This window comes from Agelaius phoeniceus, chromosome 8 (assembly GCF_051311805.1).
Source record: "Agelaius phoeniceus isolate bAgePho1 chromosome 8, bAgePho1.hap1, whole genome shotgun sequence".
NCBI lineage: Eukaryota > Metazoa > Chordata > Aves > Passeriformes > Icteridae > Agelaius > Agelaius phoeniceus.
In genome coordinates this window covers 36,217,294-36,791,339 of record NC_135272.1, presented here as the reverse complement: position 1 = coordinate 36,791,339, position 574,046 = coordinate 36,217,294, and the positions used below count along the sequence as shown (strand labels likewise).

Sequence of the window (574,046 nt, the reverse complement as noted above, 5' to 3'; positions counted from 1 at the left end):
TGGCAGGGGGTCACTGAGGAGGTGGCACTGGAGGAGATCCAGCTGTGGGGAACGAGGATGAAATCCTAACAGGGGCTCCAAAGCTCCAGGAACAATGGGGCCTGTATTCAGGCTGGGTTCAGAGATGAGAGGGGAAGATAGAGACAAAAAAATGAAGTGAAAGCTTTCCACTGCTAATTGCGAAAAATGCCAGGAAATGAGTGAGCTGGAGCTGCCAGGAATAATGTGGGAGACTGAAATCGGGGATGAGGGTTTGACATCAGCTACAGCCTCTGGCAAAATACAGCCAAGATTTTGGGGGGCATTTTTATTCTCTTTTCTCTTTTCCAAACAACAGGGAGCAGGAAAAAGGAACTTTTTGGTTGGATTGCTGAGGAGCCCAGCATTCTAAGTTCCCTAATTAAAGACAGGTCCTTTCTGGGACACACCATTCCAGCTGCTGGGAAAACTCAGCCCCAAGAAAAACGGCTCCAGAGCTGCTTTAGACGTCATGGCAGTGATTAAACAGCACTCGCCAAGAACATCCAGGACACATCCAGGTTCAAACTGGAAGATTCTGGGAAGCAGGAGGAGATGTCTCACCAAGACAAGGCACAGGGAATGAAAAGGAGAAGGGAAAACCTCCTGGTTGCAGGGAATGCCACAAAAATGGTTGCAAGAAGGAAGAAGCCCAAGCTTCTGTCAGCACGGGGAATGAAAAGGAGCAGGGAGAACCTCCTGTCTGCAGGGAATGCCACAAAACCAAAGGGCTGCAGCATCCCAAGAAGGAAGAAGGCCCAGCTGGGAAGCAGAGGCTCCCAGCGAGGGGAGGCATTGCTGCAGTGTGGCTCGGCTGGGCCAGAGGGGCAGCAGAGCCGGCAGCCCCTCAGTGCCATAGTAGCAGTGATGTTTCTGAGTCAACAGCCCTGAGCCCTGAGCCCTGGGCCAGCTGCGGGTAACCCGAGCAGGACCCTGAGCCTGCAGAAATGTCACTGCCACTGCCTGGGGGCCCAGCTGGGCTATCTTTAGCCAGCCCCAGTTAATCACCTAAGCTCCCTGCACTGCAGTGGAAAGTGGCTGGGAGCTCCAAGGGGTGATCCTGGTCTATTCTCAGTACCCTGGGATGGGCTGAATCACCCTCCGGAGGTGCTGCCACTCTCTGCTCACTGCTCCCCTCTGCCCCAGGCACAGGAAGGGACCCCCAGAGGTCACCTCCCACCCACAGTGGGACCATCCCAGCTGAGCAGCAGCACCAGCAGCTGCAGGGCCCTGTTGGACACCCCACAGCCCCCCTGTCATCAGCCACCAGCAGCCTTCACCCCAGCCTGGCAGCCTGGTGTCCTGCCATCCCCAGCCCTGCCAGCAGCTGCCATGTGGGAATGCTGTGGGAAATGGTGCCCAAGGGCTCCCTGCACACCCACCCACGGCCCTCCTTGTCCCCAGGGCCAGGCCACCCTCCAGCCCTTGGAGGAGGAGGTGGGGCCTTTCCAACACAACTTGCTTTGGCAAGTCTGCATCCACCATTCCCAGTCTTCTTTCTCCTCTTTCATGTGTTTGGAAATAGACTCCAGAGGAAACCGTCAGTGACCTCTCACTGATGGGAAGAGTCTGAGCAGTTCACAGTTCCCCTAATCTGCTCCACCCTTCTCAAAGATGCACCTTTTTCCTGTTATCACCTTCCTAAGCACCACAGTTTTCATGGGCGACTCACGTTGACCTCACAGCTTTTCCAGCCTGATCCTTGTCCAATGATGTGGGCTGGACACCTCCACCTCCTCTGGGCTGTCCCCAACTGGCTGCTCCCTCCTTGTCCTCCATCCCTTATCTTCCCAGGCAGGCTGGGGGATGAAGACTGAGACAAAAAAATGCTGACTATTTTGGTCTTTCCTGTACCATTACCATTAGGCTGTTTCACCCATGGATCAACACTTTTTTCTGTATTTTTTTTCCCTGCTCCATACCCCCACTGGGGTCCCCTCACCACTCACAGCTCTATCAGCCTTTGGTCATGCCCCAAGTTTTCCATGCCTCCCTTGTTCCCAGTGTTTCTCACTCTTTGCCTGCTCCTTTCTTGCATTTTGACTCTCTGAGAAGCTCCTTGCTGCACCGAGTTGCCCTCCACTGGAATTCCTGATCTTCCTGCACAACAGGATGGTTTGCTCCCGAGCTTTTCTTCAAAAAGCAGCCATCACTTAAGACTGGTCTATAATTTTTAGGTGGCTGAAGTGGGATGAAATGAATCTTATGACAATGACAGTCTTGAGGGCAAGCAGGACTGGAAGGCCTGGGCAGCAAACAGAGGAGCTCGTGCAGAGCCCTGGTGCTGGCCAGTCCCAGTTTGATCCCAGTTGCTGTGTCCCACCCTGGGGTGAGCAGCAGGACCTCAGCCACGGGGTCCCCATGCTGTTTGGGAGCAGAAATGAAGCATTTCCAGGGAGCTGATCCCAGAGGTCAGCCTGGAGCGGGAGCCAAGCCAGAGGAAGCTGGTTAGGGCAGAACTGGACAAACCTGCAGAGTCCTGACTGTACCCACCAGCACTGGTTGGGGTGGTGGATCACCACCCAGGTCATGAGAATCGGGTCACCGAGGCCACCAGCACGGGCCACTGACTGTTAGAGGAGCCAGGACTGCAATTAGTGCACAGCCCATGACTGGGGTTCGTTATCTCCAGAGCTGGAGAAGCCCCTGGGTTTGGCCAGGCCTGGTGGGAATGGTGCTTCCCATTGGAGCCAGCCCTTCAGGGCCATCAGCCAGGGGCCCTGGGGTGGGCAGCAGGGCAGTGCCAACAGCATCACACCCTCCAGGAGAGGATGGGGATGCTGCTTCTGGCAGAGGAGGATGACATGGAAGAGAAAACAGGAGCTGGGAAAAGCACTGGGATAAGCCAGCAGCTGGATCCAAAACCAGAAGCTCTGAACTGATGGAGGAGACACTGTAGTTTTTCAGAGAGACCCTGGGATAGCCCCACAGATACCTTAAAAACAAACTGAAAAAGACAAAGATGTGGCCACTCAAGTATTGTCTTTCCAAGATCCCAAATGTTGCTGGGAGTGAAGGAGCTGAGCTTCGATGGGCATGACAGAAGATGTTTCACCAGGAATCATCATTCCCACACAACAAACAACACTAACATCTCCAACAGAGCATTGGGAACTCTTGGAAAGCAGCAGCTAATAAAAAGTCTTGCTCCTGAATTAAACCCAAAAAGCACTTTTATATCCATTTTATGTGTTTTAATGAGTCCGATTGTACGTCAGCCCTGCAAAGCTCAGCTTTGAAGATGCTGCAGGAAGAGATGAAAGCTCCAGATTCCCAAAGCCCAGCTCCACTGCACCTTTCTCATGACAATGAGCTGCAAAAACGAGGCGTGAACACCAAGAACACCTAAAGGTGGCTGATAGAAGTTGATGAAGCTTCCCAGAGAGGTAATTTCTGATGTGGAGATAAGCCTAAAGGTTTAATCTGAAATGCTAACGAGGAAGGAAAACTGGAGACATTCTGAGGAGGGATTTCAGGAGATAGCATCTCCTGTAGGGTGGGATGGTTTTACCACAGGGCAATCCCGTTTCCCAGTGTCCTTCCCCCCGCAGGGAACAATGCAGCCGAGGTGCCACAAATCAGAGGGGTAAGTGACAGTGCTTTTATGGTGCCAAATGGAAGTAACAAAATGCAGGAAGCATCCTGTCAGATGTCACTTAGCAGCGCTATCACTGGGGAATCTGGGAACGGGATTTGCCTGCATAGTAGGAATTCCTCGGTCCTCCGAGAGGGAGAAGCAGAAATGGCAAGAGAGGCGGAATCTAATCTTGGCCTGTTGAATGAATGAAAGATTCCTCAGTTCCAACTTTATCTCAGCGTTTGGCACATTATCCTTTCACTGACCACGTCGATTCCTCCTTGCCCCGGGGATTCTTGCCTTAATCACAAGACAGGAGGAGAAACAGGAAGCAAGAGAGGAATTCTCCAACTCAGGGTCTAACAGAGAGTGCAGGAGGTGGACGGTGCATCAAGGGAGGGAGCTGTAAGGAGAACACTGGGAATGATTTCACAGGGAATGTAACACACTTTGAACGCATTACTGAAGACAGAATTTCCAAGGTCACGATGGATTTTTACATTAAGTGAAGCTCTGTCACAGCTTTGCTCCCCACAGTCCCCAAAGAGCAGTGAGAAGAGCCCAGGGAGCTGCAGGCTGGGATGGAGATGCCCATTGGTTTGGATGGGAGAGAAGCCTCCACCCAGCCCCAGAGCTGAGCCTGAGGATTTCAAATCCAATCCCGATTTCCTGCAAATCACACTGTGATTCTGTTTCTCTAACTAAATGAGGCCAGGCTGGGTCACAGCAAGCACATCTTACTGTGTGAGCAGAAGTGTTTTCTTCAAGCACACGTGAGTGCAGGAGTGTGAGAAAGCCCTGGAAAACTCAGGATATGATGATGCAACGACCTCAGTACCCACCTAGGATTTACCTGGGCACTGCATTATCTCACTTGCTACATGTGGGAGAGCGCTGGGGAGCTCACACGTGCGGGGAAACCAACTTGGATCCTGGAAGCAACATCCTTGTGCTAACGAGGTGCTCCACCTAAACTAATTAGCCCTGCCTTTCAACAGCCTTAATTAGGTGGGGCACCATCCTGGGCTGTTGTGGCTGGACGGCTTCCGGTTCTGGAGCTGGCTCAGCCACAGCCGGGCCCAGGATTCCTACCAGGAGCTGGCTGTGCTGGAGAGGGGCCCTGCTTGGGCCAGCCCCCAGGCTCTCCCCGTCCCAAACTCCCTCCATGCTCGCATCTGTGCACAAACACCTCCTGCACCCCTGCAGGCGCCCCAAAACCTCCTCCTCTGAAACCTCGAGCTGACTTTCACAAGAGGCCCACGGCACGGAAGGAACTCCCCAGCCAGACCACACAGCAACGATCTCAGCTCAACCAGAGGAAAAAACAACCTCAGAGTCTGAGAGATGCACAGGATTAACTGTGCTCTGTGTCACCGTTTCACAAGAATTTGGCAAACCACGGGCAGAAAGGTCCTCGCTTGGATCTGCCCCCAAATCCAGGTGCTGCTTTCATCCCCAGACCCATCTGGAGCCATTAAATCAGGTTTTAACCTGGACATAATAAAACTTCTGGTCTAAAGAGTCTGTCAAGAGTGAAAGTCTTTTGTGGTGAAATAAATGCTGGAGTAGGAAAAGGAGGAGGAACCTCAGGGAAGAATCCTGGAAGTTCAAAGCACAACCCTGGATCTACCTGAAAAGCTCCACTTGGCCACTGGCATTGGATGCAAAGACAAAGTTTATTAATAATCTTTAGCTCTTCATGGGGAAAGTTATTCAGAAATGTTATAAACAAGGAGTAGAGCAAGGCTGCCCACGTCACCTGAGCCACGCAGAACAGGCCACTGGTTAAATGTTAGACCTGATTAAATCAGGTTCCTTGGCTCCTGGGAAGGTTCAAAGGTCACAATTTAAGACTAAATTTGCCTCTATTTCCTCTCAATTTAATTTCCTGATGTTTCTCAGTATGAAAGTTAAGAATGTGGTTTCAGGAAGCATCCCAGCCATAATCCATAGGAATTCTTTATGACACACAGCACCCTTTGTGTCCCCATGCCTTGCTCGAGCCATGGAAATACAGGTCACAAAGTCACCCCTTACATTCTGAATGAGCATTTCCATGATATTAATTATAAAATATAACGAAATGGTGTTTTTTTCATGGCTAAATGTAATTACTTGAAAGCATTATCCTTTAGGATGCCAGCTTAAAAACCTGCTTTAGTTTGGAATTTTAATCTGTTTTCCTCCAATAGGTATTTTATGTACCCAAGGGGAAACGTCAACCCCGTCGATTCACCTCAGCTGAACTTGGTGCCCTTGGTTTGCCTCTCCCCAAAGTGCCTGGGACTGTCATCCCCCAGCTGAAATCCAGGGATATCTGCAGGGAGCAGAGTCACCCAAGAATGCAGAATGTTGCAAAAAATGGCCCGTTTGGAGCAATTGGGATGCGAAGTGAAGCCGTGAGTCAGCGCTATCGGCGGATCTGCGATTGCAGCGTGGGACACGGCGCGAGCCCGGGGAGCAGAACCAGCACACAGAGCCTGGACAACCTCCATTTCCTAATCCACAATCCTCCAGCTTTTAAAAACTCAGGATATTTCACATGTCAGCTGGGTGCTGGCTCCCCAAAACACCCAGGTTTTTCCATCCCCACACCATAACTTTGATTCTGGGGTGAGCCTCAAGCCCCAGACTCAAACTCCTCAGTGGCTGAGAGCAGAGCTGAAACTTCCCCATGCTAATCCTGGGTATTCATCTCCCTCCTGCACAGCTCGTGACTCACTGGCCTCTCTGTTTCCCCAAGTGCACGTAGAACTTTTGGAATAATGTGCTGAAAATCACGGAGTGAGTCCCACGGGGAACGGGGTGGGGAGGAAGAGGGAGATGGCAGGAGCCTACAGAGCAGCATCATTTGTTTTGACAGCTTTTAATGTTCCATATTAAACCCTGCACGTGCTCATCTCCACCTGGGAGCTGAGGCCAGCACACCCTGGCTCTTTAAAAGGTGTGTTTGGGACATGGCACCACATTTCCCCTGAAATTACCAGGGAAACAACATCAGATTCACTCCCTGGTTATCCATAATCAGAATTTGATATTATAGAACACCAGATATTAATTTATTTGTGAGGTTTTTTTTTCTAGATCTGGATTATTTAATTCTGAGTCCTGTATGACAACATTCCTTAAACCTGGGGTCAGTCCTGACCCAAATCAGGTTTTTTACTCCACAGAGATGCCTGGAAGTGGCAGATGGGGACAAACGTGACCCAGTAATGACAGGCAGACTTGAAAGTGTAACCACTCCCCAAATGGCTGCAGCTGGCAGACCTGAGGACAGCCTTTCACTCTCAAAAACCATTTGATTAAAGCCCTCAAAATACAGTGATTTAAGCACCTCAATCTGAGTTCAAAGAAATCAAAATGTCAGCACTAAAAGCACCTCTTAGTAACAATTCCAGTTTAAATATCAGATTGAATGGACATGGAAATGGAAATGTTCCTCACTGAAGGTCAGCTATGGCTCAGCCTGCTGGGGATTATTCCAGGGCTTACTTTTCCTGCTCTAAGTTTTATACTCCAAGGCATTTTCCAGAATTTCTTACATTTAGCAGCATAAGAGGCACCTGGTGTCAGGCTTGGCCAAGGTCTCTGTGCTGTCACTCACACTGTCAGGAATTCTGTGCAGGAAATTCAGCACAATTCCCAGAGTTTTGCTGAATTTCAGGCTGATTTCCCCACGTGACTCCCCACTCGAGGCAATGTGCACCAGGAGCTGTTCTAGCAGCACTCAGAGCCACATTTGGAAGTGTCACAAAAGAGGGAGCAGCTGCTGCTGGAAAATGTGGTGTGAGCAGCATCTCTGCCTGGGTCCCTCCTTCCTGACCTAGAGAGGGTGAGGAGCAGCTTTTTGGCTTTTACCTGCACGGGATGATCCCACTGGAAGGGGAGGGAAATATTGAAAAGTTGTGTGCAGTAGAGCTGAAACCCAGGAAGCTGCAACAGGAAATTTGGGAAATACCCTCCCCAAGGAGCTGGAATTCAGGTGGGGGCCCAGCAGCATTTGAGGAGGAGCCAGGTGGGGATCCTGTCCTATGAAGCCTAAACCAGAAACACTCCAGTTCAACTGGAAACTTCTCCCTGGAGTTCTCTTCTTCAAGAGGATCTTTGGGAAGAAAAGGGAGGAAAGCATTTCACAGCTGTCAGATGCCAGCAAAGTCCATTTCCAACAAACCCTGCACTTGTGTGTGTTTATTCTTGGAATTCTCTTAGTAGGACTGGCCCCACGCTGTGCTCAGTGACAATCCCCACAGAACAGACGTTATCCCACATCCTCTTGGGCTGTCCCAGACCAGCACAAATGCTCCCAGCATGGATCCAAACGTCCTGTTCTCGAGTCAGCTACAGCAGGGACACGATTTTGGGTCACTTCTTGTAAAATCTGTACAAGGAATGAGGAGGGGAGGGAGGGAAGAGGCTCAGGAAAACAGGCTGGCTTTTCCACTTCCCAGAACTCTCCCCTGGTTTTTTCAGAGAACACAAAGATTGCTCTGATCAACTCCTGCTTTTGTCAGCCTAATATCTGGTATTTGAAGAAAAAGACATTGCTTGTAAAATGTGACATTTCAGAAGCATTTTGGTATGAAGTGCTAAGCCTGACAAACCTCCCTAAACACAGGCTTGAGGCACGAAAGGTCTGACTGGATTGGGCCCACTTGGAATGGAAACATTGGGGTGTCTGGAATATGCTCCAGGGCCCTGGCAAGCTGCAGCCAGAGCCTCTCTCCAAGTGCTTGGAACCTGGAGCCTTTGAGGTCCAGGGAAAAAGTCTGCTTCAGAAAGCTTTTGAAGAGTGTGAAGGTGTGGTGGAGGAGTTTAGCATGCACAGATGATTAATTTGCTCCTGGAAAGGGAGATTTCTGACAGCAGGATATTTATACTGGAAGAGCTACATTAAAATGCACAGTCCCTTTAAAATTCAATTTAACCATGGAGTTCCTTAGCACTGAATAATGATCTTGGATCCCAGCAAACCTTGGGTCAGATCCTGCTCCTGGCTCATGTTTGTCACCTCCAGAGGCACAGTCCTGATTACAAAATCAAAAGATATTAATTGTCAAATCAACACCCTGCAGGACTTTGGAGGGGTTTTTTTAATTCTGAATTCCTAAAATGATTCTGAGCTCCAACGCACGGCAAAGCCAATCAATGCTACCTTTGGATGTGAGAACATATCCCACAGGGAGAGGTGTATGTAAATAGTTTTTAAAGGCTACTGCTTAAAACATTTAAATGTTGGTAATCATACATATTTACAGTGAACTCAGTGAACTTTGAATAAACTGACAGGTTTGATTAATAACCATAAATAATTAGCAGCCATTTCCTTTCTGTCAAAAAAGGTATTGCAATTATAGCATCCTTAAGGCTGTCATTTACAGGCACTTCTTGGAGCAAATATTACAATGAAATGTTTCATTAACTCTTAGTGTAACATTCCTCCCCGCTTGCACAATGATGGTTACATTAATTAGCACACCTTCCTCGGCTACAGAAATCATTTTTAGTGCATCAGGAGATGAAACTGGTGATAAAAGCAGAACATTTCTGGGTGATTTGAACATCGAAACGATCAATATGTTCTTTATTCAGTGTCACTGTTTGGCAACTGCTGAGCGTGAATCAGAATGGATGCAATTCCATATGGAATAGAGGGAAAAGTTCCAGAGCAACCTTTTGCTTCCTCTTTTGATTTTTAAAGCTCTGAAAGTTTTAATCTTTGTAATTGTAGAGTTAAGTCTGGTGAGCAGACTGTCCCTGCAGAGGACAGGAAAGTTGAATTCTGTCCTTCAGGAACAGCCCTTTCCCCTCTCTATATTCCACTCCAACCTGTAATCAACCCCTGCTCCCACCAAGACTAATAAATATAAAAAAAATATTTGGGAATTCCTGCCCGACTACCGACCAAAGGATTTGGCTGCTGAGAATCAGAACACAGTGTTCGAAACACTCTTTAAAACACAAGAAGAAAGCAACTTGCACTGGGAATCAGGTCCTGCAGAAGGACCAAGGTTTGGCCTTAGGGGCTGGCTGTGGGATTTGAGCAGAGCATTCCCCTGGGAATGTCTCCACAGGGATTCTGGATGCAGCTTCTCCCACGGTGTGTCCAGGACAGAACGCTCTGCACTGAGAAGCTTCCCCAGAGCTGTGGGGCCGAGCTGCCGCCGGGGGCTTTGGGGAGGCCACTGCAGCTCCCAGTGCCTGGCAAGGCGGTGACATGGAAGCGGAAAGGACTCAACCACGGGACAATGTTCATCCCCGAGGCACGCACACTCTGTGCCCTGCGACCTAAAAAAATAACCCGGCCTGCCAGAGGTTTGGTTTGGGTGGTTTTGTTTGGTTTGGGCTGTTTTTCCCTCTGATCCAGGACACGGCTCTCATTCTCATCTGGAACTGATTCAGGGTGCCGAGGAGTGCGCTGTCAAAACCTCCCCCAGCAGCCCTGATGGTTGTGTGCAGCAAACAAAGGAGACACAGATTTTATCAGCGCTGATATCAGCGATGGCAGAGCCCAATTGTCTCCGCAGGGCCCTTGCGCAATGCAGCGGGACAGGAGCTGGGAACGGGACCTGACCTGGCCCCAAAGAGCAGAGCCGGACAGGGACACAGCGGGACCTGACCTGGCCCCAAAGAGCAGAGCTAGACAGGGACACAGCGGGACCTGACCTGGCCCCAAAGAACAGAGCCGGACAGGGACACAGCAGGACCTGACCTGGCCCTAAAGAGCAGAGCCGGACAGGGACACAGCGGGACCTGACCTGGCCCCAAAGAGCAGAGCTGGACAAAGGACACAGCGGGACCTGACCTGGCCCTAAAGAGCAGAGCTAGACAGGGACACAGCGGGACCTGACCTGGCCCCAAAGAGCAGAGCTGGACAAGGGACACAGCGGGACCTGACCTGGCCCCAAAGAGCAGAGCTGGACAGGGACACAGCAGGACCTGACCTGGCCCTAAAGAGCAGAGCCGGACAGGGACACAGCGGGACCGTGCCACCCCGAGGTGCCTTCCCTGCCACCGCGGGGCTGCAGCTGCCTGGGTCACTCGGAACGAAGGCACCCATCAGATAAAGCCCTTTGATAACCCGGCTGGATCGATGGTTTATCCTGCCTAGCTGAGTGTGGGCTAATCAGTGAAATGCCAACCTGACCAAAACCGCAGAGGTTTGGCTCTGTGACCCCTCCAGAACTCATTGCTGCTGCTGCTAGAGCAGCCCTGCTCCTCCTGGCAAGGCAGAGCTGCTGCTCCCTGGCTGCCTGAGGATGCCATCTACGTGTGTCCTCAGGGCTCAGCTCCCACTAATGCCTCAGGATTTGGCTTTCATGGGTTTTATATTTTTAGCTTTTTAAAACAAAATATTTTTCAGATCCGGTGCCGCTTTAGCACTCTAAAGCTCCACAGCCTATCAGCTGCTGTTCCCCCATTTTATTCAGCCAGAACCATTCCTCTCCAGGCCTGAAACTCGAGGGCACCTCACTGTCTCAGGGCCTGAGAGGTCCCCGTGAGATTCACTGTAAACAACAGTGAACTGTGGGGAGCAAACTGAGAGCAAATGACTTCATTAGCTGAAGCTGTAAGTGGAGGATTAACCCCGATATGTAAATGGACCAAACTTATAAAAGTGTGAAAAACTGGTGACCATCGCCCAGCCCATCTTGGGTGTAGCCCTGAGAGGCTTTTGACTGCCCAAGGTGTGCCCATTGAATGAAGGCCTCCAATAAATACCTGCTTTTATTCTCTTTAATTTCCTCTAGCTTCTGTTTCAGGTAGCCACTCCAAGGCACCATGAGCCCCTCGAGAGCCTGTCCAGAGCCACTCCCGATGGGAAAAAGGGAGCAGAGGTGCCTCCATCCCTGGGTATCTCTGCATGGCTGTCCCGGGCAGGCTCGGGAATGCAGCAGGCAGCGGGAATGCTCAGGGAGTCCCGCACACTCGGGGCTGCAGAGGCAGCTGGCCCCGGGGAGTGACAGGCTCCTGATGGCAGCAGCACGTGGAGCATCTTCATGTGACATCCACAGGTGGGGCGGAGGGGAAAACAGTTTTTATCCGTTGCTATGGAGTCATGATTAGCTTGTGTGTCTTCAGAGCCTGCCGAGGAGAAATGAAGGCTATTTTCTTATATAGATGTCATGAAATCAATCCTGGCAGAATTTCGGGAGTCAAAGGCTAAGCAGGTTTGCCTGAATGCCTCCTGTCACTTGATACACAAATAAATCTAGCCAGGGGACCTGAAACAAGTGTCCCTTGTCAGCTAGAGCCGAGCAAAAAAATGACTTTTTAGTCTCGTTTGGAGCTGTTTATGCACACAGCAACACAACAAACGTGCGTTCAATAAAACACAGCAATTATCCTCACCCAAAATGAGCCTTAGAAAATGAAGCAAAAAACCACCCTTATTGCAAAGGGTGACTTCAGAAGAAACTTTTCCCTTATTCTCTCCAAATGCTAAAAGCAAACCTGATGTTCTTCTTTTAAAATGTGTCTGCCTCTAGCTCTTTGGCACAGGTTTGCTGCTGGGAGGGCCGGCAATCTATTTAATGACTGCATTGACGTCAATAGCATAACTGAAATACTTACTAAGATGCATGAGTCCAACTTTCGGGGGGTGTGTTCGAGGCAGGCGGGCGCAACACGCGGAACGGACTCGCGGCAGGAACGAACTCCCCCCGGAGAGCCGGGAAGAGCCCCGGGATGGCCCCGGGATGGCCGGAGCCGCCTCAGCGCCGCTGGGAAATTCGCCTTGAAACGCTCTTTGAAGCTGACGAGCGGCAAGAATGGCCTCGGCGCTCAGCAGCCGCGTTCAGGCGCGTCATTAAGCTCATTATCTACCTGATTTCTCACACGGTTTTGGTTCGTTTCTGAATGAGCTGCATCGTGCCTGCGCCGCATCCTTTAAAAATGTTATCTGTAGGTGCTCACAAGCCTCCATTGTGCATGCAGGCAGTGACTGGGGCTCAGCTGCTCAGGAACTCGTGGTTCCTCTGCACTCCTGTAAAAGCCCAAAGCACCACAGACATTTGACTTTTACAGTCGCTCTCCAAATCAAAAGGTCAAATCTTCAGCCAAACTCCCGGCAAAGAAACAGAATTTCAAAGCGAATCCACTGCCCCGTGTGTGCCCAGAGCCATTCTGCCCGTGCCAAGCAGAGCAGGATGGCGCAAGAGCAGCAGCTCCGTGCTAATTATTCGGGATACAGAGATATTCGTAACCCAGAGCTCACTTGGATGCACAAGGCTCCCTGGCTCCTACGAAAACTTGGGGCTGTCAGCAGCACGAGCATTATCCAGTCTTTGTTTATGCTTTACACAAAGGTTCGTGCACGAGTCTGTGTACGTCCTACACCCACAGGAAAAATGAAAGAGTACGAGTTTGGAGGTCGTGTAAAGGCATGTGAGAGGAGCAGGCAAACGTGCCGAGGTACAGGAAAGCAGAGCTAAGGCAAAAGGAAGAAAAACACCGACCCTTCCCTCCCATCCCCGGAGAGGAATTTGAACAAAGCTTTAATCCCCTGAGCCCTGAAATGCTGCAGGTGACATATCCCAAAGGGCAGCACCCCACGAGCCTGGGGCTGCGGCAGATCAGCAATATTGTGCCATTAATTAATTGTGAGGAGAATGCCTATCATTAATTGAGAGAACTGCCTATCGTTAATTGTGAGGAGAACTGTCATTAGTGAGTGCTGACAGTATCCAAAGGGATTTTGAGAAGAGTCTCTGCAAATCCCTCACAGTCAGGGGAAAAAGTCGGTGCTGTTTGATCCACAGCTCTGTGCTTTGCTCCTGTCACCACTGGTGACATTAAATGTGGCAGTGGATCAACCAGGAATGGGAAAACACTGCCCATCCCAGCACTGATGGTGTGGGAGCAAAACAGTTTGGGAAAAGTTTGTACCAAATTTGTGGAAGAATGAGAGGCTTGGACTGTGAAAGGTAATTTAATTCAGAGGGAATAAGGGTCACTGAAGGGAATAAACATGGAAGAAAGAACAAAACCAAGCAGGAAAAGCCAGACCTGCTGCTGGTTAAAGGTGTTATTGGTTGAATCATTGGGTAGGAACTGCAGACCTTTCACTGGGGCCAGGGGAGGGGAGAGCTGGAGGGCGAAGGGAAGGCTCTGATCGATTCCTGAGCCCAAGGTGGCACAAAGGTCACCCAGAGTAACTGAGGCAGAGGCCACACTCACAGAAACAAAGGGGGACAGGAGAAAGAAACCTCAGGAGAAGGAGCCCTCAGGGACATTGTGACACCACCGCGTCTCTCATTGTTCCTGTAAGCCAGAGCTGGCTGAGCCCTGGCCCTGCACAGCTGCTGGGGATGCCACACACCACAGGAACCCCACAGCACTCCCATCATCCTGCCCAGCTCATTAAGGACCCATGGACTTTTGCTATGGCTTTGTATTTCCATGTTATGGTTTCTCAGTTAATTCATAAAAGTGATTTTGTGCGTTCCTGTGAGCTGCAGTTATAACAAAATAACAGGAAAAATCTGCCAGATTTACTTCAGCTGATACCAAGGACAAAACACAGGATGTTCAATCCATATTGCCCTTCCTTCTCTGGCTGTGCTTGCAAGGTTAAGAAAGCTCTGAAATACACAGTGACACCAGCAGTGCCTTTCAAAGCCCTTTGTCCCAGGAAAAACCCGGCCAAAAGCTTTTCTGCTTAAAGAAAATGAAAGCAAAAAAAGAATTTCCTCATTTCACCACAGCTCATTCATTCCACCACGGGCCTGGGTCCTCAGTGATGCAACACCAGCAACAGATTTGGCTGTTGTTGCTTGGAAAATCCTGGAATATTCCAGCTGGAGTAAACAGTGTATTCCTTGCAGTGCAAATGCTGGATGTAATTTGCCTCCCTCCGGGGTAATTTTATTAATGCAGCCTCGTTTGCTTTAAGCCCTGAGTTCTGTATTTCTCAGAACAGGATATAAATCACCCCATTAATGACAAATCAAAGGAGACATCCACAAGATGCTCACAGTGATGTCAGTGGCTTGTGGTAAAGCAGTGAATCAACGGGTGACACTGGAGGGTTAAAATCAAATTCCAAGCTTCAACAAATCTCGTGAATCTAAACCCAGTCCATTCCAAATACAGTCTTTTATCTAGAGAGATATGAAGCAGCCTGGTCCCAATCAAAACACGACTGCTTCCTTCTGCAAAACCTTCAGGAAAAACACTCTGCATCCTCTCAGCCGCTGGCACAGAACTGGAAGGGTTCTGATAGGAAAACCTCTCCTTCAGTTCATCATTTCCAAAGCAGAAGCCATCAACGGGGGAAAAAAAGGTGCAAACACTGAAAAAGTTCCTTACAAATCTCTGTTCTTGCTGAATTAAATGGAAACTTCCTTAGAAAGTCAAGGGTTGTGATTGTTTTCTGCTGCTTGGAAAGGAAGTCAGTGTGACAGTGGCTGTGAAGAGGCAGAGGAAGGCAATGACCTGAATTTAGCCAAGAACCCCAGGATTTTCTACCAATAATGCCAATGCTGTCTGGTTTATGTAGGAAATCACACAATTGCCTATCAATCTCAAAAATGCATCTCCTTCTTACCTACAAAGTGTCACAATTTATCACAGCTGCAATGATCCAACTCATTTTTAAAAAACTTACTTGAAGATTTCACCTAAAAGCAGCTAAGATTCATGGTTAAAAACCTATTTACTTGAGGGCCACAAATCCAACCTTTACAAGGTAACACAACACTTGCTCTACAGTTCTGTGTGTCTTCATTACTAAGAATTACTAATGAACACTTCATTACTAAAGGAATTTTCATATATTCCCAGCATTAGAAGCTTGGATCAGCTAAAAAGTACCAAGTGTCCTACAGCTCTCATTGGAAATAGTGTAGAAAAATATGCCCAAAGTGTTAAAAAGTTGAGAGCAATTTTTTCCACAGAAAGTGTTAAGAAAACAAACCTAAAAATTCCTGGAAGGGCATTCTCTTCTCATTATTGGATTGTCTAACTTACATAAACAGATCCATTGAAGGCCTAGGAAATTTTCCATGGGTTTTTTGGTTGTTTTTTTTTTTTTTTTTCACACAGGCACAAATTCAAAGCTTTGCTAGACCCAGCCTTAGATCAGGTGATGAGTTGCATTCCTGCTGGCTGTGACAGAAAGGGAAGGGGTTTAAGATTGTGGTGTCCAGTTTTGTTTCTGAATCAGAGGTTTCCATCTCCCATTAACAAGTTTGGAGGAACCTAACCTGGAAGTGTCCAGGACTCTGTGTGTCCCCTGAGAATAAATAACACACAGCAGGAGAGGAAATGATAGTTATCCAGGCTTCACATGCTGTGAAAATTAAGCTTTATTAGTCCCTCCAAGCATGTAATTATTGGAAGGGCTGAGATTAAACCTTACAAATGGGCACTGATCCAAATCTTATCTCCTTCTCTCCGGAGCAACCTTTGAATTAGTGCAAGTAGGGCCAGCTCTGATCCTGAGCAGGGTTCTACAGACCCTCAGCCTGGCTAAACCCAGGTGTCAAAGCAAATAAACCTGTCCTAAGTAATCAGCTTCTGCTGCTCACCCTCGTCCTTCCCCCTGCCTGAGCAGCCCTCACAGTGCTGCCCACCCCACCTTGCCCTGGCACCCCCTTCCAGCAGGAAGCCAAGGAAGTCTCACCCAGGAAAGGTTTGAGTACACAGATCACATGGAGACAAACTGAAATCAACAGAATAAAAAAAAGACCCAGCTGTGCCTGAGCCTGTTCAAGGCTCGTGGGCTGGGGCTTGTCCAGGCCTGCGCTCCCAGGGACTCACAAGAACAGCAGCCACTGTGGCCATGACTATCAAACCAAAATCATGTTCATCTCCTGTGCTAATACACCAGCAGAAACCCCAAACCAAACCATTAAAATAACAATATTTGGAGCCTGGTAGCTCTCTCCTGTGAGTTTTGCAGGAGGAGCTCAGACCTGCACCGGGGAGGGGGCAGGAGAGCAGCTGTGAGCAGAACTGGGCAATAAACGCTGTGTGCCCTTGGCCTGGCAGCCCATCCCCAAATCCCACACGTACCTTGCAGGTTCACTCTGGAGACAGGTGGCTGACTCGTGGCTGGAGATCTCCTAGGAGGGAAAAAGAATTCTCTGTCAGGAGGTGGGATTTTATCTTTCCAAACCCTGTCAGCTCCCTCAGTTAAAAATCCTTTTCCTTTCTCCCAAAAAGCCCCGAACGCTTCACAAAGATTTGTTGAGCAGCATTGACAGATCTGTTAGGAAAAGCCAGAGATGGCTGCTCCCTGCCTGCTCCACAGGCTGGAAATGAGGAGAAATGTGTCCCATCCCATGCTGCCTTTGCAACTTCGTGCTCAAAATATGCCTGAAGGCAGCAAGGGCCAGGCTCTGGGGTTCCCCCAGGGCCAAGGCCTTTTCCCATAAAGCTTTTCCCTATGGAGTCTGGAATGGACCCTGAAGTGATGTCAAACTGCTGCAAGGCAATGCCACAGGTGAGGTCAGCAATGTGCCTTTAAACCCACCAGTTAACACTGGAATTGCTCCTGAAGTGAGGAAGAGGATGCTGCTGTTTACAGTCACTACTGTTTAGCTTTGGGACAGCTGAAGGACACTTCCTGGACTCTGAGCAACAACCTCAGCAGCGGTTCCTAGATTTTGGAGGGGCCAAAAGCTATTTGAAAAAAAATTGGTTCAAGTCAAGCCAACAGGGTCTGACTGGAAAAAGGTGCAGATTCTCTCCAAATGTCCACACAGCTCCCTGTGAGACTTGCCAAACAAAACTGTTACTTTTTCAAGCTGAAACTGTCATCAGAGACTTGTTTTCTAAAGGAGTTAAAGGAGTTGACACCAAAATCAAGACACTTCAGTTTGGATTGACTAAAGTCCTTCAGGCTGACCAAAAATGAAACTTCGGGCTTCTGCTTCTCTAAAGAAGTTTCAGTTCCATTTTAACTGAAGTCAGATTTCCCCACACTCTCCCTTCGCCAACCTCCTTCCTAACCCCAAATTTCGGAGCCAGCCACTGAACTGCAACATCCATTATTCGCCAGCTCTCCTTTGAAGCTGGAATCAAAGCAGGCAGAGCGGCTCAATTGTGCTGCAATTGTAGCTCCGGGGGGTTCTTCAGAAGTGCTCCGGGAAGGCCTCGCTGCCCAGGTGAGGTCTGGAGCGCAATTCCAGCCCTGCTTCCAGCCCTCCCCAGCCCGCTCCGCCAGGAGCCTCCCTGGCATCCAAAGGCTGTTCTGGCAGGATGTGCAGCTCCCGGGCTCTCTGAAGGGTTCAGCACAGGGCACACGCGCTGGGCGCTCAATTCCCTGCAAATGTGCCCCGACCTGCCTCTGCTGAGCCTTTGAAAAGCCAAATCTCGAAATCTCTAAAAAACAGAAACTCCCCGACAGGGACAGCACGCCGCGGCTGCAGCGCTCCCGGAGCGGAGGGATCCGAGCCCAGGGATCTCCAAGCCCTGAGCTGCACAGACATGCCTTTGGGGGGTGGCGAGGGACCAGCCGCTGCTCCCTGCGCTATTCCCCGCTCCAGAGCCATCCTCAGACCCATGGGCCCATCCTGCTCTGCGGGCAGGCAGCGGTGGGAGATGGGAGCTCCGACAGCGCTGTCCTTGCTCGGGCAGCCCCGCGCTGCAGCGGCTGCCGCTGCCCGCTCCTTCCCTCCCGCCGCAGGGCATCGCACCGAGCCGGCTCCGGATGCTTCCCGACCGCGTCCTGGGCTGCAATTGCCAAACTCCGCCACTCCAAAGCCATTAATCATCCTCTCCTCTTTTCCAATCAGGAAACTGCCTCAAGAACCCTGACGTTAAAGTCCAAAAAATATGACTGCCAGTTGTTTTTTTTCCTGCAGGCCTTAACATTCATACTTTCCAGCAAATATGTGGGACAGCATCCTCTTTTTCCTTGCTCGGGCCAGGAGGGGTGGAGGAGGAGGAGGAAAAAACGGAGAAGAGGAGAAGAGGGGGTAAAGGAAAGCTGAGATTCTAATGATCCCCAGAGCAGAAGTTTAAGTAAAATGTCACATATCATGAGACAGATGATAAAATCATGAGCTGGCAGCATGGCTGCAACCCAGCAGAACTCTTTGGAAACTGTGCAGGAAGCTCCACGGCACCTGGAAGCACATTCTGCCATGGACTGGGATGTTTGGCATGGGAGGGTTTAAAAATTTAATGACTTTTACTTTGGCCAAGCAAACACTTTATACCTCAATCAAATCTGGGAATGTTCTCCAAAGGACACTGTAAGATGCCTGTGTGTCCTACAGGTTACACCCTCGCTTCCTTCCGGCCCTGTCCAATTTCAGATTCTTCATTAGGAACTGCCAAAATGTCCGAGCTTTCCAAAAAAGCAAAGCTTAAAAAAAAAAAGGAATATTTGAGCCATCTGGGTTTTTATTAACCTCCACCTTGGAATGCGGCGGTTCCTTCCCATCGAAATTTGCCAACAGGAATCAATAGGAGGGAAAACCTCACGCCTGGATAAAATGCTGGGCTTTATGTAAAATAAAGACCCTGAGCTCGTGGTGGGCACCAGGTGATGCCACTCACACCTGGAGCACAGCGAGCCCGTGGCGTCCCACTGGGGACATTCCTGCACCTCATCCTTCCCTTCTGGAGCCAGGGAAGGATCAGGGGGACGGGTGGGTGCACAGCAGACCTCGCCAGGAATGAGTGATGATGGCTTGAGGCTGAACAGCTCTCTGGGGCCCAGCAGGCCAGAGGCTGACGATGACTGGCTCAGTATAAATAGCCAAGGGGAAACGGTGGTTCCGGACAAAGGCCTAAAAAGGAGTTTGTTTGGTTACTCCTGTTCAGCAGGTAGGAAAAACAACATCCTCCTCCTGAGTGCATCACCTTCCTCCTTCAGAGCAATCAGTGTCAAAGGAAGTGATGTGGGATTCATTTCTCTGGGCAGCTCTCTCACAGCTGAGCTCCAGGATGCTGCTTCTGGGAAATCCTTGCTGTTCCCAGAGCCCCAGGTTTGGGGTGCTCCCCTTGACATCTGCCCTTTGGCCATGAACAGCTCATGTGAGATAAGCTTTGTTGGGTAGAGCCTGGTGCTGATAACACCAGCTTTGGGGGTTTGATCCCTCTGTGGGCCAATTAAGAGTTGGACTTAATTCTGCTGGATCCCTTCCAAATGAAACAATTCTGGCATTATTATTGCTCTGTGAAGCAGTGGTGGAAATGCAGGGCAGGACCATTATGGAATGCCTGGGATAGCCAAGGTGGCCACACAACAAAGAACATGGAATTGTTTAGGTTGATAAAGACCTCTGAGATCACCAAGTCCAACCCAGCACTGACCCGTGTCCCCAGGTGCCACACCCACAGGGATTTTGAATCCCTCCAGGGATGGGCACTTCACCCCTGCCCCAGGTAGCTGTGCCAGGGCTGGGGAACCCTTTCTGTGAAGAAACTCTTCCTGATATTCAAATAAACCTCCCCTGGCCCAGCCTGGGGCCATTCCCTCTGCTCCTGTCCCTGTTCCCTGGAGCAGAGCCCGAACCCCCGGCTGTGCCCTCCTGGCAGGAGCTGTGCAGAGCCACAAGGGCCCCTGAGCCTCCTTTGCTCCAGGCTGAGCCCCTGCCCAGCTCCCTCAGCCTCTCCTGGGGCTTCAGACCCTTCCCAGCTCCCTCAGCCTCTCCTGGGGCTCCAGATCCTTCCTCAGATCCGTTTCCTTATCCCTCTCCAACCCCTCAGTGTGTTTTTTTGTGGTGTGAGGCCCCAAACTGCCCCCATGATTCATAGTGGACATTGCACAAGATGAAACACAATGCCTGCTCCTCAGGGAGGGCCGGAGGGATGAGGGGATGAAGGGATGAGGGGATGAGGAGGGTGAGGAGATGAGGGAATGAAGGGATGAAAGGATGAGGGAATGAGGGGATGAGGCTCAGTTAGGGGATGAGGGCATGAAGGGATAAGGGGACGAAGAGATGAAGAGATGAGGGGATGAGGGGATGAGAGGACAAGGCGGTGAGGGAATGAGGGGTGAGGGAATGAAGCGATGAGAGCATGAGGGGATGAGGGGATGGACACCATGAGGGGATGAGGGGACAAGAGGATGAGGTGATGAGGGAATGAAGTGATGAGAGCATATGGAGATGGATGCCATGAGGGGATGAGGGGACAAGAGGATGAGGTGATGAGGGAATGAAGTGATGAGAGCATATGGAGATGGATGCCATGAGGGGATGAGAGGACGAGGCAGTGAGGGAATGAGGGGTGAGGGAATGGAGCGATGAGAGCATGAGGGGAGGGACGCCATGAGGGGATGAGGGGACAAGAGGACGAGGCGGTGAGGGAATGAAGGGTGAGGGAACGGAGCGATGAGAGCATGAGGGGATGAGGGGATGAGGGGATGAGGGGATGAGGGGAGGGCCGCCATGAGGGGAGGGCAGACGGCGCCCCCTGGCGTCGCGCGCAAACCGCGGGAGCCGTGAGGCCATGGCGGAGCCTGAGGCACCGCGGCCGCCGCTCCCCGGGCCCCGCCGCTCCCCGGGCCCCGCTGCTCCCCGGGCCCCGCCGCTCCCCGGGCCCCGCCGCCCCTGCTCGGGCCCCGCCGGCTCCTCCTGTGTACGGAAGGAGCTTAAAAAGCCAGGCTTACTTGTTGGAGGTGCCTTGTAAATTGGTGAGAAGCGTGAAGTTGTTCCTCACGCTTCTTAGGCTGGCCAGCACCTGAGGGAGACAAAACCGCAGGTGTCACCTTCTCCGCTTTAATACTTTGGAAAAACTATTTTAGAGGCCAATATGCCACCAACTCACCTGGGCAAAAGGTGTGACAATCAGGTCGTCGCCATGCCTAAGGAAAAACGGAGAAAAATGTATAAATTTCTGTACAAATTTACCTTCAAACAGAGTGAAATTCACCTCAGGGAAGGAGCGTTTTCCTGAGGGGGTTTTCCTCATGAGCGTACCCACGCAGCATTTAGTTAACACCACATAAAAGCTTGTTCCTAATGGAAAGGTCACCGTGTATATCCAAAACAACCGGCTGCAGCGAGCATTCGGACTGGGAACGCCAGGCAATAAAAGCCAGGAAATTCAAAAGTTAAGGCTCATGCTTGCACCGCGGTGGAAAAAAACCAACCGTAGTGGCGCGGGGAAAGGTCACCTTTGAATTTCCTGGCTTTTGTTGATCTCTGTCGCAGTCTCTAACCTTGTTCAGACGCCGGGTTTTGTCTGGCTGTTTTCATCACGGAAGATTTGAGCAGAAGTTGTGAGCAAAATATACCAGCAATAAGAGGGATTTTTTTTTTCTTTTTGCCCTTTTTTTCTTTTTTTTTTGGTATTAGTTATGGCACTTGAGCGTGTATGAAACATTCTGTATGATGGACCTAACTGAGAGATGGCAGGGTATAGAATCTTTGAAAGGTTTGGCTTGGGAGGGAGTTAAAGCCCATCCAGTCCCACCCCTGCCACAGGCAGGGACATCTTCCAGTACCCCAGGTGGATCCAAACTCCACCCAGCCTGGCCTTGGACATTTCCAGGAATCCAGAGGCAGCCACAGCTGCTCTGGGCACCCTCCCAGCCAGGAATTCCTTCCCAATATCCACCTAAATCTACCTGCTTTCAGCTTAAATCCATTCCCCCATGTCCTGTTCCTCCATCCCTTGTCCCAAGTACTGCTCCTGCTCTCTTGGAGCCCCTTTAGGCACTCTGAGAAGCAACATTTTGGTCAATTCTATTCTTAATCCCATAATTAATAACAGGATGTACTGAGCAAGGGCAGCAGAGCCAGATCCAGGCTGCCACAGGACCCTCTGGAGAGCTCTCCACCAGTGCTGGACCCCTCCAAAGAGGAATTCTCCCTGCTGTGCTGCCAGAGGTCATCCCCTCATCCTCACTCGGGTATCAGCGCTATTAAGTCTAATTAAAAATTAAAATTGTCTTCACACTCACAGAGACTCTGTCCCAAGTGCTAACAGAGCCTCGATGCCCACAGTGGGTGGACACTTCAGACACGAATTTGGGGGAAATGATGGGATTCCCCCACCCCTGCACACTGCTGGGAATTGTTACAACCCACCGTTTACACGAAACACTATTTGCATAATTTGGAGTGTTTCCTTCAATAAATATTTACTCAGTTTTAACTCAGCAGGAATATTTTCTCGCAGAATTCTCGTGGATCTGGCTAATATTCAGATTTCCATTTCGTGACAAAACTTTTGCAACAGCTCAACTTTGTTTAACGAGCACTTTTTTTATAGCTGAATGGCCACTTCAAAACTTCAAGATGTGCCTTTCAAAATAAGGGGCTGAGAATCTGGGACACTCTGTGGGTATTGATCCTCTCAAGCTCAGCCATCCATCTCATTTTCCACTTGGTTCTAGGGAACAGCCCCAAAACAGGATGGGGAACAGCAATACTGTAAATAAAAGTACAGCACAACCTCTCTGTTATTCCAGGATAGGGCTTTGAAAGCTCTTCTGCTAAATTCTGGAGAAAATGGGAATATTTGAGGGATGGGATGGGAGAGGATGTTGGATCAGCACCCGTTTTGTGCATTCCAGCTGTGAAATGTGCCAAAACCACCCATAAGCTCCTCTTAACAGAGCTCCGATGGTTAGAGCAGCACAGAGAGCTCTAGGAGAGTGTAGAGCACGAGCTGAATTGGTGCTTACTGTTCGCTCGGGAGGGAGGAGTTCCTGGACATGGTCTTTGGTGAGAGGTCATAGTCGCTGTCGGACCTGTAGAGGAACGACTCCCGGCGCTGGCTGTGGCCCGGGAACGTGGTGTGCAGGACGAGTCCCGACGAGGAGCTGGCCTGCGGGTCCAGCGGGCTGCGCCCCGGCGACGGGCCATTCTCCACATCGAAGCTGCGAACGGAACACACACCGCGTGTCACACGCTGCCACAAGAGGGCTCGCAGGGCACCTCAGCGCGGCCCACACCGTGTCACCTCAGCACGGCTCCCTGCCACCGTGTCACCTCAGCGCGGCCCACACCGTGTCACCTCAGCACGGCTCCCTGCCACCGTGTCACCTCAGTGCAGCTCCCACCGTGTCACCTCAGTGCAGCTCCCACCGTGTCACCTCAGCGTGGTTCCCACCGTGTCACCTCAGTGTGGCTCTCTGCCACCGTGTCACCTCAGTGCAGCTCCCACCGTGTCACCTCAGCGTGGTTCCCACCGTGTCACCTCAGCACAGCTCACTGCATCACCTCAGTGTGGCTCCCACCGTGTCACTGGCTGTGGCCATCAGAGCCACTCACCGGCCCATTTCCCTTGAGTGCCAGGAGGACCCTGTGTGGCCAGAACCATTGACCCTGGAGGCTCCTGTGCTGGCTGCCTCTGCTCGTGCTGCCTTCAGCACGGATGTCTCACAGCTCAGCACAGCTCTCAGCACGAGCACACAGCAGCTGAAGAGGGCAGGGATAGATCAGAGATGATGGAGAATCCATCCCTGGCAGGCCCTGGCACAGGGTGCCCAGAGCAGCTGGGGCTGCCCCTGGATCCCTGGCAGTGCCCCAGGCCAGGCTGGAGATGGCTTGTAGCACCTGGGACAGTGGGAGGTGTCTCTGCCATGGCAGGTGATGGAATGGGATGGGCTTTAAGTTCCCTTCCAGCCCAAACCCTTCCAGGATTCCATTATTCTAAACACCCCACTCCACCCTCAATGCCTTTTGCACAAGCCCTGGGGTTCAATTTGCCAAACCTCACTCCAAATCTTATGAGCACAACAGGAACTAAAGGCACCACAATGTAACAACACTCTCCAGCCCAGCCCTGTCGCCATCTGCTCTGGAGCCAAACTTTTGAAACCCTGGAAGATTTGCAAGCACTTGGCAGTTGTGGGAGCTGGATGCCCAAAGCATGTTTTTAGCCATTCAAGGTATCGGTTCAGTGGATTTTAAACAGCTGTGCTGTAAAATGAAGGGCTGTTTAGAAACTAAAAAAAAAAAAGCACAAAGCTTTTTGTCACCTTTTCCATTTTACACCCACTTTCTTGTGTTTTCATAGCTTGGCTGCTGTGTCCCGTGGCTGAAGTCACCCTGGCCACTCCAGCAATGACACCTCTCATAAATGCTGAAAATGAGCAGGTTGGCTCCTTTGGGCCTGATAGAAACACCAGATGTGTGACCATGGCCCAGAAAGCCAAGTGAGGTACGGCCATGCTCAGGAGGAATTTCCGCCTTTGGAAGTCAGGTTTTGTCTCTTTGCAGTAGCAGCTGAGTGCTTGCTCCAGCACCTCATCCCATGCTGGCTGCTGTCCCACCAGGACACCAGGCTGTGGTTCCTGCTGTGCCTTTCTCCATCCCTCCACTCCTTAATCCAGAAGATTCCCTGGGCACAGTGGCAGGGAAGACCCCAGCTCTCCCTCCTCTCTGCAGAGAGAGCTTTAACTGCGGCAGGAGGAGCACATGAAGTATTAACGCCTGAACTTGCCTGAATCCTGCAAGTTTTCCAGATTTCTACGTCACTGATGAACTGCTGCTGTGGTGAGAAGCCTCCACAGCCAATGCCCAGCTGGAACACCATGGCTGCTCCAGCTCCTGCTGCCTGTGTTCCCCGTTCCAGCACCTGGAATGCTGCCGTACGGATCACGTGGTTAATCCAACCGAAAAGTGCTTTTATTCCTTTCCTCAAGTTCAATGTGCAGCCACACCAGTGTTCCTCAGACTCCTTTTCCTTGGCCTTCATCCAGCACTCAGCCACCCATGTGCTCAGCCAGTAGTTAACAGAAAATTCCCCAAAAAGGAACTGATCCCAGAGTTTGGAATTACCTCTGCCAGGAGCGAACAGGCATTCCCAGAGGTACAGCCTGTGAGCAAGATCCTCAAACTCAGGAATAACTCTGCTGTCACTGCTTTTTAATAGGTACAAGAACTGGAATATGGGAAAATATTCCCCTTGGATGATCCAATGTTGGGAAAATGTGACCTGAGATGCACAGAGCAAGAGTTTAACCTTGTGTTTGTCACCAGTTGCTCCTGGTTTGCACAACACCCACCTGGAACTGTGTCCTGGCACCAAAAGTATCCCTCAAACAAACACTTGCTGGAATTAGTAAGAACTGCAATGGGATTGTAAAGTTGCCCTCTCAGAGCTGCATTTCCCACTATTTTTTTTCTATTGGAAGTTAACTGCTGAGCTCTGCTGGAAAAACTTCATCACTGTGTTCAGAACACTGCACACACTGTGAGATCCTCTCCAAAGTTTGCACACCCCATCAGCTTTGTCCAAGTGGAAAAAAAGCTGCATTTGCCTACTTAAAAATAAGGATGGCAGGGTACAAAGCACAAAAAAACCCCAAAATTTCCTTTCTAGTTTATCCCAAGTAACAGCACTCACAGCGAGACACCCCATTTGTGATATAAATTGTGTTATCTAATCATATGGGCCAGAAATTTGATATCTAAGGCCCCTATAAATCTTTCATAAATCTCTGTCTCCATAAGAGATCTCTCTAGGACATGTGGGAGCTGCCAGCATTCCCTGCCTGCCTCCAGCCTGTGTTATCAGATCTACTGACCAACATTTCCCAGTGCTGGACACTCCCCACCAAGGGATTCCAGGGAACTGAGCCCTGCCAGAGTCCAACAGGCTCCAGAGGAGGAAAGGTGACAGCAGCACCAGGAGAGCTGCCCAGGGCAGTGGTGGAGTCTCCATTCCTGGAGGGGTTTAAAGCCGTGCAAATGTGGCACCTGGGGACACAGAGGTGGGAATGGATGGATTTGATAATCTTGGAGATCCTTCCCCAGTGATTCCACCATCCCAGTGGTATGGGCCCCAGCCCAAGTGTCACAGGCATCTTTTATGAAAAATCCTTTCCTTATCCTGAGAAGCTGAGAGGCCTCAGGAACAAAATGTAACCAATGATTATCTGCTGCTGTGGGATGCAACAGGTGGGTCTGTGATTGGGCTCATGTGGTTGTTTCTGATTAATGGCCAATCACAGTCCAGCTGTCCAGAATGTCTTGGTCAGTCACAAGCCTTGTTATCATTCCTTTTCTATTCTTAGCTCGCCTTCTGATGAAATCCTTTCTTCTATTCTTTTAGTATAGTTTTAATACAATATATATCATAAAATAATAAATCAGCCTTCTGAATCATGGAGTCAGATCCTCATCTCTTCCCTCATCCTAAGACTCCTGCAAACACTATCACACCCAGGCAGTGCTGTGAGCAGTGTGGGGCAGGGAAGGAAGGTGGCCTTGCCCAGGATGTCTCCATGCTCCCCGTGCCGGCTCTCGGGGATGCAGGAGCAGGGAAGGAAGGTGGCCTTGCCCGGGATGTCTCTGTGCGCTCCCCGTGCCGGCTCTCGGGGATGCAGGAGCAGGGAAGGAAGGTGGCCTTGCCCGGGATGTCTCCATGCTCCCCGTGCCGGCTCTCCAAGGATTCAGGAGCAGGGAAGGAAGGTGGCCTTGCCCAGGATGTCTCCATGCTCCCCGTGCCGGCTCTCGGGGATGCAGGAGCAGGGAAGGAAGGTGGCCTTGCCCGGGATGTCCCTCCAGGCTCCCCGTGCCGGCTCTCGGGGATGCAGGAGCAGGGAAGGAAGGTGGCCTTGCCCAGGATGTCTCTGCAGGCTCCCCGTGCCGGCTCTCGGGGATGCAGGAGCAGGGAAGGAAGGTGGCCTTGCCCGGGATGTCTCCATGCTCCCCGTGCCGGCTCTCCGGGGATGCAGGAGCAGGGAAGGAAGGTGGCCTTGCCCGGGATGTCTCCATGCTCCCCGTGCCGGCTCTCCAAGGATTCAGGAGCAGGGAAGGAAGGTGGCCTTGCCCGGGATGTCTCCATGCTCCCCGTGCCGGCTCTCGGGGGATGCAGGAGCAGGGAGCGCAGAGCGGGGAGCAGCGGCCGCTCAGCGCCGCTCCCCACGGGCCGCGGGGCAGCTGCAGCTCCGCTCCCCGACCCCTCCGCATCCCAAAGAAGCCAGGATCGCGGGGAAGCGAGAGGAAGGAGACGGCAGGTGGCAGGAGTTAGCTGCGAGCGGGCACCGGCCCCGGACCTGTGCAAAGCTGCGCCTGAGCCGCGGTAATGAGCAGACAACGGCGAGCCAGGAGAAATCATTGTAAAACACAGCGAGGCTTCGTGAGTCACTGTGCAAACAAAGAGAATTCATAACAGCAACCCCCAGCTGCTCAAATGCTGCAGTGTTACTGTAACAGGATCAGAGAGCCTCCCGAGATGGAAGCGACTCGCAGGGACCATCGATCCAACTGCAGGCCCTGCACAGACCCCCAGCATTCCCACCCTGGGCACCCCTGGCACGGCTGTCCAAGCTCTCCTGGAGCTGCTCTGGCAGCCTCGGGGCCGGGACCATTCCCTGGGGGAAAAACCTTGCCCAAAATCCAAGCTAAACGTCCCCTGACCCAGCTCCAGCCATTCCCTGGGATCCTGTTGGTGGTAACAGAGAATAAATTGGTGCCTGTCCCTCCACTGCCCCTCGGGAGGAGCTGCAGACCCTGGCGAGGCTCCCCTCAGCCTCCTCCAGGAGGAACGAGCCCAGTGCCTTCGGCTGTTCCTCATATTTCCACTCCAGACCCTTCACCAGGTTCAGGAGCTGATGTCCCTGGACTGGCATTGCCCACCAGTAGTCTTGGAATGTGGCAAAATTTGGCACAAGGATTGAGAAACAGGAATGCACCACATTTTGGATGTAATTCAGAGTCATTCGAGTCGTCACTGCCAGTCAAGTGGTTTCCATGAGAGCTGCAGAGCCCCACAGTTTGCTCTGGAGTATGAAACACAAACACATTCCAGCCCAGCAGACCAGGCAAGCTCGAGGATTTTTGTTTATGTTGGGAATTAACACTTTTCCTGAGGATGATAGCACTGACTCTCAAGAAGGTTCACCATCTGCTTTGCCTTCCCAGAGTCATTCCTGAGGACATTACTCCCCATATCCTAACTACAGTACCACCTTCATGATATCAAATGTTTCCAAAATATTTCCAGAGGTTTGGGCAGGCTTTGTTAATTATAGAGCTCCTTTTTGGGATTGCTGAGTCTCACCAAGACATCCCTCAGGATTCTTAGAACCACGAGCAAGGAAAAATGCTGTTCCTTGCACTGCCTGGCCGCTCTCTAACGCTGTGCACCTGTTCCCCATTATCTGAACAGCTTGCTGCTTTTCCTAAATAATCTCCCATGTGGAAAGGGCTGTGCTTGAAACCATCAGTACTAAATGGCCCAGGATGGGACACACGGAACCAAGCACAGCCCTGGCAGGGGCACAGGGCCCCCTGGGGTGACAGCTCACAGCTCCACAGGCATCACTGACCTTCTTCCCCTCCCGACCTTCTCCCACTTAGGGAAAACACGGTTACTCTTAGGAACAAACCCCTTAAAAGTTCAAACCCCTCTGCTGGGCTTGTCCCTCATGTGGATCCTGACTTTTTTATCCAGGTGAGGCCCCACCTGCAGAGCTGCCTCCAGCCCTGGCTCCAAAATCAGGAGGACCTGAAGCTGCTGGAGAGAGACCAGAGATAGCCCCAGACCTGTTCCAGGCCTGGAGCCAGGCTGGGAGAGCTGGGGGTGCTCACCTGGAGAGGAGAAGGATCCAGGGAGAGCTCAGAGCCCCTGGCAGGGCCTGGAGGGGCTCCAGGAGAGCTGCAGAGGGACTGGGGACAAGGGATGGAGGGACAGGACACAGGGAATGGCTCCCAGTGCCAGAGGGCAGGGATGGATGGGACATTGGGAATTGGGAATTGTTCCTGGCAGGGTGGGCAGGCCCTGGCACAGGTGCCCAGAGCAGCTGTGGCTGCCCCTGGATCGCTGGCAGTGCCCAAGGGCAGGTTGGACACTGGGGCTTGGAGCAGCCTGGGACAGGGGAAGGTGTCCCTGCCATGGCAGGCCTGGAATGGGATGACTTTTAGGGTGCCATAGAAGCCAACCTGGTCTGTGGTTCCGTGGTGCCACAATCTCCAGAGCTCAGTGTCCCCACTCCAAGGCAGCAGCCCCTGCAGCCCCTCCCTGTGCTGTCACAGCTGCCTGGCACAGGAGCCCGGCAGCACTGACTGAAGTGTTTGTAACAGAAGCTGTCAGCTGCTGCTAAACACATCATTAAGCCTCTGCATGTATCCAAAAGCAAAAATATGTGTTTACTTGACTTTGTAATCTCTGAATAAAGAAGTTCAAGGCCAGGTCGGACAGGCCTTGGAGCAAACTGGGCTGGTGGGAGGTGTCCCTGCCCTGGCAGGGGGTGCCACTGGATGATCTTTAAGTTCCTTTCAATCCAAACCATTCTGTGACTTTAATTCACTCTCTGTTCCTGTTCTCTGCTCAGTGGGTACAACAGAGACAGAACAACCAGAGCCCCTGCCCTGCCCACAGCCAGAGCCCAAAACAGACCCGAGAGCTGCTGCTGCTCCCTCTGCAACCCAAACCCACCTTCAGCAGAGCCCTGAGGGAAAAATGAGTCCCCAGAGCCCTCCCAGCCCTCAGAACCCATCCAGCAGCACCCTGGGGAGGCTCCTGGTTTGCACAGCAAATGTCAGTGATTGTATCCAGCACCGTGCTGGATTGGAGCAGCCACCAGGAGATAGCTGGAAAAGTACAGCAGGAGGTAAAAATGAGTTTGGATTCTCTCTTAGCACAAAGGGTTCCAAAAAACCTAATCCTTTTAATGTTTACTACAGATAAGCAGCTCGACATTATCCTGTAACAAGTGAACATCATGGGGTTGTTTTAAGTCCCCCAGAGAAGGAATCCTGAGCGCTAAAATCCAGTTGTTATTTTTCCAAATGTACATCCTGGGCTATTTTATCCTCTTCCAATTGTTCTCTGCCACTAATCTCTGGAAAACGCAAGGCACAGTCAAACAAAGCAGACACCCCACCTGTATTTTTACTTCCAGAGCTTGGAAAGACATATGGATGTGAGTGTGATCATTCCCAACATGGGCAGCAATGCCATTTCCTAAGGGATTTTTCCCCCTGAAAACATTCCAGCTGACAACTGATGGAGCAGTTGCTTCCCTTCCATCCCAGCTGAGGCATACCAAGGTATGAGTGGCACAGAGTGCCCAGAGCAGCTGTGGCTGCCCCTGGATCCCTGGCAGTGCCCAAGGCCAGGCTGAAGCACCCTGACACAGTGGAAGATGTCCCTGCCCATGCCCAGGATGAGCCTGAAGGTCCCTGCCAGGGCAGACTCTCCCAGGGCTCTGTGGAGCCGCTCCCTGTGCAGCACTGACAGCTCTGCTCACCCTCCAGGCCTTTCTGCCCAGCACCTCCAGGCACCCACAGCTCACCAGCACCACATCTCCAGCACCAGCTGTGCTTCTGCTGCATGAAGAACCCAGCTGAGTCTCCCCATGGGGAACAATGCCCCTTTTCCCTGTGGGAAGGGCTGGATGCCTGTGGCTGGTGGGGCAGGTGGCACAGGGACAGCAGGGCGCTCCAGAGCCGGATTTTGGCAGCAGCTGCTCCGGGACACGCTGCTGTCCCACAGCACAGATGTTTCCATTCCAGCCACAGGGCAGCGTTTGCCCCAGCCTGGCCTGGCTGCTCTGCTCTGTTCAGTGTCACTTCAGCTTTCCCAGCTTTCCCAGCTCCAGCCAAGCCCTGTAGCATTTCTCAGACCGTCTCTCCCAATCCACAGCACACGGATGTTGGAGGCTGCCTGCGGTGGCCTGGCTCATGTGACAGGGACGTTGGTGTCTTCTGGTGGGGCTCCAGGACACCCTCCAACCCTTCTGCACAAGCCTTAATCCCTGCCCAGAACCAGCGTGGGGTGATAATTCCACCCAGCAAGTGGGAACACGGGGTCCAGCCCTGTCTTTCCCCCACTGGGCCATTACTGGCAGCAGAAGGGGAATTCCAGTCCTATATTCCATCTTTTATTGATGCACCTTCAAGGATCTCCTACCCCTCTAAAGTGCAATCTGCACTTAACTCCCTTCCCAGAGCCAAGCCTCCAGCAGGGCTCTCCAGGGTCCCTGCACAAATGCCCTGTGCTCCCAGCACACAGGAAGCATTCCCGGATCCGCACAGAGCCGGAGCAGCAGGAGGCTGCTGGCCAGAGCCAGGCTTTATTCCATCCTGCCCTTAAACAGAGATCCTGGCACGGCTCCAGAGGCACTTCTGCCTTTCCAAGCAGGGGGGAAGCTCTGAGCTGCTTCATTCCGGCCGGCCCCACTGCACAGAGCTCCTCTCATCTGCTGTCAACCGCACAGGAGACAGGAACAAAGTGACAACCGTGGTGACAACTTACAGACACCACAGAGTTTCCATTTCACCTGAGCTGAACAGGCAGCCTTTGAGGTGGAAGATTTACACATTTCCTGCACTAATCTTTTAAATTCCCCCAGCCCTTCCATGGTATCCAAAACTCCAGCAATGGGTGCATGGAAAGCTGCTGTGCTCGGAAATGCATCCAGCCTTTCCACTTGATTCATGGAATAATTATTTGACCTGGTTTTTGGATTTATCTCCATAATTGGGATCCGTGGAGCCTGTCAGTAAAAAGACAGTGAAATGTCCTAAGATGGTATTCAGATCTTTAAATCCTTTGGAGACTCGGCCTTTAACAATAATTAATCCAGCTGGGTACATTTCAGCAAAATTTTCCTTGCTTCACATCTCTCAAATGCCTGCACTCCCCATCCTCCCTATCCACAGGAAAGGACTCTGTGATAGCAAATGTCAGAGCCCAGGGATGTGATTCCAAGGGCAATCTTTTCAGAGCTCTCATTGATCATTTCAGGGCCAGCAGGAGCTCAGTGCAAAGGTTGCATCATCCAACTCACGAGCATCTGCCACCTGCTGCTGTTTGAGGGGAAAAGCTGAGGGATGGAAAGTCCTGGCCCTTTGGCACAAAGGGTTTGCTCTGTCTGAGGGGTTTGGCATTGGGGACCACAGCCATGGCTGGGAATGGCACCTGCTGTTCCCCACACAGGGGTGTCACAAGTGTCCGAGGCAAAGGCCACCAGAGGAAACCACCAAAGGACAACACTGGTGTAAAAACAAGAGGGGATAAAACGGACAGGAATAAACTGAGGTTGGAAATCAGAGGGAAATCTGTGCCTCGAGAGCAGCCAGAGCACTGAACAGCTTCCCTGTGGGAGTGATGGGGGTAAACACCAACTTGATGTTATTCCTGGTGGGATTAATAGTGTAACTTATGAAACATTGCTCCAGGGAGATCCCTAAAGGCCATTCCAGGGCCTAGAAGGCCTCCAGGAGAGCTGGAGAGGGACTTGGGATAAGGAATTGCTCCTGGCAGGGTGGGCAGGCCCTGGCACAGGTGCCCAGAGCAGCTGTGGCTGCCCCTGGATCCCTGCAGGGCCCAAGGCCAGGCTGGACACTGGGGCTGGAGCACCTGGGACAGGGGAGGTGTCCCTGCCATGGCAGGAACGAGGTGAGCTTTAAGATCCTTTCCAATGCAAACCATTCCATGATCCCACAATTCTGTGAAATGCCCAGCCCAGCTCGTGCAGGCAGAGCCAGGGAATACAAAGCCTGCCAGCCCAGACTGTATTTCCATAAATTTGCATTTTTCCCAAGGCCAGTGAAGCGGAAGGGACAGCTCTGCCTGCCCACACTGCCTCCCCTCCTCCTCGGGCAGCTGCAAAACAAAAGGGGGGAAAAGAGGGTCAAGTTAAACCCCAGATTTTAATTTTCTGCTGTTAAATCACATGGTCTGCAATGAGCTTTAATCACTCAGGACAGCAAACTGGATTTAGCAGAAGGAAAATCTTCTCCAGCGTGGAGGGAAGTCAGAGGTGGTGAGCAGCAAGAACAAAACCTTTTAAAGGAATGATTGTGAGGCCAAAAATCCAGGCAGGGCAAAACTCCTGCAGCACATTTCATGTGGTTTGTGCCAAATGGTGGGGTCAGGCAGCAAATCAAACCCTCTTGGGATGATTTCCCTGATGTGAAAACAGATAGAGTGCTGCTGGCACCCAAAATATCATTTAATAACACTGTTAATGTTCCCTAGACCTGCAAATCCTCTCCAGACCTGCTCCAGGGCTCATTTTGATCTTCCTTAATTAATGATCCCTTAGAAGCTCTGTTTCATGTTGAAAATCACTTGCTGGAATCACTGTTTTGGAGTCACTTCCTCCAAACCATAAAGCTTTTCAAAAGAAATAAGAGATGTGGGGGCACTGAGCAAAATCAGCCCAAAACTAAAATCTGAAACAAGTCATCAAGTCCAGGAGCATCAAACAACACAACAAAGCAGCCACAGCCACTTGGAAATTTGGGATAAATACAAGCAGAGCACTTGGTACGATTAATTAATGCTTAATTACACAGAAGGTGAAGTTTGCAGTGTGAGTAAGCACAAATGTGTGGGCCTGGCACAAAATCATTGTATCTGATTGCAGTTACAGCTTCATTCCCAAGCTAATGAGAACTGAGCCACCCTGGGTGTTTTGGGCTATTGATAAAGGGTACTGATAATGGGTATTGATAAAGGGGTTGACCTGATTAGGCAGAGACAATCGATGGCCAAAGTGGATCCATTTAAAAATATTGACTCACTGTGTGGAAACATTTGGGGTGCTGAGACCTGTGGAGAGCAGGCACTGAGGGGTTACTCCCATGGGGGGAAGAGATGTTGGAGTTCACTGATGGAACACAGGAGAGAAAATACCTGGAATTAGGGAGAAGCTGATCAAAACACCTGAAACTGGTAAGGAGCTGCTGGGAACACCTGAAATTAGTAAGGATTTAGTGAAAACACCTGGAATTAGTGAGGAGCTGATAAAAACCACCTGAAACTGCTGAGGAGCTGCTGGGAACACCTGAAACTGGTGAGGAGCTGATTAAAACACCTGAAATTAGTGAGGAGCTGATTAAAACACCTGAAATTAGTGAGGAGCTGATGAAAACACCTGAAATTATGAGCAGCTGATTAAAACACCTGAAATTATGAGGAGTGGATAAAAACACCTGAATTTATGAGGAGCTGATAAAACCACCTGAACTGATGGGGAGCTGCTGCAATAGGTGGTGCCAGACCTTTCAGTGGTGCCACAAGCACAATGGCCATACACTAAAACACAAATTGCACCTGAACATGGGGAAGAACTTCTTTGCACTCAGGGTGGCAGAGCACTGGAGCAGCTGCCCAGGGACGTCCCAGAGCTTCTCTCTGGGGATATTCCAAGCCCACCTGGATGTGTCCCTGTGTCACAGCTCTGGGTGACCCTGCCTCCAGCAGGAATCCGTCTCCTTTTGTCCTTCTCGGGCCAGCCCTGGGTTCCCAGGTCAGGAGGTGTTCGTGGCACTGTGTGGATGCTCCTGGGGCTGGCTGCTGGCCCTGACAGCCTCTGGGAACCATCAGCATGCAGAGCCAGGGTGAGAGGTAAACAGGGGGATTGTCCTGATAGCCCTCAGCCAGAGCCCAGCGTGACACTGTCTATTAATACCCCGTGTCACCCTGCAGAACAGCTGACCCAGGGGACAGCAAATGTCACACAGATAGCCAGGGCCTGCTGGTGATCATGTGAGGAGCAAACAAGATAAGGAGAGGACAACAAAAGCCTCGTGCCAAAGCTGAGCACTCAGCCAGAACAGTTGGGCTGTGCCTTGTGCCCAGGTGCTGCTGTGTTTGGGCAGGGGGGGCTGTGCAGGGCTCAGGGCAGCAGGGAGGGAGGGGAGCAGTGGGTGCCAGCCTGGGGAGCTGGGCAGGACTCACCCTGCTCAGGTCAGAGATTTACTGCTGCTCACAACACAGCCATGAGGGCTGGGTGTTCTCTGGGATTGAACCTAGACCCAGCAGTGCTTCTCTGAGTGCTGTTAACTCACCGCTCACAAACCCAAATTCTGGCTAAACTGGTACCTGCAGTGAGCAAGGGCACGATGAACCCCAACCCCTTTCCATGATGGGGAAGCACAAAGCCACAGAGAGAGCCTGAGAATGTAACCATGGCCACACTGGTGGCTCTGGTCCCCCGTGACCGTCCTGGGGTGGCAGAGAGGCAGCAGTGCCACCTCGGGCACACGTGCTGAGGGCAGCTCTGGTGGAGCAAAGCTCCCTCCAGCAGCAAGACCTGAAAGCTGCGTGACTCTAAACCATCCAGAGCTGGCCTAACTCCTAAAGCACAGCGAATCTGTGAGTAGAAAACACAGCCCAGCTCCTGCTTGAGTGGAATGGCTGAGTTAATAAACCCTGGTGCTTCATCCCAGCAGCCTCCTGCAGAGCTCCTTGCCACAATCATCTCAATGGATCCCTGCTCCTGAACCTCTTCCCAGCTCAATGGGGCCATTGAAGCCCAGAATAGCTGGACTGCCTGTGCTGCATCCTCACAAGAGGATGAGACTCTTGCTGCAGTCTAAGAAAGAAAAATCACTTAGCACAAATCAGCTCTTTTAAAACCACTGATTAAATAGATATTCACGAGGCAGAGCACAATGGTTTGGATGGAGCCATTGCAACCCATTACACAGCTCCTCATTCATGCCCAGGAGAGCTTTTCCTTTGCTTCTCTAATAACAGGAGAGAAAAAGAAGCCACGGGAAAGATATTAAATTGCATAAAAATAGGTGACAGGCAAATGTACAAACTTGGAGAAGCAGAGAGAGACAGGATTTGGGCTGGCAATCCTGCTGGGAGCCTGGGAAACTCCAGCTCTTCTGAAGGGGGGATGGACTCCAGAGTTTATTGAAGGGTGACACCAGGGGCTGGTCAATACTCAGAAACTCCATCTCTGACTCTGTAAAGATCCAAGGAGCTGCTGCAGGGCTGGAGCCAGGCTGAGAGAGCTGGGAATGCCCAGCCTGGAGAGGAGAAGGATCCAGGGAGAGCTCAGAGCCCCTGGCAGGGCCTGGAGGGGCTCCAGGAGAGCTGAGAGGGACTGGGGACAAGGCCTGGAGGGACAGGACCCAGGGAATGGCTCCCAGTGCCAGAGGGCAGGGATGGATGGGACATTGGGAACTGGGAATTGTTCCTGGCAGGGTGGGCAGGCCCTGGAATAGAATTCCCAGATCTGGAATGTTCCCCCTGCCTGTGGACCCCTGCAGCCCCAGCCCCTCCCAGCCTGGATGAAGAACTGACCTTTGTCAGCCTCACACAATTCCTCCTCCACAGCTGCTGTGCTGCCAGGTCAGATCTTATGCAAGGTGACAATTTCTTAGAGCTTTGACAATTTCTTGTGTCTCCTCAGGAAAACGTGGTATTTTTTTTTCCTTGCCAGAACCCACTTTTTAACACTCTTAATCTGAAATAAACCCATCAAATTCCATCTGTCATCAGCTGGGCTTTCATTCCTGGAGTTAAACTGGTCTGGGAGAGCTGCAGTGAGGGCAGAGTTTAATGGAATAATTCTTACACTGCACAATTTGGATGCAGCAAAGCAAAAGGGGGTCAGCTTGTTCTTCCAGCCTCCACTCCAAACAATTTAATGTCTTTATGGATGAAAAATGTCAGAGCTTTTTGTGATCTGAAGGAAACTGGGACATTCAATACAGCCCCACTTCAAGCCTTCACTCACACACCTCAATTCCTTCAGCCAATATTTATTCTCTGGATTTTCCAGAGTTCTTTCATGCACTTAAATGGTGAGATACAGACAGAGCCTCTCCTTCAGTGCCACTGTGCTCCAGTAAATCTCTGTCCTCGGGAGTGTCCCTGAGTGCCAAGAGCTGGGATCCAGCTGCTCCCTCTGGTTCCAGTGTCCCCCAGCCCTGCCGAGGTGCTCCCGGGGGCCTGGAGAATTTATCCAGCACCAGGACTGAGCTGGGATCACACAGAACCGTGCCTCGGGGCCACCACGAAAGGTTTGTTCAGGAGAACAAGAAGATTTTGGTGCCAGTGCAGTCTCAGACCAAAGTGAGTCCCTCACGGAGCCTCTGTGCGCGCTCAGCCTTTCCCGGCCCCGCTTTGCAAGGCTCGGCTCAGCTGCCACAGCCCGGGATTTTCCCTGGCGTCAGTGAAATCATTCCCGATGCCTGTGAAGTCACCCGCCCCAATGCCCCGGGGCTGTGGGCAGCCGGGAAGCGCTGACTGCGGGAATTCTCCTGCAGCTGACCAGGGATGAGCTGTAAGAAATTCCTGCCTGCGCTTCCTCGGCTGCCTTCGGGATCATCCCCGCGGCTTTCCCGGCAGAGTTTGCTCAGGCTCAGCCTGCCCCGTTCCCATCCCCTGATCCCGCCCAGCCCGAGGCTCAGCCGAGGCCAAGGAATGTTCCAGGGGCTCCTGGAGCTGGGCACAGGTGGGCAGGGGACACTGAGACACTGATCCCACGGCTGGCAGGAGGGACTCACAGAGGGAATGGCTCCCAGAAATCAGGAGTGGGGACCAGGGACTCTGAGACCACAGGGATGGGATGGCTCCCTCCTTACCCACCTGGGATATTGGGAACGTTTCTCCATGGAAAGGTTCTCCAGCCCTGGCACAACTGCCCAGGGCACGGTGGAGTCCCCATCCGTGAAGGGATTTAAAATCCCTGGGGATGTGGAACCTGGGGATGCAGGGCAAGGTTGGGCTCGATGGTCTGAGAGGGCTTCTCCACCCTAAACCACTCCATGATCCTACACGATCTTGGGGGTGAAAGAAAGTCTGATTTGAAAGAGCCAACAGGAGCTCGAGTGATGCACCTGAGACAGACCCATCCCATCACCACCTTCAGATCCTGAATTAATCTCTCCTTCCAAACTCATTGCCAAGCCATCTTCAAGTGTCTCTTCCTAAGGGAGTGATAAAAATTGACCAGCAAAATCAAAACAGAGCACAGAATAAAGATTAGAGCCAAATTATCCACGATCAGTGTAAGAATAATAGACTTCCCTAGGATAACTGGGCACTGAAATGTGATTTAGAGCTTTCCAAGAGCTCTGCCAGCTCACCCTCCATGTGACTTTTGGAACACGCAGGCTGTGATGAGTTTATAGCACAGCTCTGAGATTATAAATCCAAGGGTGTGGCTTTTAGCTCTTTTATTGGGGATTGAAACTAAGAAATATTTATCCTACCCTTCAGCAAAGCACGAGTGGAGCCTGTCAGGAGCCAGATCCCCAATTCCCTGCTTTCAGCTCTCCTGGATGCCACGGAGCAGGATCCTGGTTCCACTGAGCATGGGTGGCACCAGGAGCACCCCCAGCTCCCGTTCCTGAAGCCTCAGAGGGTTTCACACCCACTTTCCTCTCTGTTTCAGGACACGGGGTTTGCCACAATCTCCCGTCCCTTCTGGGATGGGCAGGCACGGGCAGTGTGGCTGTTCTTGGGAACCAGGAGAGCTGGGGCAGGGCAGCTCTGCCTCCCTGGATCTCCTCACCCCTCCCTGGGATCAGCCAGCGTTTGGGAGGCATGAGGACAACTCCAACAGCTCCAGATCCAGCCCTTTTCCCACCCAGCAAGCCGGGAACTCCCACATGGAATTCCCCCCCTGCCAGCTTCCAAGGCCAGATGATTTCATCCCAAACATTTGTTTATCAACTTGCAAAGCGGTAAACGAGGAGTGAAACAGTTTCACAAAAAAAAAAAAAAAAAAAAAAGGTGAAGTTTGTGCAAATCCATCCCTGCTAAAGCCAAACAACACAAACATAAACAAGGGAAGATCGAATCTCTCCCTTCTCCTCACATTAAATCATTCCTAGGATTTCATTTGAAAATCCAGGAGTGTGCTGCGAAGATTTTGTAATTACAAACCAATAAGAGAAACCATCCAGGAGGAATAATTACATAATTCCTAGCTGAACTGGCTGCTCAGAAGAATTCACAGCCTGGAAAGAGCTGTAATAAATAGCTCCTCATCTCCTGGCTGCTGCTGCAGCTGATGAGTCACGGCTGTTCCCGGGATGGATCCCAGAATATCCTGCTCCTGTGTGTGCTGCATGGACAATCAGCCAGCAGGGAACAGCTCTGGGGCAGCACTGATGTGGCCCTGCCACACAAACACAACTGGGCAATGTTTTACTGCCTGTGGGGAATGGGAATATTTCACTGGGATTCAGGGAATGGGGCACGCCTGGCCTGGAGGGCTCTGCTGCCATCCCAAGGATTGGCACGGCCTAAACTGACCCCAGGGGCTTTCAGGGAATGAGTCCCAATCCCACACTTCTGTCCTGGCAGCAGAGGAGATCCTCCTGCAGTAAAACCATCGAGAGAGAGAAAAACAGCCAAGGAATCAGGAAAACATAAGGGTCCAGGGATGGGATTAAAGGAAGAGACTGTCGAGGCTGGGAGAGCTGGGAATGCCCAGCCTGGAGAGGAGAAGGATCCAGGCAGAGCTCAGAGCCCCTGGCAGGGCCTGGAGGGGCTCCAGGAGAGCTGAGAGGGACTGGGGACAAGGGATGGAGGGACAGGACCCAGGGAATGGCTCCCAGTGCCAGGGGGCAGGGATGGATGGGACATTGGGAATTGGGAATTGTTCCCTGGGAGGGTGGGCAGGCCTGGGATGGAATTCCCAGATTTGCTGGGGCTGCCCCTGGATCCCTGGCAGTGCCCAAGGCCAGGCTGGATGGGTTTGGAGCAGCCTGGGACAGGGGAAGGGGTCCCTGCCAGGGGTGTCCCTCCATCAGGGGTGGAACTAAGGGATTTTTAAGGTCCTTTCCAACCCAAACCAGTCTGGGATTCTATGATAATGCACAAGGAGAGGGGATTTTATTCATCCCAAAATGAAACCTGGGATGTTCTCAGTGTTGTTTGCAGGGAGTGTGTTGGGAGGTGAAGGCAGCAGCTGCACTTTGAGATGTGCATAAACAGCAGGAGATGAAAGAGCAGAACCTGTTTGGAAATGAGGTTGTGACGTCAGGTGGGGAAAGGCCTTTCTCAGCCCTGTCATTCTGTCAGTCTCCCCCACCTGGGGATCTGTCCTACAATTCCCAAGGAATCCTGACATTCCCTGGGAGTGGCAAACACACCTTGGTGTGCCACAGAAGGCCAGAGAACACATGCAGGTACCTCATAGCTAATTACACAGGTATAGGGATTTTAATTCCATTATGGAATCCCAGAATGATTTGGGTTGGGAGGGACCTTAAAAATCATCCCATGCCAGCCCTGCCATGGCAGGGACACCTCCCACTGTCCCAGGTGCTCCCAGCCCTGCCCAGCCTGGCCTTGGGCACTGCCAGGGATCCAGGGGCAGCCACAGCAAATCTGGGAATTCTATCCCAGACCTGCCCACCCTGCCAGGAACAATTCCCAATTCCCAATATCCCATCCATCCCTGCCCTCTGGCACTGGGAGCCATTCCCTGTGTCCTGTCCCTCCATCCCCTGTCCCCAGTCCCTCTGCAGCTCTCCTGGAGCCCCTCCAGGCCCTGCCAGGGGCTCTGAGCTCTCCCTGGATCCTTCTCCTCTCCAGGTGAGCACCCCCAGGTGTCCCAGCCTGGCTCCAGAGGGGCTCCAGCCCTGCAGCAGCCCCATGGGTTCCTCTGGTCTCTCTCCAGCAGCTCCAGGTGCTGCTGATGCTGTCCTCAGGGCTGGGGCAGCTCTGCAGGTGGGGCCTCACCTGGGAGGGCTCCTGCAGGTGCCCCCAGCCCTGCCCCGTGCTGGACCTGCCTCGTTTGCTGCTCCCAGCCCCGAGCTCCTGAGCTGCTCTGCCTGCCCTGGGCACCGAGGCTGCAGCTCCACACGGCCCTGCCCAGATTTCCACTTTATTTCTCACCTTAGTCCCAGCACTTCTGGCTTCATCCTCACCTCACCTTTCCTGCTACCCACGTCCAGCCCTTCCCAGCTCCCTCTCCTTCTCCCGCAGCAAACCAAGGGTTTATTTCTCATTTCTCCAACATTCCCACCCCAGGAAGCCCCCTCATCCCCCTGCAGATCGCAATCCCTCCCAGCTGGGTGATCCCAGCTCCTGGAGCTCCTGTCCTGGTGGGAGCCCATGGATGCCTTTCCTGGTGGGATCCCATGGATGCCTTTCCTGGTGGGATCCCATGGATGCTGTCCTGGTGGGATCCCATGGATGCTGTCCTGGTGGGAGCCCATGGATGCTGTCCTGGTGGCATCCCATGGATGCTGTCCTGGTGGCATCCCATGGATGCTGTCCTGGTGGGAGCCCATGGATGCCTTTCCTGATGGGAGCCCATGGATGCTGTCCTGGTGGGAGCCCATGGATGCTGTCCTGGTGGGAGCCCATGGATGCTGTCCTGGTGGCATCCAATGGATGCCTTTCCTGGTGGGATCCCATGGATGCCTTTCCTGGTGGCATCCCATGGATGCTGTCCTGGTGGCATCCCATGGATGCTGTCCTGGTGGCATCCCATGGATGCCTTTCCTGGTGGGATCCCATGGATGCCTGTCCTGGTGGGATCCCATGGATGCCTTTCCTGGTGGGAGCCCATGGATGCCTTTCCTGGTGGGAGCCCATGGATGCCTTTCCTGGTGGGAGCCCATGGATGCCTGTCCTGGTGGGAGCCCATGGATGCTGTCCTGGTGGCATCCAATGGATGCTGTCCTGGTGGGATCCCATGGATGCTGTCCTGGTGGGATCCCATGGATGCTGTCCTGGTGGAAGCCCATGGATGCTGTCCTGGTGGGATCCCATGGATGCTGTCCTGGTGGGATCCCATGGATGCTCCTCATGGATTGCCCACTCCCATCCCCAGGTCCAGCCCCAGCTGCCCTGATGGGAGCCTCAATTTGAGAGCTCCAAGTTGTATTTTGTGCTCTCCCCAAAGCCATAAATATCCTGTCAGTCAAAGGCAGCTCCTGCCCCATTCCCTGCCTCCAGGAAGGATCCCACCCATCCCAGCTGCTGTGCTTGGCTCCTGCTGGGGCTTCCCAGCCTGGCCCAAAACCCTGGAATCCAGAAGCTCCAGATTCCCCTTGGAATCTGCTGCTTCCAAGGGGGCAAATCTGCTTTTCTGGCAGCTATCCATGGCAAAGGTTAATCCTGTGGGAACAAGAATCCCAGCACTACCTGGGCATCTTTTCCAGCCGTGTTTGCTTTTCCCAGTCCTATGTTTTTTCTGTATTCCTACCCAAAAAACCATCAAATAATGCAATAATGCCAGGAGTTTATATCATCAACCTATCATGTTTCATCCATGGCTCCTAACAATATTTTATAAAGGAATCCAACCCTTTGGATTAATTCACCTCACTCCCATTTCACCAGCAAACCTACACCTATGGCCTCCATCTCAGAAAACAGGGATAAACATCAGGCTGGAATACCCTGGAGCTTGCAGGGAGCACAGAGCTTCATTCCCTCACACTGAGTGGGAGCACAGCCCGGGATGTTTCCTAGAATCCCCCAATCCCTGTGATCCAGCAGCTCCCTGGGGAGCAAAGGGACCTGGAAGGGAATTGCCCTAATCCCAAATTCCACATTTGCCATTTGTATCACAACCCCAAATTTCCTGCTGATATCCAATCCAGGCAAACCTAAACAGCCAGAAAATGAAATGTGGGAATCTTCCATCAGAAAAGTGGGAATTTTCATGAAGTTTCTGTGGTAACCACCACAGAATTAGGTTTAGTCTTGCTGTTGCTCATTACTGGAATTGTTCAAGTTTATTTGGAATTAACATGGAAATACAAACACCTGAGGGAACACAGCAAAAACTCCCTAAAACTTCCCACTGCAATCCCAGGGATGATTCCAGAGCCGGGCCAAGCTCTCCCTGCTTGGGATGAAATCTGCCTGGAAAGGTCCTGGAGAAACAGAGTTAATTTCAGGATAAACCCAGGAACTGATTTGGGATAAACCTGGGAGCTGATTTGGGATAAACCCTGGAGCTGATTTGGGATAAACCCTGGAGCTGATTTTGGGATAAACTCAGGACCTGATTTTGGGATAAACCCTGGAGCTGATTTTGGGATAAACTCAGGAGCTGATTTTGGGATAAACTCAGGAGCTGATTTGGGATAAACCTGGGAGCTGATTTTGGGATAAACCCTGGAGCTGATTTTGGGATAAACCCTGGAGCTGATTTTGGGATAACCCCAGGATCTGATTTTGGGATAAACCTGGGAGCTGATTTTGGGATAAACCCTGGAGCTGATTTGGAATAAACCCTGGAGCTGATTTTGGGATAACCCCGGGATCTGATTTTGGGATAACCCCACGGTGAAGCCGCCGTGCCCCAGCCCCAGCTGCTCTTTCTGAGCCCAGCAGCTCCCAGGCTCTGCTTTGTTTTGTTTTCTCTCTGCAAAGGCTCCATTTCCCACCTGGCAGGAGAGCCCAGGGCTGGCCAGGAGCAGCCTCTTCCCAGGGAAGCACCCGTGGGTGCTCAGGGATGCTCCTTTGGAAGGGAACCCAAGCGTGGCTGGGAGCCCCTCCAGCATTGCAGAGCTCTCCTGATCCTCTCCCTGCTCTCCACCCTCTGTATCCCAGTTTTGCCCCTCATCACCAGGGTGAATAAACTTGGGGGTTTAATTTTCCATAGTGCTGCAGAGAGTGAAGATAATTTGATTTATCCCCACACGATTTTCCCCTTTCCTGCCGTGTCCTGAGACCTCATCCCGGCCACGTTTCCCCCACTAATTCCGATTTTCCCAGCATTTCCCACTCCCGTGCCCCGCGGGGGCTGAGGAGATGCTGTCCTGTGCTCAGAAAGGCTCGGATGAGCTGGGACAGTCCCTGAAAAGCCCCGGGATCTGTGGGATGAGGGCTCCCGGCAGGAATCCATCAGCTCGGTGTCACGGGCTGCTTCCCGCCGAGCTCCTCTGCAGCATTCCCACATTGAGACAATTAACACGTTTTTCCCAGGCTCTTCCTTCCAACAAAAAGCTAAAAAAAGCGAAACTGCTCTGAAAGGCTCGCAGGCATTTTCTGCCCTAGAATTTAGAGTTACATAAAAAAATGAGACTTACAAATCAGAGTTTACATTAAAAAAGCAACAAAAGCACTCAAGTAATTGGAGCCGGGGAGAAGCAGACCCTATAAAACGATGAACAGACCCTATAAAATGATTATTAAACCCCTTTTAAAGCCAAGCAATAATTTCGTCACTTGAAAATTTGCTTTTTTTCTCGCCGGAAAAAACCGACAACTCCAGCACGAAGGAGCAGCGTTAGCACTTGACCGCATCCCTGATGTGGCTGCTGTTAATTGTGCGGAGCGGGGCGATTCCCCGGGCGCCGGGGAGGTTTTCGGGAGCAGCCCGGGGCTGGAGCGGAGCCAGGGCAGGGCCGGGATGCGCGGATGCTCCCATTCCGCCGCTCCATTGACGTCAGCGGGAGCTTTCAGAGCAGCCCCGCACGTCTGAACCGGGCGAGCAGAGGCTGCAAAACCGGGCGGCTCCTCCAGCAGCCGCGCAACGAGGGCTCTCGGCTCCCTGCCCAACCTTTTGCCGCTTTGTTCGCCTCTCTTCACACCCTCCATCGAGTTTTTAAATCGATCAAAACGCGATTCAAATGAGCAGCGAGGGTCAGCCCAGCCGCCTCAGCCTCGGCTCCTGGGATGAGAGGATTTTCAAGGCTCTTTCCAGCCCACACCAGGCTGGGATTCTGTGATAAAGTGAACCAAGACAATGCAAGGGCTGTGAAGGACACTTTGAGTGCTTCCAAAGGGGATGGAATGGCTCTTTGCACTGGAGCTCACATGCTTTAGGGGATGATTTTGCAGCCCTCATTAAAAAGAACATTTCATAGTGCATGGAATGAAGGTGCTCTGAGATATAAGCTGGGCTCGACCCTCTGGGTCACTTCCAGCTCAGGATATTCTGTGATTCCAGGATTCTGTGATTCCCTGATTCCATTATTCCACCATTCCATGATTCCATCATTCCATGATTCCATCATTCCATCATTCCATGATTCTATTATTCCATTATTTCACCATTCTAAGCTCCAGAATCTTTCTTTCTGTAGTGGCTGCCCTCAGCACGAGCAGCAAAGGCATTCCCTGTCTGGTCCCAGAGCTCAATCCCTCTGCCAGAGCCCCAAATCCCCAGGGAACAGGGATGATGCTGATGATGATGATGGGTTTGGGGGTGCAGTTTGGAGGGAAAGGTTTTTAATCACACCTGGGCTCCTTTGAGAAGTCCTGAAGAGGCTCCTGTGGGTGTCAGGCCAGGGAAAAGCACCAGAAAATCCTTTGTTTAGTTCTGAAGATTAAACTTGGGCTGAGCTTTGGGCCTGGGGAGCAGAGGGAATTCCCAACATCCACCTGCCCTGCTCCCTGTTGGGAAGGGAACTCAGACTCAGGGGGCACCTGGATTTATCCTGTGCAGAAGAACCTGAGCACAGTGCCTGGGAGTGTGGCCCAGCCCTGGGAAAGCTCTTCCATTGTTCCCACCTTCCAAGGGGATAAATTGCAGGGGCCTGGCCCAGCTGCTCTCAGGATGGCAGAGCTGCAAACCACAAGCTGTGGGGCTGTGTTCAAACAGAACAATTCAATGAACTTTGGGATTCTTTGTGCATGACAAACTCCAGGTCAGCAGGAAGCCCAAATTTCCCTTATTAAATTTTGCTTCTTTCTGCTGGAAAGAAGAAAAGAAACTCCTTTTCCATCGTGGTGCTCACTGAGTGCCTGAGATTGGCTAATCTGTCAGGGAATTGGAGCTAAAAGAAATCCATATCCCAGTTATTAGCCCCTGGAGAAGAGGGTTAGGAAAGAAATCCTGATCAGGCTTTCAGAACAGGAATCTCATTCCTAAGCCTGCTAAGATGTGAGAGTGGAAAAAGCCCCAGAACTTCTTAGAAATGCTGAGAGCTGAGCTTGCATTCACAGGATCCTGGAATGATTCAGGCTGGAAAAGGCCTCAAGGATCATCCCAGTGCCACCCCTGCCATGGCAGGGACACCTCCCACTGTCCCAGAGCTGCCAGGGACCCAGGGGCAGCCACAGCAAAGCTGGGCACCTGTGCCAGGGCCTGCCCACCCTGCCAGGAACAATTCCCAATTCCCAATGTCCCATCCAGCCCTGCCCTCTGGCACTGGGAGCCATTCCCTGTGTCCTGTCCCTCCATCCCTTGTCCCCAGTCCCTCTCCAGCTCTCCTGGAGCCCCTCCAGGCCCTGCCAGGGGCTCTGAGCTCTCCCTGGATCCTTCTCCTCTCCAGGGGAGCACCCCCAGGTGTCCCAGCCTGGCTCCAGCCCTGCAGCAGCTCTGGAGCCTCCTCTGGAGTTGTTTCAGCAGCTCCAATCCCTCCTGGAGTCACAGGAACCCAGGGAAAGCTGTCCTGGCTTTTCCTGCCCCTCCCTGGCTGTCACCTCTCCCCAGGAAAGCTCACTGGGGACACCAGACCAGGCTGGGGAGCAGCTCCTCCACCCCAAGGGGTCTCTGCAGCCAGGGGGACTCAGACTGAGCCCCTTGGACAAGGCAAGGAGCAGGAGGAGGAGGAGGAGGAGGAGGAGGAATAGCCTGGAAAAGCAGCTGTGTGTGCATGGCAGGCACAGATGTCCAGGAACTGAAAAGTTTTCCCATGCCAGTGAAGCTCCCCAGATTCTTTCCCTGGAAATGAAGGTAATGAATGGAAATATGGAAATGTAAATACGTCAGGGGCAGCCTCCAACTCTTATCTCCTGCCTTGCAAAAGCAGCGGGAAAACACAGCCAGGAACAACTTGAAAAGACCCAGCCTGAGGAGACGGGAAAGGTCACTAAATAGCAATAATTAAACACCAGCCCCCTGCTCCCCAGAGCCCCTCCACACCCAGCTCCCCCAGCCAAAGGCTGCCAATTAAAGCCCATCGCTGGCTCCCCAGCTCCCTCCCAGGCAGGCATTGTCTCTGCTGCACACACAGCCAGAGCTCTTTGTGCTTCCTCCAGGCTCTTGTGAGAGCAGGAGAAATATTTGGCCTCTCCTTTTCTAAATTGTGCCTACAGATTTCAGAGTTCTGTCTCTCAAATCTACCTGCTGCATATAAATCATTGCTTTGTTGGAAATCCTGCCTATTTATAGGAGGCTGTGGAATTAATCCGTCAGGAGAACCAAAATGGCTTAAGATCCAGCTGAAATCCATGGAAATAAGGTGGCTGGAAGTTTAACCCACAGATCTGGAGAGTGTTAATTCCCAGAGCAAACCTTGAGCATTTTGAAAGTCAATACAAAAATAAAAGTGGAATTTGTCCATGAAATGAGGGGGAAATTGGGCTCTGCTCCCAGGGAACAGAGACAGAACAAGAGGACACAGCTTCAAGTTGTCCCAGAGGAGGTTTAGATTGGATATGTGGGAAAATTTCTTCCTTTCCAGCCCTGGCACAGCTGCCCAGAGCAGGGGTGGAGTCCCCACCCTGGAGGGATTTAAAAGCCCTGTGGATGTGGCACTTGGGGACACACTTGGGTGGCCTTGGCAGTGCTGGGGGACTCAGTGGTCTCAGGGGGCTTCTCCAACCTCAGTCATTCCATGGTTATGGTACCACATCATGGAAAGCCCCTCCAGCCTCACAGCCAAGTGCCACAGCTCAGCCTGAACCAGGGAGCAGAGGGAGCCAAGGTCAGGGTGACTCCTGGTCCCGTGGTTATCACTGCGCTGATAAATCTGTTTATATCCCAACACAAAGATACTCCTGCCACTCCAGCTGCTATCTGGGAGCTGTGGCCTCTCCAAGATTCCTGAGCTGTCAGAAATCCTGGGATTTGATCCCACCACTTCACCTCAGGACAGAGTTTCTGCTCCCCCCCTTGCCCAAGCTCAGCCTCTGCAGCTCCAGTGTCAGGCCTGAGTTTGGGCCATCCCTGTGAACGAGCGAGAATTCCCACATTGCTCCAGCAGGAACTGCTCTGCTGCTGCAATCCCAGCTTCCATTTCCCCAAAATGAGTTCCAAGCCCTGGGCACAGAGCAGAGCCCTCCCCTTGCAGCCCAAAGCAGCAGTGACCGAGGTCCCACACTGCCCACGAGGGGATGGAAGGCAGCAGCTCCTCTCCTGGACTGGGGGAGAGAACGTGGAAGATAAAGGTCATCCATGGAATCATGGAAAGGTTTGGGAAACTGAAAGTTCATCTCATCCCACCCCTGCCATGGGCAGGACTCCTTCCCCCAGGCCAGGGGGAAGATCCAGTTCAAAATTTCCTTTTGGATGATGGAAAAAAGCAGGGAGAAGCTCCAAAGAAGCCCAAAATTTATTCCAGAGGGAAGGAATCCCTGAAGACATTTCAATCAGGAATTAGTGAGTCTCACCCCCCATGTGGGCTCTGAACAGCAACCAGGAGCTTACACAGGTCTGGTTTAGCAAGGCTCAGCCTGGCTCAAGCTAGGCCAGGATGGGGTGAAGAAGAACTGGCTTTGTTTTCACCTGGGCACAGGTGAAGGGGATTTTCTTGGGATAACTTTATCCCTTCCTTCATAAATCCACACCCTGCCAAGGCTCCCTTTGAGCTGCAGAGTTTCCATCACCTGAAACCTCCCTGGCTGATCCCATGGCTCTGATCTGTCCCAATCCCACCCCTGACCATCTCCCCTGGTGGGACTCGGAGCTGCTCAGGGTTTGTTTCAGCTCCTACAGCTCAAATGATTTCTGTTCTCCTGCAGCCACAGAAATGGGGCTCTCCTTTCTCCAAAGGAAATGCATTTTTCCATCACTTCCTGAGCTCTTTGAGTGTTAATTTTATCCATAATTAATGCACAGGATCTCTCCCCTTCCCTTCATTTGTAAATCTGGCAAATCAACACTTCCCACCCAATATTTCTCTTTCTTGGCTTATTCGGGCTCCTCCTCAGGAGGAACTTTCCAAAACAAAGCAACAACTGCCCTGGCTAAACCTCAAGGGGAAGCCATGGGAAAAATCCCAAGATTGGTTGGGTTAGATTGGGTGTCAGGAAGAAATGCTGGGAAGGAATTCCTCCCCGTGAGGCCCTGGGATGGATTTCCCAGAGCAGCTGTGGGTCCCTGGAAGTGTCCAAGGCCAGCTTGGAGCAGCCTGGGATGGTGGAAGGTGTCCCTGGATGGAATGAGATGATCTCCAACCCAACCCATTCCAGGATTCCACAGTTTTAATACAGGCCCTGCATTCTTCCTCTTCTCCAGGCATTCCCCTTCCTGTTCTCTGATCCCTGAACTGCACATGAGAGGAGCAGGATGTGCTCTGGAGAAGCCAACACTCCCCAGCACCATTCCAAGGCTCAGAGCCTTGGATATTTCTATATATTTGTTTATATTTTATTTATAGATTTATGTACCAGGGGATATTTTAATTCCTATATACAAATATTGACCTGTAGGTTGATCCCAGAGCCACGGTTAAACGATTAAAAACCATAATGAGATTACAGAGAATAAATTCTGTGTAAACCCAGAATATTTGTGTGTAGGTGAGATCACAGAACACAGGATTTGAAGAAGCAGAATATAAAATTATCTCTAGATTCCCACAGATTCCATAGACTATCCACCCTGGAAGACCAATGGACCACAGCAGCCAAAGACTCCAGCCCTGAACTCCACCAGCAGATTTTACCCATAAAATGAGGTTTTGGTGCCATATCCCAGCCCCAAGCTGGGAAATGCCTCTGGGATTCCCCTGGGCTCTCCCTGTCCCCCTGCCCTGGCCCAGCAGAGGCAGCAGCAGCTGCTCCATCTGCTCATTAAAATGCAACAGGGAGAAGGTGCCGAGGTGGCACCGTGGAATCGCTCCAGAGAGGGACGTTTTAGGGACTCATTAATCTTTAAAGGAAATTGAGGTTCATCAACACCTGAGAAGGAAAATAAACCAGGACAACGGGAAATTTTCCATCCTTTCCCCACCCTGTCCCCACAGTCCTGCTTGGAGGTGTCGCAGGGGTGCCTCAGATCAAACTCTGAGCAGGGAAGATCAGAGAAGGAAATATTCAGCAAACCCACAGCTCCAAGGACCCCCTTATCCATGTTCCCATCCAGCAGCTGCTTCTCAGCCTGGAAAAATCCTGATTTCCAAGCTTTTGTGCCCACCAGAAGTGCTGTGATCCGGACAAACCCTTGGCATACTCACCAAATCCACGAATGGCGGCGATTGGGTAAAATATTAATATTTAACATCTTCCCAGCTGATCCTTCTCCTCTATCATCCAAAAAGAGTCAGGACATGTCCTGCCAATTCCCAACTTGGGTCCCTCTGGAGGTGGCTCAGTGGCACGGAGATGTTTCCAGGAGTTTTTATTCTTTGGGATTACATGGCAACTCCCCTTGCAGGTGGATGCCACTTTCCAGAGGAATGCAAATGCCTTGGCAAGCAAAAAGTGGGGGTGCCTGTGGAACAGCCTCTATGGACTCCCCAATTTCTTCATTTCTAGCAGGAGAAAGAAAAAATAAATCTATTTCTGGCACCCCCCCCTTTGACTGCAGCTTCCTGCTCTCATTTGTAAAATCCCTTCCAACGATCCTGAGACAGCGGGGGGGAAAAAGCCTTTTCCGAGCCGCAGCAACATCCCCTTTTTGCCGTTCCTCCTTTCCAGGTCACATCCCTCCTTCCTCCGGAGCCGAGGCAAAGTTTTGTGACGCTGCAGAAGCCCCGCCGGCGGGGCCCTCCCGCGGAGCATCCACCGGGATGAGGTCGGGGCTGCAGCAGGGACGCGGCTCCAGCCGCGGGGTTACGGGGCGGGATTGGGCGGCAAAAGGCCTGGAACGTCCATCCCGCCCGGCAGGAAGGGCAGGAGAGGCGCCGGCTCCCTGCCAGGGGTCACCGCCAGCAGAGAGGGGAGTGCCCCGCGCTGCTGTCCCTCCTCTGTCCCCGCTGTCACCCGGGCGCGGGGCTGCGCCGCCCAGCCCCGTCCATCCCCATCCAGGTGCTGCTCCTGCGGGAAAAGCGCGGAGCCGGGACCGCGCCAGCCGCAGCCTCGCCCCGCGCGGCGCCGCCGGGTTTCTGAGCGTGTGTGTGCCTCTCTGTCTCTGCATAAAATGGAATTTTACAAGATTTACAAGATCTAAATCCCGCCGCTCCACATCAAACCCGACGCGGCTCCCTGGTGCAGCGAGACGTCAGGGGTGGGTGGGAGATGGGGCCGCATCCGCCCGGGAGCGGCTCCCGAAATTCCGGCCCCCCCCGCGCCCCCGCCGGAGCCGGGAGGGGACCCGGGGACAAAGGGAGGGCTGGGAGAGCCGGGGATGGAGGGATGGAGGGATGCAGGGATGGAGGGATGCAGGGATGGATGGAGGGAGGGATGGAGGGATGGGAAGGAAGCCGCGCTGGATCGGGAATGCTGGCAGGGCTCTGCCCCACCCGCACCTTGCGGGGGTGACAAAGGGGACCCGATGGCGCCTCCCCCCCTCGGGAAGGACAAAGTTCGGCGGCACCGGACGCGCAGCAGGCACCGGAACATTCTCCCTTCCCCGGGTTCGTTTGTTTGTTTGTTTTGCCCCTGAAGTCTCCAAACGTTTCACCTTGACAACCACAGGAAGGGATTTTATCCATCAGCTGGAATCGAAGGTGTCGGGAAAGGGGGATAAAGGGGATTTTTATAGCTGATGGATTTGTACAGGTGATGGATAAATGGCATTTTATAGATGATGGATAAATGGGATTTTAGAGGTGATGGATAAATTTCATCAGCCATCAGTGATCCACGACATTCCCTATTCCCAAAGCAGCAGGAGGAGACAGCAGGGACAGAGCAGGGGTCACCCCACGGATCTCAGAGGATCCACAATTCAAGCCCCCCTCCCTGCAGTAAACTCCAAGTTGGGAAGGCAGAACGAGGAGCTGTTTCAGCAATTAAGATGCCAAATCCAATTTAAAAATCCAGGGAAGGGGGAGAGTGGCAGTGTCATTCCATCCCCACTCAGACTCCCCAGCTGCTCTGACACACTCAAAGCTCAGGAAAAGCTTTTCCAGACTGGGAAAACTGTGTGGTTCTCTCCTCTGACTGGGAGATGAGACATAAATCCTTATTTTTATTCTATTGACGTTACTGATAAAAGGATTTAACAAATCTATAAAAATAGGGGCAAATCAAAGGTATAAGGGAAAGATCAGGAGGGAGCATGGATGATCATTATTCCAAAACTTTGCACCTCTCCTTGGCTTTGCTCCATCTCCACTTTGGTTTGGCAGGAGACAGTTTTATTCACAGGGGCGAAGAATTTTGTGTAAACCATGGAATTCTAATTCTTATCCATGAAAAAGGTGCCCAGCATCCATGGGTGGAGGTAAACAGACAGATACACAGACAGGTCCAAATAATGGATCATGGAATGGTTTGGGATGGAAGGGACCTTAAACCCATGGAATCACAGAATGGTTTGGGATGGAAGGGACCTTAAATCCATGGAATCACAGAATGGTTTGGGATGGAAGGGACCTTAAATCCATGGAATCACAGAATGGTTTGGGATGGAAGGGACCTTAAATCCATGGAATCACAGAATGGTTTGGGATGGAAGGGACCTTAAACCCATGGAATCACAGAATGGTTTGGGATGGAAGGGACCTTAAACCCATGGAATCACAGAATGGTTTGGGATGGAAGGGACCTTAAATCCCACCCCATTCCATGGCAGGGACACCTCCCACTGTCCCAGGTGCTCCAAGCCCCAGTGTCCAGCCTGGCCTTGGGCACTGCCAGGGATCCAGGGGCAGCCACAGCTCCTCTGGGAATTCTATTCCAGGGCCTTCCAACTCTCCCATGGAGGAATTCCTTCCCAATTTCCTCTCTAATTCCACTCTCTGGCAGTGGGAAGCCATTCCCTGTGTCCTGTCCCTCCACCTTCCATGCCTAGAAACCCCCACCCTGTGGAATGAACATCTGCACATTCTCCTCATTGTTCTTGGGGAAAAAGCCAGAATGAATTCTCTGCTAATTCTGGAGCAGCCACTTCCATGAGCTGTTGGTTTTTCCAACCCCAACATGCTGAGTTTGTGCCTTTTCCCTCCCTATTCCCATTTTTCTGGCGTCTCCCTTCACAACCCAGCCTTTCCCAGCATCCCAAATTTGACAGGGGGAATTGCAGGGAGCGGGGCAGTAATCACAGGGTGCTGGCTGGGAAGGAGAATAATCATTCCCTGGCATTTTCCTCCTGGAGTTTCTTAGACAGTTCAGTAATTATCCCGAGTGAAAACCCAGGAATTGCAGGATCAACAGGACAGAAATGAATAAAATCCCAGGGCTGGGATCAGAACCCACTGGGCCTCCCTCCCTCCCACTCCCAAATCCCCAAATTGTTCATTTGGATCTCCAGACTCCATGTATTTATTAATTAGCCTTTGCAAGCCGTGCTAACGAGGAGCCTCCTCCCACTGGGCCATCCTGGCAGCCCCAACACTGATGCTCCTCCAGGGAAACTTCAAACATTTCCTGAAAAATCACAGAGAAACCGGAAAAGCAGCCCAGAATGGGGCTTTTTTTCCACATCTTTCAGCAAAGTTACATAAGGCAGCCCCTGCTCTCCTGCTGAAACTCTCCAGGCCCCCAGTGCTCGGGCACCTTCATTCCCTCAGTCAGCAGCAGGGAAGGCTCAGGAATGTTCCCTGTCCTCACAGCAGCCTGAAAAACACCAGCGGATATTTTGGGAATTTCGAGACAAACCAGAAGCACAGAATACAAAAATAAGTTTATTCCGTGCTCTGTCTTCCCAGATTAAAGACCTCCACTGATGTAATATTGGGGTTTTCACCCCAGATAAAGAAATGGGGTTTCACCCCAGATAAAGAAATCCTAAATATGTTTTCAGGGATATTTTTCTTCCCCCTCATTGCTAATTATGGAATAATCAGGATAACACACAACCACCCCAGCTGATCACTAAAAACCACCCCAAAAGGAGCTTCCCCCACGCTGCTCCTGGCATTTCATTGTCTGTTTTTCTCCACAGCACCGACCCTTTCTCAGATATTGAAATTCCTGGGGTTTCTGCCCCTCTGGGGAGCACAAAGCCATTTATGGGTTTGGGAAGGCTGCAACTGCTGGGACTCCTGAGCAGCTTTCCATTCATCCCTCCTTGCTGGCCACGCTGATTGAGGATGATGAAATCCTGATCTGCAATTCTAATTCCCTTCTTTTTCCTGAGCAGGCTGCCCAAGAGCTCCAGGAATTATTTTACCAACCCTCACAATAAACACCATTCTCCATGAAGTCCTGAACAATGCACCTATTTCAGATCCCAAAACACAGACCCACTCACAATAATTAGCTCACAAACCCCAATTTTCAGATCAGCTATTTTTCTTCAGAAATTGGGGAATTCTATCCAGCAAATAATGAGCTGTACCAACAGCAGGGGGGCTTGAAACCTGCAGCAGCATTGGTGTGCCAGGTGCTGCATTGTTAAATCATGGAATCCTGGAATGGTTTGGGTGGGAAGGGAACTTAAAGCCCATCCAGTGCCACCTTCCAGGGACACTTCCACTGTCCCAGGCTGCTCCCAGCCCCAGTGTCCAGCCTGGCCTGGGCACTGCCAGGGATCCAGGGACAGCCACAGCAAATCTGGGAACTCTATTCCAGGGCCTCACCTCCCTCCCAGCCAGGAATTCCTTCCCAATCTCCCATCTAAATTCCCCCTTTTCCAGCTTCCAGCCATTCCCTGGGTCCTGTCCCTCCATCCCCTGTCCCCAGTCCCTCTGCAGCTCTCCTGGAGCCCCTCCAGGCCCTGCCAGGGGCTCTGAGCTCTCCCTGGATCCTTCTCCTCTCCAGAGGAGCACCCCCAGGTGTCCCAGCCTGGCTCCAGAGGGGCTCCAGCCCTGCAGCAGCTCCGGGGCCTCCTCTGGACTCATTCCAGAAAATTCCTCTCAGTTTCCAGAGCTCTCAATAAAAACTCTCAGGAAATGGCACAAGCACTCGACGTTTTCCAAAAATGGGATCCCTAAAAGTCATTTTCCAGCAGGACTCTGCCATTTCTGAAGTCCTGCTCTGAACTCACCCCAACCTGTGCTCCACAAATCCAACCCCAAAGTGCCCCCAGGAGCTTCCACCTTCCCCAGGCAGACACCTCCAGCTCCATCCTTCCCACCAACACTGCCCTTCCCAGCTTCCCATGAACAGAATCCCATTTTCCAGCAGGTAATGCTCCGTCCCAGGAATCCAGAGTGGAAGAGGAGGAGTTCCCAAGCAAACCCTGCACCCAGAGGGGCCAAACTGGGAGCCAGAGCCACCAGACTGGGGTGGGGGGAGCGGGACAGAGGCAGGGAAAGTTGCACCAGGAGCAGAGGGAAGGAAAACACGGGGAAAAAAGAAGGAAAATCATCTCATCCCTGTGAAGTTCCTGAAGAGTTTCCAACAGAATGACTCAACAGCGGCAGCTGCTCCGTGCAGAGGGGTCTGGGGCTCGCTGAGCTGGCAATTAATGAATGTTTGGATCTATTTTCCATCAACACCAGCTCTGCTGACATCCTTCCAGCACAGGCTGATGGAGCACAGGGAACCCAGGGCTGGGAATGAGCAGCTCCCATCAGATTCCCAGGTCCCCATCTGGATCAAATCCTGACCTCCTGTTTTATTGCACCTTCAGGGAGCTGGAATTTTATGTTCCACTTTGGCTCCTTCCAGCCTCTGGAGCTTTCACAGCTTGAGGAGAAGCTGCTGCAGGGATGTGGGCTCCCAACATGGAAGGGATTCCAGGAGCAGAAACCACCACAAACTTCGGGCCTCAAATGACCTTCCTTTGGTGCTCCACACCTTTGGAATGCAGACATTCCCTCAGGGAGGGAAGCAGCAGTGCTGGCTGTTCCCTGGATGAAATGAGGTGAAAGAACAGGGGGAAGGAAAGTACTGGAATTCATGGAGTCACTGAGGTTGGAAGTGCCCTTCCAGGCCATCGAGTCCCAGCTCTGCCCAACCCCTGCCTTGTCCCCAGCCCAGAGCACTCAGTGTCACCTCCAGGAACTCCCTGGACACCTCTGGGATGGGGACTCCAGCCCTTTCCAAGGCCTGACCACCCTTTCCATGGAGAAATTCCTGCTGATGTCCACCCTGACCCTTCCTCCAGGCCATTCCCTCTGCTCCTGTCCCTGTTCCCTGGAGCAGAGCCCAACTCCCCCTGGCTGTGCCCTCCTGGCAGGAGCTGTGCAGAGCCACAAGGGCCCCTGAGCCTCCTTTGCTCCAGCTGCAAATTCCCTGTGGATCAGGACCCCTGTGGGCTCGCTGATGATCCGGGATGAGCCATCTCTCCTATCCAGCATCCTGAGGCTTCCTGAGCTCTCCAAGCTCTGACTGCAGGTCCCTCTCCACCAGGGAACCTCTCTGGAGAAGCCAAAGGAATGCCCAGTGTGGAATTCTCATCCCTCTTCCAGGCCAGGAGGGAAGCTGAGACCCTGGATGCTCCTGGATGAGTACGAAACGCCCACGTGGCATTTCCAGCCCACAGCATCCAGAGCTGGACTTGGATCCAGACCCTGGCACAAAGATCTGGATCTCCAGCCATGGAACAAGGAGCAGGATGGGGGAGGGAAGGCCCTGAGCATCCCAAACCTTCCTGGTTTCCCTGCGCCTCCTCCACTGCGCTGATTTATCCGGGAATAAAATCTCTGCCTCTGGAATAGGTCACAATATTATGACCTATAACCCCCACAGTTTTTTCTTCCCTGTCTCCAAGCCCTGAAGCTGCAGCTCTCCAGAGCTTTCCCATCTCCTGGAGAGGAGCAGGGCTGGAATTTTTACACATTTTGTGTTAAAACAAGCAGCTGACAATTCGGGAGCGCCACTTAAGGAGCGATTTCCTGCCAGGAGCCAGGGAAAGCAGCACTTTCCTCGGATTGCTCCTTTCTCCTCTCCCCTAATGCTCATTCCCAGCACCCCCCAAGTTCCTTGGAGCACAAATCCATCTGCATGGAAATGCTGTTCAATGTTTCTCAGAGTTTGTGGCAGGGAGGAAGCCCCTCCTGGGGCAGCCAGGGAAGTTTAATCCCTGTTTTCCACAGGTTTCCCCACCATGGCCATGGTGAATTCCCAGGTGAATCCCAGGAGGAGAAGATCCCAGATCTTTGCAGATGGCCATCAGCAGCTCCTGAAGGCTGCCTGCTGTCACCACTGTCCCATCTCCAGGCGTCCCATCCAAAGAAAACCCAGGAACACAAGGAGCCTTGGGGCAGGACAGATGGAAGGGACAGGACAGACCTAATCCTAAAGTCAATCCTAGGGTCAGTCCTAAGCAATCCTCAGGACAATGCTCTTCATCCTCCTTCAGCAAACTCTCCAGCCCCGGATTTTCACTCCAAAACAGCTCCGAAACCCTGAAAAGTTGGGAATCTTCAACTTCCCAAATCCCTAAAGGAGCAAAAATATTGGAAAACCAATGAACCTTGGGATTCAGTTTCCCAGATCCTTTGGGTGATGAGGTTGGATGAGGCTGGATGAGGTTGGAGGGGTTGGATGAGGTTGGATGAGGTTGGATGAGGTTGGATGAGGTTGGATGAGGCTGGATGAGGTTGGATGAGGTTGGATGAGGTTGGATGAGGTTGGAAGAGGTTGGATGAGGTTGGAAGAGGTTGGATGAGGTTGGATGAGGTTGGAGGGGTTGGATGAGGTTGGAGGGGTTGGATGAGGTTGGATGAGGTTGGATGAGGTTGGAGGGGTTGGATGAGGTTGGAGGGGCTGGATGAGGTTGGAGGGGTTGGATGAGATTGGAGGGGCTGGATGAGGTTGGATGAGGTTGGATGAGGCTGGATGAGGCTGGATGAGGCTGGATGAGGTTGGATGAGGTTGGATGAGGCTGGATCAGGCTGGATGAGGTTGGAGGGGTTGGATGAGGTTGGATGAGGTTGGAGGGGCTGGATGAGGTTGGATGAGGTTGGATGAGGCTGGATGAGGCTGGATGAGGTTGGATGAGGCTGGATGAGGTTGGATGAGGTTGGATGAGGTTGGATGAGGTTGGATGAGGTTGGATGAGGCTGGATGAGGTTGGATGAGGTTGGATGAGGTTGGATGAGGTTGGATGAGGCTGGATGAGGTTGGAGGGGTTGGATGAGGTTGGATGAGGTTGGATGAGGTTGGATGAGGCTGGATGAGGCTGGATGAGGTTGGAGGGGTTGGATGAGGTTGGATGAGGTTGGATGAGGTTGGATGAGGTTGGATGAGGTTGGATGAGGCTGGATGAGGCTGGATGAGGCTGGATGAGGTTGGAGCCTCCTGGGCTGGTGGGAGGTGTCCCTGCCCATGGAATGTCAACTGTGAGGTGCCTCCCATCCAAACCTGGCTGGAATCCTGAGATCATTGCCTTGACACACTGAAGCTCCCCTATCAATTCCAAATTAACTCCCCTTGACAGTGGGAGAATTTATTTGTGGGGAATTTTGGAAGGAATTTGAGATGGGATTTTTGAGTTCATTTTTGATTTTTTTTAAAATTATTTTTTAAAATGTTTATTTTTTTATTTTTATATAGGTAGGAAGGGTGAGTTTGGTTTCTATTGTTATAGTATGGTTTAAAAGGTTTTTAGACTTCTTGATATACTATTTTTAAGTATTTATTGACTAATAAAATACTTTTAATAAGGATATCAATGTTTTTGACTTAATTTTTAAATATTTTGTTTTATGGACTTATGTTATAGTGTAAGTTTTTTTTGGTTAATTATGCTATGATATATAAACTTATAGTATTGTATTTTAATTTTTTGTTTATTTTTGTAACTATTTTATTTTTTATATTTTAAACTTTAAAATTTTAAGTTTTTAAAATTTAGTTTAATGTAGTTTTGTATTAAGTGATAAATTTACATTTTTGTTTTTAATACTTAAGTTTAGAAGTTTTTTCTGAAGTTTCAGATTAAATCTTGTGTTTAATTTTAAGCTTTGGTTTACAGGCTAAAAGCTTTGAGAGTATTTTGCATTTTGGATTCTGACAGACAGCAGTGATTTTTCCATGGAAAACAACTCCCATTCCAACCCCCAGCAGCACATTAATATTCCTTTCTCCCTGCACTCAGCCAAGCCAGGAGATTTTGGCACGCTGCAAACTGTGAACATTGACAACAGCACTAATTTTTAAATAATTTGGGAAGAGTGGAAGTGCCAGAACGTTTCCCAGAGTTAACCGCATGCAGTTAAGCTGAGCTTTGTTATGCAGAGCCTGGTAGGGAAAAACAGAGCCTTGGAGCTGCTCCGTTGGGAATAAAAGTGGATATTCCTTCAAATTCCACCTGGGCCCACCTGCTCTCCAAGCAGGCTCAACAGGAAACCTCAAAAATACAAAATAATGGCTTTGGGGAGTCCCTTTGGATCTGGTGGGAAGTGCTGCTCCCAGAGCAGCGTTCAGGGGGATTTCATCCCAATTCCCAGAACATTCCACATCACACAGCCACACATGGTGAATGGCTGAGTTTAACTGGAATGGAATGGATTTAACTGAAATATTGAACTATAATTCCTCATCACTTACACTCCTGACCCTCTAAACATCCTTATCTCACAACAGGCAGAAGAGAGGCTCTTCCCAAAGTTTTCCCAAAACAAAACTCTCCCCTCACACAAAAATGTTTGGACTCTGCCATCTGGACCCTTTCCAAGTCGTTTGCCCATTCCTCTGATTTTCAGACAATCTTATTGCTCCCATTTCCCTAATTTTCAGGGGAATGGTGATGGAATTGGGAAGCCTCTCCCCTTGGTACTGCTCTGCCCTTTCCCTCATCACACCTGAAACACATAAAAACAACTATTCCCAAACTGTTCCCAACATCCTGGAATCCTGGAATGGTTTGGGTTTGGAGGGATCTTAAAGATGATCCCACTCCACCCCTGCCATGGCAGGGACACCTCCCACTGTCCCAGGCTGCTCCCAGCCCTGTCCAGGACAATCCCAGGGATCCAGGGGCAGCCACAGCTGCTCTGGGAATTCCATCCCAGGGCCTCCCCACTCTCACAGGGAGGAATTCCTTCCCTAAATCCCATCTCTCCAGAGTGCAAAATCACTCTGACTTCCTCATTTACTGTGATAATTTATTTGTGGCAAATTTTTTGAAGTAATTTGAGATGGAATTTTGGAATTATTTTTGATGATGTGGTTTATTTTTTTATTTCTTATATAGGTAAGAAGGGTGAGTTTGGCTTGTATTTTATAGTATAGTTTAGAAGGTTATAATATTTTTAGTTATAATATTTTTAAGGAGTCATCCACTAATTAAATACTGTTAATAAGGATATTTATGTTTTTGACTTAATCTTTAAATATTTTGTTTTATGGACTCATGCTACAATGTAAGCTTTCTTAGCCAATCATGTTATGACACACAAACCCACAGTGCTACATTCTAAACTCTTTGTTACCTTTGTATTTACTTTGATTTTCTGTATCTTAAACTCTAAAACTCTAAACTTTCTTTTATTTAGCTTAACATGTCTCTGCTTTAAACCAGAAATCCACATTCTCGCTTCTGGCACCTCAGTTTGGGAGCCTTTCCCAAGGTCTCAGATCAAACCCTGGGTTTAATTCCAAGCTTTGCTTTACAGGCCCAAAGCTCTGAGAGTTCCCTACATTTCAAATTCCAACAATTTCCTCTGGAATTTAATATTCCAGGAGAGAGCAGAGCTGGGATTCATCCCAGGGGTGTGACTCCAGCTGCAAACGTGGCTCCTGCAGCCCCACATCTTCCAAGGGCCCTGCAGCACAAAGTGATCCCATGGAGCTGGCAGGGATGGGGCCAGCAGCCCTTCCATGCAATTCCAACAGCAGCTGCATCCAAACACTGCCAGGGCCAGGGAAATGGGAATCCAGGTGCTGTCCAGAGGTGATGTCCCCATCCCAATGGTGGGCACAAATCCTGAGCTAAGCTCTTAATTCTCCACTGTAATTTGCCAAAACAAGGGGTGGTAAATTATGAACCCAAATACTGCTTCTGTCTTTACCTACAACCAAAAATTCCTGTCTTTTCCACAATGTCCCAGTAACTCCTGTGGGAATTACAGCATGATTCCCATTCATCAAGCACATGAACCTGGAAGCTGGGGGTAACAGCTCTGGATCACTGGGGAAGGGGCTGATGGTTCTACAAACGGGACCTTGTGGAAGAGGTTCCACTGGGACTTCTGAGAGCCAGAGGGAAGCTTGGGAGGAGCATCCATGTTCACCCCTGAAAGAATCTCCTAACAAGGTTGCTGACACAGAAACCAAGAGAGAGAAGGATAAATAAGAGAAACCTGCAACTATTCCGATGAGCACTTTGTTTGTCTCATGACCAATGAGTAAAGTGTAAACTTCTGAGCTTTGTAAGAATGTATAAAAGCGTACACGCCGTGATAAAAGCAGTTTGAGCCCTTCTGGAAATGGAGTGCATCTGTACTGTCTCCATCTCCGCTGGGGCAGGATCTGATGGATTCATGGAATCTCATCCATGCTGGGGCAGGATCTGATGGATTCATGGAATCTCATCCATGCTGGGGCAGGATCTGATGGATTCCCTGAGCCTTCTGCCCTTGGAGCAGCACTGCTGGCACTGCTGGCACAGCTCCCACCCTGGGCTGTCCCTCGCTCCCTGCCCTCTCCCAGGAATGGTGGGGGCATTTTCCTGCAGGAGCCCTGGATGCACGCGGAGCGCAGAGCGTTTGTTTCCTTGGAAACAAAACCCTTCCAGCCTCCAGCACACACAATCCTCGGGAAAAGAAAACTCTGTCATTAAACCCAAGGCCTGGATATTTTTAGCCCCCGAGATGTGAAATCCCAACTGTTTTATTAGGAATAGAACCCAAGGAAAACACACTTATCTCGATTATTGGAGGAGGAAATCTTTGTATCCACCCAAACAATAAACCCACGGGCTTGTGCTGAGCAAAAGAATTGCTTGGCCTTTGGAAATCAAAATAATTTGGAATATTTGGATTTTGGGATGCTCTGGGCCAGGGTCAAAAGAAAAACTTGAGGTGAGGAACAAGAAAACCCTCAGGTGACAAAGCTGAAAAATCAGGAGGGAAAATGGATTAATTCCCTGGAGGTTGAACTTGATCCCAGAGCTCTTTTCCAACCCTAATGATTCTGGGATAATGGAATTAGATCAAGGAATTGGAGAGTTTAATTGAAAAATATATTGGCCGACCCTTTGTGCTGATGATGCAGGTGGTTTTCCTGGAGAAAATCTCTGTAGCATTGCAATTAAAGAGATGCCAAAGGATTTCTATTTAAAAGTCACCTGAAAAGACCAATTTGGAAGAATTCACCCTGAAATGTAAAAGAAATCACCCTGAATGGTAAAAGAATTCACCCTGAAATGTAAAAGAAATCACCCTGAATTGTAAAAGAATTCACTCTGAATTTTGAAATAATTCACCATGAAGTTTAAAAGAATTCGCTCTGAAATTCTACTGTGAAGTTGCTGTTTTCTCCAAAGAAGAAATATCAACAATTATGGAATTATTTCTTCTCTAAATCTGTAATTTTGAGTCATTCTCCAGCCCCACTGTTGGGTTTGATCCTTGGATACTTTCCTAAATTCCAGGGTATTTTTGCTGTGCACTGAGCAGATCATCAAACATTTCTGCTACATTTGACTGTCGGGCTGCTCGGGGAAATAAAACATTAAAAACAAATTTATCAAATTAAAAACCAGATGAAAAACAGGAGTTACAAAATTGCAACTTCATGTTCCACGCAGCAAGAAAGAACCCGGGAGTGAAATTCTTCCACAGCCCCCAAGTTTTATTTGTTCTCTGGAGATTCTTCCCTTGGATTTGGATGGATTTTCCTTTTCCTTGTATAAATGTTTGGAAATGAGGAAGATTTATCCTCTGCCTGTCCCGTTTTTGGATTAAACATTGCATTTTAGGGTTGTTTTTCCACCATAAATAGAGGAATTTTCAATCAAAGGAAGCATCCTGACATTCTGAGTTGAAGCAGTTGAGGTGAAGCACAGGGCAGGGAATTTTCATCTTTTATGGATAAAGATTATTGTGCTTGATGTTGAAAATGAGCTTAAATTTCTTGTTTGAACAGAGTTTTAATCTCTTCATCACCAAAGAAGTGTCCTGGGAACCATCCCAGCTACTGAGAGGAATCAGACCTGGAATGACCATCTGAAGATATAAAACTCCACTGAAATTCTGATTTTTATTGTTATTTTTTTTGGAAGGATGGGGTGCTGAGCTGCTGGAATGCCAGGAATTCCCACAGGATCTGTTGTGCCACAGATGACTTCATCTGGAAGTCAGATAAAACCATGGATACGCAGGGAAGGGAAATGTGGATCCTGGAAGAACAAAACCAGGATCCCTTTGGCTCAGTTCAGCCACTGGAGTTGATTCCCTTTGAAATAGCAGGAAAAATCCCTCCCCCAGAGGAACTGGAACAGCTCCCCAGGGAATGGGCACATTCCCAAACCTCCTGAGATTGGAGAACACTCTCAGGGATGCCCAGGGTGGGATTTCGGGATTGTCCTGCAGGGCAGGACTTGGATCAATTATCCCTGTGTGTCCTTCAACACTCAGTATATTCCCTGATTTCATCATTTTTGCACATATTCCACTCAAAAATCCAAATTTTTCCAACAACTCTCCCAAAATCTCCAATGGGAAGCTCTGAAACCTCCAAGGCTTTGCCACTCCAAGGAGCAATTCCAGGGGGGAGCAGACTCAGCTGGAAAATTATTCCTGAATTTAGGAGAACAAACACTTGGCCTGAGCCTGACTTTTTTTCCCAAGTTTTCCACATGAAGAGCCCACCTAGAAAACCCCAATATTGGTGTGTTTAGCTAAAACTGGGAAAATCCAGTTTTTAGGCCAGGGAACGTTTAATTTTTTGGGATTTGGAGAGCAACTGGAAACCGTTTTGTCTGGAAATGGGACCAAAGTATTAAAATCAGAATCAAACAAGTCAGAATCAGATTCCAGTTAACAAAATCAGATCCCAATTAATAAAATCAGAAGGAAACAAATGGGATGGGATCCCTCCCCAAGGAAAGAGTCACCTCTGGATTAATGAGCTGCTAATTGGACACGACAGGAATTCCACCCAGGGGGCTTCCAGTGGCCCTAACGAGGCTGAGGGGGGTAATTAATTAATTAATCTCCCTGCAGCCCCTCCCTGCCATTGCAGCTGCCATGAATTATTCAGTTGGTCGGACAAATCCGCCTTCAGATGGATTTCAGTCCCAATTTTCACGAGGAATTTTGTCCTCCCTGTGTGGAAAACCGAAATGGGGAATTTGTTGTGTTTTCATTTTTAACTCTTTCTGTCTGAGGGAAGCTAATTAATCTAATTCCCTTTGAGTCCAATTAACTCCTGTTGGAACATCACAGAATCTTGGAATGGGTTGGCCTGGAAGGACCCTAAAGCTCCATTCCCACCCCAGGGACCTCCCACTGTCCCAAATTGCACCATCCTGGCCTTGGGCACTGCCAGGGATCCAGGGGCAGCCACAGCTGCTCTGGGAATTCCAGCCCAGCCAGGAATTCCATCCCAAAATCCCATTTAACCTTTCAGGTTAAAGCCTATCCCTGGAAATCTGCCCCAGAAAGGCTGAAAATTAGGGACTGATCCATCAGGAATGGTTGGAGATGGGGCCAAAGGCGACTGCTGGGATTCTGAGGAAAACTCCTGTTTTCCTAAAAAATAATCCCACAGAATGGATCCCTGTCTCCCAGTCAGCGCTGGAGCAATGGAACACTGGTTAATAAATTCCACTTTTCCAGATTTAATTCCAAATTTCCCCACCCACGTCCATGAAATCCATCTCTCCCGGCATCCTTTGAAGGGCTGGCTTTGCTAATTGCCCTGGCTGCTCGTTAGGGAGTTAATTAGGAATTTCACCCAGCTAGACGCTGTAATTTACAATTACAATGTCCATAACATCCATCCATAACACGCTGTTCTTAGTACAGAAAATGTGCCATGAATATTCAAAATATTCCCGGGAGCAGCTCCTAAAATGGATGGAATTCCAGGAAACTCAATCCCAGGAAAGGGATCCACATCCATCTGCAGCTTCCCTTTCCCAGGAATGTTGTTCATCTGTCTCAGGTTCTGTTTTTGCATTCACCCAAAACCTCTGGATTCCACCCCTATTTTGTGGGATCCTCTAATTCCCAGCCCAATTTTGTGGGATCCATGAATCTGGCTTCTCCAGGGGAATCTGTCAATTCCCAACGTTTGGGATGAGTTGCTGCACTTCGAGCAGGAATTTCCAGTTAAATCTAAATAAAATCTTCAAGAATAAACCATAACCTCTTCTATTTTTTGTTGGTGACAATTTCATGGCATGAAATGAATATTTTATATTAATTTAATTATTCCAAACAATGAAATTCCAGATAAAATGATGGAAACCGCACACAAGGAAAACATCTAAACAACTCCCAAACCCCAAATCCTGCTCTTTCATCACAAGTTTTTTTATCCAAAGGAATTTAGAACCAAGTAATTTGATGTGAACTGGGAAGTGGGAGGTAAAAACCAGGATTAAACAACACTTCCATACTAAAATTAAATAAATTTTATATTTTATGGGAAAGCACAAATACTCAATTCCAAAGCCAACATCTAAAATGAATTTAGAGCCTTTTCCAGAGGCAAATCCCATCCCAAAATCCACATACATCCTGATCCCCTGGCTGGTCACTCAGACAACACCACAAGACCAAAATTCCTCATTGTTTTTTGGGATTCTGGGCGTGTTTGCTCCCGTTCCACAGGAACCTGCTGCGTTTGGGAGGCACCAGCTCCGTGTGGGAGGCAGCAAATGGGATTGTGAAGCTTCCGTGCAAACAGAACACAAAGGAATGAAAATAACAGCAGGGATGAGGTGCAGGAGCTTTTTTTTTTTCCCAGTGTTTTTCCAAGAGGGGATCAGCTCCCAGAGGAATACAGGTCTCCTGGGTGGCACCTTGAATTTGGGAAGATCCTTGAAATAATGGCAGCTTCTTCCCGTGGCTGGAATGTTGTCCAGGCTGGCTGCCAGGATGGGTTATTTGTGAATTTGGGATCCCCGTCCCTGGAAGTGTCCAAAGCCAGACTGGAAAGGGTTTGAAGACCCCTGGGATGGTGGAAGGTGGCAGGATGGAATGGGATGGAATTGAATTCCCTTTCAACCCAAACCATTCTGGAATTCTTTGAAGGGACTCGATGGTCTTGGAGGGCTTTTCCAGCCTCGGAGATTCTGGGTGTCTGGAATTCACAGACAGAAAGCCTCCTGAAATTTTCCAAATATTCCTTCCAAACTAACACAAATATAACTCCTCAGCTTCCAGGGAAGCAGCAGCTGGGACAGCTGGAGATTAAATGGTTCGCTTGGAATTTAAAATACAAAATTCTAGATGGGCTTCCTGCAGCACAGGGCTGGGAAAGGGCTGGAATTGCAGCTGACTGATCCGATGGAGTGATGGGGAAGCGAGGCAGGGGTTTGCTGTGCACCTTGCAGGGATATTGAATCATTTCTTTCCCATAAAAGATGAAAGAGTTTCAGCTGGAGATTAAAGACATCACCAAAGGCCTCGATAATAACAAAAATAAAGTTTCTTTTCCACCTGACATCTCCGATCCCGGAATTTGCTGAGCCTGATAAGGGACACATTCCCCTTCCCAAGGGAAAATGGGTTGTTCCTCTGGATATTGCAATATTCACCTCAGAGTTCTCAGAACAAACAGGAAAGGTTTGACTTCATAAAAATGGGATTTGCTGGGTGCAGTGACAAAGCCACTGCTGCTGTCCCTGATTTGATTCAGGTAACACCAAAATGAGATTGGGAACACAGAGAGATCCCTGGAATGACAACCTAGCTCCAAACCTCCGCTTGTTCCCGTGGTGCCACAGATCCCGAGGAAGGAGCAGGTGGAAAAGAGCCCACTTTATCAGGAGCAATGGTCCCACGGGCACTGCTCCAGGAATTCCAGATTTATGGAGCTTCCCAGGGCCTGAAGGGGCTCCAGGAGAGCTGGAGAGGGACTGGGGACAAGGGATGGAGGGACAGGACACAGGGAATGGCTCCCAGTGCCAGAGGGCAGGGATGGATGGGACACTGGGAATTGGGAATTGTTCCCTGGCAGGGTGGGCAGGGGCTGGGATGGGATTCCCAGAGCAGCTGTGGCTGCCCCTGGATCCCTGGCAGTGCCCAGGCCAGGCTGGATCCCTGGGCTATGGAAGGTGTCCCTGCCCATGGATGGGATGAGCTTTAAGGTCCTTCCCAACCCAAACCAGTCCAGGATGGGAAAATCTCCAACTGCACCAAATGCCAAAGGGGAGTCTGAGAAAAAACTTCCCAAGCCACCAAGAATTACATAAAAATTGGGAAACATTGGGCAGAAAACTCTGCCTAAATTAGGGATAAATGAATGGTTTTGAACAGGCTCCTTCCCAGCCAGCTCCTGCTTCCACAGGGCAACATCCATGATCAAAGCACGAATTCCCAGCTGGAGATTTCCCAGTGCTCCTCCCATTTTTGGGGCAAAGGCTGAGCTTTTCCCAGTGCTCCTCCCATTTTTGGGGCAAAGGTTGAGCTTTTCCCTGCCCTGTTTTGGGAGCAGAATGAAACCAACTCACACCGTGGGTTCAGCATCAAGGAGTAGCAGGAACATCCCAAATTCCAAGGCTGATTCCCTCCCTGACCTCATCAGCCCAAACCCACCTCATCTCCCAGCACAGGAAACCCTTTGTGCCCTCCCCACAATCCATTTGTTTGTGTTTTTCCAGGAAAAAGGACAGGAAAGGGGAATGTTCTACCCATCAGAATTTTCCCTGGCCTTTCCAAGTCCTTCACTCCAGCTCTCCACCACAAACTCTGATTTTCCCTGCAGATCTCCAGGACAAACTCTGCTCCCGGCCACACGTCAGCAGCTGCCAACTCTGGACTAAACCGGGAATTTGGGAAGCAAATCCCAGTTCCAGTGTGAGGCTTCAGCTTTAAATACCTGCCTTGTCCTCCCCCCAGCCCTGCTGACATCCAGGCTGCTCTGTCTCCTGCTGATCCACATTTTCTGCCAGCCCACACACCCGTGGATCCTCCAGCTCCTGGTTTTCCTCTGCTCCGTCATCCTCAGCTTTTCCTGGATCCTCTCACTTCCCCCTTCCTCTTGCTCCAGCAGATCTGCTATGTAGTAATTCCCATTTTCCCCTCATTTCCAAAATTAAACACGGAGTATTCTCGGTTTTGTTTGAGGTTGGATGGGGCCTGGAGCAGTCTGGGATGGAGGGAAGGTGTCACTGCCCATGGGATCATCCTCAAGGTCCTTCCCAACCCACAGCATTCCAGGGTTCTGTGATTCCAGCCAGGGATTAACTCCATAAATCCAAGTACAAATAGAAACAATCTGAATCCAAGTTACAAAAACCAGAGATTCCTGATGCCACTAAAAAAACTGGGGGGGGAAATATCCTGGAATTAAGAAAAAAAAAGGTAGAAAAAAATCGTTGTTTTGTCTCCACAGCCTGATTGTTTCCTGCTGAAAAGGAGGAGTTTGCACATTCCTGTTTCTAGAATTCCCAAATCCCCAGCAAGGTCTCACCCTCAATTTGCATGGAAAAAAGCTTAAAAAGAGTAGAAAATAATTATATCTAGTCTGAAAAAGCTGCAATTGTTCTGTAGCTGCCAAAACAATCCCATTCCTTCTTAAATGCCATTTTTCCTGCCTTAATGGACTTATTCTCCTTCAGACTGACAAGCTTTGCCTTCAATTAGCAGGAATTTTAATTGATGGAATGTTTAATGTGGTACTGAGGTGCTTATTTATATCACACTAAATATTTATCAGCTCTCATCAGCTGATGAAGGGAACCAGAGCAGGAAGACAGCACAGAAAGCAAAGGTTTTTGGGATAGAGCAGGAAAAATACTGGATTTTCTGGGAATAATTGAGATCTAAACATAATGAATGGATGCAGTGCAGGATCTGGAAGTGAGGTCAGCTCTGAGCCTTTGATTTGAAAAAGGGAATTATGAAAAACTCCCTGGAGTCTGGTGCAGAAAAATGGACAGAAAGCCATAAAAGCAAAAACCAGCTTTTAAGAGTATTTAGCTAGAAATAGAAAAAATCCATTTCCATGGCAGAGGTGGGGCTGGATGGGCTCAAAGGCCCTTTCCAGCCAGATCATTCCATGATTCCAGGATTCCATGCTGGAAGGGACCTTCAAGCCCATCCTGTTCTTCCAAACCTGGGCTCCTCCATGGGGATTCGGATGTTCCGGGGGTTTTCCTCTGGGCCATTTATTCCACCAGAATTCTAAACCCATTGCAAGGCTCCTGTGAAGTCTCTACTGGTCCCAAACCATCCAGGGAAAAGCTTGGAATGATTTCCAGGATTGGGTTGGGTTCTTTGGGAATTTGGGGATTTTTCAACCTAAAAAGGTTGTGGACTCTCCTGGATCCCTGGAAGTGTCCCAGGCCAGTGGAAGGAGTCAGGGAGGAACAAAATGGGCTTGAAGGTCTCTCCAACCCAAACCAGTCTGGGATTCTGGGATCTGAGGTTTGAGCATCCAAACCACTCCTGAAAGAACAAAGGATCCACCCTCCCATCAAAGGATCCCTTCTCCCATCAAAGGATCCCTTCTCCCATCATTTCTCTGGAGGGATTTCTGAAGTGCCCAAAACATCCCCAGCAACTGAAGCCTTGGAGGTTCTCTGATAAGGAATAAAGGATTTGAAATCAGAAGAATTCAAGACCAACTTCAGCTCCTCCTGGACCAAATCCAACCTGAGGAACTCCCTGTGCCACCCGGAGCTGTCCCAGGTTGGTGATTCCTTTACCAAGCCATTAAAATCCTAGAAAACACTAAAATCCTATCCAAAAAACCCCAAAATTCCAGAAGGAAAAGGCCAATTTTCGACCCGTTTTTCATGGACAATTAATGATGTGGCTCAGCTACTTTTCAATGTGAAAAATGCTGTGCAAATGATGCAAATACTTTAATTTTTTTTTTTTTTTAGGAAACTGCTATTCCAGACCTTTCTTTGCAATATAGGAATGCTATTAAAACAGATTCTTGATTACACCAAGAATTTTAATTAAAACTACACAATTATTTTCAACTGGACCAGAAACTTGTTTAAAGGAAAGCCACAAGAATTCTTTTCTTAAGGAATAAAAAGCTCGAAATGTCCGTGTTTCCATGGAGACAACCTCTATCCTTTCATGCTTCCCAATCTATCCTGGGCAATCAATACTTTATGGTAATTGTTTCCATGGAAATTGCAACCAGAATAATCCTCTTTTTCCATAGAAAAGCAACAAGAAAACAACTTGGGGAAGGCAGAGTGGGTCTGCAGCAGCGACAGCACAATGAGCTCCGGGGTCTTGAGGAGAAGAATTCAAAATTTAGGGTTGATTAACCCAGTTCAATAGTTTTGGGAAGTTTCTTAGGGAATGTGAGGATGAGGATGGGAAGCTGGGTTTGTTCAGCACTGGGATCAGTCCTGTGCTTCCAAGTTCAGAAGAACCACACAGGGGTGGAGAGGGACAGGAACGAAGCGGCGCCAGAACAGAACAACAGGGACAAAGGAATGTCACCACCAGAAAACCATGGAATGTGCTGAGCTGGAAGGGACCCACGGGGATCATGGATCCAGCTCCTGGCCCTGCACAGACCCCCCAGCAATCCCACCCTGTGCCTGTTTTCCAAATGCTCCTGGAGCTCTGGCAGCCTTGGGAATGGGACCATTCCCTGGGCATCTGTTCAGTGCCCCTCCCCTCCCTTTTCCCAATATCCAACCTAAACTGTCCCTGGCACAGGAAATTCCCTGGATCCTGTCCCTGGTCATGGAGAGGAAAGATTGGCAGCTGCCCCTCCACTCCTCCTCCAACAGCCAGAGCTGGGGAAAGCAGGGTTTGCTCCCAGCCTGGCTCTGCATCCAACCTGCTCATCCCGAGGATGTGCAGGAATCTGGATATCCCCCATGGAGCACTGCAGGGAACAGCCCCCAGCCCATTATCTCAGTCATTAACTTCCAGAAATGACAATTACAGGCTCATTAGCATTCAACTAAAATCATAAAATCAAATGGGAATGCAAAGTTCACCCTTCACATTAAATTCCTGATTGTGGAAAACTTCCAACACAACCATGAAAATTTCCACGTCCAGGAAAATCCTTCCCTAGGTTTAAATTTATGCCAAGGGAACTCCCCAAAAAAGCTTTTCCACACTTTGGGAAAAAAAAAAAAGCCATCAAAATTAGCAATTAACAGCTGGATCAAAAGATAATTACTTGGAATACTTCAGTTAAATCCTGCACTGGAAGTGTTTGAGCAGTTTCGCATGGTTTTCCATGAGAAGCAGGAGAGGAGCAGGATGAGAATTCATTATGTTGATGATGGATGTGATTACAGGAGATTAAAAAGCATTCCAGGAGTGCTGATCCCAAGGCAGCTCCCAGCAAACCCTGCCAGGAAAAGTCAGCAGCTCAGGAACTCCAGGATCCATCCCCAGCGGCTGTGAATGCTCTCGTTTGTTTTCCAGGTAAGAAATCCAGAACAGATGGAATGTGGCACTCCCTGCTCCAGCTGTGCAGCACGGAATCTGGGAATGGGTTGGGTTGGAAGGGACCTTAAATCCCATCCCATTCCCATGGGCAGGGACACCTCCCACTGTCCCAGGCTGCTCCAATGTCCAGCCTGGCCTTGGGCACTGCCAGAGATCCAGGGGCAGCCATAGCTTCACTGGGAATTCTATTCCAGGGCCTCACCTCCCTCCTGATTGGGAATTCCTTCCCAATATCCCACCCAACCTTTGTCACTGGGAAGCCATTCCCCTTGTCCTGTCACTCCCTGTCCCTCTGCAGCTCTCCTGGAGCCCCTTTAGCCCTGGCAGGGGCTCTGAGCTCTCCCTGGAGCCTTCTCCTCTCCAGCCCAGAGCTTTGATCCCAGTGGGATCTCTGGTGGCAGAGATGGTGACAGCAGCTCTCAGCAACATTCCCATTCCCTCAGCACCACCAGCTGTGACAATTCCCAGCCTGGCTCTCTCTGGTGGGATCCCACTGGAATAGATCCAACCCTACACCTGGATGAGCCCCGGGAGCCCTGGTGCCACCTCCAGGTGTCAGAGGATGCCCCAAGGACACCTCTGACCCCACAGGGCTCCAGCTGCTCTGCCTCCTCTTCCATGGATGTTTGAAACCACCAACTAATCCATAAAAAGGAAAAAAAAAAAAAATAGGGGAACCTTGCAGGGGAAAACTGCAGCAGGGACACAAAAGGCTAATTCCTCTTTCCCAGCAGCTCACCTGCCTTCCAAGGAAGCTCCCTCAGAAGCCCTGAGGCCACGGAGCTGCCAAATGCAATCCATCAGAGCCTGACCCTCCTGAACCCTGCCTGGATGTGCAGAACACGGCATTCCAGAGAAAACACGGCCCAGGGAGAGCTGGGAGCCCTTTCTGGGATGGCATTCATGCAGATTTGATGAGCCCTTCTCTGGAGACGGCCTAAAAATGGCACAGGATTTGTTTTCCCAATTGTTCCCGTGATTGAGGGATGTTTTTCCCCAACAGCTGCATCCTGGCTGTGCATGTGTTTGTCATTCCAGGATTTTAGATCCATATTTATACATTTATATGTATTTTTTTTATATCTCTATATAAGAAAATAGCACCTAATTATTATCCTATATTTCTCCAGACTTCTTTGGGAAGAAGCTCAAGGAAACCATCAAATCCCATGGCTGGCAATTTGGAACCTTCCCATAACTGTAAGAAATTTGGGGAAAATGCTGAATATATCAAGTCAATAAAAACACGGATTTCACATTTAGTGTGGAAAGATAAAATCTGTATTTTGTGGAGTGGTTTGGGATGGAAAAGAGCTTAAACCCCATCCCATTCCAACTCCTGCCATGGACAGGGATACCTCCCACTATCCCAGGTTGCTCCAAGTCCCATCCAACCTTGAACGTTTCCCAAATATATTTATTACTTGAATAATTTATGCAAAGCTCTTTCCCAAAGTTGTTTAAATTCTCTAAGAGAACAAAACATCACATTTTAGGTCTTTTAGTGCCTATGGATCAGAATCTTTAAAAACAGAGGTTTGGAAGAGGATAAACAGATAAAGAGTGCCACTGGAATTCTGTGGCAGTTCTGGCAACACCACTGTGGTATTCTCTAAGTTTGGAATGGATACTCTTAAAATTCTTAAAATCTAAATTAAAAAAGACTCTGCTTTATTTGCATTTAATTGAAATTTTGGTTTAAAGGCTTTAAAGAAGCTCAGAAATTTATGAAGCCAGAAAAGGGAAGGAAAAACCTGGAAAATTTGAGATGGGAAGCAGAGGAATCGGGAGGTGGGAATGCAGCTTTGCTGGGTGTGACCTCCCATTCAAAGGGAATTTTTTCAGGAAAGGTGGAAGCCAGGGATAAAAATACAAGTGGCAAATCAATATTCCCAATGGATTTGTTCTGTTTCCAAACTCCCTACCAACAACTCCACCTCTCTCCAGTTGGATATGGAATAAAAGCTCAGTGTGAGTTTTGTAACCATGCTGGAAGTCCCCAGTTGTTCCATTTCCCCCAAATTTTCTACAATCCTGCTCCACTTAAAAATCCAGCTGAGAAATTCCTGGGTTTTTATCTTAAACTGTTGATTTAGGAGTAAAGAGCTGCAAAACTCCACTTCCCTGACAGAGAAGCTACCACGGGAAGCTATTTCAGTACTCCCTGTTTTCCATTCACATCGTCTTGCTCAGGTCCAATTAAGGAGCTGTTTCCTGTGCCTTTTTCCTGGGAATTATAATGCTTTCAGCCCCACTTGGAGAGCTCTGAACTATTAACAAGGAATCCATCAAATTCCCAAGTCCATATGTTTGTCTTCCCCAGTTTCTCCTTGTTAGAGCGCGTTTCTCGCCCTCCTCCTCAGGTAGCAGATGGAGTAGTACAAATCCCACTTCCACACATCCCAGGGAAGGGATTTGAGTCAACCCAGCTCCCTTTTAAAGCTGCAGACACCAGGAATATGGGATCAGGAGGATGTGGAGCTGCTGGAGAGAGCCCAGAGGAACCCATGGAGCTGCTGCAGGGCTGGAGCCCCTCTGGAGCCAGGCTGGGACACCTGGGGGTGCTCACCTGGAGAGGAGAAGGATCCAGGGAGAGCTCAGAGCCCCTGGCAGGGCCTGGAGGGGCTCCAGGAGAGCTGGAGAGGGACTGGGGACAGGGGATGGAGGGACAGGACCCAGGGAATGGCTGGAAGTGAAAGAAGGCAGATTGAGATATTGGGAAGGAATTTCTGGTTGGGAGGGTGGGGAGGGGCTGGATTAGAATTCCCAGATTTGCTGTGGCTGCCCCTGGATCCCTGGCAGTGCCCAAGGCCAGGCTGGGAGCAGCCTGGGAGGTGTCCCTGCCATGGCAGGGGTGGGATGGGATAGGATTTAAGGTCCTTCCACCCAACCCATTCCCAGATTCCACGTTTGAGCTGCACCCAGGATGTTCCTCGCTCCAAGGCCTCCTTCCAGGCTGGCCCAGGGCTGGCAGGAATCTCTCTGGACAATGACACCCAGCACAAATCCTGGGATTCATCCAGCAGGGAATCACTGCAGCAGCCACTTCCTTTGCTCCCAAGTTTCCGGGTGAGCTCATCCCACTCATCCTCTCTTCCTGCCTGGAATGATTTCCAGGCTGGCACTTAGGATGGGTTCTTTGTGAATTTGGGAATTTTTCAACCAAAGATGTTCTGGACTCCTCTGGATCCCTGGAAGTGTCCCAGGCCAGGGTGGCTGTGGTTGTGCTGTGGCTCACTCCAAACTCCACCTTCAGGTGATGCCTCAGGTTTGGCTTTTCTATTTTCCCATTCTGTGCTGCTTTAGTGCGTGGGGCTGGGCTCACATCAGGGGATGCTGAGCTCTGTGCACAGAGCAGGGAGACAAAACAATTCCTGCTCCAGCTGGGCACCAAGGACAAATGATCCAAATCTCAGCCCCAGAGCACAAACCCCGTGGGCTGGAGAGAGAAAAACAAGCAGGGTGGGACTGCAGGGGCTAAAGCTGGGATGGGACAATGAACTGCAAGGTGCAAATGGAGCAGAACTGATCCCAGGGACAGAGCCCGTGCCCGGCCGTGCATTTTGGGGCCATTTTGGTTCATCTTGGGTGCAGGCCTGGCTGGGCTCTGGTGCTGCCCAAGGTGGATCCATGGAGGAGATGCTTGGAATAAATCCCTGCTTTATTCTGGAGCTCTGCCCAGCCTCTGCTCTGGGGCAGCCTGCACAAGGCATCACAGGGGTTTGCAGACTGCCAGGGAATTCTGGAAAACACAACAATTCCCAGTTTGGATAAATAATGGAGAGAGGAAGTTTTGATCCCAGGTCACAGCCCCCAAAATCCCAGGATTCTGGCAGGGCTGGGAAGGGATTTACCTTCCTTCTCATGCTGGGATGTGTTTGGCCAAAGAAAACTTGGAATCCTTTGATGTCACCTCTTCCGTGTTGGATTTATTGACTCGAGCCTTTCTTGTGGGGGTTGCCAGGAGTGAAAAGTTTTCCAAGATTTCCTTGCTTTGAAGGATGGCTCAATATTCGGGATGACTCAGCTGAAGATGAGTCAGACCCATCACTCCACGAAGAGGGACTTTGATCTATTGGAGATGATCTGGATGCCCTCAATAAAAGGGAAAAACTTCCCAAATGCTCCTTCCAGCCCGGAGAATCCCAACAGCAGCACTCTCATGGAATCTGGTTATGGATGGCAACTACTTCAGGATTTATTGGAATTTTTCTACTGGGAAAAAATGCACTTTGGCTTAAAAGAGAGCAGGAAAGTCACCTGAGCACAGGAATATTCCTGACTGGGAAAGTGATGCCCAGTTTTTAGACTGGAAAAGCCCACAGGAATGAAAAGAAATCTTAATTTCTCTAAGATTTCTGCTGAATTTATTCTCTGAAGTAAATTTTCCCTGGACTTCTCTGAGCTGCACAAAAAAAATCTGGGAACTTATTCAAAACTTCATTTCCCTCTCACTACATCAGGAGATAAAATTGTTTAATATCAGTTTACTTCCTGACAATTTATTTTATGCACGAAAAAGCTCTGATAACAATATTTACCCACAAACATGGATAACTGTCTTTTTTAAAAGGTCACATATCCAAAATAATAATTAATCTTCCTGCTGATTTATTTTGTTAATTATCAGTAAATTTTCAGTTTTCATGGAAAAAGAACTGGAAATTATTGGTAAAATTTCAATTTTCAAGGGGGGAAAAACCTGTTCCTTGGAAGTGGGTTTCAAATTTCCAGGGAGACCCTGTCAGCTTGGAAGGAGACCTTGGAATTTCCTTGGAATGACTTCCTGCTGCTCTGACCTCCTGCCAAACAACTCCACTGCAGATGAGGAGGGATTTCCTTTTTGGGCATTTCCAATGGGATCATTCCTGTATAATCCCATTATTTTTCTTCATTCCACTCCATTGGAACAGAACTGGGAGGCCTTGGCATAAAGAAAAAAAGCCCCAAAAATTCAATTGTAAGTGTTTTTATGATAAATCCCAAGGCAGCAGCACACAGAGGCCCTCAGGTACAATCCCTGCACCTTGTTAGGCTCTTCCAGGTGGGAAATATCCCAGCCATGGCACGGAGGGGCCGGGCAGGAGAGGGAATGTGCCTCCAGCAGGGCAGCAGGGCCCAGGGGTGCTCCACATTCCCAGGAGCAGAGGATCCATGTGGATCCAGAGAGGATTGAGCCTGGTGCTCCTGCCCCCTTCCCAGCTTTTGGACACCAAACCAGGCAGCAGAATGGAATCTTGGTGGGATGGGGAAGAGGAGGGAGGCCAGGCTGTGGTGTCTGAGCTCTGCTGACCCCTGGCCCACTTTGCCTCCATCCATCCATCCATCATCCATCCATTCCTCCATCCATCCATCCATCCATCATCCATCCATCCATCATCCATCCATCATCCATCCATCATCCATCCATCATCCATCCATCCATCATCCATCCATCCATCCATCCATCATCCATCCATCCATCCATCCATCCATCCATCCATCCATCCATCCTTCATCCCTCCATCCATCCATCCATCATCCATCCATCCATCATCCATCCATTCCATCCATCATCCATCCATCCATCCAAATTCATCATCCATCCATCCATCATCCATCATCCATCATCCATCCATCCATCCATCATCCATCCATCCATCCATCATCCATCCATCCATCATCCATCCATCATCCATCCATCCATCCATCATCCATCCATCATCCATCCATCCATCCATCCATCCATCCATCCATCATCCATCCATCCATCCATCCATCCATCCATCCATCCATCATCCATCCATCATCCATCCATCCATCATCCATCCATCATCCATCCATCCATCCATCATCCATCCATCATCCATCCATCCATCCATCATCCATCCATCCATCCATCATCCATCCATCATCCATCCATCATCCATCCATCCATCATCCATCCTTCATCCCTCCATCCATTCCTCCATCCATCCATCCATCATCCATCCATTCCATCCATCATCCATCCATCCAAATTCATCATCCATCCATCCATCCATCCATCCATCCATCCATCCATCCATCATCCATCATCCATCCATCATCCATCCATCCATCCATCCATCCATCCATCCATCCATCCATCCATCATCCATCCATCCATCCATCCATCCATCATCCATCCATCCATCCATCCATCCATCATCCATCATCCATCCATCCATCCATCCATCCATCCATCCATCCATCCATTCATCCATCCATCCCTCCTCTCTCCTGCTCCAGCCTCCATCCCCTTGGTCCTTCCCCTCCATGCCATTCCCTCTCCACTGCCATTCCTTCATCCCCCTCTGTTTCCCCCTTTTCCCAGTGTTTTTATTGGCAGGGTCACTCGAGGTCCAGCAGAGCCATAGGAGCGACTCTAACAGCACTGCCAGGGCTCTGATGCTTTTCCATCCCAGCTCCCACCAGGATTATTCCAGAGGGCAGGACCAAAGCTGCTGCATCAGCAGAGCCAAAGCACCACTGGGATGACCCTGCCCCGTCCCAGCATCCCCCTGGGATCGCCTCCCTGAATCCTGCAATTATTCCCGCGGCTCAGTTAGCAGCTCCCATTTCAATTTCTGCCAGTTAATCTATATGCAAATGAGCGGCGTGCATATGGCAGCGCTCCGCCAGGACCCTCAGCTTTGTTCCACAAATGTTCCCGGCGCTATTTTCCCGGGATGACGTCCGTGGAGTCATGGTTACAACAATGCCGCAGGAAGCATCCCTCGCCTCTCCCGCTCGGCAACAGCGGAGCCGGGCACGGATCCCTGCTGCAGCCCACATCCAGCGGCACTGGAGGGGGCACTCCGTGCTTTAACACCCCGGGAAGCGTCCGAGGGAATTCTCCCTTCCCCATCCAGGGAGGGGTTTTGGAGAGGGAAGTCACTGTTGTCATATCCCAGGAAGAATCCAAGGGACATTTCCCTTCCTCATCCAGCGGGATTGGAGGGGGTACTCCGTGCTTTAACATCCCGGGAAGAATCCAAGGGAAATCTCCCTTCCCCATCCAGGGCGATTGGAGGGGGCACTCCGTGCTTTAACATCCTGGGAAGGATCTGAGGGAATTCTCCCTTCCCCACCCTGGATCCCCCATCCAGGGGGTGTTTGGAGGGGACAGTCACTGTTTTAATATTCTGGGAAGAATCCAAGGGAATTCTCCCTTCCCCATCCAGGGGGATTGGAGGGGGCGCTCTGTGCTTTAATATCCCGGGAAGAATCCAAGGGAATCTTCCCTTCCCCACCTTGGATCCCACATCCAGGGGGGGTTCTGGAGGAGGCACTGGTTGTTTTAATATCCCAGGAAGAATCCAAGGGAATTTTCCTTTCCCCACTCTGGATCCCAGATCCAGGGAGGATTTTGGAGGGGACAGTCACTGTTTTAATATTCTGGGAAGAATCCAAGGGACATTTCCCTTCCCCATCCAGGGGTTTTGGAGGGGGCACTCAGTGTTTCAAAACCCCAGGAAGAATCCAAGGGAAATCTTCCCCCACACAGCAGCAAACAAGGAGATGAGCCAAGAGGAGCCCTCCTCCCTCCCCACCTTCTCATTATATTTTAATGGCTTTGGTTATTAAGAACTTCCTCAGCACTTCCAAAGGCTCCTGAGCTGGCTCCAAGCTCTCCTGATTATTCTGTCCCTTGTCCCAGTCCCCATCCCAGCAATGTTCCTGACTGGAGGGACACCCAGCAACCCCTGGGAGCCCCAGGAGAGGTCTTGGAACATCTTTTCCTGCCAGGTGTAATTCCAGCCTGCTCTCCATCCTATCTTCCCTCCTTTCCATTTTGCCAAAACATTTCTGAGATTAAGGCCCGAAAAACAGTTCTGGAGTCCAGATATGATTCCCTTTTCCAGGTAGGAATTTCCACAGTTGGCCTTTGCAGTGGTTTTTCCCTCACTATATTATCTTGTACCTGCAGCTTTGTGTGCAATTTGAAATGTCCATCAGAATTCCCAAATATTTACTGGATTAATACCCCAAACCAGCTCTGGAGTGCAGATAAAAGCCCCTTCCAGGCAGGAATCTCCATCGCTGGATTCTGCAGTGGTTTTCCCTCACAATATCTGCCCGTATCTCAGGCTTTGTGTGCAATTTGAAATCTCCATCAGAATTCCCAAATATTTACTGGATTAACATCCCAACAGCAGCTCTGGAGTGCAGATAAGAGACCCTTTTCCAAGCAGGAATTTCCACATTTGGCCTTTTCCCTCACAAGATTTGCCTGTATCCTGGGCCTTGTTCGAATCCTTGTTTCCAGTTTGAAATCTTCACTGGAATTTCCAAACATTCCCCCTTTTCTGTTCCCTGTTGGTCCTTCCCAAGAAAAAATTTTACTGCTGTCAATCTTTTCCTTATTATGCAATTTTCTCATTTTTCTGATTGCTGAATTCACCTGTAATTTCCCCATTATCTGTTTTCAAAGAGGCTGCTTTGGGGTGTGTTGTTTTTTCGGGGTTATTTTGGAGTTAATGACTCCCACCTGTGCCTTTCATGGCAGAAGGCAATAATTAAAGTGCAGAATTTCAAGCATTTTCTTGACACAAGCGTTGCTTTCCCATTATTTCCCAGTTTTTTCCCCCTCCACCACTGTTTTTAAAGTGATGAGCAAGTGACAGACATTAAATGTCACAGGGAACTGGCGGTGACAGCCAAGGATTTGGGACTGAACCTACTCCAGGCCACTCCCTGCCACAGCATCCACGCAGTTCAAACCAATTAAAAGAAATTTGAAAAGGCCAAAGCCCAGATCTTTCTGCTTTCAGCCATTTTCTTGCCCTTTCCACCTTTTATTTGGGTTTTAATCATCAGCTGAATGCCTGGGATGTGTCTGCAGTCAAAGATGTTCAGTCTTTGGCACGATTAAATTAAAAATTTAAATTAAATTCAATTAAGACCTCCCGATTTCTGGTAAAATCTCCTTGAATTCCTAAGTCCTGACACTGACAGAACCATTCTCAGGAAATGAGGAGAGGCAAAGCTTCCACTGAAATAAAAGCAAGGAAAATTCCCTGCAAAAGCATCTCAACACTGCTACAACATCCACATTCCTCCATTTAAACCTTTAAAGTTCCTGCAAAAACAGGTTTTAGGATTCCAGGAAAACTGTTTTGATTGGAAGAAATCTCTGAGGGCAATTTCAACCAGGAGATCCTATGGAAAAGGCCTGCCAGAAATGAATATTGTCAGACTCAAAGTAAAATCTGTTCATTCTGATGATTCAAGAGGAGCAGCTCCTGCTTTTTCCAGGGCTGGAATAACATCCAGCATTTCACAAAGTCACCTCAAAGTCAAACTCAAACACATCCAACTGCAGGACAGGATGGAAATTTCCACCCATGGAAAAGCTTAAACAAAGGAATTATTTTAGTGGTAGGCATTTATTTCCTTTATTAGGATCTGCTGATTCCATTCCCCTCAAATAAGGATATTTTTTCTGCATTCAATGCCCTCTTTGGGATAATTCAACCCCAAATTTGTATTTATTTCTTATTTATTTACGACTGAACAGGACCTGGGTGCTGGCACCTCCTTTAACGAGTGTTATACCCAACACAGGAAAGAAAAAATCCTGTTGGATTTAAAAAGGCAAAAAAAAAAAAAGCCAGTGTGTATTTAAAGGTCAAAACTGCCAGTGCTCCCTGTTAAAAACAGCACAAAAATCCCATTTTGTGTGTCTGGTTTCAGGTGTCAGGAGCATTTTTCCCCATGAATTATTGCTGGATGGAGAGGGGGAGCCTCAGCAATTGCTCTCAATAAAGGATCCACTTCAAATCCTAATTCAATCTCCCAAAGTACCCTGAATTAGTTCCCATTACTGCTGACCCAGGGAATCATCCAATCATTCCCTCTTGCTCTGGATTTGCTGGCACTGAACTCTGCTCCACGTGCAGGGAGCAGGGTCCTGCCAGCCTGGACCGAGGGAATTGGTTTAGAAATAAGGATCTGCACCCACAGCAGCACACAGAATTCCAGCTGGAAGGAGTCCCAAATTCCCACAGGAAGGATTCCCAAATCCCAGCAGGAAAGATTCCCAAATTGCCACAGGAAGGATTCCCAAATCCTAGCAGGAAAGATTCCCAAATTCCCACAGGAAAGATTCCCAAATTCCTGCAGGAAGGATTCCCAAATTCCTGCAGGAAGGATTCCCAAATTCAGCAGGAAGGATTCCCAGTGCTGGGAATTGCACAGCACTGTGGAGCAAAGCAGAAATTCCCCACTCCATTCCTAAATTCATTTTGTCATCTCATCATGACCATGGAATTCCAGAATGGTTTGGACTGGGAGGGGCCCTAAAGCTCATCCAGCTCTACCCCAAGCCAACCCCTTCCATGATTCCATAATATCCTGCAATATAAATGATATTTAGGGGGATTTAAGAAGAGAAGCCGATAGCAAAAAGAAATCATCTTTGTCTGAATCCCTGAAAATGGGCAGTAATTTGCATAACAGAAGAAATAAAAATCAGATTTCTGTTTTTTTAGTGAGAATTCCAGGGCTTCACATCACTGAATGAACTCCTGGGTGAAGGGACAGAGTGTTCCAGGGAGCAAAGGAGCTTTTAACCTAAGAGTAAAGACAAAGTGATGTCCTAATAAATTAAAAATAAAACAATCAAGGAGTACAACTCCTGAGGTGATACCTGAGTGGGAACATTCATCCATTGCCACTAAAATGCTTTAGAAACAAAATAAAACCTTATAAAGGATGTGATGTTCAAATTCTGGGAAGGTCTATCCAATTGTGTCCAGAACAGAATGAGGGATTATCCATAAAATTCGAATTAACCTTGGATCCAGGTCCTGCCTAACATAAAGGGCTGCTTTTATTCTATTCAGAGACCAAAGAATTGGATTAACAACACAAAGATTTATACTTTAGTAAGGAAGGAATACAAAATTAAATCCTGCCCAGAAAAACCCTGCTGGGTTTTGGCATCACAGAGTTGGCTACACAGAATCTGGGGATACAGGCAGGAACTGGAACCATTTCCCAGCACTGAAACCAGGTGAAAATTCCTCTGGAAGAGCTGCACCATTTGCCAGTTCCTCAATTCAATCAAAAAAAAAAAAAAAAAAGGAATTTCGTAAGAATTTCCCGGATTTCACAGACCACTCATTTCAGTAACTGGAATAAAGCAAACCCAGTCTCACTCCAGTGCTGGACAAGACACAATTCTGGATTTAAACTGGATGGATTTAAAAAAAAAAATCCATTGCTGTTCCATAAAACCATGGATATGATTTAGGGGGACAAGACTTTTAGGGAAATTTCCTCTTTGGGGGGATGAAAAGGTGGCAGCACCACCTGGAGAGAGGGCTTTGGTCTCATAGGGAGGGATAATGGAATCCAGCTTTTCCAACAATCCAGACATCAATATTTGGAGAAGGGAGGCAGGGGACACAGAGCTGCTGCAGCAGGAAAAAACAGGGGAAAATCCTATCAATAAAATGAGTTCACTGAACAGACCTGGAGGATCTGAATCCTCATGGAAGTCAATGATCTGCGGGGAACAGTCCCAGGGAGGATGGGAATGCTGCAGGACCAAAGAATCCTGGAATGGTTTGGGTTGGGAGGGACCTGAAATCCCACCCCTGCCATGGCAGGGACACCTCCCACTGTCCCAGGTGCTCCAAGCCCCAATGTCCAGCCTGGCCTGGGCACTGCCAGGGATCCAGGGGCAGCCACAGCAAATCTGGGAATTCCATTCCAGCGCCTGCCCACCCTGCCAGGAACAATTCCCAGTTCCCAATGTCCCATCCATCCCTGCCCTCTGGCACTGGCAGCCATTCCCTGTGTCCTGTCCCTCCATCCCTTGTCCCCAGTCCCTCTGCAGCTCTCCTGGAGCCCCTCCAGGCCCTGCCAGGGGCTCTGAGCTCTCCCTGGATCCTTCTCCTCTCCAGGGGAGCACCCCCAGGTGTCCCAGCCTGGCTCCAGAGGGGCTCCAGCCCTGCAGCAGCTCCATGGGTTCCTCTGGGCTCTCTCCAGCAGCTCCAGGTGCTGCTGATGTTGGCCCCAGGGCTGGGGCAGCTCTGCAGGTGGGGCCTCACCTGGGAGGGGCAGAATCCTCCCTTTGCTGCTGTTTTTGGTGACATTCCTGCCATGTTTAACCTTCCACCCCGGCAGTGCAGAGGGAGCAAAGTGGATCTGTGACTTTGGGAACTGCAGCCAGCAATTTGGCAGCAATTACTTCCCTCCCTGACCCGCAGTTCAAACAACACACACTGAAATAAGGACACTTCTGCCTTCCCTGGGAGGTTCAAGCTTTAATTACAGTGACTAATCAGCCTGTGCAGGGTATCTCTGACACAACAAATTCACCAAAACCATGGATTTTTACAGAAAAAACCTCCAGGCAAAGCAGGGATGTGACTGCTCCAACCCTCCCTTCCCACTGCACTCGAACCCTCTCCAGCTCTTTTTTAGAGCAGATGCAGCTTTTATTCCTTTGGAGTTGTGTGGGCCAACAAAGCCCAAAGAGGCAGAGGTGGGAGGTGGAGTTCTGACAGAACACCCTGGCACTGCTGCCAGAGGCTCCTCTTCCCTGGATTTATGGAGTACAATGAGATTTGTACTCACCTGCATAAAAAAAAGGTCTTTAAATAGATAAATGAGTAATGGTTTTTAAGATAAATGGTCTTTTATGCTCAGAGCTGTTGTTTTACTATTTGTACTACATTGTTATGGGGCAGCTTTCCAGGGCCTTAATGGGCTCCAAAAGAGCTGGAGAGGGATTTGGGACCAGGGATGGAGGGACAGGACACAAGGGAATGGCTGGAAGCTGGAAAAGGGGGGTTCAGATGGGATATTGGGAAGGAATTGTTCCCTGGGAGGGTGGGGAGGGGCTGGCATGGAATTCCCAGATTTGCTGTGGCTGCCCCTGGATCCCTGGCAGTGCCCAGGCCAGGCTGGACACTGGGGCTGGAGCACCTGGGACAGTGGGAGGTGTCCCTGCCCATGGTGGAGGATCTGGACAATCCTGAGATCCCTCCCAACCCAACCTGCTCCAGGAATTCCTTCAGTTCCCCATGGAAGTTCCACTGTCCCTCTGCTGGGAGCAGAAAGCCACCCCTGTGAGGAGCATTTCCAGAATGTTCTGATCTCTTCCCACCCTCCAAAGCTGGTCCTAATTAATCCTAAACTTTGCAGCCTCGCTCAGCAAAGCACTGAGGCTCGAGACCTCGCAGGCTGCCCATGGAATGGAGCTCAGCTCCTCTCCATCCTCCCTCCAAAGCTTTTCCAAGTGCCCACATCCTGATTATGTCCCTTGCTGCAGTTCTGGAATTATTCCTGGCCCTGAATGGGAAGAATTTTCCTTCTCCTGCAATTTTCATGGAACTAAGAGAAAGTAACTGCCTGGAGAGTAAATAACACCAATTTTTAAATCTCCCCTGATGTTTTGCTATTTCTGCCTTTTTCTTTTTGGGTGAAAATCTTACTTTGCTTCTTCCTGTCTGCCACACTTTTTTCACAGCAAAATTCTGTAGCAACTCCTAAAATTAACCTGTGAAAATGCAAATTATTTGCTCTGAGGGTGTTTCCTTAGGCTGCTCTGATGCTACATTTTTCATTCTGGACACAGAGGTTACAAATGAAAATATTGCTCAGCTAGCCAAATCAAAAGATGTATTGCAAGAAAAAGCAAATTGTTGTTGTAACAGATTACAAAGCACAAAACAATTCTTTTTTAGTGCTGGAGGCAAAAATATCAATCCTCTCTGCTGGCCTAAAATCAAGATTTGAGTATTAAAGCAGCTCAGCTTTCAGCACAAGGCCGGTGGTGAAGTGCGATGCGCACACGGAGATCATCCCCATGAAATTGGCTCAAAACCCCCGAAAATTAATTGAACAATTCTAATTGGGAAGATGCAGGCAGATTAATGAATTCCAATTTGTGCTCTGGATGTTTGCTGCAGTAAACAAGCAGCGAGAGGAGCGGAGTGGTTGTGATTCCTTGCTGGAATGCCTCCGCGAACGCAGCCGTGAATCATCGAGCAGTCATGCTCCTCAAAGGGCAAAATCAGCCATGAACAGCCTGAAATAATGGGGAAAGGAATCTCTGCTGGCTGCCAGCTTCCAGAACCCCACAGCTGCCAGCTGGGGTCTGACACAGAGCAGCTCCACCTGGCAGGTGTCTGCACAGAGTGCCAAAAGCCAAAACGGAAAACAACAATGGGGTGGTCACTGCAACATCCCAGCAATGGGATGGTCACCCCAAAATCCCAGCAATGAGATGGTCACTGATAAATCCCAGCAATGGGATGGTCACTGCAAAATCCCAGCAATGGGATGGTCACTGCAAAATCCCTACAATGGGATGGTCACCCCAAAATCCCTACAATGGGATGGTCACTGCAACATCCCAGCAATGGATGGTCACCCCAAAATCCCAGCAATGGGATGGTCACTGCAACATCCCAGCAATGGGATAGTCACCCCAAAATCCCAACAATGGGATGGTCACTCCAAAATCCCAGCAATGGGATGGTCACTCCTAAATCCCAGCAATGGGGTGGTCACCCCAAAATCCCAGCAATGGGATGGTCACTGCAAAATCCCAGCAATGGGATGGTCACTCCAAAATCCCTACAATGGATGATCACTCCAAAATCCCAGCAATGGGATGGTTACCCCAAAATCCCTACAATGGGGTGGTCACTGCAAAATCCCAGCAATGGGATGGTCACTCCAAAATCCCAGCAATGGGATGGTCACTCCTCCAAGAACAGGAAATTGCCCACTCTGGGTGTGATCAGCAGCCAAGAGGAGGCAGAAATCTCCAAATTCCATATCCTTTCCCTCTTTTTTTTTCGTCATAATTTCCACCAGAGCCTGGAAATTTAGGGTAGGTCAAAGAAAGCTTCCACAAACCTTTTTTCCATGGTTTTGACAGGAAAACAACAAACCAGATACACTCAGTGCTCATAAACCCTGACCACACCAAACTCCCACAGATACAAAGAGTTTCTATCTGCAATATTATTGATTCCATTAGGGAAAAACTACTGAAATCCCAAAAGACTTAATGGGATGACTGTGAACATCCATAATAAAGGAAGTTAAGAATGAAACATTTCCTGGAAGCTGCAGGTTCCCCTCACACTGTGCTGAGTTCAGAACTCACCCATAGGCACAGAAAAGAACCCTTGACTAATTTGTGCTGCAAGCAAAAAGAAGAATTGGGATTTATGTTGGAAATTCCTGGGTTTCAGCCTCGTTTTTATCAGATCAACTGCCCTCAATCACTCAACAACTCAAAATTTGGAGTGGCTGAATTTCCACTTCTTATTTCAACAACAAAACTGGAAGAATTTTCACTTGTACTCTGTCAGGACACCCTATGGATATTTTCAGCCATTAAAATTTAATGCATTAAATGAAGGAAACTGGAAATTGTTTTCCCAAACTCATAAAATCCAGCTCTCCAAAATCCAAAACACTGCCAGGAATCACAGGTTCCATCCAAAGACATTCTGGGAATGAACAAATAAAGTGATCACACTGCACTTTTCTACAGAATTATCCACAGGGGGGCTTATTAAGGGACCAAAACCCAATTAAAACCAGCAGATGAACCTACACATTTTTGAGCGTAATTGCTGCATTCTGCCTGCTCCTGCTTCAAACACAGCGTGGTGCCCTGGAATATTGGTTTGCCAGAAAAAGAAAACCCAAAAAAACCCTACAAACACAACCTGCGATAAGTTAGGACCTCAAAGCCCATCCAGTGCCACCCATGCCATGGCAGGGACACCTCCCACCATCCCGGGGTGCTCCAGCCTGGCCTTGGACACTCCAGGGATCCAGCCATGGCTTGTATGGGAAATTCATTCCAGGGAAATTCATCCCAGGGCCTCCCCACCCTCCCAGAGGACATTTCTTCCAAATATCCCCAATCTAACCCTGCCCCCTGGCAGTTAAAATTGTTTCCCCTAAAGTTAAATCCTATTGAACGTGTGGCTCCTTCCCTCTGCCACCAGCCTCCCTTCCCTGCTCCGTCTCCTCTCCCGCTGTCCCTCTGGACACAAACCCCTCTGGAGCTGCTCTTCCCCCGTATCCAGAGTGCCCAGAGCTCATCCCAAACCCCCCACACCAAAGCCTGCACCTGAGGGATCTCTGGGGAAAGCCCAGGGAGCCAGGAGCCCCTGCAGGGCACAGCAGGGCCACCAGCTCACGGGGACAGCAGGGCTGCCTTGGCAGGGCTCACCCAGAAACAGAGGCCGAAGTGAAGGGAATAGAGAGAAAGCAGCTCTGGTTATTGAGGGGCCCTGGGGTGCCTTTAGGGCAGACAAAGCCCCCCAGGGGCTGCACCCAAAATGGTCACAGGTTTTCATATTTTTACAAGTTTGGCCCATTTGCATATTGGGGGTTGGTTAATCTGCCAATTACAGCTTCAGGTAATGAAGTCATTCACCCCAAGTTTGCTCCCCCCAACTCATTTTTGTTTCCATCTCTCAGGGCCTGAGGCAGTGAGGAGTCCCTGACTGCCAGGCCTGGAGGGGAATTGTTGAGTCTGCCCAAAATGGGACAGCAGCAGCTCACACTGAATATGGAGTTTAGAGCTGTGCACTAAAGAACTGCAGGATCACAAATAAGACAAAAATAGGAAAGCTGAAATCCTAAGGCCTCACTGGGACAGTGCTGCCCCTTCCCCTGGGCAGGCTCACCCCACTGGGACTCCAAAGGGACAAGGGGACAGGGACAGCAGCCACCACCTGGATGCTGGTGAAGCCCTGAAATCCAGAAACATCCACACAGAAAATTCCTCCTGCTCTGTCCTCAGGAGACTTCAGCTTGATGACCTGGAGATTAATCTGGTGCAGGGAACGTAAATCCAAGGAGGCCCACACGTGTCCCACCAATCCAAACCAGTTCAGCCAAGGATTAGAGCAGTGACAGGAGGGAAAATGCTTTAAAAGCTCAAGCCAGGGCCCTAAAAACATTGAAAAACATGAAGATGCACCTCATCATTCTAAAAACTAGACACTAGATTAGAAATATGACATTTTTCACCTCAGCTTGAGTGCAAATTCATCCATTCCCTATGAGGCCAGGCCTGGTAAAAGCAGGATCAAAAATAGATGTTCCAGCTGATTAAATCCTCAGCTAAACAAATTGTCTACAGGAAAATGCATTAGAGAGATGCAAGAGCAGCAGGACACTGGGATGAAATTGGATTCTTTGGATCATGTGTCTGAAGCATTCCAAATTCCCAAATTACACAAGAGGGACACTCCAAGCACGGAAATTCACTGCTCACACCTGAAATGTGCGTGAGAAACAAGATGGGTTTGAAAGGAAATAAAACACCAGCATAAACCCCCCCTGGGATTAGAATATAGGAGGATTAAGATAAGAAAACAACCCTCTTTTAGCTAAACTAGTTATGCTGATTGTCAACATTTGTTTGCAGGTATTAATACAAAAAAAAAAAAAGAAAAAAAATCATCTTAGAGTGGTAAAAGATGAAAGTATTACCAGGAATAATGGAATGAAATGCAGAATAGAAGTGTGGATTATTAAAAAAAAAACCATTCTAGATTGCTGTATTTACTAAATATGAATAGTCCTGATCATTTGGTGTATTATAAATATATTTAAACACAAGGTAGATAATAAAAACTACAATAAATTAATATTATGACGATAAATCCTTCAGTATTTAGCCAGGAATCCCAGATTTTGGGCTGAGGGGAAGGAAACCAAGAACAAGTGACTCTGAATTCCTTCAAAGATGATCAATTCTCTATTTGTATTATATCCATACATCCTATTTAACATAAATCCCAAGCTCTATGGAAATGTGATGGATCATTTCCAAAAATCACTTTGTGGTGCTGAAAGGATGACTAAAACCAGTGACAAATAAAGCAGCCTGAGAATGAAAACAGGATCTCGTTCCTATGAGACCTGGGACAATTCTTCCATCCCCAAATGATCTCCTGGAAAATACATTTGGGACAATTCCAGATCAGGATTGGCTGCACCAGGTACCTGTTATTCTTTCTTCTCATCAATCTCCAATTTTATAATTGCAGAATCTGGCCAAAAACCCTAAAGCCAAACAACATCCCCCCAAAAAAAAGGTATTTTTGAGCTCGATAATCCAACCTTTGTCACAAAAGCATGAATTAATCAAGATCCCACTTATTAAGCACTAAGAAGCTTTTAATCCTGGTTATTCCTTTCAGTTGAGTCATTACTGGAATATTTTCCTGCCTTCCTGAAATGATTAACGGTGGTGACCTTTTCAAATCGGGCAGGATCTTCCCTGCATGCAAAACAAACCCACAAAAGCTTAATTTACAGCCCCAACCCAATCTACCCAAAAAATCTCTGTCAACAATTAATTGAACATTCAGGAAGTGAAATAAAAACTGTGTGGTTGGTGGTGGCTTTGTTTTGAATTCATTTGTCCTCTTTAATATCGTGCTCAAGGCAGGAATTATTGGTGACAAAACCAGTGACAGATCTCACGTCAATTTAATTCAGAGCCTGGGGCTGCACTGATCAATTCTGCACCACAAAATCCTCCCAGCCCAGCTCCCAGATCCACAGGAAAGCCCCGTGGAACAGCAGCAGAGCCTCAGAAAAAAACCCCAACCCATCTAAATAAACAAATCAATACAATTACACCCCAAAGCCACTGCTGGAGCAGCAAATATCAAGGAAAAAGGGATTTGGAGGAGATGTGTGTCTCAAAAAGGGCCACTGAAGGGACAGCTCTGCAATTCTAAGTAATCACTGCTTTTCTTTTGTCTCAGGTAAAATTACTGGGATTTTTGGAGCAGTTCTCCCTTGGAGAAGGAGCATCCACTTAATTCTTACAAGCTGCAGGATTCCCAAATGGGAATATCAGATAACTCCCTACACTGGAATCAGACTGGAATGGGAAATAAAGGGTTATTTGTCAATGGGAACATCGTGAAATGGGAGCATCAGGACATTCCCTACACTGGGATGACACTGGAATGGGAACTAAAGGGTTATTTCCAAGTACAATGAACATTTTCTGGAGATTTCTGCATTCCTGTAAATCCCCAGTGCCTCAGAAGTGTCTGCCTGGAAAGGTGACACACGTTACACTCCTCTGTTCTCCAAGTCTCAGGAATTCTTCCCTTGCCTTTGAAATGCAGCATTTCAACTCCTGCCAACGCAGATCAAGAGATCCAGGATGAAAATGGGGCACTTGGAGCTGGGAAAAGCATCTGGATCGCGGCTGCTGCTCCCAGGATTGAACATTGATACCCCTGTGTTCATTCTTGTCCCTCTTGGAGATTTGCTTTTATCTCTCCTATCTCTTTTTAACCTTTCTCTGTGGTAATTGTATTTGTTAATCGTGTTAATTAAGGCTGCGAGCTCACCAGGGAAAATCCTCCCCTTTGTCTTCCAGCTCCAGATCAGGCCTGGCAGAGGGACAGCATCAAACATGCCTCAGATATTTGGATCAACAAAACCATTCCATGGAATTATGGGATGAAGCTGGAGCTCCCGAAATCCCCCCTGTGTGCTTGGATCCAAACTTTCCTCCCCATAAATCCTGGAGCTTTAGGAATACCATCTCGTGGAATTAGAATTACAGCTTCTGGGGAGAGGTTTTAATATTGACTACTACAAAAATCCATGCTAATTAAATGGTCCAACTCTCAGCCAAGAGCTGGTGCCCTTCAAAGGCCCACAGGCTTCAACCCCTGTATTTGCTGTTTAGTTAAATGCTGGGTGTTTGTTATCTTTGTTTACAGCCAAAACCGATGGATTTTAGTCTATATGACAGAGTTCCTAAATTAGTGACCCTGAATTATTCATCAGCTATTTAGCCAAATGCTCTCCCCAAGCCCCCAGTCGTTTTAAACTGAACAAAACCACATTAAATATTCTATTTTTCTCTCTAAACAGTGCATTTTTCTCCCGGATATTCCTTAAGGCATCCTGCCTTCTGCCTGGAGTGATCCCGGGCTAAAAGGCACATTTAATAATCTGTTTCAGTTTCTCCTCTTCCCTTTCCTTGAGCCATGAATGGAAGTGAAAGCAAAACTGGAGCTCGGCTTGTTATCTTTGCAAAACCAAATCCATCCGACAGGGGCTGATGCGCCTCGGGCAATGCCATTCCCGGTTTGTGTCACTGCTCCCCGGCCCGTTCCCTGCCCTGGCAGGTGACAATGGCTGCTGCCACTCGTCCCCAAACCGCTGCTTCCCCAAGGGATCCCTTCCCAACGGGGGACGTCTGGAACCAGCCCGGGGTTCTGCTTGCACAGCGAGTGTCTGCTTTGAAGCATTGAATAATTCGAGTTTCTTTCTCTTTGCCTTCGTTAAGAGGAATCAGAAATAAGCCAAGAGCTGGTTTAGGAGAGCAATTTATCCCGAACAACTCGAAAATTAGATTTTTAACGAGAAAACACTAAATAAATACAAAACCCAACCAAGAGACAACAAAATGCCTGAGATTTGAATCTCCAGCTTGACCTCTCCCCCAGTTCACACCAGTTTGGACGGTCCGGTCAAGTTTTGTAAATTTTAACTCATAAATTCCACCTGTTCGAGATTTGTGGTATTTCCCTCATATTGCCATGCACAAAACTCTAAATGAGTATTTAAAACATCAGCCCCAAATATTTCTGAGCTTGCTTCCATCCTCATTATTTACACCATTAATGAAGCAACTCTAATTACTGTGCTTGATTATCTCCTGCTCCTTAAAATCCCGGAACCAGAAATGTTGGAAAACACCCCTAAGATCAAGTCCCACCATGGATATTCCTCTCCCACCTCCCAGCACAGAAGCAAATCCTGGTTTTCCATTTAATTGTGCTTTTGGGACTTAAATAACGGGAGAAAATAAGTTAATTAACAGTCAAATTAATAAAAAGACTGGTCTGAAATGTGAGTGTGAGTGGTATTTGAGTGTGAATGATGTCCAGTGACAGAAGTGATGGGGATGAGTGATCCAGATCAGGATCAACAGGAATTCTTTGACAAATCCAATTGTCAGCCCAGCCCACGAGGACAATTCCTCATTTTTCCATCTGTTATTACACAATAGGCCCACGAGCTTAATTCACAATATTTTTCAAGTTTTGCTTTGTGTTAGCGTTGACTGAAGTCCTTTTAACGAATTTTAGCTGATCTGAGCCCACCTCAAGCCCAGCTGGAGGCGACTCCGAGCGCTCCCTGTCAAAGGCTGTTAGTGGGGAAAAGTGAATTCCCAACAATAGAAACAAACCCCACAAAACAACCTCTCAGGAGGGATTTCCATCCCACAGAGCCCTGATGTTTTTTCCTTAACCTTCCTTGGAGACCTGGTTCTTGTTGCCAAGGAATCCCAGTGGTGTGGGCTCCCCATGGAATTGTTCAAGGATAGGCTGGATGAGCGTGCTGGGATACTGGGGGTGTCCCTGCCCATGGAATGAGCTTTGAGTTCCCTCCCAACCCAACCATCCCAGGATTCTGTGATTCGCAGAATTCAAACCCACGAAATCCCAACGCAAAGGTTCAAGGCTACTCCCCAAAGCTCCCGGTGCATTCCAAGCACAGCTGAGGATTATTCCCATTCTGCTCACCCCGGGCTGACCAACTGAGGAATTTCCAAGTTGCCACAACAGCTTTTTCCCCTGTAAAACAACAACTGACAAGGCCAAGCCAAACAGGGATAATCGGCTCCGGCGGATCCCAATCGGGATGCAGACGGCACAGCCGGAGCTGCTTCCTGGGAAAGGCTGTAAAAATAGCAAAGGCTGACATTTCAGCATTTCAGGATTTCTCTCCTTCCTTCTGGAGGCAGCCTGGAAGTGCAGCAGAACAGATTTCCATCAACCTCTGCTAGAAAAACCAAAGGCTGAAGTCTGGGTGACTGGGGAAGGTGTTGTTGGAGGCAGGGTGGGAGAAGAGAACCTTGTGTTTATAGGGAAGGAAAAGCTTGGAAAAACGGCAGCAGCTGAGTCTGGATCCCAGACTGGAGCTTGCCAAGACCTTGGCCTCCAGGGAAACCCTTCCAGATCGGGTTTGTACAGAGTGGGGGCTGCTCATCACCCCAGCTCTCATTCCATGGGCATCTTCTCCATCCCGTCCCACCTTGTCCCTCCTGTTCCTCTTTTGCCGTATCCCAATGGGATCACCTGGATCTCAGGAAATCTCCTGAGCCAGCAGGATGGTTCCTCATGGATTCCTCTCAAAATCCATGGATGTTCGTCTGCCAAATATGACTTGCACAACAATGGAGTTGTCTGAGGGTTTTGTGGGTTTTTTTGTGGTGGGGACATGGGACATAATTCCTCCTTTGTTCCCAGAGAGGAAAACCAAATCCATAAATGCTGTCCCTGGCTCTGACTCAGAAATCCATTTGCTGCTTTTATCCACCTCCTGTGGAGCTGAAGGAGGCTCCAGATGGAATCGATATCCAACGGTACCAAACCCGAAGTCATCATTTATGAACAGGCTGTGACCTCTCCGTGAGTTTGTTTACAACGGATCTGGGGGTTCAATCCAGCAGGAAACTCCTGGAAAAGGGGAACCCTGAGCCCAGCAGCAGCTGGAAGCAGCTCAGTCCATGGGGGAGATGGCACCAGGGCCATTTGTGCTCCTGTCCCAGCCCTGACCTCCAGCAGCTCCCCAGAGCAGCCTGTTAAGGGAGCCAGTCTGACAATCCAGATTTAAAAGGACACATTCCCTAAGGACAAGAGAAAGCTTTGGAAAACAGCCGGATACTCAGCTCCTGCCATCATTAATTTATAGTGATCCCACTTCTATAATTACCAGTTGCTTTCAAAACTTTCCTCCCTCAGTCAGCCACTAAGGAAAAACTCAAATTTAAAATGCTGTCCAGCATTTATCCACCAGCAATTCCAGGATAAATTCCCAGGTTTTGGAGATAAGGAAGGATAAGGAACATGAGTTTCTCATGCCATGAATTTTCCTTATTTTCCCAAGATTTTAGGATGTATGAACAGCACCAGACCTGGATTTATTTGCCATTCTCCCGTTCTCTCTTTGCCTTGTCCCATGCTCCTTGTCAACCCCATCCCAAAATTCCATTTTTCATATGTGATGCTCTTCCATTCTTTCTCTACCTTCCTCAGAAAAAAAAACAAACCACAGAATAAAAATAATCCCTAGATAAGCAAGAGGACTGTTTATCCAAGCAGGATAAAATCCTGGGACACCACAGGAAGCCACAGGGATCATCCAGTCCAAGCCCTGGCCCTGCACAGACAGCCCAGAACTCCAGCCTGGAATCCCAGGGAGTGTTCCCAAGGTTTGTGCATTTAACAGCTCTAATTAATAACACATCATTTGACTCCTGTGGTGCTTTAAGGGACAGGAATCTGAAAATACCTTTGAAGCTACAAGGGCTGGATGCCTTTGAACATTCTGAGCTCCCTTAAACCTCATTTTTGTGGAATGGGCTCCAAAATACTCCAGGCTCAGCTCCTGCAGTTAGCTCAGGAATAACAGATCCAATAACACAGAAAAGCTAATTTTCTGTTATTGGTAGGGAAGGCAACTTCCACCTAATGAAGTCATCCATCATTCTGCAGTTTTTACCTGCAGGGTTCATTAAAGCTTCTGGAAACAGAGCTGCAGCACAAAACACTTTAAGAATATACAGAAAATCCTAGGAACAAAACCAATGTGAGAAAAGGAGGCTCAGTGGGATCTTCTGGCTCTGCACAGCTCCTGACAGGAGGGGACAGCTGGGGGCTCAGGGGACAGGGACAGGAGCAGAGTTGATGTTTAGGGGGGGTATCTGGGTAATTTTCCATGGGAAAAGGCTGCCCAGAGCAATGGGGGAGATGGCCTGGAGCCACCTGGGATGGTGGAAGGTGGCAGGGGTGGATGGGATGATGTTTAAGGTCCCTCTCATCCCAAACCCTCCTGGTTTCATGATTCCATGATCCCCTGATCCCTGTGGAACCCCTGAGGTGATGCCAGACAATCCAAGTGAAACACTGGGATTATTCAGAATGAAAAAAGCTAAAAAACAACAACAAAAAAAAAAACAAACCCAGAAAGGATCAAGGAATGTCGAGATCTGCAGTGAAGCCAACCCACAGTACCTAAATGATGATAAAGCAGGAATGAGTCTGCCACAGTCTGTCCTGGCAGCCAAGTGGAGCCCGGGAGGAGCCAAGTGTACATCCCAAAAACAGCCCGAATGTGGGAAGTGAACATCCCAAAAACACAGCCTGAACGTGGGGATGCTGCCACGAGGGAAATTCCACACATCAACACTTCCAACAAAGCCAAACCCAGCAGGAAAACCTCCTGGAGAAACACTTCTTCTACAGAAAATTTCACTTCAGCTGAGCCCACGTGTGAGTGCTGGAGGCCAGGGATTCTCCAGGCAGGCCTCAGCCACGAGAGATCCTCTGGGAATGTTTATTCCTCAGAGATTTGGACACTGCAAGCACTAAAAAACTTATTTAAAGGGATTTAAGCTTATTTAAAGGCATTCAAACTGACTTAAAGATATTAAAACTCCAGAAAGAATTTCTCTGAGAAGGAATCTGCTCCCTTCCTCTCTCCCCTTCCCAGGGCATGGCTGAATCCATCAAACTCCAATTATTAATCCAAAGATCTGTTGTGTTTTGCTGGAATTCTGAACAGCTGGGCACTATTTAACACCATCTTTTCCCCCATATGTGGCCGGGGGATGAAGGAAGTTGCTCCTTTCTGCTTCCCATGGATTCAGGCAGGGCTGGGAGCCAATTTCCCTGGAGAGAGCAGATGCAGGGATGGCACAGCTGGTTCTGTGGTTGTTGTGTGGGCCTGTTTGTGTCTCCTCCTCACCTCCGTGTCCTTCGCAATCCCTCCTCCAAGTGCTAAGGAATTCTCCTTGGAGATGGAGACAGATGGGAGAACACACTCAGCTGACAAAAAGTGAGGAACCTTCTGGTTTCCCCCCCCCCCATCCTTTTCCCTACTCCCTTCAGTTTGTTTCTCCTGGAACTTTCAGTGGAGAATTGAGCAACACATCGCATCCAATCCCAGCCCCAGCCTGGAAGAGGAACTGCTGGAAGCAGGAGAATCATCCTGCTTTTTTCCAAACTGGGAAAAGAAGCTCAAAATCACATCAACAGAGGGTGAGAAACACAAGCAGAGCAGCTCATCAAAGCACAGCCAAGGGTGTTTCCAACACTGGGATACGGGAACGCATCCTGCTAAATATGGAGCGCAGTGGAAACGGCTCCAACAGCACATCCCGAAAAACCCCGGAATCCCCGAGGGTGGGAAAGACCTCTGAGATCACCCAGCACGAGTGACAGACACTGGGTCTGCCTCAAAAGCAGGAATCAGCTCCTCCAGGCCAAATCCTGGCAGAAGCTGGCCAGGAGAGCTTGGGTTTGGGATGCTGGAATGCCAGCGCTGGGCAGGGCCCCGTCAGCAGAGCGGGACACACCGGGGGAGCCACAGGAGCCACCAGGAGCCCCGGAGCTCCTCCACCAGCACCAAACCCCTGGAGAAATTCATGGATCTTATCCAGGAATGGGAGCCACCAGGAGCACCGGAGCTCCTCCACCAGCACCAAACCCCCGGAGAAATTCATGGATCTTATCCATTCCACCAGCACCAAACCCCTGGAGAAATTCATGGATCTTATCCATGAATGGGAGCCACCAGGAGCCCCGGAGCTCCTCCACCAGCACCAAACCCCTGGAGAAATTCATGGATCTTATCCAGGAATGGGAGCCACCAGGAGCACCGGAGCTCCTCCACCAGCACCAATCCTCCAGAGAAATTCATGGATCTTATCCATGAATGGGAGCCACCAGGAGCATCTGAGCTCCTCCACCAGCACCAAACCCCTGGAGAAATTCATGGATCTTATCCATTCCACCAGCACCAAACCCCCGGAGAAATTCATGGATCTTATGAATTCCAGAGACCTTCCAGGAGCACCTGAGCTCCTTCACCACCACCAAACCACAGGGGAAATTAACAGATCTTATCAATTCCACCACCACCGAAACACCGGAGAAATTCATGGGTTTTATCAATTCCTGTTCTCCTCAGCAATCCCAAGTAAATACTCTCCAAAATTCCATCTTTCTGAAGCACCATTCCATGATCATGAACCAAAAGCCAACACAATAACTGGATCATTTCCATCCACCTCCATGGGATTTTGCAGCTTCCAGGAATTCAAGAGCTCCGTTGTTACTCACCAGGCTTGGAAAAATCTCAACTGGATTGTGCCATCTTATTTAACTCCCTGAAATTCCTCCATGGGAGATTGTTGTGCCATGAAAACAGAGCATGTTTTCCAAAAAAAAAAAAGGATGGATTTAAAATAAAATTATTTCTATTTGTTCTTATATTTTGGAAAAGAAATTTGCTGGCTGTGTTTTAGCTGCACTCAGGGGTAACCAAGAGAAAAAGCAGAGCAAAATTTCCTAAGATTTAATTTCTGTATTTTCTTCATTCATGAGGTAACAGGTAGTTATTAAATTAATGAAGCTAAATGTGAATTAATTTGGGAAAAATCCACAAAAATCTTAATTAAGAAAGGACAATCAACATCATATTGCAGAAATCCCTTCTTTAAAAGCTCAGCAGAGCCTGAATAAATAAAAATGGAATAAATTATTTCGGTTGGAGAAATATTCAGGGAATTCCAGGATGGTTTGGGTTCAAACGGATTTTAAATCTCATCCCATTCCCACAGGCAGGGACACCTCCCACTATCCCAAGCTGCTCCAAGCCTGTCCAACCTGGCCTTGAGGAACTATTTATAATTTTGAGGCTAAATCGACCAAAACAAAGGCATCAAAACAAAGTTATAAATTGCAGAGTGCACTTGGAAAACACTGAACTTTGGGATCTTCCAAGCCATTGCTGTCAAGGACCTTGCTCTGAGGGTAAAATGGATGATTTGAAGTTCTTGCTTGGCAAAAACAAGATGGAAGAGGTGTAAAAATCAAAGGTATTTTTTTAAAATTATTCCTTTGGATTCCTCAAAGTATGGATGGGGTGAGGGAGAGCAGACTGTGGGATGTGGAGTGGGAATGTGCTGGGACTTGGCTGGCAGCAGAAAGAGCTGAGGATCACCTGCAGGAGAGGCTGCTCCCTCTCCAGTCACTCCAAAGGAAACTCACCATGTCCAAAATTTCCATGGCTCCTGCCTGCCTTTTTCCCCATAAAATCCCCCAAAATGCACCAAGGGATCCGAGGGGAATTATCAAAGGAAGAAGGAGCATTTGGAATTCTGGGATCTCCGAGGCAGAGCTGCCAGATGCAAGACAGGAATGAGCCTGCTGGATCCTGGTGGAGGAAAACCCCAAAGCTACAGAGGTTTTGTGCAGCTCTTTTATGGGAGTGAGGCCTTTGGAGATGGGATCCAGGGTTGGGAGCAGGCAGGGATGAGGCTGGCACAGGTCTGGGGGTCATTGTGGTGACATGGGGATCGTGGCCAGTGCGAGCAGCCTCTCCCTGAGGAAAAGAATCCTTTGGATCATGGAAACGCTTGAATCATGGCCTTATTCTAAAAAAAAAAACAACCCCTCAGTATTTGCTTTCCTTTTTTTTTTTTTTCTGAGCAAGATGTGCCTGGATATGGGAGCAGCCTGTGGTGACACAGATTCCATCAGCACCAGCAGGAGGAGGGAATTGCCATGTACTGTTAGAAAAGCAGGAAAATTCCTGGAAAAGGCCATTATTTCAAAGGGAAAGAGGAATGAGGGAAGGCAGAAATCCGGAAACAAGGAAAAGCAGCAGAAGATTCCCCAAACAATGGCATTGATGTGGGAAAAATGCTGATTTATCCCCCCAGAGTGACCAAGTTCCCTGGTTAGGAGGCTGGAGAAGTTACAGATTCCACAAAATCCAACATGGATGAATTCCCTGGCTTGGCACTGCCCGTTTATTCCCGAGGCAATTCCTTCCCTTCCTTCCCAGCTCCCACAAAGGGCCCCTTCCATAAGTGGCATTTGGCTGGGCACAGGTGAGGCTGCTCCGTGCCCTGCATCCCAACCCCAGAATTGCCCAGCACATCCAGGGGCTCAGCTGGACCCCACAGCACTCAGGGAACACCCTCCAGACACTCCAAAGAAATGCTGGAGCACAGGGAAATATTGAAAATTAATTGAAATATTGAAATTAAATTTCAGCTGGGTTTGGTGCGTGGTTTATGTTGAGGATGTGCTCACACTCAAGCATTCTTGGAACCTTTTCAGAGTGATTTTCTTAATTTCTACATTTATTTCTTTCTTATCTAAGCTTAAAACTTAAAACAGTTCCAAATCACCTAAAAATTGAGTTGAAAACCTTCCCTTTTTTTCTATTTAGAGGCATCCCACCTGCTTTACGAGTTGATCCAAGTTCCATCTCCAAATGAAATATTTGAATTCTTTTTTCACTGAACACCACAGATGCTGAGTCTGGTCCCATCCTGCTCCCCTAATTCCCAGCTGGAGCATCTTTCCCTCATTTCCCTGGATTGGCTGCTGGGATCAGATGAGCTCCATGACAGATGTTCCAGGGAATTAATGTGAATAACCCCAAACACCAGTGACTCGGAGCAATTAAAATCCCCAAGAACACTCTGGAGCTGCTACAGCTCATAACCAGCTTGAGGTTGTTATTACTGCTTGGATTTAAATTAAAAAAAAAAAAACGAAAAAAAACCAAAACAATCAAACAAATGAAAAAAAAAGCAGGAAATTTGCAGGATTCCAGAATTCTGAAGGAATGGGAAAGTAATGGATATATGGCTGTGTGAGGAAGGATTAAAAAATTCACATTACTCGAAGTTTTCTGGTTCAATTCCCACACTCAACTGGTGCATATTTTGGGATTTAAAAGGTGGATCCTGCAAGAGGAAATTTAGGAAATGAATCAGTGAGACCCTCATGGATTTTCCTGGATTTTATTTCATCTTTTGATGGTTGTTTATGGTTTAAGCAGGATAAGTGACCCTCAGAGGCAGCCCCAATCAGCTGTAATGGCACCTAAATGGACTGTTTGGGGTTAGAGATTTGTGGGGAGGGAAAAGAAGCCTCTCAGCCAGGATTCCCATGGGAAAAAAGGTGGAAAAGAGAGAGATTTGTAGCCAGCAAAAACTGTCTCCAAGCCTTGCCCAGGATTTAGCTCCGAGAGTGCCCTGCTCCAATCACCCTGAGCTGAGAGAGTGAGGAAAAAAACGTGTCCTGAAGGCTCTGAGTTCCTGAGCTCTGAGCTGAATTCCTGGGCTCTGAAACGTGTTTGGAGATGAATTCACGGGTCCTGAGATGAATCCATGGGCTCAGAAATGAGCCCTGGAATCAATTCGTGGGGCCTGAAATGAATTGGTGGGCTCTGAGATGAATTCATGGGTCCTGAGATGAATTCACAGGTCCTGAAACGAATTGATGGGCTCTGACATGAATTCCTGGGTTCTGAAATGTGTTCCAAGATGAATTCATAAGCTCTGAGATTAATTCCTGGGTTCTGAAATCAATTCATGGGCTCTGAGATGAATTTCTGGGGCTCTGTCATGAATTCATGAGCTCTGAAATAATTCCATCGGTTCTGAAATGAACTAATGGGCTACGAAATACATTCACAGGTCATGAAATGAATTCCTGGGCTGGGCAGTGAAGCCCGGGCTCTCCCACACGAGCACAGGCGCCTGGCAAAGTTGCGGCTGCCGCTGCCTTTGTTCCCGGGAATAAAGGGCTGGATTCCTCCCGGAGAACGGCGGCTGAACACGGGCCGAGGCCCCGCACTCAACATCCCCCGGCTGCTTTTCTGCTCCATTCACGGCCGGCAGAACCCACCAACGACCCGCGCTCGTTCTCCCCACCTCAAACCACAGCTCCACTGGTTTTAAACCCAGTTTCAACCCGGCAGAGCTTACCATGTGTGTGCCACCGTGAAGCGACGGCGCTGGCGGATGCTTTTATTCACCAGCAACTTTCTGAAGAAGCAGGGAGAGTTCCTGGGCGAGCTGCGAGGAGAAATCTTTGGCGACGTGGGTCTGTTCCCGGGCAGCTTGGGCAGCTCCAGCTCCAGGTGCATCTGCTCCTTGAAAGTCCTGATGTAAACCTCGGCCTCGGGAGTGGCGAGCTCCCGGGAAGGCTCCCTGGCCGTCATCGCTGCGGCGCCGGGCGAGCTGCGAGCGCTCAGCGACGGCCACGGGCGCGCATCCCCCGAGCGGCGCCGGCTGCCAACGCGGAGCTGCCCCCGCTCACTCCCCGGGCAGCATCCGCGGCAGCGCTGCCACAGCCCCGGCCTCTCCTGGCAAGATGCTCCCGGTGTTGTTGTGGCCGCTCATGAAAAATTCATCAGCCTCTGCTCCAGCATCCCGCCCTCCCCGGGCGGGAATAGCGGCGGGATTTCAGGGATCAGTCAGGGAATCGCGCACTGCTCCAGCATCCCGCCCTCCCCAGGAGCGAACAGCGCTGGGATTTCAGGATCAGTCAGGGAATCGCGCACTGCTCCAGTATCCCGCCCTTCCCGAGCGGGAACAGCGGCGGGATTTCAGGGATCAGTCAGGGAATCGCGCACTGCTCCAGTATCCCGCCCTTCCCGAGCGAACAGCGGGGGGATTTCGGGATCAGCTCAGGGAATCGCGCACTGCTCCAGCATCCCGCCCTACCGAGCGATCAGGGCTGGGATTTCAGAATCAGCTCAGGGAATCGCGCACTGCTCCAGCATCCCGCCCTCCCCGGGAGCGAACAGCGCTGGGATTTCAGGGATCAGTCAGGGAATCGCGCACTGCCCCAGCATCCCGCCCTCCCCGGGAGCGAACAGCGCTGGGATTTCAAGGATCAGTCAGGGAATCGCGCACTGCTCCAGCATCCCGCCCTCCCCGGGCGGGAACAGCGCTGGGATTTCAGGGATCAGCTCAGGGAATCGCGCACTGCTCCAGCATCCTGCCCTCCCCGGGAGCGAACAGCGCTGGGATTTCAGGGATCAGTCAGGGATCAGCTCAGGGAATCGCGCACTGCTCCAGCATCCCGCCCTCCCCGGGCAGGAACAGCGCTGGGATTTCGGGATCAGTCAGGGAATCGCGCACTGCTCCAGCATCCCGCCCTCCCGATTTCGGGATCAGCTCCGGGCACGGCGCACCCTGCGCCCGCTCCGCCCGGCGCTCCCAGGCCGGGCTCTCATTGAGAATTATTTTGCCCGCACGGCGCCGGCTCCACCCCAGCCGCGCTCATTGGCTCGGGGTTATTTTTATTTTGACAGCCGGACTCTGTCCTGCCCTGTGGGGAGCGTGGGGCAGCCCCAGGACATTTTAAGGACCTGCCCAGCATCGCGATGCTGCTCCCCCGCTATGGGAGGGATGGGAGAGCGCTAAGAGTGGAGATAAAGGCTAAAAGGGAACAAAAACAAAGGAATTCTGTTCTGCAGGAACAAAGCACACGGGAATTCCTGCTCCGTGGAAAGGCTCCATCGTCCTGGCATGCAGAGCCAAAGGGTCCAACCTCTGCCAAATCAAAGGATGGGGGAGCTGGAAGCTCCCTGCCAATTCCAGTAAATTTTAAAGTTTATGTATTTAAAACAGAAAAAAACCCCAGGAATTTTATCTCCGTATAAACACCATGAAAGCAAGTTCTACTTTTCCAAGGATAAAAAGCAACATTCAGGTAAAGAAGTTAAAGACAAGGAGTGTAAGAGCACAATAAACCCCTGAGGGACTTTTCAAACTGGTCAAAATAAGGTGACCAAAAAGGCAAATACAAGAAATGTTTTTAAAGGAGGAAGACTCAGGGAGAGCACGTAAGGAAAGTACTCTGGTTGCACCATGCAGGCATCAGCTACAGCAAATCCCTGTCCAGTGGGTTTTCCATCAAATATCCCAAAACTCTTGCCAGGAACACCAGCGTGCCTTCCTCAGCTTCCAGCAAAGCCTCATCATGGAGAACTTCCCCAGAGAGGAGTTCCCAGACACCCCACCCAGCCTGCCCTGTGCCCCAGTCCCAGTTACTAAAAACCAAAATAAACCCAAATACCTGCCCAAGCCTCGCTAAGGGCACTGGAACTGCAGTGAGGTTTAATCCTGACAGCTTCAGGCAGCAGCACAACGGGACTGTTGGATGATTTAGGAATTCTGGGATCTGTTACTCCACTGGCAGGCAGGGAGAGACAAAGGAGAGCCTGGGAGCTGAAGGGGGAATCAAATCCACACAAATGCTTTGGAGCTGGAATTCCCAACAGAAATAAAATCTGGAATTCCAAACAGAAACAAACAAAAAAAAAAAAAATTGGAACTCCAATGGGATTCCTAACAGAAATAAAAAATGAAATTTCCAAGAGAGATAATCAATGGAATTGCAAACAGAAATAAAAATGAACTTTCTAACTCTCATGGGATGTTGGAGGGGGTTTGTGAGGATACAGCTGCTACTGGAGAAATTTCCATGCCCTTCCCTAAAGCTTTTCAAAAGGCAGGGACAACAGAGGAAATCCCATTTCCAAAGCAATAAAGCTGCTTTCCAAAGTGTCCATTAAGGAAGTGCTTCCCACCATTTGGCCATGCATAAATCAGTAATGAACTGCCAGCCCTGCTGGCCAAGGTGCTGCGCTGAGATGGGCAGAGAGATCCCAGAGAATGGAGCTGGTGAGGAGGGAGAGGAGCCTGGGGAGGAAGAGAGGCTCCATTCCCTCGGGGAAGCAGGGGGAGAGGGAACACAAAGTGCCATCCATGGGAATGCCAGAGCTTCTCCAAGCTCAGCTCGCCTTGGAAGGCTCATCCTGAGTACAGGAGATGCTTCCAGCACCTTCCAGCTCCTGGTGCCAATGGATCCACACTTCCCTGACAAAATTCCCTGGGAAAGGTCCCAGCAGAGCTCTCCTGGAGTTCCAGCTCCCACCCCTCCCGCTGCCAGCTCCTGGTGCTCCACACGCACAGGACCCTGCAGCCAACATCTCCCAGTTCTCAGGGATTTACAGCTTGGAATTCTGGCCAGACACCCTGCTTCACTCCAGGATGAGCCAAGAGGGGGTGAGAAGCAGACACTGGAGCTAACTGGCAGGAAAGCTGGGATCTCAAAGTCCTGGCAGGAGCTCCCTGTGTTTGCAGGGAATAGAGAGCACCCAGGGCATCAGAACTTCCAGGGGGTCAGGGAATCCTGGAATGGTTTGGGTGGGAAGGGAACTTAAAGCCCCATCCAGAGCCACCCCTGCCATGGCAGGGACACCTCCCACTGTCCCAGGCTGCTCCAAACATCAACATCCAACCTGGCCTGGGCACTGCCAGGGATCCAGGGGCAGCCACAGCAAATCTGGGAATTCCATCCCTGTGCCAGGAATTCCCAATTCCCAATATCCCATCTCAGTCTACCCTCTTTCACTTCCAGCCATTCCCTGGGTCCTGTCCCTCCATCCCCTGTCCCCAGTCCCTCTGCAGCTCTCCTGGAGCCCCTTCAGGCCCTGCCAGGGGCTCTGAGCTCTCCCTGGATCCTTCTCCTCTCCAGGTGAGCACCCCCAGGTGTCCCAGCCTGGCTCCAGAGGGGCTCCAGCCCTGCAGCAGCTCCATGGGTTCCTCTGGGCTCTCTCCAGCAGCTCCAGGTGCTGCTGATGTTGGCCCCAGGGCTGGGGCAGCTCTGCAGGTGGGGCCTCACCTGAGCAGGGCAGACCCAGCCCAGTCTCAGCCACCATCACTCCCAACCCTTCTCCCAGGGCTGTTTCCCATCTGTTCATCCCAAGATTGACCCTGGTTTACAAATGAAAATGATTCCCTGAAGAGCCCAGAACACCCTGCACTGATCTGTCCATCCCCACAGATTACTGTCTGCAGCCCAAGATAACAATTCCATCAGAAAAGGGAGCAGAAAGATGAAGGAATTGTTGAGGAGGCGGAAAAGATGATTGAAGGAAAGTGCCTGGCAGGAAAATGAGACCTCTTGGAAGAAAAAGGACAATTAAGGAAACTTTCAGAAGTTTAAGTGCATTTGGGTGAGATTCCATCTCCGCTCCCCAACTCGCTGAAGAGTCTGGAAGTGCTGGAAGTTTCAATATATTTGATTAAAATAACTGATAGGGTGGGAAACAACATTTCCAAGGCTGCAACTCCTCATCAAAGGCTGATCTTGAGTGTGCTGAGAGCAATTGCTAAGCAACAAGAACACATCTTTCTTCCTCAGCAGCACCATTATTTACCTGTTCCCAGTCCTGATAGCCGGGCTGCAGTAAAACACCAGGGCAATGGGAATTCTGGAGTGCCCTGCACGCTCCAGTAGCAAAGGAAAAGCTTTGAGTTGACGTTTCACAGCACTTTCAGCCAGGGCAGAGCAATTGGAAAATTCTTCCTCAGAGCACATTTAGATTAAAACAGTCAGGAATTCCCCTCTCTTACTCCAGCCCCTGTTCCATCCATCCCAAGGGCATCCCAAAAAGGTTCCACCAGCCCCACAGCAAATTAATTAGAGAAATTATTTCAAGGGACTGTGCTTTGCTGCTGCTGCTTGGGCTTCTTTTTCCAAGCAAGGAAACCCAGGGGAAAACATATTTTTAATCAAGTACAAAGTCTCCTTTCCAGAAATCCTGGCTGACAGAATTCCCCCTTTAACAGGAAAAATAAAATCTTTATTATAAACTTCCAAACAATCTGAAAATTAAGATTTTTCTTTATAAAATAAAAATCACAGATCCCTGCTGTGTGTTTTAATTGTTGCTCAGTAATTTATTTTTTTTTTAATCCATGGAATATCCTTGTGCTCCTGGAGCAAGAGGGGCTGTTCCTTCATTAGTTCTGGAATTACTTGCAAGGTCCCTCACACACAGCAGCATTTCCCTGGCTTAAATCAGGCCCAGGATTGGAAAGGTCAGGAGAGATGAACAATTCCAAACATTTATAAAAGCTGAGGATGCACAAGGGAGGATTCAACCCCTTAAAATCCCTTTTAGACTAAAATTAGACCACATTTGATGGGAAAAAAGCCCATTATTGGGCCAGGACACGATGGGGTTTCACAGCACCATCCCTACTTGAGGTGGATTTCTGCCAAATGGGTTGGGAAAGGATCCATGATGGAATTCCAGCAGAGAAATTCCAGGAGCCAAGCAGGTCCATTAGATCTGGGAGAGATGAACATGAGCCTGGAGAGGAGGCAGGGAAATCAGCCAAAGCTCATTCCCAGCAGGAAATAAAAGGAAAGGAAAGGAGGAATGTCTGGGTTTGGGAAAGGGTGGGAAAACGAGATTTTGAGGAAAAGCAAACCAAGCTAAGGCAGGAGAAAACCCTAAAAAACAACTTTTTCTTGGACTAAACCAACACAGAGACTGGAGAGAGAAAAAAAGAAGGAATGAGAGAGCAGAGAACACAGGGATTGTCATTTGTACTGGAAAATAACTGGGTTACAGAGCCAGCAGCAGAGCATGGCATAAATCTGTGGGGGAAATGTCACAGGAGTGACAGGGATGTGATCCTGAGCTCAGCCCCTGAGGCAGCAGCTGGAGCTGCCAGGATGAGGCAGCACCAGGAATAAATCACAGCAACCCCGGCAGTGGAGACAGGCAGAGCGAAGAAAAAGGATCAGAGAGAGAAATGTCTGGAGCAAGACAAGGAAAACATCAAGGAGCTGGGAGCTGGAGGAGGGAAGCAGCCAGGAGAAGAGAAGCCAGGGAATGAGGCCTGAATGTGGAACTGGAAGTGGATTGAAATGTCAGAATAAGGAATGACAGGCAAGGCTTGGAGTGAAAGCAGCGGCTGTGGGGAAGGAGAGGGCAAGGAGGCAGGGATGGGGAAAGGGGAGCTGGGAGCAGCTCTGTGGAAAGCTGGAAAACATCCCCAGGAAATCCAAGGGACTGCAGGGAAGGATGTGTGTGTGGCACAGAACCCACAAAGAACCCACAAAGAACCCTTGTGTACAAACCCCTTTATTTGTGGGACCTCTGCTGCAGGGATGGAGCAGCTCTGGAGACACAACAGGAGTGGAGAAAAAGGGAAAAGAGAGGAGAGGAGCAGGGAAGGGACGGACATGAGAGGAAATGATAAAAAATAGAATTCATTTCTTCCCTTATTTGCCTTATACTGCATCCAAGAGATGCCCTGTGCCCATCCCAGGTGACTGCCACTAATTCCAGAACAAGACCAGTCCTAGCTAATTCCACTCCATCCTAGTCCCAGTTTTACTTTAGCTCCCTCAGAGAAGCAGCAAATCTGCCCCTAGGCCTGACCTAAACACCCCATTGGCATTTCAACCATCCCACACAACCCTGGGGATTAAAAAGGTGATTTCACCTGAAAAACAGGAATTCACCAGTGGGATTTGAGCTGCAGTGGACCAGCCACATCTCCAAACACCCAAACCAAAGCCAGGGTTTAACAGGACAACAATGGAACAGCAAAATGGAACATTTTGGGGAGCATCACCCCTTGGTCTGTGAGGATGCTGATGTTTCCCAGAGATCAAGTGCCCAAGGCCAGGCTGGATTCCTGGAGCAGCTGGGACAGTGGAAGGAGATGAGAAGATCCTGAAAATCCCTTCCAGCCCAAACCAGTCTGGAATTCTACAGAATAAAAAATCTTCAACCCTCCCTCGATCATCTCCTTTTAACAGAAGGCTGAGCAAATCCCAGGAAAATCTTTCCAGCTCACAAGCAGAAGGTTTCATGGTGTTCAGCTGGTCAATTTTTAAGGAAAAAAACTCCCCCAAAACCACCTGCCTTGGCATCTGCTGCCTCACAGGCTGAGCTGCTGAAAGATGGCTCCACAACAGAGAACTGGAAATAAATTACATGTTTAAGGCTTTTCCTTCTCCTTCCCTGAAAGTTTCCTGCAGCAAGAGAAGCAGGAATCCATCCCTAATTACAGGTTTAAATGACAAATTCCCCATGTTTGAGAGGCAAAAAAAAAATTTTAATAACAATCCACTCTTATTTAGATTCCTGTTGGGAGATGAGGTTGTTTTATATCTATTAAAAAAAAGATCATTTGAAATTATCAAATAGTTAAAGATATCAAAGACAGTTTGAAATTATCCAGTCTGGATCTCCATTCCCACAGATTTGAGGGGCCTGGAATTTTGGGGAAGGGAATTTTTGGTTGGGAAAGCAATGAAAAACTGAACAAAACCATCCAAAAACTGAACTAAACCAACCAAAAGCTGAACTAAACCAACCAAAAGCTGAACTGAACCATAAGTTTTCCAGTATTAAAACATCCAGAATCTCAACAAGGCTCAGAAAACCAAGAATGATCTCCAGATGAGTCCCAAAAAATCAATTCCATCTTTAGGAAACATTCCCTGGGAGCTGGGAGTGCTTGGGTGCTCATCTGCTCACCCTGAATTAATGCCCCACGTCAGGCAGGCCCTGCTGCTGTTTGAGCTGAGCTTTACAAGGTGTTCCCTGGCACAGGAAATTATTTGCATTCAGCACACGCATGAAGGGGTTGGGAAGAACAGCAAACCCGGGGCCTTTCCCCTCCCATTTGCCCTAAACTGGATTTGGAACAGTTTTTTCCATATTAAATCCCCCACAAAACACAATTTATCTGCCAAAAAATACAACTTCATACCACGCTGTGATGCCCCTTTTTCTTACAGGTATTTCTGCTGTTCCCTCCTAGTAACTGGGAATAAATTGGTATTTATAAATTCATTATAAATTTATATCATTTAGATTTTATTATCAAATTATATAAGCCACCAGGGTGTGATGTAAGAAGGGAATTTGCTTAGCAACTTGGGATTGTGCCTGATTTATTCCCAGAGAACACTGAAATGCCTTCTATATATCCAGAGTGAGTAATCCCATATGTCAGAGCAATCTGTATTAATTGTGATTATTTCCTCATTTCACAGCTATAGATTACAGAAGGTATTTGTAATATATTACCACCAAAATTCAATGTATTCCTCACAGGCAGAGACCTCTAGGGTGACTCCAGAGAAAGGAGAAGCTGATGGAAAAAATCTGAAAATGTTGTGTATCTTGATGAGAAAGGCTTTGTGTTAAATCCAGAGATGGAGCAGGGAAAATTCCTTCCTGGAAAGGCTTTTCCAGCCCAGGGCAGGAGTGGAATTCCTGGCAGGATTTAAAAGCTGTGTGGATGTGGCACTTGGGGACATGGATGGATTTGATGACCTCAGAAACTTTTCCAACCCAAACAATTCCCTGATTTTTTAATAAAACGACAAATACAAAAAAACCCACCCAAAATATTGCTCTGTCACTCCTTGGTGCTCCCAAATAATCCCCTGGATCTAGCCCAGACACCCACTTTGCCTGGCCATTTTTGCATCCTGTCATGGATTCCCATGGAAAAGTGCCCAAAAAAAGGGACAAAAAAGGAATTTTGCAGCACCCTCCTCTTCCTTGCCACAAAAGGACTGAAATCATCTTCACCAGCCCACAAATTTCTCTGCTATTGGTCCCACAACGGCTGAGGAACAGAAAATTCCACCTTCCATCCAAAGTTTTGTATTTCCCTCCTGCTTTCCCAGACTTTCCGCTGATTTACAGAAATAATCCCAGTTTCATCCCAGTTCTTCTATTTCTTTGTGTCTCAGATCATCTCCCCCTCATCAGCTCTCTCAGATTAACCAGAATCAGGTTCATAAAGTGGATTTTTTTTTACAGCAATTTTTTCCCCTAATTCCAGGGGGAATTCCCAACATTCCCTGCTCAACAGCTTCCAGCTTTGGCAGTGCCTCCCGTTCTGGAGCTGGGAAGGAGCAGATTTGCTGTGCAGTCAGAATTCCCAATTATGGCTTCATTAAAGGAACCAATCCACAGCCAGAGCTGCTCGGTGCCACTGCCAGCAGAAACAGGGTCAGGGAGGGGGTGGCTGGGCCTGTCCCAGGAAAACAAAAATTCCATGATTTTTTCAGGGATAAAAGGTCTCCAGTGCTGGGTAAAAAGGCTCTGGAGCTGGGCTGAGGCAGCAGCACGGGACAATCCTTCATTCCCAATCCTCTGCTTCCTCCCAGGGACTCTCCCAGGGTTCTCCAGGCCCTCTGCTCCAAATATTCCAGCAGGGAATTGCCACAAAAGGGAAATCTGGAAATATTCCAGGTGGAGGTGCTGAAAACACATCAGGAAAGGTCCAAAGGCATTGCAGCCTCCCAGGGCCAGGTGGGCCAAGAGGAATTTGGGAAACTCAGGGAGCAACTTGGCCACAAGTGCTTAAAAATGGGATTTATTGGTGGATTTTGGGGAGTTTTGCTGGGAAATCACAAAATCATGGAATCACAGAATCACCAAGTTTGGGAAAGACCTTTAGGATCAGCAAGTCCAACCCTCAGCCAGCACCGCCCCCATGTCCACCACTGACCGTGTCCTCAGGTGTTACAAACCAAAAACTGAACTAAACCAACCAAAAATTGATGGAAAATAACCAAAACTGAACTAAACCAACCAAAAACTGACAGAAAATAACCAAAACGGACCTAAACCACCCAAAAACTGAACTAAACCAACCAAAAACTGAACTAAACCCAGCAAAAAAATGGAACAAAACCAACCAAAAACTGAACTAAACCAATCAAAAACTGAGTAAAACAACCAAAAACTGAACAAAAGTAATCAAAACCTAAACAAAATCAATGAAATTCTGAATAAAACCAACCAAAAACTGAACAGAACCCATCAAAAACTGCACAGAAGGAACCAAATCGTGAAGAACACGGATCTGATGATGGCACCATGGGAGGGTCTGGGTTGTCAGGGCCTGTAAAGCCCAGCTCAGCCAAAGCCTGGCCCAGGACCCTCAGGGATGATGTCCTGGAGCAGCTGAGCCCAGCAGGCCGTGCAGGTGAAAACAAAGGGGGTTTGCTCTTTCCCTGGAGATGAGTTATCATTAGTCAGAAAATCCTGTCAACCTCCTGTCTGATTCAGCTTTTCCATCAACTCTATTTCCATAATTTTCATTTATTTTCTCTGCTAGCGAGGGTGAAGTTTGAAGAAAATATTTCAGAAGCTTCGTTGTCTTCTGCTGATTAACAGTGACTCATTTCTTCCCCTTCCACACACACCCCAAGCTGTCTTTTTGCACTCAGGATTGAGGTGTATAATTAAAATTGAATCATTAAAAGCCTTTTTTTTGTGCTCTTCTGTTTTCAACCACTTTTATCTCCAGGCAAAACCCTGCAGCTCTGAACTTAGAGGCTCATCCTTGATAAAATTACTGGGATCACCTTGCAATTCACACAAAAAGGGGATGTTATGTGGAGTATTTGGAGTAAAATTCAATGGATTCAATAAATGGAAAGGAATTAAAAGATTAGGTGGCAACAACAAAATAAAAGTTGTGGACAACAAGTGATTTTGAAATAACCATAATTTTAATTCCTGACCTATGATTAATTCATCTTAAAATTCCTCTGGGTATCTAAACCTCATATTAATCATAGCTCTTTTATTTAGGCCTCCAAGAAAACATAAAAATACAGGTTTTTGAAGCTGCAAGAGCTTCAGAAACTGATGGCACCAGCCAAAATCTAAATATAGGCAGACAAAACACTTCTCTGGGTATTTTTAGCTGAGAAATTACAGCAGATTCAAGTCAGAGAGAGCAAAATCACCTTTTTTTCCCAGGTTTTTTTTGGGATAGGTTGGCATTTGGAATGACACAGCAGCAGCGACCTTGGGATATTTGGCCTGCCCACGTTTTTTTTTGGCAGGAAGGATTTTGGGGTTTGTGTTTTGATAGAAGGTCTGCAGGATTTGGGGTGGGGTGTCAGATGTGACCCCTCAGAGCCCTGAGTGCCACACGCGGCCATGGCTCGGGGCTGTGCCTCTGACTGAGCCTCAATCCCACATGGGAATAACAACCCCATCCCAACCACACCAGGAATGGGGGATATTCCCTGTGGGAGCACCTCAGAACATTGGGAATAACAACCCCATCCCAACCACACCAGGATTTGGGATATTCCCTGTGGGAACACCTCAGAACATTGGGAATAACCCCATCCCAACCACACCAGGAATGGGGGATATTCCCTATGGGAACACCTCAGAACATTGGGAATAACCCCATCCCAACCACACCAGGAATGGGGGATATTCCCTGTGGGAACACCTCAGAACATTGGGAATAACCCCATCCCAACCACACCAGAAATGGGGGATATTCCCTATGGGAACACCTCAGAACATTGGGAATAACCCCATCCCAACCACACCAGGAATGGGGGATATTCCCTATGGAAGCACCTCAGAACATTGGGAATAAGCCCATCCCAACCACACCAGGATTTGGGATATTCCCTGTGGGAACACCTCAGAACATTGGGAATAACCCCATCCCAACCAAGGATATATTCCCTAGAGGAACACTACAAAATATTGGGAATAACTCCATCCCAACCATGGATATTCCCTGTGGGAACACCTCAGAACACTGGGATTTTTTCCCTCAGGTTTTTTATTTTTCACCCCACATGGGAAGCCAGCTCATCTTTTTTTTTTTTCCCATTCCAAGTTTACAGCACATTCCCTCAGTTCCCATCTCCTGGAGTTTGAAATTATCTAAGATAATTAAATTAAATAAATTAAATAAAATTAATTAAATAATTAAATAAAACTCCAGTTTCTCAGGGTATTATCACAAAGTCAGAAACAGCATTGAAAAACCAAAGAAAATTTTAAAAAATCCAAAACCCCATTTCTTCAAAACATCATCTCCTTCTGAATTTCTGGGATTCATCCTATGGTTCCTGTTAAAGCTTCCCAGATATTTCATTTCATCCATGGGATATGGAAGGAGCATCAGCTTGGTTTCCCAGCCTGATTCCAGCTTTGTTATCCTTAATTTTCCGTGCAAATCCCATCCCCTTTATCATCCTAACTTTCCTTATCTACCCCTCAATTAATCCCCATTTATCTGCCCCTCAATTAATTCCCATGTTATCAATCCCCCAATTAACTCCCATTTTATCAATCTCTCAGTTAATTCCCATTTTATCAATCCCCCAATTTCAATCCCCCCAAGTAACTCTCATGTTATCAATCCATCAATTAATTCCCATTTTATCAATCCATCAATTAACTCTCATGTTATCAATCCATCAATTAATTCCCATTTTATCAATCCAACAATTAATTCCCATTTTATCAATCCAACAATTAATTCCCATTTTACCAATCCATCAATTAATCCCCACTTATCTATCCCCCAATTAATTCCCATTTAATCAATATCTCAATTCATTCCTATTTTATCAATCCCCCAGTTCATTCCCATTTTATCAATCTCCCGTTAATTCTCAGCAGCCTCCCAGGGAGGACGAGCTGGCTCTGGCTGGAGCCAGAATTCCAAGGAAGGTTTGGAGTAACTCAGCGCCCAAAATTTATCCCGAATTTCGGGCTGATTTAGCTCCTAGCGCTGTTTTGAATTTGCTGCCCACCACCACCATCTGGAGAACAACGGGAGTACTACAGGAGTAGAGACTGAGTAGATTTATCTCAATTCCAGGTGGATGTGGGGAATAGGATCAATCCCTTCATATTTTCCTTACAGATTCTCCTCTCTAGGCTCCACAATAAAATTATTCTTGAAGAAAAAGGACATAAATGAGGGATAATAAGGCAGCAAATCTATATTTTAATGAAGTATTTATTGCCATATCCCAAATATTTATCAGCCTCTCCAATCACTAAAAAAGTGCATTCCAACATTTAATACTAAACCAGATCAACTCCTCATGGAATTCTTAAAGCCTTGATTTCCTCACGCTTTGGGATTCACCATAAATCCCATTTTTGTTTCAACATCAAAATTTGCTGCAAACCCCTTCAGAATATCCAAATATCCCTCACACACCTGAGGGAAACGTGGAGAAATGGTGGGAATGAGCAACAAATCTTGCCCAGGAGATGCTAAGGAGCAAAAAAAATTAGGAAAAGAACTTTTCTGGATGCTCCAAGTGTAGCTACAAATTTATTCTTCACACCCTCACTCTTCCCTCCTGCCTGGATTTCCTAACACAAAGCTGGAGCAGGACTGGGGAAACATTTGAACAACTTGGATGAAAACAGAGGCAAAAATTGTGGAGAAGAAGCTTGGAAGACTTCTCCACTCAGACTGTCACCTGAAGATCTCTATCCCATGTGTCTCCTGCCTTGCAGGACCCAGAAAAGCTGTTTTATGGGAATATTTCCTTCCTTTTCCACAGAAAATGCTATTACACCACACCTGGTTTGGAATTACTGCTTTGGGATCAGTCTCCCTTATTTTTCTGGCTGCCTCCAGAAACATCTTCCATGTTTTATCCACTGTTTTTTCCTTCAAATCTTTGATTAATTTGGGTTTTGGATCACTAATAAGCATTGAGCTTGCAGCTCCGTTGGATTTCTATCCCAAATCCACAATATTCTCCAACCTTAACATTCCATGATCCCATGGCTGTGCTCCTGAGAAGGTGGCAGGCCCTGAGTCATTGGGAATTCTGTAGGAAGAACTGCCTGGAATGGGGCAGAGCTCAGGGCTAACCTGGCCCAGAACCCCTCAATGCCCAAAACTTCAATAAAAAATGGGAATGTTCAGCCCAGTTTTTACAGGATCAGCTAATGTAAGTGGACAGGGAGGTGAGGATTAGGACTGAAATAAAAAATGGGATTCTAAACCCAGTTTTTATAGGCTCAGCGAGGTGAGGAAGATGCAGGAAGAGGAGCTGGGACCCAGTGCTGCATCCCAGTCACACCAGCGACTCCCAGTTTCTGTGTAGAACCGGGAATTTGCAGCACTACAGTGTGGGAACTCAGTGTGGGAACTCAGCCCATCGTTCCTGATGTCCAGAGATGCCAGGAGAACCCTTGGGGGTCTCAGAAACCCTGGAATGTTGCCAAGAGTGTTTGGTGGCTTGATTTTGATCCATCCACAGAAGTGACAGCAGTTTGAGGACATGAGAATCACTTTAGAGTGAAGGGTGTAACAGGGACACATTTAGAGGGTGAGATATAGACTTTAAGGTTTTTGGTACAGGGGGGTTATGGAGACAAGATGGAGGGATCAGGGCGTGTCTCGTCCTTCTTCTTTCTTCCTCTTGTCCTCCATCTCCTGTGGTGATGTTGGCACTTGGGGATTGGTTCATGGTGAAGGTGCACTTGCTAACATGGGTGAAAAGCATTGGGAAATAAAGGTAAATATTGTGTACGTAGATTTTAGTATAAAAAGACACGACCGCCCCGTGGGTGGTCAGAGAGTGCCTGTGGCTGCCTTGCAGATCAGACCTCTGCTGGGCAGACAGAAAATTTTGTAGATAAGAAACAATAAACAATCTGAAGATGGAAAAGCTGAAGAGTCCAGACTCGTCCTTTGAAACGCGGGCACCCAAGAACCGCCCTGCCCGTGTCGGGGCAGAGACAGACAGACAGACAGCCGGAACCGACACTACAGAAACAGCAACAACCCGAGCCGCGCTGTCCGGGCTCCAGGGAAACCCATCCGCACGGATCCTGCTCAAGCGGGAGAGAGGAGCAGCGATGCCCTCTTGTGTTCCAAGCGATAAATCCATGACAAATCCCGGCAATTCCTCCCAAACCATGGACAGAGGCACATTCCAAGCTCAGAGCGAGTCCATCCCTCCGAGCCCACCCCATGTCAGGAATGCAAATCCCTGCCCCACAAAAGGAACATTCGCACAATGCCCACCACAAAGGTGAGCCAACCCTTTTATTGCCAAAATTCCCAACCCATCTGAAATTAGGGAACTCGTTTGGTTGCATTTATCCCAGCAATTAATCACAAAACCTGGACAAAAGCTCTTGCAATTCCTCTATCTCAGCTATTCCAGAGCAGTTTAGAAATCCTATTTTCAGCAGGAAAACTCTTTCCAAAGGACTTAAACAAATGGATTTGGGATGTCCTCTAGAGCTGTTCAAATGGAAAGTGCTGAGCTTGACAGAAACCCAGACTCCAACTTGGAATAATGACGGGAGCATGGACCAGCAAACAGAGCCAAGAGAGGAAAGTTTAGAATCTAAAACAAATCCTAAACCCAGGTGCGAGCACAGAATTTCAGGTGCAGTTGCTGTGACCCCAATATTCCCATGAAAAGCACAACACACATCTTATCTTGCCATAAAATCCAGTTCCAGCACAGAACACCCAAGGCTTTGCCTTGCTCCTCTCCCTCTGGATTAATTCCCTTCTTTTGGCACTTCACCCCAGTTCCAGCTCTGGATCTCACCTTGGAGCAGCCCCCTTGTGATCAGCTCTCTGATGCTTTCTTGGGACTTACCTCGAGCCTATGGGATCCTCTCCAGCTGTACAAATGCAGGGAGTACTGAGCTTAGCAGAAACCCAGACTCCAGCTTAGGAACATGAACCAGCAAATGGAGCTGAGAATAGAGCATTTATAAACTAGAACCTAAAGCTGACTCTAAACCCAAAGTTGAGAGCATAGAATTGAAGGTCACACTGATGTCACCTCAATGTTCCTATGACAAGCAGGACACACATCCTTATTTTGCCATAAAATCCAGTTCCAGCATAGGAAAACTCTCCTCTCTCTCTGGACTGATTCCCTTGTTTTGGCACTTCACCCCAGTTCCAATTTTGGATCTCACCTCAGAGCAACCCCCTTGTAATCAGCTCTCTGATGCTTTCTTGGGGATTTATCTCCAGCTTAACTTTAGATCCCAGTGGGGTTTTTCCAAGCCTTTTTCCTCACACAGGGATGGGAAACATCCAGAGAGTCAGAGCCTTTTCCTCAACCCTTTGTGGGAGAGTTTAGCACCATCCTGAACTCGTGTGGGTGCCAAGTTAGGAACACAAATCCTCTGGTTGAGACCAGACTCAGAAGTTTCAAGAGAGGGTTTTAACCAAATGGAATTTTAAAAAAACATAAAAATAATTTGTTCTATAAACTTATACCTGTGATACAACAACTCATAGAGACTGATCAATCAGATTAATAGATATAAGATAATTAGATGTGCATTTATAACAAAAAAGAAGGGAAAAAGCCAATTTGGAACCAGAAAACAAACAAACGAATCCATTAATTCCTGCAAGCAGAATGAGATGAGCCTTACCAGTCGTGGTAGGTGGTGATGGCGATGCTGGGAGGTGGCAGCAGGGGCAGGGTGGTGGGCCTGCACACCATGTCGGGGCTCCTGAGGTCCCTGTCGGGGGTCCTGGCCCGCTCCGTCTGCCGCTGGGCCAGCGGGGGCAGCTGCAGGTTCCCCGAGCAGCACCGGCGGCCCCGCCACAGGTCAATGCCCAGGGCATGGCTGGAAGTGCTGTAGGATTTGCTGAGCCCACACTCCAGGTAATCCAGGGAGCTCTGCAACAGAGAGGCCTCTGAAATCCCTCCATTCTGAGTTGCAGTGTGATTTCCTGTTTCACCTATCCCAACCCCTCAGGTGTGCCAACCTCTCCTTTCCCCTTTGCCCTCCTGCCAAGAGCTGCCCATCAATCTTAACATTCCAGCAGGGTCATGGTGTGGTTGGCAGAAGTTCCAAAGATGCCCCTCAGCTCCAGGCTCATTGGCCTGTCCCAGTGTCTTTATCCCTTGAGCCTTCCCCTCCTCACACCTGGTTGGTCCTCACCTGTCCCTTTGTCCCTTCCCCTGTCCCCAGGGCTTAAAAGGACACGGGACCATGAGGCTGGGGTTCTGTTGGGAGCTGTTACCACATTCAGAGTCTGTCAGCCTGGAATAAACTCTGGATTAAAACTCTACAGCAGAATCCTCTCCTTTCTCTTCACCGTCCCCTGAACCTTTTCCACCAGACGTAAACTGAGTTCCTGCTGTGCCTGGATTTGTTCCCAGTGCCCAGCTGCAGCACCCAGCCTGCCAAAGGTGTCTCTGAGGTGAAACACCACAGCTGCTGCCTTTGGCCCAGCAGTGAGGGCCAGACAGGGCCAGGCACGTCCCACCTGGAAATATTGGGATTAATATTCTATAATTCTGGAAACAGAGCATTTCCTCCATGAGGGTGAAACACATTTGATTCTCCAGCCAGAACTAGCCCACCACTCCAGAACTAAATTCTACAAACAAATTATTTTCTCCATGAGGATAAAGCACAGTCAATTCTCCAACCAGAACTACCCCATAACTCCAGAACTGAATTCTACAAAGGATTTCCTCCACGAGGGTAAAATGCATTCAATTCTCCAGCCACAACTATCCCAGGAGAAGAGAACTCCACAGGTCCAGAACTAAATTCTGCAAACAAATTATTTCCTCCACAAGGATAAAACTCAATTCCTCAGCCAGAATTATCCCAGGACATGAGAACTCCACAAGTCCAGAACTGAATTCTGTAAATTATTTCCTCCATGAGGGTAAACCACACTCAATTCTCCAACCAGAGCTACCCCATAACTCCAGAACTGAATTCTACAAAGGATTTCCTCCACAGGGATAAAACACAATTCTCCAGCCAGAATTATCCCAGGAGATGGGAACTCCACAACTCCAGAACTGAATTCTACAAAGGATTTCCTCCACAAGGATAAAACTCAATTCTTCAGCCAGAACTATCCCAGGACATGAGAACTCCACAGGTGCAGAACTGAATTCTGCAAATGATTTCCTCCACGAGGATAAACCACACTCAATTCTCCAGCCAGAACTATCCCACAACTCCACAACTAAATTCTACAAACAAAGAATTTATTCCACGAGATATTTACACATAAAAAGGTGGGATCCAGAGCAAATATTCCATAAATCCCAGCAGCATTCCCTGCTCCCTGCCCACCCCACACTGCCCAAAGACCAGCAGAGCAAAACCACCTGGATAAAACAACTCCAAACCTTTCCAGGGCTTGAGTCGTTCATTCTTAATGTGCAGCTTTTATTTCCTTCTTCCTATCTAAAAATCCTCCAAGATTACCCATCAGCAATCAAAGTCAAACCAGTTTACATTTACCAAAGAAGATAAAATCAACTTTTTTTAGCTCATTTTCACAATGAAAAAAAAAAAAAAAAAAAAAAGGAAAAGGAAAAGGAAAGAAAAATAAGGAAAAATAAACCTTCAGCAGGAGCTCACCTCATCTGCAGTCACTGTCATGACACTTCTGCTTTTCTTCATTATCAGGTTTCAAGTGCAGCCCAGGATAAAAAACTTCAGGCAAACAGAATTTCTTCAGAGGGGCAACCTGAAAGAAAAAAAATTGTTCTATTATTTTATTTATAAACACATGGAAATTATATATTTATATAATTAAATTTAAATATATGTATACAATTATATACATATAGTAATTATATATAATTATATATCGCTTATATATTTTAAAATTAATATCTATGAATATGTATGAGTTAATTAGAGGTAATCATATATAATATATCTAATTATGTACACAGATTTATATATTATACAATTATGTCTATAAATGCTATACAATTTTATATAAATGGTAATATATGTATTAATTATATATTATAGAATATATATTTATATCAATACACTATTATATATTAATTATTTAATTATATAATAAATTTCTATTAATTATATTAATTAACTATATGACAATCACTATATATATATATTTGTATATAAATTTTTACATATTTTTGAATACTAAACTGGGTTGGATAACAAATAAGCCACTAAATTCCCAGCTGGTTTATTCCTGACTGCCCATTTGGATAAAATTCTGGAATTTTTAAGGTTGGAGAAGATTTTTAGGCTCACCAAGTGCATTCCTGAAGCAGCCTCACTGTGTCCCCAGGTGCCACCCCCCTGTCAGCACTGCCTCCCTGCAGCTGTTCCCCACTCTTAGCCCAAATTTTGCCCAGCTCCAGGGGCCCTTTTCCTGAGCACAAGGCTGCATCTCCTCAATCCTTGCTGATTTTCATGGAAAACCATCTCCAATCTGCTGAAAACCCTGCTGGGCACATTAAAAAATGAACAATTCAAGCCCTGGAAAGGTTTGGAGTTGTTTTATCCAGGTTTTTTTTGCTCTGGCAGCCTTTGGGCAGTGTGGGGTGGGCAGGGAGCAGGGAATGCTGCTGGGATTTATGGAGTATTTGCTCTGGATCCCACCTTTTTTATGTGCAAATATCTCAAAGTGTTTCAGCAGCTCAGCACCTGCATTTTTTATTTCATCATTACCCTAAGCACCATCAGAATTCCCTAAGAATTCAACTCCAGTTCTCATTCTCTGGTGGGGTTCGGTTTAGGACTGGGATTAAGGTAGGATTTGCACAGCCCCCAGGGTGGGTTTAGGGTTAGGATTAGGGTTAGGTTTGGGGTTAGGGGTAAGGCAGGACCTGCACAGCCCCCAGGGTGCATTTAGGGTTAGGATTAGGGTTAGGATTAGGGTTAGGTTTGGGGTTAGGGTTAAGGCAGGACCTGCACAGCCCCCAGGGTGCATTTAGGGTTACAGTTCGAACAGGACTTGCACAGCCTCAGGATGGGTTTAGGATTTGGGTTAGGGTAAAGATTAAGGTTAGGGCATGACCTAACCTTGACTCCAGAGGGGGTTTAAGGTTAGGACTGGGGTAGGTTTGGTGTTAGTGTAAGGGCAGGACCTGCAGAACCCTCAGGGTGGGTTTAGGGTTAGGACTGGGGTTAGGGTAAAGATTAACTTTAGGGCATGGCCTGTACAGCACCCAGGTCGGGGTTATACCCCAGAGAACTGGAAGGATTGTTAAAAACCCAAAATGTGGAGAAATCCCATCTCCACAAAGCTCAGCTGGCTCCTCATGCACAGCATATCCAGGGGTGAGGGAACTCTGGAATTGTGGAATGCCAGCTTGGAAGGGGCCCCCAGGATCTGCTGCTCCTGCTCCAGCCCTCGCTGGCTGCAGCCCTGGCTGCACAGGAGACCCAGCTCCCTCTGCTCCTGAACCTCTCCATGCTGGGAACCCTCTGCTTCCCAGGGCAAATCATCCCAAATGTCCCTTTTATCCACTGGGAAAAATTCTCTCCTTTTTGCACTTTGAGCAGCACAAAAGTTGTGCTCAAGCAGCAGAACCCAATTTGAGATTAAGTGCAACGATTTTATCCATCTTCAACAATGAACAGAATTTTAAAGCCTGTTATTAAAAGGATTAAATGATAAATCCCCAGATATCAATGTTAAATATGGCCATGACATGCACAGATAGGGATAACATGGAATGACTGCTCACTGCCAGAAAAAATAAAAAATTCCCTTTGTATGAGGACAAAATTAATGGAAAAACCAAAAGGAAGCAGCAGAATGAAGCAGATTTGTGTTTACTCAACTCCAATTTGGGCTTAATAAAGTCCAGTTTGGGATGTTTGTCACTGCCCTGATCTGCAGGGACTGGGATCCAGAATAAACTGGAGCTGCTTCCTGAAAATGTGGAATTTCACAAGGAAATCAATACAGAAACATCCACATAACAAAATAAAGAAACATCCACATAAATAAATATCCAGAGCAACTCCTGAGAATCAAGGAATCCTCAAGGCCAGAAAGGACCTTTAAGATCATCAATTCCAACCAGCACCACCTCCATATTCTCCACTAAACTTCAATTCACACATTCTTTGGGAAAAAAATCCAAACCAACGAGAATTTAAGAATATTTCTCAAACTTTGCTGAACTCCAGGACCAGGCTGGACAGCAGGAAGTGGATGTGGAGGGATGGACCAGGCTGACTGGAAGATCATTTCTGTGAAAATCTGACCCCTCTCACACCACAGCTTTTTAAATATTTATGGATTTGTCAAAGTCAATTTAAGCAGAATATTTATAATAATAAAATCCAGCTTTTGCTCTGTGGGAATTGCAGTTCTGAGGCCTGAAGAAAACCCAACACTTCCTTTAGTCATGACTAAATTCCCATTAAAATCTGACTCATTCTTTCCTGTGCCTTCCCAGAAAAATCTGACACCTGGGATGAACATTTAAGGGGAGAATAAACCAGAGCAAAACACTCCAAAGAGGCTTCCTGGGAATTCTTTCCTCATGAACATTTTCTCATTGATGCAGACTTTTATTACAGTTCCAGTACCCAAATCCCCCAAAAAAACCTCTGTATCCTAGAACATCAGTTTGGTCTGGGATCTGGGAATGCTGAACAGCAGCAAAGCTTTGCATTTGTTAATAAATGGTGAAGAAGAATCAGTGCTGCAGTTGGGTCTGATCCATTTTCCTGGAATATATCCCATGTGGAATATGAATTTTCCTTTTACATCAAGCTTCCACCTGAAGATTTTTGTGTTCTATGTGTTTCAAAACTGGTGGGAAAACACTCCAGCAATTCCAGAGGGATCCAGCCAGGGGATGAATTAAAGGGTTCCCAAGAAGCAGCTGACAGTGAGGATAAAATCCCATGGATTTGCCTGATTTTCCTACACACTGGTTACAAAAGAGCTGCCCAGCTCATCCAGTGTGAAATCCACTATTTACAGCAATTCCTAAACACATCCTCACGTGCAGCTTTGGCAGGGTTTGGGATATGAGACCCACGTTCCATCCTGTGCTTCCCCACAGGTTTGGGCTTCTCCATGGGCAGGGTCAGAGCTCCAGGGGGATGTGAGGAGCAGAGGGACCCCTCAGCCCCAAAGATCCCCCAGTCCCACAAACACAGCCAAGGCTGGCTCCCATTTATCCCATTTTCCCACTCCCTGCATGAACAGCAGTTTTGGGAAGCAGAGCTGTTAATCCAGCTCCTCTCAGCTTCCAAATCCAGCTCCTCCCACTCTTCATGGAGGCAGGACACAAACACAGAGTGAAACCCAAAGCAAATCCCAGTGAAATCCCAATAACAGCACATCCCACTGTCCCACACCTGCTTCTTCCTCACTTCCACCACATCACCAGAGCAGGATTTTTCCTCCCAACAAAATGGGGATCCTGAAAATGCTCAGAGATAAATACCAGGCACCTGAACTGTGAACTACTGCAGAAGCTTTTCTAAGGAAAGGGATGAAGGAGATCATCTGATCCCACAGGGAATTACATCAGTTGGGAGCTGGGATTCAAACTGGATTCTCCTTCAAATCCATGAGCACTTCACAGGGAGAGGCACCAACTCAGACAGGGTGACAGCCACCAAAAAAAAGTGACAATCTCAGGTCTGGCTCTCCCAGGAGGAACAGATGGGCTCCTGCTTCACATAAAACCATGGAGTGCTGTGGGTTGGAAGGGAAATTTAAATTCATCCCATTCCACCCCATCACGGGCAGGGACGTCTCCCACTGTCCCAGGCTGCTCCAGCCTGGCCTGGGAAACTTCCAGGGATCCAGGGGCAGCCACAGCTTCTGTGGGCAATGAGAAAGGAGGGAAAGGCTGGAACACTTCCAGATGGAGTCACTCCAACACCTCCCTGGGCAACTTATTCCAATGCCTCTGCACCCTTCCAGGCAAAATTCCTTCTCCAATTCCAAGCTGAACCTCCTGTGGGGCCGTTCCCCCTCCTCCTGTCCCTGTCCCTGCTCCCTGGGAGCAGATCCCAAACCCCTCCTGGCAGGAGCTGTGCAGAGCCACAAGGGCCCCCTGGGCCTCCTTTGCTCCAGGCTCAGCCCCTGCCCAGCTCCCTCAGCCTCTCCTGGGGCTCCAGATCCTTCCCAGCTCCCTCAGTTGCTCCAGCCCTCCTTGGACACATCCCTAAGAATTTCCCCTTTTTATTATTTATTTGCTGAGGAAAATGTTGTTCTTTTCTGTGACCTTTTCCCGTTTCTTGTGAGCAGCAACAGCTCAAGTGCTCTGTGGAGCTTCTGGCAGCTCTGAGAAATTCCCTCCTCCTCAGCAAACCCAAGCTGTTCTCATTTCCAGCAAAAGCTGGGAAGATTTCACAGAGCTCTGCAAAACATAAGCAAGGGCATCTATTAGCACTAATGGCTAGAACTTGGGAAAAGTGATTCAGAAAAGAGGGATTTCATGGAATCATGGAATGGTTTGGGTTGGGAGGAACTTTAAACCTCATTCCAACTGCTGCCATGGGACACCTTCCTCTCTCCCAGGTGGCTCCAAGCCTGGCCTTGGACTCTGTCAGGGATCCAGGAGCAGCCCCAGCTGCTCTGGGAATTCCATGCCAGCCTCTCCCCACCCTCCCAGGGAGGAATTCCTTCCCAACATCCCACCTGCCCCTACCCCCTGGCAGCCACTCCCTGGGTCCTGTCCCTCCATCCCTGTCCAAAGTCCCTCTGCAGCTCTCCTGCAGCCCCTCCAGGCCACGCTGAGCTCACCCCAAAGCTTCTCCTCTCCAGGAGAACATTCCCAGCCTTTCCTCCCAGCAGAGCTGCTCCATCCCTGGGACCATCCTGGAGATGGAGGATACAATCCCATGGATCCATGGCATGGAGCCTTATTTCCCTACCCAGTGGTTAAAGAACGGCTGCCAGCTCATCCAGTGTGAAATCCACTATTTACAGAAATCCCTAAAACACATCCTCACGGGCAGGTTTGGGATTCCCAGCCTCTGGATTCCTTCCAACAGCTCCACATTCCTCCTCTGCTGGATTCCATGGGCTGGATTTTCCCTTAGAGCTGCCACAGCCTTCCTCATCTTCTGCCTTTGCCATCCTCATCTTCAACACCTTTGCTACCTGAGACCACCAGCACCACCCAGCTCTGGAGAAGGGATTCTCCCACTCTGGCCTCTCCCAAGGCTCTGGAGAAGTGATTCCTCCACTCTGGCCTCTCCCAAGGCTCTGGAGAAGGGATTCTCCCACTTTGGCCTCTCCCAAGGCTCTGGAGAAGGGATTCTCCCACTCTGGCCTCTCCCAAGGCTCTGGAGAAGGGATTCTCCCACTTTGGCCTCTCCCAAGGCTCTGGAGAAGTGATTCTCCCACTCTGGCCTCTCCCAAGGCTCTGGAGAAGGGATCCCTCCACTCTGGCCTCTCCCAAGGCTCTGGAGAAGGGATTCTCCCACTCTGGCCTCTCCCAAGGCTCTGGAGAAGGGATTTTCCCACTTTGGCCTCTCCCAAGGCTCTGGAGAAGGGATTCTCCCACTCTGGCCTCTCCCAAGGCTCTGGAGAAGGGATTTTCCCACTTTGGCCTCTCCCAAGGCTCTGGAGAAGGAATTTTCCCACTTTGGCCTCTCCCAAGGTTCTGGAGAAGGGATTCTCCCACTTTGGCCTCTCCCAAGGCTCTGGAGAAGGAATTTTCCCACTTTGGCCTCTCCCAAGGTTCTGGAGAAGGGATTCCTCCTCTTTGGCCTCTCCCAAGGCTCTGGAGAAGGAATTTTCCCACTTTGGCCTCTCCCAAGGTTCTGGAGAAAGGATTTTCCCACTCTGGCCTCTCCCAAGGCTGCCCTCAGCTTTGTCCTAATTGCCAGGCTGACTTTAAAACCTGAATTTGTTGGTTTAAGCCATCAGGCATCAGAATAAAGTCACAAATTTATCTCCAGGAATAAATCCAATCAATTTTCTTACTATAAAAATGTTAAAGGCAGGATGATCTTTGTAGGGGCTTGAGAAAATTCCAAGCAAGTTGGGCATGGCCAAAAAACCATCTTGAAATAATTTATTATTAAAACTGTGCCTCAGCTTTAATTAGGAGGCTTCTTCCCAGGATATCAGCAAGATTGCAAGGGCTCCTCTTCCTCTGGAGTCAGTCCAAGCATTAAAGCTGGGAATGCCCCTGTCAGTCTGTCCCAGAAATTCCAGGAATTCCTGGATTTCCTGCAGAGGGGACAACCAGGTTGTCATTTCTCTTCACTTCTTTCAGTTCCAATTTAAAAAAAATAAATCCAGATTTTGCTGTCCTTAGGCCTGACATGCTCTGTGGAATTCCCATGAAATGCAATTTTCAAATTTTACCCATTTTTTTCGGTGACATTTTCCCGAATTTTCACAGATTTGTTTTCCTTGAATTTTCACCAGCCCATTTTTTATAGGAAACTTCCAGACAAATATTCACAGCTTGAACAGAAAAAAAATTTCTACTTTCCTGATTATGTCAGGGATTTTTAATCTTATCTTTCTAAAAAGCTCATCTCCTATTGTGCAAAAATGAAATGAAATGAACAATCAGCTCTGACAGCTCCAAAGGATTCAGTTCAAGTGTTCCCCACATCAGGACTTCCAAGGTAATTAAGGGAAAATGAGGCAGACTATTAAAAGATGCAATTTCTCTCCTTCTTGTTCCTTGAGCAAATTATTTGCAGAGCCTCCCACTCCTCAGGGCAGCTCTCAGAGACCAGAACTATTGTTGTTAATATTATTATTATTATTATTATTATTATTATTATTATTATTATTATTATTATTATTATTATTATTATCCTTACCATTATCATAGTCACCATTATTATAATTTTTATCATTATCATGATTTCTTTTACTTTATAATTATTTTATCATTTATTTCTTTTATTATTATCACAATTATTATAATTTTGATCACTATTGCTATTTATTAATATATTTATTATTATTTAACACTATTATTGTTATTGTCTCAATTTTAAAACACACCAAACTCCAGAAAATTCAGCCAGGCAGATTTCCCCCCTGCAGATTTTTAGGCTGATTTTTTTCTAAATTACACTTAACATTCCCCCTGTGTTTTTATTGTCATCCCTAAGCTTTGCTGGGCCCCCCAGAAAATGGGAATGCTGTGGATCCACGGGGATTATTATGGGATAAACTCAGCAGAAATAAAGCAGCCCTTGCCTCCTTGTCCCTCATTTACTCCTTCCCTTCCTAAACTCTCCCACAGGTTGAGTTTTAGAACCTTTTCTCCAAAAGGAAAGATTTCACATCCTCAGATCTCCTTCCCCAGGAGTTTTTCTGGGAAAAGCCAAATTGCCTGAAAAGAAGGAAATTTTCCCCTTATTTCTTTTGAATTTTATTTCAGAGCCAAGCAGCAAAGCCACACAATACCCCAAGAACACCAAAACAGAACCAAGGCTACAAAGAGAGCACCTCATCCTCCAGAAGTCTTGGAAAATAGAGAATATTCCAAACCTTGTCCCTTTTTCCTGTTAGAAAAACCACTAAGAATAGTGGGGAAAGATGAAATCCAAAATTAGAGCAGCAACTTCATTTTTAGGCTTTTAAATCCACTTTTTCGGGGTTTTCCAAGCTCAAAGTCCCTTGGGAACTCCACAGAATTCCATGAAGGAATTCCTGCCTGAATCTCCAGACATCTCAACCCCAAAATTCCATGTCCACAAGGCCAAAAATTGCCCTAAAATTCACTTTTTTAGGCTTTTAAACTCCCTTTTTATGGGCTTCCCAGGCTCCCCTGTGGGAACACTGCGAGAACATCAGAATTCCATCACGGAATTCCAGGCTGAAACCTCAAAGTCCTTCAACCAAAACTCCATCTTTGCAGAGCCAAAAATTGCCCCAAACCCCCACTTTTTTAGGCTTTTAAATCCACTTTTTTTTTTTTTTAGGAGTGTCATGAACGGCGGGAGAAATGTGACACACCATATGCGTGAATAGCAAATCTCGAAGTTTATTGAAAACTCACACATATTTATATTGGTGTTAATGAAGCTTATACATATTGCAAAAGCTGAGCTCATCATTGGTTAAAGCACACTTGGATCAACCACACCTACTTCTATCTTCTAATAATTGTTTTGCTTCTATGTTTGCATTCTTCTAGCTTCTCTACCTAGGATATCTACATTTTCTGGTAGTGATTTTCTCCCCCGTCTTCCCATTTCAGAGAAGGTCACTGTGACCTTTGTCAGTGATTGGGCACTGGTTGCTCAGTTCCCAGCTTGTTTCCCCTATCCTTATCCATTGGTATCACATGGAAATGTCCTTTCTCAGCTCACCAATTATCCAAAAAGCTCTCTACATAGGAGAACCCTGGAGAACCAAGGGAAAGCTGAGAGCTGTAAGGAAGGGGCTTGGTCTAAGGTCTCTTCCAACCCAAACCATTCCAGGATCCCCACCCAGAAAATGGGAGGGGAGGATCTGGGCTCTCCAGGATGGAGCATCCTGGTTTTCTGTCCAAAAGGATCCAGCTTCCCTCACATCCCAGAGTGCCAAACACAGCCATGGAACAGCAGCTAAAGCCAGGGCCTGAGGAGAAACACCTTGCACGGCCAATAGAACAAACGCTTCCAATCAATTATCCAGCCTTCCTGACCACAGGTACATGAAAACCCAAATAAAAAGGGAAAATGGGGATTTGTGCCACAGGAAATCCCTGCTGCTGTACTCTGGGTCCTTCCCAGGAAGAGGATTCTGGAGCAGAGAAACTGCGTTTTCCTCAATATTCATCCAAAACTGCCAAGCCTGGCTCTGGGAATATTGAACAGGACATGACAGCACCGTGGTCAACTCCAAATCTGATTTATCCCAGGGTTTTTTCCATGTTAGCAATTTCCAGACTGAAATTTCTGTCTGCCCATCCAATAAAAAAAAAGGAAATTAAGGTTACAGAAAAAGCATTTGGCATTCTGGAAATGCTCCCATGTTTTCCACCAGCCACTTCCATATTTTATTTGAGATATTTGAAGTGGCATCTTGGACAGCACTAATTTATAACAGGAGATGAAAGGGGAAAACCTGATTTAGAAGGACATTTCAGCTTTCTTACTCCAGGATTTTTTCCTCAGAGCCAAAGCAGATGTTCCTGTTTTTCCTTAGACTGTGGTTGTTTTCTTTCCTTCTGGATCTGATATTTTGCTTCTTAGGCAAATATTTGCATTATTTTTGATGCCAGGCAGAATGATCAGCATTTTTTTTTTTTAATGAAAAAGTGATTTAGCTCATTCTGCAATTTTCTCCCAAATGAAGAGCTCTGAAGTGAGGTGAAAGTGGCAATTCCAGCATTTTCACCCAACTTCTCCTGGTAATTTCTTTTCCAGTTATCAAAAACTCCTCTAATTACAAGGAGTGATCCTCTTGCTGAACATTTTGGGAAGTTTTTATCCAATTCCATCACTTCAAAGGCTGCAATTAACCCTGTTCAGTAACCCCTGCTCCCAAAATCCCAGCACTTCCCCCAAGAAATTCTCATTTCCCAGGGATCAGCTCCATGCCAGGGTCCTTGTGTGACACCATAAAAAAACCAAAACAATTTGCCTCTCCTGGTTAAATAATTCCATGCTGAGGTTGCAGAGGGAACTGAAAAAGTGGAAATATTGGGATGTAGGAGGGTGCCAGGGTGTTTCCAAGAGGAATCCCAACCTGGATCCATCCAGCCTCACCAGGAAAATCCCAGTTCTGGAGAGTGACTGTGACTGAAAATGGAAAAAGCTGCCAGAGGATGGAATTCCCTGGAATATTGGGAAGGAATTCCTGGCTGGGAGGGTGGGGAGGGGCAGGGATGGAATTCCCAGAGCAGCTGTGGCTGCCCCTGGATCCCTGGCAGTGCCCAAAACCAGCTTGGAGCAGTTTGGGGTAGTGGAGATTTGAGGATTTGAAATTTCCCTTCCAACCCAAACCAGTCCTGAATTCTGGGATTTTGGAGGCTGAGGCCCTGAGGCATAAAAGAACCATTTCCAGCTGATCCAGGAGATTTTTCCACCCAAACTTGAGGCTACTTGGAAAGAACAGTGTCCCAACACCCAAATACTTTCTCTTTGGGCAACCAGTGCTGCAAATATAAAAATACAACACAAAAATTCTCCAAGTCACCGGAACAACCCAACTTCTCCACAGGGTTTCCCATTTTTTTCTTAGGATGTGTTTCCCTGGGACAGAAACAGGCAGATTAAGAGGATTCACAGCTCCCAAATCCTGAAATCCCCACCCAGCTCCCTGAATTCCCAAAGCAGCACCAGGAGAGGAGTTTTACAGCTCTCATTTGCAAGATTGCTGGAAAGCTAAAGGGCATTCTTGTATTCCTGGGGGAACAAACATTAGGGTTTAATTCCTACATGGATTACTTGGGAGAGTTTTCCCGAGGTTTCCAGGATCAGCAGACATGCACAGAGACAAAGGGATGGGCTGAGCTGGTTTTCCTGCTCAGGGTTTGGAAGATCCTTGTCCATGGCCATTCCAGAGTTCCCTGGGAAGGGTGAGCAGGGAAAGGGAAGCTCCAGCTCTCCCTCCGTGGGCTCCCACATCCCTTCCCCCAGAGCTGAGTCACTCGGATCATAAATTCCAACCTCACTTCCCAGTTACTATAACAACTTCATGGATTTCTTCTCCTTATTAATTACACTCAGCCCTAATCTGCTGCTCCAGGATCAGGCACTCCAGGAGAGCTTCCCCTCTCCCTTCTCCCTTCCAAAGGTTTTTCATTCCCAGCTTGCTCCCACATTCAGGTGCTCTCCTCATGAATCTGCTTCCACTGAGATAAGGAAATGCTGATATTCCTCCCTTTGAAAACTCAGAATAGAAGGAAATGGGTTTCTTCCTCAAAACAAACAAGATGCCCAAAATAAAACTGCAAAATCTGGGCCCTCAGCTGTTTTCCTGCAGCAAATGTGGAGCAGGGAACAGCTTGGAATATAATCCAGCCAGCACGGAGGGAATGAGCCCTCTGGAAGCAAAGCTGGGAGCCAGAGCACAGGAGCAGCTGCAATCTGATTATCTGGGGCTGAATTCACATCCTCAGGGCTGAACAGGAAACCTCTGCTGCTGGAAAAGGCAGGAGAAGGCAACGAACTCCAATCCCAAGGTCCTGAGGTGTTGGAGTGAGCACAATGAGCCCTTTGTATTCTCCTCTGGATCAGCTTTGGAGCTGAGGGGACATCTCCACCCAAGAGAACTGAGATTTCCATTTCCTTTCCCTTTCCCTTTCCCCTTTCCCTTTCCCTTTCCCTCCTTCATGGGATGGGATGGGGGAAATGGAAATGTTTCCTCAGCCTGGAGAGCTGGGAGGGGAGCTGGGAAGGGGAGCAGGGAAAGAGGGCATTTCCTACTCCATTCCCACAGAGATCCAACAGCGTTGACCCCACAGAATCACAGAATTCCAGGCTGGTTTGGCTTGGGAAGGACCCTAAATCCCATCCCATCCCAGCCCTGACATGGCAGGGACACTTTCCACTGTCCCAGGCTACTCCAAGCCCTGTCCAACCCAGCCTGGGACATTTCCAGGCTTCCAGAGGCAAAGATTCTCTGGAAAATCTCCTCTTTACCCTCAGTAAGGAATTTCTTCCCCCTCACCATATCCCTCCCACCTGAATTCCCTCGGCTTGGGAACAGCCTGTGCCTCCTCCCAAATGACTGCAGGTCTCTGATGGAAGTTTTGGCAGATCCCCTGAGAATTTGTAAATGAAAATTCCAATATCACTTGATCCGTTTATTTTTAGGAATGTGTCTCCTGCTGGCTGAAAGAAGAGAGTCCCACTTCAAATCCCAGCCCAAAGGCATGGAAACCCCTGGGTGCAGTGGAGAACAGCACTCCCTGCAGCTGGAGGGGCTCAGGGATGAAGCATGAGGGGCTCAGGGATGAAGCATGAGGGGCTCAGGGATGAAGCATGAGGGGCTCAGGAATGAAGCATGAGGGGCTCAGGGATGAAGCATGAGGGGTTCAGGAACAAAGCATGAGGGGCTCAGGAATGAAGCATGAGGGGCTCAGGAACAAAGCATGAGGGGCTCAGGGATGAAGCATGAGGGGCTCAGGGATGAAGCATGAGGGGTTCAGGAACAAAGCATGAGGGGCTCAGGAATGAAGTGTGAGGGGTTCAGGAATGAAGCATGAGGGGTTCAGGGATGAAGCATGAGGGGCTCAGGAATGAAGCATGAGGGGTTCAGGGATGAAGCGTGAGGGGCTCAGGAATGGAGCATTCCTGCTCTTTTCCCCACTGAATTCCCAGGTTCAGGCGTGGAATGCAGAACTGAACCCATCTGCAGAAGCATCAAAACACAGGAGCATTTCAAGCCCCCAGCCAGATGGAGAACACTCCTTTCCCTCCTCTGCAGGAAAAGGGAAGAGCACCCGAGCCCACAGAATTCCAACAGGGAAAGAAGCCCTCTCCAGATATTTTCTGCCTGAACAAATCCTGGAAATGATGGTTTGGTTCTATTTCCAGTGTGAAAACCCGCGCTGCTTTAGTCACCAAGTCACAGATAAACACAGGGGGAACATTTTTGTGCTGCCTTCAATTTTTTCCATCTCAAATGACAAATTTCCATTAATTCCATCCCTCTGATTAAAGGGCAGTTGTTACACACCTACAGATACCCTTTAAAAACCCACCAGTGCAACCACAATTCCCCAAAAAAATTAATGGAAGTGTGGGTCTGAAATCCAAACCAAAGCAGCTGCAGAGTTCCCAGCATCAATCCAGGCTTGCTCCCAAGGGCACAATATCAATAATAAAAACCAAAATAGCTTTGGTTTGCTGCAAAGTTAAAGAAAATCTGGTTTATCCAACTAAAATTGTAGGAATTGCTGTACTGGGAAGCAAATGGCCAGCACCAAACTGGTGTTGGATCCATGAGACCAAAAAAAAAGGAATAATTCAACAACTCTGATGAGTAAAATGGGAAAAGGAATAACCAGGAACAGCCAGGAATATTCCAACTTGATCACACAGTGAATTATGGGAAGGGAAAAGGGAATTTTGGGGGATTGGCTGCCATTCCATAAGGGGATTTGGGGAGATTTCTCCTGCTTGCTCCTGTTTATGAACTAACAACCCCAAAAATGCTGCCTCAATTTCTCCAGCAAAATCCACACCAGGAACACCTCAGGTCATGGAAAAAATCCAATATTTCATTCAGGAAAACTCACTGAAACTTCTTAAAAGTCAGGAAGAGTCTGCTCAGAGCTAAATCATTATTTTTTAATCACAAAGCTTCTCTGGTTTTCCACAAGTCTAAATAAATCCCTTATCCTGTGCTTAGGAAATTCTTCCTGAATTTTCCTACACAGTCCTGACTGGAGGAATTAATTGCAATTATTTCACATGACAGGAGTCTTGCACTAAATATTTTTATGCTGAGAGCAGGTGATTAAAAAACAAGGAAAGATGACAAAAATGTGGTTTTCTACTTCCTTTCAGTGTCTGTGACTGGATTATTTTTCCCTTTTTTAAAACTAGCTGGATTTCTGGGAATACAGCTCCAGAAGGAAATGAAGAATGAGGTGAAATAAATGTTTATTTTTATAGTTCTTCTGCCTGACTTCATTTGAACACTGCCTTGTTCTTGCTTTTCTGGGAAAAAGGCATGGAAAACTTTCCATTTTTAATGGAATTGATTCATCAGTGACCCACAAGCTGGGAAAAACCCCACAATGTTCCTGTGGCTCCCGCAGGAATGAGGAAAATGGGAAAACCATGGCCCCAGTTCTCCCCCAGAACTGGACCCACACAAATAACACCTCAAACAATGGAAGAGATTTCATGGATTCCTCAGGAAAGTGCAGGGAAAGGGGCTTGGAATTGGAATTTTGGGATGAATTCCAGAAAGGAAATACAGAATTAAGAACTGAATGTAGAGGAAAGAAAGAAGGCAAAGAAAAAGCCACAGAAAACCAAGAGAGGAATATTCACTTGTCCCAGCCTGGAAGGAACCAGTGGGAAGGGGCATCCCAACAATTCTTCTGGATGAGCAGTACCAGTTATGGCAGGGGGAGACACTTCTGCAATTCCAGCTGGGAAAGAAGCCCTCTCCAGATATTGTATGCTCTAAAATATCATGGAAATGACGGTTTGATTCTATTTCCAGTGTGAAAACCCACAGTGCTTTAGTCACCAAGTCACAGATAAACACAGGGAGCATCTTTTGCCGTGAGGAGCCTCTTTTGGAATTGTGTCCATGAATCCCATGGGATCCCTGGGATCAGCAGGATGCAGGAACCCCAGAGCTGCTGCTCCTGCCCTGGAGAGGCCTCTCTGCAAGGATCATCTGGGACAGGCTCCCTGCTTTCCTCTGAAGATCCCAAAAGTTCCACACTGAGCTCTCCAGGGGTCAGAGCAGCACCTCTGCAAGGAGCAGGGCTGTGACTCCAAGCTCTCCAAGTGACATTCCACATTCCAAGCTCTCCAAGTGACATCCCACATTCCAAGCTCTCCAAGTGACATCCCACACCCTGCTCTGCTCTCCCTGCCCTGCCCCTCATCCCTGAGGTCCTGGAGAAGGGGATGACAGCCTGGGACAGGCTCCCTGCTTTCCCCTCTGAGGATCCCAAAAGATCCACACAGAGCTTTTCCCAGCAGGAAGGAGGAGCAGTGCTAGGAATCCAAGTTCTCCAAGTGACACCCCACATTCCAAGCTCTCCACAGAACATTGCACACCCTGCTCTGCTCTCCCTGCCCTGTGCCTCATCACCGAGATCCTGGAGCAGCCTCTCTCCAAGGATAACCTGGGACAAACCTCCTGCTCTTCCTGGGATCCCAAGAGATCCAGCAGGAAGTTTTCCAGCAGGAAGAGCAGCACCCTGGAAGGAGCAGTGCTGGGAACCCAAGCTCTCCAAAGAACATGTCACATCTTGCTCTGTCCTGCCCGAGCTCACTTCTCCTGCAGCCCACAGGACAATGGGAACGCTGTGATGCTCCTTGGCTAACCAACAGGGAAAGCTGTGGGAAAATCCCAACAGGGAATGCCAGAAGCACATCAGGTTTTATAGGAAATCTGGTCTGAACTCCAGCTCATCTGCAATCCAAAGGGGTTTTGCCCACTTGGCCCCAGCCCCCAGAGTCCCCAGCAGCCATTCCCAGCTGTGACATGGAGAATGCTGTGCTGCTCCAGTGCCACTTTTCCAATGTTCAATGGGATGTTTTTCCTTCCAGGCAGGAGTGGGTTTAGCCCCAGCCCCACAGGCCCTGGGAGGTTCCTGATCCGCATTCCTGGGCACGCTGGGCATCCCAGGATCTGCTGCTCCTTGAGCAGAATCCCATCAAACAGAGCAGCCTGGCCCTGCAGGTTCCCCATGTCTCACACTGATTTTCTCCTCCAGAGCTCCTGTGCTGCTGGATCATTTTCTGCTCTCATTTGAGCTGCTGCTTTCAGAAACGGTGACTCCCGAGGGTTCCTCCTTTTGGACTCCTCTCCTCCCCAAGTTCCTGCTCCCACTATTTATAAGCACCCTTGCAAGTGTCCCTGCTGCAGGGAGCTCCTCTCCCGATTTATCCCCCACATTTCCCAGGAGCTCTGGCAATCCCAGATTTTCTGTGCTGTTTATTCCAGTGGGATCCTGGCTGTGCCTTCCTCGAGCGATTGCTGAATTACGAAAGCGTGAATGGGACAAAAATCAATGGCAAGAATTTATTTTTCCATCTGAGCACAGTCCTAATCCTTCCCCAAAGCTCAGGAGGGATTTATCCCTCGGTGCCCATCCTGCAGGCAGCAAATATTCAACCCAGATCCATGGGAGTGACTCAGAAGCTGAGCTTTGTTTAGCAGCAACAAGGTTAGAGAAGGTTCTCCTCCATCAGGGAAAATTTTTCCCTTTTTTTTCTTTACATTTCAGATTTTAGACACCAAAGCTGATTCCAGCACACCAGTGAGAAAACTCCAAGTCTCAGGTTCCTTCTAAGCTCCAGGCTGAGCCTTTCTTTGCCTTAGCTCCCAGAAGAAACACAATTCCTTGGATGTGCCAGAGGCACCTGAGCTCACAGAGGGGCCCGGGCAGAAACAAAACTGAAAACCTGGTGCTTATTTACTCAAGCAAAGGGGCAACTTCTGGTTTCCAGGTTCAGAACCACTGACATGAAAGCACAGCATCCAAAAGAATCCTGAGGAGCAAATCCTCTGGCAGCTCCACTCAGCTTCCCTGTGCCAAAAACACCCCGGGATTGTTGTCCCTACAGCAGGCAGAGATTCCCTGTGCATTTAGGAGAGCTCAGGGGAATTCTCTGGCTTACAAACCCCCTGGCATCAGTTTATTCACTGTCCCCTCTGTGCTGTGCTTCCCTGCCTCTCTGGAGTCCCCAAGGCTGGATTGCTCCCTTGGATTTATTTTAGTGACCTCTCTTTCCCCTCTTGTCTCTTCCCACACCTCCGCGTGCAGCACAGCGAGCTCTGCCCGTTGTTCCACAGGATCTGCCCTGAACAGTGAAAATGAAATCCTTTTATTGCCAACCCTCCTTGTCCCACCTCCTGCAGGCTGGGAGGGCTGGGATGAGGAAGGGGGCAGCACCTGGAGCAGAGTTTTGTGTGTTCACTGCATCCCCTGGTCCTGAGCTGCTCCCCAACACCTCCTGCACGGGAGGCAAAGCCTGTGCCAGCCTCAGCAGCTGCTCCCACCAAATCTGCTGCCAAAATCAGGGCAGACGTGGGGTATTATCCCCCAGCAAATTAATTAGAGAGCAAACGAGGCTGAGTTAACTCTCCAGCAGCTCAGTGGAACGTTCTCAGCAGCTGGCTGCAAAGGAATATTCCAAATATTCCTCAGAAATGGCACCTCAGTGTGCACCCACGGGAGCAGAGCCCAGCTCTCCCACAGCACACGGAGCCCCTGGGGAGGTTTCCAGCCTGAGACAGGGCAGAGAAACCTTACACCAGTTATAGAGGCCTTTTCCACAAATCAATCCCTTCCAGGACACTCTGAAAAACGAGGGGACATCAGTGCCCTCAACTGCTCTGCCATGGAGGATCCTGGGGGTTTTGCTGCTTTTCTGTCACTAGAAATTCACCTCATTTATCCACTGAAGTACTGGCATCTCCTCACTTCTCCTGCAGCCCACAGGACAATGGCAATGCTGTGATATCCCCTGGGTAACCAACAGGGAAAGCTGGGGGGAAAACCTCAGTGGGGAATGCCAGAAGCACAGCAGGTTTTAATGGGAAACTGGGTCTGAACTCCAGCTCATCTCCAATCCAAAGGGGTTTTGCCCACTTGGCTCCAGCCCCCACAGTTACAAGACCATAATTCAGCATTTTTCCAGTGTTCAGGCCTGAAGTTTTATAATTTTGCTCTATAAAATATCTCACTCTATGCAATATCTTTGCTCCACATTGTCCCAGTTCCCAGCCTGTATTTTCAGCACCACCAAGATTGTCCTTAATTTCTCCCAGGCCCTGGATCTGCCTTGGTTCCACTTCATTCCCATTGGTAAAAATATCCACAACCCTCTTTGCTTCCAGAGAGGAGAGAAAATCAGGAAAGAAAATGAATGGAGGAAAGGAAAGCATCCCACAATCCACACACAAAACCCCACATGGTCAGACAGAAAAGGGAAAAACAAAAACCAAAAAAAAGGGGATTTTCTGGATTTTCCTCCCCTGGGTTCTTTATAAACAAAGTGTATCCTTAAGTGGCCAAACACGAGGAAAAGCCGAACTCAGGGTGCACAAAATGACATTTTTTAAGCACCTGAATAAGCACGGATTTAACCCAGCCTCATCCTCTAATCTATTTTCTCATCACTGCCAGCAGTGCCAGATGCTGCAGCAGAAAGTGCAGGAATTCCACTGGAGGCAGGCAGGGAATAATCTGCTCTCCCAGGAAGTTCCCTCTTATCTCTCAGCTTGGTTTAAAACACAAAGGATAAACCGTTTTATCTTTTTCTTTATTGTTCTCAGAAATTGTCTTTTTCCATTTGCGAATTTTCTCAGCCTCCTGGAGACCTCTGTGATGGGCAGGAATTATTTTGCCATGTTTCCTGCTCCAAGAACACTCTGGCAAATGGACCCTTGGTCCAATTAGGCATCTAATGAAAAATTAAGTTAAAAATTAAATTCAAAGGCTTGGATTTTTCAATTTTCCTGCATAACCAAGAGCAAAGTTCTTCATTTACTCTCTCTGTACCATTCATCAATCTCTTTCTAAGATTTTAACCTGAATAATGGATATATCCTTGAATTATTTGGGATGTGAAGGGCTCACAGATGGATGGAACACTCAGAGATGTAACGGGAAGCACAGCCAGGCTTTCCCTGCAGGTTTTAGCACAACGGGATGGTATCAATTTGTTCACTTTTTGTAAAAACAAGCTTGAAGCTGAGAGCTGTTTTCAGAATTAGAGAAATTCAGCTGGAATTCACCTGCCCCAGCTCAAGTATCCCCCTGCACCGCCTGAAACCAAAACAGTGCAGCAGCAAGGAGCCCAAAGTGAAAATGACAAATTCTTTTCATTGTCTAAACTGAGGGAAAAGGGGAAAGAAAACCCCACAGCCTGAGTAATAACATCAGGCTAAAATCCTTCTCCTTCAAAGCAGCATTTCATATAAATACCCACTCACCTGTTTGCAACAGGCATCAAGTTTAAGGGAGTTTTTTCACCTCATTATTTGTCCTACACCTTCCCAGTGTTTTCTTTTTTGTTTTTTTTTTTTTTTTCCATCTGCCAAGGCTGTATTTATCCCACTGCTGTAATTATCCAATTTTATTTGCTGAGGGAACCACATAAAGACTGAAAATCTGAAAGACAGGCACTTAATTTAAAGGAATAAAGGTGTTCCCAAGCACTGTTTTGTCACTATTTTCCCCAAATGTTTAAAACTTCCCCCATTTCTCCAGGACAGCTCCACGTGGATCATTCCAAGGAAAGGATTTTTGGATAAAACAAACCATTCCAATTAAAAGCTGCCATTTTAGGCAGGATTTTCCAGCTCTACCCGTGGCTATCCATTTCAAATATGGAAATTCCAGGGATTTGGTTGGAATGACTCTTTAAAGGAGCCCTGTGTTCCCAGAGACGATTACTCAGCTAATCTGGGTTAAGCTTCCTGATGGATAAATCAGGATTTGAATGCTGAATAAGGAGAGGTTTCCATGTGACATGGGAAGAGCTGGAAAGTAAATACAGAAGTGGTGGAGAAAAAACCTGAATATGTTTTTGGAAAAAAACAGCCAAATAGGCTCAGTACCATCTTTTATTTCAGCTTCACATTAAGCCATTGCACTAAAACTTATTTCCTGGAATCTACAATGTCCAAAAGCAAGAATAAAGTAGGATACAGCTGTACCTAGAGCACCTGAGCAGGCACAAGGAAACACTAAAATAGATGAGATGACATGAGAAACAGAGAATTCCCATGAATAATCTGCTGGGAAAAGCACTTGTTGTGCTAACAAGCTTTTACTCCAGATGATTTATAGATCACAGATTTGTTCAGAACCTTTTTAACCATCAGCTCCCTCTCTGCATCTGATAATGAGGGACACTACAAATGAGCATCTCTCTCATAGTGGCCTAAAAAAGTTCCCTGTTCCACTGGATTTATGACCTGCAAATTCAATTATTCAACTTATTCACTGCTGCTTCTTATGGACACCAGGAGTCCAGAGGAAAAAAAAACAAAAGGCATTGCATGGATTCTGCTGGAAAGAGTCTCACACAAGAGAGATCTACCGGGAATTCTCTCTTCAGTGGAGGATCTCTTGGGATGTTTCCTGTAGCAACAAATACTGAGCATCACACAAAACAACTCCGTGCCCTCATGGCTCCATCCCAGCCCCAGAGATCACAGCAAACACCTTGCTCCTCAGCAGAATTGATTTATAACTCACCAACCTCCACCCGAGGAGGGCAAAAAGCTCCTCTTTGTGGAGCCCCACCGAGGGAACAACTCCCAGATCCTCTCTGAACTCACAACTCCCACCAGGCTCCGAACTGGGAAAAGGAGGCTCAGGAAAAACAAACTGACTCAAAGCACATGGCAGGGAAATGATGCAGAGGAAATGTCTCCGGCAGAGGAGCATCGGCAGGGCTCATCCCCCCCGGAGCGCCGAGGATCCAGGCTGCAGAGCGCTCTGGGATGGGGCCGGGCTGGGTGGGAAGGGGAGCCCGGCAGGGCAGCCCCAGCCCACGGCGCTTCCTGGGAAGGCGCAAATGCCGGGAATGCAGGGATTTGCTCTAGGGAACACCATGGCCAGCATCAAATGAGCGACTCCAACCGAAATTCGAGGCGGAAAGAACACAGGGAGAAATAGAAGGGAAATTAACATACAGAATGCCTAGAAGGTGCAGAGGGCGCAGAAATAAAGTAATTTTAAAAACCGATTAAAGTGTACATCCGCTCTCTGGCAAACCGCAACCCTCGTTTGTTTGGGGTTTTTTTTCCTCTTAATGCCATGTGATTCCCCACCACAAAACTTAACTGGGGCCACGCAAACACCCCACAAGCGGCTCGGTCCCTGGGCTCCATCGGGCACGGAGCGGGACCCGCCGGGACCCCCTCACGGCAGGGCCGGGCCGGGCCGGGCAGGGTCCCCTCACAGCCTGGGGCCGCCTCAGCCCCGGCCCCGGGCGGCGGCCGCGGCCCCACGGGCGGGCAGCGCTTACCTTCGGCGGCGGCTCCGGCGGCGGCTCCCCGCAGGTTCTCCTCCGGTTCTCCTCCGGTTCTCCTCACGCTCTCCTCAGGCTCCCCTCACGCTCCCCTCAGGTTTCCGCCCTCAGCGCTCCATGGCCCCGGCGCTGGCGGCGGAGCGGCGGCCGCGCTTCCCCAGCTCTAGCGCTGCGGAGCGAGCGGGGCCGGCCCCGCGGGGAGCGCCGGCGGCTCGGCTCGGCTCGGCTCGGCTCCTCGCCTGCCTTCCCTTCGCTCCCTGCTTCTCTCCTTCCCTTCCTTTCCCTCTCCTTCCCTTCCTTTCCCTCTCCTTCCCTTCCTTTGCCTTTCCGCCCCTTCCTTTCGCTCTCCCTCCCCGCCTGCTCCTCTCCGCTCTGCTCCTTCCTTCCCGTTCCCTCAGCGCTCGGCTCCGCTCTCCCCTCCCGGTTCCGTCCGTCCCGCCCCGCTCCGTCCGTCCCTCCCCCGCCGCAGCCCCGGCCCCGGGTCCTCCCCGGCCGGGTCTGGGCCAAGGCGAGCTCCGGGAGCGGCTCTGCAGCAAATCCAGCCAAATTCCAGCCTGAAAGGGGCTGGGAACAACCTGGGCTAGTGCGTGGCGGCATCGCTCGCCCATGGCGGGGTGGGATGAGGGGAGCGCTGCGGTCCCTCCCAACCCAAACCAGTCTGGGATTCCGAGGAATCAAACACAAATTTATCGATATCATTGCATCCACAGGGGCAGAGCAGGAGAGAGGAAGCAGCTTGGTGGTGGTTCGAGCAGTCTCCCTAGGGAATGCTGCCTGGAGCAGAGGATGCTCCACAGCCGGGGTAAGCAGCAGGTACAAACCCCGGGCACAGCCAGGCCGGGCTGGGCTGGGATTTTGGGCAGGAATTCTCCCCTGCCAGGGAGGTGAGGCCCTGGCAAACAAGAGCTGCTCACCTCGAAGGTTTAATGTCACATGTCACACCTGTGGGAGCTGCTGCCTGGTCACACCACCCCAGACACCCAGCAGATAAAGGGTAATTCTCTCTATATGGTTGTTCACTTCTGTTTCATCCTAAACATGAGATCTTGGGGTGTTTGATGTTCTCATCAAAGGCCAAGTTTCTGGAGTAATAACATGAAGACTTGGCTCACGTGGTAAAAGAGGAATTTTCTGGTCTTCAAGGCCGAGGAGCAGCATTTAAAAGGCTTACAGAACCCACCCCAATTCCCCAAAACCTCAGAGTCCAGCAGGGAAAAATAAAATCTATTCATTATAAAACCTTTTAAATGAAGAGCTAAACTGGTTATTTGTGGATAACACACAGCCCCTTGATTTTTTTCCAGGGATTCGTGACTGCAGCCTCTGAAAAGTGAACAGAAGGCTGCTGTGTTGGGATTCCTGCCCAAGTCCCATCCCATGGCCCAATATCCCACAGGCCCACAGGCCAGACCACAGCAGATCTTGATAAACCACTCTTTATGCAATAAAAGAACAATATTGAATGAAAGTTTTGTGCCACGTAATCCTACAGAGGAGAAAAGATTGTCTGTCCAGCTCAGTAAAATTTAGAGTTGATAATTAATGGAGAGATTTCTGTAACATACAGGAGTTGCTTTTAAAATACAAAAGTAATTACCAATCAAATTTCAACATGCCAATACCTTTTAAAAAAGTTGGGCTGCAGTGAGGAGAACCAAGGTGAATTTTTGTCCCTCTCTGCTGCCTTGGACACAGATCAAGGAATCTGGTCCTGAGTTTGGTGTGCAAAGGTGTTAAACTTGTTAAACTCTGTGAAACTCCACAGAGAAGTCACTTCTGCAATCCTCCCCTGGATTCTAGGTGTAAACCCTGGGGTTTAGGCTCAGGCAAATCTTTGGAATATTTAGGAGTTGTCTGTAAGGACTGAACAACACAAATTAGGGCAGAATTCCCAAATGGCTGAGGGAAACTGCTCCTCCAGACTACAAGGGAAATTCAAATCCTGCTCTTGGTCATTCCCAGCCTCCAGGCAGCACATCCAAGCTTTTCAGCTCCCTGGCAACAGGAGAGAGCAGCAATCCTGATCCAGGCAGCGATTCAGAGGCACAGTTGCAATTCCAGAGGCTGGGAACAGCAGCAGTGCTTCTCCGCGCTGGGAAGGACGGGGCAGCAGCAGCCCCCAGGGCTCCTCCTCTCCCCCCTGGCATCCTGCTGGAAGCCTGGCTGCTGGGAGGGAGTGCTGAGAGCAGGAGGATGGAATGAAGGCGCTCCTCGGAGCTCCTGCTGGGATCCCATCCTGGGCTCGTGTTCCTCACATCTGCCTCTGCTGAGCCTGCCAAGCCAGCTCCAAGAAGTCATTCCTGAGATATTCCAGCGGCCCTGAGCACTCCTGATCCACACCAAAGTGAGTCCTGAGAGCTGCAGCACTCCCTGCCCTGCTGCAGTCACCAAGTGCCACTCACAGACACCAATTTTTCACTACTGAGAAGCTCTGACCATCCCAAAGGACTCCATATCCATAAATCCAGCTGAGATCATGGCAGCCTTGGGAAAAGGTCACTTCCCAGAGACCAGCCCTGTGCATCACTGCCTCTGTCCTTCCCACAGCCTGAGCTCTCAGACACACAGCAGCTCTGAGATCAGGTTTGAGGCCATCTGTAAGATCACTTTCAACCCAAACCCTTCTGTCATTGTGTGAAGTCCTGGAGATTTTGGGTTATCCAGCTTCTCTTCCAGACCAAAGCTCCCGTTCCTGGCAGAGTCCTCAGGGAAGCTGCCCAAAGGCTCCTCCAGGAGCATCTCTGTGACAGCACCCAGGGCAGGAAGGAATTCTGCGGGCAGTCAGGAACTGGACAGCTCCCTCCGCAGGAGCAGCTGCGAGGGAGGCACCTCCTCTCTCTTCCCCATTTTAGCTGCGATCCCGCTGCCTTCCGGCAGGAACTCCCAGGACCGTGCACAACGAGGCTGAGGCTGCTCCCTGAAGGGAAACATCCCTTTCTTTCTCCGTGTTCCTCCCCTGGCAAGGTCCCAAAACCGGGCAGGGGATGAACGTTTGTGGGTGAACTCTCGTGTTCCAGAGTTCTGCAGTGCCAGGACACAGGGAATGGCTTCCAGAGGGCAGGGCTGGATGGGACACTGGGAATTGGGAATTGTTCCCTGGCAGGGTGGGCAGGCCCTGGCACAGGTGCCCAGAGCAGCTGGGGCTGCCCCTGGATCCCTGGCAGTGCCCAAGGCCAGGCTGGACACTGGGGCTGGGAGCACCTGGGACAGTGGAAAGTGTCCCTGCCATGGCAGAGTTTGGAATTAAATGGGTTTAATGTCCCTCCCAATCCAAACCATTCCATGGGGTTTTTTTTTAATGCCAACACCACAGAGATTATGCACAGGGATCACTTTGGGCAGTAGCTCAGGAGGGATTTTGGGACTCATTGTTGACACAGAGCTCTCACCAGTCCAGGTGATGCTTTTCCTCATTTCCCTGTGACCTGTGACCATTTCTGTCCCACTGTGGTGCAAGATTCTCACATTCCCAATCCTCCAGCCAAAAAGCTGCCTGGTGAGAGGAAGAGTATTCCTGATATTCCTGACCCCTTCCCTAGAGCTGGGCAGTGGAGGGATGGGCCAGCTTTGTTTCTGGAAACTAAAACTGTCTCAGGATCAAAGCTGAGGATGTGGATCCTGTGGGGATTTGTTTTCTCTACTAGAAAAAAAACCTAAAGCAATGTTTGTGGGAGAGAGGCTGGGGGAAAAGTCCAACTTCCTAAAATAGGAAAACTGTTGCACTCATTTCATTTTTCCTCCTGAGGAGACTGAGAGGGAAAAAAATAAGCTGGCAGATGTCTGTGGTTGTGTTGAATGCACTCAGATCCTTGGGTGATAAATGTGGCAGGAGAGCTGGAACAGAGCAGGAGAAATGGATTCGGTGAGGTCCTGTCAAAGGGAACATTTCCCATTAAAACAGGAAGGGAGCAGCAGGAAATGAGTTTGGAATGAGAGTGGCTGACATAAACAGAAGGGGGTCCTGGTTCCTGTGCCCTCCAGCACCCCCAAGGCAGCCTCAGAACCCCCACTGAGACATTTTGGGGTATTTTATACAATTTTCTGGGTTTGTTCTGGACTTGGTGCCCTCCCCCCTCCAAACTCCCTCTTTTCAGGGAGGATCAGGAGATTCTTGGCACTGCCCACACCAAGCAAAGCCAGCCAGGGACTCCCCACAGGATTTTTTCTCCTCTGTGCCCTCAGCTCATCAAACCCAAATGTCTTTGTCATCTTCCCTCCTCTTCCATAAAGACCTTGGTGCCAGGAAAAGGGATTCAGGTGAAATCTGAAGGAGACTGTGGATTGTTGGACAATGGACAGGATGGAAACAGGGAAAGGAAACAAACACCCCAGATACTGCAAGAGATCCATGAATTAATTAATTAGCTGGGCAGAATTAATGAATGTTTGTGCTTTCTTCTCTCCTTCCAGCTGAAGGAGCTCATGGATATCAAATAAATGGGAATTAAATGGGATATAACAGATGCTGGGATCAGGCAATGGAATTTCCCCTCCATTTCACACCAGGAGTAGGAGAATTGTTGATTTTGATACCAAGAGGGAGAGAGAAGCTGAGCAAGGAGGGAAGAGGTGCAGGGCAGTCATTCCATCCCTCCTTTGCTTCCTGCAGCTTTATTGGGGATTTATCTGGGAGAAGTGTGTGGAGCAGAAGCTGTGCAGTGAAGGATGTGTTTCCTACCCTCCAATAATCCCTTTGGGAGGTGTTGATGAGGTGTTTCACTCTCAGGAGTGGCTGAGGAGGCTGCTGTGGATTCCCAAATCCTGCATGGAAATGGATAAAGCAGCAATCCAGGCAGCTCCCTTCAGCAGGATGGCTTCCCTGAAAAAGACCAACCAGCTTTCCTAGGAAAAGGGCAGGAGCTTATGGAGCCACTGAAGCTTTTTATTACTTTGGAAATGCTGGGCAGTTTTTAAAGGCAGACACTTCCCTGGAGCAAGGCCAGGACTGGAACGGAACCACTGGAATTTCTCATCCATGAAGCAGCAGGCAGGTGAAGGAGATGGGAAGTGGGAAGGATTTGTCATAGTCCCAAAACAATGAGGGTAATTCCATGGATGGTTTCTCCTGAAACAAACCTGGAAACTCAAATATTTTGGTTAAAGACAGCAGCAAGGAACATTGCAGCACTTCCTGGGATGTGAGGCTGAGATCTCACATTCCCAATTTTCTCTGTAGCCTGGGCTTCAGGAGGGAGGATGGGCTTGAGTCCTTAGCCATGGGCATCATCCCTGACAGAGCTGGGAAGTGCTGGATGCTCTGGAAAAAACCATGGAACAGAGCAGAAAAAACACCAGCAGGAAGCTGGATTAGGATTATGTTATGCCTGCTTTGGAAAAGCTGGATGTTCCCCCTGCCTCAGCTCTCCTGGCAGCCCCAAAGGTGCCACCAAGGGCTCAGGTGTTGGTGTAGCAGGAAGCACAGGAAAAGGTGGATTTTCCAAGCAAGGAACTGAGAAATGGAGAAGATTCTGTCACTTTTCTCCTGTGCTGCAGCTTCCCTGGATCAGCACAAGCTCCTCACTCCTCTTCCTCCCCCTCAGCACCAGGCTGGCAGACAGGGAGCTGACTCATCCCACCGAGTTCTTTGGGAGCATCCCAATCCCTGAGAGGGGCCAGGAGGAGCTGTGGGTTAGGCTGAGAGGTGCTGGGGAATGTTCTCCTCTCTGCTGCCAGCCCTGAGCCCACAGCTTGTCCCCAGCCCAGTTTATCCAGCTGGAGGAGGATTTGTGTCTGGGTGTTGATGGATTCTGGGAAAAAATAGCCTCTGACAATATTATTCATCCTGCAAAACAGCCAAGGCTGGAAGGTCCTTGGGTTGGAGGAAGGAAGGAGCTAACATTTGGTCTAAATAACCACAAGTTTATATGAACAGATACAAGAAATCCTGACTTTGAATTTCTCATGGAATAGGATCCTGGAATGGTTTGGGTTGGGAGGGAGCTCAGGGATTATCCAGTCCCCCCTCCATGGGCAGGGACACTTCCACTATCCCAGGTTGCTCCAGCCTGGCCTGGGACACTGCCAGGGACAGGAAATCTGTGCCAGGGCCTGCCCACCCTCCCAGGGACAGTCTGGGAAGTGCCCAGGGAAGGGATTTTCCTCACTGCAAAGAGCTCAGCTAATTCACATCAGCTGCCTAAAACCACACCAAAGCAGTGGCCATAAAGATTTTAGCCCCTAATCCTAGGACTGTTTTTTTTTTTTTTGGAGTGGGAAAAAGGACCTCAAATTGGCAGGAAAGGTTCCACCTGGCACTGTCTCTTTGCCTACCAAAAAAAAAAACCAAAAAACCAAACAAACCCAAAAAAGCCCAAAAACACACACCAAAAAACCCCAAACCACAAAAAACCAAAAAAAGCAAACAAACAAACAAACAGAGCAGATTTTTAAACCAACAAGAAACCTTTCTGTGTTTTAGCCTGGCAACCCTGGCTTGTGTTTCTGGGTGCTGTCACCACTGAAAGGGTCTGGGCAGGTGACACAAAGCAGGACTTGCAGGGAAATATCTTCAGATCTCCTGGATTTCCATCTGTGCAGATTTAACCTCCCTATTTCAGCCAGAGAGGCCACAGAGCTCTGAGGGGCTCAGGGCAATCTGTCCCAGCTCCAGACAGGGAATTGGGGAATTGGATTGGAGTCCTCACAGGGCTCCTGCTTCAACATCTATTTCCACATCCAGCTGATGGGAAAAAGAGAAAAAGGCTCCCAGAGTCATAAAATCATAGAATCCTGGAACCATTAATCTTGGAAAAGTCCTCTGAGACCATCAAGTCCAATTGTTTCCCAGCACTGCCAAGGCCAGCACTGCTCCGTGTCCCCAAGTGCCACATCCACAGGGATTTTAAATCCCTCCAGGGATGGGACTCCACCTCTGCCCTGGGCAGCTGTGCCAGGGCTGGGGGACCTTTCTGTGAAGAAATTTTCCATCATCTCCAAGCTGGACCTTCCCTGGGGTAACTTGAAGCCCTTTCCTCCTCCTGTCCCTGTGCCCTGGAGCAGAGCCCGACCCCCCCGGCTGTGCCCTCCTGGCAGGAGCTGTGCAGAGCCACAAGGGCCCCCTGAGCCTCCTTTGCTCCAGGCTCAGCCCCTGCCCAGCTCCCTCAGCCTCTCCTGGGGCTCCAGATCCTTCCCCAGCTCCATCCTCTGCTCCAGATCCTTCCCAGCCCCAAGACAAGCAGCAACCTAAACAATCTTTTCAAAATGCTCTCACCTGAAAACAAAAAGGAACCCAACACCCTTCACTTCAGCTGGAACCATCCCTGCTCCAGCCAGAATTTGTCTGCAGGGAGTGTGGGATGGTTCAGGGGGCAGAAATGGGGAGCAGGGCTGAGTCCATCACTATCCCTGCTGCTCCCTGTGCTGAGGAGGGAGGTGGTCCTCTCCCAGCTGGAGTTCTCCTGATGATCCAGCTGAGTTTTCCTGATGATCCAGCTGAGTTCTCCTGATGATCCAGCTGGGGTTCTCCTGATGATCCAGCTGAGTTCTCCTGATGATCCAGCTGAGTTTTCCTCATGATCCAGCTGGAGTCTCCTGACCACCCAGCTGGAGTTCTCCTGATGATCCAACTGGAGTTCTCCTGATGATCCAACTGGAGTTCTCCTGACCACCCAGCTGAGTTCTCCTGATGATCCAGCTGGAGTTTTCCTGGCCACCCAGCTGAGTTTTCCTGATGATCCAGCTGGAGTTCTCCTGGCCACCCAGCTGAGTTTTCCTGATGATCCAGCTGGAGTTCTCCTGACCACCCAGCTGAGTTCTCCTGATGATCCAGCTGGAGTTTTCCTGGCCACCCAGCTGGAGCAGAGGGATTCCAAGCTGTTCCTGCAAACAGCAGCTGGTCTCTGACAAGCTTCTGACATTAGGCAGGCACAAGATTAAATATTTCTTTCCCTGCCAGATCTTTAATCATTGTTGGAAGCTTGAGATGAGGCTCTGAGTGCTCCTTTGCTGCCCGAGCTGGGTCTCCTGCCCACCTGTGTGTCCTGGATGGATTTGGGGGATCTGACAGAGCTGTTCCTTGCCTTTGCCATCCCATCCATTCACAGAATTATAAAATCCCCTTCACAGAATTCACAGAATTCTAGAATCCCACAGTGGTTTGGATTTGGATGGAGATTAAAGCCTGTTCATTCCACCCAAGGCTTGGGACACCTTCCAGCAGCCCAGGTTGCTCCTTCTCCTTTGCCAAGTGCCAGATCCATATGGAAATTGCTTCCTTTGCTGGGAAAGCAGCAGCGGGCAGGCTTGTGTTTGTCACCTGTCCCTAACTCTCCTCTCGGATCTGAAGGTAGAAATGGCTGCTTCTGAACGCATTTTCAGGGATAGGAAATGAGCTTCATTTGCATCCCAAAAGGGCCCACCCAGGACGATGGGAAAAGGGGGGCTGGGTGTAAAAAAGGTGATAAAAAAGGCCGGAGAGAGTCTTTAATTAGCTCTGAACTGCAGAGGTGGCGCTGCCGTGACCTTCATCTCTCATAGAGCCCAGAGCTCGCTGCCCACGGCTTTTCCCCAGCATCCAAGCCCCCGGAATGTCGCTCCCTCCATCCCCCTGCATCCCTCGGCTTTCCCTGCATCCCCTCCCAGCAGGACCCTGGGTTATTCCGGAGCCACCGGGGCTGTTCTGCAGCTCCCCGGCCCTGCTCTGCTGCTGACAGCTCTGGCACCAGCAGCTCCTGATGAGGAGTCATTCATTAACGAGAGGCCCCTCCGACAATTCCCGGTTTTTGTTTGGGATCATTAGCGAGCACAATGGCATCTGCCAAACCTCCCGCTTTTCCGGCCACAAGGATGCTGGGGCTTCCCGGTTTGGCTCTCCCTGAAAGGAATTTGGGGGGTTTTGGGTCCTTTTGGGGTGGCTGGGGCTGTGTGCCAGCACTGCAGTGTCCTTGCCAACAGCAGGATCTGGGCACTGGGGCAGGTGCTGAAATCCTGGTGTTTTATTGGGAAAAACCTGGATGCACACCCCTTGCAGAAATTCCCACCAGGAACCTGCATTTTAATTCCCTTTTCTCCAACAAGGAACACAAAATCTGGAACATCACCGACAAAATCATGGCCTGGGTAAGGATTTGAAGGACGTATTGATCCCTTCTGTGTTTTAAAATCAGGGAATCATGGAATGGCCTGGGTCGGAAAGAACCTTAAAGATCATGGAGCTCCAAATCCCTGGCACTGGAAGGTTTTGCTGCTTCAAACATCAATCCCAGATTAAAAAAAAAAAAAAAGAAAAAAAAAAGAAAGGGGAACTTAACTGTAGCTGCAAGTGACATGGAAAAGGGAAAATGACACATTTGATTCATTTTCTTACATAAAAGAGCTGCAGTCCTGAATGCTCTTCAAAATGAATCTGCAGGATCTTAATTTGTACTTCAGAAGCTGCACATGGCTCCTGTAATTGCTTGGTTCAAACTGAAAAAGCCTTTCCTGTTGAGTGTGAGGCCACGGCCAAAAAATCCCATTTCTCTGCAAAATGCCCAGATTCCCTGGGAATTGGCTGGGGTTGTTTGTGGCACAGGAACATTTCTGGAGAAGCAGCAACATTTTCCCTGGGAAGGAAACAGGAACTATACTGGGTCACTCCTGTGGCTGCTCTTGGGATGCTCTCAAATGCAACTCCAAAGGTTTTTCCTCCTGCCCCATGCCCAGGGGCAGGTGAATCCCTTTGGATCTGCCAGGCACTGAGCCAGGAGTGGAGGAGAGCCCTCAGAGCAGAGCTGGAGGTGAAGATCACCCCTTGAAACCCATTTTTTCTGCAGCACAGATCCCGGTGTGACCCTGTTCCCTACTTTCCCCCTGCTCCTGGTTCCTTTCCCAGCTCTCCTGCCAGGAACCAGAGCCTGGGAGGGGCAGGGAGCACAGATTCCCTGCTCCAGACATTTTCACATGGAACACAGCCCCTTCCAGCCCTCCCCAGGGTGACACCTGTGTCCCTTGCAGGGACGGCTCTGGAACGAGTGGCAGCTTCTTGTGGCTCCAACAAAAACTGCCTTAACCTTCCAAAATCCCAGGCACTGCACATTCCCATCTCCAGCTCAGCCAAGGAAATTTTTCTCCCGTGGCTGCAAACACAGCGATCCCCAGGGCCTGGGAAAGGCTCAGCTGTGAGAAACAACCTGACCTGAAGGTGAGGGGAAAAATAATGATGGAAAAGAACCCAGCTCCCAGTCTTGCCCAGCTCCCAGCTTTCCCTCCCCGAGGCAGCTGCTGCCCGAGGGAGCGGCCGGAGCTGTAACCCGAGCCAGAGGCGGCAGATGGAGCATTCAGGATATGCAGATTTTGGCTTTCTGTGGGAGCACGGAGAGGTGAGGAGCAGGATCGAATGTCCCTTCCATTAGGGTGGAAATGCCACTTGCAGGAATTATTTATGGAGCTGTGGGGCAGGACCTGGATCTGCAGCATCCTCAGGAGCACTGGGATTGCAGGAACAGGACAGGAACAGCCCAGGAGGGATCCAACCCCTTGGTTCTACTCTCAACACACCCCAAATCTCCTGGTTTTGCTGAAGCAGCTCAGATTTGCTGTATTTCCTGCAGGGTTTTTGCAGAGGAGATCCTTTGGTTTCCCTGAGGAGCACCAGCTGCTCTGACCATTAGGAAAATCATGGGGTGGCAGTGGGAGGATGGGCTGAGCTCCCAGAGGAGGGGAAACCTGGGACTCTGCCATTGAGGAGAGACCTCCTGCACATCTCCTGACTCCTGAATTTTCCATGTTCCCAGGAAAGCCTTCCCTGGTCCCTCAGCTGATCATTCCCATGGGAAAGCTCCCCCTGTTCATATGGAATTACTGGGAAAGGTCTGGGCAGGCTCAAATCAACACCAGCTTTTGATTTCTGGAGAAAGATGACCCTCAAACACAACCAAATAATTTTTCTGGACACTTCCATGAAAGGATCATTCCACTCTCCAGAGAAATGGGCTTTCCTGTCCCTTCCCACCAGCAGGAAGTGCATCCTAAATCCAGCATCCATCACAGCCTTAGCTGGAACGCTACAGGAGCCTGCAGGTTTATCTCCAACCACAGAGACAAGTCTTGGTTCCTAACACAAAACAGGTTTTAATTCCTCACCCCACACAAGAACATCAGATCTGTGTCACATCCAGCATCAGAGTCCCACAGGAGCCAGGTCAACAGCTCAGACTGGGTTTAAATTCACCCTTGCTCTGGTTTTTAACATCAGTTTTGCCCTTTGGTTTTGTCTCTCTGAAGTTTGACAGAAATATATTCTTTGGAATACACAATAAATTCATCCTCCTTCACTTCTAAAAATAGTTCTCTGAAAAGGCAGGTGTAGAAAAATATTTATGAACTATGCAATAAAACAAGAAAAAAAAATAGCTTTGGCTTGCAAATTGGTGTGGGTTTGTTTTCCTGCTTCTTCCAGAAAATGCAGACCTGATTTACTCCCACCCAAGGCTTCCTGGCAGGGCTGTAGAGGCAAAGTGACTTCTCCAAGGCCATGCAGACAGGCTGGATCTCCCAAAATCAAAAATGCAGGGTCCTTGGATCCAATTCTTGTCTTTTTTCCCATGGAATCTTAGGAAAGAGCTTGGGAAGAGATGTCAGTGTAAAACTCAGCATTTGGAATCTTGTGTTCCACAATAAAATGTGGATACTTTACTTTAAGTACATCATTTTATCCAATTAATGGAGACACAGGAATTTGGATTCTCTTCCTCTTCCTGCAGCACCCTGATCCTTTCACTCCTTGATCCATTCCTTGCAACCACATCCAGGCTGACTCAATGTTACAGATCATCCCCAGGGAAATGGAAAATTCCAGCTTTTCTCTCTCAAAAGTATCCCAGGCCCTGGATCAGCTCTCTCACCCTTGGGGGCTCCAGGTGAAGCCTAAAACCAGAACAAGCTGGACGAAGCAAGAGAGGGAACACAGAGGAATGCATCAACACCTGGAAAAACTTCAGGAATATGGAATTTTGGGGTGATTCTGTCACTTTTTCTCCGTGGCCTCCTGCCCCTTGGCTGCAGCCATCCGGAACTGCGGAACATAGGGAACAGTGCCTTTAGGCTTGAGGCTGCCCTGGATAAACTCCTTGACAGTGGCTGGGATGTGCTGGAGAAGCTCCTGCTCCGTGAGCAGGCCCGTGCTCTGGGGCTGCCACGTGTCCCTGGAGCTGTCTGCCAGGATGTCCCTGTGTGCTGTGTCCAGGCCTGGTATCCCAAGGTAGCACAGGCCGCGCTCGGGGAAAGCCTCGTCCAAAGGCTCCGAGGACAGCAGGGACAGGGCCCTGCTGGGCTGGCAGCCAGGCAGCACCAGCACTGCCCCGCTGCCAGCCTCCCAGGCAGCCCTGCAGAAGGCCCCCAGCACTATGGAATGCTGCCCTAGGAAGCAGCTCCCCGGGCAGGATTTTGGCCGGCAGGGCCCGCTGGAGGGACAGCTGCTGATGACTGTGGCGTATCTGAGGTCCCCCTGGGCCAGGCCTTCTCCATCCTGGCAGCTCCTGCAGAAGCTGCTGCTCTGGAAGTGGCTGCTGGAGCATGCAGAGTCACGTTCTGAGTCCTGGGGGCTTGGAAACGTGGGGTCAATTCCTAAAAAATCCCCTGGCTCTTCTTTCCCCAGGGTTTTGGTGAGGCTGATGTCCTCCAGCACCATCTCTGCCTCCAGGAGAAGTGGCTCACATGACATTGGCTCGGGGTGCTTGGCAAAGAGATGCTCCAGAGTCTCAGGCTGGAAGAAAAGAGGGATTTTAATGCTCATTTATTATGGAACAGCTTTATTTCACTCTCCAGGTTTCATGGATCACAGCATCCAACACCAAAGGTCATTCCCAGGAGCCTGGAATTTTGCCACATTGAGTTCACACATTGTTTTTTTTTAAAATTCATAGCTGAAAATCCCCTATGACAAAATTTCCTTGACAGATTTACCATTGATACATCAGCTGAAGGAACTTTCCCTGCTAGGATTGATCAAATTCAGCCTTTCCATAGGATTTTTGGAGCATTCCCACCTGAGTAGCAGCTGCATGCTTGAACTGAGTGAAACTCCTCTATTTGGGAGAAATGCAGGATTTACTACTCCTAATAAATGCAGATGTAAATTATCCACCAGGATGAACTGACAGCAGCAAGAGAGCTCCAAAGGAAAATTGCCTTGTATTTCCTAATGAATTCAGGACAAAACAGATAAATCCAGATTTTTTGTGGATTAACAAATCATGTTTTACAGCAGGGAAGCTGCCAAAATAATGAGGAAAATGTCAAAATATTCCGAGTAGTGGGAAATCAGAGCAAAGAGTGAAACTCCTGGGCTCTACTCAGTCCAGACTCACTGTTGGCAACACCTGGGCCTTGAACTTGGGATTTTCCCACACAAATCCATCACCTTCCCACAGCAAAATGAACAGGGAGCTTTTAAACAATGAAAATAACATTTTATTCCTCATGCATGTGGTTTATCCCTACAGGAGATGTTTGTGTCCCTTCCCCTCTCCATGGACACCACAGCAAACACAGATTAAAGCCCTCCCAGCCAAGGCCAGGGCTGTTTTGGCAAAGGCCACCATCTGTCACCTATTAAAAAATCAGTTTATTATTTAACAGTTTATCATTAGAAGCAGATATTTCTCATGTCCAATGCATAATCCAGAGGCCTGGGGAATGGGAACCTCTGGCTGGAGCCAGAGGGGTGAACAGGGCTGGATTTCCAGTGGAGACAGAGCTGGAGCAACAGCCCTGGGTGGAGGGAGCAGCAGCCCCAGGGAAATACAAACCTGCTGGAAATTAACTCCTTGTGCCCATGAGCAGTTCTTGGGGTTGGGAACATCCTCCCAGAGCAGCTTCTTCATCCTGAAATGTCAGGGAAATGCTGGAGTTGGTGCTGTTCCCACTGTGCTGGGAAGGAATCTCTGCCATTTCATTTATCCACAGCACTGTGGCCATGAAATAACCATTGGAGAAATGAGAAATGCCCCAAATTTAACCTAAACCATCAAGAGGGGACATTCCAGGTGGCAGTTTGGGAAAATATAAAGGGTGCAGTCTGTGCTGAATGACCACAAGCCACGGGGCCTACAGGGGTACAGAAGAGCTGGGGACAAGGGGGAGGGACAGGACTGGGGACCAGGGATGGAGGGACAGGACACAGGGAATGGCTGGAAGCTGGAAAAGGGGGATTTAGATGGATATTGGGAAGGAATTGCTCCCTGGGAGGGTGGGGAGGGGCTGGGATGGAATTCCCAGAGCAGCTGTGGCTGCCCCTGGATCCCTGGAAGTCTCCCAGGTTGGACACAGGGGCTTGGAGCAGCCTGGGACAGTGGGAGGTGTCCCTGGGGTGGCCCTGGATGGGATTTAAGGTCCCTCCCAGCCCAAACCAGTTTGGGATTCTGTGACACCAGTTCAGCAGAGTGGCACCAGTGCAGCTGCAGCAGCTGGATTTTGGATAATAACAGGAACAAGCAGCTGGATTTTGGATAACAGGAACAAGCAGCTGGATTTTGGATAACAGGAACAAGGTACCTCTGGTGTGAAACCAACAATGCTCCCAGCAGCAGAACTGAGGTGGAGAAAACAATGGGCAGAACCACGTGGAGGGTGCCAGCATTGCCAGTCTCAAATCCCCCTGGAAATAAAGGAGTTCAGCTATGAATGCAGCAAAGTGATTTGTCTGGGAGCAAATAGTTGGCAACAGGGAAATAACAAACAGTAGAAACAACAGCTCAGATGGGGAAATAACCTTGAGCAACAGTTTTATTGCCCATGGACAAACCTTTCCCTTGGGAATAAACAGACAAAAAGGAATTATTTAAAGAGGAGTTTAATCCCTCACTCAGCTCAGCCCACAGAGGGTTTTCAGATTAAAGCTGTTCACTGTTTGTAGGTACACAACAGTGACTTTATTACTAGTTTGGGGTTTTTTTTCAGATAAGATAGAGATTTTACACTTAAAGTTCACTTTTACTTCATAAAAAACAGGGGGAAAGCCCCTGATGGTCACCTTGGGCAAACTGATCCGTGGCTCTGGCTTTGCCAACTCCTCCAGCAAACACAGGGTAGAGGCTGAACTGGTACTTCTCAATCAGGATAAAGTGATCTGCAAAGAGAAATCAGCCTTTGGAACCCACTGTCATCCAGTTTTTAAACAATTCCCCCCACAGAGGCTCTGGGCACAGATCAGAGCTCAGATCAACCCAGAGAGGGCAATAATGGATCCATGTTTTACAGATCCCTACTTCAAAATCCCAAGATTCCAGCTATTAATCCAGCATTATTCTGCCATGGAATGAACACCTTATGGAGCTCCTGGGATAATTTCCAGGAGTAAAGTCAAAATGCAAAGGAAATGCAGATATTCATTTGAATAATTAACTGGTGTGTTCAGTATTCCAGAACTAATTTTATTGTATTGCCACAAAATGAACTCACTCCAGAGCTTAAGCTGATTATTAATGCAACAGGCAATCCTCTAATGAGCATCACAATTTGGTTTATTGCTCAATAAAAGTGATTAGAAACACAGAAGGGGAAAAAGGGCTCACAGCTCAGAAATTCCACATTTTTCTGTTCCACACCAATTAACAGCACAAATTGTATTTTCAAGCACACACTCACCATAAATGAAACATTTCCTGAGGTTTGGAGGAACTCGCAGCCATTTCACCGGCTCCTCTTTGTTCAGGTTCCTCCACTCAATCACAAAGGATTTTATCCCAGGGATTTGTGGGGAGAGACTCCAAACCACAACCACACAGGTGCTGTTCACCAGGTAAGCACTCAGGGACTGCACAGCATCCACTGGGGAAACAGGGAAAGCCATAAACTGCTCAAGTGTCACTACTTTATCACTTTAATTGTCTTTTGTATAATAGGGCCACATCAGCAGAGAGATTTTTTCTTCAAGCCACCAAAAATTTGTGTTACACTAAAGCAGTCCCAAGCACAAAGAGATCAAGTTTCTTACAGACACCAAATATCCCAATTCTCACCTGCAATTCCTTAATTATCCTTAACCAAAAATTTAAAAATTCCCAAATTCTTGGGAATAGATTAAGCAGAGTGCAGCCAAATCCAGGAATTTCTGTTCAGGAAGTGGAGCAGGAATTGCTGCTCAGGAAGTCTGAGGGCCCTGTACCCTGGCAGCCCAAAACATGACCACGTTTCATTTTGGAGACAACAAAACATTCCCTAGCAGGAACATTGGGTGTTCCCAAAACAAAGGAGATGAAAGATCAGTTCTCCAGCAGGATTTTCTTTTTCTTTGATTAATTGCTTTATATTTTATTAGTGAAGACAGCCCAGTGACAACTTTTTTCCCAACCCAAAAATCACAGGATTTTCATGAAGGAAATCTGAGTTTTCCAATAGCTCAGTTGGTGCTGAATGCATCCCCATAAAACATTCCTTATTCCAATAGAGGGAATTTTATCCCAAAGAAAGCTTTCCCCACGAGCATCACCAGGATTCCTGGCATTTCCCACATCCCCCTCACTGCTGCTCTTACCTGCGCTCATTTGCTGGGATAGAGTTAAATTAGAATTAATTGCAGAAATTCCAACTGAATTCATGGCTAAGATGGTGACGGTGTGGGTTGGCTCCCTCCAAGGGAAAGTCCAGCTGGTGCCATGATCCACAAACTCCTCCCAGGGCGGGTTCCCTGGGGTCTGGTGCTTTATGATGTACCTGCTCACGCTGCACAACGAGTCATTCTGCATCAGGGGCTGCAGCAATTAATTCATGGGCATTAATTCCTGAATTCCATCCTGATTCCCAGAGCAAAGGTTGTTTGGGCAGCTCCAGTTTTAAGGAAACAGGACCCAATAAAGATATTCTGGCTCCTGTCTTTTTATCCAAGGACTGGAGTCCTTTTAAAGGCTTCATTTCCCTCTCTGAGAGCTGACTCTCATTCCCTCTCTTCCCAGCAAAGGGAAGTGAAGGACAAGGAGAGCCAAACTTTCAGATTCCCACAGCAATTCCCTGTTTTACACATTTTTCAGGGTTCAAACCCCAGAGCAGCACATGAGCAAACAGGAATGGGCACTGAGAAACTTTTTCCTGTCCTGCATTAACATTTTAAGGCAAAGAAGGCAAAACCATCTCCCATTGTACCCCAGAATTCCCACCAGGATTCACCTCTTGCCCCTAGGATGAGCCAAGCAATTGTTAGAAGCCCAGAAAAAGGCAAATCCCAATTCCCACAAGCCTCATGTGCCAGTCAGACTCTCCTCCTGGCAATCCCATCTGGTTTTAGGATCACAGGGAAAGCTCCCACCTTCCACAGGAGTGTAACATTCCTCTGCTTCCCGGCTGGATCCTCAGAAACCACCCTCCAGAATTCCGGGCCTTGCAAGGGAGCTGCAAAACAACAATTTGGGAGGGATGGTCACAGCTGAGTGTGGCAAGTGCCAGCCCTGAGGATGTCCCTGGAGCACAGACCTCTGATGTCCTGGACGAGGCTTTGGGCTGCTCTGCTCCAGTCGCTCCAGTAGCCGGATCCCTGCAGCTCCCGGCAGCGCACCTGCACCACGTACTGCACACAGAGCTGCTCCACTGGCACCACTGCCCAGCTGCCTGCAGGCTCTGGGACCTCATACAGCTGGGACAGAGGGCAAAAGAGCCACAGTGAGGACAAAGGGAGGTTTAGGCAGCTCTGTGATAGTGTTCACTGGGGTCCCAGGATGAGGGAAGAGACGAGGATCTGACTCCATGTTTCAGAAGGTTTGATTTATTATTTTATGATATGTATTATATTAAAACTATACTAAATGAATAGAAGAAAGGATTTCATCAGAAGGCTGGCTAAGAATAGAAAAATAAAGAATGATAACAAAGGCTTGTGGCTCGGACAGAGTCCGAGCCAGCTGGACTGTGATTGGCCATTAAGTAGAAACAACCACATGAGCCCAATCCCAGACCCACCTGTTGCATTCCACAGCAGCAGATAATCATTGCTTACATTTTGTTCCTGAGGCCTCTCAGCTTCTCAGGAGGAAAAATCCTAAGGAAAGGATTTTCCATAAAAGATGCCTGTGACACAGCTCTAGGAGTCAAAATTCCTGAAAATGAATCCCGTGAGGAAGCGGGATTGTGAGGAAAATTCCTTTGTGGACACTGCAACTGCTTTTGCATTTTGTGATTTCCCCCATGGATAAAAAGCAGCTCCACACTCCAGCAGGGCAGCCCTGCTCCAGGCCCGATGGAACAGACGTACCTGCCATGGAATGTCCTCCCTGCTCTCTGGATTCCAGCGGATCTGGAATGCCAGATCCCTGCTGGCAAACACAGGCTGGGCCCAGCTCACGTTCAGCAGCCCCGTGTTCCTGGTCACTTCTGCTCCCACGTTGGAAGGGGGCAGAGGCTTCACTGGAAAATGGAAAAATGAAACAATTACTGCAAAGTCTGCACTGGCACTTCCCAATAAATCAAACCATGGATGGCTTCTCCTTGTCCTGAGGGTGGTGGGTAACACAAAGCCTCTGCTGTTCCAGGGAAAGCAGCACTGGAAACACCGAACCCACGGGAATGTTTCCAGGTATTCATTTTCACCTAAAGCACAACAGATTCTCTTGCCACCTGCCCTGGGATAAAGAGCAGAAGACAGAGCCTGGCAATGAAGGTTGAGGTTTGGGTTGGATATTTGGGAAAGTTTCTCCATGGGAAGGGTGGTCAGGCATGGGAGCAGCTGCCCAGGGCAGCGCTGGGTCCCCATCCCTGCAGGGATTTCAAAGCCCTGTGCATGTGGCACTTGGGGACAGGGGCAGAGGTGGCCTTGGCACCTGGGAATGCTTGGATTCCATGCTCTCCAGGGGCTTTCCAACAATTCCATTATTCCATTATTTCAATGGGGTCACCCCTGCAGAAAACAGCAGCTCCTGTACAGGCGGGGGATAGACATTGTGCAGTGACTGATGGAAACATTTTTATTTTATTAATTGGAAATTCCCCCAAATCCAGCTGCTCCAGAACAGGAATCTCCCAAACCCCTTGCTTGTTAATCAAGCCAAATTGAAATAAACTTACTTTGGATAATCAGATGTGAATGAGGAGAAAACAACAACAGAAAATAAATAATTTTTTCATTTTGGATGGTGCTGGAATGGGTTTGTTTTGCTTTACCACAATACAGAGCACCCTGCATCCAGGATGAAACATTCCATCCATTGTCACCACATAACAAATGTATTTTATAATTCTACAACTCGAATTTCTTTCATAGCTATAAAACTCGAATTAATTTCATAATTATATAAATGGAATTTATTTCATGTAGCACCTCTGGGGTCCAGCTGCCTTGTTTGCTCTCACCCACATTCAAATTTGGTTCCAAAAAATACCCAGTGAATTCTCTGTCACAGAGCAGATAAGAAAAGGTGATTTGCACATTTTGGAGTTTTTAAAACATCCAAACACTGCTCCTGCCTCTTGTTTTTATCCAAATTTCAGTGCTCTGTGTGTCACAAAATGTTGCAGCAGCATGGAAGAGCAGGGACAGTCCCCATGATTTGAAATGGATTTATAACTGTGTAAATAATACACTGCACAAATAATAATAATAAATAAATACATAAATAAAGATAATAATAATAATAAACAACTGTGCAAATAATACTGGAGTATAAACTAATTAATTGAAGACAAATCAATCTGAGAAATTAAATAACCAAGACCTTAAAAATGAGCTTCATTTTGCAATATAACACTTGCATTTTCTGTAGAGGGAATAACTGGCAGAAGTGCATGTTTCATTAAAATCCTGGATGGGAATAACATTTAAACCAATTTTTCTTTAAGGTAATATCAAAACTCTCATGTTTTTATTGAAAACCTATGGAAAAATCCTTGCCCTACACCATTTAAAAATCCAGGGGCACAAGGGAAGAGAGATTCAAGGATCCTGACCTACCCACATCTGCTGGGATGACACAAACTGGGGAGGATTGCAGGGTTCCCAGGGAGTGTTTAAACTCTATCCACAGGGTATATCCAGATAACAGGAAAATGGGCTGGAATGTGCACTCGTAGGAATGGTTCCTCTGCAAAAGGCATTCCTTCACCTCTGAGTCTGGAGATGGGCTTGGAGAGTCAGAGCAATAAATCTGGCTCCTTAAAAGAGGGAAAAAAAACACATTCAGTTGGTGCATTGCAAGTGTAAATCTGGAGGGAATTAAAAGGAATGGAGGCACTGCAAACTCCTGGGATTTTGAGGATTATTTGGATCTGGAACCTGAGTCTGCACTGAAGGGGATAAAAAACCATTTCAGTGTCACTTCTCAAAGCTTTGGCTCTGGAAAAAGCAGGACAAACAACAAAAGCAGCAGGTACAACAAGAGAGGGCAGCTCCAAATCCTCATCAATTGTGGGATTTGAGGGATTGGCAATGAACACAGCAAGGCAAATCTGCCAAGAACTGACTGCAGTCAGGAATGACTTCCAAAATCCCAACTGGCAACCAGGGGGAAGCTGCCACAAAGACCCAGTGAGGTCTCCAGGAGATGCAAATTCCACCAAAACATCAGCTCTGGATTAAAAACCCCATGTCCAGTTATCACACCTGGCAACAGAAGAGAGGAGCCTTGGCTTTTGGACAAAATGGAACTGGATAAATTCTTGGAGTGGGCATTTTTCAGCTTTCTCCTCAGACTTGTGAGGAGAGGGGCTGGAGGGGGTGTGAGTTACTCAGAGGAACCACCAGAGTTACCCTGGGTAGAAGTTCCCTCTTTGTGTCCTCAGGATTAAAGCAGTGCCTGGTGCTTTGGAGGTTGGCATTGGAGCATTCCCTGCTCCCACAGGATCATCCCTCTGGAGCTGTTTCTCCTGGCAGCACTGCCTGCAGAGGAAGATGTAGGAACAACCCAAGCCAAACAAAACCCCACAGGCAGAGCATCACACACAGCACAGCAGTGCTGCACTCCAGCTCCTAAAGGGAATAGCAGCAGGAATTTTATTGCATTTTCCTCTTTCAGGTCTCACTCTGAACAAATAACCACAAAAACTAGAACAAAAAGAAGGATCAGCAGCATCTGGGAAGGATTTGCAAGCAGTGGTAATGTCACTGTTTGATCTTGCAGGAACACGAACAAATCTCCACATTATCACCTCCTACTAGAAAATCACATTTTTAGCTAAACCTGAGCAGTGAGGAAGTGGGAATAAAAGGCACCATGAGCAGCATGGGGTTTATTCCCAGCTCCCTGCCCAGCAGTGCACTCATTAGATCCATATTTGTCAAGGCAGAGTAAACAAAAGCTACCTCAGCACTCAGGCAGGCATTAATCCTGCCCCAAAAGCCTCCACTTGAACTTTCCAGCATTCCAGTTATTCCTGCAGTCCACAAACCCCTGGGAAATATTCACCTGGGCACCAGGATCATTCAGAGCTCCACCAGAGAAGACAGGCTGCCTTTCCAAAGGATTAGGCAGGGCTGATGGAAGCTGTTTGCCAAAATTCCTGCATCTCCAGCCCAGCAGAGTGCTAAAATTATGGGGTTTTTGCCTCAGGAAGAGCTGTCTGTCTGTCTGTCTGAGTGGTTCTAGGAAACCCTCAAGCTCCACACATCAGGGATGGAATAGGATGAGCTTTGAGGTCCCTCCCAACCCAAACCAGTCTGGGATTCTGGGATTCTGGGAATTGCTGCAGTCCCTGCTGCTGCCTTCACAAAGCACCATTCCCTTCACCAGCTAAGGTTTGGTTCTCCAAGCAAGACCTTTTCCCACCTTGGAATGAGTTGGTTTCATCCTCTATTTTTAGCTGTGTGTACATAGAAAAAAAAAACATTAAAAAATTACAGAAGAATCAAAGACTGAGTGGAGACCTCAGGAGGTCTCAAGTCCCACCTCAGACTCAGAGCAGAGTTAAATCCAGATCAGATGGAGCTGTCAGGATCTGAGAGGCTCCAAGGACAGGGATTCTACAGCTCCACCAGGCCAGACATTCCCCCTGGGAATGGGCTCTTCCCTTATTTCCTTACAACTTGTAGGTAGAAGCAACTGGAATAATTCTTTAACTGATCCAAGAAATCTTCTTGAAGAGAACTGGCTCCCAAACAGGTTGAAAAATGCTGAAAAACCCTAGAAATAAAATCTGTTCCATACTCAGCTATCTCTGGTTCCCTTCCTGCACACAGATAAAGAATCTGTTAATTCTATAATTACATTCCTCCAGAATTCTTTGACACTACAATATTTTGAGCAATGTTTTCCAAACATAAAAAGAGAATTAAACTCCATCCATACCTGTGATATCTTAGCTGCAGACTCCCCAGGAGCAAGGTGGTTGGGTTTGCAGACCACCTGCAAGTCATTTTAGTCAGGTATCCATCAGTCTCACAGGAGATATTAAAATCCATGTCTAATTAAAAGACATAAAAGCTTAATTAATAAGACACAATGGTTGCTACAAAACAAAACTGTGAGGAATTTTTGATGTAATTTGAGATGGGACTTTTGAATTGGTTTTGATTATGTGGTTTATTTTTTTATCTTCCACATAACTAAGAAAAGTGAGTTCAGCTCACGTCTTTACAGCATAGCTTAAAAAGTCACAAAACTTTTAGTTACAAGACTTTTTAAGGAGTTATTGACTAATAAAACACTGCCAACAAAAATGTTTATGTTTTTGACTCAATCTTTAAATATTTTGTCTTATAGAGTCATGCTACAGTGTAAGCCTTCTTAGTCAATCATGTTATAATACACAAACTTACAGTACTGCACTCCACATTTCTTGTTTACCTTTATAACTACTTTTATTTTTTCTATCTCTTAAACTCTAAAACTGTAAACTTTCCTGTACTTAGCATGTCTTTAAACTATAAATCCACATCCTCTCTTCTAACACTTCTGTTTCCAAAGCCTTAAATCAAATCTTGTGTTTAATTCTAAGCTTTAACCTTTTAACCTTTGTAACTACTTTTATTTTTTCTACATCTTAAACTCTAAAACTCTAAACTTTCCTTTATTCAACATGTCTTTACTTCACACTATAAATCCACAATCTTGCTTCTAACACTTAAGTTTAGAAGCTTTTTCCAAAGCCTCAAATCAAATCTTGTGTTTAATTCTGAGCTTTAACCTATAAAGCTGAAGTTCTGAGAATTCCCTACATTTCAAATTCCAACACAAAACAAAACAAAAAACCCAAACCAAACCAAACAAAAAAAACCCCAAAAAACAAAAACAAACCCAACCAAAAAAACTCAACAAAAAACCCCAAAAACAAAACAAAGGAAAAAAAATAAATAAAACAAAACCAAAAAACAAACAGTCATTGTGATATTTTCTGAAAAATCCCTTGTACCAGGATTTCTTCTCCTGGGAAGCTGAGAAGCCTCAGCTTCTCCTGTGTTTGCTGCTCTGGGATGTGGTCTGGAGATTGTTTATCCAAATTGTTTTTACTTCATGACGTGAATTGTTTTTACTTCATGACCAATCACCATCAGCTGTGTCAGACTCTGAGGAGTCAGTCATGAGTTTTTATTATTCATTCTTGTTAAGCTTTCTGTCTGTATCCTTCTCTTTCTTTAGTATAGTTTTGGTATAGCAGAATGGGATGGGATGGGATGGGATGGGATGGGATGGGATGGGATGGGATGGGATGGGATGGGATGGGATGGGATGGGATGGGATGGAATGGAGTGGAATGGGATGGGATGGGATGGAGTGGAATGGAATGGAATGGAATGGAATGGAGTGGAGTGGAGTGGAGTGGAGTGGAATGGAATGGAGTGGAATGGAATGGAATGGAATGGAATGGAATGGAATGGAATGGAATGGAGTGGAATGGAATGGAATGGAATGGAGTGGAATGGAGTGGAATGGAGTGGAATGGAATGGAGTGGAATGGAATGGAGTGGAATGGAATGGAGTGGAATGGAATGGAGTGGAGTGGAATGGAATGGAGTGGAATGGAATGGAGTGGAGTGGAATGGAATGGAGTGGAATGGAATGGAGTGGAGTGGAATGGAATGGAGTGGAATGGAATGGAATGGAGTGGAATGGAATGGAGTGGAGTGGAATGGAATGGAGTGGAATGGAATGGAATGGAGTGGAATGGAGTGGAATGGAATGGAATGGAATGGAATGGAGTGGAATGGAATGGAGTGGAATGGAATGGAATGGAATGGAATGGAATGGAATGGAATGGAATGGAATGGAGTGGAATGGAATGGAGTGGAGTGGAATGGAGTGGAGTGGAATGGAATGGAATGGAATGGAGTGGAATGGAATGGAATGGAATGGAATGGAATGGAATGGAATGGAATGGAATGGAGTGGAATGGAATGGAGTGGAATGGAATGGAGTGGAATGGAATGGAATGGAATGGAATGGAATGGAATGGAATGGAATAGAAGAGAATAGAATAGAATAGAATAGAATAGAATAGAATAGAATAGAATAGAATAGAATAACTCAGCCTTCTGAGAACATGCAGTCAGATTCTCATCTCTCACCTCGTCCTGGGGACCTTCACAAACACCGCAACAAAGAAACAAAAAACCCACAAAAACAAAACCACAAACAAACAAAACCAAACAAACAAAACTCCCCCAAGGGCAAGAAAGGATTTTAAATGGAAATACTCCATCCTGACCACGACAAGGGCCCAAGAGCAGAACGGGCAGTGCCCCCGAGCCTCACCTACGACATAGAGCTCGGCGTAGGCGCGGTGGCACTGGCGGCTCTGGTGGCAGCAGTACAGGGCGCTGTAGAGGAAGCTGCCCCGGGGCTGCGTGGCTCTCAGGCTGGGCAGGGTCACGCGGCTGACGCGGCTGCTCAGCTCCGAGGTCTGGCTGGCCGGGACCGGCTCGGCCAGGTTCAGCCACCACACCAGCTCCCGGGCCGGCACGGGCTGAGAGCGGTTCCTGAACGTGCACAGAAAGGACAGGCTGGAGACAGCGCGGGTCAGGGTCCTGGCAGGGAAGTACAGCACTGGAGCTGCGTGGAAAGGGGGAAAAAGGGGAAAAGCCATTGAGGGTCGAAACTCAACCAGAACATGTAAAAGCATATAATAATAATAATAATAATAATAATAATAATAATAATAATAATAATAATAATAATAATAATAATAATAATAATAATAATAATAATAATAATAATTGTTAATAACCATAATAATATAGTGTATATATTACATACCATATAATAATATTATACCGTATTATATCATTATTATATTATCTATTGTATTATCTATTATGTATTTTTATTATTATTATTACTATTGACAATATGATATTATATATTATGTGAAATAGTATATAATAATATATAATAATCATATCTTATTAATATATATAATAATACATAATAAAATATGTTATATTATTGTATAATAATATATAATATTATGACACTATTAAACATTATAACATTAAAATTATATTATAATCATCATAAAAGTAATATTAATATTAATATTGATATAAATAATAATTTTTATATTGTTATGGTTGCTACAGATGCAGAAATGAGCCTTGGACTGCCTCCCTCCATAGCTAAAGTTTCTAAATTCTGATTAAAATAATCCTTAATATCCCCAGGTTACACAAAAGGAAAAAGGAGGGGGGGGGGAGGATCCATTGAAACTGAAAATGGAAAAAAATATTTCCAACAGAAAATATTATTATTATTATTACTATTACTATTATTCATAATAATAATAATGGTTTTATTATTTTCATCATCATCCGGCTGTATTTCTAACTTTCCTACTTCTTAATCACTATGAACAGGAACAGAAATGGGCCTTGGTTTGTCTCCCTCCACACCTGATGTTTCTAAACTCTGATTTAAATAATCTTTAATATCCCCAGGCACATCTGAATGAAAAGAGCAGAAAATCCCTGGAGGGTGCAGTGCAAGCAACACACAGTAGCACAAGGGGAACAAAATAAAATTAATCCATCTTTCCAGGAGCTGCTGTTCCTCTTCCTCCTGAAGTCAGCAGGAGATTGAAGTCCTCAAAACTGGTTTTACACTGCAATTAACAGCAAATTGTAGCAGTGGTCCAATGCAGGCTCAAATACACTGAATTTTCCAAGGATTGAGAGAAGTTTAAACTCAGTCTCCACCAGTCAGGGATTCAGGGAAGATACAGATGGAGCTGGAATGGAGCTGTTTGCAAAGAACACCCCAAAACCAGCATTAAATCCTTTAAAGATCAGGTTTGCTTCCCCCACTGAGGAACCAGGCAGGGATTTTTAGGATTTCCCCCAGATTTCCCTTTTGCAGGCAGTAAAGCAACTTTAGGATCTGTTATTTCAAGGTTTTATTAGGAAAAAAGCTCTTTTTCCAAGGTTTAGTTCTTTCTTTGGTGCAGGTGCCTGTATAAAGAGTTCAGAGAATTCCTGTGGCAGCACAGACCAAAATGTTCCCAGGGAATTCTGAGCAGAGCATGGAAAAATACAACAGAATAAGCAGAAAGTCATTTTTGCACAGGGCTCAGCATTACAAACCAGGCTGGACTGTACAACAAGCACATTTAATTGTGCTCTGGGCCTTCAGTTCAGCTACAAAACCAAAACCAGAAGTGAGAGAAAGCACCAGGAGAAAAATCCTGAACTGAGGGGAGGTTCAGGGCTGCCAGCTGGAACTGGAAATGGAAAAGCTCTGAGGAAAAGAGCTTAGTGTGGGTGTGGGCAGGTGCTGCTGAGGGAGTGCCAGCCCCACAGGTGCTGCTCTCCAGAATCCCTTGTGCCAGCCTGGCCCAGGGAGGGAGCTGAGCCTCAGGCAGGAAAGGCTCCCACAGGATTTCTCATCCCAACTCCACTTCCAACACAAAACCCACAAAACCAGCGGGAAAATCAGCTTTATCCCAAGCCTGCAGGTGTCCTACCTCCCAAAGAGAGGTTGTAGGGTGAGCTCCAGTCACTCCAGAAGCCTGGAGCATGGAGGTTCCTGCTCCTCACTTGCACTGAGGATGGAGAGTCCAGCAGGGCATTGTCCATGGCCATGGAGCTTTCCAGGACTACCTGAAGCATCTGTTGGATTGTCCAAATCCATTATTGTTGTAAAATGAAACAGGAAAACACAGAAGGAACATAAATAAATTGTATGGAGTCAGAATTCCCTGAATTCCCTTTCATGCCTTCTCTTTCAACTCAGTTTTTAAGAAGGATGGGAGCACTGAGCAAATCAATTTGCTCCTTAAAAGGCAGGAGATAACATCCTCATATTCTACACAAGGATTTTCTATGTTTTTAGGTAGAAAGCTGGGTTAAAAATCTTTCTTCTTTAAATTTACTGTCAATTTGAGACTGCTGGAAGTTGTATAACTGTTGTTATACAACGAAAACAAGTTGTCTTATTATGGGTTGCTAATTAACAGCTGCTTGTTATTCCAGAGCCACTTGCATGGTAGGAAGAGAAAAAAAACCTATTTATAATAAAATTTATAAATATTAAACACAGATGAGTTACAGAACATATAGAATGCTGAAAGAAAATGGGCTTAGAGTTCACAGAATCCAGGATTTCACCCAAGAAGAAAAATGGGAGTTTGCTTGTGAGAGCCAGCAGGAGATGGGGCTTCTCTCAGTGGGGAGAGATGTAAAATCCAGCTTCTCCAGGAACCAGCAGCCCAGCTTTTCCAGGGAACAGCAGCCAGCTAAGCCCAGCTTTTCCAGGGAACAGCAGCCCCCCAGCTTCTCCAGGAAAAGGCAGTGAGCTAAGCCCAGCTTTTCCAGGGAAAGGCAGTGAGCTAAGCCCAGCTTCTCCAGGGAACAGCAGGGAGCTAAGCCCAGCTGCACCAGAACAGCCCCACTCCCGATCCAAGGCCCAGGGAGCAGTGGGAATGCCGGGGTTTGGGAATGGCCAGCCCCGAAGAGGGCACAGTGCCTCACCTGGCTGTCCCCCTGGTGGCCCGGAGGAGCGGAGATCCTCACTTGGTGCTGCAGAGGGAAGGGCAGCGGGGCAGGGCTGGACCAGCAGAGCTTCACCTGGCCCCTCTCAGCCAGCTCCAGGTGCAGCTGCACGGGGGCCTCGGGCTTCACTGCACACAAATTCACCCACAAGTTAGCCCCAGCTTCAGCCAGGGCTGCTGGGCTTTACTGAGTCACAATTCGGGCCTTAAACTCAGTTCTCTTAAACTCAGTTTCCAAGAGCTGCCCTACTGCTTGGCACTGTTGTGTAATACCCCTGGAAAAGTCACCCTGGTGCTGTTGCAGTCATCAAGAAATGCTGCTTGACCTCCCATTTCCCTTAAACCTGCAGGAATTTCTTCCCTCTGGCCACAGCTTTTCCCAGTAGCCAAGCCCTGGCTGACCTGCCTTGCTGGGAAGAGGGAATGAGCAGGAGAGGGATGGGAATGCTGAGAAAATCAATTTGTTCCTTATAGTGCACACAGGGTTTTCCTAAACATTCCTATCCTTCCACAGGGATGATGGCTGTGAAAGGAGGAGTCCAGGAGAGTGAAAATGGAGAGTCTGGACATTCCCATGGGGATGAAGGGAGCTCTGGATGGGAAATCCCCAGGATTCCATTCCTTGGACACGGCCAAGGAGCCAAGGCCCTGCTTTTCCCTGGTACTGAGACCTTGGCTGGCCCTGTCCTCATTCCCAGCCAAGTTTTGCCCATGGAAGGGTAAAACCCTGCAGAAGCTGAAGGGAAAATATTCCCAAAAATCCTGAGCAGTGGGCAAATGTCCCCCTCAAATCCCATCTGCTCTGGGGTCCAGCTCTCCAAGGGTCCCATTTAACTGCATTACTGGGATGTCACTCAGGAATATCAAATATCTCCAATTATTTTCATTATAAATCCACCAACCAGGTCAGATTTTATTCAGTTATTTATAACAAAATTCTCTTATTATTTTCAGTATAGATCTACCACAGCAAGTCAGATTTTATTTAATTTCTACTTCTAGACCATCTCAAAGCAATTAACTTCAGGAAGGCCAGCAGGGAGTGATTGGGGAGAAAGCAAATAAAAGTCAGTGGCTATGCCATCACATTTCCCTCAATCAGATCCCACAGATAATGATGGTTGTGATGCCACCTGCTCCACTATCAGCAAATAAAATCCACGTGGCACAAGCACTCGAGAGTTTTACATTCAAAATAGTTTTAATTGAGCTAAATCTTGGCAGAACATGTATTAATATTATGCATTTTAAAAACATGCTTCACTAAGCAGAGCTAACTCATTGTGTCATTTTTAAATACTGGCAGACTCTGGCCTGAATTTTTAATTTTTTCCTGCAGCATCATTTCAAACCAGCAGGATGAAAAATGCCACCTCTCATCTTCCAAACCAGCCCACCCAGAGATTTTAACTGGTTCTGTCTGCAGAGCACATCAGTTAGGAGGGAGTTCATAAAGTTCCTAAGTTTTTAAGTTAATAAGATGTTCATAAAACTTTAATTTTTTCCCCTGCAGCTGACAGCTCCTGCCTTTATGAAATCTGCCCAAATCTGCAATAACTGGGCACGTTGGATAGCAACACATCTCAAATTCATCATGTCAGGAGAGTTTGAGCTTGATCAAACACACAGGAATGTTTTCCAGCTTGGGGTTGCATGGGTGAACAAAAAAACATCAGGATCAGAGAGCTGCTTGGGAAAATGGGTGGGATTTCTTGCTAAGCAACTTTGGGAACAGCTTTTTAAATTTAATTGAAGCCCTCAGCAACAAGCTCCACCACTGGGCCAGTGTTGTGCAGCGAGGTTCTGATTGGAAAGGAAAAAATGAGAAATAACCAATTTTTGAGTGCTTGGGCTGAGCTCAGTGTGGTTTGCACAGCAGCCCAGACAGGGATTAGGGAGCTTTTCCTGCCCTGTCTGTGCCCCTTTCCCAGCAGAGCCATCCTGCTGCTGTTGTGAAGCATGGACAGATGACTCTTCAACTAATTAAAGATGAAAAGAGGGTACATTTATTACAGTGCTGAAAAGAGGGTACATTTATTACAGCACTGGACACCTGGGGAGTAACCTCCCAAAGACATGTGTAAAAAGTCCCAAACTCCCACTCTATTTATCCAAAAAGGTTTTCCATATTCAGATGGTTTCCAGCATGGTTTCCAGGACGCCTGTTACATAAGCATTAACCTGCTCACTTTGTATTTTAATTAGCTGGATGTCCATTAGGGCTGTGCAATTGTCCTCCTTAATTGGCTTGGTGGGCTCTGAGATGGGTCAGAAGGGCCCACCATGGGCAGTGGGCTCTGAAATGGGTGAGAACCCAAAGAAATGGGTTCAGACCCAAAGAAATGGGTTCTGACCCAAAGAAATGGGTTCAGACCCATTTCAGAACAGTAAGTTCTGACTTCCTTCCTTTGAAGAGGAAGTAAAACCTCTTCCTCATGGCAAACTCTTCACCCATGTCAAGCTGGCAGGGCTCCTTGTCCTGCTGGTCCCAGTCCAAGCCTCCTCTCATTCTTAGTTGGATTTGTGGCTCCTGCACTCTTTCCATACCTCATACATCACCTGTCATTCCCAACCTTGTTTCAGTTATCCCACCTGGTATCAATTCATTTCCTTGTTAAGCTCCAATCCCAATTTGCTAACTACACTTGTAACCTAACCCTTGATTCATTTAAGCTCTCAGTTAGAATCCATCACTGTCCCTCTCCCAGCTGCATTCCCAGCCTGCCCCCTTGGCTCAGTGTTCCGTGGCCAGGGGTCTCAGCCATGCTCACCAATGTCCAAGGGCTGCAGGGCCATCAGGGGTGAGCCCAGGGCGGTGCCCCCTGCCACCATCTCCAGCCACAGCAGGTAGGTGTGGTTGAGGCTCGGGGTGGCCACCAGGCACTGGCAGCTGGCCTGGTCCCTGCAGTCACACGGAGCCACCCTCACTGTGCCCTGCAGAGAGCTCGTGGATGCAGCCCCCAGAGACAGCTCTGACCTGCAGGGGGGGAAACAAACCAGGAAACAAAACCATTTTCTGTATCTCAATAAGTGTGGCCATCTGGATATAGTTTATTGATCAACAACTTAAATTAATTAATGAAAAAAACTAACTTTGCTGCTTCTCCCTTTTTAAATGGTTTTCAAGTAATGAACACAGTTCCATTCAAGAATTCCTAGATTTTCTTTAGGCACACATGTTGTTTTACCTTGCCATGGCAGTTCCTTGCCATCCCAAAAGAGATGAATTTCTAATTCCCATTCTCGGGGCACTGAAATAATGTCAAAACAATTTCATGTTCCCTCCAGCTCCTGCTACAATTGAGCATTACAGGGAATATTATAATCATGGAATGGTTTGGGCTGGGAGGGACCTTAAATCCCATCCCAGCCCCTGCCATGGACAGGGACCTTTTCCAAGCTGCTCCAAGCCCCATCCTTGGACATTTCCAGGGATGCAGGGGCAGCCACAGCTTCTCTGGGCAATCCATTCCAGGGCCTCCCCACCCTCCCAGGGAACAATTCCTTCCCAATATCCCATCTGAATCTTCAGAACCAGCAGCTCCCAAAGCATTCTCCATTCTCATCTTTACTCTTCAGCCTCTTCCAGAAACCCACATGTATGGAATTCTGCAGGTATCCAGGGACTAAAGCCTCCCCAAGGTTGGGAATTTAATAGTGCAAATCATTTGTGGCCAAATTTCTCCCAGCAGCAAAGCCAAGACAAACCCTGACAGCTCAATCACCTTGGATTCTTTCCTGCTTTTCACGTTTCATCCTTACCCAAAAAAAAAAATAAAAAGCTCCTGTTTGGAATTGTTCTGAAGTGATTTTGGAATTATTTTTGTCCAGTAAGGGTTTTGTTTTACTAATTCAGAGAAAGAAATGGAAATTCATGGAATAAGAGCCTTTCAGTACATTTTTCCAATGGTTTTATAGCTGGCATGAGTCACTGGAACACTTGGATTCAGGCAGGGCAGAGATCTCTGCATTGGAGGACAGGGAAGGACGAGATCTGCTGCTTTATTTTTTGGGTTTAGTCCATTTGTTATCTGCTCCATTTATCTGAGAGCAGAGCACAGGGAACTGGCCATGATTCACCAATTCCATTTCCATATCCTGCCCTGCTTAGGGAGGAAAAGATCAAAAAACTGAGAAGAATTATGGAGGATGGGAAGAGCTCAGGCTGGGACTGCAGGGAGCCACTCCTGCATCATCCCAGCCCCACTCCCCCCATCCCTCACTGATCTTTCTGCATCCTGGGATCCTCTGAGGCTGGCAAACCATGGAATTTGGGCAGCCCTGCCCTCCCAGCTCCCATGCTCTGCAGGAAGAGCCCCAAGCAGGTCCATGTCAGGGTGTGCTTTACATTTATTAATGCTCCAGACAGTCCATCCTGACATTCCTGCAAGAATTCTCACCAGGACTCGCAGACTCCAGGACACAGGAATTACGCTGATGGTATCTGGCAGACACAGAGCTCTGAAATTACTTGGAATAATTTGGTTTTTCTAGATGTGGCTCCGCTGTTTTCTCCTGAATTTCCTTTCAAAAACTTTGCAGACTTTGCTTTGAAGCTTCTCTGCCTTCTCCTGTTGCTCACAGATTTTATTGGTCTCCAAAAGCCACAATCAATCCATGAAAACATTTTTTTTTCCTTCAAACCACGTCTTTGATCTGATCTATCTGGAAAGTGGTTATCACCACACCAGCCCTTCATCATTCCTAATAATTATTTCAATTTTTAACCTTCCAAATGGACTTGTTTGCACCCAAAAGAAAGCAGTGTAAAGGGAGAAAAATGCTAAAGACCTCCTCTCCTGACTTATTAACCCTCACAAGCTGAGGAGATTTGGGCTCCTCCACCCAAATCCTGTCACAGAGAGTTCTTTTTGCCAACACCTTGGAAAAGAAACATGCAGGAAGGTCTAAATGTTTTATATTTATATTCAACCCCCTTCAGAAGGTGATGCTTCTCCTGCTAAATTCACCTGTGGCCTCGTGGGGAACTTGGAGACTTTCAATGAGATGCTGCAAAATGTCCTGGCTGAATTTCAATCCAGTTCTTGCAATTGCAAAGAAAAAGTAAAACTCCTTTTAGGGCAAATTACCTGAATTTTCAGGAAAGGTCCATCCCAACCAGGTGGTTGTGAAATAGGGTCACCATTGTAAGTCTGCTCTCACAATATTCCCATATCCTTTTCCAAGCACTGTCTTGACTGGGAAAGGATGGAGCAAAGCTGTCTGGGGCTTCCAGGACTTTCTCCATAAATTTTTCCCAATGTTTTTGAACAATGGTAGCTCTAGAAAAATCCTTATTTGAAGAAGCTGCCCCATTAAACTGCAGCAGATCTGAGGGCTGCTGAGCTCATCAGTCTCTAATGAGAGGTTGATTTTCTCTGGCTGGAGAGGCTCAATGCACAACTGATTGAATGATTTATCCTTAAAAAACATGGGAATTTAGGCCCAGAGCTGGAGGAGAGCCTCCCAGGTACTTCAAATAAGTCCAAATATGAATGCAGCCTCATGAGCTCAAAGGGCAAATGATAATCAGTGCTCAAAATTAAACCAAGGGGATCCCTGAGGCTGAAGATTCCAGCTCATGGAATTAACCCTGGGCTTTACAGCATTCCTGGCATCAGACAGCTGGAAAGATGCTTGGTAGACAATTAACCCATTAGTCTAATGAAGCTTTGGAATAACCTTTTCTCTTCTTTTCTGTTCTTTTGGAATAACCTTTTCAATGCCCCATCCTCTCCCTCACTTGAGCCTCTCACAAGGACAACAGAACATTCCCATTCCTGCTATTTCCAAGCAGGAAAACTGTGGATGTGGTAAATAAGAGGAGACTTCTCTAATGCTGGGAAAAAAAGAAAAAAAAAAGAAAAAAAAAAGAAAAAAAAGAAAAAGCTGTGAGAGACCAAAGCTTTTCTGTTGTAGATTCTCCTGTATCATTATTTTTGTGCATTGCCCTGCATGTGAGAATCCTGGCTGGATCTCCAGACTCCCAGGGAGAAACACATGCCAGGAATGCATATTTTTAAAACTGGGAATGTTTTCAAGGTATTTTGGCTCAGGAATAAAATGCTAAGGTATCAGAGAGCCAACAGGGAAAGCTGTCACCTTCCCAAAGGTTGAAATGCTTGTGCTTGCTGCTCCCCCAGAACACAGGGACCCTAAAAGGAAAATATTCATATGGAATGTGGGGAGGGAAATGAGTTCTCCAAGGCTTTGCTTTGCTTCTCATCTTTGCAGCAAAGAGGAATCAAACAGAGATCCTGCTGAGTCCACAGGGCCTGCTCTCCTAAATTGCATGGAGCTCACTGAATTCCCTTCCTAACACAAGGAACCTCCTCAGCCCAGCTGGGGCTCCAGGCTGGTGGCATCCCAAAACAATTCAATGTGGAGATTTCTGCACTGGGATCATTGCAAGGCTTCTCCTGTGCAGCTGAGCCTGGATGGAGCAGAGCAAAGGCAGAGCTGCTTCCCCCACAAACACCCATGGAATGGAATTTCAGGAGTCACAGTCATGAGGAGCACTGGAAATGGGAACCCACCTCAGCAAAAGGGGATTAAAATATTGTGTCAGCTGAACAACCATATTTATTCCTAAATAATACATTTGGGTTCTGCTCTGACTACAGCGATGATTTGTGCCAAATGAGATCTGGCTCTTCAGGAAGTCCCCCTCTATAAATTCAGCTAATTCAACTATTTCAGTTTATCCCATTTCATCAGGAAATGAAGTCTCTGTGTGTCTCTTCAAAGCTATCAGTAATTCAGAAAAAACCAGGGTGGTTTCATGGTATCAAACAGATCTTTTTGCAACCAATGTGTACCAGACCTGCCCATCCCACAGGCAGGAGGATTCCATCTCTCAGCATTCCTGGGAATATTCACCACAGTGCCAATGAGATGACAGCAGCATTTGCCATTGGATCACATGTAAAGTACCACAGTTACCTCAGGAGAGATAATGATATGGTTAAAAAAAAAATGCAGAACCAAGACACTGAAATTAAGAAATTCTAACAACAAAGATATTTTAAGAAGTCAATGCTGATTTCATTAACAGATTTTAAGAAACATGGGAAGGAGAGGGAAAGGGGATTCTCCATTCCAACCGTTTTTCATTCAAATAATCACAAACTTTCCATCTTATCCAGGATTACTTTTAGACAGGACAAAGTAAAATCTGCTGAGCTAAAGCTCCCACCATGCTGGAAGCTGGAATGTTGATGTTTTAGGAGATGCCTTCAGTTTTCCAGAGGGATTTAACAGTAAATCCTGTACTTACCTAGAGTATAAAAGATTCACCTTCAGGTCAGCTCTCAGGTCCAGCTTCAAAAGCTGCAGGTTACAAACCAACAGGTCCAGCCTGCCTCTAATCCAGCATTCCATGTTCCAGCTCCAGTCTGGACAAAAGAAAGGGATCACACATTTCTGAACTGCATTAAAACAAAATAAAAGACTTGGATGGAAGTCACTCACAAAGAGAGGACAAGGAACGGATATTCCTGAAAGCGAGGCTGCCCCACAGATGGGAAAATATTAATGAATAATCTGAGTTGGGCACCTTAAACACTTCCAAGGCCCACAGTCCACGTGGTTCTGCAGTGTCATGATTAAAGAAGGAATATTTTTTACCTAGATTTAGGGACAAGGCTGCAGGGTGAAGGAAAATGAAGCTGATGGTGGTTGCTGTGTCCTGGGAAGTGGCACAGCCCCAGCTGGGGATCTGTGGAATGAAATTCTACCCAGTGAGGTCAAGGAGATTCCTGGCAGCAGGATGCCAGCTCCGTGTTCCTCAGAGACAGGAGGAGAAAAAAATCCTTGGGAAAAAAATCCTAATCCATGTACAGACATTTACTGCACATTTATTATTTAAAGCCTCATAATTCATGAAGAAATGATGCCATTTGCTCTCCATCTCCCCTGCCTGCTGATGGAGTTTAAAGCCCACATCCACCAAAAATATTTAAAATATTCCTCACAGTGTCTAAACTCCTTTGAAGATCTGGGTTTATGTCCTCTTATGCAGTGCTCCATATTTTATTCACAATTCCCCTGGAAAAACAGCCAACTTTTTTCTTCCCTTTTGAAACTGTGCTGTACAATTCCTCCATCTTCCACTACATCCTGAGGAAGGATTTTAGCCCCCTGAGAAAGAGTTTTATCCCCCTGAGGGAGGATTTCACCTCTCTGAGGAAGGATTTTACCACAGTGAGAAGGATTTTACCACCCTGAGTAAGGATTTTGCCACCCTGAGTAAGGATTTTATCACACTGTGTTGCCTGCCCAAGGTAAAAGTGAATCCCCATTAATCCAACCCACCCCTCTCCTCCCAAATAACAAAAAACCCTAAATATTTTTAGAATAATTAACTCCTTATGCCCTTGAGTGCTAAACCCACCTATTTTCTGAGGAGCAGAGAGATTTATTTCTGAAGGAATAAACTTCCTTGCCTGCATGCTTGCTCTGTACAAAGAACAATCAATGCTGCTGGCACTCCAAAGGCAACACAGAAAATTTTCTTCGTTCATTAAATGCTTGATTTTGGGTGCTCCAAGTTCTCTCCTCAAACCAGACCAGGTCCCAGCTGAGAAAGGGCTCAAAAAGGTCTCGTTCAGCAGCACACAGGGCAGGGTGAAATTCCTGGCAGGAACTGGATGGACCATGCAATAGGCAGCTGCCATCTGAAGGAAGTCTGCAAATATAAAGGGGAAAGCATTGGAAATAAAAGGAAAAGTTCATATTTTTGAACAAGTAAAAGGGAGTGGTGGATGTGAAACAGAAATAGGTAAAAATCAGGTTGTTTCTGGGGGTCGTTCCCTGAGGTAAAGACAAAATGAATAAAAATATCCCTTCTAGGTAAAGACAAAACCACTAAAATCATCCTCTCTGAATGGTGTCACAGGTGACAGATTCCAGATTTTACCCTGCCCTCACTGCACCTAAACTTCTGCTTTCTCAATCTCTTGAAAAAAGGCAAGGCCAAGATTGCAGGCAAAGCATCTCTTTGGGATAAATTGGCTTTTATTAACCAAAACTGCAGTGAATCCTGAACTGGGTGTGAGTCTCATCTCCCCATGCAGTGCTGGAACAGATCCCCTCCAGCTCTTTTACAACAGCTCCATTTCAATACAAATATAATCCTGTTGTAAATATGAAACATAGTCCCACTGGAACTGTGAAATAAAAAAGGACAATATTACTGTGGGTGCAACTGCACAACCCCAGGGCATTATCTGGGAAGTGAGAGGCAGGAAAATGATAATTTTTTTTTCCATAAGACTTAAAATAAAACCACTCAGAGCACATTTGTTGATGTCATAGCTTGAATTGTGCTCACAATGGCTGAGAGAAGGATGGGCAGGGAAAACACTGTAAAACACTCTGAATTTAAAGATTAAAGCTCTGCTTACAGCAGGGCATGGGTGCACTTTGCATTCTGGTCAGGAAGGGCAGAAATTTTAAGCAGTTCATTAAATAGAAATTAATTGATGCTCTATGCCTTGCCACAGCCAAGATAAGAAATGCCAGAATATCTCTGGCACTGTTTGATTAATAGAAGTTCATAATTCTCCAGCACAGAGCACGAGTTAAATAATACCAAAATATGAAATGAGAGCTGTAAAAAAGCTGTTAAAGGCAGAAGATGCAGAGTGTTATTCTGCAGAGGGTTTTGCTTTCCCTCCATACAGAGTTTGTGCTGCCAGGCTCCTGCAGGGCTCTGCTCCTCCCTGCTCCCCCACTGAACAGAGTTTGTGCCCCTGTAAATCCCAGCTTCATTAGCCTCCAGCAGGAGGAGTGCAGCAAACAAACTCTCAGGCCATAATCCATGATTCAAAAAGGACAAAAAAGTGACACAGAGCAGGACAGAGAAGCAGCACTGTCCCCAGCTCATCTCTTTTTCTAAGGAACTTCCCCCTCGTGTATCACAGATCATCTCTAGGGATTAATTAAATCTCATAAAGTCAAAAATGTGCTCAGCCCCTTTCTCCAGAACCAGAAAAAATGAGGTTAAAATGACCCAGAGGAAGGCCTGGCTTGCAGTGCTGTCCCCAGAGCAGCAGGGCCATCAGATGGTGACAAACTGCCCTGAAATTGCCAGGAAATCTCCCTGGAGCATCCAAGTTTTCCAGTTAAAGCTCCTCAGTATGTTCAGATCACAAAAAGTGCTTAAAGAATTTCAGCAATGCAATATTTGATACTGAGTGGATAATAGTACATAGAGAACAAGATAAAAAGGTGTTTATGTATATAAAAGGTACCTAAATCTAATGATTTATTCATCTTTTTGATTCATATTTTGCAAAGATGACACAAATTTTCCAAGTAACTCCACTGGATTACAGGGTCTGCTTTCTCCAGCAGAAACCCTTTAAATAGTCCTTATTTTAATACAAAAAATTAAAGAGGAAGGCAAATACCAGCTGTCCTTGCAGAGCAGATGCCAATATTGTCAGAGGCATTTCCCAGTTTATTAGTGCAGCATTTGGAGTGGGCTGAGCACCCTTTGGCAGCCCTGGGGTGCCCCTGGAGCAGGGATGGCAGCATCCCCCAGGGGCAGAGGAGCTCTCCTTGCACTTCTGGGCAACAAAACAAACTCCCCACAAGCTGTTATCTCATCAGCTCTGTCCAGGGCATTTATGTGGATGTGTCCTGACTCAACATGTATTTGTTAACAATGTTCCCTGATCTGAAAAGTTGCCCCCATCAGGGTTTTGGGATATTTTTAGTGACTCACCCATCAGCACAAACATGGTTGGGATGATTTGCCAACACATCTTGTTTTGTAGAGCTGACCTGAAAAACACACAGAAAATTAATGAAGGACTTATAATTATCAGTCTGTTATTTAACTTCAGTGCATTTCAGTTCATTTGGTGCTCACACCTTTGTAAGCAGAATCATGGAAAACCACAATGGTTTGGAAAGGAACTTAAAAATCATCTCAGTCCAACCCTCTGGGATGGGAGAGACACTTCTGTCTACACCAGGAAAGGAAGAACAGGCCAGAAAGGGAGAAAAAAATCAGAATTTTTCAAGTGGAGCAGACACAGAAGCACTCACTCATTCCAACAGTGAAGACTTCACTAAACCTCACAGCAACATTTCATTATTGTTCCTTCACTTCAGATACTTTGTTCTTTTGTATTTTCATCCAACAGTTACATAAATTCTGCTAAAATCAAAATTTATTTTTATAGTTAAAGCTCCACAGAGGAGAGTTTGGCTGCTCTCGTAGTCAGGAGCTGAGTGCTGAGTAAAACCCACAGCTCAAGTCAGGCAGCAAATGGCAGGGTGAGAAATTCGAGTCAGGGAATCCCTCCAAAAGGTTCCATTCCTGGAATATTTCTCAGGACAGTTTCCTTGAGAACATCCCTGGAGCCAAAAGAGGCAGTGCCAAGGTTATGTAATGCACTTTGGGGCTGCATGTCCTGGAAAATAGATTTATTCCTACATTCCACATCTACCTGAAGCACAGCCAGCTGCCCAGGGGTGCCACAATTCCCAGCCCCTGGCTCCTGCCCGCTCTCCCACAACTCCAGTGGAGCTGAATTTCTCCAGCACTGGGCTCTGCAGGATCAGCCACCCCCATGCACCTTCCTCCCCATCCACTGTGCTTTTTCAGCTCCATTTTCAGCTGTTAAAGAGGGAATCTCAGACTTTTCCAGTTTCAGGGCACAGTTTGGCTCTCAGCACAGCTGGTAGGTGCCCACCTCACCTGTTCCTTCTCCATCAGTTTATTTCTGCTAGAGAGCCATGAGGGCCAGAGGAATTATGGAGCTATCAGGCCATTTCACAAAGATACAGACAGGAATTATTTCCAAAGAACTGAAATTAGTTAGACTTTCCCTCATTTCAGAAGCAAAAAGTACCTTTTAAAAGAGTTTATTTGACATAAATATACATTATAAAAAGTACCTTTTAAAAGAGTTTATTTGACATAAATATACATTATAAAAAGTACCTTTTAAAAGAGTTTGACATAAATGTACATTATTCACACTATTAAATGATTTAATAAGAAACACGTTTCTTATTAATAATGATTAATAAGCCCGTGTTCCTCTTTCCCAGATGCAACAAAAATCCCTGTCCATCCTTCAACCACTTCCCAGCAGGAAACTGGCAGAGATCACTTCCAAGAAAACTGGACATCCATTTCCAAAATGTACAAAGTTATCCATAGGCCCTGGGTGTTAAGTTTCCCCCATGAAATACCCATTTACACTGAGAAGAAAATAAACACAGAGCCCCAGAACCCCATACGGAAGGAAAATTATAATTTCTATGTAGTTTAGTGAAGATAAAGGTTTTTTAATTTCCTGATGGAAGGGGGGAAAAATTAAGGGATAATTTCTTCGTGGAAAGGGTGGTCAGGATTGGAAGGGGCTGCCCAGGGAGGTTTGGAGTCCCCATCCCTGGAAGTGTCCAAGGAACTCCTGGAAGTGGCACTCGGGGCTGGGGACAAGGTTGGACTTGATGGTCTTGGAGGGCTTTTCCAGCCTTAATGATTTTGGGATTCTGACATAAACATGGCCAGACAGAGCAATCAGAGATTAAAAAATATTCTGATGTCATCACCTATAATTGAATACTTGGAGGAGAAGGCAAAAGCACTTTTCAGGCCAGCCTGGGATCTCCTGTCACATCCACCCAGGCTGGCTTTACAGAGGTGCTTTTCCAACAACATTCCTGACCAAAGCCAGGGCTGAACATGATCAAAAAGCCCTGAAAGCTTCATGGCCACAGCACCAGCCCCTTCTCTGTTCAAAGTTCAGCCTTCCTTGGGTAAACTTGGGGTAAAAAGAGATAAATCCCAGGGCAGGATAAATGCACTGCTGGAGCAGACAGGATTCCCCAAAATCGTTTCCAGTGAGAGCAGTGAACTTGCCAGAATTCCTTATCCCACTGTAAGAAAGAGTACAAGTTTTACAGGAACATTTACAGGGAACAGGAAGCTAAATAAAGAGAATTATTACAACTTGTAAGCTCTGTCCTGGAGAGAATAAATGAACACAGCCAGGACAAATTGGTTTATTTGAGGCTGGGGAAGTGTCCATACAAAAGGAAGGAATTTGGATCCTTTTGAACAAATATATCTTGAATTATTCCAGAACCACTGAGTTTGCTGCTGCTGGGTACAAGAAATTTTCTGATTTCTTATGTAAATGCTATATTCCTCTCCATATCAACCACAGAACAGCTCAGCACCAAGAGTTGGGATTAAAAACAAAACACAACAGATAGGACAGGCAAGGAAGAGAGCAATGAAATAAGATCATTTTTATTTACAGGACAGGAGAGAAATCCTAGAATTCCCTGGCTTATCAGCATGGGAAACAGGTTCAGCACAACCTGAAATGAGCAGGACCCACAAACACCTGCACTGGGCATGGAAAGCCATACAAACCATCCCTGATTTTTGCAAGCTGGTTTTAAATATTAAAAATCTCCAGAAAGCATAAAAATGTTTTAGCAATAATGTCTATGCACAGCATCTTCTCACCTGTTCTTTAAGGTGCCAAGGGCTTTCCAGTCCTGTCAGTCTGAGCATGGAATTCCATTTGCCATTGAGTACATTAAAAACCATTCTTAAAAAAGAGTTCTGAGAAAGTGGTGCACACAAAACAGAAATGAGTAGGACCCACACTGAATAATTTTGCTAATATTAAAGCTTTAATAAAGGCAGCCCAAGCTGGGCAGAAGCTACAAATCCAACTCTAAACCTGCTGGTGGAGCCTCTCCCCCAAGACTCGACAGCAAAAAGTCCCGAACTCCTCAGAGTTCCTCCAGACCGTGGAATTTCTCTTGTTTGTAGTGAAACCGCTCCTCATTCATGCTGTGGATCTGTCCTTCCTTACGAGCAGAGCTCCTGGGACTCCTTGGCACTTAAAGGTTATATTCCCTTATAGGCACGCTTGGAAGTGAAGGGCTCTCAGTGTGTTCATTATAAATTACATTTAGAAATGCTGTACCACTCATTAACTTTCCGAAGTTCTCTTCTATCACAGCTCCCGCAGCATCGGGGACTCACAGCTCACATTCACCCGGATTTATTTTTGTTTTGTTTCCGACACTGAATCTCGGGGAATAGAAGGAGGGAAAGGGCTGAAACCGCCTGGATCTGCGAGCAGGATGTGGAACCGGCAGCGGGCTGTGTTCAGGGGGATGGCTCAGGAAATTAGAGGGGGGAAAAAGGCGGATAAAGAAGAGGATAAAAAGTAAATTCACCAACCTGTTTCTCCTTGCTCTCGGGGTACCGACTGGCGGCTGAAGCGACGCTGGCACCGCGCTGCTCCGACGGCGAGCCCCGGACGGGCGCTTCCCTCAGCCCGGCTCCCCTCAGCCCGGCTCCCCTCAGCCTCCCTCGGCTCCCCTTAGCTCCGGCCCCTCAGTCCGGCTCCCCTCAGCCTCCCCCGGCTCCCTTCAGACCCAATCCCTCCGTCCCCAGCCCGGTTCTCCTCAGCTTCCCTCGGTTCTCCTCAGCTTCCCCCGGTTCCCCTCAGCCCCGACCCTTCCGCCGCCCCGCCCCGGCCCAGCGCCCCGCCCGCCCCGGCCCCTCACACGGGATAGCGAGGAAGGAGCTGGGAAGGGTTTGAAACACCGGCACCCTCACACGGGATAGCGGGGAAGGAGCTGGGAAGGGTTTGAAACACCGGGACCCTCACACGGGATAGCGGGGAAGGAGCTGGGAAGGGTTTGAAACACCGGGACCCTCACACGGGATAGCCGGGAAGGAGCTGGGAAGGCTTTGAAACACCGGGACCCTCACACGGGATAACCGGAAAGGGTTTGGAGCACCGGCACCCTCACACGGGACGGCCGGGAAGGAGCAGGGAAGGGTTTGGAGCACTGGACCCTCACACGGAATAGCGGAGAAGGAGCAGGGAAGGGTTGGAAACACCGGGACCCTCACACGGGATAACCGGGAAGGCGCAGGGAAGGGTCTGGAGCCCCAGAAGATGCTGAGGGAGCTGGGAAAGGGCTGGAGAATCCCTGAGGGAGCTGGGCAGGGGCTGCAGAATCCCTGAGGGAGCTGGGCAGGGGCTGCAGAATCCCTGAGGGGGCTGGGCAGGGGCTGAGCCTGGAGCAAAGGAGGCTCAGGGGCCCTTGTGGCTCTGCACAGCTCCTGCCAGGAGGGCACAGCCGGGGGGGTCAGCTGTGCTCCCATGTCAGATCAGAATCTCCTCCTTGGTGTAAAACCACCGATGCTGAGGAGGAGCAGGAAGGATAACAAGGCAGCAGGAAATAAAATTCCTACAGACACAGCAGGAGGGAGAACCTTGGAAGAGTTAAAGCCCATCTCGTTCCACCCTTGCCACTTTCCACTAGACCGGGTTGCCCCAGGCTCATCCAACCTGGTCTGGCACCTCTTAATGATGTTCATTAATTCAAATATCTCAAGACCTGGTTGTGCTATAATGCACATATCCATTATCTGCTGGCTCTAATTGGAGAGCAGTTGATATAAATTACCGTTAACTCCACAAGTAATGGACTAAATCACATTTTTGACCCTTTCACACTTCAGCGTTGGAGGAGTTGACAGATGTAAAGCAATACCACGTATTTAACAGGAGCTTGCAATTAAAAAAACAACACCCAAAAATTATTTCAAGCAAGGACTGAGCCCTGCTAGGAAAGATGGACCTTTAATTTTGCTTGTGCTCATCTTTTTGTAAAAGGCAGCAATAATTTAGAATCAGTGAACTAGAGACTGAAAACTCCCAGCCAGGCCCAGCTGAGGGTTTTACACAATGGTTTTTCTTCTCAGCAATATTATTTTAAAAGAAATGCAAACCCACTATCTCTGCTTCATGAGGTATAAAGAAAAATATTTTTGTTTCCCTTTTGCAAGCTCTTCTCAAGTAACCAGGCTGGAACTATCTTTTGGGTGGTGTAAACACTTCTCCCATGAGCAAACCCACTGATTGGCTTTAATTTATTTATTGACTTTCTGTAATTCACAACCCATTTCCTCAAAGCAGCATCAGCCAATTTCGCTCCTTATTAAAAGAAGCATCTCTAAATTGATAAATTCTATTTTTAAAATATTTCCTGATTCTAGTATGGCAGTTTGGGAAATCTGACTCAATACAACTCATGTCTGAGGTTAGGAAACCACTGAAGCTTTCATATCCCAGACTTTCACAGCATAAGCAAAAGCTGTCAAAAGCTGCCACTAGAAAATCCTTTTATTTAGAATATCTTGAGACAAACATTTGACAGAGTTTTCTTTCACTTCCCCATGTGCCACTGCTGTTCAACCAGCCAGGAAAAAAAATCCTCTACAAAGCCTCCACTAGTGCAAATTTATGTATTTTTGAAAGTTTTTTCCCCCCTGTAACACCTAAACTAAAACTTCCTTGAGCTTAATCCTCTTGAGGAAGACAGAAGAGAGGCAATTCCTCCTTTCAGAGGTCTTTGACATGTGTTTCACCCTGATCATCCTTTGTGTAAACTTCAATTCCAGTTTATTCTGTCTTTCTTTACAGACCAGCTTTCCTGGAGGCCCCTGAGGCTGAGCCCTGACAGGATCTGGGAACCCAGTGGGATCAGGGAACAGGGACAGGACAGGAGGCTCAGGCTGGACCAGCAGGAATTTCCTCGTGGGAAGGAGATTTGTTTAGATAAATATCCATTTCAGAGGTTATGACATTTTAGAGGAGAAAGTATTTGGTTATACTTTAAGAGTAGTTATGAGTTTTTTTGTTATAAGGTAATATATAATTTTTTAAAACTAATAGATAGTTGTTATAGAATTTATTTTGGCTTTTTAATTTATTATTTTTATTTACTTTTATTGTATAGTGATATTTTTATTTAATAAAATATTTTAATATTATTTTAATAAATATGTTCTTTTAATATTATTTTAATAAAATAAAATTATTATTATTCATATATAAATATATACTACATATAATACATATATTTGTATATGTTTTTATAATTTTAATGTTTATTATTAAATATTATTTATATATAAATATACATTTTATATATAAATACATATATTTGTACATATGTTTTTACAATTATTTATGTTTTTATAATTTAAAAATTTTTAGTTATTTTAAACAACTATATTATATTATAATTTTTATTATTTTATTTATATTGTTTTTATTTATTTAAGGTATATTTTTATTTATAACTATAGAAATATAAGTGTATGATTTTTTTGTTAAATGTTTGTGTATTGTATTTTTAGATAAGGTCAGGCCTTGGCAGGGGCTGCCCAGGAAGGTTTGGAGTCCCCATCCCTGGGGGTGTCCCAGGAATTCCTGGGGACAAGGTGGGGATCAGGTCCTGCTGGCCTTGGAGGGCTTTTCCAAATTAAATGATTCCAGAATTCTACTACTTTATTTTATTATTATTATAAATTAATATTTTATTGTTATTTGACATCTTGCTGCTCAAATGTTCTCATCCCTGTTGTTTCTCTTCATGTTTGAATTAGCTCAGCGAGTTTCCATTTTGCCAGTGCCATTTTGCCTCCAGGATTTTCAGTTTCTCTGTGCTTTATTCACCAGGACATGGAAATCCAGGATGTTCTCCAGCCTCAGCACAGCATCCCCTCTGCTCAGGGCCTCCTCTGTTTGTGGAACCAGAACAACTTTTGGAGAGGCTTTTATTATAAATATAAACAAGGAAATGTTGGTTTTTTCCTCTCAGCCTCCACGTTTCACCTCAGATTTTCTCACTCAAAGCATTATAAAAATACCAACGGGCCAGAAGCCTTTCAATGAGTTTCATGTTGAAAAACAACAAAACACCATAAAATACCAAGCCCTGAGTGGTTTTGCAAAGCACATGAGAAGATTTCAGTGACCTATGTGCATGTTTTGAATCTAAGTGTGAGCAAGACACACAGAACTGTTCTCCAACAGAACAAAACTTCAGCCTTGAGGGTTTATTTATTTTAAAAATGTGACATTAAAGCAATTCCTTCCACCAATTATGCTGGATACAGTCACAGAGCCTCTGTGTGGCAGATGATAATAATTCCCTGATCTCCTACAAATCAAAACCCCTAATCCCCTGCTCAGCTCTCCTGAGTCCATACCCTCCTGCCTGGTTTTCCATCCACATCGATTCTCTGAGGAGCAGCAGAGATGCCAGGCTGGGTTTGGGTTGGAAGGGACCTTAAATCCCATCCCATGGGCAGGGACACCTCCCAATGTCCCAGGGTGTCCAGCCTGGCCTGGGACACTGCCAGGGATTGCCAACCTCTCTGGAAACTCTGTTCCAGGGCCTGCCCCCCTCACAGCCAGGAATTCCTTTGCAATATCCAATCCAAACTTACTTTCCTTTTGTGAAAAATGCATGTATTTTATGATTGGCTTCTTGCAAATATTAAAATGAATGTTAAATGTGTTATGTTAGAAAGTAATGCTGTAATAATTTTTTTAAGTAGTGTGTTAAATATAGTTTTAGGTTATAACAAAATGTTCAAATAGAAACTATGCTATGTAGGATACTTTTTTAAAGAGAGGACTCGCAGTGAGACAGCAGCCACAGGACACCTGAATCCTTCAGAGAAAGAGAATTTATTGCCCCATTATCAGAAGAAATGAACTTCTTCCCGCCTTGAAGGCATTGTTAGGATTCAGAGGAAGCAGCTGACACTGCCCAGCCAGAATCCTGTGTTTGAATGGAATTTATGCATCATGGATGAGGTGTATGAATATGCAACAGGCTGTTGTTTTTAAGGGTTAATCCTCTGCTAACGTGGGGCCTTTTTCGGGCTCGTGCTGCCCAGAAAAGGTACCCGGACTGTCCGTAACTCTTTGTCTCTATTGTCTCATATTGTCCTAAATTGTCCAAATTATTATTACTCTAATTATATTACTATCTTTATAACCATTTTATTACTATTAAACTTTAAAAACAAGGGATTGGTGTTTTTCACACTTTCAAGGTGAAGCCATTCCCTCTTTTCCTGTCCCTCCATCCCTTGTCCAAACTATTCATCTTTTAGGCAAAGAGCACCAGGAGTTTGCACAACAGCAAGCACAGGGAAGTTTCCAAAATGAAAAATACGAGCACAGAACCTATATATTCACAAGACATGACTCTTCATTTATGCAAATCTGTAATTACTTTATAATCAAAGCATGGATTGAGAGGCAGAACTGACACTGGGCCAGGAGGGGCAGAGCCACAGCAGCTGCTCATGGAGAGGGAAGAAGGGAAAAAGGGAGGAAAACCAAGTGGCACCAAACACCCTTGGCTTCCCAAGGGAAGTTCAGCTGAACCTGTGGAACAGCTGATGAACAGATAATATTTCATAATATATTCTTTATTTTTCAATAGTTAAGCTCTGTTAGGAATAAGCTTTTGAGGGAGGCAGAAGGGAATGATCTACAGCAAATTTCCATCCCTTTTTAAGCCTTCACATGGCTGCACAAGAGGTCCCAGGTAATTAGTGCTGTCACCATTAGTGCAGCTTATTTCCCAAGAGCCATGGTGTCATTTGGCAAAAAGAGGATCCTGAGTGCATTCAAGGGGGAAATTGCAGCAAAATATACAAGTTTGGCCAAAAAAAGTGGTCCTTGAAGCAGCAGGCTGTGCAGTTTAACTTTCATTTTGACAGGCTGGATGTGTTTGACATGTCTATTTAATGGGCTTTTAAATAAAACCACTGTTACTATAGTAACATTTACATCAGAGGTTGTGCTCATGCTGCCTCTGAGGTACAGAAAACCAATCTGCTCTGCTCACCTTTGTGCTTCACGCCGATATTTTACATGGCAAAGCTGTTTGCTAATAAATAATTTCCTTTTCTCAGAGTATTTTCCTTCTCAGCTTGGAAATGAGGATACATTTGAGCTGGTTGGCTTTGCAGTGACTAAGCCCTGTGTGTGGGAACAGCACTGCTGGTGCCAGGGAGAACAAGGATTGCAGAAAAAGGGATCTGCAGCCTGGGGAAATCCATGCTGCATCCCTGGAAGGGTCCCAGGCCAGGCTGGACTCTTGGAACAACCTGGGCTAGTGGGAGGTGTCCCTGCCATTGGAATGAGATGGGCTTTAAGGTCCTTTCCAAGCCAAACCCTTCCAGGACTCTACAGTTCCATCAAATAGGACAAATTTTGCTTTTCTTCTCCTCCTTGAGGTTTCCCTGGTCCAACTCTGCTTTCACTCAACAGCACCAGAACATTTACACAGCAAAACATGACCCTCTTTAGGTGAGGAAATGAAAGCACCCAGGGTTCTCAATTCCCCTAAAAAGACTTTTCAGTCATGCATGTCCTAGACAGGAATTAGCAGCTGGAAAATAAAAAGGACAAGGGAAGAGTGAAGGACACCTCTCCAAGAGCTTGACTTGATTTTCCTTCTATTTTTCTTCCTGATGAGCATCATTTGCAATCAGCTTTTAGTGCAAACGTGCATGGATGGGACTGTGGAAGAACCCAAACAGTGCTGGCCATGTAAAGCCAGCTTGGCTGATGTCACAACCATGACAAAACCAGGACTGGCTTTGAGTCCAAAGCTTTGTTTGGTCTGTTATCCCCAGAGCCCCTGCCAGGGTGACACACTCAGCTCCATCTCAGGCAGGAGAAAGCAAACACCACGACTTTCTCCCTCAGGGGGTGGTGCTGGGGATCTATTTCCAGCAGCACTTGAGAAAAGCTGGCACCAATCTGGGCTCTCAAGTGGGAGCTCACACAGAGACCAGGAATTCACAGCACAGAGCTGGCACAGAGAGAAATGCTGCAGAAAAGGGGAAGGTATTTTAAATAAATGCCTTCATTAAAAAAAAAAAAATCTAGGCTTTTTATCAATTTAAGCATTTCTAATCTGTCAAAAATTCAGTTTGTGATAGTCACAGGCTCAGAAAAAATATCAAACGGGTGGTTTAATCCAAATTGAGGCCACTTTTGTGGTTTTGGCTATGGAGAGAGGATTTTACTTAAATGTTTATATCTCAGTGATGAGTTTCATCCAACATGAAATAGAAACCCCATCTACTCATGCCCACAATATAAATGAATCATGGAAGGGTTGGAAGGGGCTATAAAGTTTTTTTTAAATGCCACCACTTTTTCATTAGAGCAGGAGAAGTTTGAAAATGGGTACAAGGATCCTCCCCCACCTTGTCCCACCATCCCAAAAGAGAAAAAAATATTCCTAAATAAGAGACAACCTCACACTTATTTCATCCCCAAAGGGAAAGAAAACATTGCTAAATAAGAGACAACCTCACACATCCTTCATCCCAAAAGGGAAAAAACCATTCCTAAATAAGAGACAACCTCACACGGCTTTCATGGCTCTTTTTTGCTGCATTATTCTCAAAAATCAGATTATTTCACCTAAACATCAAGGGAAGTGCTGGCATAGTGTCCAATTTTAGCTCCTACTAAGCACAGGTTTGGGCACTAATTTTTGGATAAATCCTTTGAAGATTTGGGTTTCAGTGTCCAAAATCTGGCAGCATTTCATCCCTGTTTAGTGGGAGTGCAGAATGGCTGGATCCATCTGCTGAGATGTTGATTTTCTGCTTATTTTCTAGATAATAATAGGTGAGAAGGAATTGCATGAGGGGAAAAAAACACAGGGATATTGAGTGTGTGGTGGGAAAACAGGAAAAACTGGGCTAGGAAGGGAAGATATGGGAAGAGGCAAGAACGAGAAGCAGATGGATCCTTCTGGGGTGGGAATGATGTGTCCAGATAGTGCTGGCACAGAGCAAGTGTGAGTGAAGGGATGATCCTAGAATTGTGACAGCAGAGAAAGGGTCAGGGACACAGAGTCCCAGCAAAAAGGGGTGAAATCTCTGTGAGAGGCACTGGGAGGCTGTGCCCTCAGATTTATGGGATGGTGGGAACACTTGGATGCTGGATTCTGAGGTTGTTCCCTCTTTATTTGGGAGGAAAATGGGAGCAGCACTGCCTGGGACAGCCATTGGCAGTTTTTGGTGCCTCTGGAGCAGGCTGGGAGCAGCTGGCCCAGGGAGAGGGGTGCTCTGTGTGCCTTTCCCCCCAGGAATTCCACATGGGAATGTTCCCTCAGGCAGCAGCACTGATGCCCTGTGCAGGCTGCCCTGGAGCAGAGGCTGGGCAGAGCTCCAGAATAAAGCAGGGATTTATTCCAAGCATCTCCTCCATGGATCCACCTTGGGCAGCACCAGAGCCCAGCCAGGGCTGCACCCAAGATGAACCAAAATGGCCCCAAAATGCACGGCCGGGCACGGGCTCTGTCCCTGGGATCAGTTCTGCTCCATTTGCACCTTGCAGTTCATTGTCCCATCCCAGCTTTAGCCCCTGCAGTCCCACCCTGCTTGTTTTTCTCTCTCCAGCCCACGGGGTTTGTGCTCTGGGGCTGAGATTTGGATCATTTGTCCTTGGTGCCCAGCTGGAGCAGGAATTGTTTTGTCTCCCTGCTCTGTGCACAGAGCTCAGCATCCCCTGATGTGAGCCCAGCCCCACACACTAAAGCAGCACAGAATGTGAAAATAGAAAAGCCAAACCTGAGGCATGACCAGCAGCCTTTGCCAGGTGCTCCTGCAGGGGGAGGGAGAGGCCAAGGCACTGCTGGGGCTGGAGGAGTGGGGATGAGCAGGGCAGGGATCAGCTCCCCAAAAGGCAGAATTCCCAGGGAATCAGACAGGAATTCCACACCCACAGTGGTTCACACCACACCAGCCAAGAGCAGAACATTCAAATCCACAACCCACTGCAGCCTCCCCTCACTCCCCAGGCCCTGTGCATTTAAAATGTCATTTTTGGACTTTGAGACGCTCTACATCTCCAAACTTTCCCTTATTGATCAGGTATTTGTGGCAAAAGGCCTCCCTTGAAGGCTGCCAAACACAAATCTGATTTGATTATTCAGTGCAGACAGGTTTTCCCTTCAGAAAGGTCACATTTATTTAATTTATTTATTTAATTCCATCCTGGAGCTGGCTGCAGGATATCTGAGCACCCCTGAATCATCACAGTTCAACATCAGCTCTTTCCCTCCACATCACCACTGCTATTTCTTTGTACATGGGTTAATAAGAGATAAAAATGACTATTAAACTTGATTAATAACACTAATTTCAAAAGGTTTCATTTTGGGGCAGGAGTTTTGAGGTTTAAATGGGATCAAATCCTGCTGCCACACTCAGTCTCCAAATAAAAATACAGCCCTAAGGAATGACCTATTACTGCCATTTAAAAGTTAGCTACTATTCATTTAATGAGATTACTAAAAGTGCTACAGGAAATCAGGTGTTGACTGACCCTCAAAATGAGTTTATCTCATTACCTGCCCATTACAGAGCACAAAATATAATTACTGCAGGAACTTGGAGCACCTCACACAAAACTGAAGGGTCGTGGGCAATAAAAGCACTTCAGTGTCAGACAGGTGGCAGAAAATTGGTTTTGCCCTTTGATTTACTTAAAATTCTGCAAAGAATCCAAAAGTTTGGGATCTATTTGGAAATGATCTCCCCAAACTGATTTTATTTCTGTTTGAATTCTTCCCATCACTAAAGGAAAAGAGAGCAGTGCTGTCATTCACAGTGACTTCCATCACTTGTCAGAAGCATCACTGCCTCAACATGAAGATGAGACTAAAATTAAGTTAATTGGGCAATTTTTCACACCAAACCAAAGGCCACACTTTAAAAATACCTCACAGCCCACAAAGCTTGAGCAGCCATCTCAAACATCACACAGTAAAACAAACACATTTCTTTTCCAAGTTGGTAGCAGTGATGAAAGGTTTGTATTTCATAACAATTGTTCTGACATTAAAAACCTTCCAAATATGACAAATCAACCCCTGTGGAAAGGCAGAGATACCTGTGATCATCCTCAGGTGTCCAAAGGGAGGTGAATAATCCCAATCCTAATTGAGGAGATTGGCTGCATCCTAATTAACTTTCCACATTCTCACCTCTGAGACTTCCAGATATAGGCTGGGCATTTGCAAATTGTGTCTAAGGACTGGCTGGCTCTTAAGAGATCCATGAAAACTGATTTATGTTCCTCTGTAGATTTTAATTAAACAGCAAAATATTTGTTAGGAATGCAGTCTTTAAAGGAATGGAAAGGAAACCCAGCATACTCTGAACTGGTTAAATTAGTTTGTATAATCTGACTTCAAAGATAAACTTTATTTCTGTATGCAGGGGAAATATTCTACATTTCTTAATCTGTTAAAATTAAACAGAGCAGAGTTTGCTTTTGGGATTTTTATACAGGAAATGGTTTTATCATCCTGGAGCTGCTCAAGACATCATTTGTGTGGTGATAAAACCCTGCCACCCAGGGTGACACTCAGCTGTGTTCTAGGAACAAGGACAAGCTTGGGACAAATCCTCTCCCCGTGTTTGAGGCAGGGATTTGTGGATCCAGCTCCCCATTCCTGTGAGGCACAGGCAGAAATGCCAGCCCCTCAGCCAAGGGACAGTGACTGCCCTGACCCAGCTGGGTCAGGCTTTCATCCCCTGATCCCAAATTCCCAGCAACTTCCCCAGGGACAGCTTGAGCAGCAGCCAGAAAGGGACAACCACTGCAGCCTTTGTTTCTGGGTGCTGGAAAGGGCTTTTTTCCCCTTTCAAGATGGAGAACTGGGAACAAAGGCTCCTGTTATACTGGGAAATGGCAGAGCAGCAAAATCCCAACCCCAGATTAAACAGTCCCAACAGAGGGTAAGCAAAACACACAAATGTCACCCTCAATCCTCTTATTCCAAGTGCTGCTTTCAAAGGCACTTTAAACACCCTTCAACTCGTCCCCAAATGGCCAAAAAACCAAAAACACCCAGGCAGCATCTGCCATTTATTGCCATGGACTAAGAAAAGGAAAGCAGCACAGTCAGGGCATTGGAAAATGAAGCTCCAAGCAGGGATAAATCAAAATTCAAATGTATTGATAACCTGAAATGCCCCCCTGGACCTACCAGAGACACCAACATTGCTGCTTGTACCTCAGAATTATTCTCCTTTTAAGGGTTTCAAGTAATACAAAACTCCAGCCTGAACATGATTTCTGCTTTGGTTTTTTAACTCCACAACAGTGAGCAATTCATTTTCTCAGCATTCCCCAAGAAAATGTGCAACTGGAAATGTAACAATGTAACACAGGCAGCTTCCACCAGGGAATTTCCACCAGTTTGGCTGGGGGCAAGCAAAGAGCTAAAAAATATTGGGGGTTCAGATCCCAACACCTGGGCTGAGTTGAAATTCCTCTTCTAATCATTTCACAGAAGTCTTCCCTGAATGCAAAACTGCAGCAGGAAGGGTAATTATCATATATAATGTGTATTTATCATTAACATTATGTGCATTTATTATTAACATTATGTGCCATTTTGCACAGTTATGTTGACTACATCTAAATTGCTGTATTAAAGAAAGTCATGGGTTGAGTCTCACTTGGAAAACAAATCTTCCATCTGTTCCCCAGCAATTTCCTGAGGGAAAAGAGGGGTGTTTTATAAAATAATAAATTATTTTATAATTTTATATTTTAAAAAATATAAATTGTGTCCCCAGCAGAGGTGGGCAGGAGGAACTCCAAGTGTGGAATCTCCTGCACAGGCAGACCAGGGGTGGGAGAGGAAGCAGGGACCAAGCAGTCCATTGGAAAGATAAATATCCAGAATATTTGTTACAATCTAGAACTATTCTAAAATAAAAATAATAATCCCATTTAAAAAAATAAATACTGGTCATGGGGAATAAACACCTGTAACCCATTTTTAATATAACTGAGAAACAGCTGAACCAAACCTCAAAATAAAGGGCAAAAGCAAAGCAATAAAACAAGATAAATACAGGACAGCCTTTTGAGAAAATGTCTCCAGCTGATCTTTAACATTTGATCCCAATTCAGCAGCCAATGCTTCCTCACCCATTTTATCAGATTCTCCCTGGAAAGCCCTGCAGTAGGAACTGGTCCTGTGTTTGCAGGGGCCACCTAAACAAATCAATGGCTCATTAGTACCTGGTGAGCATCCAGCTTAATGAGAGTCTGTCCATCCTTTACCAGAGCCCAAAACAATCCCTGCAGAGCAAACAGGATCTGAAAAGTCCTGCTGTGTTAAGAATTGAGATCAGGGTTATAAAACTCATTTTCCAGCTTTCCACCATTTGCAGTTTGTCACCACAATTTGAAATGTGTTTTACCAGGACACTTTGTTTGGTATCACCCCGGTGTAACAAGTTTACACTCATGTTGTGGGATTAAAGGCTGTTCAAAGGTTTTAGGAAGTTACCCAAGGTGTTAACCACTGCTCAGGAAGGTTACCAGCTTCTGGGAGGATTGAAGAACCCACAAAACCAGTGCCAGACTGGGACCAGCACCCCCTGTTCTGTTTTATTTTAACCCCACCCAGTGGATGTGACAGGGAGCAACTGAAGGAAAACAGCAGAACGGGGTGGGAGGGATAGGAAATCCAGGTTACCCCATACAGACAACAGCCCAAATCCAGCAGCAGGTTCAAAAAGGGAGTCAGGACCAAGCCTGGGGCTGAAGGGACTCTGCCACAGGTGAGCAGCATTCCCAGCCCCTCCCTGGGCACAGATCTGACCCACACCCACCTGCTCCAGAGCCTGCCCTCAGGGCACTGCTGGGAGCAGAAAGCTCCAGCTCTCCCAAACAGACCCCACAAACTCCTCCCCATGGTGGGGATTCAGTAACTCCATTTTCCCAGGCTCTGGGGAGATCAGAATTCCCCACTATAAGATTTTCATCACTTTAATACCAGGAATTCCCTGGAAGAGAAGGAGAGCTCTGATGCCCCCTGCATCCCCGCCCTGCTGGCAGAGAATGGATTTCATCCAGACTCCCTGGAAAAAAGGGAAAAGCTCAAGCCCTACCTTACATCCCACCTTTTTTATGGAATGCTTTAAAAACCTCCCAAATTCACCACATACACAAGAAAGAAATGATGATCCTTTACCTTCCCAACACATCCTACATTAATTCCACTTCCATGGCTCCTGGAATTGCCCATCCTACACCAGGAAAGCAGCACTGGACATGTTTTACCTTCCCCCTCACACCTGGCTGTTGTCACCTCTTGAAAAGACACACAAATCTTTTAAGCATCAGATATGTTTATTAGACAATTCCAAAAGTCAGTTTTTAGTAGGCAACTTGGAAAGAAAAGTAGAATATATTTGAATGTCCGTGTTTTAATACTTGATGATGGTAGGAATATGGCAATCATAAAAAAGTGTTTACAAAAGGTACAAAAGCTGCATTCCCAGTGACAGAAACAGGATGAGCTGGAAAGGAAGCTTTGGGAAATGCAGCCACAGATTTGATCATGGAACACTGATCTTGCCATGGAGGTGCAGCCACAAAAATCAGGCTTGTGAGGAAATTAAGGCACTTTGGATACACAGTATTCACTTCCACACAGGAAAACCATTCCAGAGAAAGCACAATAAATTCCCATGGGAGGGATGGGACAGAATTCCCAGTACAGACCATCAGAGCTCAGTGGGAGTGAAGCTCTGGAGAAAAAGCCCCACTGAAATATTATTTTTTACCATGTTTGATAACAAAGTAAATTTACTTTACAGAGATCCATGATTTCAGCACAATTTTAAACATTTCATGTAAAGTCCACGTGAAAACTGCATGAAATTCACATTAGGGATTAGTGCACGTAGCTACTTCCAAATAATAATACAAATAATAAAAACAATAATAAAAAAAGCATTGACCTTCTCCACTCACCCCCCATGAGGTCCCCACCAACCACAGCCCAAAGGGGATACAGTACAATGGAAAAATTTGGCAAAAAGCAATTTAAACCAGCATTTTCTGGCCCTCCTGGTCCCTTTAGATTGTCCTTGTTCACTGCTCCTGTCACACACTACAGAATGATTTATTCTCAGGAAAAATTCAATCTCAGCTGCTTTTCTTCCCCAAAACTCCATCAGTAATTGAGTAGCTTTGTAGATTTCCATCTCAGCCTTTGGTACATAAATGGAGTAAAAGCTTTCCAGAACCCAGCCCCAGTCCAAGAGGAGTTCAATGGAATTGTTAGCAATGGCATTAGGAATTTGCCATCAGGCACTGACTGGGTTTTGTTTCACTGTTTCACTCCATTACTGAGTGAAAAATGCCACTGTACAGGGAAAAAAGGCATCTTCTTTAAAACCACAGCAGGATTTAAACATGCAAATGATGTTTCATCTGAAAAATTTTGGTTTCTCACTAAAAGAAGTCATTTTCCCAGTTCCAACAGATCTCATCAAAAGCAGGAAGAAGACACTCAGGTAATTTGTTATTCCCAGGATTTTGGTAAGTTCATCCTGCTATGTCTTGGATGGAGCATTAACATCCAGAAATAAACTGTCCTTTAATGTTAATTCCTCTTGCAGCAGTAATTAATTACTGACCATTCCCTCTACGCTTACACAACTGAAGCAATAAAATTAGATTTTCTTAAGTGTGATTATGTGAATGTTTACTAGGATAATGCTATTAAAAATATAGTGTTTTAATGCAATAAAAACCTTCTTCCAGACAAAAAACCAGGAGTTGAAGAAGGGTGTTTGAAAAGCAAGGAGGAAATAAGAAATCCTACCCAGCAGAACATTCCATTGCTTGCAATTCACCCCCATAAGGACAGAGTTGAACACTAAACTGTGATTTTAAGTGTCCTGAGGGCAGTTTCTCCTTTTGTGAACCTTCACAGAAGTCATGTCAGCTTTAAGATGCATTAAAATACGTTATTCCCCAAATTTTTAAACTAAATAGGGACAGAAAATATCTTTGTGGGGAGAAAATGATCTTTAAACAAACATAAGTGGAAGGGGTTTGATTGAACCAGGGTTATTTTCTTTTGCTTTCCTCAGGCAGTAAGAGTTGGCATCACTTATGTTTGGCTTTATTGTCATTAAGAAAAATTACAGTTTTTCTCAAATTGCAATTAATGAGATGTAAATTAAATAATAACTGATGCTAATTAAAGCAGAAAGATTGACCAAGTTGAACAACCCCAATTAGGATAATCTTCATATTATTCTTTGATTATATGGTTAAAAACCCAACAGGAGTAGTGACCAATGGCTCAATGACACTTCAATAAACCAAAAATCAAGGCAAATACAGTAAAAAAATTGGTAAAACTGCTTATTTTTTGTAAACTTCTTCAATGATAAATTCATAATAATTCCCCATTTCAGTGACTACTTCAAGCCAACTGTCAGCACTGTCCCTTTGGCTGAAGTGCATTTAAAAAAGCAAATTATTACATGATACTGTAAAGCCACACACATTAGAATATCTATACATACACACAGAACAGGGGAAAAAGCTGTGAAATATTGAAAATTACCAGCACCACAGCGAGCTCCTACCACTGCTCCCAGCTGAAGTCATCTCCTCTGCCAAAGACAAGGAAAAAGCCTAAAATGGTCAGGAAAATGACTGCATTGCCAGCCAGCACCAGGCCACAGGCTCCCCATTTGATCTGAAATGCAAGAAATGGAACAGTCAAAGCAGTTCTTGGAAAAGATGCTCAGGACAGTTATTTCTAGGCATTAGATCAGCTAAAACACTAAGAAAAAATCAGAATACTACAGAAAGGTGCTAAAAGCAGAACAGGCAAACAATAAAGAACTCAATTTGTGTGACTAATTATTCAATTAGCAGCCACTTGTGTCACTAATAAACACTTCAGCCAAGCTACTGCTAGGATTTAGAAGAAAATGATGACTTGCCTTCCAAATCATTAAAACACACCTAAATCAGAGAGAAAGCTGGTGAAATTAGTGCTCTCCTTTCATTGCCAAGCAACAAATTCAAAATATCTCCTTTTAAAGAAGTCACAGGCAGGGAAAATGTGGATTTAAAAGTAAACAGCTTTTTTTTTTTTTATTCATGAGCTGCAGAAGTAATTTCCTTAAATAAGGAACATTTACTCTCAAAACACACGACTCAGAGTTCCCTCTCGTGGTTGTGCTGCTGCTGCCAGGTTCCCCTTCCAAAATAAAAATATCAGAGGAACTGGGCATTGCAAATCAATTCAGAGCAAGTACACAACATCTATAAATGTATTTATAAATGTATTTATTGTGTAAATAAATAAATCCAGAGCAAGTACACATTTAAAGGAGTGAAAGGGAAACCAACAGGACTGGGAAAATCACTGGGACTGGGGGGATTCTTTGCCTTTCAGACAAATGTGACCAAAATCTCAGCACTGGAGGGCAGAAAGCAAAGAAAGAATTTAGGCAGAGTTTCCTCAGGTTTTGAGAGGCCAAACTTGGGAAATGCTCTGGGAGCCACAAGGGCAGCTCTGGAAGTTTGGCCTTTTGTCTGCCAACACTCCCCAGGTTTGCAGCATCCTAAATGGAGAAAGCAGAGATTCCAAGAGAGAAATAAGGAAGTTGGAGCTAGAAGTGATGCAAAGGGTCATGAGACAGAGAGGCAGGAGGAGATGTTATCTTGTGCTGGGCCAAAACAAGGCTGGAGGGGGAAAAAACACCAGCTAAAACCTTCTCAGTCACATGAGTTCTTTTTTCCAGATCAAAAAGGCAAATTTCAGTGGATTATTTTCACCTGGAGACAGCACAGTGATGAAATAAAAGCAGGACTGAAGATGATGCCCCCCCAACAAGTGGGGTCTGAGAAGAAAAATGAGCAAGGACTTACTGCTTCCACCCGTGCAAGGATGATGGGAAATCCAAAGGCAGAGACAACAATTCCCGTGGTGAAGAAATAGGCCAGCTCCCTGCAGGCACTGCTGGCTGCATCGCTGTCATCACCCACCCTCTTGGCAATGAAGTGGGGAATGGGGCAGATGAAGTAAAAGATCAACACAAACAGGGGCCAGTACACTCTGGGGAGGGGGAGAAAACAAATGAGAAAACAAATCAGTTAAAAGAGATCCTTCAGTCAGAAAGCTGCTGCAAAACTCCTGATGCTGCTTCTTGGCTTGAAAAGTGGATTGATCAGAAGATTGCACCCCAAATGGGGCAGTTCCACCTGGTTTTCCCTGCACTGATAGGGCAGCATGCAGCAAGGGTTAATTTATTTTACTTTTGCATTCAGTTTTGAAACATTTTGGTGATTCAGCTCTGGCCACAGAGGGAGCAGGAAATGCACTGGAGCAGGACAGGAGCAGCATTCCCAAATTACAGGGATGAAGCAGGCACACCCTCACATCTCCTCTCCGTGTCAGAGCTCTCAGGAGCCTCCTGCGAGGTTTTAAAGTGTTTTACAGACACAGAATCACAGATTTACAGAACAGTCTGGGCTGGAAGGGAACCCAAAGCTCACCCAGCTCCAGCCCCTGCCATGGGTGGGGACATCCCAAATGGAAACCTGTGGGAGGAGGATTGTTCAAAGAAACAGGAAAATTAAGGCAAACGTTCGTGTGAGATTACAAAGCAAGGTGGCACCGCATTCCCTGAGGCAGCACAGAGCTGTTTGCAGTGGTTTTATTTTAATGCAAATGCAAATACCGCCTTAGGAAGTGATGCTTAAACACAACAAAGCGCCACGTGCCAAGAGCCTGGGAGCGGGGGGCTGCAGGAGGAGCCAAAGAGCCCCATTAAATAATAAACGCTTTAATTAATGGATTTTAACCAGGAGAAGCTTTGCGAAGGGCGCGGGCCCGCTCACCCGTAGTACTCCAGGGCGCAGCCCAGCATGAGGAACGTCAGCCCGATGGCTCCGCTGAAGGACAGGGCCACGAGAGCTGCAACGGCACAGGGCGGCCGGTGAGGCACCGGGCCGTGGGGCACCGGGCCGTGGGGCACCGGGCACCCCTCCCGGGACACCCGCAACCGCCTCACCGCGGGCCGGGCATCCCTCGGCGGGGCCCGGCTACCACCTCCCCCGGTGCCGGGCATCCCTCCCCGCCTCTCCCGGCCGCCCGCCCCCGCGTGAGGCGCTGCCCGGGGCGCGCTCCCTCATGAGGGAGCCCCCGGTACCTTTCACGCCCGCCATGTCCGGGCTCCGTTGGCACCGCGCGACTTCCGCCTTCTGGCCACGCCCCTTTCCCGCGCGTCACGTGACCGAGCCTTTAAAAGGGCGGGCGGCAGGCGGGAGGGCCTTTTCCCGCCACGCCCGCGCTCGGGACAGGGGGCGGGGCGTCCTGAGGGGACGGCGGCGGGTGGGGTTTAACGCACGTAAACCTCGCAAAAAAGTGGGTTTGTTTTCGTGTATAACCCCTGTATGAGGGTAAGAAATGTGTATGTGCGTGCGTTAAATTCGTATCTGTGCGTAAGAAAAGAATATTTGTGCGCCAATGTATATTTGTGTGGATTTGAATCCGTAAACACCGCTTTAAAGAGCCCCCCGCCCCTCAGGCGCTGCCGTTTTTTGGGTACTCCTGCAATCCTCTGTTTTCACCCCAAAAAAACAGAGCCGGCCCGTTTGCCTCAAGCAGGGCCACCTCGGGACCTACATCATACACCCTTCTGCTAATCCACATGTAGAAAGGCACAGCTTTTTTTAAAGCCGTGGTTTTTAAGCCTTGGAATGTTTGAGATGACACGTTGGAGCTGCCATTTTTGACCCAAGAGAAGCCTTTTTTGCCCCAGTAATGGCCTTTTTACCCCAAAACAGCCTTATTGATTCAGCAATGGCCTTTTTGCCCCAAGAATGATATTTTTTGCCCCAAAACCAACCTTTTTGACCCATTAACAGGGTTTTTGTCCCAAGAAAAGCCTTTTAGAGGGAGATTTTGCACAACCTTTTCAATAACCCTCCCCAGGGAATTTTTTTTCAGACACCTCCCTCCTCAGCTCTTCTCTTTTTATGTACCTTGCTCCATATTTTCCCTCATTTTTCATTATTTTAGATTATTTTGAGCCAGAAGCCTTATTAAATCCACTAAATGCTTCCAAAACACTTGAAAAATTTGGCTTTGCTGGCTTGTTTGGCTGTGGGTCTCTGAAGGCAGGAGCCTGAGAACAGCAATGCCAAGTTGTTCCCAAATAATTTGGGAAAAGCACCTGGAATGCCCACCTGTGGATAATGACAGTGACAAAACCGACCCTGCCAGGGCTCACCACCCCTCACACAGGACATGTAGGACTGGAACCTCATGGTCACAAGCACAAAAGATAGCTGAATTTGTTAATTTGAGCTTTTTAATGTATATACAAATGTTTTAGACCAGTCACAATTTCATCGAGTATATACCGTATTTACAAAAATTACAGTAATTTAGTCAAACAGTAAACCTGAACATTGATAACCTCTGTCACTACCAGATATGACAAGAATGGATTTTTTTCAGTTAACTATTTGGATATACATACGTCCTAATACTTTCATGCATCCATAAAAACATTAGGGATGGAAGTAATCAAAGCTTAAGTGGGGTAGAGGGTTGGATTTTTTTTTTAATTTTTTGGTAAAGTTTAATGGTGGATTTGTATTTTTGTGAATGGATGACTATCCAGAGTTATGTGCCGTGACAAACTCGATACAAAGCTAATGAGGTTTTCATCATTAAAAAAAGTACGTTATAGTAATGAGATCCTTTTTATTATATAGGCATAGGTCACAATATCTACAAATGTGAATGAGAAACAATAAACCAACAAATCACAGGAACATGATTCACATTCCAGTTATCTCTTTAAATAAGACAAGCACATACTGGATCAAAACATTAATAAATAACATCCAGTTTGTTACTATTATCTTAAGGTCTTTTATATAAAAGGAGACCTATGTGTTGGTTTCACATTTTCAGTTAATGGCAGTAAATAATGGACCAGTACAACAAAAGGATGAGTTTTATACAGAAAGCCATGTACTTTGACACGCTGTCTTTGCAGTAATAGCTTTGCCACTTGAAAATGTAAGTGCAACAAGTAGTGGATTGTCTAGAAAAACCACCAGCCTTAAAGACTCACATCCGATGGCAACCTTTTCCTGAGGCAGTAAATACAGATTATTTCCTGCCCATCTACTGAGTATCCCTCAAACACAGATAGGTGTTGGTAAATAAACTGCTAGCTTTAGTTACTCTACAAAAGAACGCCAGAATTTGGGGTGAAGTTTGAATTTCAACTCGCTTTGGAACTAGGAAAGCTGCTTCAGCTTCAGCAACAGAGAGATTCCCTTGTGATGTCACTGCTTTGGTCCAATATAAACTTTTGAGCTAATCAATTTGCACTGGAGTGACCCCAGAGGTCAGACCCGGTCTGTGGATGTCTGTGCGACAGCTCGTACACCATGATCTGAAAAATGAAGTTGCAACAGGTTTCAGCCTGCCAAGAGCCTTGGCCAAGTGCTCTGGAGCTGATAAAGGCATAAAGGTGATACAAGTGGGCTGGGAAAAGTTCTGAATCCGCAGGAGGGGAAGTGCTACCTAGAAACCAGGAAGCTTCTAAACCTTTCCAGCAGGATTTTGAGTTGTTGGCATTTCTGTGATGGCTTCGAGCTGCTGATGGGAACCATGGGAAATGCAGCACGTGCTCATTCCTCACTTGGACCGGGTGGATTCACCCTCCCTTCCCCCCAAAACTGCTGCTTAACAAACCAGCAAGGGGCTGCTGAGCCAAGGACTCGTTGCTCGCTTTCCAAAGCATTTGGAGGAACTCTGCCTGCACATTTCACTGCAGGGCTGGGAGGTGAAGCACAGCATTCATTAATGCAAAAGCAGCTGCCACACTGACCCAGCCCAGGATTCAGCTTTGGCTCTCTTCAGCCACACTACACTAGATGAGCAATTAAGCAGCAAATGGTGACTGTTAGGAGTGTGCCTAAACCACAGCTGAGCACTTCAAGTGGATAATTCGATCCAAACCCAGGAAAAAAATAACATACATCCAAGCTTGGGCCTCACCAGCAGTTGTTGAACTCAACTGAAGTGTTGCCATATCACACCTCACAAAAACAAGGTAGGAAATTCACCAGCTACACTTTGTTGGAAACAAACAAGTTCCACCTTTTCCCAGTATGTGTTCTCTCTTGTCCCACTGGAACCCAAAACAAAATAGAAAAGTTACCAGAAACTGTAACCCTGTGGCTCTGGTGGGGTGAGCCAGGTGGCCAGAGTTCCTCTGAGCTCAGGATTCTGGAGACAAGTGTTAGGAAACCTTTCTCATGTTCTTCATGATAAGTATTAGGCTCTTAGTTTTCTGAAACTTGTGAATTTCCAGCCAGAGTTTGGTTGATCTGTGACATTTGTGACAAGAGACTAAACAAGAACTAGCACGGGTCTGGAGTGGAGGCTGAGAAAGTACCTAATACAAAGGTTTTTGTCCTTGGTTTTCAAATTCTGACCAGGCATCGTTCAGCTCCATAAATATCATCTTTGCATATTGTTCATATGGCTGCCCAGTAGCCTGGAATAAAAACAGAGACAAAAGAGGGGTATCAGAGCTCCCAAACAAGCTGGCACGTGAGCAGATTCCCAGGCAGTTCCAGGAGTTTTCACTTTTCCCTTGACAAAAATCAGCTACTCTGGAGGGCTGCATTCCTTAAGAATTTCTTGGCTTTGCTGCTCCTCAGAGCTGACAACCCCCAGAGCAATTCCCATGGGCATAGTAAATGTGACCTTCTAAATAATAAATATAACCTTGGCACTGGGAGAGGATTTTACCTGCATGGAAGGGAAAGGGCTCCACCTGACACGGTTCCTGGATGAAATCAGAATTCCTGCAGACCCACATCCTCCCAAGCCTTGGGACTCCCATTCCCTGCCAAGGGGAAGCTTCCTCCTCCCCACGGGGTGTCCCAGGTGGAATTGTTGCTCCCTGGTCAGCAAGTGGCAGCAGCCAGGGCACAAGCCACGAGCTGGGCAGCCAAACATCCTGGTGGCTCCATTGCAGGAGTTTGATTTGGAACTGCTGGCCAGCAGCAGAATGGCTGAGAGTCCAAGTGAGGGTGACAAAAGCTCTGAATTCTGCTGCTTGAAGCAGCAGGTTCCAGGCACAGCCTCGGGGCTGGCAGTGGTTTCACAAAACCCCTGACTGCTTTGGGCTGGGAGGGACCTTAAAGCCTAAATGGTTCCACAGGCAGGGACACCTTCTGCTATCCCAGCTTGCTCCAGCCTGGCCTTGAACCCTTCCAGGCATGAGTTTAGAGTTCTCAGATTCCAGAAACCAGCAGAAATCCTGGGCTCCCACTTTCCACGGAGCTGTTTGCAGCAATAAATCAGCGATCCCATCCAACCCTTAATGCTCAGTTTTGGTTTCCCCCCGAGGTGGAAGCAGCCCAGCCTTACCTTGTCGGGGTGAACGACGAGCACAGCCCGCCTGTACACCTTCTTCACCTGCTCTGGGGTCACCAGGTCTGCCATACTCACAGGCTTCCACTTGGTCTCCCCTGCCCACAGCACCGTGTGCATGGTGGACAGCAGAGCCCTGATGTTCCTCTCCTTGCCTTCGATCCACTCCAGGACCTGCAGGAAGGAGTGTAAGTCTCTATTTAGGCCTCACTTTAGATATTCCACCAGGACTAAGTTTCTTCATTTGAATAGCCGTGACCCTGAGGAGCATCTTAAATTTCTTTCCATGCTTTAGAAAACCTACAGAAAACCTTTCTCTAATTGTCATTAATTTTTATATCACTGTTTTTAAATTATCATTAATTTTATATCACTTGAAAGTTAAGACAGGCTTTGAGCAACATCCCTGCTAAAAACACTGACTTATTAATGCTTGATGGAATAGCCAAAATGAAGTGTTTAACTGTCTGGTTCTTCAGCAAGGTTAATTGCACACCTCAACTAAGCTCAGCCAAGCTAAAATGTAAATGTGAAAACCAAAGCATAAATAGATTTTACAGTTCCAGGCTGAGCTGCTCCAATGAAATAAAAAGGCATCAGAGCAAAGAGAATTATATTGGGATGGCCAAATCAGCTGGGAGCTTCAGTGACTCGACAGCTTTTGTGGGGATAAAAATGGGAGCTGGGAAAACTCCTGCCCACTCCATGGCCTGACCTCTGCCCAGCTGTTGTGGCTGATGGTGGTGTTCAGTGTGGTTGCTGTCACTTCCCAAAGGTTAAAACCTTTCCACAAGGCTAAAACCAGGACATTTTGAGAGGATCATTCTGTTTTTTAGAACTTTGCTTGGCTTTTGCTGCAGCTTTTCCTCTCCTTCTGTAATTCCAATTTGTGGTCTTATATTTCACATAGAGAGCAGGACAGACTGAATTCCCTTCCCTTCCATAAGAGATCTGCAGTTTGGCAATTTATTGAGGAGAGATGAGAGAATTCCAAAGCAGGCAGGATTAATGAGGCAGAGGATTAGTTCAATTAGCTGCGCCTGCTAATCAGGGCTGGAGCGCTGTGGAAGAGCAGCAGCCCAGACAGTGACACTGAGCGAGTGTGGTCTGGCTGAGGACAGAAATGTAACCTTGGAGTTTTAAATCTCTTGAGGACATTGAATGACTGGGAGGACATCACCAAGAATTTTGCTTACTTTTAGTTTTTCAGGGTCCATCTCCTTTGCCATTTCTTCTTTTCTCATCTCAGCTATTGTTTTGGGACCCTTCTTGTCCTTGTGAGCATTAAAGCCTTGACCAGATAATAAATCTTCAAAATCTGCAGACACTTTTGGCTTGGAATCTTGAAAATGGAGAAGATTTGAAGTTATTATCATAACATGGGTGCATTTAACCCTGGCTTTCTACAGAAGATACATCCTTTGGTTAATCACATTAACGATCTCCCAGTGCTAATGCACATGAAAGCTGTTATTTAATGTTACTTTTAAGTTGTTGCTATTATTATTATAGAATCCCAGAATGGTTTATTGTAGAGAGCTTTTTAGATAATTAGTTAGCTGAGAAAAGACATTTCGATGTGATACCGATAGATAAAGATAAGAGAAACAAGCTGGGAACTGAGCAACCAGTGTCCAATCACTGGCAAAGATCACAGTGACCTTCTCTGAAACAAGAAGACGAGAGAGAAAATCGCTTGCCAAAAAATGTAGATATCTTAAGTAGAGAAGTTAGAAGAATGCAAACATAAAAGCAAAATAATTGTTAAAAGATAGAAGTAAGTGTAGTTGATCTAAGTGTGCTTTAACCAATAATGAGCTCAGCTTTTGCAATATGTATAAGCTTCATTAACACCAATATAAATATGTGTGAGTTTTCAATAAACTTCAAGATTTGCTATTCACACATATGGTGTGTCGCATTTCTCCCGCCGTTCACGACAGTTTATGTTGGAAGGGACCTTGAAGTTTATCTAGTTCCAACCCCCTCCTATGGCAAGGACACCTTCCACTGTCCCAGGTTTGCTCCAACCCCCATCCAGCCTGGCTTTGGACACTTCCAGGACTATTTTGGAAGCTCATTTGGAATACAGGACTTCCCAAATAGCCCAGTTCAGCGTCCAGGACAGGATAAAGCACCAAATAATCCACGTGACTGACTTGCTTAGCCCTAACCTGCAAACCAAGGGACACCCAAAGGTGAATCCCAAGGCTCTTACCAACATTAGCAGCTCCCTTTCCGCGCTCGCCCTGCGCGCCCGTGGCCGAGAAGCTGACGTTGTAGTTGGGTTTGTTCTGCGGGGAGGCGTGGGGCACGCTGGGCTGGCCCTTGGGCTGTGTCCCCTGCCAGCTGTACCCCGTGCCCTGCTGCCACCCGCTGCCCGCCATGGGCTGCGGCGGCGGCTTCTGCGGGGACGGAGGGAAGGCCCCGGCCATGCCCGTCGGCGTGGTCGGCTTGCTGGCAAACGAGGGCCCACCTGCAGACAGCAGCACAGGGACAGGGTCACGCTGGCAATCAAACCACAGCTGCCTTCTCTGGAATCGAGGGTCTGCTGGGGTCATGCCATAAAACAAGGGGGGTTCATGCCATAAAACAAGGGGGAAAGGCTTTTCTAAGCAGTCAGGTTTTGTAGCCAGGTGCAAATGCCCCAGATCGATTCCACAGCTTTTTCTCACAAAGCAGGATTGATCCAAGCAAAGCCCCCCAGGCTTCCACTTTCAGCTGTGCCACAAACGTTTGCAGCATGGCTTTAGCCCCGAGATTGCTCTGTGAGCTGTTCCTAGGACAGCACCTGGCTTTGAGGGGTTGAGGAATGGGATGTGGCTTGGGGAGACAGGGAAAGCTGGAGGTAGCTGACAAGGAGCTGCAGCTCCGTGGGGATAGATGGTGGCAACACAGAGTGACAGAATGATTAAAGTTGGGAGGGACCTTAAAGCTCATCCAGTTCCATCCCACTTTGCATCAGGCCAGGTTGCTCAGAGCCCCATCCAGCCTGGCCTTGAGCACCTGCAGGGATGAGGGAGCTCTCTGGGCAGCCTGTGCCAGTGCCAGCACCAAGCTGGTGCTGTTGGAATGGTGTCTCCTCACGCTGTACTGATTAAAACCATCCACAGAGATGTGTCCCAGCACCTCATTGCTTTAGGGGATGCTCCTCTGGCCCTGGTTGTGTTTGTGGGAGGAACCCAGTGTCAATGTTTTATTATTTCACACTGACATCCACACTCAGCTCCCAGCTCAGAAATGTGTCATGGAAACTGGATGAAGTGCTTTCGATTTACTCACGACCAACAAAAATGTGCTCAAATATCCTGGGGATGCCAAGGCATTTGTTTTTAAACCCCACCACTCTCCTACAGAATGTGTGTTTTAAAAGGACCTCGGTGGCTCTGACATGGAGCTTGGCACGGTTTTTATTTTGCTCCTGCAGAGCAGCCTGAAATCCAGCAGAGGGAACTGGGAAACCGAATTCCAGAGCCGTGCTGGGACTGACGCAAAGGGGAAAACAAACATCACACCAAACCACAAGGGCTTCCAAAGAGCTGAGGGCAGCAACAAAGGCAAGGAAAATCTATTTACCACACTCAGACAATGCTGGGCTTTAAGGGAAGCTTCAATAATTTCTCAGAACTGCCTGTTAAACATTGGAATTGAGGGTTTGCTGATTTTCTTATTACATAAATCAAGGGGAAAAGGCTTTTCTGAGCAGTCAAGCTTTGTAGCCAGGTGCAAATACCCTATCTTTTTTATAATACTGCAAATTAGAGGCAGATCAATTCCACAGCTTTTCTCACAAAGCAGGAAAACAAGTCAAGTCTAGAAGGAAGCAATTCCTCAAGAAGCCCAGCAGCTTTGCAGAGCCAAATTCTCCTCCCAGGCCTGTAGGAGCACTTGAACACAGAGCATCCTCAGCCAGAGCATGTTTGGACTTATCAGAGGCTGTGCTTTGCAATCCATGGAGCCTGCTGAGCTCCCTGCACGTTGCCAGCACATTTTTTGACCAGGGGTCAGGAAAAGCAGGGATTTGTGAGAGTTTACAGAGAGTCAGGCAGAAGGAAAGCCTGGCAGCAGCACTGGCATGCAGGTGGGCTGAGAGGCCCCACACATACCAGGCTGCTCAGCTTATTTCTCTAAAAGAATGCTGGTAATTTATTATTTTCCTTTTTTTGATAGGGGATGCAAACCTGCTAAACTTGCTCCAAGACTTCCCAGATCAGCAAATGGATCCAGTGTTTGGGGTTTAGCCTGATGAGTGGGAGTGCTGTGGAGGGATCCTGTAGGACTGGTGGCAGCAGACTTACTTCCCATTCCTAAACCTCCTTAAAAAGAAAAGAAAAAAAAAACACATATAAGAGAAAAAAGAACATTTTTCCTTCTGTTTGACATTTTTCCTCCTGTTTGATATGAGTGCAGCTCTTCCCCAGTGCTCAGCCACATATTAGAAGTCTGCTATTAAATTGAGTGTACCATTGTTGGGTTCCTCAGCAGCCTCAGCCTTGTTGCACTCCCACTCCCAATTAGGAACAGCAGCAGGAATGTTCCCAGACTGTCTGCACTGCCAGAGGAATTGTGACATGTGCATATATTTTAAGATCTGGAAGCCTTCAGGAAGCAACTTTGGGAGACCATGCACACTCTCCCAAGATCAGAAAGAACCATGCAATCATTTAGTGGCATCCTGGGAATGCACAGCACTCCCCAGATTTTTCCCATGGCTCTTCATGGGATGAAACAACCTCTGGACACCATCACCTCACCAGTCCTGCTCTGAGCTCTTGAGGAAACAAACCCAGATTTTTTTTAATATGGAAATCTTTAGGGGGAACCTGTTCTTTGCAGTCACTGGCAGCATTTCCCCTCTGCCTCTCCCCTCTCAGAGCTCCCTAAAGGTATTTTTTTTGCTAACCACCATGAATTTTATGGCACATACCTGCTTTGTTGGGCCAGTCCCAACCACTGGAAACATCTGGCTGGATGGAAACCGTTGGAGTGCTTGAAGCTAAAGGGAATGACTGATATCAGTATCTCAAAGCAGTCCAGCAAAACCAGCACAGCCCAGTGCCCACCAGGAGCCACTGGGACCCCACAAAGTCCCAGAACCTCACGTGGGAGGTTCTCCCCATGGCAGGGAGCTGGAACTGGATGGTCTTTAAGATCCCTTCCAGCCTTCCAGGGAGATACTCCCAAGGAGCATTTTTTAGATGATCAGGCACAAACAAATCCATGAGTGAACGTGTTTCAGACAGGGTTACACCTTACATTTTGGGGTGAGAAGGAGAAAATTAGGGAACTTTTAAACAAATAGAAGAAAATTCCTTCTCTTCAGTCAAATTCAGCTGTGAATTTGGTCAGGGTTACTATTGGAGCTGAAGAAAGCTGGTAAAAGCCTTCAACTAAAATCACCAAAGGATGTGTGTTTTCTCTAAATATGGCTGTGTTCAGTGCAATTAATGGTAGTTTGCTTCAAAGTCGACCTCATAATCACAGGAATATGAGGGCAGACATTCTTCATGGCCTCTTTTTTATTTATATAAATAGCCTATTAATTAAGTCTAAGACCTGATCAAAACTCAGCTCATCCTACCACACTTCAGATGCTGAATATACTTTAAGTCCAGAGACAAAAAGCTCTTTCCTGTTTCTTGGGGTTTCTGTGGTTTGGAGTCATTTTATGGGAATCATCACTTTGTACTTAATGGTTCCATTTCTATTTCAAAGCAACATTTTACATTCCTTTAAACACCCTGGAAGAGGCTCCCCTTTCTTACCCATGTGAAAGGGATCACTGTGCACAGTTGGTGAAGGGCTTCTTGTGGCTTGAAGGAAAGGATCCCCAGGGACAGCTGATGAGCCAAGGAAGGAGCCCAGGAGGTCTGGACCAGTTTGCTTGGGGCTGCTTCCAAAAGGATCAAAGGCAGTGGCTGTGAAAACATATTTGAGGAAACAAAATCATGAACTTGCAGCAGGAATGTGCTTCAGGGTAAGGGAATGCTGTTGGGAGAGGAAATCTGATACCTGCAGGTAACAAAGAGGAGACAGACTGGGACTGTGGGGGAGAGCAACTGGAGAGCATCAATATCCCAAATTCTGGGCACCTAAAGAGCCCCACAGCTTGGCCATGGCAACAAACTGACCCCATCTCTCATTTCCTAAGAGAGGCTGAATTTAGAGCCAGCAAAGTGAGTGTTGAAGTACCCGGACACTTGAGGTGGAGTTTTAACTGCCAGGAGAGGGTGGCAGACACTCTGGAGCTTGGCATTACTGCCCTGGTGCAATTCCTGCCATTCCTGCTTCCTCTCATGATAATTCCAGGCTGGCAGAGGTTATCCATGTTGGGGGAAAAGGCACTTTTAGAAACAGCTTCAGAACATAATGGATATCTTTCCTACATCACTTATTACAAAACTCCAGTTCTTCCCAAACTCTGTTTTTGATCAGTTTGTTCAGTCATCTCTCTTCCTTGTAAAACCCCAACAAACTCAACCAAAAGAAAGTTGAGTTTGTTGGGGTTTTACATGGAAGACTTACCAAAAGACTCCTATGAAGTCGCTCAGATTCTTGTCAACAAATTTAAGGTTAAAAGCATCCTGAAAGGTACAATCCCTAGAAGCTCTGCACTGTAGTAATGATGCTACTCATTACTTATGTTACTCAGTCACTACTCTTCACTCATTTCCCAAGCTCTTATCCTTGTTTTCCTGACTTGGCACAATTGAGCTGTGTGATTCTGGCTCTGCAGAGCTCCTAAATCCCTAAATCTTTTCCTGATCTGTTGCTGCACCTCTTTTGTGATGTGTCTGCAAAACCTGCCCCGAGTGAGAGCTCTCAGACCGAGCCTACAGCAAGAGAAACCTTCTACAGGTACAGGTGACCAATTTCTTCCACTGAAGCTTGGATTCTTCTCTCTCTCTGCACTTGCTCTGCTTCATCCTTCAAAAGATCACTCTCCCTAATATCCATCCAACCACTCCTGCAGCCTGGTCTTGGAACAGACAGAAATTAATTCTCTATTTCCTAGTCCAGATCCCTCTCACAGCTCCAAACCCCCTAAGTAATAAGAGGAATTCAATTCCTGGTGCTGTAGGTCCACCCAAACCCCCAGAGGAATTTTTGTAAAACTCATGTGCACTACTGGACTCATAATGAGAGCAAAACTGAGGCTCTGCAGTGGTTGTTGTTGTGAGGAGCCTCCAAACCACTGGGTGTGCTCCAGAAGGGACTGGTTTGGTGGGGACCAGCCTGGAGCAGAGGAGCTGCTTGGGGCCTCTTGGGATCCCCTACATGGAAGGGAGGTAGCAAGATCCCCCAGAGGGATCCTCCAAGCCCAAGTCCCCCCCTCTGGGGGGATGTAGTTCATTATATCATCAATTTCACCAAAACTTCTGCTCTTCATTACAGTCAATGCTGCTTTGATCTTCCGAAGGTAACACCAACAAATAAGGATTGTTATTAATATCAAACTGTTGGAAGTGTTTGCTCTGTTTCCTTGATACATGAATGTTTCAAGATGTTATCTTAACTTCCTCAAACACTTATTGCTGATATATTGGTGGTATAATGTGAATTTACTGATTTTTATGATAAGCATTTTGAAAAGACAGGTATCTGCTAAAGAAAGCAGGAGCCTCCCCTAAAGTGGAAAATGCAAACACCCTCCCTTCGAATTGTTATAATTTTGATTTTCAAACCAAGACAGCATTATTTATGGAGGATTGCTATTATATTTTTCTAATAAAGCCACCATTACCTTCTCCTACCCTGGGGGATGGGGACGGGGATGCCGAAGCTGCCGAGCGCCGCGGGGTCGACTGCACAGATCCAGGTGCCCCCACGTGGAAAACCTCCTCAGCAGCAGCAGCAGCAGCAGCTCCAGCAGCTCCAGCAGCTCCAGCAGGGCTCGGGGAGCTGGGCCCTCCGACCCCAAACAAATCATTCAGCAGGTCAGAGTTAGAGGGGGCAGCGCTGGGCTGCGAGGGAAAGCTCTTGCTCATGGGGCTGCCATCCAGGCCCAGCAGGTCCACGTCTTCAGGGGGAGGTGCTGCTGGAGGCTCCTGCTGCTTTTTGCTGTGTTTGGGTGTCCCGTGGGGCTTGTCACCGCTGGCATTACTGTGCTGACTGGAAAGGGACAAGAGTTCGTCATCTGACTGTTCGCTTTCCTCATGCACCAACGCTGCTCGATCCTCTGAGGTGGGGTGAGAGCTACTTTTGTCAGATTTCTGATCTAAATGATGATTGAAAATAAAATTAGGCAGCTGTTAGTTTGGTCATCACAAAGGTCCCGTAAAAATCAGCTTACAAGCAGAACAGAAGGCTGAGAATAGCACAGCAGCATTTTGCTTTTTAAAATAAAAACTGGTGAATTTCTTCCCCTAAAGGGTTTTGCAGCCCTGGCACAGCTGGGGTCCCCATCCATGGGGGATGTGGCAGCTGGGGACGTGGTCAGTGGTGGCCTTGGCAGTGCTGAGGGATGGTTGGACTTGATGACCCTAAAGGTCTTTTCCAACATAAATGATCCCGTGATTCCTTTGCCAAAATGAACCTAAATTTTCTCATCAAGGCTTATTTATTTCAAGTTTTAGCATGAAGGAGGCCTTGGGTGAAGGTTCACCCTAGAAGTGTGTCAACAGTGGTCCCACAGAGCACAATTTGAAGAGGAAGGAAAGGAATTGAGTAGGAAAGGAATTCCCACTCCATGGCAACACCAGGGTGTGCCCGGCTCTGTGATCTAATGCTACAGTGGGGTCCCTCAGCCTCACTCCAGCTCCAGCCAGGGGAACAGGAGTTGTTTGTGTTCTTTGGAGCAGATCTGACTCTGAAGACCAAGCCTTGCCTACCTTGCCAGCTGAGAGAGGAGAAGAATGCACTCTGCCCAACGTTCCTGATGTTATCCTGGGGGGAATCCGTGGCACCTCTGCCTGCAGCACAGAGCACCAGAGAGGTGGAATGAAACAAAAGCCAGCTCAGCATGAAGAAATCAGTCATGGGAAGGCAATAAATCCATGCAGCCCTTACCTGCCAAAGCAAGAGTGTCCTGGTGCTCCTGGTGGGAGGAGAAGAGAATGGAGGGATTGATGTCTTTTGTTGTGAAGTTCTCCCATGGGGGAGTTAATTCAGTTTGTCTGTCTGCAGACTGTATTTCTATGTCCAGTATAACATGAAAGAGCTGAGGATATTTGTCTGGAGAGTCACAGGCATCCAGCTCAGGCCTAAAGGGGACAAGAGTGGTCCAGTTGAAAAGGGACGAATATTTCTGGAAAGCTATAAAAAGGCTTTCAGTACATTCAGGCTTTTCATATTTCATCTGTGACTGTTCTCCCTCAGCCTTCATCAGGCTTTTATGCATCAGGTTTGATTAATGTTCAGCTTCAAACACTCACTTGGTGAATTTGAGAGTGGTTGTTCCCAGGGCTATGAATCCAGTGTGAAATTGAATTTGGAATATTTGTGTGTTGGTCATCTGAAAAGAAAAAAAAACCAGAGAGAACCAGACTGAACAAGGGCTTAAATACAGGAGTTATTTAATTCTACCCTAATCTTAGCTGCTGCATAACTGAATTCATTCTGCTTGCTCTGCAGGCAATATTCCTTTCTCAATATTCCCAAATATTCCCAATATTTCCATCTGCCTTCAACCCTGCTGCTGCAGCCTCTGTACAGCAGAAAACCTTCAGGAACTGGCCTTCTTTCCCTGCTTCTCTTTATTTCTGGGGTCTACTTATCAGTTTTGCAGTGAAATTAAGCTGTTCCTACTGAATACATTGGAGCAACAGGTTTATGTTCCAAAAAATATAAAACCATTTCACTTGGAGTAGAGGCCTCAGGGAAATGTCATGTCTACACAGCAGAGGGCACAAGAATGACTGGAGAGGAGGAAAATATTCACTGCCCACTCTGCAACTTGAATATTTAAGTTTTAAATACATCCTCAAGGCAATAGTAAATGGGGAATAGATTCCCCAATGTTTAGGCAGCTCTTAGCTCCCCACACAAGAGAAGAGAAAGCAGCTCCTACTTTGGCTTGGAGGCGTCCCCCGATGGTGGATCTCATGTGGTAGACAGAGACAACAACATCTCCATGGACAGTGGCTCCCAGTGGGATCAGCACCTTCCCTTCCTGCACGCGGTATTCTCTTGGAGGGGAACAGCAAGAAAGCCAGGGTCAGGCTCCCTCCCACCACATCAAAGGTCTCACCTCCCTCAGGCCAAGCAAGGAGGAGCATTCAATGCTCTGCTTGGTTAGAACAGAAATATTCCACAGGGGGAACCAACAGAGCACTGGATGATCTCTAGGAAGGTATCCACTTCTTGCCAACCTCAGATCCTGATGTCTGAGCAGTTATCCCAATCCTGCAAACCTCAGATCCTGGTGTCTGGGGTTATCCCATTCCTGCAAACCTCAGATCCTGATGTCTGAGCAGTTATCCCAAACCTGCAAACCTCAGATCCTGATGTCTGTGGTTATCCCAATCCTGCAAACCTCAGATCCTGGTGTCTGGGGTTATCCCAGTCCTGCAAACCTCAGATCCTGATGTCTGTGGTTATCCCAATCCTGCAAACCTCAGATCCTGGTGTCTGGGGTTATCCCAGTCCTGCAAACCTCAGATCCTGATGTCTGAGCAGTTATCCCAATCCTGCAAACCTCAGATCCTGATGTCTGAGCAGTTATCCCATTCCTGCCAACCTCAGATCCTGATGTCTGGGGTTATCCCAATCCTGCAAACCTCAGATCCTGATGTCTGTGGTTATCCCACCCCTGCCAACCTCAGATCCTGATGCCTGTGGTTATCCCACTCCTGCCAGGCTCAGATCCTGATGTCTGTGGTTATCCCACCCCTGCCAACCTCAGATCCTGATGTCTGAGCAGTTGTCCCACCCCTGCCAGGCTCAGATCCCGATGTCTGAGCAGTTATCCCATTCATGCCAACCTCAGACTCCCTCTGGCCATTTATTTCAAGCCCAGGCACTAACTCCCAGTGAATATCTCCATTGATCAGCAGCCAGGCCATGAGTGCAGCTCAGCTATCCCCAGCAAAGTGGAAGTGGCTGCATGCAGCTGCTGAGGGAGGCAGGGGCCCAGGACTCACTTCATCCTCTCGTACTCCTGGGAGGTGGTGAGGATCCTGGTCTCTCCGCTCAGGATGTCGCAGAAGGGCCGGCAGCCGTTGCGCTGCTTGTTGAAGCAGGGGACGGGGCTGAGGGTGACTGACTTGATCGTGAGTGGTTTGCAGTGGGGGATGACAGGTTTGTCTGCTATTAGGTCACAAATGTACCCTATGTACCTGCAGGCAGAGAAAACCAGGGCTGAAACCTCCATTTCTTTCATTTCATGCTCAAAATCTGCCTTGAAATCCAGCAGCAGTGCCGTTCTTTTGGAGACCCAGGACTGGAGTTTCCATCCAGTGCTCCAACATCCCTGCAGCTGGCACAGAGCCTGCACTGGCAGTGCTGTTCCTGTGAGGGTGCAGCTGGCACAGAGCCTGCACTGGCAGTGCTGTTCCTGTGAGATGCAGCTGGCACAGGGCCTGCACTGGCAGTGCTGTTCCTGTGAGGGTGCAGCTGGCACAGAGCCTGCACTGGCAGTGCTGTTTCTCTAAGGATGCAGCTGGCACAGGGCCTGCACTGGCAGTGCTGTTTCTGCAGGGGTGCAGCTGGCACAGAGCCTGCACTGGCACTGCTGTTTCTGCAGGGATGCAGCTGGCACAGAGCCTGCACTGGCAGTGCTGTTCCTGTGAGGGTGCAGCTGGCACAGAGCCTGCACTGGCAGTGCTGTTCCTGTGAGGGTGCAGCTGGCACAGAGCCTGCACTGGCAGTGCTGTTCCTGTGAGGATGCAGCTGGCACAGAGCCTGCACTGGCAGTGCTGTTCCTGTGAGGATGCAGCTGGCACAGAGCCTGCACTGGCAGTGCTGTTTCTGTGAGGGTGCAGCTGGCACAGAGCCTGCACTGGCAGTGCTGTTCCTGTGAGATGCAGCTGGCACAGGGCCTGCACTGGCAGTGCTGTTTCTCTAAGGATGCAGCTGGCACAGAGCCTGCACTGGCAGTGCTGTTTCTCTAAGGATGCAGCTGGCACAGAGCCTGCACTGGCAGTGCTGTTTCTCTAAGGATGCAGCTGGCACAGAGCCTGCACTGGCAGTGCTGTTTCTGTGAGATGCAGCTGGCACAGAGCCTGCACTGGCAGTGCTGTTTCTGTGAGGATGCAGCTGGCACAGGGCCTGCACTGGCAGTGCTGTTCCTGTGAGGGTGCAGCTGGCACAGAGCCTGCACTGGCAGTGCTGTTTCTGTGAGGGTGCAGCTGGCACAGAGCCTGCACTGGCAGTGCTGTTCCTGTGAGATGCAGCTGGCACAGGGCCTGCACTGGCAGTGCTGTTCCTGTGAGGATGCAGCTGGCACAGAGCCTGCACTGGCAGTGCTGTTTCTCTAAGGATGCAGCTGGCACAGAGCCTGCACTGGCAGTGCTGTTTCTCTAAGGATGCAGCTGGCACAGAGCCTGCACTGGCAGTGCTGTTCCTGTGAGGATGCAGCTGGCACAGAGCCTGCACTGGCAGTGCTGTTTCTGTGAGATGCAGCTGGCACAGGGCCTGCACTGGCAGTGCTGTTTCTGCAGGGATGCAGCTGGCACAGAGCCTGCACTGGCAGTGCTGTTCCTGTGAGGGTGCAGCTGGCACAGAGCCTGCACTGGCAGTGCTGTTCCTGTGAGATGCAGCTGGCACAGAGCCTGCACTGGCAGTGCTGTTCCTGTGAGGATGCAGCTGGCACAGAGCCTGCACTGGCAGTGCTGTTTCTCTAAGGATGCAGCTGGCACAGGAGAGGGATTCCCTCAGGCCCTGTTAACCACAGGTTCAGCATGGGGTGGTTGGGTTGGAAGGACCTTTAGCAGTGATTTAATCCCACACTCTCTGTGAGCAGAGACACCTCAAATAAAGGAATAATTCGGGTTGGGAGATCTGAAGGTCACCTGCTCTCTGCTCAGAGCAGGAGCAGCTTCACAGCTCCATCTCAGAACTTGGTTTTGTGCTGGGGGTGAGACCCCACTGGGGATCTCCAAGGAAAGAAATCCCAAATCCCAGAGCTGCTCTGGGCAAGCTCTTCCAGCACCTGCTCCCTGCTCATCTCTGAGGAACACTGGGATCTGGGCACCTGGCTGAGCCTAGGGGCCAAAGCACACCTGCCAGGGCTCTGGGCAGCTTTGAGCAGCAGGGATGAAGCTCACAGTGCTGAGCCAGGGTACTGTACCTCCTGTGAGATGGCCACAGTACAATTCCAGGTCTCTTTGTGTTCAGCAGCTGCACAGCAGGGCCAGGATGAGAGAAGAGGTGACAGAAACAAAACATTGCACTGACCAGAACTGCTGAGGCTGCACGGCCGTCCTGGCGAGGAAAGGGGCAGAGAGGAAAAACTGTGAGTACCAGAAAGATCCTTTAAATTCCAGCTCTCCACTCCTCCTGAAACCACAACATATGATTTATCCAGAAAAACTAGGATTGAGACCACAAGATGATGAGCAATTTTGAGTTCTGTGTCATTTGTTCAACACCCAGGACTTCAGTGAACAAAGCTAAGATAAAATCCAGGCAGCAGCCAAAGCTGAGGGTGGTTTACACTTGTTTGGAAAGCCCACAAGAACATTCTGGCTGCAAATGTTGGTGTTTCATGGCTGCTCCCCAGATGTAATTCTGTAATTATTTCAAACATAGGCCTGGAAGTGACCACAGGGGTCAGAGTGCACTCATCCTACAGTTGCAGGCAGTCCTCCAATAGAAATTTATCCTGGAAAAGGATAAACAAACAAAAAATCCAGCCCCAGGCTCCCTCACCCCAACACCTCCACAGCTCTGATTGCTCCTGATGGGGTTTTTTAAGATGATTATGGGGGAAAGTTTGCTGAGTCACATTGATAGATCAAAAATGTAGGAAGAGCAGGAGAAAATTAATGCATTCTCAGTGCCCTGGGCTCCTGATATACACCTTGCACTATCCCTAATTGCTCCAAATCCCTTTGAACGCTTCCAGGGATGGGGAATCCACAACTCCTCAAGGCCTCACCACTCTCCCTCCTTGCAATTGGTTTTTTTCAGGCCCCCTTTAGGCATTCCAGCCATTTTCTGTAGGATTTTCTGTACTGGAGCTGATCCAGGCCCCAGGAACCTGCTGACATGAACAGGCTGTTTGCTTTTTTCCAAGTTTAGCCCCTGCCAGTTGTTTCTGGCAAGATCTCTCAGGTTCATATAAACCAAGTGGGTTTCTGCAGCCTTGTTAGAAAGTGTTGGAAAGGACTCCCTGTCCTTTATCACATTATCCTGATATCCATTGCTCAAAGGACAGGAAAGGAATTGGATTTTTGAGTTGGATTTCTAGGATTGGAGGCATCAAGTGCATCCTTCTCTGTCTGAAGGGAATTGACTTCTCTGGCTGTGCTGTGAGAGGCAGAAATGCCAGGCTCACATGGGAGCTCTGTGCAGTTTGGGATCAGTCATTTCCTCCACTCCTCCCAGTTTGTGCTGATCAGGGCTGACAGCCTCCTGGTTTAATTTAGGCTCCAGGAGCAAAGCAGAACTCTGCTTTGGGGCATTGCTGTCAAAGGGAAAGGTTGCATGGAGTAAATTAGGAATGATCCAGGATCACACCACCCTCACACAGTGCAGCATTGCCCAGTGCTGAGTAATCCCTCTGGGGGCTTCCTTCAGCCAGGCCTGACCTCTCCTGATGGCAGGAGACTGCAACAGTCTCCATTTCACAGCTCCAGAGAATTCCCAGCTCTGTGGTTTCTGCCCAGTTTCCAGCCCCCTTCAGTCCAAAGGCTGCATTTTCTCCTGTGACTAGATTAAAGTGCAAATGACAGAATCACAGAATGGTCTGTGTTGGGAGGAACCTTAAAGCCCATCCAGTGCCACCCCTGCTATGGACAGGGACACCTTCCACTGCTCCAGGCTGCTCCAAGACCTGTCCAGCCTGGCCTTGGGCACTTCCAGGTATCCAGGGGCAGCCACAGCTGCTCTGGGCACCCTGGCCAAGTCACAGCAAGCTGGCAGCTCTTGGGTGAAACTCAAGCCTTTCTCCTCCAGAATGATTTTGACCTCTCTTGCTTTGCATTCCTGCTTCTCATTCAGTGATTCTCTCCCAGCTGAGCTTTGGGTGATGATGTCCTTTACTCTGGGTCAATCCCATCCCATCCCATCCCATCCCATCCCATCCCATCCCATCCCCTCCATCCCCTCCTCTTCCAGGAGCTGTCCCCATGCTGTCCCCAGCCTGCAGGCACTCCAGGAGCAGTGGGACTGGCAGTGCCAGCTGTGGCTGGCTGCTGTGGGTGCACTCACCATGCAGTGGATGACACAGACGTTTTTGGGGTTCTGCTGCAGCCAGTTGTGCATGTTCTTGCAGACAGCGTAGAGGTTGTGCAGGCTGGGCGCCTGCCGCACGGGCCAGCTGCACTCAGACACCTGCAGGGATGGCAGCAGCACACAAACAGCTTTGGGGGAGCACTAAACCAGCCCTGCTCTGCTAATTCTCCCTGCCAAGACACCTACTTGTCCTTTACAACCCGGAGTTATGTGCTGGAATCCTACTCCACCTCTCCTGGTGCGTGACTCCGCCATGCCTCCCATGGGTTATGAGGAGGCAGACAAAAAAGCTTTCTCCATGCAATGACATTGGGCTGATGTGTTGTTCCTGACTGCACATTTTTCAAAATTTACATTTCACATCAGATTATCTGGAGGGGCTCTTTTAGAAGGCTCCAGTCTCGCCTCGATTTCTAAAGCCTTTGTACAACGTGTCCCTAAAAACTGCTCTGATTTGCACAGGGCACTGAGCATCTGTTGTTCTGAATCCTTCTCTGGCACAGGATCTCCAAGCCCTGTGTGACAGATATTAAAATGATGAAAGGGAAAGTTCTGTTCAAAAAAATAAATCCTATCTAAGTATGTTAATGTATGAGCCAGAAAAATGAATGGCTCCTTAGAGCTGAAACCCCACAAATCTTAAAGTGTGTCTGGTTCCTATTCCTCAGTGTGCTGCTTCTGGGTCAGTCCTTGCAGTCCCAAGCAGCACATCAACATCAAATAGCCCTCAACAGACATCTCCCTTTCATCTGGTTCTAATTGAAATATCTCTTTTTTAAAAGGCATTTCTGGCCAGAAGAAATTTAAAGGAGGAATGTCCTGAGGCTTGTCTTCAGCTGAAGAATTGGTTCTCTCTCTCTCTCTCTCAGCTGACATTTGGCTGCTGCTCAGTGGGAATGGGGAAGGAAGGAGATGGTTTGCCCAGATGTTCTTAAACAGCCACATGATCCCCAGAACTGTTTCATCTCTCAGAGGAAGGAAATGCTCCAGGTTTTATAAAACTTGCACTGCAGGTTCTGTCTGACACCTGCACAACATCTTGGAGCAGAAACAGGCACCCAGATTCCAGCCAGAGCCCTGCCAGGCTGTGCTGTGTCCAGCAAGGATCCCAAAGGCTCCCATGGGATGCAGGGCCAGGCCAAGCTGGCAAATTCCATTTTTGTCTCACAGCAAGTTGGATATTTATCTGATTGCTTTTTAGATCTCTGAAAGTTTTGGCCTCCAGAATACCCAGATGTGGCTTTGTGTTGTAGAAGCCACTGAACAGATCAAGCAGTGCTCAAAGTCTGGAGAGCAGGGAGTGACCATTCCCTATGTACCCTCTCCACCTTCTCCTGTCTCCAGAGTTTCTTTCGTTCCTTCTGTTGTACATCCTTGGTTTCCCCTGTTACAATTCCTGCAGTGACCCTTCCACAGACCTCCCTGCCACGCATCTGGAAAAGCCATTATCACTTCTCTAGTAAATAATATATATTTCCCACCAGTCCATAATTACATATTTCCATTGCCTCTAATTACACATCTGCCTGATGGTTCACAATTAGGAAATTAAATGTGTGCTTGGTGTTTCTGTCAAACACAACCTCACCAGCACTCAGCACAGACAACCCTGGGGAAAAGCCACTGGAATTCTCCAGCTCTGGGAATAAGCACTCAGCACTTGTTTGATTTTAGCAGCAGGGACCCACAAGGGCCTTTGAGGTTTGGGTTTGTTTGGTGCCAGATTTGAGTTCTGTGGTGTGAAACTGCTCTCCTCTCCTCCTGGGGACACAGAGGGGACAAGGGAGCACGGCCAGGTCTCTGCTCAGAGTCACACTCTGAGTGGGATGGAAGGGACCCTGAAGATCATCTTGTTCACACCCTGCTGCCTTCCACTGTCCCAGGGTGCTCCCAGCTCTATCCTTGGACACTCCCAGCTTTGGGCAAAGCCTTTCCCAGTGGCTCAGCACCCTCCCAGTGCCCTCTGCTCCTCGTCAGGCTGGGCACCTGGGGCTTGCTGACCCACTCAGCCACAGCAAGGCAGGGAAATGGCCCAGCAGGACACGAATTCACCTCCCTCCTGTGCCACCACGCAGCACAGTGACCCACTTGGATCCTAGGAGCAGAAAGTTTTAAAGAAAGCAGGGACTGAAAAGCTTTTCCTGTCAAAGAACCAGTGTGTATCTCAGTGCAGCTCAGCTGACATCCTCATACCAGCAGAAATCTCACTGGGGTTTCACCTCCTTGAGAGCCCTTTAGTATTTCTGCAAGATGTACAAAGCTCAGCCTGGTAATTATTTCATGTATTGTGTTGTTCACGCTTCTTTCTAACAAAAAATACTTGCAATCAGAACTTCCCAGCCCATAAACTGAAACCACAATATTTTAATAAAAGATCATTTTATTTTCTTCCTGTGTGAGTCAAGGCAATGGTTCCAAAGCACCGAGCTGTCCTTTGAGAGTGGCATTAAAAGTCACTTGTTAAAGTGTTGGGCAGGGTGGGAGAAAATTCCAGGGATTCAGGAATTATGGCCAGCTCACACAGCAATAGATCTTTAATGCTGGGCTTTCAGAAGTAGGTAAATTTTTCTCCACCCACAAACAGCATCAGTGGTGCACCAAAATCAATCAAGACTGAAGATTCTGAGCTCTTAATATCTCTTAATTAGTCTTCCCTGTTCATTTACTCATTTTTGAAGTCCGGTTACTGATGGCCACAGAGAAATTTGCTTTAAGTGACAGTGAGTGGTTTCTGGTGATCAGAATTACTGAAGATAAATTCAGCTACACCTCAAATTAAAACTAAATTAGCCTTAGGTTAGATTCATTTACCCCGACTGAGAGTCAAGCCTGACAAGTGCTGCTGCCTTTTGGGTTGAAGGCACCAAAAAGTTAGAAATTAAAAAAAACCCAGAACACAACACCAAAACACAGCACTCCCTTGTGGGAGAGGGAAAGAACAGGAAGTTTTCAGAAAGATTAAATCTAATCTTGCATTTCAGCAGCAGCATTTCATAGAGATTTCCTCTAAAAGCCATAAATGAAGCAGAGCCTCGCAGTGCTCCCTGATGCTGCTCTGGTTTTAGAGAGGGAAACTGGGCCAGGCAGTGCAGGTGGCTTTTTAAAGTCACAAGAGCCAAAATGCCCCTCAGATCCCCTTTCCATCCTGACCTTTGCCTGCTTGATTAAAGCCCAACTGCAAGAAAATCATCTCCCTCCTTCTATTGGTAATTTCTTCCAAAGGCTTTTCATTTTATTCTTTCCCTGCAGCAGCTCCAACACTCTGTAGGAGTGGTTTATTCTCTGATTTATTCTTTATTTCTCTGCAGCCACTCCATGCACTGCCTTTCACTCTCCCAGGCTCCTCACATGAACATTATCCCTGAACTTTCCAGCTCTTTCATCCCTGTGCTCCCAGCTAAAACTCCCGAACCCACCTCTAACTCCTAAATCCCCTTCATTTGTGGGTCCAAGAGGAGCTGCTGCCCCTTTCCCTGGGGAGTTTGCCCCCGTGGAAGGCACTCACCCTGTTGTGGAACTTGGCACTGCGATAATATTTGGGTGACAAGTTGAACACCGTGTAGTGGTCGGGGTGCCTGGAGTCCAGGAACGTCCTGACATCCTCAATGTGGTTCCTGAACCCCAGCTCCACGCCCTCAGCAGGAAAAGACATCACTGCCAAAGCAAGGAGAGGCCAGCATCAGTGGGGTGGGTGGAATTCTGGGCTTTGGGATTCCGCTACAGGTTGTGTTTCTCCACAGTGCTTACCTATGATCCTTGAGGTAATGTAGGAAATATCCAGCTCTCCCTTGGTGTAACTAAGAGAAAAAGCAGGGGATGGAATTTAGGCACTTCAGCAGCACGTTAGGAGTGTTTGCCCAGAAAAAATCTACTTATCACACAAGGAAAAATCATCTTAAAATTAATTCTTGAGATGCAGACAGTGACCCAGCCTCCCCCTCTCCACATGCAATTAACTGGATACAAAACCGGCAAGAAAGGTCCCTTTTCCCTTTTGTCATTAATTTTTAGTGCCAGTTTCCAAGAGAAATCTCCAGCAGTTTGCACTTTGCAGATCCCTCATACCCTCCAGGGTCTTGCATTAAATTTCCTTAATTTCTTGTAGCCCCCAATTCCATGGAGGGGAACAACACCAGGAGAGTCCTCAAAGCAAAGTCACCTCAGCCTCTCTTCCATGCCAAGGTGGATTTAGGGATGGGAACATCAGCAAGCACAGCAGAGAGAGGCATCAACACCAGTGACAAAATAAATATTCAAGTGGTGGTTCACTGGAAAGATCCCACAGGGAATCCTCCAGGAACCGGAGACCAGGTGCTCCACTTTCACTGGCATTTCCCAGATTTCAGGGTGCTGATGCTCACTATGAGCTCACAGGGTTTTACTTGGGTTTTCCCCACTTCCTTGAGGCCAAACCCCAATTATGAGACAGAACCAAAGAAATTATTTGGGATTTTCCCCTTTCCTCAATCCCTGCAAGCTGTGCTGTGCTCACTCAGTGGGACCAGCAGCTCCTGGTTTTTCCTGCTTCAGGTGCACTGTACCTGGCCACAGACTGCATGACCTTGGAGGAGGTGTCCTTCAGGGTGTCCTTCAGGTTGTCCTTCAGGTTGCTGAAGAGCCTCCCTGCTCCTCCCTTCACCATGTCCAGCAGGCCTCCCCCGTAGCTGGACTCCATGTCTGGTGACGAGGCACCTTCAACACAGCAAAACCAAAAATTACAACACAACAAAGCCAAAAGTTACAACATAACAAAGCCAAAAATTACAACAAAACCAAAGCCAAGGTCACTGGTTTGGAACAAACCCCAGCAACCCCTCTGCTCTGTCCACACCAAGCAGGTGCCCATGAGGTGCTGTGTGTCAGGCATGAGGAAAAGTGGTTTTCCTCCTCCAAGGGGTGAGGGATGGCTCCTTCCTGCCAGCTGGGCTCAGATCTCCCAGCACTGTGTGCAGGCTGAGTGTTCAGTCTCAGCACAGGGAGCACAACAGGGTAAAAGATCTAAACTGGGGCTTGAACTGCGTGATCTGAGCACCAGCCAGGGGTACCCAGGTGGCCAAGAGGCCATTGGCACCTGGGCTGTGGCAGAGTTGGGTGGCAGCAGGAGCAGGGAAGGGATTGTGCCCCTGTGCTGGGCTCTGGGGAGGGCACACCTCCAGGGCTGTGGCCAGTTTGGGGTCCCTCAGGACAAAACTGACCCTGAGGGGCTGGAGCGTGTCCAGGGAAGGGAAAAGGGCTGGGAGAGGGTCTGGAGCCCCAGGAGATGCTGAGGGAGCTGGGCAGGGGCTGGAGAATCCCTGAGGGAGATGGAGAATCCCTGAGGGAGCTGGGCAGGGGCTGCAGAATCCCTGAGGGAGCTGGGCAGGGGCTGCAGAATCCCTGAGGGAGCTGGGCAGGGGCTGCAGAATCCCTGAGGGAGCTGGGCAGGGGCTGCAGAATCCCTGAGGGAGCTGGGCAGGGGCTCAGCCTGGAGCAAAGGAGGCTCAGGGGCCCTTGTGGCTCTGCACAGCTCCTGCCAGGAGGGCACAGCCCCAGGTCAGGCTCTGCTCCAGGGAACAGGGACAGGAGCAGAGGGAACGGCCTCAGGCTGGGCCAGGGCAGCTCAGGGTGGGCACAGCAGGAATTCCCCCATGGAAAGGGGGCTCAGGCACTGGAACTGCCCAGGGAGGGTTGGAGTGCCCATCCCTGGAGGTGTCCAGGCCTTCCTGAGTGCCAGGGTGGGCATCAGGCACAGCTTGGACTCCGCTCTGGGAGGGCTTTTCCAACCTAATTCATTCTGGGATTCTGTGATCTTCAAATTTCCTTCCAACCAAAGCCATCCTATGGTTTGAAACTCCCTCACCTCCAACTCAACCCAACCCAGCTGATTTTCTTCTCACAAGCAAGAACCAGCTCCTCAGGAGTGAGAAAAGGACTCTTCCCATCCCCTGGGACATCCCTCACAGGGGTCCCTTCAGGGCCACCCTCCCAGCTGACTGAAGGCTGTCCAACCCAAAATGTTCTATAATTCCATGATAAAATGATAATTTAACTGCAAAAGCACTCCCCACTGTCAGGCAGCCTCACCCATGGTGAGCCACCCATAAATCCTGAAACTGGAGATTCCATTGGGAAAGTGATGCTGCTCTGATCCACAGCACCTGATCCAGGTCCTAGACTGGTAAAATTAGAGGCCACCTCTCCTCTACACCCTGTTTTAGAACACAAGATGGCTCCTTGAGGCACAGGAACATTTCTTTTGCCAAACTTTCTGTGAGCATGATTTAAAAAAAAAAAAAAAAAAAAAAAAAGGAAAAAAGGAAAAAATCAAAGAAGCTTGTTGGCTTCCAAGCATGGAATCTGTGTTTGATCTCCCCTCAAAAAGTTTGTTTTCATGTTATTCTGTGCTGGGAGAGCCGGGGCTGGAAGGAGATGTTCAAAAGGGGCTTTTAGTTCTGCAGGTCAGCTTTTAAAGGAAAGCAAGGCAGAAAAGTGGTAGCTTGGAACAAGGAAAAGGGGACAAAGGATCAGAGGTTCAACAGCACTGGGCAAATTCTTACAGCTGGAAATGCTGTAGGAGAGCAACAGAAGGCTCTGAGAATGTGGAAAACTTAAAATCTTTAGAAATCAATCTGAAGAGAGAGATTGAGAGAAGAGAGAGAGAAGAGGAGAAACAGAGAGAAGGAGACCTTCACTGTTTTTCTAAGAGAAGCAGCAGGAATCAATTCCAGGTTTCCTGTGTCCCCTAAAGCAGAGAATCAGAAAAGATGGCTGAGGAAGAAATGGCTCCCACTGCCACAGGGCAGGGATGGATGGGATACTGGGGAGGAATTGTTCCCTGGGAGGGTGGGGAGGCCCTGGAATAGAATTCCCAGAGCAGCTGTGGCTGCCCCTGGATCCCTGCAGTGTCCAAGGCCAGGCTGGACCATCCTGTGTTCAGAATAAACCTCCAGCAGTCACCAATGCCAGACTCCCAGAATCCCAAAATCCCAGAATCCCAGAATCCCAGAATCCCAAAATCCCAGAATCACTGGGTTGGAAGAGACCTTCAAGATCATTGAGTCCAACCCAGCCCAAACACCTCAACTAAACCCTGGCACCCAGTGCCACATCCAGGCTTTTTTTAAACACCATTCCAGAACTTTATCACCTTTCTAGAAAAAACTATTTCCATATATCCAACCTAAATTTCCCTTGGTGCAGGTTGAGGCTGTGTGCTCTGGTTGTGTCAGTGCTGCTGGAGAAAGAGCCCAGCCCCAGCTGAGCACAGGCACCTTTCAGGAGCTGTGAGAGTGATGGGGGCAGAGCAACAACCTCCTTCCAAAACTGAAATATGTCAGGTGGGAGCCTTCCTGCCATGGCCACCCTCAGCAGTGAGAGTTCAGCTGAGGGAGCCCCTGCTAACAGCACCAGCCTGGTGTTGGACAGGATGGGAGCTGGAGGGTGTGGATATCTTAATTAAAGCACTTAAGTGCTGATTTTACAGAGGATCAGGAGATGGATGTGCAGGAGAACTTCTCCTCCCAAGGCAGAGAGAGCTTTGGAAGAGAGCAGTGATCCAGGGGAGCTCAGAGGGATGTGCTCAGTACTGGAGTAGCTGAGGGTGGCAAAACCATCAATGTCTGGATTAGCCAGGCCAGGAAACTCATTCCTGCCCAGGGAAAGGGAAAGAAACCACAAATCCAGAAGGGAAATACCCCCTCCTGCTGTCCCCTGCAGTGCCACGAGCAGTGTTTGTGCTTATTCTCAGCAACCAAACACTTTCAGACCAACCCTGCTTTCAATGTGGGGGTTTGGAGGCAGAAATGGGAGAGTGGAACAGGTGTGGCCTGGAGTGATGGGGACATTTTGGCCCCTGCAGCCAGAGGTGCCCCAGAGTGACCAGCAGCAGAGGCTCACACCCTGCCACCAGCTGAGGGAGGTGCTCGCTGCTGGAATTCCAGATTTGGAATCTTTCCCTGCAAAATCTGCACTGCTGGAGATCCTGTCTGCCTGGGGAGGTCCCTGAGCAGCCCCCCCCCAAGCACAGGGCCTGGATTCCAGCTCTCCTGAGAGCCCAGGGGGAGCCAGCCGACATTTAGCAGGCATTTCAGACTCTGTCAGTCTGGGGATTTGTGCTGATGAAGCAACTCTGAGCCTCGGAGAGGGGAGGTGCAAGGAGGATGCCTGGAAATTGATGCTCAGCAGAGAAGTGCTGCCTTTCCCAGGTCACTTAGCAGGAGTGAACAGACCCTTTCTGCCTGGAAAGGGCAGACAAAAAGCAGACATGAAAACACAGGAAAGGAAGCAGGTTTCCTTCAGGCTGCCCAGATTTTGTGTAATAATATCTTCAGTGTCAAATGAGGGGGTTTATTTTTGCTCAGGGAGCTGCTGCCTGTGCTTTTGTTAGAGGTGGAGTGAGGAAGGATCTAAATATTCCCTGTTCCTCATAATGGAATCACAGAATGCTTTGGGATCTGAAAGACCATCTCATTCCACATAGAAATGCATTAAAGCTTCTCTTCCACCTTCCCCCAAAAAATAGGTTTGGGAGTTTTAAATCCCCTCTGACTTCTCTTCCAGTGGTACCACAAGAGCCTGGCACTACAATGGGGAAAAAATGTGTTTGTTCCTGTGTTTGTGTCCCAAATTCCCCAACTCTAGATGTTTTTTTCTGCTTGTTGCAGCCTTCTCCCTCCCCACAAGGTATTTTCTGGGGGAAAGAAAGGGGTTTTTGCTTGTTTTATCCCCTAAGATAAAGGTGGAGGCTGCCCTGTGCCTGGGCAGAAATGGCCCTTTTAAAGTTCCCTGCACTGAAAGGAGTCAAGCCACTGTTGTTGTGGCTTCAGCAACAAAGCCTGGATTGTTTTTAAGGAACACTCAGCAAAAAAAAAAGCTGCTTTTTGTGCCTCTCCCCCCCAGCAGGCAGCAGAGCTCACGTTCCTCCCCCAGGCAGCTCTCCCAGCAAAGGCTGCCTCGTGTGGGACGTGCTTTCCCACCAGCCTGCAGGGAGCAAAGCCAGGCTGCTACAACTCCAGCATCACTCTGACATGGTTCCCGCTCCTGGGAGGGTCTGCAGGGCAGGAGGAGCAGCCCTGGAGCAGAAATTCCTGCTACAGCTGGGTTGGAGCATCCTTTAAAGGGTTTCCCATGGCTGGAGGGGTGGTGGGTGCAGAGCAGAGACTCCACATCCCTGGGTACCCTCAGCATCCCCAGCTCCTGCTGTTGCCCACAGTCCATCTTGCAGAGGATTGCAAAGAGGAATTTCACCTTCCCTGCCCAGGGAAGGGTGGCAGGAGCTCCTAAAAGCAAATCCCTGGGCAGTGGCTCCTCTGCACCCAGTGATAATCAATATCTGAGATATTATCAAAATCAATATCAGAGACCTGAGGGCTTCACCTGCCAGCTGGCCTTGGAACAACCTGGGGTGGTGGAATGTGGGCTTGGATTGAGATGGGCTTCACAATCCCTCCCAACCCAAACCATCTGTGATTCTCTGGTTCTAACGGTGTTTTAAGGGCACAAAATCACATCTTGAAACCCAAACCTTCCCTCCAGCACATATCCTTCATCTGGACAGCTGAGCTTTACCACATTTAAGCCAAGACTAAACCATCAATGCTGTTATAGGCACTTGCATCCTGTCTTGGATCGGACACAGCCCAAGTGTCAGAATCACTGGCTGATGGTTTGGGAGAGAAATCACCACCAGCAGAGGCAACTAAAACAGTGATAAAGGGGCATTCACAGAGAAAACCTGCAGAAATTACTTGGGGAGTTCCTAAGACTCACACACACCCCAAACACTGATTATTTTTTACCTAATTTTTTGCTACCAGCCCCATCTGTCTCCTCCTCCTCCTCCACTGTCCCAGATTCCTGGTAGAGTTAGGTTCCCTATGAGGCTGAGCACACTTAAAGTGTTATTCCATAAAAATAAGCAGCAAAGCATGTGCAGAGCAGAAGAGGCTCTGCTCATTTGATAAAATGAGTGCTGAGACCCCCAAGCCCAGGTTTCACTCATCCTGACACTTCCACTGTCCCAGGCTGCTCCAAGCCCCATCCTGGGACACTGCCAGGGATCCAGGGGCAGCCACAGCTGCTCTGGGAACCCTGTGCCAGGGCCTGCCCACCCTCCCAGCCAGGAATTCCTTCCCAATATCCATCCAACCCTTCCCTCTGGGATTTTCCAGATATTCCCTCTTCTCCCGTCACTCCAAGCCCTCATCTAAAGGGTAAAACCATGATTCTCTCCTAAGAAGACAATCATGAGGCACAGAAGCATCCCCAGCACTAAGATATCTTCAATAATTTATTCAGCTGAGCAGGGAGTTGCTGCTTATGAGGTTGTTTTTGGGGTTTTTTTACTGCAGATTTCCAGCAGTTCACTGGTACTGCCCCATCCAGGCCTTTGCCTGGAGGAGATGGCAAATGCCTCAGAACAGGGGAGGTTTAGGTTGGACATTGGGAAAATTTCTTCCCCAAAAGTGTTGTCCAGCCCTGGCAGGGGACATCCCTGAAAAGAGTCAAAAGACCATTTAAAAGTTGGTCTGAGAGGGCTTTTCCAACCTGAGCAATTCCATAATTCTGTGTTTCTGTTGGACAACAAAGAGTCCCAACAAAGGACCTCCCGTGGGAAGCACTCGGAGCCTCTGGCAGCAAACTTTGGGGTAGGGAACTCAAGAACCTCTTTTTGTGCTTTGCTGGGATAAAACTCCAGAACTAACATTGCATGAGCCCAAGGTTTTTTATCCAAAGGTTTGTTTTGAGGCTGCTTAAGTGCAAACTTAATGGAAAGAATTAAGGTTCTTCATGGAAAGAATTAAGCTTTGCTCTTTCTGCTTTTGCTTGAGAAATGGAAACTGAGGAGTGCAGCTTGCACCAAAAACATGGAGGATTTCCACAAAGAGGGGGCTTTACTCTGTGTTTTTTAGCAGAATAGTAATATTGAGAGGGGAGGGGGGGATTACCACCTAGTGCTTGCCAGATTTGTTTAATTTGTTAAAAATTTCCCCTCATGAAACTCATCTTCAGCAAGGCCCGACAGCGAGCCACCAGGCCGGAGCGTAAAATCTGTCTTTGGAGTTGATGGACATTCTCTGTGCTTCTCCCCCCTGTCAAAACAACTGAGAAAAGACAAAACTCCTGCCAACACCCAATCGTTCAAGTGTCCAAAACACACCAAGCAAACAAAGGAGCCATTAAACAGAACCTCCCCGTTTGAAAAGTCAGCGAGGGGGGAACACAGGCCAACATTGTCAGGCCAGGCCTTTGTCCCCGTGCCAGTGACATGGAGATGTCTCTCTTCTGACTCAGAGACAAGGAATCACCAGAGCACAAGACATTATGTTTGCAAGTGTAAAACAGCTCAAGAAATCTCAAGTTCACCGCTTGCAGTTTCTTTCAGAGGCTTTTTCTTGGTGGTTACTCTGCCTGAGGAAGCACAGAGCACAAGCAAGTCCATGCCCCAACTCTTTAGAAGCTCTTTTCTATCTTATCTAGATCATAAACACCACAGAACAGCATATAAAGGGTTTTTTCCTTTCATAACAACTATCCTTGCTGTTACTTTTGCATCTTATTTCCTAGAACCTCTTTTTTCAATGCTCAGCCAGCTGCTAAGAAAGCAGAATTGAATGCCACAGCAAAAACCCAAATAAATTGGCTTCTTCAAAATTCTGCCTGGTTCTCATCTTGAGAGCACTTGCAGCAACTTAAAAAGGAAGAGACAGAAGCAGCTCTGGGTAGATGCCTTTCTTGGAATCTGGTTTTATAACTCGTGGTGTTTTGTGTCCTGTGAGGTTCAGCCCAGGTCTCTCTTTGAACCTCCCCTTATCCATTTCCAGACCTCTATCTCAAGTTGGGGCATTTTCAGGAGGAATAACAGGAGCACAGAGGCCCCACTGGAGTTGTGTGCTGTGATCCTGCAGCATTCCACAGAATTTCCCAGCACACAGATCTCCCATCCCTGTGCTTGGGATGGTCCAGAGGAGCCCCAGAGCTGCTGCAGGGCTGGAGCCCCTCTGGAGCCAGGCTGGGACACCTGGGGGTGCTCCCCTGGAGAGGAGAAGGATCCAGACAGAGCTCAGAGCCCCTGGCAGGGCCTGAAGGGGCTCCAGGGGAGCTGGAGAGGGACTGGGGACAGGGGATGGAGGGACAGGAGCCAGGGATTGGCTCCCAGTGCCAGAGGGCAGGGATGGATGGGAGATTGGGAATTAATTCCTTCCTGGGAGGGTGGGCAGACCCTGGCACAGGGTGCCCAGAGCAATTGGAAGTGTCCAAGGCCAGGATGGATGGGGTTTGGAGCAGCCTGGGACAGTGGGAGGTGTCCCTGCCCATGGCAGGGGTGACACTGAATGAGCTTTAAGGTCCTTTCCATCCCAAACCATTTCAGGATTCTGTTCAGGACTCAGCTGACCCCTCTGTGCCAGCTCCCTGCCATCCATGAGGAGCTCCTGCCTTCCAGCAGCAGCCCTGGCCTTCTGCTTCCTGGCTTTTGATTCTTTTCTCTTTTCACTCTGAGCAACACCAGTCCAAAAAAAAAATATTAAGCCAATAATCAGAAGCACTTGGGAGTTGGAGCAAAGCTGCAGCCACTGATTATTTTCCTTGCAGAAGGTGTTTATGAGGCTGCAAATCTGCATTAGGAGAGGATGCTTGAAGATCTAATACTTTGCATTAGTCTAAGGAAATTAATAGAAAAACCAAACAGGAGCCCAGTTCCTCAGCTCATGGGAGCTGGTGAGAGCAAACACTGCCCTGTTAGTGAAACCAGCAGCAATTTGCCCCAGAGCTGCCAGTGCTTTGCCTTTAGCACAAACCCTCAGCCATCCAACATGTGGAATTGCTCACTGGTGACCCACACACAAATATTCCACAGAGCAAAGGGCATTTCCCTGTGCCCAGGTGCAGAAGAAATCCAATATGAGGGGAAAGAAGAGAAAGCTTTGATTGTTCAGCTTTTTAACTTCACTGGAAATGGTCTTCAGCTGCAGCAGAGCAGGGGCAGCAGGAGCAGGGCAGTGCCTGTCCCAGTCCCCCTGTCCTGGGGGCACTTTTGGGCCCCTCAGGACAAGCACATGGAGGGGCTGGAGCATGTCCAGGGAAGGGAATGGAGCTGGGGAAGGGTCTGGAGAACCAGGAGAGGCTGAGGGAGCCGGGCAGGGGCTCAGCCTGGAGCAAAGGAGGCTCAGGGGCCCTTGTGGCTCTGCACAGCTCCTGCCAGGAGGGCACAGCCGGGGGGGTCGGGCTCTGCTCCAGGGAACAGGGACAGGAGCAGAGGGAACGGCCTCAGGCTGGGCCAGGGAGGTTTGGATTGGATATTTGGGGAAAATTTCTTCCCAGACTGGGTTTTTCCATCCCTGCAGGGATTTCAAAGCCCTGTGGATGTGGCACTTGGGGACATGGGCAGTGCTGGCCTCAGCATGGTTGGACTGGATGACCTGAGAGAAGTTTTCCAGACCTGATGATTCCATGGTTGTCTGTTCAGCTCCCCACAAGACAGACAGACAAACCAGTGTCCCAGTGTCCCCCACCACTGGTGGCACTGGGCTCTCCCCCCAGACTGCTCCCCTCCTCCACTGCAAACAGCAGCTGCTCTGCCCCACAGGAAACCATCACTGAAAATCAGGGAAAAAAAGAAAAAAGGACATAAAGAGCTTGGATGTGGCCAGGGCACCTCAAGGGTTTCACTTTCAGGGTCTAACATTGAATTCCACAGACCAGAGGTCCCCCTGTCCCACCAAAACCCAGCAGCACAGTCCTTTCCCTGAGATGGATTTTACCCCACCCTTCTCCTTCTGAGGAATTCAGATCTCTTTTCCCACCTGAACTATTCTCAACCACTGCCCACCTTGGGAGTTTCAACTTTGGCATCATTGGGAGGAGTCTGAAATATTTATAATACCAATATTTTCTCTACTAAAAAAAAAAAAATGCACAGAAGGTGGTGGTGTTTTTTCCTTGTTCCTTTAAGCCAAAATCCCAAGCACCTCATTTTCCTGTCTGTGTCTTACACTGCTCCCTAATCCTTGTCCCCAGTTATCCATCTGCAGCCTGTGTGAAAGATAAATCATGTCCCCCAGTTCAGGAGCAACTTCAATCACCAAATCACTCGGAATCACAAGCACACCTGAGGGGTGGATTTGGTTCTTTAAGCTGCTGTAATTTCATAGTTGGCAAAGAAAAATGGCTTTGCAGTGAGCTGGGAGAAATTAGGAATCTATCAGCCTGAAGTGCTCAGATGAACAAGAGAGATACAAGTGTGGAGTTTCGATTTGGAACAGAGCATCGCAAGCAACACAGAAAATTTTAAAATTTTGTTTTGGAACAACCACCAAGCAGCCCTTATTAAATAAAGAGGTTATTAAAAAAATAACCTATAAATAGAATTCAAGGGCCACATTAAGACCTGAGGTTTTTTGCTGCTCAAGTGCCAGGTGTGTTGTTCAGAGCACCTGTAAAATTGAGGCAGGGAGAGGGAACTGAAAGGAGAAAACTCTGGCTGAGACAGATCCCTTAAAAATCAGCTCCCAAATCCCAGAGCCAGCCCTTGATCCAGCCCATGTGTTTGGGAAGAACATCCTGGAAACTGGTAGAGGCCATTAATACAATTTAATGCTCTGGGCTAGAATCAGAGGAGCTGCAGAGTGGAAATGGCTGAATATTGCAGAAAACCTGTAAATAAAGGCATTGTCTGGCTGCCCATGAGCAGGGCTTTTTTTTGTTGGTTTTTTTTTGTTTGTTTTGTTTTGGTTTTTTTTTTTTTTTTTTTTGCTCAGCAAAACCAGAGAACCAAATTGAGCTGCACTCAAATGATAGCCCAGGATGAGGCTGGATAGGAGCCCCACACCTGCCTGGGAGCCACCACCACCTCCCACTGCCCCTCTGCTCCCTGGCCTGGCAGGAAATTCATCCAGGCAATGGCCTTGATGATAGACATTAACCTGCCTGCAGCATCTCCCCATCCCAGCAGCTGCCAGGGCCCAAATCACTGTAGCACAGCAGCCCACTGTGAGTAAGGAGCTGCTGGCACAGCCTGTGATTATGAGCAATTGCAGCAGAGATGTTGTAGCAGCAAATTCAGAGATGTTTCTGAAGTTTGGGAGCAAAGTAAGTTAGAGAAAAACAAACACCAGCCTTAAAGAAGACTCGGAAGCAAATTCAGATGGCAAAAGGGAAGAGGAAAACATGACTGAAAGTGTTCAAGGAGGAGAGACAGGGCTGGAGCAACCTGGGACAGTGGGAGGTGTCCCTGCCCATGGCAGGGGTGGCGTTTTAAGGTCCCTTTAACCCAAACCATTCTGGGATTCTATGACTCTTGTTACATCAGAAAAAATGGGGGCAAAAAAACCAAGGATAAGTCTCTCCCTGCCCAAGCCCAGCCATGGCTCATTAGGGTTTTTTTCCCTCAAAAAGAGGTTACCAGGTTAAAAAAAGAGGCTGTATCTGAAGTGCTTGAGGGGTGCCTCTGGCCCAGCCCTGTCCTTCCTGGAACATGCGAGTGTTTTCCTTGGGAATTACAGTGATGGGCCAAGGAGTAAAGGGTTCAAACTGAAATAGGGGAAATTTGGGTCAGATTTACAGACGGAATTGCTCCCTGGCAGGGTGGGCAGGCCCTGGCACAGGGTTCCCAGAGCAGCTGTGGCTGCCCCTGGATCCCTGGCAGTGCCCAAGGCTGGGTTGGAGCACCCATGGCAGGGTTGGAATGGGATGAGATTTCAGGTCCTTCCACCCAAACCATTCCATGACTCTGTGATTCTGTGCTGTAACACTACCCTGGCATGGGTGGCCATGAACATGGTCCCTCCCAAACACCCAGGGTGTTTCCCTGGCACCACTCTGAGCTCCACAAGTTCCTGCAAAGGCTGTGCCTGCTCCTGGAGGTGGGCACAGGTGAGGAACCAGAACCAGAGGGGTCCCTTCAAAGCATGGCCACTCTCCCCACTCCTGGTTAGCCAGGCAAATTTGAACCTTTCGAGGTGAAGAGCTCTCTATCCCATTACCGGCCATAAAGACCATCTGCTCCCTTACTCCCTGATTAAAAAAAAATGGTGCACGCTGCACATCATCCATCAGAATTAATCCAACTCACTTTGATGAGTGCCTTTTAGCGGGGTGGGGGAGACGGGAAAAAAAACAAAAAAACCTCAGGACAATTCTGAGCATCCAACCCGTGGTGGGGAGGGGGAAACATCCCAGAGCGCTCCATCCATTTTCCCTCCTGCTTCGCACGCTTCATCTCCGGGAGCGGGAGGCTCCGGAGCCAGCCCCGAGCAGCCCGCGGCGCTGCCCGCCTCCATCCCGGCGCGCCCGGACAAAGGGCCGCTATTGTCCCCGCGGCCCCGGAGCCCCGCCGGGAGCGGCCCCGCGCCCGCCCCGCCGTACCTGAGCTGTCCATGGTGCTGCCGCCGTCGGCGCGGGGCTGCGGCTGCTGCTGCTGCTGCTGCCGCCCGGGGCTCCGGCCGGGCCCCGCGCCGGCCCCGCCGCGCTCAGCGCCGCTGTCCACGAGCTGCAAGGATTCATAGCCGTCACTGCCGGGCTTTTTCCGGTAGCTCCCGAGCAGGCTCATGGGCGAGCCGGGCGGGCGAGCGGCTCCGGCGCCGCGGCCGGGAGGGAGGGAGGGAGGGAGGGAGGCAGGGAGGAGGGATGGAGGAGGGATGGAGGGACGGAGGGAGGGCACGGCGAGCGCTCCGGCCGCCCCGAGGGGAGGGGAAGGGCGGGCCCGCAGCGCGGCCGCCCCCCCGCAGCCGCCGGAAGCGGGCGGGGAGGACGCGGCAGCGGGAGCATCCCGGGGCTGCCGGCCCGGAGCGCTGCCTCCGCACCCATTCCTCTGCCGGCCCTGCCTTCCGGCACCGAGCCCTCTCCTCCCGCCGCCCCAGGGCTGCCTGCGCGGCCGGGAGAGGCTGAGCGACACCGAGATGTCGGTGGCACGGCACGGGAAGGCGCGGTCCTGCCAAGGTCACCGCCTCGGGGGCTGGCACTGCCCGCCCTGCAGCCTGCGGGAGGACGGCTGGCGCAGCACTCCTGCACCGAGCCCCCAAAACCCTGAGGAGCATCCCTGGGCCGCTGGAACGCCCCGCTGGGCGTGGGCGGGCACCCAGCAGCTGATCCCGGTGGGAGGATGGAGCAGCATCCCAAACCTGGCTTGTGCCACCGCTGCTCTGGCTCCCGGCAGTGCCACCGACTGCTAAAGCCGTTTTTGTTGTTGTCACCCGTCTATTTTTAGCTGTTCCCATGAAAACAGACTCGGGACCAAGCAGAGCGTGGCCCTGAGCGAGTGATGAGCTGTGCCTTGCTCAGATGCAGTTCTCAGCCAGGCCTTGAACATCCTAATTTCATTTTGCACGGAACAGAGGAACCCAGGGATGCTCCAAAGGAAATGAGCACTATTAAACCCTTCTAAGTGGATTTCTTTGTAATTTAAGGAAAACTAAAGGCAAAAGGAAGCCCTAACAAAGAGGCATGAGCATGCCTTTGATCTCTGGCTGAAAGGAAAGTTCTCTGCTCAAAAATTAGCCCAGCTTTGTTTCTAAAGCAAAGACGTCAATAAGCAAGGCCAGGCTGGACAGGGCTTGGAGCCACCTGGGGTGGAGGAAGGTGTCCCTGCCATGGCAAGGGGTGGGCCTGGATGAGCTCTAGCTTCCTTCCCAACCCAAATAATTCTGGGATTCTCTGATTCCAATCGTTTGTGTAGCAACACCCAAACCTTGAGGTATCACTGGCACCTGGCTGAAATTTCCCGGCTGAAATTTCCTCTGGGGCAGCAGACATCTGCTCCAGCCCTACCTTGTCATGTGCTGTTGTTTATATAACCCCTGAGATTTCACGGCACGGAGCAGACAAGGTACATCTGTGACCCAGAACTTCCCCAGAAAAACCCCGGCAGATTTACGAGCAGCAAACCAAAAATGAGCTGACCTGACATGAGCAGCTCCCTGCCAGCAGCAGGAACAGCTTGAACCCAAGGCTGGGGTTGTGGTTTCTACCCCCTCCATGCTTTGGTCTGTGTGGAGCAATTCGTGGATTGCAACACGGACCAGCAGGGATGGGCCCCTCCCTCTTGGCACCCACAAGCAGCAGGTTAATAAAATTAAAATTAAAAATTAAAAATAAATAAAAATATTTAAAAAATAAAAATAAATTCATAAAATTAAAAATATAAACAATAAAAATTAAAAATAAAATTAAAATAAACACATTTTCTGAGCCATTTTGTGTATTCTGAGCAACCTGGGCTAGTGGGAGGTGTCCCTGCCCATGGCAGAGAGTTGGAACAAGGTGGTTTTGAAGGTTCTTTCCAACCCAAGCCATTCTTGGATTCCATGATCTTTGCTAGGGATCACATCTGTCAGCCTCTCCTGGTCAGTCTAGGATAAAACAATTCCTGTGCTCTGGGATAAAAATGGGAAATTTGTGGGGGTGGAAGTGAATTTCCATTTGGTTTACTTGCCCAGGTAAAGCCCAAACACATCAAAACAGGTGGAGGAGAAACCCGTCAAGACACAAACCCTGCAGATCCTAAAACCCATCACTGTGGTGTCCACCTGCACCCATCAGCTCCAGAGGCTCAGCTTGGACAAAATTCCATATTCTCAATAATCCAGCAGCCACTCCCTCACTGCTGAGCAGCCAAGGTCTGTCTGCCTCAGCTTTTTGTTTTTTGGAAAAAAACCAAAAATTGCCCCTTCTTGTTGAATCTGTTGTTAATTCCTTCCCTTGTCACAGAGGAATTACCAGCACAGCCTGGAAAAAGGGGGGTTCTGCAAAGCACAAGGGGACAGAGCAGCCACTCCAGGGGACCTTGGGGCAAAGGGGGAGGAGGAAATGACCTCAAAGTCCCACCCTTGCTTGTGCAAACTCAAGGATTAGGGAATCCCGTGGGTTCAGGTGAAGCTGTACTCTTCCAGCAGGAAGTTTAGCTGGAAAGAACATATAAAATAATATTTCCCTCTCTCTCCCTTCTCCCTGTAAGTTGGGCTAAAGCAGGGCCACGTGGTTTCTCTGGTTTTTGGAGAACTACAGCATAAAAACGCTATAACAACCAAAAAACCCAACCAAAATCAAATAACTTTGAATTGCACGTGACTTTCAAAGCTGAAAAGGAAGGGAAGGAGCCCCTCAGAAATATTCATTTATTGAGCAGTGGCTGGTGACAGATCTGAGGGGCAAGGCTGGCAGGGGCCACGAGGGCTGGGGAGGTGCTAAGGAGGATTTCGTGTCGCTCAAGCCTCAAGGGATACAAACCCTCCCCGTTCCTGACCTTGGAAAAATTGATTTGCCAACCTCTGGCTGTTTTTCTCTGTCTGGGTTGCAGCCTCTCCCGGGTAAAGTCTCTCTTTGTAGCTGTAACCAAGCCCCCACTGTCCTGAGGTGCAATTCCATTTTCTGCCCCTCTCCTCCCATCAGCTGAGCAGCTCAGGTGAAATATTACACCCTGAATTCTCCAGGAGCACAATTCATCTGGGGAGTGCTGTTAGAATTGCAAATAGAGCTTGAAAATTAATTTAATACCTGGAGCAATACCTTTAAAACTCCCCGTACCAAACATTTGTTCTGGAGTTTCTCCCCTGGGAATGCTGAACTCCCCCTGCACAAAGGGGAGTTGTGGCCATGCCCAGGTGTGGAGCCACAAAATCACAGGATCGTGGAATGGTTTGGGCTGGGAAGGACCTCAGAGTTCACCTGCCAGGGCAGGGACACTCCCAGCAGGGAGCTGCAGAGCAGGGATCACCTTTCCTGCCCTCTCACCTGGGCTCATCCATGCCTTGGGCAGAGCCAGCAGCATCCATCCCTGTCTCAGGCTAGAACTGGGGCTGTGTGTGTCCTATCTGTCAGAGCTGGGGCAGTTATCTCTGTTCATGGGGCAGCTTTCTTTATCTCTCCCACAGCCAATCCTCCCTCCAGGAGATCTCTGCTCTTCATGGGCCATTCATTATTAATTCTCTTCTGTCCATGGCCACTGAGTGTCCCTGCATGGCTGATCCAATTCCATCATCCCATGGGGAGATGCTCCACCCAGGGGAGGAGCCAAGCATTCCTACCTGGATACAATCTGAGCTTTGGGACACCAAAAACAGCCTTTGCCCAGTGCATTCCCAGAGGAGCAGCTTCTGCTGCCCTGCATTGCTAGAGGAGCAGCTTTCCTCTCCCCTGCATTCCCAGAGGAGCAGCTTTCCTCTCCCCTGCATTCCCAGAGGGAGCAGCTTTCCTCTCCCCTGCATTCCCAGAGGGAGCCCAGGCCCATCCACACCACCCCTGGAGCTGCAGAGGAAAACTCCCCCCTTGTGCAGGATCCCTGCTCCAGCAGAAGCACAGCTGGCACTGCAGGAGGGCTGAGCCCCCATGGGATGGGGCTGTGCCACCCCCCTGACACACAGGGGACAGCTCCTGCTCTCACTCTGGCTGGGGTTTTTTTTCTTTCTTTGTACTATTGTATTTGTATTTTTAATTTTCCTGGTAAAGAACTGTTATTCCTATTCCCATATCTTTGCCTGAGAGCCCCTTAATTTCAAAATTGTAATAACTCAGAGGGAAGGGGTTTCCATTCTCCATTTCACAGGAGGCTCTTGCCCTCCTTAGCAGACACCTGTCTGCTCAAACCACGACATTCCCCCTGTGCTGCTCTGGGAATGTGGCAGCAGAACAGCCCCAGGATGTGGCTCTAGAGCCAGGAATTCCATCTCCAAGCATTTTCCAGACTTGTGCAGGGATAAACCAGTGGGGTTTGGCCTGGAGTTGGGGATGGCCACGTGGTTCCTCCCTGTGGATCAGGGAATGGTGTCCCTGCCTGCACAAGGAGCTGTCCCAGCCTGCCCTGCAGTGGTGGCTCCTCAGGCAGCAGAGCACATTCCCAGGCTGGGATGTGGTGCTCCAGGGAAAATCTGGGATGGTTTGTGGGGATCCAGGTGGAGAAAGGGGCATCAAAGGATCCAACCCCTTCTTAACCCCCTGGACGTTCAGGAATTCCAAAGTGGCTCTGCCTGTCTCATTCATCTCTAACAAAAAGCAAAGGAGGTTCTGAGATGGTCTGGGCTGGGTTTAAATGTTAGACTCGATTTAACCTTCAGCAGAGGAAGCCTTGAGCCTTTGCTGCAGTGAAAGCCAGCCCAGCTCTCAGGGTCTGGCTGCAGCTGGAGTGCTCCTTCTGAGGATGGATGCTCTGGATGACACAGGATGTGACAAATTTTCAACTCTCAGTATCTTTTTCCATCCTTTCCTCCCTGTGAGAGCACACCCATTAACTCCCCTGCTGTGTCAGCACATCTTTCATTCCTTGCCTTTCAGTCTCCTTAAAAAGCTGTCAGGGATGATCCACAATTTACTCATCCCAGCCCAGGACTTGGTTTTGGAGTGTTCAAGGCTTTGCCTGGCTCCTCAGGCACGCTGAGCTGCAGAGCTGCCTGCCAAGGGCTGCTGTAGCTGCTAAAAACATCCATGGTTCACAAAGGAAGAGGAGAAAGGGATGGGAAGTGGATCTATAAGAGGCCATTAAATAGGAAATGCTGGCTCAGAAAGTCTCCAGCCTGCAAAATGTTGGAAAATCAGAGGCTGCACAGCCATTCACCATCAGGTATTTTGGTAAAAATCAGATATTTTGTGGCCCAACTGCTGTTTGTTCATCATTTCCCATTCACTGTGAGGTAAGTGGTTAAATCCTGAGGAAAATCTGGGCACTGGTTGCTGTCTGCACTGGAAAATGGCTGGTGGGGAAAACAGGGAGGAAAATTATACAACCAAGTGTCGTGGTGGGGTTGCATCAGCTGCAGCTGCTGAGCTCAGGGTCAGGCCCCAGCAGCAGAGAACTCCATGGGAATGGTCAGGTTGTGGTCTCAGGTAGCTCTGAGCCCTCAGGGAAATCAGATTTTCCATGAAAACTGAGGGAAATGGCAGCTGGGGCTGTCATCCCTTCCCCAGGATGGACAGGGTGAGGGTTTCCTGGGGGGAATGAGGTGTTCTCACTCCAGGCCTCACTGGGATGGATTTTCCTGGGTGGATATTTAAGAGAGGCCCAGGGCAGGAAGATACAGAAGGGTCTGGTAGCACATGAAAGTTGGCCAGAAACAACACAGCCCCATTAATGTGGTTCTACCTTCTGCCAGAATTTCGGTTTTTACCTAAAACTAACAGGAAAAAAATTATATTATTAAAGATTTGCTACTCTGGCTGATATAAAATATTCTAAAATTGTATTCGCCTCAGCTTGTGGTGACTTACAGGTCCTGACTGAGGCAGTTTGGGTTCAGGTTTACAAATGAGAATCATTTCCAAAGGGTTCCTCCAGCAGACCCCACAGGGCTGCTCGTGCTCTCTCCCACATCCTGGTTTTAATCCCTGTGTGCTCTGAGCTTTGGGATGTTGTTCAGGGCACAGACGCCCAGTTTGGTGTGGGAATGGATTTCAGCTGGCACAGGGTGCCCAGAGCAGCTGTGGCTGCCCCTGGATCCCTGGCAGTGCCCAAGGCCAGGCTGGAGCAGCCTGGGACAGTGGGAGGTGTCCCTGCCGTGGCAGGGGTGGCACTGGGTGGGCTTTGAGCCCTTCCAGCCCAAACCATTCCAGAATTCCTTGGCTTGGGATGAAAATTCAGCCTAGGGACATCCTTGGGGACATCCCAGCCAGGGATCAGGCTGGGATTGTCCCTCTCCCTTCTCCTGGGGTCCATCTCCACCAGGACAGGTGACAAACCCCCCTTGAGCACTGGGTGGGTTCCTCAGGGTCACCCTGCTGGGAATGCTCTCCTGGGATGTCCCCAGGACCCAAATCCATGGAAACCCCATGGGCACAGAGCTGGAGAGAGCTGACTCAGCTCTGAGCCATGTGGCTCTGAATAATGCCCTGGGAGCGCCGTGGGGATCCAAAACCTTCCCAAAGCTGGCAGGGGGAAGGGATGCAGGGAGGGAATGGGAGGAGAGCCTGGTGCACCCCACCCCTCACAGACATCAGGGAATCCTCTGCTGGATGACAGCAACCTGCTCTTCCTGCAAAGTTTTCCATGAAAACTCTCACTTGGAAAAGGAATTCAAATGGTTTTTAGGTTCATTTATCTTTTCCTTCCAATCATGATCTGGGGAAGTGAACAAATTCAAATTTTCCTCCATGGCAAAAGTCCCATTTCAGAGGATTTGGAGCAAATCCTGCCCCTGGTCTCAGTCTCCCTGCCTGATTTTGCCCTGCACCCCCAATTCCTCCATCTCTCCCTTTCCCAGCCTTAATTCAGGGATCTAAATTCCCATCCTTATTATTTCTGGCTGCTGAGGACAAGGAGTTATTCAAGAGAAAGAAATCCATATGTTGTTTGTGCCCATCACACAGGGCCTCATCCACTTTTGGGACTGTAAGAGCTCATAAAATACTGTTTGTATCTTGGTATAATAATATTTAAAATTGTAATAAAATACTAAACCCCTTGTAAAAACATTAACATCATAGAATTATTAGTGGGAGCCATTAATTATTTATAATTTCATATAAATTATAAATTTATATTTTATATATAAATATATAACATACGTATAATTTTATTTCCCTATTTATGGCACTTTAATTGGAGAGTTTCCCACGGCTGCTTTATGCACCCCTGAAGAAGCATCTATAATCCTATTTTTATGGGATTTACAGCATCTCTGCCTGCCACATCCACAGAATTCTGGGATTTCCAGGCCATGTTCCCAAAAATCTGGGAGCTGTGGGCAGCTCCAGTGGTTTTTAGTGGTTTCCTGATCCCTGGAGCTCGGGCAGGGCTGGATCAATGGTTGGACTCGATGATCTCAGAGGGCTTTTCCCACCTGGATGATTTTGGGATTTTGGGAGAGGAGCAGCCATTCCTCTGAGTCAGGATGTTTGCCATGGATGAGTTGCATCCTTTGCCACCTCCCTGCAGTGGTGCCAATCCCAATTCCCTTCCCAAGGGGAATTCCAGCCCCTGAGCAGAGCCGGGCGTGTGCCCGGGGGGGGTTGATCCCCAAAATCCCAACTCCCACCCCAAACCCTGCCTGGCACCTCCCGGCTCTGCCTGCCCCAATCCATCACCTCCCTTCTCCCAGCAGCTTTTCCCAGCCACCTTTTCCCAGCGGAGCGGGAGGGATTGGAGCAAATCCTGCCCCAAACCTGCGGCCCCGGGCCGGGATTAGGCTGCGCCGGGGATTAGTTGGGTCAGCAATTCAGCGCTGCCGCCAAGAGCCGGGCTCAAGGACAAACCCGGTGCCTCCTTAAGGGCTGCAGCCTCTCCAAAATGCTGCATCCCTGGGCCGGGAGCGTTCCCGGGATGCAAACAAGGCGGCTGTGCCACGGCTGGCTAAATTTAGAGGCACCGGTGTTGCCGTCACGCCGCCTGTGCCGCCGGAATCGCTCCGTACGCTGCCTTTAGGGGATTTATTTTATTTTTTTCTCTCTTCTCAGGGAAGGCTATGACTAAGAGAAATCCACGTTTGGAGGGATAGCAGAAGATGGAGGCCCTGGTCCAGCTGCGGAGGGAGAATAAAGTCGGGAGTTTGCAGACCTGAGGGTTCGCCCAAAACATTCCTCACCCTCCTCCTCCTCCTCCTCCTCTTTCTCCCTCTCCTCCGTCCTCCTCCTCTCCCTGGCAGTATCCAAAACAAGACTACGATAATGACAGGCACAAGCACAGCAGCCAGACGGGAACGATGGGCTGTTTTCCAGCCGTGGGGGGATAAACACCTACCTGGAGCCGTGGGGAGCCCCGGCACCGCCGTCCCCTCCCGGAGCGCCCGCCCGGGGCTGCCTCAGCAGCGCCGAAGCCGAGGCAGCGATGTCCGCATTTACCTACGGATTTCGGCTATTTTTTTTGGCCCGAAATAGGGAATTTTTTTAAAGGCAATGCAGCCCTGTGTTTGCCTCGGCATAGCAGAGGGGGGGTTGAAGGTCAGCTTCCCGCTGGATTGGCAGGGAAAGGCCGGGATCAGCATTGGATGGCAGCGTTCGTGCGCTGCCATCGCCGCCGATGCCCCTCCTGCAGCAGGTCCGGCTCCGGCCGCAGAGAAGCCACACTTATTATTTTAAGCCGGAAAATCCCTTTCCCTCCATTCCGTACGCCCGCAGAGCTCCCAGGCCACCCTGAAAGCGCCAGCCCCGATTTTGGGGTGCCGGAGGAGGTGTCCGAGCTCCTGCGGGCACCGCGGGGCCGGAGCAGCCCGGGGGTGTCCCACACCCCATTCCCAGGTGCCCATCCCCAAATCGCAGCTCCTCGCCTTCCCTGCCCGGCCGGGCAGTTTCGGGCGCGATCCCTTCCCTGTGCCCTGTTACATAACCGGCCGCAAAGCGGGGAACCCTCCCCATCCCGGGCTGCCAGCTGCCTTCCCAATTACTCAGCACAAACGGGCCCTACACAGCACCCCCAATTCCCTGGCGCTCCCTCTCTCCGCTTTCCCCAGCCCCGGGAGCTTTTCCTTACCTGGCTGCTCGGGCCCGTGCATGCTGCGGGCTGCGGGAGCGGTGCCGAGCGTGTCCCGCACGCCGCTCCTGGCCCGGCTCCGGCGGCGGGGCCGCTCCCGGCCCGCCCGGGGCGCTGCTGCCGCCGCTGCTGCGAGCTGCGTGCCGCTCCCGGGTTATTTTTGGGATTACAGAGACTCAGGGAAGGATGGGGATGGAGGCAGACATATCACACCGTCTAAAATGTGGCCTGGAGTGGGATCTGGAGTCTGCGGCGCAAACCTCACCAGGGTTTTTTTTTGTTTGTTTTCACTGCGTGTTTTTTTATTTTTCTTTTTTTCCCGTTTTCCCTGCTCTTTTTTTTTTTCTCTTTTCCCGTTTCTTTTTTTTTCTTTTCCTCGTTTTTTTCTTTTTTTTTCCTTTTTTTTCTTTTCCTGTGTGTTTTTTGGTTTTTTTTTTTTTCTTTTCCTTGCTTTTTTCCCTTGATTTTTATTTTTTTTTTCTAGAGAATGTCAAATGCTGCTGGATGTGCTCAGCAGGGACGTCACTTGTCCAAGCTTTACAGCCCCGGGAACGGGGCTGATCCAGGCGCACCTGGGGCAATGCCCCGGGCACCAGGCAGACAAACACTTCAGTGATGCTGTAAACAAATGTTTGGAATCATGGAATCATTTGGGCAGGAAAAATCCTCTCAGATCATCGACCCCAGCCATGCCTAGCACTGCCAAGGCCACCACTGCCCCATGCCACATCCACAGGGATTTTAAATCCCTCCAGGGATTGGGACTCGTCCACCCGGGGCTGGACAACCCTTTCCGTGAAGGAATTTTCCCAAATGTCCAACCTGAGCCTCCCCTGGTGCAATCTGAGGCCGTTTCCTTTTGCTTTCCGATCCAGCCGGGGCTGAGGTCAGGCCGTGGGGTGGGGACGTGTCCCCTGTGCCCTCCCGGCTCCCCCGGTGGCACTCGGGGGAAGCCAAGCCTTTGATCCCAGCTGGATTCTGGCTCACATTCCTCTGCTTTTTGACCTCCCAGCTTTTGTTTTCAGACTGAGTTCATATTCCAGATCACGTTGATATTTTTCCTCCTCGGATTTCTCTGCCCGCACGTCCCCGCTCCGCCTGCAGATTGTCACGACCCTGAATCGCGACATCCCCCCCGCCGGCCGGGGCTCATTCCCGGTTTATCACCTCGTTTTCCCACTCTCCGATCATTCCCGAGGCTCTGCTCACTCCAAACTGGGAGTGCCCCGAGCTGTTACTCGGGAATGACAGCAACAGGAGAACTGGTGGCACTGGGAGGCGGCTCTGCAGCTCCGGGAGCTCAATTCCCCATTCCCAATTCCCAATTCCCCATTCCCAATTCCCAATTCCCCGTTCCCAGTTCCCAGTTCCCAGCTCCCGATTCCCAATTCCCAGCACTCGTGATGGATTAACCGGGACACAGGACACAGCCAGAGCCTCCCTGTCCTGATGCTCCCCGGGATTTTCATTGGGGAGAAGTTTAAAAGGGAATTAAAACCACTTTATGTGCAAGGGGGTGGATTGAGATGGGCTTTGAGGACCCTCCCAAGCCAAACCAGGCTGGGATTCCGGAATTCTAGGATTGTGGGATTCTGGGATAAGAATGGGAGGGCTGGAGCAAATGCCTGCATCCAAGCTGGATTTTTAACCAGTGTTTTGGATTGTATCAGATAAAGGACCCAAAGAGCTGTGTTGTGTCCAAACCCAAATCCTGAGGGAAATCAAATCCCACCTTCCTGCAGGGATGCTCTGATTCCTCTTCTTCCCCTCTCCTCCTCCTCCTCAGCTCCTACAGAGGAACTCCAGACCAACACTGCCCTGCTGCCTTGGCAAGGCAATGCCCACACAGACCGTGCCAGCACAGGGACCAGCAGGAGAAAATCTTTATTTACATCTCGAGAGAGAGCAGTAACACAGCTGCAGCGATTCACCGGGAAGAAACTCCGGGAAGAAAACTCGGCGTGACATTCCAGGGGGGAGAGAGGCTCCTCCCTCCACACAGTATCGCGGGTCGGTACAAAATTGCTGTGGCTTTACAAAAGGCTTGGGGTTCACAGTAAAATACCCGAGGGGAGCACGGCAGGGGCACAGCCAGGGACGAATTCCCTGCTGGAATTTGGTCTTGGAAAATGCAACAGGTCCGGTAGAAAATTCCAGCCCAAGGGCCGGATGCATGCACAGCCACGGGATTTCCACACCAGTTATAGGGGCTGAAAGCCTGGAAAAGGCATCTGCAGACCTGTCCTGTGCTGGGCTGCATGGAATTCTCTCTTCAGGAGGAATTTTGCAGGAGGGAAGGACAGGACACAAGGACAGGACAAGGCAAAGCAGGGATCAGCCCCTCTGCCTGGCACTCAGCTGCTTTTATAAAAAAAAAACCAAACTGAAACCTCCTCCCCTCCTGCCCAAAGCTGTTCCAAAGAAAGCAGCAGACAGGTTTTGGCTGTGTCGGGATTTGTGTCTAAAACCAGCCCAGACCTTCATCCCAGGCTTGTGGGAAAATCCCAAATCTTTCTGAAACAGGTTTTCACTGCCAGCTGGAAGATTTGCAGCCTCCCAGCACCAGGGCATGGAAAGGCCTCCTGGGACAGCAGCGAGACCTGACAATCCCTTTGTTCCCACCTGGAAAATTCCCACCTGGAGCAGGGTGGGAGCCCTTTGGCCTCTCCCCAGGCAGGGGTGAGCAGGGGGATGTGGGCAGGGATCCCACTTTGGCTCCACTGGGAGAGCACCAGGATGAAGCAGATTTTAGGGGATCCTTGGTCAGCACGAGGATGCTCAGATGGGATAAACAAACCCAGGCAGGAACTGGAGTTTCACACCTGGAAAAAATCCCTAAAAAATCTGGTCATTCCCCTTTCCCTGCTGTGGGCCACAGGGAAAGTAAAGGAAAAATAATCCCAGGGACACCAGAAAGGTGCTCTGATTAACCCCAGAGGTGCCAGGCTCCTGCCCTCCTGTGAGCCCCCCTGGCAGAAGCAGAATTCCCTGCAGATCCAGCAGCTCCATGCACAATTCCCAAAAGGTGATGCTAAAATTCAGCACTGTTTGTTTGTTTGTTTGTTTGTTTGTTTTAAACTTTTACAAATACACATCTTGCTTTGATTTTCCTTTTTTCTTAAATATATAGTTTATAAAATAAGGCAACTCGAGGAGACCAGAAGTGTCCCCACTGCTCGGGTACTGCCTCCCACAAAAAGAGGGTGACAGTACTTCCAGTTGAGAAAAGCCCAGCCCCACCACAACCCAAGGATGCTGGAAATCGTGGGAAAACACCTGGGCATGGCCCTGGCTGCATCCCAAGGAAGGAAAGATCTCTGGGGTTTCATGGGGAGGGAGTCACTTTGCTGGGGGACGCAGCAAGAGCAGCTGAAGGGACCCCCTGGCCAGGGGACCTCGGGGACAAAGGCAGCACAGAAGATGGAATGAGCTGATTCCTCCCCAGAACTGAAGCACACGTGGAGATAAATCTTTGGGAGAAACTCTTAGGACTTGGCTATCTTGGAGGATTGAAAGCTATAAACCAGGAAAGCACAAAGGAGTGCAACTCCTCCCCAGCCCAGGTCCTGCTGAGTGTCACAGCATTCCATAAAAACCTGCACAGCAGCTTTTCCAGCAGGGAATTCCACTCTCCCCGTGGAAAGGGTATAAGGGAGAGTTTCACCTCCAAGCTTTTCCTCTTTCCTGTGTATTCATGCTGGAAATGTGAGCCCCACATCTCTCAGCTTTGTGGTACACACGTTTGCCACGGTGCTCCCAAAATTCCCACTGGGCTGAGTGTTGCTTTCTAGAGCTTTATTTCTCTGAGAAATACATTTAATAGAAAATAATTTATAGAAAACTACCACCCCAGCCTAGAGAGTCCTCAGCAGTAAATGGTCCCGTGGAGCAGCAGGGTGGCACGTGTGGGCTCAGCCAGGGATTGGGGCTGGAAAGGGATGGCAAGGACACCATGGCAAAGCTGTGTAAACCTGGAATGACCAATGCCCCTGTCAGCACCACCAAGCCAGGATGGACCACGGGCAGGAAAGCTCCATAGCCCCAAAAGAGGGAAAAACCTCTTATTCCAGCAGACTTCACCTTCCAAACAAAGATCTGATCCTGGCTGTAACTGGTACCCACCAATGTCACCCAGCCATGAGCACCCAAGCCCAGCACAGCCCTGGCACTGCCCTGGGAACCAAATCCAGGATGGAATGAGATCCTGGTGCTTGGCACGGGCTGGTTAGTGCTCCTTCTCTGAGAGGATGGGCGGGATCCTGCTGGACAGCAGGCTGTACACGTAGGGCCAGATCTTGTTGGTCTCTGTGCCAGAGAAGGAGTGAAGGATGCCCCTGCTCCTGGAAAAAAGGTGGGAGAGGTCAGGAGAAGCCCATCCCAACCAAGGCAGCTTGGACAGGGCTTGGAGCACCCTGAGGTGTCCCTGCCCATGGCAGGGGATGGAATGGGATGGGCTTTAAGGTCCCTTCCAACCCAAACCATTTTGGGATTCTGCTTGGGATTCTGTAATTCTCCCCCTTCCCCTGCAAGGGAAACTTTGGCCCCCCATGTGCTTAAAAACACTCCTGGGCTTCTACTCCCTTTGAGCAGCAGATTTACCACCCTGCAGCAATCCATCATTCCCAAACTGGCCAGGGAACAGCAGCCCCACAGTTCCAGGGAACAGCAGCCCCCCAAGGGGAACAAGCCCTGGAACGCCCCTGTTGTCCCAGCAGATCCATCTGAGCCAGTGCTGGGGTCTCTCCCTTCTCCTGCCCTCCTGCCAACCTCCCTGTGCTTCACCCAAACCCCTCAGTGCCCTGGATGGATTTTTCATGGCATGTCCCACCTGGACCTAGGCCAAAATCCCCCTCCCATGTGATGAGCCCAGCAGGACCAACCGGAGCTGGGAATTTCTCTGGATCACCCTCCTTCCTCCAAGGGAGGCTCAGGGCTTGGCCCAGAAATCTGCCAGGGCTCCTTGGGATGTGGGCAGGGCACAAAGAGCCTGGTGGGGGTTCTGAGAGCCCTGCTGGGGGCTCTGCTCCTGCCCAACTCACTTGTAGAGCTCTATCACGGGCTTGGCAGCATCTTTGTACTTCCTGAGGCGAGCGGCCACGGCCTCGGGCCTGTCCTCATCGCGCTGCACCAGCGGCTCTCCCGTCAGGTCATCCACACCCTGAGGGACACAGAGCAACAGGGACATCACCCACCCACCGCTGAGGGGACACAGAGCACACAGGGACATCACCCACCCACCGCTGAGGGGACACAGAGCACACAGGGACATCACCCACCCACCGCTGAGGGGACTGAGGGGACACAGAGCACACAGGGACCTCAGCACCCATCACCCACCCTGCAGCTGCCCCAGGCCTCATCCTGGTCATGCCTCAGGTTTTGGCTTTTCTATTTTTCAGACTCTGTGCTGCTTTAGTGTGCAGTTCTGAGCTTCACATCAGGGGATGCTGAGCTCTGTGCACAGAGCAGGGAGACAAAACAATTCCTGCTCCAGCTGGGCACCAAGGACAAATGATCCAAATCTCAGCCCCAGAGCACAAACCCCGTGGGCTGGAGAGAGAAAAACAAGCAGGGTGGGACTGCAGGGGCTAAAGCTGGAATGGGACAATGAACTGCAAGATGCAAATGGAGCAGAACTGATCCCAGGGACAGAGCCCGTGCCCGGCCGTGCATTTTGGGGCCATTTTGGTTCATCTTGGGTGCAGGCCTGGCTGGGCTCTGGTGCTGCCCAAGGTGGATCCATGGAGGAGATCCTTTGAATGAATCCCTGCTTTATTCTGGAACTCTGTCCAGCCTCTGCTCTAGGGCAGCCTGCACTGTCTGCATAAATCCCGCTTTCCTCAGGAAAGTGGCAGAATTCCTCAGAACAATTCCTCAGGAAAGTTTAGCACAATCCCCCAGGAAAGTTTAGCACAATTTTTCAGAAGGTTTAGCACAATTCCTCAGGAAAGTTTAGCACAATCCCTCAGAACATTTAGCACAATCCCTCAGAACATTTAGCGCAATTCCCCACGGCTCTCAGCCCTTCTACCCAGGATCTCACCCCCAGAGCTCCTTCAGCACCCAGCTCCTGCAGAGGGAGGGCTCCTCTCGCAGGTTTCCCCGCTGTGGGTGGCTGCAGGTGGCTCTCCTGGGGCTCTCACCTGGCTCTGGGGAGGGTTGAAGTCCATGTTGTAGACGCGGCCGCTGGCGGGGTGCACCCAGCGGGCGCTCAGCCGATCCTTCAGCGTCTCGAAGGGGATGTTCAGGCTGATCACCAGGTCCAGCTGGCAGATCCCATCCAGAGCCTGGGCCTGCCCCAGCGTCCGAGGGAAACCTGGGCGGGCACAGGGGCGGGAATGAGCGGCTGGAAAGCAGCGGGATGGAGCCAAAGCCATCCCTGAGGCAGCTCCGGAGCCGCGGGCCCGCTGCGGCACAGGCGGGGGAAAGGCAGACACCACCAGATGGCTCCGAGAAAAAATAGCTCCTGCAGCAGCCACAGCTCCCGAAATGTGACACTCGGGGCTCTGCTGTCCCTGCACGGGGCTGGGGCAGGCAGCGGGACACAGGCAGTGGCAGAACAGGGATCGGTGCTGGAATGAGGAGGGAAAATGTGAAGGGACAGCACAGACTGGGGACAAACTGCTGGCTGATGTGGGGGACATCAAGGAGACTGCAGTGAAAGGCTCCTGTCCTCCTTGGGGCAGCCACTGAGCAGCTGGAGCAGAGAATTCCAGAATGCCAGATGGTTTGGATAGGAAGGGACTTTAAAGACCTGAAGGGAGCCCACAAGAAAGATGGAGAGAGATATTTTACAAAGGGCTGGAGGGACAGGACACAAGGAATGGTTCCCATTGCCAGAGGGCAGGGATGGATGGGATATTGGGAATTAGGAATTGTTCCCTGGGAGGGTGAGCAGGCCCTGGCACAGGTGCCCAGAGCAGCTGGGGCTGTCACATCTGTGGAGGTGTCCAAGGCCAGGTGGGAGCAGCCTGGGACAGTGGGAGGTGTTCCTGCCCATGGAAGGTGCCCCTGCCCATGGCAGGGATGAACCTGGATGAGCTTTAAGGTCTCACCCAATCCAAACCACTCTGGGATTCTTTGATTCTCCTTCCAGCCATGGCCAGAGACCCCAGGCTGTGCCTGTTTGCCCTCAGCACCTCCCATCCCTTCACCTCGGGTGGCTTTTGGGCTGGGATTGAGGAGCTGCTGCACACACACACACACACACACACGTGAAGGAGGGAAGAAGTTTTTCCTGGCCTGTCTCCAGCCCTGCCCTGCTCTGTGGAACACCCAGCTCCTCTCCCTGCCCTTCCCTTTCCCGGCCACGTGCCAAGGGCTCAGCTGGACACGCACGTGCCGAGGCCAGCGGGACACATCCCTGCCAGCAGCTCAGCTCCTGCCTCTCCTCCCACCTCCCCCTCCTGGTTTTCCTCTCTCCTGGGGCTGCCAAACCATGGGGAACAAAGGAATGTCCCAAAGGGGCCGGGATTCCCCTCTGGACTCACCATCGAGCAGCCAGTGCTGCTCCCGCCGCTTCTCCAGCTCGGCCATCATCACACGGGTGATGACATGGTCAGGCACCAGCAGCCCTCGCTCCAGGTACTGCTGGGCCAGGGCTCCAGCTTCTGCTCGAGACAAGAAAGGAAAAGAGATGAGAGAAAAAAAAAAAATCACGACATTTCCACTTCAAAAATATCACACCCCCTCAAATTCTGCCTGGGAGATTGTTGGCAGCGTCGCTGTGCTGGTGGTGGAAAGGCCACACGGTCCTTTCGGGGTGGAGGAGTGGGAATTCCTGAGGTACCTGGGAGCAGGAGTGGGCTCAGCCAAGCCAAGCTGGTGGAGAGAGAAGCCCTGGGTGTGCTCCTTTGGTTCGGGACACGGCTCCCATGTGGGCACAGGTAAGGACTGCCCCAAACACCTGAGCCGCTTCCCATCCCCAGGGCTGAAAGATTTCACAAGCTCGGGTAAGAAAATCATTGCCAAGATCACATCCTTGAGAACATAATTGTGGTAACTGCAGGGTAAGTGCAATGCTCCTGCCTGGCTCTCCCACAGCCTCAGCCTCAGCTGCTTCTGGAAGCTGGAGAGGGACTGGGGATGAGGGATGGAGGGACAGGACACAGGGAATGGCTCCCGCTGCCAGAGGGCAGGGATGGATGGGAGATTGGGAAAGAATTCCTGGATGGGAGGGTGGGCAGGCCCTGGGATAGAATTCCAAGAGCAGCTGTGGCTGCCCCTGGGTCTCTGGCAGTGCCCAAGGCCAGGCTGGAGCACCTGGGACAGTGGGAGGTGTCCCTGTCCATGGCAGGGATTTGAACTGGATGAACTTTAAGGTCCTTTCCAACTCAAACAATTCCATGATGGATGTTTGCCATTATTTTCTTTCATACCCTCAGAAACACAAAGAAAACATTTGGAAAATGGAAATATTCTTTGTCCCTGTTTGTGACAAGCCCTGCTCCTGCCCCAGGAGAGCTCCAGCCCCTTTCCCTTGGACCAGGACCCCACGGACATCTCTTCTGTCTTCCCACAGCAGCTGAAATAGCATTTGTCACCAGAAATGAACAATCCCCTGATCTATTTTTTTCACCCTTTCTGGTGAGGACAGCACATTTCAGCCCTCTCCAAGTGTGAGTCCTCTCTAAAAATAACCCCAGGATCCTGCACTGGAGGCAGCTCCGGCTCTCCAGGCTGTCCACGTGGGCAGCACCTGCCCCTGCCTGGGGGTGACCTCAGCTGCAGGAGGGGTTTCTGCAAGATAAACAATTCTTGGAGAGAATTCATCTATTCTAAGGGAAGAACCAGCCTGAGCAGGGGTCCAGTTTTGGGGCCATCAGTTTGGGAAGGACGTTGAGGCACTGGAGCTCATCCAGAGGGGACAATGAGGCTGGAGAGGGGCTGGGAACACAAACCCTGTGAGGAACCCCTGAGGGAGCTGGGGGTGCTCAGCCTGTGAGAAAAGGAGACTCAGGGCTGCCCCCATCACTGCACAGCTCCTGAAAGGTGCCTGTGCTCAGCTGGGGCTGGGCTCCTTCTCCAGCAGCACTGACACAACCAGAGCACACAGCCTCAAGCTGCACCAAGGGAAATACAGGCTGGATAGCAGGAAAAAGATTTTTCCAGCAAGGTGATAAAGTTCTGGAATGGCTGCCCAGGGAGGTGGTGGGGTCCCCATGCCTGGGTGTGTTTAACAAAGCCTGGATGTGGCACTGGGTGCCAGGGTTTAGGTGTTGGGGCTGGGCTGGACTCGATGATCTTGGAGGTCTCTTCCAACCCAGTCATTCTGTGAATTCTGTGAATCCTGTGAATTCTGTGACACACTCCCAGGTTTAACCCAGAATCCAAGGAATCTGCCTGGAAAACGCTCAGCTTTTTCCCTGCTGTGTGTGTCCTTCTCCCAGCACCAGAAGGAAGGTCCAGCCTCCTTCTCCTTGGAGCAGGGCCAGAAGTGCAGGGTGCTGGAATCCAGCATCCCACCTGCCCGGGAGCAGGGCAGCGCTGACTCACGGGCTGAGTCACCGGGACCATCCCACTGCCTCCATGCCGGCAGGAATTCCAGCTGGCCCCGGGCAGAAAACACCTTTTCCCAATGACAGCTTCTTTGTCACCTCCCAGACGTCACCACGTTCCCGCCTGGGAAAGCCAAGGACGCGGGGATGGAAAAAGCAGCCTGCGGATGGTGCGAACAGCACGGAGCCCTGAGGGCAGCAGCAGCACTACAAAAACAGGATTTGGGGATTTTTTTATATTTATTGGCGTGGTCTGTGCAGTGCCAGAGGCTCACAGGGAATGAGCTCGCTCCAGGAGGAGCCGGGAGCTGCTGGGCAGGGTGTGGCTGTCACCCGAGGGGGGATGGACAGCCAGGGGACCAGGGGGTGTCACACAAGGTCTAGCTGTCACCTGTCACACGCATCTTTTATGAAAAATCCTTTCCTTAGGATTTTTTTCTCCTGAGAAGCTGGGAGGCCTCAGGAACAAAATGCAAACAATGGTTATCTGCTGCTGTGGGATGCAACAGGTGGGTCTGGGATTGGGCTCATGTGGTTGTTTCTAATTAATGGCCAATCACAGCCCAGCTGGCTCGGACTCTCTGTCAGGTACAAACCTTTGTTATCATTCTTTCTTTTTTCTATTCTTAGCCAGCCTTCTGATGAAATCCTTTCTTCTATTCTTTGAGAATAGTTTTAGTATAATACATATCATAAAATAATAAATCAAACCTTCTGAAACATGGAGTCAACATTCTCATCTCTTCCCTCATCCTGGGACTCCTGCGAACACCCCCACAGTCACCCAAGGAGGGATGGACATCCAGGGGACCAGGAGCTGCCACCCCAGGTCTGGCTGTCACCTGAGGCCAGATGGCCACCCCAGGGAGCAGCTGTGGCTCAGCAGGGCTGCTGGAGCCAGGCCTGGAGCTGCAGGCCAGGAACAGCCCAGCAGGGCTGGGAAGGGAGTGTGGGAACACAGCAGAGCCCCACAGCCCCGGGGCTGCAGCTTTCCCACGGCCCAGGACAGATGGACAGCTCTCCACGGCTCCACCACGGACAACCCCTGCTGCTCCCCTGTCCCCTCCATGGCTGAAGCTCCAGGGGCTTCTCCCTCCTCCACAGCACTGCCCCATCTCCTCTCTCCAAGCAGGAACAGCCCTGGATTTGCAGAAGGACCTGCAGGGCTCTCCATACCCCCAGGACGTGCTGAGAGCATCACCCCGAGCTCCCAGCCCTTGGTGTTCCTTCCAGGCAGTTTAAACTCCAAACTGAACGTTTGCCACGCCCTTCCCAGCCCCCAGCCCATGGAAAAGCTCCATTCCAAAGGGGAGCAGGGTCTGGGGGTCCTTCCTGAGCAGGGAGGGAGCTCCTGGCCCCCCATGAGGAGCTGGGGCTCACCCTATAGCACCAAACCCCATTGCTGGGCTGGTCACAGGGGATGCAGGCTTTACTCTGCACTTACTCCAGGGAGCAAAGGGCTTTTTGGTGTGCTGTGCTCAAAGCCAGCCTTCCACCTCCTGCTTTAATCCCATTAATCTGATGACTGTGGGTTTAAGCTGCCCTGAAACTCACGGGACTCCCAGCTCTCTGTGGCTCCCCCCGTGTGACCTTGATGTGTCCCCAGGGGACGTGTCCCAGCCCCAAGGGACAATTGATGATAATCACAGGTTATTTCTTTGGGATCTTTGAAAGAGAGGGGAGTTTAGGTTGTAGTGGTTTCAAATTTTTTTTATTATTTTATTAATTATTTTTGGGATTTTGAAGTAATTTTTAAGAATTGGGGTTTTTTTAATGAATGATAAATATTGGAGAATTTTAGGGATTGTTTGTTGGTTTAATGCGGCTTTTTTGTAATTTTTAATTAACTTTATTAGGCTATTTAGGTTTTTTTTAGGGGTTATTGGTTTATTTAGATGGGATTGTTTGGTTTTTAAGTTAGCTTTAGAGTAGTGAGTGTATTTGTGGTTTTTATTAAAACTTTATTTTTAGTTTTATTTTTTATTGAGATAATAAGGGGGTTTTTTTTAATTGTAATGGGATTTTTTATAATAAAGGATGCATAATTCCTGGGGGTTTTTTTTAGTTTTTTTTAATTGTAATTATAGATTTATTTTGTAGGTATAGAGCGGTATTTTTTATATTTGTAAGTTGTAAGGTATTTGTAAGGGACCTAGTATTTGTAAGGGACATGTTCCAGCCCCAGGGGATGTGTCCCAGCCCCAAGGCCACCCAGCAGCCACCCAGGGCCAGGCAGGACAGGCTGGAGGAGAAGCTGTTCCCAAACACAGCCCTGGGCAGCCTCCAGAGCCTGCAGAACAACCCTGGACTTTCTCCCTGTCCAAAACCTTTCTCCCTGTCCAAAAAAAATTGGGATTTTTTTTCCCAATATTTAGGCTACAGCACCCCAGTCTGGAGCTAACAGAGAGGAGGAACCCTGGGGGTGAATGGGGCACCAATGCACCAGCACAGTCAAACCACAGCAGGTGTCACCCCAGTTTTGGGACCCTTTTCCTGACTCAGATGCTGCACCCACCCTGCCCTCAGCATCAGGAGGTGATTTTAGGGAGCAGGAGCTGTATCTGGCCCCAGATTCAGGCTCACAGGATGGACAGTGGGGTCTGAAAGGTGCCTGTGCTCAGCTGGGGCTGGGCTCCTTCTCCAGCAGCACTGACACAACCAGAGCACACAGCCTCGAGCTGCACCAAGGGAAATACAGGTTGGATATCAGGAAAAAGCTTTTTCCAGAAAGGTGATAAAGTTCTGGAATGGCTGCCCAGGGAGGTGGTGGGGTCCCCATCCCTGGGTGTGTTTAACAAAGCCTGGATGTGGCCCTGGGTGCCAGGGCTGAGTTGGGGTGCTGGGGCTGGGCTGGACTCGATGGTCTTGGAGGTCTCTCCCAACCCAGTGATTCTGTGAATTCTGTGTGAATTCTGTCTGGAGGGCAACAGGCAGGACTGGGAGAGATCCCTGTGGTCAGAGCACTGCTCCCACACACAGGGATTCAGCAGGGACTGGCTGGCTGCATCCCTGGGCTCAGCTTTGGCCACCAACCAGGCCAGTGTGGCCAGCAAAGGCCACAATCTGTGGGCAAGGTGTGCAGAAGGGCTGTGGGGCCATGCACAGCCCACATCCCCCAGGGAATTTTGTTTTGTTCATGCTTTGGTGGATGCTCACAGAGGAAATCTGTCACGAGGAGGGGACAGGAGCCACTTCTGGCTCCAAGAGAGCACCTGACAGGGAGCAGTGGGACAGACAGAAGACCCCACAAAGCCAGGACAAGCAATTCAGTTGTTTGGCAAATGAGCTGCAGAGTCCTGCTAAGACCTGGGGATGCTGCCAACACCAGAGACAACCACCAGGGTTCCGGGGCAAATGCTGGCCAGAAAAATGGCTCACCACCCTCCAGCACCCCTGCCTGGCACCAAAACACAGCCTGTGTTTTCCAAGGTGTTTCAAAGGCCTTTCCCTGGAGCAGAGCAGCCACTTGCTGACAGGCACTAATTAGGGGACACACGGCTGGGGGCGGATGTGCCTGGGGGCTGCTGGAGCACAGCTCAAAGCCCTCCAGCAGCAGCCGTGCACTCAGCTGCTTCACCTGCCCCAAAAGTGACTCTTTGTTCCCTGAGACCACCACCAGCAGCTCCAGCAGCAGCCTGGAATGCTCTCCATGTTGGGAACCCAGCCTTCCTCCCGCAGCAGGAGCCTCCTGTGCCCCCAAACCCTCAGCCGTGGCCACTTCATGCCTGGCAGTGGCCAGCAGGAAAATCCCTGGAGCACTGACACACCAGGCCAAGATCCCTGTCAAAACACAGCATTCACAGTTGCCTTTGGGATGATGAGCCTGTAATGGGTCTGTTGGTTCTGCAGAGCCCCAGCTCCCCACAAGCACAAAGCCGGTGACGCAGCTGATAAACTTGGGAAGAGGAGCTGCTTCCACCTCGTTTCCCCCGGAGCACAGTCATGTAACAGCTTGTCCAAAGCAAATAGCAGAAAAAAAACCAAAAACAAAAACTAAAAAAAACCCACCAAATAACTGGAGCTCAGTGAGAGCTGTTACAGAGGCTGAGTCAAAGGTGGGACCCAAATGTCACGCCAGATGAACCAAACCACGGCTGGTTTCCTTCTGAGTAATTTTCCCTGCATTTCTCCGTGTTGTTTCCTTCTGAATGCACCCAAGACACCTTCAGCTAACTCTTAGTGCTTCTCAGTGTCCCCAGAGGAGCTCTGTGGCAAGAGCATGGGCTGAAAAGTGAAGTTTGGGACAGTTGGTGGTTCAGAGCTTGGCTGTGGCAGCTCCTGGGTAGGCACCGGCTGCCCCTCTCCACTTGCTGCACCTCTCCTTGCTTTCCAGCCCAGATTTCTGTCCTTCAGCCAAAGCCCTCATCGAAAATTTCCAAATTTTGAGCCTCCCTCTAAAGAAAACATTATTGTCCTATTTATTTACAAAAGGAAATCTGGGTATTTTTACATGAGTGACCAGCGCAGAGCTGTGTGCAACGCCCTTGCCGGACCATGCACCTCTCCAAAACTTTATCCTGCCCATTTTCCTCTCTGTTTTTGCCATCCTTCTAAAATAGAAATCACTTCTAAATCCTCTCGGCTTGTTTTGCACCGAGGCCGTTTCACCGCTCCCCTGCCCGGTGAGTCAGCTTCCCCCCGGGCCGGTGTTTCACGCATTAGCAGAGGACAGAAGGAAGTGTTGGGAAAAGAACCGCGCCGGGGTTGCCCAATCCCGCCGAGCTGGGGCTCAGCACGGCCGCTCCCGAGCCGAGCCTGGACCGGGAGCCGCTCACCGCCCGAGGGACACGGGCACAGCACATCCCGGCTCCCAGGGGTTTGGGTTCGGGTGTCTGACACGGGATAGGCAGCACTGCCCAGGCGGAAAGCCGGGTGTGCGGGGGTGCCTGTGCGAGGTGGGTGCTGACACCATCTGCTGCCGCTCGCCGCTCCTGGGACCCGGCCAGGGCAGCCCGTGATATTCCCGGCAGGTTTTCCCTCCGGACAAACGCTCCTTCCCAATGCATCCGTGCCGCCGTGGGAATGCCGCAGCATCCCAGCCATCTGCCGCGCATCCCCGGGGCAGCATGGAGTTATTGATAACCACGGCACACGCCCCGAGCCCCGCACGGCGCCGGCCCATCGCCCTGGGTGCGCGGCCAGCTGGGGTCTCCACCGGCCTCTCCGGAGCCGCGACCACCCCGCACGGCGATGAGAGAACCACGGCACACCCACGGCAGCCGTGGCTTCCGATCCCGCTGCTCCCGAGCGGCTCCGTGAGCTCCGGCAGGAGGGAGCAGGCGATGAATGAGCTGTGCCAAACGCACGGGAAGAAAACAACCTGTGGTGCACCCGCCGCGGACGCGGATCCCATCCATCCCCGTCTCCATCCCGCCCCCATCTCCATCCGCATCCCCACCCCGTCCCAGCGCTGCCCCGCCGGAGATGCGCGGGCAGGGACCCCTCGCTCCCGGTGCCGGTGCCGGTGCCGGTGCCGACGGGGCGGCCCCGCGGGCACTCACCGCCGCCGCCGCCGAGGCTCTCCCGCAGGAACTGCCCGCTGGAGAGGTGCTGGAGCCCGAAGCTGCGGGCGATCCTCTCGCACACCGTGCCCTTGCCCGAGCCGGGGGGGCCGAGCACCACGGCCCGCAGCAGCTTGGAGGCCATGGCCGGTTGCGGGCGCCGGAGCGCTGCGGGGCAGGACACGCGTCAGCCGCCCCGGCCGCGCTCCCCCCGCGCCGCCCGGACACATCAGCAGGGCGGGGGGACCCCGCGGCCGCTCCCCCCGCCCGCCCCCTCGGGCCGCGGCACCCTGGGATTTGTAGTCCCGGAGCCGCCCGCGCATCCCCCGGCCCGACGGGGCCCCCGCGGTTCCGCACGGCCCGGCCCGGCGCGTCCCGGTTCGGTGCGTCCCGGCCCGGTGTGCCCCGCTCCGGCGCATCCCGGCTCGCCGCGTCCCGGCTCGCCCGAGCCGCGCCGCCCATGGAAGCGGCTCCCGGGGCACGTCCCGCACGCCCGGCACGGCCGAGCCCGCTGGGAGCCGGGGGGGAACCACGGGGGACCGCGACCACCGGGGCGGGCGCGGCGGCGGCGGGCGCAACCTGCGGACGGGCGGAACACGGGGCCGTGGGCGTGCGGGATGGGGATGCACGGCTGGAAAGCACAGCCGGGGAGCAGGTACAACCTGTGGATGTACAGCTGGAAAGCACAGCCCGGGGAGGAGGTACAACCTGTGGATGTACAGCTAAAAAACCACACCCCGGGGAGGTACAACCTGTGGATAGCACACACGCACACACACACACACACAGAGCCTGGAGGTGGTGCACAGCCTGCCAGCAGCCTGGCAGCGCACAGCCCGCCGTGCCCAGGGGCTGCTCGGCGCTGGTGACACCGCGGGGAGTGTCTGTGTCACCCCCTGTGCGTGCGTCTGTGTCACTGTGGGTGTTCGTGTCACTCGCTCTGTGTGTGTGTGTGTGTGTGTGTGTGTGTGTGTGTGTGTGTGTGCGTGACTCCCCCTGCGTGTGTGGCTCCGCGGGTGCCATTCCTTGTGTGCGCGTGTGTCACCCCGTCTGTGTGTGTGTCCCTTCCTCGGCGCAGAATGTCACTCCCTCTGTGTCTGTGTGTGTGTCACTGTGTGTGTGTCACTGTCTGTGTCACTTTGCGTGAGTGTGTCGTTGTCTGTGTCACTGTGTGTGTCTGCCACTATGCGTGTGTCACTCCGTGCGTGTCACTGTGTGTGTGTGTCACTGTCCGCGTTGTCCCGCGGGCGCAGCCCGGTGCCCACACCGTGTCCAGGCCGTGCCCACACCGTGTCCATGCCCGGTGCGCGCTCCCGCGGGTGCCGCCGTGCCCGCGCTCGGGGGCGCGCGCGCCGCTCCCCGGCTCCCCCCCCCCCCTCCCGCCCGCGCGCGCCCCCGCGCCGCCCCCGGAAGCGGGCGCGGGTCACGTGGGCGCGCGGCGCTGCCATAAACACGGCAAGATGGCGGCGCTCACGCCGCCCGCCCGCCCGTGCTGCGTCATGTCGCGCCCCGGCCCCGCCGCGCCCGCAGGTGGGTCCGGCCCGGCGCGGCCCCGGGCACCGCGGGGTGGGCGGCCGGCGGCGGGGGGCGCGGGGCCGGCGGCGCCGGGCGCGGCGCTGCCCCGTGGCGCACTCGCATTTTCGGGGGCTGCGCGGGCGGGGCCGCCGCCCCCCCCTGCCCCGGGCGGGTCCCGGCGCCGCTGAGGGGCGAGCGGGGCGGGGGGCGCTCGGCGGCATGGGGGCTCCCCGTCCTCTCCCGTCCCGTCCCATCCCGTCCCGTCCCGCGGCTGCTGCCCGGCTTTCCCCCTCCCCGCTCCAGGTAAGCTCGGGCAGCGCCCTGGCAGCGAAGTTGGGAGGGAGCGGCGGTGGCGGCCCGGGCCCCGCCGCCCCTCAGCGCCCCCGTGCCCGCCGCCGGCCGTGTCACCGCCCGCACGCCGCTGGATCCCCGTCACCAGATGTTTGTTTTCTTCCCTCCTCAGGCTCGCCGGGATTCGTGCTCAAAGCGCGCCGGGGAAGATGGAGATGAGGTTTGTTCCCCTCAGGCACCTCACGAGCCCGCGCAGGGTGAGAGCAGCTCGCAGCGCTCGGAGATCCTCGGCCCGTGCGTAGGGGTGGGGAGGGACCAGCCCCGGGGCTGTGGGCAGGGAATGTCCCCAGCCCCATCGCTGGGATGCCGAAGGAATTTTGGTTCCTATGAAACAACTGCAAAAATATCACCAGCCCCAAAGGGGCAGGAGGTGGAACTGGAGTTTAAAAACCAACCAGGCCGACTTAAACGGGTTTCAAAGGTGAGAACTGGCAGCAAACACTGGAAACTGGAGGGTTTTTTTAAAAAGTGTATGGAAATTTGCCTTAGCAATAATAAGAACAAAAATGTGTGCCGGACTCCAAAACTAATGTGGGGTTTGTTATAAAAAAGGTGATTTTTTCCAGATAAATGGAGAACCTGCTTGAGCTTTCTGCATCAGGTCTGTGTAGCTTTAGTCTGGCTGAAGCAAAGCAAAAATCTGTGTGTGTGTGTGAGATGCAAGACAGCAAAATGTATTTGAACTGGGGGAAGAGCTGGGTCCTCCAGAGAAAATGGCATCAGCCCTTGGAATATGGGTGTGACTCCAGGAGTTGCTGTTGCAGAGGGTGCTGGGGAGGAATTGTTCCCCCTCTCCCTTTAAAACCCCTGATAAGGAACTGCTGGAGCAGTAAAATCCTGATAGAGTGATCAAAGCATGCTTGAATTGCAAAGCAGCGATTCTTCTCTCATCACCTCAGCCTGTGAGATGTAGAATTCCCAATCCCACACTTAAGCCATGCTGAAATTAGTAGAATTCCTCGCCTGGAATACCAATGGTGGTGTGAGAACACCTGGGAGTGAGAGCCAAGGGCTCCTTGCTCATGCAGCTCCTTTCCTTTTCAAAACCCACCCTTGCACGGACAGAATCCATTAATATTTTTAGCAAGTTTTTGTTGTGCTTTCCTAGCAACAGCCAATTCCTTAATGATTAATCCCTAAACTGTGGCAAATCTGCAAATTTGGGGATGCATGCTGAAGTCATCTGTGCTGCCTGACGTCAGCATTGCATAATCTGTTGACTGTCCCCCTTTTATGTAATGTATGTTTGGAGTTTGTTTTAAAATGTGCAAATGTTTTTTTTTTTCCCCTGCGTGCTGCTGCTCCGATATTCCACGTTTGCCTCTCCGTTGCCCTCTGGAGTTGCAAACTTGTAAGGCAGCGTTTTCACGGCTGGATCCAGCCCAGTGTTTTGTGTTTCTCTCTTAAAAACAGCCTCTGGGACATCTCAGCACCCTCTCTTTGCCAGGTGAGTTATTTAGAGTGTTAAAAAAACAAACAAACAAACAATTTTTGGAGTTTCTGCTTCCTGCTGGTGGAAACATGGAAGCTTCTTGTGCTGCTCCATCAACATCATAAATGGACTTTTATTGGAAACTTAGTAACACATTAACTCTGGCAGCATGAAACCCTTGTGTTTTTTTAAACTCATTTCAGAACTTGATGTATCCAATTCCCTCAGGCAACGTGGGGGTGGTAGAAATAATTTTGTGATGTTTTCAGGAATGCCTGGTTTTAGGAAAGAAAAAAAAAGCCAAGAGGGGGTAAAGTTGTAGAAATACACAACAAAGTGGTGGGTGGAGGAATAGTTCCATGATCTTTTCAGCAGTGCCTGTTTTTAAGGAAGTGAAAAAAAACAATGGGGGGGAGTAAATATAGGTTGATGGAAGCTTGCAATTTAACTAATTAGTGGGATTGTGCATTCCAAATGTTTTTATGTGGATTTGATGACCTGAAAATGCCAGCTCGGGCACCTGGAGGCTGCTCCCTGCAGTCCCTGTGGGCACAGCCGGCCCTGGGAGCTGCTCCCCTGGGAGGGCACGGCAGGATCAGCCCTGCTGCCTGTGCACACACACACACACACACACACACACACACACACACACACGTGCCAGGCTCCAGAGGAGCCCAGTGGGGCTGTGGGCTGGGCACTCCAGGAATGGCTGGAAGAGCAGGCAGCAGGAGCCTGGCGGGCTCAGGGCACGGTGCCGGTGCCACCCTTGGGGCTGGTGCCGCCGTCGGGGCCGTGCCCGCCGTGGTGCCGCTGTCCCAGAGCGGCTCCAGCAGCTCTCCTGGCTGCCTGCCACTGTCCCCACTGCTCCCTGACACCCAGCACTCGGCAGCATGAGCCAAGTGCTGCTGGCTGCCTGGATTTAAGGGGGAGGAAGGGCTGTCCCCTGGAGCAGGGGGGGTTACTCTCTCTCCATTAAAGCCAGCGTGGGTGGATTTGCCCACAAGGAGCTGCTGCTTAAAACCACTCGGAAGCCGCCGTGGTCATTAAGATTTAACACTAATTATGTGGATGATTTCCTGGAGTGAACCTCAGCTGCAAAGCCACTTGTGTTAAGGCTCCTGAGGCTTTCACCTGTGGGTGACGTGGGGTTTTTGGGACACTGAGGGAGGAGGACACCGAGGACTCGGCAGTGCCACGGAGGGGCCAATGACTGCCAGGCTGCCCTGGCTCAGTTATCACAGTGCTGATGCTGTCTCTTGTAAAGGTACAGTACTGTGATAACTGAAGGATGGCAGCCATCTGAGCTTCACGGCACCCTGGGGCCACCAAAGCCCCCACGCACGGCGTCCTGCTCCACTGGAGTGTGCTCGTTTCACCTGGAGCCCTTGGCATAAAGGTCACGTTTGCTTCAATAAAATATTACACACTCTGCCTCGGTATTGGCTGTTTCCTCTGGGGAGGGCTTCCAGAAATGCTGTGCTTTGGAAGTGGTCAGGAGTGGTTCCCAAAGCAGGGTCCTGTGCAGCCTGGTGGATATTAAATAACAGAGAGGCCCCTCGGTGGGGTTACTTGGTAACAGAACAAATTATTCTGTAGCAATAGAGAAAATGAAGCCCTTTTAAGATACTTTTTAATATTTTTTTTTGTTAGGATACAGCAGTCTTGGCTGGTTACTGTAACTCAGAGGTCTCTAGGTGGAAATTGGTGGTGGGAATTGGGTTCTTCCCAGCAGTGAGTTACTGGTGGATCGGGGACAGCCCCCTGCAGGGTTTCCTCGGGGCTTCTCTGCTCTGTGAGTGGGAGACTGAATTTCCTGGGTCATTTTTCCAGCGATGTCATCAAAATCCCTGGAAATGAGGTGTTTTTCAGGGAGCCAGTGCTGATCTTTGTGCCATGTGAGTTAACTCTGCAGTGCTGGGACACGACAGCAGAGGGGCCCCGCGGGCCGGCTTGTGGTGGGACTGTGAAATCCCAAGATTTTAGCATAAAGTAACCGGAGAGCTGCAGAAATGTCCGTGCAGTGCCCGTTTCCCAGATTGCTGCCCTTCCCCGAGGAGCTGGTGGCATTCAGGATGCCGAGGCTGATGCAGCACTTTCCAGAGGTCACTGTTTGCTCTCCATCCTGACATTCGGCGTGGTCATTGACCCAGTGGTGTTTAGAAATTCTTCTTTCTGAGCTGGATCATTCTTGTCCAGCAGGGCTTTGCCCTGTGCTTCCCTGCTGCTCGGGGGAGAAGACAGGGATTAACCCCACGATGATACAAAGATGGTTTTTCATTTCCCTGCTGCTCACTGGAAGTTTTTGGGGCCAGCCTGGTGGGGTCAGGGCTGTGCAGCCACGATGGAACATTTTGCCAGCCTGCGTCACTTAAAGGGGGGAAATTCTTACTGGTGCTGGGACAGAGGCTCGAGGCTGCTTCTGGAGGAGGCCTCTGTCTCACCAGAAGCTGCAAACAATAAAAAAGACACCCTGCTACCAAGAGTTTAAATTCTGGACTAAAATCTGAGCAGAGTCAACCCCCAGCTTCCACTTTCCAAAGGTTTCAGGCACCTCTTGATCAGGCAGGAATGTGCTTATCCCAAAAAGGAGCAGTGCTCATCATCTCTGTACTGGCTGTCCCACAGCAGCGCTGCTGCGCTGCTCCCTCCTGTGCCACCATCATTCCAGGATGGACAGGACAGAGGAGCACCTGGGGGATCCTGGCCATGGGAGCATCTGAAAGCTGCCCAGGGCTCTGGTTTTCCCCATTTCAGGATCCAGCAGGTGCTCAGGGAATGTGCAATCCCTCTCCTGGCAGAAAGGCAGGTGCATCCAGCCAGGTGCTCGTGGTGCTGCCCCAGGGACAGCTCCAGGTGCTCCCTGATAGGAGCAGTCAGCCTGGTGACTCCCTGTAGAAACCATCAAGTTCTTTCCTGCCCACAGAAAGCAAGAGGAGTGCTCAGAGGCAGATCCAAGGTTTGTTTTGGGTCAGATCCAAGGAGTGCAGTTGCTCACCTGCCTAGCCATGGCTCAGGTTTGAGGTTAAAGACCAACCTGTGGTGTTTTTAGGGATGTGCAGCAGAGCTGTGCGTGGGACACTCCTGTGGGGCTGCTGAACAGGCACAGCCCGCCCCAGTGACTGGTGCCTCTCATTTCCTGTCACAACAAGCACAGCCTCAGCTCTGCCGTGGCACAGGAACTGAAGCACTGCCTGTGCCTCAGAGCAGCACCTCTCCAGCCACATTTACTGGAATCTATCTCCCTCTCTAGCACAGTGGGCAGAGAGTCCATCTCTTTTTCCTGTAGCTTCCTCCTGATATGGGAATGGCACAGGCTGGTGGGTTTGCTGCCCAGACATTGCTGCACATGAACAATGCAACTCTCAGAGTCTCTTTTGCCACTGGAGCACTTCCTCCTACCAACGTGTTGAAGCAAGACATAAACAACCTGCATCCAGTGGTGCAGAAACAAGGCCCATGCTCTCTCTGTGATTCCTGGGACTGATCCCAAGGCAGGGCAGTTCCTGGTGCTGTGCCTCAGCTGCCATTCCAGATGGGTCTGTTCTCACCCAGCAGTTCTCAGGCTCTTGCATCAGGAATGTCCCTTTTCCTGTCTGGACTCTGCTGCCTTCCCACCCACGCTCCACGTGGGGAGAGGAGCACTTCTGCTCCTGCGATGTCTCCTCGGGGCTGTGAGGCTGCAGACTGGAATGGCTGCTCTGCTCCTGGCTCCCAGCCTCAGCTCAGCCTTTTAAGGGTGGGAGCTGCTACTCGGAGCAGTCTGGCCCTTCTGACAGCAGCAGGATTAAAGGCATCCACTGTCTGCAGCCCTTGAAACCAGGTGAAGATGTTACCTTTCCCCAAAATGCCTTTTTTCCCCCCAAAATGTACCTTCTGTTGCTGTTGGACTGAAATAAGAAGAATCCTTCCCAACAGAGCTTTAAGCACTCAGCCATTTCAAAGTCCAGCAGTGCCCTGTATGAGTCAGACTGTTTCAATTGCTGCTTATTTAGATCTTCTCCAGCTTAGTGCAGACACTTGAACTTGAACTCTAACCCAGACCTTCATGATTAAACATCTTTACAAATTAAGCTGCCTACTTGCAATGTCCCCATGCAAATATTAGATGTACCAGAAAGCAACTTGAGTTTATGTCTGATTAAGGAAATCCTCAGTGTGAGCCTGGAGATGCTGGACAATGAGGAATGAACTCTGCTGAAGTCTCTCTGTACTGTCCTGTTTTCCCCTGGAACTGGGAAAAGCAGTGCCCAGGAGCAGTGTGTGAACAGAGGGTGATACAATCCCTTCTCCTTTCTCCAGAGGGTATTTCTGCCTGTATCTCACATTTTGGAAACCGCTGCTTGCTGAGTTGTTGGATTATATGTAAACCCTGCATTTTGTCATTAGCTTGATTCACCAGTGGAAACTGTGACTTTATGTGATGGCTGATCAGGGACAAAAGTACTCAGCAGGAGCTGAGTGTTCCAGTGTGGTGCAGAGTCAGTTACTGCTGTAATTGCTGCATTTGGGCAGATGAGCAAGCCAAGATTGCAGAGTTTGGTACATCATTTGCTCTTCATAACATTTCACAGGAGCAGGAGAGGTGCACAGACCCACATGTGGATTAATATACTCTTTTACAAGGTCTTTAATTGATGCTGAGCAAATGTTCTAATTTTTCTGGGAGTGGTGGAACCAGAGGAAAGACCCCTCTACTCTAAAGGGCTTTGGCTCCCAGCTGTGCTTCAGTTTATAGGTGAAATTAGAATTTAAATCCCAAGTTCCCCTTTGACTGCAAGAGGCTGAGAGCTGCACTTTGGGGTTTGTGATGGACAGGGATGTGCATCTGCCCCTGGAAAAAGCCTCTTTCAACCAGAGCAGAAAATGGAGAAAAATATGAGGCTGCTCAGGTTTTACCTTGGACCTCCTTAAGTCAGACACTGCAGCCTCACTCACAGCTCAGGACACAGCAGTCCCCAGCTCTGTGCCACACAGGGCCACCTTCAATTAAGGCAGATTTGCTCAGATTAGGTGCTGGACAGCAGTGCTAGGGGAGCCCAGAGCTGGGGCAGGAGGGCTGGAGAGGGCTGGGGGCAGGGAGTTGTTGGTGCTCCCTCTGGCACCCCCTCTCCACGGTGAATGTCAGAGCCCTGTTGACTGCCCTCCCTTTGAATGAACTCCAGCAGCAGGCAGAGCACACTGAATAATTCAGCAGAGACGTGTGTTTAAACATTTGCACAAGCCTCAGATTCCTCCTGCCTAAAAATAAGACTGGCAGAGAGCAAGTGATTCCTGCTGGAAGTGTTGGTGGATGGACAGTGGAGCTGTGACCCCATGCCAGCAGCCAGGACCCATCCATGGGTCTCATCCCTGCTGCCTGCACCAGCCTGGGGCTGAGGGTGGTGGGAAGTCCAAGGCCATGAGTCGAGGGCTGCACACACAAGGGCAGCACCAGCACAGGCAGGTTTGGTCTGGTGGTGGCAAAGAGCCCCAGAGAAAGGGCTGGTAGAGGAGCAGGGGGGGTCAGTGGGAATCAGTGGTTTAATTGGAACAGGGAGAGCTGTTTTACATGATGGGAGTCTCACCTCCTGCTTATTTTAAATACAGCATGGTTTTATGATAACACACAAAAAGGTGTCAGTGTTGGAGCAGAATCTTCCAGAGGGAAGTGGATGAGGAGGAGTCAATCCCTCTCCCACGGAAGCACAGGCTGTGCTGGATGAGATGGACACAAATCACAACTTGAGAAGCTCCACGAGGATGTGCCTGGTTTGGTGTGTTCTGTGTGCTCACATTCCCAGAGTGATAAAAACGTCACATGGTTGGGCAAAATCTCCTCCCTGTGCAGAACATCCACATCTCCTGCATCCTGGTTTGAAATGGATCCAGGGCACTCTGGAAATGAAAATTTCCACAGGTTTATTGCTAATGAAGCCTAATTAATTTTGGATGTAAATGTGCCAAGCTTCTGCAGTTGTGTGCAACCCCATTAAAGGAAAACTCAGGGCAGTTTTTATCTGAAAATTATCAGAGGAACAGGGTTTTTGTTGAATTCCTTCTTAGACTGTGGACTTCTCCCTTCTTCACCTCTTGAACTCAGCTAAGTTAATGTCACAGTCTTTTAAAACAGCTGCCTGAAATACAAGAGGAAATGAGGAAAACAGAGAGATGGGAGAAAATTCCTGCACTGCTCCTCACCTCCATAGCTTTCATGGACTGGAATGGTAACTTCAGCCATTTCCACCAGATTTTGTGTTGCAATCTGGATGTTCTCAGTAGGTTAGAAACCCATATTCAAGTTCACTGTGACAACTCTCTTAGTGTGGACTGTGCCATTTAAAGGCCACCCAGGGTGACAGAGACCAGCCAGAAGATCACATTTCTCTAAGATCCCTGACACTCTCTTTTTCCCCTTCCCACAGCAGCCACTTGGTCTTGCTGACTCCATTCAACGAGCACAGCTGGACTGGGGCACTCAGCTCATCCTTAATGGGAAAATACTCCACTTTCCTCCAGATCTGGAGTTTGTTTGCTGTCCTGCCTAGATTTCTGAACCCTCTGGGTCATTATGAACAACACCCTTCCTAGAAACACAACCTCAATTCCCAATCTCTTTATGACAGAGGAAGGGGGAATATGGTAAAGCCCACCTCAAAGTGCTGCTTTTTAGCCCAGAGTGAGGAATTGTCATTTCCAAAAGTGCACATGAGGAAAACAGCAGCAACAGAGTGAGCTTTGGAATTTGTCCAGGCACTAAAGATTTTAGAAATACTATGTGCTCTGTGTCACGTGTGTCCCCCTGAATGGGACAGGGAACCTGGACAGTGCTGGGCACGACCTGAGAAATGCCTCAACCAGGTACACAAATTCTGGGGTGTGTGGACAGAGAGGGACATGATCAATATTGGATCATTTTGGTGACAAACGTGACATTTCCCATCTGAAAATATTTAATTATTGCTCAGGTTGAGGTCACTGCTGTGCTTTGTGCCTCGCCACCAGCACATTCCACTTCCAAACTTGCCCTTATAAAACGCAGCTGTTGCACGCACAACTTTTTCTGGGATATATATATCTCTCCCAGAAAAAAAAATAAAATATCCATATATATATCCATGAATATCCCTGTGGATGTGGAGCCAGTCTGTGAGAGCAGCACTGTCTAGCTCCAGTGGTGTGGCTGGCAGGCAGCCAGGCAGCAAGTGGGTACCTGTGAGCTGTGCCAGCAGCAAGCTCATCCTTCTGGAAAGGGCTGTGCTGGGAAGTGGATGAGATCAAGAAAATGCATTTGAGCTTCTGGGCACTATTGATTTGTCTTGATGTATTTTATTCATCTGCTTGAAGCATAATAAAAACGTGCTGGTGGAATGAGTTCAGGGGAGGGGGAGCCAGAAGCAGGGTTTGGAGCTGGCCACCATCACCATCTTCCTCCTCTGCAGCTGCTCCAGAGCTCTACACAAACCCAGTTTCTGCTTCCCAGCAAGGCAGCAGAAGGGATATTTTTCAGCAGAGAAATCTGGGGGGGGGGGAAATGAAAATAAAACTGTTGGTTTGGTTTGGTATAAGAACAATGAAGAACCAGAGAGATGGCAACGGGGAAAACCAGACAGTGAAGGCAAGCAGCGACACGAACACGCCCGCTGCAGGGCTGGGACACGGCAGCAGCACCTTCACACTCCCCAGCTGGGAGCAAAGCGAGTGAACTCATCCCCCCGGGCAGGAAAGTCGGGAATTGAGCTCCTGTTGCACCTCCCGCCCACGGCTCTGGCACTGGCTGCAGCCTGCCCAGGAAATCCCCTGCAGCCCGGCCGGGGCACCGGGGAACCAGGGCACAACATCTCATCTCTGTTCTGCCGAGTGCCCCTGGACCACAGGCGTGAAGGAGCTCTCCTTCCCCAAAATGAGATTATAGCTGTAAAAAGAAGGGTGGGACGCCATGTTTAGGAGTAGTTAATTACTCGGAAGCAATTCACACCTTGCCCGCGTCTCAAAATAAATTCTCTGGCTTGCTTTTCCAAGCAGAGCTCTCTGAAAACCGTGTCAGCAGCGGGGTTTCACGCATGTTCCGTGAGCACAGGAAGCTGAAGATAAATTCAGCAACAGATCAGATGTAAAGAACTTGTGCCCTTGGCTGTCTATTTATACACCCCACGGGCAGGCAGGGCCCCACGGGCTCTGAGGTGTTCTGTGGGGAGGGGGTGCAGGGGTACCCACAAACCCAGCTGAAGGGGTGCTTTGGATTTTGGAGCATCCAGGGTTTGGTTGGGTGACCCCCTCCTCCTGCTCCTCCTGGCCCTGCATCCTGCCATGGGGAAAACCAAAAATATAATTCATAAAATGATTTTTAATTTCCACAGCGCTCTGCAGAAGCGTGTGAGGACACAGAGTTGTTCTCAGAATGCTTTCAAATCCTACTACAGGTTAGGGAATTTTACATCTCCTTTTACTCATCTCTGACTTCATTGCATCCTCCTGAATTTTGCTGATACGAGTGAGGAGAACCAGGCCCCAGAGTTACTGCCAGGAACAAATCAATGACAAGCTGGAACACTTAGAGATGTTAAATCACCTTTATATAAAAGTCCTGTCAATCCCAAGCTGATGCCATCAGTGATTTAAAGCACTTTACCGTATGCCCCATAGTGTAGTTTGAAATACATTTTTTAAAAAAAGCTTTTAAAACATTTAAACTCTTTAAGGTGAAGTGGAAATATCCCATTTCAGAGGGAAAGGTGAAGCTTGAAATCAAACTGCAGAGTGGACAAGGAGGGGATAATCCATGCATCCATCCCTATCCCTCTTTAAAGAAGGATACAAGAGGAAATTTGTTGGCATTTAGCTTGATTTTTAAATCACAAATACCAAGACAGTCAGATCTCATCTTCTGTATTTGCTTCTTATTTTTTTGGTGGAGAATATCAGTGCATCCTGGAATTTGCAAAATAAAGAAGGATGAAAGACACAAGAGAATTCTTCAGATGTGTCACTGCACCCCAGTACATAGAGGGGAAGAAAAGGTTTGTTTTTCTTTATTTACTTTTCTGCAGCTCTTTGCCAGCCTATTCTCTTTCTAAGCAAGAAACAAAGCCACAATTACAGATGATTAATTCCTTAGAGAAAACTGCTTTAAGAGTTTTAGTACAAAATTGCATCCTTCCTATAGGCTGGAATGTTGTGGTAAACACAGACAATTTTGGGTATAGGCTGGAAATTCCCCCCCATTATTAACATAGTTCTTGGAGGAATTTTTAAAAGTACATTGATTTCATCCCAGTTTCATGTCACAGAACAACCAGCAGTGTCCCAAAATCAAGGAAAAGAAGGAAAAGCTGACGTAGCAGACAGGACTGGGAGACTGAACACACAATTTCAGTGAAATCCAAGTGCCAGAGCAGCTCAGCCCCTGTTTTTTTTTTTAAAGTGAGGTGTCTGTGATTTTAGTTCTGGCTGAAGGACGTGGCCTTTGGCAGCCTGGGTCATTCCTGGACATGATCCCGGGCTGTGGGCACGGATTTAGGTGGAGCAGAGGTAAAGCTGCTCTCCTCCACGAGCAGCCCCAGGCTAAGCCCCTTATGCAATCCTGGGTCACAGCCTTGGCTGGGCTGGGCAGCTCAGGGTTTAAGGACCTTTGCAGCATCAGTTGCTGTGCTGAGAAACAAGTCCGGCCTGTAAGGCATAAATAATGCAGATCTGGGGTGGTTTTCAGCATGAAAACCCACCAGGAAAAATGATTTTATCCTCATCGAGGCAAAGCCATGGGAAGGGCTGGTGAGAAGGAAAGAGAATTGGTGGAAGCAGCTCCTGCAGGTAAAATGCAGGGAAAAGGGAACAAGAAGAGGTCAGGCCTGGGACCATGGTACATCCATACATATCTTAGATGTTAGGTGTTGGAGCCCTGGATACTGAGAATTTCAGACTTTCTGTGCTGCCAGGCACTGACCCCCAAAAGAACACTGAGGCAGTGGAGAAAGCTTCCAAAATTAAATGACAGAAGTGGGATTGTGGGGGTGGACTTTGAACAGAAGTGTGTAACATCACATGGTGGCAAACTTAGAGTTTAAAGTTTTAGAATATAGTAATATATATAAGGCAAGAGGGGAGTTTTAGGGTGGTGGCTGGTCCTTCTTCTTCACCTTCTCCTTCATGAGTGTAGGTGGTATTTTGTCATTAGATAGAAAAATCCACATTGAAGAACATGAGTGGTTAGTTATTAGGTTAAAAGTAAAAATAATTTAAGTGTCGTTTCTTTATTAGATAGTTTTTCCTTAAAAGACCTTATAAAGATAAATATGAGGCCATTTTGTAGCTTGACAGTGAATTGCTGTAGAATTCACAACTTATAAGACTACAATATAGAATTAATAAACATCTGAGCCCGAACATGAAACACCATCTCTATGCATTTAATCCCGACCCTGACCAAAGCAGAAAAAGAAGATAAAAGTGCAATAGTTAAGGGAAAATCCTTCCCTAGGAGGGAGGTGAGGCCCTGGCACTGGTGCCCAGAGCAGCTGTGGCTGCCCCTGGATACCTGGCAGTGCCCAAAGCCAGGTTGGATGGGGCTTGGAGCAGCCTGGGACAGTGGGAAGTGGCAGGGTGTGAAATCAGATGATTTTTAATGTCCCTTCCAATCCAGACCCTTCCATGATTCCATGATTTGCACTGTTTAACCTCTCTTCTTCCAGCCTCAGGCTCTTTTCTAACCTGGAGATTACCAAAGTGATGGAAACAGGGTGAGGCTCCAGTGCTTTCCCACAGTGCATGGTTAATCCAGACCCAGTGGCCATGTGGCTGAGGAAAAAGGTTTATGTGGTGTAAAATCATCCAAATTCCACCCTGCTGGTTCCCTGATGGCTGTGGAAACAGGGCTGGCTGGATTCCTCTCGGCAGAGGGGAAGAATGGAATCAGTGATTATTTGTCCAGTTTGTAAGTGACAACCACCTGGACACGTGCACTCCCAGGCCAGCAGCACCTGCCTCCTGGCTGCTCCCAGGGCCATTTGCTGGAGAAAAGGGACAAAACTCGGGATTGCTGAGGCACAAGGCGGATGAGCTGGGGCAGAGCAGCTGCAGAGGTGTGTAAACACCTCAGAACAGCCAGGGGCCTTTCACACCTGCTGCTGCCACACGCCAGAAAGCCTTGATAAAATGGTGTCAGTGTGCTCAGGCTGAGTTACACGGAGGGGAAATATTTATCAGAATGGGTTTTTTAATGACCTATTCATCTTTTAGGACAATTCCCCCAAAAGGCAGCAGCAGATTTACTCTTCTGTCAAGAAAATGCCAGATACGTGTGGTGTGTGGGAAGCAGGGGCGAGTGATTTCATTGAACTGAATCATTTTCTTACGCGTTTTACTTCCACTTGTGCCGTTTCCTGTGACTGACAAGAGTTTGAAACCGCAGTGAGAAAAACAGTTTCTTTTCTGTGCAGACGGGAGGATTGTGAGCATCTCCTCATTTCAGTGAGTTGTTTACACTGCCTCGCTCACATCGGCGTGAGAATGGAAACGAGGTTGTGGGTTTGTAAAAGATGATCCAGACACACCTGACAGGAGCTTGTATCCAGGTGAGGGTTGGGCTTTTCTGACACCAGCCATAGGACAAGAAGATGTGGTCTTAAACTGTGCCAGGGCTGGTTCAGGTTGGACACCAGGAGGAATTCCTCCATGGAAAGGGTGCTCAGGCCTCGGAAGGGGCTGTGCAAGGAGGTTCGGAGGTGTCCAGGGAAGGGCTGGAGGCGGCACTCAGCGCTCTGGGCTGGGTGACTGATTGGACTCGGTGACTTTGGAGGGCTTTTCCCAGCTCAATGATTCTGTGACTCCGTAATTCTCTAGCTCAAACAGCCCCTTGACAAACTCTGGGCATCTGCAGAGGTGACAGCCGCAGCCTCGGCGCTGGGGTGGGGAAGAACCCGCAGCTCCGGCACTGTCCGAGCGGTAACCACAGAACGCTGGCACGGCTCGGGCTGGAAGGGGCCGTTCCCACACGGGCCGTACCCACATAGGGACCGCTCCCTCACGAAGGCTCTTCCCACACAGGGGCGGCTCCCACACAGGGGCCGCTCCCACACACGGAGCGTTCCCGCCCCGGCCCGCTCCGCTCCGTCCCGCGGCGCCTCAGCCGGGCCCAGGCACCTCCCCGGGGCGGGCCCGGCCCGCGCATGCTCCGTGTGCCTCCGCCGTGCCGGGACCGCCGCCCTCCGCTCTCCGCCGCCGAGCGCCGCGGGCCGTCCCCGGGCTGAGCCGCTCCCGGCCCGGGCTGCCCGCACCGCACCGCCCGGCCCGGCTCGGCCCGGCCTGCACCGAGCGCCCTGGGCCGCCCCGCAGGGCGCCGCCCCGCCACGGCAGCGGTGAGTGGGGCCGGCCGGGGCTGCCGCGGCTCCGGGCCGGCCTGGGGGGGACCGGGGAGGGCGGAGCGGGCGGCGGGCGCCTTTCCCGGGGAGCGGAGCGGGGGTGGCGTGGGCTTCTCCCGGCGGCCGCGTCCCGGACTCAGCGCGGCGGGCGCGCCCGGGGTGCGGAGCGGCTGCGGGCCCTGAGCCCAGAGGGGCCGGTGCCCGTGAGGAACCGCCGCGTTCCCCCGGTCCCAGAGCGAGCGGAGCCTCCGCGTTCCCCCGGTCCCAGAGGGAGCCGATGGAGGTGCCCCCGGTGCCCCTCAGGCAGGGGTGCGGGGCTGTGCGGGCAGGGCTGTCAGAGCCACATTTCGGGCCCGGGGGAACAGCAGTGAAACGGCTCCGGTTGTGGCCGCCGGTGGGTTTGGGGGAGTTAGAAGCCCCCGGAGCCCCGGGTGAGCGCGGACCGTGAGCTCTCAGTGCCGGGGACATCCCTGCCTTCCACTGCCGGGCAGCTGATGGTGTCCGGCTGTCGGTCTGGCAGCTGTTCTGTACACAGGGACACTTGGGGACATCTTCCACCCCTCTGTGCCCCTTCCCTCACGGGAGGTAGGTGCCGGCCGTGGCTGGGTATCCATCACCCCAAAGGACACGCAGGAATGAGGAGCAGGGACCCTGGCGAGTTGTGCCGATTGTGCACCTTCTGCAGATGCCTAAACCATAATTCTGCTCTGTGCGTGTGTGACAAAGTAATTGCTGCGTGGGATAATGGCTGCGAGTCGGAACTAAATCGATCTTTAAGGTCTCTTTAACCCAAGCCAATCTATGGTTCTATAACCGTGTTGAATTGGGGTTTTAAAAACCCATGTATGGGGAGAACTAGGACAAATCTGAAGCACATCAAGGCTGCTGCTAATAATGCAGATTGAGGGTAGAAAGACAGCTCAGCAGTGGCTCCGTGAGGCAGGAGAGGATGGATCCAGCTCTGTTTAAACAGACACTGTGCTGAGGAGGATGCACTGTCTGTTCCAAGGGATTAGCAATGGGAAGTCATAATTTGAGGCATGTCTAAAATGCTAAATGCAAGAAAACTTCAGGATTTTTTTTTTTTTTGTGATTCATTTATTTGGGAAGGCAGATAGAAATAACTCCAAGTCGTGTCAGTGTTTAAACTGAACTCCCATGAACCCAACTTTGCTTGGGGAAGATTCCTGCACTTTTATTCCCGAGCACAGTGGATGTACTTGGGTGCTGCTTTATTCGGGTGCTGCAGCTCGCTATTAAGTTCAGTTTTGCCCTTATAAGGGGACTGGGAGGCATTTCCTCCTGGCACTTGTTTTTAAAACACACAGGAAATTGCACCTTGATCTGGGTCTGTGTTAGGTGATAGCAAGACAGGTGCTTGAAATGTGGGGCCAGCTCAGGCCGAGCTGCTCTGGCTGAGCCGACAAACCTGCCAGGCTTGAGATGTTCACGTTTGTCATCGCAGGCAGATGCTACAAATGTTTTTGTCAGTACATTGTTGGTGATTCAGTTGTTAAATATGTTACTGATCTAAGTGTCACAGTGTCTGCAAGCTGTCCCAAGGCCTGGTGGCACAGTGTGTCTCTGCCCTTTGGGAAAGGTGATGTGAAAAGCTTGGAAAAAGCCACGGGGAGTGGGTTTAAACTTAGAATATATTACAGAATATAAACACAAAACAGGAACGATTTTTAAGCTTGTGAATTCCTGGAGGGCAGTGCACTGCACAGTTAGTTCAGATTTAATTGCAAAGTGGCCTTTTTTTTGGGAGGTAGCTTCTGTAAATGTTGAGCTGTTTCTGTCTGTTCAATTATTTTAGTTTAAAAAAAATCAGGAATATTTAATGGAAAAACTTTGAAAAGCCAACATGTATCAGCTGCAAAGCAAAAAGCTGAAGTGCACCCGAGCAGTCATTCAGGAGGTAAAATCAATATTCCCTTTAAACTCATTTTTCCCTCAGTCAAACAGAGTCTGCAATTTCAAGTTAGTTTTATTCTTTAGCCTGACCTCTTCGGGGCTGGAAGTAAGGCAGTGTTCTTCTAAGTGGTATAAATTCAAGAAGTTTAGATGGACATTTCTGTCGTTGTTTAGTCTTGCAAATAAAGACAGAAATCAGAGAAATCAGCTTCCCTTTTTTTGTGTGGAGTGGAAAAAAAATCTATTTTCACAGGTAGCATCCTGCCAGCTTCACCCTTTTCCCCTGCTCCCTGGATTTGGAGGTGAAACACCTTTTTCTTCAACTGAACTTTCCTTGACACCTTCTGGTGCCCGATCTGGCTTGAGGAAGAGGCTCCAAATGAGGAAGGGAGCTCCAAAATCCAGCAGCCACATGGGTAATCCTTGTGTTGGGTGTCCATTGCAGCTGCTCTGATTCCTTACAGACGAAGGTGTTTGCATTGTTTGGAGAGGCCAAAGCTTTCACACATGAAAGCAAACCCTCAGGACTGCTTTTAGCGAGGTGTGAAAAGGGTTGTTGGGAGGATTTCTGACCCGGGAAGGAGCTTGAGAAGCCAGATGGTGGAGAGAACACCGAGTTGGGGCTCAGTTCCTGGTTTGTCTGGTGTCCAACAGCAATTAAAAATGATCAAGTGTTTTCTTCTGGGTGAAAAACTGGCAATATTCACGTTGTTCTCTTTCAGCCTGGCTAACAGTTTGCAATTCAGGCATTATTCCTGTAAGCACACTCAGAGTTGCTCCAGACCTTTGAAGCACTTAATATGCAATTAGATTTCAGGTATTGGTGATGGCAAACACTTGCTAAATTGATAGAAAATGGCTTTTACAGTTCAAGCACGTAATTCAGGCAGTTAATGCTGAAAGCCTGCCTATTTTTCATGGCCTGATGCAGCTCAGTTTTGCTGGCAGGGTGAGACAGACATGCTTCAGCCTCATCAAGAAGGAAAGTGGAGCTTTAAAAAATCAGAATTTTGGGCTTTTGGCAGCTCAGTTGCCACTTCCATCTCTTGCTGTAGCTTCTGTGCAGGACGTGAAGTGACAGATGAAGGGGGGTTTTCTCTCATTTGATTTCTTTAGCAGCACTTGGAGGCTCCCATCCAGGATTCATTTCACATAGATCCTTCCAAAAAACTAAACCAGTGCAGAAAACTGCTGGAAGAAGTTGCTGATGGTTTACTTGGGCAAAATGGCTGCAAGTTTCTCGTGACTGAAAGTGGAGAGGAGGAAGTATAATTTAGTGGTTTTAATGTCCTGGCCTGTTGCAGACAGGTGGATTTTTAAGGAACATGCCCTGACCATTTTCTTCATGCTGAAGGGCTTTATAAAACTGCCAACAGTTTTGCTGGCTGGAGTAATTATTGGTTGTTGGTTTTTTTTTTTTTTTCTTTGAGCTAGTTATATAAATGTAACGTAAGTTGCATAACTGACAGAAAAATTGAGCTGCAGGAAACTGGGAGAGCAGCCTCGACATGGAAAAGTAAAGTCTGGAGCAGTTACTCTGCAAATCAATAATGCCTTTTGCACAGTGGGGGAGATTTGAGAGCACTGATATTAACGTGGCTCTCTGCGTGTGATGTGATCATGATTATGCCTTGAAACTGCTGGCACATGAAATTATTCTGTTTAACTAAGTTTAGGTTTCCTTCTCCTCCCTCTGGGTTGTAAAAGGTAATTTAGGAAATAAAAGAAAATAAAATAAAAGAGCTGGAAGTTGAGGGAAAAGCAGAGGGTTTGTGCATTATCCTGAACTGTGGAGAAAGGTAGTGGTGAAAGCCTGGTGGAAGAAAAAAAAAAAGGAGGTTTTCTATGAGGAGGAATCAAGCTGCAGAGTAAGGTGGAAATAAGCAGAGTAGGGAAACTGTGAAATTAAAATGGTTTGGTGTTTTTGGTGTTGCTGTTGGTCCTGTTTGGATCTGGCTGCAGTTTTCTGGAAATAGCAAGAAGGAGCCTTTACAAGGGGATTGGCTTTGGGAAACTCAGCTGTCATAAATCCATTTATCTGGTGGCTTTGCTTTATGATAGATTTTACTGCTACTCCTTTGAAGCAGGTCTGCTGCATGAGGGAGGCTGTGCTAATAAAGGGAATTAATCCAGTGTTTAATGCAATATTCTCTGGATTTTGAAGCGTGTGGGATTTACTGTGAGTCAAGAGTTTGGCCCCAGTTCCCAAAAGCATAATTCTCATTGAACACAAAATCTGACAACTGCTCTTCCTCCTTCCGTGAGAAAACTTCTAAAGGGAATTTGCACCTTCCTCCCATGTTTATAGATTGGATCTGAGAGGGGCTTTGGCTTGTTGAAGCCCCAGAATATGAATATAGTTCAAACTTGTAGCAGTTTTGGACTCCAAGTACTGTTTAGGTTGTTCCTTGAGTGTTTCCTGTCTCTTCCAGCTATTCCAAGACTGAATGGAATTTGTCTTGCTCATCAGGGGGCCCAGCTGGAGTTTAGCAGGATATTGAAATATTAAATTGTATTAGTGATACTCTTAATAATAACCCTTGAATGTGGTGCATATTCTCTCAAAGTGAGTTTGTTGGTCTTTCACTTCAGATCTTGGAGACCACTTCATTTTCCTGGCTGGGAGCTGGCACTGAGCTAATATTGACTGATACCATTTGGAACAGGGAAAAATTGTTGTTCAGCTTAGGAAATCTGGGAAAAACCCTTGACACCTTGTTTGTCAGGAAAAGGACAGATCTAAACCTTCCACTTTTTTTTAGATAAGGAAAATGGAGCAGACAGTGCTCATTCCATGACTGGGACAGGAGGGAGGAGGGGACACACGATTTGTTTGTGTATGGACCCAGATTTTCAGGAAATCAATTTGGCAGAGGTGACTTTTATGTTCATTTTGAGCCATTTTGAGCACGGAGAGATACAATAAACAAAACAAGCCTTAAAACCCTTGGCACTTGGACAGTCTAAATGACTTCCTGGTGCTTGCCATCCATAAATACCTGGCTCTGCTCTCCTCTGGATTTCACTAAAGTGTGATAACAAATGCAAAGTGCGTTTTTATATTTGTGTGAGTTGTTCTGTTTGATTTTTATCTTTTCATGGAGATAAATTAGTTGTAAAGTATGGAGATAAATTAGTTGTAAAGCATCACATGTTTAAGGGAAAAAAAAAGTATTAAAGGTACCACCTTAAGTACTGCATTAGGCTCAGTCTTTTGTATTTAAATCTGTTTTGCATGGGTTGGTTTTTTTCTCCCCAGCATCTCAAACTCTCACCTCTTGCCTCAAGCTGGTGGCCTCCTGCACTGAAAAAAGGAGTGGCCACCCTCGGTGCTGAGGTTTTGAATTCAAAATCCAAGATCCAGCTGCAAGGTGGCATTTGCAGGTCACTTTGTGTGGTGTTTTCTTGTGCACTCAGTGTTTCATGTTTACTGAGGATGCACAAGAAATAACCTTTCACTTCCTGGACACTTCTGTATTTCACTTTTCCTCAAAGTACAGCAAAGCAGGCACCAATAATTTTGAAATTGCTGGGGCTGAGAGTTTAAAAGTTCATAAAGCACCAGAGGTCAGGGAGCCTGAGCTGTGTGTATCTCACCTTGGTGTCAGCCTGTGTTGTCACCTTCCACAGCTCTGTCACTCTGTGCTACAGGAATTACCCTCCCTCTGAAAAAAAAAAAAAAAAGGATTACAAATTCACTTTGCCTCTTTGCCCTTTCCTGCTCTTGATTTGTATTGCATTTATATTAAATTATATAGTTTTTCTTCTACCTTTCTTTCTCGTCCTTAATGCTGAAGGAAGAGAAAGGTGCATTTGACTTTAGTAATGAAGTAACAGCTGCAATTCCCAGACTCAGCCCTTGCTGCCTTCCAGTGTTCCTGGTGGCAAAGTCTCTTTGGGCTCTGCAGGTTGTAACGGGCACCAGGTGCTTCTGAAATGGAGTTTTAACCTTGGAACTTCTCTGTTAGAAACCTCAGGGCTTGGCTTAAATGTCTTTTATTTGACTTAGGTGTTGATTTGTAGGAGTCTCTTAATAACTGCAGGCCCTAAAGACAAGGAATAGTCCAGAGCTCATTTGGACTCTGGTCAGAGACAAGGAACCTGTGTGATCCCCGATTTTTGGTGGGATCATAGCAATTCCTCGCCAATTGTGCTCACTGTCCTGAGGGGAACTTTGGGGTTGTTTCTTGGTGATACAGAACAAACCCTGATGGATGCATCCCATGGAGATGCAAATTGCTGGCAGAGCTTTGTAGCTGGAATTCTCCCCCGGAGACCTTTGTTTTACCAAGTGGAAAAAATCAACTTGCCTTGTTCTACGCCAGCATGTGTTGTGGGAGGAATTCATGGCCTTGAACAACTCTCTTGTAGTTGTGGGGTTGGTTAACAGAGGAGGGCCTGGGTTTGATTTGGATGTCAAATGAAAGGACAAGTAGGGATGGCTGGCTTAGAGCTGCATTTTAACCAAAGAACAGCTATCTTCTGCCAAGTTAAAAAAAACCAACACCCCTGTGGGTTTTACAGCGCTTTCAGCTTCCTGCACATGTGACTGACAGCTCAGCCAGGCTCCAGATATATGAGCAAGATACATCAGCAAACGGGCTTGGCTTAAAAAGGCACCGTTTAAATCCTGTTCAGGCCGTGCCAGCACAGCCTTAAACACCTCAAAGCTGAGGTGCTGATCAGATTAACTGGGCTCTGTGATCAGCTCTTCACCCGTGCTGGGGATTGACTGCGTGTTTACCTTGCACTTCAAGGCTGTGCTGCTGATGCCTCAGGTTTGGCTTTTCTATTTTCACATTCTGTGCTGCTTTAGTGTGTGGGTCTGGGCTTCACATCAGGGGATGCTGAGCTCTGTGCACAGAGCAGGGAGACAAAACAATTCCTGCTCCAGCTGGGCACCAAGGACAAATGATCCAAATCTCAGCCCCAGAGCACAAACCCCGTGGGCTGGAGAGAGAAAAACAAGCAGGGTGGGACTGCAGGGGCTAAAGCTGGGATGGGACAATGAACTGCAAGGTGCAAATGGAGCAGAACTGATCCCAGGGACAGAGCCCGTGCCTGGCCGTGCATTTTGGGGCCATTTTGGTTCATCTTGGGTGCAGGCCTGGCTGGGCTCTGGTGCTGCCCAAGGTGGATCCATGGAGGAGATGCTTGGAATAAATCCCTGCTTTATTCTGGAGCTCTGCCCAGCCTGCACAAGGCATCAGCAGCACCTCCAGGTTTAATCACTTTTAGGAGTTTGCTCTTGAATTAAGTGAAAAAAAACCCCAACATTTTCCTTGGCTCATGGTGTGTGTGGAGGCAGCAGAGCTGCTCTGGAGCATCCTTGGAGTTTCAGGAGGTTTCTCCTCAGTTCTGTGGAACTTGGGAAAATCCTGTGTGAGGAACAGCAAGCTGAGCTGAGGTGGAGCAGTTTACTCCATCAGGCACTGAATTGTCCTCCCCACACCTGCACCACAGCCTGGGCCTGCTACTGTGTCTGTGCCTCATTTAGCTTTCCTATAGAACCACCAACTCTCTCTCTAGACATTAATTTTATGTGATTTTAAATTCTATATTTTAATTATATGTTTTGAATATAAAATTGTCGCTGTCGAGGCGGTCACGACATAAAGCAGAGACCACAAGCAGTCTCAGTTGGCAACACTTTATTATTGAACATGGCTGATTTTTATGCACTTTCTAATTGTTTATGCTTCTTCTATCTTTACTATTGGCCACAATAAATCAACATAACACTATTGGTGAGAAGTTATAGTGACTTAATTAACTTTCTAAAAATGCTTCATCCAGCTGCAAAGTTCTTCTATCTTTCTTCTCTCTGTCTCCTTGGTTACAGCCTTGGAGAGAGCTCCTTATCAGTTTCTTCTACTTCTCAGCTTCTTCTTGCTCTTTTAGCTAACAGGCCTGCTGTTAGCCCCTTCCACATAAAATATTTTATATATTTATATTTTTTTATATTTTAAATCTGAATTTTATATTCATTTTAGATAAATTCATCTAAAATCAATATCAATTCATCGAAATTAATATAAAATTCACATTAATTTCATATTTTATGTGATATTAATTTTATGTAAATATTAATTTTATGTGATCAAGACGGAACCTGCCAGCCTATAAATCTGTATCCTGCCTCACCTTTACTCTTGACATGACCCCTCCTTGATTTTATTTCATGCTTTGCTGAACAAACTCCTCAGGACTTGTTCAGGCCGCTGAATCCTTGTTACTCAGCAGCTTGATGAAGTTTAATTAGCAGTGAAATTGCTGTGCTTGTTTGTGTGCCCACTCTGCTGCTCCCCTTTGGCCCCTGGGCTCTGTAAAAGCTCAGCTTTGCACTCACAGTGCCTATCACTGCAATTACTGCATAAAAACTGGATTCCTCCAAGTTTTGTGACCAGTTCAGCCTTGGAAGTACAGCTGAGATGCAAACCACTCTTCCTGGTAGTTTTGCTGATATTGCAAAGGTTTTTGTTCAAAGCACAACTTTGTCCAGAGAGAAGATTTCCTGCCTGTTTCAGCTGAGCTTTTGGGAGCTCTTTAATGAGCAGCAGTTCTGCATTTAGGGCAGGCCAGCTGGCAGAAGTGCACAGCATCACTCTGAAGGTCCCATCCCTGCTCTGCTGCCTGGCACAATTCCTTTCTCACCAATAAACGCTGATAACCACCACTGATAAAGCACTGACACCTTCACCAGGCTCTTTGTGCATCTGCTCACAGCCACAGCAATTTTAGAAATGTTTTAGGGGATGTTCTAATCGCTAAGTTATCCTTTAATTTAAAAAAGATCTCTTCAGTATGGTTCAGAAGTTTTCTAAATTCGTGGAACTGAGCAGCTTTCCCAGGCTGTTTCAGGATATTTCTTTATTAAAACCTGCTGTTGCTCAGTTCCAGAGAGAGGGAAAGTTGGGAGTGGGTAATTAGCAGGGAAAACTGACATCATGATCCCAATCTTCTGAACAAATACACACTCATGGTCCTGTAAAACTTCTCTGTGTCTGTACTCACTGGGAGGGCCCAGCCTGAAACAGAAATGTTTCATTTGTTAAGCCCCAGCCCAAGGCTTAAGGAGCAGCTCTGTGTGTTATATCTCTGTGGTAGTAGAGGTTAATATTTTAGGATTTCGTTTAGACTCCGACTCTTTAAGGATGGGGTTTAGGCCAGGACTCTGCTCCATGAGCATCCCATTATAAAACGGGCCAAAATTGGGTAATTCCCTTTTCCCCCTGTCAGTCTCATCCTCATCCAGAGTCATGGTGAGCTAGAAAATGGGACACAGCAATTTTAGAAATGTTTTAGGGGATGTTCTAATCACGAAGTTATCCTTTAATTTAAAAAAGATCTCTTCAGTATGGTTTAGAAGTTTTCTAAATTCGTGGAATTGAGCAGCTTTCCCAGGCTGTTTCAGGATATTTCTTTATTAAAACCTGCTGCTGCTCAGTTCCAGAGACAGGGAAAGTTGGGAGTGGGTAATTAGTAGGGAAAACTGACATCATGATCCCAATCTTCTGAACAAATACACACTTATGGTCCTGTAAAACTTCTCTGTGTCTGTACTCACTGGGAGGGCCCAGCCTGAAACAGAAATGTTTCATTTGTTAAGCCCCAGCCCAAGGCTTAAGGAGCAGCTCTGTGTGTTATATCTCTGTGGTAGTGGAGGTTAATATTTTAGGATTTCGTTTAGACTCTGACTCTTCAGGATGGGGTTTAGGCCAGGACTCTGCTCCATGAGCATCCCATTAGAAAATGGGCCAAAATTGGGTAATTCCCTTTTCCCCCTGTCAGTCTCAGCCTCATCCAGAGTCATGGTGAGCTAGAAGATGGGGATAGGAGGGAAAAGTTCCTTTTTGGGTGGCTCAGAATTGTGCTGTGGAGTTGGCTCTGGTTGGAGTTTTCCTCCTCAGCCTCACAGCATTTTCTGCTTCCAGCTCAGGTTTCTTTTCCTGCTTTGATTTGCATTTGGTCCTGATTGTTTCCTGGAGCTGGGACCTAAAAATATAAACCAGGGTGGGTTTTTATCTGTGAACATGAGTAATGGGGGGGTCAGAACGATTAATTATGCAATAGTGGTGTTATTTCCTCTTTCATTTTGCAGCTTGGTCTTGTTCTCAGTCAAAGACTTGGTTTTAGGAAGAGAAAAATGGTGATGTGATCAGGATGTGCTTTTAATAAGAAAGAATGTCATCTTATGCTTAAGAAAAGAAATTCTTTGTACACCAGTCCTCTCTTTAAGAGGCTGGAACATCTTTCATGCAGCACTGTAGTAATAAAAAAATTTTAATACAATTGACACCTCAGACATCCATTTTAAACTTAAAATTTGATTTATTGCCAGATTAAATGTGTGTGTTTCAGTCCTATTGATAACCAGCAAGGAATGGCTGTTGCTGGAATATCTGTAATTCTTCCCTTGCCCCATCTGTTTGTTACAGTAAACAGCAAAGAATTTGCAAGATTTTAAAACTGTGGCTTTGGCTTCTGTAATTCTCAATTAAGCTGCCATTGCTCCCAGCTGAAATGGCAGGGTGCCTTTTCCAGAGCTTTTATCAAAGGCATTTTACATTTGGGGAAAGTGCCCCTGGAATGAGATGGGTCCTTCCCAACCCAAACCATTCCATGGTTCCAGGCCAAGCGTGTGATGAGGACTGGCAGAGAGCAGAGCTTAAAGCAGCCTGAACGAAGCCCTTTGCCCTGGTTTCACTGACTTCTGGTCACAACCCATTAGCTCTGGGCTTCTTGAGACAAAAATAAGAAGTGGGATGGGATTTCTGGAGGGTTTGGCACTTAATAAATCAAGGCTTTGAATATCATGAAAATGAAAATATACAGAGCGAGTGTTCTGAGTGGAATTAGTTTTCCTTGCTCTGATAGATGAGGAAATAGTGCCATGCAAATGTCTCTCTCTTGGGAATGGAATTCCCCTCATGCTATTTTGTAGAACAAGATTATGGGTTTTTTCTTATAATACAGGTGAATTTGCCCCTGAGAATGTTTTCTGCATGTCTTGTTCCACTGAAATGTCAGATATTAATTGTACAGTGAGTACTGAAGGGGGACGAAAATAGACTGTGCACTGATGGATTTATTGATTATTTTTCCTATAAGAATGAGGAAAATTACTCATTTTTTTTCTATTTACATGGAAAGATGTGTCTGGATCCATTAGCTCTGGACTTCTTGAGACACAAATAAGAAGTGGGATGGTATTTCTGGAGGTTTAGCACTTAATAAATCCAGGCTTTGAATATCATGAAAATAAAAATGTACAGAGCAAGTGTTCTGAGTGGAATTAGTTTTCCTTGCTCTGATAGATGAGGAAATAGTGCCATGCAAATTCCTCTCTCTTGGGAATGGAATTCCCCTCATGCTATTTTGTAGAACAAGATTATGGGTTTTTTCCTTATAATACAGGTGAATTTGCCCCGAGAATGTTTTCTGCATGTCTTGTTCCACTAAAATGTCAGATATTAATTGTACAGTGAGTACTGAAGGGGGACAAAAATAGACTGTGCACTGATGGATTTATTGAGTATTTTTCCTATAAGAATGAGGAAAATTACTCCTTTTTTTTCTATTTACATGGAAAGATGTGTCTGGATCCATTAGCTCTGGACTTCTTGAGACAAAAATAAGAAGTAGGATGGTATTTCTGGAGGGTTTGGCACTTAAAAATCAAGGCTTTGAATATAATGAAAATAAAAATATACAGAGCAAGTGTTCTGAGTGGAATTAGTTTTCCTTGCTCTGATTGATGAGGAAATAGTGCCATGCAAATGTCTCTCTCTTGGGAATGGAATTCCCCTCATGCTATTTTGTAGAACAAGATTATGGGTTTTTTCCTTATAATACAGGTGAATTTGCCCCTGAGAATGTTTTCTGCATGTCTTGTTCCACTAAAATGTCAGATATTAATTGTACAGTGAGCACTGAAGGGGGACAGAAATAGACTGTGCACTGATGGATTTATTGAGTATTTTTCCTATAAGAATGAGGAAAATTACTTCTTTTTTTCTATTTACATGGAAAGATGTGTCTGGAGTTGTGTGCAGAGATGCAGCAGGCAGTTTTTAATTGCAAATAATCTTTTATATAAAGATAAGTACTGTGTCTGCGCAAAAGTCACATACATAAAAATAAACATTGGCTTTTTATTGCTGGTTAAATTTAATTTCTGTGCATTCCCACTTGAGAAATGAACCAATTTGACTTTGTGACATAAATACCAAGGCAGAAATGGTTGCAGCCACATGGCCAGGTTGTGACACCCAGGGCAATATTTTGATTTGAAATTCAGGTATTTGCCCTCTGGGAGGTGCATATGGAAATTCTCAGATTGCTTAAGAAAAGTGCTGGGGGGTTGACACATCCAAGTTACTGCAGAAATTACAGATATTTTATTCTAAACTTAATTTCTGTGAGTTTTGTCTTAGTTTTTGTCTTGTTAAGTCTGTGATTAACTTTTCAACACAGAGATCTGCTTCATGTCCCTAATATTTATTTAATGTGTACTAAAATATTCTCTTAGGTCTTTGAATTCTGAAGCTATTCAAGCATTTTGATTTTTTATTTTTTTTTCATGTGCTGATGCATTTTGAGCCAGCTTTCATGGGATAACAACGCTCTGGGAATTACAGTGGTTTTTTTGAACCTCCCAAAAACCCAGAGGTTTCTGTCAATTATGGAAATGCCTGATGTGAGGTTGCTCATTTTTGTAAGGGATGAACCAACAGCAAGAAGAAATTGAAGGTTTTGTTGTTCAGATTCCTTACATTTCAATTTCTGAGTTGTTTTTAAGGCCAGAAAAAGGAAGTTCTTTATGGAGAAGAGAATTTAGAGCTGAAAGTTTGGTGCACGCACAGGGCACCTTCTGCTTTTATTTCTCCAGGATTTTTATTCTTATAAATACTTTTCTCTATATATTTTTATTTTATTTTCTCCAGGATTCCACGTGCTTTGCAGGGGAATTTGCTTCCCACAGTGGAATTTGGAGGAAGTGCTGCCCACTGCAGTTAAATATTCATTGCCAGAATAGCTGCACTGTACTTGCAGCTTTGGGGCCAAGCAGGAAATGTCCAGATGCTTCACAAAAGTTCTTTTTTCCATAGATTTTGGGTTGGAAATCCCAGCTTTGGGATTGTGACTGTAAACCAGCCAGTTTCACCACAGTGGATAAGAAAGGGGAGAGAAGTGGTTTGTGATTTAAAGTTCCTCAGACTTGTCTCTCTCCTCTTTTTTTTTTTTTTTTTAATTTCCCTTTTCCTCCATCTCTCCAAATTTCCTGGCTGTGGGATTCACAAATTTCCCTTGGAACTCTTCTTTTCCAGCTGTGTTCACTCTTCTCTTTTCTCATTTGTAGGAATATTAAAAAAACAAAAAATCTGGAGGGGGTGTGAAGCTACACTCACAGCTCAGTTAAAATTAACCCCAAGTTTTTGCAGCAAATAATGAATTCTAAATTTACCCTTCCCCCTCCAAAAAAAGAAAAAAAAAAAATTCAGAAAATTTCGTGTCTCATGGTGTGTGAGGCACAAAATGTTTTGTTAGTTCTGGTATCAAGTTCAAAAGGGGAAACACAAAACCCCAGTTCCTGTTTTTGTGACTTGACAGTTTGAGCTGGGACTTTGTTGCTGCTGGGTTTTGTTAGTTTGGACAAAGGCAAATGGCTTTTAATGGTTTATAAGTGAATTAGTCTGGGCTTAACATTTATCTATCCTCTCTTTTTTCTGAGTTAAGGTGACAGCTTCACCCAAATTAGTGATGTTCTGCTTTTTCTGGAAATAAAGAGCAGAAAATGCTATTTTTTAATGGCTGGTACAGCCTAATGGGGAGAAAAGATTAATAATTCATTCATAGGTACCTGATAGAGGAGTGCAAGTCTAATACTCAGCAGCTTCCAGAAGATGGGAAGATTTTTTCCTAAAGGTTTTAGGATTTTGCCTCTTGTATTTTTTTCCCTTGATGTCCAAAAAAGGCCACTCAACCTCAAAACAAATTTTGGCATGGAGGGGAAGATGCAATGAAATCTTGAGGTAAATTCTGAGGGGTTTATGTGAGGATTAATTCCATGATTACAGCATTACCTCTCTGCTTTGCTGCCCCTGCCCTCTCTTCTTCCCTTTGCCACTTCTTTATGATCTCTTTTAAGGCATGACTCATTTTATTTATTAAATTAAATTTAATTATTGGCTCAATATCACTGCAATTCTGGCAAAGACTTTGGTCCATACAGTTCTTAAGCACATAAATAATTCTGGAGACCAACTTGTGTACATAAAATACACAAGATCACATATTGCCACTTCTAGTGTCTGTATGTCACTGATAGCTGATTAGCTTAATTAATCTTGATTAAACTTTCTATTTGTCATGAAGATTTTAAAAGGCTTTTCTGTTCTCTGTTTTCATGGTAAATGTACAGTCAAAGTATAAAAATTACCAACTTGGCTGTGTGGAAATTCCCTGTATGTGACCATCAGTTCCTGTAAATAAGACAGAGAGGGGTTTTTCTGATTTTTGTGGGGTTCAAACAATAAAGGGCAGAGATCCTGCATTCAAAAAGTCTGTGATGACAGCTTTGGGATTTCTGGGCATGGTCTGGAGGGCAGCTCAGTGTTCTGGAGGGCAATTTAGTAATTTGGTGTTCTAGAGAGCAACTCAGGAATTCAGTGTTCTGGAGGGCAATTTAGTAATTCAGTGTTTTAGAGGCAACTCAGGAATTCAGTGTTTTAGAGGGCAATTTAGTAATTCAGTGTTTTGGGGGCAACTCAGGAATTCAGTGTTCTGGAGGGCAACTCAGGAATTCAGTGTTTTAGAGCAACTCAGGAATTCAGTGTTTTAGAGGGAACTCAGGAATTCAGAGTTTTAGGGCAACTCAGGAATTCAGTGTTTTAGGGCAACTCAGGAATTCAGTGTTTTAGGGGCAACTCAGTAATTCAGTGTTTTAGAGAGCAACTCAGGAATTCAGTGTTTTAGAGGGAACTCAGGAATTCAGTGTTTTAGGGTAACTCAGGAATTCAGTGTTTTAGAGGCAACTCAGGAATTCAGTGTTTTAGAGGGAACTCAGGTATTCAGTGTTTTAGGGCAACTCAGGAATTCAGTGTTTTAGGGTAACTCAGGAATTCAGTGTTTTAGAGGGAACTCAGGAATTCAGTGTCTTGGAGGGCAACTCAGGAATTCAGTGTTTTGGAGGGCAATTTAGTAATTCAGTGTTTTAGAGAGCAACTCAGGAATTCAGTGTTTTAGGGTAACTCAGGAATTCAGTGTTTTAGGGTAACTCAGGAATTCAGTGTTTTAGGGTAACTCAGGAATTCAGTGTTTTAGGGTAACTCAGGAATTCAGTGTTCTAGAGGGCAATTTAGTAATTCAGTGTTTTGGAGGGCAACTCAGTAGCTCATGGTGGCTGCAGTTAAGGGGGACAGGGTCAGAAATTATTTTCTGAAGCCAAATGTTTGGGAGTTACCTGTTAAACTTCTGGAGATCGATTTTAGCATGCCAACCCCTAATTCAAGTCCTTTTTAATACTGGATTTCAGAAGCAGAAGCCCATGAATGATCTTTTCCAAAGTGATCCCTGAAGGCTGAAGGAAGGAGCAGCAAATCCTGGTGAATTTTTTGTGGTGTTTCCATGGCCCCTTCTGTCCTGGAGCTCCTCAGAGTGGCCAGTGGAGTCCAGGGTGTGGAGCAGGAGCTGCTGGAGCCAGACTGGGACAGAGATAGGGCAGGAGGGATTTGGGGTCAGCCTTGGGATGAGTCACCCCTGTCTGAGTCGCTGCTAAAAGCCATTGAGCAAGAGTGGCACAGCTTAGCTATTTTTAATATTTGCTTACTCACATTTACTGTACTAAGCTCTTTACAGGAAAGATAGTTAAGAGTTGTAGTAAGCTCTTAAAGCCACTTTCCATGGCAGCAGCTCCTTTAATTAATTAGGAGTGATGTCTTCAGTCCTGGTTTTTCTGAGCTTTTAAGGTCTGGGCATAATTCTCATGCTCGATGTTTCCAGAAGTGCTGCAGTGTGGTGCTCACAGGGTTGCCTCTGGACCTACAGGGGTTAATTGGACTTTAACACCAGCAGGAGCAGCTTGGTGGTACCTAGAGGTGTTTATTGACCTCACCAGGTGGGATTTTGTCTCCAGAGGGCCATGGTTGAATATGTGAATAAAACATTGCAAGGTTTTAGCCATGATGGAATAAACAAGTCCCAGCTTTGCTGTTGCACAGCCCTGTTGGCAATGCCCACCATCCTTGGGGTGCTGCTGATGCCTTGTGCAGGCTGGGCAGAGCTCCAGAATAAAGCAGGGATTCATTCCAAGCATCTCCTCCATGGATCCACCTTGGGCAGCACCAGAGCCCAGCCAGGGCTGCACCCAAGATGAACCAAAATGGCCCCAAAATGCACGGCCGGGCACGGGCTCTGTCCCTGGGATCAGTTCTGCTCCATTTGCACCTTGCAGTTCATTGTCCCATCCCAGCTTTAGCCCCTGCAGTCCCACCCTGCTTGTTTTTCTCTCTCCAGCCCACGGGGTTTGTGCTCTGGGGCTGAGATTTGGATCATTTGTCCTTGGTGCCCAGCTGGAGCAGGAATTTTTTTGTCTCCCTGCTCTGTGCACAGAGCTCAGCATCCCCTGATGTGAGCCCAGCCCCACCCACTAAAGCAGCACAGAATGTGAAAATAGAAAAGCCAAAACCTGAGGCATCATCACCACGGCCAGGCTCTTGCACTGCCCAAGGTGTGAGGCCTTTTAATAAATCCCTATTTTATCCTTCAGCACTGCCCAGCCCCTGTTCCAGGCAGCCTCTCTGGGCATTGGTTGGATGGGGATGAACTGGGGCAGCTGGGATCACTCCTGTTATATCCCTATGCTTGTGTGGCTGAGATCCTGGGAGAGCAAAGCCCAGAGATCCCTCCAGCAGCAGGGAAATGCTCCTGCATCCAAAGCTGCTTGTGGGAGAGGGAGGCAGAGCTGCAGCTGGGCAATGTCTGCTGCTTTGGGCTTCTGCAGAGCTGGAATAAAATCATAGCTGGATTGAAAAATTAACTGGCCCTTAACTTTCCTATGGAACTGCTCTTTGCCAAAGCAAGAAATTGAGCTACCATCAGTTTTCATAATACTCAGGCAGTGCTGGGAATGCAGATAGAGTTCACATTCCTCTCACAATTTTTGACTTTGAATTCTGAAATATAGAATATACGTTCAAAGTTGGGGTTTTTTTCAGTTTTTCTGCATGGTTTAAGACTCACAGGACAACGAATCTGGAGTTAGACCACCTGGGGTTACCAGGCAGCCACTGCAGAAATGGCACAAGCAAATGTTTTCTCAAAAGAGAGAAATGAGTGAATTGTAAATAAAAATGGGATGATTTAGCCCTTCCAGAAGTGTATAGAAGAGTTTGTTTGGATTGTTAACCTGGAACAGGTGTGAGGCTTTCTAGGGCAGGAAAGTTGTTGGTGCCAGGCTGGAATTGCTGTTAGGGTGAGATCTTTGCCAGATCTGTGCCAGGTGTGAATTGTGGCAGAGTCTCTGATGGGTGTAAAGGCAAATTTGGGCACTCTGGGACCAAACCCTCAGTGACAGGAGGAGTGTGCAAGCTGCAGGACAAGGTTTCAAATCCATAACAGCAGAGGGAAGAGGAGAGAAAAGGAAAAAGGGAAGGAAAGGAAAGGAAAAAGGGAAAGGAAAGGAAAAAGGGAAAGGAAAAAGGGAAGGGAATGGAAAGGAAAAAGGGAAGGGAAAGGAAAGGAAAAAGGGAAGGGAACGGAAAGGAAAAAGGGAAGGGAAAGGAAAGGAAAAAGGGAAGGGAAAGGAAAGGAAAAAGGGAAGGGAAAGGAAAGGAAAAAGGAAAAAGGGAAAGGAAAAAGGGAAGGGAAAGGAAAGGAAAAAGGGAAAGGAAAAAGGGAAAGGAAAAAGGGAAAGGAAAAAGGGAAGGGAAAGGAAAAAGGGAAAGGAAAAAGGGAAGGGAAAGGAAAGGAAAAAGGGAAAGGAAAAAGGGAAGGAAAACGGGAAAGGAAAAAGGGAAGGGAAAGGAAAAAGGGAAGGGAAGGGAAAGGAAAAAGGGAAGGGAAAGGAAAAAGGGAAGGGAAAGGAAAGGAAAAAGGGAAGGGAAAGGAAAGGAAAGGAAAAAGGGAAAGGAAAAAGGGAAGGGAAAGGAAAGGAAAGGAAAAAGGGAAGGGAAAGGAAAGGAAAGGAAAAAGGGGTTCCACTGCTCATCATTGTACTCTGAAGCCACACATATCTCCCCACCTTTGAACCACTGTTGACACAATTCTCAGGTGCAAACATGTAAAGTTGACTCCTATTTAGGCAGTTAGTTCAAAACAGTGGGTGTGTTTGTGCAAGGGGTTGAATGAATGGAGGGTAAATATTTGGGTTGCTTGCCAGGGGGATGCTGGGCTGCAGCTCGTGGCTGGCAGGAGACTCACACCAGCCAACTCTGAATTGTGGCAGAGCCCTCTCAGCTCAATTGGCAGTGAAAGTTCATGGCTGAAAACCATTGGGAGGACTTTGGGTGGTTGCAAAGAGAGCCTGTGATGATGTGGGGGGTGTCTGGAAGCACTGAGGTTTGTTTGGGGTGGTGCTGGAGGATAGGACTGGATTTACAGGTTCCTTCCTGCTGCTGGTGGCAGAGCTGCTCTGCTCAAACACGGGATTGTCTTGGAGATAAAACTGATACCAGACAAACAACAGGGTGTTCCTCTGGCTGAGGCAGAAAGCAGCTGTTAGATAAGACTTCAACTGCAGCAGCTGGCAGCTGGCTGCTCATATTCTGCAGGAGAATCCTTAGAAAACCTTGGGAAAAGTGTCCTTAGTGTCCCAGACAAGCCAGAGTTCTGCTTTTGGCCGCTGAAGGGAGAACAAGCATCCTGGCTTTTGGCAGGGCTCAAGTTGTTTACTGAGACAACTTTCTAAAGGCTTTGTTTGGCTCTCACTGATTGGCTTCTTCTGTTTCAAGTGTTTTCTTCCAGTTTCCTTGTGTTTGATTTTTGGAGAAGAAAAGAGCCTTCAGCTGGGAGAAATTAAAAGTGGTTTTTTTTCCCAATCTTTGGTGCAGTTGGGATCAGAGAAAATCAGTTTAAGGGGAGATCTGAACCACATCATTTCTTTGTCATCTTTCCAGGTGGTATTTAGGGCTTAGCTCCTCTTTTTGAAGGTGGCAATATGAGAATTCAGAGTAGGCAACACGAGGATTCATTAAAGTGTGAAAATACAAAAGTAATTGCAGGCAAACCAAAGCATGGCCTGGGGGAGGGTTCACTCACCCACATTTGAACCTGCAGTTTAAAGGGATGAGCTGAGATGCAGATGTAGGATCCCTTCTCAGCCCCAGGACTTGCAAACCTCATTTGGGCCCAGACAAGTCCATTAACTGTCCCACTTCCTTCCCCTGACCAAGGGGGAAAAATGTCTTTACAGCCAGCCATGAGTACAGGTGTTCTCTGCTGATTAGTTTATCATAAAAAGAAATTGCTGTGTGTGTTTATGCCAACAGATGGGCAATAAATAACTGTATTTCCCACTTATATTAAAATCATGTCTCAGTGGCATTTGGTTTTTCCTTGGGTTGTCCATTTTTTAGCATGAAGTGCTTGAGCTGCTCACTCTGCACCCACTTTTCTAAACTGAAAACATTTTTTTCTATGTACACCAAGCCAGTGCAGCCCAATAACTCCACTTAGGAAGTTTTTGTGTTGGAAAAGTTGATATTGTCCACTTTCCATTGAGCCTGAGAAGATCTTGTGCACCTTTGTGACTAAATACAGATGGGGGCTACCAGCATTAGAGCAGGATTTTAACCTAATAAAAGAGGAGCACAGAGAGGGGTTTGGAAGAGGAAATTTCTCTTGATGTCAGTAGTAAATCCCAAGTTTATTATGGAATTTCATGGTTTTCAACTCTGTTATAGCAGGAATGTTTATTGGTTAGGGGATATTTTCGGTGGTTGGTGGTTTGCTCTTAACAGGTAAACAAAACTGGTGAAGTTCTGTTTGCTTTTGTTTGGGCCTCGTTTTAAATTGTGATCCCCTCAGAGTGAACTTTACAATATCTTCTCACCACATTTAAAAAAGAAAAAAAAAAAAACCAACCAAACAAAAAAATAAAAAGGCAAACCATCAAAAAAGTCTTACCAAGGTGCAAAGCCACCACAGGAAGCACATGACTGCCAGATCTGGGGGGTTCAGGGGCCCTGCCCTTCTCACAGGAGGTGTTGACCATGTTGTCAGAACCTCTTTAGGGCCTTTGGGAGGGACCTAAATGGCAGCAGGTGGGTGACATTTATTCTGAGATGCTGAGTGTAAAAGGTGCCACTGTTTCAGTTTGTTCTTCTGAGGGAAAGCTGGGGCCGGTCCTTGCCCTCAGGAATTCCTGCTCCATGGGAGGAGCTGCGGTGCCCTCACAGCTTTGGGCAGCTCAGCTCCAGTGCAGGATGTGCTGTCCTAGAGGAATTTTGTTCCTCCTCTGTCCTAGAGGAATTTTGTTCCTCCTCTGTCCTAAAGTAATTTTGTTCCTCCTCTGTCCTAAAGTAATTTTGTTCCTCCTCTGTCCTGAAGGAATTTTCTTCTCTGCTCCAAAGGAATTTTGCTGCCGAGAGCCCTCTCCTGTTGCTCGTTCCTTCCTTGAGGCCAGGTGACCTCATGAGTGGTGGCAGGGGTGGCAATGGGATGATCTGTAAGGTCCCTCCAACCCCAAATCAGTGTTTGTGTGGTGGGGCTGCTGTAGGGGGTGAGAGCTGAGCAGTTAGTGCTGCCAGTGAAGAAGGGCTGGAGAGAACCGGGCTGAGAGTCTCCATTTCATGCTAAGACATGAAAGTGGAAAAGGTCAGGAAGAGCATCTGGAGCTGCTCTCCAGGAAGTGACCCTGCATGGTTTGTGAGCTGGGGTGGCCACGAGCCAGCAGGAGGGACCTGTGCAAGCTCCGTGGCCACCCAGTCCAGCCCCTTGGCATGTTTCACACGCTCAGAAAGCAAAGCCTCAGAGAAGTTCACCTGCTCGGGCTGGGGGGTTTGGAGGAGCTGCTTCCACCTCTGTTAGGGTGGGATGGGGCAGAGCTGGGCATTGCCAGGGCTGGCACTGATTTCCTGGGTAGGTCAGCAGCTCCTCTCATTGCTCCTCATGTGCAGAAAGGACACCTTGAGAACGTTTCTCACCAGTCTTGGCTTTGCTGGACCTCAGCTGGTTGCTCGTTCTGGTTTGTTTCTTACAAGATCTGAGGCACCATTGGAAATCTGGGTGCTGTTGTAATAAATCTGTAATAAAATCTGTTGTAATAAATCTTGCTTTTTCCTTAAAAACCGGTGAAATGTGGGATTCCCTTGTTGAGGAGTACCTGTGGGTCATGGAGGTTGTTTTGCAGCAGTGGGGCACAAACAGTTCCTTTGGGGTTGTGGGAAATGGACTTGTAAAGAATTTCTAAAATTTAACAGAAAGTTGATACAGTTTTGGACATTTGTATATAAAAACTGAGAGTTTTACATCTCTTGTGTCTGACTATCCCTCAAGACTGATAATGGAATAAAATCTTGTAAAACTCCTCTCAGTTACCCCATCTCTGTAAAAACTAAGAAAACCAACATGGAATTGTCTAAGGAATTACCCAGTGGAGCCGGTGCCAGCATGGCACAGCTGGGACCTGGGGACCATCCCTTCTCCACCTGCACACCTGTGGAATAAATGAATTCTGTTCAATGAATAAGGTGAGGTGGGATGGACTCTGGCTTATTAAAACCTGGCTTTTAGGAGAACTTGGAGCTCTGAGAGCCTGGTGGTGCATAACGAGTCCCCAGAGGTTTCTTCATCCATCATTTCAGCTTGGTGGGATCTCTGTGATCTTAAGGCTCAGGAGAACAGGATAAAGTGACCCCTCTGGCTCCTGCCTGGTTAAAGAGGGGAGGAATTCTCCAGTTACAGACCTTCATGTGGAAGGTGTGAACAATGAAACTGCTTCACCTCCTTCCTGGTGGCTTTTGCTGCTTAGGAAAGCTGCTCCAGCCTGCCCTGGCCATGTCCTCACACAGTTAGTTCACAGAATTCACAGAATCACTGGGTTGGAAGAGACCTTCAAGATCATCGAGTCCAGCCCAGCCCCAGCACCCCAACTCAGCCCTGGCACCCAGTGCCACATCCAGGCTTTGTTAAACGCACCCAGGGATGGGGACTCCACCACCTCCCCGGGCAGCCATTCCAGAACTTTATCACCTTTCTGGAAAAAGCTTTTTCCTGATATCCAGCCTGTATTTCCCTTGGTGCAGCTTGAGGCTGTGTGCTCTGGCTGTGTCAGTGCTGCTGGAGAAAGAGCCCAGCCCCAGCTGAGCACAGGCACCTTTCAGGAGCTGTGCAGTGATGGGGGCAGCCCTGAGTCTCCTTTTCTCCAGGCTGAGCACCCCCAGCTCCCTCAGGGGTTCCTCACAGGGTTTGTGTTCCCAGCCCCTCTCCAGCCTCATTGTCCCCTCTGGATGAGCTCCAGTGCCTCAACATCCAGCTGTGTGATGATGTTGGCCTGCTCTGCTCTCCCAGTCAGCACAGACTTGGCTCCTGTTGGGGTGGGTTTTCTTCCATTCCCCATTCTTTTCCATTCTTCCCATTCCATGGATCTGTACCCTGACTGCAGCGTGTTCTCCTCTCTTGGAGAAGGCAGAGCCATTCCCTGGATGCAGCTCTTGCTGAGCGTGTGCTGCTCTGGAGCTACTGCAGTGTGTGAGCAGGGCTGGTGTGTGTGACCCTCCCTGGTGTGTGTCACCCTTCCTGCAGTGTGTGTGAGCAGGGCTGGTGTGTGTGAGCAGGGCTGGTGTGTGTGACCCTCCCTGGTGTGTGTGACCCTCCCTGGTGTGTGTGACCCTCCCTGGTGTGTGTGAGCAGGGCTGGTGTGTGTGACCCTCCCTGGTGTGTGTGACCCTCCCTGGTGTGTGTGACCCTCCCTGGTGTGTGTGAGCAGGGCTGGTGTGTGTGACCCTCCCTGGTGTGTGTGACCCTCCCTGGTGTGTGTGACCCTCCCTGCAGTGTGTGAGCAGGGCTGGTGTGCTGAGCCCTCCTCTCTGTGTGTGAGCAGAGCTGCTGTGCGTGACGCTCCTCGCTCTCAGTGCCTCATTCCCATTAAATTCATCCCAGGGAAGTTTTAACTTTATCCGGAGCGCTGCCACATCCTGCTCCAGTGACCTGCTGGGGTCAGCCCTCAGGAAGAAGCCCTGCAGAACCCTTTCCACTTTCTCCTGTGAGAAGCCCCGGGGTGTTTGCCAGGCTGGTTTCCCTGGAAGCTTTTGCACGGGTCTGACTGAGGTGCCCCTCAGGAAAGGGCTGGAATCAGCGGGAAGAGGCCGCGCTTCCCGGAGCTCTGCTCTGCTCTGCTGGGAAGGGACCGTGGCTCTTCTCCAGAGAATTCCCATCCCATCTTCAGCCCCAAGCTGCCTGGGCACGGGGATCAGAGAGGAGAACATCAAGGAAGGAAAAGGATCATTAATGCCGTGTCCTAGGCAGGAATAAAAACAAATTGTCCGAGTAAATCGCTTTAACACTGGAATGCCCCTTCAGCCCCGTCAGCATCAGCCTGAGCAATAAAGCTGGTTTTACATAGTTGTGAGGAAAAACATATTAAAATTAAGTTAATTCTGTAATGAAAACTTAATTACAGAAAAATCAGGTTGCTGTTGGAAGGTTTCTGTGAAGGTTTCTTGAGGCTTTCTTTGCCTTCAAGGAAATTGATTCTGTTTTAGCAGGGAAGTGCTTGGGGTTGACTATACAAGGATAGAATAATTGGTTGTAAACCCCAAGAATTGGATCATTGATAGTTATTATACCAGAAATTGGGGATGAAAGAGAATTAGGCACACATTTTTAAGCTGTAAAAACGTAGTTGAAGATGCCTCTGCTCATTGCAGACAGGTTGTGACCTTTAAAGATCACTTCCAACCCAACCAACCATGAAGAATTGGTGATTATAGCAGCCCAGTCTGTATCCAAAGGAAAACCAGGCTGGAAAGAGTGGGTAATACAGAAAAAAATAGGACTTGATGCTTGTGTGCTCCTGCATCTGTCCCAGGCATTGCAGGCAGAACAGTAAAGGTGGGAAATGAACACCCAGCTCTCTGAGAGGGCTGAGAAACCTCTTCCCACATGGGTGACATGTTGTGAAGTTCAGAGAAGTGGCTGAAAATGCCTTGGAAAGGCACAGGAAAGGAGCAGGGTGAGACCTCAGGGTGCAGCAGGGCATGGCTGGGTTTGGGCAGCACTCAGAACACACCAGGAGTTGCCCTCCTCTGCTTTTCAGAGCTGGAGAGCTGAAAATGGAAATATTTAATAGCTGTTAATCAGAGTGTGATGCTAATGAAGCTGGCTGGTTTTCAGTTCTTGAGGACTCTGCTGCACATGGACCACTCCTGGTGAAAATTTCCATTCTGTGCCCTCCTGGCCCTGTTTTAAAACACAATTTTACAGTGTGGGTCAGTCATAGCACAGCATGGATTGCGCAGAAAAACCCAAGGGGAATTGTTAATTCTGCTTTGGGGTAAACAGCCTGGGATGAGATCACTCTGAATCAAAGCATAGAATAAACACAGTAATAAATAATTCAAACAAATAAAATGTACATTTGGTGAGAGAATCCTGTGGAAAACAAATGGCATGTGCTCATATATCCAAATTTTCAGTCTCTAAGATGTTAGGAAATGTGAAACTAGATTGGCTGAGATGGCAAAAAAGAGGAAGAACTTGCAAATGATGCCTCAAAGTGAGTTTTGGTTTGGTCACATTTTAGCTGGGATTTTCCTGTATTTGTATTTTAGGGACTTTTGCCCCTGCAATGGACCTTCCATCTTTGCATTTGGCTTCCAGGATCCTGGGTTATGGTGAAGTGTGGGCTTGGTGGAGCAGCATCCTTCTGGCTCAAGGAAGATTTGCAGAGTTTCAATTTAATTTCTGCATCTGCCTTTTCTTAGTCTAAAGGTGTTGTTTAACAGATACTGTTGTACATCTGGTTTTTTTCCTCAAAAATGCTGGAGCTGCTGGGTTTCAAATGTAGCAAATCATAGCCAAAAACTCGAGTTTTTACCAAATATTATTCTCTCCCAAATGTCCTGATATTAATGGCCAAACTGATTAACAGCCCACCTTTAGACTTCCCTCCCCCTATTTCATCATTCTTTGTGATATCAGAGGTTTCTGAGGGCTCTGTCTGTGTGTGAGGAAAAGAATTCCTCACCTGGCTTCCCTTGGCCAGCCATGGGTGGGTCAGGATTTTAAATAAGCAGGAAAAGCCTTTGCTGGGGGAGTGGGAACTCAAGAAAAGCCATCCTGCATTCCCAAAAATATATTTTGGAGGGTACATCAGAAAGAGCTGCTTCCACTGGGAGAAAGAGAAATGAAGTGAAATTAAAATATGCCTGAAAAAAAAGCAAATGCAGCAGGGACTGAGCACATCCCTTGGGGTAGAAAAGAGACAAAAAATTACACAAATAACAATTTGTGAGGCTCTGAGACAGTGGCAAAGGATAGAAATCACTTTTCAGAGAGGAAGCATTTGACTGTGTAGGTGTGGAGAAGGATGCTCAGACAGAGCAGGAATTTGTCTGGCCCTAAGGAGCCTTTTTGGAAGGTGAAAATGCATTTTTGAAAGGTGAATCCCTGACAATGAGCAGGGAATGTCTGGGAAAGCCATTAGGAAATAATAAATCATGGGTTGGATGGTGGTTTGTTTGGTTCAAACCCAGAAGGTTTGGTAAATGAAGCAGCACTTTAAGGTTTTAGCATTCTGGGAATTGCTGTGACTAAAACCAAGAGTAGGAGCTTTTAACCAAAGCAAAGCTGCTCTGTTGAAAAACAAGAAGTTTGATTTATGAATCTGTAAAAGGCAGTGGTTTTAAATTCCCCCTCACATTTTAAAACATCTGGACAATCTTTTTAACATTAGGCCCACACAGACATTAAAATCTATTGAGCTTCAGTTCTATGTAATTTAAAAGGGAGTTTTAATGAGATTCAAGTTAATATATTTCACCTTTTTCATTTCAGTTTTATGGTGCTGTGTGGAAATAATATTAATGTAAAAAGTATTTTATAAATATTATTTATTTTATAAATAATATATTGATTCATATTAATATATTTCACGTTTTTATTTCAATTTTATGGTGCAGTGTAGAAATAATATTAATATTAAATTATTTATAAATATTCTTTATTATATAAAGACTTATTATAGTGTTAATTCCTATTAATAATATTATTATATTTCAACTTTTGCATTTCAATTTTATAGTGCTGTGTAGAAATAATATTAATATAAAATTATTTTTAGATCTTATTTATTATATAAAGAATATTAATATAATATTAATTCCCATTAATAATATTAATATATTTTAACTTTTGCATTTCTATTTTATGGTGCTGTGTAGAAATAATATTAATATAAAATTATTTTTAGAACTTATTTATATATAAAGGATATTAATATAATATTAATTCCTATTAATAATATTAATAGATTTCAACTTTTGCATTTCAATTTTATAGTGCTGTGCAGAAATAATTCCTGGCTTGTGTGCATATTACACTCTCAATTTCTTGTTCCCCATATTATTGCCAAAGGAATGTGTCTGGAACCTCAGATTCAGCATTCAAGTGGCAGAGATGGCAGAAAAATGCAATTTAATTGGGAATGTGAGCCAGGCTCTTCAATATTTTTTTTTTTTTTTATTCTGGGATGGGATCAGGTTTGCTGGGCTCTTCCCAAGCCCCAGGGAAGTTGTGTGGCTCTGTCTGACTTCTCCCAGACTGAGCCTCAGGCTTTTAAAGCAATATTTGCTAAAGTCTGCTAGGTCAGATTAACTCACCCTGCTGGAGCAAAAATAATCAACACACATTTATTTGGAACACATTTTGGCAGGGATGGGGTGGAGGGAGAAAGGGAGGGATGGAGGCTGGAAGAGGAGGAAGCTTCAGCCTCAGATGAGTGATGGGTGAGGGTTCCCAAAGCAGCAGCACTGTCAGGTTTACTTTGGACACATTTTAAATGATAATCTGGGAGGGCAGGGAAAAACAGAGAGCAGGAGAGAATTGGAATGAATATCTGGTGAAATTGGAATTAATATCTAATGAAAAATGTGAGGAATGAAGGCATGGAGGAGGTGAAGCACAGAGGAAAATGTCCCTGTGGTGTCACAGCTGAGGCTTGTGAGGAGAACAGTTCCAGACTGCAAACAGGGGGAAATCCAGGGAATAACCAAGGTTTTCCTGCTTATTTGGTTGCATCTCAGGCCGTGCCCCCAAAGTGTCAGAAGGGATCAGTGGATGTGCCCAGACTCCTGGGTGGTTCCTGGGGCTGGCTTGGCTGAGGCCAGATCCAGGTCTCAGTAGTTATTATTATTATTATTATTATTATTATTATTATTATTATTATTATTGTTATTATTATTATTATTATTATTATTATTATTATTATTATTATCTGTTCCCTAGGATTGCAGGTGGAATTTTATCATCCTGACCATTTCATTTGTGCCTCCAGCTGTACAAAGCCATTCCTGATAATGTTTATTTTTCCCTTTTTTTTTCAGTCAGAGAGAAGCTTCTCCTGGGGAGAGTGAAGACCCATTTCAGTTGTGTAGAGGATCCCACAGGCACATAAATGCAGGTGTGTTGGCTTTGGGGGTTCATTTTTAATTGGTTTTTTGGTGGGAGGATTAATTTCATAAACTATAAAGTTGGTGGTTTGGGCTTTCTAAAGCTTAGAAAAACATGGAACAAAGAACCCAAATAACTCAAATAACTTTCTGCTCTTTCTATTTAAGCACTGGGTGTAAAATGCAATTTTCTTTTGAGTCAGAGCTAACCTGTTGTGCATCCTTGGCAATCTAAAAGCTCTTGCATTAAATGTACTCAGTGCTACTCTTTCCTCCTGGAGAGACAGAGAAGTAGTAATAAAAAATAAATGCCAATAAATCTTATAAAATACACCATGACTCATAAACCATCAGCAGTTTCAAACACAAAGGGTGAGAGGGGAGAAAACAATGAGAAATCTTTTGCTGTTAAGGGGCTGCAAAAATAGAAGCTGACTTTTTAAAGAAGGAAACATCAAATGAGCTGTTTAAATCACTCAGGCTCAAGTGTTGTTTTCCAGCCAAGGAGGTGCTGAAGGATGTGAGAGTTATTTCTGCTTTGAGAAGAGAAACCTTGCAGGAAAGCTGTGGCACCACCAGAAGAGAAGGGAATGATAATGGAGCAGAGTTCCCAGAACCAGAATAATCACTGACATTTCTTTTTTCCCCTTTTCACCTGGCTGGTTTTGGATAAACCCCACCTGAGGGTTTGGAGGATGCTGGTGCCCAGCCAGCAGTGATGGGTTTGTGTCCTGATAATCTCAACTCCCCTCACGTTTCCCTTTGCTCTTCCCCCTGCACTCCCAGTATCTCAACGTAAAAGAAGATTGCAAAGCCATGGCTTTCTGTGCAAAAATGAGGAGCACCAAGAAAAATGAGCTCAACCTGGAAGCTCAGCACCAGGGGCTGGAAATCCTCTTCTACCTGCAGGACAAAGCCCCCCTCTGTTACTCCAGCGGCGAGTTCACCTCGGAGGAGCTGTGCATTGAGGCTGCCCAGAAGTGCTGTGAGTATTTGGGTTTATTTCAGCTCCCAGGGGCATGGCAGCAGCCAGAGTCAGGCATCCTCTGTGTGTCAGTCAGAGGAAGAGCCTCCCTATCCCAATAAATCCCCACAAAGCTGCTCTGACCTCGTGTGCATCCCTCACGTGTCAGGAGCTGTGCTGTGCTCTTCCCTCTGGGCTGGGGCTCAGAGAACACCTGCAATTCCACAGGAAAAGTGGATTTCATCTCTGCTTGATCTCACAGCCCACTGGGCTTTTGTATTTACAGTTCTGAGGTTCTTTCCCCATGGAGCACCAAAGCTCACCCAGCTGCTGTGAGGGGTGAACAGGGGAACTGGGCAGGAATTTTCCTGCAGCTCTCAAATGTTTTCTTTCATTCTTGTAATCCCCTTCAGCTCATTTGCCTAATTGCTCCTCTTCCATGGGGATGGGTGAAATTCTGGAAATCTGCAGGACAAACCTCACCAAATGAGTGCTGCTGTTGTTTTTTGAGAGGTTTGAGCACAGTGAGGAGTGTTTAACAGTCACCTGTTTATGTTGGTGTGCAGGAGCTGCTCTCTGGGGGCTGTGAACCCACAGATGGTGCAGCTGCTCCCAGAGCTGGGGCAAGGAATTCCAACAGATCTGGGATGGAGGAAACATCCATCCCAAAGAGATCTGGGATGGAGTAAACATCCATCCCAAAGAGATCTGGGATGGAGGAAACATCCATCCCAAAGAGATCTGGGATGGAGGAAGCATCCATCCCAAAGAGATCTGGGATGGAGGAAGTGCCAGAGTTAAAGCAGATCAGCCCATTGGTGTCACAGCCTGTTCTTAGCTGCAGCAGACCAAAGCTTTCTCTGGCTTCTTTCTCTGGAGCCACCAAAGCTTTCTGCTTGTTTGCCAAAACCTCCTTTCACCTCTGGGGGTTGAATTTATTAACAAAATAAAGCTGAGAACAAAGTTGGGGGTTTGGTAAAACTCCCTTTTCTGTGATCTGGACAAAATGAAGGTTTTAAGTGATTTCTTTGGAGCTCAGACCCTGGGCTTTGAGGGGGTTTGAGGATCACTTTAAGAGCAGAAATATCTGTTTAATCCACCCCAAACCACATAGGTTGAACCCAGGTGACAGCTCCACCTCAACCTTTCCTCCCCAATATTTGTTTCAGGCTGATCCCAGTATCAGTTTCTTTTCATGATCCAATATTTGCTTTATGCTTTTGTGTTTTGGGGCGTGGATGTGCCCTGGAGCTTTGTGATTCATCCATTTGTGTATTTTTTGTGCCAGCTGTGTCCCCTCTGTGCCACAACCTCTTTGCTCTGTATGATGAGAACAAAAAGCTCTGGTATGCACCAAACCAGGTCTTCAAGGTGGAGGAAAAATCATCCTTCAGGCTCCATTATCGCATGAGGTAAGGGGAACACCTGGAAAATGAGATTTATTCATTCCTGAGCTCCCTGAAGGAGCAGGGAGGCAACACCAAAAGCAGCAGCTGGGTTTGCACAGCTTAGAGGAGGGATGAGCAGCAGGAGCTTCAAGCATCTCCTGATTTCTTTGCATCTTTGGGGTTTAATCTTGAAAAAAAAAAGTTGGAAAAGCACGAGAAGTTGTTTTCACCAAACTGGGAGTGAGCAAGGTCAAAGTTAATTGGAAAATTGGCTCCAGACCACTGGGGTTTGTGTCAGTGCTTTTATGGATGGATTTCCATTTGAAGTGTTCCAGAGCACTGGATTAACTGTACATGATCATTCAGAAATGAATTTTTTTAAAAATTAATTTTAAAAATTAATTAATTAATTTTTGAATACAGCAGTGGATTAATGGTACATGATCATTCAGAAATGAATTTTTAAAAAATTAATTAAATTTATTTTTTTTTTAATACAGTGGTGGATTAACCGTACATGATCATTCAGAAATGAATTTTTAAAAAATTAATTATTTTTTTTTTTAAATACAGTGGTGGATTAACTGTACATGATCATTCAGAAATGAAATTTTTTAAAAAATTAATTAAAAAATTAATTACTTTTTTAAAATACAGTGGTGGATTAACTGTACATGATCATTCAGAAATGAATTTTTTTAATTTTAAAATTTTTAATTAAAAAAATTTAGTTTTCAAAAAAAATTCTAATAGAGCAGTGGGTTGACTCTACACGATAATTCAGAAATGAATTTGTAAAAAAATTAAATTTTACACTTTAAATTTTTTTTTAATTTATTTTTTTAATAGACCAGTGGATTAACTGTACCTGACAATTCAGAAATGGAATAATTTGTATTTTTGCTTCCATTGATAGGTTTTTGTCATGTCCTTTTTAATGATATCTCTAAAATGAACGGCGTGACTGGGCTCAGATGTTTGTGGGGCTTTGACTTTTCTCCCTCTGCTGAGAACTTTTTGTTTTCTGTGTGAATTTCTCCTCCTCTGCCCTAAATCAGTGCCAGATGCTGCTGCACTTTTGGTGATGTTTAAAAGGACTTTTCACAGAAACTCTCTGAGTTCCCTGTGGTTTTCTCACTTGCCTCAAGTTCTATTTATTGAATTTTTTTTTAAAATGAGAAACCCCAGGATTTTGTAATATCCTGGAGTCATTACTCAGAGAGGAGGAGAATTTAACTCTTCCACAGCTGGGTTTGGGTTTTGCTGTGGAAAAGGGATCCACTTCCTTTCTGGAGGGATTTTGGAAGCAGATTGTAGGATTTTGTGGGTTTGTGTAGGATTTTTGTGGATTTCTGTAGTATTTCTGTAGTGTTTGTGTAGTATTTGTGTAGTATTTTTGTGGATCTCTGTAGTATTTTTGTGGTATTTTGTGGATTTCCATAGTATTTTTCTAGTATCTGTGTAGTATTTCTGTAGGATTTTGTGGGCCTCTGTAGTATTTTTTTAGTAGTTTGTGGGTTCCTGTAGTATTTTTGTGGTATTTTGTGGATTTGTGTTTTCTTAGTAAAGAAGGTTTAAAATTTTTAATACGTAGAGTTTTAACATCTCCCCCTCTTGTTTGAATTATGAATACTGCATTGATAACATTTTAAATTATTTGTTGGATATATATTTATTGAATTTTATATTTTATTTACTTATTATTTTATAAAAAAAATTATAATACTACTGATTTTTATCTGTATAAAGGAACTTCAAGTTTATAATTTTTTATAAAATTATGTAAATTTTATATAACTATATGTAGATGGGTGAATTACAAGGGTTGCAATTTTTGTGTAATTTATTTTTGTGTGGGTGTTTTTCTTTGTTTGTGGAGTGGTTAGTGGCTTTTTGTACTTGACAGAATTTTATATTTTTTATTGAAATTTACTTAGATTTTGTATTTGTTAAAATACAAGTAAACTTCTGGTTTTTTGTAGGGATTGGAGGATTTTTTTTTAATTTCGGAAATGAAGAATGGATTTAGAGATTAAAATATTTTATGATATTATAATAAATAATGTAATATGTAATAAAATAATATGTAATATTATAATAAATATTGTAATATATAATAAAATATAATATTAACATAATTCATATAATATATAATATGATATTATATAATATGATATGATATAATGTAATATAATATAATATGATATTATATAATATGATATGATGTAATGTAATATAATATGATATAATATAATATGATATAATATAATATAATATAATATATAGAATATTATATACAATGATAAAATACTGATTAAATTTATTTTGTAAAATTGCACAGAGATATGTGAGATAATGGTGAATGATGATGGAAGATGCCCTGAGGGAGGGCTGGGTCCTGCTCCTGGAGCTCAGGGCCACAATTCCCTCCCCAGCTCATTGGGAATGGGGAAATTCGTGTTCCTGTTCCTGTTGTGGAAGTGAAATCCCCAAAATCTCTCCCAGGAAGCCCTGGAGCTTTCCAAGGAAAAGATTCTCCTTGATTTACCCATCCCTCAAACAATGGGCCCCAATTGTTTTTGTGGTGTTAATCAGAGCAGTTAATTAGGGAAAGGAGCAAAGTCTCCTCTCGGTCCCAAACAATGCACAAGGCCTTGCCCATGATTATTTTCAGGAAATAACAGAAGAATTGCAGTTATTAGTTCTGACTCCTCTTCTGCAGGAGAACAGGGAAGCAAAGTCATTTCCTCTGGGTTTCAGAAGGGTTTGCTTTGCTCTGCTCTCCAGGCCCCAGCCCAGGGAGTCCTGGAGGCTCCTCTGGTCCTTGTCAGGAGTTTCTGGCTCAGTTTTGGGTTGGAGTTCCTGCCTAAGAAGAGCTCAACTCAAAACATTCATTTTATTTTGCTGAAGACTCTGCACTGAGGCTGGGCCACTCCAGCCTTGACCACTGCAGATTTGGGGCTTTATAAATGTCAGTCCCCAAACTGGTTTGGACTGGGAGGGACCTTAAATCCCATCCCATCCCAGGGACACCTCCCACTGTCCCAGGCTGCTCCAGCCTGGCCTTGGGCACTGCCAGGGATCCAGGGGCAGCCCCAGCTGCTCTGGGAATTCCATCCCAGCCAGGAATTCCCAGTTCCCAATGTCCCATCCATGCCTGCCCTCTGGCACTGGGAGCCATTCCCTGTGTCCTGTCCCTCCATCCCCTGTCCCCAGTCCCTCTGCAGCTCTCCTGGAGCCCCTTCAGGCCCTGCCAGGGGCTCTGAGCTCTCCCTGGATCCTTCTCCTCTCCAGGTGAACATTCCTAAATCTGTCTTTCCTCACAGGAGAGGTGCTACATCTCTCTAAAAAAAAAAAAAAAGGAAAAACCCCTAATAATCCATAATAATTGTATATTTTCCTCCAGTTCCTCAGGCCAGGAACGTGCTGGAATGTTGGACTACTTAACCTTCAGGCAGAAGTTTGACCAGTTCTTACTTTGAACTGCTTTATTTTCCAAAACCCAGATTATCTTGTAGAAATGGAGGCTGTTCCCAATAGATTTTTCACGTTTCTGGCTTTTCTGGCAGATATTATTTCACCAACTGGCACGGGACGAGCGAGAGCGAGCCCTCGGTGTGGAGACACTCCCCCAGGAGGGCCAAGGCCTATGACAAGAAGCTGGCCCCAGAAGGGACCCCCATCCTGGATGCCAATTCCCTGGAATACATGTTTGCTCAGGTTGGAATTCTCTCTGATGCTGTATTCCCATAGATAAAATTTTGATGGGATTTTTGTCCCATAAAAATGATGGGGTTCTGCTTTAAAAGCCTCTTTTTCAGCTCCTAAAATACACATTATGTATCCTGTTAGCACTGGAAAGGGTTTGCTTTTTGCTGCTGCCTGGTGGAGAGGAGAGGATTTGCTGCAGGGAGGAGCAAATCCTCTCTCCCAGCCCAAAAGGGGTTTATTTTAATAAATATGTTCTTCTAAAGTGAGTTATTTGTGTTTCTAAATGCTCTCAGTCACCTTTAGTGGGACATTTGCCCAGAGCTGGGGCTGGAGAGGAGCAGCAGCAGAGGGAATCTGGCAGGGCTGGGTGCTTTTATTGAGGTTTTTTTACTGGGTGGTGTTAAGGATTGATAAACATTCACTGATAACCCCGTGGTGATAAAGATTGATAACCTCACTGCAGTTTTGCTCTCCTCTTGTGCCTTCCAAAGGATTTTTCAAACCAGGAGCTGTCAGATTTCACCAAAAAAACGGGAAAATTCAGGTTGATGAAAGAGCAAATTCAATGCATGGAGGAAATCTGATTTACTGTTGATTCTGAGTAGAATTCCTGCAGGATTTTCACACTGGCAACCACAAGGAAAGAGAATTCCAGGGAAACATTAAAGCAACAAGACACAGAAATGTGCTCTTTGATAACCAAACACTTTCCAGGCTGTCCCAGAGCAAGGCTTGGCTTGGAGATGGATCCAGGAGAGGCTTTGGATGGGAAGGGCAGGGATAAAGCAGACACACAAAGTTGGTTTTGTGGAGCAGAAAATAAATATTGAAGGTACTAAAAGGGGCCAGAGATGGTGATTTCTGTAATTAATTTTAAAAAAGTGAATTTTTGGTGGGCTGGTGTATAAAAGAAGGGGAGGAGGTTCCAGCTTCTCCTTGCCCAAGGATCCTGGGATGAATTCCTGGCTCAGGGACAAACTCTGGGAAAGACCAACTGGGTAATTTGGGGTTTTTTGTTCTGTTAAGGGCCAGTATGACCTAGTGAAGGGCCTGGCACCCATCCGAGACCCCAAAAACGACCAGGAGGTCCATGAGATAGAGAATGAGTGTCTGGGCATGGCTGTCCTGGCCATCTCCCACGATGCCATCAAGAAAAATGTGAAGCTGCCAGAGCTTCCCAAGGACATCAGGTGAGCTGGGATCCATCCTCTGTCCCTGCTGGCTCTGCTGCTCTCCCAGGAGGAATTTCATTCACTTTCATTTAATTTAATTTAATTTAATTTAATCCCCTGCTTCTCCTCCCAGTTACAAGCATTATATCCCTGAGACTCTGAACAGGACCATCAGGCAGAGGAATTTCTTGACCAGGATTCGGATCAATAACGTTTTCAAGCATTTCCTCAAGGAGTTCAACAACAAAACCATCTGCAACAACAGCGTCTCCCCTCGGGACCTGAAGGTGAAATATTTATCCACCATGGAGGTCCTGACCAAATATTATGGGGCAGAGATCTTTGAGACCTCGTTCCTGCTGATTTCTGCTGAGAATGAGGTGAATAAATTCAATTGTGGAGACAACGAGAAGTACGAGGTGATGGTGACAGGGAACAACGGCATCCAGTGGAGGCTCAAGCCAAGTGTGAGTAGCCTTGAGAAATGGGAATTCAAGGGGGTTTTGGGACAGAGCAGCTGCTGAAAGGTGGCTGTGGGCTTCAGACACAGCTTTGTGGTGGAGGGGCTTTTATAGGATTACAGGATTATCCAGGTTGGAAGGAGCTCAGGGAGTTCCAGCCAAATCCCCTTTTGAGGCTTGGTTTGAAGAGCAGACCAGGCTCAGGACTTTCATCCAAGACTGGACACTGGACAACCTCTGTGGGCAGCCCTTTTACCAGGAAAATGAAAGACCCTGTGAAAAACATCCCAGAATTAAATGGATTTATTCTATGTATTAGAATACATTGTATTCTATAGACTATATTATTAATATAGAGTCTACATTGATATTATAATTAATATTATAATTATAGTCTAATTAATAATTAATTTATATTATGCTATACATTCATTTTATAATTTATATAATACTTATATTCTATAATTCTAACTAATAAATAATGAATTGATATTACTATCTAGAATGAATTTTTGGTTTAGAGTCAATGTATTGCAATACATTCTATATTTTATATTCTATAATTGAGTTTAATTGTATAATTTTTATAATAATTCTATTCTATAATTCTACTTAATAAATAATTTATATCATTATTCTAGAATGAATTTTTGGTTTAGAGTAACTGTATTGCAATACATTATCTTATGTATTTTACATTATTATTCTATAATTTAGATTAATTTTATTAAGTATATATTAATTATTGTCTATAATTCTAACTGATAAATAATTAATTTACATTGCTATTCTAGCATGAATTTTTGGTTTAGAGCAAAACCACAGTGCTAAACATGTTTTAACCACAGCTTTTATCCCAAATACATTTGCAGCCTGTCCAGACAGAGAAAGAGAAGAAGAAAAAATCCGATGGCAAAACCAAAAAGGAGGAGGAGAAGCACAAACTCCGGGAGACGTGGAACAGCTTCTCCTACTTCCCTGAGATCACCCACATCGTCATCAAGGAGGCCACAGTCAGCATCAACAAGCAGGACAACAGGAGGATGGTGAGCATGGCCAGGAGGGGCTGAGAGGAGCATTTCAAACCCTCACTCAGGCTTTGTCCCTTCACCTCAGCTTGGGCTGCCTCAGCTTCCCTGGAGCCTGGGCTTGAGTCCCTGCTGGGCCACTTCATTCCCTGCTGGGCCATTGAATTCCCCAGTAGATCATTTAATTAATTCCCTGCTGGATCATTGAATTCCCCAATAGATCATTGAATTAATTCCCTGCTGGATCATTTAATTCCCCAATAGATCATTGAATTAATTCCCTGCTGGATCATTTAATTCCCTGCTGGGTCACTTCATTCCCTGCTGGATCATTTAATTCCCTGCTGGGTCATTTAATTAATTCCCTGGTGGATCACTTAATTCCCTGCTGGATCATTTAATTCCCCAGTAGATCATTTAATTAATTCCCTGCTGGATCATTGAATTAATTCCCTGCTGGATCATTGAATTCCCCAGTAGATCATTTAATTAATTCCCTGTTGGATCATTTAATTCCCTGCTGGATCATTTAATTCCCTGCTGGGTCATTTAATTCCCTGCTGGATCATTGAATTCCCCAGTAGATCATTTAATTAATTCCCTGCTGGATCATTTAATTAATTCCCTGCTGGATCATTTAATTCCCTGCTGGGTCACTTCATTCCCTGCTGGGTCATTTAATTCCCTGCTGGATCATTTCATTCCCTGCTGGGTCACTTCATTCCCTGCTGGATCATTTAATTCCCTGCTGGATCATTGAATTCCCCAGTAGATCATTTAATTAATTCCCTGCTGGATCATTTAATTCCCCGGTGGATCACTTAATTCCCTGCTGGATCCTTTCCCTTCCATGGGGAGCCAGGCTGGGGTTGGGCACAAGGTGACAATTAAGGGACACATTGAGTGTAAATAACACCAAATGTGCTGGCTTTGACACTGGGCACAGCAAAAAAAAAAACACAAAGTGCAGCTGTGTCCACACTGGCACAGAATTTTCCTCACAAATCCCATGAGGAATTCCAGAATTTGTGACAGGGAGGGCAGGGAATGGCCACTAAATCCCAACATCCTGTGGCCAGAAGTGGCTGAAGGATATTCCTCATGAATCCCAGCATTTCAGGGGTGTTCCAGCATTCCAACACCAATATATTATAATATAGTGCATTACTAATATACTGTATCAGTAATAGTGCCTTGTGCACTTCACTGTGTGCAGCCAGTGATAAATGAGACCATCCAAGAAGTTTTTACATTCCAAAAAAAGAGGGGGAGATGTGGAAAATGAATTTTAAAGGATTTCAAAACCTGCCAGAAGGCTCCCACAGTTTTGTACATCTGTGTGCAAACTCTGAGATAAAGTGAGCTGATTAGGAATGCCACAGAATAAAGATGACATTGTTGAGAGAGATTGAACTAGAAACAAATTTCAACAAGTTTCAAAAGATGGCCTTGCAAAAAGACCCAGATATTTTAGAGAATTAGAGCTGTGAAAGATGCATTGTAGCAGGACAATGTGGGGAAAAAATATAGGTCATTGGTATTAAATATAGGTAAAAATATAGGGGATTTCTGTTCAATATAGGTAAAAGATTGGTAAAAATATAGGTGATTGGTGTGAAATATAGATAAAAGTATAGGTAAAATGTTGGTAAAAATATAGATGATTGGTGTTAAATACAGGTAAAAATACAGGTGATTGGTGTGAAATATAGATAAAAGTATAGGTAAAATGTGGGTAAAAATATATGTGATTGGTGTTAAAAATAGGTTAAAATATAGGTTAAAATATAGGTGATTGGTGTTAAATATAGGTAAATATTGGTAAAAATATACGTGATTGGTGTTAAATGCAGGTAAAAATATAGGCAAAATATAGGTGATTGCTGTGAAATATAGGTAAAATATAGGTAAAAATATAGGTAAAAATATAGGTGATTGGTGTTAAATGTAGGTAAAAATATAGGTAAAAATATAGGTGATTGGTGTTAAATGTAGGTAAAAATATAGGTAAAATATAGGTAAAATGTAGGTGATTTGTGTGAAATATAGGTAGAAGTATAGGTAAAATATAGGTAATAATATTAGTGATTGGTGTTAGAAGTATTAGCAGCATTATGTGGCAAAAGTTAATTTAGAAGAACATTTATAAGGTGTTGTAAGCAGGAATGGATTCTGATAGAATGTTGTAGAGTTTTACATCTCTTATGTCTCACCCTTCAACGAGACTGATAATAAAATAAAATCTTTTAACATTTGTTTTTAAAAATCCTTTTTTTATTGGGTGACTGCATCTTTATGTTGCTCTTATTGCATCTCATGTGTGCTCTTCTCTTTGAGCCTTCCCGGCAGTGAAAATTCCAGGAATTTTAGGCTCTTTTCTGCTTTGCTGCCATTCCATTAGAGAACCTTCACTTCAGAGCAGGGGATGAGCTGGTCCTACACGTCCCCAAGGTTCAGGGAGAAATCTTTGAGATGTTTTTGAGCCTCACAAAGACATCTCAAAGCCTCCTGTGCTGTGCTGTGCCGGCAGGAGCTGCGGCTGGGCTCGCACGCCGAGGCGCTGTCCTTCACCTCGCTGGTCGACGGCTACTTCAGGCTCACGGCAGACGCCCACCACTACCTGTGCACGGACGTGGCTCCTCCCCTCATCCAGCACAACATCAGCAACGGCTGCCACGGCCCCATCTGGTCAGTCCCTGCTGCATTTTGGGGTTTGTGGATCCATCTGCTCAGTCCCTCCTGCATTTTGGGGTTATGGGCACATCTGCTCAGTCCCTGCTGCATTTTGGGCCCACCTGGTCAGTCCCTTGTACATTTTGGGGTTTATGGACCCATCTGCTCAGTCCCTCCTGCATTTTGGGGTTTTTGGGCCCATCTGGTCAGTCCTTTCTGCATTTTGAGGTTTATGGATCCATCTGGTCAGTCCCTTCTGCATTTTGGGGTTATGGGCCCACCTTCTCAGTCCCTTGTGCATTTTCAGGAGTTTAATTTTGATAATTCCTCTCACAGTGAATGTGGGGTTTGGGTGGGTGGTAGTTACCAAAACTTCATTTTGTTAAAGGAAAAAATCAGTGTTTTTCTCCTTATTCATTTATAAACTCAGTGTTTCTTCACTAAAGGAGTGTTCCAAGAGTTTTTTCCATGGACACATGGGAATATTTTAGGTAGAGAGTGGAAGTGTCTCTTCACTCACCCCAATCCTTGGATGGATGAACAAAGCCTTGGGTTTTTAAGCACCTAAAGGAATTCCCTTCCCTCCACCCACCTTTGTGGCTTTCCCCTTTATTGGGAAAATTTTGATTCTTATTAATTATTTTGTTTTTTATTTTTATTTTTTTATTATTCCCTTTATTATTATTTATTTATTATTCCCTTTATTTCTCTTTATTCCCTTTATTCCCTTTATACACTTTATTCCCTTTATTCCCTTTATTAAGCTGCAAACTGTAGAAATCCAGGAGTTCATCTGCACAGTGCTGGATGCACAATTCTCTTTATTAAATCCTTCCTCCCTTGCTCTGTGCAGCCCAATGTGAGCCATGCACCCTTAAATCCCACTTTCACAACAATATAAATATCTCTAAGTTGCTGTTACCCCCAAGCAGAGGTTTGCTCTCCTATCCCACCCCAAAAGCAGATTTTTGGCTGCTGCCTTGCTGCTTTTCCTCACTCTCCAATCCCTTCCAGCACGGAATATGCCATCAACAAGCTGAGGCAGGAGGGCAACGAGGTGGGCATGTACGTGCTGAGGTGGAGCTGCACCAACTTCAACCACATCCTGATGACTGTCACCTGTCTGGAAGGCTCAGAGGTACAGGCAGTGCCACCCCTGGGGATGGGCTTTGTCCTCAGGGCACTCACCCTCAGCTCTGGGAAGGGAATTGGCTTTTTCTCCCCCAGCCCTTTGTGCTGTCTCTCCAAATGGGATTAATTAAATCCACAACAGCTCCAATCCTCCCAATCACACTGGGCAGGGATGTGATAAAAATGAAGCATTTTAGGCTCGTGACACGGAGAATTTGTCACTTCACCTTGCCTTGAGATGGTTCAGCTTCCCTGGAGCCTTTCTGGGCATGGCTTTAATTCCCTTGATGGATTTCATTCCCACAGCAGCCTCAGCTGGATGCCTGAAGCTGGCTTGGTGGTTTGGGAGGGTATTTAAAGTGTTCACACAAGAATAATAATAAATAATGAATTAAATAATACATAATAAACAAAGTAGTAAATAATGGATAACAAATAATAAATAATAACAAAATAAATCCTTCTCTTAGGAAAAAAATGGTCATGGAGTCAGTGGTGAGTCAGGAAGGGATATTTGATAGTGGGTGTACCTCCTGTAGATATTTAAAAAAGAAAGATGATCAGCTCTCTCTTCTAACAGTAAAACAAGAAAGGAATTTTGTCTTGGAAAAGAGGGAAGGGGGAGGTGACCCAAAGCTGCAGAGGGGAGACCCTGAGAGCTCTTGGGATGGGGAAGTTCAGGAGTTCAGCCCTTGCCCAGTGGAACCTGGAGGATCTCAACACCAGCCTGGGATTGAGCAGTCTGGGGTGGGAGAGGGAGTTCTGCTATTTTTAAATTGGGATTTTGAAACCCTGCTCCAGATTCTGCAATTCTTGACCAAACAAAGAGAAAATTCCTCCAGAAGAGGCAGCACTTCTGCATAACCTCAGGCTCTGCAAACAAACAAAAAAAAAGCCTTAATTTGAGCTTTGATTGCATCTTTATGTTGTTGCTCTTTTCTTTGAGCCTTCCTGGGAGTGAAAATTGCAGGAATTTTGGGGTTTTTTTCTGCTCTGTTAAAGTTTGATTAGAGGACCTTGACATAGGAGCAGGGGATGAGCTGCAGTGATGCCAAGGTTTTGGGAAGCTTTGATGGCTTTACAAACAATTCCTTCACTCCAGTGATCCCATTTCCTTTCTTTTCCCTCCACCCCCAGGTGGTGAATAACTCAGGCCCCTACAAGAACTTCCAGATCGAGGTGAAGAAAGGGGGGTACTTCCTCCATGGCTCCAACAAATCCTTTGCATCCCTGAAGGACCTCATGGATCACCTGAAGGGACAAATCCTGCGGACAGACAACATCAGCTTCACCCTCAAGAGGTGCTGCCAGCCCAGACCCAGAGGTAGCCTGGCCTGGCAGGGTTTTCTTGTTGCAAGGGAACAAACTCCAGACTCTTTTAATGTATTTTTAGTGCTGTATCCTGGTGTAAAGCTCTTTAAAAAAAAATATAAGAGGTTTAAAGATTTTTCCTTCTCTGGGGAGCAGTTTAGTCAGATGCCATGGGCAAGTTTGAGGAGAGGAAAAGAGGGTTGGCATCTCCTGGTTTGCTCTCACTGTGAGCTGCTGTTTAATAACTCTTCTGCACCAGGCAGCAGGGAAGGGTTTTGGTCCCAAAACTGATGTCCTGAAGAGCCTGGTGGCAGGAAATCATCTGTGAGGTGCCATCTGAGGGACAATGGGCTCGTTGTTGGGTGCTGCCAGCTCTCTCTGGAGCTGTTTGCTATGAACTCTGAGGGCCTTGCAGCTGGGCTTGGTGTGAGAGGAAGCACAGTGGGGTGATTGTGCTGAGCTGATAATGGTTTCCTGTTCGAGCAGGGCAATAACTGAGCCACATCAATCACCTGCTGCTCTGAGCCTTTGGGAGAGTCCCTGAGCTGCTCTCGCTGCACCAAGAGCGTGGGGCATGCTCTGGAGCAGGGGCACCTTGCACTTCTGATATTTTGGTTTCATTTTGATGGCTGGATTTGGGATAAAATGAAATAAAAAGGGGCAGGGAGTTGATTGCCCACTTCAGCTTCTCCCTGGCTTTAGTTGCAGCAGGATTCAGTGCGTGCTCCCTGCTCTGTCCCTTCCCTGGTGGGTTTTTCCTTCTTTTGGAATATTTCATCAGATATTCACAGAGAAGTGCAGGGGATGCAGGACTGAAGCAGGATGTGGTGATTCCTGGTGACTCCAGAATTCCAGAAGATGATTTAGCCCCAGTGCCAGGTTCTGCTGCCAGCAGGAGGAAGCCCAGATGCCCCCACACATCCCAATCCCAGTAAATAATACCAGGAGGGCAGAATTCATGTGAAGAGCCTGGATCTGCCCTGCAGCAGTGGGAAGTGGATTTTTGAGTCTGCTCCTTCTGCTCATTCCCCATTCCCCAGCTGAATTCCAGTGCCCTGGGAGCACTGGTGGTGCTTCCCAGAGTAGAGGGAGTTTGGAAGGAGGTGAAGAGGAAATGAGGCTCCCCCTTGCACACTGGAGAGGGGATGGCCCTGCTGCAGGAGGGGATAGGGGATGTTTTGTTCCTGTTTATCCCATGTACAGCACAGCTATTTTCTCTTTCAGTCTTTGTGCAGAAAAGTCTGTTCAGTTGTTCAAAATCACCCTGATCTGGCTGATAATAACTCTGGATTTAAAATACAAACATGAAACTGTGCTTCAGTGATTTCTCTGTTGAATGAAGAGCAGAAATCAAGCCCAAGTTTATTTTTCCTTCCCTTTTTTGGGGGGATTTTAATGCATTTCCATCCATGCTGGTACTGGGAAGGGGTAATGCAGTTTCTCTGGAAAGCTTTAAGGATATTTTCTGCCCTTGCCTTGCAGAAATCTCCAACCTGCTGGTGGCCACCAAGAAGGCCCAGGAGTGGCAGCCAGTGTATCCCATGGGGCAGCTGAGCTTCCACCGCATCCGCAAGGAGGAGATCGTGCAGGTGGGAGCCTGGGGGGACATGAGGGAGCCCCCAGAGCCTGGGGCTCTCATCTAAAGCTTGGAATTCAACCCAGGGTTTGATCTGAGACCTTGGGAAAGGCTCCCAAACTGAGGTGCCAGGAGTGAGAATGTGGATTTATGAAATAAATGTGTATTTTTGAAGAAGGGACACGTTAAGCGAAGTGGAGGAAAGTTTAGAGTTTTAGAATTTAAGAGATAGAAAAAATAAAAGCAGTTACAAAGGTGAACAAGGAGTTTAGAATATAGGTTTGTGTGCCAGAACATGATTGGCTAAAAGAGCTCACACTGTAGCATGAGTCCATAAGACAAAATATGTAAAGATTGGGTCAAAAGCATAAATAAATATCCTTGTTGGCAGTGTTTTATTGGTTAATAACCCTTCAAAGGATTGTGAGTGGAGGCCTTGTGACCCTCTGAGCCGTGCAGTGAAGATGTGAGCCCAGCTCACCCTTCCTGCCTATGCAGAAGATAAAAAAATAAATCCCATCATCTGAAGGAGCTCAGAGGTGCCATCTCTAATTCATTCAAAATCCCCCAAGTGCTGAGGTGCCCTGGGAGCCAGGATGTGGCTGTCCCTGAGCCCTGCAGGGGACACCAAACCAGCCCTGCTGCCTGCTCTGCCACTCCCAGCTCCCCCCAGCAAACTGCAGCTGGAGCTTCATTTATTGGTATTGATTCATTTGGGTTTAAGCCTCTGCTGGCAGAATCCTGCTGCTTGTATGGCTTTGTGTGGACAAAGGAGAGCTCAGGGGTGGTGCCTTTCACTGGAAATGAAATTGATATTTAGGTTTTCTAATGGAAAACAAGGGTTTTAAGGTCATTTCTTGGGAGTCTTAAGAGCTGGTTTGTTGTGGGTGTATTTTTTAAAGCCTGACTTCCCAGAGAAACAGAGGTTTGAGACAATATTCTACAGTAAAAAAGGTGAAGTATTCAAAAGCTCTGAGCAGTCAGAATTCTGTGTCTAAGCCTCCCCAAATTTTCAAATTTCCCCTTGCTTGTAGTTATTTATTCAGGTCACCTGAATGAACCTCAACAAACACACAGGGCCTTGAATACACTTAAATCAGATTTAACATTGCCAAAAGAGCTCTTAATTCATGCCCTTGGACTCTTCTGTGGAATAAAAAGGTATTGGGTGTTTTTTATTTGCATCATTACAGACAGAGATTGGGTTTGGGCTGGTGTTTGCAGTCAGCATCCTGCAAAAATATCCCGAGGCAGGATGTTATTTTGGAGGAAATTGCTTCCCCAAACAAAGCCTTGCAGTGAAATATTACTTCCTCTGACTTTTGGAAACACATTAAAGATCACCTCAGCAGCACTTTGTGAATAAGAGCCCCAGCTGTTGTTTATTCTTTTGTTTAGTCTGGGAATGCTCAATCCCAGAGAACCTGTTGGGTGATGTGGAGGTGTAATATCCAAGGAATTCACAATGGGAGGATGCTCAGAGCTTGATGCCTCAGGTTTTGGCTTTTCTATTTTTCAGACTCTGTGCTGCTTTAGTGTGCAGTTCTGAGCTTCACATCAGGGGATGCTGAGCTCTGTGCACAGAGCAGGGAGACAAAACAATTCCTGCTCCAGCTGGGCACCAAGGACAAATGATCCAAATCTCAGCCCAGGAGCACAAACCCCGTGGGCTGGAGAGAGAAAAACAAGCAGGGTGGGACTGCAGGGGCTAAAGCTGGAATGGGACAATGAACTGCAAGGTGCAAATGGAGCAGAACTGATCCCAGGGACAGAGCCCGTGCCCGGCCGTGCATTTTGGGGCCATTTTGGTTCATCTTGGGTGCAGGCCTGGCTGGGCTCTGGTGCTGCCCAAGGTGCATCCATGGAGGAGATGCTTGGAATGAATCCCTGCTTTATTCTGGAGCTCTGCCCAGCCTCTGCTCCAGGGCAGCCTGCACAAGGCACTGAGCTCACTGAAGCAAGAGCAGCTCCCTGGCTTTGGGTTCTCCCAGGAACAATGTCAGTCTGTAACCAGATCAGACAGAAAGAAGTGCAGATTCCAGTAAATATTTGTGTAAATCTTGTTTGCTCCCTGCCTGACAAACCCCTGCTGCTGTGTCTCAGGGAGAGCACCTGGGGAGAGGCACCAGGACCCAGATTTACTCAGGGATGCTCAGCCTCAAGGATGATGAGAACGAGGGGTATCAGAACGAGAGAGAGATCAGAGTCCTGCTCAAAGTCCTGGACCCCAGCCACAGAGACATCTCCTTGGCAAGTTTTTTCTTTTATTTATCTTTTCTTTAATATAAGAAATAAAATATTGATTAATTTTGTTTTATAAAATTATATAGAGATATGTAAGATAATGACATAAATGTTATTACTAGCATAAATGTTGTAAATGTTATTACTAACATTTATAACATATTACTAACATATAAATGTTACTACTAACATTTTTAGTTACAAGTATAAAGAAATATCAGAGTAAAATAATATATGTTATTATATTAATAACATTATTAATAAGGAAGAATATAATAGTAATTAGGAATTAATTAGATAATACACATAATCGATAACACATGTGAAATTAGATAATTATCAAGTATTAAAGCATTGTATGTTATCTTAGAGTCTGCAATAGTTGATAAATTTTAAATTAGTAGAGAATTGGAAAATTATGTCTAAATAAGAATTCTCTAAGTTCTTTTTAAAAACAAATTCGGTTATTATATTAATACAGTTAAATTATTAAGCTAAAGTGACTTAAATATTATTTTGATATAGAAAACACCTAGGTTTGCTGTCAGACACCTTGTCTAGATAGAACTAAAGCTTAACTGCATGGATGACTTTTGGGAAAGTGCAGGGAATGGGGAAGGGCTGAAGGTGCAGCTCAGCCCTGGGCACATCCCTGCCCTGCTGCCCTTGGTGTGCCTGAGCCCAGGGTGTTTGTGCTGCTGTTCCTGAGCCCAGGGTGTTTGTGCTGCTGTTCCTGTTTGTGCTGCTGTTCCTGTGTGTGCCTGAGCCCAGGGCTGTTTGTGCTGCTGTTCCTGTGTGTGCCTGAGCCCAGGGTGTTTGTGCTGCTGTTCCTGTGTGTGCCTGAGCCCAGGGCTGTTTGTGCTGCTGTTCCTGTGTGTGCCTGAGCCCAGGGCTGTTTGTGCTGCTGTTCCTGTGTGTGCCTGAGCCCAGGGCTGTTTGTGCTGCTGTTCCTGTGTGTGCCTGAGCCCAGGGTGTTTGTGCTGCTGTTCCTGTGTGTGCCTGAGCCCAGGGCTGTTTGTGCTGCTGTTCCTGTGTGTGCCTGAGCCCAGGGCTGTTTGTGCTGCTGTTCCTGTGTGTGCCTGAGCCCAGGGCTGTTTGTGCTGCTGTTCCTGTGTGTGCCTGAGCCCAGGGTGTTTGTGCTGCTGTTCCTGTTTGTGCTGCTGTTCCTGTGTGTGCCTGAGCCCAGGGTGTTTGTGCTGCTGTTCCTGTGTGTGCCTGAGCCCAGGGTGTTTGTGCTGCTGTTCCTGAGCCCAGGGTGTTTGTGCTGCTGTTCCTGTGTGTGCCTGAGCCCAGGGCTGTTTGTGCTGCTGTTCCTGAGCCCAGGGTGTTTGTGCTGCTGTTCCTGTGTGTGCCTGACCCAGGGTGTTTGTGCTGCTGTTCCTGTGTGTGCCTGACCCCACAGGTGTTTGTGCTGCTGTTCCTGTGTGTGCCTGACCCCACAGGTGTTTGTGCTGCTGTCCCCTGGTGTTCAGGCTGGGTTGGGCTCCAGGAGGCTGCTCAGGAGCAGCAGCTGGAGCTGTTTCTGCCCTTTCCCCAGGCATTCTTTGAGACAGCCAGCATGATGAGACAGGTGTCCCACAAACACATCGTGCTCCTGCACGGCGTCTGCGTCCGCGACCTGGAGAGTGAGTGACAGACCTGCCAGGGACATGGGGACAGGGATGGCACCTGCCAGGGACAGGAATGGCACCTGCCAGGGACATGGGGACAGGGAATGGCACCTGCCAGGGACATGGGGACAGGGACAGGGGATGGCACCTGAGGGGGACATGGGAACAGGGGATGGCACCTGCCAGGGACATGGGAACAGGGGATGGCACCTCCCAGGGACACGGGGACAGGGATGGCACCTGCCAGGGACATGGGGACAGGGATGGCACCTCCCAGGGACATGGGGACAGGGATGGCACCTGCCAGGGACATGGGGACAGGGAATGGCACCTGGGAGGGACACAGGGACGGGGACATGGCTGGCAGCTGCTGCCTCTGGAGCTTCCCAGAGTGGAGCTGGGACAGCAAAGCAGCTGGAAAGGCCTTTCTTTCTCCCAGGAAATTTCCCTTTCCAGCTCTGTGTTTGAGCCTTCCCTAAGGCTGGAGTGCCAGAGGCAGGGGCAGTGTGGATACACAGCACCCCTTGAAATTTGCACAATTAAATTTATTACATTTATTACAAATATACATTCATTTGTATGAAATAAATGTATATTTGTAATATTGATACATATAAAGCATGTACACATTTATATGTATACATTTCTATGTATACATTTTTATGATTTTGCATGTAAAATATAAATATGCATATAAAAAACCTAAGTGCATACAATAAACCTTTATGTGACTTCTTAAGCCAAGACAGTCCTAATGTTGTGGGGTGGGCACCAGAAGGAGAGCAAAGCTTTAGAAAATTGAAAGACAAACAGGTTAATGCCCCAGCCTGAGCTCTTCCAGACTCAGGAAAGGAATTTGAGTTACATGTGGGTGTTAAACAGGGCCATGCTGAAGGAATTTCGGTACCAGAGCACGGGGCAGCCTGGTGTTGATTTTTCAGAGCTGTTCTGTGCATTAAAATTCCACCTTTGGAATGCCTGGTTCCAGGTTTAATGTTCATTTGCCACACAAAACCCCTCAGCCTTTTAATCTGGACTCTGAGCATTGAAATAAACCTTAGGCAAGGCGAAATAAAAACATTTTCCAACCATCTGGGCTGGGAGGTGGGAACACAAATTCAGTGACTCCAAACAATTCATTGCTGCACTGACTTTCTGCACCTGCCTCTGTAGATATCATGGTGGAAGAGTTTGTTGAATGTGGGCCCCTGGATCTGTTCATGCATAAGAAAAGTGAAGTTCTCACAACCCCATGGAAATTCAAAGTGGCCAAACAACTTGCAAGTGCCCTGAGCTACCTGGTAAGAGACACTGGGGCCTAGCTGGGAATACATTTCTCCATCAGGAAAAGTGCTGGAGTGGGAACACTCCATCTCCCTGCTCCTCCTTTCCTTCTCTTCCTCCAGTTTCTTCCCAGGTGTAATTTTGGATTTCAGCTTGGAGCACTTTAGAGATCCCCTATGGTGTGGATATCCTGGAGCACTCACATCTCTCTCACTGTTCTTTCCCTGCCTTTGTGTAGGAGGACAAGGATTTGGTGCATGGCAATGTGTGCACCAAGAACATCCTGCTGGCCAGAGAGGGCATTGATAGCGAGTATGGGCCCTTCATAAAGCTGAGTGACCCAGGAATCCCCATCACGGTGCTCTCCAGGCAAGGTATGGCCAGAAATGCATTTATAGCAGCCAGAGCTGGCTCTGCAGTGGTGATCAGCTGCAATGGGGGATCAGCTTTCATACAAACACACTGCATTTGTGTGTAGCAGGAATCATCTTCCATGGATCTGCACATACTCAGTGGCTGTTCAGAGCGTTCATTTTTCTTACAAAATGTTGTGTCCAGTGAGATGAGACAGAAGGAATCTGTTTGTGGATGGCTCCAGGCACAAGCCTGTGAAATCCTTCTGAAAACAGGAATTTGAGAATCAAGAAACAGGACAAATTCTGCAGCTCCAGTTTATTTCAGACAAGAATAATTCAGTTTTCCACCCTGTGATATTCACCCCTGATGTGTTTCACCCCAGAGCGCGTCGAGCGGATCCCCTGGATTGCACCTGAGTGTGTTGAAGATTCCAAGAACCTCAGCATTGCTGCAGACAAGTGGAGCTTTGGTACAACCCTGTGGGAAATCTGCTACAATGGAGAAACTCCACTGAAAGACAAGACCTTAGCAGAGGTAAAGCTGTTACACAAACTTGGGTCCATCCTCTTGGGCCCTTCAGTTTTCCCCCTTGTCCTGTCCCTCCAGGCCTTGTCCCCAGGCACTCTCAGCTCTTCTGGAGCCCTTTAAGCCCTGGAAAGGGTTCTGAGTTCTCCCTGGAGCCTTCTCCTCTCCTGACTGGACAATCCCAGTTCTCCCAGGCTTTTCTAACCCCTGGAATGCTCATCCCAGCCTTGTCTCACCTGGCCTGGAGCTGGGACCTCCCAGGGCTGAGGAGCACCCAGGGTGTCCTTGGCAAACATTTCCTGGTGCATAAATAACTGGGAAAACCTGGCAGGAAATGATTCTTGAAAGTGAATTCAGCACCTTTGGAACACTTCATGGGTGTTAAGTGGTAGCTCCAGACTCAGCACAAGAGGAATTCCCTAAAGATCCAAGTTCCAGCTGAACAGGGGGATTTCCTTGGCAGAGCTCACACTGAAATAAGGATTTCATGGTCACATCCTCTGATGTAGAATCACAGAACTGCTCAGGTTAGAAAAGACCTCAGAGATCCTCGAGCCCAGGCAGTGCCCAGCTCAGAACTGGGGGCTGTGGAAGTTGAAATTGCTGGAATTGTCTGTTTGCTCCCACAGAAGGAGAGGTTCTACGAGGGCCACTTTGTGCTGGCCACGCCGTCCTGCAAGGAGCTGGCAGACCTGATGAAGCAGTGCATGAACTATGACCCCCACCAGAGACCCTTCTTCAGGGCCATCATGAGGGACATCAACAAACTGGAGGAGCAGAGTAAGGCCTGGGACACTGAGGGAGGGATCATGGAATCCTGGGCTGGGAGGGACCTGGAGAGCATCTCCTTCCAACCTCCTGGGAGCTGAGCAGCTGCTCCAGGGCTGGAGATTCACCCAGAGAAATCTGGGTGTGGGTGTGGAAGCAGATCCAGACTGGCACAAAGGGATGGAGAACTCCCTGTCAGAAAGCAGCTGGGATCTAAGGAGGGAAAGGTGGGAGAGGGAATAGAGCAAGAATGCCTTGGAGTGTCAGACCAGGCAGGAGCCTGACCTGGGGTGTTTTCCCCCCTAGATCCTGATATTGTCTCAGAGAAGAAACCTGTGACCGAGGTGGATCCCACCCTCTTTGAGAAGAGGTTCCTGAAAAGGATCCGGGATTTGGGGGAGGTAAGAGCAACGTCACCCCCAGAACACAGCCAGTGCTCCTGGCTGTCCCCACAGCCCCATGAACCCAAATCAGTGCCTGGCTGTCCCCACAGGCCCTGCTGTGTCACAGACACCCAAATCAGTGCCTGGCTGTCCCCACAGCCCCTGCTGTGTCACAGACACCCAAATCAGTGCCTGGCTGTCCCCACAGCCACATGAACCCAAATCAGTGCCTGGCTGTCCCCACAGGCCCTGCTGTGTCACAGACACCCAAATCAGTGCCTGGCTGTCCCCACAGCCCCTGCTGTGTTACAGACACCCAAATCAGTGCCTGGCTGTCCCCACAGCCACATAACCCAAATCAGTGCTCCTGGCTGTCCCCACAGCCACATAACCCAAATCAATGCCTGGCTGTCCCCACAGCCCCATGAACCCAAATCAGTGCCTGGCTGTCTCCACAGGCCCTGCTGTGTCACAGACACTCAAATCAGTGCCTGGCTGTCCCCACAGCCCCATGAACCCAAATCAGTGCCTGGCTGTCCCCATAGGCCCTGCTGTGTCACAAACACCCAAATCAGTGCCTGGCTGTCACTGTCTGAGCATTGTCCTCAAGGGTGCTCCTTTCTCTCCCTCCCAGGGCCACTTTGGCAAGGTGGAGCTGTGCAGATATGACCCAGAAGGTGACAACACCGGGGAGCAGGTGGCAGTGAAATCCCTGAAGCCAGAGAGTGGAGGGAATCACATTGCTGACCTCAAGAAGGAAATTGAAATCCTGAGGAATCTTTATCACGACAACATTGTCAAATACAAGGGGATTTGCACAGAAGATGGTAAATCTTGCAGAAAATGAAAAAGTGTCTGGGTTTTCCTCTAGAATTTATAAATGTCCTGCCTGGAGCAGGTTTTCCTGTGCATTGGCTCAGGGATGGATGATGGGAATGAGCCATGGGATGTTTAAAATGCTGCTGGTGCTCTGGGCTTGTACCAAAGCTGTTGAGAAGGGTCTGCAAACCAAACATGCTCTGTTTTTTAGGAGGAAGTGGGATTAAACTCATCATGGAATTCCTTCCCTCTGGGAGCCTGAAGGAGTATCTCCCACGGAACAAGAACAAGATCAATCTCAAGCAGCTGCTCAGATATGCAGTTCAGATCTGCAAGGTGAGCTGGGCCCCGAGCCTGCAGCTCCATCAGCTGGGTGAGGGGGATGGAGGACATCACCAACAAACCATTCTCCTTCTCTGTCCCCATGGATCAGAATCCGTGCTTTGGGTGCCAGTGGCACAAGGATCAGCTGGGGAATAATGAGGAGGTTCCAAGTTCCAAAGTTTGCTCTGAAAAGTTGTTCCTGTGGGAGAATTTGGAGGATCAGGAGGGAGGGCAGCACTTGGAATGTGCTGGCAAGAGGAAAGGTGCGAGGTGAAGTCTAAAGGGATGGAGATGAGAGTGCAGAGCACAGTCAGGAAGCAGTCACTGGAGAAAAAGGGATTACAGTATTGGAGGAATAAAGGAAAAGGAAATGAAAGGTTTCTTTTCTCCTCCCTCAGGGCATGGACTACCTGGGCTCCTGTCAGTATGTGCACCGTGACCTGGCAGCGAGGAACGTCCTTGTGGAGAGTGAGAACAGGGTGAAGATCGGGGACTTTGGGCTCACCAAGGCCATCGAGACAGACAAGGAATATTACACCGTCAAGGACGACCGCGACAGCCCCGTCTTCTGGTACGGCCTGGGGACAGGGACCCCTCTGCTCCTGCACTCCCCTGGATTTTCCTGTTTCTATAAGAGGCTTAAGTAAAGATACACCATGAGAGCAAGGAGAAGGCACCTGGTGAACTGTTGTGCTCACCTCCTGTGCTGCACTTCCTGCACTTAATGATCCATTTCCCCACTATTTTGGGTTGGGTCTCCTTGGTTTCACTGTGCCTCACTGTGGAACACACCTTATTTATTGCTTTTTAATTTATGTGCAAGGGCTCCACGAACACAGCTGTGGCTCTTGAGCTGCTCAGGCTGTGTGTGGGCAGGGCTGGGTCCCCGGGTGTGACGCTGTCCCCTCGTGTCCCCAGGTACGCCCCGGAGTGTTTGCTGCAGAGCAAGTTCTACATCGCCTCCGACGTGTGGTCCTTCGGGGTGACGCTCTACGAGCTCCTCACCTACTGCGACTCCGAGTGCAGCCCCATGGCCGTGAGTGGCTGGGACAGAGTGGCTGCCAGAGCTGCTTCAGTCCCATCACTTCAAATAATTATTACTGGTTTGGGCAACAAGAGCCGCTTCAATCCCATAATTTAAAATAATTATTACTGGTTTGGGCAACAAGAGCAGCAATCAGAGAATCGCGGGCTCATTTGGGGCGGGAGGGACCTTAACGCTCATCTCGTTCCACCCCTTCCCTGGGGAGCACCTTCCTCCAGGATTATCCTGGGAAACACCTGGGGCTTGTCCTGGCACTGGGGTCAGGGACTCCCAGCTGACCCTGCTGTACCCACAGGAATTCCTGAAGATGATCGGCCCCACACAGGGACAGATGACGGTGGCACGGCTCGTGAAGGTCCTGCAGGACGACAAGAGACTGCCACGGCCAGCCAGCTGTCCTGAGGAGGTGAGGGAGGGATGGGGATGGATGGAGGGATGATGGATGGATGGATGGATGGATGGATGGATGGATGGATGGATGGATGGATGGATGGATGGATGATGGGTGGATGGATGGATGATGGATGGATGGATGGATGATGGATGGATGATGGATGGATGGATGGATGGATGGATGATGGATGGATGGATGGATGGATGGATGGATGGATGGATGGATGGATGGATGATGGGTGGATGGATGGATGGATGATGGATGGATGGATGGATGGATGGATGGATGGATGGATGGATGGATGATGGGTGGATGGATGGATGGATGGATGGATGGATGGATGTGGATGGATGGATGGATGGATGATGGATGGATGGATGGATGATGGATGGATGGATGATGGATGGATGATGGATGGATGATGGATGGATGGATGGATGGATGGATGGATGGATGATGGATGGATGGATGGATGGATGGATGGATGATGGATGGATGGATGATGGATGATGGATGGATGGATGGATGGATGGATGGATGGATGATGGATGGATGGATGGATGATGGATGGATGGATGATGGATGGATGGATGATGGATGATGGATGGATGATGGATGGATGGATGGATGGATGATGGATGGATGGATGGATGGATGATGGATGGATGGATGGATGGATGGATGGATGGATGGATGGATGATGGATGATGGATGGATGGATGATGGATGGATGATGGATGGATGGATGATGGATGGATGGATGGATGGATGGATGATGGATGGATGGATGATGGATGGATGGATGGATGGATGGATGATGGATGGATGGATGATGGATGGATGGATGGATGGATGGATGATGGATGGATGGATGATGGATGGATGGATGGATGGATGGATGATGGATGGATGGATGATGGATGGATGGATGGATGATGGATGGATGGGGGATGGATGATGGATGGATGATGGATGGATGGATGGATGGATGATGGATGGATGGATGGATGGATGGATGATGGATGGATGGATGGATGATGGATGGATGATGGATGGATGGATGGATGGATGGATGGATGGATGGATGGATGATGGATGGATGATGGATGATGGATGGATGGATGATGGATGGATGGATGGATGATGGATGGATGGATGGATGGATGGATGGATGGATGGATGGATGGATGGATGATGGGTGGATGGATGGATGGATGATGGATGGATGGATGGATGGATGGATGGATGGATGGATGGATGATGGGTGGATGGATGGATGATGGATGGATGGATGGATGATGGATGGATGATGGATGGATGGATGGATGGATGGATGATGGATGGATGGATGGATGGATGGATGGATGGATGGATGTGGATGGATGGATGGATGGATGATGGATGGATGGATGGATGATGGATGGATGGATGATGGATGGATGATGGATGGATGATGGATGGATGGATGGATGGATGGATGGATGGATGGATGGATGGATGATGGATGGATGGATGGATGGATGGATGATGGATGGATGGATGATGGATGATGGATGGATGGATGGATGGATGGATGGATGGATGATGGATGGATGGATGGATGATGGATGGATGGATGATGGATGGATGGATGATGGATGATGGATGGATGATGGATGGATGGATGGATGGATGATGGATGGATGGATGGATGGATGATGGATGGATGGATGGATGGATGGATGGATGGATGGATGGATGGATGATGGATGATGGATGGATGGATGATGGATGGATGATGGATGGATGGATGATGGAAGGAAGGAAGAAGGGAGGGATGGAGGAAGGAAGGTCTGTCCATCTGCCCCTGCTGGACACAGGTTCAGCCTCAGAGGGGTCACACTTCCCTGACCACTCAGGCAGGAAAACCTTCAGGAGTGCTGGGAAAAGGCACTGCCAAGGTTTTCAAGCATTGTTTTAAGATGTTTTCTGATATTAACATTCCCAAGTCCATGGTGTCCCTTCAGAGGGGGCAGGGACTTGCTCTAGTACCGGGATCCATGAAAATTCCTTGGGAATCCTTCTGGTTTTGGCAATTCCTGGGGTGCAGCTCTGCAGGTGGAACTGCTGTGTTGGTTTATACCTGGACTGCCCAGAGGCCCTGCTCAGGTCCCTGCTGCTGGCCCTGCCCAACAGCTGAGGTGTATCTGTTCATTCTGCTCCATTGTTTTTACTGGAAAACCCCAAGAAATGTTCCATGCCTTTAAAAGTGTCCCTGGTTCTGTTGCCAGGTGGATCAGCTGATGAGGAAGTGCTGGATCTTCAAACACGACGAACGTACCACCTTCCACAACCTGATCCAAGGGTTTGAAACAATTATTAGTAAAATGTAAATAATTTTTTTAATCCTGTCAGGACTTTAAATGCCCAGCAACCTATCTATGCCCAAGGCTCTTACTTTTTGTTTTTTTGTTTTTTTTTTTTACTCCTGTAATTTGTACTCTGGCTGGGCTGACGTGGTTATAAAGGATTCTTTTGCCAACGGATTGAAGAGTTGGATTAAAAGAATTTAAAAAGTTTGGGCAAAATGAGCTCCAGCTCCCTTTGCTGCTGTTGTTGCACGGCAGTTTTATCCTGCTCTGATTCTGGCTGTGCCACAATTGGAATTGCCCTGCTGGATGATGTGAGCTGGGAAAGCCCACTGCATTTCTCAGCTCAAACCTCAGCCAGTGGCTCTAAAAGGGCTCAATTAATAATTATAAAATCAGCTGACAAAATACCTTCACATGCACTTAAATCCTAATAACAAACAAAACATAAAAATTATATATTTTGGCATAAAAATATTTGGGGGAAGCAAAATTTTCAGCTCTTTATAAACCCACCAGGCCCCAGTCCTGAGCTCTTACAGGTATTTGTAAAAAAGTGTTCAAAAATACCACCCCAGCAGTGTGGAGGGCTGGGCAGGCACAGTTGTGCATTTCAGTGAGAAGCCAAATTTTGGGATAAATAATTTGCTTTTCCTAACTCCACTCCCACATTCTTCCCCTGGAGCTGCCAGCCCAGGTGCACCCCTGGAGGGGGTGAATGTGCATCCCTGGAGCTGAGGGATGTGCAGGGAAGGAATTCCTGGAGCTGGGAAGGAACCCAGCCCACGCCCAGAACCTGGAGGGGATTATCCAGAAGGAAAAAGGCCTGGGCACCCAGGATTATCCAGAAGGAAATAGGCCTGGGCACCCAGGATTAGCCAAAAGGAAAAAGGCCTGGGCACCCAGGATTATCCAAAAGAAAAAGACCTGGGCACCCAGGATTATCCAAAAGGAAAAAGGCCAGGGCACCCAGGACTATCCAAAGGAAAAAGGCCTGGGCACCCAGGATTATCCAAAAGGAAAAAGGCCTGGGCACCCAGGATTATCCAAAAGGAAAAAGGCCTGGGCACCCAGGATTATCCAAAAGGAAAAAGGCCTGGGCACCCAGGATTAGCCAAAAGGAAAAAGGCCTGGGCACCCAGGATTATCCAAAAGGAAAAGGCCTGGGCACCCAGGATTATCCAAAGGAAAAAGGCCTGGGCACCCAGGATTATCCAAAAGGAAAAGGCCTGGGCACCCAGGATTATCCAAAGGAAAAAGGCCTGGGCACCCTGGGCTGTCCCAGGGACTGGGAACCCCTCCAACCATTTTTTAAAGAACATTTTGACTCAGCCCTTGAGTGGTTTAACTGGAACCTTCTGCTGCCATCATGTTTCCTACCACACCTGGAGTTGGAAAATGCTCTGAAGAGATCCTCCAGTTTTGGCAATAACAGAAAGAGGTCTATATATATATAAATATATATAAATATATATAAAAAAATGGTAATTATGAGCTCCAAGGAGGTCAGATTTATTTTTACAGTGTTATTGTTTCTGTATTTCACTTAGGAAGCTGAATTTAATCTGTAAGCACTTTGTTACTCTTTATACAAACAAGTCTAATAAATTTTTTTTTTCTCCATGTGCCTCCCTTTTTAATCATAAGTTAAACAGAGGAAAGTTTTTAAAATTGAATTTCCATGGGAATGGTGTTCTTTTAAAACCTTTTCCTACCTTACCTGATTAAAGGAGTCCAGGGCTGTTTTCCTCCCACAAAAAACCCACTTCAAGTAAGTACCAACAATTTATTTTCATTGAAAAGTGTAACAAGTTGAGAAAGTTGCATATACAAACAGTTGAAACAAAATATTACAAGTGAATTTATCAATACATACAGGCAGAATCCCAGAAAAGCTCCTGGCTCCTGTTTGTGGAGCAGTTCCAGCAGCTGAGGGAAGAGGGAAATTTGCTTGGGATTTTTTTAAGCTTTGAAAACGTGGATCCTGGTCACATCCCAAAGCTTGAAAGGCAAAAGTTTAAGACTTTTAATTTAAAAAAATCAGTATTGAAAAATGGCTTCAGTGTTCTCTAGCAAAGAAAAGGGAGAAGGAGGTGGCTCCTGGCCTCAGTGAACTCAATCCAGATGGATTTGCAGCAGGATTCCAAGGGACACAGCCTTGGAAGGAGGGCTGGCTCCTCCTCTGCTGTCACTGAGGGCTAAAGGAAGGATTGCTGATCTCCAGCTCCAAGGGCAGAAGAGAACAGCTCGAGGCAGAGCTGGTAAGAAGCTAAAAATACAAAAAGTCTTTAACAAAAAAAAAAAAAAAAAAGGAAAATACACCCAAAAGTGGGAAACAATGTGGGGTGGCCCAGGAAGAGCTGTCCCGTGCCTGTGGAAGGAGGATGCTGCCTCACACTGGGAATTAATTTCTCCATGGGAAAGCTGTAAAAACCAAGTTATTCCACTGTCCAAGGAGCAGCTCTCCAAATCCCAGGGCATATTCCAAGGCAGCCCAGGACAGCATCTCCCTTTGGACAGGCATTTATTGGGAACGTCACTGAGGCTCTGGGAATCCATTTGGTATCGCTCCATTCCAGGATTAAGAAGAAATATTAAAAATTGAAAGGCTGTAAATGCAGAGCTCTTAATCCTGGAAAAAGGAAAGTTGGGAAAAAAAAAACCCCACATTCTGAGTTAAAAAAATACAAAATAATTACTATCAAGACTTCCTCTTTGAACTTCCTCAGGCTGAGGACTGGAGAAAGGATCAGCTTTCTTTCCTCTGGGTTTTTATTGCTTTCAGCTGGAGCTGCCCCAGCTCCCCAAGTCCCCGTGCTCTGTCCCACAGGTGACAAAGCCAACGCTGTCCCCTCCTCTCCAAGCGAGAGCAGCCACCACCTCTGTCACCTTTGTCCTCGCGTGCCGGGACAGAGCCGGCTCCTCTGGGGACACCGCCCCCGCCGAGCAGGAGCTCCTGGTGGGAAGTGAAGGCAGCAATAACTGCAGAGGGGTTCCCGGCTGCCTGCCCCGGCCGGGAGCCCTGGATCCCAGCCCTGTGTCAATACACGCGCTTCTTCTTCAGCGAGGACTCCGCCAACCGCGCGGGGCCCGGCAGCTCCGCGGGGCCGGGCTCGGGGCAGGACACGAGGTACGAGGAGCTGCGCTTCGGGGCCACCTGAGGGCGACACGGGCACAGCGGTCACGGCTCGCCTGGCTGCGGTCACGGGGCTCGATCCGATGGTTATTAGGGTCAGAGCCCAGGACATCCCTCGGGCTGCCCTGGAGGGCTCCAGACCCTGCCCAGGGGCTCAGAGACCTCAGCACAGAGCCCAGGGACCCTGTGCCTTTGATTGAGCTCTTGGAAAAAACAATTACCAACCTTGTATGAAGGATTACAAGTCAAGAAAGACTTGTTAAGAGTAGAATGATAAAGTTAAGTAGAATGATAGTGAATTTATCACAGGGTGAAAAATAGATTTTTTTTGGGTTTTTAGAATGAGGGTTCAGGGGGCAAGATGGAGGAATCTGGGCATGTCCAGCCTTTCTCCTTCTTCTTCCTGGCCTCCATCTCCTGCTGTGATGGTGGCACTTTTGGATTGGTTTAGAGCAGAAGCTCAGTGTCTAACACAGGTGATGGGTATTGGAAAGTTATGGTAAATATTGTACAGGTAGTTTTTAGTAGAAAAAGGTAACACCACCCCAGGGAAGGCAGAGTGTGTCTGTCTGTCCTGCTGGACAGACCTCGGCAGGGCAGGAGAAAGAAACAATTATTTTATAGATAAGAAACAATAAACAACCTTGAGACTGAGAACTGAAGAGCTTTGACTCCTTCTTCGACCCCTGGGCTGGGAAAAGAAACTTTCTAATGCATCTCAGGGTCCCTCTGAGCAGCAGAGATCCTGAGATAGCAGTTTTTAGTGATGTTCTAGTTTTACATTATAGTTTATGTTATAGTTTTTATGTTATAGTTGTGAGTTTTGTAGTACTTGATTTTAATAAACTAAAAATGGAGCTGTATTTTTTTCTTTATAAGATTTTTAAGGATTAACTAAGAAATGATACTTAAATTATTTTTAACCTAATAACTAACTACTTGTGGCTTGCAATGTGGACTTTTTTATCTAGTTACACAATACTATTTAAACTTATGAAGAAGGACTAGTTTTCATCCTAAAACTTTAGATTTATCCTGTGGTTTTTTTATTTGCTTTCCAGGAAATTTTGAGCTGCTCTCTCTACTTCAGAGATCCTATCCCAGTACAAACCATCTGCAAGTCAGGCAAACACCCATTTAAATCCAGTGCCAACCTTCTCCTCCTCTCTTCCTACTTTATTTGCCTCCAAAACCCCAGCCTGGCTCTGCCCGTGGCTTCTGGGGCCCTGAGAGGAGCTGATCCCCAGGGCCTGGAGGGCTCTGCAGGCTCTGGAGCTGGCCCAGCCTCCTCTCACATTCCCAGGAATTGTGTGGAGCGGGGATGCAGAGGGAAAGCTCCACCCGGGGGCAGCAGCAGCCAGGGAGAAGCGTCTGCAGGCGCTGCTGCTCCTCCTCCTCCTCCTCCTCCTCCTGCTCCTCTCACCTGCTTTAGGGGATTGGCTGGAGGAGGCTGCAAGCCCGGCTGCGATCCCGGGGCTCCACTCAAAAAGGGAGGCACCACCTGCAGGCAGGTGCTGTAGTTTGGGAAAGATCCACCTGCAGATTCCTGAATCCAGAAGGGGATCCGTGAAGCAGAAGGAAAAAAGGTTTAATAATTCTTTTTTTTTTCCTGCTATTGTGATGAGCTCTCAGCAGGTGAGGAAATACCTGAGTCACAAGAGGTGCAGTTCACAGCAGCTCGGGGGTGCAGCAATTCCTGGAGCAAAATGTGGGGTTTGGATGATGCTTTAATTTGTGTCATTCCTTTCAAAAGTGTCTTTCTCCTTGCTCACAAAAACCTCAGCTTGGGCAGAAACAGCCCTTCAATGCTGGGAGATTCAGCCCTGGGAAATGCCATTAATGGTGTGCTGTTCCTGGTGGGAGCATTGTAATCCACTGCAGAGCATTCCAGGTGCTTTTGGGTGGTGGGATTTTAGAGAGGGGGATTTTGGGTGTGACTCTGGGGGTGCTGCCCTGCAGCAGTGCCCATGCAGTGCCTTCTGCAGCCCCTCATTCCTGTGCCAACGCACAAAGCAGGAGTCCAAAAGCTGATGGGAGCAACAGCCAGTGGAGACAGCAAGAAAATTAAATTATTTCTCACCTCAGAGGCTTCATTTTCCAAGCCATCCACTCTGGCCTGGGTAGAGTGATGTGCCTGAGCATAATGCTGGTACCACTGCTGGACAGCCTCCTACAGAGGAGCAGAAATCCTCTCCCATGCCTGCCTACAATTCCTACAGCCCAGAGCTCTCCAAGAAGCACCAAAACACCTTCAGCGCCAGTGGTGAAGCTCAAATCAAACAGTTAAAATTATGGAAAGTGCTTAAAACACACAGGGGGCACCTCTGGCCTGGCAGAGAGGCAGGGACAACAATTCCTGTTATGGGAACACCTCCAGGGATGGGGCAGCCACAGCTTCTCTGTGCACCCCCACCCTGCCAGGAACAATTCCCAATTCCCAGTGTCCCATCCCTCCCTGCCCTCTGGCACTGGGAGCCATTCCCTGTGTGCTGTCCCTCCAGGCCTTGTCCCAGGTTCCCTGCAGCTCTCCTGGAGCCCCTTCTGCAGCAGATCTGATCCAAGGGCTGTGTGGCCCCTGGCAAAGCTCTGTGCACTGACCCTGTCCCCTCCCCTGTGGCCAGGCTGCCCTCTCTACTTCAGAGATCTCCCTTCCCAAGCCCATCCCCGAGTGCCGGGAGTTTGGGGCTCACAGCAGCCCAGGAGAGGCTCTGTGTCCCCCTGGGGAGGGAGAGGCAGCTCTCAGCTCTGTCCTGTGCACTTACAGTTCTACAGACACTCAGGGTGCTTAATGCAAATAAGGAGATGTTCCCTGCCAGCGTCCCATGGACCTGGCTCTGAGCACTGAACACCCTGCAGGGCCTGCAGCTCCTGGCCAGGCTCTGATCTCCACATGGGGAGCACATCCTGTGCATGAGAGCAGCTGGCAAACATCCCCAGGCTGTGCAGCAACTGCAGCTCTCTGCCCTGGGCTCCAGCCAAGGTTCAGGACTCAAAAACTTCTGGGCAAGGCAAAGAGAAAAACCCCCTGGTTTTGAAGGCAGACAAAAGTCAAGGCAGAGGTGCTGAGAAGTCATTTTTAGTGAGTGCCCACAGCTCAGGCCCTCAAGAAACAATTTTTTCAAGGGTTGTGATTTCAGCAGGGAATGTTCTTTGTGCTAAATCTGCTCTGAACACTGAGATGATCAGATAAAGTGTCAGTGCAGAGGCTCAGGAAGAACACCCAGAGAAAACAAGGAGCAGCTCTGGGAGAAGCCCAGGCTGTGGGATTATTCCTACCTGTGGGTACTCCCCAGGCTGCTGGGAATAACTGAAATAATTTTCCATTGCATGTTGTGATGCAGTTCCCTGAGACACAGCAGCATCCACCACACTGTTTGGAAGGCTGCTCTGCTGTGGAGGACTGGAGGCTTTGCTGGCAATTGCTGCTGGGAACACAAAGAACAGAGCTGGGATCAGCACCTGGCTTGTAAAAACCACACTCATCAGGTTCTATTCTAGGATTAAAATTGAGATTTGTGCCCCAAATTCATCAGTGCTGCTAATAATTGGAAGGCTTCTACAAGTCTGTGAGCCTCTGAAAAAGCAGCCCTTGATGTTTAAGCATCAGGGTAAATTACTCTGCACTTTTGAGACACACCACAAGATTCCCTTGAGGATAAATGCTGTGGGCACTGGATTTACCAGGCCAACAGGGCAAGTATCTGCCATGCTCTGGCTGTGGAAATCTGCAATGAAATCCATGGAATGTGGGCTTACCTGGCAGACAGATACCAGGCAAAACACTTGCCAAGTTCAAGTAGGGGTTGGTGCTGAGCCGGATTTCTTTTGGGGGCTCCCCAAGCAGAGAAGTCTGTTTTTTCAAGGGAGTCTGAAAAATGGACAGGGCAGTTTGCATTAAATTCATATAAAATTGGTCAGAAATAAGCTTCAGTGGCCTAGCAGGGTTCTGGGAAAAGCTTAGTCCTAAGAAATAAAAACAAAAACTTCTGAAATAAAATGAAACTTTTGAAGTCAATCCTTCACAAGTTCCATTTTGTTTCAGCAATCTGGACACATTGCCTACACTTTTGTCTTCCAAATGCTTTTTGTAGGAATGTTTCTCTTCAGACTGCAAGTTCCTAAAGGATATTACAAAACAAACAAACAAAAGAAAAACTTTTATATGCAAGTGAAGGAATAATAATCACTCGAGCAATTCCAGATGCAGGGAGTGAACATGAAGTACATGGCCAAGACAAAATCAACTCTTTTCATTTGGAGACACAAGGAAATAAAGGCCAAATGTTAGGAAAAATCATTAATTAAGCCCATGTTTCCCCAAAACGTTGAAGTATTGATGTATATTAAAATTATTATTTATTATTTTTATAATGTAATAATATGTATTAAATATAATTATTATTATTATAAATTATTTTATATTTATATGTAAAAAAGGTAAGTTTTCTTAAGGGCAGAAAAGGAATTCTGAAAGAATGAGACCACTTACATCCCATTCCATCATCCTCTCACACCTCACCTTCAAGGGAATAAATAATCTTTTTTAAAACTGTTAATTAAAAGTGGAAAATTTATACACACACACACAAGCACCTGGAAACCCACAGGCCCCCCAACCATCAGAACTGCTCCTGATGAATCACAAAATTCAACCCCAAGTTCAATGTTTGCCCTTTAGAAGAGACACTGCCCTGAGATAAATGTTAAATTCCATGATCCAGCCCTGTGAGGCAAACACATGGAGGGGAGCCCTGCAGCACTGAGGAGCTGCCTTTGTTCCTTCAGCTGGACCACCAGGGAGAGAGAGCATTGTTCTCTCCCCATCAGCACCGCTGTGAGAGCTCCACGTGTGCCCAGGATGGTCCTGGGGTCAAGGGAGTTGGACAGGGGGGACACAGGAGGGGTTAAAATAGAGGGAATTGGACAGGGGGGACACAGGAGGGGTTAAAATAGAGGGAATTGGACAGGGGGGACACAGGAGGGGTTAAAATAGAGGGAATTGGACAGGGGGGACACAGGAGGGGTTAAAATAGAGGGAATTGGACAGGGGGGACACAGGAGGGGTTCAAATAAAGGAGGAGGAGAGGAGAGGAGGAGGAGAGGAGGAGGAGGAGGAGGAGGAGGAGGAGGAGGAGGAGAAGGAGAGGAGAGGAGAGGAGAGGAGAGGAGAGGAGAGGAAAGGAAAGGAAAGGAAAGGAAAGGAAAGGAAAGGAGAGGAAAGGAAAGGAAAGGAAAGGAAAGGAAAGGAAAGGAAAGGAAAGGAAAGGAAAGGAAAGGAAAGGAAAGGAAAGGAAAGGAAAGGAAAGGAAAGGAAAGGAAAGGAAAGGAAAGGAAAGGAAAGGAAAGGAAAGGAAAGGAAAGGAAAGGAAAGGAAAGGAAAGGAAAGGAAAGGAAAGGAAAGGAAAGGAAAGGAAAGGAAAGGAGAAGGAAGAGGAGAGAGAGAAGAGGAAGAGAAGAAGGAAGAGGAGAGAGAGGAGAGGAAGAGAAGAAGGAAGAGGAGAGAGAGAAGAGAGAAGAGAGAAGAGAGAAGAGAAGAGAAGAGAAGAGAAGAGAAGAGAAGAGAAGAGAAGAGAAGAGAAGAGAAGAGAAGAGAAGAGAAGAGAAGAGAAGAGAAGAGAAGAGAAAAGAGAAGAGCAGCAGTGTGTGTGTGTGTGTGTGTGCAGCGCGCCCTTACCCCCAGGCCGGAGTCGCAGCCCTTGCCGTGCCCCGCAGCTTTGGAGGGCGCGGCCCGCAGCGCCCCGGGCAGGGCCGGAGCGAAGGGCGGCGCTGGCGGCAGCGCCTCGGCTTTGTCTGCAGCGGCGCTGGGCCCGGGCAGAGCCTGTCCGACCATGGGCTGGGTTGGGAAGAATGGCAGCACGCCCATCCCCGCTGCCGCTGCTGCCGCTGCTGGAATGGGAGCTGCGTTAGATGCTGCAGCCAGCCATAAATGGAGAAACTCTGCTGTTAGATGGGATTTATTACAGAGGGTTTGTTGTGGGGTTAATGAGGGTGGAGGAGAACAATTCCAGATCTACTGCACTGCTTTTTGTTCCTTCCCCATCCCACAGGCAAACAACTCAATTTCAAGCTGATTCAATAAAACTCTGACTTTTCTAAACATGCCCTGTGATAACTTTCTCAGTGCTTCCTGGCATTTTCAAAGAAAACCTGGGAACAACATCCTGGAGGATGCTGGATGGGAGCACAGGGGGAAACCCCACCTCAGCTGGCATTGGGAAGAATTCTTTTCACTGAAAAGCTGGAAAATGTTCTCCAAAATGAAAACCTGGGTATTTGGAGGAGCTTTCTGCCCTCCCCTGGGTGCCTTTTCCTTGCTCCTGGTCACTGCCATGGCTCAGAGCAGGGCCAGGATTGCAGAACACAGGGAGCAGGGGAGGAAACAAGAGCAGAAAATCCTGCAATGGTTTGGGTTGGGAGGGACCTTAAGGATCATCCATTGCCATGGCAGGGACACCTCCCACTGTCCCAGAGTGTCCAGCCTGGCCTTGGGCACTGCAGGGATCCAGGGGCAGCTACAGCTGCTCTGGGAATTCCATCCCAGCCCCTGCCCACCCTCCCAGCCAGGAATTCCTTCCCAACACCCATCTAAATCCACCCATTTCCAGCTTAAATCCATTCCCTGTGTCCTGTCCCTCCATCCCCTGTCCCCAGTCCCTCTCAGCTCTCCTGGAGCCCCTTCAGGCCCTGCCAGGGGCTCTGAGCTCTCCCTGGATCCTTCTCCTCTCCAGGGGAGCACCCCCAGTATCCAACTGATCCTTCCTCATAAATACTGAGGGCATCAGTGGCACAGAAATTTGCATTCCAAATTGACACCTGTCACAGACTGACTGTTAAAACTCATTTCTTAATAAAATGAAGGCAAAGAGCAAATTTGTGGTGCCTCTTCAGCAACTCCCATTTACCTGCTTTGAAAAACCCCACAAAATGTCACCTCTAAATAAAAGCATATTCCAAGTGTACCAAAGAAGGAATAACTGAGCTAGCAGAGGACTGAACAAGCTGCTTTTGTTACACAGGGAGAAGGTCAGGTGCACAATGTGAAGCTGGGCATTTCTAGTGATCTGGGATGAAATGAAATGTCATTTACACTTGAGAGCTTCTCCTCGTGCTGCCAGGCCTGAGTTCACTGCTGGCATCACCCCTATGCCCAGCACTGTCTGCAGCAGCATTGTTGGAGGCTCTCCCAGCAAACCTGGTTTCTAAAAGGAAGAAGAGAAAACTGTGTAAATCATTAAAATAATCTGCTCAGAGCTCCTTTTTACAACTTCCACACTCTCAACCTCTTCAGCTCCGCTGAACTGATAAAGGATCACAGAACCAAGAACGAGTTGGGTTGGAAGGGAACTTAAAGATCACCTGATGCTAGAAATGATTTCATTTCTTTTAGGGTTTATGGGAGTGCTCAGAGGGAGGCAGAGCTGCAGGGATGGCCTTACACTGTTTGCCTGCATGTTCTCCATCTTCAGCAGCTGCTGCTGGGGCAGGGGCAGGTGAGCAGGGCTCTGCAGCAGCAGGCTGGACGTGCTCCCCAGGAGTGAGCTCTGAGAAAGGATCAAAACAAGGGTTAGCTGGCAGCCAGGCAGAAATGCTTGAAGAAATTAAAGATTTTGACTTAAGGCAGCAAATGGAAATAATTTCCTCCACAGAAGTGATTTTGCTTCAGAGAAATACCCAGATATGTTTCCCCCCACAACACAACAATCCACATGAAATCCTACTCCAGAGGCATTAAAACCTGACAAATCACAGTGCCTGCACATTGGCAGGTCTATTAAATATTCACATTGCTCATTCAGAATATTCTGGATCAGTTTGCCACCAGAACTGAGCCACTGAATTAACAACTTTGGGGCACCCTCTCCAGACTCTGCCACCGGTATAGTCAACATTATGAGCTCTGGCCAGCTCTGAGGCTTAAAATAAACTTTAAAAGACATCATGATTTATGCTACAGGCCTGGAAGTGCCTGGCAGCATCATCTGCCAGTGAAATGCAGGTTGTTCTATAGGGTGTTGTACAAAAATAAGCAGACAGGACACTGTGGTCATGCCAAGTTCACCCTTTATTGTTTTTGATCACCAAACCCAGGGAATGAAGAGTGCAAAACATCTCCCAGATATTTCCAAGCCTTGGCTGTGTCTGGGTGGCAGGCTTAAATTCCTTAAGGAAAAAACCCTTTATGACTGAAATATGATCTTCTGGGCTCAGAAATGTGCTTTTCCAAACAAAGATGGGCCATATCTAGATTAGTTATGCCTCTATTTGAATTGTCTCAGTGATTTCCAGGAGAAATGATGCAGGGCTGGTTATTGTCACCAGTGCCAGGGGCTGCTCCTTCTGAACTTGGCTCCAGCAACAAAGCAAAGTGGTTCAATTGCAAAACTTTCAGAAATGAAAGAGTGGAAAAATCAGTTTGGTCAGAATCCTCAGGGGAAAGGCTCTGGGTTAATCAAGATTTAACAAATTGCTGGATGACTGAGGAAAACATCCCTGAGAAAGCTGAAAATGCATAATTTTGGAGCAGGACAATTTATAACTAAGAGAAATTAAGAGAAACAATGTTGAAAAGCAGGCTACCTCAAGCTGAAAAATTACTGGGTGAATAACCTTCAAATTCTCTCTGTTGAACCCTTTTAAAATAACTATTTTAAAATATTTATTCTCATTCTGTTCCTTCACAAAGCCCTGAATATAAAAGAGAAACCTAAGATAAAAAATAACTATTAAAATAACTTTTAAAATAACTATTAAAATAACTATTAAAATAACTATTAAAATAACTATTTTAAAATATTTATTCTCATTCTGTTCCTTCACAAAGCCCTGAATATAGAAGAGAAACCTAAGACTTGCAGGGAGCTAAACCAGCGTGACTGGGGAGGGCTTTCAGTGACAACACTGAATTTCAAAATAAAGAAATAAACAAATCAGAAATAAACAAAACAGTGACCTGCTTCTCTGGCTTTAGAGGACACCCCAAAACAAAGCACCCAAGAAGAAAAAATGTGCCTTAGAGAAGAAATTGGGATCATCAAATCCTTCTAAAATTCAGGTTTGGAGCTCATCAAATGACAGGAAGCTCCCAGGAAGAGAAGGAGATGAGACTTTTAACCTCTGGGCAGAGAAAACACAGAGTTGTTTGGCTGCAGCTCTCCCAAGCCAAAAACCACTGGAAAAGCCTTTGGATCATCATCAATCCCACTGTTAATTGTGGAAAACATCCCTGGCTCCAGCTGGGAGCACCAAACACTCCCAGTGCCTTCCAAAGGCTGAAGAGAGAGCAGCAGGAACTTAAACAGACCAATTGAAAATGTCATTTCAGTTTAAAAAAAACCCCAAAAAATTATGTATATTTTATATAGGGCAAAATTAAGCAGAATTTATTCAAAATTAATATATTCACCTACCAGTTTTTAGAGAAAAAATACAAGAGCTCAATATACTTAACACAGGGAATATTCCTGCATTTTAGTTGGGTCATTTTAAAGATCTCTGTGTTTGTCAAAAGAACTGCAGAAATAATTGATGCTGAAGGGGATTTTATTTTTAAAATGGAAATTTCTGAAATATCAGAAATAATAAGGCCAAGTGTTGGACTCCAGTCCCTCGTAGGTATTTGTGTGAATCCCTACCATGAATATTAAATTCAATTTTTGGCTCCTGGCAGAGCTGGAGAAACCCCTGAGAGCAGCTCAGCTCAAGGCAGAAATTCTGGCTGTGGGTGCATTTTCCCTCTCTCCATTTCCAGCACAAACCCATCCCAAAGATCCTTCCCATTTTCTCTCAGCAATTCTGGTGCCCATCTGGAATTCCAGGAGAACTTGGGGGGGTTTATCAGTAAGAAATAACACCTGCAAATCTCTGCTTTTTATGGCACATGCAGCACATTTGGAAGCTTGAAAATGAAGCTGAGGCTGCTGAACTGGTGGGTTTGAATCAGATAAATCATAAAGTGTGGATGAGCAGCTCCAAGAGAAAGGGATGTGCCAGGCTCCTTGAGACCTCATTCTGCCAGTAATGACAAGTTTTGTCTACATTGGCAGGTTTGAAGTCCAAAATTTAGATAAAATAACTCAATTTTGCACAGTTAGCACTGCCTGCTCCCCCATCTCATAGCTTTCCTTAGAGCTCCAACAAGAACACTTGATTTTAGCTTTAATTCCTTAAAACTTTAGGATCTCTCCCCAAACACCTCTTTTGATGACATTTTTTTTTTGTCACATACCTGATGAACTTTATTCAACTGCAAAAATGGTGGCCCAACTGCTGAATTTATGAGGTGAGGTAAACCTGCAGACGCTCCAAGAACTGTTTAAGAAACACAGCAAAAAAATCGAGTATTTTACAAATTAGGCAAGTAAAAGTCTTTACAATTATCCTGTATTTTTAATTTGCTTTCCAGAAAATGTTCAGGTGTACAAAGGTCACTGCAAGGGAACAAGGAACTCGTTTAGGTTGGGAAAGGTTATGAAACCTTTTGATGTAAAATGACCAGAATGTGAGAGCTCCTCCACACCTGAGAGTTTCACTCCTGAGCTGATTGCAGGCTCAGCTTTCTCTGAAGTGCTTTAAATTCAGGTTTAGCTCAAGTGTTTCTGCCCTGAAGTGGTCACCTCACACCCCATTTCTGGGTTTCTTTGTAGCCACACTCTCAGCTCTCCCCCATCACCTGTTCCTGTTCTGAGCACTTTCACCCTTTGAAATGTGATTAATTAGGGTTTATGTTTATTCACTTCCTAATTAGAGCACAGAAATGTTTCTGGCTGATGCTGTAATAAATACTCTGCACAGCTGTGGCAGCAGCCAAAAGAATAAAGATTTACATTGGCAACAGGAGAAAGACTCAGGCTGCAAAACTCAGATCTAAAATCAGATTTAAGTTTAGCCAAGCCTTGCAGAAGACATTTCTTTCTAAACCCATTTCTAATATGAATATTCAGAGCCCACAGAGTTCATACAAGGGTATTTGCAGGAGCACTGAATTTTACCCACACACAAGAGCACCTCTTGCTTTTGCTTTCATAAAAGCTGAAATTACCTGCACAAACACACTGCAACAGTGTCTGCACAGAATTTTAAATATTATTTCTACTTAATTACTCTGCAAAAGCCTTGCAGCACTAAGAGCAGGCTTTGATTTTGCATTATTTCAGAGCAGCTTACCAGGTTTAACAGCGTGGCCACGCAGCTGGGGCTGCAGCAGCATCTGCAGCATTGCTGGATTATTGAAACTTTTCATGATCTGCACTGGATTTGGCTCTGGAAGCAAGCCTTTCCTATTGTTCCTCATCTCCAATGAAGAGAGAAAAAGTGTTAGAAGCAACAAAACACAATGAATACATTTCAATCCCTCAAACTCCAATGGCAATGTACACATTTCATCTGACACAGCAAAAACCCCATTTCCTTCCCTGTTTCTTGCTTTTTTCCCCTCAAATGGAACACCTAACAAATGATTCCAACAAAATTCCAAGCACATTTCTTTTTTTCCTTTAACCCCAGAGTTATCAGTACAGGAGAATAAGAAATGTTGCCATGAGCACCATATCCTGTAGCAGATTTCTCCTGTCTCTTACAGAGACGTGGCCTGAGCAGGCTGGAGAGAGGGAACTCTGCTGCCTCTCCATGTAACTCTGATCACATCCAATTTTCTAGGAAATAATGTGATAAGACATGTGGGTGTAAAGAGCTTTCTTCTACCTCGAGCATGAAATGAACCTATTTCTCCTGCCTTGAAATTTATCTTAAAGCTGACAAATTCTTGCCTCTCTGTTTGAAACCGAGTTTTAGCTCGTCCAATGACTCATTCCCAGTCACTTTTGTTTTGAGCTGGAATGATTTCTCTTACAGGAGATTACATTTAATAAATCCCAGAGCTATGTGGGTGCAACTTTGTGGGATTTTTATGGATATTTATTAATCTTCTTCCTGGCCATCTTTGCCTAGGAAGGAGCCTGAACTGGGCTGATTATACAGAGCTCCAGAATGGTTTGGGTTGGTTAAAGCTCTTTACCATGGGCAGGGACCCAACAGTGCTGACCCCATAGAATTCCAGAATGGTTTGGATTGGTTAAAGCTCTTTACCATGGGCAGGGACCCAACAGTGCTGACCCCATAGAATTCCAGAATGGTTTGGGTTGGTTAAAGCTCTTTAACATGGGCAGGGACCCAACAGTGCTGACCCCATGGAATCACAGAATTCCAGAATGGTTTGGGTTGGTTAAAGCTCTTTAAAATGGGCAGGGACCCAACAGTGCTGACCCCATAGAATTCCAGACTGGTTTGGGTTGGTTAAAGCTCTTTACCATGGGCAGGAACCCAACAGTGCTGACCCCATTGAATTCCAGAATGGTTTGGGTTGGTTAAAGCTCTTTACCATGGGCAGGGACCCAACAGTGCTGACCCCATAGAATTCCAGACTGGTTTGGCTTGGGAGGGACCTTAAATCCCACCCCATCCCACCCCTGCCATGGCAGGGACACCTCCCACTGTCCCAGGTGCTCCAACCTGGCTCTAAAAAAGCCAAAACGCTCCCCAAGCCTGGCTCCTTCTCCCAGCTCAGGCGTGAGGAACTCATCCCACAGAGCTTTCCAGGGATCTCACCATCCTCTGGGCTGCTATCAGAGCTGCCAAGGTGCTCCTGCCCGGGGCCCCAGGGGCACAGAAGGACACCTGGAGCCTCCTGCCGTGGATGGTGGCCCCGTCCATGGCCCCCCGCACGCTCTCCGCCTGCTCCGCGCTCTCGTACTCCAGCACGGCAAAGTCCCCGCTGCCACCGTCCTCGTCCTGGGCAAACTGCAAGGGAACAGCTCCAGAGCCAGGGAAAGGGGAATAACAGCAAGGGAACAGCTCCAGAGCCAGGGAAAGGGGAATTCCAGCAAGGGAACAGCTCCAGAGCCAGGGAAAGGGGAATTCCAGCAAGGGAACAGCTCCAGAGCCAGGGAAAGGGGAATAACAGGAGGAAAACAGCTCCAGAGCCAGGGAAAGGGGAAGAACAGGAGGAAAACAGCTCCAGAGCCCATGGAAATGGGAATTCCAGGAGTAAACACAGCTCCAGAGCCAGGGAAAGGGGAAGAACAGCAAGGGAACAGCTCCAGAGCCCATGGAAATGGGAATTCCAGCAAAGGAACAGCTCCAGAGCCAGGGAAAGGGGAATAACAGGAGGAAAACAGCTCCAGAGCCCATGGAAATGGGAATTCCAGCAAAGGAACAGCTCCAGAGCCCATGGAAATGGGAATAACAGGAGGAAAACAGCTCCAGAGCCCATGGAAATGGGAATTCCAGCAAAAGAACAGCTCCAGAGCCAGGGAAAGGGGAATTCCAGCAATGGAACAGCTCCAGAGCCCAGGGAAATGGCAATTCCAGCAATAACAGCTCCCAGAGCCCATGGAAATGGGAATTCCAGGAGAAAAAACAGCTCCAGAGCCAGGGAAATGGCAATTCCAGCAATGGAAAAGCTCCAGATCCCATGGTAATGTGAATTTGAGCAACAACAGCTCCCAGAGCCCATGAAAATGGGAATTCCAACAGTAACAGCTCCCAGCACCCCATGGAAAATGGGAATTCCAGCAACAACAGCTCCCAGAGCCCATGGAAAATGGGAATTCCAGCAGTAACAGCTCCCAGAGCCCATGGAAAATGGGAATTCCAGCAGGAACAGCTCCCAGAGCCCATGGAAAATGGGAATTGCAGCAGCTGCCCTGCAGGACTGTAGCTGTCCCTTGCAAGACCCTGCACAGCTGACAGAACCAAGGTCAGTATTTCCCCCCAAATCATGAGGCTCTTTCTATAAACACTGGAAATAAGTTGGATATCACATCTTCATCTCTTTGGCATTCCTGTTTATAGACTCATGGTTATCTCTTCATGGTATCTGCTCATCCCTTTCCTTATCTCTTCCATTCCCACCTCCACTTCCATCCTACCTCAGGCAGACCCTCAGCCATGGAATGCATCCATCACACATTTGAACAACAAAGCAGGAATGAGAAGCAAACTGTAAATGCAGCTGGGTGCTACAGCCAGTTTTGTTTTGCAGGATCATTATAAACTCGTTCTTCTTCATTTTTTTCAGCCTGCCATATTCAAAGTGCTGCTCATCAGGGTGCATGGCAGCTGCTGAAACATGCAACAATGCAAATTCCAGCAGGATCTGGTGCCCTTTGGGAGCAGGGGAAGGCTGTGGTTGTGGGGAATGCCAAGAGAAGATGCCAGACTGATCAATCAAGCAGACTGGAAAAGGGCTTACGTGGCAAACACTGCCCTGGCCTTTGTGTGCAGACTTTGGGAGAGAATGAGCAGATTTAAATCAAACAAAAAAACAGGCTGAGAAGGGAGGGATGAAGCTTAGGCAAAAACATCCAGTCCCAGATGAATGGGAATGATAAACTGATACCAGCTCTGGTGTGGAAGTAACAAAACCTCCTCCAGATTGCACTGGATAAAAACAACCTGAGCCCCACAAACCCCCCCTGACAACTGAAATATGAATGTCAGAAGAGGGTGGTCAGATCTTTACTGGCACTGTTACTGCCTGGACTCTGGGCAGAGCTCTGCAGAACAGACATTTCACATATAAACACATTTTATATTGGTATTTTATTTTGATACCAGTTTAGGTGCACTGGCAAGGACCTGAGGTGCTGCTGAAAAGAAGGGATTGAAGCTATGGAACAGCTGCATTTTAGTTTCAGCTACAATGAAACACAGTTCAAATCTCCCTTAACATGTCCCAAGTGCAGCCACCAACATTCCTGCAAAGGATTCAGGAACTTTTCAACTTCCCAAGTAAACAGGTACTGAAAAAAGCTCTTTATTCCTATCCAGATCAGGGTGGAGACCTTCCAGTGACAATTTAAAGTTGACAGAAGAAAAGAATGAGGTTTTCTGATCCATTTTGTTGAAAGAAAGGACAAAACACATTTTTCCTAATATCCACATGCAAGTGTCTAGCTTCAGCTCCTCCTGACAGAACATTTCTGTTGTCAATAGAGGAGAAATCAAAATGATTTTTTTTTAAAAAAAGGTAACTTTGGAATAAGATGAAAAACCCCAAAGTTTATTTCATGAGTTCAGGTGACAATTTTGGGCAAAGGATTGTGATGAAATACTGCTTGAGCTCCCAGCAGAACTAAGGCATGGCAGCACCACAAGAGCTGCATTAAAGTTTTCCAGAAAAAACCAACTTTTCTCAGTCATTCTCTATAGAAATTCCCCCCAAACTAAGGTTTCTGCTTCCCCATCCTCTCCCATTTTTTCTGTCTCTACCCACCCCATCACATCCCCCCTCTTTGCTTTTTCCACCTTTTCTTGGGTCTTCCTCCTCCTCCTTTCTTTATCCTCAATTTTCAGGCTGTCTCACTGATAAACCCCTAATTAATTAGCATCCATTCTCTTCCCTTTTTCACCTATTTAATCTGAACTGTTTGTTTTCCTACCTCCACCCTCCAGTATTTTATAGGAACTGACCTAATGCAGACACTCTCCTCACCCACACCAAGTATTACCCAAGATTTATTATGATTTAAAAAGGCCAAAAGTCAATTTTTGAGTGTTTCTAACTGCCCAGCAGAGCTCTGTCAGTGAAACCCATCTTTCCCCAAGAAGTCTGTTGTTCTTTGAAGCTCAGAATTTTTAAAGCACGGTGAAAATTTGTTGGGGGAGCTGATAACAGCCCCCAGATTATTTGACAGCTGGGAAAAAAAAAAAAGCCTGAAGGAAAAGACTTAAAAGGATCAATCTGTTCAGCTAATTAAACAAAGATTGAGCAGGAGACTTGAGTCCAGCATTTAATACCTTCTTACAGGAGGAAAATAATGGGAGCAAAAGCTCCTTAATTCAGGCATCAGCGAGGTGAGGCTGAAGCCAGACACATTGCCAGGCTCCAGACCAAAGCAGGCAGGAATGGGCATTTCCTGGGAAGAGTTGATTCCACTTTATTCATCTCCTGCTGGCTCTGGATCAAGCCTAAGGATCTCCTCTGGCCAAGCAGAGCTTGCTGGGGCTGGGAGAGAGCCCTGAGGAGGGGAGGGCCCGCAGGTGTCAGGCTGCAGATCCTGAGGGACCTTTGCTCCACCTGCTGGGAGCCTCCGGGTGCTCTTCCCTCAGGATGACCCCTGAGCAGCCTTCCAAGAGACTAAAGGGACAAAACAACACAAAAACAGCCCTGCCACTGCAGTCTGTGGGACTACAAGGAAAGGTTTCCTTCTACTGCTTGTTCATGATGCTCTGTGCAACTTTGATTGGTGGCCTCAGCTCACAAGCCACGGGGATGAGAAGGAAACCTCTGCACTAAAAAGGCAAGGATCCACCACTGCTGTGCTTCCCAGCTTTCCAAAAGATGGGAAAGCTTCTATCCCTGACAACAGCCAAGAACCCAAGCCTCCCTCAGTTAGGGAAAAACACGTTAAATACTGATATATATAATATATATATAATAATTATATGATGTATTTTGCAGCATCTGAACTGTTGCACTTGTGGTATTCATACGCTCTGGCCTTCTTTGAGCAATAAAACCTTCAGCAATATTAACTTCAAAAGCTCTCAAAAACCAAACTATTTTCAGTAAATGATATAAAGGGGATGTCCTCCAAACATTTTGCTGGCATTTCACTGGAGTGCTATCTGCAGAATTCCCAGAGAACATGGATCACACTGCTCACACAGAGCAGCATCACTGCTGGAGTGCTATCCTGCAGAATTCCCAGAGAACATGGATACACTGCACAGCCAGAGCAGCATCACTGCTGGAGTGCTATCCTGCAGAATTCCCAGAGAACATGGATCACATTGCACACCCAGAGCAGCATCACTGCTGGAGTGAGATCCTGCAGAATTCCCAAAGAACATGGATCACACTGCACAGCCAGAGCAGCAGCACAGCTGCAGAATTCCCAGAATTCCCAGAGAACATGGATCACACTGCACACCCAGAGCAGTTCAGCAGCACTGCTGGAGTGCTATCCTGCAGAATTCCCAAAGAACATGGATACTCTGCACAGCCAGAGCAGCATCACTGCTGGAGTGAGATCCTGCAGAATTCCCAAAGAACATGGATCACACTGCTCACCCAGAGCAGTTCAGCAGCACTGCTGGAGTGCTCTCCTGCAGAATTCCCAGAATTCCCAGAGAACATGGATCACACTGCTCACCCAGAGCAGTTCAGCAGCACAGCTCACACCACTGTGCAGATGGCACAACAGTTGATGGGAAAAATAATAGGAAAATAAAAATAAATAAGAAAAATAGGAAAAGAAACAGGAGAAACAAAAGTGGAAGACAGCAAGAGCGAAGTGAGGCAATGCTGCAGCCCCAGCCTTGGTTTTCCATAGGACACAAAGCCACCCTACCTGGCAGAAGACAGGTTTGTACTTCAGGGAGAAAGCCTGGAGCAGCTCCTTGGAATCAGCGCAGTCTTTTTGCAGTTTATCCACACAAAGGCACTTGGAGTGAATGAGGTTTGTGGTCAGCTGGTTCACATCCATCCACTGTGCAAACAGAGTGCTCTCCTCCAGCTGCTTGCCCAGGAGCTCCAGCCTGGCCTTGGCAGCCGAGTCCTTCTTCATGTACTCCACGAAGCCGTAGCCCTTGGAGCGGCCGGTGAGCTCGCTGTACACCAGGAAACACCTCTCCACATTGCCATAGGCCCGCACCAGCTCCTCAAACTCCTCGATGCCCAGGGAAAGGGGCAGGTTGGTGATGCACAGCAGGGCATCCGTGGGCTGCAGCTGCACTGAGATCTCCCTGCCACGCAGGGAGTGCTGGTGGAACCTCCTGATGGCGCTCTGGGCCTGCTCCCCGTTCAACAGCGTGACAAAGGCTGCAAGAGACAAAGGCATGGGGACATCAGCCAGCCCAGCTGCTCTGCAGCCACACCTGTCCCTCCCCTGAACCACAGATTCACCCCAAAGGTCCAACAGATAAATGTATCTGTTATAGATAATACTGAAAATCTCAATTGAACATCAGGAGCAATTAACTCAGTGACTGCGCTGCGATGCTCACGACTTCATTAACTTGGAACCCAACCAATTCTGTATCTGGGGAACAAAATTAAATATTCTACCAGCAGACTTTCTTAACTAAATTAAATATTCTACTAGCTGACCTGTCCCTCCCCTGAAAGCACAGATTCACCCCAAGGATCCAACAAATAAATGTATCTATTATAGATAATACCGAAAATCTCAATTGAACATCAGGAGCATTTAACTCAGAAAGGGACTGTGTTGTGATGCACTCAACTTCACTACTTGGAACCCAACCAATTCTGTATCTGGGGAACAAAATTAAATATTCTACTAGCAGACTGTTCTTTACTAAATTAAATATTCTACTAGCAGACTGTTCTTCACTAAATTAAATATTCTGCTAGCAGACTGTTCTTCACTAAATTAAAGATTCCACTGAAGTGGAATACACACATCACAGATTCTATGGAATTTCTCTGATGACAACATCCACAAGCTCTCACTTTGGGGTTAACAGGTCTTTTTTTGGGCTTTGCAGTCCACAGGCATCTCACACAGTCCCAGGCTGGATGAGGGTGGCAGGGACCCCCTGTTCCTCAAGCAGGGTCACCCAGATGGGTTCCCAGGATCCCAGGGGATGGAGACCTCTCTGGACAAGCTACAACAGTGCTGGGTGACCCTGACAGGGCAGAAGTGTCTCCTGATGTGAGCAAACCACAAATGCAGCTGGAGCTGGGCAGGTTTTCCTCTCAGGCACGTGTGGTTTGTCCCAAGAGAGGCCTCAGGGGCAGTTTCCCAAAGGAATTCAGCCAGCTGGGATCAGCTTGGTCCCAAAGGGACACTCACTGAGGAATGCTCCTGAGAGAGACCAGAGGGGACCAAAAATCACATCAACACCAGAAAGTTTCCAGCTTTCACTGGCTTCACTAGAAGGTGACAAAAAAGGCACTGAGGGATGCCAGACAAGCTGTGACAGTCCATGACTTCACATGCAGCACATGATGTTCCTCACAGAATTGAAATATATGCAAGTTTTAAGTTCTCACCTGTTCTTTTATTCCTGTCCACATAACAATACTTGATTTCATAATCTTTAAACAAGTCATGGATTTCCTGCAAGGGAAAAGTACAAATAACATCACATAAATAAGTCCCCAAACCAAGCAAGTGGATAAATTCATCCTCATTTCAAACAAAACCAAAAACTTTCCCAACAAACAGAAAATTTCACCATGGAAACACTATCAAATATTTGTTTTTAAAGGAGTTGGTTGCACATTGCTGCAGCAATGTTTTAATCTCCCATAAAAAACTGGCTTGCTGAATTTGATTAATTTGCTTTTCATTCTCTGGGGTGACATAAACACAAAAGAGCGTCCTGTAACTGTCTTTTGATAAAGACAAATAACATCACAGCTCATTAAATAGCAAAACCCTCTCCATTTCTCTGAAGTACAACTGGCATAGCTAAAATACCACATGGACAAGGAACACTGGCAGCATCACATCACCAAATTTACTGAGGGCACAGTGCTGCCCCAAAACCCAACATTGCTTTAGTTTCCTGCTCAAGTTCACTTTAATAGATTTTCACCCTTAATAATGGATATTCTTTCACCCAGCAGATAATTGTGGCCAGAGTACCCCCTGGAAAGTATCCTCTATCAATTACTGCACAGCTGCTCAACAGAGAATCAATCCCAAGAGTGCTATTTGCTCCCACTAATTAATGGGAAGAGAGGAGGGGTGGCTAAGAGCAAGTCTAAGAGGAGTTTGCTACAGCTATTCCCAAAAAACCAAGGTGCACATCCCCCAAAATCCCCAAAATTACTGTCAGTTCAGGGATGAGAAAGCAGAGTTGAGCACTCACCATCCCAAGGAAAAAGCAGGAGTAATAATCTGGACATTTACATGATTTTAGCTGGATAAATCCCATACACAGGAGTGCAAGATGATTTCTGCAAGCAAAATAATCAACCAGCTTTGTCTGAAAGTTTAATTGCAGCTGATTTCCAGCAGCTGAGTGTAGCTGCCAGTTTGGTAATTCAATATATGGAGCCCAAAGGTTAATTGGGTTCTCTGTGAGGGGTATCAGGTGCACACCTTTTAGTCAGGAGAGCACCAATCTCTGGTTTCACTATTTAACAGCTGTCAAATACTGCATTAATAAAATATGGCAGCATTTCTGCAGCCAGCACACGTCCACGAATAAGGTGTGATAAGGATGGGGTTTCTGAAATGCAAGATATGCCCAAAATTCAAGCCAGGCAGGGGATTTGAGTGTGGACACCTCTCCAACAAGAATTACATGGTTCTTCCTCACGCATAAGAGACTGAGAGGAGACTTTCTGTACACTATTGGCAGCTCTGTTGTGCTGTGCCACTGAAGACTCCAAAAAATTGTTTCTGTCCCACTCAGAAAAAGAGGGACATATTTGCCCTTTTGATTTCCTGTATTATTTTACAAGAGTACCACTGCAAGTTTTATATCATGATTAGGCAGGAGGAAGTAGGATTTCAAACAGCTCTGAGAACTCTTTTGAAAGTCATCTGTGTATCAGATGATTCCACATGATTCCCCAGGAACTGCCTGAAACTTTGAGAGGAAAACAGCCCCTACTGCACAAGTCTTTGGGGATAATTATGAGATCTCATATAAAAACTGATGAGAATGTAAAGGAGATTTAAAATAAAGCCTGATTTAAGCACAGAAATCCGGTAAAGGTTTTAACACCAACTCCCACAGGGGGCTGCAAACACTGCCAGGTTTGTGCAGAGGGTTCTTCCAGGAAGGTTCTGGTTCTTGTGCTCTCGTGGGCTCCTGGCAGGGCTGAGACCTTCACCTGTGGAGCTGGGCTTGGGCAGGGTTTCAGTGAAAGCATTCCTCACATAAACACCATTCGTGAGGATTTACAAAGATAAAACACACCCTGCCAACTGCAGGGAAATGTGCACTCCTTTCCATGGAACAGCTGTAAATATCTGGGTGCTACACCGAGATTTCTCTGCTTGCTAAGCCAGGCACTTCTCTAAACTTCACCTCCAACGTCTCCCAGCACTCAGGTCTGGTGGAAAAGAAGGAACAGAGCTCCCATTGTGCTGCTGCTCCCAGCTTCACTCCCCACAGCTCAGGGCAGAAGTGTCAGCAAAGCAATGGGAGCAACAGCTCTGACCCCAGTGCTCCAAGCAGCTCTGCAGGCCTGGCCAGGAGGGAATGCTTGCCCTGCAGGAGAAGGGATCAGCCAAGCCAGGAGGGAATGTTTGCTCTGGAGCAGAAGGGATCAGCCAAGCCAGGTGGATCCTCTGCAGCTCTGCAGCTCTGGCCAGGAGGGAATGTTTGCCCTGCAGGAGGGAGAAGGGATCAGCCAAGCCAGGAGGGAATGTTTGCCCTGGAGGAGAAGGGATCAGCCAAGCCAGGTAGATCCTCTGCAGCTCTGCAGGCCTGGCCAGGAGGGGATGCTTGCTCTGGAGGAGAAGGGATCAGCCAAGCCAGGAGGGAATGTTTGCCCTGCAGGAGAAAGGATCAGCCAAGCCAGGTAGATCCTCTGCAGCTCTCCAGGCCTGGCCAGGAGGGAATGTTTGCCCTGCAGGAGGGAGAAGGGATCAGCCAAGCCAGGTAGATCCTCTGCAGGCCTGGCCAGGAGGGGATGCTTGCTCTGGAGGAGAAGGGATCAGCCAAGCCAGGTAGATCCTCTGCTGTGACCCTGTTCACTTGTGAGCAATGTAAGCACGGGGATGTTTCCCTGAGAACAGCAGAAACAAACAGCAGCTGCCTGCTCCCACTGCTGCTGCTCCTTCCTGCTGGGGTGTGTGGTTCTGACTGTAATTTGCTCCTAGCAGCAGTTTTGTAGCCCCTCCTGTTTTGTATTGTTATGGCATATTTCATTCTCAATGGGTTGCTCCTTCCCTCCTGTGTTGTTGGCTTTGTCCATCTCCCCAAACCTCTCCCTGTTCCTGCTGCCATTGAATGTCAATCCCTCCCCAAGCCTGCCCCTTTCTCTAGAAACTTCCCCATCAATTTTGTATCCTTCGAGGCCCCATTGGTTTGCTGAAGTTGTTCTCCTCCCCTGTGATGCCCTCTTGGTTTAAACATTGTATTCCCCAGCTTCAGTTGTACCCCCAGTTTCTCCCAGTTGGTTACAGATTGAACCCACCCCTGACCTCCCCCGTTTATAAATTGATGTTTGCCTAGATTTTGACAACAAAAATGTTAAGCAGTTCTATCTGGTCCCTTCCAACCCAAACCATTCCAGGAATTTGTGCTCCTGGAACAGAAATATAACCAATATATAGAAATAACAGAATATATATATAGATATATATATAGAAATATATAGAATATAACAGAAATATAACCAATATATAGAAATAATAGAATATATATAGAGATATAGATATATAGAAATATATAGGATATATAGAAAATAACAGAAATATAACCAATATATAGAAATAACAGAATATAGATATAGATATATAGAAATATATAGGATATATAGAAAATAACAGAAATACAACCAATATATAGAAATAACAGAATATAGATATAGATATATAGAAATATATAGAATATATAGAAATAACAGAAATATAACCAATATATAGAAATAACAGAATATATATAGATACATAGAAATATATAGAATATATAGAAAATATCAGAAATATAACCAATATATAGAAATAACTGAATATATATATAGATATATAGAAATATATAGAATATATAGAAAGTAACAGAAATATAACCAATATATAGAAATAACAGAATATATATACATATAGATACATAGAAATATATAGAATATATAGAAAACAACAGAAATATAATCAATATATAGAAATAACAGAATATAGATATATAGATGCATAGAAATATATAGAATATATAGAAAATAACAGAAATATAACCAATATATAGAAATAACAGAATATATATACATATATAGATATAGATATTTAGAAATATATAGAATATATAGAAAATAACAGAAATATAACCAATAAAGCATAGCCACTCCACAGCCCCTTAAAGCTTTAAGAGCAGATAATCTTGTCATCAATACAAATTAAAATTGTAATTAGGAAATAATCGGTCATACGATTATTTCTGCAAAATATTTTGATTATTTTCTGCAAATTAGCAGAAAAAGCAAAATCAAATCAAATAAAGGGAGTTTAAGAGAAATCACCCTTTATCCTTTCAAGAAGTGTATTATTTACTATTGAAAATGTGGTCATGAAATACTTCAGTTCTTGCCCTGTCCTCTCTTGGGTAGAAAAATTGGCAACCTGAGTTTTCAGCTCTTATCATCAATTTGAGATTTGCACCTTGAACTTTGTGTTTAGTACCTACATTGTTTTAAACACAAATTTAGAAAGGGACTCACTCACAGGCACATTTATCAAATTAGGAAAGCTCAGTGGTTTATTTCTAATAAAAGCAGCTTGTCCTACCCAGAGTGTCACAGTGTAAGGGAAAAAAACACCCAAGAAATTCTCAGTACTCACCTGGAACAATACATAAGATATCTATAATAATGTATATAAAGCCTACAGCGCACCAAACTCGAGCACTGTTCTCTCTCTGGAAGTAAAACTAGATATGAAATGTAATAATTGTGCTTTTCTGGCACCAGAATATTCAACAATTCTAAGGGTGCCTGGCCAGATGTCTGCAGTGAGCTTCAGGGAAGTCTCCAATGTAAACACTCTCCAAGCCTGGTCTGTAACTTGGCTCTCACCGAGCACCTGAAGGCCTGAACTTCCCATGAATATCCTTGAAATGAGAATCAATTAAGGTTAAAGTAGTTACTTGGCTAAGCAAGAAGTTTTAAATCATCTCACAGCTGAAAAAGGCTTTGTTCCATTTGTGCAGGCAGGGTAGGGAAAAGAGAGCTTCTCAGAAAAAAGGCTTTACATTTACAAAATGATATAACAGGCTGTTCATTTGATTCGGATTTTAGACTGCTAAATATCTGAGCTCATGACATGACACATGGATTTCACTGCAGATATTAAATAAATCATAATAAGTAGTAAAAAAGAGAATATTGACACAGTTTAAATAATATGTTACTAAAGGGAAAACGCAGAGCTCTGCTGGAGAACAAGTGCAGCACTCAGCACCAACAAGAGGGTTAATACAAAAACAAAAGGACTGATGCAAAGTGCAATTTTAACCATCTCCTGATCAGATAGGCAGGAGGGCCTCAAAATGTCATTAATTGCTGGATAAATCCCCCTAAGAAGTCACATTTCAGGCACACTGGGCTCACCACAGCTCTTCCTTCCCTCCCAGTTTCCAGGTGGTTTTCAGTGCTGAGGGCAGAAGTTCTCAGAGCAGCAAGGCTGGGATGTGGCAGATGCTGAGCTGCCAGGAACAGCGAGCACTGAGGAGCGTCCCAAAGCTCCTGCCCTGCTCATTCCCTCCTCATTCCCACAATCCCAGACTAGGAAACCTGAAATGGATCATTCCAGGCCATAAACTGCTCTTGGGGCAAACCTTTGTGCTTGGGAATTGATTCTCACTTTTGTAAGATCAGTGAAGTAATGTAAGAAAATGTGAAGACAGGAAAACAACAATTTCTCAGTGGAATGAAAGACTTTTTCCTCTGATCTTCCAGAGATTTTTGGGAGTGTTGCTAAGAGGATCTTTATGGGCCTGGAAATGAATTCCATCATCCTGGGTATACTGGATGGTGTGAGAGCTAAATGAAAGAGGGAAAAATACATAGAAAGAGGTAACTTGAGAGAGCAAGAGCTCCAAGCAAAAGAAAAGTAATAAAGAAAATTTTAAAATTCCATCTTAAGGCACGAGAGCTGCTCCCTGTCCACAATGTGCCTTTCATGTTCAGGCAGTGTGACAGGGGAGGAATGGGAACACAAAGGCCCTTCTGCTTAAAGCTCTGGCATCCAACAGACTGGAGAGAGCACTTCCTCAAATCATCACACCTCATTAGGGGCTTTCCATCCAACAGGGAAAATGATGGCTAATCCAGGGAGAAAGGGGGGAAATGGCACAGCCCCACCAGAAACAGCACCATGCTAAGTAGGGATTTGGCTTTTGATCAGCAACAGACAGCAGAGAAAAAACTGAATGGGTCCATGAGGTTCCAAAATACCAAATAAATCCCTGTCCCAGGTGGACTGTAGCAGGTTTGGATCAACACCTCAGTGTTTCGTTGTTCTCTGGATTCTGTTCCTCCCCAGGAGAACCACAGGGTGTTAAAATAATTAACCAGCCCTACTTGCTGCATGTTCTACACTAAAGCAGAGCATCCCCTCCACCAGGTTTATTTTGTAGAGCTGCAACATGCTTGAATTTAGGGATAATCAACACAATCAACCCAAAAATGGTCGGGAGCAATTGCATCTTCCATAGCATCTTCTCTTATCTGCAAAAATGGGAAGCAAAACTCCAACAGCCCTTGCTGGGCAGCTGATCCTGGCACAGAACACTGGAGATCTGGCTACAAATTAATTATTAATTATTACAGTTAATATTAGTTTTATCAGTCTTATATTAATTTTAGATATGTTTTATTTTTCTTCAAGAGTTAAACTGTTCTTAACTCCCCAGCTTTACTTTTCCCCTGATTCTCCCCAGCACCAGAGCAGCAAAGAAGTGAAAAATTGGCTGTGTGGTGCTTATTTGCTGGCTGGGGTAAAACCAATATAAACTCAAAACTTCCTGTTCAGTGAGATACAACTTCACTTCCATTCTGGTCATCCTGAAGTTCCTGGCATCTCTTTAGCAGAAAAGGAGAGAGGGAGGTGGTGTTTCCTTCCCTCCCTCTGCTCAGAGCAGTCCTCCTCCTCCTCCAGAGCACTGGGAACAGCTTTAGGATTGTTCCAAGGACCTTCTGGTTGCAATTCTTGCTCTTACAACATCCCAGGGGGCCGTGGAGTGGATGATGGATCAGGGATGTGGCTCAGGGAGATGCACACACAGCAAGGCAAGCCAAGGGACCCCTGATGCAGTGCCAGGCAGATCACGATGAAAGCCAGCGCTACAACCACGCTCCCTTTAAAGTCTCCTGGCAAAGACTGCTCTGCAAGCATCAGCCTGAGCACAGCACCACATCAGAGGCTGCTGCTGCCACAAGGACAGACCCACTGTGTGCTGCTCTTCAGAAGGGCTGGCACCGAGGGGCTGATCTCAGTGCAGGACATCCCACAGCACTGCCCTGCCCTAATGAAGCCATTGAGCGCCTGCTCCAAGAGCACAGGACACGCCCCAATATTTATATGACATGAAACATGAAATATCTCCTCTGGCACCGACAACTGGAGCTGCAGGAGTGGGACCTGCCCAGGCTGCAGGGGGGAGCAGAGTGGATCCCTGCTCCAAGCAGGTATCCCAGTGAAGCCTCTCCTGATCCCCAGTACGAATTCTGCCTCTAAGGCACAGTCATTGCTATGGGTATCAAAGACCTGAAGAGTTCCAGGGGTCAGCACAGCCTGTGGCCATTTCTGGGTCATCATCACACCACACGTTGGTATTGTGCTGGAGGAATCCCATGAGGGTGAATTTGGGCACTACCTGGCAACTCTGGGGAGTTCAGCATTCACTGACTGCCAGCTGAACAGCAAATGGAGACTCTGCCTTCAGGAGCGGGGCAGATGTAAAACAGATCTGCCACAAAAAATCCTTTCTCCATGGCTGTAGTGAGAAAACTGCCTGAAGAAACACTGATCCTGCAGGCATCTACTTGCAGGGTGAGCTCTGCTTGGTTTCTAAACCTGTTTCTGGTTCAGAAACCTCATGGCCAAGAGACATTTCTGCTGTGGCCCCGAGGGTAATTTATTTTTTTAAATTTAGTTTAACACAGGTGGGGCTCCAAAGGTAATTGAAGATTACAAGTACAGTAATAAAGTTAATATGTAGCTACAACTGGCAGAGGAATTATATTTGTTATGTAAGTTCATATTAATAAAATTAGTTTTTTCCTACTTTTCTGACAATACTGAGTATCTCCACCAATCTCTCTCTCTCTATCAGCAAAACAGTCATTTTTCATTTCAAAACTATTTTGGTAAATCTTGGCCTCACTCTTCACTTAACAACAAATGGCAGCAAAGCCAACACCCCAACACTCAGAGATGAATAGTTACATTTATGAAAACCTATTTTGGGAGACTTGGCTGCATTTCAGTGATGTTCATCTCCCTCTTGACAGTGAATAAAACTGGCCAGGTCAGAAACAGTTTATCTGATTTTACTTGGCTCACCAATTACTGCAAGGAGAAAACAGAAGACAAACCCGTGTTTACTACGGGTGTTAACTGGCAACAAGAAATGTGAAATTTCATAGTAATTTTGGAAGCATATCACAGCAAAATACACAGGTAGACTTAACATGCCTGACCACAAACACCCTTCTTTCCAAAACTGCTCCAGGACAGAAACTTCCTCTCTCTAGCACAATTCTTCTGCCTTTGTTACCACCAGCAGCAGCTCGTCAACGTTAAAAATAAAAATGACAGTTTGTAAAGTGCATTTTAGGATCTGTACACGGTGTTCAGGGCAACATTAGAACCTGACACAAAGGAGAAAAAGGCATCTAAGCGCTGCTTTGAAGCCATCAAAACAAAAAGGCAAACTTCCAGAAGACTCCGTGGCTGCCAAAGTTGACCTTAATGTTGGTATTTCCCTGTAGCACACACCGGCTGAGCAAGCACCGCCAAACCTGAGAGGTGAATCCCCACACGGGAGCTCATGCAGGGGGAGCAGGGGACACACCCGGAGTGTCACAGAGTGCTCCTGACGGGCCACGCAGGGCGAGCATCTGGTGACACACCAGCAAAGCCTCTCTGTCAACACCGCCGCTTCGTGAAGAGACGAAGATTAGCAGCGCTGGCCAAGCCAAGAGTTTGCTACAGATCAGCTCATCGGGCTGCCATCAGCAGAGGTGCCTAGAGCACCCTAACAAAGCTGTCAGCTCTTAAACTTTTAACCTGCTAGAGCCGGGCCAGACACACCGAGAGAGAACAAAACAGCCAGAAGTGCAGCGGCCAGCTGGGCGCTGCGGCTCGGATTACTGCGAGCGCCCGGAGAGCCTCTCCGAAATGAATAGTCGAAATGAATAGTCCCTTTTTGTGCCGGAGTTATGCAGAAATGGAGAGGCTGCACGTGCTGCTCTCAGCCGCAGGTAGTAAAACCACCTGTGCTTCAGAGAGGGGGGAGGCACACCGGCAGCAGAGCAGAACAAAAGGAGCTGTTACTTTCTTCTTCTTTTTTTTTTTTTTTTAACACTCGCGCATCAAGTTGAGCGCTTGGAGCTGGTGAAGTGACTGTGCAGCTAAATCACCTCAGCATCTGACTCACAGCACTCGGTTGAAGAGTTCAGCGATCATCTCCTACCAACAGCAGCAATTTGAGCGGAATTTTCCTAAACCACCGTCAGACTGCGGAAAACCGCTTTCCCTCTCTACGTCTGGCTCACCTCACAATAATAATGAAAAAAAAGAAAGCCAGTCTGGAAGCTTTTTCGCCCAGATTTCGCACCGCAAGCGGCTGTGCTGCAGTGCCCTACCTGTGCGCACACAGGTGCCGCCTCTCCGGCGGCGCTCCCGTTACCCGCTCACCCCACACCGAGCCCCGCTCGCCCCCTCACACCCCGGCGCTCCCCGGGGAGTGCTGCCCGGCAAGCCCGGCGTGGCCCCCGGTGAGGGCGTGGACGGGCGAGCCGGAGCCGCTCTCCGCAGGTAACAAAGCCGCCCCACGCAGCCGGCGCCGTGAGGGGCAGCTCCGGGGGGAGGCAGCGCCCCGCGGCCGCCGAGCCCCGCGGGGGACCCGGGGCTGCCCCGCGCCTCCCTCCCCGCTGCCGGCCCCCGCCTGAGGCGCGGGCGGGAGCGCGCCACGCCGCCGGGCGGCTGCGGGCAGCGCTGGCGGCCGTACCTGGCTGCTGCTCTCGGCCGGCAGGTTCCGCAGCAGGATCTTGCGGCGGTTGCCCAGCTCGCGGCGGGTGCTCGCCAGCCGCCTCGCCACCTCCTCGGCGCTCAGCGGCGGCGGCTCCGCGGGCAGCGCCGCGCCGCGCTCGGCTCCCGCCGCCATCTTGCAGCGCGCCGGGGACCGCGGGGGGAGCGCGGCGCTGGGGCCGCCCCCGCCCTGCCCCGCCCGGGGCAGCCTGAGGGAGCCCCCGGGCCCGGCCCCTCACGGCGGCCCGACCCCGGCCCGCCGAGCCCCGCAGCGACGCGGGGCAGCCCAGCGGGCTCGGGGCGGGCTCGGCGCTGCCCGTAACGGAGCTCCGGGGTGTGTGCGGGATGAACGGAACGCAGCGGCAATTTCACAGAACGGGTCCAAGCGCCCTGCTCAGACAGGGTCATCCCAGAGCACATGGCACAGGATTGTGTCCAGACGGGTCTGGAGTAGCCCCACTGAGGAGACTCCTGAGCCTCTCTGGACAATCTGGCGCCGTTCTTTCAGTGAAGAAATTCTGCCTCCTGTCCAGGGGAACTCCCTGATACCGGTTCCTGCCCGCTCCTCTGGTGCCATCGCTGGGCCCCGGGCAGAACCTGGGGGCTCTCTGACCCTCCCTGCACACAGGGACAGGCACAGGGACACCCAGGGACACCCAGGGCTGAGGCCCCTCTCACTGGGGCTCCTCTCCAGGCTGAGCAGCCCCAGCTCCCTCAGCCTTTCCTGGGCACCGAGATGCTCCAGGCCCTTGCTCAGCTCCAGGAGCTCCTGTCCCTGCTGTGCTAAGGAGCCAGAGCTGGACACAGCACCCAGAGGTGTCCCCAGGGCTGGGCACAGCACCCAGAGGTGCCTCCAGGGCAGGATCCCCCCTGACCTGCTGGATCTGTACCCAGGGAAAGTGGCAGTGATGGAGATTTGGGGAATGATTGCTGCTGGGTGAAGAAGAGGGACAGAGCTCTGGCCTTGGCTCCCATCAGGATGGATCCTGGGGCAATTCCCCTCACAAGAGAGCCCCAGCTGTTCTCCAGGATCACCCCTGACCTGCTGGGAATGCTCCTCCTGAAGGTCTCCTCAGGACACTCTGCTGGCTCAGGGACTGCTCATTGTCCACCAGCACCCTCAGGCCCTCCTCACCTCATCCCCACAGTATCCGATCTCCAGACAGATTTTTGGGAAGGGTTTGAGAGCTCTGGAGAACAGCTGGGGCTCTCTTGTGAGGGGAATTGCCCCAGGATCCATCCTGATGGAAGCCAAGGCCAGCAGCAATCATTCCCCAAGTCCCCATCACTGCCACCTTCCCTGCATCCAGATCCACTGGAGAGGCTGAAATACAGAACAGCAACAAAACAAGGCTGATGCATGGAATCAGTTAGCCTGGGAAAGTGGAAAAGTTCGTTTAGTGGGAAATTCTGAAAAACAGAACAGCAACAGAATAAATCCCACAGAATCAGTTAGGCTGGGAAAGACCTCTGGGATCATTGAGTCCAACCTGTAATCCCAAGTGAACCCAAGAACTCCACTGGAGATCAGCAGGCACAGTGGCCCAGAGTGATCTTGTCCCAGTTTTATTCCTCACCAGGAATGTGACATATTAATTAAAATCCATGCAAATGAGGAAAACAGCACCTGGCTGCTGTGCTGGTGACACTGGGGACAGGCACAGGGCTGTGACCTGCCATAAAAAGGAGCCCAGCATCACAACAGAAGGACAATATTTCATGGAATCACTATAAAGTAAATTTCCCCTTCCATGAGTTCTCAGTCAGCACCCATTTAAAAAAATAAAATAGGTTGTTCTTTTGGAAAATCCATTTTTCCTCTAGCATAATTCCTTGCAATGTCATTTACAGTAAATGACATTGTAAATTTAGCTCTTAACGTTGTCATCATTGCTATAAATGAGTGAAGAATAATTTAAATTTTTGTAGCCATTTTTAGACACGAGGCCAACCACAAAGAACAGGCAAAAGAGAATCCAGACCTGAAACATAATGAGTCTTAAAAAGGAAATTGGAAGAACACTTGAAGTTGAATTGGGTGTTTGTAACAATTCTTATCAAGAAAATCTAATTCTGATGGATAATTCTTGACTAGGTTCAAGGTGCCATTTTAATTATCAGTTACAGATTAAAAAATTCCACCAAATAAATTGGTTTAGAAATTGCCTTGGCCCAGACCAAAACAAGTTAAGAACACAAAGCATCTTGGACTTTCATTACTTCTAAAATGAATTTTAAAATGACAGTAATCAAAGGGAAATTTGGTTTATTATTTAAAAATTGACAGCTGACAAGCTTCTGTTCAAGGCCTTCCTTTTCCCTAATTTTTTCTTGAACAGGTAATGTTCCTCCTTTTTCAATATTTGCGTTATTTTTAATAAAATCGTTGGAAATGAGAGGTGTGAAGAGTTCATAGATTATGGGATGTAAATAATTCTGGGATCATGAAAAAGGAACACTTTTCTCCTAGAAATACTGAAACATGAAATATCTCCTCAAAAATTATCACCAGATCAAGCTATTACAGCAGAAATTATGGATCTGCTCAAACATCATAAAATTTAGTTATGCTAATGAAGGAATTCAAGCAGAGTAATTAATTTTACCATTAATTTTCCACTTTGAAGGTGGACACTGCTTCACCTGCAACCAGTGCTCATTAATTCTACCTACAGCAATTGCCTCCTCAAAATTTGCCTTTTTTTGGTCATTTTTGATGGGCTGCAGGTGTCCCTGAATTTAAGTCATTCAAATTTAAAGTGCATTGCTGAAAGAATTCAGAAATTAATAGTTTGGTATTAATGGCACAAACAAAATTCCTACAGTAAATAGTTCCAGAGAAACTTGAGAAAATAGGAATATATTCAGAGAATATATAAAATATCAGGGAAAAAACTTTTTTTTTTCTCTAGGTTATGGATAGATATTTAAAATCTTGTATTTTGTAGGTTAAAGTATTCATCTTTTCCCCCCAGTGTTCATGTCCAGGTGATCCCAGCCTCCCACAAAAAGAGCTGTTCCAGGAGGAAGAGGATGCTGAGCCAAGGCATGCAGATATTTCCTTAAGGAATTTCCTCCTGTTGATTACAGGCTTCCATGAAATATTTCCATGACTTTGACTCCTTTTCTGGAGCTTCCAAACCAAACCCCCTCCATGTTTATGCTTTGATCTAAACAGTTTCCCATTTTCTAAAATACTTTCATTAGGTTTTAATACTGCTGCAGAAGCAAAAAAAAAATTGTTAAATTAAATCTATTATTAAAAAATAGAACAGTAACTTCACTTGTGCTGCTGCACAACTGATAAACCACCTTGTAATAATTTAATTTAGTTCACTAAATTCCCTGCTAATTAAGAGTAATGTACTCAACCCCAGCAGTTCCATTTGTAGCTGTCATAAAAAGATAAATTTCCCTGTGCTTCTGCAGCTCTGGATCATACCAGTCATATATATTTTGTAATTTTTATGGAATGAGTATTAATTAAAATTGTAATTGTAAATTTAAACATTCTTTTGGAATGACAGGTGCAGTCAGGCAAAATTGTCCAGGCTGGGCTGGTGGAAGGAGTCCCTGCCCATGGCAGGGCTGGAATGAAATGGGATTTAAGGTCCCTCCCAGCCCAAACCAGTCCAGGATTCTGGGATTCTCTGGGATTCCACATCCAAAAGTACAAACAAACTCAGATCTGTGCACACCAAGTGACAGCCAAGACTGAGAACATCTCTTGGACACAAGCCCCTCTGATATTCCCAGGTATTTGAGCTCCTCAGGTAAGGGATGGCTGAATGCAAGAGAAATGAAACAATTCAGTGTTTCCTGCAGGGGGATGTGGGACCCTCCAGCTGCTGCACATTCCATCAGAAGGATGGATTTTACCATCACACTCATGTCAGCCACACAATCCATGGCACTCCCTTTTGTCCCTGCTCTTCCTGCTCCAGCTGCTCCTTTTGTTTCATTCAGCCACTGAGATTTTGGATCCAGGAGCTGCAGATTTCGTTTCAACACCAATGATTCGTTTGGTGATGATCACCCAGATCACTCACAATGCAAACTGCATCCAAAATACACCAGAGGTGCCAAAGGAGTTCCTGTATCCTACAAATTCCAGCACTTCTGGCATTCTCAGTGCACCATTCCATGACATGCCCAAACTTGGGATGTTTCTTACTCCTGCTCTTCCACCCAGGCACAAAAACTCTCTGCTAAACATTTGCAGTGGGAGCTCTTGGATGTGGATTTGCTGCTCCTGAGTTGGGGAATGATGGATTCTCTCAGGATCAGCCTGCTGAGCAGCTTCCACTCTTTAACTCAGAGTCCTGCAAACAAACAGTGCAAAGGTGGGAGAGTTCAGAGCTGGAACTTCCAGAGTGAGTAACTCCTGCAAGGAAATCATCACTGGGCTCTGCTGTCATGGGCTATTTTGGGACCTGTGGTCTCTGCAGCAGAATTTCAAACCTTTGTTGCCCCGTGCATCATAAGCAGATCTGTGTGGTTGTGTTTACAGGCAGCAAAAAAAAAAAAAAAAGAGTAAATATTAAAATAAACACCAGAAAGCAAAGCCAAGTTCTTGAATAATAACTGAGAACAAAGGAAAATGAGATCAAACAAATAAAATTCTCAATAAATGGCCCTGATATTCACAGGGGAACCTCTGCAACACTTTCTCCTGAATCAATGTCCTGCTTTCAATCACCACTCTTCCCACACAGGCAGGCTTTATTTTTCCTCATTCAGCTTCAAATTTAGTCATTAGTTATTGGAACCAAGTGCATTTTGGCAATTTTAGTATTAAAAACCATCCAAATGTTGCTTGGATTCCCAGCAAAAGCAGGTCCAGCCCCACATTCTTACCAGGAGTATTTTTATTGGCCAGCCCACCAATGTGCCTCAAATGGGAATTCCAAATAAATCAGCCTCAGATTCCCTAAAAGCAACAATTTTCTAGGAACTGGGAACTGACAGTGACAATTCACAGGGAATTACAAAATCATTTACCACCACAAAACGGGGCAATCCTCATGCTGGGGGTGAAAGCATTCCATAGGGTGAATCCATACATCTCCATTCCTGCTCCTTGGATCTGGCTAATTATAAACCTGGAGGAAATTTGCTGAGATTAACTGAGGAGCTGGGATGGACTGGGAGGGAGCAGGCACGGGACCAGCAATTTGTTTGGAGAAGATAAACCAGCCCATGGTTTCTCTCTGCCAGCAGAGCCTGCAATTTCCAGCACCCCCACAATATTTTGTCCTTAAAAACCAGTTACACATGGAAAAAAATGTGTTCAATATGGAAAACTGGCCTGAAGGAGGTAACACAAGAGAAACATTCCCAAAAAATTTATGAGGCTTTCAAATGTTCTGCTGTTCAGTTATAAAAGGTTTCCATAGGAACTGTCACCCAACGTGCTGTGCCTGATTTCTCCATGTTCAGAGTGAAAAAATCCATCCCCTTCCTGTTTTCCAGGTTCCCTGGCTGAGGTTTTTTTGTCTTGTTTATGGAGATTTTCTTGGCTCAGCTGCAATAGAAATAAATGATTAAGGAGGTTTTTATTATTATTTTGCAGCAATTAGATCATGTTAATTACTCAACCTTTAATCCTGCATGCGATTTGCATGAATTATGCCAAGAGAATGGATATTGAGAGCAATTTTGTGGAAGTGTCAGAATGTTGGAGGAGTGAAAAGAAGGATATTAAACTCTCTGACTGCATTCCCAGTTTCCTGCTCCTGTGCCAGCCCATCTCGGGGTGTCTGCCCAATTTCATTACCTCGGTGCAGTGCAAGAGTTTTAAAATTGGAAAAATCCATCAGTGTTGGCCCAGCTGGGGATCCTTGGCAGTCTGATGGTTCAACTGGATTTAAGGAAAGACCACCAGTTTTGCCAGGACCTTGCCAACACCTCCCTGCACATTTTTTCCTGCAAAGTGAATGTTTTTCCTGTGAAAAATGTTGACTTGTGGGGGCTGTTCCCTTTCTCCATGGAGTTGTGCCAGAGCCAGGTGAAGCTGGGGTGGAGGGATTCCTCTGCCCCGTGCCCTTGGCCCCAGGGTCCCTTCCCTGCTGCCACTGCTGCTGTCCCAGCAGAGGGCACTTGCTTGGGCACTGCTGACCTGGTGGATTTGCAAATGCCAGCTCCAAAAACCTCCAACAAACCAGAGCAAACCAGGATTGCTCCTTCCTAAGGCACAAACAAGCCCAGGGATCATTTTTTCCACAGGATTTAGAAGAAGCCACTCTGAGCTGAAGAAAACCTCCAGATCCAAGGTGTGTTCTGCCTCTGCCATCACATTCTCACCCCTGTGCTCACAGCAGGGCTGTTCCACAGGGGTGTCAGTGATCCCATGGGATCTTCTCCCGAGGAGGACCCAGCAGTGCTTCTGAGCAAGGGCTGGCACTCACCCCAGCTGTGCCTGGCACCTCACTAACGAGGCAGGGCTTGGAGAACTTCACTCTTGGACTGCAGTGTCCAAATTCCACTGCAGCCTTGGCTCCAGGAACGCCAGCCCTTCTGGGCCAAGGTCCTTCCGTGCTCAGCTCAGAGCACAAAGCACAAAATCATCACCTCTCATCAGCCCAAGGGCTGTCAGGCAGGAATATGAAATATTCCATGGCACTGATGTTCCTTTCTCCCTCTTAGGCTCCCTGGCAAAGAGGGGTTTGTACAGCAAACAATCCAATGGTTCCCAAGTTAACTGCTGCAGGAATTAATATTCCAAACATCACTGACAGCCCAGAGCAGGCTCCTTTGAAAACCCCAGCCATAGCTGGGAATCTCTTTTACAAACAACTGAAATGGGCAGCCAAGAGCTGGGAACGCTGCAAATTCATCTTGGAACTCACCAACAGCCTTTTGGATTACCTGCACTCTCTTGGATCCAGGACTTTTGCATCCTAGTTTTTTCTCCTTTTCCATATTTGCTGCCAGCTTACTCCCATAGTTTTTCCTCTGACAAATCCACTTTCTGTGCTCTTGCCCATTTCTGGGTCACTTGACAGAAAAAAGCCTTTGAGAGATCTCCCTTTGCCCAGTTATAGTCACAAGTCCTGCTGCATGTGAACGTCTCCTGCATTCCCATCCATCCTCCCCTCCCTGCCCTTGCCAAGGGCAAGGATAAAGATAATATTTCATGGCTTAAGTGGCCTTATAAAATGTTCATGGGTAAACTGTACCAGGCTTTGCAAATCCCACTTTTTAGCCAGGGAATAGCATAGATAAATTAAAAAAAAAAAATCTTAATGCATTTTCAATCAATCAATATATTCTGCCCAAAGAAATGCTTCTCCATGATTCATTCCTTGGATATAGGAAAATCCATACACTTGGCAGATCTCAAACACTGCAAGCATCAAGTCAATTTAAAATTCATGAACACAAATTAAAGGCAATGCTCATTTTCACTTTAAAAGAACCTTTTTTTTTTTGTGGTTGGGAGAATGAAAGAAAACCTACAGGAAATTACCACAACTAAGTTGGGAAAATTAAATAAGTGGAAAATGAATGGCCATAAAGTCTTATCAGGAAGGAGGATCCAGGGTTTTAATTGCTGCTTTTATGATCTTGCTCCTCAGTCAATACAGTCAAACAATGCTGGGGAGGCAAGGCCATGGCAGAACTCAGGCAATAAAAGTGAAGAGCTCTCATGCAGCTCCTTGTAAAGCCCAATCCCATCCATTAGCAGCACTGCATCCCATTTATTCCTGCTGGGACAAGGTCAGTGCCAGCACTGCAGGCTGGCATTTGGCACACCTGGAAATCAGAGTTGTCCCTGGAATTATTTTTACCAGCAAGAGCTCAGGCTCTCCCCATCACTGCAAGTGAAGCAGGGCTGTGCAGACCCCTCAGATCAGGAACCATTTGTTCAGAGCAAACCAGGAAGGAGAAAAGAGATCCCAGGAGGAAAGAGATGAAGCAGCAGCGAGAAGCTCTCGAAAAGCTTTTAAGGCAAAAGCAAAAGGGGTTTGATTGTTGGACTTCCAAGAGCTGTTCCAAGAGGTTCTGGAAGCTCCTGTGTCCCTGGCAGAGCTGCAAGAGAACCCTGCAAGCACCTTCTGCTGGCAGGGAAGGTGAGGAACCACCAAAAAACATCTCCCCTCAAGTAATATTGTCGTTCAACCTGATGACTTTTTCCAATTATAGGCTGTTATTGATATTTCTGATACATTTTATCAAAAATGATTTGTCCCACAGTATCCAAGCACCAACACGACTTTGGATTCCAAACTGGAAATGAATCCCAGCCTGGTTGATACCCAGGGCATCAGCTGAGAGCTCTGAGAGCACAAAGCAGAGGCTCAGTGGATTCCTGCACTGCCTGCTCAGCAAAACCCTCCACCAAATCCTGCACAAACACAGCACAACAGCAAATCCAGAGCCACTGAGGTTTCAGGAGAGGATCAGGAAATAAAACCCTTAAATTATTTGCTTTGGTGACTCTAAGCAGTGGCTGACCAGTTCCAGAAATGGTCATTTCCCAAATAATGACCAACCAGCTAAAAAAAGGCTTTACAACTTCCCTCAGTACTGTCATTTATATTTAAAGTTAGATTTCTCAAGGCTGTTGATAAAACTGGAGAAACTGGAGTGAATTTTCAGTCCCGTTCAGCCAGAGAAGGAAACTGAGGCAGAATCATTTCAGAATCTTCACAGCAGATCATTTCAGAATCTTCACAGATCTATACTTATATACAGTTTATTTCACTAGAGATTTTAATTTTATACATAGTATAAAGGGATATCCTGGTATCACACATAGAGTTATTTTACTGTACTGTTTAAGAACCAATTTTTTACATAATACAGTATTAAGTACCATATTAATTAAAACAAGTGATTTTTTTTTAAAAAACCTACATATAAATGGATGTTTACCATATGCACAGTGCAAGAACGGCTTGATATCATTGTAATCACAAAATGTGAATCTAAAATACAACACTGTGATTGAAAACATATTGATAATTATGATGCCCTTTGTTGTAGACATTGATTAATCTTTGTTTGAATTACCAAGCAAGGTTAAAATTCCAGACAAACAGCAGCAGCTTCTCATTATGGTTTCAAGGTTTCTTCCACAGTAACCCAAGTTTTACAAAACACTGGTTTATCCCTACTTGTGGTCCAAGGAAACAGAAGAATGGCACAGATTCCATTTGGGATTATCTGGTAACTAATGCTAAAGAAATTCTTTATTACTTCCACACAGGAATCCTTTAAGGATGAGCGAAGAGATAAAGATGGAGAAGTTTCTGGGCAGAATTCTCTGAATTTTAGTAACGGAGTACAGGATTTCTCCTCTGCAGATAGGAAGACAATACTGGAATAGAAATCAGGCTGTAATATTTACAGGAAACAAGTGTGGAAAAGAAAGCAATCCTAATGTAAACAGCGAGGCAGAGAGGGCTTCTTCATTTTCCCTTTGCAGAGTGGGGCACTGGCTGAAGGGCAGCTCCCAGGGAAACTCTCCCTGTTTTCCTGGGAAGAGCCCCTTCCCCAGCACAGAATGCACGTGGTACTTGTTGAGAATCCCTAACAGGTTTTCTCCCCTCCCTCCCCCCAAAGTTTCAAGTTCAATAAATAGTAGAAAAATAATCCTTTACTTAAAAATCTTGAGATGCATTGTCCTGGGTCCCGCAGAGCGACGTGGGCACAGGGAGATCTCCACCTGCAGAGAAGCCAGCAGCCTTCCTGCTCTGCCTGGCACTTCTGGGCTCTCCAGCTGCACATTCCTGCTCTTCCAGTTAAGGAAACCAAATCATCTCTGGCTCTTTATGCTCTCTGTCTGCTCTTGGCTCAGCAAACAAACTCCAGCTGCTGGATAAACTCCCATCCCTGTTCCTGGAGGTCTAACCCGCCTCCTGCTCCACTTTTCTCCGTGTTTTGGCAGGTCCATTCATCAAGCACGTTTGCAGGCCAGAGCCAACCTTCCATATGTAAAAATGCAAAGCTCTGATGCCTCAGTTTGGTGGGGAAGCCTGTGAGGTTGTCCTTGGGGAGCAGCAGAGCCCCCATGGCCCTGGAGTGGCATCTGTGGTGTCCTCAGTGCACGGTGCCACAGCCTGCAGGGGGTGGCTGTGATGTCCTCAGTGCCACAGCCTGCAGGGGGTGGCCGTGATGTCCTCAGTGCCACAGCCTGCAGGGGGTGGCCATGATGTCCTCAGTGCCACAGCCTGCAGGGGGTGGCTGTGGTGTCCCCAGTGCCACAGCCTGCTGGGGGTGACTGTGATATCCTCAGTGCCACAGCCTGCAGGTGGTGGCTGTGATGTCCTCAGTGCCACAGCCTGCAGGTGGTGGCTGTGATGTCCTCAGTGGCACAACCTGCAGGTGGTGGCTGTGGTGTCCTCAGCACTCAGCATCCACGGTGTGCACGGTGACAGTGGCCTGCAGGTGGTGGCTGTGGCAGCCTGCAGGTGGCAGCTGTGATGTCCCCAGTGGCACAGCCTGCAGGTGGCAGCTGTGATGTCCCCAGTGGCACAGCCTGCAGGTGGCAGCTATGGTGTCCCCAGTGGCACAGCCTGCAGGGGGTGACTGTGATGCCCCCAGTGGCACAGCCTGCAGGTGGTGGCCGTGCTGTCCCCAGTGGCACAGCCTGCAGGGGGTGACTGTGATGTCCTCAGTGGCACAGCCTGCAGGTGGTGGCCGTGCTGTCCCCAGTGTCACAGCCTGCAGGGGGTGGCCGTGCTGGCCTCAGCACTCAGCATCCACGGTGTGCACGGTGACAGCGGCCTGCAGGTGGTGGCTGTGGTGCAGGGTGGGGTGGTGCAGCCGGTAGTGGTGGAATTTGTGGCTCAGCAGCGCTGCTGTCTGCGGGGGCGTGTCCAGCTCCAGGTCCTCGTCGTGGGTCCCCACGTCCACGCCGGCAGACAGGGGGTCGTTATTGCAGGGGGGGTTCTCGCTGTCCTCCTGGGGGCTCATGGTGCTGTAGCCTGGGAATGAACAGCAGCAGTGAGCACAGCTCTGGATGCTCACAACTCCCAGGGCTGGCTGGGCACCCTTCATGGAATCAACACAGGGATTTTGTTCCCTTAGATAGGGAACAAAACTGTTCTCTTACTAGAACAAACCCCAACACTCATCCTCTCCCCTAACCCTATAACAGATCCCTTTCCCTGCCACTCAGAATTCCCAGGGCTGGCTGGGCACCTTCATGGAATCACACAAAGGGTGCTTAGAGAGCGTGTAAAACAATTTTCTTAACACAACAAACCCCAACAAACTCATCCTCCCCTGTAAGTCCATACTGGATCCCTTTGCCTGCCATCACCTTTGGTTCAAAGCTTTGGGGATTTGTGGTTTGTGCCACTCCAAACAGTAACAGCACCCACGTGTTCAACAGTTTGTAACAACAGAATTGCTGGCACTGATTTCAAACCAAAACATCAAAGATACCACCCCCAAAAAATCTGTTAAGGTATAACCTGGATTTATCCTAATCAGCTGTTACTACCCAGACCAGGCTGCAGGGCAAACAACTCCCCCTCAGCATCTCTAAATGCAAAACCAAATGAAATTTAAAAAGATCTTGCTTGAATTGGAAATAAATCCTTCTCAAAAAAAAAAGGACTAAAGGCTGAGGAAGCTCTGGTGCTCCTGAGCATCTCACTCAGGTTTTCAGCTGGAGACACCTAAAAGGAGGGTGGTAAAAATAGCAGCTGAGCCCCTAAAGCTGCCTCCCATTTGCCACGCTCTGAGTCATGGCTTGGAGCTGGCACGGAGGAATTGGGGAAGAAGCCTGGGCAGCCCTTTGAAGAAGATGGAATTACAGAAACTAAAAATAGCAGTGCACATTCCAGATGGAGGTAGACAGCTCCCCTGCTAACCCAGGATGACTAAAAGATGGGAAGGATTTGCTGGGACTGCAAGAAAAGGAGCAAAGGGAGCATTAATCTGGCAAATCTGCCTCAGCACAGGTAATCTCACCCCAAATCCAGGGTAAGTCCTCCTAGAGTAAGATTGTCTAGGAGACATCTGTTCATCCACCTTCCAAGGCTTTGGCCTTTGGGTTTCCTGTCCCAATTCCATTAGTGCAACAGAGTCTTAGAGCTGGGCCAGGTCTGCTGGAAGGTCCCCAGCCTTGCAGAGCTGACAGCTTGCAGACTGCCTTGTCTAGGCCTCCTCCTCCTCATTTCCTAATAAATTAAGCCTCCTCATGGGTCAACAGCATTACACCCTTCTAGCAGCTTTCCAGATTTAAGGAGATTTAGTCTCAGGGCAGGGGAGACACATCCCAACCCCCTGAGCCTAATGGTGCCCAGCTTAAAGGTGATGGAAGATCAGAGAATCCCAGAATGGTTTGGGGGTTGGAAGGGCCTTTAAAGATGATCCCATTCCACCCCTGCCATGGCAGGGACACCTTCCACTATCCCAGGGTGCTCCAAACCCCATCCAGCCTGGCCTTGGACACTGCCAGGGATCCAGGGGCAGCCACAGCTGCTCTGGGCAGGACAATTCCTTCCTAATCTCTGATCTACTCCCACTCCCTTTCAGTGTGAAGCCATTCCCTTTGTCCTGTGCCTCCAGTTCCCTCAGGGGGAAGAACCTTCTCCTGATCTCCAGCCAACCCTCCCCTGGCACAGCTCCAGCCATTCTGTGGTCCTGTCCCTGTCACAGGGAGCAGAGCTGCCCCTCAGGAGGATGTTGAGGACCCCAGGGAGATCTCCCCCAGAACAAATCCAATCAGAACTGTCCAACAGCAAAGCCAGAAGGAGCAAAGCGTTTACTCTGGCTTTCCTTCTGCAGGGAGCCAGCCGGCTGAGGGAAAAGAGCCCCCAGCCCTGCCAGAGCCAGTGTCCTGAGGGAGAGGAGCCCCCAGCCCTGCCAGAGCCAGTGTCCTGAGGGAGAAGAGCCCCCCAGCCCTGCAGAGCCAGTGTCCTGAGGGAAAAGAGCCCCCAGCCCTGCCAGAGCCAGTGTCCTGAGGGAGAGGAGCCCCCAGCCCTGCCAGAGCCAGTGTCCTGAGGGAGAGGAGCCCCCAATCCTGCCAGAGCCAGTGTCCTGAGGGAGAAGAGCCCCCAATCCTACAGAGCCAGTGTCCTGAGGGAGAACAGCCCCCAGCCCTGCAGAGCCAGTGTCCTGAGGGAGAGGAGCCCCCAGCCCTGCCACAGCCAGTGTCCCAAGGGAGAAGAGCCCCCAGCCCTGCAGAGCCAGTGTCCTGAAGGAGAGGAGCCCCCAGCCCTGCTGAGGGCCCAGCACTCACCGTGGTCGCTCTCGGTGCCCGAGCGGCCCCAGTAGCGGCGGCGGCGCTCGGGGCTGTGCGCGTGGCGCTCGATGACGGCGGCGATGAAGCGAGTGTTGCTGACTGTGACAGACACAAACAGCTCAGAGCACAGCAGCCTGCAGCCCTCTGCTGCACAGGGCACTGCCCAGCCACACAGCAGCAGAGAGCTGGGCTTCACAAGGGTCAACATCCAGCCAGGAGCCTTCAGCTGGGCAGTGCCAGGGCTGAGGTCCCGTGGCAATAGTGTAAGGGCTCCAAAGGGAACAAAAAGGGATGTGAGAGGCAGTACATGCAAGATATGCTTCAAATCCTGAGTATTGTTTTAGTGAGGGCCCAATGCCAGGGATCCAGTTTGACCTGGAGCTTCCCTGGAGTTTGGGTGCACCAGCTCAACTTAGAGCACACCAGGATCATGCAAAGTGCCATTATTATTGGATGGCAGAGAACTGCAGGCACCCCAAATCAATGCAAAAAAGATTTACTGTCATGTTTGCTGGCCATACTTGCCAGACTTGGCTTCTGCTTTCTAAGGCCAAAAATGAGGAAGGGTTTTCCACACCCTGTGCTGTCACAGTGGCAATTTTTAAGGTGATCAGAGCTATTTCTGGAAGTGCTCGTGACAGGGGGCTGTAAGGGGCAAAACTCCTCCACACCCAATGGAGAATTATCTTTTAAAAGTGAAAAATGTCATTTCTCAGCATGAGACTAAAGGTGGACCAGATGTCTGAATTCAAAGATTGCTCTTTCATTTCCTACTGCTGATCAGCACAGGGCATCCTCACATATTCAAATCCAGGGTGTTAAAAAACAAATGGCTGATTGAATCTCAGAGTTTTTCCCAGTTTTTTTGGTACTTACTGATTCCTCTGTCTTCATGGCTGTCGTCATCCCTCTCGTCCCTGTCGTTTTCCAGGTTGGACATACGCACTGACATTTCTACACAGAGTTACAAACAGAAAATACAGCTGGTGAGAGAAAGGTTCTGCACCCTCTTACTGCCAACTGCCACCCCAGGAACAAGAGTGGAAACACTTTGTGTTACTGGTCTGAGCTGGGGGTGCTCTTCTTCCAATGTGGATGGGGCTGGGATAGCAGGAAATGCCTCATCCCACCTCCCCTGAAAGGGACTCCTTAAAGTTCTGATTTACAACAGAGCTGGGGGATGATCAAATATAGAGGTAATTAGCTCTGATCACACTTAAATTCCCAGAATGGTTTGGGTTGGAAAGGGCCTTAGAAGCCCATCTTTTTCCAGCCTCCCACTATCCCAGGCTGCTCCAAGCTCTGTCCAGCCTGGCCTGGAACACTTCCAGGGAGGTGTTCTCACCTCTGGATCTTTATCTTTGTACCAGTATCCCTTCTCCCAGCACAATTTTGCCTCTCAGACTTCAGTGCTTTCATTTCTCTGTGCACAGACATTCCATGAACATCACATGGACCAGAACCAGGAAACACAAGTGAAAGAAGACACATGCCAAACCCAAGGCAGAAGGGGTGAGAAGTGTGTCACTGCCAGCAGCCGCACAAAATAAACACATGATGGATCTGCTGGGCCGAGCTGCAGAAAGCTGGGATTAGTGTCTGAGCTCTGGCAAAGCTTAGCTTATCTCCCTTTGGGTCTGGGCAGGCTCCCTGGGCAGCAGCAGCAGCTCTGGCTGTACCCAGGAGAGGGCAGCAAGACACAGCCCCTGCGCCAGGCCCGGCTCCCTGCAGCTCCAACCAGACCAAAACCAGGGAAACACCGCAACAACACCGGGGGGGCAGCTCTGGGACTGCTTTTCCTTTGAGTTTAGTCGTGCTGCTGGGTTTGTTTCCATCCCCAGCCCCCGAGTGGAGCTCACCCTGTGCTGCCAGCGGGGACATGTGCTGGTGGCTGCGGCGGTGGATCTGGTGCCGGTACGCGTACACGGCCAGCACCAGCACCATGATGCAGCCCATGATGCCGCCAGCCACGGGGCCCACGGGGGCACTCTTGATCATGTTCAGGGTGATCACCTCATCTCCTAAAGCAAAAGGGACAAAGCAGAGGGAGAACAACACCGTGAATGCTCTGCAGGAAGGGTTAAACCAACATGGAACATGGAGAAGCTCTGCAAGGATTTCTGGGTGCCTGACTGTGCTCACTTGGAATAGGAAAAGGAACTCAGAGAGGTGCAGGAAGGGTTAAATCAACAATATGGAACATGGAGAAGAGAAGGAACTCAGGTGCAGGAAGGGTTAAATCAACAATATAGAATATAGAGAAGCTCTGCAAGGATTTCTGGGTGCTTGACTGTGCTCACGCGGAATAGGAGAGGAAACTCCGAGAAGTACAGGAAGGGTTAAATCAACAATATGGAACATGGAGAAGCTCTGCAAAGATTTCTGGATACCTGACTGTGCTCTTTTGGAATAGGAGAAGGAACTCAGAGAGAAGCCAGGAATGCACAGTTACACTCAGCTCCACATCAGGATTTTCCAGAAGGGGATATTCACCACGTCTTTGCTGCCTGGTGCACTCTTTATGCTGATTTAGCACTGGCTAAGAGGTAAATGTTATGTGCAGAACCTGCTGCATGTTCTGGGACACAAAGAGCTGAAGGCAGCAGCAGCAGCTCAGAAAGGCAGAGTTACCTATTGCTCCCAGGTCGTCCACATAGGGACTCTTGGCTCCCACAATGCCACCAAAGCATTCCTTCTGAGGGGCACAGTAGGACTTGTCCAGGTGGGTCTTCCCATCGCTGTCCACCATGCACCACTCGCAGTCCAGCACTCCAAAGCAATCCCTGCATGCCAACAACCAAGTAGGACGTGGTTACTTTCCAGCTTAACACCTCTCCTCTGCAAAGCTCAGTCTGGGTTAGAGCCACAAGACAGGGGGAGGCCAAGAGCATCTGTAGACCCTCAAGTATGTGAGTTTAGCCAGGAAAAATCCCATGGGAGTGCTCGAGTACCACAAGGGAAGTTACACAGGGAAGCTGCATTTCCAGCATCCCTTTTCCAACTCTGTCTGCTTTGGTATTTTCCTGCACCACTCAGCCTGAGCAAAGGGAGAATCCTACTTGTGACTCCTCCAATAAGACATTTCTCAGTGTGGTGAAGTCTGGCTGCAGTTCCAGCCTTTCTCTGCAGCATTTGGAAGAAAGAAGAAAAGATTTGGGCAGCCTGGTCAGAGCTTGGTGTGTTTTACCCATCTCAGGTCCCTGGAGGCTGCCCATAACAAGCAAAAATGAGCCCTCAGTGCCAGGAGTAGAACCTCATTCTGGCATCATGCTTTTTTCCCCTCTATTTTTTTTTTCTTTGAAACATTTAAAGCAGAGCTATTGCCATTGGATTATTTCCACAAGAGAGTATTCCAAGGGGTGGGGAAGGCCACCTTACCCACTCTCTGTCCTCTGGTTGCACTGGGTGTTGATGCACTGGGGGAGTGCATCCTGCAGGCTGGGATCAATGGCTGTGAACGTCATTGGCTCCTGGTGCACCTCACAGCTGGGATTCCTGCATGGCAGCAAAGAACAGAGCACTCAGAGCACAGTCCATTCAAATCATCTTCACCTCCTGCATGTCATCTGCTTCACTGTACTGAAAATCCTGCCTGTGGCATCTCAGCAGGACCAACAGGGAGTTTGTTCCTGCAGTGTCCTGGCTCTCACCTGCTCTCAGCGTTGGTCAGGTTCCCAGTGCACTCGTTCACCTCCAGTGGGCACTCACAGGGACACTCACACTCGTTCTGTTCCATCCTGCAGGGCACAAAGCACAGGGAAAACCCATCAGACACCTCTGGGATTTCAACTCCATGGTGCTGCAGCTCTGGAGCAGCAGTTCCCATGGAAAAGGCTGTGCAGTGACTCTGCTCCTTCCCCAGGAACAGGGATTGCTCTGCCCTGCACCAGGACTGAGGGTGATCCACCCCTGGAATCCCAAAAGCAGGGAGTCCCTCACGTTTGGATGTAGGGATCCTTCCTGGCAGTGCCACAAACACCTCAGGATGGTGTGGGCAGAGCCTCCTGGATCCCCTCAATGGAAACCCCCCAATCCATGGAAAATCATGGCAATTTCTACGCCATAGGAATTTCTATACCTCACTCACAGTAACTGCTCTTGAGCCACAGGATCTCAGTGTCTTTCAGCATTACCCACCCAAACTCCCCTGGGTTAAACTCTCCGACAGCCCGGCAGAGATACCCTGCACCTCTCACAGGAGCACAGGCAGAGCACTCTTACTCTCCCTGATTTCACCCTGAGTGAAGGGATGAGCTGGCTGTGCTGTCTGAGCCTCAGAGCAGGGCTGAGGACAGCAGTGTCACCTGTGGCAGTTGAGGCACAGCCTGTCCACCATGCTGCAGGCACAGAAGGCCAGCGAGTCGCACGTCTCGTTGACGATGCCCACGAAGGCGTTGGTGCCCGGGATCCTCGTCAGCCTGTACTTGGAGCAGTGACTGCCATGCACCAGGTTGGTCAGGTCACCCTGGGCAAAAAAACATGGGGTCAGTGGTGTCAGATGTTCTTTTAGGGAGCTGAAGACTCTTCCCTTCCCCAGGGATCCTACAGAGCTGAGGGAACACGGATTCTGCCACAGCTTCCAGAACTGGTGGCTCCCCTCAGGAGCTTTGTGAGGGAGTGCCACCCTCACAACACAGAGGCTGATTAAGGAGTGGGTAAGTTTTGCTACCCAGATACTTCTGGGTGAAAAGGCTTTGCTGAAGGTAGAAGGGAATTGGCTTAGTTGTGAAAATGAGATGTGGCAGCAGAGGTGACATTTCACTCCTTCCCAGCACTCCTGACCCATCCCCACGGTGCCAGCTCTCAGTGACCTCCCCAAGGCTCTGATGGGAGCCACCACCACGTGCTGGAAACTTCCTGAGCCTTAGGAAAAGCCACCACAGCACTGCCCAGCTCCTGCAGATTCCTTCCTGATTCCTTTCTACAAGTTTCTGCTCCGTCCTACACAATTTCCTTCCCAACATCACACTTCCCACTTGGCATTTCAAGTGTGGGGAAAATGTTTAAGCCAACCTGACATAAATCAATGTATTCTGACATGACTTGCAAATATTTTCCAATCTTCTCCCACAGTGTAGCAGCTTTGGAATCACTGTGGAGGGACTTTGGCAGGGTGGATCTGTGGCTCTGTGAGGGATGACAGCCCCTGGTTTAGACTCCTCATGAGGGGAAGCTCACACAGGATCCATGGAGAGCACAGAGTGTGCAGGACCCCAGAGATTTCGATCTCACAAATGACAGCCTGGGAATGCTCACCAGTAAATGGATTTATTTGGACACCTAAAGAGAAGTTATTAGAGATCTGACAGGAGGATGTGACACTGGCCAGAGCTGGAGCCAGAGGTCAGCTCAGATCCAAAGCAACACATCCCAGCTATAGCTGGAAAATCCTCACCCAGCAGCAGCAAACTGCCCTTCTTCCCCTGGTGCTGGCTGAGACTCTGCAGACAGAAGCCACACTTGGCCAGGGCTCACATCCATAACCCCTGCATGTCAGGGGACTCTGTTTGTGTCTGGAGAAGGGGAACAGAGGCCAATCCCCATGGAAGGCTGGCTCCCAGCCCCGGCTGCTGAGCCTGGCAGGGACTTGAGTTTCCACCAGGAGAAACCCAACCCAAGCAAAGGCACTCAAAAGCCAAATCAGAGAGAAACCAGGCTCACCACTAAGCTGGTGTTGAATTTGTAGAAGCGCTGCACGGTCCTGTCGCTGAAGCTGTTGCAGAGGTTCTTCTTGACAAAGTTGGGGTGGTTCAGGATGTCGTTTGCTACCAGAGGCTCCTAAGGGGGAAAGGCAGCATTTGATGCCTTTGGAATCAGACCCAGACAGGAATGAGAGGTGTGGGACAAGGCAAGGGAAAGCAGGCAGACCTTGTGAGTGATGTGCTGCTGCTCCACGGGCGCGTGGCCCTTGGGGTCGATGAGGGTTGGATGTGCCACCAGGTACCCCCTGTCCTCCATGATGAAGCACCTGCCCCCAAAACACAGCAAGAGCCTCCTGTTAGACCTCCTTGGGCTTCAGGGCAACGGGGTGAAATAAAACATGGTCTTAAAGGGCTTTTAAAGGTTTCCATTTAGCAGGGCCATGAAAGAAATTCCTGAAAAATGTCCTTAAAAATGTGTTGGGTATTTCCCCAAAGCTTTTCCATCTGTTACTGCTCCAGAGAGCCAGGGCCATCAAGGAGTTGAAAACAGAGCTGATTAAAACCAGAAAGGAAAAGCCATCAGTGCATTGTCTGATTGGGGGAGAGCCAGAAATGAACAGAGCCTAATGAACTTGGAAAGCTTTAATGGTTTATTAATTTACTATGTGGCTAATTAAAGAGAGATTTCACACTCTCCTTTAATGCCCTCCCCCTTCAGAATTCGATTTGAGTGGGGGATAAATCACTCCTGCTCCACTCCCAGCCCTCCCAAGCTTTCCTCTCCCTTTTCAGCTCTTCCCATGTTGGAGCTGTGTCCCAATCCAGAATCCAGGGAGTTCAATCCATCCCTTTTTCCCCTCTCCCGTTGCCATGGCCACAGACGGCAGCGCTGGGGAAGGCACAGGACCGGGGTGGCACCGACATCAGGGGCTCGGTGGCCACGGAGGGGACAGGGAGAGGTTAAAACCCCACTTGATGTTCCCAAAAGCTCAGCAGGGTGGCAGCCACAGCCCTGGCACAGCGGGGACCCGACTGGATCTGGGGCTGGAGCAGCTTTCAGTGGGATTCCCATGGCATGTGTCAGGTACCCACTGCAGCTTGGGGGGAACAGAGAGCAGGGGAAGCCTCTGTGCTCTTCAGGGGTACAGACTTGGAGTTTTTGGGGGGTTTCCATTAGAAATCCACACAGAGATGTGGTGTTTGCTCTTTTTCCTGACAGGAAGAGCTTAGGAGAGATAACACTACAAAACCCCAAACACCTGCGTTTATATCGAGACTGGAAACATTGGATCCAATTTCTGCATCAGAATGGTCTGAAAAATATCCTCAAAATTCCTCATTTGGGGAATGCAGGAACAGAATAAAGCATCTGACCTTGCTGATCAGCAGCAGTTTTTTACTGGGAGGGAGTGATGCCAAACCAGAAATCCTGATTTGGTTTTTTTTATATGCCATAAAATATATAGAAAAATACCCAAACCAGAAAAGAACTGGGAGGACGACAGAAAACCACTTCCCTTCCCAAATTTAAGGTTTAAAAACAAACAAGGAACCAACAGCAATGCCCAAACCACACGATCAAGTTACTCCAGATCCAAACCAGAATTTATCCCACTCCCACAGGATTTTTCAAAAAAGGAACAATTAAGATACCCAGGGGTCTGACTGAAATTGGATACTCCAGACGAAATCAAACTTCTTCTGCCTAGGCTGTGCTATGGATTTCTGAGAAAAAAAATCCCAAAGTTGTATTTGAATAATTGGAGTTAAAATAACTGAGATCCTGTATCATTCTTACACGCTCACAGGAACTAAATAGGTTAAATTAAAACAAACAGGAGAACTGGGAAGTGTGTTCATTTAATAAGGAATGTTTTTTCTACCCAGAATTTCAAAGAAGTCTAAATATAACAAAAAAAATCAAATCAAATCTGTTATCTTCTGCTTTTGTAATCCTGCAGATTGTTTATTTAGCTGATGGCAGTTTGATCTGGAATAACAAAAACATCCACATAATCTTTATGAGAAGGACAAGCACAAGTTCTACTGGAAATCAGAGAACACACACTGAAAGTAACAGAATCCTTGGAGAAATTAAGTTGGAAATGTCCTTTGGGTTATCTGGTTAAAGAAAAGAAATATTTTATTTATTTTTACCTGATTTTGTTCCCCCCATCTTGGTTACAAACTGGCAGCAGGTCCATGAGGACTTTGTAGAAATATCTGAGGGTGAAGTCGATGCCCATCACAGCCACGGAGTGTCCTGAGGACATCTGAGCACTGCAGTGAGGGGAAAGGGAAAAATTATAAATATTATAAATAATCAAAAATAATCTTTATTCGGGGTAATAATAATAATAATAATAATAATAATTATTCCTATTTTAATTACCCCTTGACAGCCAGCACAGGAGAAGCCCAGGAGTGGATCCCACCCCATACACGCCCCCACCACCTACAGACATTGAATCCTGAGCGACAGAAATTAGGATTAAAAATTCCCCATCCACACAAACAAAGAGAGGATGCAGCTCCTGTATTCTCCAATTCCTCCAGCTGAAGGAGTTACCTGAACCCCCTCTGCTCAGCCCCCAGCAGGAGGAATGAATGTGAAGGTGCCAGACTTTGAGCTAAATCCCTGACACTCCAGGGTGTGGGAGTGATTGTGAATGGCAGGCAGAAAATTAGAAGAAAATAACATTTCTTAGGGTGAGTTATGAAAAGGACCCTGTGATGTGGTGGTGTGCAGCAGCCTGAGGCTGCATTTTGTCCTTCCAGCATTCCTAACACCCCAGTGCTCCCAGTTTGCTCCCAGTAGCACTGAGAGGCCACAGCCAGACAGTTCCCTCTCCCCCCTGCAGGACACAGAAGGATCAGCTCAAGGGTGTGGGATTTGCACCCATGTGGACCTTACACCTCTGACTTGCTGCTCCTCAAAATTCACTTTTCTCCTTTATTCAATCTCTGAAGAGAGGAATGAAAATATTTAGAAAAAGGAAAAAAAATGAAGATGCTGCAAGGCCCAGCTGGGCTGCACAAACAGCTCTGGCCACCCCTGCTCCATGGAAACCCAGCTCTGTTTACTGGGCTGAGGTTTGTTTGCTTTTCAAAGAGGTGCAGTGGAGATGCAGTCAAATCTCATTTGTAGACAGATGAATACAGATTTTTAAAACCTGCATTTGATTTATTGTTCACATTTCCTGGAGGAGGAAGGGAAGGATGGCAGTGAAGCAGCACAGACACATTTCATGTGTGACAAGGCATCAAGCTCTGAAGTTCTGCTCTGTCCTAACAGACATAAAGCCATTAGGATGTTGTAAATATTTTAGCTTCATTTTCAAGCATTAAATCCTCCTGCTTTGCTGATGCCAACTGCATTAAACCACATCAGGCATAAATCTTCTCTTCCCAGCCTCCATAAAAAGGAATAAGATACACATAAAATGGGAATGAGAGGTGTCAGCTCTGGCTGCCCTGATGTGGGTATTTAAACCCTCCCAGCAGACCCTAATGCCAAAATTCCTCTTAACTCCACAGATTCCTCCCCACCCCTCTGGATTTGGAGCTCAGGCCTCTTTGGGGATTATAACCACATGTGACTGTGAGCTTCAGAGGTCATATTTACCCAGGAATCACACTCACATCTGCCAAACTTTGTTTAACTGCTCTTTAATCATGTTCTAATAACCCACAGGAGCTTTAAGTTCTTAGAGCTGAGTAAACCATCCCTTGCTAGATAAAAATCAGAATTTTGATTAATTGCACTTCTCTCCTTACAGAAGTGTTTCCCCAAAGTAAATTCCTCTGTGAGAAGCACCACGCAGGGGCTGGGGCTGCAAATGCTCCTGCCAGAACACACAGGCAGAGGTGAGAAATCCCACCCAGAGCAGGGGAATCTCTGGCAGAGTGGAGGAGCCACGTCCTGATCCCTGCTGGCTTTGGGGTTCCTGGTTCCCAGTCCAGCACTGGAATTCCCTTGGTACTGCTGGGCTCTTGGGGAGGGAGCTTGGGGGAGACTCCATGTAAAAAGCAGGGCAGGTAACTGCAGTTCTGGGAATTTTGGAGAGCTCAGGACAGCAAGGTTAGGTCCATGTTTTATAAACTGGGCTCCTTTAAACATCCTGCATCCCTAATCCTGGCCTCAGCCTGGGGCCTGGCCAGGAGGGAGCTGGAACAGCAACAGCCTGGTCCTCCAGGAAAAAGTCATTTCATAGAACCATGGAATATCCTGAGCTGGAAGGGACCCACAGGGATCATCCAGCCCAGCTCCTGGCCCTGCTGCTCCCACTCCAGTCTGCTCCCAGCAATCCTGCAAAGGCTCTTGGAGTTTCATAGGCTTTGGAAACCCAGAAGTGCTGGATTGAAGCAGCCCAGGAGAGGAGCTCCCCAATTCCTGGAGTAAGGAAAGCTCTGTCCTTAACCCTCTTTGTGGCCTCCAGTCATTTCCAGACACCTCCCTGCATTTAAAGCCCCCCAGGTGGAGGTGTGGGGGACTCCAGGAATGGGGGAGCTTGGCAGTCCTGATGGAGAAGGACTGAACTTCCAGCAGAGAGGGAACACTGCCCAAAGTGCCTCAGGAGAGCAATCCCTCTCCTCCTCCCAATTCTTGGACATCCCACCTCGTGCTCATCCAGGAGCACTTTCCCACCAATCAATCCTTTTTTTTTTTAAATATGCTGTTATTACTCCTCTACCAATAAAACCACAGAATTCACATATTCCTATAAATTGGATTTCTCCCAGTGTTTCAATGCCCCATTTTCTTTCAGATGACATTTCACCAGCAGCACTTTAGGACCAGCTTTGGATTTCAGTTCTGGAGCACACAGAGTCACCCAGCTCTGGTAATTCAGAGTCCTCCTGCCTGCCCCAGAGCCCCTCACCTGGAGGAATGCACAGTGTGGCTGATGGTCACCACATATCCAGCCCCTCCCACGTCCAGGTAGGGCCCAGTAAAGGTGATTAGCCCTGGATTGGCCACTGCATGCAGGTACCTGAGGGAAGCCAAAAGAAATGCTCACAATCAGTGCCAAAGTCTGTAACTTCAAGACAGAATCCCCGACTTTCCCAAAATAACACTGAATTTTGGACATTGTGAACAACAGGCACCAAATTATTGGTTTTTAATATTAAACAAGTACCTAAACACAACTGGGACTCCAAACTAACCCAGACTGGCTCGATAAATGGTCCCCCAGTAGATCCAGCTGCATTAAAAAAGCTCAGTTTACTTCTGCACAGAGCACATTTAATGTAATTTCAGACATTTTCCCCCAGAACAATGCAGGACTTAGTGCCAGCAAAGTCTCAAACTCAACCCTGGCAAAATGATTTTATTGCAAACTGAGGAGAAGAAACAGAAGTGAGGCAAGAAAATTCAGAAATATCAGACAGTGAGTATAAATTACAACCTCTTACAACTTCCATCAGCATAAAATCAGCCACAGTCATAGGAGAGTTGGTAAAACTGTCATAGCAAAGTTGATAAAACTTTTGGCAACACTTTTCTGTAAGAAAAAGTGACCACTTTGCTTCTCCCTACCCAGAGCACCGACCCATGAGCAGCTTAACCCACTTCTGCTTTACTCCCAGTGTTTGACTTGCACCTCCTTCCCATACCACTACAAATCTCAGGGAAACGGGGCAGGAGAGCTGCCAGGAGCACTGCAGAGCCACAGGGTTGGGATCTGTGTCCTTCCCAGTGTGGCAGCACCTCCTTCCCACAGATCCCAGCCTTTGGAGCACACCCAGAGCCTGCACCCAGCTGGAATGTCCCCAGCTCTCTGCCCAAATCAGATGCTGCTGCATAATTAATCCCTCCTTGAAAGCAGTGAGGAAACCCACAGCAAACAAACAAAAAGGCTCGGATATGAACAACCAAAAAAGGGCCCGAGGAGCTCAAACACTCCTGAGTTAGCTAATCCCTGAAGGGGATGCTCATTTTCTGAATATTTATGTCCCCATCTGCCATAGCTGGGCTATGAAACACCAACTACCCCCCCAAATAAAAAGGCCTGAAATTACAACCAGTAAATGCTTGAACTGCATTTAGGCTCTGAACTTTTTCCCCACGCTGAAAACATTTTTAACTAAATTAAAAAAAAAAAATAAACAACAAAAAACAAACAACCCACAGGCTACGAAATCAACTCCAAAACCGAAATCAACTCGAAACATTTCCCTTCTTGCCCTGGGAGATGATTCAAAGCTTTGCTGAAGGGACCCTAAAAACTCACCATTGTCTCCTGGTGGGATCAAATGCTTTGTCCATGAGGGAGCCGGGGTAGATGCGCAGCACCCCATTGGGGGTTGCTATGTAACGCCTGACAATGTAACTGTTGAGGCCACTGATCTCCATCTGGGTCATCCATTCATCCGTGCCGTGACTGGTTGCCATTACTTCATTCCTGACAGAGAACTGCAAAACAAAGGCAGAGCTGGCAGGGTTCCTGCAGCCCTTGCATGGCAAGATAATAAAAGCTTCCCCGAGAGCCACCGGGGATCATCGCGGCTCAATTACGTGGTTCAAGGCTTCTCACACCAGACATTCCAAGCAGATTATTAGAATGAAATACTGGTGGTGTTATCTCTGTGGCTTTTCTTAACTTGGAGTAAATATAAATATTGTGCTTCTCGCACAGAAAATAGAGATTTCTCAGTTGTATGCGTAGGAACAACAAGGTGCTTCTGCTAAGAACTTAGCGTGGTTTTAACTTTTCTAGTGTTTGTTTCAACAAAGTTCTGGCCCCCTCCTCTCTCCACTCTTAGATCAGTTGTTGGGATGGAATTCCAGGCTGGGAGGGTGAGGCTGTCCAGAGGAGTTGTGGCTGCCCCTGGATGCCTGCAAGTGTCCAAGGTTGGGGTGATGCCTTTTTTGGGGCTTACCTAAAAACAGAGGCCAGACAAAATGAAGGGAATAAAAAGCAGTTCTATTTACTGAAGGGCCTTCAGGTACCTTTAGGGTAGACAAAGCCCCCAGGGGCTGCACACAAAATGGACCATGGGACACAAATTTTCACACTTTTATAAGTTTGGCCCATTTGCGTATTGGGGATTAATCCTCCAATTACAGCTCCAGGTAATGAAGTCATTCACCCCAAGTTTGCTCCCCCCAAGTCATTTTTGTTTCCATCTCTCAGGGCCTGAGGCAGTGAGGAGTCCCTGATTGCCAGGCCTGGAGGGGAATTGTTGTGTCTGCATAAAATGGGACAGCAGCAGCTCACACTGAATATGGAGTTTAGAGTTGTGCACTAAAGAACTGCAGGATCACAAATACAGAAAACCAGAAAAGCCAAAATCCCAAGGCATCAGGAGCACCCTGGGCTAATGGAAGGTGCATCCATAGCAGGGATGGGATGGGATGGGATGGGATGAGATGGGATGGGATGGGATGGGATGGGATGGGATGTGGGATGGGATGGGATGGCATGGGATGGGATGGGATGGGATGGGATGGGATGGCATGGGATGGGATGGGATGGGATGGGATGGGATGGGCTCTGAGGTCCCTCCCAGTGCGAAGTGCTGGGGTTTGGGCACTGCAGAGCAGCCCGGGTGCTGTGCCCACCTTGAGGCCGGGGTTGGCGATGAGGCGCGTGTTGTCGCTCAGGTAGGCCGTGTAGTGCTCCACCATCCGCTTGGTCTCGGGCTGGCTCAGGTGCTCATAGGGGGAGGAGAAGCTGCCTGCAGACAGCATCACTGTGGGGCTCTCTGCAAACACCAAACACCAGGAATTTCAGTGTGATGAGCTCTGAGGGTGTCTGTACCACACAGGGAGGGTGCCTGTCCCTGCTGCTCTCCCACACCTCAGCACACAAAGTGCCCAATGTGGAACGGGTTTTACTGTGACTTCTGAGACCCAGAGTGAAGTTTGATAAGAGGATCCATGTTCACTCCTGAAAGAATTTTCTACTGAGGTTGTTGATATAGAAATCAAGAAAGGAGAATAAATAATTTCCATTTTGTCTCTCATGACCAATGAGTAAAGTGTAAACTTCTGAGTTTTGTAAGAATATATAAAAAGCATGCATGCCATAATAAAAACATTTGAACCCTTCTGAAAATGGAGTGTATTTGTATTGTCTCCATCTCAACTACAACACCCAGCTCCTGCAGGACACTCTGGACTGGGAGGGAGGGCAAACATCCATTTTTCCACCCAACCCAGAGCACTTCCCAGCAGAGTTTCATCCTAAACTCAGGCTGAACATTAATTCCTCCCCTCCTTGCCTCAAAACACAGAAGTCACAGCATCAGCCCCCTCCTCTGATCTCCGTGTGTCATTTGGTATTTAATGCCTTTGTTCCCAAAGCCTCAATAATTTCTGAATTACTGCTTTCTGTGAGACTACAGAAGCTGTTTTCCCTTAAGAAAAGATGATGGGCTAAAGAAGAAATTAAGTATCCCTGTTTAGGTTATATCCCAGAGGAAAACGAAAATGAGCATTTTCAGTTCCAGAGAATGAACATCTGGAGAATCCCAAGTGCAGAAGAGGAGCTCCCCAATAAAAGTGCAGCTGTCTGGAGTGCTCTTCAGAACAAACTCAAAAGCAAACTTCCATCATGCAAAATCTGCAAAACCAGATAGCTTTTCCTTTTTAAAAAAGAGAAATGATCATGATGATGCAGGGCTGAGGGTTGAGAAGATCTCTTCTGAGGATGTGACCCATGGAACCCAAATTCCCTGTGTGGAATGGGCTCCAGAGGAGAAGCTGCAGTGCAGAATGTGAAGTGTTCTGCTTTTAGTCACACTCCTCTCAAACACATCCCCACACATGTGCTGCAGCCCCCACTTCCAAACTTCTACTCCAGCTCTTCATCTGCTTCCCAGAGCAAATATTCTGATTTTGCTTTGCATGAAGTTTTGCCCCTTGACAGCTTAGTACTGCCTTTTTGGGATATTCTCCATTTATATATTTCTGGATATAAGATAATCAAGATTAGGCAGCACATTAAACAAAACAAAACAAAAAATCCCTGTGTTTTAAACAACTGGCAAAGCAATTTCCAGGGGTTTGTCAGGTCCCTGCTCCGGTCTGATCTCACTGAGCAATTCTGCAGGGCTCCAAGGAGCTAAGAAAAATCTCACAACTTTGCCACTAATTCACCATGAGACCTTCAAACCCTGCTACAAGCAGAAGTATTTCATTCAGAACTTCTTATAGTACAGATATGAGGGACCTCCCAAGCTATACCTGAATATGACAGCTTGCAGTGTAGGATGTTTATGTAAAACCCCTCTGTTCTTGGGATATTTCTGGGTTTTAAATTCTCCATCTTTCCCAGACACTGGAACTGCCATGGAGATTCTCCCTTTTTCCCAGCAATGTTTGAAATCAGTCAGGAAGAGCAGAACCACTTTAGCCTATCAAAACCTGAGGGTTTTGAAGCAGGTGAGGAGGGCCTGGGAACCATCAGAGCACCGAAGTTCTCCTTCTCCCCAGCAGGCTTAACCTCTGCCTCTGAAGGTATTCAATGCTTCTGGCAGTGGAAAACTCCCATGAATCCAGAGCAAAAGAGCAGCAGAGTCCTGCACAACTGGCTGGCACTTCATCCTACTCTGGTACTGCTCAGGGAGGTGCTTTAGAGCCAGGAGAGGACTTGGGTTAAGCTTGCTGAGACACCTCCACTGCTCCCACTGCACTGCCAGGGACCCTGCTGGACTCCCAGGGCATTTATCCCCCACTCTGACCAGCAGCCCCACTCATTCATCCTGCAAGAAGTGAATTTGTTGGTTAAAATCTGGTGCTGATGGTAGCAAAGTTATGGATTCAATCCCTGGGTGGGCCCTTCCCTCCAGAGCTGGGCTCCATGATCCCTGTGGGACCCAGCTCAGGCTCTGCTGTGATCCTGGAAGAGCTCAGCACTGAGCAGGCCACTGTGACCAAGGAGAGCTGTGAGAAGGTAAAAGCTGATCAGAAAACCAGCCTTGGAAACAAAACCTTCTCAAGGGAAGAGTATTTCCCATGTATGGTGAGAAGAGCTTTACTTTGAGCTGCCACACTCTACAGAAACACACAGGAGGTGTGACAGTGCCAGGGTGGCCCAGGCTGGACAGCAGCAGGAATTTCCCCATGGAAAGGGTGGAACTGCCCAGGGGGGTTTGGAGTGCCCATCCCTGGAGGTGGCACTGAGCTGCCACACTCTACAGAGACACACAGGAGGTGTGACAGTGCCAGGGTGGCTCAGGCTGGGCACCAGCAGCAATTTCCCCATGGAAAGGGTGGTCAGGCACTTGAACTGCCCAGAGAGGTCTGGAGGTGGCACTCGGTGCTCTGGGCTGGGGACAAGCTGGGGACTGGGCACAGCTTGGAGTGGCTCCTGGAGGTTTTCCCTAGGCTGGGTGCCCCTGAGGTGGCCAGGCCAGGCTGGCAGAGCCCTACCCAGCGTGGCCAGCTGCTTGAAGTGCAGGCAGGCGTTGGGCTGGCCCAGCAGGTCCAGCCTGTGGTAGAGCAGTTTGCTGCTGGGGACAGTGTTGAGGTTCTTCAGCTGCTTCACGGGGATTTCTGGCTGGATCACCACCACACACAGGATGAAGGATGTGTCCTGCACCTGCAAAACACCAGCCAGTCACCAAACAGAGCCAAAGTGTGGGGGACGAACAGAATTCCTGTCTCAGAACCACTGAGTTCTACAAAATAAACTTTGCCACAGTTAACACAGAAAATTAAAATACTGCATTTTTTTTTCCTGAAAACCAAACCAGACTTTCATTTTGTCGCTCAATTAGCAATAATTTCTAATTCTAACACTGTTTCACGGTTATGTTTTGTCACTAACAGAGGAAAGGCTGCAGGTTTCCAGTTGCTGGACACACACTGGTGTTTCCTTTATGGAGAGTACAGACAAATTAACTCTCAAATGCAAGATTTTATTATTTCCATTCTTAATTGTTGCATGTCCACATGTTTTACTGGTTTGGGTATTTTAAGGACTCTAAATTACACCAGAGCAGCAAACCTGGGAGTGTCCCAGCTGCTCTGCAAAGGGAGTTTGGTATTAAATGCATTGTTACAATCTTAGAAAATCAGCTCCAGACACCTTCCTGTGTGAATTTCTGTTAAACAATGACAGATTTAATCTCTTAAAACTGCTCAGCTTAATCCTTTAGGTTGGATTTAACTGAACACCGTGAAATGATCCACAAGTACCTTCTTGAGTTTGTTGGCACAAACCAACCGATTCTTGCTGGCATCGGTGAATTCACCTGGATTATGTTTAACCTCAGATTCCATTTTAACCCCAAGGCTGAGATTAGTGACCAGACATTCCCAGACTGAAGAAAGGACAGCAGCAGAGCCATAAATTCCCTCTCTGCCATCCCACACTTGTTGTCCTCACCATTTTCCAGGCATAGCTGACATTGTAGGCTTCTTTCCCAATTTCCCTCAGCTTGTTGACGTGCCAGGACAGCGAGGAGTTCACAGGAACTGTGATGATCTGGCTGCCCAAGGGAATGCTGCCGTGGCAGATAAAACATCCAGCAGTTTATTAAACACTGAGCAAAACTGTTAGGACTTCAGCAAAATCCTTCTATTGTGTGTTTATACAATTATCATAAGAATTGAAGGAATTAACTGTTATTTGTGCTTGGTGAAGGAAAGCCTGTGTGTGTGCTGCAAATGCACTTATGCACCCTCACATTCTGAGCTTAAAAACTCTCAGAATAGGCAAAGGATAAAGAAAAAACCCAGACCAAATAGTAGGAAATCTTCCTGACAGGGAAGAGAGAGATTAGAAGGAATATTCCACAGATCAGCTGGGAAACCCCACATAACAAACAACAACTGAAAAAGTTAGAGGGAAAATCAAACCAGAATTGCTAAAGGGGAAAAAAATCCATCCAAGAATCCAGATATTGTAGGAAAAGGAATTTTACCTTATATACTCTTAAACTCCTCTAGAAATACTGAAATACTCCCAGTGCTGCATCCATTCCTTACCTGAGGATGTTCTGGCGCACCAGCTCGAATTTGGGAATGTTCTCGTAGTGGATGATGTCTGTGTGCAGGGGGGGCTCAGACAGCAGGTAGGGCCTGGTCAGGGAGGGGTGCATCAGAGTGTACCCTAGAAAACAAACACACAGCCCCAAACGTGGAATGCATTACAAAACTGAGCCCAGGAGAGGTATTTTAGGGGGAAAAACAAATAGACAGTAATTACATAGAATTTTGGCAAGGATGGCAGTGACCAAACAATCTCGTCATCAAAGGGGTTGCAAATGAAAACCAGCTTGAAAAATTCAGCAATAAAATAAGCTGGATCAGAGGGAAAGAGCTGGGCACACACATCAACACCAGTTTTCCCTCTTTCCCAGAAAACCTTGGATGCCACAGGTATAGGAAATCCCCACAGCAAGAATTTCCAAGTCAGAACTCCAGGACAGAAGTTTCAAGTCATGAATCCACCTAAAATCTCCAGCAACATTCAGGCAGAACTAACCAACAACACGCAATTAAACTTTCAATAAATATTATCATTCATTCCTCAGAAATGTGAGAAGTCAGAATCGGTGGCTCGCGAGCTCAGTGGGACTGGAGGAGATGGTCTGAGTCAAAATTACCTTTATTATCAATGAGGAAGGTGTAGGATCCCAAGGAGTCCTGGTAATAGGTGACATCTTCCAAGATATAGGCAAGGTTGACATCTACTCCAACAATTCCCAGCAGGAGGTTCCCGAAGTAACAGGGTTTACTGACAGTCATTATCAGGCCTTGGAGGGAGAGAAACACCACAAAACCATCAGAAATATCCTCTGGTTCGTTATTTTGAGAGGAAACAGAGCATTTTGAGATGTTACACAATTAAATATCAGAAATATCCTCTGGTTCATTATTTTGAGAGGAAACAGAGCATTTTGAGATGTTACACCATTAAATTTTGTATCTATTCCTTGCTGGAATATGGCCAGGGAAGCTCAGCAGGTTTTTCTGTTGTGTCTGGCTGTTGTCAGCAATTCTCTCTAATTAACCTGTGTTCCTGATAGTGACCTGAAGTATATTCACCAATTTATTAGAACACACACCACAATTGGTGTTTCAGGGGTTGTCAGTCTCCAAGTGGATTCCTTATAGATATAAAATAAATTTGTGTGAAAAGCCAACAGAGCATTCTCTTCCTTTAACATAATTTAATGCCATTAAAATAGGATGGAAGAAGAAGGAGGAAATGACTTTGTCCTTGTAAAACAACAGTTGGGATGAGTTGTTTCTCATCTACTGCATAATCAGAATATTAAATCTCTGTTTAACTAAATTCCAGTATTGCAACTCTGGTTGGAATCATATCCATAATTACCCAACAGTTTGGGATTGATCTCATCCCTGAGGTGAGAACTCTGCAACACTTTCTTACTCCTTTCTTCTGAGCTTGGAAACTCAGCAGCTCTTCCCTCACCCCAATATAAAACTCATTTGCATGTACAAGCCTTTAAGTACACTCTGAAATCCCTGTAAGACAAACCCATCTATTGCATCATTCCCAATCCTTTGTTGCTCCTATTTTCCCTTGGATATGGCTTTGGGAGAGAGCAAGAACAGAGTTGAATCACTGAGGGAGGGAGCAAAAGCTCAGACTCAGATTTCCTCAGGAACAGCCTTAAATCCAGTTTGGGTTTCAGGACAGTCCAGCTGTGCTGAAGCCAAAGAGGGGCTGAGGGTCAGCTGAGGGACAATAATTAACAATAATTAACAATAATTAACAATCTCTCCTCGTGCCATTCACAAGGCTGCTTTTATCTTGCTCTTACACAGGACTGACATGGATGCCATTCCAATCTATTTCCCTCCAGTACGAAGAATTTCTCTCCACAGATTAAATTATGGATTATTTGTTCCTGTGTACTCATACAGAGGAACAAATGTGACCACAAGAATCCAAACTAAATCTGCCAACTCCATGCCTTGTTAGCACTTTTTCCACAACTAAACCTTCTGCAGATGAAAATTCTACAGACAACAAGGCTTGGAAACACACCTAGAACCAAAATCTTGTAGGATTGTGGAAGAGGTTTTACAGGGACTTCTGAGAGCCAGAGAGAAGTTGGATAAGAGGATCCATGCTCACCCCTGAAAGAATTTCCTACCAAGGTCGTTGACACAGAAACCAAGAAAGAGAGAAGGATAAATAAGAGAAACTTGCAGCTATTCCAATGAGCACTTTGTTTGTCTCATGACCAATGAGTAAAGTGTAAACTTCTGAGCTTTGTAAGAATGTATGAAAGCATGCATGCCAGAATAAAAACAGTTTGAAGCCTTCTGAAAATAGATTGTATTTGTATTGTCTCCATCTCAACTGGGACACAGGATTACACGAATCTGGGGACAGGAAAGCAAAGGGAACCTGATCTCTGATGGCTTCACCAGAAGCCAAGGGCAGCACTCACCGTCCCCCATCTCATCCGAGAAGGGCAGGCTGAACACGGCCTCGTCGATCATCCTGTTGGGCAGGTTGGTGTAGAACCTGCCCACGGTGGTCTCCAGGTTGCTGAGCTGGTTGAGGACCATCATGCTGCCCTTGGTGACGGGCAGGGCGCTGCGGTCGGGCACGCCGTACTTGGCCGAGTTCTGCTCAGCCAGGTCCCGCAGGAAGGCCAGCTCCTTCAGCCCTGTCACCCCCTCTGCAGGGACACAAAGCACTGGTCAAACAGGCTTCATTCCCATCCAGGCCCCTGCCCCAAAGGAATGATCCATACTCTGTGTTGCAGCACTGAAAATTCCACATTCTTATTTAAGCGCTTAAAGATTGGTTTGAGGAAAATTAATTACTAACACCAAATTTAAAGAGATTGCCTCTCTCCTGCTGTTGCACAGTGCAAAAGATTTGCCATGCTGTTCACATCCCCCCTTTAAACAAAGCCCTGGGAGCAAAGAGCAGTGTGCCCCATAAATCCACAGGACAGCTCTTTGTTCTCCACGCTGGCTCGCCCACAGGCAGGACCAGGAGCAATCCTCAGCCCTGGAGATAACAGCCTTTGTTCTGCAGCTGAATCACTCCAGTTTCACACTTCACTCCAGTCCCAGGCTCAACTCCTGCACACAAATCAAAGCCTTTTGCACGCCCCAGTCTCAAATGAACATTTAAATTTACAACCAAATCGTACATTGGGTTAAGCATTCATTTCCTTGGCTATTTTCAGTAATACAACAAACTGCCTTCGTGCTGAAAATGCTTTTTTGGAAAAGGAGTGGGTGATCTTCATGTTTCACTTCACTCTCAGGTTGGTTCCCAGGTTACCAAAGCTGGGTTATCATTTCAGACTTGGTTTGATCTCCCATTCACCCTCCCTGGCTGATGAAGTCACATTTAGTCCCAGCTTGCTGCCCCTGGAAGCCCCCAGGAAGGTTTGCAGTTGCAATAATTAACAAATTTAACTCAGTCTGGACAATCCAGGCCACAATATTTTGTATCCCTGCAGCTGCACTGGGATCCACAAGGATAGAGTGGCACAGCTATAAACACCAAAGTTACAACATCTGGATGCAGCTTCTGGATTAAATGTGCCAAAAATCCACGAACAAACTGTTCCCAGTAAGGCCTGGAATTACCCTGGGATGAGTTTAATAAACGAGCTGTGCTGTGCCAGGAGGGGAATTTTATGGCCTGGAAAACACAAGCATCTCTCACCATTCATGAGGGCATAAGTGAGGATCATCACTGAGTTATTGAGGAAGCTGTTCTCTTCGTTGATGACACGCAGAGTGGCTTTTTTATCCTCTTCTGAGGACTCTTTTGATGTGATCCCAGCCGAGAGATAAATGATCACCATGTCAGTATCTGAAACACAATTACAGACACAGCACAACTTTAACTCTTGTGCTGAGAGCCCTGAAATCTGCTCACAGCAGCTTCTCCCAGGGATCCACAGCCCTTCCAGGGGATGAACACACTGCAGCCACATGGATTCCAGCCTTTGGGGTTCAAGTTTCACTCTTGGCACTCACCAAACTTCTGTTTGGTTTGGTGCCTGTTGGCCACCCAGGAGCTCTGGGCTTGCTCTCCTGAGCAAACCCCACAAGCACCCTCTGGCTTTGGAGTCATGGAATGGTTTGGGATGGAAAGGACCTTAAACCCCATCCAGTCCCACCTCCCACTGTCCCAGGCTGCTCCAAGCCCTGTCCAGCCTGGCCTTGGGCACTGCAGGGATCCAGGGGCAGCCCCAGCTGCTCTGGGCACCTGTGCCAGGGCCTGCCCACCCTGCCAGGAACAATTCCCAATTCCCAATGTCCCATCCATGCCTGCCCTCTGGCACTGGGAGCCATTCCCTGTGTCCTGTCCCTCCAGGCCTTGTCCCCAGTCCCTCTGCAGCTCTCCTCAGGCACTAAGGACTCCCTGGATCCTTTTCCTCTCCAGGTGAGGAGCTTGGCTGCCTCCAGGCAGGAGCACACAGATCCAGCACCTGGAGCAGCTGCTCCAATTCCATGGAAAAGGCTCCACAAGGTCAAAACCTGCACTTTTCATCTCCTGCCCCTCTGTTCTCCTTCCACCCTGCAATCCCAGGGCATGGAGCTGCACAGCACACCCTCCATGGAGCAGGGCAGAGATGAAAGCCTGGGAATTCTGGGAATTCTCTGGAATGTGACCTGGCTCCTCACACTTTCCCTGGAACGTGTTTTTCAGGCTGAGGATGTTCCTGGCCAAAGTCCTGCCCCAGAGCCTTTGAACACAATCCACAGCCCTGTGCTGACTCCCCAACCTGTTCCATCACATTTATCTCAGCACTGAGAGTGGTTTGTGTTTATAATGAACACACAGATCAAAATCATCCACAGGAAATCCAGAGCACTGGGCTGATGTGGTCACATCCCAACTTTCTTGTTTCACCTGGATTTTTTGGTGGATTTGCTGTACTGGTTTATTAAATAGGTATCAATGCTTTCACTTGCACATTTTGTCCTCAGGGCTTCAGAACCAGATTTTGACACAAACAGGAGGTGCTGTTAATTTGGGGGAATTTCTACCTTAGTTTTCTGTAAGGGCTAAAAGTAGGAATAAAAGCAAAGCCAGGTATAAAAGCAGCTTTGGGTGGAGTTTAAGGAAAATTGTTGCTGTGTTTCCTAGGCTACAGCAGAGATATTTTATCTGCAGCCAGGCATGGTGCTGCAGCCTAAATGGAGTAACAAGAGCCAGTCCTAAATCTGCATGAGGGACCAGAGCAAGCAGCTTTTGGAGCATTCTGTCACTCTTTGGGATGAGGATCTGCTGAGCAGGACTGCAGGAGGACCTGAAGCAGGAAATCCAGATGTGTTTAACAGCACAGATCTCCCACCTCACACCAGCAGTTCCCTTCTGGCTTTGCCAGTGTGAATTTGGGATTGAGGCTGTATCTCAACAGCTTCCCTGACACACCCACACATTGTTCTCTGGGAACAGGATGTTAGAAAATTAACAGTGAAATGAAGGATTTTTTTTTTTTTGCTGGGTTTGTTTTTCTTTTTTAAAAAGATGAAAAGATTATTTACAAGAAAATGAGACATGTTTTATAAACATCCTCTTCTCAAACCTATTGTGTCTCACCCCAGGAATTCTGAAATTCATCATAAACATGTTAGATCTTCACCATCTTCCACATGTAGAGAAAACCTAAATCCAAAGCATTTGCATTTTAACTTTCTGTGCTTGTGCCCCAAAATAGTTGTTTGATATGAAACCTAGTGACATATGAATATGCCAAAACTTCTAACCCTAATATCAAACAGTGCCAAACATAAAAACATGGAATCCTGGAATGGTTTGGGTTGGGAGGGACCCTAAAGCTCATCTCACCCCTCATCTGCCATGGGCAGGGACACCTCCCACCATCCCAGGGTGCTCCAAGCCCTATCCAAGCTGGCCTTGGACACTTCCAGGAATGGAGAATAAGCAGGAGGATGCTCCAAGACTCCTCAGCTGATGTTCTTGGAATAAATCCTGATGGCAAATTCATCTTATCCCAGCCAGCTGCAGCAGCCCCGCATTGTTCATTCTGCATTTGCTGGGGTTGCTCCCCTGTCATCATTCTGCCAGAGGATGGTAAAATCCTGCCCTTGCCAGCCTTATCCTTTGTCCAGTCACACGAAATCTCCCTGTGCCAATGGCCTGAACTCAGGAATTGGCTGAACCTTCGGTAGCAAAAGCACCATTCCATAAACCCAGGGAAAGTCACGTGGAATGGGGGGTATTTCCTCATTCTTTCCAAAGCACTTCAGTTCCTGGACTTTTCCTCTCTCTCTGGCTCTGCACAGGCTCTGAGCTGGTGCCCTTTGGGACACTGAAAGCTCTGCTCTCACTGGAGCAGGCACAGGGCCAGGGGGTTACATAATCCAAGCATCCTGATGGAGATGGGCTGTTCTCCCTCCACCCTGTCCTGGCACTGCCAGGGTTACTCAAATCCAAGGAGCACCCAGAGCACAGGATTTGCCTTCCAGGGCTTCCTGGCAAGCCAACCTGCCACTCAATTTCACATCCATCTTTTCATGTTTTTCACCACCATCATCACTACAAAAAACACCCAGAAAAACCCCAGTCTTGGGAAGGGGAAGGATAAAGCTCATAATGAGTACACAGAGTTCAGGGAGGTTATTCTGAGATGAAGGAAAATTTAGCCAGGACAGCTTTGTGTTCCACAAAATATCACCCACAATTGGTATCCTCCAATGTCATTTCCCTGGGAAGCAAGGGGATCCACTTCCCCAGGATTCCAGTAAGGCACATCATCCACATGCAACTGTGCCAGCACTCATTAAATGAACCTGCAGAAGCTGCAATTTTCCTGGAAAGGCCCCCTGTCCCCCCCATACAGACTGAGGAAATAACTCAGCAATGACAGAGATCAATCCTGCATTCTCCTCCTTCAGTTCAAAAGAAAGGCAAGGCAGCAAGAGAGAGTGAGAATGGACACATCCAAGAGGCCCTCACGTGGAGAATTGTCACAGACACATTTTATGAAAAATCCTTTCCTTAGGATTTTTTTCTCCTGAGAAGCTGAGAGGCCTCAGGAACAAAATGCAAACAATGGTTATCTGCTGCTGTGGAATGCAACAGGTGGGTCTGGGATTGGCTCATGTGGTTGTTTCTAATTAATGGCCAATCACAGTCCAGCTGGCTCGGACTGTCTGGTGAGTCACAAGATTTTATCATTCTATTCCTGTTGCTTTCAAGCCTTCTGATGAAATCCTTTCTTCTATTCTTTTAGTGTAGTTTTAATATAATATATGTAATAAAATAATAAATCAAGCCTTCTGAAACATGGAGTCAGATCCTCATCTCTTCCCTCATCCTGGGACCCCTGTGAGCACTGTCACAGGGAATGGACACATCCCACAGCCCCTCACATGGAGAATGGACACATCCAACAGCCCCTCATGGAGATTGGACACATCCCACAGCCCCTCATGGAGATTGGACACATTCCACAGCCTCTCATGGAGAATGGACACATCCCACAGCCCCTCATGGAGAATGGACACATCCCACAGCTCCTCATGGAGATTGGACACATCCCACAGCCCCTCATGGAGAATGGACACATCCCACAGCCCCTCATGGAGAATGGACACATCCCACAGCCCCTCATGGAGAATGGACACATCCCACAGCACCTCACATGGAGAATGGACACATCCCACAGCCCTTCATGTGGAGATTGGACACATCCCACAGCCCTTCATGTGGAGATTGGACACATCCCACAGCCCCTCATGGAGACTGGACACATCCCACAGCACCTTACATGGACTGCAGCCCAAGGAAATGCTCCTTAGAACAAAAATGGGGATGGAGCACATTTCTGTTCCTATTGAATGCACTCCACTCCCCTGGGCTCTGCCAAAGTGAGGATGTGAAACAAGCAAACATGGCAAGGCCCTGGAACAGCCCGGCTTGCAGGAGAGGCTGCCTTACTTCCTTGGAGCCGGGTGCCGTTGTTGGTGTTCCGCAGGAGCTGGAAAGCCTTCTGGAAGCCCAGGGCGTGCTGCGTGGAGCTGTCGGACGCCTTGATGCTGCTGACAAAGGTGGACATCTTCCTCTTGGTCTCGCTGGTGGCAGGGGACAGGAAGGTCTTGTAGCACTGGTCCAGGGAGCACGTGCGCACCGCATCCGCCACCGTCAGCACCGAGATCTGCCGGGAACAGGCTCCGTGGGGAAGGGGTTCCACGGGGAGGAGATTCCATGGGGAAGGGGTTCCATGGGGAGGAGAGAAGATTCCATGGGGAAGGGGTTCCATGGGGAGGAGAGAAGATTCCATGGGGAAGGGGTTTCACGGGGAGGAGAGAAGATTCCATGGGGAAGGGGTTCCATGGGGAGGAGAGAAGATTCCATGGGGAAGGGGTTCCATGGGGAAAGGGTTCCATGGGGAAGGGGTTCCATGGGGAAGAGAGAAGATTCCATGGGGAAGGGGTTCCATGGGGAAGGGGTTCCATGGGGAAGGGGTTCCACGAGGAAGGGGTTCCATGGGGAAGGGGTTCCATGGGGAAGGGGTTCCATGAGGAAGAGGCTCCATAGGGAAGGGGTTCCATGGGGAAGGGGTTCCATGGGGAAGAGGTTCCATGAGGAAGAGGCTCCATGAGGAAGGGGCTCCATAGGATCACCTCCCCTGGAGGTGGAGCAATGTGCTTGAACAGCTCAGGCCACAGCGTGCTCCAGCCAAACTGGGTTTTTTAGTTGTTCTTATCAGAAGCCTCTGGGGTTCTCAAGGTTACTAAGACATAAATTGTGGTACATTAAGAAAGAAGAGGCTGAGAAACAAAATGTCAAGACATTAGATAAAGGAGGGCCCTGGAGCACTGGACTGTAAGCAATCACATATCCTGAAAAGTGCTTGCAGAGCACGTAGACAAGGTAGAGGCACCAATCAAGAAATGTGTGATTGTGTGTGCAGCAGTGTGAGAATGTATAAATATAAATAGAGCTTAAGTAAACAGTGAAGGGGCTTCTGCTTAATGACATTGATGAGTTGTCCAGGAGTCCTGTTGTCCTGCATGGAGAACACAACACACACCTTTACATCATCTTTACACACCCAGACACACAACACTGGAGAAGCCAACAGAGGAGATTCCATGGGTTTAAAACTGCATTGTTGGAAAAGAAATGCTGGAGGCATAAATCTGTCAGATTTCAAAAGGATTATGCAGAGTTCAAGGAAAAGAGATTTGAGTCTTTGTTTCTCAGGAGAGTCAGCTTCACTCTGCTCCCTCACAATGGTCAATGCACTGCTCTGGGCAGAGCCTGAGTGGGCCAGGGAGAGCTGACAGGGAATCAGCAGAGAGCATTTGCAGGAAAGCCTGGAGAGCCCAGAGAGAAGCTGAGTGCACAGAGAAATCAAAAAAAAAATAAACAACCCCTCCAAGGACTGCTCCCAGCAAAGCTTTTTGCTGCTTTAATGTTTCAGTCAAAGCAAGGCGACTCTGACATCAGCTTTTCCTGTAAATAAGTTAATGCAAGTGTTACCTCTATGCCTTAATGACATCTAACACACCCGACTCATTAATTGAGTGACAAACTTCATTAGGAAGCATGACTGAGGCAAGACAGCCCCAGAATTAAGCAGTAATTAGATACCTGTGTAACAGGTTCTATAACCACTGAGCTACTGACCAAGGAATAGGTGCCTCAAATGTATTCTGTCTTAACACAAACCCTTCTGACACTTGAATTTAAGTGCTATTATTCCTGCTGAACTGTAAGATTACTTTACCATATTAAATCTCTTTAAAAGCACCATGTTGCAAGTGGTTTTCCCATACTATTCATGAGAAGACTTAAGGCAAAGATTATCATCAGTTTTCTTCAATTTGATTTAACTGAAACTCCTCCTGCTCACAAAAGAAAACCCAAGCAGAGAGACTGATCAAGGTCTCACCAGCAAAGAGTTATTAAAAAACTGCAGACTTTTTACAAAAGCACTTTATGAGTCCACAGTTGCCTGTACTGAAAAAAATTACAGGTAAAATGACTTTCTCACTGTCAAATGAGTACCAGGGACAGAGCAAGAAATCAAACCCAGATTTCTTGTCCCTGTGCTGGTACCATAATTATCTGTGAATCTCCCAAACACTAATTATGCTTCAGCACACACCAGTACTGCAGGAGAATAAATAATTTTCACTTTCACAAGACAAAAAGAGAGGCTCAGAGGTGAAATGAGTTGCTCAAAGTAGTTTAGGATGTGAGAAAGGGTCATGTTTGGAGCATGGTTCTTCTTCCTGTTGACCACCACTGAAATATCTGCTGAGACGGAGGAGCCTTTAAAGATTGCTCAGGTACAAGATTTTGCCTTAGATCAGTGGGATTTCACTTTTTTCCCAGCCTGCAGATCCCCAAATGTTTCCCCTGCAGCACAAAGAGTGAACTCAAGGCTCTGTCACTCCTCAGAAGCAGCTCCCAGATCTGCTGGGGTCCATGACTGAATTCACCCCTTTGGGTGGGAGCTGAAAACCCAGGGGAAGCTGGGTTTGTCTGGAGAAATCTCACCTTGTCGTGCTCATCTATGGAGCTGAGGATCACCTGGGCAGCATCCTTGGCAATCTGCAGCTGTGTCTCTGTGACAGAGGCCCCGTGGTCCACAATGACCACAATGTGCTTGGACTGAGGGCGAACGGTGGAGACGTAGATGGGCCTGAGGAGGGACAAAACCCAAAGCACCATCATCAGCAGCACCCTGTCATCCCCACTGCAGTGCTCACAAGTGGAAACAGGCAGGAATTAGAACACCCAAGCAAACAAACAGGAAGAAACAATGAATTATAACAGATTTTTTTTTTCCCCTTATCAGAACTTGTACCGGGAAAGGCCAGCTGAGAATCTGAGCATGGAGAAATGCCCCTCAGTTTCTGAATTTTTTAACCTAACCAGGTTCTTCTCCCTCTGTCACAGCAAGAGCTTTCAGGAATTAACCCTGCTGCTTACACAGCAGCAGCGTTTGGGATCACTGCAGCAGTTCACAGCAAGGTTTGAATGAAGCAAGAAATGCTCCAGGTAAATCCTGGCTGCTGGGAACTTCACCCACACCTGAACTGGGAGCAGCAGTGGGGATGTGCTGGGGCCATGGCAAGTCAAAACCTGTGCAGCTGCAGGGAGGTGATCAGCCCAGGGTGTTTGGGCTGCTGTAAGAAGGCTTCTGGCCAAGGCAGGGTGCCCTGGGATGACTCTCACCCGGGTCATGCTGCACAAGCCCTTGCATCTGCCCAGTTTTACATCCCAAAGTGAGCTAACACCACTGGGGACTCTCAGTGCTGCCACGTGTCTGTGCTAACACCAAAAATCTTGTTTTCAGATCCAGCTCAATATTGAGAGAGGTGTGAAAGAGTTCACAAGCTCTCACACCAAGGTTTCAACCTGGAATAAATTAGGAAGATCCTCAGCATGGAGGAAGGATTAAAATAAAATGGCAAGTTTCTCTTTCCTCTTTAGTCCAGACACAAAACTAGTTACAGTCAAGGGAGAGTTTTGGGATCTAAATTTCGTTATATCAAAGGCAGACACAGAAATCTTATTAAAAGAAAAGGAAAGATTTGACACAAGGCACTGCAGTAAACAACTGGCACAAATCAGTTCTTAACTGTAAAACAGCCTGCAGCTCTACCCTGGATTAATACCTGCAACTGAAACAGGGCCTTTGATCTTCAAAGCACTGAAGCATTAACTAATTAATTCACCCAAACCACCCTCTGAAGTAAATATTAGCAAAAAGAGACCCCTTATTTGGCCATGGAGGAACTATGACCCAGACAAGTGATTTGGATAAAACCCCTGATGGTTTTAGTGTCCAAGTTCTGAGCAGGACTGGGGCACCCCCAGCTCTCACCTCCTCAGCCCTCACCTTTCCAAGGCCCCAGAAAACTCAGTCAAGCTCAGAACTTTGTGCTTTGATGGCACACTGAAGATAACATCAGGAAACTTTTGATTGCTCAACCCTGACAGAAAACCAAACCTTCCTTAGTGTCCCCAAAAGGTTCCTGGATGTGCTGCTGCTTCTCCTGCACAGACTGATTAACTTGTACAATTAATTAATGTATGACCAGAGACATTAAAGCCACTGCACCTTCCCACCCTCGAGCCTGCATCAATCCCATGGTACTGACAGAAAAAGCAGAGAAAAATACTGGACCTCAAATTCTTGGCTTAGAGAACAGAAATCCCTGTGCAGGAAACCCTGCCACCACTCTGCCACCTGATGCTTTATTTTTACTGTTTTATTTCAGTGGAAAGAAATTTTCACTGCTGCTTCCCTACTATCCACAATGTGCCACCTGAACCTGGGGAGAAATGCTCCCACCTATGTGCCCTTCCCAGTCTCTCATCCTTCCCCTCCCTCCCAAAGTGATGCACCTGCCAAATCAGCAGAATGTCTGCTCACTGCTTTGTTAACAGGGGTCAGATATGAGTCAAATATTAGTCAGATTCTGCCTGCAGGCTGACCTACAACTTCCAAGTCAGTGCTAGTGCTGTTTACAGCTGATTTAATTTGGAAGAGGTGAGGAACCTGTTTGGAATTTTAGTTTAGTTCCTCAGAAGTGAAAAGTGGTGCTTCAAAAAACAGCCCTAAGAAAACCCAAGGGGCTCCATTAGAAGTTACTCACGAATGTTGGCAGCTTGGCAAGGGACAAGAGTGAGTGAAATCAGGGCCTGAGGAGCCCAGTGTGAGTGCTGTCCCCAGGAAACTGGAGGGAGGCAAACCCTACCTGCTGCGGTGCTCGTAGCTGCCCTTGCACCGGAACTTGTGGGCTGGGAACACGGTGAAAATCCCTTCTTCTGAGCTGAAATATTGCCACTTGATTCCTGGGTTAGACTTCAGGTTGTCAGCAAGGACTGCAGGGTGGAAAGGGAGAGAGAAGCAGAGTTACAAAGGCAGCCCAGACTCAGAACCTCCCTGGTGGAGTCTGGAGAACAACCAGGGCCCTACCGGAAACACAAACTGCTCTGCTTAGGATGGGGAAAACACACTGCTGACACTGCACTGATCTGCAAACAGCTCAAGAAACTCAACACTGGATTGGACAGATTTTGTTTAATATGTGATGACAGTTCCTGAGTCTCTGAAGCACCCCCAGGTCCTGGAAGGCAAGGCCAGAGTGAGGAAGGAAGAGATTAAGGCAATTATATATAATATATATATATATATATATACACCCTACATCTCCATGTAATAATAAACACCTTGTCAACATCCTTTCCACAAAGGAAAAAGCCTTCATGTCAAAAAATCCTGTTCTTTTTGGTGGAATAACTCCAAAATATTCAACAGGTTTGGTGCTCACAGCTTCATCCGTTCCCAGTGCCCATGGGATCTTTCCTTTCCTTCAATGAAAGGAAAGATCCCATGGGCACTGGGAACAGATCCCATGGGGACTGGGAACAGATCCTATGGACACTGGGAAGGGAACAGATCCCATGGGCACTGAGAAGGGAGCAGATCCTATGGACATTAGGAAGAACAGATCCTATGGACATTGGGATTTCTGCCTCGTGGTGCAGTGGGAATGTCCCACAGACCTCCTCTGCTCTCCCTCCAGCCTGGATTGATGTTCATCCATGGAATCACCAATTTTGCCACATCAGTGATCCCAGGCAGCTCTAAGTGCTTTAAAACAAAAGGGAAATGCTCCCAGGAGAGAGGGAATGGGACATGATTAGCATGGGAGGCACCACAGCAGGAGCAGGATTATTTCCCACTCAGGGCTGAACAGCCTCTCTGCTTGCAGCAGACTGAAAACAAAATCTGGATTTTTCAAATCTTAGGTTTTTACTGAGCAAATAAAGTGGATCACACCAGCTTAAAATGCATGAAAAAAAGAAAATATTTCTTTGCCATTTCTCCTTTCACGTTCTTTGATTGCAGAACTCAAAGAACTGGCAGAGGGGGGCTCTGATTTCCAGTGCTTCACCTTTTGCTCAGCTTTTCCCTCCAGCATTCCCTCAGGACTGGCACTGAAAACGGGCCAGTTTCATCTCCTTCATTATCAAATATGCCAATATTTGGGTTGGAAAGGACTGCAGGGCACATTCAAGCCTTAGCAGACACTCTACACCCAAATACCCACAGTGAGGGCAGCCTGAGCTCCACATTCTCCACACTTTAGCACTTACTCAAGTTTCCCAGACTGGCTGTGGCTGGATGTTCCCTCCACATCCAGCCCAGTGTAATTGCCCTGCAAAAACCACTGTCCTGGGCTTTCCCCACTCCTCTTTGCCACAGTGTTTGACACTTCCCACAGTGCCTACAAATCCTGCTGGGATGCTGGGCTGGGACTGCTGAGCTCTGTGCAAAAATGCAGCTTCCCATGAGAACAATTCCCTGCCTTGATGGACCAAGGGCTACCAGAGATTCCTCATTCCCCTCCAAAATCTATTTCTTCTCTGAGCTGCTGCTTCCTCCTGCAGGCAGAAGGGCCATGAGACTATAAAACATTTAAATCCTTCTTTTTATGCCCAGGATTTCATCGTTCTGGGGGTGAAGTTGTTTTGTATAAAGAGGTTGAATTTCTGGTGCTGAAGTTTTTGTTTTGAGTTACAGAACTTGAAAAATGTAATTTCAAAGTTGACATGTGAACACTCAGTTAAAGCCTGGATGAAACAACTTGTGCAGTCTCGTTTTACCAACAACATTACAATAAAGGAGTTAGTTTATAATTTAAAGGCTTTGGCTTTTTTTAATCCTTGCTATATTAAAGATAAACTTCTCATTCCTGCAAGGCCATGAGCTGTATTTATTTCCCCACGAGAGTATGTGGATTTAAAAATATTCCTTTTCCCCATAAAACAATTGGTTTTGAAACTCAAGCTCTGCTGTTCTTCCTTTTCACACAGTTGTGCTCATGTTTCCTCCAGCAAGTGTTAGTTCAATAACACCCTCCCCAGGGACCACCAATTTTATCCAAACTCTGCTTTTTTCCCCCTTTTTTTCATTTTCCTATGACCACAGCAGACAATCTCCCTGCAGATAAGCCATGGCTGAAAAATCCAGACTTTTTCTCTTTAAACACATTCTTATTTTCCATCTACTCAAGCTGCAAGAATGCCCTGCAGATATTTCCTCAATTCTTGCTCCTTGCCAGGACGCACAGTAGATTATTTTTTTTTTAACCCAAATCTCACTTACCCCAAACTTTCCACGCCCTTGGTGCCTGTAGTTTATTCCCACCTCCTCCTCCAGCCCCTGGACAGGTTATTCCATCCAAATAAAAAGCTGATTCCTTAATTTTGGACACAGATTGGGAATAAAAGTGGGCAGGCTGCCCATAAGGTGGCATTGCCAGGTCACTCCAAAGCTCTGACCCCTCCACTTCCCCTGCAGCAAGATCTGACCCCAAATCCTGCTGCAGACTGGAAAAGTTGGGAAGTATTAAGATGACAGCGTTTGAAATGATGGTTCTCTCTAATTATAAATATCTCACAAGGCAAAAAGGACTTTTAGGAAGAAAGCCCTGTGTGATAGAGTTTATAAAACTTCAAAGGGAATGCGATATGATAACACTTAGCACTTCTAGATACCACTTTACATCTTCAAAGCACAGCCAAATCATTAACTAATTAATCTTCAAAGAACTGCACAAACAGTCAGGGGGAAAAAAAGGAACTACTGAACATAATTGCTCGTTCTAAAAGGGTTTCTTACAGCCCTCCTCTTTAGCATTGCATTTGCTGAGCTGCCCACCTCGGATCTCATCCCACAAAAACCAGGCAAGTTTCATTTCCAGCTCTCCTCTGACAAGTCCCTCCATTAAGAACCCTCCTGGTGAAGGAACAGCACAAAGAAATGTGTTTATTGCACAAGTGAAGACATCCTCTGACTCCCCAGGCAGATCTGATCCAGGATTTTCCAAGTCCAACCCAGTTCCAGCTCCTGTGTTGTCACCAGCAATAAAAGCTCTGCAGCTCAGCCACAATTAACATTCTGCTGGTGGCACGAGCCAGGACAGAGCCCTGCTCAATCCCCAGGACTCTGAAGGAAAAAGAAATTAAAAACCCTTTTATTTCAGGGAATGGGACCAGATTCCTCCATTAAAAGGATTTGGAGGAAGGGTTATTAACTCTTCTGCTCAAATAACTCCCAGCCATTTTAACTCAGTCAAAAATCAGTGTAAAATACAGCAATTTAAGGAACATTCCACATTCTGGACTCGATGATCCCTTCCAACTCCAGATATTTTATGACTCTAAGATTTGAAATGATCAACACCTCGAATAAAACAGACAGAATTTACTGGGCAATTTTGTGCCACCTCTGCATATTTCTGGGGAGGAGCACTCTGCCAGAGCTGCATGACTTGGAACAGACATTTCAGCACTTTGAAGGATGAGAAGGAGAAAGATTTACTGGCTCCCTGTTTATTCAAAAGGCAAAAAAAAAAACCTCCAAAGGAATCTGATAACATATTGCACTGGCTCTGGGGAAGATTTAATAAATAAAGGACTATTCAGGGTGGTGAGGACAGATCTCTTCATCTAACTGCCCAAAGCCTGTGTCTCCATCTGGAGAATAAAGACTTTCTCCTTATCTCTTTTGTAGTAATGGCTAAAAGTAATCCAGATGCAAAACTCCAACCGAGATAAAACAAAATCTTTTCAAGACATGAAACAACATTTAAAAAGCCACCTAATAGCAAGAGAAAACAGTGGTAAAAGTGATATTTTTTAAAGCTAAGGAGACACATCTATTTCTTTCTCCCTCCCCAAAGATTAATGTTTGTTTTAACAAAAAAAAAAAAATTCCAATAATAATGGAAAAAACAGATTTGGAAGTTTCATGAGCTCCATCACCCCTCTTAACACCCTGCCCAGGGTGGAATTTGGGGTTGCTGTCCCTGAGGGCTCTCCCAGGCTCTGCTCCTGTGGCTTTGTGGTGCAAATTCCGTTCCCTTCCAACACCTCCAACTTCAGCACTCCAATCCCACTTTTTACTCTGGGCCAAGATTAACATTTCCAGAGCTGAGCTCGAGGTCGAGCGGAGCAGAGCTGAAATTTATGTTTAGCCAGGAGCTTTTTATAGGCAGGATTGTTTAAACTGCAGGACTCCTGTGGGAAAAGGGAGGATACTCATGGGAATTGTGTCTTTTATGTGCAGAATGAAATGAAAAACTCATTCAGGAAGACAACATTGAGAACACCCAGATGTACCCACAGTTTTTAAAGCATAAAAATAAATGAGGCAGAGGTAGAGCCTAAACCCAAAGTGCAGCAAATATTCCTCCTCAGCTCTGCATGAGGATACTTACGAGAGAAGAGAGAAAATTATGGGGTTTGGGGAATTTTTTTTAAACACAACACGGACCAGGGACATTCCTTGGCCTCACCTACATAAAACCTCTCTCTTCACTAGGTGGGCACCCAGTACCAACTTTTGTTCCTCAAATTAACCATTCCCATCCCATTTTCCTGCCTCAATCCACTCTTCCTGTCCCATTTCCCTCTCACAGACATTTCCTCCTAATCAAAACCTCCCCCCAAGGCTGATTCTGTACAAGGAGTGCCAGAGGAGAATCTGCTGTCAATAAACCCCTGCTCTTGCTCTCCCTCAATTCCCCCTCCTCTGCTGCTGCCCTTTCCTGCCAATGCCACGTTCTGAAGGTTCTCCTTTCATCAGGAATCTTTCAAGCCAGAGGCAAGGGAAGAGGAGGCACTTGAGCCTCACTGCAGGGCCAGGACAGCAGGAACCTTGAACACTCACTCACTTTATTTCTCTCTGAGAATTCAAACCAGAAATTTAAATTATGTTTACAAGAAACTGCAATTTATTTGCTTTTCATCACTCAAAAATAAGGAATATTTCTCGAATACTTTTTTAACCTCCAACTTCTGCAGTAGCAAAAGATTTTTATTTAATTAAATTAAAAACCATGAAGTGATTCATTGTATGCTTTGCTCTTACAACAGTGACTCTAAACTTGCCTTCAAAAATCATTCTGATTAATTAACAACTGCATGTGATTTGAACATTATTTTAATGAGTCGTTTAAGTTTGGTTTTTTTAATAAAGAGATGAGTAAAACAAAGCCCAGCAAATCACAGTGAGTGAACAAAGAGTGCCTGGCTTTAGGATGGAAAACACCACACAAATCATGGCTTGTCAGGAAATCAGCCTGGCCAGCACCTGCGTCCAAGATGTGGGATACCATGAATGGGATGCAAAACAACCTCTGGGGACTGCTCATTTTTATATTCCATTAGAAATCCAGAGAGCAGAGCTATAAGAAGAGAAACAGTAAAGGAGTTTATAAAAATTTGGGGTTCTTTCCCCCTGTTTGTTGCAAGATGGTGAGGGTGGAATGGCAGGGTTGCCACCTCATCAGTCAAGTTAATGAAATAAATCAGCATTTTATTGCAAAAGACCCCTGAAAATGAAATTAAAATAAAATAAATCCCAAGTCTGCATTATTCCCCCAAAAGAATGAACAAACAACACCTCCCCAAAATGAAATCCACAAAGTCTATTAATGTTCCCTAATTTACAACACTGAGCACCATAAAAAGTTGAAAAGTCAGATGGAACTGGGGCAAAGTCTGACTAAACCCAGCTGAAATCCCTGTATTAATCCACACTGATTAGGATGCAAAAAAAAGAAGAAAAAACCTTGCTGCAGCAGAGGCCCAAAAGCTGAATTTTTCAGGGATAAGTCGTGTGTATTTTGGTTCTAAGCATATTTCTAAGTCCTTAAACGTGTTGAGAAAATGCCCTGACAAGACAAAGACAGGAAATATTTTAAGATGCCCTCATATTTGGTCGTTTTTGCATATCACTGCAAAGGCAGCCTCACATGGGCTGAGCTCAGCTAAGAAGATCAGAGAAACTTCCCTGTGTGGCCCCTGCAGCAGCTGACCCTGCTGATGCCAAAGCAGGCAGGCCTAGGAAGGAGAAAACCTTGGGAAAAAAAAAAGAAAAAGGAAGAAATAAAAAGTGCAGAAACCACAACAAAATTATCCACGGTAGGCTGGAATAAAATCTTCATGACATTTTTATAAAGTACTTAGACTAAGGGCATTACTTCAGGTATCAGCTTTCAATCATGAAATCTCAAATTAAGAGCAGTGTGACACTTGCAAGGAGAAATAAAAGCTTGTTGCTATGGCAATCAATGCAAATTCCCTGTGCCAAGGAAAAGCTGGAGTCTAAGGGGAAAGAAGCCCTACAACAGAAGGAAATAAACCCCAAAGTGGAGCCGTGCTGCTCACCAGAATTTAAGTCGCGCCCAGGATTGAAGGCTCTGCTGTTGACAGTGGTCGAGAGGCGATCGCAGCTGATGGTTCTGGAAACGTTGGTGTTGAAATTCCCATCGAATCTGGAAGGACAACAGCAGGGTCAGCAATCAAACATGATTTATTGAGCCTACATTTACAATAGAAACGCAGCTTTTTAATGTTTCAGTATAAATAACTATTAATAGTAAGAGATTGGTGCTGAAATTCCCATCGAATCTGGAAAGACAACAGGACCAACAATCAAACCTACATTTACAATGGAAACCCAGCTTTTTAATGTTTCAGTGTAAACCTTTATAGTGACACGGAGCTGAAATTCCCATTAAATATGGAAGGATAACAACAAGAGGATCACCAATCAAGCATTATTCATTAAACCTACATTTTCGATGGAAACACAGCTTTTTAATGTTTCACTGTAAATAACTATTAATTGTAAGAGATTGGTGCTGAAATTCCCATCAAATCTGGAAGGACAACAGCAGGATCAGCAATCAAACATTATTCATTAAACCTATATTTACATTGAAAAAACAACTTTTTAACGTTTCAATGTAAATAATTATTGATAGTAACACAGAGTTGAAATTCCCATCAAATCTGGAAAGACAACAGGACCAACAATCAAACCTACATTTACAATGGAAACACAGCTTTTTAATGTTTCAGTGTAAATATTTGTAGTGACACAGAGCTGAAATTCCCATTAAATATGGAAGGATAACAACAAGAGGATCACCAATCAAGCATTATTCATTAAACCTACATTTTCGATGGAAACACAGCTTTTTAATGTTTCACTGTAAATAATGATTAATAGTAAGAGATTGGTGTTGAAATTCCCATCAAATCTGGAAGGACAACAGCAGGATCAGCAATCAAACATTATTCATTAAACCTATATTTACATTGAAAACACAACTTTTTAACGTTTCAATGTAAATCATTATTGATAGTAACACAGAGTTGAAATTCCCATCAAATCTGGAAAGACAACAGGACCAACAATCAAACCTACATTTACAATGGAAACCCAGCTTTTTAATGTTTCAGTGTAAATATTTGTAGTGACACAGAGCTGAAATTCCCATTAAATATGGAAGGATAACAACAAGAGGATCAGCAATCAAGCATTATTCCTTAAACCTACATTTCCGATGGAAACACAGCTTTTTAATGTTTCACTGTAAATAACTATTAATTGTAAGAGATTGGTGCTGAAATTCCCATCGAATCTGGAAGGACAACAGCAGGATCAGCAATCAAACATTATTCATTAAACCTACATTTACATTGAAAACACAACTTTTTAATGTTTCAATGTAAATAATTATTTATAGTAACACAGAGTTGAAATTCCCATCAAATCTGGAAAGACAACAGGACCAACAATCAAACCTACATTTACAATGGAAACCCAGCTTTTTAATGTTTCAGTGTAAATATTTGTAGTGACACAGAGCTGAAATTCCCATTAAATATGGAAGGATAACAACAAGAGGATCAGCAATCAAACATTATTCATTAAACCTACATTTACGATGGAAACCCAGCTTTTTAATGTCTCAGTATAAATAACTACTAATAGTAAGAGATTATTGTTGAAATTCCCATCAAATCTGGAAAAACAAGAAAAGGATGCATGAAAAGATGATTATGGAATTGAGGAAGGGTTGGAAAGAGCCTTAAAACTCATCCCATTGCACCCCAACACCTTCCACTGTCCCAGGTGCTCCCAGCCCCAGGGTCCAGCCTGGCCTTGGGCACTGCAGGGACCCAGGGGCAGCCCCAGCTGCTCTGGGCACCAGTGCCAGGGCCTGCCCACCCTCCCAGCCAGGAATTCTTTCCCATTTTCCCACCTAACCCTGCCCTCCTCTGCCTCAAAGCCGCCCTGCACATCCCTGTCCCCAGTCCCTTTGATCTCCTCCAGGAAGAGGAACGGACGGACAGACGGACACCAAGGCCTCCTGTGTGTCCTGGTGCTCAGCCTGGGATGCCCTGGCAGACCCAGAGCAGCCAGACCTGGAGCTCTGCACGGTCTCAGCCCCTCTGCTGGGGCTCTTTGCTGATGTTATTGGCAGCCTCCTCCCGGAGAGCTTCCCAGCCTCTCTCTGTCGAGGAAAAGACATTTCCCAGGAATGCAGCTCTTGGATGGGGGCTGTGGCTTTTCTTATCACCCTCAAAATGGAACCACTTCAAAAAACTCCCAGCTCTTTCCAAGAGAGCAAAACTGCTGCTGATTTTTTGTTGGCTGAGGAATCTCCAGCCTAAGATTGATTGATAACGGATGGGTTCCGCAAAAATCGTGTTTATCTTGGGGCAGACTCAAAAAACTGCACGTTAAACATCTCCATCCTAAAGAAATATTTCCGAGCAAGGCTGAGGAACAACCCCACAGTGAAAAATAATGACTTTTCAGGATGTAAACGGATTGTCCCAGAGCTCCCATCCAAATCTATTAGTGATGGCAACAGGATGCCTTGTTAGCAACCAACATTATTCATTTATTGCATTAAAATGCTTCAACATGCTCCAAAAATCATCCAAGGCCTCAGCTCTTCTCAGGAAGCCACTGTCAGTCACCCACCAGGAAGATGAATTTGTGGATGCCTAAATAATCTGCAGCAGAGCTGAAGAAGGAAAGCAAAAGAAATTCCTGCAGCCCAATCCCATCCCTCCTTCTTACAGCAAAAAGGAAATCCAGTTAATGAGGGGAAAAAAAGTATAAATAAAAGATGAAAAATTGTTTTCAATCCCATAAATTAAAGACCAGACCTGCCAGCCTTGAGCAAGGGCTGCTCCAGACTGAGCTGGGTGGGATACCTGCCTCACATCTCCTTTCAGTGCTGTTTGTTTAAAATTGACTTTTTGCCCCTTGCAATGGAGCGGTTTTGGCACAAGGACCTGGAGGAGAGAGCAGCTCCCACCACAGCTGAACATCCCAGGAACTGGCAGCACTGTGGCAAATCTACATTGCAATATTTGTCACCATTTTAATGCCACTGGAGAATTTTCCACGTGCTTCTAAGTTTCATTCAGAATGCAATATTAATTATTAATATATTTGAGCATCTTCCCCATTGAAGCCACAATTAAAACCAAAGCCCCAGCACTGCTAAGTGGCCTTTCCAACTGATGTTTGTATTCCTAGCTGTAAATACTGGTTTTACCTTTCCTACCAGGTTCATACCTCACACACTTTCCACTCAAGTTTCAAACTGCACAGATCTTCCCATCGCTCACTTTGGGAGAAGTTAAAACACTACAAATATTTGTATTTCAATATTTGAAGACAAGCATTGACCAGCACCTTTTCTCTGCACAGAGCAGACAATTTTTACCAAAGTCTCCTAAAACTTTTACCAGTGCCTCCCTTATTTTTTATCAGTGTCTCCCTAAATTCTTACCTGTGTCTCCCCTTTTTATCAGTATGCCCTTAATTTTACCTCTCTTAATTCTTAACTGTCTCCTTTAATTTTTACCTGTGTCTCCCCTAATTTTTACCAGTGTTTTCCTAAATTCTTACCTGTGTCTCCCTTAATTTTTACCAGTGTCTTCCTTAATTTTTACCAGTGTCTTCCTACATTCTTACATGTATCTCCCTTAATTTTTACCCTAAATCTTCACCAGCATCTCCCTTATTTTTACCAGTACCTCCCTTAATTTTTACCAGTGTCTTCCTTAATTTTTACCAGTGTCTTCCTACATTCTTACATGTATCTCCCTTAATTTTTACCCTAAATCTTCACCAGCATCTCCCTTATTTTTACCAGTACCTCCCTAAATTCTTACCTGTGTCTCCCTAAATTCTTACCTGTGTCTCCCTAAATTCTTAGCACTATCTCCCTTCATTTTTACCAGTGTCTCCCTAAATTCTTACCACTATCTCATTTAATTTTTAGCAATATCTCCCTTAATTTTTCACAGTGTTTCTCTAAATTCTTACCTGTGTCTCCATTAATTTTAACCTGAGTTTCCTTTAATTTTCACCTGTGTCTCCCTAAATTCTTACCACTATCTCCCTTCATTTTTACCAATGTCCCCCTTGATTTTCACCAGTGTTTCCCTTGAAATTCACCAGTGTTTCCCTTGATTTTCACCTGTGCCTCCCTTGATTTTCACCAGTGTTTCCCTTGATTTTCACCTGTGCCTCCCTTGATTTTCACCAGTGTTTCCCTTGATTTTCACTGGTGCCTCCCTTGATTTTCACCAGTGTTTCCCTTGATTTTCACCGGTGCCTCCCTTGATTTTCACCGGTGCCTCCCTTGATTTTCACCAGTGTCTCCCTTGATTTTCCCAGAAGCACTACAAGGCCAATAAAAGCCTCTTGAGATTTCACCCAAAATATCCCAGATGACAACACTCAGCAAAACCCTCCAAAACCCTCACCCAAAACCCCCGCACCAAAATGACCAAGCTGTAATTTTGAGCGGTTTTTTACCAGATTTAAAGCCAATAAAAGCCATTGGCTGAGATTCACTTCCAAGGCAGCCTCCTGCAGCCCATCCCCCTTTCTCCCTGTCCTGCTCCTGGATTCCCTTTAATGAAGAAGGGCTGGAAGCTGCATCCCGAGGGAGCAAACAGAGCCGCCACTCCCACTTTGATCCGGTCCCCACGGAGCTCCGCGCTCCCCGCCTGCCCCCCCAGATCCTGCCTTGATTGACGCTGCCTCTGATGTGCAAACTGCTTTGAACTTCACACATGAAATTCCCATCAGGCCGCGCTCATTCCTATTCTCCTTCAACAGGATTTACGAGCGGGAGCCGGGCGAGCGGAGGAGATAAAATGAATCTGCAGGAGCTTTGAATCTGACATCAAAACGGAGCTCGAGTGAGCTCCAATTGGATTTTGCTCAGCCTGAATTTACAGTGTAAATCAACTTCTTTTGTGTGTTTGGAGTTTGGGGAAAAACGAGGGAGATGTGGATAAAAATGGCACTTGAGCAGCTGCTCAGGGCTTCGTATTGTCTTAATACTCGTTTTTTGCTTTTCTCTCCGTTCATACAAATTCAAGCTGACATTAATATGCAAATGAAATTACATAAGTTCACTCAAAATTCAGGGTTTCCTTTGAAATTCCCAACTAGGCCTTGTTTGTTTGGTTGCAAGGCAAGATTTCAACTCATATTTTACATAAATACTTAAATATAGGGTTCCCACTGCATCTAAACAGAATGCTGGAAAACAATGTTTTTATGAATAAATTCAACACAAAAAAAAAAGAAAAAAAGAAAAAATAAAAAAGAAAAAAGCTACTTATGGTTCAGTTACACAATTTCTTCTGGCAAGGCACCAAAGCTGTTCCCATTATTTCAAGTATTCTTGAAAAATCCAAGTATAGCTGCTCTCAGCTGTAAAGGGAATGTACTATTGGAAGGAGGATTCAACTCAGGAACACAAACTATTCCCAACCTCACTTTTTCACGAGGAATTTCTATTCCAAACCCCATTTTTTCATGAGGAATTTGGCCACATTAGAAGTAAAAGCAAGAGCCCAGCAGAGGAATTTCCTAAATACCTGCTGCACTTTATGGACAAATGCCAGGACTGTGCAGAGTCCCTACATCTCCTAGAACCCCCTGGGCTGTACTTCAGCCTGAAACTCTGTCAGAACAGCAAATACATCTTAAATTTCATTTACTGTGGCCCCCCCAGTCCTCCTCTGGAAGTGCAGCTCTTCAGGGACTGCAGCAACCCAAGGAACTGAACGGGGTTCCCGTTATCTCCCACTTAACTGCTCCAGAGAGCAAAGATAAACACAGAAAGAGCTGTGATAAAATTGAACTGCAATGGCAAATATTTAACCATCTGTTTAAAAAAAAAAAAAAGCAAAAAAAACCAGACCCCTTCTGAAGGCAGTATCACAGCCAGGGAGTAAATGATTTTCAAATAGAGGTTTGTAAACTCCCTTATTCAAACAGCTCCATTCATGTTTGCAATGCACCGCTGCCAAGTAGGGTGTTTTACCAACAAATATTTCTCCATTCCAGCTCCTTCCACAAATTTGGATAAATGCATTCCCCAAGCTCTTATCAGCACAGTTAAATAAAGAGCAAAAGCAGATCTGCAGCTGCCTTGCAAGGCAGCCAGAGAGGGAGCATTAATACACAGCAGAGGAGTCTGGAGAGCTGGGGCAGCTTCCCATGAGCAGCCAGCACTGAAACCCAGCTGTGGCCCCCAGGGCAGCAGGGGATGGCTCCAGAGCACACAGGAGCCATGGCCAACAAGGAGGGCAATGAGGGACACTGGGGCAGCTTCCTGGAGCTGCCACTGCTCACATCCCATGGAAAATGCAGTGCCCTTCTCTCCCAGAGCCAAGGGCATGACATGCTGGGGCACATCACAGTGATGGGTCTTAACACTGCATCAAGATTAGTTCAGGGAAGCCTTTTTGTGTCCCTTTAAAAGCATGACCTGGTTTTTGTTGGAAAAGCTGCAGGAAGAGCTGCATTTCCTCACAAATGCACCTGAATAATCTTTTTTATTTTCTGGAAGGTGATGCTACTGCAGCCACTGCTGTGTTAGAAACCACTGGCAGGTGCTCTATGGCCCTAACACAACCAACTTCCCTGGCAAACTGCACCTGCAGAAAGCCACTTCTGGAGGCCTCCCACAAGAAAGCATCAATCACAACTTCTCCAGAAAAAGACATTTTGTGTAATGGGTAGAAGACAAATACTCAACCATTACCCACATATCCAACTTATTCTTGGAGTGGAAGGAGTTTGATTTCCTTTCATCTGCAAATATTCAGTATAAACCACCTCTTTATGTGCCTGTTGCCATCCAGGCCAGCAACATCTCTACAAATGAAGTTATTCCATCATCACTCCCAAGCCAGACTATGCAGACCTGCAGAGGTAGAATCCCCTAAAGCTTCCAGAGCTGCTTCCCAAAACTCAATTCTTAAATCCCTATTTAGACACAGCCCAGAAGTTCCCACTGCAGGTACTCTGGACTTTTGATAAATAAATTCTGTTTATCCTTTCCCTCCCTTCTTGCTGCTCCATCAGTGCATTCCAGACCCAAGATTCCCTCAATACCTGCTGAGGCCTTTCAGGCACGAAAACCAGGAGACTCCAACTTGTACACAAAGGCTTTTATCCTCTTCAGGAGAAAGCCACTTTAATTAAAACATTGTCTGGTAAATCACCCCCCAGTTCCATCGTGAGAGGGAATGTCTGGAGACAGCATTAAAACCACTCCTCATGGCTTGTGGAGCAGCCTGTGCTGGTGAGGGACACAAAGGCTCGTTTTTCCAGCAGGGATTTCCTCCAGGATTAGGAGATGCACCTCACTTGACATCCATTTTCCTTATCTGCCATCAGTTCACTCAGAGCCTGGAACACTTTATCCAGATTAACTCTGTCTGCTTGAGCAGCCTCCTCTCCCCCAGAGCCTGGGAAATGGTCCTGGTGCCCAGGCCTGACCCCAGGGACACAAACACAGCCTGGCTGCTCGGGCAGGCACCAATTTCCACACCAACCATGTGGGAAGAGCTTGGGAACCTCTGCTCCCTGCCTGCCCCTGGGCCATTCCCAGAGCTTGGTTAGGCAGAGCTGAAAATGCCAGCAGAGATCATCTGCCTTGGGAGAAAGGACCAGCAAAAACCAAAGAGGAATGTGGGGGTTTTGAATGAATTAGAGATGGCACCTCTGAGCTCCTTCAGGTGATGGGATTTATTTTTTTATCTTCTGCACAGGCAGGAAGGGTGAGCTGGGCTCACATCTTCACTGCACGGCTCAGAGGGTCACAAGGCCTCCAGCCACAATCCTTTTAAGGGTTTATTAACCAATAAAACACTGCCAACAAGGGTATTTATTTATGCTTTTGACCCAATCCTTACATATTTTGTCTTATGGACTCATGCTACAGTGTAAGCTCTTTTAGCACCCACAGTGCTACATTCTAAACTCTTTGTTTCCTTTGTAACTACTTTGATTTTTTCTGTATCTTAAACTCTAAAACTCTAAACTTTTTTAAATTTAGCTTAACTTGTCTCTGCTTTAAACCAGAAATCCACATTCTCGCTCCTGGCACCTCAGTTTGGGAGCCTTTCCCAAGGGCTCAGATCAAACCCTGGGTTTAATTCCAAGCTTTGCTTTACAGGCCCAAAGCTCTGAGAGTTCCCTGCATTTTGGGTTCCGACAGGGGAACCAAGTCCTGCCCTGCTCCCCCCTCCTTGGCAGTGCCTGCACACAGATTCAGGCCTGGGATTATTTCCCTGTGCCCAAGCACATTTAGAGGCTTTGGTAGAGCAGCTGAGTGTAATTTTATCAGGAAATGTTTGTTGAATTAAGGCCTTGCCAAAACCACTCGATAGCCACCAACTGTGCTGCCTCATCCAGTTGGGTTTGCAAATTCCAATTTATTTCTTTTCACCACTTTCCAGACCAAGGCAGCTCCATTGCACAACCCTGCCTTGGAGGGGGCACAACCACACAACTGCTGGTCTCACACCAGTGAAACCAGAATATTTGGGGTACAAACAGCAACCAAAAGCACAGTCAGGCTGGGAATTTCAATCCAGACTGGAATGGCATGGAAACTCACTTATTTGGGCTCTTCACTGCAAGAGCCAACACCATGTAATGGCAATAAAATAAATATTGCTTTCCCTGTCATACCTCACTACTCATTAAACAACCAATTTAAATGCCAGGTTTGTTTTCTAACCCAGTTTGTGCTTTGTTAGGTCCTGTTTTCTATCATTTATTTATAGCCACCAGGTGTGGAAATCTCACAGTTTATCCCAAGCAACATGAAAAACCAATGCTTGGATTTTCAGAAGAAACACAAGCAAACTGATGGATCATTTTCTTAATGGTAAGAACAAACTGAAGCCAGCAATCTATTAAAAAACAAAAAAACAATTTAAAAATCCTTTCCCTACAGAATAGTTGATCCTTCCCAATGAATTTTCCCCAGACCAATCCAAACCTGCAGCATTCCCATTGTCAATAAGCTGGACAATAAGAGGCTGAACACCATGTGACAAACAGCCTTAAACACTCCGGGGAGAATCTTCAAACCCACCTAAAAATACCCCAAAATACCATGAAGATAATGCACTTCTGACACTGCTCTTGCCCCAGATGTTTGCTCAATGAAGAGGCCACATGAGGAAACAGCCAGAAGAAGAAAACACACAGATTCACAACACAAACATTTCACAACCCTCCAGAATGAAAACCACAGCCCTGAGGACTCAGACAAGGCCAAGGCACAATCTGAGGCAAAGGATCTCATGGGAAAAAAAAAAAAAATCACAGACAAATCTGGGTCTTTTTCCATGTGACCTCTTCTGCAGCAGCAGTTAATAAATACTTTAACCAAAAAAATTTAATTATTGTTGCTTTAACACCAACATTAAACATTTCAAACACCAAGCATAAGCTGTTATCAGCAGTAACACATCCAATTTAACTTCCTGCAAGTGCAGACCCAGCTAGTCCACAAATTAAACATGCAAGAATTCAAAATATGATCACAATATCTAGGGGAATCAGCTCCTTCCCTGATATTTAACCAAAATGGGGAATCTCCCACAACGGTGATGCCACAGGGAAGGAAAATGAAAGGAAGAGCAGCAGATGGGAGAGGCAGAAAGGGGAGAAAAATTGAAATGATGGCAGAAGCATTGAGACAAAATCAGGCAATGAACAAAGCATTGTTCATTGGAGCTAAAACTTGGAAGTTTCAAACAGAAAATACATTTTTACATTATTTTTTTTTGTCTTGCAGATGATTTCCTATAGACAGCACTGGGCCCAGTGGTCAGGTAAGCCTCAACCAGGCCTTGCCAAGGTCCAGAACATCCTGCAGCTGATAAACTCTTCTGGGGATTATTTAATTATTATCCAAGCAACTAAATGAGGAGAATCCCATTGTAGAGCATGAATGAGGAGCTGTGCAAACAATAAATTCACCCCTCTGCTTTGCCAGCTGTTTGTGCTTTAAACCTCTCACTGGGCAGGATTCTTATGCAAGTTCACCACAGGTAAAGAAATTTCTGGAGGGCTTCCAAGCTACGTAATTTTGGAGGACAAAGTGAAAAGGAATTCACTAAAGTTCCAGACTAAAAGCAGACTTCTCTTTTTAAGGAAAAATGAGGCCACACTGACAAGGGGGTGATAAATCCAATTTCTCCTTCCCCTCAGCCCTTGCTTGGAAGGTGTTCCTGCTGCCTGGTGATTCCTGCATGGATTTTGTGATCAGAGGGCAGAAAGGTTTTCATCCTCAAAGAATTCCTGGCCCATTTGTCCACACTGCCAACAGCCTGGCTGTGGCAGCATTTTCCACAGGCGCCTTGTCCAGCAGGAACTGCACAGAGACTCCAAACCTGTGCCCTTGGAGTCACCTGATGGCCCAAATTGCCTTCCTCCCTCTCAAATGTGTTTAAATCAGACTGAGATATAAACCATGAAAATCAGTCTGTAATCAAGGTTTGCATAAATGGGAAAGTTACCCTTGTTCTTTTCAAGCCCACATGGAAGTAAATGCTTAAAATGTTCAGGATTTCAAGAAAATTACTCCTCTTTAATTGGAAAAATCAGGGCTTCTATCACACATTTCTACAGCTAGAAAACCCAAAGAAATTTCTGCAAATATGCAGCACAACAGAAATTATTAAAGACAACCAAGTGCCTGGATTTAGCCTACTCAAAACCCCTGTACTTGAAACCAAACCAAACTGAACACGAACAAATGCAGTTTCCAAGCCATGGGCTCGATTTCATGGAAGCTCTGCTATCCAACAGCAGCATGTCAGCCTGATTAAAGTGGAGCACAGTGCTGCTAGCATGTGATGGACTGACCAACTCGTGATTTTGGCTACTTCAAAGGACAGGAAAAGCTCCCATGACCAGCGTGAGGAGAATTATTCAGGGCAAGCAGGGCAAGAACAGCGTCTTGGATCTAGACAGACTCACTTTGTACAGAACACCATGGACAAACTTTCTTCCTTTTGTTGCTTCCAGCTGATTCCCAGCTCTTGTTTAAAGCCTACCATCAAACACTGGTGTGGCAGAAATACAGAAGAAGATGAGGACAAGATGAGAGGCACCTTTGGAGTTTTGCCTTCTCTGTTGTTACCCAAAGTAGCAGAAAACTCAGGAGTAAGAGCCTGAATGAGGGATGTGGGACTCCAGGCAGCTCTCCAAAATGCAGTTCATTCTATCCAAAATGCAGTTTATTCTATCCAAAATGCAGTTTATTGTATCCAAGGTGTCACAGCAGTCCAGGGTGGTGGGTGGCAGAGCTGTGCCCACAGCTGTCAGCTCCAGCTGCAGGCAGGCCTGGAGACCCTTTGGTTTTGGTTACATTGGATTATAGACTTTTCTTTTGGTTACAATGCATTATAAACTTTTCTTTTGGTTACAATGCATTATAAACTTTTCTTTTGGTTACAATGCATTCTATACTTTTCTTTTGGTTACATTGCATTCTATACTTTTCTTTGCTGAGCATCTTAATACAGCAGAACCAATCCATACCTTAACTATTATCTACAGCCCACCATAACTGCCATAATTCCCATATTCATGTCACTGATCTCCAATCACTAACAGTCAGTACATCACCGTTTAAGCTGGAAGTTGTTTTTCAGTTTTCTTGCAGTGGAAAATTCTGAGACCTTTTTTCTACTTGCAACATCAGCACAGGATTGTTTTTACCAAGCAGAACAATAGCACAGGCAAACATCATCTTGTTTGGGGTGGGTTTATCCTTTGCTCTAAGCCATAAAACCCCTTCTAACCAACACACCCTTTGCCTCCTTGGTTATCCAGTGAGGCTGGCTCAGCAATTCTTTTCTCCTATATCAAAACTTGCTTCCATCTCTATTCCCTCTTCACATTCTACATTCAAAAACCTTTCTGCCAAGCACACATTATCTGTGAGACTTTCCTGTCCAACTTTCATTCTTCCCGGCACTCGGGCTACTTTGCAAAGAAACTTTCATTTTCCAGATTAGAAGACAGCACGTGGAATTCCAGACTTTCATACTCACTCCATCATGGAAGGGGGGATGGTGCAGCAGTCCTGGATGGCAGTCAGGGGTGAGGTGAGGTGGGCAGTGTAGGAGGCTTCCACCACCTGCTTGTTCCGATTCACAACGTCCAGGTAGCGGTTGAACTTCTCGCGGATTTTCTTTGCCAACTGAAAAAAAAAAAAAATATAAGGAAGTTTAAAATCAACCCAGTTTCTCTGTATTACCCCATTCCTTAACAAGCAATTAGAACCTGTGTTAAAGACAATTGGTTTCTGATTTGCTGGTTGTGTTTTTATTTTTGTGGCTTAAGCAAGAAGTCGAGTGATTAATACTGGCTGCAGCAAGGAGACCATATAAGAAAATAAAATACATTTACCATCCAGCAGTGGGTGCCTCAACAGAGTCCTGCATGTGTGAAAAGTGTGATTTCCATTACACAAATTCCCTTTCACTAAGAACTGACAGCTGGATGTGACACTGAGGTGCTTGCTCCAAGGCCTGACAGGGATGTGATGGAGAATAAATCAGGCCACAAGTGAATTTATGGAAGTTCTACACATGGACACTTCAGAAAAGCCCAAATAATGGTATTAGAGATGCCTTCACTGTACAGAACTCCTCCTGCTCCAGGAGCAAAGAGCCAACAGCAAATCTCCCACTGATGGGAGCAACCTCAGGATGCAAGGAACCCAAATAACCCCAAACATTGCCATGAGTTCCTCAGCAGCCTCTCCATCAGCTGGATCTGTGCAGGAGTATTCCACCACCTCTTTCATGGAGATTTGGGCCAAATAAGCGCCCCAGCTTTTGCTTTTCAGCTGCCATCCCTGCTGCTTTCCTGGGAGGCTGAGCAATGCCTGGGTGGTTTCCTCATCGATCCAGAGCTCCCTGTGCCTACTCTCAATCCACAGCTAAAACCACAGACTGAAACGTCTCCAACTGATGTTATACCACAGCAGCACGAAAATAATGACAAAAGTCTTGCACCAGTGAAATTCCTCCTGAAGCCTTCTGTTGTCAGAGGGACTCCTTATAAATCAGGACAAGGTTTAGAGGTGACGCTGTGATTTTTAAGAGCCAATTCTGCTCCTTTCAGAAACTGAAAACTAACAGGTTGTGGCCCCTCCTATGCAATTCTCAGACCATTAAAAAATAGAGTGGTTCACTTTGGAAATAGCAAATTGGGGACTTCAGCCCTTCTTCTTAAATCCTTTTGAAAAAATTAAAATAAAAGTAAAATTAATGAATTTTTTGCTGGCAAAGACTTCCAATCTGGTGTGATCTGAGGGCTGGTGGTGCCTGTGGCATCTCTGCCCTCTCCATGCCAGGCAGATTGCAGGCACTGGGAAGGGCTGAGCCAGCTGGGACACATCCCAGGCTGCTGGAGTGACTGTGCTGTCACAGAGGAGCTCGTTTGTGTCCCTTCATTAGGCACTTCCCAAAGAGCCTGACTAATGACTGCCAGGGAAAAGGGGAAAGGAAAATCTGTGGCTGCTCCTGGAGCAAACGTGACAGTGAACACAGTTACCAGGAGGCATCAGGTTTCACAAGGAACATTTACTGAGATTTTCACTCCTGGTCTTTCATCAAAGGCAGGAATTGATGAAATGGATCAGGATTTTTTTTTTTAATTTCTTTTTTTGCTCTGCATATTCTGCATCCCTTTCACACCAACCAATTACATATTTAATAATCAGCCAATCCCAAATGAAAGAACCACCTCTTAAGCAACAGACAGAGGTGTTGGATAATCAGAAATACTGTTCTGCATTTCTGCAAACTTCTCCACAGCTAAATCACCTCCTCAATCCACAGCACTCCTCTCTCCTGCACACCCCAAGCCCTGCAGGAATGACTGAACAGTGCTGCTGCTGCTGCTCTTGTGTGCTGGCAAACAGCCCTGGATTCTCCAGATCCCTGCACTAACAAATGTCTCCCCTAACTCTCACCAACAGGCCCTTTTGTCATGATTTACTTGGTTCTGGGAGGCAGGAGGCCTCCCTGATAACAGCCCTGCTCTGCCTGCCTGCTCCAGGGAATGCTGGAGACCGTGACAGGTCCCAAGGAGCACAGGTTTAATGGGACCCTGCTCAAATGACTTGCAGAATTACACCTAATTAGTTCTGTGCAATGATTTATTGCCAAGGCACCAGAGGACTGCTAATGGGCTCCTCCATGTTAGACATCCAGCACTGGTAAATTGTTCCCAGTTGTTAGGATAAAAAGCTGTTGGGGAGATCTTTCTCTGGTTTCCAGTAAACTTTCTTTGTGTCTGGCTGTAGCCCTCAAATGTTTCTTCAGAAGTGGATTCTCCTGGAATTGTTTAAAACCCACCATTAAAGACAGGTGTGGGAGAAATGTAGAAGAAGATGAGGACAAGGTAAGAGGCACCTTTGGAGTTTTGCCTTCTCTGTTTTTATCCCAAGTAGCAGAAAACTCAGGCTATTTTGCAAAGAAATTCTCATTTTCTTTACAGATTAAATGACAGCATGAGGAATTCCAGGATGTCATACTCACTCCATCATGGATGGGGGGATGGTGCAGCAGTCATACAGCACAAATTGGTTTTGTTCTCAAACAAATACAAGCCAAGTTTCCTAAATCAAAGCATTTAGATTTGGTGTGTACAAAGTTCCCCTCTCAGGCTGGGCAAATGAAATGCCAAGGCAAACCATGTACTTGAATCTGAGGTTTCCCTCTTGGTTTCCCTACCTGAAATCAGGAAGAGGGGAGAGAGCTGAAGTTTGCTGAGCATCATTAGCAGTCATAAAACCATCACAGGGCCCCAGAACAAAAGGCCTCTGGTTTGGAATCAGAGCTGCTCTCTGATAAATGAATGCTGTTCAAGCTGAGGGTTCGGTGTTGATGAGTTTTCACCTTCTAGGTTGAACGATAAAAGCGCCCCCCAGCCTTTGAATTTCACCCTGCTGTGCCGAGTCTAAAGATCTGACAAATCTGTTTTTCAGAAGATCCTGTACTTCAGAAGCTGACAAAAAGCAAATGCTTTGTTCCCAAACTGCGTCTCCCATGAAAAAAGCTCTGAATGGCTCAAAGTCACTCCGTTATTTCTCTGGAAGGGGATCCAGCGCCTCGGTCGGGGCGGGAGTCAAGCGCGTGTCAGCAGCAAGGGATCTGAAACCTCCCAGAGCTCCAGACACCATGCCCTGCCCACAGCTGACTTTGTCTAATCTAAAGAACTCTAAAAATATTGCCCTCTGCTACCAAGACAATGCTCCCAACGATCCAGGCCACTTCAAAACCAGCAAACTCAAAGTCACCGAGGGCAAGACCATCCAAAAATAATTTTCCGTTGAAAGTTTCTTCAAATGAATAAACTGTGATAAGAAACTGAGGGTAAAACACCAATGAAACACTAGAAACAAATGGTTCTAATTAATCAAATTGAGAAGTATCACCCAGATGAAGCCTAACAAAACAAACCTTTCTTCCATAGCTGGGCTTCACTTCCCTCCCAAACTTTATTTCCTTTGCAGAGTGATGCTCTCGGCTGCTGGAGCCTGTCACAGTCAAAGCTGCAGGCTTAAATCACCTTCTCCTCTTTCTAAATAAAAACCTGAAGTTTTTATCCAGCACATACCCTGCTTTTTTTAACCTGCCTGGAGCTGGAGAGCTGCTGGATGCTGATGGATGCCAGACCCACAAAACCTCCAAAGTAGAGAAAGAGAGATAACAAATAATGAAAGGACAGAAGAGTGAACTATGAAACCATGCTTACATAACTGCTCAAGTATTTTTAAGGCAAAATGGAAAACTGTGCCCTCAATCAGACACAGGAAAGGGGCAGGGGTGTCCCACACCTGTGTGGGTACCAAGTGTGACAGGCATTTCCTGCTCCCACAGAAATCCTCCAGTTCACCCATTTTAATGGAGACTGAAATAAATCTGGATGCCTTGAGATTGACACAAAATATCATTATCCAACACAAAGTGCTCTTTGCCTCATCTGAAAAACAGCAGCAAGGGGAAGCCTCTGTGGGCATTTTTCAGATTTCTGTGCTTTCTCCTTGATTTTAATAAACAAAACAATGAGCAGAGAGTGCTCTCTGTGAACAATGCAGCCATTAGCCCTGTTTTCCCTGGATTTCCTCTGGCAGCTGACACGCAGCCAAAGCCCTTGGGTCTGCAGACAGGTTGGACTGTAACACCTGTTTCTATTATTGCAGCACCCCTGGGTAATGCACTTCAATTGTCACCATCTCCACTGACAACCTTTCATCACAACATCACTGAGCTCCTCTAATTTTCCCAGAGACATTTCCCTCATTTGCATCGTTCCCTCGAGCTTTTTTTTAAAGCTTCTTCCCCCTCAAAGCTCCACAGCTCTGAAGTCTTCCCTTTGCAGGGAGCTCTGAGGGAAAGCAGAGCTCCAAGGTGAGGTTTTATTTCTGGCTGCAGCTTGAAAGCCAAGGTATTTTTCATGTTTCCAAGCCTGTATATAAAATATGCATCAGTGGGATTGACAGGCAGGGATGCCAGGATGGACTCACAGACAGGGATTTAACACTGTCAAGCTCCCTGGAAAGGATTGCTTACACGTGGAAGAGCTCAGTTAGAATTTTGAGGTTTAAATTTCCTCTGTAAACCAGAAAAATCTGGGAAAAAGCACCTCTCTCCAACACCTACCAGGCATTCATCCTGCTGCTGTATCACAACTGTGCATCCACAGGTTCCTAATCCAGGAAACTTTCAATGTTATTTATTTTTCATCTACGTGGCTCTTGAAGAAACCACTGGTTTTGTACCAACCCTGAAGAGCCAGAGGTGAGCAGGGACACGGCTCAGGGCAGGGTCACAGAATCACCTCCAGCTTCATCCCACAGCTCTGTTTTAAAGGATTCTAACCCTTCATGGAATCCTGGAATGGTTTGGGTTGGGAGGGACCTTAAGGATCATCCTGTTCCACCCCAGCATGGGCAGGGACACCTTCCACTGTCCCAGCCTGCTCCAACCTGGCCTGGGACACTGCCAGGGATCCAGGGATCCACAGCTTCTGTGGCCTCCCCACCCTCACATAGAAGAACTTCTCCCTAAAATCCCATCTAAACCTCCCCTCCTTCCATGTAAGTCCATTCTCCCTTGTGGAAAGTCCCCATTCCTGCTCCTCTGGATGACACTGAAAATCTATTTCATTATTGCAACCAGGATGCAGGAAACCGCTTTCCAATGTGCATTTTGTCACGGAAATCAGCGCTCATTTGAGGTTTTCTACTGGCCAGTACCTTTGGCAAAGCTTCCCAAGACTTATTCTGAGGAAGATGTTAAACAGGATGCACAGCAAAACCTAGAGAGAGGTCACAATTCCTGAATCATCCTGGAAGTACATTAAACACACAATAATTGCCTTTTATTGTGAGGCTCACAATTCATTAATGTGTGTGAACACACCAGTTCTCACAGCCAGGGAACGTGCTGTGCTCAACAGCTAAATGTAATTTTTTCAGCACATTTCAGATCTATTTCCTCCCCAAAGGCTTCTTTGCCCTGTCCAAAACCAACCAAACTAAAAATCCAACCCAATGGCAGCATGGTCTGAGCTTTTCAAGCCTTTTCTCCTCAAAGTTGGTCAATGTACTCCTGCCTGAGAGCATTTCACCCCCTCTCCTGTGTGGAGCCCAGATCCCTGCTCTCCACATCACGGAAAGCAGATGTCTGGCAGGACACTGAACACACACTGACTTCCCTGAAATCAGCTAATGTAGATTCTCCCCTCATAAAACTCCTCCTGTCCCACTTTATTTGCATCACTAACTCACAGCACTGCATTCTCGTATCATGTGAGAGTTCTCTGATACTGAAATAACTCCCAGGGAAGGAATCCAAGTCAGTTTTGGCCATTGCCATCCCATTTTTAATAACCTGTTCAAAGCAGAAAAGGTTTTACCTGTCAGGTACAACAGTAATTCTGCAACTGCAGACCTTAAAAGTGTAACCAGTTCAATGCTGAGAGGTAAAACTGCTCCTTGTGTGGCACAAAGAAAGCAAAAGGTATTGAACAGTTAGGCCTGAAGGCCAACAGCTGGAATCTTTCACTTTTTCAATAAACTGAGAGTCATTATTTACATGGTTTGGTGCAAAAAACCCACCGCCCCCACAACAATTCAGTGCTCTGCCAAAAAAACAAAATCCCAGCTGACATAAAACTGTCATTAATTGCCTTTGGATAGCAGTTGCTACGAAACTGTTAATGAATGAGCAAAGCAGAAATGAGATTTCTCTGGCAGGGGATTTCATCTGCTTACATTTGTTTGCCTTTGCTCAAGATGATCCCATTCAATGTCCTACTCTTATAAAATTCAGGTTCTGTTGCTGGGGATTCGTTAGGGCTAAAAGATCTGGTTATTAATGAACCAGAAGTGCTCAATTATCCTTCCATCCACTTCACTGTAGAGCTTTTAAGCACAGTAATTACACTTTAGCAGAGCCCCGTTTTCTGCCCTGACAGCTCCAGATCCATCACCCCACCTCCAGTGTTTGGACAGCTCTTTAAATCCACTTGGGATGAACACAGACATCTGCTCTGGGAAACAAGGACTGTCTTTTCCTCAGTGGAGAATCCGTAGTCAGGACTTCAAAGAAGTTTTGATCCAGTTTCTTGGTTTCCCAAAAACAGTTTTGCCTTTCAAAAGCCATCTGATACATCTGATCCAGCCCACATGGCCCTTCTGTGGTGCACAGACCACCCAGAAACACTCCTGGAAATGCTGCCCTACACAGCACAGAGCCACAGAGCCCATCCTGAGGGATGCTGGGGTGGTTTGGGATTTCAATTGTTAAACCCAGGTGACAATTGCATTCCCGTGGCCCCTCTGCTTGCAAGCACCCACCTGGGCATGGCAAAACCTCCAAAAAGCTGGGGAAGGGTCTGGGGCTCCAGGAGAGGCTGAGGGAGCTGGGCAGGGGCTGGAGAATCCCTGAGGGAGCTGGGCAGGGGCTGCAGAATCCCTGAGGGAGCTGGGCAGGGGCTGCAGAATCCCTGAGGGAGCTGGGCAGGGGCTGCAGAATCCCTGAGGGAGCTGGGCAGGGGCTGCAGAATCCCTGAGGGAGCTGGGCAGGGGCTGCAGAATCCCTGAGGGAGCTGGGCAGGGGCTGCAGAATCCCTGAGGAGCTGGGCAGGGGCTCAGCCTGGAGCAAAGGAGGCTCAGGGGCCCTTGTGGCTCTGCACAGCTCCTGCCAGGAGGGCACAGCCGGGGGGGCCGGGCTCTGCTCCAGGGCACAGGGACAGGAGCAGAGGGAACGGAGCTCAGGCTGGGCCAGGGCAGGTTTAGATTGGATATTTGGGAATATTTCTTCACAGAAAGGGTTCTCCAGCCCTGGCACAGCTGCTCAGGAGTCCCCATCCCTGAAAGGATTTAAAATCCCTGTGGAGGTGGCACCTGGGGACACAAGGTGGCTTTGGCAGTGCTGGACTCAATAGTCCTAGAAGTCTTTTCCAACCTATAAGTTCCTTACAATCCCATCTGAACCAGCTCTGCTTTGCCTTTTTCTTCAGTACAAAACTGAAAGGCTGGAAATGTCACCATTTCCAGGAAGTACAACTGGGAGTGTGAATCATTGCTGTATTCCAGGAGCAGGGTGAGCCCACATGAACACGCCATGCACTGACCTGCTCTGGGAGCCACAACGGGGCTGCCTGCAGGGCTGAGCTGCAGCTCCCTCTTCCCCAGGGAAAGCCCCACTCCAAGGAGCTTCTGCTTTTCCTGAACATTAAAACTGGTTTGATAGGGGTCTAGGAAGGTCAGGTTACTCCTGAAGGCTGAGCAAGTCCATGCTCATACTGGGAGAAAAGCTGGTTCTTTGTTCCATTTCTTTGACCAAAACCCATCACCTTTACCACAAACATAACTGGGACTTTAATTTCTGAAATAATCAAACGTGACCGACTTGATCTGTTTGAAAACTGATCCAAAATTAATTTAAAAAATATACACATGTATTAAAATGCAAACTGCCCGTGTAGTATCTCAATGTTAAACTGAAGAGTTAAATGTTGAAATGTGCTCCTGTAAAACCCCACAAAATTACAAGCACCCCTCAACCCCACCTATGATGCACCAGGCTGTAGCTGTCCCATATTTCCACATCATAATTTGAATTTTTTGGGTTTACTTTGAATTTGAAATTCAAAAAGAGACACTTCCAACATGAAAGGCTGACAATTAACGGGAGCTCCTTCATGAGGGCCCTTTTGTTTCCAAGGGACAGCCCCACACCAAGCAATGGAAAAGCTCTGCACAATTCTCAAAAGCATCATCAGCACATGCACCCATCCCCACTCCCATCCTATTCCTGGCTGTGATCTGAGGTTGGGAAGGGGCCACAAATGCAGACAGAAAGAATTCCCTGAGCTGACTCTGCCAGTGGAGGTGAAGGGGTTTTGGACTTACCTGCTGAACTTCACTTTCTCCATTTGATATTTTCTCTGTGTACACGAAGGAGTTGAATATCCTCTGCAAGAAAAACCAGAAAGGAAGTGTGAGAGGCTTTTCTGCCATACATGTCCCAGGAAAGCAGCTCCAAGGGGTGGAGGGGTGAGGAAATGGGGTCGGAGAAGGGCCTGGGGACTCTCCCAGTGCCAGGGAATTGTGTCTCCATGAGGGATCTGCATGCAGAGGCTGACTTTGGAAGGCAAAGACATAACAGGGTTTTTTCCACACATCTGTGTATTTACCAAACTGACCTAAGGTGCTAAAAATAGCTCCACGTGCAAACTATGACCCTTCTTTTGCTAAACATTCAACCCAATATAACTACTTTTAAAAATGCTTGTTTCCAACTAAAACATGAGAGGCTGGGAGCCGAATTTAGACAAATTCAATATGTGGAAAAGAGACAAGTGAGACCCAGATTGAACACAACCAGATCACCCTCATTAATAGCAAAAACCAAGAGATTTATCAGAAGATAGAAGTGAGAGCTGTGTCCTGCAGTGGGAAGCTCAGTTCCCAGGGGGACAGGTGACATCCCTGCTTACAGACACAGAGGGAAAAACACTCAACCCCTTGTGTTATATTCTGCTTCCAGACTGAAAAACAGGACTGGAAACATTTGGGCTTACACCAACAGCATTATTCAAAGGTTTGCCTGACCACCTGAGCTTCTCTTTCAAGATTTCTCACTGCCAAGGGCAGCTCTGCCCTTGGGGACAGTGGGGCCATCCCCCCTGGAAAATGTACAATTGTACAATACCCCTAAAATATTCCTTTGCTCTCCTAACAGCAATCAGTGGTATCAATAGCTGTAATAGCAATAAATGGAGGTCATTTAGGCTGTAAAAAGACATTTTTCCAGGAGAGCTGGGGGTTCACAGAGGGGAAGGATCCCAATTCTGTCAGTGCTGAGTCACACACGTGGCTACACCTGGCCAAGGACAGGGATTCCTAAACTCCCTGGGTTGCATTATCAGCAACAACAACTGCAATTGCTAAAAAGTTTCAGTTTCATCCAAATTCATCTCCCTGACAACTCTTGGAGTCCACAGCTCCAAGAGTTCTTTTGATGCAGGTTCAGCTGATTCCCTCCCAGCAGCTACAGGCAGCAAAACCAGCCTGGAAAATCCTTTGGTGTGCTCCCCATCATCACTTCCCCTTATCCCTCTCCCTCCTGAGGACTTGAGGAATTTCAAAAATGTGAACTCTTCATTCTGAAGAAGCATTTGGAAGGGCAGCAATAAATCTCCTTGGCTTACAAGGCTCAGAGAGCCAAGAAGGGAGGGCAGGGGAGAGGGGGGGAAAAAAAAGGTTTCTACTCTTAAAAGCTGCCTGTACATTGAGACTTCATTGAGACCTTTGTTTAAAGCTCTGCTTGGGTACTTTAACTACAAACATGTTGGCTTTTTTCTTCCCTCCCTCGTGAGATGAAAAGATAACTTAAACATCAGAAGGAAATACATTAAAGCATGTCATTTTGATGCAAAATGTTTTAAATGAATTGAATTTTTCTGTCCACGCAGCGTTTAGTGCGCAGACATCAAAAGGAACCAGGAGGAAATCAACTGTCAGCCCCTGAGAATGGAGCTTTCTGTCCCTAACACAAAGCTGACCCTTCTTCCACCCTTTTCACATGTAGCTCATTTATGAACTTGCAAAATAATGCCAGGGAACATCGCCCATGGTTATGTAAGAGTCACGATGCCAGCAGGAATTTATTTGGCTTGGTTTTTAACCTATTTTGCTTGATTTTGAATTAGTTAATTTCTTTAAAATGGTCTGGTGTATTCTGTTGTTTTAATTAAAAGCACTGTGCATGGCTGAGAGGGGGGAGCAGGAATTCCTCAGTCAAACCAAACACACATAATGAGTAAACCAACAGTAAAAATCGAGTAAGGATTGAGAATCCAACCCCGAGGCTACACATGAACTGCTCAGCCCCTGCCTGGGTCCAGTCCCTGCTCAGGATATCTTCTCCCTATTCAAGAATTCCTGGGCACAATTCCACTCTAGGGGGAAAAAAACCATCTTTAAGCTAATTTCACTGACTTAAAAGTGCCCTAACTTTAACCAGAAAATCAGAGCTAAGTGGCAACCTCAAACGAAGTGGAGGGAACTTCACAGAGCAGAGAGAAAGTCAGCCCCACACACAACCTCAAGAAAACAGTCTAAATATTTAGGAGAACTTGCCCTGCAGTTTACACAGCCCATTAGCATCTGTACTTCATTCTCCCCAGCCCTCTCGTTGAATTGGCTCTGTGGAGCAGATGGCAGCAGGCTCAGCTCCCTCACAGAACAATCCCACACGTGTTTAACGAGATGCTGGCCCGGCGTCACTGGCCAGAGCCCATCACCACTCGCCCTCCCAACGTGGGAAGGCTGTGCTGGATCAGCATCTGGATCAGCACCCAGCCCTTCCTCTGGATCAGCACCCAGCCCTTCCTCTGGATCACCAGCCTTTCCCCTGGTTCAGCACCCAGCCCTTCCCCAGCTCAGCACCCAGCCTTTCCTCTGGATCAGCATCCAGCCTTTCCTCTGGATCAGGATCCATCCCTTGCCCTGGTTCAGCCTTCTCCCTTGAGCTGCTCCTCCCCCAGCCATGGGATATCTCCATCCCCACCAAAACTCCCAAAATCCCAGCACACACATCCTCAAGCCCTCAAATGCCACCTTATTTTCCTTCATTTGCCTTTGTATGCACTAATTAACTGGGGAAAACCCCTTTATTTTTACATCCTGGTGGAATTATCCCAGCACTGTGACTGAAGAAATGCCTACCTTCCAATCCTAAGAAAACAGTGTTGGAGAGTTTGATTTATCCTGACACCTTCCACAACAGCAAGAGGACAAGTGGAAACAGCCTTAAACTGAGACAGGAGATTCAAGTTGGATACTAGACAAGTTTTCCCATTGTTTTTGGGGTCAGGCATTGGGATTGGTTGCTCAGAGTGCTGCTGGAGTCCCCATCCCTGATGGGGATCTGGGAGATGTGGTTTAATGTTCCAGCAGGGATGGGGAAACAGCTGGACTTGATGATGTTAAAGGTCTCTTCCAACCCAGGTTATTCTCTAATTGTACCATTTCAAAACTTATTATAATCTTCCTAAAGGTTCTGTCGGGATTATTCAGACACTGGAGAGCCACAGCACCTGCCTGGCTGTAGCTGCAGCTCTCTGCTCAGGTTTAGGCTCAGTGCTGCTGCCAGGGGCTGAGCACAAAGCCCTGAACCATCCCCAGGGCCTCTGGCAACACCCAAACCCTGGGCACATCACTGCTGCTCCTAACCCTCCCCAGCCCTCCTGCCTGGCCACACAAACACAAGCCCAGACTGAGAAAATGCTGGTATGTGCAGGGATCACACCAGGGATCCATGACAGCTCCTCAGGAAAACCAGGAGATGTGGCCCTGTGAGCCTGCAGGGAGTCCTGGATGGGGCCCTGAGGAAGCTGAGGTTTGTTTTCCAAACACAAATTCCCAAAGTATCCCACTCTTGCTTTCCCAAGCTCTTGAAATCCCTGGCTGGGTCAAAGTACCTGCAGCTTCCTAGGGAATTCTTCTGTGGTACCTCCATATATCCTTTGATGACTCCAGCTGCCTGGTTTTAACTTTGGACAGCAGGAGAAGTATTTGATAAGAGAGAGAAATCAGGAAGGAATGAGGAATTCAGGGGGCTGGGACAGGGAAGATTTGGGCCACCAGCATCTAATGCCTGGCACAGGTGGGGTCTGACAGTGATGGATGGGGCCAGCACCCAAACCACAGCTCAGGTTTCCCACCAAGCCAGAGATAAGCTCGAGTTTACCTCTGTGGTGTCCCAAAAACCCTTACTTGAGAGGCTTTCATTTATCTGAAACTGAAGGCAGCTCAGTTTTAAATCTGGGAGAAGCCTCTAAACCAAGAGCTGCATAAAAAGTAAAATGTTAACTGGCTCGTTCCCTCAGGATGAAAATGCACTGCAGTGAGAAAAACACTTCCAAAAGGCCCAGCCTGACTGTCAGCACAGCATCAGAACAAACAGAAAAATCCACCACCCCCAAAGCTCCAAGGCCCCCAACCAAACACAGGCACCAACTGCTCTGCAGAGCACTCAACCATTTGCACACCACTTCACTTGCCAGACAAGACATGAACCCATCTCCCTGACAACAAAAATAACATTTTTTGAGACAAAGAGAATGAGGGAAAACAAACACAGGATTAGTAAAATAGCCACTGAGCTGTAAATACATTGAGGCCGCTTCACCATCCATACAAGCCATTTAAAAAACAAAACAAAAACCAAAAAAAAACCCCCCAAAAACCCCAAGCACCCACCTTTGTGCAGGTTTGGGGCATGGATTGCTGTCATAGTTGGGTAAGGACTCAATGACAAAAATCAATAATATTAAATTAGTTACACAGAATAATAAAATGTAGGTGTGTATAACACAGGCAGAATCAGCTCAGCAGGACTGTGATCCTTTGTAAACTTCAAGCAGCCCCTAAGCAGGCTCTGGTTCCTACATGAAAGGTTAATGTTTTAAAAAGTGGTGAGCCAACAAATATCCAACAAATCCTTTTCCTGGTGGAGCTCACCCAGGGAGGTTCTTTTCAGGGAAACCTGTGCAGTTTATTTTTGCAGTGTCTGAAGCCATCTCGTGTTCTGTTTTGTTACCATTTTCTAAAACCAAGGAACATTAACTAGAGACTTCCCAAGAGATCAGGGACAGGCTCTGTGCTTTCCTCCAGGAATTTCCAGTGAGACATGGGAGAAGCTGAAGGGAACTGGAGGAAAACACAGGGAAAGGCACATCCAGAGGGATGGGAGCACCGAGGGCAGCAACCACAGATCTGAAAGGAATAGCCCAACACCACCCCACAAACGCCCTTCTCTTCCTGTGGGTTTCAAAGAAACCCCATGTTTTCACTAATTTCAGAAGGGTTTTAACTAATTAATGCTCTTTCTCATTACATGATTTGTGGAGCAGCCACAGACACCTGAATCAGAGAGAAAAGTGATGCTGAGCTCAGCTCAGCCCCTGCCTTCACAGGCTCTTGGAAATTAGAACTTTCCTAATTCATTTTTCTAATTAATGTCTCTAATTCACTTTTCCAATCAATTGTTTTAATTAATCATGAGCAGTGTGAATTCCACTTTAGCCAGCATGTAGCTACCTTTTTCTCAAACTCATATCATTGGAGTTGGATTGGAAAATTGCTGAAATTTGAAGTTTTGCTGAACTAACCCTGATGAGCTTCAATGAGGCTGAGAACTGGGCACCTAAAATGCAGATTTTACATCCCTCCAAGGAAATGCTGCAGAAAGCAGAAGGTAAAGAAGAGTCTAACAAAGACAATCAGCACGTGCTGTAAACTCCCTGTCTGGGAAAAATATAATAAAAATATACTAAAAATACTGGAAAATGTGGATTAATTAGCATGAGAACTGAGAAATCAATAACCAGCCGAGGGTGGAACACTAATTAATAAAGAGAATTATGTGAGTTAGAACCAATGAACATTGCAGGCTCATAACACACCCTCTGGGTGCACACATTCCCCAGTACTTGAAGTTTTAAGTGGGAAAACATCATCTCCCTTCCCATTTTTTCATGTCATGAAGATTGCTCACCAAGTCCCTATTTGGGACTTATCCCAAATTTTGAGTCTTATCCCTATAAGGCTCAAGGTCCCACCACCTTCCACCAGGAGCTCATCACATTTCTGCAGCACTGGAATATACTCTGGGCAACACAGGAGAACTGGGATTCAGGTTGGATCTTAATCTGGATGGCCAAAAGCATCTCATCTATATATTTATATATAAATATATACAGTCAACATTTCTGTATCAGCTGTGGGGGTAAAATCCCATGGGATCATTTCAGGCCTCAGAGGGGAGATGGGGAATAGGCACAACACTGAAAGGAGCAAAGGAGAGCACAATTCTGATGGATTTGTTTCCTTGGAAAACTCTGGGCATTTGCAAGGAGAGAAAACTCTGGAAAACTGAGTGAGAGCCAAAAAATGCAATCAGGAACCAGCAGGTTTTTGGGGTTTTTTTTTTGTCTTCTTTTTCAAGGGAGCAGAGAAGAAGAAGGGAAAAAGGGTGAGAGGGGAAAATACCCCAAGAAAATAAGTTCCACATGTTCAAGAGATTATTCATTTAGCCAATGTAACTTGACTAAGGTTATTCTCCTGACAATGTGTATGGCAGAAAAAAAGAAAGTCATGCTACCCAACCCTTCAAATACAAAGCAGATGGGCTTCTCAGTGGCACTGGATTTCTTTTCCCTACACTTACTCCTCATTGCAGCCTCTAGGACGTAAAATTTAAATTATTTCTATGGGGTTTTTTTTCAGATTGAGAACATTTTGATTAGTGAACTCTTTTCACCTTACTGCATCTGTTGCTCCTTTTCCTTTTAAAAGAACCTAAAATTGAGCATTTCAAAGGAGCAAAATTGACCAGAGCCTTCATTCTATCGGGAGAACTCTGGGTTTCAGTTTTCTGGTTTGCTCTCAAACTCATGTCAAAATGACCCAAAATTGGGAAAATGTTAAGCAGCAGCCCAAGACTTGTAAATAGCTGCAATCCTAGAGCCAGAGGGGTCTGATACCACTTTAAGTGTAATTACTGTGCTTGTCCAATTTGCTCATGAACTTCATGTACAGCAAGTCTGCAGAAAAACCATGGATCAATTGATGCAACATTCCAGGCAGGATTCTGCAATTTCACAGAAAAGTCAGGGAAAAATCCCAAAGCACAAGGGGACAGACACACCAAGAGAGGTGATTGTTCCCCCATCAGTTTTGCATAATTAAGGATTTTGCTTGGAGAAATGCTGCAGCACAGGAACTTTAAAAAAACAATACCCAAGCAGACAACCTTAAATCCAGGGATTTAAAGATCATAAATCACAGGGCTGAACTTCTGTGCACGAAATGAATGGGCTGATGGCAACCTAATTACAGAAATGTTTGCTTTAAATGTCCAAGAGTATAATTTTTCAGGATCTCTCAGCAGGAAACCATCAGCATCCACAGGATAAATGTCCCAAAATCCTTCCCCACAACCTCTCTGGAACAGGAGCTGTCTCCCAGTGCCTGCACTTGGAGAGACAGCCACGTTTAAAGTTTTAGCACAAACTGCAGCCCATGTGCAGGTTCTTGCTCTAAAACATCCACACTTCTGTCAAGAGATAAATAATAGTAGTAGTAACCTGAAAAAGACTGGCAGGACATAATTATCTCCCTGTGATAATTGAGTCAGTGTCTGCAATAAAAACTGCAAGGTTGCCTTCATTTACAGTATTAGTTGTATTAATAAGTACAGAAGTTTTAGGGTCACCTGCTTAAATACCTCATCTGCATCATTTTTATATGATATTTGTATATTACTTATATTTGATATAATCCCCACCCTTCCTTTCCTGAGCAGAAACGGAGGGGGGGGTGCAAATCTGTGCAATTTCAAATTCTCAGCTTGAATCTCTCACTTGAAATTTAAAAGAACTTTAAAAAATAACTCAAGATGATAAACCACTTTGCATTAATTCTATCAATCACTCCATGGGCGTCCAGTTATTTTCAAACAAAAAATCCCATTCCAAAGTGACTCCAGACACACCAGGAGAGGGGTCCTGGCCAAGCAGGGCCCCAGCAGGTCTGGTGCCACCTCAGCTGCTCTGCAGCTCCCTGGGCACACGAGGCCAGCCCAGGGCTGTGACCCCACATTTAAAAGGGGGATCAGTCACCAAACACCTCCAGAAGCAGAGGAGAGGCCACTGGAGCTGCACTGATCTGACCTCGGGATTTGAAATGCCCTGGGAGGCTCTGTGGGCTCCAGGAAACACCGTTTTGCCACACTTCAGTGCTAATGAAAAGGGAATCACTCATCCACCAGCACTGGAAATGGGCTCTGTTCCCCTCTGCTCCCAAAACTGGGGAGGGATGAACTCAGACATGGAGCACAGTGATGGGTCTGACAGCTTGGCACTCCGTGAGCCAGAATTCCACCTGGAACCACCGATGCCTTTTTGGGGCTACCTAAAAACACAGGCCAGACAAAAGTAAGGGAATAAAGAGTGGTCATATTTATTGAGGGGCCTTCAAGTTCGATCTTAATTTTGGTGGCCAAAAGCATCTCAGTTAACATTTGCATATCAGCTATGGGAGGTGAAATCCCATGGGATCATTTCAGGCCTCAGAGGGGAGACAAGGAGTAGGCACGAGAGGGAAAAGGAGCAAAGGAGAGCACAATTCTTATAAATTTGTTTCTGTGGAAAACTCAGGTACCTTTAGGGCAGACAAAGCCCCTCAGGGGCTGCACCCAAAATGGAACATGGGTCAGAGGTTTCCACACCTTTGTAAGTTTGGTCCATGTGCACATTGGGGGTTAATCTGCCAATTACAGCTTCAGGTAATGAAATAATTCACCCCAAGTCTGCACCCCTCAAATCCCTTTTGTTTACATTTCTCGGGGCCTTCAGGTACATTTTGGGCAGACAAAGCCCCCCCTGGGGCTGCACACAAAATGGACCATGGGTCACAGGTTTTCATAATTTTATAAATTTGGTCCATTTCCATATTGGGGCTTAATTTCCCAATTACAGCTTCAGGTAATGAATTAATTTACCCCAAGTTTGCTGCCCCAACTAATTTTTGTTTCCATCTCTCAGGCCCTGAGGCAGTGAGGAGTCCCTGATTGCCAGGCCTGGAGAGGAATTGTTGAGTCTGCCCAAAATGGGACAGCAGCAGCTCACACTGAATATGGAGTTTAGAGCTCTGCACTAAAGAACTGCAGGATCACAAATACAGAAAAACAGAAAAGCCAAAATCCCAAGGCATCACCACCAACACCCTACACACACTGACAGCACTGACAAACTGCATCCTGCAGCCCAAAAAACAACAGGCAGGTGCAAAATAGCAAATGATTCCTAATATAAATAAATAAATAAAGCAAAGAGGGTAATCCCTGGAAGGAAGCCCTCAAGCACTTTCCCAAGGAGCTGAGCTGTCCCACAGCACCCAGAGGTCCCCACAGTCCCTGGGACTGTTCCCTCCCTCTTTTTTTTAGGGAGCTGTGGCCCAGCACAAATAAAAATTCCCAGTACCAAAACCTTGGGAATGCTCGCTGGGAGCTGCTGCTGAACTTCTCCCTGTGTTGAACTCATTATCTCGGGACACAGGAGGAGGCAGAGCAGCCCTCAGAAAACAAATGTAATCTCCTGGAAAGAGCACAGCCATTAGATGTTATCAGTGTGCAAAAAAAAAATTAAAGGTTGAGACTGGAGGAAGCTCATGAATTGAATTCTTACAGCACTTCAAAGCAATTTGTGCATGAATGCAAGCATTTATTCTTCTAATTAAAAAAGGGAAAAAGCAAGCAAAATAGCAAGACATCATTTACATGAAAGAGGGGCGAGTGAAAAAAACCAAAAAAAAACAACCAACAACCAAAACTCAAACAAAACCTCCAGTGTTAATCAAGCACAGTGTGGATTCCAACCCAGAAAAAGAAGAGAAAGCTCCAGATTTAATGAGGGAAGGCGAGGATGAAGGAGAGGAGCAGAACTCGCCCCGGTGCTTTCTCAGCCATCCCACAGGAATTTCTACATCCAGCCCTTGGGAGCAGAAAACCATCAGATGCTGTGCAAAGCAGGGATTTGATTTTATTCCTGCCCCCTCACTGTTTTCCAAACAAACCAAGGCTGGGGGCTCCGGGGTCCTGGCTCTGGGTCCCAGGGGATGGGATGGTCCCACCACAGCAGGGATGGAGAGGGGTTTTTGAAACATGATTTCTCCTAAATAAAGATAATGATCCCAGCCCTCTAAAAATGAGCAGTGCTGAAATGATAAGGAATATATTTACCTTTCAAAAGGAAGCAGCAAGAAGCTACACTCAGGTCCAATTTAAACATCACAGTGTGCTCTTCTGAGGAGCTCTGATTAACAGCCCTGAATGATTCCTGTGCCTGAAACTAGCCTCAAATCAGCAGCTGAAATTTGTAAGAACTGCCCCCCAAAACATCTCCCTAAAGGCATTTCACCCATGCAAACATAACCCCTCGGTTCCTATGCAGGATTGTTTCAGTTTCCACTCAGGCATCTCCTCCTTAGCCAGGGGAGTTGGTTTTTGCAGTTATTTCAATGCCAGGGATGCTCTTGGCCTCCGGATTCCCACGAATTCCAGCCACACATCCTTGCAGTCACTGCAGGAGCAGAGTTCTGCTGGGTTATCCCAGATGTCCCACTGGGTACCCTCAGGTTTGCAAGGGAGAAATGCACTGCAAGCAGCTTCAGCTCTGCTGGGAAGAGCTGCCCATTCAGGGCTTTTGATGAGGTCAGTGTTGCTGATCAAAGATAGAGGAAAACACGTGAGAGAAAGCACAAAAATCACAATGCAAAAAAGCTGCAGAGCAAAGAGGAAAAAGAAAGCAGCTTTCAGGATGTTTAGAAACAGCCTGGGCTCTTTTGGAACATTGTTTTTTCCTCTGCTCTGAGTTGTTTTCACCTCCCCAGTGCAAACACATCCAGGAAGAGACTGGGCTGAGAACTGCACAGTCCCAGCTGTGGAGGATGGAATTAATATCTCAAATTGATATCAGATTCATGTTCTGCAACCTAAATCACAGCAGATCTTGCCACAAACCTGTAAGCACAGTCCTGGGACCCTGCCCATCCACAGACTCTTGGAATTCCTGGCCAACAGAGCACAACATCACGAGGACAGGGCAGCCAACAGAATGTGGGAGCAGATTTCTACTGGAAAAAAGGGATTTGAACTGCAGGGAAGCAGCTTTTCAGAAAAAAAGCAAGCCAGGAAGTTGACAGTGGCAGCATTAATTCCTTTCCTGATGTGATGTCATTGCCAGTTGGGTTGTACCTATTAAAAAGATCAAAAAGGCCTCAAGTGCACACACATTGTTAAAATTCAAGCAGTGACAGAGGCAATTATTATTTTTCATTCCCTCTATAAATATTATCACAAGCTGCTTTTTCACAAAACGTTTACAAACTACGAAGCAAATGCGCTGCTCCTGGTAAATGAACACAAACCAATTTCTCTTTCAAAACAGGAGAGAATGATTTGACCTCTTTTTTAACCTCCAGTCATGTTTAACTTTGTCTAAATAAAATATTTTGGAATCTCTGGAGAAAAGGCTGCTCGTTTACTCCAAACAAATCTCTGCTGTGATTTCCTTCTATGAATTCTCTTATTTGAGAAGCACTTGTGCTGATCATGGGTAGTGTCATCTTCATGAAAGATAATCAAGAATCCCTAGGCAGATATTTGCACTGGAAATTAGATGTTTCGTAATATTTCAACATTTCCTGACATCCATTCATATTTAATTCTTGAGGATGCTTCAATGCACATAAAATATGGATCAGTCCAAGCAGTTTTCCAATTAGAACTCGTTCTGAGCACGAGGCCAACAGGACTGAGTGGCAAACCTGAAATTGAATTAAGGATTTAAGGCTGGATAGAGACCACCTCCAGCTCAGCAACTAAAGAAATTCCCTTTCTGTTGCCTTTCTGTGCAATTATCTGTGTGTTGCACATCTGTCTGAACACGCAGGAACGACACCATAATCCACTTTGGGATCGGGATTAGCGAGTTCAGGCTCCAAGGAGAAATAAAGGCATTAACACTGCTTTGAATGGAGAATGGAAGTGGATTAATGCTACTCAGGGAATGAATATTCCTGTTGTCTCACAGTCACTCCTGTACTGGTAGCAGGATTTGACTGTCAGGAAGTGGAGGGGGGGGGAAAAAAAATACTTAATGAGCTGAAAAATTTTCATTATGCTAAGAGTGATAATTTATCTTCACAAATTAATGAATAAATTTTAACTTTAATAAATTGCTAATGCCCAGGAATTAATCTAGGTCTCTGTTTCAGCATGGAATCTGTATTTTAACTTCCAGGCTCCATGTGTGTTTTCACAATGCAGTTTTTGCATTGGGAACTGACAGACAGTGGAACAGCTCAAAACTCCTGTCTCACCTCCCCAGCTGGACTTTCATCCTGGCTTTTCACTCCTAGCAAAGACACAAACACAAGGCTACAAAATCAAAAGCATCAGGAGATGAAAAAGTTCCAAACATTCCGAAAAGTGATGTCCATCCTCAGACACAGAGGATGAAAATGAAGGGTGAGAATTCCAGAGTCGGAATGAATGGAAAGAATATTGAATTTCTTATGAAGAAAAAGTAAATTATGAAAATTCTCAGAGCCATGCAAGGCAAATCCTTTCTGCAGTGTGTCATAACACATTAAATTAGGGTTATAAATTAGGGGATGTGCTCCTGTTTCTCACTTGCAGATGAATGAAGTGGCAATAGGAAGCAGCTGCCTGTATCTTACCATGTATTAGGGGTAAGAACTTAGGCAAAATTTAAAGTAAAAAGGACAATGTGGCCACTGCAACAATGTCACCAAATCCCAAGGAGCCACTGCCACAGTTCCCAGTGTCTTTTCCACATTTCCTGGCTCTGCAGCCCCTCATCCCCCCGTGCTCCCACTCTCATCCACAAAACGTTCCCAGTGTGGGCATTGTCTGTGCCCATCCATTATCCACACAGAGGTCCCATGGTGTGTTGGGGTTTGCTCTGCTCCTCACGCTCACAGCTCCTGCAGGTGAGCCCTGCCCCAGCCTAAAACACGTGGGATGCCAACCCAATCCTCCCAAACACTGAGTCAGGGATCAATAAACGAGAATTACTGGACTTCAGGACAGTTTAGGAGTGCACTCTGATTGACAAACACAGCAATCATTAATTGCTTATGTTAATTGGATTTTTTTTTAATGTATTTGCATCCAATGTTCACCATTATTAACCACAAGCTACTATATCTATAAAAGTGATTGGATCCTCTCATTTAAATAATCAAAAAAAGAGCAGAGCAAGAGACTCCCACAGTGAAGCTAAAAATGCATAAAGTGTAAAAGAAACTGGGGGAAAGAAGGTTCCTGAATTAATTTTGATGTATTCCTTGTGGAGAGAGGGGATACAATGAGACAAGTGGTTTCTACAGTGTCAATGCCATTGTAAGTTAACAAGTTGCAAAATTAGTTTTGTTTTTAAATTTGGCATATCCAGATCAGGCACTAAAACTGCCCTGAAAGACAAAACCAAAACAAACCCACACAAAACAACAACAGCCAACCTGCACAGGTATAATTAACCTATAATTAAAAGTTAATATTCAACTGCTGACAAAACCTAATGAAAACAGAGATATTGATTTTAAAAAACCCAAAGCTGCATTTAACACAAAGCCCCCCTATTAATCAGCTGCTGTTCCACCTGTGCTGAAGATTCATTTTACATTAATTGTACACCCTTGAATTAACAAAAAATAAAATAAAAGCTTTCTTTGATATTTGTGGAATCCCAGACTGGTTTGGGGTGGAAGAGACCTTGAAGCTCATCCAGTTCCCCCCCATGCCATGGGCAGGGACAGCTTCCACCAGACCAGGCTGCTCTGTTACTCAGGAGAGAAAACCCTCATTATTTCACTTAGTTTGAAGCAAGAAGGTGAAATGCTCTGCATGGAAACTTCAAGAGAAGAACACAACTTCAAGAGAATAACGCTTAGAAATAGCACTGGAACATTGAACTGGTCCTGAAATATTTCCAGGACCAACAGGGACATGGAGAGCACACGAGGTCCCCATCTCAGACTGTTCCTACAACTTTCCTGCGCAGGAATTCAGAATTTCCTGGGAAAGCCAAGGGAACCCACACAAAGTGACCAAAACCCACCGGGCACAGCTCTGTGACACCCCCAGGTGCTGCAGCAGGAGCAGCCACCACCACCTGAGCCAGAAACTGCCCCCTCAGCAATCCCAGCTCCTTCCACAACTCAGCTTCAGGGAATTCCTGAATCAGGATTTATCCCTCCAATCAAAACCAGCCCTGAGATTCAAACCATTTACCAAAGAGTCCTCATGCTACAGCAAGGTTTGATCCCTGCATGAGCCACTCATTTCAGAGTTGAGCTTGATGATCCTCGTGGGTCCTTCCCAACTCAGAATAATCTGTGATTTTATTTCCTCTGTTTTAACTGTTTCTCCTCTTTGCCACGCCATGGACAATTGTTGCTCACCCCAGAGGTTACACAGCTGTTAACAGCCACCAGAAGAGGCTGCTCAGATTTCAGTTTCTCCCCAAAAAGATGTGGACATTTCTACCTTCTTCTCCACAGGGACGTTTTCAGCACACAGTGGCAGAGGAGGAGCCACAGCCATGGTGAGATGTGAGGAGCCCATGACCTGCAGCTCAGCTGAGAGCAGAAGAGCTGGAAACAGCCTCCAACCCCTCGTTTTTTGGGGTAGGAATGTACTGAGCAAAGCAAAACCAGGAAAAAAAAGACCAAATTGCAAAGGAAAAACAGGAAAAAAAGACCAAATTGCCATTTTCTTGCCCAGACAAAACCAAATCCCAGCACCACATCTCACAGAACAAGAAGCTCTGCTCAGATTTTACAACTCCATAATTTATTACCACATTCGTTCCAGCAGATTTTTATTTTAAATATGAGCTCCCCCCAAAAAAGCCACATTTAGGTTTTCAAAGATTCTTAATTTTCCTTTCTGTGGGGTATTACTGGATTTCCTTGTCCTTGGAGAGTTTTATCTGGGATTACACACGTGTACCAAAACACAGCTGTTCCACTTCTTGGCTCCTTTATTTTTTTCCCAGAGAAAAACCTGCCTCTATCAGGCACCCAATTAGCTGCTCACTATCAAAAGGCTGCTTGGGCCTTTCATCTGCTTGAAAACTGGATTCAAGTGAGAGGGTGTCATGGAAACTGTGGCTGGGGTCATTTCCTGTTGCAGTTTTTCAGTCACCAAAAATAAAATAGCAATAACAATAATAGAAGGGTTTTTTACTGATTAAAAAAAAATTAGTGTTTGTTATCCCAGCTTGCAAAGCAGTAGCTGTGTGAAAAGGAAAATTATCTTATTTTTCGTGAGAAGTCTTCATCTGACAAAGCAGAAGCTGATTTCAATTCAGTGTTCAACACTCTCTTAAAAAACTGATGATCACGTGCAGAACACAAAACTTGCAGCAAATATGCAGTGAAATTAATGAAGAATTTAAAATTAAAAGCCCAGCTCGCAGTACTACCACAGAATGTTTGTTTCTCTAAGTATTTCACTGAGCAAGTGGGATAGAAAATTACAGATAATTATATAGGAGATTCTAGCTAATGAGCTGAGGACAGTGCTGAAAACTAAAACAGAAAAAAAAGGGAAAGTTCATGAACCAGGGAGCTTTCTGGCCTTAAGATAAGTCATAAACAGATGTAATTAAAATTAAAAAAAAAAAAAGAAGAAGAAAACCTCAATCCATTGCCAGATTTTCTTCTATTTTGATGAAAAAAGAGGGAGAGAAAAAAATACCCTAAATTTGCACACTTCCCAGATAATGGATTTCTTAAACACAGAGTTAAGCGAGGGGAAACAGGGAAATATGAATAAATTCCTCTTAGAGAGGAATCATGGATCTGACTTCTGTGAGTGATCTTTGGTGAGAGGAGATTGAGGAATATCCATTTAGAGCACACCTAGGAAGGTCCTCACTTGGTTATACAGAAAACACCCCAAGTTCACTTGGCAAAAAGGCCCTGAGTGCTTCATCTCCAAAAACTTCTTCCAATAATTCAGCTGAAATTGTCCCTCAGCTCAACAACACCAGTGCAGAACATCTTGGCTCATCCTGAGACAGAAGTGCTTCCAAGCCCCACAGAAACAGAGCCCAGCCCTCTGCTTTTCACCCCGTTCCTGTTCCCTGGCAGCATTTCCCAGCTGAATTCCCTTCCAACCCCTCTGAGGGCACCTGGGTGCAGCCCAGCCCTGGGTTCCACCCTCAGCCACCCCACAACCAACAGCTCTGCCCTTGCAGAAGCTGCAGACGCTCAGCTCAAGGCAGACAGAGCAGCTTTGGCTCTCTCCACACCATGGAATCTCCAGCATGGAAAACCAACAGCAAACACGTGGATGAGATGGAGACAGGCAGCCCAAGGGAAGGAGCACAGGGAGGTTCACTGTGGTATCCATCCCCACACACCTGCCTGGAGCTGCCCAAGCAGCTCCTGGATCTTCCCCACCAGGATGTTCCCTTGGGAACACACACAAACAGCTCTTGCACGCCAGCCTTCCCACCAGGGACGGCTCAGGGTGGACACCAGCAGGAATTTCTCCATGGAAAGGGTGCTCAGCCTCAGCAGGGACTGCCCAGGGAGATCTGACTGATCACAGTGGATACCAGCAGGAATTTCTCCATGGAAAGGGTGCTCAGCCTCAGCAGGGACTGCCCAGGGAGATCTGACTGATCACAGTGGATACCAGCAGGAATTTCTCCATGGAAAGGGTGCTCAGCCTCAGCAGGGACTGCCCAGGGAGATCTGACTGATCACAGTGGATACCAGCAGGAATTTCTCCATGGAAAGGGTGCTCAGCCTCGGCAGGGGCTGCCCAGGGAGGTCTGGAGTCCCCATTCCTGGAGGTGGCACTCAGTGCCCTGGGCTGGGGACAAAGTGGGATCAGGCACAGCTGGGACTCCGGTCTTGGAGGGCTTTTCCAACCTTAACAATTCTGGGATCCGACCAAACTAGAAACCCCACTCCAATCACATCTAGCTAATTTCTAACTTAATTAAATACCTGCATTTTCTTGTGTATGTTCCCCCATCTCCACCGTTTGGCGGTTTTTTGTTAATAATCTTCTCTCACCTCACCTTTACTCAGCAATTTCCAAACTGGAATAGATTTCCCAAAGTTTTTGCAGGAGCTGAAACTCTCTCTGCTTGTGACCCCACAAAGCACCACGTGAATTAGCAACAATAGACAATCAGGATCTTTTTCTTTATCAGACAATCCAGGAATTTTTTTTGCTGAAGTTTCCCTCTTTTTGTTAATGGAAAGTTAAATATATATCCACTAAATTCTTGTTCTAATGAAGATTATTGCCAGGCCAAGCTGCACGCATCCATGACCTTGCAGCCTTATTTTTTGAGTATGAAAGGTAAGGTTAGAAAAAGCTTTTCTAAGAGCCACAGACAGGAAACAAAACCTAGCTGAGAGATTAAACAGAAGATGAAAGACAACATCAAATCTCAGTTGACAAAAATAATAAATAACAAAAATTTTAAATAAATCAAACGCTGTTGTGGTACGTGGCCATTAGAGACAAGCCTGAGAAATAAAGGGAGTGAGAAAAGGTGTCCCAGTGTCCCCAGGTGTGGGGACACAGCCCGGGAAGGTCATTGGGAATGCAAAGCCCTCCCCCCTGCCATCCTGCTCCCCATTATTCTCCACTCAAGCTGAAAGCCACAAGGGCTTTTCCTCGGCCCCGCCGTGTCAGGCAGACTTGGGAAGCTCGGCAGGAATTGCTGAGGGATCCAGGAAGGCACAAAAGGCTCCTGCCACAAAGGGCCCTTTCATCTGGGCCGTGTGGCCATTAAACACGTCCTGCTAATGTGCATGCGCTTTATAAAGTGATTATAAAGTGAGGGCTCAGTCACTAACTCAGCTGCACAATGAGATTTTTAAGTCTGTCACTGGAAAACTGGGATTTGAAATGAGGAGGTGGGAATGCTGCACAGCCCCTCTGAGTAACACTCAGGGCCTGGTAGCCCAGCTGAACATGGATTTTGTATGTCTTAAGGCTTTCATTTCTTTGTTTGGTGACACCCAGGCACCTCACACTGCTCAGGAAAGCATGGAAAAGAGGATTCAAGCCCTGACAGTGCCCCTGCACCAAACACGATGCTCTGAGGACACTGGAATCGCTGCTCTGGCAGGCTGGTAACAGAAAGTTAATAAATAAATAAAGAATAGAAATAATAGATCAGATCTTGCTGTTACACCATGGATCAGGATGAACTGGTGAGCTGCCACCCCTGCTCTTACCCACACCAAAGCAGTGCACAGCCACTTCATCCTCTTTCTCCATCTTTTGCCTCCCTTTCCTTTTCCCACAGGGGCTCAGCATCTCCTGAGATTCTGAAATAACTAAGATAGGTACAGACCCCTGACAGACACTGTTATCTTCTGTCCACCAAAAGGAAAAAAATGTTTCTAAAAAAGTAATTAAAAAAAAAATTCTCTTTTTTCTTTCTACATCATCAAAGCAAAGGCAGAAGTTGAGAATCCTCCTCAGCATGGGTGTGCCTGTGGGCCAGCTTTGCATTCTGGCCAGTGCAAACCACAGCCTTGCTATGGCAAGGTTTCCATATTTTAAATATATTTTTAGACTCAGGGCCCGATGCTGACACTGGCTCTAACTTCATTTCTGAGCCAGGATCCCAAAAAGAATCCCAAACAGGCTGTGAATCTCTCTTCAGGATTAAAATTAAATGTCCTCTCCCAGGGGCAGCAGCAGCTGAACTCCAGTGCAGCTCCTCAGGGGACAAGGAGGAAGAGCCATGGTGGCAGAACTGCTGGGGTTGGTCACACACACCAACATCAGGTGTGTGCTCCACCCACGCCCATCCCTGCAGGAACACAGAGTCCCAGAATGGTTTGGCTTGGAAGGGCCTTCAATCCCATCCCATCCCCATCCCATCCCCATCCCATCCCATCCCATCCCATCCCACCCTGCCATGGCAGGGACACCTTCCCCTGCCCCAGGGTGTCCAGCCTGGCCTTGGGCACTGCCAGGGATCCAGGGGCAGCCCCAGCTGCTCTGGGCACCTGTGCCAGGGCCTCACAAGGAGCAATTCCCTCCAAATACCCCAGCTAAACCTGCTCTCTCTCAGCTTCCAGCCATCCCTCCTTCTATCCCTCCATGCCCACATCAAAAGCCCCTCACAGGTATCTTCCACCAAGCACAAAATTCCAGGGGATCTGGTGGCATCCTGTTATTTATTGCCTATTGGAATAATGATAATAATGTATATAAAAAGGTATATAATACAGAATAAATGTAATAATGTATATACAAATAATGTATATACAAATATATTAAAATTATATATAATTTATATACATAATGTATATAATATAATAATGTATATACAAATGATATATAGAAATTCTATTCATCGCTTATATACACAATAATGTATATACAAATAATAATGTATATATGAATAATATATTACAATTTTATATATCATTTATATACATAATATATATACAAATAATAATTTATATACGATAATATATAGAAACATTATATACATATATATACATATATATACATATACATATATATACATATACATACATATACACATATATATATACACATATACACATATATATATATACACATACACATATATATACATATATATACATACATATATATACATATACATACATATACACATATATATATACACATACACATATATATACATATATATACATACATATATATACATATACATACATATACACATATATATATATATAAATAAAATAATGTATATAAAAAGGACATTGTTGGAGAGGTCCCTGGGTCCCTGCCACACCAGAGCTGCCACCAGGTCACCTCAGCTGTGCAGAGTGAGGCCAAGTGCCATGGGCAGGGAAGTGGCACTGGGAAGCAGGGGACAGGGAATGGCAAACAGGAATGGCAGAAATGGCAGCAAACAGGCAAAGCAGAGGCCAGGGAATGGGGAGTGACAGGGGAGGGCAGCAGAAACCCAGCCCTGCTGCTCCTGGCCCTGCAGTGCAGTTTGATGCACAAACTCCAGAGAAGCCCCTGTGCTCACCAAGGAGCCACAGTTTGGGATGCAAGGCCCTGGACAAGAAGGGACGGTTTCTGTACCAAAGTTGGAGGAAGATGTGGGTCAATAAAACCAGGGAAGAGCCTGGAATGAAAGGGCAGTTTCTGTACCAAAGTTGCAGGAAGATGAGGGTCAATAAAACCAGGGAAGAGCCTGGAATGAAAGGGCAGTTTCTGTACCAAAGTTGCAGGAAGATGTGGGTCAATAAAACCAGGGAAGAGCCTGGAATGAGCCTGACCTACACAGTGTGCACCTGCACTGTACATCAAGAACATTCCAAAGAATTCCAAATGAACACCTTCCCTCAGTAAATATTTGAATCACTGTTGTCCCTTTCCCTGCTTGTTTTTCCTCCTCTTCACCCTGACTTTTCAGGCTCTGAGGCCACCAGACAACACACACCCCAAGCAGGTCTGAGGTTTCCAAGGAGCCCTCCCAGAGCAACTCTGCATTCATTTCATCCCCACCCCACATCTTCCCTTCCCAAAATAGCTGCTGCACCTTTGCTCCTCCAGGAGAAATCCACCATTCCAAGCACTGAACACCATGGTGATGATGGATGTTGGGTTGCATTTATTTTTGGAGGCTGAGGTTCTATTCTTGGAAAGGTAGGAAAAAGCAGCATTTCAAAGTCTGAGGTTGCAATTACCAGAATATACTTTTTTTTAAAAAAAAATGTATTTCTAGACTTTCAGCCAACCACTTGCTGAATAAATACATAAATAATGAAGGGGGAGGCAAAATTCTATTTCTGTGACATCACAGTGAATCGATATTTTAAAATTCATGAGATTGAATTTCGCACCAAATAAAAATAAACAACTGGTCATTTCTATTTCTATTAAACAAGTTATCTCCTATCATGGCTGTGTTGGGGTTGCTTTAATTTTGGCTTTGCAGGCAGTGGTTTTAATGGAAATACAGCATCACCAGTATGTCAGTATTTAAAATTTCAGAAACCAAACACAACTTTTGGAATGAAATCCTGTGTTCCCAGTGGTGAACTCAGCACAGCAGAGGTTCCTCTCTGCCAAGAACAGCTGCATCATCAGTGAGCTGAATTTAACAACTTCAAGACCATCAAGCACATCCATCAAAGCAGCTACTGAAATGGTCTAGGGATTGTAAAATATAACAGCAGCAGAATTCAAAAGGAAGAGCCAGAATAGGATCCTTTATAATTATAGCTTCCTTTCAGTCAAAAATAAAAAAATTAAAGAGAAGATTTCTTGTTTTCCCCAACTGCACTAATGAGAAGCTTGGCTACTTAGTGCCACTAGGTTTGGGTTTGCAACCTCCACCTTGGTGAAGCTCATCTGAAGCTAAAACCTCTCAGAAGTTCACAATTTCCATCCTCCTCCTGCAATGTATGTAAATATCATCTCTCTTCCATTTTTAAAATCAAAACCTCCTTCAAGGAAGACACAGGAGACTGTGTAGCCAGGAATAAGAATTTCTAATTTTAATCACAGAGATCAAAGACTGAAATGCACAGTTTAAAGCCAGCAGCCTGACCACAGCTGCCTACTGTGACAAACAGGCATCCTCAGTGCTCATTCCTGCCTGCTCCAGAAAGTGCAGTTTTCCCTCTGAAATGCTGTGTGCAGCCAAACTCCACCAAACCAGAGCAAGGGAAGAAATCCCACAGCACACCTGGCACTCCTGGACAGCCACTGGCAAAAGGAATCAAAGACAATTCTGAAATTCATATTCCAGACAATTCCTTGGGCAAACAATGTGCCCAAGGAAGTCTAACTACCTACAGCTGTGGCTTATTTAAATTAAATATCCTTTCATTGTTAAAACTGCTAAGTGTATTAACCTCAAATTAAAAACATGCCTATTTTTATCCTTCTGTGCCTTCCATACCACACAAAAATCCTGTCTCCAAAATGTTGGTTTGGCCCCTCTGGAACACACCTGTCCATGAGGGCTTGACCAGACTGTTGCCAACTGGAAATAGAGAATAGAAAAAAAAATGGCCTTTTTTAAAAAAATTTTTTGCAGCTTCAGCTTGCAGTAACGAAATACAAACTGCAATTTAGGATCCACAGTGGAAGTGGCTTTCCCTCCTCCTTTCACACTCCTTGCAATGGGACATGCTGCTTCTTCCCTATTCTCCCATTAGTCTTTATCAACAGCCAGAAATCCTACATGATTTCAATATTGGAGAAAAGAGGAAAACCAATCTGTTCATTCCCTGACCACGAACAAGGCAACACAAACAACCTGATGTGACCTCCTTCTGTGCCCACCTCCCACCAGCAGCTGCCCCTGGGCTGGTTTGCAATGGACAGGCAACCACCAAAAGCAAAATTTACTTTTTGGAGAATTCACTTCTGCCCCCACAAAATGCACAATTCCACAGCCACCCCAAGGTGGGGTATTGTTCATTGAAGGGTATTCCCAAAAAGCTCCCCTGGCTTCCAGCACATCCAACACCTCAGCAGCCCAAAAAGCCTCACACCACTCATTTTTCTCTTGCAGTACAAGTTAATCATGACCACAATCCCAGTTCCCAGGTTTTGGGAAGCATCAGGAGCTGAGCCATCATCCCACACCGGAGCAATCCCACCTGACACCAATGACAGTTACTTCTGTTGAAGCTGTGAGCAGTCACAAAATTTTATTATCATTCTTTTCTAGAATTCTAATGAAATCCTTTCTTCTATTCTTTTAGTATAGCTTTAATGTATCATTTTCTTTTAATGTAATATATATCATAAAATAATAAATCAACCTTCTAAAACATAAGAGTCTAAATTCTCTCTCTTCCCTCGTCCTAGAACCCCTGCAAACACCTCCCCAGGGTTTGTCTGGTGTGAGTCCTGAGGTGAGACACAGCCCAAAGGGAAATGGTTCTAAATCTTCCTTTGCTGAAAGGGAGAGAAGCAGGGCCAGGGAGGTCACTGGGAGCCCTCAGCCCTTTGCTGTGGTACCCCCACATCACCTCTGCCAAGCTGAACTTATCTCCTCATGCACTTTGGTGTGAAATCTCCCAAAAACAGCACCAAAAACAATCCCACCTGGGTGAACACCCCAAAAATTCAGTTTAAGGCGTTCCAGCTCCTAGAAACTTTTATGGCAACCTCCAGATGTGTCTGTTTTGAAGGGTTTCTTTTCCCCTGGCCTCACTCCCACCTGTGACAAGCCAAAGTACAGCCAGAAATTCCTACAGCATCTCAGGGATATGTGCAAAAGAAGGTCAAAGCTGGACAGGGAGCACTGGCTAGACAGTTCTGCAGACATGCTGAAGGGAAAATCACAGTTTTTTATCCAAAAGGTGGAAGGGAGTTCATATCAAACAGTCCAAGTTGTGCAAATCTCTGAGCTCAGAGGCCAACAGCTCCACAAAAAGCTGTTTTCATCAGCTGCTCCTGGCTGGGAAGCTGCTGAAGGGAGATGGAGCAGTTTGCTTTTACTAATTCTTGTAATTGTGCAAATATACTTGTGCAAAGTCTCTTGGGAGGCTCTCCATGGAGGCAGTTGATAAAGTGACTCCATTAACACTTTTCCTGGGATTGGAAATGAGCGCTCCTGATTTGTGGCACCAGGATTGTTTCAAAAGTCAGCTCAGATTCTCACTGCTAAAGCAGACACATAATTTCATCCAGATTTCTGCACAGGGTAAGAACACACAGAGCACAAGATTCAAGCAATAACTTGGCTTATGTTTTATATCAGAAAAGGAAAATTTCCACAACAGACATTGCATAAGCAGCAGTGTTTTTATGCTGTTTTCCATGGAAAAGAGAACACAAGGATATGTATCCTTTCAGATTTCACTAACACTGCATGGTATTGAACAACAACAAGCTACAGGAAAATGATGATTGAAGAGTGCAGGCTCTCCATATTTTTACACTTTATTCTGCATTAAACCTACAATACAAGAGCAATTAATCAAAACCTCAGCAAAATTTTTGACGTACAAAACAAAGATTGATGCAGCAGGTAAGTCACTAAAATTGCAATTATTAAGTTATATTATTCATCTACAGAAAAAAAAATTAGAAAGAAAAAAAATTAGTATTTGCCTATTCAGATGCATCAAAATAAATCATTTCTGGGCCATGATCCAACCCTTATCCAGGAAGTGTTGCCATTTCCAGGGTCCCAGAGATCCAAGCTCAGGTAGCCCCAGACCACAGTCCCAGCTATGGAGCACCCCAACAATATGGAAATAAAATTTGGGGCAATTCCTTAGAGCTGGGCACTTCCACACAGGAGAGCAATGAATGACAAGGCTCTGAGCATTTCTTGGCCAATTCCTCCCCAAAAACCAACAAACAAATCCATTTACTCTTAATTCTCCCTTTTAATACACAGATATAAAAGAAAAACTGGAAAACACACGCACAAGAAAACTTTTTTTTTTCCAATTCAAACACATCCTGCCTCTCTGAAAGAAGAAAATTTCTCTACGTTTTTTACAACAAAAATTAGGCTTTTTTCTCCCCGGTGCCTGCCCAGGCTATGACAGCAGAGCAGCTTCTCAGGCACCAACCACTCCAAAAACCAAGAGTGCATTTCCCTGTGTGCCTTCCTGGCGTTATCAGCCCTGGCACAGCCGAGCTCCCCAATCACCTCCCGGGAGATGTGAATTCCTGCTGTCCCCGGGATCCTCGGGCACTGCTCATTATCTGCCAGCCCACCTTGCTGCTCCACAGCCCAACTTTTATCTGGCCGGGCCAGCTGCATTCCCGGTGTTTGAAGTGGAATGTCAGCCCCGGCTGATGCCACAGCGCTAAGGATGCCCCGACCCTTTGAAGAGGCGGCTCAAAACCTGATTAAAAATTCAGATTTGCTCTGCCCTTCCACCAGGACCCTCTCGCTGGCTTTTGGAAATGGTTCATGGCAGGAAAAAAAAGGAATATGTGTGGAAAAGGATAAAAAACTTGGGCTGCCAGAGAGGCTCGGATAAAGCTGCTGTGGCTGGACTCAAACTAAGGCATAATCATGGAAAACAGATGAGGTTTTCCTCCACTGGTTTGTGCTCTGTAATAATTGCTACAGCACACACTACTGCCAAATAATATTTAAATAACCCAAAAAGGTACAATCAAACACTTAACAGCCTTCCTTACTTATGGGTTTTTTTTTTTTTTTTGGTATTTCAGCTTCACAAGATGAAAATAATAGGAAAAAAAAAACAGTAGTTTTTTGTGCTGAGGGTGCACAAGGTCCAGGTTTCAGAGCTGGAGGACATGGGGTTTTACACCACTTGCTGTGCAAGTGCCTCACACTCACCACAGATTTATTTATAAAGACCCATCAAAAGAAGTGGAGAAATGTGTGAAACCCCTGATTTCAGAGATGGAGGACCACGGTTCTGGTATTTATACTGGTCTGCAGGACAGCTCAAAATGGGATTTATCTCTTCTAAGTAGTAAATCCAATAGCCAGAAGACAATCCCATTAGAAAAAATAAATAATGCTGCATTCTGTCAACGCTCATTTTAAAAAGGACTGAAAAAATGGACAGTTCTGGTGACTCCAACTCTTTGCCATTACCCAAAAATCCTCAAAGAATGTGGATTTTTCAGCCCATATAAACCCTTGGACATGTCTCTGTCTCCGTGTTGTGCTTGTCTGAGCACAATCTGTTCCTCTTGAAAAACATATGGCCAGACAAGCTATTAGGGAGAGAAATAAATAAATAATACGCTTGCCAATCAACCAGGAGAAGCCTGTACTAAGCTGTTATTTTACACATCACTGCATCACCTGATGTATTAATATATTATTGTTTGCACAGTATTAATACTAAAAATAAACAGGGAAAAAAGTGACCAGCAAACTGCTTTTTTTAAAATTTTTTTTTCAGATTCAAAATGCATTTTTTTAATTCCAGTCCCCAAGATCAGTAGCAGACAATGAGAAAGGGCTGTGCTTCCTTCTCAGAGTAGGAGCTAAGGATTAAGATGGCAGAGCTGCCTTCACAAATATCCGAGGCCCTCTGGGCCTACAACTTTTGTTACTGTCTGGCTGGAAACATCAACATGCATTTTGAGAGTTATAGAGGCATTTAATGCTTTTCATCTTCAAAGCATTTCTTACTCCTTTCAACTCTGGCTGCAAGTATTATATCCCTGTTTTGGAGATGGAAACGTTACCTTGACCCACAATACCAAAAAATATTCCTCACCTCACCCAGAGCAGATTTAGAGGGTTAAACCTCGCCAAAACCAAACCAACCGCTCACAAAAGTTCTGATTTATTCTTTTCCTGCCCTCACCTCCCAACTAAAGAATTTCAGTTGTTTCAACCAACAACCTACCCCTGTAATTTCAGCCAGGCCAGAGAAGCTGGGATCAGAAAAGCCAGGTAACAGCAATGGTGAAACTCCACCCGCAGACCAGGTCATGCCACAACCACCAATTCAGTTATAATTTTAGTAAAAAAAGGCTCTTAACTTTTAATTAGTGCTGAGTGCCAGCTCTGCCCAGGAGAATACATTACAGGACCGTCACACCAGTAGTCATTGACCGAGCTGCAGCCCTTGGCAGGCCATGCCATGGGACACTGAGAGTTTGCTGAGGAATGACAAGAACACGGAGCTGGGAGTGCCTGCTGCCTCCCAAGGATGCAGCCTGCGGCCAGCAGTGCTCCCTGGAATGGCAGGGATGCTGCCAACGTGCTCTGGCTGCCCAGAAACAAAGGAACACTCACAGGTGACTGTGGTACAAGCACAACCCACAGCCCTTCTCCAGCACCCCCCGTCCTGCAGGAGGGAGAGGAAGGGAAGAGACTGTGGTGAGGATGTTTCTGCTTGATTTGGGAAATGACTTTGGGCAGAAACATAAGCAGATCACCTCTGCTGCTCAGGGCAAAAACCCCTGTAAAAATGTGTATGTACACAGCACTCACACCCCAGCACAGGAAAGGGAAGACACAGAATATTAAGCCACAGCAACATCATTAACTGGGGGTTTGGCAGAACTGCCAAACAGAGGGGGAACAATAATTAATCAGAGCAACAGAGAAAAATCAGACAACTGATGAACTTTCAATATTTAACCACTCCTGGAGAAAGAACACAGAGGCAGACACCCAGGAACCCACACACACTGCAGAGCCCAGCACGTGTTCTCACTAAGGGCATCCCTGGCACGGTACAAACACGTATATTCTAATTGGAAATTTAAATAAGAAACTCTTAAGCTGCTGTTCAACACATCCAGCAAATGATGCAACTCACGAGTTGTCACCTACACTACATGATCCTCAGCTGCTCTAGGCAGTACCATTCAAGGAATAAATTTATAAATGAAACCAGAGCACTTGCATGGGCGAGGAAACAAAGCACTCCCCAAAGGTGACAGTCAGACTCTGCCCTCATGCAAGGCTCTGGAAATAGAAAGCAGTGGTGAGAGTGCCAAAAATCAATTGTCACACTGGTGTGCCACCAGAACCCTCTCTCACCCTCAGTCTGCCTGTAGCTTCAAGCTCTCTTCCAGCTGTACCCCACTCCTCTCAACAATGCCAAATGATGTGATTTTATGAGGAGCAGTCAGTCCTCACTGCTGCTGGAGCAGTGCCATGAAGCACAGGTACAAGGAGAAGGTGCCACAGGAAGGAGACACCGGACAGAGAAGGAGCTGGTTCACAGCACCGCCAGCGCTCCCGCAGAAATCTGATTTATTTCATATCCCACAGCTTCCATTACTCCCTGCCCCTCCTCACAGGCATTTAAGGCTCACAAATTCCATCCTTCTCCTCTTACCTCTTCCACCTGCTCCTCTGGTGTCCGCTCTGGAGCCTCCACCTCATCTCATCCTGCCTTCCTGCACTTACGGAGGCTCTGTCCAGACCTTCCTCCTCTCCCAGACTCAAAACACACCCAACCAACCTCTCACCTTGGCTCTACTGAAGCATTCCCACCTGCTCCCGCACTCATTGGATGCTTCCTGCCCACCTCCAGCTCAGACCCTTCCTGCAAAGCCCCCTGGTGACACCACCACCTCCTGCCTGAGAGCAGGATGTGCAGATGTGGGAGCCACAGCAGGCAAGGGCCAGAGCGTGGGGAGAGCACGCAAGGGAAGCACTGGATCCTGCCACTTCCTCCTCTCTGGCTTCTGAAGCAAATAAAACTAACGGCTGGATGTCAACCCTTCCTCCCTCCACCACAGCTTCCCCTCACCAGTCCTGATTTGGGGCCTGCCACCCCCTAAACCAGGACAACACCCTTGGATTTGTATCCACTTAAAGCAGGGAAGTGTTCTCACTCTCCTGCCAAAGTCCCACACCTTTCTTTTCTGTTTTTTCTGCAAACACGACCTGTCTGCATCATCCCAACATCCCCACTGTGGCACCTGGCCCCAGGTGCTCACCACCACTCACCAACAGCCCTGAACACGCAGAAATAATGGGGAATTCTGTGCCAGCTACACCCATCCCTGCCTGAGCAGGCTTTGGAAATTTCAGCCCTAAAACCAAGTGAGAAGCATGGGCAGCAGTGACACATGTCATAACATTTTTTATTCTACTGTAGGAGGTCAGCAAAAAAAGCTTCTAAAATCAGGGGAGGTTTGCTCCCACCGGTTTTTAATCTTAAACAGCTGTAACAATGTTCCAGGGGGGAGCAAAGGACAGGCTGGGCATTAGCGTGATGAGAGTTGAGACAGTCAAAATATGAAGCATATAAAAATAGAGCTGAGTATGAAAAGGGCTTCAGTTTAACTACCAGTTCCACCACATTAAATCACTTCAGGGCCTTAAATATCCAATTAATAGTAAACAGAATTTTAACATTATTTGCATCTCCGTGCACTGGCATCCAGATTGTTCCCGAGCTCAGATCATCGGTACAATTCTTGGAAAGAAAACCTGGCTCATCCTATGGTTAATTCTTGTAACAATGTATATTTCTGTGAGCTGCTTTTACAAATACAACACGCGTTGAGGTGATCGTATTATAATGTTTTTTAACGCCAGAAACGGATTTAGCAATGCAATTATACTGCCTTAATTTGCATTAACAGAGACTCCACCAAAGCAAAGGATTATGCTTCTATCTTTTGAGGGGAAATACACACATGCGTATGCACGGCAGAAGGGGGAAAAAAAAGGACTTCCTTGAATTCAGTACATCAATAATGTACCTTGTTAAGTGAAGTCATTTAAATCCGCGTCTTCTCAGCATCAAGGACAAGAGACAGCTCAGTGTTTGCCCGGACAAAACGAGCCCTAGGAGGCCGCCCAGCACAATGATGGTCCAGAGGTGAGAGAATGCAGCCAGTTTAGAGAAGATAAAAGGCCATTTGGGTAGAGACCCCCGCTGATCCTATGAAAGTGTCTCCTTTTCAATCTGGGAGGCTTTTAAAACTGCATTTGCTACTGACCATACCTTCCCCTGAAAGCCGCCCGGGATCCGATTTCACTTTTCCCCCCTCCAGAGAGGGTCGGCAGCCGCCGGCTGTACCGCAGGTACCAGCGCTCCCTGCAAGTCCCACCGGCCTCCAGCAGAGCACCCGCAAACAGCACACAACTCCGGCCAGGAGAGCAGCCTTCCCCCGAATGCAGCATCCCAACAAACTCCTCCGGCCGCACTCTGGGGCCGGCAGCCATCGCTGCCCCGACCGCCCCGCAGCTCCTGCCCGCGGGATGCTCGGCCGGGACCGGCTCGGCCCCGAGCCCCCCGCCCGGAGCTGCCCCGGGGCACGGCGGGCTCAGCCCCGAGCCCGGGCTCGGGCCCCTCCGCGGCTGCGGGAGGCGGTTTTGGCTGCTCCTATTGTGTAAATCGCAAATAAAACAAGAAACTGCCCGTGCCCCGCCGCTACGGCCGCGCTCGCCTTCGGGCGGGAGGCACTGCGGGGGAAACGGGACCGGAGAGAACCGGGAATGAGGGAGCGGGGCCGGGGAGAGCCGGGGCTGAGGGGAACGGGGACGGGGCGAGCCGAGGCTGAGGGGAACGGGGACGGGGCGAGCCGGGGCTGAGGGGAACAGGGACGGGGAGAGCCGGGACTGAGGGGAACGGGGACGGGGCTGAGGGGAGCGGGGCCGGGGAGAGCCGGGGCTGAGCGGAGCTGGGGCTGAGGGGAACGGGGCTGAGGGAGCGGGGCCGGGGAGAGCCGGAGCTGAGGGGACCGGGGCCAGAGAAGCCGGGCAGCCCGCGCAGGGGGGAGGGAAAGTTTGAGAAGAAGAAAAGAACCGATGGAAGAAAGAAAGAAAGAAAGAAAGGAATGGAGAGAGAAAGGGCAAGGCAGGAATCGGGAAGAGCGTGCGGAGGAGGGAGGGAGGGAAGGAAGGAAGGAGGGAAAACCAGGCGAGGCGCGGGCCGGGCCGGGCCGTACCTGCATGGTGACGACCCTCAGCTCCTCGGTGGCGAGTTTCCTCATCTGGCTGGCCAGGACTTGCGCCTCGTCCAGGATGGAGAACTCCGCCTCGGCGGCGCCCAGCGCGCACAGCAGCGCCAGGCACAGGAGGCCGAGCGGCCCCCGGTCCCCCCGGGCAGGGGCAGCGGCGGCGGCGCGGGGCTGCAGCCGCCCGCCGCCCCGCGCCATGCTGGGGGAGCGCCGCGGGCAGCGCCGGCCGCGGGCAGCGCCTGCCCCGCTCAGGGGCCGCCCGCCATGCAGGGGACGGCGGCGGGCGCTGCCCCGCGCCCGGCTCCGCGCTCACGGCGCTCGGCGGGGCCCGCGCTCCGCGGCCCCGGCGCTGGAGAGAGACGGAGAGACGCAAACTGCGGCGCGGAGGAGGAGCGGGAGCGGCGGGGCCGAGCGGAGGCGCCGCGGGCAGGGGGAGGCGTCTGGGGCCGCCGCGCTGCGGGCGGGGGCCGGGCCGGGCCCCCCGCGCCAGCCCCGCCCCGGAGGCCGCCGTGCCCCCGGACCGGGCGGGGGACACGGAGCGGGGCGGCTTCCATCGGCCGGCAGCGCCTTCCGAACGGGCACCGCTCTGCCTCCTCGGATTTTTAAAAAATCTTTTAAAACTCTTTTAAAACTTTTTTTTCCTTCCCCTTTTATTGTATTTATTTTGTTTTATCAGTGTGCGACGTCTCCTTTCGCAACCCCGAGCACGAAGCCATCCGTCCCCCGGCCACGGCGCCGCCCAGCGCGGCCTCGTGTCGGGCAGCGAGCCTTGAGGAAATGTTTGTAGAGCAACTGACATGGGCAATAAACAAATAAATGAATGCAAGGAACGGCGGCAAACACACAGCTGCACCCCCTGGAAGAGGGAAGAGCAGCACGGATAAAACGACGAGCCGAGATACCTGGAGAAACGTCCCCTTTGGGGCAGGAAATAAAGAATCATCGAATGGTTTGGGTTGAAGGTTTGGGTTTCAAAATCCAAGCCACCCCTGCCATGGTAGGGACTCCTTCCACTATCCCAGGCTGCTCCAGCCTGGCCTTGGGCACTGCCAGGGATCCAGGGGCAGCCCCAGCTTCTCTGGGCACCCTGTGCCAGGGCCTGCCCGCCCTGCCAGGGAAGAATTTATTCCTGATTTCTAATCTACACCTAATCCCCCTCAGTTTAAAGACACTCCCCCCTTTGTCCTATCACTATGCCCCTGCAAAAAGCTGTGTTGATGCCATGTGCACAAGCACACGACAAGCCCTGCATCCAGTAACCTGTAGCAGCACATCAAAATCTAGAATCACAGGATAAGTAAATTGGAAAAGACATCCAAGGTCATCAAATCCAACCATTAACCCAGCAGCACCAAGCCATGTCCCCAGGTGCCACCTCTGCTCCTGACCGTCAGGAACCAAGCTACATCAGGTTGTGTTAGAAAAACTCAAACAAGGAATAAATTTTGGACATGGAGGTACTGCCCAGCAATCAACAAGCCCAAGAAGCCAAACACCAGGCCCACAACAAAACACACACGCTCCAGATTTACTCTTCATTAATTAACAATAATTGTGCAGGTGTAGATAATGTTTAAATAAATCTGGGCTGTAGAGACACAATGGCTTCAATAACCCACATCCACAGTTACATTTTTAAGAGTCCTACCAGAGCCATTTGTGTCCTGTAGCAGTAAATTCCAGGAGCTAACAATTCCTCCAAGCATTCATACAATGTATTATTTACTATAATCACATCCCATTTCCTTGAAATGTGGTTTCTATCTGCTCTAATGGTTGATTTTCCTGACTTCTCCCAGGTGCTGGTGCCCACAGGAATTCCTCATCCCACTTTGTCAGGGATGGGAGCTGAGAGCTGAAATTTGCTCCTCCCAGCAGCACCTGCTGCCATCTCTGAGGGACATCAGCAAAACTCTCTTTCATTTGAGTTTAATAAATGAAATATAATTCTTCCTATGCAAAAACTGCACCAGCTTATCCTTGGCTTTTGTTCATTTAGGTGATTTATGAGCCTAATAATATTTATATTTATATTTAATGAATTTTTAGTCAATATTCCTGAGAATCCTGGTTTAGCCAAAGCAATCCAAACCCAAAGGATGCCTCTCAAAGCTGCCCTAATTGTTACCTTGTATTTCCATTGCTGAAGCAGCCTTTGCTACCTGAAAGTCAAGGATATTTTCTTTCCATCATGCTGAAGCTTCTGGACTTCTGCTGGAAAATCTTCCCTGGGTCCAAGTCAGGGGCAAAACTCAGCCAAATTCACACTTAGCAGTGGTCATTTTCGTATTCCATTTTACTTTATTTTATTAGGTTCACCAGTGTAGGACACAAAGATTTAGCCAAGTGGTTTTTCAATATCCTAGCTAAACCACAGTTTGAAAATTTTTATTTCTAATGTAGCTGCATGTTTGAAAACTTCATATCTGAACTTTGTTACATAATACATTGTCAAATCAAGGTCGCAGCCAGAGCTCAGGCAGTGGCCAGCTGCATTTGGAGCTCCAAGGATTTCCAAGTCATCCCATTCCTGCACCCCATCACAAGGTCAACACTACAAATAGACTTTTTTTTTTTTTTTAATAAACTAACCCCAGGAAATGAGTGAGGCAGTTGTCCTTGGACTTCCAAAGCCCTGGGATGCTGCTGGTGGCGAGGGAACCCACAGAACAGGTTTCGCATTTTCCTGCACAACCAAAACTCATTGACTGCAGAGCCCTGGAGGCAGAGCCAATTCCTGCTGGGGTTCCCAGTGCTTCCTGCCTGCTCTGCCTCCCCGCAGGAGCAATCCATGGGGAGTTGTTCCAGGATGTGGGAGCCAGACCCGATGCAGAGCTCCAGCCCAGGGATCAGCAGTGGGGCGTTTCTGAACCAGCTGGGCTCGCGCTCACTCAGTGCCACGGGACAAAATGCTGAGGGAAAGAGAGGAAAAAATCTCCCTTCAAAATGCCAAGGGAGAAAGAGATGAAGAAAGGACCCCAAAATTCAGATTCTGTGATCTTTGAATGTGAGTTAAAGCTACCAATTTAGATAGTCTGATGTTTGTCACCTTCTCAAACTTGTCTTTTGTGGATTAAATCTGTGTCCTCCTATCACAGAATTATGGAATTGTAAAGGTTGGAAAAACCTCTAAGTTCATCAAGCCCAGCCCCAGCTCCATGTTCACCATTAAACCACATCCTCCAGTGCCACATCCACACATTTTTTGGACACTTCCAGGCGTGGTGGCTCTGGCCAAGCCTCATCCATGAAGAAATTTCTCCTGCTACCTAATCTAACCTCCCCTGGTGCAACATGAAGCTGTTTCCTCCCATCCTGTTATTTTGCTTTGGAATAAACCCTGGAGAAGAGGAGGATCCCCCTAGCTTGGCTTGTGGCATCCCAAAATTGGAGTGTGTGCTGCTGCGGGCTGGAGAGGGAAAGGGCCCAAAGGACGAAGAGCTGAAGGCTCTGCTCTGCTAAAAGCATCAAAAACTCAGACTGCAAAACTGGGGCCAGGCTTGAAAAACATCCCTTTTTCCTTTTAGAGAGCATGGAAAGAGAGCTGGAGTGTCAGTGCTGGAGTGTTGGGAAGAGGAGGAACACGTGTCAGATATAAATCCCAGCCCTGTGGTGGGAGTAAACTCGCTCTGACAGCAGCACAGGCAGATGCCAAGCGGGTCAGTCAGGAAACAGAACAAGTGGGATGGCTCTGGAATAGCTGGAGCACGCAATCGCCCTGGAGAAAAACACTATTCCTGTAGGGAATGACTCAGTGTGGCTTATTAATGGTGTATCCCCTCTGCAGGGATCGGGATATTGCTGATGTATCCTCTCCAGTTGCTCTGCAGACAAATATTTCATTTCTGTTCTGAAATTTAGCTGTAAATACAGAGCCACATGAATGAAGAGGTCTCCCCTCCCCAGGCTGCTGTGCTTCCTTCACTCCCTGGCACATCCCTGTAACCCTCCCAGCAAACTGGGAGCCCCACATGTTAAAAACATGTGGTCAGACCATTGGAAAATCCCCTTAAAAGGGGCACTTCTTTTATGATACTGACCTTCAGGCCTGTGAGCAACACAATATACACTCCAGAAGGTTATTAGGTAGTTATAAGATGGTTTGGAATATTAAAATAGTTCAGAATAATAAAATAGTTTGGAAGCCTCACAGTTCCTGCCCCATTCTCCCCCCTGCCCGTAGCCTGTCCCTAACTGGTCATGTGCAAACTGCACATCCAGAAACCCTCACAGGGATGGAGCGACTCCCAGGCCCTCACCAAGAAAGGAACTGAGGAATTCTTTGTGGCTCTCTGACCGCCAAGCAAAGGCTAAATTTACTCCTTTGGTATAAATCCAGAATAAAAATAGAGAAAATGAAAGTTTACATGAGACTACTACGTCTTGCTTTGCTGCAATTCTTGCCCTGCATTGTTTCCCAGTTCATGTGCTTTATTTTATTTTCTGATCTGACCCCTTTTCAATGTGCCTTAATTTGATTGTGGCCATCAGCACACGGGCCAAGTCTGAGGGCTTCGTTTCCCCATGTTGATTTTCATGTTTAGTTTCCCATCCCTCTCATTATGCCTCTAAATATTTCCTCTGGAAGTTACAGTTTTGTGTTAGTTTTGGCTGCAGCTCTTGCTTCCCCAGAAAGTTTGATCTTTGCTCACTCCTGAGAGTTACAAGTTGCACACTGGATTAAACCAAGGCTAGCAACTCTAATTCGTGGATTTAGGGTGGAATTCTTGGATTTAGGGTGGAATTTTTCAAGTAGCAATTGATTCATGCATCTGGAAACTGCTCCTCTAAACCTTGTTTTCTTCTGTGTGGATGACAAATTATGTTATACATCAGAACTAACAGTTCCTTGAACATATTTCATTAATTGGGAAGGTGTCTGTATAACTGTTCTAAGGTCTGCACTCTCACAAAAACCCATTTTCACAAGTATCACGTGCTAGGACCTATAAGACTCAAAACTCTGATACCTCAGGTTTTGGCTTTTCTATTTTCCCATTCTGTGCTGCTTTAGTGTGTGGGGCTGGGCTCACATCAGGGGATGCTGAGCTCTGTGCACAGAGCAGGGAGACAAAACAATTCCTGCTCCAGCTGGGCACCAAGGACAAATGATCCAAATCTCAGCCCCAGAGCACAAACCCCGTGGGCTGGAGAGAGAAAAACAAGCAGGGTGGGACTGCAGGGGCTAAAGCTGCAATGGGACAATGAACTGCAAGGTGCAAATGGAGCAGAACTGATCCCAGGGACAGAGCCCGTGCCCGGCCGTGCATTTTGGGGCCATTTTGGTTCATCTTGGGTGCAGGCCTGGCTGGGCTCTGGTGCTGCCCAAGGTGCATCCATGGAGGAGATGCTTTGAACAAATCCCTGCTTTATTCTGGAGCTCTGCCCAGCCTCTGCTTTGGGGCAGCCTCCACAAGGCACCAACTCCAAGTTTTATCTCCTAGAGCAACATCTGCCCACTTAATCAGTCATTGCCCTGCAGATTACAACCAGCAATGAAAATGGAAAAAACGCCTTGGTCCCCTCCCTGTGCAGCAAGTCTGCCTGTGAGAGCATTCTTTCCACAGCACCATCATCACCAGATAATATATTTAATATATTTAATGAAAGCCATCACGTGTGTGGTGTGGGATTTCAAAGTGAGCATTGTGCCCAGCTGCACAGCTCAGGACTGGGAAAACCTGATGTGAGCAGCAGGGCTGCAGCACAGAATCGCTGCTGTGGGCTCTGATTTTACACTGAATTTTGTCCTAAATATCCCAGGGATGATGGAAGGGAGAAAACAAACTCAGAGGCTTCAAACCCTCGGCGTTGCAGGGCTGAAATGTTTAAGCAAGGGTTAAACACAGGCAGAGGCACAGGCCATGAGGAAGAGGGAGGCTGATGAAGGGCTTGGGGTGGATGCTGGAAGTTGATGGAAGGGCCTGAGGGTCGTGGTTTGCTGCCCCTGCAGGTCCCAGAGAGAGAAAAGTGGAAGACAAAGCCAAAAACTTTGGAGCTTTCTGGTATTCCCGTAAGAAATTTACAGGTATTTTCTTGCCTGGCAGTTATTTGGGGTCTGGGCACAAGAACATCTCTTTGTCCTGGAAAAAAATCACTGTGTGTGGTTTAACCATGGTGTTAAAGCAAAAACCCATGATACAGGAAAAAGAATCACAGGATGGCACAATGATAGAATCCCACAACAGATCCCGTTTATCCCAGCGCGGGAAAGCTGCAGCCCTGCAGTTTGGGATTATTATAACCAGATGGCATTTTTTAACCTCTTGTCCAGCAGTCCTGGCAATTTCTAAGTCATGACCTTTCTATAATGCCATAATTACCTGGGAGAGAGCCTGTTTGGCTGTGAGCAGCTCACCTGGCACTGTCAGAGTGTTCATCCTGTTCTTGCTGCACCACACCTGAGCTCTGGCCCTGCTTTCCTTTCTCCTTTCCCAGGCTGCAGGAAAGGCTGCTGCAGCCTCTTCCCCAAACTGTGATTCCAGCTCATCCCAGCTCCAGGCTGGGGAGCTTGCCTTAGCTCAGCCCACCTCCCATGTCCATAAAATACCTGGGATAACCCTTTGAGCAGCACAGCCCCCAGTTTAGTGGGAATTCTGTTAGAGACAGACGAGGTTCACCAGGAATCACCCCTAAAAATTGTGAGGGAGAAGCAAACTCCACAACCTGAAGGCATTCTTTGAGTCCCTCTGGTTCTGTCCTGAATCAAGACCACGTGCTTATTAAACATTTTTTCATGATTTTGGGTGAAAAACAGGCCCATGCTGTGTAACAAAGGATACAAATTTTCAATTCCCACTTCTTGATGTCTTCATTGTTCCACGGTTTTTCTCATTCAGAGACACATCTTAGCTACTAATGGGTACTTATAAGAAGTACAGACCTAAAAGCAGGTACTGGAAAGAGTAAACATGATTAGGAAGGTGCTGTCAGTGAGATTATTGCTCAAATCAAAACACTGCTTACTTGCACTTCTTTAATTTTAGGATAATTTGAAAAATGTTTCTAAAAATAGCATTAAATGCCTTCTCTTGTTTATTTTAAAAAACTTGTTTTCAATTTCAGTGTCATTTTGTACCCTGCACTGGACTAAGGGCACATTTCCCTCAGCTGCAGATGCTCAGGAACCACACATGAACTCTGATTATATATGAGCAAGAGTTTTCCAGAGACTCATAATTTGGCTAAATTTGGATTTTCACAGGTGTTTCAAAGGACACATTCTTGGCCAGTGGGGCAAAACTTAACCAATCTCAGCTTCTCTCTTTTCTCAACAAAACAGCTTTGGTTTTTTGTTGTCTATAACCTCAGCTGGAGAAATGGCTGAACCTTTCAGCGCAAATATCTCGGAGCCTGAAGTGAAAAATAGCTCGGAGCTTTCCAGCACAAATAGGGGAAAAAGAAACACTACCCAGCCTGCAAACCTGGATCTTATCATTGGGAAATGGCAGGCAGCCTTGGGAACAGGCACTGCTACGGGCAAGATTTGTCATAATTCTGATACTCTAATCTCTTTATCTTCCTGCTGCATCTCTGCTTTTATCTTTGTGTTGATGCCATGGAATTCATGGCATCAGTATTATTTATTTTTTTCCCTTTTGCTTCATGCTGGAAATTGGAACGGCTTCATTTTTATGATTTGGGTAAAGGTGGTGTGCTGTCCTGGGCTCAGGGCTTGGGATGAGGGGTAATTATCCTTCCCTGGCTGGGGGACCAGGTCCTGATGGAGCACGGAGCACTGAGAACCTTCTAAGGGCACGAGGGGACCAGGAGTGTCCCTGTCACCACCAGATGGGGTGGATGGAGGCATTTGTGGTGACAGGGAGGACGTGAGAGCCACCCATCTCTCCTGGCTCCTGGGAAACTGGATCTATCCCAGCTGTCCTGGCATGGGAATTCCTTGAGGTCCCTCATCTGAATGTCCCTGCCTTTGCTGAGCAGACACTTGAGTCACGATATTGCTGCTATAAATACGCCTGTCACCCCGAGCCTGGCTCCTGGGGACAGGGAATAACTCCTGCTAGACCTCCTGATATGGCTCGTGGAGCACTGGGGAAGGAGGCTGGCAGATCTTTGTCTCCCAGAGCACGCTCTCTAATTAGGCAGGGGAGGAGGCAGCGTTCCCTGGGAGCCATCCCCACGCACTTGGAATTCAAATCTCCCAGCTCCAGCACACAAACAAAGCTTGGGAAGAGCTGTCAGCAAGCAGGGAGAGCTGTGGTCTGACAGGTTCCACCAGCCTGGCGGGCTGAGGGATGAGCAGGCATGGAGGAGGTTGGTGAGGAGCGTCCCGGGGCCTTCAGCACCACCTGGGTCTCTCTGTCCCCATCTCCTGCTGTCCTGGGAAGTCCTTCCTGAAGTTGTGGTGATGTCTCAGGTTTTGGCTTTTCTATTTTCCCATTCTGTGCTGCTTTAGTGTGTGGGGCTGGGCTCACATCAGGGGATGCTGAGCTCTGTGCACAGAGCAGGGACACAAAACAATTCCTGCTCCAGCTGGGCACCAAGGACAAATGATCCAAATCTCAGCCCAAGAGCACAAACCCCGTGGGCTGGAGAGAGAAAAACAAGCAGGGTGGGACTGCAGGGGCTAAAGCTGGAATGGGACAATGAACTGCAAGATGCAAATGGAGCAGAACTGATCCCAGGGACAGAGCCCGTGCCCGGCCGTGCATTTTGGGGCCATTTTGGTTCATTTTGGGTGCAGGCCTGGCTGGGCTCTGGTGCTGCCCAAGGTGGATCCATGGAGGAGATGCTTGGAATAAATCCCTGCTTTATTCTGGAGCTCTGCCCAGCCTGCACAAGGCACCAGGGGCAGGGTGGAGCTCCCATCACCATCATCCCAGGACACCCCTTTGCCGCATCCCTCAGCAGCCAAATTTCCACACCTGGACACCGAGCTCTGCTTCCCTATCCAACATCACTTCAAATATAATCCCCAAAAGGGATTCTATGATTATATATTATTTTATTATAAGGGATTACATTATATTATATATTATTTTTGCTCAAGAAGGGCCAAAATCTGGGTTTTTTTCTTCACGCACACCCTGCTCTGTGCTGGCATCACAGCCTCCCCATCCTCCTCCTCCTCTGCCCCAGCACATCTGGAATTCCTTTAGCAGCCAGGCTGCAACAGGATCCACACCAGAGCTGGGAACACCTTGAGCTGGTTATGGCCTCTGAAATTAGGCAGCCAATAAGGAGAATTTTCTTTTATGACCTTTTTAGGCATAGCTAATGTGCACCTAAATAAATGCTTGAATGACACAATCTGTAGGTAGTTACCTTTTCAATACATCCAGCTCAATGGTTTGGAATTTCACCACTCATTAGGACATAGAATTAAAGAAAAGTAAAGAAAATGCATATTAACCCAAAAAATATACTGTTTTGAATATCTCTATCTTGCAAGATCTGAGTGTAAATGTAGGATTTCCTTACTCTGGGGGATACTATCAGAGTGAACCAGTTACAGGCTATAAAAAAGTACCCAAATTTTTTAAAAATCAACAAATTTGTCCTTTTTTTGTCATTATTTTTAGGACCACAGCGCTCTTTTGTTTTATGACAGCTTTTCCTGCATTTTTTGTATCCCTTAAACCCCCCAAAAAACTATTCCCTATAACACCACCACTCTGCTGTGACTATATGGGACACCAACTTTTCTCAGCTGGAATTATTCCTGCAGATTTTTAGCCCTCTAAACTATCCTGTGGGCAGGACTGCAAATTCCATGGAATCAGGGCCACTTCTAAGGAAAATGATAAATTTAACAACCAGTAACAGCAAGATCTGTCAGTGGAAAGGTTGGAATGCACCTGAATCTGTGATTTTTGTCATGGTACAAGCTGAATAAGAGAGATTTTCCAGTTTGATGGAAAATATGAGATAAGAACATGCTCACTTTAAACTTCACATTTTTTTGACTGATCAAATAAATAAATATCCCTGATCTGGGAAAAAAAAATCCAGCCATAGGAGAAAGTGGTTTTTACATCTGTATTCAAACCATTATTGTAAATTCTAAATTGCTTGGCCTACCTGCTAATTGAGCAGCTCATTTACAGGCTGGTTAAATAAATCCAAGCATGGCTGTGTGGGGTGAACCCAGGGGATGCAGCCACTTCCCTGCTCCTAAAAGAGGAATTTCTCTGAAAAATCAGCAAATGTCCCTGTCAGCCTTGATGGGAGATGGCACCTCTGGCCACGCTGTTCCAAAGTTATTCCTGATTATTTGGGTGCTGTTTGAGCACTGCAGCTTTGAGGGAGGAGAGAAGAGCAGAGAGAAGCCCCAGTTATTTCATTAGAGTTTAAAGGAAAGATGTGAGAAATGGATTTGTAAAGGATTCTCAAAATCCGACAGCAAACTCAGTCTTGTACATCTTTATCCAAACTCTGAGATAAAGTTACTAACTTAAGAAGGCCATAGGATAGAGATGAAATTGTTAAGAGAGAGATTGAACTAGAAACAAGTTTCAAAAGACAGCTTTTAGACTAGAAAGACTATTCTAAAAATAATAAACTAAAATTTCAAGTTTTGTTTCTCTACATTATTAATTTTTATAATTATAGGGGAAAAAAGTATTTTAAAAGTTTTATTCTAATTCTTATCAATCCTCCTTTTAATCACTATTAATAAATTTTCCTTTTACCCTTTTAAAAATTTAAGCCTACTTTGCCTTTCTTCTAATCCTATCTCACAACAAAAAATAAATACTTTAGTAATAAACCACCACACTCTTAAATACATTCACCAAAAAATCTCAGAATGAATAAAATCTCAAATTACCAAACCAAAACCACTACAACAGCCTTACAAAAAGACTAGATTTTTTAGAAAATTAAAACTATAAAAGATATATTCTAGCATGACCACATAAAGAAAAAAATAGAAATAATGTTAAATAATAGTGTTAAATAATAGTGTTAAAAATAATGACAACATTGTGTAGCAAAAACCAATAAACTAAAAAATATTTCTGTGGTATTGTAATCAGGAAATAGGTTGGGTTCTGATGGAATGGCCTTTGAGTTTTGCATCTCTTGTGTCTCACTATTCCTCGAGACTGAAAATGGAATAAAATCTTTTAAAACACCTCTCAGTTGCCCCATCTCTGTAAAAGACAGGAAAACCAACAAAACATATATAGGAATAAACTGAAATTGTGTACCAGCTAGAAAGACTAAAATCTCAGAGCAGAGACCATAAAACTTTGCAGTTGGGATTTTTTCTTGCACTCCTTGAAATTTGCTGAAGAAATCCTTTGGAAGGCTGCAATGGCTGCTCTGGATTTTAATCAGGAAGCCAAAAAGTGAAATCTCCTCACGCCCATCCCCTCTATGGAGTTTGGGATGGGAAATTCAGGCTTCATGACACTCACAAGGGCTGCTGAGAATGAATTTCACCAACTGGGAGGAAAGAACAAAAAGTTCTGGCTTTGAAGCTCAGAGCTGCTCTCTTAAGCAACATGGAGCTGCAAATCAGAGATTTCTTTTCTCTCTTAAATTAAGCCTCTGCTCATTCTTTTCACTTGATTATTGACATCATAATCAGAATGCAATTTGGTAAATATTTCCAGATTATTTCCCAGCAGCACAACACGTATAGTCTAGACTTAATTTAAAAAAACAGAAAAATCCCAGCTGCTTTTCTTTTTCCATCATCAAGACGGAAATTTATCAGTTTGGCTCTGCCTTCTGATTCTTATCACAGATTTCTGCTCCACCACCTAACAAACAGCTGGATGTGGTAAAGAAATAGAACTTTTTTTCCCAGTTATTAATCATGGAGGTTGAAAAAAAATAAAAAGTGATGAAAATGCAAAGATCCTCCATGGCATTAAAGAGACAACTGAGCCTTTCTAAGGAATCCTTAGTTAATAAGTGATGGAACTCATCTGAGGGTTTTCCATGTCTTTGCTGGAGCAAGGGGAAGTTGAAAGGAAAGTTGTACAAGGATAAGTTCGGACTAATGAGGTCAAAATCCACAGGGAGCCCTTTGGTGTATGGGTACCTTCAGCATTCCTGGATTCCCTGTGAATATTCACAGGTCCTGGGATCCTCAGCACGGGGAGGAGGTGGAGCTGCTCCAGGAGTCAGGCTGGGAGAGCTGGGAATGCTCAGCTGGAGAAGGGAAGGATCCAGGGAGAGCTTCCAGTGGCTAAAGGGGCTCCAGGAGAGCTGGAGAGGGACTGGGGACAAGGCCTGGAGGGACAGGACCCAGGGAATGGCTGGAAGCTGAAAGAAGGGAGATTGAGATGGGATATTGAAAGGAATTCCTGGCTGGGATGGAATTCCCAGGGCAGCCGTGCCCTGGCCGTGCCCAAGCCAAGGCCAGGCTGGACACTGGGCTTTGGAGCAGCCTGGGACAGAGGGAGGTGTCCCTGCCATGGATTTTTAAAGGTCCTTTCCAACCCAAAGCAGGCCCCAGCTGTGTGCAGGCTCAGATGTCCTGCAGCCATGGGAGGATCCATTAATCCAGGACAACATCCCACGTTTGGAGCTCCAAGGGAAGATCTGCTGAGCGTGGCCACCACAGGTGCGGAGTGGCCTTGTGGCAACCATGAAAGCCAGGGTGGCCGTGGGTTTGTGTCAATCCCCTCTTGAAAATCACCCGATTTCATGCTGTGAGCCACGAGCTGAGCAAGGCAGTGCTCTCCATCCCTTCTGGGGGTGATTTTTACCCCAATCCAAACAGAAAGAAGGGATTGCTCCAGTGTGAGTCAGGAGGAGTGGGCAGCGTCCAGGGCCTGCCTCTGCCCTCCCTCAGCAAACAGCAAATTAATGTTTGCAAATGAATGTTCCTGCAGCGTGAGGAGCCGTGGGGACTTGCCCCAAAGCCTCCTGCAAATTGGCTGCTAATGATTCATCAAAGGAAGGAGCAATACCTGCGGTGGCTGATTCCTGATAGCTTATCAGCGAAACACCCGGGCACGGCAGAGTCTGTCTGTCTGTCCCCATCAGCCCGATCGGGGGGAACCACACGGGATTTGAAAAAGGGATGAATGCTCTGTTTGCTCTCCTGGGTGGGTACAGCTCGTCGGACTCGAGGGTTCTGCTTTTCTTTGATCATCTCGTCACCAGTCCCCTCTCCGGTGTGCCAGCCCTCCCTGCTGCTGGCAGGGACAAGGCACAGACAAGATATCCAGCTCCATGGTCTGGAATTTCACCGCTCATTAGGACCTGCAGAAGTAAAGAAAAGAACAGAAAATGCATGTTAACCCCCCCCCAAAAGAGACTTTTTGAATATCTCTGCAACTGAGAGATCTCAAGTCCATCTTTAGCTTGTCACAACTGTGCACCACTCCTAATTTATGCTGGGCTGTAAATTTACAAGCCAGCCGTATGCTTTTAGCTCAGACTTCAACCTTGTTTCTTTTTGCCCATAAAGATGGGGATTTTGCTGGTCGCACAGCCAGTGTGTGAAAATCTGTGTGTGCCAAACCAAGTTTTTTGCTAAAGAGAATTTCAAGGTAAAGAGCAGAGGAGAAGAGGCAGTCCAACTTAATTAACGTCGGAGTTTGTATAATCCACTGAATGTGTAAAGGACTATATAATTGCTAGGTGCTATTACCAGTCCTGACTGAGTAATTCCTGCATTCCTTGCAGTGGCTTGCAGGGAAAATGCCCTTTTGGAGCAGCAGCAATGGAAAGGTCTCCCAGCAGAGCCTTTGGTGGCTCTCCAGTGGCAATGACAATGGGGATGGGGCACAGCCAGCACAGCCTCAGATCCACCAGAGCAGCACCACAGCCCACATTGCAGCTGGCTCTGCTCTGGGCCTATGAAGGCATTTATTCTTTCATTTTTCTTATCTATCACTCAGCAATTAGGCAAGTTGTGATTGCATTTCTCTTGTGGGAAGAGTGGCTGGCAAAACAGAACCTGGAGCCAAAGGTGATCAGGCAGCAAAGTGAAAATATTTTCCTTAATTCTGAACAGAACCAATTATGCCAGGCAAAAAAAGAAGTATTCAATGGGAGAAAAAAAATTAGCTTGTGCAAAGTAAATCTATTTTAAATAACTGTGTGAAAAAGAATAGTTCAAAGTCCTTGTTTCTCTCTTGAGGATTCCATGGGATAAAAAGTTTAGCTTGTGCAAAGTAAATATATTTTAAATAACTGGATGAAAAAGAATAGTTTAAATCCTTATCTCTGTCTTAAGGGTTTGCCACAGAGATATCAACTTTATTTTATGTTGGTCAAATTGTACCAGTGTAAGCTCATTAAAATTCATATCTATCAAGAGTAGAACCAGGGTCTTCCTCCTTGCACATCACTGATCTCAAAAAAACCCTCAATTACATTAACTACTCCTAGGCACCTTTGCACCCAGTTTGAAATTACTCTAAATTAGATTAAATTACCCCAGAGTTGGGATTTGCTTCCATCAGCCCTGACTTATGAGTCAAATTAGCTTGAACTTAGCAGTAGAACACTCTCTTTTTTTAATTTTTGGTGGATTTATTAGAATATCAGTGGTATAATTTGGCCAACATAAAATAAATTTGATATCTCTGTGGCAAATCCTTAAGATAGAGATAAGCACTTAAACTAATCTTTTTCATACAATTATTTAAAATATATTTACTTTGCACAAACTTAATTTTTTTCTTCCATAGAAGAACCTTTTTCACCCTTAAACGAGCAGGTTATCCTTAGTTTTATCCCAAAAGATTAAATTATGCAGCAAAGACATTGGAAAAAATTGAAGAAATGCATAGAAATGCTCAAAAGAGCCTTCAAAAATGTTTTTTTTTTTCCCTAGCCATTAAAGATGAGAAAATACAAACTGGCCCAAATATTTAAATAATTTTTGCTCTAATTGGGGAGACAGAGGTGTAGCCACACAATTAAACCCTGCCCTGACTTGCCCAGCAGCAACAATTCAGAAACTGAAAATGTGCTTTTTGGCACAGGAGTCAACCTTGGGTGCCCATGCAAACAGATGATTCACTTAAAAGGGATGCTACCCAAACATGTGTCCCCAAAGTGGAGCGACATTCCCAAATCCAGCCCTTCTGGGCAGCTGGAGAGGATTTGGGAATGGAATTTGTCCCTGTGGTGTGGGAGGGAAACTTCGTGTAACTGGGATGAGATGTGGGACTCCAGGCAGCTCCTCAAAATGCTGTTTATTGTATATAAAATGCTGTATACTGTATACAAAATGCTGTATACTGTATATACAAAATCCTGTATATTGTATGTACAAAATGCTGTTTATTGTACACAAAATGCAGCTTCTTGTACACAAAATGCAGCTTCTTGTAGAGAAGATTTTACAGCAGTCTCAGGTTGTGGGTAACAGAGCCATACCTAAAACTGCCAGCTACAGCTATAGACAAGCCTGAAGACACTTGAAATTTGGTAAAAATGCATTATATACTTTTCTTTTCTCAGCAAAGATTATATATATATATAATATATATATATATATGACAAATATATATATATGATAGATATATATATATAATTATATATATAATGCACCAATCAATACCTTCACCATTACCTACAGCCTATCATAACTACTCTCATTACCATATTATGGTCAATAATATCCAATCACATGAGTTAGTGTGGTACAGTTGAAGCTTAAAGTTGTTTTTCAGTTTTCTTGCAGTGGAAAATCCTTGGACCTTTTTTCTGCTTGCCACATCAGCATGTTTGTTTGCCTGTGGTATCTTTCTGCATTTCCTAAGACCTATTTCTGCCTGATAAAAACATCTTTTTGTTTGTGGTCAACATATCCTTTGCTCTAGCCATAAAACCCCCTTCCAACTCGACTCAACCTTTGCTTTTTTAGTTGTCCAGCAAGACTGGCTCAGCAATTCTCCATTTGCACATCTATTATCCTTCTGTATCAAAACTTGCTTCCATCTCTATTCTGCTCCCAGGTTCTACCTTCAGGGAGCTTTCTGCCAAGCACAGATCTCTGCAAAAATTTCTTGTCAAGCTTCCATCCTTCCCAACAAACTGGGAGGATGGACAGCAGGATATCACATCCCTCTGGGGCTGCTCTTGGAGCTGGAATAAGAAGAATTTGTAGGAGGAACAGACACAACAGGGCAGGTGGAAACGTGCCAGGATGGGTCAAGGAGGATATTGTGTCTGAAGGAGCCAGGAATGCAATACAATATAGAGCTTGGCAAGGCAGGGAGAAAAATTGTTTGGATTGAAATAAAAGATAAAAAAGACCAAAAGAAGGAAGATAGGAAACTATTGTAGCCCATCTGGAGGAGATCAGGAAGCAGCCAGGAATATTGATGCAGATGGAAAAGGCTCCTGGTGGCAAAGCTCTGCTGCCTGGGATGTGCTGGGGAGGGCTGGGGTGGTGCACCAGGCACGGGGCTCTCCTGCCTGCTGCATTTCACCTTTTCCTTCATTTCTGAAGCTTTTTGAAATGCTTATGACTTACAGCCAACATTTCTCCTGCTCTCTGCAGCTCCAGAGGCCACCAGCCCAGAGGACATCAGGCTCTCCTCTTCTTCATCTTCCTCATCCCTGCTCTGAGGCCACCTCAGTGACCCAGATCCAGCTTAAAACAACCCCTCTGGGTTAAACTTTAAAAACAAAGTGATTTCAATCCTGCTGAACTCCCCAGGATGGCTCAAAGGAGGTGGAAAACGGAAGGAGCAGCCGAGGGTGGAGGTGGTGGGGCCACATTTCTGTGGGGCTGTGGATGGAGCTCCTTTAATCCCACTGAAAACACCACATGGCCAGAGGGACCAGCACTTTTCCAGAGGAGCAGGATCCAACAGGATTCCCCTCCCTGTTCCCTCCTGGACATCTGGAGGCAATATGGGAGGGGAGGTCAGCGGCCCCACACAGGGGGAAAAATTTCATTTAAAAATACTCAAATAAAACCCCAACATTTAAAGGGATGTAGCACAGAAGATGACATAATTTCATTAAAACTAAAATTGAAATGAAGGCTGCATTTGGAGCTTCAAAGGTCTGGCCCTGCTCTGTTTTGGGGAGGGAAAAAAGCCCCCCTGGGGTCACCTGCGTGCTGTGGTCAGGTTGGCCAGGGCTGCAGTGCTGCAGGTGCCAGAGGCTCCCATGGGTTCCTGGCTCCTCTGCTGGGACTGGGATGGACTGGGGGGGGTTCTGAGTCCTGGACAAACAGCTGTGGCACTGAGCTGGCCAAAGGCCACCACCTGGGCAGGAACTGGGTGGGGATGGCTGCCCTGGATCCCTGGGGGTGTCCAAGGCTGGGTTGGACGGGTTGGGAGCAGCCTGGGACAGTGGGAGGTGTCCCTGCCATGGCAGGGGTGGAATGGGATGGGATTTCAGGTCCTTTCCAACCCAAACTTGCCCTGGCCCAGCCTGAGGCCGTTCTCTCTCCTCCTGTCCAGAGCCCAACATGGTGACATTTTCAGTCTTCTTTAATTTTTTTACTGAGGAAAAAGTCAAAGCAGAGCTGGTTCAAGTGGGATCATAAAGAACTTGCAGGTTGGGAAAGGCCTTTAAGACCCTTCCCAGCACTGCCAAGGCCACCTCGTGTCCCCAAGTGCCACATCCACAGGGATTTTAAACCCCTCCAGGGATAGGCATTCCTGAGCAGCTGTACCAGGGCTGGAGAACCCTTCCTGTGAAGAAATATTCCCAAATATCCAATCCAAACCTGCCCTGGCCCAGCCTGGGGCCGTTCCCTCTGCTCCTGTCCCTGTTCCCTGGAGCAGAGCCCGACCCCCCCGGCTGTGCCCTCCTGGCAGGAGCTGTGCAGAGCCACAAGGGCCCCTGAGCCTCCTTTGCTCCAGGCTCAGCCCCTGCCCAGCTCCCTCAGCCTCTCCTGGGGCTCCAGACCCTTCCCAGCTCCCTCAGGGATTCCCCAGCTCCCTCATAGCAGCTCCTCCCCATCCCCTCCATGGATATGGCAAAACCCATCCTGCAGAGACACTGGAAACCAGCACCATCAAAAAAAGTGCCTGAGTCACCCTTGGGACATCTCCTGACCCAGACCATGAGGTGACAGCGAGAATTGTCACTTACAAATCATCTGTCCAACATTCAGACAAATTGGTTCCATTTTCAGATGGAAAAAAACCCCACAAGCGTTAAATGATGGAAACAATCTGATTTAACCATGGGAAGGCAGCAAAGCTGCGGATGTGCTTCCCATCAGGACTGGCTCAGGCCCTCTCCAAAAAAACCCAGAAATGCCCAAAATTGAAAACACTCAGCTCTGAGTGGAGTGAGCTGAACAGATAAAAACAGGGAGAGCATCCAGAAGGAAACAGCCCAGGGAGAGGGGTTTGTGTTCAGGAACCAGGCTGGTGGTGCAGTAAGGCAGGAAAATCATAAAGAAAGGCTCCATAAAATCAAGCCTGGCAGAATTTTAGATACCAAAAGTTTAAACTTTCTATGCTAACAAACTTCAACCTCTAAAAAAACCACTACGTTTAACTTAAAACTATAGAAAAAACTTCTAAAATTAATTAATAACACTAAAATTCTAAGCTACTATTCTAGTAACACTAACTTTTTAAATTAATTAATTGCACTAAAATTACACGTTTAATAAAAAGTTTAATAATAAGTTTAATTAAAATTGTGTAATATCACTAAATAGAAAACTTAGAGTTTAAAGTTTTAGAATATAACAATATATATAAAACTAAGATAAAAGTTTAAGAGAATAACTAACTTTTCTTCTTTACTTTTTTCTTCATGAGTTTAAGTAGTATTTTGTAATTAAACAAAAAAGTTTGCATTGCAGACTTTAAGTAATTAAGTTAAAAGTAAAAATAATTTAAATATAATTTCTTAATTGAGTAGTTTAACCTTAGAAGTGCTACATAAATATATATAAATATAAGTAACTATATATACATAAAATATGATTATATAAATATAGATTTTAAATCTATAACATTTTATAACTTTTTAGTAAAATACTGTAAAACAACTTATAAATAAAAAATAATAAATCTTACACCTATATAAACTGTTTTTACATCATTAGATAATTTTCATTTTTCTGCCTCTCACAAACAACTTTTCCTGCATGCACACACCAAGAGTTTGAGTGACCAATTAATATAAAATAACAACTTATTACTAACCAATAAAAGTAACTGGCAAGAAAGCTGCTAACTAATTAGAGTCACACATGAGGTCTGTAAAACTGTATAAAAAGAGTTATGTGAATGAAGAGTTGTGGAGTTTTGGGATTGTTTTGCTAGGGTCAGGATTAAATGCACGAGACGGTTCCAATAAAGAAGAGGCTTTTTTCCAACCTTAAAGAAAATAAAGTTTGTGTGATTTATTCCCATAGGCTGGCACAAAATGGCCAAAATTTGGGCAAAACCATCTGGGACAAGCCTCAGGGACAGGGAGGTTTGGAATATTTGTAATTTTGGAGAAAAGCAGGATGAGGTGGTGCTTACAAAAGGTGGGGCTTGGCCTTCCTGAGCCATGGGGGAACCGAACCTCAACTCCCATGGTCCAGTCCCTCATTCTTGGGTTTCCAGGGTGCTGGCAATAAATAAATAAATAAATAAATAAATAAATAAATAAATAAATAAATAAATAAATAAATAATAAAGAAATAAATTTTTAAAATTTACACAGAAATAAAAAATACACAAATAGAATCATAATAACAAATAAAATAAAATCCTACCCACAAAAAAAAAATCACACATAAAATAATTATAAACAGAAATGAAATAAAACCATACAAATAATTTTTAAAAAATCACACAGATAAAATTGTACATACAAATACAATTATATCATACACCCAAAAAATCACAGAGATAAAAAAATTATACACAGAACTAAAGCAAAAACATACAAATAATAAAAAAAAAATCACACAGATAAAATTATATATAGAAAAAAAATAAAATTGTACACACAAAGTCACACACAGAAATAAAACCATGCAAATAATTAAAAAATCACATAGATAAAATTATATTTACAAATACACTAAAATCATACACCCAAAAAAATCACACTCAGAAATAAAAGAAATCATGCAAATAATAAAAAACCACACAGATTAAATTATACGTACAAATAAAATAAAATCATACAGATAAAAAAATTATATGTACAAATAAAATATACACACCAAAAAACACACAGATAACAAACTTATACACAGAAATAAAGTAAAATTATACAAATAATAATAAAAAAATCACACAGCTAAAATTATACATACAATAAAAATCACACAGATAAAAACATTATACACAGAAATAAAGCAAAATGATACAAATAATAAAAATGCACACAGCTCCTGAGGAAGCTGGGAAGGGGCTCAGCTTGGAGAAAAGGGGGATTAGGGGGGACCTTGTGGCTCTGCACAGCCACAAGGAGGGGACAGCTGAGAGCCTGAGCTGGGCCTGAGCCGGGCCTGAGCCTGGGCCTGAGCCTGGGCCTGAGCCTGGGCCTGGGCCTGAGCCTGGGCCTGAGCCTGGGCCTGAGCCTGGGCTCTGGTGCTGTGAGCCCTGGGCTGGCAGGATGGATCCAGCCCTGCAGTTGCTGCCTGGCCTCTGGAAAATCCCAAATCTGAGCCCCTCAGGCTCCCCTGCTTTACAAACTGCCTGTGGGATAAAACCGGGCTCCCCTCCGAGGCTGGGCTTTAGCAGTCCTGGCTCAAGCAGCGCTGCCAGAGCTCACAGGGAGCATTGCCTGGTTAAGCAGAGATTAAACCTTGATGAGGAGCCTCTGCTCTTCTGTTCCCAGCAGCAGCAAGGCAAAAACTTCAATCAATGCTCACAAGGGTGACAGAAACCTCCGGGGAGGTGCAAAGCTCCAGCATTGGTTTAGAAAGTGAAAATTTGGAGATTAAAAAAACCAGCCATTAATGGCAATGAAATTTGCATTTCCATGCAAACCATGTCTTAACCCGATTTGCAAATGATCTGCACCCCCTCTGCTGGGCTGCTCCTGATGTGCAAACCCTCACCCAAAGGCAGATTTCCAGGAGAGCTTGGCCTGCCAAGCACCTGGAGCTGTGCCCCATCTGTGTCAGGGGTTGTTGTGCGCCCACACCACAGAACAAAGGATCAGGGAAATGAGAACAGATCCCTAAAATCAGAGGAAAGCTGGGAAGGGTTGGCTTTGCTGGGTACAAAACCTGCAAGATTAAAGGCAGTAAAAATCCCATAGGTTATTCTGCATAAACCCATTTTCTGCTGTTTTCCATGTCCACGAGGAATAAAAGTAGAAATCAGTTCAATTCCCAGCAAGAGGGATTTCTGTCAGATATTTAGAAAAAAACAGGTAATTATACTCAGGCTGTCAGATACCTCAGAGTCTCCTCCTAAAAGCCACCAGTGTGGGATGGAGAAAAACAGAATGGACATGGAAAAGAGAGCAGTTCTTTCAGGGCAGTGTTTCCCTAACAAAACCTTCCCATTTTAATTGAAATTCAAAGCCAAATTTTTAATTTTGCTTTTAAGATTACGAGTTAAAAACGGGTAAAAATTAAATTAAAACCAGGTTTTGCTGAATTGCTTGTACTAGTGACCTAGTGGAAGTATAAAATGGAATTTCCACTGGAAGATATATTTATCAATTGACTTTGCCAAGTGAAGAAGAAAAACCCTAAACCCCAAAAAATCCCGTAAATCTCACCCAAATTAAATTCCACTCTGCTCCCCACATCTCATTTGCCCAAAGTGCTGTCCCTGGGGTGTCAGTGGCATCACCTGGTGTCACCACACAGGACCCCACTGTCCCCACTCCACCCCAGACCCAGCATTTCCTCACTGCTGCCTTGTTCTTGGCTTTGCTCCAAATTATCCCAGCCACAACACCTTAAAAACAAACTCTCAACCTGTTTCTTCCCCATGTTTTGAATATTCATGCTTTCCCCCCCCTTTATTTAAATCCAAGAACCTTTTGGGGCTTTTCCCCCCTGTATTTAAATCCCCTCTGTATTTACCTTTTGGCTTCCCCCCCATTTAAATCCAATTACCTTTTGGGGTTTGTTTTTTTTTTCCCTATTTAAATCCAATTACCTTTTGGGGTTTTTCCCCCCAGTCCTCAAATATTAAATCTTCCAGACCACATGGGCAAGGGCCACATGTCCTGTCCCTAAGATGCGCTAAAGGAAGGAAAATTGGCTCTGAGCCCATCCCAGGACCTCAGAATGGGCAGGAAAGGGACGTGGAGATCCTGGGAACAACCTGAGCTCGGCCAGGCAGAGCTTCCCAAACTCCAGCTCCTAGGAAAGAGCCCAGGCAGCACACTGGGAGGTTTTAGGCCATTTTTTCACCCATTAAATGGTGATTATTTATCCAATTGATACACAGCAGTCAGAGCCGAGCTGCAATTGTTGTATTTTAAACTGTTCTCCAAGAAATCACCCTCTACACCCACAAAGGGTTTGGGAGCTCTTACTGACCCCTTTAATGACCCTGGTGTGACACTTTAATGGCACTTTGAGCTGGAATTTCAATCTCTAGCACAGATCATAACAACAGGAATATTTGGGAGCTCACACAGCAACACAGCCCTGGACATTTACAGCCTCCTGCAGCAAATGTCTCTGTTAGGGGAGGAGATGAAGCTCTGCTGGGCTGGAGAGCTCTGCTTGGCTGACAGATGTGCAGCTGAAGAGCTTTCCTGCTCCAGAGGAGTTCTGGTGTGCAGGGAAACACCACGGGATGATGGATCACAACTGTCAGGGATTGATGACAGAAATAATGGAGCTCACATTTGGGCCTGGGTGCATCTGCACAAAAGCTGTGAGGGGGAAACACACCCAGCTCCCTCTGAGGTTTGGGTGTGCTCAGGGAGAGGGGCTGGGACAGGGAACAGCCAGGGATCTGTGGGGACAGGATGGCTCCAGGAGATGGGAATGGAGACAGCTCCAGGGGATGGGAATGGGGATGGCTCTGGGAGATGGGAACGGGGACAGCTCCAGGAGATGGGAATGGGAGATGGGAACCAGGATGGCTCCAGGAGATGGGAACGGGAGATGGGAACCAGGATGGCCCCAGGAGATGGGAACGGGGGTGGCCCCAGCCCAGATCCCAGCTCTCAGGTGAGGCAGTGCCTGTGCAGAGATCAAACCAACCCCAGGGACTGAGCTGTGACCACCCAGACTCTGCTGGGGCAGGACAGCAGCACCTGGAAACACCAAGGGGGTTCAAATCACAGGATAAATGGGGTTAGAAGGGATCCACCAGGATCATCAATTCCTGCCCTGCACAGACATCCTGAATCCCACCCTGGGCATCCCTGGCAGTGCTGTCCAAGCTCTCTTGGAGCTGCTCTGGCAGCCTCGGGGCCAGGACCATTCCCTGGGGATCCTGGGCAGTGCCAGCACCCTCTGGGGGAAAAACCTTGCCCAAAATCCAACCTGACCCTCCCCTGGCACAGCTCCAACCATTCCCTCCCCACTCCTGTCACACAGACCAGGCTGCTCCAAGCCCCGTCCAGCCTGGCCTGGGGCACTTCCAGGGATCCAGGGGCAGCCACAGCTGCACTGGGTGCCCTGTGCCAGGGCCTGCCCACCCTCCCAGCCAGGAATTTCTTCCTAGAAATACACCCAGACATGCTGGCCTGTAATATCCCATAATCCATTAATCCAAACCCAATGTATTACATGAGCAGCTACATGTGCATGCCTGTATAATTCAATTTTCATAATTTATAAATACAGCCCTTTGTTGTAGCAACTGCTCCTGCACATGTCATGGAAAAACATAAATCAACAAAATGATGGGATTGACTCCCATTCCAAGCTTTCCTGTTACCCCCCTCACGAGGAGCTGAGCCCCACAGCAGCTCCCCAGGTGGCTTGGGAGGCCCTTTGGCCAGCAAGGTTCCACCAAAAAACCTCCAAGAACAGCCTAAAATTAAAGGACAATTCCCCCATGCCACCACTGCTCCAACCTGCTCGGAAGATGCCAAGCAGCCCCTTAAACCTCTGATTATTATTATTATTATTTCTTCCAGATGCTCCCCTTGTGCAGGGGCTGTCTGGATGCCTTTGATCCATTAAAATTCCAGCTCTGGCCGTGGCTCAGGGCTGGATCTCTCCCTTTGCTGTTCCTTTCCCTGTCAACGTCCATTATGGGAGAGCCCAGCACCCTCCTGGCCATGGGCACCACCTCCAGCAGCAGCAGGAGGATGAAAGAGCCGAGGGATGGGAAGGGCAGGAGATGGGGCAGAAGGGCAGAACATCTGGGAGGAGTTAAATTTTCATTCATCACATCTGGGGCCTGCTGACAACAGCTGGAATCCTGCCTGGTGCTCGGGGACAGCCTCCCAAGGCTGCCTTTGGAAATGGTGCTGGCAGAGATGGATCTGGAAAAGCCACCAGGACAGCAGCCAAGGGAGAAGGAGCAGGTTCTGGCTGATCCTGCTGGATTCCTGCTGGATCCAGGCTTCACAAATGAGCTCCTGTGTCCCAGGTAATCCATCCTGCACATCTATCACTGGCCTGGCCTTGGGCAGGGGGAGAGGAGCTGCTTCAGGGATAGAAGGAACCTGCAGGACTCCCCAGGGGTTTTATCCTCAAACCACCCTCTCCCAGCATTTCTGGGCTTGGAGGGGAAGATTCTCCTGGATTCCTGGGATGATGGAACTACAAGGTGTAGGTACCCAATAATGGAGATAATTCAGCTGCAGCTCTTTCCCTGACACATCTGCCTTTGCTAATTCCAATGCAATCCAATATAAAATATATCCTGCTGCACTGCTGGGCTGATGGAACAGCCTGGAGAAAGCTCAGATGCAGTGCTGGTTTCCCCAGAATTTCATTAATCCAAGAGAAAGCTAGGAGATGTACTGGATTTTAACATTTCCTTCAGATATTCTCTAAAATGAAGCAGTGCTACAAAATGAGCAGTGACTCCTGGATTGCAGCTGGCTGCCATCCTCAAAATCTGCTTAAAGGCCTGGGAAGTGTCTTTCTGGGGAGGAATCAAAGGATGACAGGAGAATATTCCTCAACCTACTTAGATTCCACGGGGATTATAAATAATACAGACATTTTTGGTATCTCTGGGCTCAGAGAACTCACTGATAAAGCCAAATCACTCCTCTGACTGTGGCCAAGTAGATTTTCTCTGTCTGGCTTTTCCTATGGATATTCAGGAATGACCTTTAAGATTTCAGGCTGTGTTTCTGTGACCTAGAAAAATCAAGGTATAGCAGAGGATTGACATATTTGCTCTCTGCAGCAGAACACTCTGGGTTGTTTCCTGCTAGGTTCTCCCAGAGTCATCCATAAATAAATATTTAGTGAGAACTGCCCTTTTTTCTTCCCAAACTTCCCAGAAAAAATTTAAATTTTTTTTTTTAAATCCCTCAGTCTCTATGGATGGTTTATTTGACCTCGGTGCAATGATCAGGGTGTTATCAGCAGCTGTGAAAGGGGGAAAAAACAGAATAGAAAAATCCAGCTCCTGTGCATGGATCATCATCAGCCCATCAGGACAAGCCCAGGTGCTGGGGAAGCGGGGAGCAGCCTGCCCTGCCCTGCCTTGGGTTTCTCCTGCCGGGAACAAAGGATTTCTTGTTTGGCCAGACCTTCCGCTGAACCCTTCCTCCCCAGAGCAGCCCTGCTCCTCTCCTTTAACCCTTCCATCCCCCTGGTGCACGCAGCCAGCCCTGCTGGGGGCAGGGAGGGCTTTGGGTTCTCACAAAACATCCCCGGTGGCTTTTCCAGACTCGGGAAAAAAGTTTAAAAATTCCATTCTGCTTGGAATAAACCCCCAGGGGCTGATTTGGAGGCTGCAGGGATATCCCACAGTGTCCTGGGGGTCAGAGCAGGTTGGTTTCAGCATCTCCAGGGCTTGGAATTTCCACATCTCATTGAAAGAATCTTTGCCTTTCGCTTTTTTCCCCCCACTGGTGAAAATCCAGATGAATTCACAGACCTGAAATGCTGCCAGCCTGTGGGGTTTTATTCCCCTCAGGATGAACCCAACCTGGGCATTTCCAGCTCTGATTTTTCTGACTATTTACATTCCTCCAGCCTCCAAAATCAGCTCCTTGCCCTGGCTGGCAGCATTTCAGGTTGAAATTACAATGTTGGGGAGGCTGGGTAATGTCAGGGGCTGCTCCAGGGCACAGGCCCCACTTCAGGCCATCCCACTAAATTAAAGTTTGTGGGATTTTAGTCAGAGCCCAAGCCAAGATCCCTAAGCTTCACCAAATGAACATGCCACTGTAACCTAAACCAATTGCTGGGGAAATCCCTCTGCCAGCAATGCTGGGTGCAGAAATCCCAGCAGCTCTGAAAGGGGCAAAAACAGAAGAACAGAAAAATACAGCTCCTGTCCAGGGGTCATCATCAGCCCAGCTGATTTTGGGCAGGTTGCACCTCTCCAGAGCAGTTTGTGCTCCTCACCCACAGCCCCTCCTGCTCCCAAAATCCCACAAAATCCCCTGGCAGGGCGTCCTGTGAGTCTGCCCTGCTGCTATTCCCAGCACAAAGCGTTTTCCCCTCCTGGGATGCAAGCAGAATATCCAGGAATTCTTCATCTGCTGGAAATGGGAATGCATGGGGTTTATTTCTGAAATTAGTTGAATTAAGTGCAGAATTTCTGGCTGATTATACGTTTACATATACATATTTATATATTATATATTTTTATTTATTATATATAATATATATTTATATATTATATAGATTATATTATAGATTTTATATATATATATGTATTAAAAATATATATATATATAATTTAACCCTGCTGCTATTCCCAGCACAAAGTGTTTTCCCCTCCTGGGATGCAAGCAGAATATCCAGGAATTCTTGATCTGCTGGAAATGGGAATGTATGGGGTTTATTTCCTAAATTAGTTGAATTAAGTGCAGAATTCCTGGCTGATTATATATTTACATATATATAATATATTTGTATATAATATATTTTTATTTATTATATAAAATATATATTTATATATTATATAGATTATATTATAGATTTTATATATATATATATAAATAAAATAGATATAATTTAATTTCTTTAATTATTTACTCTGCTGCTATTCCCAGCACAAAGCATTTTCCCCTCCTGGGATGCAAGCAGAATATCCAAGAATTCTTGATCTGCTGGAAATGGGAATGCATGGGGTTTATTTCCTAAATTAGTTGAATTAAGTGCAGAATTCCTGGCTGATTATATATTTACATATATATAATATATTTGTATATAATATATTTTTATTTATTATATAAAATATATATTTATATATTATATAGATTATATTATAGATTTTATATATATATATATATATAAAAATAAATAAAATAGATATAATTTAATTTCTTTAATTATTTACCCTGCTGCTATTCCCAGCACAAAGCGTTTTCCCCTCCTGAGATGCAAGCAGAATATCCAGGAATTCTTCATCTGCTGGAAATGGGAATGCATGGGGTTCATTTCCTAAATTAGCTGAATTAAATGCAGAATTCCTGGCTGATTAGAAGCACAGGAGGTGAGGAGAGGAGATCACCCTGCTGACAGCAAGGGGTGAGCAAGGCTTGGGAAGGAGACTCCCAGGGGAAAAGGCTCCATTTGATCCCCAGTGCAAAGGAGCAATGATAGATTTAGTGTGTGATTATTACAAATTAACCATAAATTGAGAGCCAGACAGTTTCCTGTTCACAGGGAGGACTTGGAATATTAAGCACTTCATGCAATTATGAGGAATTGTTTCCATTTGGCATAAATCATTCTCCAGCCCACATTATCTGCCTGTAAAAAGCACAAGTGTCTTGGCTTCTCCACATTAATAACTTCCTTGGAAATTATTCTTGCGGGCTCTCTGAGTGATGGGCTAATCCTGTTATGAGATTTTAATGCCAAATTACATATTCAGCCTGGAATGATACTATTTAAACTCCTTCCCATAGAGTTTTTAATTTCAGACATTTTTTTCCCCTGATATCCCTCACACAGACAATGGCAGCAGGAATCCATGGACAAAGCTCCTGGAGCCTCCAGCTGCCCTCAGATATTCCTGATGTGTTTTGATATCTCTGGATCTGAACTCATCCCCAGGCACAGGAGGGACTTCACTTCATTTCTGTATTTCTTTGGCAAAAAAAAGCCAAAATATCCTTCATTTCCCAGGCACACAGATCCATTCAGGAACAGCCATTGATCAGAGAGGGAAGCTTGGGAAACTGATGATGAAATTTTGAATAGCTGCTCTTGGTAAAGGCTAAAAACAGAAAGCTAAAACTGCTAACCCTGAGCTGATCCAACTGTTATGCCTAAGTTACCTTTACATTAGTTGCTATCACATTTTTTACTATTAACATATAAAATATATTAATATATATGTATATATAAACACATTTGACTATTAATCACAACACACTTTGATTTACAAGTAAGAAAACCCACAGAAGTCAGTTTGCTTTACAGGAATATGCTGTATAATCAGTAATATCTAAGACACAGCTACAAAGAGATACTTCACTGCCAGAACTGATAATTTTAAATTAATTTTCTCAATTAGTTAAATTTTATATATTAATTTAATTAATTTAAATTAAGTATTATTTAATAATATAAATCAGACCCCCAAAATTTAAATTTTTAAATGAATAATTAAAAATAAAACACAGCAAAGTGTCCAAAATCAGGAGTAGATTTCTCTAAACGTGGCTTTATAATTAGTCTGAGGAGCTGGTTAAACCCAGTCCTGGTGTTAGCTGGGACAAGAGGAATGGCAGCTTCCCACAGCCTGGATTTCTCTGATGCCAATCCAAAGCTCAGCTTCCACAGGAGATTTTAAATCTCCTCACCAGAGCCCAGATGCTCCCAGGCCTGCGAGGGGAGCAGGATAAACCCGGGGGGTCTGGGAGTGACAGCCAGGCAGGGAGCACCAGCAATGGGAAATTCAGGCTGCCATTAACCTGCACATCAAAATTTAAATTGTGCTTGTGCCTTCTGGGCCCCTGAGGTGGGGGATAAATGGATCAATCTTTGTGTGCCCACCCTGAGCTGGGCACGGGGTCTGGCTGTGAGAGGGAGGAGAGGCTTTGTGGGTAATTCCATAGGGAAGGAATGGTGGGAGCACAAATTCCACACCAGAGCATGATGTGCATGCCATGAACTCCTCTAATCTGTCCTGAACCTGTCTTTAATGGGAAATATCACTGGTTTTGGATTGGAGCATCCTGGGACAGGGGAAGGCGTCCCTGCCATGGCAGGGTTGGTACTGGATGATTTTTGGATTCCCTTCCACCCAAACCATGCCAGGACCCTGTGACTGGATCCACTCCCACCCTTGGCTGTACTTCCAGGACAATTCCATCTCCAGTCCTCAGCACCACATTAAATTTTATTTTAATGGAAAAGCCACCAGGACAACAGCAAGGGGAGAAGGAGCAGGTTCTGGTTAATCACATGAAATATCACTCAATTATTCATTCTGCATCTCCTCCAAACCTTGATCCCTCCTCACCCCAAGGAAGCAGGAAAATTGGCCCCTGCTCCTTGTGGGAGTGTGGCTGTGATCCATCAGGGAGTTCCAGCCCAGGAATGACAAGGGGAAGAGCTCTCCCCAACCACCACAGGGTAATGACAGCCAGCTGTTGTGCTAATGAGAGCCCAATCAATAATTCATTTGATATTCCTGCTGCAATTAATCGCGGGAAGTTAGCAGGGCTTTAATGTGGCACTAACACACATTTCCCGGCAGGAAAATTGTCACTGAGCAATTCCTGCTCCGTGGTTTCACCCCACAGCTGCCCTGGCTCTGCAGGCACAGGGAAACCATGGGCGCTGCAGCGTCCAGCAGCAATGGGGAGCAGCTGGAAACGTTTCAAAGGCATCTGGGACACTCCTCTGCCCAGCCTGGGTCGGTTTCTCGCCCCAGGTAACTCAGGACTGTCCTGACTTCAGCACAAAATATCTATAAAATATTTGCTGAGTTTCCTTTTTTCATTATCTGAGAGAAACGTGTGGTTGTTCAAATACTGCACCCAAAACCCCAACATTATCTCCACCCAGGGGCTGGTTAAATACAGATAAAAAGCCAAAGAAGTTGTAAAATTGCTCTGAACTCACCCAGCTCACCATAAAATGGTATTTTCATGGCCAGCAAGCTCTGCAGAGGAAAGTGCTTGTGCATTCTGTGCTCAGAGCTGCTCAACTGGCCGGATTTAAAGGCTCGGGGCATCTCCTGCAGAAGGGACACACCTGAGGAAGGTATTTGGGGTGGGTGGGGGCTAAAATACTAATTCGGGGAGTCAGTAAATTGGTCCTGTCAGGAGAACGGGGAATCGTTCTCAGGAAAACAAAAATAAAGCATCAAACAGCTTCTCTGTCACGCCCCAAATTCTGGCACTTTCTGAGATGCCCTGTGGAGCATCCAAGGAGAATTCCTGGTTATCCCAGAGCCATAGGAGATTCCAAACTGAGAGAGAGCCCCCCAGCCCAGGCTCCTCTCCAAGGCAAACCTTCCAACCTTTAGGGCTGTTCACACCAGCTGGCCTCAGGGTTTCAAATCACCGATTATTTTATTTTTTATTTAAGTTTAAAAAAAGGAAAAAAAAAAAAAAAAAGAGCCAGAGAAAGCACTTTGCCTCGGGCATCAATCTCATTAAGAATTGCTTCACACCTCTTTCTTATGCTCGGAGTCAAACGAAAGATTTGTTTGATTTCCTCGCTCTGCAAACAGCCCTCATAAAACTCGTGCCATTCTCTCACCTCCCTTTCAAGTGCCATCTCTTTGTCCTTGGATGCCCGCAATTATTAACATATTTTACAGTGTGCCCGAGATAAGAGAGCTCTCCCAGCCCGGTTCTCTCACCCTGGCGGAGGTTGCTGTACCTTTGATCACCCTCCCTGTCGGATGTGGAGCCGCGGGACACCTGTGGGAACAGGAGCAGGAGAAGGAACCCTGCAGCCACCCCTGGAATTTCAGCAGCACTTTGAAGCCACCTGAGCTGTGGCCAGGCTCTGGGAGAGGTCACCCTCAGAGCTGGGAGAACAGGGATATGAAAAGGAGCAAATATCTCATGAAGGAGTGACACAGGCAGTGCAACCCTTGTGGTTACAGATACTCCCAGGTGGAAGCTGCTCCCAGGAGTAACAAACCTTTATTGCCTTGTTTCTCCAGGAACGAGGTCTCCTCTACTTCATTAACTCCTCTAAACCTGTCTGTAATGGGAAATGTCCCCATGAACTCCTCTAAACTATCCTGAACCTGTCTGTAATGGGAAATGTCACCACTAAATCCACTAAACTATCCCAAACCTGTCTTTAATAGGAAATGTCACTGTCTTTTGATTTGGCTCCTTCTCAGGTGGTGCTACGCTCACCTGGTGGAAAGCCCAGGAGATTTCTTAGGGGGAGGTTTAAGCTTGGCTTAAACTGGATTTTAGGGAAAATTTCTTCCCCAAAAGGGCTGTCCAGCCCTGGCACGGCTGCCCAGGGCAGGGGTGGAGCCCCCAGTGCTGGAGGGGTTTAAATCCCTGTGGAGGTGGCACTTGGGGACACGCGGCAGTGCTGGCCTTGGCAGTGCTGACGGAGTCAATGGTCCTAAAGGTCTTTTCCCACCCAAACAATTTTGTGATTCTGTCATTCCACAAACTGCTAAAAACAGAATAGAATCCTTTTGGTGGCTGACACGCCAAGAAGGAGCTGCTGAGATTGGGGAGCATCCATCCATCATCCATCCATCCATCCATCCATCCATCCATCCATCCATCCATCCATCCATCATCCATCCATCATCCATCCATCCATCCATCCATCATCCATCCATCATCCATCCATCATCCATCCATCCATCCATCCATCCATCCATCCATCCATCCATCCATCATCCATCCATCATCCATCCATCCGTCCGTCCATCCATCATCCATCCATCCATCCATCATCCATCCATCCATCATCCATCCATCATCCATCCATCCATCATCCATCCATCATCCATCCCTCCATCCATCCATCCATCCATCATCCATCCATCCATCATCCATCCATCCGTCCATCCATCATCCATCCATCCATCCATCCATCCATCCATCCATCCATCCATCCATCATCCACCATCCATCATCCATCCATCCATCCATCCATCATCCATCCATCCATCCATCCATCCATCCATCCATCCATCCATCCATCATCCATCATCCATCCATCCATCATCAATCCATCATCCATCCATCCATCCATCCATCCATCCATCCATCCATCCATCCATCATCCATCCATCCATCCATCCATCATCCATCCATCCATCCATCCATCCATCCATCCATCATCCATCCATCATCCATCCATCCATCCATCCATCCATCCATCTATCCATCCATCCATCCATCCTGCCGTGAGCAGCAGTGTGTCCCAGGCAGGGTCACGGGGCCATCTAGAGGAGAGGGAGGATGAGGAGGAAAGAGAAGGAGAACGAAGGAGTTGGAGTTCTCTCATCTTGGGGCAGTGCCTGGAGAGGTTCCAGCTCTCTCAGAATCCCAGAGGGAATCTGCAGCTGGGAGGTTTCTCCACAGGCAATGGGGATGTCCCTGGATGCCACCCCGTGGGACACAGGCGTCCCCTCCCAGGGCTGGGAGCGGCTGTGCCGGGACAAAGGGCACAGATAAGGGCTCACAAAGGAGTGTGGAATTTAAAGTTCAGTTCCGTGTCCCATCTCCCTGTGCGGGTGAAAACCCTGGAGCTGGATTTTCCCTGGAAAAGGCTCAGGGGCTGGTATCAGGGATAATTTCCACAGGAAGGATTAAAGGGCTCTCACCTGCCCAGGGCTGAGCGCACAGCCCAGCTGCCCTCGGGCATGGATTGCTCACATTCCCGACGGGATCTGCTCCTGGAGATCCCCTCCAAGGTGTCCCACTGGGATCTGCTCCTGGAGATCCCATCCAAGGTGTCCCATCAGGATCTGCTCCTGGAGACCCCCTCCAAGGTGTCCCACCGGGATCTGCTCCTGGAGATCCCCTCCAAGGTGTCCCATTGGGATCTGTTCCTGGAGACCCCCTCCAAGGTGTCCCACTGGGATCTGCTCCTGGAGATCCCATCCAAGGTGTCCCATCGGGATCTGCTCCTGGAGATCCCATCCAAGGTGTCCCATCAGGATCTGCTCCTGGAGACCCCCTCCAAGGTGTCCCACCGGGATCTGCTCCTGGAGATCCCATCCAAGGTGTCCCACCGGGATCTGCTCCTGGAGATCCCATCCAAGGTGTCCCATCGGGATCTGCTCCTGGAGATCCCATCCAAGGTGTCCCACTGGGATCTGCTCCTGGGGATCCCATCCAAGGTGTCCCACTGGGATCTGCTCCTGGAGATCCCATCCAAGGTGTCCCATCGGGATCTGCTCCTGGAGATCCCATCCAAGGTGTCCCATCGGGATCTGCTCCTGGAGATCCCATCAGGATCTGCTCCTGGAGATCCCATCCAAGGTGTCCCATCAGGATCTGCTCCTGGAGATCCCATCCAAGGTGTCCCACCAGGATCTGCTCCTGGGGATCCCATCCAAGGTGTCCCACCGGGATCTGCTCCTGGAGATCCCATCCAAGGTGTCCCATCAGGATCTGCTCCTGGAGATCCCATCCAAGGTGTCCCACCAGGATCTGCTCCTGGAGATCCCATCCAAGGTGTCCCATCAGGATCTGCTCCTGGAGATCCCATCCAAGGTGTCCCACTGGGATCTGCTCCTGGGGATCCCATCCAAGGTGTCCCACTGGGATCTGCTCCTGGAGATCCCCTCCAAGGTGTCCCACTGGGATCTGCTCCTGGAGATCCCATCCAAGGTGTCCCACTGGGATCTGCTCCTGGAGATCCCCTCCAAGGTGTCCCACTGGGATCTGCTCCTGGGGATCCCATCCAAGGTGTCCTGCAGAGCCCTGACTGCTCAGCCCTGGCTCCTGCTGTCCGTTCCTTGTCCCAGGTGCTCAGGCACAGCTCATTCCTGCTCCTCGCCCACTCCAGGCTGTCACAGCCTGGCAGAGACAGAAAACACAAAATACAACAACAGCTCCTCCAGGCTCCCAAAGGCGAATGAGGGAATTTTCTCAGCAAAGTGAATTTGTTGGTAAATTCTGAGGCTCCTGCCTTGCTTCAGAGACATTTCCACAGCGTGATCCTCATTGGGTCTGTGCCTTCCCAAGAGGATCTCAGGCACACCCCACTGGTGGTTTGAAACCAGGAACATCAGCAGTGATGAAGGAAACCAGGAAAAGGGAGAGACGACCACCCTAAACCAAGCCAAACAATAATTTTCATTTTAAATGCAGCCCCAAATTTGTCCTGACCCATGAAACTGCATCTGTGGGAACACACAGCTTCACAGGGGCTATAAATATTTGTGTAACAAGTTGCAGAATTATGCAATAAAGCACATTTTTCATCTGTCTGACAGCTCTGCCTCAAATCTGCCCGTTAATCTGACCCCTTTTCCCAAATTCCTACTTTTTAACCTGTCCCAAACCAAGCTCCTTTCCAGAGCTCTGACACTTGAGGATGAAATCTCCCTTCCTGCCAGCATTATCAATATTAGCAATTCTGTCAGCAGCCCCCTTTTGGTGTTTTCTGGCTGCAGGGTTGTGCTTTTCTGTGTGAGCAGGGTTAAAATTTGTTTTTTGTTGGGTAATCCAGCCCAGATGCTCCAACCCAAACAAGGCCCGGCTCTATTGAGAAAAGGGGGATATTTTTAAATGGGGTTTCTGTCTAATTTGCAGCCAGTTAGTGATGTCAGGGCCTTGAATGCCAGAATACCACAATGCTCCAAACCACTTAACTCCTGCTTTGTGTACTAAAGCGAAAAGGGAAAAGAAAGGGCTTAGGAAATTTTTATTTTTCACCTGTGGCTGAAAAGCTTCAGGTTATGAAACAGCAGCCCAGGGGGCTGGGGAGATCTCTGTAGGTTTAGGGTGGAAGGGACCTCAAAGATGATTCAGTTCCAACCTCCTCCTCCTCCTCCTCAAGGCATTGACAGAATCATCTTCATTGTCACCTATTCTCTGACAAAACCAGGATTTTAAGGGAAAAAAGCAGTGGTGGGACAGAGGAACCAAGCGTGGGGTGCTCTCCATGAGCTCCTCCCCTCTCCTGGCCTGCCAGCCCCAAATCCTGCAGAGCATGAAGGGATTCCCTGGGCAGGATTTTTCTCTTTTCAGCCTTTTTAGCCCATTTTTTCCAGGAGATGACACAAGTGGCTGCAGCTCTGGGGTGGCTCCTGTCCCAGTTATCCCAGTCCCAGCTCAGCCCTGCTGGGTTGGGATCTCCCTCCGAGCCATCCCACATTCCTGAGGATTGCTTGGATGTGGCAACAAAAAGGGGAGGATTTTCCTCCCACTGTGCTGAGGTTCAAGTTCTCCTCCAGGTCTGACCCTTGAGGGGAAATTCTGCTCTTTTAAAAATATTTTCTCCCCCTGATTCAGACATTGGATCATTTGGGACAAACCAACACGATGCTGCTTGGGTTTATATTTTATCCATCAAAGAAGGGCTGGTTTGGGTCAGCTCCAGAAATATCAGGAGAATTCCCTTCTCAGGGGTCAAGGATGAACTTTGGGGAGCCATTCACAGAGCTCCCACGAAGAAATAAATATTTAAAATCAATGTGTAGCTGTTGTACTCCAACAGTTTCTCTACATAGCTTTGTATCTGTTATTTCTTCTCCTTTGGATTTAAAAAATTCAAAAGTAAATTATGGAAGTGTGTAAATCACCTCCTGGCTTATGTAAATCCCAATTATTCTCCCATTTAAATCACCTTTAATCATTCAAATCACAAAAGGAATCCTGATTCCTTTTGGTTATTAGGGAAAAACCCAAGTTACCAAGCCCAGCCAAACCAAGATGTAGTGCCTGGGTTGGAGCAGGCCAATTCTCCCTGCAGAAAAGATAATAAATTGTTGGCATTTACCCTTCTGAGTGGGTCAAAAAAAAACCTGTGACCACCAGGAGCATCCTGGGGATCTGCATGTGGATTTAGAACAATTTTTCTATTTTCTGATTTTTCTTCCATAGCATCTGGTTCTGCCCATAATTTCCTGGAGGATTTTTCCCCCTGGGTGCTGCACATTAAAATCCACAAATGACAACATTAAAATACTGGGTTTGAGGCTCCCACCAGTGGGAAAAGACAATGAGGTCATGGCAGATTGACAGTGGTGAAAGAAAGAGGGGAAATCATGTCCTGCACATTCCTGGGACACATCAATTGCTGTGGCACTGCTCTGCCTGGGCATAGGGCTTCTCCTGCCCTGTTCTCCTCACTTCCCAGCCCTGGCAGTGCTGCTTTTCCTGGAAAATGGGAGCAGCAAAAAAACCCACGGCTTGATGGATAAAATCCGCTTAGCAGACACTCCTCTCAGGCCATCTTATATTTTATATATATTGATTTTCTGGTTTATATTTTTATATATATATATTTATAATATATTTGTATTTTATATATTTTGCATTATTTGTATTTTTATATTATTACTATTATTTATATTATTTATATTATTTATATTATTTGTATTATCTGTATTATTTGTATTAGTTATTAGTAGTATTTATATTACATATTTGTATTATTCATATTATTTACATTATTTGTATTATTTGTATTATTTATAGTCAAGCAATTTTAATTTTATAATTTTCAGCTGCTTCTGGAAATTCCAAATCCGGGTTGGACGGGGTTTGGAACAACCTGGGACAGTGGGAGGTGTCCCTGCCATGGCACTGGATGGGTTTAAGGTCCCTCCCAATCCAAACCATTCTGGAATTCAGGAGCCTGGGCTTTCAGAGGGTATTTTTGACGTTCCTGCTTCCTGGAATATTAATTTTTCCAGCGGAGGGAAGCAGTTCCTGAAGGTTAATCAGATGTTTAATTAACACTTCCCAAGGGAAGCCCGGGAATGCTCGGGATGGAGCAGCCGCTCCCTCCCTCCCTGCTTCCCTCGGCAGCCACGAGATGGCAAAAGAGCTTTGAGCATGCGAGAAAACCCCGCAGTTCTGGGGTTTTTCACCAAAATCCACCTCTAACTCCCCTGGCTGGGCTTCCCAAACTCAGGGAGGTGATCCGGGTGATTCTGGGATATCCCAGAGGGAAAGGGGAAAATCCAGCCTGGCCCTGGGCACTGAGGGATCCAGGGCAGCCTCAGCTGCTCCGGGAATTCTGTGCCAGGGCCAGGAATTCCATCCCCGAATCCCATCCAACCCTTCCCTCTGGCTGTGGGAATCATTCCCCCCATCCCACCCCTCCAGGCCCTTCCGTGGGTTCAGGGGAATCTCTGAAATGTGCTTTTCTGCCCCATTTCTGTCCTCCCCTCCAACCCAAATTCCCGGCCTGTGCTGACACCGGACCCATCCCGCTCCCACTCCCTCTCCCGTGATCCCAAACTCTCCTCAGGTGAGAATTCCCAGCATGTCCCCATTTCCCTGTGCTTCAGCCCAATTTCCCTGTGCTTCAGCCCCATTCCCCGTGTTCCAGCCCCATTTCCCTGTGTTCCAGCCCCATTTCCCTGTGTCCCACCCATTTCCCTGTGTTCCAGTCCCATTTCCTTATGCTTCACCCCCATTTCCCTGCGTTTCACCCCCATTTCCCTGTGTTCCAGCCCCATTCCCTGTCTCATCCCCATTTCCCCGTCTCACCCCCATTTCCCTGTGTTTCATCCCCATTTCCCTGTGTTTCATCCCCATTTCCCCGTGTTTCACCCCCATTTCCCTGTGTTCCAGCCCCATTCCCTGTTTCACCCCCATTTCCCCGTCTCACCCCCATTTCCCTGTGTTCCGCCCCATTTCCCCGTGTTCCAGCCCCATTCCGTTTCACCCCCATTTTCCCGTGTTTCACCCCCATTTCCCCGTGTTTCACCCCCATTTCCCTGTGCTTCACCCCCATTCCCCGTGTTCCAGCCCCGTTTCCCTGAGTTTCACCCCGATTCCCCTCACAAACCCTGAGGAAGGCCTGCAGCAAATTCTCCCCCCTCAGCACCAACTCCCCCTCCCCGAGGCCGGCACTAATTAAACCCCGAGCCGGTGCCGCTGTAATTAACGAAGAAGTGAAAACCCCACAGGAACCTGAATGTTTTACCCCAAACCCAGCTGGATTTCCAACCTCTGGAATTCCGAGCCCTCATTTCCCGAGGAAAGGCCTTTGAGTACAAACACTCGCCTCCTGCATACCCCAAATGAAGATTTTGCCGCTCTGCTCTCCGCGGATTTTTGGCCTCTCCGCTCTCCCATCCCCTGCCAGGAGCTCTGAACATCCCGGCTCCGCTTTCGGGAGCTGTTTGCAAAAAATAACCCAAAAAATAACGCAAAAAATAACCCCAAAACCGCGGGGCAGCCCCGTGTCTGAGCCTGCAGCGGTGCCCGACCTGCCTCTGATCCCCCCGCGGTTCAAAGGCGAGGAAAATCCCCCAAAAAAGCTCCCAAATCCCGGGATCCGCCGCCGCCAGGTGGCTCCGAGATGTTCCCGTTCCACAGCGGCCTCGCCTCTCCCTCCCCGAACCCAGAAATTGCAATTTCCTCTCGGATTCTTGGGAATTGAGTGTGGGGAAGAGAAAATAATCCCTTCTCCCCTCCCGGGAGGCAGGTCCAGGATTTTGGGCACAAAAAGGGACATCCCGGAGGATGCAGGGTGAAACAATTCCAAAGGGGAGCTGTGAAAGGACACCACAGCAAAGGAAAATGAACTCTGTGCTCTGGGGGCTGCTTGGGAGAGGGAAAAATCACCCTGAATTTCAGCTCCGGGCTTTCTGTCCTTCAATGGAATGGTCCCTTAATTCCCAGTGGATGTTGGAAAGAAATGGGATCCGAAGGGAAAAGCGAATTTTTTAACATTTCCAGACTGGCCACGTTAGAAAAAAAGGATGAGGGCAACTCCAGCCCCCTCTGAGACACCAGGAGCATCCTGGCTTTGCAAATTCCTTGATTTTCCCCACTTTTTAAGCCACAGGAGGATCCAGGAGTGAAATTCAAGAGCCTTTATCACCTGCTCAGCTGGAGGGAGGCGTTTCTGGCCACTGCAGAATTTCTTGGTTCACACAGGCTCTCGTGTAACTTCCACTAAAGATAACAACCAGTGAAGGTGACCTGAACCCCTGAATAACTTAAATATTACAATTATTAAGAGGTGGAAAGAGGCAGAAAGAAAAGGGTGCACAGAGCTGTCCAAGGGGAAGGACTTCCACAAGGACTCGCTCTGTCTGTTCATTACTGCTGTGAAAAGCACAAGCAAAGATTATTTTAATATTCTGCCCTTCCCTCCTCCTCCAAGGAAAATAAAATTCTGTTTAAAATCATTCATGAGGCCAAGCAGAGCTAAGGCAAGAATATTTTTGCCATGAGGTCGAGTTTTTTGAGATCCATTTGGTGTTTTTCCAGGAGCTTTTTTGCCTGGGTTTGGAAGCGACTGCACAAATATTGGAAATAAATGAAGAAAAGGTTCTGTTTCACCTTGATTCCTTTGTGGTTGATCCCATCCCACCTGGACCCTGCCTTGGGTTTGCTCCATTCCTGTGTTACCTTTTACTGAACCAAAAAAGAGGAAGCAGAGCCTGAGGTAAAGTCATTCCCAGCTCCATGAGAGCCTGAAGAGCTCAGCTGATTTTATCCCCACATTCCAGTCCTTCCCCAGCTCCACCTGACCCTGCTGGGACTGAGGCATCAGCCATCAGAAAAACAAAACAAAAAAAAACCCAAACAAACAAACAAACAAAAAAAACAACCAAAAAAACCCCCAAACAAACAAACAAACAAAAAAAAAACCCAAAAAAAATAAGGAGCCCTGCAAAACCCTGGGGAAGAGAAAGTTCCAGGGAGAACCTTAGAGCCCCTTCCAGTCTTTGAAAGGGAATTTAAAAAGGGGGGAGATGGCTTTACACAGGCAGGGAGTGACAGGGAAAGGGGGAATGGCTTTAAGGTGAAAGAGCTGGGATTGAGATGGGATTTGGGGGAGGAATTGTTCCCTGGGAGGGTGGGGAGGGCTGGGATGGAATTCCCAGAGCAGCTGTGGCTGCCCTGGATCCCTGGCAGTGCCCAAGGCCAGGCTGGACACTGGAGCAGCCTGGGACAGTGGGAGGTGTCCCTGCCATGGCAGGGGTGGCACTGGGTGGGATTTGAGGTCACTCCCAACCCAAACCATTCCAGGATTCTGGGATTCTCCTTCCTGACAGGAGCCACACTGGATTATCTCATCCCACCTGGATCAGCCCCCTGGAGCTCAGACCTTCCTGAATCCCACCTGAGAACACTCCTGAGACAGCCCCGAATCCAGAACATTTCTTTAGCAGGGGGTTTTTATGGGAAGGAGGAAAATTGAAGATTTTCTCTTGGCTGGCCCCCACCACAAACCTGGCAAATCCCACAGGATTCATCTGCTCAGGGACAGCCTGGAGCTCTGCCCTGGCTCCTCCTCATCACTCTGCCTCCATAAAAATCCTGGGCTGGGGTGATGCCTCAGGTTTTGGCTTTTCTATTTTCACACTCTGTGCTGCTTTAGTGTGTGGGGCTGGGCTCACATCAGGGCATGCTGAGCTCTGTGCACAGAGCAGGGAGACAAAACAATTCCTGCTCCAGCTGGGCACCAAGGACAAATGACCCAAATCTCAGCCCCAGAGCACAAACCCCGTGGGCTGGAGAGAGAAAAACAAGCAGGGTGGGACTGCAGGGGCTAAAGCTGGAATGGGACAATGAACTGCAAGGTGCAAATGGAGCAGAACTGATCCCAGGGACAGAGCCCGTGCCCGGCCGTGCATTTTGGGGCCATTTTGGTTCATCTTGGGTGCAGGCCTGGCTGGGCTCTGGTGCTGCCCAAGGTGGATCCATGGAGGAGATGCTTGGAATAAATCCCTGCTTTATTCTGGAGCTCTGCCCAGCCTCTGCTCTGGGGCAGGGGGGCAGATTGAAGTGAAAACAAAACATTTTGGGCCAATTCTATTTTATACCTATCAAAGCCTTGAATGAGCCCTGGCTGAGCTCTGGAATCCCTGTGATCCCATTGCTGTCTCATCCTGCAGGAAGGCTCAAGGAAGGGAAGGCTCCAGTTCTGAACTAATGTGGTCTCCTGAGCTCCCTGATCACATTTTGGTCTCTTTGATATCCTCCCAACCTGCCTTGTCATCCCTGCCCTGTAAAGTGTCAAAAGCTGCTTTTGCCAGAGGCCTTTTGCTTTTAGCAAAATTGGAAGCTGTGTCCATGACAGGAAACAATTCCATCACAGACCTTCAATTTCCTTCCTTCCCACACTTGGAATTTGTGATGAAACCCTGGAAGTTGTTGCTGAGCATCAAAACCACACGAGGCCAACCAGGCTTTGAGGACAAACTGGAGACATTTGGGGTTTGCAACCAGTCTGATTCTCAACCTGAGCAAAAATCCTGCACTGAAATCCCAATTCCACCACTGGGAATTGGAATTTAACTCCAGCAGGGCCAGGTTTTTCTCCTCAATGTCCCAGCCACATCCCCTTTTCTGAGTCTGGAAATAGACTGGGTTAGGAATCCACTGCTCTTGGATTACCAGGGCTGAGAACTTCTTGTCCTTAAAAAAATCTGTCAGCAGGCCAAGGATGCCAAATTCCAGAGGGAACCAAAGGCAGCTGAGCCAGGACAGGGGATCTGACTCCATTTGCTCATTTGAAAGTTAATTTCAAGAATATTTCAGCAGTGATGCCACACACACCAAAAGAAATGCACCTTAAAAATGAGCCTGGGTTTTGTTTTCCTTTGAGAGAATTCCCTGCTTTCCCTGTGCTGGTTATTAATATTACAAATGCCCTTGGAATATGTATGGCCTGAAATAAATGTCATTGATGAGGGAAAATGAAAATATCACTGGGCCCAACAATGACAAATCTGCTGCTCCTGCCAGGCCAAAAATTTGTTTCATTTAGGAGCAAGAACTGCTGGCAGGGGCTGGGGAGGGAACTGCTTGCCAAATGTCTCCATGGGAAATGAAATAATTGGGAATATTCACTAGCAGGACAAAGAAAATCATTGCTCTCTTTGGCCCACAGACCTAAACCTCCTGGAGTTAGGCTGGGCTTTCTGAAATGGTGCCAGTGGGAGCAGAAATCCTGGTGGGATTTGTCCCCTGGCACAGCCAAGGGGACCTTTTGAGTGGCTGGAGATGGTGCAGTGAAGAGACACAGCCCTTCCCCATCCCAGGAAGTCCTGCAATGGAAAATGGGTCTTCTAAAGGATTTTCTTTTTGAGAATTTCTCATTCAGATCCCACAGGCATGAATTATTCTGCTCAGTGGAGCTGAGTGTGTCACACAGGAGGGGCTCCCTCCTTTCCTCTCAGAGGATGCTACAAAATTCAGGGACTGCTTTCCCCCAGCACAAAAATAAAAGTTGCAGGAAACACCAACATAAAAAATATCCTCTGCAGGCCAAGGCAGAGTCACAGATCTCTTGGGTGAGCTACTGGACTTTCCCAGAAAATCATAAAATCCTGGGTTGGGAGGGACTTTAAACCCCACCCAGTGCCAGCCCTGCCATGGCAGGGGCACCTCCCTCTGTCCCAGGGTGTCCAGCCTGGCCTTGGACACTGCAGGGATCCAGGGGCAGCCTCAGATTTTTTAGGAAAACCATTCCAGGGCCTCCCCACCCTCCCAACACCAGCAGGCTCTGGACATTTTGTGCTGCTGGAACAGAACCTGGGATCCCTCCCTGCTCCCTCCCGTTCTGTGGCTGCCTGCTGAGCAGGGACAGTTCTGTCACCAGGCTCCCCTCCAGGACACCCCTTCAGCAGCTGTGACACAGAACCTCTGGGACCCTCAGCCATCCTTGGAGAAGCTTGGAGAAGGGGATTCCGTGCTGGGAATTCCTGGGAGGAGCATTCCCTGCTGGAAGAATCCAGGGCTGCCCGGGAAGGAATGGCAGAAATGGACGTGGGGGACTTTAGGGACTTCCCTATGGGAATAAAAGGGTTTTCCCTCCATTCCTCCATTCATCAGAAACACCTGAGCAGGAGGAGACTCTTGGGTGAGGGGTTTTGAACAGGCAGAGTTTTCTTTTCTCTCTATTCCCTTAAAATCCAGCTGGTAATTTTGGGTTTGTGCTGGGACTGGGGTGGAGAATCCAGCTGGGGTGTGAGGGAGAAAACTCCAGCACTTCCCAAATCCCTGTTTTACCTCAGCCCTGACCTCCAGGACACTGGGTCTGGTTCCCCACTACAACTTTTGCTTCCCAAACTCAACTTCTTGTTCTTGTTCATTCCAATAAACCCAACATTCAAATGTACAGGTTCAGCAGAATTCTGTGACTTGTACAGGTTCAGCAGGTTTAGAATGGATTGGGAAGTCTGAATAATTCTTAACATTGATTTATGAATAATTGAATGTATTGATTTTGTTTCTGAAAATATTTTAAATAATTTTAAAATATTCGTATTTAATAATAAATTTGTTAATAATTTTAAAACCAGACACTGTTACCTTCTGGGTGCAGACTCCAACACACTGCAAAGCTATTTCCCTAAATTAAATTATGATGGTTTTCTCCCCCTTTCTGCTCTGCCTGTTTGCTGTATTTTCTGCCAATGTGTTTGAAATCATCCCCTGGAGAAACCAGAACACCCAAGGCTCTACAGACCCTCAAAGCCCTGATTTAATTCTTAATTAGTACAATTACACAGCCCTGGTGTGCTGCACTGGCTGCTTTCTGCCCACAGTAATCACAGTGAGCTCTTCATTTGGATCTGGATCTTCTCACTCCTTTAATTTCCCCCTCACCCTGTTCTGATTCCCAAGAAAGAGCCAGGAATGGCAGAAAACTCCACAATTTCTTTTACTCATCATTAAAATGAAGTTGTTTGGAAAAATCCTGCAGACCTGGAGGGGAGAGGATCATTTCATGTGGTGGGAATGAGGGCAGGAAGGCCAAGAGTGTTCAGAGAAACAAATCTGGACTTTTTTGTCCTAAAACCCTCCAAACCCCACAAAACCAGAGGACAGAAAAGAACAGAGACCACGTGGCAAATTAAAACACTTTATCCCCCATCTTAAACCTCATCCCCATGCTCCTGATCAAGACTGACAATAGGAGAGGCCAGAAAAGTTGAAAGTGAAATTATCAGCTGCCTTAAAGCCCTTTCTGAAGTGCAGAGAGCTGGGGAGCAGCTGAGTCCCAGGAGATAATGGAGTGTAAATCCAGGGATCAAAGGAAGCCCTGGGTGTGTCTGGGCCACGATGAGTCCTGGCCACAGCTCCAGCCCAGCCACTGCTGCATCCTCTGCTGTCCCTGGGCTCAGGAGGGAATGGGAATGGTTCCTGTGTGCACAGGGAATGGGAATGATTGAATGGTTCCTGTGTGCACAGGGAACACAGGGATGATTGAATGATTCCTGTCTGCACAGGGAACACAGGGATGATTCCTGTGTGCACAGGGAATGGGAATGATTCCTGTGTGCACAGGGAACAGGGATGATTGAATGATTCCTGTCTGTACAGGGAATGGGAATGATTGAATGATTCCTGTGTGCACAGGGAACACAGGGATGATTCCTGTCTGCACAGGGAACAGGGATGATTCCTTTCTGCACAGGGAATGGGAATGATTCCTGTCTGTACAGGGAACACAGGGATGATTGAATGATTCCTGTCTGCAGAGGGAACACAGGGATGATTCCTGTCTGCACAGGGAATGGGAATGATTCCTTTCTGCACAGAGAACACAGGGATGATTCCTGTCTGCACAGGGAACGGGAATGATTCCTGTCTGCACAGGGAATGGGAATGATTCCTGTCTGCACAGGGAATGGGAATGATTCCTGTCTGCACAGAGAACACAGGGATGATTCCTGTCTGCACAGGGAATGGGAATGATTCCTGTCTGCACAGGGAACAGGGATGATTCCTGTCTGCACAGAGAACACAGGGATGATTCCTGTGTGCACAGGGAACAGGGATGATTCCTGTCTGCACAGAGAACACAGGGATGATTCCTGTCTGCACAGGGAACAGCCCAGACCCTGCTCATCCCAGCTCAGCAATGTGGGGTTTTTACATCAATGTTTTACAGCAATTGTTTTTACAGCAATGGTTTTTACACCCACAGCCACTACAGAAAACAAATCTCAATATTTTCCACCAGAGAAGACACAAATCTCCATCTGTTTCCTCACCTGGTCACAAGTGAAATATTGATTTTCTTCCTGCTTCTCAGAGCTGCTGAGGAAGTCAATCCATGGCTCCCCAAACTGATCCATGGTGTGAGGGGAAAACATCCAGCCCTGCGTGACTCCCACATGGAGCAGCTTTGTCACCAGGCACCAAAGGGACCAGAGTTTGTTTGCTGTGCATATCTTGTATTTTTAAACAACTCAAACTTTCTACCTCTGCGGTGTTTGCCTGGTTTCCCAGATAAATCCCAGTTTTTCTGTGCAGAATAAATCTCTCCTGGCAGGAGCTGTTAAAATGTCTCACTTTATCCAAGCCTTTTGGACATTTAATGGCTCTGCAGGCCCCTGTTGTATTTCAGCAAATGCTGATGACAAATTCCCTGATAAAACAAACAGAAACATGGAACAAATCCTACCTGGAAGGTGTCCCTGGGTCCTTATCCTGGATGGAGACACAGCAGCACCACCAGGGTTTGTTATTCCCAGGAATTCTTATTCCCATGGCTCTTTCCTACCCTGTTCTCCTCTGCTCTGGTTCTTCAGAAATTCCCAAATTCTTCCCTGAGGTTCCAGCTCAGCCTGGAGCAAAGGAGGCTCAGGGGGGCCCTTGTGGCTCTGCACAGCTCCTGCCAGGAGGGGTTTGGGATCTGTTCCCAGGAACAGGGACAGGGACAGGAGGAGGGGGAATGGCCCCAGGCTGGGCCAGGGCAGCTCAGGGTAGAGATTTTGGAATTTGCTTTACAGAAAGGGTGGTCAGACATGGGCACAGTGGTGCTGATGCCTTGTGCAGGCTGGGCAGAGCTCCAGAATAAAGCAGGGATTTATTCCAAGCATCTCCTCCATGGATCCACCTGGGGCAGCACCAGAGCCCAGCCAGGGCTGCACCCAAGATGAACCAAAATGGCCCCAAAATGCACGGCCGGGCACGGGCTCTGTCCCTGGGATCAGTTCTGCTCCATTTGCACCTTGCAGTTCATTGTCCCATTGCAGCTTTAGCCCCTGCAGTCCCACCCTGCTTGTTTTTCTCTCTCCAGCCCACGGGGTTTGTGCTCTGGGGCTGAGATTTGGATCATTTGTCCTTGGTGCCCAGCTGGAGCAGGAATTGTTTTGTCTCCCTGCTCTGTGCACAGAGCTCAGCATCCCCTGATGTGAGCCCAGCCCCACACACTAAAGCAGCACAGAATGGGAAAATGGAAAAGCCAAAACCTGAGGCATCAGTGGAGTCCCCATCTCTGCAGGGATTTTAAACCCCTGTGGATGTGGCATTTGGGGACATGGGGCAGGGCTGCTGGGGCAGTGCAGGTGGAGCAGCTGGACTCGATGACCCTGGAGGACTTCACCCATCCCACCCACACCCTCCTCCCAGGGCTCTCTCCACCTCTTTGTGCTGGGGCTGCCCCCTCCCAGGTGCAGGAATTGGTGAGCACAGGCAGCTGAGCTCCCATTAAAGGGTATTTTTTTTCCATGGATGGGATGTTCTGCCCATTCCCCAGTGGCCCCAACCACCTGGAGCCAGGGGCTGACCCACCCCAAAATCCAAATCCCAGACTCCAGCACTGCCCCTTCCATGGGGACCCCTCCCATGGCTCTGCCTTCCACAGCTCTGGATGGACCCAGCACCCACTGAGGGGGATTGGGAATCCTCGTTGTCCCTGCTGCTCCAAAATGTGATTGGGTTTTTGATAAACTCTGGAAATGCCCATAAAAACCCCACTGGATTGACACAGATATTCCCCAACAGATCCTGCTCCCAGCACCACTCGTGGTTCATAAACCCACGTGTTCCTCATAAATCTAACAGAGGTTTCTGCTTTTAAATTCCATTAAAAGAACCCAAATCCTCCACACAGCTGAAGGTTACAGCGCTGCAGAATCCTCCTTTGTGTCTCAAGGTCAAAATTAATTTACCAAGAGCTGCTGTTCCCTCTGCAGGAGCAGATAAACCACAGGGTTTAGGGTAAAACTCAGCAAATTAGGGCCCAGCACCAGCCCAACACCATTCCCAAATGTGTTGCACTGTTAAATGGGAAATAAAGGACACCACAGATGCTTCCAATAATTCCAGTTTTGAGTCAATTTTCCCTCCTTTGTCTTAAAGAGCTTTTGATGTGCAGCCCCAATATTGTGTCTCTCTCTGTTTTTAATAATTTTCTATTACCTCAGCAATATAAACTGTCCTGCAATGGGCTGAACTTTAATCTGGGGGAGATCAAACAGGCAGAAATACCATGGGCTGGAGAGTGACCAACTGGAGGGCAATATTCCCTCTCCTCCTATAAAAGATAGACCACATCAAGATAAAAAATTGCTGCTTGGATTGCACAGACATCACATCTTTGAGAGGCTCCAGGCCCATGGAAAGGGAATTTTCCCTTTTTTTCCATGGATGTTCTGCAGCAGAACCAGCTGCTCATTCCACCCCCTGACCACAGAACCATGAATTCATAAAGAAACACTGGTTAAAATATTGAAATACACAAGAAAGATGCTGTCAAATTTTTCTGCAAATGAAAAATTGACTCTTTTTTTTGTCTAGCGGTTTTGAAAAAATATTATTGTGCTGTTGTGCAAAAAATGTTCTTTAGAGCAACTCTATCCAAATGTTTCTTTTTGCTGGCTTAGGACTCTCTGCTTTATGGCCCCTGTGCTCACAGCAGAACCACCTGGGAGCTTGGGCTGCACCATCAAATCCCTGAAATCCAACAGGATTTGGGGAAGGAATCGTTCCCTGGGAGGGGCTGGGATGGAATTCCCAGAGCAGCTGGGGCTGCCCCTGGATCCCTGCAGTGCCCAAGGCCAGGCTGGACACCCTGGCACAGTGGGAGGTGTCCCTGCCATGGAATGGGTGGGATTGAAGGTCCCTCCCAAGCCAAAGCCTCTCCTTTGCATCCCTGACCCCGTGTGGAGGAGGCAAAGCCAAAGCCCAGGCACCCCAAAGAGGCTGAATCCCACCCAAAAGCCAAATTCCTCCTGCTGAGTGTGCAGGAACGAGAGCCAATGGATGTGGGAGGTAAGGCCACATTGCAGAGCCCTGGATCCAGCAGGGGTTTGTGCTTGGAGTGTTCTCCTGGCAGGCTGGAGCTGGGGGGTTTCAGGGCTCTCCTGGTGAGCACAGACCACAGGACAAGGACATGGGATCGAGGATTTCCAAACCTTCCTGGAAATCCTTGTTCCTACAAAGCAAGGCACAGATTCCCTCCTGACCTGATCCTTGAGTAAACACAAATCCTGGGGAGTTCTGAGCTTCCCAGCCCTCATTTCTGCACAGGCAGCTCTGGCCTTTTCCTCTCAACTCAGGGAATGCAGAATTCCAGCCCAGCCTCTCCTCTGTGGGAACAAAGGATCCAAATCCCCATTTCAGGCTCTGCCTCAGTGGTCTTTACATCAGCAAATATTTATTTATTATTTATTCCCTTTCACAGCAGCACAAGCAGCCTGGAGGGGATGAGCTTGTCCAGACTGGAGGCTCAGTGAACGCCGTTTATCCAGAGTTTTATTCCCACTCCTCCAGAGCTCCTCCATCCAGCCAAGGCTGCTGCATTTCCAACAGCCCTGGCTCTGCTCTCTCCTTGAAGAAGGAAGGGATGATGGTTTAGCATCTGGAATATCCCCTCTCCTTTTGTGTGCCAGCTTTCATCCCCTGTCTGCATTCCCACCTGAGGAGTGACTCCTCCATTTCTGGCAGCATTTCTTTTCCACATGACCTCACCAGTTCCTGCCTCCCTGTGTCACCTCCCTGTGCATCAGGTGTGACCCAGACGATGATTTCAGCCTCAGAATTCCCAGATTTCCCAGCTGAGAGGGAGGGAGGGCAGGGAGAGGTGCTCCCAAGGCTTTCCAGGTGTGCTGCTCAGAGCTGCTCCATACCCAAAAATACTCTGACCTCAAGGACCCAGCTTTGAAATAAAGGAGAAACCTCAAACTGAGCCTGAGCTGTTTGAACATAAAACCACAAAGTGAGTGAGGGATCATTTTATGATCCCACCGCTGCTCCTGAAGGATTTGGTTATTCCAAATTCCTGGTTAAAGCCAAGGATGCTTGGCTGATAGCAGCTCAGCTTCCCTGGAAACTGGGAGCCAGGGATCCTTCAGGATGGAGGAAATGCCGACGTGTTCGTGGTAAAACAATGTTTTAATAAACAGCAGCATAAAATAATCAGTGTTTAATATCATCTCTGGCACGTGAAATACAAAAATGCACATATCTCAATTATAAAATAGCCTTTGTTATTACATTTTTTTTTTCATGCTTGCCTAATTGAAATGCCCGTAATTAATAACTCAATCATCAAGTAATACAGTGATTAAACGCATGCAGTGAAAACAAAGAAAGATATTTGTATAAGGTAGTGGCTGAGTATCACCATAATATATTTCAGGAACATCTACATCAGGGTAAAAATCAAAAGAAACAGCCCCAAGATATAAAATGCAGAGATGTATTTTCACTTCTGCTGTACAAAAACATCATCACACTTTTGTGCAAAAAAAGATAAAAATAAAGTCCTTTTATACAACATTGTCAACTGAGCAAAAAGATTGGTTTTTGTGGACAATAAAAATATTATTCAGTACAAAAAAAGAGTCTGTGGAAAATGTACCGTACACAGCACGTGTGTAACTCATTAAAGTGGTTTCAAATGAAGAATCTCTATTGGTTCTACCTGAATGGGTTTTTTAATGACACAAATGGTGCATTTCTAAGTGGAAAATCAGCACTAATTCACATTATTAGACACAATTGCTATCGATGGATTTGCTGCCTGATGGAATGTGAGCCTCCCTTTTTCCAGGGTTACTGGAGTCAGAGTCACTGAAATGACACAATAAATATTCCTGGGAAAGCTGATTGTCATCTCTAAAATTGTGGTTTGGCGCTTTTCCATTACACAGTTGCATAGCAACAAAAGGATATAAAATTCCTGCTTGAGCGAATAGATCATGAAATGTTATCTTTGAAGAAGTTGATTCAGGTTCTGAAATTAAAGCCCTTTAATTTCATTTCCTTTAAGGCAATTCCTTAAGAGCTCCAGCTGTCCTCAGCAGCCAGCAGCAGATGAGGTTTGTAGACTGCAAGCTGATAACTCCAGCATTTGTGCTGTCACATAAATGACATTTTTTGGTACGAATCTGAGCTCAGACTCCCAACCAAACCAAAGACCAAAATCCCACCTGAAGTAACTGATTCAGCTCTCAGATCACACATTTGAAACACAATCCTCGACCGCAACATTTACAAATATTTTCCCTATTGGCACTGAAATTGCACACCCAGATCTCCGAATCTTTGCATCTCCTAAAAAAAGAGACAAATATTAAAATATGGTTTTCAGTATTACAAAAAAGTTCCCGTGATTCAAACCACGCTTCAAAAAGCTGTGAAAAAGCATTGGATAAAACGTTTTTATTTTAAAAAAACCCCTCAGATTCCCTCCGCCCCTCTTTGAGTTGTTGGTGGCACCTGGGGAATCGTGGCCAAGGCTGGGGATTCCCACCGTGAGGATCTGTCTGGCTGTGCCTGCCCATCCTGGCGAGCAGTGAAACTTCACAGAAGACACTTTGCTGCGACATCTGTCCAACAACCAGAAAAGGACCTCCAATAAAATATCTGAATAAGGAAAAAAAACCCCATCTCTCCTGCCCCCGCCGAGTCTGCGTCCGAAGGGTTCTCTGTACAAAGGCCTCGCGTATTTACAACTCCGCCGAGATCACCGAGTCGTTGGGTCCGTGCACGCTGGAGTCCCCCAGCAGGGAAGACTGCTTGGAGTCCATTTTGTAGGGTTTTTGAGTTTTGTTGCCGAACACCGTCATGCCCATGCCCGCCGGGTGGCTGGGGATGGCCATGTGGGACAGCAGGGGAATGTTGGCCTCCTGGTTGGAGCCCGACGAGGGCAGGCTGGTGACGTGGCCCGTGCTGGTGGAGCCGCTGGCGCTGCTGGGCGAGCGGCTCTTGGGAGGGGGGCAGTGCTGGATCACCCTGGGGGCGGCCTGCGGGGCGTAGTGGGGCGCGGGGAAGGCGGCGTAGCCCGGCGGGATGGGGAACCCGTTGATGGGGATGTAGCGCTGGTTCTGCGCCAGCGGCGGCCCCATGAACCCCGCCAGCTGGCCCTGGGGGATGGCCTGCGCCGGGAACATGTAGTTGGGGTACCGGGGGTTGCTGAGGTTGCTGACGGGGCTGGCGCTCAGCGAGGTGGTCTGGGTGGTGGCGTTGCCGCCCGAGGGGGTGGTGGAGCTGGTGTGGCTGGAGAGGCCCTCCCAGGAGCGCAGGCGCGCGTGGATCTCCTTGAAGCGCGGCCTGCGGGAGGGCAGGTCGTGCCAGCACTCCGTCATCAGGCTGTACATCCTGGGGGGACAGTCCTCGGAGCACGGCAGCAGCTGGCGCTTCCGGATCATCTCGATCACCTCCTGGTTGCTGAACCCGTAGTAGGGCTGGAGGCCGAAGCTGAATATTTCCCACAAAACCACCCCGAAGGACCAGATGTCGGAGTCGGAGGAGAACTTGCCGTACATGATGGCCTCGGGGGGCATCCAGCGGATGGGCAGCAGGGACTTGTTCTGCACCCTGTAGTAATCGGCCGAGTAGATCTCCCTGGAGAGCCCCAGGTCGGAGATCTTCACGTGGAGCTGTTCCCCAATCAGGATGTTGCGGGCGGCCAGGTCCTTGTGCACGAAGAAGTGCCCGGCCAGGTACTCCATGCCGGCGGCGATCTGCACCGCGATGTGCAGGAAGTCCCCGTGGTCCAGGCTGGACTTGACCGTGCCGTCCTCGTCGCTGCTGCAGCCCACGTCCGAGTGGGGCGAGCGCATCACCAGGAACTCGTGCAGGTCGCCCTGGTTGGTGTACTCGAACAGGAGGCACACGGGCTGCTCCTGCGTCACGCAGCCCAGCAGGCACACGATGTTGGGGTGGTGCAGCTCGGCCATCAGCGACGCCTCCTGCTGGAATTCCGCCCACTGCTGAGGGTTGTTGAAGTCCTTGAGGGTCTTGATGGCCACCAGCTGGGCGTGGTCCATGCCCGGCAGGTAGAGGTGGCCCTTGTAGATCTTCCCAAAAGCGCACTCGCCCAGCTCCTCCATGAAGCGCACAGCGGAGAGGGGCAGCTCCTTGGCTTTGCTCTGTGAGAGAAACACCAAGAACAGGTCAGGACTGAAAATGGCCTTTTTAAAGGGAAATCTCTTGGTGCAGGATGTGTGGGAGCCAAGGAGGTGGACACAGGAGCAGTGATCCCCCTGGTGGCAGGCACAGCCCGAGGGACATCAGGAACCAAACAGAATCACCGGGATCCAAATGAGATCACCGGAATCCAAATGGGATCACCATGCTCCAAATGGGATCACTGGGATCCAAACGGGATCACCGGGATCCAAACGAGATCACCAGGAGCCAAAAGGGATCACCAGGATCAAACAGGATTACCATGCTCCAAATGGATCACCATGCTCCAAATGGATCACCAGGATCAAACGGGATCACCATGCTCCAAATGGGATCACTGAGATCCAAAGGGGATCACCAGGATCCAAACGAGATCACCAGGAGCCAAAAGGGATCACCAGGATCAAACAGGATTACCATGCTCCAAATGGATCACCATGCTCCCAAAGGTAACAAAAAGAATTCCCTTCTGTCCTCTCCACAAGGTCAGATACAACAAGAATTGGATCCAAATATACCCAGGAACCATCAGCATCTCAGCATTTGGCCTTGGGCATTTCTGTACTTCCAATTGAATGTGACTAATTTCAGGAATTGAGGAATTGAGGCAATTCCCATGCTCTAAGAGGACCATGCTGAAGTGTTTTCTGGGCCAGGGCCTGGAGTTTTAGCAGGAAAAAATGATTTTGTTTTAAAAACCATGTTCTTGTAGCCAATTTTCCCTTGGTTTTGCTGTTAACCCTTCCAGGTACAGCAGAGTCTGTTTCTGTTGCCACTTTTCTGTTCCATCCTGAAACGCTGACAGTGAGTTTCTCAAAGGAGAAAGGCAAACCTTTTAAACATTTATTGCCCTTTGGTGTGCAGATATTCACTCCTGGGCCATAAAGAACCTGCATTATTCCCAACTTCCACTTGTGCTTGTAACACCCAAACCCACTCATTTAGGGCCCTCAGTAAATCCACAGGTAGTAATTTAAGGTTAATGAGTTTGGGATCTAGGTTCTGTAAATTAGTGTAAACATTGGCATTTGCATTCCTGAAATCATGCAAGGCTAGCTTTCCAGTGGCAATGTGGGAAAAAAACCTGACGTTTCAAATAATCATAGAAAAAAGCAGTTTTTGCATGAATTAATTCTAATTGTATTGATTACTTATGACTTTATACAAACACTGCATTAATAATCATAATAATGATGATAATAATAATAATAGTAGTAAAGCCATTTAAGCAGGCAGCCCAGTAGACTGCACAGTGATGGCAGGAAATTAGCTATATTGTTGAGGAACAGATGGTTTATATTACCCAAATCCTTTAGGCTAAAACTTGTTTAGGTCTGGCATATTGTAAATTATATTTTAGTAATGAAAGTGAAATGACCTCTGTCTGACCTGAGCCTGGGTCCGTCTGTTTGAACCAACAGAGTGGAAAACTGGGGGAAGAAAATGAAGTCATAAAGTTTTGGCAGGAAGGGCTCATTTGGAGTGGAGCAGTTGTAAATCTGCTCAGCTTTTGTTTGACAAGTATTTGTCACACACGGGTGTCCAAAATGTAGGGAAGTGTAAAATACACAAGAGGCAGCAGGTCAGGGGAAAGGGAGAGGGAAACCCACCCCTTCCACCTCTTCTTCAGCTCCAGGACAAGATGTCCCTAATTTATTATATTTTTGAAGGCAATTAAAGTCCCTTAAAACTGGAGGAAATGCTAACATTCCTATTTATCCAAGCAAACAACTGCCTCAGTGGGAGCTCGAAGCTTAAATGTGTTTTCACCCAAAGCTGACATCAATTTTCAAAATAAGATTCCATTTCCTTTCCTTGAAAATATTGTTTGAAAGGCAATCAAAACACTGGAGACAAGGAGAGCTGGCTTTCCCAGTGGGAAAATCCTGAATTAGCATAAATAAAATGAAAATACTCCTGCAGCACATGATTTGAAAATTGAAAGGAAAGAGAATGGTCAATATTTGCAAACATCTCCAGGAATTTCTGCTTTCCTGTGCTGTGAGTGCCAGCAGGAAAAGTGGGAATTGCATCCTCAAGAAAAGGATGCTGGCATTCCTATTATCTTCAGGCCTGAGCCCCCAATTCCCAGCAGAACAAGGAGCAAGAGGCAACCCCAAATTTAACAAAATATTCCAGGAGGTTGGATGCAAGATGCAGTTTGGACACTGACTTTATTAAATGCTTTTTTACTGCTACCAAGATTTTGAGCTAAAACCACTCCAAGCTGTACAGGAAAGCTGGAATTGGGAACTTCCAAGGAAAATGAGGATAAGTTCACCAGGCCAGTGTGTGTGGGATTGAGATACAGGTTTTCACTCTAAAAGAAATTCCACCAAATTCCAAACAAGCAAAGCCCATCAAGTTCTTGAAGAACCATAAAATATCCCGAGTTGGAAGGGACTCCTGAGGATCAGGAGCCTTGGCATGGTGTGGGACACAGGGGAAATGCTCTTCCAGGGCATTCCTGTGCCTGTGGATGGCAGGAGGCACCTCCAGCCCTGCCCTGGGTGCCACAGCCAGGCCTGCACATCCCACCAGGAGAAAGGAACACAAGGTTGGCCACACTTCCATCAAGATGATTTTTAAAATTCTTCCTGGATGTGGGGCTGTGCTGAAGCCAAACAGCAGCAGCAGGAGCTGTGCTGCAGGCAGAGCTTTGAGGCTGTTTTGGACATTTCTGCTTTTAGCTGAGGGAATGGGGAAGCCTGAAAACCCAAGGAACAAATCTTTCCCAAGGTGATTTGAGCTGAGTGAAAGGTGACAGATGAACTGAGCAGAGCCATGAAAAGCTCTCCTGAGGAAATGCTGAATCACATCTTTACCTGCATTACCCTCTCACTTAAATGAGGTGTTTTGGAGATGCTTCAGGAAGGGCTTTCTTGCTTTATCCCACAAAAACTCCATTATTTCTCCAGAGACACTGACACACAGGAATCCCCCCCTTGGTCCAGCAACGCTGCTGCTGCTGCTGCTGAGAAAACCCTCACAGAAATCACACAAATCCCAGGCTGGAAACCCCCTGAATGCCTCAGTGCTGGGTTGTTTGAAGCATTTCCCTCCCTGGCTGCAGGTGTGGGAGCAGAAACAAGGGTTCACCTTTGGTTTGTAGGCGTTGAGCATGGACATCTCCACGTTCTGCCCCCGGACGTGCTTGGGCTGCCTCTGCACCGGAGGGGACGAGGATTTCTGGTTGTTGCGACAGATGCAGATGAAGAAGAACAGCAAGGCTATGGCCAGGGGGATGGTGACACTTGGCACCAGGATGTACAGGATTTCCATTTTGTTCTTTTCCTTGGAATCCTTGTAATCTGGTTCAGAAAGGGAAAAAAAAAACCACAGAAGGAATGAAGCATCCCACGGAGTCAAACACATCCCTGGGTCAGCTACAGTGTTAAAAATAATAAAACATCCTTTTTATCTTGCTGAAATCCACCTTGAATGCTGTTTTATTCAATTAATATTAAAAGGAGAAATTATTTTGTGGAGGAACAGTTCTGTGAGAACACACAGGAGCAGTCCCTGCCAGGTCAAACCTACTGACGGGCAGGAAAGACGTGGCCTTGGCTTGGGCTGAAATGAAGTCATGGCCTGACACAGACCCACAGAAAAGGGAATTTCTAAAACATCTTATGGAAGAAGCTTGTGGGATGTGCCCCTTCCCCTGGCAGGGAGTTGGAGCTAAATGATTTTTAAGGTCCTTTCCAAGCCAGAGCATTCTGTGATTCCAGGAAAAGCTCTGGTGGGAATACAATCTCCTTATTTTGTGTCTTGGTTTGAGACAATTTAAAGGAGAACAGTCTGGGTTGAGCTGTCTCCCTTTAAAGGTTCAACCAACCCCTTTCCACCAAAAAGGAATGGATGCAAGCAGATGGAGGTGAAAAAAGAACAGCTCAGTACAAGCAGAACCAGGCAAGCAGTGTGAGGTGTCAGGAAAGCTGGAGCAGGGATAAAAGGGAGGAATCCAGAAGAGCTGGGAAGGAGGATGGTGTAACACAGCCCAAAGGCTCCCTGCAACCCCTGCTCCCTCTCAGGGCTCTTCCCAGGGCATTTTGGAAATATTTTGGATCCCTCTTTGCCACTGCCCAGGATACCCAGCACTGCATCCCTGGGCTGGGAGATGTGGGAGAAGGGAGAGGCTTTGGGAGCAGCTCAGGCAGCCCCATGGGGGAACAGGGACAGATCCCAAATCCGAGAGCCCCAGGGACAGGGACAGATCCCCCATCCTGAGAGCCCCAGGGACAGGAATACATCCCCCTCCTGAGTGCCCTGGGCACAGGGACAAGGACAGGGACAGATCCTCCATCCCAAGTGCCCCGGGCACAGGGACAGGGACAGATCCCAAATCCCTAGAGCCCCAGGGACAGGGACAGATCCTCCATCCCAAGATCCTCAGGCACAGGGACAAGGACAGGGACAGATCCCCCTCCCGAGTGCCCCAGGCAGGGCACACAGAGCCCTCCCTGCTCTGCCATTTCCCAGGAGCATTCCCAAGGCTTAGGGTGGAATTACACCTGGATTAACACGCTCACTGCAGGGGACTGGAGGATCCCTGGAGCCCTGGCTGTTTCCAAGGGACTTGGGAATGCCTGGGGCTGCCTTGGGGACCCTGGGAGAACAGGGAATGTTTTATTATCCCTGCAGGGTCGCTCCAGTTTGTTTGTCTGTGTTTTCCAGGCTGGATTTGTACAAGTGCTTAGCGGCCCACACAGATCTCTTTTATGCACTTCATTAAACATGAACTTGATCTGAAGCTTGGGCTCGACTCAAATTGTGACAGAGGCAAAGTTCAAATGGTTCTGGATGTCACTTTGCATAACCCCTCTCCTCTTTCAGCTCACGCTGTCCTCTGCTCCCCCCACGTCCTCTCTGATCATTCCTTTCAGATTAAGTTGTGCCATCTGGTTTTTAATTGAGAGGAGAGGTAGCCCAAATATTCCTCCAGCCTTTGGGAAAGGGGAGAGGACTAAAGCACCACCCCCATGGCGTTTTCCCTGTTCCCAGAGAGGCAGGGATTCACACACTGCCCTTCCCAACCTTCTTAGGCTGGGCTTTGCTAAGCCTCATGCTCGAATTACCCCGTGTTTCACCTCTCCCTGCAATCAGGTTGACAAACTTTGATGAAACAAATCTCTCACAGCTTGTGAGATACAGTTGAAGAAAGGAAAAGAAAGCAGCAGCACGAGGCAGAGGGAGACCTGGGCACCAGTTCATCACCTGAGCTATTCCAGTCAAAGGCAATTATTATTCTTATTAAGTAGCAGCCCCCACCGTGAAGCCTCATTAGGTTAATGAGCTTCTTGGGAGCCACCCTAATTAAATCCATTTCCCATCTAGGCATGTCCTGGTGGGGCAGAATGCACAATGCTGATTAGAACAGGCCTGAAATGGCTCTTTCAGCCAGTGCAAAACCAGCAGAATGCAAGTCCCACACAGTATTCTGGTTTTAATATGCAGATTAGCACTCAACAATTCAATTACTGCTCACCTGATCCAGCCCTGCTTGTATTTAGAATAATAAAGCCACAGAACAACCATTTAAGTAAGGCAGCAGTGAGAGGTTTTGGCAATTAAAAACTTTGTCAGGAATTCTCCAGCCCATAGCCAGCCTATCTCAGTTATTATCAAGCAAAGCCTGAAAATCAGAGTTTGGCTCCAAAAGAGTCCTGGTATCCCAGATCAAAAGCCTGAGGCAGGCCTGGCACCTCAGAGCCCATCTAGAGGGGACTGGCACAGGAATCTTCAGGAGAGCTTTTTGTTATTCCTGTTGAAATAACAGCAGAAGAGGTACAGGACTCAAAAAGTGTGGGGAAAATTACAGAACTGTTGAGGTGGGAAAAGCCATCAGAGATCAGCAAGTCCAACTCCTAAACCAGCACTGCCAATGCAGCTCAGGCCTTGTGTCAAAAATAGAGGTGGCATTGCCAGGTCCTCTTAAATGGATTTGAAATTTGTGTTTATAGAACTGCCCTGGCTGCATTTTGGGTTTGCAAAATGAACAAAAAAGGAGATTCAGCTCTCATTTGATTCTGCTTTTCAGAGAGCTGGGGGGAAGTGAATGGAAGACCTGAACAAATGGGTCCTAATTGTTTTATCTGCATGTAGAAATAACAATATTGATAACAGGCCAAGAAAAAAACCACAGCTATTTGCATGGACATGCCAGAAATCCACCCAGAGATGTTGTGGAAATTCAAAGTTTCACACCAAATTTGATGCTGCCTACAAGTTGTCACAGTAACATTTACCTTTCCCCTCGGAAACGAGATACCTTTGATGTTCCTGCTCCAGAGCCAGAACCAAATCACATTTTTTCTGGTTATGGTTATGAACATTCCTGCAGGGAGACATGTTCTGAGTCTGCTCCAAAGTCTTTTTCAATTAATGGAAAGATGGGAATCGATGCCAAAATGGGATCTAAATCATGTTCTTACTGAAAGGGTAGATCAGGGGGAAGGCAGATAGTCTGGCCTCTATCATGTGCATCTCAAACCCTCTCCCTGTTTTTGGGCCCCCCACAAGAAGAAAGCCATGGAGGGGCTGGAGCGCGTCCAGGGAAGGGAAAAGGGCTGGGAAGGGGCTGAGCCTGGAGCAAAGGAGGCTCAGGGGCCCTTGTGGCTCTGCACAGCTCCTGCCAGGAGGGCACAGCCGGGGGGGTCGGGCTCTGCTCCAGGGAACAGGGACAGGAGCAGAGGGAATGGCCCCAAGTTACACCAGAGGAGACTGAGATTGGGTATTTAGGAAAATTTCTTCACTGAAAGGGTTGTCCAGCCTGGCACAGCTGCCCAGAGCAGTGGTGGGGTCTTAAAAGGAACTTTAAAAGACATTTAAATGTGTGGATGTGACACTTGGGGACATGGGGCAGTGGTGGCCTTGGCAGTGCTGGAGGTGGTTGGACGTGATGAACTTGGAGGGCTTTTCCAACCTAAACAATTCCATGTTTCTATGGTTTAATTTGGCCTAAGGACTTGTACTGATTGGAACAACAACCTGGACAGTCAGGAACACCTGAGCTGGCAGTGCACAGCCATTCCCCAGGAAATTATTTTCATGCCACCACTTTGTCACTGCAGTGGCAGCAAGTGCTCAAAGGTGTCCTGGGAGCAGGGCCAGCCAGCCTTTCCTACAAACATTTTGTGCACCAAACTGATGCCTCAGGTTTTGGCTTTTCTATTATTCAGATTCTGTGCTGCTTTAGTGTGTGGGGCTGGGCTCACATCAGGGGATGCTGAGCTCTGGGCACAGAGCAGGGAGACAAAACAATTCCTGCTCCAGCTGGGCACCAAGGACAAATGATCCAAATCTCAGCCCCAGAGCACAAACCCCGTGGGCTGGAGAGAGAAAAACAAGCAGGGTGGGACTGCAGGGGCTAAAGCTGGAATGGGACAATGAACTGCAAGGTGCAAATGGAGCAGAACTGATCCCAGGGACAGAGCCCGTGCCCGGCCGTGCATTTTGGGGCCATTTTGGTTCATCTTGGGTGCTGCCCAAGGTGGATCCACTGGGGAGATCCATTCCTTTGAATAAATCCCTGCTTTATTCTGGAGCTCTGCCCAGCCTCTGCTCCAGGGCAGCCTGCACAAGGCACCAAAACCCATCCCCTTTCCCCCAGCTCCAGCCCACACCGGGTCAGGCATTACCACAGGCTGGGACATCGCAGAGCTCTGACTTGAGGTTCTCATCCAGGGTGAAGCACCACGGGGCGTCCTTCTGGTTGCCAGGGTTCCTGCAGTAGGAGTGGCCCCCGTTGAGCTCGGGGTACCTGGCAGCAGTGAAGGTGTGGGTGTGGGGGTACTGCGAGTTCCAGGGCTGGCACTGCCGCCCCGAGCGCGTCACGCTCACCGTGCCCCGGTAATCCACGCCCGTGCTGTTGTAGCACCTGTGATCTGCAAAGACAACACAAGACAAAGCCACTCTTCGTTTGTGAGTGTCTGAAGGACACACAAGGCAAGATGTATTCTATTTGCCATCTGGATGGCAGTTGTCTTCTGTTAAGTGGGCAGTTTGCCTTATCTCTTCCACAGCCACTCCTCCCTCTGGGGAGACACCTGCTGATAACAGCTACTGAATGTCACTGCATGGCAGATAAGAACTGCAGCATCCCATTGGGAGATGTGAGCCCAGAGGGAGGAGCCAAGCATTCCTGCCTGGATATAATCTGGAGATTCTGGAACACCAGCCAAGCATTCCTACCTGGATATAATCTGGATTCTGGAACACCAGCCAAGCATTCCTGCCTGGATATAATCTGGATTCTGGAACACCAGCCAAGCATTCCTGCCTGGATATAATCTGGAGATTCTGGAACACCAGCCAAGCATTCCTACCCAGATATAATCTGGAGATTCTGGAACACCAGCCAAGCATTCCTACCCAGATATAATCTGGAGATTCTGGAACACCAGCATGGCTTCTGCACTGGATTCCCCAGAGGAACAGCAGCTGCTTCTTGCCCTGGATCTTCAGAGGAAGACTCCACCCTTCTACAGGGAACCCGCCCTGACCCTGCAGGACGGCTGAGCCACAATTCTAATGGGACTGCTACCAACACCCTGACCCACAGGGTGTCAGGTTGTGTTCTGACTCTGTCCATGTTGTTTTAGTTTACTGCATTGTTTATTTTATCTTTTTATTTTCTTCCCTATTAGAGAACTGTTATTTCCTGCTCCCATATTTGTTGCCTGAGAGGCCCTTAACTTGAAATTTATAGCAATTTGGAGGAGGAAGGGGGTTCACATTCTCCATTTCAGAGGAGGCTCCTGCCTTCCTTAAGCCAGGCACCATGGCAAAGCAGGCACTCAGCACTCACTCTTGTTGATGGGGTCGGCCATGGGAATGCCGATGCGGATGCAGTTGACGGCCTCAGGGCTGTCGGGCTGGGGCAGATCTTCGCAGTTGGGCAGCTTGAGCCTCATCAGGATCATGGGGTTGGACCTGGCAAAGATGTACTCGGTCTGGCACAGCACGTTCTCCAGGATCTCACACTCATCCCGGCACAGGTCCCGCGGCTTGGGGACAGAGGAGGTCTCGTCGCAGTAGGGGAAGGCGTAGTGGCACAAGGAGGGGATGGCAAACTGGGAGCACTTGTCCGACAGGTGGCTGGAGGTGCCGATCATGGTGAAGGCAGCTGGAAAAAAACACAGGGGTTTGGCTTGGGAACCTTTTCCCTGAGAAAAACCCTCACTCCCCACTGCAGCTGTGCAGGTGATGAGCAGGAATGCACAGCACTAATTACACTGGAAGTTATTAACCATGCTGATTTCACTGACAAGGAAAATACATCAGGTTTTCATCATGGGATTAATGCTAAGCTCATTACCCAACCCCCCAAACATAATTATTCCTTTAATTATTCCTTTTTTCCTCCCAAATAACTTAGAATAATTTAAAGATTCATGTAATATTTGGAAGCCCAACAGGTAACCCCCTAATTCCTGCATCAGTTCCTTCATGGAAGGTGACAATCCCAATGCAATCCTGAATAACTTTTCAAATGAAATGCTGGAAGATTATGAACAGGTGGCTCCACATTGCCCTTCTTGGGGAAAGGAAGCCTTTTTTTTTGCAATGCTGACAGTGCTTGGAGACAAAAGGAAAAGAGAAATTTGGGATATTCTGACAGCAAGGAAAAAAAATCTGAATATAGAGATGATTACCAGGCCTAGGATCAGACCAAGTTAATTTATATAAAAAATAGAGAATATCATGGTATCTATGATATCTATGAATTCAGCAACCCTATCAGCACATCCCACAAAAATAATTGCAACCGGTTCTCCCCTAAATCCAAAGGAATAATACTGCTTGATGGATTATTTATGCAGCCCTTCCCAGCACCTAAATTATTCCAGCCATGTAAAATCAATTAAAGTTTGTCCCCCCTTTGCTTTCAAAACCTGCTGGGGTAAAGCAGCACTGGGTCTCCCAGAAGCTGTAAACACACAGCCCCTCATCCTTGAAAAATCTTTTTTTTTGGGAGGAGCTGGAGGAGCAGAGACCCTCAGACGAGCTCATGGCAGGAGGGAATAAAGCAAAGCAAAACAACATCACTGTTTATAAAAATCCAGCAGCTTTTTGGGAGCAGACAGCTGGGTGGGGAAGCAGCCAAGGTGTTTTTACCCACCTGTAATCTGATTTTCTATCTCCCCCTGCATGTGCAGGGACTCCATGTAGATGGTTCTGTTGCCAATGAAGCGGGCACAGGCGATGCCCCTGTAGGGCTGGCAAAACCCATCCTCCTCATACTCATCCCTGAAACAGCCAGAAACACAAAAAGGTGACTGCAAAATGTTGAAAACAATTAGGATTATTTCATTCTCTTCAACAAGATCTTGAGTATTTGTTTGTTTAAATAGACCCCTTTCATCTGCCTGGTAAAAAGTGGCATTTCAGCTCAGCCAAAATACACATTAATGTTGTATGAAATGAGTGCTTTTAAGGCTCTGCTCAGAAATACACCCAGCCTTGATTAGAAGAGAAATATAAACTGCCTGGAAAAATAGGATTGATGTTTATTTAAAGCAGCTAACACATAGTTTTCTATTTTTGAACCAAGCTTGTGCTTAATATTGATAAACACAGCAGGAAGAGTCATGCAGGCAGAATTTAAAGTGTATATAGAAAATCCAACCTCTGCCAGCACCGATACCCTGGAAATAGGAAATGTTTGCTCACCCTTCTGCGTGTGGCAACATTTAGTGCTAAACCAGAACCAAAACTGAGACAGAAGCTCTACTGACGTATTTCTTTCATCTGGTGCTTTCTTTTAGGCAATATAGGAGACATTTAATCCAGAAATCCAGATGGGAAATTATTTGCCAATGCTCTTCAAACAAAGCAAAGAAAGGAAATTGCTGAAGACCCAGGCAGACACTGGGTATTTTGAATATTCAGCACTGAACAGGGAGTTTCAGTGGGGTGTTGAGGAGGGGTTTGAGTACATGAACCCTGAAATCCCAACTGCATGAATCAGCCCTTTCAATTCCTTCCTTTAGGATCCACTGGCAGATATTTTGCACTGAGATTTCTGGGATGAACTTTCTGGACAGACACCTCGGCTCTGCTTGAGCTCCCAGCAAAAAATGAGGAGCTTAATGAAAATTTGCTGATATTTTCTTTGTTATTCCTGCCCAGCCCAGCCATGGCTCTCAAAGTGGGATAAATGATAGTGGAAATATCCCCTAGGGATGATGACAGCCGGGTAGGGAACAGGTTACTCCCTTTGTGTGCAGAATTCTCCCTCCCCCAGATGCCAAAAACCCAACAGCGGAATCACACCACGCCTTAATAAGGGAAAAATCGGAGCTTTTTTTTTTTAATCAACTCTGCCATTAAGTTTAACAAAAGCCACTTTCATCCCGTCCTGAAGACCTTGGCTGTGGGAGCTTGGAAATGCAAATCCCGGGGGGCTCTTTGAAGCCGCCCGTTCTTTGTGCGCTGCGCGGGGGCAGCGGCCGCTCCGCTCCCGTCACCGCGGCCAGCGGCAGCTAATGGGATTAACGGGAACAAGCGCTGGGATCGCCTTCCAGGGCATCCCAAACACCCCCCGGGCTCCCCAGCAGCATCCCGGGATTCCCGCAGAGCTTCAGGGAGAAGCCAAACCCCGCGGATTAAGCGCAGTAATTTATGAGTGTGAAGGAGAGGGGTGGGAAAGAGGGACGGGAGAGATGGAAACGGGGGCTGGGAACACAAACCCTGTGAGGAAGCCCTGAGGGAGCTGGGGGTGCTCAGCCTGGAGAAAAGGAGACTCAGGGCTGCCCCCATCACTCTCACAGCTCCTGAAAGGTGCCTGTGCTCAGCTGGGGCTGGGCTCTGTCTCCAGCAGCACTGACACAGCCAGAGCACACAGCCTCGAGCTGCACCAAGGGAAATACAGGCTGGATAGCAGGAAAAAGCTTTTCCAGAAAGGTGATAAAGTTCTGGAATGGCTGCCCAGGGAGGTGGTGCAGTCCCCATCCCTGGGTGTGTTTAACAAAGCCTGGATGTGGCACTGGGTGCCAGGGTTTAGGTGCTGGGGCTGGGCTGGACTGGATGATCTTGGAGGTCTCTTCCAACCTGGTCATTCTGTGAATTCTGTGAAACCTCCTCCACAGCCACCTCAGCACTGGGAAATCGGTGGGAAAGAGTCCAGGTTCCCCTGCATGATGTTCCTGAGGTATTCCCAAGCACCTTGGAAGCTGGGTTGAAAAAGCACAATCTTTAACTGGCAATTAAACTCTTCATTACCAGCCCCAGGGAAGGCTGAGGTGCCTCAGGGATTCAGGTAACAAAGACACCTGAGCTGCAAGCAGGGATCCACAACCACAGCCTCGGTTCCTGCAGGGAGTCAGCTCTGGTGACAATATTTTTATTCTGTTGGGTCTTGAAGAGAAAAACTGAAACCTGAGCTCAAAAAGCCCCAACAGCAACTGCAGGCTCTGGAGTTCAGTTCATCTTCTCATCATTAAATGCCCAGATAGGATATAATTAATTAGTTATAATCAATTATTAGTTTATTATTTTTCTGGAATTATAGCATCATAAAATCCTTAAAGTTGGAAAAGTCCACTAAGATTCAGTTCGACCATTCCCCAGCAGTGCCAGGGCCACCACTGACCACGTCCCCAAGTGCCACATCCACAGGGATGGTAAATTCCTCCAGGGATGGGGAGGAATTGGGCACCCCTGTGCCCAAGTCTGACCACCCTTTCTGTAAAGGAAATTTCCAAATCTCCACCCTGAGCTCCCCTGGGCCAGCCTGAGGCCGTTCCCTCTCCTCCTGTCCCTGTTCCTGGGAGCAGATCCCAAACCCCTCCTGTCAGGAGCTGTGCAGAGCCACAGGGGCCCCCTGAGCCTCCTTTTCTCCAGGATAAATTTATCATGGAATTTCACTCAGGGACTGCACAAAGGCTGCCCCATCGATGGGCAGCTAGCAGGGACATCAGCTCACCTGTCTGGAAATGCCCCGTGGAACGGGATTTGGCAGAAAATCCCAGGAGGGGAAGATTAAAGAGGAAGGGTCAGGATGGCACCAGCTCTGCCCTGGGGCTGCATCCAGGGAATTCCCACAGGGAAAAAAGCGGATTAGAAGCTCCTGAGGAGCAGGAACTACTTGGGATTGTTTTGGAAATCAGCCCCGTAATGGGGCAGAAGGGTCAAACAAATGAAAGGAACAGGAGCATCAGGGTAGGACAGAGGGACCCCGAGACCCCGCGGTGCCCAGGACACAGAAAGGGCCGGGAGGTTCCCCCGTGGAGCAGCAGCTCCGAGCCACTGCTCCCCACAACAGAGCGGCTCTGGGGGCAGCCGCAGCTCTCCAAGCCCTTTCCCACCCAACAGATGCTGCCGGGGTGATCACCCTGTGCTTCCCATACACTCCACCCGAGCCCATCCAAACCCAGAGGAGCACGAAGGATCCTGCAGCTCGAACACATTCCCCGCCTCCTGCTGCCCCCTGGCAGCGCTCTGCCTTTAAACACGGCTGGTTTCAGCTTTGGCTTTAAACACAGACATCGGGCTTTGGCTTTAACCACACCTATCAGCTCTTGGCTTTAAACACAGCTGTTATCAGGTTTGGCTTTAAACACACCTATCAGTTTTTGGTTTTAAACACAGCAATCGGGGTTTGGTTTTGAACACAGCAATCACTTTTTGGCTTTGAACGCACCGATCACTTTTTTGGCTTTAAACACACCTATCAGCTTTTCGTTTTGAACACAGCTATCTCTTTTTTGTTTTAAACACAGCAATTGGGTTTTTGGTTTTAAACACAGCAATCGATTTTTAGCTTTAAACACACCTATCACTTTTTGGTTTCAAACCCAGCGATTGGTTTTTGGTTTTAAACACACCTATCACTTTTTGGTTTCAAACCCAGCGATTGGTTTTTGGTTTTAAACACACCTATCAGTTTTTGGTTTCAAACCCAGCAGGTTTTGGTTTTAAACACACCTATTTGTTTTTGGTTTTTAACACACCTATCAGTTTTTGGCTTTAGACACACCTATCAATCGGTTTTTGGCTTTAGACACAGTTATTATCGGGTTTTGGCTTTAAACACAGCTATTATCAGTTTTTGGCTTTAAACAGGCTCTCAGTTTCTCGGCTGAGCCCGCATTCCTTTCCCACAGTCCGTGCTGGGCATCCCTCCCCTGCTCGGTGTGAGGAATCACCTCACCCCTGCTCCGATGTGTTTGTGCTTCTTGTTCCTGATCCCGTTCAAGGAAAGGTCCCTTTGGCTCCAGCAGCATGGAGATTAGGCCCGACCCAGCAATTAACGTGTTAACACAGCCGAGCTTAACTCCTCCTGATTAAGCCCCAACGAACTGGAAGTCAGGGCAAGCCTGGAGGCGTTTCTGGCTGAGGATGGGCTCGAATCGCTTGCGCAGACTGGGGAGGGCAGGAACAATCCCATCCCCAGCACGGCCAGGATTTGGGCTCTGGGAGCTGCCCCAGACCTGACTCCTGCGCAGGCTTTGCTTCTTTTTTGCCAGGGATTAAATGCACAAGATGGAATTTCTTGCTGGGACTCAGATGTTTGTTAGTTCTTATCTCTGTCACAGTCTCACAAACCCTGAGTTCTGCAGCACTTCACTCTCACCAACTGAAAATGGAGCCCCATCTCTCTCTCTGCAAGGCCTTTTAAGGATAAACTGTCCAATTAAGAAATGACACCTGAATTATTTTTACTTTTAACCCAATAACCAACCAGCCGTGCCTGCAATGTGGACTTTTTTATCCAATTACACAAAACCACCCAAACCCATGGAGAAGAAGGTGAAGAAAAAGATGAAGAAGGTAAAGAAGAAAGTGAAGATGAAGGACCAGCCTCTGCCACAAAACCTCCATCTTATATATTAATATATATAATATATAGTATAATAATATATAATATATATTATATTATTAATAATATATAGTGTAATAATATATTATATATAATATATTGTATATAATATTATTATAATATATTATATATAATATTATTATAATATATTATATATAATATTATAATATATATAATATATATAATATTTATATTATATATAATAGATATATATTGCTATATATACCTAGTATTCTACTAATATATAAAACTTTAAACTCTATTATTCTATTAATATATAAAATGTAAAACTCTCAGTTTAAAAAAATAAGTAAATTTTGAATATAATGTTAAATTTTAAATGAAATAAATTTAATAAATATATAAAACTTAAACTCTAAGTTTCCCACCATGTGATCTCACACACTTCTATTCAAACTCCACACTCACAATCCCAGTTCAGTCATTTAATTTTGGAAGTTTTCTCCACGGCCTCAGGTCAATGCAGTGTTTTTCTCTTGGGGGCCAGTGCCTGGCAGCACAGAAAGTCTGAAATTCTCAGCACCCAGGGTCCAAGAGGTTCCTGTTCCTTGCCCTGCCTGCACCCCTGGGCCCCTCTGAGCACGGGGTGAAGGACCAAGAGCTGGATTTTAATGACCAACAGGTGACACAGCACTGTTCAGATTCTTCCTGTTCAGATTTGGTTTCCCCTCTGTTTTCTGTTTCACTCTGTCAGTATTTCCAGCCTGGGTGTTTATTCTGGAGCTGCCCACTGCTTTTGGATCCTGCTGCACCTCCCCTGTGGCAGCAGCTCTGGCTCGCTGTGATAACAGCACCAAGGATGAATTCACCCCGTGCTCAGGTGTCCCTGAGGATCTCATTGCTCAAACTCACAGAAACCCAAGCAGGAGCTTTGAAAGGTGTCCACAGCCAAAATCTCTTTAGGATCCCCCCAGCCCAGCCCATTCTCTGTTTCCATCTCCTTATCTCAGCTGCTCCTGCTGTGAGGCTCCAGCGAATGCAGAGGCTGCTCCCCCTCCCAGAGCAGCTCCTTTCTGAAACGGGGCAGAATTTCTGCCTCTGCAGCTTTTTGGGCATCCCCATGCAGAGAAACACCAACAATCAGATTGCAATATTGATTTGCTTGGTTCACACTGAGCCTGGAGGGGCTGCGTGGCACCACCTCCTCTGCAGCTGGTTCCTGAACACAAACCAAAGTTCTCTGGAAAGCTCCACTTCCCAACATCCTGAATTTCCTTTGCCAGCCTTTTTCTAAGTCACCAGAAATTGCCCAGATTTAAACAACATTTCCAGCAAATGCCAACAACAAGTCCAGGGACTCAGTTCAGCAAAAGCTTTGTAGCCAGGCTTTAATGTGAGTTCATTTAGAAGAATTTCATATATTGATAGAAAAACTGAACCTGTGAGATCATGTTGTATTTAATTTTACAATCCAGTATATTAAAAAAGCATATTCCAGAGATGCTGTAATTGTGTGGTCATTCCTACCACACCCCATGGATTTCCTTTCCTTTCCTTTCTTGCCTCAAGAAGGATTTAAATGAGCACCCTGCAAGAAAGAATCATAAATACAGGACTAATTTGGGTATCTTGAGCAAAAGTGGCCAAAGGAGAGAACAGAGCAAGGCAAGACAAAGTCCCAAATGCTCTGAGTGTCCCCAAAGCCAGCATGAATTGAGGTGTAAATGCAGAGAAAGTTGATTTATGAGAATTAACCAATCTGAAGAGCAAAAGCAAATCAATGTTGAATTATCTCCCAGATCTACCAAGTGGACATGGAGAAGTTTTGGCTCTGGGTGAAGACTGCAGACATTTTTTTCACTGACAAAGTGAAAGACATTTTGTCTTATCATTAATTACAAGATGTAGTAATAAATTATTTTTATGGTTACATACACCCCGTGCCCCCTCTCTGTATAAATTATTTTTACATTGTTAAATAATTTATATTTTGTTCCCTTCTTCTGTTCCAGCTTCACACAGGATGAAATGAAAGGGTTTTGACTTGGCAGATCTCCCTTAAAGCAAACAGATGAATAAAATTCCCTCATACTTTCCAAAGAGCAAAACCCAGCTCCTTGTGCCCCGCTTGGAAAATGGGAACACCTTGGCTCTGTTTCACGGTAATATTTCAGCAAATTTCTGCATTTCACTTTGCAAAGAGAAGAGAACTGCCCAGACCTTCACATCATTGTGTAATTTAGGGAAAAATTCTGGGGAATAAAAGCTGTTGCTGTTTGACACCCCTTGAAAGGCACAGGGCAGCCAGGACTGAAATGGGTCACTGGGAAAGCAGAGGCAGACAGTAAAAAATTCATTATGCTGTGCTTTGGCATCATTATAGAGTCCCATGGCACCTCTGAATAATAATAATAATAATAATAATAATAATAATAATAATAATAATAATAATAATAATAAAAAAGCCTGGGATAGTGGAAGGTGTCCCTGCTTCTGGCAGAGGTTGGAATAAAATGATCTTTAATGTCCTCCTCAACCCAAACCATTCTAGGACTCTGTGATTAAAAAATTTAATTAATAATTAAATAATTTAATTAATAAATAAATAAAATCTGCCAAAGGAATGGCTTTACTTAGCTGCTACCTCACTGCTCAGGCTGATGGTTGCTTTGAATGATGCCTCCAATCCAGGTATGGATAAATAATCCAGAATTCCTGTGGGTTTGGGATGCTGGCTGAATGGATTTGCAGTGGGATGGCAGCAGGGAGCCCAGGCCAGCACTGAGGCCATGTTAGGGCCACAAATTAGAGCTAAATATTGATCAAAACTCAATCAATCAGCCTGGAGGTTCAGCTGCAGGGATGTTTTTTCCTCCAAATGTCCCTTTGTTGACACAGCTCCTGCAGGTGGAGCTGCTTAGGGGAAAGCCTTGGGAGCAGGGTTTGGATGTTCCTGGCAGGTTCCTGACACCATCACTCAGGATGAACTGCAAATCAGATCTGCAGAGTTCTGGCAGTGGCAGAACTCCTGGCACTGGTGCTTTGTTTGACAGAGCCATCGTCAGGGCACATTTGGAAGCTCAGCCCGTCCAAGTTTTAAAGGCAGATGGGGGGAAAAAAAGGTGAAATGTTTTTGAGGAGCAGTCAAGAGGGATAAGACAACACCTGCTGAATGTTGCCTCCTCTCTCAGAGGAGAAAACCCCCAGAAAAGTCCCCTCATCCTGCTGGATTCCCTCCTGGAGCCACGGGGTCTCACCCAGCCTTGCCCACCCCTCACCGGGCACAGAGCTCCAGCTTGGGCTGGGGCTGCCAATCCTTCATCCCAAAAAGGATGGATCCCAACAAAATCCCATAAATCTGCAGCTGCCCTGCCCTGAGTGATCCCAGACCCTGTGGCTGGGGAGCTGAGGGGCCTTGGGAGGGGATGGAAGGGGCTGGAGCCCATCCCATCCTCCTCCATGTCCCACACACTGCTGGGAACTGGACCCCAAGGCCAAGGGAAGAGAATTCCTTTAAGGCTTGGCCACATCCTTCAGGTTTTTGTCCAAATCCCTCCTAGCTGGGAGAGAATATTCAGAATTTAAGGCCCAATTATGCACATTTTTGTTAGACTTGAGAAGGTTGCCCAGCCCTAAATTCTGAAAATTCAGATTCTGGTGTTCTAGAAAGCAACATCCCAACCCTTCCTAGGTATCAGGACATTGCAAATGCAGCTTTGAACTCTTCAAACTGACAGAAAAACCTGCAATATTGAACCCCACAAAAATAGAATTTCAGCCTATTTTATCTCTCCCTAACTCTTTCCTGCCTTCCCTTATTTTCTGGAATCACAGCTCTATTTCTGCTCCTCCCTCCCCTCTCCTTCCTCCTAACATTTAATTTGTCTTCTGTGCCTCAAATAGTTCTTTCTTCTGGTGACCTAATATTTTAACCTTAAGCATGATGAGAAACAGACTTCACAAACCTGACACTTGAATTAAAAGTGAAACACATGCCTCAGCACAAGTTAATTAAAAATAATACCTATAATGTTAGCTTGTTTAAGCCATTATTTGACCAGAAATTTGCACCCATCAATAAATGGAGCCCACAATTGCTGCAAAAATAACAGCAAGCTCCAGGTTACCAAAATTAGCTGGTTTAATTCTCTTTTTATTTCACAGATAAAAAGATCTCCCTGATAGGAGAGGGCAGCCAGAGGGGGTCAGGCTGTGCTCCCAGAGAACAGGATGAGAGGAAACAGCCTCAAGCTGTGCCAGGAGAGGTTTAGGATGGATATTGGGATTTTATATTTCATGGAAAAGGTGATCAGGCATTGGGACTGGGAATGGTGGAGTCCCCATCCCTGCAGGGATTCAAAATCCCCATGGATGTGGGGCAGTGCTGGGGGTGGCTGGACTCCATCTCCGAGGCCTTTTCCAAGCTAAACAACCCCATGGCTCTGTGGAACTCCAGACTGCTTTAAGAAAATGGATTTTCCTCAAGAACCTTGCTGGGAGTCAGGCCTGGCTGGGATCACAGAGCTTTCCTCAGCAGTGGGGGATTGTTGGGTTTAGGAGCATCACAAACTCGAGCTGGGGCTAAATCCAAACCCACTTGAAGCACTTGGGCTCACTGAATTATTGGGTCAAGCCCCACAACTGTGAAAACATTGGAAGCTCACAAAAGCTGCAGCTCCATCATAAATCTGCCCCACAGATTCAGGCCCTGCCCCACAGATTCCTCATCTGGGAATGGCCAGAGCTCTACAGGGATCCCACACTGGGAATGGGCTCTGCAAAGATCCCTTTGGAGATAAACTCCTCCTTAAGACAACAAACACCAGGGAAAACTGGCTCCAGTGGGAATGAGAGCTGTCCCTCTGTGCCCTCATGGAAATGGGAAAAGGCACAGAGATAAAACCAGTTTGTTTTCCTTACAAACATTTTCCCCTCTCTCCAGGGGCTGCTCAGACCTGAGTGAAGCAACCACACTCCAGGAGCCACCCTGGCACCAAACCTCTCACATTTCAGGAGGTGGAATATTCAGAATTTAGGGCCCAATTATTCACATTTTGGTTAGCCTTGAGAAGGATGCCCAGCTTAATCCTGAAAATCCTGCTTTGAGGAAAGAATTGTGAAAAAATGGCAGTTTTCTACTCCAAAATGGGACAAATCCCTCCCAAAACTTCAGTTTCTAGGAAAAAAAACCCAGCCAGTCACTGCCTCTTCCTCATGTTAGCCCAAAAACAGTGAATATGTTCCAACACACCTTCCTGGCTGTTTTCTGGCAGCAGCATTAAAAGAATTATTAAGTACATTCTAAACCTTTTTTTTTTTCCTTTGGTTGGAAACATCTAATTTTTCAAGGCCAACCAGTTTGAAACTCCACAAGTTTAAATTATTTGTCTGAGTCTGTAGAAAACATCTAAAATGCTGTCCCTTCACAGCCTCTTTACAGCCAATAATTGGTATTCAAGGTGAAAAAAAAAACCCCTTTTCATCCCCCACAACAAGCACATTTTAAAATTCATGTGCACAAAATTTTTCTGGACCAAAGTTTTAGGATATGGAATTTATTGATATTTCCCAACACATAAAACTATCCCAATTGCTTTATTTAGTTTTATTTTATTATTCCTGTGTGCCAGCAATTGAGAATAGGAATCCCCTGGAGGTTTGCATTAGGAGGAATTATGTTAATGTGCTACTGGGACATAATTTAATGGACACTTTTGGACAAATTTATGGACAATTTTGGACAAAATTATGGACAATTTTTAAGGCATTTTACACCTGATTATTGGGGTGTTTTGATGCAAATTAAACCATGTCTGCCAGACTTCCAACCTGTACCACCAACATTTCAGCTGCAAATCTGGAATTAATTAGTATTGATAAGCTCAAATGCATGATATGGCTGATATTAATGCATTCTCCCCATGGAAAAATATTATTGAAGATAACAGGCTTGTTTCTAGAACCTTGTTTTAGCAACATCTGTTCTGGCACACTTGGCAGTTGCACTGGATCGAATTTTAAAGCTGGGTTTTATCTGGGAGTGGGTGAAATGCTCAGATCAATACTCACTCTTGTGGTGCTCTTGTAACATAAAACATGGATTTTGCAACTGCATAAAAACCTGGAGGATTAAGCCAAACATCATTTAAAAGGCAGGCACACCCCCCATGCATGCATTTAGAGCTGGGAATCAAAGGAAACTCTGATATTCCTCCCCTGCTGCTCCTTTGATCCAGCCTAGGAACTTTATTTTGGCAGGACCACGATTGCCTGTTTTGTCTGCAATGCCAAGGATGGAGTAACAATCCATGTTATTCATGGAAAATACAGAGTTGAAGCCCAGAGTTCCTCAGGTTTATCCCCACAGAGCTGAGATTGGACCCCAAAACACTCCCCAGAGCGTTCCCTTATGTTTATCATTGCTGGAATAATATTTTCTCTCATTATCTCTTGCTCCTTCCCAGTCCCCAAAAGATGGGAACACTCCTGGAAGGGCAAATCCTCATCTGATGCTCCTGGGCTAATTGGTACCCGTTGGGGAGGAAAAACTGACACCACCAAATTTAAAATAAGTGCTGAAAAATTACCACAGGGAGCAAAAGCCAGACAAGGCAATTTCCAAAACTGTCAGAGCTGCCAACAGTGCAAAAGAGGCTTTGTGAGGCTTTCAAGTCCAAGATGAAGAGTTTCTGCTGTAATTCACATTTGTTCCTCACAAGATGGAAATGGTGGAACTGTCACCAGAGTTAAAGGTGTTAAAAGAATGAAATTTATCATTTAAATGCAATAAAATAGTTTCTGTCCCAAAAGCAGCTAAAGAAGACATGAGAGGGGAGTTGCTAAAGGAATTTAAACATGGGCAGGTTGAGGCAGTTTCCATCCCAGAGTCCACGATCTCTGCAGGAGATCCTGGGCTGTCCATCCTGGGAAAACCCAGATCACTCCACGTCTGCTGGCCTTACAGCACCCAAACCAAACCATGGAACGGCTGGAATGAAGCCCAAACAACTCAGGATTGAGATGGGGACAATTCCCAGAGGAGCTTGTGGAAAAGTGACCTCTGAGGGCCACCTTGGCAGAGTCAGGAGCTGGGCTGTAAAGGGAGGAGTGTTTGTACATTCAGGATCCTAAAGGGGCATCTGACCCCAGGCACGAGCATGTTCAGAAATTAAAGACATCAAATCAACTTTCCTTCCCCAAAGATGTGCCCCAGTTGATTGAAAATCCCCAGAACTGAGCCACAGCCAAAGAGAGGAGTTCTACAGCAGTGGGGACTGCAATGGTTCTGATACCTCAGGGTTTGGCTTTTCTATTTTCACATTCTGTGCTGCTTTAGTGTGTGGGGCTGGGCTCACATCAGGGCATGCTGAGCTCTGTGCACAGAGCAGGGACACAAAACAATTCCTGCTCCAGCTGGGCACCAAGGACAAATGATCCAAATCTCAGCCCCAGAGCACAAACCCCGTGGGCTGGAGAGAGAAAAACAAGCAGGGTGGGACTGCAGGGGCTAAAGCTGGAATGGGACAATGAACTGCAAGATGCAAATGGAGCAGAACTGATCCCAGGGACAGAGCCCGTGCCCGGCCGTGCATTTTGGGGCCATTTTGGTTCATCTTGGGTGCAGGCCTGGCTGGGCTCTGGTGCTGCCCAAGGTGCATCCATGGAGGAGATGCTTGGAATAAATCCCTGCTTTATTCTGGAGCTCTGCCCAGCCTGCACAAGGCATCAGTCCCTTCTCATTTTAGGTCCCCTGAATCCCTAAGCCAGCTGTGAACCTTGAAAGGGGACTGCCTTGCAAAGTGCTCTTGGTGCTAATTGCTGGGCAAAATAATGTGTCCATTCATCTGGAGCAGAATCAGGAGGGAGAGAAAATGTATTTGTTTAAAGTAAATTCACCCACACAAGAAATTTGGCTGGGGAACCACGGCAGGGTAACATTTGTGATTCATTTTTGCTGAGCACTGATCTTGGCAGGCTCAGGCACCAACAACAGCATCCAAACACCAGCTCAGCTGATAAGTGCTTTCCTTCCTCACCCAGGTAACCACACATGTTTTCCTGTTAACAAGATCAATAAACTTGACACACTCAGAAATGGATGATTAACTCCTTTTACAGTATTTGAGGTGGCCCAGGGTTATTGCTTTGAACAGCCCGAGCTGGAATGTCAGGAGTGGTTTTAATTATCAGGATAAATAATGTAACACCTTATAATCTTCTCCCTTGCACTGCAGGACGTTGTGATGGAGCTGCACACACTGGGGGTGAGTAGTAACTACACAGAGGCTGGCTGAGCAGTGATGTTATCCTTGCAGGAAAACTCACTCCCAAGGTTTTACACCCTACTGAAGTCATGAAAGCCCTCTGGGTCACTACAGGTTTACTCCCACTTTTATTGTTTTTACTAGGCTGAGTAAACCCTTGCCCTAACATTGGTTCTCCTGAAGGCTGCAGAAGCCTGGAGTAAAATCTTAAGTTGAGCTTGGGATGAGTTGAAATTGAAAAAATAATGGGTTTAGATGGGATATTGGGAAGGAATTGTTCCCTGGGAGGGTGGGGAGGTCCTGGCACAGGGTGCCCAGAGCAGCTGTGGCTTGGAGCACCCTGGGCTGGTGGAAGGTGTCCCTGCCATGGGATGAGCTCTGAGGTCCCTCCCAACCCAGCCCATTCCATTTGTGGGAGGGAGGGAAGCTCTGCAGCTGCCCAGCTCCCAGCTGGGACAGGGATCTCAGGGACAAGATGAGCTCCAGGACCCAGCTCTGGATGCTGATCCCAGCCTGGGATGTCCCAGCAGGCAAAGAGCAAAGGCTCTGAAGGGAGTAGAACCCCACAGTGTCCAGGGAAAGGAAAGATTTCCATACAGACAGAGAGGACTTTTCATGTGGCTGAAAGAACGCCCAGGACAGGAAACAAATCCATCCCACAGAGCCACAGATGCTGCCTCTCCCCCTGCCAGTGCCCTGGGCTTGCAAGGCTGTAATTGTAATTATTATTATTATTATTATTCCTACATTTTGTTCTCCTGAATAATTCCTACCACAAGCAACCTGCAGAGCTTTCACTGCAATGTTTGAAATGTTTCATCTTCAGTCCTTTTCCAGCCCACTGGAAGCAAGGCTGGCAGATAAACCAAAAACCTGCTGGAAGCTGTGCCCAGAGCTGAGCTCTGGATGTGCTGAACCTCCAGCAGATCCCTCAGTGCTCCTCCTTTCCCTGGTCCCCATCAACACAAAACCAAAAGAGCAGGAGAGGATTTGTTAAGGAACGTCAGCAACAGCTGGGCACTGAGGTAAAAGCACAAAATGAGACAGGGATTGAGATTTGCCCACTGAGATTTTACTGCTGGCTTGTGTGAGAGGTTTTACCGTGACCACAGAAACATTATAGGCCTTTAAATAGGATTTCCCTCCTAATTAAAGGCCTTATGGCCCAGGGGAACCTCAGGGATGACCTCAGATATTAAAAGTGAGCTCTGAAATGTGTGAGAAGTTCTTTATTCCCCCCTTCCACCCAGCCACTCCCAGGAAAGTTCTAGAGCAGCATTTGGCTGCCAGACACTGCAGGGATTGAGGCAAAACAAGGACTCTGAAAGCCACTTGTTCCACCTGAGACATGTTCCATGACTGAGACTTGTTCCATGACTGAGACTTGTTCCACCTGAGACATGTTCCATTTTCTTCCAGAAAATCCTAATTAAGTCACAATTTCATTTGCCAGTTTCCTGACTCAGTTACACTGCACTCATGACAACCAGACACCATTTCACACCCAGGTTATAGAATTATTTCCCTTCTTCCCTCCTCCTCCACCTACAGCCCTTCCACTCTTCCCCAGGAGTAAAACATTGGGCAACAGAGGCACTGGGGACAAGAAAAACTCAGATTATCTGTTCTCCTGCAGCACTGAATCCTTGGAACGACTCTGAACCCACCACAGGCTGGTGGGGAGGGAAATCAAGGACCTTGATTTCAAATAATTTAACTTTTTGTTTATTTTATTTTTTAACTGCATAAGGTAGAGCAGCAAACACCCAAAACAGAAGAGAAAGCTCCCAAAGCCTGGGACTGAGGTGTATTTTCTACTGTAAAATACAATCTTTGTCCCCAAACCACCTCCCACCTCTGTTTTAGCAGCTCTGCAGTGAAAGGACACTGAAGAAGGAGCTGGGTTGGGCTCACAAATCAAACAACAGATCAGTGATTTTCCTGTGCTGCCCCACGCAGAACAAAAGTCAGGTTTAATCTCACACAAATTAGAGACTCCCTAAAACATCATTTTTTATCTGTCCTCTTTGACATTCAGGCCAAGTCCTTCCAAAGCCAGGCTCTGCTGAGCCAGGCCAGCATGGCAGAAATCCATTGTCACTGCAATATTGTCAGCTCTTTCCTCACAGCCCTCAGGCTCAAAGAAATCCCTCTAAGCCACTTAAAATGTCCTCCTGATTAGAGCTAAACGAGAATTTTTTGATTAAACCTGCCTTAAAGAGCAAAGCCCGGCTCCTGAGCACTGGAATGCTTCACCAAAACCCAGTGGTTTGGCCCCAAGTGCTGCTGCAAGCTTTTAGCAGCTCCAGCAGGGATTTTGGGGTTGGCTTCAAAAGAGCTGTTACCTGGAATGACCACATGAAATATGGGAAAAGCAGATTATGCCTCTGCTCTGAAGCACTGCCAGCACCTCCCTGCTCTCTGCAATTTTCATTTTCTGACACAAAGCCTTGATGGCCTCAGCTTGGTTTCAGCAAAAAGGAAATCAAAGTTTGCTTTTTATTAATAAACAATAAAATATTTGTTAAAATAATAAAAAATGATAATATTTATTAATAAATAATAAAAGCAAAGTTTGGAAGCTCAGAATGTTTAATCAAATCCAGTAGCTTTGTTTCCAAGCAGACTTAGGATCAGCATTAATGTGGAGTTTAGGAACACAGATCCCCTGTCCTGGGGGGTGAATTCCAACCCAGACAAAAAGGGTGACACCCAGGAAAAAGGCATTAATGGTTGTTGTGTTTGAACCTTTTTTGTTATGATTAAATGTGTGAGATGTAGTTTTTGTTTGGACTTAGATGTTTATTAGGTTTTATTTATATTACAGTTTTATAAACTCTGAGTTTTATAGTATTTTACATTCATAAACTAAAAAATGAAGCTGTATTTCTTTTTTTATAAGGCTTTTTTAAGGATAAACTGCTTAATTAAGAAATGATACTTAAATTATCTTTATTTTTAACTTAATAACTAATTACTTGTTGTTTGTAATGTGGACTTTTTTATTTAATTATAAAATATTACTTAAACTTACAAAGAAGAAGGATTAGCTTCTATTCTAAAAACTTTCATTTTGTTTTATATACATTACTGTATTTTAAAACCTTAAGTTTTCTACCATGTGATATTATACACTTCTATTTAAACAACACACTTGCAATTTGAGTTTTATTATTTAATTTTGGAAGCTTCCTTTAGAGTTTTAGGCTAAAACTGTGTTAATGTTTGTCAGTACAGAAAGTCTAAAATTCTCAGTAACCAGGGTTCCAACAAATGGGAACAATATTTGCAGGTTGGGCTTTTTGGTTTAACTCACAAGACTGGGTTTATTATTGGTCAGACCCAGACTGCCAACTGGGCTCAATGATATTTATTATTTTTTACAAGAGTTGAAGAATATCTCCATGAACACAACGGCCTGAAGGAAATGATCAGCAGAAATAATGCAACTTTCCAGCCTTTCCTGATTTTTTTTTTGCCTTTGTGTTGTCAAAAACTTCAAAATGATCCCCATTTTGCCCCTTTTTAAATAAATCAGGAAAATAGGCAGAGAGTCTGTAACTCAGGGTCAAATTATGTCATCACAGGATTTCTTTAGTGCTGTGGAAAGGCTGATAACTGAGATATCCAATTAGAGAAAGGAAAGTTTATCCATATCTGTACTTCACTTATCAGTCCCCTTGGAATCATAGATTTATAAAGGTTGGGAAAAATCATTGAGTCCAATAAAAAAACAGGACCCTGGGAGGGATTTGGGAATTTCCTGGATCCAGGGTTAAAAAAAGGCAGTAAGGTCTTAATATATAAATATGAATATAAATAAAGTCTGATATATAAATAAAGGCAATAAAGATAGAATGACAGCACAAATGCCTCTTTCAGTGTTATCCTCACTCTCAACTCCCCCAGTCCCCAGGATCTGGCCACAAATCCCACATGCCAGGCCAGGGAATCCTTTCCTGATGGAAATGGAAACCCCAAACGCTCAAACCCAGACTGGAGCATTCCACAGGGGCCACCTCCACCCCAAACATTTCTCCCCATCAGAGCTGCTCTGGTGAGCCCGCACAGAGGGAGCACCAAACATCAATGGCACATTGGCTGCCCCTTGTGCTCCCCATGCCCCAGCCCTAATGCACTTCACTCCCTGCCTAAAAAAAATATTGACACCTCTGTAATGAATTTGTTTTCAGATAATGCAGCTCTGTCTGCTGGGCCTTTCCCCGTGCCACATGTGGGCAGGAGGGGAGGGTTTTGTTTGCACTGCCCACAGATAAGGGAGCACTCCAGCTGGCATCTGCAGAAATGCTTATCAGACAACCTTTAAAAGGCCAAAAGCACTTTCTAAGGTCAGTCTTTCACCAAACTCCAGGCCAATTTCTTTTCTGCATGCTTGCCACAGCCTAACAAAACACAATTTAAAGCTTGTCCTGGCAAAGAACTTGGCTGTTAGCAGCACTGCTCACATGAACATCAGCAGGTGATGCAGGGCCACAGCAGTCAGGAGTTGGTGGATTTGGGGATGGAACTCCTGCCTGGGAGGGTGGGGAGAGGCTGGGATGGAATTCCCAGAGCTGCTGTGGCTGCCTCTGGATCCCTGGCAGTGCCCAAGGCCAGGCTGGACACCCTGGGACAGGGGGAGGTGTCCCTGCCATGGCAGGGGTGGCTCTGGGTGGGATTTGAGGTCCTGCCCAGCCCAGCCCATTCTGTGATCCCATTCCCTTTCCTGTCCCTTTTCCCTTGCCACTCCTGCAATAGTTTGGGCTGCTCCCCCACACCAGGTGCCCTCCAGCTGCAGCAGCTCCAGTTCAGGCCCCTCCAACACACCTTAAACCTGATTTTGGCTCAGCTTCCCCCGTGTCTGGGAGATAAGGGGAGGTGGAGAGGCAAAGGAGCCTGGGATTCCCAGATAAGGTGTATATTTAGCTACCTAAGTACCCTGAGGTGATAAAACACCCTGGAATAGGCCCTGCAGCCAATTCACTTCATACAGGACCTGACTGTGGCTTCCCAAATTCTGTGTTCCATTTACCCAGAGGTTTTCAGTTCTTTTTGCTCACTCAGGAAAACCCAAGAGCACAAATCCCAATAAAATCCCAAAAGCCTGAGCACCCTCAGCAGCCACTCCATTGTCCCCAGTGCCAGAGCAGAACAATCCAGGGGAAAGATGAGACAGTGGTGGTGCCTTGTGCAGGCTGAGCTGGAGCAGAGGCTGGGCAGAGCTCCAGAATAAAGCAGGGATTTATTCCAAGCATCTCCTCCATGGATCCACCTTGGGCAGCACCAGAGCCCAGCCAGGCCTGCACCCAAGATGAACCAAAATGGCCCCAAAATGCACGGCCGGGCACGGGCTCTGTCCCTGGGATCAGTTCTGCTCCATTTGCACCTTGCAGTTCATTGTCCCATCCCAGCTTTAGCCCCTGCAGTCCCACCCTGCTTGTTTTTCTCTCTCCAGCCCACGGGGTTTGTGCTCTGGGGCTGAGATTTGGATCATTTGTCCTTGGTGCCCAGCTGGAGCAGGAATTGTTTTGTCTCCCTGCTCTGTGCACAGAGCTCAGCATCCCCTGATGTGAAGCTCAGACCCACACACTAAAGCAGCACAGAATGTGAAGATAGAAAAGCCAAACCTGAGGCATCAGTGGCATGAGAGAGATAAGTGTGCAGCAGATCAAAGAGCCCATGGAGAGGACAAGGGCAGCTCTCCCTGGGAACATTCCCCCTGCAGCCCTGGCAGATAACCTGCCTGAGCCCCTGGCAAACTGAGGGGGGATTATTTGCCCTGGGATGAAGTCATGCAGCAGGATGAACATGGTTTGTGTCAGCATCAGCCCCTCAGGCTCCAGCCTCGCCCCACGTGGGGCTCTTTCCCCCCCCAGATATATTTATGTTGGCCTCTGGATGGAATATCCCACCTCAGGGCTGTGTCTCACATCCCACAGGGCTCTAGGAATGAGCTGCTGCACCAGCACACAGTGGGACTGTAAAAGATCCCACAGAAAAACACCTGGGAATTGTGTCCAGCCCTCATTCAAAATTTCCATCACTGAACAGCAGGAGGGAGTTTCTGTGCCAGCCACAAAATGTGGGACAGGCTGGAATTCCAGGATTCCAGGAGCCAAACCTGGCACCAGAGTGCAGGGACATCACTCCCAGGATGCTGCTGGAGCAGTGAATCTGTTCTGGCCTCTGGATTGGCATTTCTTCTTCTCTAAATTTTACTTTCTGTGGCCAAAAGAGGAAAGTCTCTGTGTTCCTCTTTGAAATCCACAATCACACACACAGTTGGCCAAGCCTCACCTGGATGCTGGCCAGTGCTTACACATTTTCTTGTTGCTGGCACACAGAGCAACTGTACAAAAAGATCTGTTTTACTAAAAAACCCAGATGTGTTTAGCTGAAAGTTAAAAAAAGAAAAATTAAAAAAGAAAAAAAAAATCTCAATGACTGAAAAAGATGGGAAAATCCAAGGGGGGGGGGTTGTGGTTTCTCAAGCCTTGCAAGCTATTTATTTCTGGGAATCACAAACCCCATTTCATTTTATGAATCAGATGCTCCTTAAAGTTACAGCCCTCTTGTCTCCTCTTTTCCCCTCTCCTTGTTCCCAGTGGTTAAATAAAGAACAAACAATGCCATATTTAGGGTATTTATATATAGAAGAGGCTCCATGAAGAACAAAAGGACTGTTCCAGAGGAATATTGGCAGCAGCATGTACACATTCCAGTTGGGAATATATCCCTGCTGTACACATCCAGGTCAAACCTCTTCAGAACATGCTCACTACACAATAAACAATAAATACAGAGCATTTTCCTGCACTCTTCCCACTGGATTCCACTCCAGCAGGGTTTTTCCAGCTCATTTTTACACCAGCCCATGCAAACTGGCATTTTCCTCTTCTTCCTCACTGCAGCTCTTGTGGAAGTTCTTGCCCCAGATTTCAGTGATTTGTGCCCAAGATTTCTCCTGCAGTGTCAAAGTTTGGGCTGAGCACAAAGCCAAGGCTCAGGGGAAGGGGAACAATGGAGAATGAGAGAAGAAGAACAGAAAGATTGGGCACAGAACATTTCCCAGGCCACAGGATCTCTGTTGTGACATTAAATCCTCTCCTCCCCAGGACTCTGCTGTGCTCTGACCTTGCTCTGGTTCTGATCCCTGAGGTGAAAACACATTTCTGTGTCCTTCAGGGACCAACCTTGCCGTGCATGATGAATAAAAGTGACTTTCAAAGGGATATGCAGCACAGGAACCTCAAAAATAACGTTAAAAATCTGGGGTTTGGGGAAAATTTTGAGAAGCAATGGGTACAGTGCAAATTCCTGGTTTAGAGGAAGGTGTCCATGGCAGGGGGTGGGAATCAGGGGATCTCTGGGGTCCCTTCCAAACCAAACCCTCTTGGGATTCTGGGATAAATTTGTGTGCACAACACACAAATTTATTTACAGAGCAATGCACAAATACACCAGTGAACCACCAAAATGCTGCCTTTGATCTCCCTAAAAATAAACTAAAAACATTAAATCAACCCAATTTGCCTTTGAATTCAGAAGTTCATGGCTGAAAGCAGGAGATACATCAGCTGAGGGTGGTGCATCCAGCTTTTCCAGCCACGGCTCCCTGACCTCTCTGCCCCTCCCAGGCTGCTCTGGAGGTGCCCTTGACTCCATCCATGGAAGTTCTTCCATAGGTTCTTCCCATCCACACCATGGAAAGGATTCCAGCAGCTGGAGAGCCTGAGCTGCCTCCTGGGGACACATCCAGCTGTGGGACATGGACACCCACAGCACCCCCACATCCCCTGAGCTGCCTGGAGCTGGCCCTGCAGCTGTAGCACCCAAAGATATAATAATATTATATTAAAACAATAATATAATATTATATTAATAAAATATAATAAATATAATATATTAAAATTATTATTATTAGTTTAAATATATTATATTATATTATATTATATTATATTATATTATATTATATTATATTATATTATATTCATTTATATTATATTATATTCATTTATATTATATACATTTATATTATATACATTTATATTATATTTTAAAATACTATTTTAAAAATTATATTTAAAATAATGTATATATATTATATTTCTATATTATATCCATACAACATTATATATTTATATAATAAAAATTAAATATATTGCATTTTATATTTCTGTATTATATCTATATAACATTATATATTTATATAACCTTTACTATATTTTATATTATTTTTATAATTTTAAAATTGTATATTATATTTTATATTAAATATTTTATATTCTTTTTATAATTTTAATACTTTTTATATTCTATATTATATTTTACTCTAAATAATTTTATATTCTATTCTATATTATTTTAAATAATATTTATATTTTATATTATATTTTATTCTCAATATTTTATATATTTATACTATATTTTTATTATTATATAATATAAATAATTATTTCTTTCTAAAGCACAATTAGGGCTTGTTGGGCTTTTTTTTTTTTTTAACAAAAGAAGCTTCTCCCAGCTGAGTCAGAGCAGCAGAGCAGGACCATGGAATGTGATCCCAGGGGTTTCACCTCCTGTCCAGCAGGGCAGAGTTGAAGGAAGGATGTTCATGGCAGGCAGTGCTGCCCACCCAGCAGCACTTTGCTTCAGACTGATTTCCAAATCAGACTTTTGGCCATTTCTCATAGGGAAAGCAGCAAAAATAACCCACAAGAATTATTGTGTTATCTGTCCCTTTCACAGAAATCATCATCTGGCGTTCCCACTCACACTTGGCCCATCTGTCTTTCTATAAATTATGGAGGGAAAAGGCTGAGTGGGTGGATATTTTTAAAAACAGGATCCTCAAATGAAATCTGGAAATGAAGAGCACCTTGCACTCATGGGTGACTGATAAAGACATGGCAACAGCAGGCCCAGGAATTTGCATCAGGTTCTTTCCTGATTGTATGGCCCAGCTTGTTCCCAAGGAAAGCGTTTCCCCAGAGGGAGGATGATGAGGGAGGACAGCCAGGTACTTCATCTCACCCTGCAGCTTGACAACTGCCACAGATGGGCTTGGTTTGCACAGAAAAAAGAGCAGAAAAATGAATTTCATAGCTACAAATGAATTTTTCAACTTGTACAGGGAGAAGGTGACACGAGGGTCACACAGTCCAGGCCCCAGGACATTCTTTTCATGCAAGGAGCCAGCAAACACAAAGAACCAGAATTCGAGGTAATTTCCCTCCTGCATTTCGCAAAATGCAACTGAAGTGTGATTAAATCTCTTTTTTGGTTACAAAATCAACTATTAAAGCGAACATCTCCCTTTCTTTTCACCTTTCCACATCCTTTGTGTGTATTTTAGCTGGTTAAGTTGTGGGGTTTTTTTTGGAAGGGGAGCAAAAAAAACACCAAACCCCTTGCCAGAAAGAAAAAAATGGGAAAAAAGATTCCCAAACGTATCTTGTTTTAAAAAGTGAGGCAATCCTGAGTGGCCCAGACAGTGAAATTCCAGCCCAGCTCTCTGTGCTCACACTGCTCTCTGTGGGCTCTGACCACCAAGGAGGTGTTGTTTAACCCCACAAATTTCAGAAACCCCAAACTAGGTGGGAGCAGCACAAAATCCCCATTTTCTCACCTCATTGATTTATTCTCCAAACTGCTGGAGAGCCCATCAGCCCCCAAATCCCAGAGCCGCAGGAGACATTCCCTCCCCAGAACCCCAGAGAAACACCAAACAGGGCTGAACCCCCTGAAACCCCAGCAAAGAGCTCCCCTTCCAAAGCAAACTCCAGGAATCCACAGCAGCACCTTCACAAGGGGAGATAAAACCACATTTTAGGCTATTCCATTAGAGGGCATCCTACAACATCCTTTTGTGGTCAGAGGCTTCTCCTCATTCATATCCTCTGCAATGATTCATGGAAGTTCTTCCATAAGAGCCAGGAACATTCACCTCCCCAGGTTTTTCATCCCTTGTAATTGCAGTCATTGCATTAATGGATGAATTTTCTGCTTCAGTTGGGTCTGTGTTTCCCTTCCCTCACCAGGAGAGGTGGATTTTCAATATTTTTCCACAATGTGAGATGTGAATAAGCACCACAAAACTGATTGCAAACCTCAGGACAGCCAGAGATCACACTTGAGAACAGCGAGGCACTGGAAAGGTGAGCAGGTTTGATCAGGTTTGATCAGCTATTTTGAAATTAGAGTTAGAAGTGAATATTCTCAAAAGCTGCCCCAGACAGAAGCTCCACTGCCAAAATACAACGTGGGGAGTGCTCAGAGCCTGCAGCAGGAGCCAAACCTGAGCTCCAGGACACAGGGAGCTCTGGTGCAAACAGCCACTGCTCCCACCCACCTATTCAATCTTTAAAAAAAATCTTCAAAAAATCTTTTCAGGCAGTTTATTAATACAGGTACAGAGAGACAGACACAGTTTACGACCCTTAAAATCAGCAAGAAGCCCCTGGGCAGTAAAATCTGCTTGTAGTGATAAATATTTCCCTGACTGGGCTGTGACATGGATGAAGTACCTGTAGGTGCACTGGAATCACTCCACAGACTGAAGGCACCAGAGGATCCAAAGGTAATAATATTGCAAATTAAGAAGTCTGGGGTAAGAAACAGGAGTTGACACGATAACATGAAAACATCACTGCGAGACAGATAACTCAGTTACAATAAATTACCATCCCATCTGACTTAAAAAGCAGAATGGAAAAGTGCTCCTGTCACACCACATGACAAATGAACTTCTGACTGCTGAAATGCAAGATTAATGAAGGCACAGAAGAGACATGAAAGGACTTACGAGGATCCTGGGCTCGCTGTTGGCGGGGGACCTGGAAAAGTGACAGAAGAAAAACAGCAGGATGAGTTACGGTGAGGTAGCAAGCAGGAAGCTTTTGAAAACCTTTTAAAAAGATAAAAGCACCAGTCTGTGGTGCTGGCTGTGGTTTATGGAGTTGAACAGAGGAGTGGCAGCCCCTCAGCACCAAAGACAAGGCTGTATTGCCTGCAGAACATGACACAAGGACAAAAAACAGGTGAGCAGCCCACCCCCCTCTTGAAACTGCCTTAGGAGAACACCTAATGATTAATTTCTTATCAGAAATCAGAAAACATGGGAGATTTATGAAAAAAAGAAGATGAAACTCATCACATCCATCATTCCCTGTGTGTTATTTGTCCAGTTCCAAAGAGGATTAACCAGGACTGTGTGCAAATATCTTCATCTCAGTGAATTATTTCCCCTTGACCGTGGAGGAGGAGGGGGAGAAGACACACAAAACCTGTTTCTTGTTTGGAATTTTCTGAGTGGTAAGACCAGCTTTGAAGGCAGTTATCTCAATATAAACTTGGGGGAATGAGTGCTTATTTTCCCTGACAGGTATATATGGGTCTCATCTCAGGCCCTCAGCCTGCAGTGCCAGCTGAAGTTTCTCACTCACCAGACACAGAGGTCACTCAGAATAAAGGAATTTTTCTCCTCTGGTCTGAATCTACCCAGGTACCCCATTAATGGGGGCTCAGCCTGGAGCAAAGGAGGCTCAGGGGGGACCTTGTGGCTCTGCACAGCTCCTGACAGGAGGGGACAGCCGGGGGGGTTAGGCTCTGCTCCAGGGACAGGACAGGAGGAAACAGCTTCAAGCTGTTCCAAGGGAGGTTTGGATTGGATATTGGGAAAATTTCTCCTCCAAAAATGTTGGGACAGTCTGCTCAAGGCAGTCACCATCCCTACAACTGAAGCTGTGGCACTTTGGACACGGTTTAATGGTGAACATGGTTTAGCAGTGTGCTGGGTGCTGGTTGGACTGGATGACCTTGGAGGTCTTCTCCAACCTGAATATTCCATGATTCTATGAAAATACAGCTGTTCCTACACTCCCATGGATCCAATTATTTAGGAAACCTGTGGATGGGGTTAAAAGGGCAGGGATCCCAGCCCTGCAGGACAGACAGCAGGGTCAAAGTCTCTCTCAGGGGTGTCCCATGGCTCCTCAGCTCCCCAGGACCATTCCTCCAGCTCCACCCAAGGCATGTTTCTGCCCTACCATCCTAACACCTTCTCTGGGAAGCCCATTTCGAGTCAGCTCATGGATTCCTGGGCTCTCTGCATAACCTAAGTTCAATAAGTTTGACAACAATTCCACAAGCCTCAACAATTCTGCGCCGCCAAACCCTTTCTCCCAAAGCAGGAGCTGGGTCAGTTTCTGAGGAGCAGGCTCACCAAACTTGACGAAGAGCACGCCGGTGGTGGACACGGTCCTCCTGCCGTTGGTGGCCACGCACTGGAAGTAGCCGGTGTCGGTGGTGTCCAGGTTGCGGATGCGCAGGCGGGAGCCGTAGGGGGTGGCTCGGAAGGAGATCCTGCGCGGCTCCTGCACCACGGGCGCGTCGTTCTTCAGCCACCTCACCGTGGGAGGGGGGTTCCCTGACACCTTGCAGTGCAGCTCTGCCGTCTGGCCCAGCGTGGTGGTGATGTTGTTCATGGGCTCGTCCAGCGTCAGGAAATAATCTGGGGTTGGGGAGAAAAGAAGGGGGATGAAGGGCTCCAGAGCAGGGATGGCATTGTGGAGAAAGTTCCTGCTTGTCTTTGGAAGTGACACAAAGGTGGATTTTTCCTCCTGAGAAACTGAGAGGCCTCAGGAACAAAATGCAAACAATGGTTATCTGCTGCTGTGGAATGCAACAGGTGGGTCTGTGATTGGTCTCATGTGGTTGTTCCTAATTCATGGCCAATCACAGTCCAGCTGGCTCGGACTCTCTGTCCAAGACACAAGCTTTTGTTATCATTCTTTCTTTTTCTATTCTTAGCCAGCCTTCTGATGAAATCCTTCCTTCTATTCTTTTAGTATAGTTTTAATATAATATATATCATAAAATAATAACCCAGCCTTCTGAAACATGGAGTCAGATTCTCATCTCTTCCCTCATCCTCAGACCCCTGTGAACACGGTCACAGTGGATAGCAGGGTTCCCTCTGCTGTTTCAACACCTCCTATTTGGCTTCATTTAGCACAGAAAAAAAACACTGCTGCTCTTTTTTCTTTTCTTTTTCCTAACCAAAACACAGGAAAAACATCTCAGCACTCCAGTTGTTCATTTTGATGCTGACCTGCCTCTGCTCATGCCAGAATCCACCAAATGTAGGAACATGTGAAAGGAACCATTCAGAAGTGCAAATCCTGTGACCCAGAGAAGCTGGGGCCATCCCTGGATCCCTGGCAGTGCCCAAGGCCAGGCTGGACAGGGTTTGGAGCACCCTGGGAGAGTGGAAGGTGTCCCTGCCATGGCAGGGCTGGCACTGGATGAGATTTAAGACCCCAAACCATTCCAGGATTCTGTGATCCTGTCTCCAAGCCATTCTGAGTGACTCGCAGGCAGAGCAGAGAGTGTGTTATCTATAATTTTGTAAGCACCAGCTGCAGAGAGGAGGAATAAGGATTATATCTGGGAAAGGAGACTTTATTCTCACTCAGTATTTCCATGGCTAAGAGTACTGAAGATTACCTCCACTCTGAAATAGGGCTCAGGATTGAAAAATCAAATGACATTAAAATTATGAAGATGAATCTCTCCTAATCCATTCCTGAGCACTGCCTTCTGTCCAGGGCTATTTCACTGGGCATCCCTCAGGAAGAGGCCCATTCCTCATTCACTGTATTCACCACTTCATTCAATCCTTTAAAGGCAGGGAGGGAGATGGGTTGGGATGGGGAATGGAATCCTCAGGCTCTCCTCTCCATGTCAGAGGTTCAAAACTAATGGTGGCCACCATCAGCTGCTGGCTGTCCCATCAGCAGGGTGGCCAAGGAATGGGAAATCCTGACTGTATCTGGCTCCTGAACTCTCAGAGCCAGACCAGGAGGTCAAGAAAAGCCAAAATCAGTCAGTGAACTTGGAATCCCAGAATTATTTGGATTGGAAGGGACCTTGGAGTTCATCCATTTCCACCCCCTGCCACAGGCAGGGACACCTTCCACTATCCCAGGTTGCCCCAAGCCCTGTCCAACCTGGCCTTGGACGTTTCCATCCCCAAACTGGTGCCGTGCTGCTTTGTGCTCCATCACTCTCAAGTCCACCTGCAGTTCACTCCAGCAAGAAACCTTCCTGAAAGTGTGAAAAAACCCTCCAGCACGTTCCAAACCAGCTCAGCCACCCAGCCTGCCTAAGTAAGCCACTTCCCTAATTATTCCTGTAATCTTGGCTTGCCCAGCTCCTCCCTTCATTATGGTTTGTGGAGAGCAGTATCTCTTGCCTTTGTTTTTAATCTGTTTAGCACACAACTTACTCTATGTTTGCACAGCACTTTGAACAAAGCCTCCCTGTCCTCACCTGGTCCCAGGAGCCATTTGGGACAAACATTTGGCACCCAGGCCCTGTCCACAGATAATTTTTTTCCACGTGTATTTTTTCAATTAAGTTCTAATGTGCAGGTGTGAAACTGTGCTTCTCTCAGGGAGCAAGGGACAGGATGAGAGGGGATGGCCTCAAGTTGCACCCAGAGAGGTTTAGATTGGGAATCAGGGGAAAAAATGTCCTGGGAAGAGCTGTAAAGTGTTTAAATAAGGTGCCCAGGACAGTGGTAGAGTCACCATCCCTGGAAACATTCAAAAACCATGTGGAGTGGCACTTGGGGATGTGGCTTAGTGGTGAACATGGTGCTGGTTGGACTTGGTGATGTTAAAGGGCTTTTCCAACCTGAACATTCCATGATTCTATGAAAATACATCTGTTCTGGCACCCTCACGGATCCAATTCTTTAGGGAACCTGTGGATGGGTTAAAAGGGCAGAGATCCCAGCCCTGCAGGATGGACAGCAGGGTCCAAAGTCCCTCAGGGGTGTCCCATGGCTCCTCAGCTCCCCAGGACCATTTCTCCAAGCTCCATCCCAAGGCACATTTCTGCCCTGCCATCCTGACACCCTCTCTGGGAAGCAAAGCTCCAGCCAGCTCTTGGATTCCTGGGCTCTCTGCATAATCTGGGTTTAATAAAGCCCCACTAATGGCCTGGGACCAGAGAACCACAGTTAATTACCCAGTGTAGCATTTCTGAACCACAGCCATTATTTAATTCCTGATAACGCTCCTTCAGCCATCTCCAGCCCAACAGGGAGGGAAACAGCCCTGGATGGGCTGCCTGACAAACAGCACAGTGAACAGGATGGTTTGAAGGTCCTGAGGAATACAGGAGAGGCAAATAAAGAACTGAGGATGTAGGGAATGTTTCCAAAGGCTGGAAAAGGATTTTGAGGTATCAATAGAAATCGTAAGTCAGTGAAAAAGTGTGGCTGCAACTTCTCTCTAAGTACCAACACAAGTGGCCTCAGGAGCTGCTGACTCCTCTGGTTGTTCTCAACCTTCCTCCAGGAGCTACTGCAGAAACACTAAAACAAATTCATCTCCTAAATTCACCCTAGATTAGTCCTCAAATCTGTACATTTAGCATCTGAATCATAAACCAGATCAAGCAGCTCACCTGAGATGAGATTTAAACAGGGCAGGTTTCAAGCCATTGGGAGATCTGGGAAATGTTTCTCACATATAAAGCAGCTTTGGAATTGAAAATGAACTCCCCAAAAACCTTGGATTGCTGCTGAGGCACACAGAATTATGAGCATCCCTTCCCTGGCACGCACCAAACTCCTCCATTGCTGCCCTTGCCTGGTGTGGAGGGGTTGGAGAGAAGTCCAGTTGTATTTTTATTGTCTCTCACCTTCCAAAACCCATCAAAAGGAGAAACTCTTCCCTGTGACAGGGGTGAGGCACTGGCATGGTTTTCCCAAAGAAGCTGTGGCTGCCCCTCCATCCCTGGAAGTGTCCAAGGCCAGGCTGGAGCAGCCTGGGACAGTGAGAGGTGTCCCATGGCAGGGGTGGAATGGGATGGGATTTAAGGTCCCTTCCAATCCAAACCATCTCACCATAATTCATCTGTCCCTCTCCTGCTATCCAGGAGCCCTCCAGATGGAGTTGACTCCCTCTGACCTAAAGAACAATTTCTTAGAAGAAAGGATGGGTTTTGTGTACTGGGAATGATCCAGTCTGGTGGCACTGGCCTTTGGAAAGTCTGAGTTTAATCCTGGCTCGGAGCAGCCTGGAGTGAATCAGCTCAGTTGTGATTTTTAGAAGAGCCAAAGGGAAGTAGACACCCAAAGCCAATCAAAGCTCACATGGGATTTGTGCAACTAAGGCCTTTTAAAAACAGCCTTAAACCTTTTGGCTTGATGTCTCCAGCCATAAAGTGAGGATAATAATCCCTCTTACATCATGGGGAGGCTGCTATGTACATTAATGAGATAATGCTCATAAAGCACTTTGAAGGTGAAAAGTGCTATGCTGGGATAAGCACTGTTATTATATTTTAAGTTAAATCTCAGGGTTTCGAGCACACAACAAAAGCCTGTCCATATTTTAGAGTAGCACTCTATAAAAACATTTGGGAAACGTTTTAATTTACAGAAGTACGGGAGAATAGCCTGAAAGAGTTCTAAATAAAATTTAGCCCACCTATAATTTAATAATAGCCAAACTGATTTTTTTTTAATTTGTAAAAACAATTTACTGCTGGGCCTAGACCCCGAATGCCAAGTTTCAGCCCACAGAGAGGGGTTTTTTTAATGGCTGAGTTATAAACCCTTGAAAAATGCTGACAGCCCCTTTACTAGAGCAGCACTAGCGGGTGCCCTATAATGAACTTTTAAATGACTTGAGATAATATCTGGAAAGCCAAGCCTGAAATATATTTCTGGGTTTGAGCCATTGCCAAGGCAAACACAACACATCATAAGTCATCCTCATGATTCTGAGCGCATAAATTGGAGACACTGCATATAAAACCCAAATATTAGGTATCCTTCATGGCCAAACTTTGTGCTGGTTTGATGTTACAGAGCAGCAACAGCTGTGCAAGGACGAAATGTAGAGCGTTGCGTGTCTCCAAAGAAGAAAAGTGTCTGTATTTCCACAGCTCTGCCTTGACATTGTTAAATAGGAGCCTGCCCAGTCCTAATAAATCCTCCACTATTCTACTACTTTTAAGTGGAACCCAGGTGGCTTTCAAAATAAAAGCTCGTCCTGGCCGGCCAAGGAATGTTAATCTGCTCTGTGACCACATGGTTACTCTATCTTAAATTACCAAAGACACAGCTTAGAGCAGTAACACCCTCTTGGCTTGCAGGAGGATTTTGCTGGCCACAGGGAGACCTTTCCCCCCAGCACCGTGTGTGCTGCATGTTTCTGATTTCACAAGGTGTTTAAAGCACGACGGGGATGCAGGATTGGACCCTGGAAGGGTCATTTTATGAGAAGAGTTGTTGTTTCATTTATCCTTCTCTTTCTGCCCTTCTGATCTTTTGGAATATTCAAAGAAAAGCTAAAATTAAAGTCTCTGCTCAAGCTTAAGCCAGCTTTAATCCAGGTGCACAAGACAGGCTGGTGAGCCAAGTTCCTTCCACTGCAGATGGGGAACAACACAGTTCTCTGCAAACATCTCCAGACCTTTCCTCAGGCAGCTGTGGGGACACCTTTTCCAGCTGCTGGCCTGGAGAAGTTGCTTAATTCTGGATTTGAAGATTCAAACCTGCACTGCAGCACAGAAAGCAGAACCTGTCCTGGCTGGAGTAAGGCACTGGGACACCAACATTCCAGTGCTTATTGCATTCATGGAATCCTGGAATGGTCTGGGCTGGGAGGGACCTCAGCCCTCAGCTCATTCCAAACCCTGCCATGGGCAGGGACCATTCCACTAGAGCAGGCTGATCAAGCCCCATCCAACCTGGGTGTGTTTAACAAAGCCTGGATGTGGCACTGGGTGCCAGGGTTTAGCTGAGGTGTTGGGGCTGGGTTGGACTCGATGATCTTTAAGGTCTCTTCCAACCCAGTCATTCTGTGATTCTGTGAACCCGGCCTTGAATTATGTTTGTGAACTGAAAGGTTTGGCAGCTCCCTGGTTCTTTGTCACTGCACACACTGGAAAAATGCCCAAAAGTGTCTCAGGGAAAGCTGCATTTTCATTCATTCAGGGCCCTGGATCATCCATGAATCCATTGTGGTGCCACACCTGGATGTGCTCCACACCCCCAAACATCGGCACCGCCACTGAGCTCACTCCAGTGGGAATCTTCCATGAGGAATAATTGTCTTTGGAGAAGGTCAAACACAGAGTCCACCAAGAGTGAAGATGCTGGAGGGGCTTGCTGGCTGCTCCATGAAAAGGAAGGAAGCAGCAGGATGTCTGATGGAAGCATGGCCACACACATCCCTTGGAAAAAGGATTCCCCGTGGATTGCTGAATCTGCCCATCACTCACAGAGGAAGACAACTCCCCGTGGGTCTGATCACCAGACCTTGTTATTAACAGGGTGAAAGGAAAACTCCCACTTGGAATTTCACCTATTTTAAATGAATAAACAAGAGGGTGACAATGGGAGGGAAGAGATGCTGCACTCAAGTCATGATCTGGCAACTCTTGGAGAGTATCAGGGTTAAAGAAATCCAGATAATCACATGGAAATATCCAATGTCTTGGAACAAAGGAAACCTTCTGCTGCCTCAGCTTGCCCAGCTTTACCTCCAGTGGGTTTCCCAGAGAAGTGCAGGAGTCAGTTTGGGATGCACATGGAAGTTCTGTCCTGGACTTTCCCTTCCCAGACTCCATCCAGAGGGTTCAGCACCAGCCAGGATAACTCCCTGACCTCAACCAGGCAGGGCACAGCTTGAGGCCTGATGGCTTTTCAGATCTCCATGTGTGACTGTCACTGGGATTCTCAGATTTAATTTTGATATTCTCATAATTGGCAGCTCAGAGACGGCGCTGGGCTTGTGGAGGGAAGCCAAACTTCCAAAAAATTATCTGGAACCTGAATCCCACTGCTTTTGGGTGGGAACTGGGCAACTCCCTGCCCTCCATGAACTCTTGGATGCATTTGAGAGTTGCTTCTGCCCCTCCTTTCATCAGACAGCTCTGAGCTTTAAGGACAGATGTCTCAGAGGTCACTTTGAGGGGAAATGAAGCTTTTCTTTACTCAGGAACCAGTTTTATAGCCCAAGTAGGAAACCTCTAAACTTTATCACCAAAAAAAAAGTGATTTGGAATAGGTAAACAAATGTCCACATCCAGCTATAAAGCCAACTACTGAAAACCATCAAGGGATTTTGTTGTCACTTTAGAAGCTGCTCTGCAGTAAAGAGCCACAAAGAAAAACCCAAGCATTAAAGGGAGGGTGTATGGAAAGGTATGTGCCTCAAGATTAATGCTGTGGAGTCAAAGAAAAGCTGTTATTTCTGACATTTTGACATAGCATCACTTTAGGATCTGGTTCTTATTACCCCTTTCTGTGCCTTTTAAAGGTCTATTTTTTTTTTCAACCAAAAATGTCAGGAAATTTGGAACAGAAACGTACAATAAAACACGTCCCTTGACCCTCTGATCTATCAATCTTTCAAATAAACAAAGATAGCTGGATGAGCCAGGAAAAGGTTATTATATATAGTTACCTTATGTATAATGGTCAATATTCACTGCACACACTCGGATTATACAAAGAATTTGATGTAAGTGCAGCTTTTTGTGGAAGATTTTTGCCATGAAAGCCCAAAGTTACTCAGGGCGGTTTCATTTTCAGCCTGTGTTCTGTGACCTTCGAATTTCACACCCTGTATTATTTATAAATGAGACATTCAAGAAACACAAATTCTCAAATAAAAACGTGCACTCCGTCAGTGGAAAAGCAAACAAAAGGAGCTAATGTACTGTGGCTAAAAAAATTTTCAAACAAAGTAGCAGTAATTTACTGCCCTGCTACTAACGGGACCCCACAAATCGAATCAGAACCCTGAGCCCCACCAGGGGAGCTTGATTTACCCCATATCCCCCAGATAATAAAGGAAAATAGAAAGGTAAATTGTGCATGAATGTGAAAGCTGTAATTCTTCCCCTTTCAGCACAGGGATCAAATTCGCATCCAGTGATTTCAAAGGAGAATCTGGAATCTCTGAAGGACTGGGGCCAAAGGCAGGAGGCCTCGACCCACCTGGTTTTCCCCACGTTTGGGTGTGTTTATGTTGTTTGGGATGCAGTTTGCCTAAGAGTCCAATCCTCCCTGGGAGATCACTGAGATTTTCCCTCACAGAACTCCCCGGCAGGTCCTTTCCCTGCCAAGGTGGCTGGGTTTGTCAGTGAAGGTGAGCCAAAGGCTGCACCCCTATGTCCTGCAGACCTTCCTGCCTGCATTTCCCTCCTGCTGTGCTGGAGCTGTTGTCCAGCCCTTCCAGGGAATGTTCTGCCCCCACCAGGATCTCCAGGAAGTTCAGGACATGCAGTCCCAAACACTGCACCTCTCCCACGCCTTTTTTGGACCCTCCAATCTCATTTTGGGCTGTGCATCCCCAGATCACTGATATCAAGTGATCCTTGATATGCCTTTGAATGTTCAGGATAAATCCTAGCTGAATCTTCTGCCAAGCTCTCCAGGGAATGTTTGTTCCAGGCACTGGGAAGGGCTGTGCCCACAGAGGCTGTGGGGAGCTCAGAGTCTGGCCTTGGCATGGTGGATGTCTGGAAATGGAAATGGTTCCCAAGCTCCAAGGCTTTATACTTGTTTGCCAGAGCTGATAGGCCATGAAAGGAAAAGGGAAACAGGCAAAAAACTCACAGCAATGGTTTTCTTTGGAAGGTGAAGGACCAAGGAAGAGATCCTGGGAGGAGGAGGAGGAGGAGGAACCAACAGAAGAAACGAGCCCCATCTCGGGCAGAGGCAGGACACATCCCTGTGCCTCTGAAGGAGGCTGCAGGTGGGCATGGGGCACTGGGGGGACCCATTCCAGGGCAGAATGAACAGCCACTCTCTTATCAGCCCTTCAGAATGAACAGCCACTGAAGCTGAACCCTACTCACAGTCACAATAATATTCCAAATAATATATTTGGCTCTTTCCTGGCAAGGGCTCCAATATTATCTTTGCCTAAGGATGAAGAGATCCCAAACAATTCCTCCAGTGTAGCAGATGTAAATAGGCTCCCATTCCAATTCAGGCCTATTGCTTTGTAAATAAACTGACATGGGATGGAAAGAAGAAGGAAAAGCCTCTCCTTCCATGATCTGCTTTGTGGGATAGGAGCAGCTGAATGCAGGGCTTTTCACCTTTCTAAAGAAGGAAAAGAAGATGGGAAACTGGGAGCTTTCCCAGACAAAGAGCTGGAGCAGGCCTGGTGGTGAGAGGGGACAGAAGGGAAGGAGAAATCCAAGGAGAAATCCCAGTGCCACATCCTGGGGCTGTGCAGGAGCACATGGATGAGGCTTTTTCAGCCTCTTGAATCACAGTCCCATGGGAGATCTCCCACCTGTGGCTGCTCCAGGCTCTCCACACCAAAGGGAATCTCAAGAAACCTGCAAGTGAAAAGCTCCATGTGCTGCCACCAGCCCCCTGGAATGGGGCTTTTCCTACCACCACAGCCCCCTCTTTCCCCCAAACTTCACTTATTTCTCCTTATAGAATTAAATATTTATAGGAACATATTTTCATTTCTCTTTCTCCCTCGTGGCATTCCCTCTGCACACCATGGTTTACTAGTGGGGAGAGAGAGAGAAATGCTCATAGCTAAATCTCCCCTGTTTTAAAAGTGATTATTTTTTTATTTTTTATGCTCAGTTTGTTTGTTTTTTTAAGGTTTTGGTGAGAAACCACCTCCTCCCTCCCATCAATCGTTGCTTTCAACAGCTCTTCACGGGTGGCTGCGTCTCTTTTAAATTAATTTCCTGCTAAAAAGAATAAACAGGCAACTGTTTAATGCTGTCGATTTAGCTTATTTAATAGAAATTGAAACCTGAATAGGGCTCAGTTGTAAGATAATCACTGCAGAACTCACCCAGCGAGGGAAAGCACCAAATTAAGTCATTATTTCAAAATGCAGAATATTATTATCAAGCTGTTCCTCCTTCCCCAACATGAAGCACACGCTGGAGGAGGAGATGCTCATTTCCAAAAGGCAGCAGGTAGAGTTGGAGCCACTTAGAGTAGGCAGGGATTTAATTGGGAAATCTGCTTGGAAACCACTTTCATGTGGTGAACTTAACAGGCTTTAAAATGAGTTTTACTGTGACGCTGGAGTACTGCAACCTCCTGGAAAACAAGTGGATTTTGACTCCCTGTCTTGGTTGGAAATGCAGGATGTGGCTGGGGCTGTGTGTGTGTTCTCTCTGTCAGAGGTGGGGCAGTTATCTCTGTTCATTGGGCAGCTTTCTTTATCTCTCCCACAGCCAATCCTCCCTGCAGGAGATCTCTGCTGTTAATGAGCCATTCATTATTCATTATCTTCTGTTCATGGCCAGTGAGTGTCCCTGCATGGCTGATAGAATTACACCATCCCATGGGGAGATGCTCCGCCCAGGGGAGGAGCCAAGCATTCCTACCTGGATACAATCTGAGCTTTGGGACACTGTCACGGTTTGACACTGGCGCAATGCCAGTGCCCCCATGAAAATATACGCTCCCTGCTGTCTGCTGTGAGATGTGACCAGGAACAAGCAAAGCAGGCCCCCACTTAGAAATAAAGAAAAGAAAACTTTATTAACTAAACTACAACTCTAAGGAACAAGAAACACACAGGGAAAATGAAAACATCCCAAAAACATTTCCTCCTCCCCCCACCAAATTTCCAATACATCCATCCCCCAAATCACCAACTCTCGGTCCTTCACCACCCTTTAGGGTAATCAATTCTCAGTTCATCAAGAGGAGAGGAGTCCTTGTACCATGGGCTTCCCCTGGAAACACCATTGAGAACTTGTGTGTTTCCATGTCACTCGTGGCACCACCCGGAGAACATTTGCCATCGTGACCTCTCCCTTCCATGCCCAGTGCTCTCACCACTGCACAAGGACCAGAGCTGCTCCTAGGGTCGTCCTTTTAAGGATGCTTTGTCCCGTTCCAAAAAGAGCACAGTCTCACCTTGGGGACACCTGTCCCCCCCAAATTTCACCCCCTGGGGCCGAGGGGCACCAACATTGAACCCTCTTGGCTCTGAGCCATTGCCTCCCCCTGGATGCAGTCTCTGTTTCACAGGAAACAGGGTTCTGTCCATGGCTGTAACAAGAAGAGTCCAGCTAAGGCCACTCCATCATCTCTTCCCACCTAAGATTCTTCTCTACTCTCCTGACATCTCTCACTTGCACCAACCTTCATCACACTTGCCCATTTCCCATTTCATCTCTATCTCTCTTCTAGGAAAGGTTAATGTTCTGTAAAGTTTTCATTGTCCAAAAAGGGGTTAAAAACTCGGGCTCTGCCCCCCCAGAGCTCCCACAATGGCTGGACACCCCTGTGTTCTCAGAGGCATATCCAATGTCCCCAGTGGCCACACCAGGTGTCAATATTAAAATCTGAACACCTACTGGTGACCACAGCATATCCCAGAAAACTTACTTCCTCTCAAACCAGGACAGATACCACAGCAGCCTTTGCCTGCTGTATTCCCAGAGGAGCAGCTTCCTGCTGCCCTGCATTCCCAGAGGAGCAGCTTTCCTCTCCCTGCATTGCCAGAGGAGCAGCTTTCCTCTCCCCTGCATTCCCAGAGGAGCAGCTTCCTGCTGCCCTGCATTCCCAGAGGAGCAGCTTTCCTCTCCCCTGCATTCCCAGAGGAGCAGCTTTCCTCTGCCCTGCATTCCCAGAGGAGCAGCTTTCCTCTCCCTGCATTCCCAGAGGAGCAGCTTTCCTCTCCCCTGCATTGCCAGAGGAGCAGCTTTCCTCTCCCCTGCATTCCCAGAGGAGCCCAGGCCCATCCACACCACCCCTGGAGCTGCAGAGGAAAACTCCCCCCTTGTGCAGGATCCCTGCTCCAGCAGAGCCACAGCTGGCACTGCAGGAGGGCTGAGCCCCCATGGGATGGGGCTGTGCCCCCACCCTGACTCACAGCGTGTGACGTTGAATTCTGACCCGGTGGTTTTTTTTTCACTTGTTTGTATTGTTGCATTTGTATTTTAACTTTCATAATAAAATAAAATGTTATTCCTATTCCCCTATCTTTGCCTGAGAGCCCCTTAATTTCAAAATTATAACAATTCTGGAGGAAGGGCGTTTCCATTCTCCATTTCAGGGGAGGCTCCTGCCTTCCTTAGCAGACACCTGTCTGCTCAAACCAAGACACTCCTTGAGATGCAAAACAAACGGGAGCCGAGCCTCATTTTCCCCTCGGTGGTTTCCAGCGCCCAGCTCCGCGTGTGCTGCCCAGGGCTTGGCTTGGTCCAGGCTGCAGTTTCAGGGCTTTGAGGGGAGCAGCAGCAGCGCCCACATGAAAGCCCAGGTGAGACAAGACAAAACCTGCGTGCCTCTGCTGGCAGAAGCCGCCCCTCTGACGAAGCTTTTCGGGCACAAAGGCTTTGTTTTAATCCCGTATGTAAATCCGAGTTGAGGTGTGGCAGCTGCCAGCGCCGTAAATGCTAATGAGCCGCAGCAAAGGGCCGGTAATCCCCCAGGAATGCGGGACTCAGCCCAAACCCTGCTAATTGCCACATTCCAGGTGGATTAGAAGCCGGGAAGTTCATTTTACCTGCTCCTGACAATATCTGCAGCTCGGCAACAGGTGCCATGGTGGTAACTGAGAGATGGTTCAATCACACAGTGCTTGGACTCTCCAAAGTCAAAGTTTTGCCATCTCTGGCATTTCCAAACTTTTGAGTTTTATTTTCCAGGCCACTTACTTATTTCCTGCTTTCTGAAAAACCCAAGAAAGCTGCCAAACAGGGAAGAAACATGGAAAGAGAGGAGGTTTAGATGGGATATCAGGAATAAATCCTTCCCTGGGAGGGTGGGGAAGCCTGGCACAGGTGCCCCAGAGCAGCTGTGGCTGCCCCTGGATCCCTGGAAGTGCCCAAGGCCAGGCTGGATGGAACTTGGAGCAGCCTGGGGCAGTGGGAGGTGTCCCTGGGGTGTCCCTGGGGTGGCTTTAAGGTCCCTCCCAACCCAAAGCACTCTGTGATTCCATGCTCCTGCAGCTTCACTTCTGCCCAGCTCTGGGATGTTCCCCGAGCACAGCCCAGCCCTGCCACCAGCACGTGGGTGAATCCCTACAGTGGGATAAGGACTCCATTCTGTCAACTCCTTCCCTCAGCAAAATTTGCTGGGATTTGGGAATTCTCTGCTGGATGACCACAAGCTTTCCTCCCTTTCCCACCAGCAAGCACCAGACCTTTGACTTTCATCTTCCCCACTGTGTCCTGGATCACCACAAAGTCCTGCTCCTTCCCTGCTGGGAAGGCAGATGTGAAAGGATCAACCCAGAGTACCCAGAATTACATATTCTCCTCATCCTTAAGCACAGAAAACATATTTATGCATAAACATCAAACATTATGAACACATGTTCAAAAAAACAGTAACAAAACAGACAAAAACAGTTGGGAAAACCATCTGGGGCAGAATTCCACTGTGGGAAATTTCCATCTGAGCAGTAAATGGTTGGCAAATGAAAAGTGGTTGACAAATTGCACAGTGAGGGTGGCTAAGAGCATCCTCAAAGATGCACAGGTTTGACTCAGGAGCTGCAGCCACTGCCTTGCAATGAGGGAACCTCAGCAATTTGCCTTAAATTACCAGTGCTTAATTTACAAAATTAAGGAGAATGATAAACCTCTCATTTTTTTACAATAAATACCCCTCGGAGAGCTCCAAATTACACCTAATTACCACCTGCAAATGTATTTTGTATTATTAAAGCCTCAAAATTTCATAATAAAACACGAGAGCAGACTATATAGAGCAAACTCAGCGCCTAATGCTTGTGAATTTTGAGTTCAAATCCCAAGATCCACCAGAAAAAAATGTGTGACAGAACATCTTGAAATATTTTTGCCCTGTGGAACATTTTCTTGGTACAAGAAATGAACACAGCAAACTCCAGAAATCCCAGAACCACACGGAATTAAATGTCAAAGGATCCCGAGGCAAATGAGGTTTATCCTGGATATCCCCTTATCCCCTTTGTTTGCTGATTTGGTCAAGTCAAGAAAAATGGAGATTTTTTAAATCTGAATTCAGGTGGTTTTGGGTTTTTTTCTGCCTGCTTACCTTTATCTAATTCACTTGAGATGTTCCATGAGGACGTGGGCATGAAATCAGCAACAAGCGAGGAATTCACTCCTGGAAGGGGAAAAGAGAAAAACCATGAGATGCTGTTAATATATGGATCCTATATCATCAGGAATCAAGTTGCTGTCATAGAAATAAAATGATTTGATGCTCTGTGCTGGCAGGCTGAGCCATCTGGGCAGCAGGAGCAGCCAAGGGGGAAAAGGCAGCGGGCCAGGGCTGGAGTTTGTTTGGCAATGCTGATCCCTGCGAGGCCTCCTGCTAATTAAACAGTTACAGGTTCCAGAATAAAGCAGGGATTTATTCCAAGCATCTCCTCCATGGATCCACCTTGGGCAGCACCAGAGCCCAGCTAGGCCTGCACCCAAGATGAACCAAAATGGCCCCAAAATGCACGGCCGGGCACGGGCTCTGTCCCTGGGATCAGTTCTGCTCCATTTGCACCTTGCAGTTCATTGTCCCATTCCAGCTTTAGCCCCTGCAGTCCCACCCTGCTTGTTTTTCTCTCTCCAGCCCACGGGGTTTGTGCTCTGGGGCTGAGATTTGGATCATTTGTCCTTGGTGCCCAGCTGGAGCAGGAATTGTTTTGTCTCCCTGCTCTGTGCACAGAGCTCACCATCCCCTGATATGAATCTCAGAATTACACACTAAAGCAGCACAGAGTCTGAAAATAGAAAAGCCAAAACCTGAGGTATCACAGCCAATCTTTGGGATGGTCTTGACCCAGCCTAAAATCTCCCCAGAGGCTTTAGAGAGGCAGAATGACTCTGCAGTGGTAGAGCCGAGGGAAACACGGTGCTGAGAGGCTGCTGAAGGTGTTATCTATGGTGTTATCTATTAATATTTCCAATTAATTGAATCCTGCAAACCCATGTGCATGAGAAGGGATGTGGTTGATACACTGAAGTTAGCAGGACTGGAAGGATTGATCTGAACCCCAGCAGAACCTGCTCATTGCTGGGAGAATTCCTTCCTCTTCTGGAAAAAGCTGCATGGAGATTTAAGTCTGTACTTTATATTTTAAACAGCAAATCACAGGGAGGGTGGTGTTAAGCCAGCATGTCCTGCCTCAGCTCTAGGTCAAGTAGAACATTTCCTGTATCCAAACTTCATCCAGGATTTAGTGTCTCCCTCTAAGAGCAGGTCCACCTGCAGCCTGTGAGGCTGCTCAGGCATCAGGGAAGGCTTTTGGGGTCATCCCCCAGGGAGAAACAGATTTGATATGAGCTTTAGAGAGTGATGGTGGGAGGGTGGGAAGAAGGGGTGTGTACACACATTCCAGGGCATGGGAAAGCAGAGCACCTCCCAGTTCCCTGTGTCCAGCCAGCCCTGAGACACCTGACCTGGAGAAGGAGGAGAGTGATGCTGGACAGCACTGAGTGTGGGAAGGGGAAGGTGAAATCAAACCAAGCAGTGCTCAGGGTGCCAGTCATGGAAAATTCACTGAAAATGAGCATCCCACAGCCTAATCCTGCACCCTGGATGGGTGCTGGGTTGTGGGAATCCATAAAAACCAGAGGGTTTTGGGAAGGTGGTAAAAAAGACAGGCCTCAGATGCAGCAGGAATTGTGAAGTGCTGAATCAATTAAGTCAGGCCCGTTTTGGGAATCGCCAATGATGAACTGAGTCCACTTTTCCATTTACTGAGAAGAAGCTGTGGCATCACTTCTCCAAGAACTTTAACACCTGAAGCTCATGCAGGTGATCTCAGAGGTGCCCAGGGAAGGCAGAGTTGGGATCTGAGTTAGAGAACAGGAATGCTCTGGAGTGCATTCATTTTGCTTTGACACCATCCTTTAGCTGATTCCCAGATTTCACTCATAAAACATGGCATCCAAGGATATGCAAAGATGTTCTGCCTTTATTTGATGTGTTGGCAACTCTTCTGTTTCATTAAAAAATCACAGGGAATTGTAAACACTGGGTCACACAAACCCACGGAGCCCTTTGGTTCAGACACAGCCCGTGCCCTCTTCATAAATAAAGCCTGGCTTAGAAGCTCACCTGGCATCTCTGCTTATCCAGTGCTCTGCCCAGTATTCCCAGTGTAAGCATGGGGTTTGAAGGCATTTCAACTCCCCCAGGAGCACAGCCTGGCCTGTGCAGGTCCCCAGGGCAGAGCCCCCTGTTGGGGACAGCCCTGGGCAGTGGCACAGCCAGCGGTGGCACCCGATGGCACCAGCTGAGATTTTGGCCCACTGGGCCCATCCCTTCTCATTCTCTGCTTTTAATTAACAGCTGAGCTTGTCTAACCCACACAACCCTTCATTAACCCACATTTTTGGGACCACATGGCTTAAATTTGCAGGGTTTAAGGACAAAAGAGCAGATCCAGCGCCAGCATTGCTGTCATGGGGGGTAGGTGACAAATAACCAGTGACCAGACACTGCCCAGGGGCTGGGGGGTGTCAGGCTGTGCCTGAGGTTGGGATGCTTGGTTCCCTGTCCCTCCTCACCCTTCCAGCTCTCCTGGCCAAGAAATGGGACAACCCCTGTGGGAAAACCCCTCCAAGAGTGGGATCTGAGGTGGCATCCCTGGGACCCAAGCGGTTCCTCCCTGTGTCACAGGCCCAGCTCAAACCCACAGACAATGCTTTCCTCAGTCACACGCTCGTGTTTGGCACTCCACAATGGATTTTCTGTGGCTACTCTGGCTCACCTGGAAATATTTCAGTGTGAAGAGCCCACAAAACAACTGAATTCTGCCAACAGGTACCACCCACTAACCAAAATTAAACAGAAAGTACTACCAGCACTGTGACCACATGCAGCATTTGTTATTTAAAACTCCAGAACTGACAACACAATGACCACACGCAGTATTTCGGTTTCTAAAACTCCAGAGTGTTCATAGTGATGTTTTCTTAACCAGGCTTTGAAAACATGACCGTGAATCTCACAGAGCAGACACCCCTCAGCTCAGCTGCAGGAGAAACCACATTAGATAACCAAAGTTTCCTGTTTGTGGGAGTTCTGCAGGCTGGTGACTGGTGATTTTCTGATATTCCTCAATAAAGTTCCAAAGAAGAGCAAAGCATCACTGAGCCCATAATAACCACTTTATTTGACTGAAGGGAACTCACAGAGCAGCTACACCATGTAGGAACAAACCACCCCAATGCAGGAGAGGAAAACATCCCAGAAAAAAAGGTGCAGGAGACATCCCTGAATTCCATTTCTACCTGTGATGACTCAGGATTGCTGGGCACGAAAGTGAGAGTGGTGCCACCTCCCCTTGGCAAGGCTCTGGGATAGCTCCAGGTGAGTTCCAGCCAGCCCTGGGAAGGGATGAGTCAGGGATTTGCTCACAGCATTTGGGGCACTGGCACAGACTTGCCCATTGGCTGTCACCCCCTCAAAACAGGAGGAAAAATCTGCCTAATATCAGATCACAGAACCACAGGATGACTGAGGCTGGAAAAGCCCTCCAAGGTCATCAATTCCAAGTCCCCACCTTGTCACCAGCCCTTGCTCCTTGGACACCTCCAGGGATGGGGACTCCAGCCCCTGCCAGGGCCTGACCCTTTCCATGAGGAAACTCCTCAGGGTGTCCAACCTGGCCCTTCCCTGGCACAGCCTGAGGCCATTTCTTCTTGTCCTGTCAATATTGCAACTGAATTTTGAATTCAGTTAATTAAAAACTCATTCTTACTTCTTAAAATTCCCTTATGCCCAGCTTCACCCTGAACAATTAGATTTGTTTGGAAGAAGAGTCAGCCTGAGAAATGTGATCAGCAAACAGAGCCATTATCCTGTTAAGGTTTTATCCATGGAATAATTCCAGATGAATGATGACTCTTCTTAACACTGGCAAGATAATTATCTGTTCCAACCTATGAAGAAACATTGGGTTTAAGTTAATGAGAAGTCACAACAGGCTGTGAAAAGCCAAGTAAAGTGTATTCAAACACACTTCCCACAGAGGAGTTGGCCAAGATCTGATTTTATCACCCTATTGCACAAGTGTGGAGTGAATTTCACACGTCAGGCCTTGTAAAGCCTTTGTGATTAAATAAACTTCAGTTAGGTTTACAAAAAGCTGTACCTGCATATGTAAGATGAGACAATAAGTCAAAGAAAGAAGATAAACTGAGATGACATCAAGCCCAGAAATAACTGAAAACTTGAATGGGGAATCTGAAATCTGTTGTGCAGAAAAAAGGAGAGAGCAAAGTAAGTCTAGAAATGAGGACATCCTGCTTGCCAGACTCCAGGGCACCAGGAATGGATGGATGCTAAGAGGAGAAATGGACACATCCAGTGCAAGCATGGCCTGGAAGGACCTTCTTGTGGGGCAGAGGTGGAAATCCCACCCTTTTTAAGGTGCAAAATAAGTCCTGTTAAAACGTGCAAACAAAACATTCAAAGTGTCTTCCTCATGGACATCCTTTGTATTCTCTAACCTGATATACCAAATTGATACAATTATTTCTAGGATCAGGAGTCATTTCTTTTTTCTGATAGAAAAATGAATGTGATTGCAAGTCAGGTCTCACTGCAGGATACCCACAACAGCAAAAAGAACAAGGAGGTGTTTGGAGAAGGAGTTAGAATGATATTCAGAATTCATGTTTAACATAAGCAAAAGTTTTCCATTTGCAAGCCTCTCTCGCTGAGCAGAAATCCTTCCCCAAGTGAGCTTTGTTATCCAGTGAAGGAATTTGCCTAAGGAAGTGATAAAAGCCCAATTTCCCGAGACATTAAAAACAAGATTGGGCAAGACAGGACTGCAGACACACACGGGGAGTTATCCCACGCTGGCAGCAGGGTCAGGGCAGGACAACTTCACAGGGCATTGAGGCACAGGGGATTGAGGCACAGCTCTTTTGGGCCAAATCGCCCATGAACGTTTTATAGCTGCAGATGCACCAGAAACATCAATCCACCCCCCTTAAAAGGGGGAATAAAATCTCCAGCAAACAAACTCCTCAGCTCTCCCACTTGGACAGAACTCCAGGAAAACAGGAATGGCAGATAAAGCTATACAGACTCAGAGAAAAGCTAATTATCCTAAGTGCTCGGTATTTTTTGCTTTTCTGCACATTCCAGACCAACACTTCATCTTTCCCTCTGTCTGGTTCCTACCTGACTGATCCCTTCCAGGATCTTCCCACAGATCTGCCTCCTGGCTGTTTTTCCTCTCAGTTCTATCTCCCTCATCTTCCTTTTCTGCCTTTTGCATTCTCTGCTCCCCTGATCCTTTGTGAGCTCCCCACACGTTTCCATCTGATCTCCCAGATATTCCATTTTGCAATCAGCCACTTTCCAGCCTCTTCACAGCCCACCCCGGAGCTGCTGAAGGAAATTTAGACAGACTGCAATGGGTACAACCCATTATTTACTAATTTTCTTGTCTGTTTAAAAGCTGGCACCATCCTGAAATTTCTATCATATTTCTCAAATTTTGCCCATACCTTTAACATGTAGAAGGAATTTCAGGACATCAGTTCCTCTCTGTCTGCATTAGAATTCTCCCGTTTCCAAAGGAGGTGAGAATTTTGAATACTTCAATCAGTTGAATGAAGGGAAAGTGCAAGAAGATGGGGAATTGTTGAGCATTTCTGCTCTTTGGGTAAGACAGGTGTCTCTCAAGGAGAATCTGCTGCCTTTAATAGTCAGTGATAGCACAGATACTAATCCTCATCCCACAGGACAAAGCTTCCATGGATTATTAAAAAAAACCCAGTCCATGTTAAAATATACTCCTGCAAGATGCCTCCACCTTCCATGCTCAGATGAAGCTGCTATTTTGAATATTTTGGACGACAAGAGCCTACAGCTACACACAATAAAATCTGCCCCAGAGCAGACCTGATAAAGCTGTCCCTGGTGAGGAGGTGGAATGCTGCACGATGGCATTTCCCCACTTAGCTGTGCTCCTTGAATCCCCTGATTCCATGGCTGAGACAGCAAAGGGAAAGCTGGTTCTGCCAGAACCTTGCCTGGGCAGACCCAGAGGGTAGGAGTTTACCAGATCACAGAATCCCAGACTCCCAGAGCTTGGAAAAGACCTGGAGCATCCTCCGAGTGCCCCATGGCCACCTTGTCCCCAGCCCAGAGCTCTGAGTGCCACCGCCAGGAATTCCTGGGACACCTGCAGGGATGGGCACTGCAACCCTCCCTGGGCAGCCCCTGCCAGTGCTGAACCTTTTCCCCTTCCCATGGGGAAATTCTTTCCAATATCCAACCCCAGCCTCCCCTGGCACAGCCTGAGGCCATTCCCCATCCTGTCCCTGTCCCCTCCTGCCAGGAGTTGTGCAGAGCCTGAAGGACCCTCCTTTTCTCCAGGCTGAGTCTCCTTTTCTCCAGGCACAGCCTCCTTTTCTCCAGGCTGAGTCTCCTTTTCTCCAGGCTGAGCCTCCTTTTCTCCAGGCACAGCCTCCTTTTCTCCAGGCTGAGCCTCCTTTTCTCCAGGCACAGTCTCCTTTTCTCCAGGCTGAGCCTCCTTTTCTCCAGGCTCAGTCTCCTTTTCTCCAGGCACAGCCTCCTTTTCTCCAGGCTGAGCCTCCTTTTCTCCAGGTTGAGCCCTCCCCAGGTCCCTCAGCTGCTCCTCACAGGGTTGAAATCATTCCTCCAGAGTTCCAAACCGTCATCACCACGTCCAAAATGCATTTCCTGCTGGTGAAGGACCCTCTGGAGCTCCCCAGGCTGCTCCATGCAGAGATGAATTTGTGGGGTGCCAACAACCTTCAAATGGTTAATTTTGTTCCAGCTCTTAAAATGTGAAACTCCTGCGCATCTACTTGTTCTTTATCTGCAGTGTTATCATTATTGATAGCCCTGGGCAGGTTAATAATTGGCATTAGATAGGGAAATTTTCAACACCAGTGAACAATTCAGGCTCTGTGGATTTCAAATCCACGAGACATTCATTTCCAGCTTCAAAAGGGAGGCGTGCAGAGGGATGATTTCATTTAGTGCAGGACTGGAAATTGTTAGGAACTTCATTTACATCCCACCCCTTCCATCGATCAGAGCAGCTCAGCACTGCTGCTGGCACTGTCTGTCATCAGCAGGACCTCTCTGCCTGGGAGTCCTTCTCAACCCTCCAGCTCACCGGGGCTGGAGATAAAGGCAAGGATTAACCCGTTTAGGAGGAATCCCAGTGCCCTGTTTATGGTTTCAGGGCAGGGAGCCAAAGTGCTTTGTGCACCTGAGCCCTCTGCCTTCCCTCTTCCTGCAGATCTGCTCTCTCCCATGAGGACACACCAGCTTTTGGCCCAGAGTGGGGCAGTCACTGGGGCTTCCAATAAAACCCACCCCAAAAGGCTAATGGGGAGATGAAAACTCCTTCTCAAAAACGTAATTCTTGAATCTCAAAGTCATCAGAAAATGATTTGATTGCTATGTCTGAGTCTCTGTAAACTCTTCAAATACCTTCAGATGTTCTGGCAGCAGCCTGGTGCCTTCCTCAAAACAGTATTTTTAGTAGCTTGATCTTTGGCTCGGGTCATATCAGTTAAAAATTGTTTTCTTCCGCGGGATGGGAGCCATCTCTTGGAAGAAGAGGTTTTTAAGAGGCCCATTTTATATGCTAATACCTTAATCCTAAATTTCTAATTACTGCCCTACAATTCCTTTTGATTGCAGCTATTAATTACAGATTATCATTAATGTTGGATGGATTTAGAAGTCACTGTGGAATCTGGGTGCACTTTACATTACTCCAAATTGGGTCGTTAACAGTTCCACTTAAGAAGAGCAAAACACTGCGCCCTGGAGCAAGCCACAGCTTTAATGACAGGGAGTGAAGAAAAGAAATGGCCACTTGGCCGAGGGCCAGCATTTCCCAGCTCACAGTGGAGCCTTTGTGCCTCTGAGCTGCAGAAATGTGGCCAGGATGGCTCTTCAGGGCACTTCAGGCAGACGTGGAGCACCACATTCCTGGGATGGCACCGCTCAGGTGGAGCCAGAGCCATCCCGCACTGCCCCAACTCACAGAATTTTCACAGGGGTTTTCTAGGAGTTATTATAATAATAATATCCCCTGAAAGATGAGGGATGTGGAAGGAAGATGTTGAAGGAACACCGTGTTTTCCTGCCCATAAAAAAGAGGTTTTAATGGATATGGATCCAGTTGGAGTTGTAACGCTGGAAGAGGGCACAGCAGAGCTGCTAGTTAGGTGAATTTAACAAGACGTGGAATTTGCATATTAAATGCAAATTTGATCTCTCCAAACCTACCTGGATTTTTTTTTTCCATGCCCTGAGCTTTTCTGGGCATCTCAGACTGGCAGAGAGAACAGAAAGTGGAAATGGGAAGCACCCAAAGAAAACTGCAAGAGAAGGAAGCAAAAAGCTGACAAAGGCAGGAAGAAATGACTGGATAGGGCTCGTCCAGAGGTGGATGTGACAAGAAACAGAGGAGTCACAAAACCCCACCAGAATATCACAAGGGAATGGAGAAGGAGAAGGATGTCCTGGGGCCCTGTTAAGGGAAGATTCTCCAGTGCCAGGAGTGGAGAGGAAGAGTCCAGGGAGGGATGGAAGGAGCACTGGGAGGCAACACCGTGGCACAGCAACACCTGGGCTGTCCCAGATGAAGAACGATTCCCTCCCAAAAGTTCTGGAGCCTGAAAAGGGCTGAGATCCCTCCAGAGCCTCCCTTGCAGAGCCTGCTGTGATCAATGAGTAACGCAATGGTTGACTCTCATAATTAAAAGGCAAATATCGTGTATATATAGAAAACTTTTATAGACTTTATATATGTGGGAGAAGTTTTATAGATTTATTGTTATGTTTCCCCCCCTTGTGTCGTTATCAGGGGGTGGCCTGGGTTTGGGACATTTGGGAGGGTCAGCTCATCACTGTGGCAGCAGCTGACCTCCAATCAAGATGTCAGGAAGGGACCTCCACCACTGCAGAGCAAAGAAGGAGTTGATGGACAAAACTTTGGGAAGGGCTAAAGGGTTCAAAGGTGAAACCTCCATTGTGTGGGTGAGCACATGGTGGGAAAAATCCTCTGCTCCCAGCACTGTAATATTTTCTCTATTCAGTCTTCTGTTGTATTTTTGATAAGGGTTTAAAAATCCTTTAAAATTTTTTGAAAGTGAGTATGGTTTCTCACACCTACACATCCTCGTGACTCCAAGTGATCCACAGCCCACATTTACTTGTGGAATTTGCTCTCCTGAAGGCACCAATGCCATGCACAAGCACCCTGGGGGCCTCTCCTGGCACAGGTTCCCCTGTGTATTTCCCTCCCCACCAGCAGAACGTGCTGGGGACGAGGATGAAGAGGCTGGACAGGGCTGCACCTGCTGGCTTGTCCCTGGCTTCCATCAGTGCCACTGCACTAAATCCACCCACAAAGGCTCGAAAGAAGGCAGAGGCAGCCAAGCCCAGGGAGGGCAAACAAGAAATCATTTACATCCCCCATAAATCGCAGCACGCCGTAACTCCTCGCGCCTCAGCGCTCGGGGGCCGCAGCCGACTGCAGAGG

General features: G+C 47.3%; 9 protein-coding genes across 23 annotated transcripts in view; 1 reads left to right on the top strand and 8 right to left on the bottom strand.

Annotated features, from left to right (window-relative positions):
* The window catches only part of PDE4B (phosphodiesterase 4B), a 178,325-nt gene extending 37,499 nt beyond the window's left edge, over positions 1–140,826 (bottom strand). The window contains exons 1-7 of one of the 3 annotated variants that reach the window (XM_077182639.1): positions 140,434–140,826; positions 119,455–119,563; positions 117,490–117,740; positions 23,187–23,381; positions 21,323–21,359; positions 21,165–21,235; positions 16,613–16,662 (exon numbers count right to left, since the gene is read on the bottom strand). In XM_077182639.1, coding sequence (XP_077038754.1) covers positions 16,613–16,662; positions 21,165–21,235; positions 21,323–21,359; positions 23,187–23,381; positions 117,490–117,740; positions 119,455–119,496 — 646 coding nt within the window. In that variant the 5' untranslated portion in view covers positions 119,497–119,563; positions 140,434–140,826. Of the gene's footprint in view, positions 1–16,612; positions 16,663–21,164; positions 21,236–21,322; positions 21,360–23,186; positions 23,382–50,256; positions 51,242–101,413; positions 101,952–117,489; positions 117,741–119,454; positions 119,564–140,433 lie in introns of those variants that run through there. The other 2 variants (XM_054638165.2, XM_077182640.1) reach the window with 2 other exon arrangements.
* Positions 140,827–151,461: 10,635 nt separating this feature from the next.
* LEPR (leptin receptor) lies at positions 151,462–182,707 on the bottom strand. 2 transcript variants are annotated; one of them, XM_077182637.1, is made up of 19 exons: positions 182,474–182,707; positions 178,976–179,034; positions 176,639–176,932; positions 175,523–175,640; positions 171,018–171,223; positions 168,227–168,375; positions 167,221–167,365; positions 165,021–165,317; positions 162,618–162,732; positions 160,289–160,488; positions 158,597–158,748; positions 157,822–157,981; positions 157,658–157,740; positions 156,890–157,106; positions 156,001–156,183; positions 155,387–155,482; positions 154,909–155,011; positions 154,164–154,239; positions 151,462–153,118 (listed from the first exon to the last, which is right to left on the bottom strand). In XM_077182637.1, the coding sequence occupies exons 2-19, from the start codon at positions 179,013–179,015 to the stop codon at positions 152,381–152,383; spliced, it is 3,372 nt and encodes a 1,123-aa protein (XP_077038752.1). In that variant the 5' UTR covers positions 179,016–179,034; positions 182,474–182,707; the 3' UTR covers positions 151,462–152,380. The 2 variants fall into 2 exon arrangements, with proteins under 2 accessions (XP_077038752.1, XP_077038753.1); XM_077182638.1 differs by lacking the exon at positions 182,474–182,707 and adding an exon at positions 179,302–179,489.
* A 12,576-nt stretch (positions 182,708–195,283) lies between these two features.
* LEPROT (leptin receptor overlapping transcript) lies at positions 195,284–200,241 on the bottom strand. The gene is made up of 4 exons (XM_054638301.2): positions 200,141–200,241; positions 199,830–199,905; positions 198,858–199,044; positions 195,284–197,673 (listed from the first exon to the last, which is right to left on the bottom strand). The coding sequence occupies exons 1-4, from the start codon at positions 200,154–200,156 to the stop codon at positions 197,557–197,559; spliced, it is 396 nt and encodes a 131-aa protein (XP_054494276.1). The 5' UTR covers positions 200,157–200,241; the 3' UTR covers positions 195,284–197,556.
* Positions 200,242–201,282: 1,041 nt separating this feature from the next.
* DNAJC6 (DnaJ heat shock protein family (Hsp40) member C6) lies at positions 201,283–245,270 on the bottom strand. 3 transcript variants are annotated; one of them, XM_077182636.1, is made up of 20 exons: positions 245,099–245,257; positions 236,077–236,200; positions 224,277–224,427; positions 223,483–223,532; positions 223,241–223,389; positions 219,712–219,834; positions 217,628–217,761; positions 215,481–215,675; positions 214,409–214,526; positions 213,774–213,853; positions 213,409–213,602; positions 213,231–213,311; positions 212,144–212,617; positions 210,165–210,317; positions 209,327–209,395; positions 208,581–208,715; positions 206,618–206,875; positions 205,596–205,741; positions 204,397–204,573; positions 201,283–203,515 (listed from the first exon to the last, which is right to left on the bottom strand). In XM_077182636.1, exons 2-20 carry the CDS (start codon positions 236,087–236,089, stop codon positions 203,414–203,416), a joined length of 2,802 nt encoding a protein of 933 aa, XP_077038751.1. In that variant the 5' UTR covers positions 236,090–236,200; positions 245,099–245,257; the 3' UTR covers positions 201,283–203,413. The 3 variants fall into 3 exon arrangements, with proteins under 3 accessions (XP_077038751.1, XP_077038750.1, XP_054494551.2); XM_077182635.1 differs by lacking the exon at positions 245,099–245,257 and having other exon boundaries at positions 201,283–202,405; positions 203,414–203,515; positions 236,077–236,275; XM_054638576.2 differs by lacking the exon at positions 236,077–236,200 and having other exon boundaries at positions 245,099–245,270.
* A 1,693-nt stretch (positions 245,271–246,963) lies between these two features.
* Positions 246,964–261,422, bottom strand: AK4 (adenylate kinase 4). The gene is made up of 5 exons (XM_054638463.2): positions 260,097–261,422; positions 252,589–252,708; positions 251,242–251,414; positions 250,138–250,256; positions 246,964–249,438 (listed from the first exon to the last, which is right to left on the bottom strand). The coding sequence occupies exons 1-5, from the start codon at positions 260,239–260,241 to the stop codon at positions 249,324–249,326; spliced, it is 672 nt and encodes a 223-aa protein (XP_054494438.1). The 5' UTR covers positions 260,242–261,422; the 3' UTR covers positions 246,964–249,323.
* A 93-nt stretch (positions 261,423–261,515) lies between these two features.
* JAK1 (Janus kinase 1) lies at positions 261,516–332,389 on the top strand. 4 transcript variants are annotated; one of them, XM_077182629.1, is made up of 27 exons: positions 261,516–261,626; positions 262,075–262,383; positions 263,304–263,409; positions 303,185–303,261; positions 304,037–304,235; positions 305,503–305,626; positions 309,172–309,322; positions 310,340–310,503; positions 310,619–310,952; positions 311,819–311,992; positions 314,505–314,662; positions 315,662–315,785; positions 316,916–317,102; positions 318,572–318,678; positions 320,769–320,915; positions 322,447–322,534; positions 323,693–323,820; positions 324,042–324,177; positions 324,543–324,694; positions 325,315–325,465; positions 325,760–325,854; positions 326,471–326,663; positions 326,867–326,991; positions 327,378–327,550; positions 327,898–328,015; positions 328,320–328,430; positions 330,689–332,389. In XM_077182629.1, the coding sequence occupies exons 4-27, from the start codon at positions 303,256–303,258 to the stop codon at positions 330,788–330,790; spliced, it is 3,447 nt and encodes a 1,148-aa protein (XP_077038744.1). In that variant the 5' UTR covers positions 261,516–261,626; positions 262,075–262,383; positions 263,304–263,409; positions 303,185–303,255; the 3' UTR covers positions 330,791–332,389. The 4 variants fall into 4 exon arrangements, with proteins under 4 accessions (XP_077038744.1, XP_077038745.1, XP_077038743.1 ...); XM_077182630.1 differs by lacking the exon at positions 261,516–261,626 and adding an exon at positions 261,737–261,914; XM_077182628.1 differs by lacking the exon at positions 261,516–261,626 and having other exon boundaries at positions 261,737–262,383.
* A 149-nt stretch (positions 332,390–332,538) lies between these two features.
* On the bottom strand, positions 332,539–362,980 carry RAVER2 (ribonucleoprotein, PTB binding 2). 4 transcript variants are annotated; one of them, XM_054638805.2, is made up of 12 exons: positions 362,778–362,980; positions 352,921–352,987; positions 351,254–351,723; positions 346,506–346,697; positions 345,066–345,192; positions 344,128–344,210; positions 341,339–341,443; positions 340,990–341,101; positions 339,577–339,788; positions 337,659–337,770; positions 337,179–337,327; positions 332,539–333,923 (listed from the first exon to the last, which is right to left on the bottom strand). In XM_054638805.2, exons 1-12 carry the CDS (start codon positions 362,931–362,933, stop codon positions 333,807–333,809), a joined length of 1,902 nt encoding a protein of 633 aa, XP_054494780.2. In that variant the 5' UTR covers positions 362,934–362,980; the 3' UTR covers positions 332,539–333,806. The 4 variants fall into 4 exon arrangements, with proteins under 4 accessions (XP_054494780.2, XP_077038747.1, XP_077038748.1 ...); XM_077182632.1 differs by having other exon boundaries at positions 339,577–339,785; XM_077182633.1 differs by having other exon boundaries at positions 337,179–337,324; positions 339,577–339,785.
* An 8,499-nt stretch (positions 362,981–371,479) lies between these two features.
* CACHD1 (cache domain containing 1) lies at positions 371,480–463,624 on the bottom strand. Of its 4 annotated transcripts, none has more exons than XR_013183328.1 (28): positions 463,285–463,623; positions 433,209–433,271; positions 424,822–424,970; positions 412,786–412,892; positions 406,299–406,425; positions 404,089–404,233; positions 401,518–401,734; positions 397,264–397,413; positions 396,023–396,256; positions 394,202–394,351; positions 393,582–393,705; positions 392,980–393,097; positions 392,022–392,190; positions 389,208–389,350; positions 387,877–388,058; positions 386,524–386,634; positions 383,798–383,920; positions 381,867–381,966; positions 381,660–381,776; positions 380,303–380,463; positions 379,649–379,735; positions 379,377–379,493; positions 378,630–378,781; positions 377,858–378,019; positions 376,875–376,952; positions 375,996–376,097; positions 373,047–373,728; positions 371,480–372,898 (listed from the first exon to the last, which is right to left on the bottom strand). XR_013183328.1 is itself a non-coding variant. In XM_077182626.1 (28 exons), the coding sequence occupies exons 1-27, from the start codon at positions 463,492–463,494 to the stop codon at positions 373,490–373,492; spliced, it is 3,837 nt and encodes a 1,278-aa protein (XP_077038741.1). In that variant the 5' UTR covers positions 463,495–463,624; the 3' UTR covers positions 371,480–373,286; positions 373,472–373,489. The 4 variants fall into 4 exon arrangements, 2 of the variants coding, with proteins under 2 accessions (XP_077038741.1, XP_054494342.1); XR_013183329.1 differs by having other exon boundaries at positions 371,480–372,861; positions 373,121–373,728; XM_077182626.1 differs by having other exon boundaries at positions 371,480–373,286; positions 373,472–373,728; positions 463,285–463,624.
* A 48,846-nt stretch (positions 463,625–512,470) lies between these two features.
* The window catches only part of ROR1 (receptor tyrosine kinase like orphan receptor 1), a 162,423-nt gene continuing 100,847 nt past the window's right edge, over positions 512,471–574,046 (bottom strand). The window contains exons 2-9 of the mRNA XM_054638390.2: positions 564,584–564,655; positions 550,751–551,038; positions 549,332–549,362; positions 525,602–525,729; positions 524,288–524,605; positions 523,119–523,364; positions 518,578–518,789; positions 512,471–515,438 (exon numbers count right to left, since the gene is read on the bottom strand). Of these exons, the coding sequence (XP_054494365.2) occupies positions 514,014–515,438; positions 518,578–518,789; positions 523,119–523,364; positions 524,288–524,605; positions 525,602–525,729; positions 549,332–549,362; positions 550,751–551,038; positions 564,584–564,655 (2,720 nt within the window). The 3' untranslated portion in view covers positions 512,471–514,013. The remainder of the gene's footprint in view (positions 515,439–518,577; positions 518,790–523,118; positions 523,365–524,287; positions 524,606–525,601; positions 525,730–549,331; positions 549,363–550,750; positions 551,039–564,583; positions 564,656–574,046) is intronic.

Excerpts from the sequence above, each read along its gene's own strand:
- LEPR (XM_077182637.1), bottom strand. The coding sequence starts at position 179,015 with ATGTGTTGGCAAATCATCCCAACCATGTTTGTGCTGATGG. Across the intron at positions 165,318-167,220 it reads CTACAACCTCTCTTTGGGAG|CTCCAGTGCTGTACTTCCCT; the intron begins GTAGGACACCTG and ends CTTTCCACGCAG. Across the intron at positions 157,107-157,657 it reads ATGTTACACTCCTGTGGAAG|CCCCTGATGCAGAATGACTC; the intron begins GTGGGAGCTTTC and ends TAATTGCTGCAG.
- LEPROT (XM_054638301.2), bottom strand. Across the intron at positions 199,045-199,829 it reads TGCGCCCTGGAGTACTACGG|AGTGTACTGGCCCCTGTTTG; the intron begins GTGAGCGGGCCC and ends CCCCCTCCCCAG. Across the intron at positions 197,674-198,857 it reads TCCTTGCACGGGTGGAAGCA|ATCAAATGGGGAGCCTGTGG; the intron begins GTAAGTCCTTGC and ends CTTGCATTTCAG.
- DNAJC6 (XM_077182635.1), bottom strand. The coding sequence starts at position 236,260 with ATGAGCCTGCTCGGGAGCTACCGGAAAAAGCCCGGCAGTGACGGCTAT. Across the intron at positions 213,854-214,408 it reads GGGGACGCCTCCAAGCCAAA|ATGACCAACACACAAATATT; the intron begins GTAGGAGCTGCT and ends TTTTCTTTTCAG. Across the intron at positions 213,603-213,773 it reads ACCACTCTCAAATTCACCAA|GCCTGAGCTGGATGCCTGTG; the intron begins GTGAGTGTTTGA and ends TGTCCCCTTTAG.
- AK4 (XM_054638463.2), bottom strand. The coding sequence starts at position 260,241 with ATGGCCTCCAAGCTGCTGCGGGCCGTGGTGCTCGGCCCCCCCGGCTCG. Across the intron at positions 251,415-252,588 it reads GCAGCACTGGCTGCTCGATG|GTTTCCCTCGGACGCTGGGG; the intron begins GTGAGTCCAGAG and ends GTGCCCGCCCAG. Across the intron at positions 249,439-250,137 it reads CCCGTGATAGAGCTCTACAA|GAGCAGGGGCATCCTTCACT; the intron begins GTGAGTTGGGCA and ends CCTTTTTTCCAG.
- JAK1 (XM_077182629.1), top strand. Across the intron at positions 317,103-318,571 it reads CTGCCAGCCCAGACCCAGAG|AAATCTCCAACCTGCTGGTG; the intron begins GTAGCCTGGCCT and ends CTTGCCTTGCAG. Across the intron at positions 324,695-325,314 it reads AAGACAAGACCTTAGCAGAG|AAGGAGAGGTTCTACGAGGG; the intron begins GTAAAGCTGTTA and ends TTGCTCCCACAG.
- RAVER2 (XM_054638805.2), bottom strand. The coding sequence starts at position 362,933 with ATGGCGGCGGGAGCCGAGCGCGGCGCGGCGCTGCCCGCGGAGCCGCCG. Across the intron at positions 346,698-351,253 it reads ACAAACCTGTCTTCTGCCAG|TTTGCCCAGGACGAGGACGG; the intron begins GTAGGGTGGCTT and ends GTTCCCTTGCAG. Across the intron at positions 341,444-344,127 it reads AGTTGAATAAAGTTCATCAG|AGCTCACTCCTGGGGAGCAC; the intron begins GTATGTGACAAA and ends ATCCTTTCTCAG.
- CACHD1 (XM_077182626.1), bottom strand. The coding sequence starts at position 463,494 with ATGGCGCGGGGCGGCGGGCGGCTGCAGCCCCGCGCCGCCGCCGCTGCC. Across the intron at positions 396,257-397,263 it reads CACTTATGCCCTCATGAATG|AGGGGGTGACAGGGCTGAAG; the intron begins GTGAGAGATGCT and ends GTGTCCCTGCAG. Across the intron at positions 386,635-387,876 it reads GATCCCACCAGGAGACAATG|GTACCTGCATGCAGTGGCCA; the intron begins GTGAGTTTTTAG and ends GGCTTCCCTCAG.